This window comes from Mesoplodon bidens (assembly GCF_964165515.1).
Source record: "Mesoplodon bidens genome assembly, chromosome: 7".
In the NCBI taxonomy this organism is placed as follows: domain Eukaryota; kingdom Metazoa; phylum Chordata; class Mammalia; order Artiodactyla; family Ziphiidae; genus Mesoplodon; species Mesoplodon bidens.
The window spans coordinates 84,441,102-85,017,817 of record NC_138164.1 but is presented as its reverse complement, the minus strand read 5'-3'; the positions used below and the strand labels follow the sequence as shown (position 1 = coordinate 85,017,817).

The following is a 576,716-nucleotide window of genomic DNA, read 5'->3' as shown; positions in this document are numbered from 1 at the left end:
CCATTCTGACTGGTGTGAGATGATATCTCATTGTAGTTTTGATTTGCATTTCTCTAATGATTAATGATGTTGAGCATTCTTTCATGTGTTTGTTGGCAGTCTGTATATCTTCTTTGGAGAAATGTCTATTTAGGTCTTCTGCCCATTTTTGGATTGGGTTGTTTGTTTTTTTGTTATTGAGCTGCATGGGCTGCTTATAGGCAGGTGGATTCTTAACCACTGTGCCACCAGGGAAGTCCCTCTTCATTCTTTAAATCACAGTTTAAGTTCATTTACTCAGAAAGATCTTTCCTGACTGTGTATGTTCCCTTGATCTAAATTAAGTCCTTCTTTTATACACTTTCAAGCATCCTATTCTTTTCTTTTCCTTTTGTAGTGCTTATCACAGTTTTAAATTATTTCTTTGTATGATTATCTTTTTTTCTGAAATTCTTAGTAGACTATAAAATTCATGTCAAAACCCCTGATATCTACTCCTTATTCTGAAACCAACACACCATATAACCTAGAGCATCTTCCCCTTTGAATGTTGTGGTTTCCTCATCTGCATAAAGAAGAGGTGAGAGTCTGTGTTTTCTAATTTTCCTTTTATCTTCAATATGCCCTCAATCTATTACACAAGTAAAAATATATCCAGCAACCATGGTTGGAGCCTCAGAACACATTAAATAGGTCTCCAAGTGAAGAGGAAATATGTTTTTTTGTACCATCATGATATTTAGGCAAATTCTGTAGCAATTTTTGCATAGTTAGAAGAAAATTTAGGATTATATCTCCTGACTCTGCCTCTCTCTTCTGCAGGAAGATTTAAGATAAAGTTCATACTCATTCATCATAAACAAGTTGGATCTTGTGTGTGTGTGTGTGTGTGTGTGTGTGTCTTTATCTAGATTTCCATCTTGAAAGACACCTTGGCCCCAAGAGGATAAGTTTTTATTATGAGATACAAATGTATCATCTCTATGTCCTCCATTCTTTGTACATAAATTCAGAGGCTATTGAGTTAATTGGGATCATAGAAATTATGAAATAACCCAAATACTTATTTTCTAGTCCATTAGTGGTCCCAGCAAGGAGGAATCTGTCATGGATTTTTTATTAGTGTCTGTCTGGAAGACAATATAAGAAAACAGACTCTGTAGTCTTTATAAATAAATACTCAAACAAGTCAAAACCACTCAGAAGACAAAACACTCCTTCCAAATTACCATTATTTATCTTCCACTGTGTTTCCATTCCTACATATGTTATCATCTGTCTTACCCAAGTCTTGCTCTCCTATTATAGATCACAGATGTTGGGCTAATAGTTTTATAAACTAGTCCTATTTCTTGCTTTAAAATTGGTTCCACATTTACAGAACATTTTTGGAAACTTGTATGGACTCAAATATTTATGATTGTTGCTAACCTTAAATTAAATATGGCCTTTCTCTTAAAGCACGAGCAGGCATTTTTTTCATTGCATTCTGGAAACTTACTGGTTGTATTCTCCAAGAAGCTTGGGATCATTTATCCTAAAATTATCTGGTAGTTAAGAAAACTAAAGTAGACATTGGAGAAGCCAGCCATCCCACAGAAAGAAAGGGACATGAGCAATGAATGGCATGCCTCTGGCTCTGCAACTGCACCACTTAGTCTCATGTCCAAGAGTTCAAATTCAATACACAATTCTTTTCCTCTTTTGTGCCTAGGACCTGAATAGGGGAGTACATGTATTTTTCTTATACTAGAATTTCCCAGAATATGACATTCATTTTGAGTATTTATAGATGCATTGAGGAGAGTGCTACATACCTCACCAGGATGCTGTAAGATTAAAAAATACGATACTCTAAATGTAGTGTTTTGGGATATAATAAAGTTTTTCTGGAGTGTTGGTAATATTATACTTATTATTATATATGGCCTCCAAGATGCAACTTTCTATAGAAAATCATGGTGTAATGATGTGTTTGTAGAGTGAGGAGAAATGAGGGGGTGTTTACCAACTGTTGGGCCATTGCCTTTTTGTTCTTTGGTAATAATAACTTAAGCACTTTCATAGCTGCTATGCCATTCTTTCTTTCAACTACTTATGGAATATAGTTAAAATAAGTGATGTGCTTGCAGTCATACAACTAATAAAATAGTAGAGCAAGGAATTCACCAAGACTTCTTGAGCTATTTTTCGATACCTTCTCCATTGTCACAATATTCTTTTTTCCTTCTTATTTAAGGGAACAATGACAGCTTTCCACAGCTTCTAAAGCAATGCTTCATAGTATGAACTGAATAAATATGTATTGGATGAATTAATGAGATTTTTGTACCATGACTATCATGGGTTGGGAGGTTAGTTAAAATACTGAGAAGTGTCTATTCCAACCATATCTGGCAGGAAGACAAGGGAAAGGGGTTGCTGTGGAACACCTCCCACTCATTGAGGAAACAATTAAGGCCAGAGCACCTACTCTGCAGCCAAGGAGATTCCAAGCTCCATAGATAGTAAAGTAACATCATGAACTTTTCCCCTAGTAGGCTGAGGAGTTAGCTACAGCCAATGCATAGGGAATATGAGAAATGGAGATGAGTCTTGAGTGACCATAGATTTCTAGTTTATGCAGCACAGAGGATGATGGAGGCATTAACTGAGAAAAGGAAACAGTTAAGAGGAGCAAGTTTAGGGAGACTAATAAGAAGTTTAATCTTGGAAATCAATATGAGGTTCTCTGAGCCATATGCATGGAGATGTCTATTTGTTTACAATATGAAATCAGAAGTCAGGTCAGAGAACAGGGCTTTAGATCCAAATTTGTCATTTGTTGAAGCCACATTTACTCTCAAAACAGTGGAGAAATGTACCTGTAATATCTAGATTCTGAATGCATGTGCAAACACAAATATATTCATTAATTAAGCATTAAGTGAAAAACACATAATTTACTACTACCTTTTTTTTTAACATTATCAGCCACCTAGTGCTTTATATTTCAATGTATGTTTTGATTTCTAAATTTATTTTCCTAGACATTTAATGATGCTTGACTAAATTTGCCTATATATTTAGAACATCACAATAGATCTTGGTTGTGTACCTTTTTTTATACTTAGCTATTAAATTATTCAGGCAACTAGGATAAAACCAATATTAATTTTTTGTTTGTTTGTTTGTTTTTTACCAAGCAGTTACATTGAATTTTCTGTTTTATATTAACCTTCACTCTGTAGTAATACGTTGCAGTCATTAAAACCATGAATACTGGTATGAGAAAATTTGGGTTGGAACTGCAGCTCTGTAGGTCATTAGTTGTGCAACTTGGGAAATTTACATAATCTTTCTATGCCTCAACTACTCATTGATAAACTGCAGATAACAATCTTGCCTACCTTATAGGGTTATAATGAATATTAAATAAGTGAGTATATATGTAAAATTGCCTCAAAAACCCCCCAGTACATGGTAAGTTGTGTACATTGTTAGCTCTTATTATTTTCTAATTATTTTTATATTTAAATTCATGTTTAGAAACATAAACATTAGTTACACAAGTTACTTATTATCAAAAATTTTAAAATATGAAAATATATTTATGAACACTATAGCTAAAGATTATTGGGATAGTTTCATGTAAAGAGTATTATTTTTCCAAATTTAGATTAATTGCTAAGGAAATTGTAAAAGAAAATGGCTTCACCCAGTCTGTTAATGAAATTGTATTATGCAAAACATGTAAAACACATCAAATCAAGTCACACTTTGGTGGCAAAACTGACTTTTCAGTGACTGTGAACTCCACTCCTATTTCATCTCTATAGTTGCTTTAATAGTTGGCCTTTTAAAATAAGTGTTCAAATGCTCTCTGAGGGAGCTGTGCTTGAGTACATATCAGAATAAGTAAAGGTTTATCCTAGGTGCTGGGTCCCACCTGAGAGACAAAATTTCTTAGGTCCAGAGACTGAATATAAATGACAGTCACTCAAGGCACTATGCCATGGTTTCATGCAATTCACAGGGCCAATCAGTAGCCAAGACTTGTGTGACTGCTAAAGTTTGCACAGACAGTAAATAATTGACATAAACCTAATTACATTTTTTTTTGCAAAAAAACCATATAACTCCTGGTAAATACAAATTACAGACGGAAATAGGTGATACATAACTAGCATGCTTATTTTTCATAGTAAATATATGAGTTTTCTTTAAAAATCTTAAATTTGATAAGTTCTAATAGGTGGTATGGCTTAATAATACTGTTCAGTGTAGAATTTGAAGCCAAACAGCTAAGTGAACATCCTGTTCTCCACTTACCAGCTTGGCAAAGTTACGTAGAATCTCTGTGCTTCATTTTCCTCATCTGCAAAGTAGAGCTAATAATAGTACCTATCTGACAGGTGGTTGGAAGAATTAAACTATTTTATCTTTATAAATTATTTAAGAAAGTTCTGGCACATCATACAATCTCTATAAGTGTTAACTCTGATTTTAATGGGGCTATGAGTGGAATGCACAAGAGAGGTCATGTTTTTTCTTCTTAGGAGGGTCAAGAAAGGCTTTCCTCTTCCTGGACTGCTCTTCCTCGACAATTTTCTCTGTCTCCCCACTCCTATCTGTCCCTCACAGTCCACCCAGATGTCATCCTTTTCTGTAAAGCCCTCTGATCTTTTCATTATCGGAATGAATCACTCGACTCTTTACACTACTTCTAGATTCTGTATTTCACCATCCTCTGTTGAGTCGTTCTTATTTGCTTTACTTTTTTTTTATTTTATTTTTTTAATTTTTTGCTTTATAACAAATTTAATCAGTTATACATATACATATGTTTCCATATCCCCTCCCTTTTGCGTCTCCCTCCCACCCTCCCTATCCCACCCCTCCAGGCGGTCACAAAGCACCGAGCTGATCTCCCTGTGCTATGCGGCTGCTTCCCACTAGCTATCTACCTTACGTTTGGTAGTGTATATATGTCCTTTACCTTTCATCCTCAACTTTGATGAAAATGCTACTTTGCCTTGAGTATTAAAGGGTATCCCTTGAACATACTAGGAATATATAGTATAATAAATGTAAAGAAATAAGACAAACAGAAAAAGTAGGGAAAAATTACCTGAGGACTTGCCCTACCAACTAATAAAACATATTTTACTATAAACAATTAAGCCCGAATGATGCCAAAATAACCAGATCAATAAGAGAAGATAAAATATCCAAAGAAAGAAAGGATCTTTTTTTTTTCAATAAATGGAGTTCAGACCACTGGATAATCACTTTGGAAAAAAACATTGTGTTAGGATCACACATCACACGTTAGATAAAATAAATCTCAGATGAATTCAAGATTGTAATGTTATTGATATTAAAAAGTAAAATATATGTAAATATAGTATTAGGGGTTTGGGAACAAAATTTTTCTGTTTATAATAAAGGCAGAAACAATATTTTAAAATTCCAATTGATATGCGACTTCCCTGTTGGTCCAGTGGTTAAGACTTCACCTTCCAGTGCAGGGGGTGCAGGTTCGATTCCTGGTCGGGGAGATAAGATCTCATATGGCTGGTGGCCAAAAAACCAAAACACTTTTGCAATATTGTAACAAATTCAATAAAGACTTTTTAAAAATTCCAATTGATGAAATGTATTGTTTCCACATAACAGAAATATTGCAAGCAAAGATGAAAAACCATATTAAAGTTTTAGATGCAAAGTTGGAAAAAATATTTGCAGAAAATACAATAAAATGAAGATTAATAACTTTGGTTTCCAATAAACTCTTTAAAATAAGAAAAAGACAAACTCAAACAAGCAAAATCAATAAATGACATAGCTAGACAGTTCTCAAAATAAGAAATATTAATCTCTAATAAAGATACTTAACCAAACAAGTAATCAGAATATCAAATTAACCCATACTGAGACATCAACTTAAAACTACCAGATTGAGTATCTTGTCTGTTTGTTTTAAGAGTAAAATCCATTGTTGGCATGGGTATGGCCAAATAGGTTTTACATAAATTGTAAATGGGCTTGTAAATGGATACACATTTTTGGAGAGTAATTTAACAGGTAATATAAGAAAAACTTGCAAAAATGCCCATTTACCTTGTGGCATCTACTCTACTTCTAGAACTTTATACTAAGGAAATAATCTGATTTGTGTGAAAATATGAATGTACAAAGACACCTTTATCTATAATGCTGCTATCCATAAGCAACTTTAGAATAAATTCTACAGTGCCCATGTATTGGTTATTTAACAGTCATTAAAAACCTTTAAGTTCTGCATTTATTGACATGTAGATGAACACAGTGCATTGTAAAGTGTAAAAGCTGTTTTAAAAGTATCACATTTATTATGATCTCATATTAGTAAGAAATGTAAATGTACATTGGGGAGAAGTAGGGAGTTCATATAACGGTATGAAGATGTACATAAAGATTGTACCTCGAGTGGTATTTAGTTGATTTTTATAGTCTTCTCTTTATCTGTATATAAGACCATGTTGTCTAGAATAAATTTGTAGTCTATTTTATCTATAATTGGAACATGTTATTGTTATGAAAAACAAAGATATTGCCCAATAATCAAATTGATTTTAAAAAATGCACTTTTGCAGTTTCCAATGACATTAGCTAAACACTTGGAAATGGTCATCTTAAGGCCCCCTGTGTAATCAGAAACACAGCTGTCGAGACTTGAACAGGAATAATTCTAGACTCCAAATTATGTTTTTCTATTTTTCCTTCTCCTCTTAATTTTCCAGAGTCTAAGAAAACAAAACACTATGAATTATTAGTCCATGGAAGAATTACCACAGGAAAAAGACTATTTTTAAAACCTTCATTTTTTATAAATAATTTACTTCGTTCTAGGACCTAAACGTTCAAAACACCCGTGATTTACAGTTTAGAATGCCAGATCTATTTCCCATGGAATGCCAGATACATTTTCCAGATGTGTTGTTTATGGGACTAGATTATTTATCACAGGTGTCAGGGTTTGGGGGTTTTTTCTTCTTTCAAATTCTCTAATTAACCTAAAAGGGAAGAGGAAACTTGCTTAGTTAATTTTAAAAACAGGATACAGAGGCCCTTTCTACAGCTCAGCCACAATATAGATGTCTTAGAAGTGGCTAAGAGTTGACACGTAACATTAATACAGGTCATTTGGGGTAGATTTTGTTAAGATGGCTTTTCCTAATAAAAAAAATATATATATATATACTGCTAAGTTGAATATGGAATAGCATCCTAGAAATGACATGATTTTTATTTTGTAATTCATGTACAGTGTGAATACCCAATAAACATATAATTATAGAGATCTAGCTGATATTGAGAAAACATCTTCACATTTTAAAAAGATTCATCAAATGTTAACTTCCCTTTATATATTTCCGTCATGTCTCATCTCTATTTCTTTGTTGAAAGACAACTTTCTCTGCTTTATTAGATATTTTCCTTTGGCTGATGTGGTTGATTTTGCTACTACTGCTAATAATAATGAGAATCACCACCACAATAAAAATAGCCATATTTATTAAATACTTACTTTAAGAAACACAGTTACTCTTTAAACTTACCAGTGAAAGATATCTAGGTAAATAATTGGTGGAGATGGAAATCAAGCCCCAGTTTGTCTGATTCTGACTTAACCATGGCATGATATTGTTGTCTTTGCCAGTATATTCTGGAATGAAGAAGATATATACCTTTTAAGCAAAAAATAGAATTTAAATGTAAAATACCCTTTTGTACCACCCAGTATATTCTTGCTGCTACAGTCCCATTTTATTCAAGGCATTCTATAAATTCTTATATACCTGCACATATCAGAAGTAGAGAAGAATAATTCAAGAGATGACAGCTGCATTTAAGACATAAAATACCAATGTAGAAATAAATGAAAACAATGTCCAGCTACTACAGAGCTTCTGCCTACAAGCCTAGTGCTTTATACCTTAGACTATCTTTCACGGCCTTTCTGGAGACTATTTGATATACCATTTGCAACCATGCTTGATTTTACTCCACCTCACAGTATATTAGGAGAAATCAACTACACACACACACACATACACACACACATGCACACACAGCTATTCATTGTGTCATACACATGATTGTTTTGTTTTTTTTTTTTTTTTGCGGTAGACGGGTCTCTCACTGTCGTGGCCTCTCCCATTGCGGAGCACAGGCTCCGGACGCGCAGGCCCAGCGGCCATGGCTCACGGGCCCAGCTGCTCCGCAGCATGTGGGATCTTCCTGGACCAGGGCATGAACCCGTGCCCCCTGCATCGGCAGGAGGACTCTCAACCACTGCGCCACCAGGGAAGCCCCATACACATGATTTTTTGTTCAATTAAAAATATATTATGTACTTACACATGAATTCATTGGTTAGCTCTTTTCCTGGATATATATAATGTATTTTTCAAGCTTCAGCAAGAGTTTTTTTGTTTGTTTGTTTGTTTTTTTTTTCTGAGCTCCTCGGAAGAGCTTCAGAGTTCCTGAGAGGTCCCAGCTATTTATCCAGAATTTTGTGTAATTAGTAAATAAATGAGTTTTTTTTCCTTTGTTATGTTATTTCTAATATTCATTTCATGTGCTAGTTTTACTCTTGTTGTTTATGTTTGTCCTTCCTCAGATGGCCCCAGTTAATTCAGTAGTAAGCAAAAGAAAATGCCTCTTGATCACGTTTTGCTCCTATTTCATAATATAGAAGTTATGTTATACTGTCTTCTTTTTTATTTCTCTTCATGCCCTTCTTTCTTCACTCCTTTCCTTCAACAGATGATCATGAATTTATATTTATAAAAGATAGCTATAAGAAATGAGACAGATTTTATGCATGCATTCTGGAGCAGTATTGGTGCTGGAATATATAATGTCAAAATATGTGCTTGATTTTTAAATTATGTCGAAATAAAAACATTTTTCTTTTACATGCTGAAGTACTCTGTGTCTTGGGGACTGTTGTAGACAGAGCTCAGGGTGGCCCCTGTGTTCACACCCTGTATGTCTGGGACCTTTGTCTTGCATCTAACAAATGCAATATAACAAATATTTTACAATGTGATGGGATGATGTCACTCCTGTGATTTATGATTATTACTATGGGGGGGGTGTACATATATATCCATCTTACTATCACACATGAGAGAGGTTTTTGACTTTTCTCCCTTCTTGGTATAAAGAAATAAACTGCCATGTTGTCAACTGTGTGTACAGAGAGCCAGGTGGTGAGAAATTACAATTCTAAGAGTTAAGAGCAGCCTCCGGCAAAGAGCCAACAACAACAACAAAAAAATTGTGAACCTCAGCCCTACAACTCCAAAGAGATGGATTCTGCCAACAACCGGAAGGAGCTTGGAAGTGGATCTTTTCCCATTCATGCCCCTGACGAGGCCATGGCCTAGCCAACACCTTGATTGCATCCCTAAGAGAACCTGAACAATGAACTCAGCTAAGCCATGCTCGGACTCCTGACTCATGGAACCGCAAGATGATTAATACGTGTTCTTTCACATTAACTGAATTTGTGGTGATTTGTTACACAGCATTAGAAAACTAATTCAGGCCCCAAATATCAATTTGCATTTCATTTATTCACTTAGGCAAATGGTGGTTCACATAATTCCAGTAGATAACCTGCTGGATGAAAGAGAATTTACTTTACAAGAGTAATTTTCTTGGTCATTTGATTTGAATTTACAATGAGTTTCTTTAAGCCAAGGAAAACTGGCTTGAATGTTTTAAATAGGGAGAGAGACACCTTTTTAATGATGATATGTGAATGTAATAATTCCATATCTTCACTTAATCTTATAATATGGTCTCTAAAAATTGTGTCTCTCTCAAAAGTGCTTTAAAAGCTATACTATGTGAAAAGTCTACTATTTATGAGCTTTGGGAAAAATAAGAACACCTCTTTCCTGTTTTAAAAATGCTAACTTTTGTTAAATACTTTCTATATGAAATTATATAGGGAATGAATATATTTTGACATTCTATAATTATGATATGAAAAGTTTCTACAATTTGTGAATCAATTCATGGGGGTAGAGGGTTCCTAATACCTTTATTTAAAAAAAAATTATAAGGACTTTCCTTGGTGGTTCAGTGGTTAAGAATTTGCCTGCCAATGCAGGGGACACAGGTTCGATCCCTGGTCCAGGAAGATCCCACATGCCGTGGAGCAGCTAAGCCTGTGAGCCACAACTACTGAGCCTGTGTGCCACAACTACTGAAGCCTGTGCACCTAGAGCCCTTGCTCCACAACAAGAGAAGCCACCGCATTGAGAAGTCCATGCAATGCAACGAAGACTAGCCCCTACTCACTGCAACTAGAGAAAACCCTTGCACAGCAATCAAGATCCAACACAGCCAAAAATAAATAAATAAATAAAGTAATTAATTTAAAAAATTATACGGAAGAAGTTCTTGTCTTTGGAATGCTCTTTGCACAGCTGTAAAGATGTCAGGTTTCTCATAGGGGGACCATGTTGTGGATCTCACAGAGATGCTGAAGGTATTTGAGGAAGGGTTTTTTGGAGGAATGGGAGGGGGCATAAGTAGTCATGTGTTGATAAAAGCAAAGAAACTAAACAGCCAAGAGAGAAAGGTTTTAAAGGGTACATATATAAGTTTTCTTCCTTTTGTCCCTCTAGTTTCAAGACAAGTTCTCCCTACTTTTTTCCAGAGTGTCTTTTTGCCCATGATCTGGAATCTAGAACCTCCTATCTATTAAACTGTCTTGATCTACCACTTGCCCTTCTCTTCCTTGGATCATAAACATTTTTTTTTCTATTAATTCTTCCCCTTTGGTACATATTCTCACTGCTCCATAATTATCTTTCATCTTCTAAAAATCCTTTTCCAGAAATTATTCCTATCTATATACTTCTAGTTTCAATCAAAGTTTCCCTTATTCCCTGTTTGAATCTTTCTTTGAAATCTCTTCCTGTTCTCTCCACTTTCCAATCCATGCCGTTCTCTGCTAAAAGATTGATCTAACACAGAAAGGGGAGTTCAGTGACTCCCCTTCACCTTCAGGCTAAAACCAATTCCTGCACGTGTCCTGTAGAGTCCTTTGTTCCTGATCATGTCTATTCCACAGCCTTCTCTTCAGAGTTTGTGTTCTAGGCATCTGTGTTCTTACCTCATCTTGCCTGTCAAACTGTACATTCCTTGAGAATAGGACCTGAGCCTGGTGAGAAATGCTTATGAAAAGAATAAATGACTCAAATTTTGGATCTAACTTTGACCTGGCAACAAGAGGTTAATATGATTTACATAGCCAGTGAATCATGACAGTCGATCATGACACAGATGTGGAATTTATGTACAAAATAACGACTCCAAGAATTCAACAAAGCACTATCTGTGCTTGCTCTGTAGAATCTACCTCTCTTGGCTTCTGGGAGCACAGAAGGTCTAAAAGAGAAGTGTCCCTTTTTTCTATTTTCATGTTTTCCTTAGGGTCTAAGTAAGTTCTCTTTTAATTAGAGAGGACATAAATCAATAATATTTGCACTCAGAGAAAGAGACTGTCTTGTGTCTTCACTAAATAACCCAGGAGATAGATCAGACATGCCTGAAAAGCTGAATACCGGGACCTAAAAAACTCAGTGCAATATGTAAGCTCCACAGTTAGTCAAAACAGACTCTCATGTGGCAGCTGCTTTTCATTATCTACTGCAATCTCTGAAGCTTATTTTGTTGTTTTTATTCCCTCCGATCATAATCTTCTCTGTTGGCCTCAAATGTACAGAATTTCATAGTCTGGAAGGGTTAGACATTGACCACAGGCACTATAATCAGTTCCTTGAGCACTAGAAGTAGGTGTGCTTAGAAACTTCTGGAGACACTATGCTTGTTGTTGGGGTGTTTTGGGATGATCCAGCTGGAGGATACACTAGAGATTTGATAAACATAGAGCCTGTATTTTTTAGGGTAATTTTCAAAGGGTTTTCAGTATAAGCATATTGATATTAATACTTGTTAGAAAATAAGATTATTGTTCTTAGAGATCTGGTTATCATTATAATAATAGTAGTTATCTTAGAGAACGTTTTACATTCTTTTGGGGCAGTATTGAAGGGCATGAGCGCCAGAATCAGACTAACTGGGTCCAAATTTGTACTCTTTCAATCAGGTTGTGTGATCCAGAACAAGGATAAGCTACTTACACTCTCTGAACTTTGCTTCCCTGACTGGAAAATGGAATGGAAGAGTTCCTACATCACAGATTTATTATGAAGATTAAATAAGGTAATTTATATAAATCATTCATACCTGGTAACTATCGAATATATGTTAGCTATTTTGATTATTATTAAAAATTTTATGGATGAAAGAACAGAAGCATAGGCAGTTTATATAAGTTGCTTGAGCTAGACAATTGGCAAAGAAGTTAGAAAAAGAGTTTGGATTCAGATCTTCTTAACACCGAGCCCTTTTCATATTCACTTCACCATGCAGCTTAACACGGAAACATCCCATGACATATTCAACCATACATTTTTCAATTCCTGTTGTGGTAAACCCAGGTTCAGGTTCTTTATACCTGTTTTTCTCCCTTATGAGAAGCTGGGGGTAGGGTTGGAAGGATAGCATGAGAGTGACCTAGAGAAGGCAAACTCATCACTCTTTCCTTGCTTTCTTGTGGCTGAGCCCTTTCAGTTGGTTAGTGAACGAGGACACCTTATTCGCTGGGGTAGAAGCAGAGGGACTAATAAAAGTATTTTGTAATTGGTTTGACATGGGCAGAAAACCATCAGGATGAATACAGTGGTTAGCCCCAGATCAAGAAGATCCTGGAGGTTCCTTGCTATGCCAAGTTTGTGTCTCTTAGCTGTTGGATTGTGGGGAGGTCTGTGGGCTGGCTTAGGGCAGAGTCTCTTCCAGCCCAAGGGAAGTATATCTATATTTTAACTATGATGTAACCATGCAGTAGCATGCCAACTGAAGGTCAGCCCTGGAGGTGTATGCCTTCCATCCTGGTTATTGGTTTGGCTTTCAATCCTGGATACTTTAGTGCGTTTATTCAATGATGAATTTTAAGGGGAGTTATACTGTTTCTTGGCAAGTGAAAATTTCAAATCCAGAGTCAAGTCTGATTCTATAGCCTGAGTCCTATGTTATACTACCTCAATCTCAGGATAATAAAATTCAACAACTTTACAGTGGAGAAAAGACATACATGACCGATAATGACAGAGTTAGAACTTGAACTCAGAACTTCTCACTTTTCATCCAGAGCCTTCTCATTACATTGCATTAGTCTCTCTAATCAATATCAAAACAACATTAGTCTTCTCTGTAAAACTTTTGCCCCCTCAGTATTTTTGCTGTCTGGTTGGGAAGACTCTGATAAGGGAGTGCCTAAAGCACTTTAAATCCTATCAAGCATATATAATGATCAAATATCAACATGCTCAAAGACACAGAACTTTGTAAAGTGCCTTATACACGGCTAGATTATTTTTAACACAAAAAGAGACTCCTGTTCAATCCAGCCTACCAAGCTAACTACATTTGCTCAAATCAGATAAAAGTACAATTTATTTTTCATTTTTGTATGATATTAATAACATGTTATTTTGAAACTCGGAACTTAATCACAACTTCTCCCATATCAAGATGAACAACCAGCATGTTTGTGAAACATATTGACTTAGCCCACCACCCTGCTATGCATGATGAAACGGTATTCTCTGAGTCCCTTTTTTCCAAAGGAAAGGGAGAAAATTGAGAGATGAACAAATGGGTCAGAAAAGTATCTGTCCTGGGCAAATGGGGTTTCATGTTTGTTTATTCTTTCCTGCTTTGTTCAAGAATTTTAATTAATTTAATTTTTAGCTTATCAAATTTCCTGACTTCTGATTGCCACCATAGGTTTCTGAGGAATGAAAATGACTTGTGACAGTCATACCACTAGAAATGACATTGAAATGATCTGTAAGTCCTTTTAGAGACAAATTTAAGTTCAATACTCTGGACAACTGTATAGGGTTTCCATAAATAAGACAGTTTTTTTAATATTTTCACCTATTTATTTTCTATATTTCCAAAAGGATATCTTTATCTAACAGTTCAAATTTTGCTACACTTCTCCTCCCACTCAGGTATAAGTTGAATTCATATTTCCCTAGCAGATCATGTGTCATAGTAATTAAAATAATAGATTTTTCACTTATTTTTCTATATATTTACTTAGTCTGTATCTCAGTTTCTTGTAGGGCTGTCCTTGTGTCAATTTCATAAGTTTTTTTGTGATTTTAGATGAGTCCATGTAAATTACTTAGACAACTGAGTGACATTTATTAGTTATTAATAAATTTTACTTTTTAGAATAGATTTCAGGTCTAGTCTATGCAAAGAAGGAAGAGTGCCCTTAGGTCTTCCTTCAGCCAATGGCAAGAATGGATCTCTGCACTTATCCTGGGGGCATCCTTGGGTCTCTGATTCTAGAATTAACCCTGAGTTGCCACTTCTGGTTGTGCACATTTTGCACTGCACAATCTAGGAAGCACAATTCATGTATAACTGAGGCTTAAAGCAGCTTCTGTTTAGAAGACACAGGTGACCAGACCTGGCATCCCTAGAGTTCCCTCCTAATCGATGAGCAAGTTGGAAAATGCCATAGAGTGTTCAGTTTCTCCATTTCAGTTCTCTTCTTTTCTGTCCTCTCATGCTATGTTCTCCATCTTGCTGTCTCTATTTGCAGTTCCATTGCCTCCTGTTTGGTTTTTTATCACTCTGGACTTTTAGATTGATACTAGTTTGGCTTATGTGCTTATTTTGCATTAGACTCTATCTTCCAAAATCCAAGTGGGAAAGCATTTCTTAAACAACATTCAAAAAAGCACAAACTAAGGAAGAAAATGGATTGATTTGACTAAATCAAAATTTAGACTTCTCTTTAATGGAGGATCCTACAAGGTTACCAGATGACTGGTATACTGGTAAGAGAATAATATTTGAATATAATAGAGAATCACTAGAAAAAAGATAAAAATAACAAAAGAAAGTAAAGTATATGAATAAACAAATCAAAAAAGGGAAATCAAACTCAACATAAGTTTATGATGAGATACTGATATTTATAGTAAGCTGAGAAATATGAATTAAAACAATAACTTTACACCCATCAGCTTAACAAAAATGTAAAATTGGATCATGCCAGGTGTTCCTGAGCTTGTGAGGAACGCACATGCACTGCTAGTGAATGTTTAACCAGTTGTAGCCTTTCTGGATAGTAATTTGGCATGGCTTAGTGAAATGAGATATGGTACCTCTTATAAACAAATATTCCTACTCCCATATGTATATGCTAGAGAAACTCTCCCAAAGGTCCATAAGACAGGTGAGAAGGAGTTCATCAGAGCATTGTTTAGGGAACTAGGGAATTGGGGTGACCTGGATGTCCATTACTGAACATATGGTTAAATAAAATGCAATGGATACAATTGCAAAGATGGAGTACGATGAGAAAGAATTAACTAGATTGATAACAACAACATGGACAGATTAAGGGGGAAAAGCCCTGAGTTAAAAAAAAAAAGAGGGATCATTTAAACAAGAGCTAGAGGCTAGTAGTTTTATATAAATTAAAACATAAATACACTTAAAATAATATTATACTTTCAGGGATATATACATACCCAAAAGCACATTAAATACTGTAGAATGGTTTCACCCTAAAGGAAGGGGGTAGTAAGGAAATGACATTGGGATGGGGATGAAGGAGATTATAATAAAAAAAAATGAATACAATTAAATAAAATAAGAAAGGGACCTTACTGGGATAATTGAGAATGACATGCAATGAAGTGAGGAGTGTGAGTTATTCAATTCTCCATACCTGCTGCCCAAGAAATGAAATTGTCTGAGAAACCTACTGGGACATTTTGCCCATTATTTAATTGTGAGACTGTGCTCCACTTTGAGCCTCACCACCAGAATTTCTTAGGAGTTCATTCTCTTAGAGGCTTACATTTCTCCTATGCTAATGGATATGCTTTTTTTCCCTAAAATGTGTAGAACATCTATTAATGTTAATAAGAGTTGAGGATGTAATTGAGATAAACCAATAGATATCTGGTAAAATACTGACAAAGTCCATCATCATGTACTATATACTATTTCTTCCCAAATAAAGATGCTTCAAGATGCTTATTTACCCATGTCGCTCAAAAACTCTGGCTGATATAAACTATATGATCTTTGTATAAGGTTACTCGATTGAACAAGTAAAGAAACATACCCTTAATGTACTAGTCTTATATATATATATATATATACAAATTGCTTTGCCTCTGTTCCACACACATCAATATACATATATACATATATATATATATATCTATCCTGCATCTTTTGATGTGTGTGGAACAGAGGCAAAGCAATTCGTATTAGTCTGGAAATAGACATGAATGTATTAAATAATTTAAAAGACAGTTGAAATATAGAATAGAAAAATAAATTGTGTGCTCTTCACTGAGCCTTACAAGGCCTGCTGTTCCAGAGAATTAAGTGATGAGTTGTGTATTACAAGATGAAACACGTGCTAAATTTCTGGATGATCACTCACCACGTTCTGGAGATGATGGAAACTATGGGGAGACTTTCAAAACAGCCTTATATTATGGAAAGAAATCTGGACTAAGATCTCAAGGATTTGCTTTAGATTACCCATGCTGCTTCTTTCTACCACTTTGAGAAATCACATGATATTCCTAAACCTAGTTTATTCATCTGTAAAATAGTGGATAAATATTCTTAGCTGCAAATGATCAAGGTATTCTAATGACATAAAAATATGGAAGAGCTTAGAAAATTTCAGCTGTTACAATATAAGAAAACTAGTAGCAATCATGATTGTTTACACTCTCCTGACCATGTCACCTCACCTCCTTTGAAGATGAAAAACAAAACCAAACAAAAGTTAAGAATGGAAGAAAGCTACTATGAAAGTAAGAAAAAAGCAGGTAACATTCTGAAGAAATTTGCATCCATTGAGAAGTTGAGGAGAAAAATTATATCAGCCCAAGAATTTAGCACCAATCTCCATCAGTTTCTTCCCAGTGTTCAGCTTTGGGCAGACAAACCCTGCAAGTTGAAGCTCACTTCCAAGCCCTGTAAGTTTGAGGTCTTCAGCCCGACCAGAGTTGACATCTTTCATCTCAAAAGGTGAATACTGACTAGAGGGCAGACAGCAGAAGCAAGAAGAACTACAATTTTGTAGCCCATGGAACAAAAACCACATTCACAGAAAGATAGACAAAATGAAAACGCAGAGGACTTTGTACCAGATGAAGGAACAAGATAAAACCCCAGAAAAACAACTAAATGAAGTGGAGATAGGCAAACTTCTAGAAAAAGAATTCAGAATAATGATAGTGAAGATGATCCAGGACCTCTGAAAAAGAATGGAGGCAAAGATAGTGAAGATGCAAGAAATGTTTAATAAAGATCTAGAAGAATTAAAGAACAAACACATGGAGGAATTAAAGAACAAACAAACAGAGATGAACAATACAATAACTGAAATGAAAAATACACTAGAAGGAATCAACAGAAGAATAACTGTTGAATCAACAGCAGAATAACTGGAATTCACTGCCATGGAACAGAATAAAGAAAAAAGAATGAAAAGAAATGAAGACAGCCTAAGATACCTCTGGGACAACATTAAACGTAACAACATTCACATTGTTGGGGTCACAGAAGGAGAAGAGAGAAAGTACCTAAGAAAATATTTGAAGAGATTATAGCAAAAACTTCCCTAACATGGGAAAGTCTAGGAAGCACAGAGAGTACCAAGCAGGAAAAACCGAAGGAGAAACACACCAAGACACATAGTAATCAAATTGACAAAAATTTAAGACAAAGAAAAATTATTGAAAGCAACAAGGGAAAAATGACAAATAACATACAAGGGAACTCCCATAAGGTTAACAGCTGATTTCTCAGCAGAAACTCTACAAACCAGAAGGGAGTGGCATGGTATATTTAAAGTGATGAAAGAGAAGAACCTACAACCAAGATTACCCTACCCAGCAAGGATCTCATTCAGATTTGACAGAGAGATCAAAAGCTTTACATACAAGAAAAAGCTAAGAGAATTCAGCACAATGAAACCAGTTCTATGACAAATGCTAAAGGAACTTCTCTAAGCGGAAACACAAGAGAAGAAAAGGAACTACAAAAGCAAACCCATAACAATTAAGAAAATAGTAATAGGAACATACATATCAAGAATTACCTGAAACGTGAATGGATTAAATGCTCCAACCAAAAGACATAGGCTCACTGAATGGATACAAAAACAAGACCCACATATATACTGTCTGCAAGAGACCCACTTCAGACCTAGGGACACACACAGACTGAAAGTGAAGGGATGGAAAAAGGTATTCCATGCAAATGGAAATCAAAAGAAAGCTGGAGTAGCAATACTTGTATCAGATAAAATAGACTTTAAAATAAAGAATATTACAAGAGACGAGGAAGGACACTACATAATGATCAAGGGATCAATCTAAGAAGAATATATAACAATTATAAATATATATGTGCCCAAAATAGGAGCACCTCAATACATAAGGCAACTGCTAAAAGCTATAAAGGAGGAAATCGACAGTGACACAGTAATAGTGGGGGACTTTAACACCTCACTTACACCAATGTACAGATCATCCAGACAGAAAATTAATCAGGAAACACAAGCTTTAAATGACACAATACACCAGATAGATTTAATTGATATTTATAAGATATTCCATACAAAAACAGCAGATTACACTCTCTTCTCAAGTGAACATGGAACATGCTTCAGGACAGATCACATCTTGGGTCACAAATCAAGCCTCAGTAAATTTAAGAAAATTGAAATCATATCAAACATCATTCCTGACCACAGTGCTATGAGATTAAAAATCTGTTACAGGGAAAAAAATGTAAAAAGCACAAACACATGGAGGCTAAACAATACACTACTAAATAACCAAGACATCACTGAAGAAATCAAAGAGGAAATCAAAAAATACCTAGAGACAAATTAAAATGAAAACACGATGATCCAAAACCTATGGGATACAGCAAAAGCAGTTCTAAGAGGGAAGTTTATAACAATAAAAGCCTACCTCAAGAAACAAGAAAAATCTCAAATAAACAATCTAACTTTACACCTAAAGGAACTAGAGAAAGAAGAACAAACAAAACCCAAAGTTAGTAGAGGGAAAGAAATCATAAAGAACAGAGCAGGGCTTCCCTGGTGGCACAGTGGTTGAGAGACCACCTGCCAATGCAGGGGACACGGGTTTGTGCCCCAGTCCAGGAAGATCCCACATGCCGCGGAGCAGCTAGGCCCGTGAACCATGGCTGCTGAGCCTCTGTGTCCGGAGCCTGTGCTCCGCAACGGGAGAGGCCACAACAGTGAGAGGCCCACGTACTGCAAAAAATAGAAAGAAAAAAGAAATAGAAACAAAGAAAACAGTAACAAAGATTAATAAAACTAAAAGCTGGTTCTTTGAGAAGATAAACAAAATTGATAAAACATTAGCCAGACTCATCAAGAAAAAGAGGGAGAGGACTCAAATCAATAAAAGTAGAAATGAAAAAGGATAAGTTAAAATGGACACTGCAGAAATACAAAGCATTATAAGAGACTACTACAAGCAACTCTATGTCAAGAAAATGGACAACCTGGAAGAAACAGACAAATTCTTAGAAAGGTATAAACTTCCAAGACTGAACCAAGAAGAAATAGAAAATATGAACAGACCAATCATAAGTAATGAAATTGAAACTGTGATTAAAAATCTTCCAACAAACCAAAAGTCCAGGGCCAAATGGCTTCAGAGGTGAATTCTATCAAACATTTAGAGAAGAGCTAACACCCATCCTTCTCAAACTCATTCTATGAGGCCACCATCACCCTGCTAACAAAACCAGACAAATATACTACAAAAAAAGAAAACTACAGACCAATATCACTGATGAATATAGATGCAAAAATCCTCAACAAACTACTAGCAAACAGAATCCAACAATACATTAAAAGGATCATACACCATGATCAAGTGGGATTTATCCCAGGGATGCAAGGATTCTTCGGTATATGCCGATCATTCAATGTGATACACCATATAAAAAGATGGAAGGATAAAAATCATATGATCATCTCAATAGATGCAGAAAAAGCTTTTGACAAAATTCAACACAGATTCATGATAAAAACTCTCCAGAAAGTGGGCATAGAGGGAACCTACCTCAGTGTAATAAAGACCATATATGACAAACCCACAGCAAACATCATTCTCAGTGGTGAAAAACTGATAGCGTTTCCTCTAAGATCAGAAACAAGACAAGGATATCTACTCTCACCACTATTATTCAACATAGTTTTGGAAGTCCTAGCCACAGAAATCAGCGAAGAAAAAGAAATAAAAGGAATACAAGTTGGAAAAGAAGAAGTAAAAGTGTCACTGTTTGCAGATGACATGATACTATACATAGAGAATCCTAAAGATGCCACCAGAAAACTACTAGAGCTCATCAATGAATTTGGTAAAGTAGCAGGATACAAAATTAATGCACAGAAATCTCTTGCAGTCCTATACACTAACAACAAAAGGTCCAAAAGAGAAATTAAGGAAACAATACCGTTCATCATTGCAACAAAAAGAATAAAATACTAGGAATAAACCTACCTAAGGAGGTAAACATCTGTACTCAGAAAACTATAAGACTCTGATGAAAGAAATCAAAGATAACACAAACTGATGGAGAGATATACCATGTTCTTGGTTTGGAAGAGTCAATACTGTGAAAATGACTATACTAACCAAAGCAATCTACAGATTCAATGCAATCCCTATCAAATTACCAATGGCATTTTTTACAGAACTAGAACAAAAAATCTTACAATTTGTATGGAGACACAAAAGACCCCGAATATCTAAAGCAATCTTGAGGGAAGAAAACAGAGCTGGAGGAATCAGACTCCCTGACTTCGGACTATACTACAAAGCTACAGTAATCAAGACAGTATGGTACTGCCACAAAAACCGAAATATAGTTCAGTGGAACAGAATAGAAAGTCCAGAGATAAACCCGTGCACCTATGGTCAACTAATCTATGACAAAGGAGGCAAGGATATACAGTGGAGAAAAGACAGTCTCTTCAATAAGTGGTGCTGAGAAAACTGGACATCTACATGTAAAAGAATGAAATTAAAACATTCCCTAACACCATACACAAAAATAAACTCAAAATGGATTAGAGACCTAAATGAAGACTGGGCAGTATAAAACTCTTAAAGGAAACATAGGAAGAACACACTTTGCCATAAATCACAGCAAGATCTTTTTTGATCCACCTCCTAGAGTAATGGATATAAAAACAAAAATAAACAAATGGGACCTAAGGAAACTTAAAAGCTTTTGCAAAGCACAGGAAACTACAAACAAGAGAAAAATACAACCCTCAGAATGGGAGAAAATATTTGCAAACGAATCAATGGACAAAGGATTAATCTCTAAAATATACAAATAGCTCAAGCAGCTCAATATTAAAAAAAACAAGCAACCCAATCAAAAAGTGGGCAGAAGACCTAAATAGACATTTCCCCAAAGAAGACATACAGATGACCAAGAAGCACATGAAAAGCTGCTTAACATCCCTAATTATTAGCGAAATGCAATCAAAACTACAATGAGGTATCACCTCACACCAGTTAGAATGGGCATCATCAGAAAATCTACAAACAACAAATGCTGGAGTGGGTGTGGAGCAAAGGGAACCCTCTTGAACTGTTTGTGGGAATGTAAATTGATATAGCCACTATGGAGAACAGCATGGAGGTTCCTTAAAAAACTAAAAATAGAATTACCATATGACCCAGCAATCCCACTACTGGGCATATACCCAAAGAAAACCATAATTCAAAAAGACACATGCACCCCAATGTTCACTGTAGCACTACTTACAATAGCCAGGTCATGGAAGAAACCTAAATGCCCATTGACAGATGAACGGATAAAGAAGATGTGGTACATATATACAATGGAATATTACTCAGACATAAAAAGAATGAAATTGGGTCATTTGTAGAGATGTGGATGAATCTAGAGACTGTCATACAGAGTGAAGTAAGTCAGAAAGAGAAAAACAAATATTGTATATTAATGCATATATGTGGAACCTGGAAAAATAATATAGATGAACCGGTTTGCAGGGCCGAAATAAAGACACAGATGTAGAGAACAAACGTATGGACACCAAGGGGGGAAAGCGGTGGGTGGGTGGTGGTGGTGGTGGTGGTATGAATTGGGAGATTGAGATTGACATATATATGCACTAATATGTATAAAATAGATAATAATTTTTTTAAAGGTGAATATTATGCTATGGAAGGAAAAACTGGGTGAAAACTATAATCTTTCCTCCATACTAGGACACTTTTTATAAGTTATGGGAGGTGCATACACACTAGGGCTACTCCTGGCAACTGAAACAGGTAGTCACCCTACATAAACCTCACATTTTCCTCCTGTTTCCTACACCTCATTAGTTTATGGGTTAAATCGTTTCACAATCCCAGTAGCAATGCTGAGTTTCTCTAATTCTATTCTCACTAACACAGTTATGAGAATCCTGAGAACTGTAGTGCTCTTTGAAGTTAGCTCCTTCCCAGCTAGTTTACGGGGTCCCCAGAGAGTAACTCCACTGCTTGTGAATTCATTCATTTTAGCTAACATTAGAATGTTTGCCATCTCCTCAGGCAAGTGTCACAGGGAAGGGAGCATTTTCCATGCCACGGCCATTCTGAGCCAAGATATCTCTGCTTGTCACGTCTGTTGTTTTCTCGGCTTCTCCTCCTTTCCTGATGTGAGCCTGTTGGCTTCATGCTCCCCACTGTGTGCCTTCACCATATTTCCCTCACTTTTTTTGAAGTTTATTCTTTATTCTCCCTTGTCCTTTGTTAGAGACTCTGAAGTGTCACATTCAAGATCTCAATAGAAATTTTAGCAGAATCACTTTTATTTTTAACCACTACTTCTGCCCAAGACTCTGGCATAAGTTTCTGAAGAAAAACATTGACTCCGTAGATAATATGAGTAGCTCAGTCACTACTAAAACGAATTCCTCTACTCTGTAACTGGGTATTCATCTTTACAATACATTAGGTGTTTTATCTCTCCCCTCCATAGACCGATTGTTTTTTTTTCATAATGACCTTTGGCACTTCATAAAAATAGAAAGAAGTGAGAGAAGATACAAAGAAGTGAGAGTATACATGAGGTAGATATTCTTTACAAGAGAAAAAAGCTTGATTATAGAGCACAAGGAACAATTATGTCCATACTATAAGATTCCTAGGCTGCTTGCATTGAAGCAAGTAATTAAATTTAGGAAGTAATTAAAACCAGAGTTGCCTCAACAGTTACTCAATTCATGCAGGAGGAGTTGAGGCAGTAAAGAAGAAGACTTTAGGGCTTCCCTGGTGGCGCAGTGGTTGAGAGTCCGCCTGCCGATGCAGGGGACATGGGTTCGTGCCCCGGTCCGGGAGGATCCCACATGCCGCAAAGCAACTGGGCCCGTGAGCCATGGCCGCTGAGCCTGCGCGTCCGGAGCCTGTGCTCCGCAACGGGAGAGGCCACAGCAGTGAGAGGCCCGTGTACCAGAGGAAAAAAAAAAAAAAAAAGAGGGAGACTTTATAAATTTCTGAGCTATTTAATAGATAGCCATGGACAGTCATGTTTACAGGATGGCTTGGAATGGGTAAAGATTGTAAACAGAGGGAACAGCTAGGACTATATGAACAAAACATATGTGAGATAATATAAATTTAGACTCTGCTGGTGGTAGGGACTGCAGGTAGGGATGGCAAGGAGAATGAAAGGTATTTTAAAGGAATAACTGACATAGCTAACTCCTCAGGAAAAAATTAAAATTCCAAGTTCATTTCAGGGAGTTTAACTAATTGAAAGACATGAATCTCCCCTTTAGGGTGTTTCCTTTAAGGTGATTTTCACTCTAAGGAATCTCATCTTGGAGTTGCTCTCTTTGTGTCCTGGAACAGAGAATCAAGCCTAGCTGCCTTCAAGGTGACTTCCTCAGGATCATACTAGGATGCCTGGATTTAAGTTCACAAGCTCTAGACTCTCCTGGCTCAAGGCTTAAATGTCAGCCCCACCAGTTATTTACAATGTGGTATTGGCAGGTTGGATGTGAGCAAAATGTATACAATCCATCAATAGCCTCCAGATTTGACTCCCCAAAACTGGAAAATGAAAGCAGCCATGTGCAAAAATAGGAAGATAGAAGATGACATCCACATTGAGGGCAGGCTGCTGGCATTGACTTTGGATCTGTGGTATCACTTTGGATATGTGGTGATGTGTTGAAATATCCAGGAGACAAACATCAAAGATGGCAACTTTCAGAGGGTTGAGGTTGGAGACAAATAACTGAGTCACTGGTATGGGGGTAACAACTGAAACTCTGAGAATAAATACCTTTTTATGAAGGAAAAGATATCAGAGAAGAATAGAAGGGAAGCCTGAGATCAATTGTCTCATCTATCATAGGAGAAAGTACCAATGGTTCTCCCTACACAACAAGCAGCCATGAACACAGGCTCTTTTCACTGTCGGGCTGTATCAGAGATGTGATTTGCCTGAATCGTCCTAGTCACCCAGCTGTTTTTATGTCACGTTGACCAGCCTGTGCCTTCTCTTTCGTGCTCTCCCCCTGCATCTGTATCTAGTGTTTAAACATGGATGTCTGCACTGTGATACTGACTCATGTGTTCCTTTCAAAATTGCCCAGTTCCTGCTTTATGAAGACTTACTCCAGAAGGAGAGGGAATATATTACTTTCTGACTTTTGGAAATATAAGGAAATCCCATCATTTAGTGAAATAATGCTTATAGTTTCCCTCACTTACTACACAGATGTCATTTAGCTTTTTGCCTCTGGTCCCTGCATGAGCATCTTGGGGAGGGGGAAATGAGAGAACACTTTCCCTGGGAACCACAACTGTCTTCAAAATGTTACAACAGTTTTTCAAAATGCCTGGTCAGCAAGACATATGCTTCAGAGACAACAGCACACAATGTAATGTTTGCAACCACAGTGAACTTGGCTCAAATCATTTATTTTAAAGAATTCCAGACTGGGGCCAATGTATAGAAAAATAGCTACATAATTTATAGGTCCCATTTAAGTCTTCTCCCTGTAAAGTTAAATTCCCCCCTTTCCTACTTCTTCTTGCAACAGCAGTTTCCTGGCGCGGCTGACAAGCTTAGCTCTTGAGAGCGTTGCTCCTTAGAGCCATGGAAGGCTGTTTGCAAGCTTCTGATTAACCTGCCAACTAACTGAATATGAAGCCATCGCTTAGGAAGAATCAAAACAATCTCCGCTCCATTTTCCAGATGGAAGTTTCCAAGGGCCAGAGCATAGCTGGCCTAGGAAAATCAGTTGTGGTTTATGAGAAGGAAAGAGAAGCATAGGCTTTGGAATGATACAATTCTGGAATCTAGTCCAAACTTTTAACTACCTCGGGGTCTTTGCATTGCTATTCCCCATGCCTGAATCACTGTTCTCTTAGCTTAGCTTGCTGCATTACTAACAACTTATTCTTCACATCTCAGCTTCATTGTCACTTTTCCAAAGAGGCCTTCCCTGGCTAGTCTAGTGAAAGTTACACCCTTCCTGTCTCCCTCACAAACCTGGGTTTATTTAGTCCAAAACATTTTCTCCAAATATAAGTATTTTGTTTATCTATTTTTTAGTTTTTCCCTGCACTCTGAGAGGCAAGTTACCTGAGAGCAGAACTGTAAACACATCTGTTTTATATTTGAGAAATAGAATAGATAGTGTCATGGTTCTCAAACGTTTTTGGTCTTGGAATCCCTTTACACTTAAAAATTATTGAGAATCCCAAGAACTTTTATTTATGTGAGTTATACTTATCTATATTTACTGTATTAAAAACTAAAACTGCATAAGTTTTAACAATATGTTAAGTCATTAAAAAATAAGAGTAGCAAAATTCATTGCCTGTGAACATAAAGAACATTTTTTTAATTAAAAAAATACTGTGTCTTCCAAAACATACAAAGACAATTAGTGCAATGAGTGGCATTGTTTTATATTTTTGTAAATCTCTTTAATATCTGTCTTACTAAAAGAAAGCTACATTGTCACATAAGCTTCTGCATTCAGTTTGTTGTGATATACAATTTTGGTTGAAGAACATGAAAAAAATATTGCATACAATCTCCTTTGATATTTTACCCAAAGTTGACAAGTGGTAGTTCCTTAAGGTTGGTTGCAAAATGAAACCTGAAACTATATCAATGGATTTCTAATCATCTGTTACATTGGTCTTGTACTTTGAAAGAGTTTTGTTTTGTTTTGTTTTTACCTCTGAATGATTTTCTAATATCATGTATTGATCATCTAAATAAATTTGGTTAACTGGTTTATGCATATCTCTCAAATGCTGACATAGTTCATGATAGGATATCAAATAGTTTAATTTGTCAATATCATCATTAATCTCATGAGAAAAATCTTTGTGTTAGGAAGCTATTAATCTCACAGTGACATATACAAGTTTTTCAAAACCCTAGTTTTTTGCTTAAAAGCTTAAATTTCATGAATGACAACAAATATTGTCAGTTGTTGTCCTACAGTGATAGGCTTAAAAAAATTTTTATTAAGACTTTTTTTTAAGATCAGTTTTAGGATCACAGTAAAATTGAGGGGAAGGTACAGAGATTTCCATACAATTCCCACCCACACATACACACATCCTCCCATTATCAACATTCCCCACTGGAGTGGTGCATTTGTTACAATTAATGAACCTACATTGACATACTATAATCACCCAAAGTCCGTAGTTTACATTATGGTTCACTTTTGGTGTTATACATTCTATAGGTTTGGATAAATGTATGATGACAGGTATTCATCATTACTCTACCATACAGAGCATTTCCACTGTCCTAAAAATCTTCTGTGCTCTGCCTATTCATCCCTTCTCTTGGCAACCACTGATCTAGTATTTTGTTGAAAAAAATTTAAATCTATGTTCATGAGAGATATTGTTCTGTAGTTTTCTTTTCTTGAAATGTCTTTGTCTGTTCTTAAGGTAATGCTGGTCTCATGGAATGAGTTAGGAAATATTCCCTGTGCTTTTATTCTCTGAATGAATCTATAGACATTTGGTATAATTTCTTCCTTAAATGTTTGGAAGAATTTTCCAGTGACCCATCTGGGTCTGGTGTTTTTTGTTTTGGAAGCTTATTTAATTATTGATTCAATTTCTTTAGTAGATATAGTCTTACTCAGAGTATCTATTTTTTCTTATATGAGTTCTAGCAAATTGTGTCTTTGATAAAATTGGTTCATTTTATCCAGGTTATCATTTGTGGTCATACAGTTTTTTATAATTTGTAATATCTATGGGATCTATAGTAATGTCCCCTCTTTCATTTCTGATTTTTGTAATTTGCATCCTCTTTCTTCTTGCCTTAGCCTGGCTAGAGTCTTATTGGTTCTATTGACCTTTTTAGAGAACTGGCTTTTCGTTTCATTTATTTTCTCTTTTTGTTTCCTGTTTTCAAGTTTTTTTTGATTTGTGATATAATTCTTGTTCCTTTTGGTTTCTTTGGATTTAATTTGATATTCTGTTTCTAGTTTACTGAGGTGGACACTTAGATTAAAGATCTTAGAACCTTCTCCTTTCTAATATATTTATTTGAAGTTATGCATTTTTCTAAGCATTGCTTTCACTGCATCCTGCTAATTTTGATAAGTTTACTTCATTCATTTTTGAGAAATTATCTACAAAATATCAAATGTGAACAACATTATTTTGACTCTTATTCCTTCAAATAAAAATGGTATTTCATTAAAAAAAAAAACTGGCTAGCTTATCTCCCAATTCAAACAATCCTGTAAGCGATTTTCCTCAAGACAACTTGTCATATTTTGTAAGTATGATTAGTGCTATATGTGCACTTCTCATTTCATTACATGGAATATTAAAAAGATGCATACTCAAGGGTTGAGTTTAATATAATTAATAATTCTACTCCTTCATCAAGGATATTCTTAATGTCTTTGACTGTAAGTTTTTTTTTTCTGTGTGTACACAGTGACTGCTAGTAAGTTTAGTACCACTGCATTGATTCATGAGCGACACCAGCTGTTTACCCATCACTATTTTGTGTCATAAGTGTAAATGTCATCATGGTGAAAAAGCAAATAATATCTTAGTGTTATTATGAAAATTACATTGACCTCATTGATCTCATAGAAGGGTTTCATAGACCCCCAGGGGTCTGGCACTTTGAGGACCATGGGAGCAGTGGTTAGGGGGATAGATGTATGACTCTAGACTCTCTAGGGTTCATATCTGGGCTCTATTCCTTACATTATATTCACAAGCAGGTTGTTTTGATCTTCCTTCAGTTTCCTCATCTCTAGAAAAGTATGCTAATGATGAATACATTTCATTATACTCTTGTGCAACACCAAAAGTGAACCCTAATGAAAACTGTGGATTTTGCGTGATTATGATGTATCAATGTAAGTTCATCAATTGTAAGAAATGTACACCTGTGGTGGGGCCTACTGATAATGGAGGAGGCTACACACATGTGAGGTCAGGGAGGTGCATAGGAAACCTCTGTACTTCCTCTTAATTTTTCTGTGGACCTTAAACTGCTCTAAAAAATTGTCTTTTTTTAAAAAGAGGGGGTATGCTAATAATACTATCTAACTCATCAGGTTGTTGTGAAGTTTAAGCAGGTGACTATGGAGAAAGTTTAGAACAGTGTCTGGCACAAAGTAAAGGTAACAGAATGTCAGCTCTCTCTATTGTCTTTCATTGTTGTCCAAGCCCTTAGAGAGCATCTGGCACAGAGTTGGTACTCCATGCATGTTTATTGAAAAAAAAAAGATTAAACCAAGCTTCACCACATACTTGTTCTGGGTTCTTAGGTAAATGACTATCTCTGAGCCTAACTGTTTTTAATAAGAAGGAAAAATTAACTACTTTACAGATTTATTATGAAGATTAAGCAGAAGCATATATATGTGGAAATGCTCAAGTTCCAGGTAATCTAGAAATGTTATTTTTTTTGTCAATAATGAAAATTTTCCCTTATGGACTTGCACTCACTTTTTGGTTACCTTCTGACTTTTTCCCAGGTTCTAAAGACTTATGCAGAATTCTCCATGTCTCATCCTCAGCAGCTTGGCTCTGACTAGCTCATCAGATATATCAATGATGGATTAAAAGCAAAAATGTCAGTTCCATTGTGTGGTCTATGCCTAAAGTAAAACTTGTAGAAGAGAATATATACAACTCTGATCTAGAACAACACCTGTAATGGACAATGCAAATCAAAATTTGAGTAAGTTTCTAAGCATAATAATCAATGACAACTTGGAATTAATTTATATGACCAGCAGGTGAATTAGGACTCTAATTGGTTACAAGTGATCAAAACCCAACTAAAAGTATGTAAGGAGAAAACAGCCAGTCAAATAGATAAATATTAGTTCACATTCCTTAAAGTATAGTTTCAGGCACAACTGTATCCAGATATTCACATTTTGTCACCAATCATCTGTCTTTTTCCACTTCTGAAGTGTGCTCTCTTTAGTATTGCCTCATTTCTCAGGTTGACTCTCAGAATATAGTGACAGAATTAATCACCAACCGCTTTAAGCTTACAACACACCAGCTTAAAAACTGGTGGATCTAGCAGAGTCCTGGGTAGGACTCTCACTGACCCAGTGTAGGTGGTCGTGTACCCATTCTTTTTTTTTTTCACTTGTTAAGCAATTTTTAATAGAGTTTTTCTCAGTAATGTGCACTGTAGTTACACAGAAATCATAAATAAAATCAGGTAACTTATATATAAATAATTTCAAAAACAATATCATTAAAAGTTTCAAAAAACTTGGGAAAGTTATATTTAAGTGGTCTGTAGGTGCATTTTAATATGTTTGATATGATGTGGAAGGATGATTCTTTCATCCTTCAAAGGGAATAGAGTACATTTCAGGGCCTGTGAACAATTACACTCCATTCCCATCAAACCCCTGTATATTTCCCACAAATTTTCCCTCTTGTCTCTAATATAACATGCACATCATTTGAAAGAAGCATCTATGTGGAAATTTAACAGACTGAGGAAGGCTAGTAAGTCCTGAGAGAAGGAGAGGCAGGTTAGGGTTGGAGTAGCCTGGTTACCTTAGTGAACGACCTGTGTTCACAGGGGCTAGGACACATGCACAGGCCCCCCAGCTCTGACTCTGAGAGGATAGCCTTCTTGAGTGGCAGACTCACATCTGCCAAGCCCAGAGACTAGGACTGATATTCATGGTTTCAGTTAATTGATTTACAACAAGCAACATGAATGTCAAAAGGACTAGTCATTCATATCACTTGGGCAGTGCTCTTTCTCCCACATGGACCCATATCATATCAGAGTTGGTGGTCACAGACTCAGGAGGAGAGTTCATTTTCTGATTTGGAGATTAATGGCCTCCATCCAGCTATTCACTGATGGAGGTCCATTGCCATCATAGACCTTGCCAGTGGGAGGTGACCTTCTTGCCTAGACACACTGCTTATATGGGCCCAGCCTCATTGGCTTCAGGACTCCTTTTTTCTACATTTGGCTGAATAACCCTCTCCTTTCTAAGTGAAACGTGAATACATTAAGCTAAAGTTGCAGTCATATTCTGTTGGCTTGGACACCATTCTTTTCTTTTTTTTCTTGGCTGCTTTGGGTCTTCGTTGCTGTGCACGGGCTTTCTCTAGTTGCAGCAAGTGGGGGCTACTCTTCGTTGTGGTGTGTGGATTTCTCATTGTGGTGGCTTCTCTTGTTACAAAGCTCGGGTTCTAGGGGTGCAGGCTTCAGTAGTGGTGGCTCACGGGCTCTAGAGTGCAGGCTCAGTAGTTGTGATGCATGGGCTTAGTTGCTCTGCGGCATGTGGGATCTTCCCAGACCAAGGCTTGAACCCGTGTCCCCTGCATTGGCAGGCAGATTCTCAACCACTGCGCCACCAGGGAAGCCCACCATTCTTTCTTTTTAAGGTTGACTGTGAATATGTCTCTGATTTGATCCATTCCAATGTTTAACATTTATAAGGAATCCCTATTCATTTATACCTAAAACTTAGGGGTGGGGGGAATCTCCTTGTAGCTTCCAGATCCACCCAGCAAAGCACAGGGCAGGTTAGAGGAGACCGGCTGCCTGCTGTTGCCTCTCCATGACTCACTGTTCCTTGACTTATCTTTCAGAACCACTTATGCCTTCATCTTCCCCCTAACTGTTCCAGGATAGCCCCCTTCCTCTTCCTGGAAGCTCCCTGAGATCATGGATCCTGAGAATGGTGTCTATTCCAAGGTGTCTGTAGGCTCCATGCTTTCAGTCATGTACCCATTCCTTCACCACTTAGAGGGTTAAGTACTCAAATAATTACCATTTAATAATTGACAGATCTGGATCAAACACATAACTCTAGAAACAGAAGGTGATTCAGTCCTGTTTTAACTACATAGATTGAAAATAGAAGAGGGATAGTTTCCTCAAGGAAATTTAGTATGGTATTACCAAAAGAAAGGAGAGGATTGCAGCAGACAAAAATAACAGGTGTTGGGCTTCCCTGGTGGCGCAGTGGTTGAGAGTCCACCTGCCGATGCAGGGGGCACGGGTTCGTGCCCCGGTCCGGGAAGATCCCACATGCCGTGGAGCGGCTAGGCCCGTGAGCCATGGCCGATGAGCCTGCGCATCCAGAGCCTGTGCTCCGCAATGGGAGAGACCACAATAGTGAGAGGCCCACGTACCACAAAAAAATAAAATAAAATAAAATAAATAACAGGTGTTTACTAAGGGTGGTAGCAGAGAAATGTTGCCATGTTACACTTATAGATTGATAACATATAATGTAAACCCTGTATTTTAGCAAGACTCTTTCTTGTCTAAGGAGTAACTCTGATAGAGGAAAGTCCTGGGGATCAGGCAGGCAAGTTGACAGACTGCATCACAAGGTGGTGTGTTTCGGTGCAGGGGCTTTAAATGTTTTTTATTAGCTATAAAGTTTTTGTTTAAAATAAATACTTCTCTGGTTGTGTGCTTTCTCTTGTTCCCCCAAATTTCTCTTTAGACAGATTTGTGGAATTTTAGGGCTGTAGTGAGCACAGCTTGAAAACCAGTGTTATACAGAAAGAGCCTAGGATTTCTTGTCACAAATGCTAAGTTGCAACTGCAAGCCTATTACTTATCAAATACACATCCTTGAACAAAACTTTTAACATTCAGGATGTTTATTTTTGACAACTCTGTAATAAGTGGATGAATAACCCTTTGTTCACAGATTTCTGTGCAGATCAGCTGAGGTAATAAATGTGAGAGTAGTTTTCAATCAGTAAAGTGATATTCCAAGAGGACATAATGCTATGATTGCTTCTCTGGCCAGACTTCCACTCAGGAACTAGAGCCCGCTACCTGCTAACAGGTCATCTCCTCAGCAAAACTGACACACAGCACAACTACTTCTAAGATCTTCCAGACCACGTGGGCTTGTGGGAAAAATGAGGTTTAATAACTGTAAATTTTAATTTAATGGCTCTTGCTTTGATCTGCTCACACAGAACTTCCAGATTCTCTCAAATTGTCTCCCAGTTATTCCCAGGAGTCTGTGGGGAATTTCTCATGTATACTTATGAGCAAGTATGCCATTTTTAGTTAGTAAGTAATTTCTTCTATTTCTTCCTGTATTGCAATGAATCCCCTTATCCACACCCTTGTCCATGTAGGTCCTTGAAGGAACCTCACAGCATTCTCTACTTCTTCCTATTTCCATAAAATCCCTGCTGTCTACATGGTTTCCCAGAATTCCTGAAATTGTTATCTATCATGGTACTACAGAACACCACATGCCCCTTTATCCTCCCCACCCTGCCCACACTTGCATGTGCTCTGCCCAGAAGAAGGGGAAGGTATACATTTTCCTCACTAAGAACAACATGATTGTGCTGGGGTGCAGAAGCAGTACTACTTGGCCTCCATATCTCACAGGGTCAACAATAAAACTAGTTCTTTCCTTTTTGGCCAGGAACTCCTCTCTCTAAAGGACTCACATATGGGTCCTTGAGGATATGTGGGTAGATGAAGCTAGAGGGATAAACTGACATCTAGTTAGGGATGGGGCCAAGGTCGTAGTCAAAGAAACAATACCAAAATGCCATATTGAGGTTGTGTGTTGGAAACAGCTTGTGGTCAGTGGTATGGAGTGAGTCAGGGTACATGGCTCAAGTCTGAGTCTGCGAAAAGTGAGAGAGCTGAGGGCTACTTTTAGAGAAGTATGTTTTGCTACACTGACGTGAGAGATACAGCCACTTATATCTTTTAATTAATGATGTTTCAATAGAGCAATGATTATAGAAGTCTTGGAGCATATATTAACAGAATCTTGGCAAATGAGGAGGCATGTTACATGTAGTTTGAAAAAATCCTTGAGTGCATCGCATGTACTTTCCTCCCGCATAGAACAACACTCTATTTCAGTGTGTAGCCTACATGGCCCATTCACTGGCTAGGTGGTTAAAGGAATTGCACTGTTGAACACTAACCAGATTCATTCACTGACTGCATAGTCAGCCTTCAAAATGGCCCCCATGATCTTTGCTTCCTGGCATTTATTCCCTTGTGTAGTTTTCTCCCACAGTGAATCAGAGCCAGTCTGTGTGACAAATAAAGTATAATGGAGGTGACAGCATGTGACTTACAAGATAAGGTCATACAAAGCACTGAAGCTTCCTCTTTGCTCCCTTGGATCAATTGCTCTGGGAGAAGCTGGTTGCTATGTCATGAGGTCACTTGAGTAGCCTTGTGGAGAAGCCGTGTGGAAGGGAGTTGAGCCCCTCCAACCAACAACCAATACTAGCTTGCAAACCACATGAGTGAGTCACCTTGGAAATGGGTCCTCCAGCCTTAGTTAAGCTATCAGGTAGCCTCAGGCAATAGGTGGTTACAACTTCATGAGAGACCTTGAGCCAGAGTGCTCACCCAAACTACTCCCAAATTCCTGACCCACAGATTATGTGATAAATAATAAATGTTTATCATTGCTTTAAGTCACTATTTTTAGGTAATTTGTTACACAGAAGTAGGTAACAGAGTAACTCACTCTAATTTCAGTACTGACACTTTGGGTTAATTGTACACGTTGTTTTCCAGATTAGACCAAGTAGACATTCTAAATTTTTAGAGATTCACTTAAGACGGTGAAAAAAAGACACAAAGAGATGAGTATGTGTATAAAATTTAATTTTTTAAAAATTTCACATGAAATGTTTGCTCATATGAGGTCACAAAAATATCTTAAAAATTATGAGAGAGGAAAAAGATATTCCTTATAGATAGCAATATATTTATCAAATATCTGATGGCAATATTAAGGACACATTTGTCATGTCTACGGATCCAACAGAATGAAATGAAACAGAATGGGTTAGGGAATAAGTTATTAGACAGAAACCAGGTACAAAAAAAGGCTACTTTGTGTGGATCGATAGGCCACAAATTTAAAAAAAAATAGTTTTAATGAAAAAAGAATATAAGTCCTCTACTGGGGTTGAGGTGTATATCATTTACATATTCTTAGACCACACACAACAGAGTGCAATCCTGGCTATTCTTTTTTTTTTTTTTTTTTTTTTGCGGTACGCGGGCCTCTCACTGTTGTGGCCTCTCCCGTTGTGGAGCACAGGCTCCGGACGCTCAGGCTCAGTGGCCATGGCTCACGGGCCCAGCCGCTCTGTGGCATGTGGGATCCTCCCAGCCCGGGGCACGAACCCGTGTTCCCTCCATTGGCAGGCAGACTCTCAACCACTGTGCCACCAGGGAAGCCCCTGGCTATTCTTAATAAGAAAGAATATTTGAAAGATATCAGCTAACACCTAGAAATTATGAGAGACCTGGGAAACTACTGCAAAAAAGATAGGAACAAGCCCAATCTAGTTATCTAGGTAATAAGAAAAACTTTAGTCCTCAGGAAGGACCACTTCTGGGATGAAAATGATGACCATTTTTATTCTCAATCTGACTTTCTTTTGTATAAAACTAAGTATTCTGGGCAAACAGAGTCTAAATGCTTAACTGTATGCCCATATCTGCACTAAGGAAGAGAACAGCATTTTAATTATAATCTCTCCCTTTACCCTGATTCATTTCAAATTTAATTTATTGTTATTACTAATAGGAGGGAAGGAAAAATGCGGGAGGCTGTAAAACAGCAAGTGTGAACCACCAAGACAAATTGTGCAAGCACAAAATAGCAGAGACATAACACATATGTGAGAAGATTCAGGATTTTAGACACCATTAGGGTCAAATAGCATAAAGTAGCCACTAGATTCTCATTTACTCTTAGGCTACACTGAGAGTCAAGGTAGGAAAAATGAGAAAGTAATAGATGTATACTAATATGTGTTTACTAATATGTATACTAATATGTATTCAGATCATGCTAGGAAAATCAACCTTAACATGCTGTTGAGATGAAAATAAATTATTCCAGTATATTTGTAAACAAACACACACACACACACACACACACACACACACACTCACACATATTTGTAAAGAGTAGGGTCTACTTCACCAGCTTGGGTCGTATATAAAGTCACAAAATATAGTATTTGAGTAAATTTCTCAAGCCCTTATCTGTCTAACTTGGCAGGATGTCTTGTTTCTCTTGCTCTCTACTTTCTAGTTTCTGAAAACCCCCAGAGGTTGCTCAGTTCAAAAAGACTGATTACATCTGGGTTCCAAACACCAGACAAAGAGAGAACTCAAGAACTAAAATAGTTTCTAGACTAATCTCTGTATGTCATCATTCCTATTTAAGTCACTAATGAAAACTGGTATTTGAAGTTATTGTACATACTTGCGGCTACTCTAGTTACACTCCTGCTGATCCAGATATTTGCAGAGGCCACATATGCTACCCCACTCCTGTCCCATACCCACATATTGGTAAAGGGAGTGTGACCAAGACTGGATAGGTATTAAAAAATATTGTTCTTTTTCATGGCACATAGGACAGCTATATTTCCTAGCCTCTTTTGAAATTAGGTTGGGGTCCTATGACTAAATTCTGACCAATACATGTGAAAGGAAGTAATGGATGGCAATTTCAGTCCTGAGCATAATACCCTGAATGCTTGCCCAGGCTATTTCTTCCCCTTCTATGGCAAACGTGGTTATGCATTAAAGATGGTGACATCATAAAATGGAAGGAGTCTGGATCCCTGGCTGATCATGTAGGAGAACTTGTACAGTAGGAGAGCTGTACAAAAGAGCTATCTGGGGGAACCGTCCATCAAACTGGAAGTGATACATAATGCTTTATCTTGTTAAGCCACAGAGATTTTGAGTGATTGTTACTAAAGCATAATCTATGAGTAAAACAAAGAGCTTGCTACCTGAGTTCCTTTGAGGATTGTAATTTTCCAAGAATATACTCATACCCTTAGTCATTAATTCCAAGGCATAATCTTTATACTCAACTAGCTTAGTTAGTCATGAACCATGTGAAAGTCAGTTCTCTTCTTTAACCATGTAAGGGTCCAGGACAATAATCCAGCTGTCTATTTCTCTCATAGCTAGTTCAAATTTGGAGCCCTTGGTATACTTTCTAGCTGTCACATTGCAGCTGGGAACATCTCAACCCATCGGACAGTCTTCAATATAATTTAATTACAAAAGGCTGGTATTTGAGCTATTCCTTTCTTCTCAGGAGGCTCCACATTTATCCAAACTCTCCCCAGGAATCAGCTCTATATAACAAGCAGCATTTGTCAGTAATTGAGAAGCTGTGTTAAATACTTCCTCTCGAGGAGGGATGGGCAAACTACAGCATGCTGGCAAAATCTGTTCAGGACCCTATTTTGGTATGGCTTGTAATTTAAGAATGGTTTTAACATTTTTAAAAAATTGTGTAAATAAACAAGAAAGAAAAGGAGGAGTTGAAGGAGAAGCAGCAGCAGTAGAGGCCTTACGTGGCCCCAAAATCCTTAAACAATCATTCTATTTTCTTCCCTGGCATTTTACAGCAAACATTTGCTGAGCTCTGCTTTAGAGAATTGAGCTATAAATAATTTAAATTTACATAACTATAAGGAATTTGTTGAATGACACTTCCTGGAAAAAAAGGTCTACTCCAATGTCATTTTTTCTGTGTCCATTTTCAGAAAGAGACATAGAAAACATCACTTTTTAAGTTCGATCTCACCCAACTATGCTGTTAAAATTTAACAGTGCATGTTCACATGTGACTAATTTTGGAAGGTTATATGCCAAAATATCAAAAGCAGCCCTTTATTCCTAGAATTACTTCATAGGTCATTTGAAAAATAATTTTTGCCTGTGTTTTCTAAATTTTCTTCAATAAATATTTATTAGTTGTATTATTTTCAAAATAGAATCATGTCTAATTCTGCGTGACATGAAAAATAGAAAGATCCATACATAGGATACATCTATAAGTAAGTCCTAGGAGAAACAATTTCAGGAACAAGGGAAAATTTTTCCTGGAGAAGAGAAAATTCAGAGGAGCTGTGAAATCATCTCTTGAAATTTCAAAAAGATCCATTGGAGAAGAAAGGCATATAACTTATTCTATACGACTAAAAGATGTAAGATTAGGCCAAAAGGGATAACACACAGGGAGACCAATTTTTGCTTATTATAAGAAATCTCAGAGGGAGACCTTCAAGATGGTGGAGCAGTAAGATGTGGAGATCACCTTCCACCCAACAAATACATCAGAAATACATCTACATGTGGAACAACTCCGACAGAACACCTATTGAACACTGGAAGAAGACCTCAGACTTCCCCAAAGACAAGAAAATCCCCATGTGCCTGGATAGGGCAAAAGAAAAACGAAAAAACAGAGACAAAAGAATACAACAGGACCTGCAACTCTGGGAGGGAGCTGTGAAGGAGGAAAAGTTTCCACACACTAGGAAGCCCCTTCACTGGCGGAGATGGGAGTGTGGAAGGGGGTAAGCTTTGGAGTCATGGAGGAGAGCACAGCAACAGGGGTGCGGAGGGCAAAGCGGAGAGATTCCCACACAAAGGATCGATGCCAACCAGCACTCACCAGCCCGAGAGGCTTGTCTGCTCACCCACCAGGGCGGGCAGGGGCTGGGAGCTGAGGCTCGGGCTTCAGAGGTCGGATCGCAGGGAGAGGACTGGGGTTGGCTGCGTGAACACAGCCTGAAGGCGGGTAGTGTGCCACAGCTAGCTGGGAGGGAGTCTAGGAAAAAGTCTGGAACCGCCAAGGAGGCAAGAGACCATTGTTTTGGGGTGCGTGAGGAGAAGGGATTCAGAGAACTGCCTAAATGAGCTCGAGAGACGGGCATGAGCCATGGCTATCAGCATGGACCCCAGAGACCGGCATGAAATGCTAAGGCTGCTTCTGCCGCCATCAACAAGCCTGTGTGCAAGCACAGGTCACTATCCACACCTCTCCTCCCCGGAGCCTGTGCAGCCCACCACTGCCAGGGTCCCATGATCCAGGGACAACTTCCCTGGGAGAACACACGGTGCGCCTCAGGCTGTTGCAACATCATGCCGGACTCTGCTGATGCAGGCTCACCCCGCATTCCGTACCCCTCCCTTCCACCCGGTCTGAGTGAGCCAGAGCCCCCTAATTAGCTGCTCCTTTAACCCCATCCTGTCTGAGTGAAGAACAGATGCCCACAGGCGACTTACATGCAGAGACGGGGCGAAATCCAAAGCTGAACCCAAGGAGCTGTGCAAGCAAAGAAGAGAAATGAAAATTTCTCCCAGCAGCCTCAGGAAGAGAGGATTAATCTCGACAATCAAATTGATGTACGCTGCATTTCTGGAATACCTGAATAAACAACAAATCATCCAAAAGTTGAGGCAGTGGATTTTAGGAACAACTGTAGACTAGGGGTTTGCTTTCTGAATCTAATTTGTTTCTGGTTTTATGTTTATCGTAGTTTAGTATTTAGTTTATTAGCATTGGTAGATTTGTTTATTGATTTGGTTGCTCTCTTCCTTTATATATATATATATTTTTTTTCCTTTCTCTCTTTTTGTGAGTGTGTATGTATATGTTTCTTTGTGTGATTTTGTCTGTATAGCTTTGTTTTTACCATTTGTCCTATGGTCCTGTCTGTCCGTTTTTTTTCTTTTGTTATTTTTAATATACATTTTAGTGCTTGTTATCATTGCTGGATTTGTTTTCTGGTTTGCTCACTCTCTTCTTTCTTTCTTCATTTTTATTCTATTTTTATTACTTTAAAAATTTTTTATTTTTAATAATTTTTTTATTTTAATAACTTTATTTTATTCTTTCTTTCTTTCTTTTTTCTCCCGTTTCTTCTAAGCTGTGTGGCTGACAGGGTCTTGGTGTTCTGGCCGGGTGTCAAGCTGGTGCCTCTGAGGTGGGAGAGCTGAGTTCAGGACATTGGTCCACCAGAGACCTCCTGGTTCCATGTAATATCAAACGGTGAAAGCTGTCCCACAGATCTCCATCTCAACGCTAGGACCCAGCTCTACACAACGACCAGCAAGCTACAGTGCAGGACACCCTATGCCAAAAAACCAGCAAGACAGGAATACAACCCCACCCATTAGCAGAGAGGCTGCCTAAAATCATAATAAGTTCACAGACACCCCAAAACACACCACCAGATGCTGTCCTGTTCACAAGAGAGACAAGATACAGCCTTATCCACCAGAACACAGGCACCAATCCCCTCCACCAGGAAACCTACATAACCCATTGAACAAACCTTAGCCACTGGGGGCAGACACCAAGAACAACGGGAAATACACCTGCAGCCTGCGAAAAGGAGACCCCAAACACAGTAAGCTAAACAAAATGAGAAGACAGAGAAACACAGAGCAGATGAAGGAGCAAGGTAAAAACCCACCACATCAAACAAATGAAGAGGAAATAGGCAGTCTACTTGAAAAAGAATTCAGAGTAATAATAGTAAAGATGATCCAAACTCTTGGAAATAGAATGGAGAAAATACAAGAAACGTTTAACAAGAACTAAAGAGCAAGCAAACAATGATAAACAACACAATAAGTGAAATTAAAAATCCTCTGGAAGGAATCAATAGCAGAACACAGAGGCAGAAGAACACATAAGTGACCTTGAAGATAAAATAGTGGAAATAACTACTGCAGAGCAGAGTAAAGAAAAAAGAATGAAAAGAACTGAGGACAGTCTCAGAGACCACTGGAACAACATTAAATGCACCAACATTTGAATTAGAGGGGTCCCAGTAGAAGAAGAGAAAAAGAAAGGGACTGAGAAAATATTTGAAGAGATTATAGTTGAAAACTTCCAAAATATGGGAAAAGAAATAGTCAATCAAGTCCAGGAGGTCAGAGAGTCCTATACAGGATAAATCCAATGAGAAACACGTCAAGATACACATTAAAAAGTTATCAAAAATTAAATAAAAAGAAAAAATGTTAGAAACAACAAGGGAAAAACAACAAATAACATACAAGGGAATCCCCATAAGGTTAACAGCTGATCTTTCAGCAGAAATTCTGCAAGCCAGAAAGAAGTGGCAGGACATATTTTAAGTGATGAAAGGGAAAAACCTACAACCAAGATTACTCTACACAGCAAAGATCTCATTCAGATTCGATGGAGAAGTTAAAACCTTTACAGACAAGCAAAAGCTAAGAGAATTCAGCACCATCAAACCACCTTTACAACAAATACTAAAGGAACTTCTCTAGGCAGGAAACACAAGAGAAGGAAAAGGCCTACAATAACAAACACAAAACAATTAAGAAAATGGTAATAGGAACATACATATCGAAAATTACCTTAAACGTAAATAGATTAAATGCTCCATCTAAAAGACATAGACTGGCTGAATGGATACAAAAACAAGACACATATATATGCTGTCTACAAGAGACCCACTTCAGACCTAGGGACACATACAGACTGAAAGTGAGGGGATGGAAAAAGATACTCCATGCAAATGGAAATCAAAAGAAAGCTGGAGGAGCAGTTCGCATATCAGACAAAATAGACTTTAAAATAAAGACTATTACAAGAGACAAAGAAGCAGACTACATAAAGATCAAGGGAACAATCCAAGAAGAAGATACAACAATTGTAAATATTCATGCACCCAACATAGGAGCACCTCACTGCATAAGGCAGATGCTAACAGCCATAAAAGGGGAAATCGACAGCAACACAATCAGAGTAGGGAACTTTTTTTTTTTGAGCCTTCTTTTAATTTATTTATTTTTATTTTTGGCTCTGTTGGGTCTTCATTTCTGTGCGAGGGCGTTCTCTAGTTGTGGCAAGCGGGGGCTACTCTTCATCACGGTGCATGGGCCTCTCACTGTCGTGGCCTCTCTTGTTGCAGATCACAAGCTCCAGACACGCAGCCTCAGTAGTTGTGGCTCACAGGCCTAGTTGTTCCGCAGCATGTGGGATCTTCCCACACCTGGGCTCGAACCTGTGTCCCCTGCATTAGCAGGCAGATTCTCAACTACTGTGCCACCAGGGAAGCCCCAAAGTAGGGAATGTTAACACCCCACATTCACCAATGGACAGATCATCCAAAATGAAAATAAATAAGGAAACACAATCTTTAAATAATATTAGAAAAGATGAACTTAATTGATATTTATAGGACATTCCATCCAAAAACAACAGAATACACTTTCTTCTCAAGTGCTCATGGAACATTCTCCAGGATAGACCACATCTTGGATCACAAATCAAGTCTTAGTAACTTTAAGAAAATTGAAATCATATCAAGTATCTCTTCCGACAAAAATGCTGTGAGACTAGATATCATTTACAAGAAAAAATCTGTAAAGAATACAAACACATGGAGACTAAACAATACGCTACTTAATAGACAAGAGATCAGTGAAGAAATCAAAGAGGAAATAAAAAAATACCTAGAAAGAAATGACAATGAAAGCACCATGACCCAAAACCTATGGAATGCAGCAAAAGCAGTTCTAAGTGGGAAGTTAACAGTAATACAATCCTATCTCTAGAAACAAGAAAAATCTCAAATAAACAACCTAAACTTACACCTAAAACAATTAGTGAAAGAAGAATAAAAAATACCCCAAAGTTACCAGAAGGAAAGAAAACCTAAAGATAAGATCAGAAATAAATGAAAAAGAAATGAAGGAAGCAATAACAAAGATCAGTAAAACTAAAGACTGGTTGTTTGAAAAGATAAACAAACTGGATAAACCATTAGACAGACTCATCAAGAAAAAAAGAGAGAAGACTCAAATCAATAGAATTAGAAAGGAAAAAGGAGAAGTAACAACTGACACTGCAGAAATACAAAGGATCATGAGAGATTACTACAAGCAACCCTATGCCAATAAAATGGACAACATGGAAGAAATGGACAAATTCTTACAAATGCACAACCTGCCGAGACTGAACCAGGAAGAAATAGAAAATATATGAAGAGACCAATCACAAGCACTGAAATTGAAACCGTGATTCAAAATCTTCCAACAACAAAAGTCCAGGACCAGATGGCTTCACAGGGGAATTCTATCATACATTTAGAGAAGAGCTAACACCTATCCTTCTCAAACTCTTCCAAAATATAGCAGCAGGAGGAAAACTCCCAAACTCATTCTATGAGGCCATCACCCTAATACCAAAAGCAGACAAAGATGTGACAAAGAAAGAAAACTACAGGCCAATATCACTGATGAACATAGATTAAAAAATCCTCAACAACATACTAGCAAACAGAATCCAACAGCACATTAAAAGGATCATACACCATGATCAAGTGGGGTTTATTCCAGGAATGCAAGGATTCTTCAATATATGCAAATCAACCAATGTGATACACCATATTAACAAATTGAAGAAGAAAAACCATATGATCATCTCAATAGATGCAGAGAAAGCTTTCGACAAAATTCAACACCTATTTATGATATAAACCCTGCAGAAAGTAGGCATAGAGGGAACTTTCCTCAACATAATAAAGGCCATATATGACAAACCCACAGCCAACATCGTCCTCAATGGTGAAAAACTGAAACCATTTCCACTAAGATCAGGAACAAGACAAGGCTGCCCACTCTCACCACTCTTATTCAACATAGTTTTGGAAGTTTTAGCCACAGCAATCAGAGAAGAAAAAGAAATAAAAGGAATCCAAATCGGAAAATAAGAAGTAAAGCTTTCACTGTTTGCAGATGACATGATACTATACATAGAGAATCCTAAAGATGCTACCAGAAAACTACTAGAGCTAATCAATGAATTTGGTAAAGTAGAAGGATACAAAATTAATGCGCTGAAATCTCTGGCATTCTATACACTAATGATGAAAAATCTGAAAGTGAAATTAAGAAAACACTCCCATTTACAATTGCAACAAAAAGAATAAAATACCTAGGAATACACCTACCTAAGGAGACAAAAGACGTGTATGCAGAAAATTATGACACTGATGAAAGAAGTTAATGATGATACAAATAGATGGAGAGACATACCATGTTCTTGGATTGGAAGAATCAACATTGTGAAAATGACTCTACTACCCAAAGCAATCTACCAATTTAATGCAATCCTTATCAAGCTACCACTGGCGTTTTTCATGGAACTAGAACAAATTTTTCATTATTTGTATGGAAACACAAAAGACCCCGAATAGCCAAAGCAATCTTGAGAACGAAAAACGGAGCTGGAGGAATCAGGCTCCCTGACTTCAGACTATACTACAAAGCTACAGTAATCAAGACAGTATGGTTCTGGCACAAAGACAGAAATATAGATCAATGGAACAGGATAGAAAACCCAGAGATAAACCTACTCACATATGGACACCTTATCTTTGATAAAGGAGGCAAGAATATACACTGGAGAAAAGACAGCCTCTTCAATAAGTGGTGCTGGGAAAACTGGACAGGTACATGTAAAAGTATGAAATTAGAACACTCCCTAACACCATACACAAAAATAAACTCAAAATGGATTAAAGGGCTTCCCTGGTGGTGCAGAGGTGGAGAGTCTGCCTGCAAATGCAGGGGACACAGGTTTGTGCCCTGGTCTGCGAAGATCCCACATGCCGTGGAGCAGGAGGGCCCATGGGTCGTGGCCACTGGGCCTGCATGTCCAGAGCCTGTGCTCTGCAACGGGAGAGGCCACAACAGTGAGAGGCCCTTGTATTGAAAAAAAAAAAAAATGGATTAAAGACCTAAATGTAAGGCCAGACACTGTCAAACTCTTAGAGGAAAACACAGGCAGAACACTGTATGACATAAATCACAGCAAGATCCTTTTTGACCCACCTCCTACAGAAATGGAAATAAAAGCAAAAATAAACAAATGGAACCTAATGAAACTTAAAAGCTTTTGCACAGTAAAGGAAACCATAAACAAGATGAAAAGAAAACACTCAGAATGGGAGAAAATATTTGCAAATGAAGCAATTGACAAAAGATTAATCTCCAAAATTTACAAGCAGCTCATGCAACTCAATAACAAAAAACAAAAACCCAATGCAAAAATGGGCAGAAGACCTAAATAGACATTTCTCCAAAGAAGATATACAGACTGCCAACAAACACATGAAAGGATGCTCAACATCATTAATCATTAGAGACATGCAAATCAAAATTACAATGAGATATCATCCCACACCGGTCAGAATGGCTATCATCAAAAAATCTGGAAACAATAAATCCTGGAGAGGGTGTGGAGAAAAGGGAACCCTCTTGCACTATTTGTGGGAATGTAAACTCATACAGCCACTATGAGAACAGCATGGATGTTCCTTAAAAAATGAAAAATAGAACTACCATATGACCCAGCAAGCCCACTACTGGGCATACACCCTGAGAAAACCATAATTCAAAAAGAGTCATGTACCACTATATTCATTGCAGCTCTATTTACAATAGACAAAACATGGAAGCTACCTAAATGTCCATCAACAGATGAATGTATAAAGAAGATGTGGCCCATATATACAATGAAATATTTCTCAGCCATAAAAAGAAATGAAATTGAGTTATTTGTAGTGAGGTGGATGGACCTAGAGTCTGTCATACAGAGTGAAGTAAATCAGAAAGAGAAAAACAAATACTGTATGCTACAGGGAGATCAGCTCAGTGCTCTGTGACCACCTAGAGTGGTGGGATAGGGAGGGTGGGAGGGAGGGAGATGCAAGAGGGAAGAGATATGGTGACAAATGTATATGTATAACTGATTCACTTTGTTGTAAAGTAGAAACTGACACACCATTGTAAAGCGATTATACTCTAATAAAGATGTTAAAAAATACTGTATGCTAACACATATATATGGAATATATATTTTTTAAAAAAGGTTCTGATGAACCTAGGGGCAGGACAGGAATAAAGACACAGATATAGAGATATAGAGAATGGACTTGAGGAATGGGAAGGGTAAGATGGGACGAAGTGGGAGAGTGGCATGTATATATATACACTACCAAACGTAAAATAGATAGCTAGTGGGAAGCAGCCGCAGAGCACAGGGAGATCAGCTCGGTGTTTTTTGTCCACCTAGAAGGGTGGGATAAGGAGGGTGGGAGGGAGATGCCAGAGGGAGGAGATATGGGGATATATGTATATGTATAGCTGATTCACTTTGTTATAAAACAGAAACTAACATGCTATTGTAAAGCAATTTTTCTCCAATAAGGATGCACAAAATAAAAAAAGAAATCCTCTGAATGTCAGAGCAGGCTGTTATGTACTATTTTTATGAAAGACACTGAGAAATACACTGGATAAATATTTGACAGAAGTTATAAACCATATTTGCTCATACAGTATGGAATCAGACAGGAGTCTTTGAGCCTTCCTTGTAGAAGCACACATACTTTGTGTATTTGAAAATACTGCTGATATAAATAATACACCCTACATCTATTTACTCAGGCCACATACATTCTGCACATAAACAAAATGCTCAGTTGTTGAAAATATTTTTCTGATCATTAATTTATAGCATCTCTGGAATCAAATTCATAGGTGAAGAATCAAACAATCTGACCGTGTCTTTCTTTTTCACTGACAGGAATCCTCTAATAAGAACCTGGTACTTGAAATGCTCCTATGTGCACAGAATGATGGTAAAGAGGGCAGGGGTAAAGAAGGAAAGAAAGCAGAGAAATAGGAGAGAAGGGGCGTGTTACACAGCCAAGTCTCTTTTCCCAGAAGTAAGATGAAATTACCATGCAACTATGTTTTCCCTCCAGGAAAGTCAACCTTGTTTTGCTTCTTTCCATTTTTTCTGTTTCTGGATCTTGGGTTTTATTTTTGGTCTTCTGATTTTTTAAATTTTTTTATTTTTAAAATTTTCCTTGTCATGATTATTTAAAAGTTATCCAAAGAGAGCAGTAATGTGTCCAGATGGCAGTGTTAAAGCAACCTGGAGAAATCAGCTAAGCAAGTTGTGGAATCAAAGACAGCTGCTTTTTTGGTATAATTAAACACTTTTGGGGGAAAAACCTACAGAAAAGAGCAGGGCTCAAGGGGCAACCATTTGCCGTCTACCTATAAGTCAGAAGCAAGACAGCACGTAAACCAGCCTTATAATCTAGGGATGCAAGGAACCACTGAAATACATCATAAGATTACTCTCTTTACCTTGGTCTGAAAAGTTCCTTAAGTTTAAATTATAGGATGTTGAGTACTTTTATATTTTCCTGGAAATCATTTCCCTTCTCTGTATCTCATTTTCATCTGAAATTAAGGTTAGAACTACTGTTCCTAACCTAAGGTTCCTGGAATCCTTAAGGATTTAGGAATATAAGGTAGTGACAAGAATCATTAAATTGTTTTTAATATCTCTGAACGTTTAATGGAAATCATAGGGCTATAAAAGTAATTACTATTGAGTTTGGTTTTGTTTGAAATTTATCAATGCACTGAGAATATACTGGTTATTTAAAGGTGATAAAAAAATTTTACCTGGCTATAGATACCTTTAAGAATTTTCTGGGACAAGATTGGTGGACCAGACATTAATAATAAAACAGGGTCGGGGCTTCCCTGGTGGCGCAGTGGTTGAGAGTCCGCCTGCCGATGCAGGGGACACGGGTTCATGCCCCGGTCTGGGAAGACCCCACATGCCGCGGAGCGGCTGGGCCCGTGAGCCATGGCCACTGAGCCTGCACGTCCGGAGCCTGTGCTCTGCAACGGGAGAGGCCACAACAGTGAGAGGCCCGCGTACAGCAAAAAAAAAAACAAAAAAACAAAACAACAGGGTCACCTTGGTCATGACCAAAGAGTGAAGCTCTCTATTAACTGAAAAAAATAAATACAACATGAAAAGACAGGAAACTCCAGAATACATAGTTTATAATTGTCCCTCAAGTCCTCACATTCTTTAGTTTGAAGTTTTTAATTTCTGTGGCCTAAATTTGTCATGATCACATCTTAAATTGTTTATCCAAAACAAATTTCCCAGGATAAACTTCTGAAACTCACCCTCCCATGAAGAGGCAATGGAAGACATTTTTCTCTACAGAAGCAGTGAATTTTACAATTCTCCTTCTTTGACTGCATTGTAGGTATAATTTAAAGGATAAAACAGCATTTGGAAATGTGACTATCAGGCCTTGCTTTGCCAGGGCTTTTCCTCTTTTCAGGGCACTACTGATGCCCTTAAGCCCACGAAGAAATGTTTTATGTTTGTCTTTGTAAAGCTCCTTTTCAAGTAGAAATATTTACTTTAGATCTTCCCTGTGGTCAGTGACCGGGATGGAGTTAACAACCACAGGCAAAAGCTCATTGCCCACCTTCTCAAACGACAGATGTTTTTGTTTGTTGTTGTGACTAAAATGCAGTCTTTTTCTTTTCATAATGCACTATTTTAGTTCTTCAACATCTGCCATTGGTATTATTTTAATCATTAGTTTCCTGGCTTCCAATCTTACTATTTTACTGTTGCTGCCAGATAAATCTTTCTAAGGCATAGTTTTGAAAATACTTCTTGCTTAAAATCCTTCAATGGCTTTTTATTGAATATAGAACAAAATGAAATCCTCTTAGCCTGGGATTCAAGACACTGTATATTCTGGCCCTGAAACTCTTTTCAGATTTTCTTCCCACTACACTCCCCTCTACTTTGAACCCCAGCAATAATACTGTACTTATCATCCTCCATTTTATCACGCATTTTTCATACCTACAAGTTTTTGCTCCTGCTATACCTTACAGCTGGAATACAAAAAAATTTGTATTCACCTCTGGGGACCAGCTCAAGTGTTCCTCTAGGAAACATAAAGACCTTTCAGCTCTTCTTCATCTGTATTTCCACAGAATTTTGCACACATTTCAGTCAACCTTCTGTTGTGTTCTACAGACCTGCTTTTCACACTTGTAAACTCCTAGTGAATTAAGTTGTTTCCTCTTGTATCTCTGCAAGACCTTAACAGAGTCCCTAAAATAATTTAGTTCCCCCACAGTGGTCAATTGCTACATTATCCTCTGAAAATTCTCCTAGAGAGAGAAAATGACTATGTAAGAAGAAGGGATCTTTTCTGTTACTTTAGAGGCAGAAGGTGAAACTTCATTCAAAAATGTTTGTGCTTGACATAAACCCCCAACAGTCTTCATTAAAGGCTTTCATCAGTCCTCTCAGCCTTACCAAGTTTCCAAGAGGCATGACCGATAATCTGGGTTTTAAATTTTATTTTAATTTTCTATATCAGAAGCTTGGGTCTCTGGTGGCTGGCACTGAAATATCACCCCTACACCAGATACTTGCCTAGGGTCCTAAGCAAGGATTCTGCCTGAAAATAGGAAAAAGCGGCTTCCCAAGCAAGAAAGAGTAGATTCCACTGCACTTCTGCAGGAACCAAGGAAGGGAAGCCTGGAGTTCTGGGGAGGTCTTACCAGAGCTGCTCAGAGGTATCAGATAGAGAAGTGTCCTGAGGAGACACCAACCTGTGGTCAATTACTAGGTGGGACATGGGAAGGGAAACTAGCTGAAAGCCTAAACAAAGGGTAGAGTTTATAAGATAAATAAGACTCAGTGTCAAAAATAGGGTAAAGTTTCCATTTCTTAAGTAATTTTTAATTATTCTCCCATTCTTACTAAAAACAAAAATTTCTAAGTCGGAATGTAGCATGATATATCGAAGTGAGCTGAGATGGTTTCAGACAAGGGAAAGCTTCATATTTAGCTAAATTATGCAGCTTTATTGTGGTGAAATATATGATTATCATTAAATTTTATGAAACATGGAAGATGGTTTGCAGACCCCTGTTACAATCTTTGTAGATTCTGAGGTACCCACCCTGTAAGTTTTGGGGGAATCATTAGAGTGAATCAATTCCAATTCTTCCACCTTTAGTTTTGGAACACGGAGAACTTAATATTTCCCTTAATTTTACTTTCTCATCCTATTGTTTTACTCCAAGAAAAGATCTTCATTTTTAGATCCTCTATTCCCTCTGAAGGGACTCATATGTTAATGACTCAGGTCTGCTAATCCACAGTATTTCTTCATGAAACCTAATACCGCCATCTGCAACTATTTGAAGATAAAGAGGTCCAGATCCAAGCCTCACAAAGAATTTTCTTTAAGGGAGGCTTAAAAGGCACAGTATGGCATGAGTCACATGACACCAGCTGAGAATAAGTTCTTTCGGGTCGCTGGAGAAAGTGCTCAGTGAAGTGAGACCAGAGGGGTTGTTCCTGGAAGCCTCATTTTAGGCATTTTCATCCTAAAATTAATCATCCACCTTCCCTTCCATCCATGAATAACACATGCTCAGTAAGCTGACATTTTCTCTTTATATTCATTTTTGTTTATAAAAATGATACATGGCTTACTATAAAAATTCTAAAACTATAAAAAAATATCAAGCAAAAAGTCAAATTATTCTTTCATTGCCCCCTTAGACCTCCAGTTTTACAGCCAGTCCCAATTCAGTATGTATCCTTCTACTTCATCTTGTCTGCATCTTCTTTTATTCTTTTTTTTGGGCCTCTCACTGTTGTGGCTTCTCCCGTTGCGGAGCACAGGCTCCGGACACGCAGGCTCAGTGGCCATGGCTCATGGGCCCAGCCGCTCCACGGCATGTGGGATCCTCCCCGACCGGGGCACGAACCTGCATCCCCTGCATCGGCAGGCAGACTCTCAACCACTGCGCCACCAGGGAAGCCCTGTCTGCATCTTCTAAAACGTGTGCACATATGTATTTTTGTCTACATATATAACATTATGTCAGGGATGAGTCTTCTCTTCACAATCTTACTGTTGAAATGAACTAGGAATAGAAATATGTTTTTGTGTCTTTTTTTCCCCTTGGAGATTTGGTCCTCTGCTTAATTCTAAACCATAGGTTTATGTTCTTCTCATCTGTAGCTGCAACCAGGGAATAATGTCAGCATCAATATTTGTTCCCATCATTCCTTTACCATGTTCTTCAGTGAAAATGTACTGTCCTTTGAGATAAAGAACAAGTATAGAGCACTTGTCTACCAGCAACTTAATATTTCAAAAGGTTATGATGAAGACTGAGAATTTGAAATCTCTAACCCTAATGAAAAGCCAACCTCTGATTGATGGTTTACCATGGATCAGGTCTGCCTTTTTTCCCCCTCTTCCTTTACCCCTTTCTCTCTTTCACATATTCATTCCTTCTCTATATTTTTGTCTTTCTTTTCTGGGTTGTGTCTTTTCTCTGTGTTTTCTCCTTTCCTATTCTGCATCTTTTCTTCCTTTGCTCACCTTCTTCTTTTCTATCCTTTCTTCCTTTCTTAACAGTTCATCTTTTAGAATTATAGTATTTTTAAAAACTTCTTGGCTGTCAAGCCTTAAACATGCAATCTCATATCAACACAATGGAAAACTATACAACCATTAAAATGTATGGTGTAGCAATATGTTTTTGACATAGAAAAATGTATATAATGCATTGCTAAATGTTTTTAAAAACCTACAAAACAGCATCTCTATATAGCAAAATCCCGTTTTTGGAAAATATCCCATTTATAGAGGTGTGGGATCTTATAAAATAGTTAACAGGGTTTCTCTTTGGGTGGTACTAAGATGTATTGTTTTATTTTATTCTTTTTCATGTTTTCGTATTTTAAATTTTGTCCTTGTTTAGTGTACATAGCATGTCAAATAAAATGGTTTTACAAAGGAACGTCAAACACTTTTACTGTCTTTATTGAATGTAACTATTTTACCTGTTCTCAAATAAGATAAATTATACAGTTAAAAGTGCTTACTAAAAGGAGAAAATTAAATTAAAATTCGAATTTAAAGTAAATAAAAGATAAAGTGCATTTTCAACCACTTAGAAGACTAGACAAACAAAGTACAAGAAAGAGTTCTTCCCTGCAGGGACAAGCAGAACCTTGAAAATGTGGTTACCACAACCAGGAAGAACCTTAACTCTGTGTTTCAGGATCATATTGGCACCGTAAGGTCTCAGGCCCCCCAACCAAGCAGAGTCAGACCAGATGGAACTTTGGGGCAGATCCCTGTAAATACACTTGTTCTTCTATTATCTTCCTGATGAGAACACGAGATAAAATACAATTTTAAATAGATGATAAAAAATAAATTTTAGAAGGAAAATAAGTTGCCTTTTATTTATTTGCGGCCCTTCATTGACTCCCTGCTCTCAATCCTCCCTTCTACCCTGAGGTTCTTGCCCCTAAAATCAAAACCCAGCAGAAGCAGGGAAGCCACAGAAGAGTTAACCATGTAGAGGCTGCCATCTTGTGGCCGTTGAGAGCACGCATCCACTGTCTGCATAGCTTTCCTGTTATAAAAAACAGCTGGTTCATATTAGACTTGTTCATATTAGACTGTAGTCTATAGACTATAAATACAAATCCTATTCATGTGTTAGAGTAGGACTGGGGTCTTACACAGTCATTTTTTATGACTTTTTAAAAAGAAAGGGTCATTTGAGTTAGGGCGTGTGGCCCATTTCCGGCAGTTTTGCCATTAACATTATTCTGAATGACCTACTGTCTTCACTCATTGGAGGCCTTCAGAAATTCACAGTGCACCTTACTGTGTGTGTTTGCTGCATTCTGAGGACTTTTCCCAGACAACTAAGGGAAGGACAGCCACACAGAAGGCTCTCTGTAGTAGCTTAACAGAGAAAATATTATAAAGATATCTTAGAATTTCAGAGTGGGCAAAAAATTTTATATAGAGGCTCTGTTCAAACACACACACTCAATTTACCTATTCATTTGCTTTTGCTAATGTTTGAGGAAGTGGTATGGTGGGCTCCAAACTGCCTGTGTCGTTTTGTCTGATATGCAGATGGCTCCATGGTGAAATGAGTAACATTGAAGTTACTACAAAACACTTCAGATCTATTCCAGTGTAGGCTCCTTAGACATAAAAAGCACTATACATACCACCTGTCAACCAATGCCTGAGAGTTGCAGCTTCTGGGACCAAAATATTTTAAAGAAATGAGTTTATCTTTCAATGCATCTTTGTAGCTAACCCATCCTAATTGAATTCTAATTCAGTTCTGGGGAATCTGTTTTCTCATCACACTCACACATCATACTAAGTTTTCCCTCCAAATCTCTCTTGATTCCATGTTTCTAAGTCTCCTCTGATGTCTTGCTTTTTCGATCATCTTTCTTTTATCCTTATTATTTCCTTCAGCAATTTCCCATTAGTGTATAAATTAACTAAAACGTCCTCATCCCTAAAAATATACAATGAAACAAAACCAAATAATAAGACTAGCTTTGCTCATCTATTTCTCTTAAGCCACCATTCCTAGTCTTCTTTCTTCTTTCCCCTGACAAACCTCTTGAGAGTGATATTTACATTTCTGCCTTTCTGTGACTTTGATAGTGTGACTCACAGGCAAGAGTTCAATTGGATATGTAGATTAAGACGTCATCAATAGTGAGGCAATATTTTAAGTCATCAAAGTGAAAAGTCCATCCAAGGCATGAATTTAGTTTGAGAACAAAAGAAGGTTGAAGGTTAAAGATTAAAGAAGTGGCTGAATATAAAGGTTGGACAGAGAAAAAGGTTAGAAAATAATTGATAGAGAGGGGGTGAAAGATGAAAAAAACAAGAGTGCAATGTCATTGAGTTCCAACAACAGTAGTATAAGCAGCAACAAAATAATAACAATTACAAAGATGATAATAAAATATATTGATTCTTCTCTATATCGATCACCCATTTTATACTAACCCCTCCTATAGATATTTGTATTTTTTTCATTTAATTCTCGTAACAATCATCAAGGTAGGTATCATTTTTTCTCTTGTACAGTTGAGGGGTCTGAGGCTCAGAGGATTTATATTGTTTCCCAGTTTGATAAAACAGGTTGGTAGAGGCAGGATTAGAATTCAGTCCCCTTCGTAATAGTTCACATGCCCCAAATGACACTTTACAAATATATAAATACCTATTTAAAGTTATCTCCTTTCCTTCTTCTCTTGGTAAATGCCTAAGAACTCTCAGGATGAAAACGTTCTTCTCTCTTCCGGCTGCACTTCCTCTGGGTTCCATTATTCTTCTGTCATGTGTTGATTCCCAGATACACTATTCTGGTTCTTCATTTGTGTTACAAATCAAGCTTCCAAAAGATTGCAAACCCTGTAAACGTTATTTGACCTCCCCAACTGAGCTCTGTCTCCAGAGATAGTGTTCTTAAAAATCACTCTGATGATAACCTTCTCTTTTTAATCATTTTTTTTGAAAAAAAAAGAAGTGTATTTGTTTTATATTGCTGCTGTAATATCTTCCACAGACTTAGTTGCTTAGACAATACAAATTTATTATCTTACAGTTCTGGAGAGCAGAAGTCTGAAGTGGGTCTCGGGTAAAATCAACATGGCAGCAAGCAGTGCTAGACTCCTGGAGGCTCTAAGGAAGAATCTCTTTCCTTGCCTTTTGCAGCTTCTAGAGGCCATCTGACTTCCTTGGCTAGTGGGCCTTTCATCCATCTTCAAAGCCAGCAAAATCAGGCAGAGTCCTTCTCATGCTGCCGTTTCTCTGTTTCTCTTTTTTCTCCCTCACTCTTCCATTTATAAGGACCCTAAGGATTACATTGGGCCCCCGGGATAATCTAGGATAATCTCCCTATCTCAAGTTCAGCTAATTAACAACCTTAATTTCATCAGCAATATTTAATTGCCCTTTGCTATGTAAACTAACATATTCACAGATTCTGGGGATTAGAATGAGGATGTATGTAGAGATCACTATTCTGTCTACCTCAAGAATTTAGAGAAGCCTCACAAGAAAAGTACAAGGAGGGATTTCCCTGGTGGTGCAGTGGATAAGACTCCATGTTCCCAATGCAGGGGGCCTGGGTTTGATCCCTGGTCAGGGAACGAGATCCCACAGGCATGCCCCAACTAAGAGTTCACATGCCGCAACAAGATCATGGAGCCCTAGATCTGCAACTAAAGAGCCCACCTGCCGCAACAAGACCTGGTACAAGCAAATAAATAAATATTTTTAAAAAGAAAGAAAAAAAAAAGTACAATGAACTTCAATATCCCCTTCATCATCATGACTTTTCTCTCCATCTATCTATATTTATACCTATACATATATGCATATTATAGTAATTATATATGATATTACTTACACTTGAAAGTAAGTGGCAGCTATTATAACCCCTTATACTTCACAATGTAGCTCTTAAGAACAAGCGCATTCACTTGTAACTACAGTGCAATTAGCAAAACGTATGGGAAATTAATGATAATACTGTTATCTAATATTCACATTTCACCAGTTATTTAAAAAATGTCCTTAAAAAATTCAACTCAAGGGCTTCCCTGGTGGCGCAGTGGTTGAGAGTCCGCCTGCCGATGCAGGGGACACGGGTTCGTGCCCCGGTCCAGGAAGATCCCACAGGCCACGGAGCAGCTGGGCCTGTGAGCCATGGCCGCTGAGCCTGCGCGTTCGGAGCCTGTGCTCCGCAACGGGAGAGGCCACAACAGTGAGAGGCCCGCGTACTGCAAAAAAAAAAAAAAAAAAAAAAAAATCAACTCAAGATCACACATTGCTGACATTTTTGAAGAGTACAAGATGATTATTTTACAAAATGTTCCTTAATCTGGTTCTTTCAGAATTTTTTTCCTCATGATTAGACTCAGGTGATTTTTTTTGGTAGCAATACCACAGCAGTGATGTTGTGTCATCTCAATGTATTACATAGGGAGACTCATACTATCAGATTATTCTGTTAGGGGTGATGTTAATTTTGATTACTTGACTAGCAGTGTTTGCCAGGGTTTTTAACTATGTAGTTGCCATTTTCCCTTTCATAAGTGATAATAATCTGTGAGAGATACTTTGAGACTATAGATGTTAATCCCTATCCCATCAAACATTAACAAAATATTTTAGCAACCACTGCTGATTCTTGCCTGAATCAATTATTAGTAAATATGATTGCAAAATGGAGATTTGTTGAAAACTTTATCATTCTTTCTACACTTATTGGCATTTTATATTAAGGATCATACCAATCATCAATTTATAAACCTCCAGTGCATACTCATGGCCTACAAAACAAACCCTTAACCAAAGCCATGAGCCCGGTGTGGGACCAAGAGCCACAGGATATGAATTTTCTGTTCGATGCAAGTCATCACCTACAGAGACCCTAGCTGACCTGTCAGTTGTTCTGTGTTTGTTCTGATTGCACCTTAGGCCTATGTGATAGGAAGAGGGGTCTTCAAAGAGGAAAAGATGAGCATGATCTATTATTAAACTGGGTCAAAGGAAATGTAGGTGCCTATCACTGATTCTGTAGGCTGGAATAAAGAAGACGGAAAACCTCATAAATCCCAAGCTCTATTTAGGGGCTGCCTGTGTGGTCCATGGTCATGCACAAGGCTGGAGCTGAGAGATAGTTTGTAGTAAGTCAGGAAAGAGGAAAGTTTTATAGGATAGCCACACAATGCATTCACTGCATACTAGGTATTATCCTGAACACTTCCACATATCAACTCACTTAATACAATCTTATGAGGAAGATACCCCTTATTATACCCATTTAACAGAAGAGGAAGTGATACACAGAGAGTTTAAATAATTGCCCAAGTTCACACACAGTTGGCAAGTGGCAGAGCAGGAACTGTAATAATTTCCCTCTGAAAGGGAAATTATTCACTACTGACTATCCAACAGATATTCAGAACACAGCTCAGTGGGGATTCCAAAAAAATGTGTGGTGAATAGATGGATGAATGAATGAATGATTCAGTATTTTTAATGTAATAATACAGAAGCTTGTTAACTGGTCTCTCTGGCTCCATGCTCTTCTCATGCCAAGTTATTGCCATACTATCACCAAATTAATCTAAAAATGCTTTCCATGTGGTGGGCATTCAATAAATATTTGCAAGAATAACTAAAAATTCAAATCTGATTGCCTACTTCCCTTTGACAATGAGGAAATGTACAATAATATATACTTGAAAATCCAATCTTCTTTTCATGGCATGATCAGTTGCCTGCTTAACTCATACAGCCTCATCTACTTCCCCTTTTCAAATTCTAAGCTTCAATATTACTGACGCATCCCACACAAAAGCCGTTTTCTCTGTCATCTCCTGCTTTTGCACTTGTTTATTCCTCTCCCTGGAACTTCTTGCCAGGCATTCTCCACTTTTATCCACTCAGCATTATGTTCTCCTTCAAGCTTCCTCTTGAGTGTTACCATTTCTGGGAGGCTATTCTGATTCCCTTGGGCAGATTTCATCTCTTCTGTATTTTGATCTCATTGGGCCTCGATAGATGCTTCTTATTAAATATGCTCTGATAGGTCTCTTTTATTTATATCATATCACAATTCTTTCTTGTCTGCCTTTCCACTAAGCCTCCTCCAGAGCCAGGCCAAATCTAACTTATTTTTGTATCCTTGTATCCAGCACATAGCCTGGCATATGGTAGATCCTGAGGCTTGTATTTCTTCTTATAAAGAATGTAGGCTCTGAAATCAGACTGCCTCATCTTAAATCCTGGTTCCAGCAAGTAAGATCTTTCTGATCATGCATGAATTGTTATCTTCTCTGTAACCTGGTTTTTTCCTTCTGTTAAATGGGAATAATAATACTTGGTTCATAGGTTTGTTACGAGAATTAAATGAGCAAACATGTGCACATGCTTTACATAATTTAATTTAATTAATCTTCATGATAATGCTCATAGACAGGTCCTATTGTCACATATATTTTACTTCAGCCAGTAAATTGAATTGTGGAGAGTTAAAGTAACTTGCCAAATATCACAGTTATAGTTAGTATATTAATTAGATCAGTTGGGTAAACCAGTTTGACTAGAACAAAGGTTGGTATAAGGGCAGATTCATGTAGAAGATTTTGAAGGTAAGTAGGAACAGAATCCAAAATTTTCAAATGTTGGATTACAGTTGAACTTTATCCTAAGGGTGGGAGTGATAAATAAATTTCAGCTGTTGTGCTAAGTTAGACTAATTGCTAATGGCTGTCTGGAGTGATGAGTTGAGAAAGACTGTTGGTGTGCATATGACATCAGGGAAAGCAAGTGTCATGGGTGAGAAAGTATGCCTATGCTAAGTGTGGGCAAGGGAAAATGTTAGCATACATTCTATATAGTTGACTTCCCTGGAAATGAGGCCTTAAGGACATATGGATCTTGGAAAACTCAGACTGACTTTTCAAACACCTGGGAAGGAACATGAGTCTCTTGTACATGAAAAGAAAACCCCAATTCATTCTTTTTGACCATTCTTCAAATGGAGATATTTCCCCATGACCGTATTCAGTCTCAGTTTATAGTAACCACACAAAGGCCATAGATATTTTCATCTAGATCATGTTGGAGACTCTGATTATATTACACATTTGATTCAGTATTATCATCATGAAATACTTGCTTAGATGAATCAGGCCATTAAAGAGTTCCTGGAGTTTCTAAGGCCTTTTCTTTCACTGATTCTAAAATATATAGGCCTGTCTGAGTACTTGATTATGTATGTGAAGAGATCAAGGCTCAGTAAGTCTCTACTAATTTTATACTAACTCTCAATGCTGTGCTTAGTGACATGCCCCAAGAAAATGACACAATAGTATACCTGCCATCAAGGAACACATAATTCAGTTGGGAAAAAAATGAAAAAAAACAAAAGAAACATCTAACACATTTGATTGGGAACAACCTCTGAGATTTGGGACCTCTGTGAAAGAACCATGGCTTAACTGAGTCTAAAAATTGGATTGGATTTGAATGGGAGGACGGGAGTAGGGATGGCATTCTAGGTAATGAAAACTGAATGAATAGAAGCAGGAATGATGATGGCACTGCTGTGGAAACAATAGAACAAGGACTGAAGAAGAAGGTTTATGTTGGAGAGCAAAGAGAGGAGTGATTTATAGAAGTAGGATGGGACTAGCTAATGAGAGCTGTTGGAGTCTAAACAAAGAAGTTTCATCATACAGTGACAAAAAGTGGTTCTTGAGCAAGATAAAATTATCATTTTAAGAAAACTACATTGTATAGATTTGCAGGATGAATTACAATGGATGAAGAAGACATGAGGTAAAGACCTTGCTTAATAGGCACTGTAAAATGCTTTGTAAACTAAAATGCATGATACAAAGGCTTATAAATGTGAAAGAGAACCGGAAACAGAATAAAGGCACTTGTACTGCAGAAGGCAGAGTGAGTTTAAGAGATTTCAGAGGAAGAATCAAAGTAGGTTAGAGAGACGTCTGAGACTAACAGCTAAGCTCCACGTCCAATCTACGCCTTTTTCCTGGCAGACAGGGAGCACGTACAATAACTTGGTGTTTCCACAAAAAAAAAAAAAAAGAAAGAAAGAAAGAAAAGAAAAGAAAGGAAAGTTACATAGGTGTATGAGATAATTATTCAGTTAATTCACAATTTTGAGACCTTCATATTGACTATTTATAATATCCCACCTTGTTCTAACAAGAATTTCAGAAGGCTTATAAATGACTTGTAGAGCATAATAAATATGATAAATTAGCCCAGGTTAAAAGTAGGCAAACAAATTATGAAAGACTAGGTACGAAATGGAGCCATAAATAAGGCTAATCATTCAAACTATAATGAACTACACATTTAACATGGGTTTGAGCAGCTGATGTCAAAAGGTAAAAACTTGGCAGTTAAATAAACCAGTGTCATCAGATAAAACCATATGGATTACTAAATGGAATTTTAAGTAATCTTGGTTCTAAATTTAGCAAGATAACCACCCACTACATTTATTTCAGGTGAAAGTTACTTTTCCTGCAATAATACTCTCTATCTTGGCTCTCTCTTTCTCTCTGTTTCTTTCTGTCCCTCACCCAGCTCCCACCCAACACACACACACAAACACACACACACACTCTACACACACATACACACACAGAGAAAAATACTAGAGCTAATAGTAAGTAAAGAATAGCTAACACCTAACTGTGGCCATATTGACTACATTTTTTTTTTTTTTGCACGATACATGGGCCTCTCACTGTTGTGGCCTCTCCTGCTGCAGATCATAGGCTCCGGATGCGCAGGCTCAGCGGCCACGGCTCACGGGCCCAACCGCTCCGCGGCATGTGGGATCCTCCCGGACCGGGGCACGAACCCGCGTCCCCTGCATCGGCAGGTGGACTCTCAACAACTGCGCCACCAGGGAAGCCCCATATTGACTACTTTTGATGGATAATTCAATGCTCCTTCTTCTCCTCCTCCTCACCAAAAAAAAAAAAAAAAAAAAAAAAAAAAATCCCAGAAAATAGTCCCTTGAGATACAAATATAGAATCGATCACTTTAATCTTATGCTTTATGATGGGCTTGATAAAATTAAGAATTTACAAGTGGATAAAGAAATAGGTAGGAGAGGAGACATGAGAGAGAAGGAAAGTGGGATTTTCTTTTAGATGTTTTCCTATTATTTGAAAACTTATCATGAACCAATGTTTGACCTTGATTGTAATGGGACTACACCACGAAGTTTAACTGAATCTGTTCCAAGAAATTATCTAAATTTGGCAGGCAGATAGTGTTGCATACCCAAGGAAATATTAGAAAACTCAAGTAACTCAAATGTGAAGGAGATCAAGTACCAGTTGAAATAACATTTAGAAATAATAACACAATGTTATTTGTAGTAAAGTACAATGAGTGCTTAATTAGGTACTGTGCTCTTAGAAGCACTTATGTGCAAACTCTTGCCCATGTGAGTTCCCCAAATGAAAAAGGGCCCATTAAAATATCATATTCCTGCTCCATAATTCTGTCATAATGATAACCAGGTATTCACAGCAAGGCCTTGGTGGATTCCTGCTTTTATAGGCAAAGCCACTACGAAGTCTTGAGATATTTAAATTTTTGTTACATCCCAGCCACCAGTCCCAAAGGACTCTGTCTCTCCAGTCAGGGAAAGTAGAATTATAGCTTATAAAATAGAAAGAAAGAAGTCTTTATTTTAGCAAGGGAGAATTTTACGAAGGTTATACAATAATATCCTTTTAAGCAAAAAGGGGGCAGGAAAATGACCTTGACTAGGGTTTGAAATTAAAAGGAGAAATGAACACATATATTGGGTAACATTGAAACATATTATAGGAGAAATGAAAAAAAAAAGCTTATGCCCAAGAAAACAGTAAGTCATTGTGAAAAGTCATAGCTTTAGAGTTATACAGATCTGGATTTGTGTTCTGGCTCTGGCACTTACTAATTGCATGTCCTTGGAAAAGTCAAACAACTTTCTCAGTCTTAAGTTCCTTATCTATAGAATGGGAATAGTGATACCAATTTCTTAGGGTTGATGGAAGAAACAAGGAGACACACTCTTTAATACACCTTATTCAAAGACAGGCACATGGCAGTAATCAATACCTGACAACAACTTTACTCATTTACAGGGTTTTTTGCTTTGTTTTGTTTTGTTTTGTTTTTTGTATTCTGGCCTATAAAAACATAGTTCTTATCCTCAATAATGCAGAGTTTAACAGAGGCTTCATCCAGGTAAATAAAGAAATAAGAAATAATGTGATAAATATTACAGTAGCAACATGTATGATGTTCTAAAGGGGCACAGGCTAATCAGTTATTAATTCTGTTCTGGGTAGTTGGGAAAGGCTTCCTGGAGGAAATGACATTTGGACCAGTCTTAAAGATGAGTAGCCATTTTTCCATCTGAGGACCAGCCTGAACAAATATAAGGATACATGAAAATCCTGGAGTAAAGGGTAAATGGGGACACGGCACAAAATTGAGGACCAAGACTTAGGTCGGAGTTAGATTTTGAAAAGCAAGGTATGTTTTGCTAAGGATTTGGAATTTGTCTTTCGGCAGGAAGGTTATGGATGGTTTTTATGATTTTTAAGTAAATGAGTGACTGGTCTAATGTTGTTTTAGAAGGAACTCTGGCAACTCTATAGAATAAGAACTAAAGAGTTTGGAGAATGGAGACAGAAGATAAACTGGTCATTGCCATAATCCATGTGAAAAATAAGGGCTTGCACAAAAGTCCTGGTAATGAGAATGAAAGGGGTAAGACTGAAATTCCAGAGGCTTTTCAGAGGTAGATGAATAGAAGTTGGTAATGGTTGGATATTGGAGATTAAAGAAATAGGAGTTTTGATGGCAGCTACAATAGTGTTATGCATATAATTATCAATCTGACAAAAGAGGAAGAGCAGTTTTACAGACACAATATTGAAGTCAATTTTAGATGGGTTGATTTGAAGTGCTGAGGGGTCATCTGAGAGGAGATGTGCAGTAAATAGTTGTACATTGTGGTCTGGAGCTCAAGATTCAGAGATGAAGATAAAAGGTGAAGGAATGTAAGTAATTATAACAACATCAGTAACAACAACAGCAATAGCTACCATTAACTGAGTACTGATTATGTGCCAGTCATGGTGCTAAAAGCTTTAATCCATTATTTTATTTAATTCTGTCAATATCTTCTTGTTGAGCACAGGGAACCTCAGAGAAGCTAAATAATTATACACAAAGAGAGTGGATTTCTTTCCTTAGAGGGAAAGTATACAGAGTCAACTGAGAAGCTGTTAACTGCAAGGAACAGGAAGCTAAACTCAAACTCTAATCTATTGATGTTTAATAATTGAAATGTCCAAAAGTAGGATAAGTTCCATTGATATTTGGCTTACAATGTCTTACAAGAACAAGCTTCCATTCAGTTCCTGATTCCTGCTCTGCCTTCCACAGATTTGCTCTGGTTGACCAGTTTAAATCATGGTCTCCCTCCTTCCCAGTTAATCTGGCTAGAAGAACAGGTTGTGCTGACTTGCTTACACCTGGCTTCATGTGCATCTTTGGAAAGACACTAATAAATGACAGGCTAAAGAAGCAATATTATTGCAAGAAAATGAAAAAAGTGTTTGAAGAAGTAAGAGGAAAACCAGTGAAGAGTAATATCTCAGATACAAAAGAAAGAGTGAGTTTCATGTGTGTCCTTGAGAATGATTGTTCTAAATTCCCTGAGAAAAGCCAATATGATTTAGGTTTTAGGAATTGATTATGTTATTATTAAACCTTTCTAAAACTTTTGTAGATGAGTGGAAATAAGGATATTACTCCAATATTATCATAATATGATCATCTAATATGATTACTTAATATTTTACAATAATTTTCTCATGCTCTTGAAATAATCTATAATTCTTTTTCCTTTGAGGGAGAAAATATGGAGAGTATGGTTCCAGGCCTTAGGTATGGTGTTGGTTGTGGAGGGTCCCCTGACGTTCTACACCACAGAAGAGGTATCTTTGACGCCTTTGAACTGAGCATTATCTCCTACCCCATTCCCTAGGCCTTAGAAGGCACTCAGCCTTAATGACGTGGAATAAATTCAAATTGTTAGCCATTGGATAGGATTATCACTGCAACAAAGGTTCAGCATTACTTTAAGGAAAGAATAGAGGTTTGGGTGGAAGGGAGGGGGGTCTAACAGACCTGAGTTTGACCTCTGATGCCAGCTGTGTGACCCTGACCAAATTATTACATTCTTTTGAGGCTCAGTTTCCTGACAATAAAATGAAGAAATTGATACTACCTTGAAAAGTGTTAATAATGTTGAATAAGGCAATGTATACATATTGACTAGCATGGCACATCATAGTTGTTCAATAAATGGCCTTTATAAAGTCTTGTGTACATCGTCTTTATAGTTGTTATTTTTACCTGCTACAAAAAGGAAGCAGTTTGAATAGTGGTTAAGCACACAAGAATGGAAATCAAGCTGCCTAGGTTTGAATTCATAACCATTTTTTAATAATAGTATGTCCTTGGATAACTGTACCTCAGTTTCCTCATCTGTAGGCTAATGGTAATAATAATACTTTTTCAAAAGATTGTCAAGAGACTTAAAAGACATGATAGGTATATAATTCTTAGACCTGCCTCTGTTGCTCAATAAATGGGCAGTAAACATTAGCTTTAATTACCCTTGTGTAAGGCAATGATGGGAGGATTTGTAACTTTAATAGTCTATCTCAGGGTGTTTTACTTTGCAGGGCATTTTTTATTACTAGACTTCATCTCATGAGAGAGCAGATAAGATATGCTTTGATTATCTTTAGATACAATCTCATTAAGAACATGTGATCTCCTGATGTATCCACACTCATTTTTGTGCCCAGCACATATATGGTGTACAGCATGATCAAAATACTAGAAACCACCTTACAGGACTGTTATAAAAAATTAGTGATCTAACATTATGCAACCCTCCAGATATAATAAGACTTAATTGGAGCTCCATTGTACACTCCCTGGAATTTCAAATCTCTTCTCAGATGGGACCGAGTTTTATATTCTCATGGTCAACTCTCGTGCTGAGCTTTTTGCTTTTTCTTAATTTGTTTAGGTATATGATCACTCTCACCTTCTCTCTCATGCTCTTGTCAGTTCTGTAATGGTTTTCTCAGAAACACAGTTCCCTCCTTGAATATCAGAAAAGAGAAAGGGAGAGAAGGAAGGATAAGAGGGGGTAGAGAGGGAGATTAAATAAATACAAGACACTTAAGTGTGTAGTAAATATCACTGAAGATTTGGGAGGACAAAATTTCTAATTAAAAATTAGATATTGTTGTTGTTTAAAGTGCACATCTTAAGGGACTTTTTCTCTCATCATTTCACATTTCAGGGTAACCTAGCCTCAAATCATCTAGCTTATTCCTCTCTTTTCCTTTTATCTTTTTAGTCTTTTGCAACTTCATTCACCATTCTCCAAAGTAATTAATTTCTCTCTTGCTTCTTTGACTTCTGTTGACATATATCCTTAGAGTTTCACTTCCTCCAATGTGGCTTACTTATCAAAGGAGATTCCTGAACAAAACTTTTATCCTGTTACCTACAAGCAGCACTTAGTAAAGTTCTGGCACATAAGATGTGCTCAGTAATATAGCATTTTATAACAATGGAGATAGTAATTATCTTTATTATGGTTTTTCCAAGGGGAAGAGCACTGGTCATGGGTGGGATATATGGTTGCAAAGTATCACTCTATAGCTTACTTAGATAGAAACTTTGGACAAGTTACTTAACCTCCTTATTTTCATATTCCTCAAACATAAAATGAGGTACAAAATTATTATCTACCTCAGAGGGGTTTGTATGGATTGCATGAGAGAATATGTAATTTGCTTAGCACTATGTCTGGAAATACTCAATATTCAATATTTGTTAATTACGATTATTACTCACAAAGCACATGCTAATTCAGTAAACATAGTTTCAAACCCTCACCATCCAGCTCACAATCAGGTGTACCCATGGTTTTCTATCCCAATCTACTTCTGAAAGACTAGTATAATGGTGTGAAAAGGGGAGTTTTTTCCTCTAGTGGTTCTATTGGGATGCAGGAAAAATATTAGGGGACTTTATAAATGTATATATATATATATATATATATATATATATATATATATACATATATATATATATATACACACACACACACACATATATACACACATATATATGCCTATATATTATAAATAATATAGATTATGTAATATATCTACTATCTATATATCTTATTATCTAAATATATGTAATATCCCAGTATAATTATATAAATATAATATATATTCTAATATATATCATATCTTCTCTTAAATGTTTATATTTAAATATGCTTTAAAATGTGCATATTAGTACATGTAAATAACATTTAAGTAGACAAAATATATATTAGAAGTGTGATGGAAATTTTTTAATGCTGGCTTGTAAAATTTTAAGAAAGAGTTTAAAAGACAATTTACAACTTTCTTGGCACAATAATATTTAATTTGCTACAAGATGTCAATTTGCAAAGACTCTAGCTAAACTCTTAGGAGGCATGAGCTACTGCTTAAGCATAATAGGCATCCAAGATGGAGGTCTTGTATAATACAATAATATAATTATGGCTTATATGATACAATAATATAATAATAATTGTATTCATTAAGTGCTAGTATTTATTAAATCCTCATCATTCATCGGACATTAGGCTATGCACTTTGTATATCTTTTCTCATTTAAAATGAATAAACATCTGTGGTTACTAATAGAATTTGTATTTTATAAATAAGGAGACAAAGTCCCAAAGAGGCTAAGTAACTTGCACAAAGTTACAGAACTAGTAAGTAGTAAAGTCAGAGTTTGTATTCATGTGGTCTAACCATTTCATATATCATAGCACATGACAGTCTGGTTCTAGTAATTCTGTATCACACTTGACCAAATCCAATTTATAAAATCTGTTCATGGATCCAGTCTTATTTGAGTCTCAGAGCAAACTTTGAGTTATAATTAGCCCTTTTTATGGATAGTTCTGTTTCATAGAGGTTGATATGTCGAGAGCAGGCTCCACTTCATCACCAGTCTGCAGACTTTTTGTGTAATCTTCTCTTTAACATATAACCGTTGCTCTCATGGAAAAACTGAGAGTTGGAAGCTGCCAGAGTTGAGATTTGATATATTTGTCTGATGTTTACATTTTAATTCCAAATGTCAATGTGAGTGTGTCTGTCATATCTTTTGTTTCTGATCAAAAGTTATTTTTTAATGAAGTCTGAAATCAATGAATTACATAACTTCAAATTACTTGTAAAATGTAAACTTCCTTTCTTCTATAATGGCCCCAAAATCTGTACATCAAGTTAAAACCTACTGGATAAAGAAACAACTAACCTAACTACTTTTTGTAAAGCACAAACGGGATGGATTCACTATATGTCTTTGCGGACTAATGCCAGCATTCATTTTTGAGCTCTAGCAAAAACACAAGCATGTTCTTATACCTTTGTTAATAGGCACATTCACTGCCAAAGGAGGAAGTCACCTTATAAATAAATGTGTGATGGTGGGATAGGCATACATTTTTATCTTGTCATGACTTCACAGCATATATTTGCCATTAAGTAGGAAGCAGAATGGGGAAGAATGATTCCTTGTACTTTCTGTAATTTCTGAGAGAGAGCTGGAAAGAGAGAGACTTGTAAAAATATTTGAAAATTACCTAGTCCAATGAATTATGAGCAGTAGAAGTAAATTGGAGAAATGACCAATTGTCTGGCTCACTCAGACCTTAAAACTCTTCCACCCAAAATAATGACATAATGAAAAGAACTTGTGTTGGGCTTGAATGATCTGGAAAATGGCATGAGTCTCCACTTCACAATGCAGATTAGACCACAGCATGTAAATATATTTTTCTAGTATCTAGAGCAGGGGTTGGCAAACTTTTTCTGTAAATGAACAAACAGTAAATATTTTAGGTTTGTGGACCATAAAGTCTCTGTTGCACTAATGAACTCTGTCACTGTAATAGGAAAGCAACAACAGACAATAGTAAATGAGTGGTGAAGACTTGTTCAAGATGGCGGAGTAGAAGGACGTGCACCTACTCCCTCTTTCAAGAGAACTGGAATCACAAATAACTGCTGAACAATCATTGGCAGGAAGACACTGGAACAAACCAAAAAGGTACCCCACATCCAAAGACAAAGGAGAAGCCATAATGAGATGGTACAAGAGGTGCAATCACAATAAAATCAAACCCCCATAAATGCTGGGTGGGTGACTCACAAACTGGAGAACACTTATACCGCAGAAGTCCACCCACTCTAGTGAAGGTTCTGAGCCCCACGTCAGGCTTCCCAACCTGGGGGTCTGGTAACGGGAGGAGGAATTCCCAGAGAATCAGACTTTGAAGGCTAGTGGGATTTAATTACAGGACTTTGACAGGACTGGGGAAAACAGAGACTCCATGCTTGGAGGGCACACAAAAAGTAGTATGTGCATCAGGACCAAGGGGAAAGGAGCAATGACCTCACAGGAGACCAAACCAGACCTATCTGCTAGTGTTGGAGGGTATCCTGCATAGGCAGGGGTTGGACGTGGCTCACCACAAGGACAAGGACACACTGGCAGCAGAAATTCAGGGAAATACTTCTTGGCATGAGGTCTCCTGGAGGCCACCATTAGCCCCACCAAAGAGCCTGTAGTCTCCAGTGCTGGTTCACCTCAGGCCAAACAACCAACAGGGAGGCATCTCAGCCCTACCCATCAGCAGACAAGTGGATTGAAGTTTTACTGAGCTCTTCTCACCAGAGAAACACCCAGCTCTACCCACCACTAGTCCCTCCCATCACAAAGCTTATGCAAGCCTCTTAGATAGCCTCATTCACCAGAGGGCAGACAGAAGAAGCAAGAACTACAATTCTGCAGCCAGTGGAACGAAAATCACATTCACAGAAAGATAGACAAAATGAAAAGGCAGAGAACTATGTACCAGATGAAGGAACAAGATAAAACCCCAGAAAAACAATTAAATGAAGTGGAGATAGGCAACCATCCAGAAAAAGTGAAGATGACTCAGGACCTCAGAAAAAGAATGGAGGCAAAGATCGAGAAGATGCAAGAAATGTTTAACAAAGACATAGAAGAATTAAAGAACAAGCAAACAGAGATGAACAATACAATAACTGAAATGAAAAATACACTAGAAGGAAACAACAGCAGAAAAACTGAGGCTGAAGAATGGATAAGTGACCTGGAAGACAGAATGGTGGAATTCACTGCTGTGGAACAGAATAAAGAAAAAAGAATGAAAAGAAATGAAGACAGCCTAAGAGACATCTGTGAAAACATTACGCGTACCAACATTTGCATTATAGGGGTCCCAGGAGGAGAAGAGAGAGAGAAAACACCCAAGAAAATATTTGAAGAGATTGTAGTTGAAAACTTCCCTAACTTGGGAAAGGAAATAGCCACCCAAGTCCATGAAGTGCAGAGAGTCCCAGGCAGGATAAACCCAAGGAAAAACACACCGAGACACATACTAATCAAACTGACAAAAATTAAAGAAAAAGAAAAATTATTAAAAGCAACAAGTATAAAATGACATATAACATACAAGGGAACTCCCATAAGGTTAACAGCTGATTTCTCAGCAGAAACTCTACAAGTCAGAAGGGAGTGGCATGATATATTTAAAGTGATGAAAGGGAAGAACCTACAACCAAGATTACTCTACCAAGCAAGGATCTCATTCAGATTCAACGGAGAAATCAAAAGCTTTACAGACAAGCAAAACTAAGAGAATTCAGCACCACCAAAGCAGCTCTACAATAAATGCTAAAGGAACTTCTCTAAGTAGGAAACAAAAGTGAAGAAAAGGACCTACACAAACAAAACCAAAACAATTAAGAAAATAGTAATAGGAACATACATATCGATAATTACCTTGAATGTGAATGGATTAAATGCTCCAACCAAAAGACACAGGCTTGCTGAATGGATACAAAAACAAGACCCACATATAGGCTGTTTACAAGAGACCAACTTCAGACCTAGAGACACATACAGACTGAAAGTGAGGGGATGGAAAAAATATTCCATGCAAATGGAAGTCAAAAGAAAGCTGGAGTAGCAATACTCATATCAGGTAAAATAGACTTTAAAATAAAGAATGTTACAAGAGACGAGGAAGGACACAATATAATGATCAAGGGCTCAATCCAAGTAGAAGATATAACAATTCTAAATATTTATGCACCCAACATAGGAGCACGTCAATACATAAGTCAAATGCTAACAGCTACAAAACAGGAAATCAACAGTAATACAATAATAGTGGGGGACTTTAACACCTCACTTATACCAATGGATAGATTATCTAGACAGAAAATTAATAAGGAAACAGGCTTTAAATGACACAATAGACAAGACAAATCTAGTTGATATTTATAGGACATTTGATCTGAAAACAGCAGATTACACTTTCTTCTCAAGTGCACACGGAACATTGTCCAGGGTAGATCACATCTTGGATCACAAATCAAGCCTTGGTAAATTTAAGAAAACTAAAATCATATCAAGCCTCTTTTCCGACCACAATGCTATGACATTAGAAACAAATTACTGGGGAAAAAATGTAAAAAACATAAACACATGGAGGCTAAACAATACATTATTAAATAACCAAGAGATCACTGATAAATCAAAGAGGAAATCACAAAATACCTAGAGATGAATGACAATGAAAATACAATGATGCAAAACCTCTGGGATGTAGCTAAAGCAGTTCTAAGAGGGAATTTTATAGCAATACAATCCTACCTCAAGGAACAAGAAAAATCTCAAATACACAATCAAACACTACCCCTAAAGGAACTAGAGAAAGAAGAACAAAGAAAACCCAAAGTTAGTAGAAGGAAAGAAATCATAAAATCCGAGCAGAAATAAAATAAATAGAAACAAAGAAAACAATAGCAAAGATCAATAAAACTAAAAGCTTGTTCTTTGAGAAGATAAACAAAATTGCTAAACCTTTAACCAGACTCATCAAAAAAAGAGGGAGAAGTCTCAAATCAATAAAATTAGAAATGAAAGAGGAGAGATTTCAATGGACACCACAGAAATACAAAGCATCATAAGAGACTACTACAAGGAACTCTATGCCAATAAAATGGAAAACTTGGAAGAAATGGACAAATTCTTAGAAAGGGATAACATTCCAAGACTGAACCAGGAAGAAATAGAAAATAGAAACAGACCAATCACAAGTAATGAAATTGAAATTGTGATTAAAAATCTTCCAACAAACAAAAGTCCAGGGTCAGATGGCTACACAGGTGAATTTTATCAAACATTCAGAGAAGAGCTAACACCCATCCTTCTCAAACTCCTCCAAAAAATTACAGAGGAAGGAATACTCCCAAATACATTCTACAAGGCCACCATCACTCTGATACCAAAACCAGACAAAGATACTACAAAAAAAGAACATTACAGACCAATATCACTGATGAATATGGATGCAAAAATCCTCAACAAAATACTAGCAAACAGAATCCAACAACACATTAAAAGCATCATACACCATGATCAAGTGGGATTTATCCCAGGGATGCAAGGATTCTTCAATATACACAGATCAATCAATGTGATACACCACATTAACAAATTAAGGAATAAAACCATATGATCATCTCAATAGATGCAGAAACAGCTTTTGACAAAATTCAACACCCATTTATGATACAAACTCTCCAGAAAGTGGGCAAAAAGGGAACCTACCTCAACATAATAAAGGCCATATATGACAAACTCATAGCAAACATCATTCTCAATGGTGAAAAACTGAAAGCATTTCCTCTAAGATCAGGAACAAGACAAGGATGTCCACCCTCACCACTATTATTTAACACAGTTTTGGAAGTCTTAGCCATGCCATTCAGAGAAGAAAAAGAAATAAAAGGAATACAAATCAGAGAAGAAGTAGTTAAACTGTCACTGTCTGCAGATGACATGATACTATACATAGAAAATCCCGATATGCCACCAGAAAACTACTAGAGCTAATCAAAGAAACTGGTAAAATTGCAGGATACAAAATTAATGCACAGAAATCTCTTGCATTCCTATAAACTAACAATGAAAGTTCAGAAAGAGAAATTAAGAAAACAATCCCTTTAACCCTACAAGCAAAAGAATAAAATACCTAAGAATAAACCTACTTAAGGAGGCAAAAAACCTGTACCCAGAAAACTATAAGATGCTGATGAAAAAAATCAAAGATGACACAAACAGTTGGAGAGATATACCATGTTCTTGGATTAGAAAAATCAATATTGTGAAAATGACTGTCCTACCCAAAGCAATCTACAGATTCAATGCAATCCCTATCAAATTACCAATGGCACTTTTTACAGAACTAGAACAAAAAAATCTTAAAATTTGTATGGAGACACAAAAGACCCCGAATAGCCAAAGCAAACTTGAGGGAAATAAACGGAGCTGGAAGAATCAGACTCCCTGACTTCAGACTATATTACAAAGTTACAATAATCAAGACAATATCGTACTGGCATAAAAACAGAAATATAAATCAATGGAACAAGATAGAAAACCCAGAGATAAACCCACGTACCTCTGATCAACTAATCTATGCCAAAGGAGGCAAAGATATACAATGGAGAAAAGACAGCCTCTTCAATAAGTGGTGCTGGGAAAACTGGAAAGCTACGTGGAAAAGAATGAAATTAGAACACTCCCTAACACGATACACAAAAGTAAACTCAAAATGGATTAAAGACCTAAATGTAAGACTGGACTCTATAAAACTCTTAGAGGAAAGCATAGGAAGAACACTCTTTGACATAAATCATAGCGAGATCTTTTTTGACCCACCTCCTAGGGAAATGGAAATAAAAGCAAAAATAAACAAATGGGACCTAATGAAACTTAAAAGCTTTTGCACAGCAAAAGAAACTATAAACAAGATGAAAAGGCAAGTCTCAGAATGGGAGAAAATATATGCAAATGAATCAACGGAAAAAGGATTAAATCTCCAAAATATATAAACAGGTCATGCCGCTCAATATTAAGAAACCAAACAACCCAATCAAAATGTGGGTGGAAGACCTAAATAGACATTTCTCCAAAGAAGACATACAGATGGCCAAGAAGCACATGAAAAGATGCTCAACATCACCAGTTATTAAAGAAATTCAAATGAAAGCTATAAGAGGTACCACCTCACACCACTTAGAATGGGCGTCACCAGAAAATCTACAAACAACAGATGCTTGAGAGGGTGTGGAGAAATGGGGACCCTCTTGCACTGTTGGTGGGAATGTAAATTGATACAGCCACTATGGAGAACAGTATGGAGGTTCCTTAAAAAACTAAAAATAGAATTACCATATGACCCAGTAATCCCACTACTGGGATTATACCCAGAGAAAACCATAATTCAAAAAGACACATGCACCCTAATGTTCACTGTAACACTATTTGCAATAGCCAGGTCATGGAAGCAACCTAAATGCCCATAGAGAAATGTATGGATAAGGAAGATGTGGTACATATGTACAATGGAATAATACTTAGCCATAAAAAGGAACGAAATTGGGTTATTTGTAGAGACATGGATGGACCTAGAGACTGTCATACAGAGTGAAGTAAGTCAGAAAGAGAAAAACAAATATCATGACCCAATTGTTAAATAGAGCATTTCCAAGGTGAACACACATCCTAACCCAGCTTTTTTACCGGCTTTTGATGATAACCAATTCCTCCTTTCCCTCCCCACCCCAAGATGTGTGAGCAACTGCTAATGAAAAGCAGTAAACAGCCACTTGGGCTATAGCGTTTTCAACTCCACTCCAAGGTGAAGATTCCAATTACATTCGAGACTTAAGTTCTCTCAATTTTCTCCTAACAAAAGTTCCTGAGTACAGTTATTTACAATATTACAGCCTTAGCAGTGCAGTACCTACAACTCATCTTTGTCTGCTGGTTCCTCATCACTGGTTGGGGGAGGGCCTTCACTTCCATAGAGTTTGCTGATAATTGGCTGAACAATTTCTTCTAGCTCCTTCTTTTTAGCTTTGAAATCTTCGATGTCAGCATTTTGGTGGCTTTCCCGCTACTCAATCTTTTCTTCTATGGCTTTTTCCATGATCTCCTTATCTTCAGAGGAAAGTTTACCTCCCAGGATATATGTGGAATCTAGAAAAATGGTACAGATGAACTGATTTGCAAGGCAGAAATTGAGACACAGATGTAGAGAACAAATGTATGGACACCAAGGAGGGAAAGCGTGGAGCGGGGGTGGTGGTAGGATGAACTGGGAGATTGGGATTGACATGTATACACTAATATGTATACAATAGATAACTAATAAGAACCTGCTGTATAAAAATAAATAAAATTAAATTAAAAACATAAAAAATAAAATGCAATTAAAAAAGTAAAAAAACAACAACAAAAAAAAATAAATGAGAGGGCAGGGCTGTGTTCAAGTAACATTTTATTTATAATGACAAGCAAGTCAAACAAGGGTGGAATTTGGCCTGAGGGACATAGTTTGCCAATCTGTTGTCTAGAACTACTGGCTCCAAAACACCATCACTACCAACAATTTTGAATATAGAGTCTGTATATACATATAAGATGTTCATATGTATGTGTGCAGGTATATAATAATGTCTCTGATGATGGACGTCTTATTCAAATCTAATTTAGCAAACTCAGATAATTCTAGACTGTTTTGCATTATCAAATTAATTTTATCATTTAGGTGTCATATCAATGTCTTGAGGCAGGAAGGGTAAGCATTATTATTATATGCACTTTCATTCTGTAGATGAAACTAAAGCACAGGCTAATTAGTGGAACTTGAACCAGGTCTTCCAAAACCCAACCATGGGTTTTCTTCTCTGAGTGATTTAAAACATATTTTAAAACATATTTTATTTTGTCCTCCCTAAAATAAGTTTATGCTCAGATTTTACAACGTTATCTTTTAGGAAAAATAGATAGTGCCTGCACCTAAATCTGGAATCAGAGTAGCATATAACTAAATTTTATATTAGTTTATATTTCCTAAGATATAGAGTTCAAAGGTTTTGTTTACAGCATCATCAACATGGACTTTATTATATCTCTGTCTGGAAGATCAAACACCCTTCTCCACAGAAGACAAGGATTGGGTTCTTACAGTAGTCATTCAAAGCTTTCTTTACCTTTTTTATTGGTCAAAGGGAGGCTCAGAACTGACTTAGTCAGTTGGAACTGTACAGAACTGAATTACTCCAAAGAAGAAAATGGGAGAATTTTTATTTGATTAGTTGGTTGATAGATTTTACTCCTCAGGAGAAAGAGAGAGGAAGAAAGAAAAGAAGAGAGAGGATGACTAACCAAAGTGTAAAATGGCAGAAAACAAAACAAAACAAAACCCTTTTAAGAAAAGGGATGGATGGTACTCAGTTTCAAGTTGTTTGCATGTGGTTATGTAAACAACCCTCCCACCCTCATCTTCCCAAAGCTTTAGTAAAGTCTGCTCCACGTTTAAAGCCCTAGTGCAACTTTATGAGTGCGAATCAAGAAGAGAAAGCAGTATTCCCATTTTGGGTGGTGCTGTCTGATGCTCTGTGGACAGAAAAGAAAAACCCACATTTGGATTAAATGCCCACTCTCTGAGAATGAATCACTTTCCCAGTTGGAAGGGGCCAAAAATAATCAACTTGCCACCAAGTGGCTTATAGATCTACTTGAGTAACAGTGCTACTTCAGAGGCCACCCTAAGGGAGGCTGTATTGCAGCCACTGTCCATTTTTGTTTTCCATTACATACCAAGTTGACCGATCCTTAAACCAAACTTTGTTCTGCCTATACTCAATCCTGAATAAAAAATAGTTCTGGCTTCTAATGGACTTCAGTTGGAACTACTGCCTGGCTTTATGACTTGGTCCATCCATCCGGTTTATGATGAGAAGTTCCAAAAATATCCAACATTTCTGTCTCTACCAGGGTTCAGGACCCAGGAGTCTACGTGTTGATTCTCTCACAGGGGTCTGACACAAATTCTTTAGTACATCGTTTTCCACCAATGACATCTCCAATGAATCTTTTTACTCAGCCTTAAAAAGAAATGAATTTGAGCTATTTGTAATGAGGTGGATAGACCTAGAGTCTACTTACAGAGTGAAGTAAGTCAGAAAGAGAAAGACAAATACCGTATGCTAACACATATATATGCAATTTAAGAAAAAAAAATGTCATGAAGAACCTAGGGGTAAAACAGGAATAAAGACACAGACCTACTTGAGAATGGACTTGAGGATATGGGGAGGGGGAAGGGTAAGCTGTGACAAAGCGAGAGAGAGGCATGGACATATATACACTACCAAATGTAAGGTAGATAGATAGTGGGAAGCAGCCGCATAGCACAGGGAGATCAGCTTGGTGCTTTGTGACCGCCTGGAGGGGTGGGATAGGGAGGGTGGGAAGGAGGGAGAAGCAAGAGAGAAACGATATGGGAACAGATGTATATGTATAACTGATTCACTTTGTTGTAAAGCAGAAACTAATACACCATTATGAAGCAATTATACTCCAATAAAGTTGTAAAAAAAATACACAAGCATGTATACTGTACTTCACTTTATTGCGCTTTGCAGATATTGCACTTTTTACACATTGAAGGTTTGTGGCCACCCTGAGTTGAGCAGGTCTATTGGCACCATTTTAGCACTTGCTCACTTCATGTCTCTGTGTCACATGTTGGTAATTTTCAAAATATTTCAAACTTTTTATTATTACTATAATAGTTATGGTGACCTTTGATCAGTGATCTTTAGTACTATTGCAAAAAGCTTATGACTCACTGAAGTCTCAGATAATGATCGGCATTTTTAGCAATAAAGTATTTTTTAACTAAAAAAAAAAAAAAAAAGAAATGTCCTGACACATCTCTGACCTCTGGCTCCCAAAAATGTTTCACTATAGTGGCAGGTCTCTAAATATTCCTAGGTTGATCTACGTGCCTCTGTAGCACTTAAGTCTCAAAGGCTTTTGCATGTAAGTCACTTCCTTCTTATTCTAGCTGATCAATGTGATGTCAGTGATATACTAGATCAGTGTCATATTTTGCAGGATGTCAGAAAAGCTGAAATCTCTTTACTATATTATAACAAAGAAGAGGAGAGTTAACATAACTCTGGGTTAAAATTGTAAATATATTGCCATCTCTTTACTATGAGTGTCAACTGTTTCTGATCCTCAGCTGTGATGGGATTGAAAGGAATATATTCACCAAATTAATGGTCACATACCATGTACCCAAAGTCATACTATATCAATCTACTGTCACAGAAATATCTTGTTTGCCATGGTAACCCTGGCTGTAGCTACTCCCTGGTTGAGCTTGTGATCGTCTACACCATTCTCTAGGATCCATTTGGTTTTTGTAGGAGCTCAGTCTAACAAATGAAATAGAACTAGGAGAATGACTCTCACTCCTGCTTTCCTTAAATTTTGTAATGTTTTAATCTCTCTGTCATCTCCTCTAAGATGTGATATTGCTTTAAATTTACTATTTTGGCCAGGCTTGGGATGAAGTTTCAGAGGTTTCCACTTGTTTTCCTTACTGTGCTGGTAATTACCCCATAGGCCAAGGGACTTAGTGTGGTGGATACTCCAATAACCAAGGATGTCAGTCACAAGTACACATTCATGGACTGAGGAAGTGGTTACCAGGTGAGTTAATGAACCCAGGGGACTCACAGTAATTCAGACTTTAGGGAACATGCTGATTCCTCAGATCTTCAGGTATCATCACCCTTAGAAGCACTATCCTCTATTTACATGTCCATAATTCTCACTGATTTAAGCCCCCTTGACTGCCACTCTGGTCTTGCCATTTGTTATAACAATTGTGACATCTTAGCTTCTGGCAGTTAAGGCTGACATCTAGCTTCTTTGCCCCTCTGGTGAAGCCTAATCCTCTGCTGAGTCTTCCGGCTGCCTATAATATACCTGTCCAGCTTGCTCACTTACCCGAGCCTATTTTTTTCTGAATAAACTTTTAATTTTAGGATAGTTTTAGGTATACAGAAAAGGTACAAAGGTAGCACAGAGTTCTCATATATCCCCTAGCCAGTTTCCCCTATTATTAATTTCTCACACTACGATGCTACAATTGTCACAACTAATAAACTATTATTAATACATTTTTATTAACTAAAGTCCATACTTTATTTGGATTTTCTTGATTTTTACCTAATGTTCTTTTTCTGTTGTAGGATCTCATCCAGAATATTCCATGACATTGTCATCTTTTTACTTAGCCTCCTCTAGGCAGTGACAGTTTCTCAGACTTTCCTTGTTTCTGATAACCTTGACAGATTTGAGGCGTACTTGTTTTATAGAATGTTTCTCAATTTACGTTTGACTGATATTTTTATTATGATTAGATAGGGGTCCTGAGCCATTTTATCCTTTCTCCACCATCTGCCTTGGCGATGCAGACTTCAACTTCTTTCATCACGGGCCATTACTTTTTTTGATCTTCTAGGAACCAACCTAGCAGTAAATCTGCACCATTCCCTGGAGTCCTGGCCAAGGTGTTACCTAACAGAGGTTTCCCTAGGTTCCTCAAGCTCTCCTTTATCTAGTCTTATGTTCTCACTGGAGGTACAGATGACCATAGAAAAGATAGGTTCCTGAGAATTAACAAAATTGTACAGATGTCTCCTGGTATTCATATGTAGTTTAATTCGTGGGGCTCTGAGAAAATTAACATTCCATCTCAAGAAGCAAGGGGACCTCAGATGATATTTGGGTTTGTCATGCAGTGTGTAGCCCTTTGATCAGCACATAGTAAAGGTACATTTCTTTTTTTCTCTTTTCCCTCCTGTAAGCTCTTTCCCATGGGCTGGACTTGGGAACAAGATTGCATAGTATGCCCCCTCAATGAGCCTTTGATTCCCTGGAAAGATGGAATGTGAAATCAATTTATGGAAATGTTTTATCCAAGATGATTCAGATTCTAAAAATTGTTGAGAATGTCTTTTTTATTCTCACAAGTAATATTGATACTTTTCCTTCACACTCAATGACTATTCCCTGCAATGAAACTTTACAATTTATGAAGTCACAGCTAAATTTATGTCTTATGCTTGTGATCAGTGACCTTTGGTATAGCTAGGTAGCAACATCTTTTTACTAGATAAAACAATTATTAACAAAAGCCAAAGCCCAAAAATAAATCTTTAACTGAAGGGAAAATTGTCTTGGTAGTGTGCAAATTGCTAAGTAAAAGTTTTAAAATTTTTAGTGAAGTAAGATTTTCTTATAAGATGCATATTTATAAACTTTATATCCTAAGCAGTAAGACCATATATTGAGTTACCCCACCTGTAGGCCTAGTACTGTATTAATTGTCTTAACTACTTTACAAGCATTATCTTATTTAATCCAAATGACTGTCTTTCATAGTGTTATACTCATTTCACAGCTGAGGACGATAAGTCTCAGTTTTCAGAACTTTCTTCAAAGCTGTAGTGTAGAGTAGAACTTGGGAAAGAATCCAGATTTGATCAAAGTCATGAGCTGTCCACCATGACACCCTGTCTTCTTAAAAATATTTACTTCTGCCTGACAAGGTCACTCACTGGTTTTTAAAAGCTTCCCCCCCACCACCTTTTTTTTGTATTTAATTCAGATTTGCAAGTTCAGGTTGTTACTCAAAACCAGAATCCTTTAATCAAGTATAAGGCTTCTCTTAGGGAAACAGAATGTAAGGCATACAATAAATGGACAGACAGAACCACCATACCTAAAAATAGAATTGTTCCTTTTGAGTAGGAACAGTGTCAGTTGATTCTTTTGTTTGTTTTTTCAGTTGATTCTTATACATAAATTATATAGAAGCTTCTCGATTTAACACAAAGACAAAATCAAGCACAAATGTTTTTAATAGCAGTACTGTGAATTTTACTTGCTCTCTGCTTTTCCTCCTTTGATGGTGAGGTTAACTTTAATCCCAAGGGCATTAGGTGCATTTTCATTCCTTGGTGACTAAAAATAGACATATTAAGAAGTCAGGCTTAGTGGCAGAAATCAGGGCATCAAAGCAAATAGCTGCAGTGTGTAGGTTTTCCTCCACTGCAGTGAGAACACTGTTTTGGAGCTTGTTTTTTCACAAGACGTTGGAGGAAGTGCCCCTTCTGGATCTCAAGCACTTACCCAGTGGAGACACTGCCAGAATGTGGGGGCTAGAAACCAGAACATTCTGGATCCTCCTGTGATCAGAAACAAAATATCACTGACCTAAAATTTGCTCTGAGGCAATTGGAGAAAGTCAGCTGAATTTATTTTCCCTTCCCAATGCCTGACATATGCCCTGTAGAGAAGGTAGCCATAGGTTTTGGTTTGCTTACAACAGCAATCTCTGCTGTTGTATCATAGCATCCTTTTCACTGTCAGTGTTCCCGATTAAGATGATGAATCATAAATTACATCATGTCTTTATAGATCTTATCTTTTCATCTTCACACTCCTACTAGATAATAGCTTTCCTGGGACCATGAACCAGACTTCTTTTGCCCTTGCATGCTTCCTCAGCACTAAGCTTTAAGCCTTTTACATAGCTTGCACTCAACATGTGCTTATTTTACTACATTGATTCCTGTGTTCATACCCTCATGGTAAAAAAAAAAAGAAAGAAAGAAAGCACCTAATGTGTATAGAAAAACTACTGTATGGTAGGCACTGATTTAGGTGATCTCTTCTGTTGTTCATAAACCCCTTGCAAGGTATTCTTGTTTTACTAAAGAGGAAACTCAAGAGAGGTTAAGTAATCAGACTAAGTTGTATAGTTAGTAAATAATATAGCAAAATGCAATTCAGTTCCATTTGATATCTAAGCACAAGATTCTATTATTCTCCCTGTCTCCCCCTGACTGCATATGCCAGCATCCTTGTGTAATGCTTTTACAGTTTATAATGCATAATAGTACGGAAACCTCACAACAGCCCTTTGAAGTAAGTAGTATCATCTTCATTTTAACAAAGATGTCTTTTAAAATTTGTTTGCTTGTTTGTTTTACTCACGATCACACTGCAGATTAGCAATAGAGCTTGGCTCAAACTCAGTTCCTTTCACTTCAAATCCCAAATTGTTTGATCTGATATTTTTAAAAACACTGAAAATGGTAAATAGCTCACTTGCTGACATCCTCAGCATCTTAGGATTAATTGTGCCTTCCCCACTCCACCCTAACCCTCCTTCCTAAGGGATACTATACACAGCCTTTTAATTTATGCTGGTGATGAATCCTTAAAAATAAAAATTGTGCATTTATTTGGCTTGCAATATATTTTTCTAAAATTATTATCAAAAGTGCTTATGATTTAGAATGTCAGAGTATATCTTTCCCAGTTGATGATTTTTGCTACTAAGCCATGCTTTCCCATTAGAAAAACCTCAGCAATCCCAGACAGACCTCAAAGACCTCAAGCAAAGTCTAATAATTTTACTTGGCAGGGACAAGAAGTGGGATTTTGAACTTGAAATGTAGCAGGTAAACACATAAAATCTCATCCGTATATGCATTCTCATGCATAGATATATTTTAAAACAAGCAGAAATTAGCTCCTTCAACTCATGTTTGTCCCATGAAGGCACTGATACTGTAAATGTTTTTCCATAAACCTTTCTTTCTAATCCTCTACAATTAAAAAATATAGTGCACAGCAAGATCATTTGCAAATGTGCTTTCTTATACATTCTTCACTAAGTTCTAGTTGTTATGATATCCCATAATGTTTTTGCTTCATGCGGGAACTGAAATAACGTTGACTTGGGAAAGCTTAAAACATTTGAAAAATGGGCCATACACTTGCTTTTCTAATGTATAGAAATAACAAGAAATTACTTAAAAGCGTAATGGCTGTAAATACCTACAACATTGCAAACAAAGTCAGCTGCAGGTTTGCCTGACAGATTTCAGCTGAGTTTAAATTTTTAGCATGTTCATAAGGAGATTCTCATCCCAAGGTACAAAGAGCTCATTTTTATTTAATTAATTTTTTTATTGGCATATAGTTGCTTTACAATGTTGTGTTAGTTTCTGTTGTACAACTAAGTGAATCAGCTATACGTATACATATATCCTCTCCCTCTTGGACCTTCCTCCCACCCGCTCCCCCAATCCCACCCATCTAGGTCATCACAGAGCACCGAGCTGAGCCCCCTGTGCTCTACAGCAGGTTCCCACTAGCTATCTATTTTACACATGGTAGTGTATATATGTCAATCCTAATTGATACCGCCACTATGGAGAACAGTACGGAGGTTCCTTAAAAAACTAAAATTCAAACAACCATATGACCCAGCAATCCCACTACTGAGCATATGCCCTGAGAAAACCATAATTCAAAAAGACACATGTATCCCAGTGTTCACTGTAGCACTATTTACAATAGCCAGGATATGGAAACAACCTGAATGTCCAACAACAGACGAATGGATAAAGAAGATGTGGTATATATATACAATGGAATACTACTCAGCCATAAAAAGGAATGAAACTGGGTCATTTGTAGAGACGTGGATGGACCCAGAGTCTGTCATACAGAGTGAAGTAAGTCAGAAAGAGAATGGCAACTATCATATATTAACACATATATGTGGAATCTAGAAAAATGGTACAGATGAACCTATTTGCAGAGCAGGAATAGAGGTGCAGACATAGAGAACAGACATGTGGACATGGCGGTGGGGAAGGGGAGGATGAGATGGATTGGGGGATTAGGATTGACAAAGCGCTCATTTGAAAAGAAAGAGTTACAAAAGGTACAAAATGATGAATATCATCACTGCAATGAAATTGAGAAAATTTCCATAATCTAGATATTGAAGACAAAGAATAGAGCAAAAACCAAGGGAACCACAAATCAGAAATATGACTTCTGTCCCTCTGGTTGGGGAATAAATATTTATGAGTGATAGTATGGTAGCTCCTATGTTATCTGCCTAGGCTTTGTTCTTCCCAGGATAGTATCAGAAGTTCCTGGTGTAAATGCTGAAATGTGACAGCTGTTAATCATAGAGGTAATGGATAGATATAATTACTGAAGTTCCTATAATATGCCCAACTCTGCATAAGGTAGTTGACATACATCTTTAATACAGAAAACAATACAATGAAAAAGGTCTTATTTCTATGTTAAAGATGAGGAGTTGAGTTTCAAAGAAATGAAATAACTTGTTAAGGTGATAAAATTAATAAATACCTGAAGAAAAATTTGACCTTGCTGTGACTCAAATTCTCCAGTCTTCATTATTAAGAATAGGAGCTATCACTTATACACTTTCACTTGATACACTTAAGTATGTGTCAATCATTTGACTGTTAAATTCACCCCCAAACCATAAGCAGTGTCAGCGAGAGTAAGCTTCAAGAAAAAAAAGAGATATAAATAAAATAAATTCAAGGTCCCCAGCAAGGGAGGACCAGCTAAAAAATCTTTACATGGAGCTTGTACAGGTATGCCCACTGACCTCCTGCAGAAAGCCGTGCTGGCAAATTCCACCAGCTTATTCTCCTGTGTGTGCTTTGGCATTATCCTGAGTTTCATCCTGAAGAATGAAAGACATAAAACAACTTTCCCAAGGTCATAAGATTGGTAGATTACTGAGATGAGATTTGCATTCAGTTCTTTCTGCTTTTAATGTAAGAAGAATATTTTATAATTAATTTAAACAATTTCTAAAGATTGAAATTTTAGAAAACTGAAAAACTTAATTCTAAGGGGAGTTCTTTTTATGATGAATTTTCCATGTATCATGAACAAAAATAAAATGCCATCCAGGACCTGGGAACTTACCGAGTAAGGAAAGCAAGTCTTAGAATAAATTAGAAGATATAGAATTAGAATAAAATTTCTAAGAATTATTTTCTAGAAATGGAACTCCAAAAGGCACACACAAATATCACTGAGAAACTCAACACTTGAAGAAGAGGGAATGACCTGTGACCAGTGTGGATGTACCTCCGTTATTACATCTTGATTTCTTATTAAAGAGGAAAACAGCATCTATTGTTTTTCACTAAACACTTGAGAACGTAATCACCCAAATCATGGCTTCAAACAAATCCCTATTGGAAAACAATACGTTGTAATTTCCATTGTACTACACATTTTGCAAAATTTTTTTTGACGTTGCCTTTGAGGCTGGGACATATTTATTTGTATATTCTTAGTGATGAAACATAACCAGTTAATTTCAGTTTAAGAAATATACAAAAGTCATTCATTCATGGTGGTGTCTAGTGATAGCAGGGATAGCATGAGGACTGTTGGAATTGATAGGAAATGAGGGACTAAAGAGTTTCCATGGTAACTGATAAAATTGCCTCTGAGCTTGCTAACTATACTGTATGTTTGAGTATATTTCCAAAGAATCTGAATAACAAAAATCACTCAGCATTAAATTTTGCTTGAATTTAATTGAAATGTTATTTGTTTATTTATAAGATACTTGAGGATGTAACAATATCACAGGATCAACGCAAGGAGCCTTGATTATCACTTCTCTGTTTTGCTGGAGATGTGTTGATTATCCATGTTCAGGTTGACAGGATCGATAACCCAAGATTTTTCTCTATTACTTTTGAAAAAATCTCCCCATCAAAGCTGGAAAAGTGAGTAAGTAGAAATTGTCTTTATAAGATACACTCAGTACAAAGAGCATAGATTTTAGTCACCTAGAATTTGAGGCTAAAACCACCACTTAGTGACTGTGTGAACTTGATCTTAATTTGGACAAAGCACTTCTATGTGCATTTTCTTCCATTTGCAAGATGGGACTATTGACACTCATTTTAACAGATTTTTATAGCTGTATAGGGACCAAAATGATATGACATATGAAAGTGTCAGACACATAGTAGGTTCTGTCCCCTTTTGAAACTTATTCAAAAGTTCTTTTTTAATGGTCAGAAGCCTGAAACAAACAAGAAATTCCTTCCTTTTATGCTTATTTAACAAAATCAAGCTCATAGTAGATCATGCTGGTGGTTTTCCCCTTTGCCATTCTAAAATGGAGGGGTTGCTTGGTATCTAAGGATGTTTAACAAAGGACCTTGAGCTTCACGCTCAATTACCCTCCCAACTAGACATTCACTTTAAGTGTTCTACTTGTTTATTGTAGATGTGTGGTGCCATTAGTCTGTTTTAATATTAAATGATGTTCTCTGCTGGACTCTGAAATTTGCCTCTTAAACTTGCAAATCACCATTTTTCAAATTTGTTAAGTGTATGTAGAATGAATGAATAAAGTTTTAACTACTGTCAGATTTAGCTATAATGAATTCTGAGAATCTAATAGAATGAAATATAAATTTCAGTTTTTATTTAGATGGGAAAACGTGTTTTGGAGGTAGATAAATCAGCTTTTTAAAAAAAATCTTGGAAAATTTTCTTTTAGTTTACCTTTTTTTCTCAGTAAAACAAGATTTAAACATAGATTATAAAGTTGAAAGAAATCCCTAGGAGTCATATAATTTAATTTGTTGAGTGTCTACTATGGACAGAAACGTCTAGGTACTAAGAGTACCTCAGAGAACAAAATAAAGCCCTTTATGGAGCTTATATTCTAGTGGGGAGACGTTAACACTTAAAATATTATATGATATATTAGTAGGAGATACATTTTATGGAGAATGAAGAGAGTAGAGATTTAGAATGTGGTTGTTTGCAATTTAAATAGGTTGTTTGGTCAAGGAAGTTGACATTTGAGCAGTCTTGAAAAGGTAATTTAGTTACTTATATTTATTTAATTATCTAATTATTAACATGATATACCATTTTCAAATGTGGTAGCTCAGAATCAGTAATGTGTCCAAAAATCACGATTGTTTAGTGAGAGGGTAGAGAAAGAAATTTGGTCCTTGTTGCAGATAAAGGATGTTTTCCACTATATCTCACCAGGGCTTGGGAAACAAACATTTTTCTAGTGATAGTATGTGAATGAAATTCAAATGTCAACACTTGGATGCCCTAAATCTTCCAGCCTTTTCAGATCACTCTTCTCTTTTATACCTGGAAGAAAAAAAGAAAGAAGGAAAGGAAGGAAAGAAGGAAGGAAGGAAGGAAGGAAGAGGTAAGGAGGGAGGAAGGGAGGGAGGAAGGAAGGGAGGGGAGAGGGAGAAGAGTGGGAGGAAGAGAAAGACAAGAAAGAAATCTCCATATCCTCACTCTGATAGAATACCAAGTGGTCTTCCCTACTTAACCTCAAAGATCATAAAGCTCTCAGGAGCTCTTTCTCCAATTTTTGTTTCTTCCGGGTTCTCAATCTCCTTCGTGTCTCCCTTCCTTCACTAATATTCTGTCATCCTGCCCCATTTTGAGATCAAAGATGAACACAGATTTTTTTCCCCTTTAATTAAATGATAAAACATCAATACAATACCAGTGATATAGGAGGTTTTCCCTAAAGGTTAGGAGAAAAGATGGGAACTACACTCCAGCACAACATGGCTAAAACTTAACGTTTATTTGGGGGTCTAATGGACAGTATGGTGACTATAGTTAATAATATTGTATTATATATTGGGCAGTTGCTAAGAGATGTTCTTAGATGTTCTTAAATGTTCTCACCCTTCCCTTCACCAAAAAGGGGTAATTATGTGGAGTGATGGAGATGTTACGGAATCCTACTGTGGTAACCATTTTGCAGTATATAAGTGCATCAAATCATCATGTTGTACACCTTAAACTTACACATGTTATATGTTGTTATATCTCAACAAAGCTAGAATAAATTTAATGTTTAATATTAATTATTTCCATTGTTAAAATCCCTTTGGCTCTCCCTTATACTGAGACAGTCTCACTAGTTTTGAGAAATGTCCCTGCCTCCATCCACATTTGTGTACCACTTCCTTGTCTTTACTCTTATGCCATGTCTCTAACATCATTCCCAAGGATAAAAGAAGAAAAAAAATTAATTTGCAGGCAGAGTTTTTGCTTCTTCACTTTCTCCTCAAACCTAACCTTTCCATATTCATAAAAATACCAGCTAATCAAGAGACTTCTACAACAGAGCTCAGGCCATGACTTCTGCTCAAAGGAAGAGCAGAAACTCTGGATTTGTAGTTTTTCTTTATCATGATAAAATTTTTGGATGTGGTACCTTCTTCATCAGTCTCTGTAAGAATTATATAGAATTATCTTCCTCAGGATAGGAATTATTCAATTTCCCTTGGAAGAGAAAAATGGGTGCAGTCCATTTGCCGTTTGAATAAAAAGCATAATAATTTCTATTCAACTGTAGCTTGGCACACTAGTTTGTCTCCTAGGGGTTGGTTTCATAGGCATGATCATTGAGAGAAGAACTTGTGGGGAGGACTGCTTTCACAACCTTATTTAAGCAGCTTACTTACCATGTGGGGAGTTCTTTGAGTCACCCTTAATAGTATCCACTGGATTAAAAAATTCATTCATCATGTAAGATTATTAGAATGAATTAATCTATCTGAGGCACAGTTCTGATCATGTCACTTCCCTGTTCAAATTCAAAACAAAACAAAATAACAGCCATGAAAAGGTAATGTAGTGATAACACAATCTCAAAATGGACAAGTCCTATCCTATTTTTCTCCTTTCTATCCTAGGCCAATGTAAACATGGTGTGCATAGCCTGCTATTAGGAATATTGCAACAGTGGTTCTTTTCCCTGGATGCCCTATCCTTCCAATTCTTTACCCTTTGCCCCACCCTTACCTTGGTAGCATTCAGTGTCCAACTGTTTTCCTCTTTTCCATTATAAATACTCTATTCCAGGTGCAGAACTATTTTACACTACAGAAACTACTAATGATCACAACTACAAACCTAACCTATTAGGCAAGAGGGTAATTGAGTAGCTGGGCCTTGTTAAGGTAGTGTGTGTGTTTGTGTGTGTGTGTATGTGTGTGTGTGTGAGTGTGTGTGTGGCAGGTGATGGTGTTTACATTCTAACAAGGGTCCCAGCTTTACACTAAAGGAATAAAGTAGAGGTGGTGGCCTTGGAGGCCCCTGCAAGAGGGTGCAGGAGATACTGAGATTTCTCCAAAGAAGCACATTTTCCTTTGTTCTCCTCCCATGTTAGTATTTCTGACATAGGGATGTACTTTCTAACTTACGTAGCCATTGAATGTGTTGGCTTTTTGTTTTCCCTGAAAAGTTATGAATAAATGGGTGTTATGTTTTATAATCAGCATGAATCTTGTATAGAGTGAGATTCAATGGGATAGACAGAGAGTATGAAGACACTGGATACTACCAAAGGGAGAAAGTGTAAAAAAATAGAAAATAACTGAGAATTAAATTAATACATTAATGCTGTGCCTTATAAATAGCAAAATGTTGGAAGCAAGGAATACTTTACGTGAGAGGCATGAGGTTCACATCCTGAACCATTAGCGACTCTGCTTCCCCACTGTGTTGAAGTCCAAGACCAGTGGAAGCCATGTAGATAATACTGTTTCTTGATGAAGGTTAATTGAATCAGCAGTACTCATCAACTCTTCACCTACAAGCTTCTAGTATTTAACCTCGGGACTTCATTGATGTAATAATAGTGTTTTGAATAAATATTCACAAGACTTGTACAAGTTGTCCACATGCCTTGTGGATTGAACATTAACACTTAAGTGATGTTAATATTAAAGCATAAAATAGTCAAGCTTCTGAAAGCTGGAGCTCTGATTTTCTGCTGAGACTGTTAACAAATAAAAATCTGTTATATAATTAGAATACCCCACGGTACAAATTAGTAAAAGCCAAGGTTAAGACAAAATATTAAAGACCTATTTTTCCCATTAACCCTGATTATATCAAATGTGTAAACTTAGAGGAGGAATTTAAACAACAGGACAGAGACAACTCCTGGCAGAGTTTTGGCACATTTCTTTGCAACTAAAAGCATATTACAACCATCAAAGCTTTGTGTGGTCAAATTCCAATCCATGGATCAAAGTAGGGAGTGCAGACAGTACCCAGACTAAACAAATAATCAAAGATTCATTCAATTACTCAGATGTCAAAAACAAAATTAAAGTTTCCTCTGTTTGATAGGAAATATTTCTGGCTTTGGACATTATGGATAATTTTTGTTTTCTTCTTTTGCTTTTTGGATGAGTTCCCTTCTTTCTACAATAGCTAACTATGTATAGCTACATAATAACTATGTTATGGGCACTCTGGACCAGGCCTTGTGCCTCTGCCTTCAATGAGTTTGTCATCTGCAACTGCTGACTGGCTCATACAGACCTACACATAGAGATTCTTTAAAATAGGTGAGGATATTCTCAGAGTAAAAAGTGGGTGCCAAGGGAGCCTGTTTCTACAGGAGTTGGGGGAGAGGGCAGCAGGAGATGTGAGTCAGGGAAGGCTCCACAGAGCAAGGTAGACATGAACTAGATCTTGTGGAACATACTGGTTTTGTAGGGATGGTGTTGGGGAAGACCTTTGAGAAGGCAGGAGAAGCATGAATGATGTAGAGAAATTGTCCTCCAGAGGCTTGCTGTGGGTACTTCAGAACAATAAAGAGTCTAATAGGAGCAGAATCAAGAATCCATAACTGTTTTGTAAATAAGTTCATTTGTATCATTTTTTTAAATTACACATGTAAGCAATATCATATGATATTTGTCTTTCTCTGTCTGACTTACTTCACTTAGTATGATAATCTCCAGGTCCATCCATGTAGGTGCAAATGACATGATTTCATTCTTTTTAATGGCTGAGTAATATTCCATTGCATATATGTACTGCATCTTCTTTATCCATTCACCTGTCAATGGACATTTAGTTTGCCTCCATGTCTTGACTATTGTAAACAGCGCTACAATGAACATTGGGGTGTGTGTATCCTTTCAAACCATGTTTTTCTGCAGATATATGCCCAGGATTGGGATTGCTGTATCATATGGTAGTTCTATTTTTAGTTTCTTAAGGAACTTCCATACTGCTCTCCATAGTGGCTGTACCAATTTACATTCCCACAAACAGTGTAGGAGGGTTCCCTTGTCTCCACACTCTCTCTAGCATTTATCGTTTGTAGATTTTTTTGATGATGGTCATTCTGACAAGTGTGAGGTGATATCTCATTGTAGTTTTGATTTGCATTTCTCTAATAATTAGTGATGTTAAGCATCTTTTCATGTGCCTCTGGGCCATCTCTATGTCTTCTTTGGAGAAATGTCTATTTAGGTCTTCTGTCCATTTTTTTGATTGGGTTGTTTGTCTTTTTGATATTGAGCTCATGAGCTGTTGGTAAATTTTGGAGACTAATTCCTTGTCGGTTGCATCATTTGCAAATATTTTCTCCCATTCTGTGTGTTTTTTGTTTTGTTTATGGTTTCTTTTGCTGTACAAAACAGAAAGAGATTCACAGACTTAGAGAATGAACTTATGGTTACCAGTGGGGAAGGCTGTGGGGAGGGATAGATAGGGAGTGTGGGATTGACATGTACACACTGCTATATTTTACATAGATAACCAACAAGGACCTACTGTATAGCAGAGGGAATTCTGCTCAGTATTCTGTAATAACCTAAATGGGAAAGGAATTTGAAAAAGAATAGCTACATGTATATGTATATGTATAACTGAATCACTTTGCTGTACACCTGAAACTAACACAACATTGTTAATTGACTATACTCCAATATAAAATTTAAAAAATTAAAAAGAGGAATAATAAAAAATAATTTTAAGGCACATAAGAAAAAGAATCTATAACTGGATTCTTACCTTCTTTCTCTCATTTGTCCTGGTCTTAACTAAAACTTAACCTCTGTGTACAAGAGTTGTGAATGGGTCAAAATGAAGGAGAGAGAGAAAAGATAAAACTGAGGACTACAACCGATTTATTAATTGTTGGTCAATTTATTTCTGAAGCCTAGAGTCAAAAGAGAGTCAACTCTATTATGTTCCAGGGTGCTTCACTATAAGCACACATAATAGCTAATTATTGATCAGGAAAAAGAGGGTCAGAAAGTCAGAGACACTTAAAGACTCATCATAACCCTCTGAGATGTTATTATTCCATGTTCCAGATGAAGCTCTGAGGGGTTAAATATTTCATAAACAATTTCACAGCTCACTTAAGTTTGCACCAACTTGAGCAAAGGTCTCCTGATCCCTCGTTCTTTACTCCTTTTCCCCCACACCCAACGTCTCATGGAGTTGCAAGTACACACCTTCACCCTCCCTTACTCGGAAGCAAGATACAGGTGATAGTTTTGTTGGCATTTTACAGATTCTGTTTCACTCATTAAAAATGCTGAGGTGGTGAACTTGTAGCACTTCTATGGTTCCCAGTAATGGTTAACCTTAAGTTTAAAAAAATCTAGGAGATTAAAGAGCATGTTATCTGGCAAGTTCATTCCACCCCCAGTGGTTATTAATTTCAGAACACATCTGAATTACTTCTCTGTGACATATGCTTTAGCAGAGGGAAAGACAGCTCCAGGCCAGGGTCAGATTTCAAGTTCTCATCTGTTGGTACCACTACCAGATCCTTCTTTGTCATCAACTTTTGAGATCTTCCCTGAGTACAACTTGGTTTCCGAAGTGCTACACAAGTGCCTCTGGTCATCATTCTCTTCACACAACCACAGTCTCCTCTCCTGGAAAAGCGTCTACTCTACTGAGCTTTGCTTTTGGAAAGAACTTCTCCCTGAGACCAGGTTGAGAGCAACTCTCTGGTGCCATACTTCCCAGCATGGAGGTGAAGAACTTTGAAGTTTGGGATTATGTAGTCTTTGCAGCCCTCTTTGTCATTTCCTCTGGAATTGGGGTGTTCTTTGCCATTAGGGAGAGAAAAAAGGCAACTTCAAGGGAGTTTCTGGTTGGGGGACGGCAAATGACCTTTGGCCCCGTGGCATTGTCTCTGACAGCCAGCTTCATGTCCGCTGTCACTGTCCTGGGGACCCCGGCTGAGGTCTACCGCTTTGGAGCATCCTTCATCGTCTTCTTCATTGCATACGCATTTGTGATCATCTTCACATCAGAGCTCTTTATCCCTGTGTTCTACAGATCTGGCATCACCAGCACATATGAGGTAAGACAACTACTTCCTTCATTTTCACTTTGGGAGGTAGTTGCTGTTTCCTCTCCACTAGAACATGTTTTGTTATTCTTACTTTTTTCTCTAGTGATACACATTGTCTTGATGATAACACATGATAGTTGAAAAACACTCACTATTTTCAGGGCAATTATACATCATGGGAAAAAATATTGCAGTGTTATTGGGGAAAGCTTAAGCTTTGGATACAGATATACTTGTATCCAAAGACATCTACAGACACCTACACCTTCCATCTGTAGAAGAGAAATAACAAAGTCAAGCCCACGAGGCTACTTCAATGATTAAATGAGGACCTGTAGGTAAACATCTAATATACTGTCTAACTTGTAGGAGACTCTCAATGAAGGAAAGCTGATGTTATTACTTGTATTATTATTAACATCAGTATTCTGAGAAGCACGAAGAACATTGTGTATTGTCACTTTTCAGCTAAGAAAACTGAGATACAGATAGATGACTTAGTCAAGATTGTACAGTGGCTTGTACAGTTTTAGTAAAACAGTTAAGTTACTACATTAAACCAATTGCAAATATAAAACTGAGGAGATTTGAGACAGTACAGATAGAGGACATATAAGCTTTTCATTGAATTTAATTTACCATTTACCTTTGCCCTTTACATATTTTTTAAATTGTAGTACCCTAATAAGAAGAAATTCAGATTGTGTAAAGTACATATTTTGGGACTGCCTCTTTCTTTATAAGAATTAGCAGTGTGGCATAGGGGTTAAAGGCATGAACTTTAAACTCAGACTACTTGGCTTTGAATACTAGCTCTGCTGCTTAACTAGCTGCATGACTTTGGGAAAATGACTTACCTTCTCTGTACCTGATTTTCACACATGTAAAATAAGAATAATAAAACTACCTATCTGAAAGAATGTCTGTGAGGAATAAATGAGTTATTATATGCAAATACTTTTAACAGAGGCTGGCAAGTTGTAAATGCCATGGAAGAGTTTTATATTATTTATCATTATTGTTCTTGTTGTTGTTACAGTCCCTAAATTTCTACCAATCTCTGTACAGAAACTTGAATTTATGTTTATTTGTTCATCGTCCATTTTCTGCTACCTAGCCATAAATATTCTTACCAGGGTCTTTTAAAGTAGTAAAAACTCAAAGGGTAGAGTCTATTTCTCGACCTCTTGAATCTGGGAAGGCCTTGTGACTTGCTTTGACCAATAGCATGTGGCAGAAGTGATGTGTGAATTGGGAGCTTAAGTCTCATGAGGCTTATAGCTTCTGTTTTTGCCTTCTTGGAATATTGTCCTGATATAGCTATGTCAGGAAGTGGGTCTAGTTGTTCTAGCTTCTGGAGGATGAGTGAACAAGTAGAGAAGAACAGAAGCACACTGGCCAGCAGCCAACACCAATCACCAGACATGTGAGTGATACCATCTTGGATTTTCTCCCCCAGCTAAACTTCCCATTGATTGCAGCCCCATGGCAGCCCTGGAGAGTCATGTAGAGGAATCACCCAGCCAATCCTAAAAATTGTGAGAAATATTAAGTCCTGGTTTTTAAGTCATTGAGTTTTGGGATTGGCAATAGCCAACTTATTTAAATGCTTTGATATGCGGGGGGATTTCAAGACGAATCTATGTCATCTGTGCTACTTTGTCACTCTCCTCTCCCATGTCAAAGCATAAGGAACTGTTCTCACTCTCAAGTTATAAATTAGGCTCAGCTCATTTGCAATATCATACATTTTCATTATCTCCACTTGGACAGTTTATAATTGGTCTCATCATGTTGTCTCCGCTTCACTTAGAGTTACTTTCTTCTTTCTCTTATTAAACATTAATAGATCCAGCATGCTATTATTTACCCTTAACACTACCTTGTGAGCTGATGTCTACCTGCATTCTCATTTTTCTTAGAGTTCTTAAACTAAATAGTTTCTGAACTACTTACTTCTCTCTAATCCAGACTTTTTCATTATAATGCCCAGGCTACTACTTCTTCCATAGTGTTTTCTAAGCATAGATTATACACTTTTTTTTTCTGTAAATTGCTTTTTTTTTAGTTCTCCTTTAAATTACATTTGTGGCATTTTAGTAATTATATTTAAAATTTGAGAAATTAGATGTGTAAGTATAAGATATCATTATTGAGTATTATTTCAGTATAGTAAATAAAGTGACAAAATATTTGTTGTAAAATGGATATTTAGCGTGCGATAGGGTCTAAACCAATGTTATGAGGCCTTTTTTAGGTCATTATAAGGATTGTTTTTTACTCTCAGTGAGATGGGTCATTGCACTCTTTGGGCAGGAGAGTGCTCTAATGTGATTTGTATTTTAAGAGTATTACTCTAGCTGTATGATGAGGTTAATTATAAGGTTTTTACTGCTGAAGCAGGGGGTCTAGTTAGGAAGCTATTGCTGTAATCTAGGCAAGAATGATGGTATTAGCATGGAGACAGAGGGGATGATGCAAGTGAAATTTTGAAGGTGGGGGAGGAGGTGCCAGGATTCTTTTATGAATTGCATGTGGGTAGTGAGACAGAAAGAGGAGTCAAGGATGGCTCCATGATACTTGAACCAACATGAAAAGTGGACTTATTTCCTGAGATGGAAAATAGTGTGGCTATATCAGGTTTGGGGTTTTGAAAATAGTCAAACATGAAGGTAAATGTTACCTGTGCTATTTTTAAAAGCAAGCACAAAGTATGTAACTTTTCTGCTGAACTTCCATTTTTACTTTGGACTGTAGTTAAAGCTATACACCGATCCAGGATGACCACTGGATATGTGAGTGAGTGAATACAATCTTTCCGATGGAGAATTATGCAGTTCAAATAGTCTCTTATTTCATGGATGAGAAACCAGAGGCTTAGATTATAGAGTGAGATAGTGGCAAAGCTCAAACTAGAATTCAAGGTGTCTTACTTCTGATCTAGTTCTTTTTTTCATGTATATTTTTCTTAATACTATCTCTCTAGCTTGACTGAATTGACTGAATTTAGAGGAACTAAACTGAGATGCTAAAACCACTGACTTTTGCAGATTCCTATAGCAGTTTTCTCACTAACTTTCCATTTTTCAGGAACAATTTCCCCTTTGCTTTCCTAGACTTCATATGCCAAACAGTCCCAAAGCCAATATCACATAGTTTGGGTTTTGCTACATTTCTCCACTTCTGATATCACATTTTATATCAGTTATCTATTGCTGTGTAACATACCATCCCAAAATAAATTGCTTAAACCAACAATTTTACCTGCTCACAATTTTGTGGATCAGTGATCTGACCTGAGCTCAAGAGAGTCTAGTAAGACAATAAGGTTCTTCTGGTCTTACTTGGGGCCATCTCTGTAACTGCCATCAGCTAGTGGGTTGGTTAGTGGCTCATTGGTCTAGGGGCACTCAGATGGGACAGCTTGTAGCATACTACGCTTGGTCTCATCCTCTAGTAGGCTATCCTGGGTTCTTCATGTGATGGAAAAAGAATCCCTGTCAACCAGAAGACACAGCTCATTACACAAGCAATTTTGCAGTCTCCACTTGAATCATATTTGGTAGAAATATCACTGTCTTAAGTTGTGTTCCCCCAGAAGCAAATTCTGAGACAAGGAGTTGAATGCAAGTCATTTTGGAGGGAAATGATTTTATTAAGCATTGGTAAACAAGTGGCAAGTAAGACATGGAAAAAAAGGAAGCCAATAAAAGGTATGTTTTTGAGCAGGTTGTTATTGTGAGCAACTGAGGTTCTATCTCACTGGGGATTTCTGGGGGCAGTACAGATCACATATCAGGGTTGGCCTCCTTGAAATGAAAATAACTGGGATTTTTTGGTCCAACTTCCTTTTGTCACTGGCTGAAAGACAATGATAACACCCCCAAGCACTTCTAGTCTGCCCTGTGCAAGGGGTGAGATAAAGCCCTCAAGCAGAAAATCACTGTGCAGTTAGATGCTATCAACATGTACTGGGACAGAGAGTGCCAATAAGCTCCAGGGGTCACACCCACAATGACTACTACAGTCACTAAGATCCCACTATATTCCTGTCCCTGCACTTGACATTATCGTACACTATACAATTAGATCCTACAAATGCCAATTTTAGAAAGAGGTGGCCATCGTTTAGTGCAATAAACTAATCTTTCCAAGGACATGTGATTTGAACCCATGTTGTCTTCAGCTTAAAAGTTTTGCACTGTGTTTTATCCTATGATAGCTGAGATTTCCAGTTCCTCTCTCAGTGACTTCCTTACTTCTTTAAAAATATTTTCCTCATACCTGGTGCCCTCAGTCACACACCCACTGGATTAGTACCTGACTCACAGTGTACTGAATGTGTTGTCTGAAGAAAGATGGTCTGAAAATAAGGTGGTTCTTTCCTTGGGGGAAGGGTTGAGCAGTAAATTGGGAGATGTGGATTAGAGTGAAACTGAGTGACAATTCTGTCAAGAGGAGTCTTTTCTAGGGTTTCAAAGAAGGTTCCACCTTAAGCCATCAATCAACACTTACTTATGTATCATTTCTAGGAAAAGGACACATCAGTAAACTCCTGGGTTAATCAAAATGATTTTTCTTAAATTAGATAAGAAAGAACTACTGCCAATTAGAAATTACTACCAAGAACTACCACCAGGATATTAAGCCCTCAAGTCATTTGTTACTTTTAACATTTATTTTGTTCATTCAGTACATGTTTATCATGCACTGGAAGACAAATACTAGTGCCTTCTAGAATACTTGTTCAGGAATACCTTTCTTGACTTCCAACAGTAAATCAGATCCATCTGTTTAGTGTGTCCACAGCTCCCTGTAGCTTTTCTTTTAGTACATACCATCAGTGTAACTTTACTTTAGTATAAATTTGTTAATGGTCTCCTCTAATCTGTAAAATCCTTTGTGACATGAACTATATAATATTTGCTATCATTGTATAGCAGAATGCCATATAGAGGGTAAGCAATAAATATTTGTTAAATGAATGAATACATGAAAGATGAAGATAAAATGAATAAAATAAGACCCTGTTTACATGTACCAGGGAAAGTAAGTGTGGTGGGCTGAAAAATGCATCCCCCTCCCTCTAAAAATCATAATAAATGTTCTAATCCCAGGAACCTGTGACTGTTACCTTATATGGTTTAGAAAAAGAGATCTTTGTAAAGTTAATTAAATTAAGGATCTTGAGATGGAGAGATTATCCTGGTTTAACCAGGTAGGCCTTAAGTACGATCACATTTATATGAGGAAGGCAGAAGGAGATTTGATAGACAGAAGAAAAGGCAGTGTGACCAAAGAGGCAGAGATTAGAGTGATAAAGCTAAAAGCTAAAGGACTGCCTGCAGCCACCAAAAACTCCAAAGAAACTAGAAGTAAATTCTTCCCTAAGACCTCCAGAGGGATCAGAGCCCTGCCAACACTTTGATTTTGGCCCAGTGAAATTGATTTTGAACTCCTGGCTTCCAGAACTGTAACAGAACACATTTCTGTTGCGTTAAGCCACCAAATTTGTGATATTTTGTTACAGTAACCACACGAAGCAAATACAGTAAGATATGTGAATCCAACACTAAAATATAAGGCAGTAGGTGATCAAGTGTTATTACATATGAAAGAAGTTTAATATAGTTGCCCTAAATGCTCAGAGAAGAAAGTATGAGTAGGACTAGGAATGGCAATTGGGCTATCCTTTTTTTTGTTTGTTTGTTTTTTAACATCTTTATTGGAGTATAATTGCTTTACAATGGTGTGTTATTTTCTGCTTTATAACAAAGTGAATCAGTTATATATATACATATGTTCCCATACCTCTTCCTTCTTGCATCTTCTTCCCTATCCCACCTATCTAGGTGGTCACAAAGCACCGAGCTGATCTCCCTGTGCTATGTGGCTGCTTCCCACTAGCTATCTATTTTACATTTGGTAGTGTATATATGTCCATGCCACTCTCTCACTTTGTCCCAGCTTACCCTTCCGTCCCCATATCCTCAAGTCCATTCTCTAAGAATTGGTGAATTTGGAGAGAGGGAGGCTCTCTCACACTGAAAATCTGCCTACACAAAGGACAAATTGGCAGAGTACAAAGCATGCTGGTTGAATTATACATAATGATTTTATGTGGAGAATAAATCATGTGAGGGTTAGTGATGTGAGCTAAGACAGGAAGGGTGTGGATCAGAGAGTAGAGGGTTTAGAATGTCAAGCCTGAGATGTGCAATTTGTTTTGTCAATGATAAGGAATCACTGGAAAGTTTGAGGAAAAGCATGACATGACCAGAGTTCTGCTTTAGGAGAATCAATGCAGCAGGTGTGTGGTTGGTGGAATGAGTGGGCAAGGCTTGGAATTAGAGAGGTCAGTTAGGGGGCTACTGCATTGATCTGGGAAAGAGGAAAGGAAGGCCTGAGCTGAATCTGGGGACAGTGGAGATATAAAAGGAAATAATGGCTTTAGTATATCCACTAAGAAGAGCCCTGGATAATGAGCCAGAAAATCTGGTTTTTATTGAAGCAATAACAATTTTAAAATAAAAAACATTTATCTTCTCTGACCATCAAGGGAAGCTTCAGCAAAAATTGAGTTTTTCTATATCTTTGACTTTAAATAATCCAAATTTGTTTCCAAATTTGTTTCCTTTTCTTCCAAGTACAGATAGCGTAAAATCATGTTATAAACTAAGCACCAAACTCAGAGAAATACCAAGAAAACAGAAAACCTTCTTAGCAGCCCTTACATAAAACTTGCTGATTCTTTGCATGTCCTTCTCTCTGTTCTTTCTAGTACTTACAACTACGATTCAACAAACCAGTTCGCTATGCAGCCACAGTCATCTACATTTTGCAGACGGTAAGGGGTAAGGGTTGCTGCAGAGGTGGATTGGGGAGTGACAAGTAGAGTTTGTTTATTTCAGGGGCAATTAACACAATTAAAAGAAAGATTCAACACTAAGAAGAAACTACTTTCTTCTAAGGATAGCACTTTCAAGACAAATGATTATATCAAGGTATTTCCACATTTCATAGACCCCATATATCTGTACAAATAATGACAAACAAATATATATATATATATATAATAAACCACCAAGGGAAAAAAAGCTTTTTCTTAAATTTATTTTGAACTCTTATTTAACCTGTTCAAGTTGCTTTTGATATGAAATGATCTGGTAATTATTCTGTTTTGTTTTGTGTTTTTACTAGTAAACTATGTTGAACCAGAAATAGCTGTTTTGCTGAAAATCTGTTTAAGACTATACTCTCAAACTAATATTCCCACATTCCCCTTTTGGACTCCTCTCCTGGGTTCTAGGGTGCCCTCTTTCTGCCCCACACTTGCCTGTGGGACACCCTCAATGCATTTCCCGTGACTCACCAAGAACTTTCTTCTAGAAATTAACTACCTTCTCTTTTCTTAATGAAAACTCCCACTCACTACTGATTTAAGAACAAGAAAAGGAGGGAAACACTGCTCCTTGACCTGTCCATAGATATTTGCCTTTTAAAACCCCGCATGGGGGCTTCCCTGGTGGCACAGTGGTTGAGAGTCCGCCTGCCGATGTCGGGGACATAGGTTCGTGCCCCGGGCCGGGAAGATACCACATGCCACGGAGCGGCTGGGCCCGTGAGCCATGGCTGCTGAGCCTGCGCGTCTGGAGCCTGTGCTCCGCAACGGGAGAGGCCACAACAGTGAGAGGCCCGCGTACCGCAAAAAAAAAAAAAAAAAAAAAAAAAAAACTGCATGGATCTCTAAATGGTGAAATTTCATTTAAAATTAAATGGGACTCCATCCACTTCCATCAGTTCTGGGAGCTTGAAGATATACCCCCTATGAAGATCACCCATGTTGGTAGTTTTCCCTGCATGGTGCTCTAATCACGGATTATTTCCATCTCCACTCTAAAATTTATAGTTCAAATTGCTAAAATGTGTTTGTGTCATGGTGATATGTGTATGATGGGGTAGTGGAAGGGTGAATAAAAAACTTAACTTGAACCGTATTTTCATATCCTTCAGAAATATACCAGATCTAGCCATAAAATCTCAAAATATGCAGCCGTCTTAAAAGTCCAACACTCTTCCTCCATCGCATGATTATCCCGTCTGCAAATTAGTTACAGTAGCCAAGGATTTCAAAACAAGAGTGCATGGGATTGAAGTGTTTGACGAAGAAGTTTAAGGAAATGTAGCTCTAAGGTCATAAAGAATTTTTTAGGCAGGCTTACTTTCTGTGTCACTTTTCTCACTGTTCACCTGATTCTTGTCTCTCCCCCAGATTCTCTACACAGGAGTGGTGGTGTATGCTCCTGCTCTGGCCCTCAATCAAGGTGAGCTAGCGACACTCTCTTGCACTGTCCACCATTTTTATACATGCCTTGTCACCTTGAGAAATATACACACAACATCTTGTTGAGGAGACATTCCTGTGGTTAGGGTGCTTGAATTACTGTAGTTGTCACAACATAAAGCTCTATAAACTGAACACTGAAAATAATGCAAATAACTAGTTACTTGATTTTATCCACATGGTTCCAAACACCCAATTTGATTATTGCTTGTTTTCTAATCACTGAAGTTATGGCAATTTTTTTTGAAGTATGGTTGATTTACAGTATGTTTTGTTAGATTGTACATCAAAGTTATTCAGTTGTATATATTTTTTTCCAAATTATTTTCCATTATAAGTTATTACAAGATATTGAATATAGTTCCTTGTGCTATACAGTAAATCTTTGTTGTTTATCTTTTTTTTCTATTGGAGTATAGTTGCTTTACAATGTTGTGTTAGTTTCTGCTGTATAATGAAGTGAATCAGCTATAAGTATACATATATCCCCTCCCTGTTGGACTTCCCTCCCACCCTCACCCACAATCCCACCCATCTAGGTCATCACAGAGCACTGAGCTAATCTCCCTGTGCTATACAACAGGTTCCCACTAGCTGCCTATTCTACACATGGTAGTGTATATATGCCAATCCTAATCTCCCAATTCATTCCACCCTCTCCTTCCCCACCCCCCATGTCCACATGTCTGTTCTCTACATCTGCTTCTCTATTCCTGCCTTGCAAATAGGTTCATTTGTACCATTTTTCTAGATTCCACATATATGTGTTAATATACAATATTTGTTTTTCTCTTTCTGACTTACTTAACTCTGTATGACAGACTCTAGGTCCATCCTCATCTCTACAAATGACCCAATTTCATTCTTTTTTATGGCTGAGTAATAGTCCATTGTGCATATGGACTACACCTTCTTTATCCATTTGTCTGTCATTGGATATTCAGGACATTTCCATGTCCTGGCTATTATAAATAGTGCAATGAACACTGGGATGCTTGTGGCTTATTTTATGTTTATTTATTTATTTTTTTATACAGCAGGTTCTTATTAGTAATCTATTTTATACATATTAGTATATACATGTCAATCTCAATCTCCCAATTCATCCCACCACTGCCACCCCCACCCCCACTCTCCCCCCTTGGTATCCATATGTTTGTTCTCTACATCTGTGTCTCTATTTCTGCCTTGCAAACCGGTGCATCTGTACTTTTCTTCTAGATTCCAAATATATGTGTTAACCTACAATATTTGTTTTTCTCTTTCTGACTTACTTCACTCTGTTAGACAGTCTCTAGGTCCATCCATGTCTCTACAAATGACCCAATTTCATTCCTTTTTATGGCTGAGTAATATTCCATTGTGTATGTGTACCACATCTTTAACTATTCATCTGTCTATGGGCATTTAGGTTGTTTCCATGACCTGGCTATTGCAAATAGTGCTGCAATGAACATTGGGGTGCATGTGTCTTTTTGAATTATGGTTTTCTCAGGATATATGCCCAATAGTGGAATTGTTAGGTCATATGGTAATTCTATTTTTAGTGTTTTAAGGAACCTCCATACTGTTCTCCATAGTGGTTGTATCAATTTACATTCCCACCAACAGTGCAAGAGGGTTCCCCTTTCTCCACACCCTCTCCAGCATTTATTTTTGTAGATTTTTTCATGATGGCCATTCTGACTGATGTGAGGTATGTATAGTAGTGTATTTCAGTAATCCCATACTACTAACTTATCCCTACTCCTTCTCTTTCTCCTTTGGTAAAAGTAAGTTTGACAATTTTGTATGGTATATACACAACCACTAAATAAGGTCATCTATAATATATGGTCCTTTCTCAGTAATCTTATGAAGTAGATACTCTGAATACATGAGTAAAATGTGCTTGTAGTAATTATTTTAAGATTTATACCTGACCCCTTTGAAAGAATAGAATCCTAGGGAAAAAAAGGAAAGAAGAAACAAAAGTGAAAGAAATTTCATAATAATACCTGTAATATTAGAAGTCCTCAGTACTCAGTTTAATTGTGCTATGTGATTATAATGAGAAATATTTATTCATGGTCAATGTTTAGGTGGTTTCAAAGTACTCAGACTAAATTTGTTAAGAAAAACAAACAAACAAACAATTGGTGCAGGATTGGAAGCTCCAGAATCTTAAGAGGAATAATTTGACTTTTAGCATTACATGAAAATTATGGGCTGGGTTGAGGTATAATAATGTAATAAAATAATCTTTATCAGAGGTGAGAAAATTTAATGAGACAACTCTAATTTGATTTCCGTTTGTGCACAAAGAACACAGACAAAAATATTGTGACTTTTTCCTCATAAAGTTTGTTCTATTACTTTCCTTAGAGAAACTTCTTTCAATATTTTTTCTCCTTTCGTAGTGACTGGGTTTGATCTCTGGGGCTCTGTGTTTGCAACAGGAATTGTTTGCACATTCTACTGTACCCTGGTATGTATCTAGCTGTGAAAAAATATTTAGCACTGTCTCTTAATATGGGATAAGGGCTAATTTCCAACAACAGGGCATCTAAGTATAGCAGAAATTGCTATCCCACAATTAAATAGAAATATGCTGGCTTCTCTGTCACAGTTTCCAGAGGAAAGTGCCACTGTTTTGTTTAAAATTCTTTTCAGTACCAACCATTAATAGAATTTGGGCTCTGGACTCATTTGAGAAAGCCATGGCTAAGAGAAGATTTAATGACAGAAATATCTCCGTGCTCAGAGGGTAGGTGACCATATGCAACTACTGAGAAAAAAAAATGTGCTCATTAACAGTGATTATAAATCATAGGTAACATTTATACTTTACTGTCTACTGGTTGAGGAATACAAAATGCATGAATGAATGATCAAGGATGGCTGGTATTTTGTAAACTTGAGGATTCCACAACTTGTTTTTGTCTCTTATAGATGGATAAGTTTGGATTACATTTAACATTTGGTCTTATACATGGTCAGTTTTAACTAAGGAAACTGGGTGGTATTGGCAATTATATTTATATAATTGTTACAATCTGTTTAGTTCAACAAACGTTCATTGAGCACCTATTATTTGCCATGCTCTGCAATAGAAATCATTATTCTTCTGAGTCATTGGTACCATATATGGAGGCTTTAAGTAACCAGTTAAGAATATGGTAATGGTCCCCAGATAGTTGGATTCTCCTTCCTCCTTTACAGAGAAAAATAAAGTAATTGATATATTATCATATAGCACCATCCATGTATTTTGGCTTTGTGCGCATATCACTTACTCTTTTAACATATATCATGATAACATACAATTTTAAAATGCTCTTATCTCTCTTTTCATGCTTGCAAATCCCACCTTTTCTTTGCACTACAGTTTTATCTTATTTTTTTCCATTCCATTCTCACTACCATAATTCTATTCCAGACATACTCCTCCTACCTAAATTAAAAATAGTCTCCTATTCCTTACATGCCTGGCCGTATGTGACAGATTAGTGGCTCTGAAGTAACTGGCCATAGAAGGATAACTAGATGCATTGCTTAGCAACAGTAATGGAAGCCAGAAACAGTGGAATAATATCTTCAAAGCACTGAAGGAAAACAATTGTCAGTTATAATTGTGTATTTAGCAAAACTATCTTTCAGAAACTGACTGTCAAAAACTGAGAGAAATTACCCCTAACATATCTTCCCCTGAGAAAAACCTAGAGGAAATACTGTGGGAAGAAGGAAAATTATCCAGTTTTTGATGGGAGAAGTAATGATAAGAAAATAAAATAGTACACATTTAGTAAGTCTAGTCAAACAATTTCCGTTGCTTAATGAAAACAGCAATAATTTTATAGTATGGTATAATTTATATAATATCTAATAATATAGTTTATAATATTATAAATGTAATAATGATTACTATTATATGTAATTTTGCGATTAAGAAAAAGAATAACTTTCATTTGGACATCAATAGCATGTAAATCAGGAAGAGAGTAATTAGACTTAAAGAAGTTTTTAATCCTTGAATTGCTGGTGATTAAGACATTTTAAAAATTTAGACTCTAAATGAAAAATTCATGACAAAATTTCAAGGGGACTCATTTAAATAAAACAATCAGAGTAGAAAAAAGGAATTAAAACAAAGCAAAACAAAACTGCAATTGATTTTAGCAAGAGAAGAAAAAAAATACAGAAAAAGTAGAACAAATAGAAACCAAAAAGATGTCAGAAACAAGTCTGGATACTTTAATCATCACAATAAACAATAATAAGCTAAATGTACTACCTCTTAATTGATTTCAGTGTTTCCCTCCACCCTGCATGCCTCTGTTAACTTAATCTTCTTAAAACATCTATCTCTTCACGCCACTTCACAGACCTAATTCTCTCCTTGCTTCCCACTGTTCACAGGATAAAGTGTAAGCTTCTTAACCTAGTGTTGGAAATCTTTCAGTCTGTGAGTCAATCCACCCATCTAACCTCTTCTCACCACACCTCTGTTCCATCTCCTACCTCTTGCCAGAACACAGGCTTCAATGTCTCACCAAACTGGTGGCTCAGTTATCTAACACTTTTGCTCATAGAGCAGTTTCTTTACTCTGTTAATCCTGTGGATGTGTAGCCTAGCTAAGATAGCCAGTGGAAGAGATTTAAAAAAAAAAAAAAAAAGAGAAGTTTTCATGGTAGCTATAGTAATCTGCCTTTTGAAGCACATTTGTTAAAGTGGTGATGAAGTGGTTTGTTCTCTTGCCCCAGGTCTAGCTCAAGTTCAGGTTTATGCATATAACCCATGCCAAGTAGCCTCTGAAAACTGAGGTCTTTGATATTTGTTCTTCATATCACTAAAATCTGATATTGTGATTTGGGTTTAGAAGTCTTAATGCCTTTAAAGAAAATCAAAATACCACTCTTGGAAGGTGGAAGTAAGAGATTGAATATTTCTCAAATTGGAAATTGAACAGAATATAGAAACACAATGCATGTGGAAGGGACTTTTATGTCTATTTTTAAGTTACATTTTAATTTTAACTACATGAGAAATGATGAGACAAATCCAGTGTCTTCTTTCTTCTCAAGATAAAGACGAAGCTTGTCATCTTTTCACAGATGTTCTTGACACTCTGGGGGAGTAACCAGGGATAATTCTATTTTTCAATGTTAAAAATACCACATCCTTTCATTCACATAGTGCTTATTCATTTTCAAAGTACTTTTAAAATATATCATTTCATTTAATCTTTCCTAATTTGCTCATGGCACCTTTGCCATGTTCCTAAGGGATTCTCCAGCAGCCTCTTTCTTTCCTCCTTTCTTCTTGCCCACATAGTCCCAACTAGAATTGTACATTAGAATCACCTGGGGAGCTGTAAAAACACTTAGAACTGGGTCCCAGCCCAGACCTCAGTTTATTCAGAATTCCTGGGGATGGGGCTCAGACATTGATTTTTTTGTTTGTTTGTTTGTTTTCAAATTCCCCAAGTAACTCTAAAAAGGATCCAGGTTTGATAACCACTGTTCTAACCTATTGCCGAATCACCGTCTCCTGAGTTCTACTGTTAGATTCACCCTCCTGACACTCTGGTTTGCTCACCTCACTATTTGACCATCCTCTAGCTCTTAAAACGCCTTTCTCCATGAATGTCTGGAATCTATCATTCCTTCCTAGTTCTTTTCTTCTTTTTCAGTAGCCTACCATCTCAGTTTCCCCAAATTTATTCACTGCACTAAATTTACAAAAAAAAAAAAATCTCAAATTGTACAAGCCAGACCCAGGTGATCATCCTCAATAAACTTGGCACATAAAAGGTGCTCAGTGATAAGAAAGAAAGAAAGAAAGAAAGAAAGAAAGAAAGAAAGAAAGAAAGAAAGAAAGAGGAAGAGAGAAAGAAAGGAAGAAAGAAAGAGGAAGAGAGAAAGAAGGAGGGATGGAGGGAGGGAGGGAGGAAAGAAGGAAGGGAGGAAGGGAGGGAGGGAGAGAGAAAGAGAGATTGAGAAAGAGGGAGGGAGGGAGAGAGAGAAGGGGGAAGAAAGGGAGAAAAGGGAGAAAGAAATATGCATTAGCAGAGAGGCTGTGCAGAAATGGAAGAGTTGAGGCTTCATTTTTAAGAACTCGCATCCATTCTCTTCATTTCAGGGAGGATTAAAAGCAGTGGTGTGGACCGATGCATTTCAGATGGTTGTCATGACTGTGGGCTTCTTAACGGTTCTCATTCAAGGATCAGCTGATGCTGGTGGATTACACAATGTATTAGAGCAATCAGCAAATGGATCTCGACTAAATATATTTGAGTATGTCCAATGCTACTTTTCTTGTTTTATAAAGATTTAGCCACATGACCTCATCACCTAAAATAATATTTGGGCATCAAAGGAATGTATTTGTTCACTCACTTCTCTCTGCCTCATAGCTTTGATGTAGATCCTCTCAGGAGGCACACTTTTTGGACAATCTCAGTGGGAGGAACTTTTACATGGCTTGGAATCTATGGAGTTAATCAGTCGACCATCCAGCGATGCATCTCTTGCAAAACAGAAAAACATGCCAAGCTGTGAGTTATTAATGAATATTTCAATGTTTTTTCTCTGCCCTTTATATGCTTCAAATGTGTTTGTGTGTGTGTGTAAAAGAGAGAAAGAAACAAAGATTCATTTAACCCTTTCAACAATTTTTTGAGGCAAGCATTACTATTCCCTTCTCCACAAGGAAGTGGCAGTGCTGGGATTTGAACTTAGACCTTTCTGTCTGCCTTTGCTCACCGTCATTTGCTGCTTTCATTTACTGAGAAATTACTGGGTTAAATTAGGTGCTGTGGGAAGCAATGCAGAAAGAAGGAGCACATATTTCTTACTTACAGTTTCTGTGATGAGGTGGTCCTCATCACTATATCCATCCAGCATGTGGTCTCTTCAATTACTATTTTTATTTTGATGGATGTACTGTAAAAGTTTTCAAGGAGAGGTTAAAAGAAGAAGACCCAAGGTAATGAAGCAAGTGGTAACAGCTGCTCCAACTCCTGCCCGGATAACCAGTCACCAGTTTTACCAGGTCTGCTTACTCTGAAGGACTCCACAGAGTTGCAACTTAAGGCTTTTTAAAACCATGCAATTCATCCCACCTTCTAGAATGAAGACCAAAGGAAGTTATGCACTTTTTTTTTGTAAAACTGGCAGAAATAAGCTAGAATTTCATTGAAAATGGGCATTTCATCCTCATTGCTTCTACCCAAGGTTCCAGCCTCTGCAGACTTGTCAGAATGCCGTTAACTTTTCTTGGAGTGAGAAACAGATGCTATGAATATTTCCACAACTGATCATAAAATACTTTCAATGCATAGTTTCTTATTTAGACAGAATAAAAGATAAAATTGACTGGATATGGTTCAAAATTTTGTAACTTGAATTTCAAAAGGGAATATATTACTTACATAGTTCACATACCCTCAGCAGGAAGAAGTGAAAGCATTATCTACTGTTCTATCAATTCACTGGTAACATATTCATATCCTATTACAATAAATAATATTAAACTCTCTACACACGTGATCATCACTTTCTCAGATAGTTGAATTACTAAAAATGTATTTAGGATCAAACATAATTTTATCTTAAAATTCACTTAAAATTAGAATTCATTTAAAATTCTGCATTAAAATAAATTAGAATTGATGATATCTGATAAGGGAAGAAACTTTAGGTGAAATAAATAATAATTATCTGTTAAATCAAGGTTTTTTTTTAAATCTTATGTGCTTGTGTTATACTGTTTATTCTTGTGAACATGCCTAATTTCTCCCTATTATTATAATGGTACCTAAAATTTAGGAAATGTATTTTTTTCATCATTTTTTCAAGAGGCCAAGAATAGTACTTTGTGCTTATTAAATATTGATTACTTATTGAACAAAGTAATGCTTCAAGAAGGTCATGCTTGAATGTGTGAATGTGTAAGCACATAAATGGACACATATATACATAAGAATTTATGTGTGTGTGTGCATGTGTAGGAGTGTATATATGTATATTCCAGCATGTGTACTTGTGCTTGTGTATCTTTAGATCTTGTTTAGTGAATTGGTTTAAACTAAGCCACCCATTCATAATAGTTTCTTGGAAATTGTTACATTAGTATTTGATGGTTATGAAAACTGTCAGAAAAAGAGAGATACTCACAAAGGAAAAAATATATATATAATTTCCTAAGCATTTAGGACTGCCATTCCTGATTCCACCCATCCCCACTCCCATGGAAGGACCAGAGCTATGATGGGAATTTTGTTAGAATAAGGAAAGAAGAAAAAATAAAAAACTGTCTTTAGAAAAGACTTCCCTGTAAGAATCTTAGTTGATTTAGTTGATACAATTCAGGAGTGAGAAATCAGCCCAAATGGTCAGTATGGTTGAAGTGCACACAGCTGGAGGGGAGATTGCTATAGTGGGGATCTAGTGGGACGTCTCATTTGTCATGCAACTGGAGCCTCAAGGGCACTTCCAGGGCAACTGGGGGCCACTCAGAGCCAGCTGCCAACAGACTCTTATCTAGGAGGCTCTATAGAATGTTGATTACATGCATCATTTCTGGTCAATTATCTGAGAGCCTGATGTAATTAGGACATTCCATCAGGGTTTAGAAAAATCTCTGCATCATAGATAGGTGAAAATACATCCATAAAGTTCATACTGAATGTGGCCATAGGTTAAAACCAGAAGTGACCCATTATAGATGCATTTAATTGCATGGCCAGAATGCTGATTACTCACTAAAGACAGCTTCATCTTAAGCCAGATCTTCTTCACACTTAGGAATAGTATCACTTACCAAGTCATTTTAGACGTGCTCCCTGGAAGCTGCTTTGGACGCTTTTGTTTCTAGACTTCAGTTTACGTTTCAGGACTGCAGGTAGAAGATGATGCTGTGATGGCAGAAGAAGCTGGTGCAGGTTACCAGGTCCCTTCCCATCACCGTCTCATGTCCCAGCTAAGATGAGCACATCCAAACCCAGTCACTTATGTTCCATTCTCTTTGCCTTTGTTTATTTTCTTTATATCTTTTATTGCATCTAAAATCACCTTGTTTATTTATTTCATTTTGGTGATTATTACCTGCCTCTAATCCCAGAATATCATCTTCATGAGGGTGGGCTCTGGGTTGCTCACTGCTATGTCCTCAGTATCCAGAAGAACCTGGTACATAGTGATGCTTCATAAATATTTTCTAAATGAATCGATGAAGTGGCTTAAGTTGCAAACAGGAGAATTAGCCCTGTAGAGAATTAAAGTCTATCTCTGAAGAAAAAATAAGTTCAAATACAAGGGCTTTAACATTCTATTATACAATTTTGCCACTGATTTCTCATTTCCCATAGTTGACTGGTGAGTTTTTTAAATTGTTTTGAATAATGGCTATATAACCTACATATGGCTGTATAACCTCCATATATTTTTATGGAGTATAACTCATTCAATCCTCATATTAGTCCTATAATAAGAAGTAAGGTAGGTATGTTAACACTCTTTTTACCAAGGATTTAACTGGCTCAGAGTCTTAGTGACTTGTCTGAAGTCACACAGTTGTTAAGTATAAAGTCTTCTGACTCCAGGTCCAGTGCTTTTTCAAAAAAGAAATGATGTAAAGAGTATAACCAGGGCTTCCCTGGTGGTTGAGAGTCTGCCTGCCGATGCAGGGGACACGGGTTCATGCCCCAGTCTGGGAAGATCCCACATGCCGCGGAGCAGCTGGGCCCATAAACCATGGCCGCTGAGCCTGTGTGTCCGGAGCCTGTGCTCCACAATGGAAGAGGCCACAACAGTGAGAGGCCTGTGTACCGCAAAAAAAAAAAAAAAAAAGTATATTGTAAAGAATTTCTATTTTTCATTTATTCATTTAATCATTTTTAACAAAAATAAAATAATTTATGTCTGCTATGTGCCAGCACTATTGGGTGCTCTGGGGACATAACCCTGTGTGTGTTCAAGTGGGGGAAACAGATAATAAACAAATAAATTTATTATACAATTTCAGATAAGGATAAATGTTATAAAGATGTAAAGCCGTATAAGGAGTAGAATCTGATGAGAGAGCAGGGAGTGACCTTTCAGGTAAAGAGGCCTATCCAGGATATGGCCTGAGAAAAGTTTGAATAGAATTTGTCTAAATGGCGGAAGTAAGAGTACAGCTAATTCAGTTTGCAGATATTGACCATTTGATGTATCAAATGTATTCCCCAAAGGCTATGTCTAAATCAACCTTTTTCAAACAAAAACAAACAAACAGCTAAAACTCAAAGATAAATATGGTTGGAATAATCCCAAGGAAGGAATTTCAGAGATAATACCCTTTCCTAATGTAAATAATGTAAAATAAAAATTTCCAAATGGCTAGATTATTTAATATATTTGCTTCATAAAAGAATACTTTGATTTAAGGGTTTTCTGAAAGTCAGGTACACCTGTACAGCAGGGGTTTTATGGGGCTTTGAAATGAATATGTGTCCTTACATTTGAATGTGAGTGCATCTGAATCCCTTCAAACAATGGCTGAATCCCAGGAAATGCCTCCTGTTGCTCTTTGGGCCCCCTACCCCTTGAAACTCTCTCCAGAGCGAGATTGTTTGTTCTCTCACTGATCCAGTGTGAGGCCAGCCGACTTTCAAGTCTTCCCTGAGATTTAGAAGATGTGTAATATTTTGACTTTCAAAGAACAGTATGAATACAAAATAACCATAGGATACTACAAATGCACTCAAACTGAAGTTAAGCAGAATGTTATAGAATAAAAAGAATTGTTGTAGAATAAAAAGAACTGCTCCAAAGAATGTGGGGAAAATGACTTTAGGTTTTTCATACCTTCTATTGCCTTTTAAAAAACTGAACTTTAAACTTCACCTGATTTAATCTCCAAAGCGAATATTTCCAAAACGTGTCTACTTCTACATTTATCTCATCATTCCTCTGGAATAAAAGATGTTAAAATGTAAGTTGGCTTTTTGACAGTTTCATGAATTGAGTGGGGGGAAATTACTTGAAGTTATATAATATGAGTGATTTTATGAAATTTCATCCAAGGAAATAGACCTCACACTACACATTGCAACTTTGCAGAAAAGCTATTTCAAAAGCAAACCCATCAAGAATCTACCTTGTTCAAATTTCATAATCAGTCTAAAAGTGTAACATGCCCAAACAAAAAAAATGCAAAAGTATAAAAAGTAATGATTTTTAAAAAATTGAAATATAATTGACTTGTATTAGTTTCGGGTGTATAACATAGTGACTTGATATCAAAATATATACATTCTTGAAGGGATAGAATTTTATTTTATAGCAAAAAGGCCCCCAAAATTTTACCTTGAGTCTTTGGTAATGTCCTCACCACACTGTAATATGACAGAGTCTACCAGTAGATCCATGTGTTATTTTCTAGAGCCTTGTATTTCAACTTGTTGGGCCTCTGGGTCATTCTGGCATGTGCTGTCTTCTCTGGCTTAATCATGTACTCCCACTTCAAAGACTGTGATCCTTGGACTTCTGGTATCGTCTCAGCACCAGACCAGGTATGTGCTCCCTTGGGGCCAGTGGGGAACAGCTGAAATGAGTGTGTTTCTGGCCATCGATGCTGAGCCTTTCTTTTTTTCGACCTGGACCTGTAGGTATTTCCCAAACCACAAAGACTTGATTTCTTTCCTCTCCTCTTGGATGATATTATCACAGATCAGGTTCTAATACTGGGGAGTGAACATGTAAAAAGTAGGTATCTTACCTTGTCCTTGAAGGCAAGGACTGGGGCCAGGGCGGGGCTGGGGAGAATGGAAGAGGACTTGAACCTATAGCTTTGGTTTTCAATGCCACCATTCAATTCTTTTTTTCTATCCATCACAAGGTTGATTAATGATGCTTTAATCTCAGATTGAACAAAATGACCCCTATTTCTATAATGCTTCTGCTCATGTCTTCTCATTAAGGCTTAAACAATATCACCCCAATATATTACATTAAACATGCTTTTATAAATTAATTTTTATTGGAGTACAGTTGATTTACAATGTTGTGTTAGTTTCAGCTGTACAGCAAAGTGACTCGGTTATACATATACATATATCCACTCTTTTTTAGATTCTATTCTGGTATAGGTCATTACAGAGTATTGAGTTTCCTGTGCTGTACAGTAGGTTCTTATTAGTTATCTATTTTATACACAGTAGTGTGTATATGTCAATCCAAATCTCCCAATTTATCCCTCCTCCTCCTTTCCCCCCGGTGATCATAAGTTTGTTTTCTACATCGGTGACGCTATTTCTGTTTTGTAAATAGGTTCATTTGTACCATTATTTTAAGATTCCACATATAAGTGGCATCATATGATCTTTGTCTTTCTCTGTCTGACTTATTTTACTCAGTATGACAATCTCTTGGTCCATCCTTAAAAACTCCATTCACGGAGAATATTCTCAGGAGGAGCTATCGTCTCTATCCTCTCCCCCTACATATACAACTCTCCCACTGTGTCCTGTGGCTGCTCCTCTCCCATAAATCTGGCTCCAGAGTAGAACCATAATACCTAGACTCCCTGAAGACCTGTTTTAAGCATTTGTTTTTAGGATTTAGTTTCTAACATTAAGGATAAACAGGCAAGAAAATAGCACACATTGCAAACGTAAAAAAAGTTAAAAGTTCCTGAATATTCTAAAGTTCATCCAACTTTTTCCTTTTATGACTGTCCCCTTCCTATCCCTTCCCCTCCCCTACAGCTGCACCTCAGGTCCATGGAATTGGATTGATCATAACCTCATTTGTTAGCATTTAACAACGATAGTCCAGACAAATCCCTTTATTGTTACTTTATTTTTTTTCTTTTTTTCCCACCTCCTTTTGCTAAAAAGCTTCAATACAGTCCCACATTTCAGACACTGCTGATGAGACCGCTAATCCCATCTTGTTTTGCCTCCTCTTCAGCTGATGCCATACTTCGTCATGGAGTTATTTGCCACAATGCCAGGACTTCCAGGACTTTTTGTGGCTTGTGCCTTCAGTGGAACTCTGAGGTCAGTGTATTGACTACACTTGGCAATAATGTTCTGATAATGATGATGGTGAGGATGATGATAGCAAGGCAACAAGGATGACAAGGGTAATGGTCATAGTCATCACCAGTATTACTGAGTATTCACTGTGTGTCAGCTGCCCTGCTGAATGTCTTATACGCATTTGCTCATTAGTTGTCACACATTATATGAGGCCGAAACTACTCGTTATCATCAGGTTACAAATAAGGAACCTAAGATTTAGCAAGGTAGATAACTTACCCATGGTGAGACAGTAAACTACAGATGTGGTAAGTAAACCTAGGTCTGCCTTTGCACTAGACCTCTCTGTTTATTTTCTCAACCTTGTCTGATGCCAACTGTCCCCATGATTTCACATTACCTGCATACAAGGCAGCTCTCTCTGCCAGCATTTCTCATTCAGCTTCAATACATTCTTACAGATCTATCCTTTGTGATCCATTCTCTCTATCTTCAATAACACACTCAGGAACATCCATATCCAAAATGTAGACATTATTCTAAATACAAATTTTTTCACACATTTATTCTAACAAATATTTTAGAAGGTTTATATTATGCCAAGCACAGCTGGTGACAGTGGGGATACTTCAGGGAACAAGACTAGCATAAGTATTGCCCTGATATAGAGTTTTCATTCTAGTAGACATGGAAGATGGACAATATATAACTAAACAACAACAAAAAAGAGAAGATATTGTTTGATAATGGCAAATAGTATAAAGGAAATGACAGAGTGATAACCTAGAGAGAGGTTAGGTTTGGGGACTTTGTTTTTGATAGGGTCTTTAGTGAACTCCTATTTAAGTATATGATATTTGTGTTGAGATCTAAAGTGTGTGGAGAAGCCAGCTCTGTGAAGATCACAGGCAGAAACTTTTACAGGCAGCGGGGAGGGCAAATACCAAAGCCTCAAGGAGATAATCTGTATGGAATAGTTCAGGATCCAAGAGAAGAGTTGAAGCATAAGGAACGGGGAGGACAGCAGATGGGGAAGAGCCTAAAGAGGCAAGCAGGCATTAGATCAGGAAGAACCTTTATGAAAGAATAAAGAGCTTGCATTTCATATTAAATAGGAAGGTTTGAAGCAAGGAGGTTTGATGATGTCATACAACTGAAGACTCAGTCTTCTTTGTGGAGGGAAGTGGCTATCACAAAAGCAAGAGTGGTGAAAGTGGGTGACTTTACCGGAGGCTTTCACCTTAATCCAGGTTAGACATGATAGTGACTTGGAGAATGGGGGCAAGAGTGTTGAGGGCTAAATGGACTAAAACATTAAGACAGTATCATGTTTTTAGATTCCACATGGAAGTGATATCATATGGTATTCGTCTTTCTCTGTCTCACTTAATTCACTTAGTATGATAAATATTCCCTTGATCAGAAGTGGTGTTGGCTACCTTCCCATACTTCCACTGGCCGTTTGTAGTTCTTTTTCTGTAAAATGCCAATTCATATTCCCTGCTATTTTTTTTCTTTTGAGTTTTCTTCTTTATATATATAAGAAAATAGCCTATTGACATGTCTAATTTTTCTCATCTGTCCTATGTATATTTGCTTTATTAATAGTATTTTTTAGTATGTTGAGCTTCTATTTCATATTAATCAATCCTTTTACATTATGGTTTCTGGGTTTATATCATTCTTATGAAGGCTTCTCCATTCCATGTTTATAAATAATCATCCAGATAACATTCTAGTCTATGGCCTTATTAAATGTTAAAATTATTAAATCATCTAGACTATACATGGGGTGTAAGAAATGAAGAGAAGTTCCTGACTTATTTTCCTTCTAAGTTAGTAGACAGTTGTCCCATTATTTTTTAGTAAAAAGCCACATTTTCACCACTGACTTGAAATACTACCTTTATCACATCCTACATTCTTTTATATATTTGGAACTATTCCTGGATTTTCTTTTATATTCCTTTGATTTATTTGTGTACAGTTATGACAATACTAATAATTTTAGTGACTAAGCTTTAAAGTTTGATTTAAAATATTTTAGGTTAGTATTTATTCATTATATTTCTTTTACAGAATTTCCCTTGATATCAGATTTTTCCTAATTATTTTCAGTTAATTCTATAGAACTTGGGTGTACTCAAATCATAATACCTGCAACTACTTTTGAGTTCTCTTCTTTTCTAATAGTTACACTTCTATGTTCACTCTTATGTAATTATGCTTTGAGAACAATTATAAAAAATTGAGGGATTACAGAAATCCTTGTTTTGTTATGCACTTTATCTTTATTTTATTTTATTTTTTAATAAATTTATTTATTTATTTATTTATTTTGGGCTGTGTTGGATCTTCGTTTCTGTGTGCAGGCTTTCTCTAGTTGCGGCAAGCAGGGGCTACTCTTCCTTGCAGTGAGTGGCCTTCTCACTGCAGTGGCTTCTCTTGTTGTGGGGCATGGGCTCTAGGCTCACGGGTTTCAGTAATTGTGGCAGGTGGGCTCAGTAGTTTTGGCTTGCAGGCTCTAGAGCGCAAGCTAAGTAGTTGTGGCGCACAGACTTCGTTGCTCCGTGGCATGTGGGATCTTCCCAGACCAGGGCTCGAACCCATGTCCCCTGCATTGGCAGGCAGGATTCTTAACCACTGCACCACCAGGGAAGTGCCTGTTATGCACTTTAAAGGGAATTGTTCTTGGATTTTACCATTAAATATGATTTCAGGTTTTGGTTTAAACTATATTATTTATTTACATTTTAAAATATTTATATAAAACTAATAAAATCATAAAAAAGAACAAACATGCATATATTTATTCTACTTTAAGAAATATTTTTATCAGGGAGAAATATTTAATTTTGGTAAACTATTGGCATTTTTGAAATGAGTATTTTTTGCTTTTTTAGCTTTTGGCATATTAATATTAATATGTTGACATTTCAAAAATAGCGACATCTCTTAATTCATATAATGACTTTAAATTGCTTATGGTATAATTTTAATTTAGTGTTCTGCTGAATTATTTTTACTAATACTCTTTGTAGGATTTTGCATCAGTAATATAAAATCATATTGTTCTGTGGTGTTGGTATTAGTATCTCAAGGAAACTAAGGACAGAAACGATGAACACCAGAGGATCAAACACAAGTAGGGTGACACGTTAACTTTCATTTTGTCCCTCCCTACAGAGCTTTATTTATTTTTCTTAAAGCTGACTCCAGAATGGAGAAATATAGCTGTCAACAGATTAATTCCCCCATAAGAGAATGGTTGATTCTTTTGATCTCAAGTTCGAAAATTCCAAGAAAGAGACACTGGAAGTACATATTCTAGAGAGATTACTATTACTATAACGTTAAAGAGGGTTTTGGGTTAGGGAAAGGGAAAGATAAGAGTGGGGGGTGGAGTAAAGAGATGGTGGTTGAGTGATAGGGAAAAAAAAAACGATTTTCACCATCTTGTAACAGATTTAGAATCTGAGAAATTGACATATGGATAATACATCTGACCTCAAAAGCAACCTAGCAAAAGTTCTACAAATCTGCTCCCTCTGGGCCAAAATCAGCTTTTTGTTCCCTCCCTCCCAATGGATTCAAGGGTTAACCCTAATGTTCGAAACTTTCAAATGATGGATTTTGAGCCATATATATTGGGAGCATAGAAGTTTATTTTATTTGATCATCTCCTTTCCTTATTTGACTTGCATGGATCTACAGATAGAAGAGGAGTCTTATAGGGAACATCTATTCTACCAGCTAAAATATTCCTGGTCTAGATGAGGAATTTAATAAGCTTTCATGCTATTCTGCAAAGAAAACTCCAACTTCTTGGGTTTTCTGTCCACTAAGCGAGTTTTAGGGCTATAAGACTGAACTCCGATTGGAAAGTCAGAGGAAGAATATCAGAGCTTTTATGTGCTTTTGGTCTTTGCCTGCTTCCTAGTCTTATCTTTGCCCCTTTCTCCCTTATTAATTGCATGCTAGTCACACTGGGGCTTCCTGTTGTTGAATGAAACAAGTTTTCCACCTATAGGCATTTACTTGTAATTTTCCCTTTGTTCTAAAACATCTTTTTCTGAATTTGCATGGGTCCTTTCAGTGCCTATCTTAACCATCACTTCCTTAGGGAAGAATATCCTAACTTCATATCAGTTTAGGCCTCTGAAAGACATGATTTCATAGCTCTTTGTTATTTTTCTTCATAACAATTGTAGTCAATTGTATAATTGGTTGTTAAATGTCTATGTCGCCCAGTAAAGTGTAAGCTCTATGTCTTTCTGGTTCACCATTGTATGCCTAGTACTCAGAATGAACAGATGCATAAATGGTATGAATGAATGAGTGAATGAATGAATGAATGGCATATTGTACTGATTCCTGGATTAGGATAGTCAGTACGTTCTGCCTCAAGTTTAACCTTCACACACACGCACACGCACACACACACACACACACACACAAATCTCAGCCACTGCATGCTAACTCATTTAATGTCTTGTTAGGGGAATCAGTGAGAGTTCCAGCATGGAAGCCTAGCTTCTTCACTGGAGTTAGAGGAAGACATCAAAGAGCATTAAGCACAGAAGCAGCTTTGAAGAGTGAGTAGACAGGTCATGTAGTTCCCCTGAAGTTCCAGAATAAGGACATATGTCTGTCTCTGTTTTTTTCTGGAGCCCTGTCTTGTCTATTTGCCCTGGACACGAGGGCAGGCCGGTCAGCTTTATTTACCTTGGACTATGTTCTCGATTTTCTCTCCCTGTAGCACCGTGGCTGCCAGCATCAATGCCTTAGCGACAGTGACGTTTGAGGATTTTGTCAAGAGCTGTTTTCCCCATCTCTCCGACAAGCTGAGCACCTGGATCAGTAAAGGCTTATGTAGGTACAGCCAGTGGATCTTCTATTCCATATCATGAAATGAACGTGTGCTACGTGTCAAATGCTGCACATGCTATTCAGGGCACTCTGACAGGCACAAGTGCATGTGAAGATACATGAGGAATCTCACATGTCAATTCTTACACTTCTGGAGATACCAGGAGAGTACTAGGAAGGAATGACAAGTTGGCTTAGCTTTTACCAACCTTACATTCGACATTCTTCTGTGTTCATCCTACACCTTAGATTCATCACATCAACACCTCTTGATTACGCCATGTATTGATCCTGTTTAGTCTCTCCACAGAGGAAGATGTTCTACTCACTATCGCCAGTCAGCTTGTCTAATAAAGCCAAATTCTTTTCTAAAGAGTCCTTTATTACCAAATATTCTTCATTGGTTTTTAATAGTTTAGTAGTAATAATATGCAATATAAAATTATTTTATCTATAAAGATATGTTTAATATTATATACTTATTTTCATTAAATTAAATTATTTATCAATTGCAGAACTAATACCGTCTTGTTTTATATTATAACTTTGCGGTGTTTTATTTAAAATATCTGGTAGAGCAGCTCCCCTAATTTGGGGTTTGTGTTCTCCATATTCTTCATTATTTCTCTTATTTTCATAACTTTGTCCTTTTCCTCTGCATGCTTGAAGGGCTCAGGTTTTTTCTCAATGTTACTTAAAGTTCTCCACAAAGTAAATTTCTTAATAATAATGATCTGAATTCTGCTGTTGTGTTTTGTTCCTCACATTTTACTATAAAAATTCAATCATACAGAAAAGTTTAAAGACATTTACCATGATCTCCTGTATATATACCACCAAGATTCTCCATTAATGTTTTATTAAACTTGATTTTTCACATATCTAACTCTCTATCCATCCATTAATGCATCATATATTTGATACACTTAAAAATAAATTGCAGACATCAGTACACTTTCCCCTAATGATTTTAGCATATTATTAACCAGAATTCAATAATTGGTTAAAGTTTTTTAAATGTAAAATCTACCCACAATGAATTGGACAAATGTTAAGTATATATTTGCTGAGTTTTGAAAAATGTGTACACCTCTGTAACTCAATCACTAAAGATATAAATCATTACCATCACTCTGGAAAGTTCTCTTGGTTATTCTGGTCAATTCCTACTCCCACTTCCCTCTAGGGGCAGCTACTATTCTGGTGTTTTTCATCATAAATCAGTTTTACCTCTTCTAGAATCTCATATAAATTGAATCACACAGTACCACTCTTTTTTGTAAGGACTTCTTTCACTCAGCATAATATTGTTGAGATCCATCCATGTTTTTTTTGTATCAGTAGTTTATCCCTTTTATCCCTGAGTAGTATGACATTGTATGGATTTACCTTTTTTTTTAAATTTCTACTTCTATTGATGGACCTAGACTGTTTCAGTTTGAAGTTTTTATGAATAAAGCTGCTATGAATATTCTTGCACAGGTCTTTTTTGTGAACATGTTTTCATTTCTCTTTGGTAAATACCTAGGTGTGGAAGTGCTTGGTCAACTATTATAATTTTTAATTTCCTTATAGTTCTTCCTTATCACACCTGGATTCATCTTCATCTAAACTTATGGGTGTTGCACCCTACCTTGTTGTGTTTTCATATCATTTGCTTTCTCTTGAACTGCACTTGTTGTGTAATTGAATCTATCTGTTTTGCATCATATTGAAATTGCCAGTTTCTAAATGCTTTTTTTCTGGTTCTTAAGTATTTCCAGAAAACATATTCTGTATTTGAGTTTTCAGGTTAATTATTCATTTCCTTGTTTAGTAATATTTTGGCATGGATCCCATATTTCTTTTATTCTTTTTCCTTATGCTTGAACAAGGAGAGATTGGTGCTGACTGAATGTTTGTTAACTGGGTAGTTGAATTGCCTTAATTTTTTCACTATCTTGCATAATGAGTTACAGCTAATAGCAGGTGGATTGGCATCACTCCTGGTGCCGTTCCCAATTTCTAGCAGATATTCATGAATATGCTGGGTAGAACTTTCTCTTATGCCTATGGTTTACTGTCTGATCCTCCAAGCTGATGTAGCACTTGGAAAATCCATAGTATTTGCTGCAACTGTGGTGTTTTCTCTACCCCCACCCCCTCATTTACTGCTTTATCTGTGGATCTGTACACTCCAGGTCTCCATGGAACCCCACCAGTTTCCCCTAAACTCGCTGCCTTGCAGGTTGCTATTGATTGCAATCTGGTGGAAGTGTAAAGATATGGGGGAGAGGTGGACTGAATCAACTCTCTAGTCAGCACAAAAAAGTAGAACCCTTGGATTGAGGGGTGGTTGCCTAGAATCCCATTTGAAACAGATAACTGTTGGCCCAGCAAGAGGGTAATTGGTAGTAGAGAAAAGACACTTCTGTTATTTTCTTCAGGCAGGTGGAGTTCTGCTTATTCATGAAGTGAAACAGAATGAGGGTAAACATTGTTTCTAATCTATCATCTTTAAATATAATGGGAACAATTTTAGAATTCTGAAAGGTTTATTGATCAAACTTGGATTTTAGTGTTGTGTGAGTTTCCTTATTTTTCTGTGTTTTATTGAGAAGTTGGAAAATATAGTATTAAAATTTGCTATCCTGATTTCATCTTAAAAGTGAATTCCTGGGCTTCCCTGGTGGCGCAGTGGTTGAGAGTCCGCCTGCCGATGCAGGGGACATGGGTTCGTGCCCCGGTCTGGGAAGATCCCACATGCCACGGAGCGGCTGGGTCCGTGAGCCATGGCTGCTGAGCCTGCGCGTCCGGAGCCTGTGCTCCACAACGGGAGAGGCCACAACAGTGAGAGGCCCGTGTACCACAAAACAAACAAACAAACAAAAAAGTGAATTCCTGATAATAAATTTTATAGATATCATGTACTAAATCTGAAATGATGATGATAATAATGATAATAATAATAATGGCAAGCACATAGTACTTGCTATGCAACAGGCACTGTTGGATAAATTAATTTATTTATGTGTAGTCCCTTCCTAAAATGTGAGATCTCTGGGGCAGTGGCATTTATAGCACTGGCATTTAGTAAAGCGCTTGACATATGGTCAGTACTCAATAAAATTGCATTAATGGTGACATTGGGAACTGAGCCAAATATTTAGCTGAGAGAGAATTTCAAACAGAATGAGAAAAATCATGTTCTCTATTTCTGTCACTTTGTGTCTGTCTAAATCCATCTCCAGCACCTTGTCTCTCACCCTCTCTCATTTAGTCTAGGATTGCAATGGGAATTGAATGACTTTTAAGATAGTTTTTAAACAAAGATGTATAAAAACAATTATTTTTAAGAAGATGGTTTGAAAGAAGACATCACCTTTAAAAGATTACTAAGATGGTTATGTTGATTCATCCAGCGAGATCCTATGATGCTGGAGGCACCCTGTGCAAGATGCTGCATAGTGCAGTACCCTGATGGCCCTTATGGTGCTCCAACATAGCCATGTAAACAAAGAAATCGTTATGCAGCATACTGAGGGCCATAATGAAGGTATGAATAAAGCATGAAAAGACCAGAAAACTTTTCCAGATTTGCAAAATCTGTGAGGTAAACTGTATAGCTATTTAGCCATTTTAATGATGAAAAACTATCCATATCCCAGAGAGGTTAGTAGCCTCTTCAGATGATTATTGGTGAGTGGTCAAAATGGATTTAATTCTCACGAATTTAATCTGGATTAGCTTAGTAGACCAGTGACCTTTCTGCATTTTCATGTTGCTTCCACAGGACAGCTTTCTTCTTCTTTTTTTTTTTTTAATATTTTTTGGATGTGGACCATTTTTAAAGTCTTTCTTGAATTTGTTACAACATTGCTTCTGTTTTATATTTTGGTTTTTGGCCACGAGGCATGTGGGATCTTACCTCCCTGACCAGGGATCGAACCTGCACACCCCCTGCATTGGAAGACAAAGTTTCAACCACTGGACCACCAGAGAAGTCATCAGGACAGCTTTCTTCTTAAATCTTGAAGAGAAGACTCCTCAAGGCTGGATTCCAGCTCATTCTGCCTGACCTAGGAAAGCATGTCTTTGGGAGAAAGTCCCTTAAATGCCCCTCTTGGGGCTTGTGATGGCTAAGCGGGGTGGACAGTCCTTCCTGAGGCCCCTTCTGATAGGGCTTACATGAGAAAAGGCCCTGGGCAGGAGCTCAGTGGATCCCTCAAAGCCAGCTTGGATGATAGTCATGAAGTTTCTTTCCTCCAGGTCTATTGTTTGGCGTGATATGTACCTCCATGGCCGTGGCTGCATCCCTCCTGGGGAGCGTTGTACAGGTAATGAAAGAGGAAAAAGACTCATCTGATTTTGTAGCAACTTTTTACCCACCTTCTTTTCTAATACTTTGCCTATTCCTCCAAATCCCAAATGCTCATACTCTCCAATACCAGGTCCAAATTACACATACATGTAAAATTTCAACCAAAATTTCTTTCAAGAGGGGAAACTTTTAAAAACTAGTAATGAGACTCATTGACAAGGTACACTGTAATAAAATTAGAAACGCTTTTGAAATCCAGATCTGAGAATGTATGATCCTGAAATAAAAGTAGGAATGATAATCTTAGCAGGAAAAACAATAATTACAATTGACATTTATGGAACGCTTATGTTCAAGCTACCGTCCCAAATGTATTATCTCATCTAATCCTTGTCACTTCTCTACAAGGTAGTATGATTAATGTACTAATTTTACAGATGAAGAAACTAAGAAATAGAGAGGTGAAGAATTGCCCCAAATTCACATAATGAAAGAGTGGTGGAGCTGGGAAATGGGCCTTCCCCTACGTATTTTGATCCCCACTTGACATCTGAGAAAGCTAAGACACAGCAAGGCAACCTCAGTCCTAGAACACACTTTCTGAGCCATTGTCCTTTCCTTGCAGGAGGGGCTTAGGTAAGATTTGGCCACTGAGGTGGAGTTTGTCAAATGAGCTCTGTCTTCCTCCAATTAAACACGCTTAATGACAACAAAAAAAGAAAGATAAGAAATTGAAGTTAGTTTTGTACATTACAGAAATACATATTTTTCAAATTCAGAAACTCTTTGATTTATTTCTCTTTCTAGCATGTGAAGACTTTTTCCCCCCTGGGGCATATTGGCTAAGGACTTTGTAAGAGATTGCTCATTTTCTCTCCCACAGGAGGAAATAAATATTTTTCCTAACTTATTGATTCTCCCATATAATAGCTAGTAAATTAACTTCCAAATTCAGCAACCACAGCAACTATGAATTAATACTATCAATCAGCAGAGAATATGTCAAGAATATTAAGTATTGACGTTAGAGAAAAGTGTCTACTTTAATCTTATTTGCCTCCATCTTGTCAAAGATCAATCTGTATCATTGACTTCTCTAAAAATTATCCTGGAAAAACAATCATAACAGTGCATTGTAGCTCATTTTTCTGGATTAATGAATTTATATTGCAGCTGGAGTGGACTTGAAGGCCCCTTGGTCCTATTTCTATTTTTTATAGAGAAAGAAGGCTCTCTGGAGTAAAATGAATCTGAGTTAATAACTGAAGGTTCACCAAATTATGTGTTATGTATGGCAGGGCCAACATTTGAATCTCAATATTCTCTTAGTGATGGACTCTTTCAAGAACTTTTCCCCCTTAAACAGAAAAAGGAGACCATGATGGTGGTCTACGCTCTTGACTTTATATATATTTTTTTATCTTTTATTTATTTTTAGGTGGGACTGCTCTTAGGAGAGAAAATGTGGGTTTCCGAGCCAGACAACCCTGGCTTAAAACTCTTAAATTTCATCTCTGCCACTTTCTAACTGAAAGTATACTTTTAATATGTTTTCTCTCAGTCTAAATTTCTCATCTATAAAATCCAGTTAGTGCTACCAACTAAGCAGGGTAATTGTGGGGATGAAATGAGGTCATTTATTTAGAGTGCCAGGGTATTTCATCTTTATTATCTGACACACGTAGGGGTGCCTGACAAATAGGAAATATGTATAAAATCTTTAGAGCATCCTTATCACGGCCGCTTTATCTAAGAGCCCTGCAGTTGTATTAATAGAACTAGACAGGGTTGCATTGCAGAGTAGCTTTGTGTGTGTGTGCACGTGCACACATATGTGTGTACATGCTCCCTTACAGGCATGTCAATGCCTGTGTATGTTCAAGACTTCTGCAAGGCCATGGCCCAAGGCTATAGGTTGATAGAAAACTAGCTTAATTAAAGCCCCTAACCAGTTCACCGACTTCAATAACTTAGAGGTTAAGAGATATGGAAATGCATTTGCCAAACTCTCTCTATATCCAAAGGAGATAGAGCCATAAAAATGGGATATAGGATATGGAATGTCCAATGTCCTCCCCATCATGTCCCAACTTAATGCTTCAACATCATTGAGGTATTCTGCTGGGATAGAAGGAGTGGGGTAACAGACAATTATTATTATTAAAATTATAGAATTATTCAAACTAAATTAGAACAGCTGGATCAACTACCTGAGATATTCAACATAAGTTATAGATGTATTTATTAGGTACATTATTTAAAAAGCTTTTTGATAAGAGAAAATATAAACAAATCAATAAGTTCCAGCTTAAGGGAAAACTTATTCTACCAAATCCAAATTGCCTGTGTGTGTTTACACACACGTGCACACCCTCACACACGTATGTTTGTAGGCGTTTTTGGTGTTTTACATACACAGTGCTCATTAATGAGCCCAGAATGGAGAAATGATTTCCAGAAAGCACATGATTAATGAGTGGCACAGTCAAGACTAGGACTGTATTTCATCTCAGGTCCAAGAAAGGGGGTGCTCCTAGGTGGGCCACAGATTTAGGGGAGTGTAGTGTTGAACTGATCTACTTTGATCCACAGGCTGCCCTCAGCATCCACGGCATGTGTGGGGGACCGATGCTGGGCTTGTTCTCTCTGGGAATCCTGTTCCCTTTTGTGAACTGGAAGGTAAGTCTCCCACGCCCCTCTTCACACTTCCCAGCTGAGACTGGGCCCTAGACATTTTCTCCCTCCTCTCAGTCCTCCTTGGAAAGGCTATTTGTCTTTGCCAGAAAAAAATGGGGGCTTCTTTCTACAGCAGAACTAAATAGAACCCCAGCCTTCCAATCTCTGACTTCAGTGAAGCTGTATTAGGAGCAGAAAGCCTAGAAAGTAGTGGTCATGAAATACCATATGTCATGGCATCAAACCTGATTCTTTAGGGTTTAAATTGTCTTCTCTAAATTAAGAGCCCACAAAATGAAATTTAAAATAGATACTGAGATCAGACATAGTTTAGTTAAAACATGATTTTGAAAACTTTAAAAATGTAAATTTTCTTTTCTATATTTAGTTACCCAAAATTATAAATAATTTAATTAATTAACTAATTTAAGAAAGGGAGGGGGGACCAGCCTGGTTTATTCTGACAGCTGAATCTTCTTTGTGTTGTTGGCTGACAAGCTAGCGGTTTGCCTTTAAGTAAACATTGGTTGGATGACTGTGTAGTAAACATAAATCAAAAGGAACACTTATTTGGAAAAATAGTACTATAGTAATATTTTTAAATATTTAAAATATATTTTTTTCAGTCTAGCAAAATTGCCATTTGTCATTTATTGCCATTCATCCACTTACATGCAAATCTTTGTAGAAAGTCTTTAGACTCTAGGCAACCTGACTGTATGCATATTTTTATTTAGTTAGTTTTTCTTTTTCTTTTTTTTTTTTTTTGTGGTACATGGGCCTCTCACTGTTGTGGCCTCTCCCGTTGCGGAGCACAGGCTCCGGATGTGCAGGCTCAGTGGCCATGGCTCACAGACCCAGCCGCTCCGCGGTATGTGGGATCCTCCCGGACCAGGGCACGAACCCATGTCCCCTGCATCAGCAGGCGGACTCTCAACCACTGCGCCAACAGGGAAGCCCAGTTTTTCATATTTTTAAATATACTATAGGAGTCTTGAAAAAGCCTGAGCCACATGGTATACCTAATTAGGTCTCTGTGGCTACCTGACCCTTATTGACCTCTATTCTAGATAAATCTTGTGTAGATAGGTAAAGAGAGTGGATAGATGTGAAACATTTGGGAATTTGCAGTGCTTCCTTGCAGTCCTATTAGGAGACACTTTGTTTTAATCAACTTTTCTGAGATTGAGGTTGACAGGGATAGTTTAATTCTTGCGGAGATAATATGAGGAAAGGTAATTTCCTAGCTACAAAAAAAACCTAATAACTAGCAACATAACAACTTAGTTCATTCTAAACATTAATTCATCTATGTTAGTGAGTTATGGTCCTGCTATTTAATCCAGGAAACCACCTTGTTCTAGATAGAGGAAAGTAAATAATACCAATTGGTGTCACCTCTCCCCTTGTTAGCCATGGCTGATCCTACTAATCAGTCATGGCTCTCTTTCCACAGAATGTGGATGCAACCTCAGAATCCTTCTCAGCACGGCTCTCCAGGCAGCTACTATAAATCAGTGAGGGCTGACTCTCCTACTGAAGTCAACTCACCCTTTACTGGTAGGCCAGGGGCCAGCATACTATATCCCTCAAGCTAAATCTAGTTGATCTCCAGTTTTTGGATGACCTGCAAACTAAAAATGGTTTAGACATTTTTAAATGGTTGTCAAAAATCAAAAGAAAAATAATACTTCATGACACATATATAATATGTGAAATTCACCTTTCAGTGATGACAAGTAGTGTTACTGGAACACAGCCACTCTCTTATGTATATATACTGTCTATGGCTGTTTCTGTGCTGTAATGGCAGAATTGGGTAGTTGTGACAGACACTGAATGTCCCACAAAACCTAAACTGAAAGGTTTAGCCTAACTCCTTAGCTGGCTGTTAAGAAATTTGCAGACCGCTGGTCTAGACCAAGGGCCCAGGTATTCAAATCATACACATTGCTTTAGTTTCCCCCAAACTATAACGAACAGAACATTCTGGTGCTGTAATTGAGGAGTCTTTTTTTCTGAATAAATAGAGAAACCAACAAGTTGTTTTCTGTCACAGAGAAAGCTCAGCTATCTGGCAGAGACCAGCAACATCCAATTTTAGTTTCCAGTGGTCCTGATCCCTGTTCGATTGTTCTGTTTCCTTTACAGGAGAAATGACTCATTGACTTTTAACTTTTTATCAAAAAGTATGACCCTTAAATGACAGGACTAGTAAATATACTTGCTAGTAGTTAGACTCAAACTAAAAACTCCAAACTTGGGAGTCAGAGGACTTGAGCAGAATTACTTGGGAAGAGCTATGGGAGTAAAAGTTTCTATATAGTAGTAGCTTATAATGGCTGTCAGTGAAAAATGACCCCAGCATCTCCATTATCTGAGTTTTTCCTGAATTTCTGAAACTCTTCTACTGGAAACTGAGGTTCAGCAGATGTTTAAGAGATGAGGAAGAAGCCAAAAAGGAGAAAAAAAATTCTGCTAGAAATTTTACGTATAATGACCACAGTAGAACTCTCTAATGTCTTCATTTAAGGAATCATTTATTCCTAAGTAAAGCTACATTGTGGGGGGCTGAAGGCAGGCAGTGTAAGTGGGCTGTTTCTAGCACATGTGGCCAAGATCTGGAGTAGAATCCTCATCTCATTATTCTTTCAATGGCTTTGTCAAATCTCTCATTACTTTTTTTTTTTCCTTCATCAAGGGTGCCCTAGGAGGCCTTCTGACTGGGATCATATTGTCATTTTGGGTGGCCATTGGGGCCTTAATTTACCCTGCACCAACCTCCAAGACATGGCCTTTGCCTTTATCAACTGACCAGTGTGTCCCATCAAATGTGACAGAATCAGTGCCTCCACTGCTGTCCAGCAGGTATACTGACCTTCAGGATAACATCAAGTCCCAGAGAGAGGGTTACCAGGTTAGAGAAAAGTGCATTCTTCTGTGCTAAGTCTGAGGAGACCATCTTGCTCCCCTATGAGAATGGCTCTGGGTGGTACCCAGCATTGAAGAGTGTCTGGGGGCTCCAGCTTTCTGTAAATATCCATCCCTCTGCATCCTGATGCCCAAGAGTGAATTTGGCAAGAGGGCTAATTGGAGGTCTGAGTTCTCAGGTCCACTATGTTGTTTCTTCCTTACTGCCTGTGCTTATTCTATCCTCTTTTCTTGGAATGCTAAATCCTAGCCCTAACTGCCTTCTTTGATTGATTAAAACTAACCATTTTTAAAAAATAAGCTGAGGCATCATCTCACATATCAGCCTGGGTTTGACACTCTTTCTGAATATTCTCCAAATCCTTTGTTCCTCTTCCACCACGGTGTTCTAGCCTATTTTATGATTGTCAACTCCTACATGTAGACTTCGTGGCTTACTCATCTTTAATCTCCAGTGTCTGTCACAAGTTCTGGCACTAAATCTGGGCCTTGTAAATGTCTGAAGAATAAATAATGCAAAAGAAATGGAAGGCATGGTCCTCATTGCAATTGTGGTTCAGTAGCAAGACTTGTAATTCACAGATGGATTGGGTTGAGTGGCATATAAAGTACAACTAGTCTACAGTCGGTTTTTTTAAAAAAATAATCAAATGACCAAAAGTTAAACTTTGGGGGTTTTGAGAGATGCCAGTCCCTAAAATGAACCCTCGGCTGTCCTGTAAGTCACTGTGAATCGTGACTTCACACACACGGAACTGATGATGTGTCATTGTTCTCTGCAGACCTGCCATCGCTGAGACCTGGTATGCGCTCTCCTACCTATACTACAGTGCAGTAGGCTGCCTGGGATGCATGGCTGCTGGAGTAATCATCAGCTTTGCGACAGGTCGGTTACATGCCTTCCTCTTCTGGGGACCAAGGAAGACGTGGGCTGGTCTCACACACTTCTGGACTAGGCAGCTGTCTTATGGGTCTGAATTTGGGTCCACCACAAAAAGTCCTTTTTCCCAAAGAGATATTATCTACTTTCTCCAAACTGACATGTAAAAGCATCCCCCAGATTATTGTACACGTGATTACTAATATGTATAGTGTATTCTTAAATATTCCCCATATATTATTAAAAAAAGATGTTTAGACACATGGCCCTCAGGGGCCTGAGTAGGAAAAATCCTTTGCAATATATCAATAAGAAGATTAAATATTAAGAGTGGTTCTTCTCCCCTTCCTCTCAGTTTTTTCCTCATAAATGCCTTACTGTATCATGGGTTAGCATTTACTAACCTACTAGATAAGCAGAGAAGAGTCTTACTGTTGCTTTTGCATATGGTGTCCTTTGGAGGCCACTCCTCTAGGCCCAGGAGCTCTGCAGTGAGCAGCTTCACTCTATGCCATTTCTGGCACCAGTGCTGACTTCCCCCCTGTACCTTGAGCCATAGTCCCTCTGATGGTTCAGTGTCCTTTTTATGCTAAAGCTCATGAAGGATTGGTGGGGGAGGATGGCATGGAATAGGCCCACTGTAATCTACTCTGCCTCCTTGGAGTATGCAGTTTAGCTGAATCAAATATTAAGATATTCTAGTTTTCCACTACCATTATATAGTCACAGGCTATACAGGAAGTCAAGATTCCTACTTAACACAAAATCTGAATGGCAATATTCCTGGTGACTAGAAACACTATGTGCAAGCTCCAATGCCTTATTGCTCTGGACAAGAGATCACCAGCTCTTCATTTAAATTTAAGCCAATCTTGGCTATGATAAGGAATAGAACATAAATTTTGTAACCCCAGTCATTCATGAACTCCCCAAATATTTTTCTTTATGGAAAATAGGCTCAAATGAAAGGTGGGCTATTTATGGTGCTTAGAGTTTTGCCTCAGTGCCCTAACAACCATGGAGGCTTCCTTGATCCTAGCAGGATACACCTAGACTTATCAGTTGAGTGGTCAGTCAACTTTAGAAGACAGCTAAAGTTTTAGCTGCCTGGTTCCAAAGCAGGTATTGTGGGCATCATAAATTCTAGGTATTTTCCAGATGCTTGTTGGAATTGACATGTTCTTGTGTTGATGCAGCAGTCATTATGTTGTATTTAGATGGAAACTTCTTTGCCATCTTGAGCACAAACAACTGTCCTTGTATCAACCCTTGTGTTTTATTTTTCTACAAATATCCAAAATCTTAGGGAAATGTCCTTAACACCAAAAGGAAGCACTTTATCAGAGGGTAATTATGACACTCGACCAAATCTTTGAAAATAGTTTTGATCCTTGCCTCCTGGTACTTATATTACAAATGAGGCCCTAGTGTTATCTGAACACCTTCAGGTCTGGTCACAAAGGGGCTTTCATAAACCTTCTATAACACCCAGTGGATCTTTAAAAATGTCTTAAAATGTTAACTGTTTGCAGGACAGGGTCAGTGGGGCAGCCAGAGGCCTTTTGTGGGCCTGCTCATTGTGTGTCGTATATTGTCTTGTTCTTGCTATTTGTCCTGCTTGGTCTTAAGAGGTGATAATTTCAATTCTGCTTCTTCTAGATGATCTAGCACTTCAAATATATGCTATTTATGTTACTCATAAAATAGAATTATGTCTATTTTGATTAGTACCTCCAGATGGTTTATATCATTAATGATTCTCTGCATCAGCTATTAAAAGGTGATCTTGGCCCAAGATATACTTTAAAGTTTTTGTTATTACTGGTAAAATTCTACTGGGCAGTTAAGAGTTGTTTTCCTTTATCTCCTTAACCTTGTGAAATGAAAATACCATTTCCTAAATCAAGAACAAATATCTTCATCAGTTTATCAGGTGGCCAGAACCTCCCACTCTGAGGACACTGTGTGGGTTTATTCTAGTCTGGTTTCCACTGCACAGCCATTTGTACTCATGTGAACCTTCCCAATTTGTTTCTTCATGTATCATATAGCTACAGGTCTCAGATATAAAACCTTTAGTTATCAATTCATTAAGTTCATCTCTTAGGTCGGGGGTCAGTAAACTAAGAACACATCTGGTCCATTACTTCTTTTTATAAATAAAGTTTTATAGAAACACAGTCATACCCATTCATATACTATTGTCTCTGGCTGATTTCACTCTACAAAGGTAGAGTTGAGTAATTGCAACAAAGACTCTCTGGCCATATTGTTTACCATACACATATATATGATTCCTGACAATTTAGAATGTAATCTATAACATTTCTCTGACAAGATCAAAGATCCAACACATAGGTTAGTAAACTTTTTACGTTAAAGACTAGACAGTAAATATTTTAGGCTCTGCTGGCCAGAGACACTGGTTCCACAACAGGGTTGAAGGAATAAGACATTGAACAGGGATGTTTAAATGATAAGGAAGGAGACGTCAGGGAAGTCCACAGTAGCTGGAGGGAACATGAAGGTATTCCTTGTTCAGGATGCTGGCATGAAAGGAAGAAAAAACAGTAAAAATAATCTTCCTAATTTCACTAATACTGATTCTGATGACCTCTAATAGATCTGATTTGGTGGAAAACTGAGAGCTTTCCTAAAGGAAGAAATTATATAATTCCTGCAATCTCCTCTGCTGGCCTACAAAGGGTACTAGGAGGGTTTTCCACAATAAATATTTAAAAATAAATATGTTATTTCTATTTGTTTATAGCCGTGAGTTTGCCTGACCTGACACTTTGTGGATGTTTAAAAGCAAACTCTCACTTTTTTTTTTTTGCGGTACGCGGGCCTCTCACCGTTGCGGCCTCTCCCATCGCGGAGCACAGGATCCGGACGCGCAGGCCCAGCGGACACGGCCCACGGGCCCAGCCGCTCCGCGGCACGTGGGATCCTCCCGGACCGGGACACGAACCCACATCCCCTGCATCGGCAGGCGGACTCCCAACCACTGCGCCACCAGGGAAGCCCAAACTCTCACTTTTTTGAGCAGTTACCAATTTCTGTATTTGAACCAATCAGGCCTCTTTTCACCCTTCTGCTAAGAAGTGACCTGCTTCTCAAGTGGACAATGCTTAAATCATCAAAGAAACTCCTAGAAGCGTGTAACAACTTACCCATTTTTCCTTTTGTTAATAGGTCACCAAAAGGGCAAGGATATTCAACCGCTGCTAATTAGACCGGTTTGCAATTTATTTTGCTTTTGGTCCAAGAAATACAAAGCACTGTGCTGGTGTGGTGTTCAGCATGACAGTGGAACAGAGCAGGTGAGCTGATGTTTGAGCTTCTGAACAATGTGAATTGGCTAAAAAGGATTCCCTTTCTGCCCATTTAAACCATCTGTAAGGCTGGGTTCAAGGAGGGAAGGCAGTGGATATGAGAACCTGAAAGAATCTGGGTTTCCACTTCAGTTACCTCAGCTAACTAGTTTTTAAGCACATAAATTATGTTGATAGGTAAATGTGCCTTTGGGCTGAATTGTCGTTGCAACTGATCAAGTTCCAAAATTCCCTTTAATCCCTGTGAGGGTAAATTCTAGGAAAATTTTTAAAAATTAATAATAGAAAAGGAAGAAAAGAGGGGGCACATCTAGTATAATGGTGAAAAGCATGGGCTTTAGAGTCAGCCCTGGGTTTATTCCTGGTTCCATGTCTAACTTTCCTTGGGTGAGTTATTTAACCTCTTGGAACTTCAGCTTTTATCTGTGAACTGGGGGGTAACCATGCACCGTGATCTACATATGAACATCTCCAGTGTGCCATGAGTGTAAATATAAAGTTTTATTGGTGGAACTTCTTAGGTAGAGAAGTGACAGGATATACATAACCTCCCAGCTCTCCCCTTATCCCATTGAGAATTATGTTGAGGCCACACAGGGCTAGGGACATTGTTCCAGTGCTATTAAGGTCTACAGACACTGTCTGAGTACGATTAAGGTCATATCAGCCCAAGACCACCAGGAACAGCCTGTGGTCAGACCAAACTGGACTTATTGACTCGATACATACAGCAAGGGGACAGGGCTACCCCAGGGGAACCAGGGAGTGCCACCCTCAACAAGAGGGTAAAGGTTCGGGTTCCCACTGAAAGATTCTGAGAAGGGTCTAAGTAAGAGAAGTGGGAATGAAGATAAAGCCACCTGGGGCAGCACTGCTTAAAGAGCAGCCATCACTCAATGAGTTATTATGGCATCTGGTAATTCCAAGACCTTGGGAGAAGCGCTGTTTCCTGTTGGAGTTGCAGCGGGTCTTATCCGTGTCTGTCCTCTCAGCCTGATTACAAGCAGGGTTTTTTTTTTCTTTTTTAGTGAGGGCTTATTATTGTTCTTTCAGACCCAGATATTTTACTCTTTCAGTACTTTAGGAGAGAGACTCTTCGCCCTTATCACAACTCCTAAGATGTCATTTGCTTTCCTTCCCCAAAAACCATAATAACATGTATGTGAAGTAAAGCTGAGTTTCATAGTTTTGCCATGAGGAGAGCATCATCTTGACAAGGGCTCAGAATGGGAAGGCAATCTATTTGCTGAGATGACAGCCAGCAAAGCAGTGTATTGTTTGGATAAATGGATTTTGAGGAAGTTCTAGAAGGAAAGAATCATGTTATTTACTGCTTTATAGACTTACCTTCCCAGGCCTGAGTTTTCTGGAATAAATGAGAAATCCTATTGATGCAGGCAGCTTCTGTTCTCAAGGCTGAGTCGAGAGTGGGAGGGGGCACTTAGTATGTCACTACTGGGCTCCTTTGACAAAGGATAACACTGAGCAGCCTCCTGGGAAGTTTGCATACAGGGACCCCTGTTGTAACCAGAGGCCTTGCTGTTCACAGGAAGGAGGGGGCCCCCCCTTCTGAGACACAGGTTTGTCTCTCCTCAGGAGGTAATACTATTACCTCACAGGACTGTTGCACTAGATATATAAACTTCTTCACACCACACATTGATGTATTGTGAATGCTCACTAAATTGTTCTTTCTGTTTTTATTATCATTAGAAGTAGTACCTACACGAATTGAGGCATCAAAATGATCAGTTAGGAGGTGCCTTGGGTCAGTTATTTGTACTTATTTTCATATCTATCTATCATTTCATATTTATCTATCATTTATTTATTTCATGTTTATCTATCATTTAGTTATTTTCATATTTATCTATCATTTTTTTCCAAAGGGAGAGGCCTAAGCAGGATTCCCGCAGTTTGATTTGGAATACATTAAGACTATCCCACTGATATGTGTCTTTCCATTTTCCTCAGGAAAACCTTAAGAATGGCAGTACCTGGAAACAAGGGGCTGAATCTGCCTTACGAAACGGCCGCAGGCGAGAAAGCCTGGTCCATGTTCCAGGCTATGATCCCAAGGACAAAAACTATGACAACATGGCTTTAGAGAAGATTACCCATTTCTAAGGCAACACACACACGCACGCACAGCCCACATACTTCTCGTCCATTGGTTAGTAGACTTCTGTACTTGCCCCTGCTAGAAGACAGGGATGTCTAATATGTATTTACACTTATTTAAGACCACAAATAACATGACTGTTCCCCAGAATATTCTGAAGGTTATCCTTTGGAAGACCCCACTTTCAGGTGAGAAAAAACAGCCAAGCGTTAAGTGCCCCGGCAACTTCCTTTTTGAATAAACTAGGGCTTGATTTCATCACAGTGCAAGAATCAGTCTCCTTGCTTTGTGTTATAATAAACTTCAGGGATTTTGTTTGATGGGTTTTTCTGTAGTTTTTTTTAACCATCAAATATGTTGGAGTTTGCAGGAGGGGAGATGCATATTAAATGCTTCTCTGCCACTGCTGACAAGACAAGGGAATGGCATCCACCCCAGCACCCCCCTTCACATATATGTGAACTCATGTCACATCCCTGCATCCTGCAGGTGCAGTTAGAACACTTAACTGCTTTTGATCCCTCCCCCCAACCCACCCATACACCTTTAAGTCCTCTTCCAGTCATTCTTGTGATTACAGCTGTCCTGACGAAGCCTTGAAATTAATTTTGCTCAGCAAAGGAGAGGCTGGTATGTTTGGTAAGTAGGAGTAATTATAACTAAATATTCTGCTCCCTTTGTGTTTTCAGTGTAGTATTTCCTCTTCCCTTCTATCATCTGACAATGAAAAATTCAGTCTGTGCTCAGTAAGAAGTCTGGAGTCTTTCTCCAGGGCTGGGTAAAGAGGAAAGGCACATCCTATAGGAAGCTGTTAGGACAATATTGTGTAAAAGAACCTTGCAGATAGCTTACCAGCCCAGAGGGGATTTCAGTAGCCCTAGGGTCATCTTTGGTGCCAAAGGCTTTGTCCACAGGATTTCTACTCTTTTTGTTCAGCTCACACCTGAAAGCTCAATGCATTCCATCAGGCTAAGGTGACAGAAGTAAAGATCTTAGTAGTTGAACTCTAGAAAATACTTGTTAAAATTCTGGAGTAAGAGGGGACCACGGATCAAGAAGTGAATTAATAAATGGAGAGGCAGTGAAAGCTTTTTGAAAGAAGCAAAGAAATAAAATCCTTAAAGGGTAAAAAGGAACAAGTGCCATATGGGTTAGATCAGAGGAAAGATAGCAAGAAACAAACCAATGTCTCAGTGTCAGGTATATTAGGGCAGGTGCCAGATATTTATTTTGGTGGCCAGGTAAGATCAAGAGGCCTAGAAAGATTTATGTGTCAGCAAAGTAAGAAGAAATGGTCCAAATTGGCAGGGATAAGGAGTCCCAAAGCTGGGTGGTTTAAATGTTACCCAGGAGGAGAAAACTTTAAAAGAAGCGTGAGATAGGGGAAAAATTTTATGAAACTGGTGTTTATTAATAGGGAGGGAAGCTAGAAAGAGGGGAAAAACAATCAATAGAGGAATTAAAAAAATAGCTGGAGTGTATAAGCCACAGTCCATTGCTTGCCTTCTCTTCTCCAGTCTCAAAGAGGAGGGGAAATAATAGGAGAGGAAAAGAAAATTGGGCTGTGGTTTACAAGGGAAACGAGAAAAATACATTTTGAAAAAGGAGGAAAGAAGTGAAAAGGGAGTACACTGGGAAAAATATCTGAAAATGAGAAGGAAAAGAATTTCTGAAAATGTTTTTGAGGACCAGCAAGTTATTGAAGTTATTGATCTAAGTATTTGCAAATTGAGAAGTACAGTTACTTTCCAAATTATTTAGTAGTTAGGACATTTTTATCAATTAGAACTTCAGAAATACATTAGGTGAGTGTTGAAATCTGGGCCAAACCTCACTGTCTTAGTCAATATGATAGAGAAGGGAAAAAAATACCCCTGAGGATAAGAATTAGATTAACAGTAGCTATATATATATATGTATATGTATATATATATATATATATATATATATATATATATATATATATACATATACACACTATATATATGTATATATGCACTATATATATAGTAGCTATATATATGAAATTTATATATATATATATAGTAGCCATATATATATGAAATTTGGAATACAACTTTCACTTGGAATTCCACAAAACCAAAATGTACCATAGAGTTTTTCATTTTACTCACAAATTCTCTCACAGATTTTACTCACAAATTATCCTACAGATATTTCACTAGCTCAGTACTTTCCCAGAAAGTTTTTTGGATACTTTTTCTTTTTCAGTCACTAATTCTTTCACCTGGAGTGTTATCAAAGCATAAAATGACTTGCACATGGAAAAGAGTACTATATTATTATAAAGATATCATGTGATGGAACCTATGGCATTCTGAGGTCACATTTCACAGCTTTTAGAGGTCAGAATAGGTATCCTGCTTGATTCTTCCTGATTGAACAGATGCAAAGTCTAACATTTTAGCTAGAGAGCAGATGGGGATCCACAGGGGGACGATCTTCCAGAGTGCGTAGAAACTACATTTGCTGTGTAGTGAAGCAGAGGGGAACTACAAGGGCAGAGTCAACAGATTTGCCCAGTCGGTCACAGCACACCTCTCCTCCCCCCACCTCCTCCCTAGGGATGTCAGCTCAGAGTTGTGTCAAGGCTGCAGGTGCAGTACAAAGTCTGTCCAGGGCTAAGTTCAAAGCCATAAAAATGGGTTAAATTTGTGGTTGATTTTGTCACAGAGTGAACAGGGATATTTTCAATAAGAGGGGCAATGAATGATGAGCTCCTAGGATGGCCTAAAATGTGCCAAAATTGATGCCAGTCTCTATCTTTTAAACATACTCACACATATGGGTAAAAATGGAACAGAATGACCTCAGTGCCTCTTTCACTCATTCGGAATGAATTCATTTTGATGACTGACATTCTCTTTGTCACCATTTGGAGCAAGGAGTACAGCTTATTGACTGAGGTGAGGGATTGGAGTCAAACGGCTTCAGTTTCAAATGTAAGCTCTAACAAAAATTATCTTGGTAATCTTGGGCAAGGCTTTTTTTTTTTTTTGCAGTATGCGGGCCTCTCACTGTTGTGGCCTCTCCCGTTGCGGAGCACAGGCTCCGGACGCACAGGCCCAGCGGCCGTGGCTCATGGGCCCAGCCGCTCCACGGCATGTGGGATCTTCCCGGACCGGGGCACGAACCCATGTCCCCTGCATCGGCAGGCAGACTCTCAGCCACTGCGCCACCAGGGAAGCCCTAGGCAAGGCTTTTTGAACTTTAGTTTATTCACAAATTAAAAGGAGCAAAACCTGTCCTTACTTAACAGGATTGTTGTGAGGATTTACAGAGGTAATCCTCTAAAGTAGTTAGCACAGTGACTGACCCGCATGGAACACCCAACTCTTGTTAGTCTGCAGTATATGAAGAAAATGGTATCCATTCTAGTATTCATTTTAAGTTAAATTGGTTCACTGTTTCCCTTTAAGATTTTCAAGATACTGGTTTAGTATATGCATTACTGAATTAGTTTGAAATTAGAAATGACAAGATAAACATAATGCATTATATAAATTAAAAATCATGTCACATATTTTCAAACAGTAGCTCTTTTAATGCTGAGTTTAAATAAAATATGATTTTCCAAAAGAGTAACTTTTCTAAAGATCTTAAATTCTTGAAAAAGAAAAACTACTGTTATATAGACAAGTTTTATTACTGAAAAGTGAAATATTCATATCTATGATTTAAGTACTACATTTATAAATGTAAACCTTGATAAGTAAACAGCATCTCAACCCAAGTTTGCCACTCAATGCACAGTTAATCGCAACTGTGATTCTCTAAATAACAATGGAAGGGTGAAGACTTTTCCCTTTGTTTAATTCAAATAAATTTTCTTTAATATAAATTTCATTGTTTTGTGATTTTATGCGGTTATACCATTTCTTTCTAAAGATAAAAACAAATAAACCACAGACCAGGGGGCTTGTGAACAGTATTTCAAAGAGAGCATTTTTGAAATATTTTTATGGTATTACAATCTTAATTAAACATTATTGCAAAGATCAGATCAGAAAATAGAAAACACAGAGGAGTCTCCCTTTAATTGTTCTTTTAGAAATAAATTCTTTTAAAATACTAGACAGTTTAGCTCTCCTTCTGTACATTTGTATATTTAGAAATCTCATGGCTCAATCTCAATATTTTAAGGTAAATAAGTTTTCTGTCGAGTTAGCCTCTTTTATTCAGCATTAATCACCTTGAAGTATTGATATAATCTATTTTCAAACAAATAAAATTTAATTGATATTAGCAATGATGTATATTAAAATGATACAAAAATTTAAATTAAGCAAGAGTAACTAGTAATTGATTGTGAATCACCTAATGGGTTATTTTTATTTGTAATTCTTGGAAAGAGTTAATGCCATTATTTCCTCCTCCATTCCAATCTCCTGACCAAACCAATCTAGATTTGTAAACAGCTATGTGAATAACAAACACTCATAAGCCCAACTTTCTTTTACTGCACTTTTGGTATTTGAAATAGCAAGCTATCTTCACAAGACAGATGTAAGGTTATAAATGTTTGGCTACTTAATCACAAAATGGCCCTTACTTGGGATGTCAGTATATCAGTGGCTCTCTCACTATACTCTCATGACAAATTAGAAAAATAATCTTACTCTATAATGGTAAATGTTAGTTGATAATGATATTTCTGTACATCAACAGGAAATTTAAGATGATATTTTTGTATTTCCAAAATTGTATGCAGCTTTTTCATAGACCCCTGGAATACCACTAAATTTAATGCTATATTTATATAACTGGTTAATTTTAGAAAAATGCCTATAGAATAAGTAGATATATAATTATTTTAATTATTTTTTTAAAAAATAAGTGCAGATTGAAGTGCATTCAAGTGATTAATGTGACTATTCTCTACAGGGTTAGGAGTGGGATGCAAAATAGTTATTTTCCCTAAAATCTTTTATTTAAACAATATAGTAAGGCAGGTCTCCCAAGTGACCAAGTAAACATATGTCAAAATAAGGTTGACATATTGTTATATAACATGACATCTTTTTCAGTGTTTTCGATAATGCCTATAACATTTAGGCTACCCAGGGCTTCACACACACACACACACACACACACACACACACAATTAAACATTAAGAAGATTTTATGACAATACAATAGGTTACTACATATCAAGAAAAGCAATATACAATGGTGATATCATTTATGGACTTGACCTATTTGTCCTCAGGAATTTCCAGAAACAACAATTCATCTGTTTTTTAAAAATGTTATAGCAAGTGTGTACACAGGTATTCATAACACACAGTTCCTAATTATAGAGTCTGCTTTGACACATTTGAAAAGCCAAGAATAATTTCATGTAGTGTATTGATTTCATGCCCCCTAATGTAACTGCCATGTAAGAAAATTAATGATCAATCCCTAAATTGCTTATTTGTAACAGTATAATACAGTCAGGCAGAATTTGTAGAGAACTGAGCAATCAGACCATGTTACTGACTGATTCAGAATCTACATTATAAAGGTTTATGAATCTTTATTGTTCAGTTCTTTCAATAATGTTGACGAAGACACCATCTGAAAAATTGATTCAGTTTATTTCAACACAGCAAAGAGCTTCCTTAAATTGGCTTTAAAATTTCTTATGAGAGTTTGGAAAGAATGTTTTTAATGATTGACAATTGGCATTGTTAAGATTCATATTTTTAAGATTTTCAGAGGAAATATTGAGAGTAAAAGGAAAAAACTCAATATTTATATAATCGTCTGGCTAAATATATGGTTGCAACATAATTTCTCATATTAGAATGAAAACACTTGGAGAAATCCAGTCTGTCTCTTCTGGCCTTCCCCAAATTCCCTCATCAATTACTCTAGTCTTCAAGGACTCTAATAGTTCTTTCCTACTTGAATATTACAATATAGAGGCCAATAACCACCCGTCCTAGGAAGATAAAATTTTGCACTTATTTTAAGTGCATTTTCATCTTCAACATTGAAAATTGAGACGTTTATTCTTTGGCTAGAGTTGTCACTGAAATCTAAGCTTACTAGATTTAGCTTCATAAGTCTTAAAATAGACAAGAAAAAAAAAGGAAAACAAGACAAAAACCTTTCATTTCTTCATGTTAAAAGATGAACTAAATTGTAATTGTTTCTCAGTCAGAAAGAAGGCAGGGTGTGCTGACTGCAGATACCGAATTAGGATCCGCAAAATAGGCATTTTTGCTTTGGTAGGAAAGTCTCTGTGTGCCCCAACACACCAACCCCAAAACATTGCTTCCACAATTATCTTTGCCATCAGAATTTTCTGGCCATTCAATCCCCCTCTTCTCATTTAGAGAACAGCATCCAAAAAATTACAATGGGTCAAAATCAGTGGGAAAATCTGCTCACACTGCTTGTTAGAAAAGATACTAAATTTGGTCTAAAGTGTTTACCTGGTAGCATTGAGTGGCATTGACAAAATAATTATAAAGGTTTTGAGGCAGCTTAAACACCACAGGGGGCTAGCCATGCACATGACAATTATTTTTGTGGGGAATATCTAAATGGATCTCATTCAGTTTTATTTTTCAACTAATAAATTTAGGAAATGTTTGCTTTCTGAAAAACAGAGCAAAGATACTGCTTTTCCCACAGAAAGAGTGAGAACTGAGATAGAAATAAATATTCTGAAGAAGTCAATGCCAGCATATGCCTGAAAATCTCATCCCCTTCCTTCTTAGGGAAAGATGGAAAGCAGAATCGACCTAGCTGACTATCTAGTGTACAAGGCTCCCACTTTGGGATAGTTGTACATGGAACAGTAGTTTTTTTTCTAGGAAGAATGTGCTGGAGTGCACATTGGTAGTCATAAAGTTGTAAGGTAGGATGTATAGGCTTCTTTTCCCTGATGGTAGACTTTGATGGTCCAAGAAATTGGATCTGGTCTCAAACAAAGAGTCTCCTCTCCCAGTCTGTCTGCTTTATTTTACTTTCTTGAAAAAGATGCCTTAATGTGAATGTGGCTAGGATGCAGTGGCTCTATATTTGTGTTCTCTAGAAAGAAAACTATCAAATGTGGTCGTGGGTGTGGTTTCTGAGATGAACCCAGATAGCAAGTACTCTTGAAAGTAACTTAACACCACACTACAAGTGTGTAAATCCTAGCTAGCAAGAACCTAAGCTGATCAATGATTCAAGCTAAAGCCCAATCAATTTTCTCTTTGGACTATGTTTTGTTGGCACATTTCATTTTGAACAGAAATGTCTGTAGGGAAATGCTCACCTTTCCATCAGAAGTTGAGTTTTCTAGGCCATTCCTAAAATGTTTTCTTTTCAGCTACTGAGGATAACAGGAAGGACATAAGATGTTAACTGATTCACTGGATAAAATGTACAACTATTCCCAGAGTTTGGTATAATACTGTGATTTGGAGGAAAATGGAGTGAAAATATCTGATGATTCTAACAGGACTGAGTTGGGCGTATCTCACAGAGAATAAGTGCTCACCGGTTCTTACATAATAAAAAGAATTCCTAGTCATGTGTGTGGATGCATACACACACACACACACACACACACACACACACACACACACAAACACACCCTGGGTCTATGTCTCCCTGTCCCCAGTTGACAGACTAATCAATTCAGCCTTATCAGTTAAGCAACTCTACACAACCTGGATTTTCAATTTTGACGATCAAGTTGAGAAAATAATGGGCAATTTCGTAGCCTCATATTGATAGTTGGCCCAATATATCCTCCTTCCTTGGCATGAATTATATCTGCTAAAATTCCTGTTCCAAGGAGATTTTGATGGTGATTGATAGAGCCAACACAAGTGTGAAAAAAAGAAAATGCTTGTGTGACAGAACTAATCAAGCTTCCTCCCCCAACTTTGCTAACACAAAGCATTATTAGGATCAATGTGATACTCCACCTGCACTTTCATGTGCAAATGCCTTGATGATGACAATGAGCTTATCGGAATACACATAGTCAAAACTTTTCAAGAGTGGGGAAGGTCCCACAAGAATAGGAAATTATTGCCTTGGAGAGCTAAAGAGTGAGCAATCCCCTCTCCCCATACACGCTCAACAAATCCCAACTTAATATTTAAAAAACAAGCAGGATTAAATTTAACATGCAGATTACAGGAAAAAAATACCATATCACATGAAAATTTATTGAGTGAAAAAGATTCCTTTTCATTGCAGGATACAACAGATTGTGCTAAGAGTCATTTTGGAAGAATGTGCAGCATTCAGAAGTTGTATCTCATCATGCAGTCACTCAGGAGCATTTTATCTCAAAGTGCGTGCACAGACTCAGACAACTGCAAACTACTTCAGCTATAACCTAGAGCGATTTCCCACATACTGTACTATGAAAACGCTTCAGCTTTGTGCAACTTGTCAAGGCTGACTGCATGCATATATATATATATATATATATATATATATATATATATATATATATATATATATATATATATATATATTATTTATTTGTTTGAAAAGACAACAATTTAGAATAAGAAAATATATAAGCAGCATTCATGTAATACAGATTTCCTGAGAATAGTGTGTCATATAAATCTTTGAGAAATAATTTGTATTCATTTGAAAACCATGATATAAAACATTTCTCTCAATTAAAGCAGAGTCTTCTAAAACTTATATACCCATGAGGGGCTGTCAATATTTTGATGTCAACAATGATGAAGGCATACCTAGATTCTACTGCATTGTTTCACAAAAGGAAAATTTCAGATACTTTTTTCATTGTTTCTCTATTTTTCCATCGGTTTCAAAAAATATCAGAGAAAGCATTTTCTAAATCAATGTATTACAATTTTTTTAATTAAAAACACCTTTCTCTTTTCATGTTTTTCTCTCTAGTAATCAATATGGTTATATAAAAATAACTCAGAAAGAGAAGAATTCTCAAGGACAGAGCTATCATTATTCTTTGCTGTAAGACAAATGTCTTTGTGTCCCTAATTTAGAAAGGGACATAAATGTCAGGTTCATTTATGTCTTCAACAGGCATAGAGAGTATTTATCCTCAGGCATGTGTATACATTTAACTAACAACACCAAAAAAGGAAATGCAGATGCTACAAAAATGGAGGCGTTCAAAGCTCCTTCATGTAGTTAGTAGAATTTTTAGCTGCTATGAATAAGCAGGTGGCAGAAACAAAACCTCTCTGGAATCTGAATGGAGGAATCCCTTGTAGCAAGGGAGTGGGAGGGAAATTTAGAGTCTGAGGTTCTTCCCCTTGTTCAGTCAGAGGGCAAGCAGGGAAGCGAATAGTTTTGACAAAAACCAATCAACCAACCAACAACTATAATCTATCAGCTTTTCCCTGGAGGGAAAGAAGGAAAAGTCAAAAAAAAAAATTTCAGTGTTAAAATTATAAAAATAGTTTTCTAGTTAAGAGAAACTTTATACTTTTCTTGCTAGAGAAACCCTTTCATATATATTACAAAGTAGCTTTATTCCCATTGGGTTTAATCTGATCTTTATAAAGTTTGGAAATAACTGTACTTTGTTAAATTGCACAAAAAATAATTACATATTTGTCTGATTATGTATTCCTCATCACATTCCCAGGGGAAGAAAACTGAGATTAGCTTTGTTTTGCAAGAAAAAGTGTCTTGATTTCTACCATATATTTTCTTATTTCAACTCTTCTCTTCTTTCCCATCCTGCTCCCATAGTTTATGCCTCCACCAGACTTTCTTTAGTTGAATGCGTCATCATTCCTACAACATCAGCCTGTGAACATTCATGCTCACAGAGTTCAGAGAAACAGCAACTCCACAACAAAGCAAAAATGATGTCTTTCACAATTAATTTGACTTTGTTTCTAGTGAGTTTTCAAAAATAAACCAAACCAATCTACCAAAGACATAATAACAGAAAACTCCCTTCAGTGATAAAAAGAAAGTAAAACTCAAAAAATGTATGTTTTTTACAAATAATATAAATTTATATTCATGCATTGTTTTCATCAGCTCATGAGCAAGAGTGCACATTGTTGGAAAAGCTTAAGTGTTGCCAAGCATCTGGCTTCTGTTTTCCCGAATAAATAAGCCACAATGGCATACTGTGTAACTGGTCTCAGAGCTGCATGAATTGTAACTTGCATTCCATATTGTTAAGGTGCAAAGGTACAAGGAAAACCAACATATTTACAGCATTTCAAGTTATTCTGTGAGAGTGTTGTAATAAATCAGGGAGGTGGAAATTAAATATACTATAAAACAGCTTTCCACAGTAAAATATGGATTCATCATGTTCTAAATGATATGAGAACACACATCCATATTTTATAACTCTGTGGCTCTATTGGCATTTAGCCAAAAAAAGGCAGTAAAACTGAATCTGCCAGTGATAAAACAGATTAGAATGTAGCCAATGCAATAGAATATTATTTCAATGAATGGTATTCTTTTTGGAGTCTTAGATTTTTGGCTTGACTACTAAAGATGTGCAACTCTTCAACTGCATAGTCAATGTAAAGCAGCATAAATTCCCTGTGGCACAGATCCAAAATCTCAGCAAGAAATAAGGGAAATTTCTATGAAACAGTAAGCTGAAGGGACATGGAGTTCAGGCAGCAAAGGTAATAACTGATTTGCCTTTTCTTGTAAGTATCTCAACTCAGTCTAAGGTTCCAAAGGCATCCAAAGATTAGTATGTGGGTGAGGACCACATGATACTTTAAGTCATGCCTGGCTTGTGTACATTTACATGGAAATCTGTCTCTAGAAACCTCAACATCACCCTTCCTATTACACTGCAGCTGATGGAAGGTGGAGGTTTCCAAACACACAACTCCCTGAGGCTGGTTCTGAGAATTAGATCCTGGCTTCCTGCAATGTCAATTTAACCATTTTTTTAAGGTCATGAGTCATTTGTTTTCTTCCCTAGAAGCCTGGATATTTCAAATCCCAGAGATGGTTGTGATGCATTTCCAAGTAACATATTATACATATGTTTTGCCAGGTATGCCTTCCTCCTAGATCCCACCTAGAATTTGAAGTTGCCATCATGCCCACTAATGGTATTGCCCCTGCTGGGCAACAGGTATCAACTAAGGCCATTCATGGTGAACAGGGTGACCACTTTTTCTCCGTTGTTGTTGCAAATGTTCTAGTTCAGCCTCATACATCATTTCTTGGACTAAGTACTTCTCCCGTCGTATTCGGTCATATAGATTCTTTGGTACATCTGGAATCAGGTAGGCGATGAATGACTTGATTCCAAAAACAAGGTGCTGAAAATTTAAGAGAAGAAAGTACATTTTCAACGATTCTGAAATGCTAATTATAAAACAGAAGTCATGAACAATGTTGCATTTGACTTACAATCAAGCATCGGAACTCAGTATGTACCATCTAGAATATTAATATTTTCAAAATTATATTAGGAATACAATTATTGCCTTCCATCACATAAGTATTCCAACAAAGACATGTTGATGTCACCTTATAAACACTGAATGAATCTGAAATTCACACCTATAAAAACCATATATATTATGCAATACTGTTATGATATGATTTGTTATACACAGAGAGATCATGTGCAGGGACAATCCTTGTTCGATAGATTATAATACACAGTGTACAAAACACACAGAATACAGTCCTGCCTGTGATGCTGGATTTGGACTCAACCCCCAGCACATACAATTTTCAGAATTTCTACTCTATTAAAAGCATATATTATTATAACTGCTCTAAAATATCTTATCTCTATTAATTTTTCTATGATAAAAATAGATTTAAAAAATAAACTGATAAAAGTATTGTATTTAAAAAAAGCAGGGACAAAAATCAAAAGGTAATACGCCAGTGTTTAAAAGTACAGATGCTGACTGAGACTGCCTATGTTTGAACCCTACTCTGACACTCATTAGTTGTGTAACCTTATGCAAATCACCTATGTTCTCTATGTCTCAGCTCTAAAGCGATGCTAATAATAGTGTCTCTTAAAGGTTGGTATAAAAATTAAACGAGTAAATATATTTGAAAGGCTCAAAGGAGTGCTTCGCACAGTATAAGCACTACTTAAATATTATCTCCGACTATTATAAATGCATCCTATTTCTTTTCCCATGAACAATAAGTCTTTTAATTTCTCATAAAAGACGAAAAATCTGATTGACAGACTTCGGATGATCTGTAGAAAAGAACCCATTCACCTAAAGGACTTTGCGACAGTAGTCTCTACGTGGAAAGGAAGAAGGCACTTTTAACTGGGCTTGCTATATGTGTCCCAGGACTGCATAGTATTGATAGATCATAGAAAAGCAGGTCATATTTTCCCATAGAGAAGCAGATCAAGAGCTTCTTTCCTGACCAAATATTTGATATTCACAGAAATAGCCAGCAATGTGACTCAAGAGGATAGATATAAAAATTAAAAACATTTGTTACAATTTAAATTAGTAAGAAATAATATGCTCCAAGTCCTATACGATAGTAATAGAGAAACCTATAAACTGATTCACAGAGTTTGATATGCAAGGATGGCTTAATATTAAGGAAATCTATTTTTTTTAAAAACTAGAGTTTGATACCTATTTATCAAGACACTATCATAACCAATCATCTTAAACAAAAAACCTACAGCAGATATCATACTTAAAGAAAAAAATCAGAAGTATTTCCACTGAAGCTGGAAAAAAGACATGTTTGTTCACACCACTGCTATTCAACACCACATTGAAGTTTCCAGCAACACAGTAAGGCAAACAAAAGCAATGAAACATAAACCTTGGAAGTAGACATACAAAAATGTTGTTATTTGCAGCTGGTATTATCATTTGGAAAGACAATCCCAACCAATTTAACAGACAGAATACTAGAACCAGTAAGATACTTAAACAAGGAGGTATGCTCATCTTAGAAAGACTATTTGTATTCTGGCAAAAATCAAGCGAATCATATAATGAAGTTTAAGACAGTATTCAGAGCAGCAATAAAAATATCTATAAAGTTTCTAGAAATAAAAAGGTACAAATAAGAGAATATTTAAAAATCTATTAAAGGACATAAGAATGATTTGAATAAATTCTACATTCATTAATGAAACAGCACAGATTTTGTAAATAAGTCAAAATTTTATTTCTACAAATGTAATTCTAACCAAAGTCCTTGCTCAATATTCAGGGGAACCTGAAAAATGGCTTCTACAATTTACATGAATGATTAATAACTCCAAATAGCTAAGATAATTTTTTAAAATAAGAGCAAGTGTGGCAGGGTGGACGGTCACTTGCTTTATCAGATATGACATATTTAAATATTGCATTTAAATAGTGCAATAGTGATCCAGGAACAGACAAATGGAGTGATAAGTCAGAATACTGAGGCCAGAGATACACCCATGACTATGTAGGAACTTGGAATATTACAGAGATGGATTTACAAATCAGTGGATAGATAATAGATGATTTAGTAAATAGTACAAAAATTATTTCATTATATGGAGAATAACCTTTTCCCTCAGACTCTATAAAAACTCCTGGTATTAAAGACATGTGATAGGTAAGACTGTAAAGTTAATAGTAAAAAATGTAGTAGAATATTTTTTTGAACTGGAGATAAGGAAAATGTCCTAAATAAGCTATACAAAATAAGCACAAACCATAAAAGGAAAACAATGATGCGCTTGACTACAGTGAAATTGAACATTATCTGTTTACAGATAGTTAATAGGTTATGGGCAAGGAAAAGATATCTGCTGTGTATATAGCTGGTGAAGATTAATATGTAGAATATATAAGGAAATCATAAAATTTGGTAACTCAACCAAAAATGGATCAAGGTTATAAATTTACAAAAAAGTGAAGGCCAAATGGTTTTCTAGTACTAAAAGTGATGGTCAGTGTCATTAGTAAACAGACTAAAACAAAAAAAATTAAAGCAAAATATTACTTTACTCTTATATAACTGCAAAATGTTAGAAATTCAGATACTATGAAAATCTGGTGAAAATCCAAGAGAATTTTGAAGAGCAATCTGTTGGTATTACATGAAACCGAGTACGTGTATAAACTAACAATTCCACACCTGAGTAAAATACCCTTAAATATGTTTACAAGGTAACATGCCCAAGATTCTTAATAAAAGATTTATTGAGGTAGAGATAATTATTGTAGGTCTAAGCACCTATCCTTAGGGGAATATGGTATTTAATTTTGATGAAATATCATAAATAGACAAAAGAAATTATAAATCTCATGGATAGATGTCTCTCTAGATCTGAAAAAGTATAATGGGTAAGAAATAAAAATGAATTATTACATAATACCATTGAGATAATTTTGAAAAATACTTAAAACAATACTATATATGTATATATATATATATATATATACACACACACATATATATTCAATATACTTATAAACAAACATATATTCAAATAAAGATGTGGAAAATCTTCCACAGAAGAAAAGACAGTGGGTGCTTTTGGAGTGGGTGGGTAATGGGGAATGAAGAGGAAATAAAAAAAAGGAATCATTGGGCTTATGGATCCATGATGGTAGGTTGCTGTTAATTGAGGCATTTGATTAAGTCTTTCTACCTGAACTCCAAAAGAAGATGAAGAAGAAAAAAGTGTACATTTTAACACACACAATCAAAAAAGACTTTTTTGAATCACTGGATTGGAAATATGCTTTAAACTCTTTTGCTACATGTAATAAAAAAGAAAGTCAAACTTCATCAGGAGACATTTTTATAGGCCCATAGAGTCACTAAATAATAGAATTTAGTCTTGGATTAAACCTTATTTCATATGCAAAGAAGTCTTATGTATGGCTATCTTTTTCTCTCCATAATTTTGTCCATAGGAAACAGATGCATTTAAAGTTTTTCCACCGACCTTAGTGAATAGATACTCAATATATTCCAGGGCTAAGTTCTTCACTGTATCAAGCTGATTATATTTTAAGCAAGGCAATAATACTGTAGCTTCTCCAAAATTTCTTCACAGACTACAATCTAAAATTATTACATGACTCTGATCATCAAAATCTGTGCACGTTTTATAAGTGTCCTCAGGCATAATTTATTGAATTATGCACTGTTGCTGTACAAATACATATGACCAACTATAATTAAAGTTGATTGTTCAGAAAGTAAGTCTCCCCACCCTGATGAATAAATATGGGTTCTTTTGTTAGATGATGAAAACCAACCTTTCCTTTTTAAATTTGGTTATTAGGAGGCTCAAAACTAAGTTGAAGTAGAGTTGATTTACAATGTTGTATTAGTTTCAGGTGTAAAGCAAAGTGATTCAGTTATACATACATACATGTCTATTTTTTTTCAGTTTCTTTTCCCTTATAGGTTACTGCAAAATATAGTTCCCTGTGCTATACACTAGGTCTTTTTGGTTATCTATTTTATATATAGTAGTGTGTATATGTTAATCCCGAACTCCTAATTTATCCTTCCCCTTTCCCCTTTGGTAACCATAAGTTTGTATTCTATGTTAGTGAGTCTGTTTCTGTTTTGTAAATGTTTATTTGTATCATTTTTTTAGATTCCACAAATAAGTGCCATCATATGATATTTTTCTTTCTCTATCTGGCTTACTTCACTTAGTATGATAATCTCTAGGTCCACCCGTGGACCTAGAGATTACCCTAGTTTTCTGATATAAATACTCTTTAACTTACATTATTCAGTTCTTGCTTTTTTGCATGTCATAGTGGTTTCCTTGTATCTGAACCTTTTACAGGGACATACTCAAGTCCTGTTTTGGAAGTCAGTGAGAAACTGACTTCAAAAAGGCAACTAGGGACTTCCCTGGTGGTCCAGTGGTAAAGAATCCGCCTTGCAGTGCAGGTGGCGCTGGTTCGGTCCCTGGTCGGGGAACTAAGATCCCACATACCGCGGGGCAAGTAAGGCTGCACGCCGCAAATGCTGAGCTCACGCGCCTCAACTAGAGAGCCTGCATGCCACAAATTACAGAGCCCACGTGCTCTGGAACCTGTGAGTCACAACTAGAGAGAAAACCTGCACACCACAACTAGAGAGAAGCCCGTGCACTGCAACGAAGAGCCCACATGCCTCAACGAAGATCCCTCGTGCCACAGCTAAGACCCGACACAGCCAAAAATAAATAAATAAATAATAAATCGTGTTTTTTTTTAAAAAAAAGGCAACTAATATATCAGTCAGAAAAGCGTTTACCTAGAGTAATTTTATCAGCCTGTGACTAACCTCAAACACAATAATGAAGGCCAATCTAGCAGCGAGGATATGCCAGTATTGTAGGGTAAATTCATAGGGTTTGGAACTCCAAGGAGGACCTCTGTAGTCTCGGTACCTAAAATCCACAAAAATAAAGAATTTGAAGAACAAAGACCAAGATGTGGAGGTCCCAAATGTTCTTAATTTGCCAAAACTCCAAAATGACAGTTTAAATGGGCCCATTAGCATGTTGAAGGGAGGAGACAGAATGGTGAAAGCAAAAAGAAAAGATAACTATAATTTATAAGTAAATACCTGCAATAACCAGATTTTCCCATGCCAAGCTCACTCAGGTCAAAGAAGGATAGGCTATTGTTGACATACCCTGTTAAACAACTGGGAGAAAAGAAAAGAAAGCATGTGTGATTCAGAGATTCATGAATTTCTAGTCCAATTCCTTCATTATAAATGACAAGATTTAATAAGTGCCATTATGTCTTTCATTATAATTATAAACTCCTAGCAACTCAGCTCTCTGATTCTATTCTCTGACTCCCAGTACATCTGTGATTATGACTTAATGAGACAGACTCTTGCCTGCCATTTCCCTCCAATAGTTTCTATTTTGCCTTATCATTTGGCTTATGTTTTATTACGTGTTTACTATGCACTAGGCATTGTGGTAATTACTTCCTATGCATTGAAACTGAATAAATATATATAAACATGTAACATGATTTGGATAATTAACATCAAACAGCCAATTGATAAACATGTTTGTTTGTAATTTATTAACTTATTCAATACATATTTATGGGGGACCGATAATTTGTTAGAACAATTCTGGATGCTTGGTATTCAACAGTAAACAAAAATGGCAAAATTCCCTACTCTGGTGGTTAGGTATTAAACTGTGATCAGGGTTAAGTTTTATAATAGCCTTAGAACATGTATATTATTATCTTCACCACACAGATAAAAGAACTAAGATTTACAGAGACTAAATGACTTTCTCTAGGCCTATAATTGTCAAAACTTCTGGTCTCAGATACTCTTTACATTTAAAAAAGCTGTTGAGGATCTCAAGGAGCTTTTTGCATAGGGGTATATCTATTGATATTTACCACATTAGAAATTGAAATAGAAATTTATATTCATTCATTTAAAATAACTATCACATCCATTCAAATAATATGAATAACACATTTGAAAAATAGTTATATACTCCAAAAGAAAAAAACGTAGTGAGAAGAATGACACTGATTTACATCTTTGCAAACATCTTAATGCCTGCCTTAATAGAAGACAGCTGGGTACTCATACCTGCATTAAATATATTGCAATATGTTATTTTGGTTGAAGTGTAAGTAGAAAACCTGGCCTCATGCAGACAAGTAGTTGGAAGAAGGAAGGCTATTTTAATATCATTTCAGATAAATGTCAATATTTTTCTTTGATATTACACCAAAGCTCTACCTGTGGTCATTTCTTAAAGTTTAGTTGTAAGGTGGAATCTTCGTGTAACTCAACTTTCATATGGATTTTGCATTAAAATCCATAGGTCTATCTTGTACTTTGGATTCGTCATTTATCCATGCATGATTTTGTAACATCAAATTGGGGCCATTTGGAGAACATGTGTTCCCTGAATTATGCAGATCTTCCAAATGTTGATATATTTTTACTATAGACCATGAAAAAGCACAATTGTTAATATCATCACTGACTTTTATCAGAAAAAAAAACCGCTATAATTACGGGGAACTTTTAAAGCTCAACAAATATTGTCAATGATTTTCCTTAAAATGACAAGCTAGTTTTGTGCATTCTGTAAAAGAGTGTTTGCTAATACCCAAGTCTGAATATTCATAGCTTGTCTGACAATTTTATTTCATGTTAAAAAAAAAAGTTTCTTTAGTTTGCAACTCCAGAAGTTTGCACTTTTCTCTGACACGCTCATCACACTTTAGGATGTAGCAGAAGCGCTTTATGCGCACTCTGCATTTTGTTGAATAGAATATTGAGAAGACATTTATTCAAGGGTGGAGGTTTGGTAAAATGACTAATTATTACTGCTTCATCAAAGACATTCTGAAATTTCTTACTGGCATTTTAAAAATGGTGAATGTAGAGTGGTGGGAAATAGAATCATTACTAGTAGTTTTTGGTGCCACTGCCTTGAGTGATGCAAAGCCACCAGAGAATTTTATCCCACTGCTTTTGTACCATCTGTGCATATGTCAATGTGGTGAAAAAAGCAAATAGTATCTTAGTATTATTATGAAAATAGTATTGACCTCATGGACCCTGAAGGAGATATGCAGGCCATAGGTTGAGAACCACTGCCCAGAACATAGAGTTGTTAGACACTGGATTCAAGTGACCATTTATCTTATTCTAAACCCCAAATTTTAATTACAGGGCCACACTGACTTCAACTTCACTCCCCTCCCTGGCCATCCTAGACCTCATAACTTATCATTTCAGTTTGCCAGTATCATCCTCTCCATTGCCACCTTGTCTTTTTGCCCCTTTGCTCTGAAAATTTCCAATCTGAATGAATTTACTCCAGTTTAGCTGCTAAACCTACCTGGAGAAAATTAAATACCAGGAAGCCCCTATGAATGTGTGGTTTCAAACTCACAAGTCCTCCACATCTCTTCTTGAAATGATTCTACATCCCTAGTCACTGCTAATGGAGAAGGGGTCAGGTGCTATCTACGTGAAAAGTTAGTACCTGGAATGTGAACAGAGCATATACCCATCCAATTTCATTTTCACCTGCCACTAGGTGGCAGTAAAGACACTAACAAATAATGACTGTAAGGAAGAGGGCTGCCAAGCGAGCCTACATATTTTAAACCATTAAAATCTGCTTCTAGACCATTTTGAATAAAGAAAAAAGAGACTTTTGGGTTTTTCACTATTAATACTAAAAACCAATTTATATCTATTTAGTGTTTTACAGTTCATAAAATGTTACCTCAGGCACCATTTCTTAAACATAGGTCCAGATTGATGATGTGCCTTTTAGTAAAAGGCAAAGTTAGCATTTAAATCTTGGGAGTTTGACTTCAAGTTAAAATCTCTTGACAAGACTCCAATATATAAAAGAAAATCTCCTGCCTTTATTACCTCTCTTTGAAAAGCTGAGACGTATGTTTGTGTTCAGAAAGGCACTGCAGTGTTCTGAGACAAATGAGTTCATCTGCAGGACTAAGGGCTGACTTCATCCTAAACCGGGGCTCTGCTTGCTCGGGCACACGTCCCGCATCTAGATAAGATGCATGCCCAGGGCTGCTCCTGAAGGAAGGAGGAGACACAGCTTCTCCTATCACTACTTTATTTCCTATCACTACTTCCACACCTAAGGCTAACCTCCAGCTAAAAACTCCAGTTTCTCTCTGTCTCCAAGTCCAGTGCTCCCTTGCATCTTCAAGCTTTCAAGAAGGAAAGATCTGAAAAACTCATATCCCTTAAGGCAATGGTTCTCAACTGGGTGATTCTGCCCCCCAGGGACAATTTGGCAATGTCTAGAGACATTTCTGGTTGTCACAAGTCAGGGAGCAGGGAGGTTGCTCTTGGTATCCACTGGGTAGAGGCCAAGGTTGCTGCTAAACATCCTTTGGCACAGGACACCCCTCCTCCTCAAAAATAGAATTATCTGGTCTATAACGTCAATAGTGCAGAGGTTGAGAAACCCTGTTCTCAAGTGTTGATTTAAATTTTAACAAAAAAGAAAAAGGAGACAGGTCTAGGGTAACATTTTCTGCCTGCTTAAAATCTCTAGCAGTAAATTCCTTTAGAAAAATCTCTAGTCACATAGCTGAGAGTTTCTTCATATTCTGTATATCCCCACAAACTAGCTTAATTCCTTTCAGTAATTTAACTAGTATAGGTCTCAATTTCCCATCTATATAGACAAAATATTGCATTGGATTCTTTCAAAGGTCTCTTCTAGTTCTAAATTTAACTTCTAAATACATTAAAATGTTTTTAACATTTTAATACTGGTGATGCATTTACACAGTAAATCATAGACTCTAAAATTATTTGCTGTAAAAAACACTGTTGCCCTTTTTATCCCACTTGATTCCATCTAATAAACACATAAACGCAATGATCAGAAACATTACCCTTAATGGTCACAGAACAAAGCTTGCCAATAAGTTCCCATTTTAATTACAAATAAAAAATGTGTACATTTCAACCTTACCTTTCACTATATTCAAAATGACTTGCACAGGGGCCATATTTGTATTCATAGACAAAACGTGGGATGTAATCAGATGTAATAGCAATTACAAACGCATTGGTAATCACAGCCAATATACCAATTCCTTCAAGAATTCCATACCAGATACCTAGTAGGAGAAAGATTAAAGATAGTGAGTAAAATGAAAAAAAGTTAAAACCCTTAATCAACCTTAATTTGGAAAAAATGTTTTAGTTATGTTGGAACCACGACTCTGTCCATTATTTACTTTCTTAGGATTGTATGTATCTCACTACAGATATTACAGCTATTGAATACTTTTCCATAGAGGGGAGGTAGACACCATGTAGAGAGATTTGAAAATTAAAATATCATTAGGAACTGGTTCATGTCTGTACCAATTAGATATAGACACAGCTGCTTAAGATTCTTCAAAGCCTATGTATACAACTTGATGAGGTACTCAAACCTATAAAAATAAAGTTCTAGGGCTTCCCTGGTGGCGCAATGGTTGAGAGTACACCTGCCGATGCAGGGGACATGGGTTCGTGACCCAGTCCGGGAAGATCCCACATGCCGTGGAGCGGCTGGGCCCGTGAGCCATGGCCGCTGAGCCTGCGCGTCCGGAGCCTGTGCTCCGCAACGGGAGAGGCCACAACAGTGAGAGGCCCGCATACTGCAAAAAAATAAAATAAAATAAAAATAAAGCTCTACATCATTGTGTGAACTCTGAAATACCTGTATTCACTATGCGTTTTGCCTTTATCTTTGTCAGCTACATTTTTAATGTAAAAATATGAAAAAGTAAAACTACTTTAGTGTCAAGACCTGGAAATCACTAGTTGACATTTTCTACTTCTTAAGAGGCCAATCTGGCATATAGATACACAAAAAAGCTTTTGAAATTGTATATAGTATCAATAGACTATTGATTATGGTCAAAACTGATGTTTCAAATAGGATTAAAGTTAACTTTTAAAAATAATGGAATGAAAAAAAATAATGGAATGAAAAAAAATAATGGAATGAAAAAATAAGCTCTGGAAAGGGATATATGAGATCCTTTTCAGTTACAAATAAGTTTATGAAATAGCATGTTTGGTATGAACTTACTCTCAACTAAGAGTTATAACTAAACTTACTCTCATTTCATTCTTTGGTTAACGAAAACAGTTTTGTTATGGCTGGAAGGGAGCTCCAGCAATAGAAACCCACATTGTGCTAAGTAAGATCAAGCCACCACTTGGCCTTAGCAATGCAAAAATCATGTAGTTGCTGAATCTTACCTATGTCAGTTGCTCTGGCTGGCAAAGGCCTCCGCCACTGGGTGACAAATTTGTACGCATCCAGCCTGATTTCAATGATATTGTTTAACAAAGCCAAAAGAGGGGCCAGAGGAAAAGCCGCAACAAAGATGGTGGTAAAACCAAACTGCAAAACTGTAAAGGGAGAGGGTTAGAAAATCGGTAATATAAACAGTATCATTTATTGAGTGCTTTCTTTGTACCATAGTAGGCATCTTTACATAGATTGCCTTTAATCCTTCCAACATCCCTACAAAGTAAGCATGCTTATCCCACTTTACAGTTGAGAAAACTGTAGCTCATACATGTTAAGTAAACTGGCTAAAGGGTAGATAGATGAAAAATGTTAAAAACCGCATTCAAACTCAGATCTCAATAGATTGAAAGTCTATGAGACTTTCACCTCTATGCCATGCAGCATGAAGGAAGAGAAACGTCAGAGAAGGACTTGAAGAAAAATGCTTAGTCCTAGAAGGGAAGCAAGAGACCTAATCTTGACCTTTCTTTTTATAGATGAGAAAACTGAGGGCCAGAGAACAAAAGCAAATGTCAAAACAACATGCAGTGATCTTAACAGTTGGAATGGGAATCCTTATTTTTGTAATATAAATAAGTAAGCTTCTTGAAGACTCAAAACTCAGACTGGGTCTGTGCAAATATTTATTGTGAGAAAGAATTATTGCTTTATTTGGTTGGGCTGATACATTTCTTAACATAGGAATGGGTTTTGCTTTATTTTGTTCCTTTAAAATATTTGCTCAAAAGGTATGTGCTTTCATTTTGGTCAAATGTTATGGTTGACAGGACAAAATGCATAAGCCTTCCAAGGGTACTGCTTTAATATCTTCTCTAGCTCTGCTGAGATAAAGGTACAAATGTGTTTTAGAATGCTTGGGATTGGAAAGGAGAGAGACGGTTTTCTCTCTTTAATCAGAGCCTGAGTGAAGTAGAAAAAAAGTATCAAGAGGGTCAAATAGCTTTGCAGAAGGTTCTTTCCATACCCATTTCTAAGTACTCATCCATCAGTCCGTGAATATTCATGGGCTGTAGATTCCAATCATTTTCCCACTGAGGTATCGAAGCATCTTGTATTCCCCGCTTGATTTTATGTCGTGACCACCAGTTCTGGATCAACCTGCATAAAGACAATGGCCTTTTAAGCTCATATTTAAGCATCTGGTAAACAATTTATAGTGTACTAAGCAAAGAGAAACTCCAACTACCTTGGGACTACAATAAGCATGCCTGAGAATTGCGGGGGGTCTTTGCTTGGTCTCAACTTTAAATTTAGCAAGGAAGAAGAGGCCTCAGACTTCCTAGACCCTATAAACATCTACATAGTTATCAAAGAGTTGATCCTCCCATGTACTAGGTGCTTCCTGATATTGATTAGACAAATACTCATTTCTGTGATTCCTTCCCCTACTCCACCTATATAAATACCTAAACTCTTATGCTGCCTGTTGTGATTGGATCTGAGTCCTTCCTTCCAAAGCTTCTGGGCTGTGCTCTGTGAACATGAGTAAAATCATGTTTCACATTAGATAACTGAGCCCTACCTAGAGTTTCAAGAGATGTAGTTTCTAGTCCTCACCCTACAATGAATTAGCTGTGTGGCTTTTAGCAAGTCACTTCACTTCTCTGAGTTTATAAATATGAAGGATTCAAGCGATTACACTCTGCTCCTATAGTGAACAATAATTTACAGGTAATGAATCTGTGTCTCAGTCCATTTATCAGACTTGGAAAGGAAGTAGCAACACTCTTTCCCTAACCCAGGGGCAGTCTTGAAATTATACGACTCAGAAATATCCTGGTATGCAAATATTGTAGACTTCTGGGTAATGAATTATCTTAAGAGTTAGATAAAAATTATCTCTAGGATAAGGTGAATCTCACAGGACTCAATGAACAGTACCCAACTCTCAGTTTTAATTAATCATGGACCTAGAGCTTCAGTGGGGGTTGGAAGAACCACCATAGTTAGATCAAAACATCAGGTAGCGCTTCAATGTGTGCTCCATGGAGGTGGCCTCTGGAGCCTCGTGAAGATGAAAAAGGGGGTTGGGAATGGAAGGCCTGCTTGCTTATATTCTGTTTATTTCAGTCTGCTTAAGATTTTAATTGAGGAAAGAGAATTGTGCTTTAAAAATCATTGTTTTAGGGACTGGTTCACTCCTGCTAGAGTTTCTTCAGCAAGGCCTTTGTCCAGCTGTTGGGAAAACCCCACCAGGATGTCATTTGCCATGGTACCCTTGGGATTTGATATACAAAATCCAGGCTCACCTCTTGGGCAAGGCCATGGTGAAAATGTGATGTCCAAAGTGCATGGTATGTACAGAAGTACATAGATAATAATAACAACAAGAATCATTCTTAATATTACACCATCTTGACTGTGCTTATGAAGTACTGACACCATGTCAGATCCTGTGCTAGGCACTTGATACCTAATTTACTCAAATATTTTCAAATTATGTTCCTGAAACTTTATGTTTCAAAGAGGTAAGCCAAAGATAGAAAGGAATAGGAAAAATGGACTGGGCTTCCCAAACCTCCATGCCTATTCTCCCTTCATTTAGAAGAGATTCATTTTAATCTGTTTTGACTATTGAGGATTTGTGTAAACATCCCTTCACAAAAAGCTTGTCATTTATTGATGAAGGTTTAAATACCATTGGGTCATCTCATTTAATCTTTATAAATCCCTTATTTTACAAATTAAAAAAAATGTCTCAGAGAGGTTAAGTAAATTATAAGCACCTTTAGCAAGAGGCAGAAAAGGAATTTGTACCAGGTCTCCACAATTTCCCAGTCCGATGCACTGGGTTAATATCACCTCTCCAACCCCCAGGTCTCTGCTCAGGAATATCCTGATGCTACTTAAGGGCCAAAGAGGAGAAAGAAACATGGTATAATTTGATGACTGAGCCTAAGTTATTTATATCATTAATCAACTAACCAGTTCTTTCCCCATAGTAAGGAACTTCCTCAAAATTATAACGTTTTTAAATTAATTAGGCCTCAATACTTCCATACCTCAATATTTTAAATACACTCTATTTCACTGTATTCTAAAGGATAATATATTTTAACAGATGTAAAAGTGGGCATTCAGGGTCCTTCAATGTCAGTATTTCACAGTTAGAATTTATCTATAGGGAAAAAACAGAATGCTGTTGTCTTGATGTTATCACAATCAATCCTGTTCTAAATATTTATTGCTATTGTTGTTGTAACAAAGAGCCCCAAACCTCCCCACCCAGGATCTTAATTTTATTTCATTCTTAAAGGGGGGAGATAGAAATGGAGGTTCTCTGCATTAAACAAAAACAACAACAACCTTGGTCTTTTGGTAGCCAAAAGAAACCAGAAAGTTATGTTTGTTCTCAAGAACCTGCACTGCCAATAATATTTTAAGAATACCAACAAGTGTCTTAACATGTTGAACAGAGTACAAGTTACTCTATATCCATTATTTCCTCTAATCCTTACAACGGTTCTTGAGGTAGATACAGCTGTTGAGCCTCTCTTAGAGATGTGAAAACTGAGGCACAGAAAGGTCGATTGGCTTACAAATGGTCACACATTTAGTAAGGAGTGGAGTAGGAACTGAGCTGTCATCTCTCTGATTACCAAGCCCCAATTCTTAAGAACTAGTTCTTCTTAAACGTATGGACACCAAGGGGGGAAAGTGGCAGGGAGGGGTTGGTAGTGTGATGAATTGGGAGATTGGGATTGACATATGTACACTAATATGTATAAAATGGATAACTAATAAGAACATGCTGTATAAAAAAATAAATAAAATAAAATTTAAAAATTCAAAAAAAAAAGAACTAGTCTTCTTTGTAACTCTATAGAAGGCTAGTTTAAAAATTAAGTACTCTTAGAACAAAAAAATTCACAATCTGTATGGAAACACAAAAGACCCCGAATAGCCAAGGCAATCTTGAGAAAGAAAAATGGAGCTGGAGGAATCAGGCTCCCTGACTTCAGACTATACTACAAAGCTACAGTATGGTACTGGCACAAAAACAGAAATATAGATCAATGGAACAGGATAGAAAGCCCAGAGATAAACCCACGCACATATGGTCACCTTATCTTTGATAAAGGAGGCAAGAATATACAGTGGAGAAGAGACAGCCTCTTCAATAAGTGGTGCTGGGAAAACTGGAAAGCTACATGTAAAAGAATGAAATTAGAACACTCCCTAACACCATACACAAAAATAAACTCAAAATGGATTAAAGACCTAAATGTAAGGCCAGACGCCATCAAACTCTTAGAGGAAAACATAGGCAGAACACTCTATGACATAAATCAGAGCAAGATCCTTTTTGACCCACCTCCTAGAGAAATGGAAATAAAAACAAAAATAAACAAATGGGACCTAATGAAACTTAAAAGCTTTTGCACAGCAAAGGAAACCATAAACCAGACGAAAAGACAACCCTCAGAATGGGAGAAAATATTTGCAAATGAAGCAACTGACAAAGGCTTAATCTCCAAAATTTACAAGCAGCTCATGCAGGTCAATATCAAAAAACAAACAACCCAATCCAAAAATGGGCAGAAGACCTAAATAGACATTTCTCCAAAGAAGATATACAGATTGCGAACAAACACATGCAAGAATGTTCAACATCATTAATGATTAGAGAAATGCAAATCAAAACTACAATGAGGTATCACCTCACACCTGTCAGAATGGTCATCACCGAAAAATCTACAAACAATAAATGCTGGAGAGGGTATGGAGAAAAGGGAACCCTCTTGCACTGTTGGTGGGAATGTAAATTGATACAGCCACTATGGAGAACAGTATGGAGGTTCCTTAAAAAACTAAAAATAGAACTACCATATGACCCAGCAATCCCACTACTGGGCATATACCCTGAGAAAACCATAATTCAAAAAGAGTCATGTACCACCATGTTCATTGCAGCTCTATTTACAATAACCAGGATATGGAAGCAACTTAAGTGTCCATCTACAGATGAATGGATAAAGAAGATGTGGCACATATATACAATGGAATATTACTCAGCCATAAAAAGAAACAAAATTGAGTTATTTGTAGTGAGGTGGATGGGCCTAGAGTCTGTCATACAGAGTGAAGTAAGTCAGAAAGAGAAAAACAAATACCGTATGCTAACACATATATATGGAATCTAAAAAACAAAAAAGAAAAATGGTCATGAAGAACCTAGGGGCAAGACGGGAATAAAGACGTAGACCTACTAGAGAATGGACTTGAGGACATGGGGAAGGGGAAGGGGAAGCTGGGACGAAGTGAGAGAGTGGCATGGACATATATACAGTACCAAATGTAAAATAGATAGCTAGTGGGAAGCAGCCACATAGCACAGGGAGATCAGCTCGTTGCTTTGTGACCACCTAAGGGTGTGGAATAGGGAGGGTGGGAGGGAGGGAGATGCAAGAGGGAAGAGGTATAGGAACATACGTATATGTATAGCTGATTCACTTTGTTATAAAGCAGAAACTAACACACCATTGTAAAGCAATTATACTCCAATAAAGATGTTAAAAAAAATTAAGTACTCACGGGTATCCCAGTTCCATGAAATTGTTCCATATTTGCTTCAAAAACATGATAACTCCCATCTGGAGGCAAAGGTCTATCAAACAGCCACTAGGATGACACTGAAACAGAGCAACAAGAGCATTAATGATCTTGCTCTTCTAGGTTGCCTTAAACACCCCCACATTCAAATTGTACAGCAAATTCTAAAGCCAGGGCACCTTATATCAATGCGTAAAGAGAATAAAAACAGGGAAGAAATAGCGCATATGAGGATACCTGATAGGAAAGCTTTCAGTAATATACATTGGAATATTGATCAAAATTATAACAGCAATAACCAAAAAATCTAACTTTTAATGAGCACTTAGTACTGCCAAGCTCTGTGCTAGGCATGATCACATTTAATGAACGTTCTGGAATACTACATACCTATTAACAATCAGGTGATAGCAAAATATTTAATTCTGTGACAAAATGTTTATATTTTTTTAATTAGCTTTTTGTCTCAGACTGATTTTAAATTTGCAGAAAATTTACAAAGATAGTACAGAGAGTGCCCATGAACCCCTCCCTCAATTCCCTCCATTGACCCTTACATTACCAAGGTATATGGTCAAAGTTAAGAAGTCAATATTAGTACATTGCTATTAACCAAATTCCAGACTTTACTTAGATTTCACCAGCTCCAGGACGCAAAGTGGGATACCCCATAGCATTTATTTGTCATGTTCCCCCCAGACACCTCTGGTCTAGACAGTTTCTCAGATTTTCATATCCTTAACAATTCTGAGTACTGCTGGACAAGCACCCTGTGGAAAATCCCCCAATCTGGGTTTGTCTGACGTTTTCATATATTTAGACTGGGGTTATGTGCTTTAAGAATGGAGGCAGGGCACAGAGGTAAAGTGCCATTTCCATAACATCCCATCAGCGCCACATGGTATCCACATGACATCACCAGTGATATTAACTTTTATCACTTGGTTAATATAGTATTTGCCAAGTGTTTCTTCTGCAAAGTTACTCATTTTCCTGTATCTCCTGGAGAGGGAATATCTAGATATATTATAATGTATTTTAAGTGATAAAAGTATGCCACAAAATAGTTTGTCAGTATGATCCCAATGTTGCCTTCTCTGTGCTCCTCTGCTTTTTCAGATGCTCAGTAACAGCATTAGAAACCCACACAAACAAAAGTGTGATTCCAATGAAAATTGCAATAAATGTGTTTTGCTTGAAAACTTTGCACTATAGAAGATATTTGGGCAGGAAAGCGTGGGTCTTTTTCTTTGGAAATGGGTTCATGTCCTGCTTGTAAGGATGACGGTCTCTGTAGCTTTGATCTACAGTTTCTATTTCTATCAAATCAGTACCAGTGGGACTTCAAAGGGAACAAATACTTAGGACACAAAGAACCTGCTTTTCTGTTTCCAGCCCAGTAACTTAAAACTCCCTAATCTGAGCCAGAGAGAGGTTTTGCCAGTGATAATTTTTATTGTGTGGAGAAGTTTCAAGTCTCCTATCCAAGCATACTCCTTCTGAATTTAGGACCCCCTGAACTCTGCTACAAATATACCGTAAGTGGGTTTGGTAGAATGTCTGAGGCAGAATAATTACTAAGCTACAGAGTCAGATCACAGATCACAGTTGCAAACTGAAACTTCATTTTTGTAGAGAGACTCACAGAGGCAAATTAACTTGTCCAAGATCATGCAATGCTAACTGGTAATGTGGGAATGAAAGCTTAGGTCTCCTGTACCCTCATCCACTGCTCTTTTACATAATGCTAAGGATGAATTCTATTTACCAAATGTGTTCATTGCCTTGAAGGGTTGCTTTAGCAAAGCCTGTTATTACACAGGAAGTTAAAAAGAAGACCATCATAGAACCATGTGATTGGATCACTCTCCACAATGGTAGGCTAAAGTGGGGAGGCTGGATGACAGACCATTTATAATTTTGTTGAATTTGAGCCTTGATGACTTTGTAGTTTGATTTACAGGGTAGAGAAAGAGATCTAACAGTTTCAGTGGATCTGCCTCTTCACAAAATGATTCCTTTGAGCTAAATCCAGTCCTTCATTACTCTAAAACTCATTCGGTATAAAGTCTATACTTAGAATGAGTAAAGGGCATGGATGAATGTGCCGGAGACCCAGGTTTTCATTCCCATTGCACCATTCAAAATTATATGACCATGGACAACCCAAAGCTGGGTGCCTTCACATATTTTTCTCATTTGCTCCTAATGAGAGTCTGGTGACATGGGTGTTAATATCTGTTTTGTAGATAATGAAGCTAAGTCACAGACAGAACTATCAGACTCCAATACCCTATTCCTTTCACTTGATCCACTTTAGTATGTTTACTCTAAATCCAATTTACATGTAGGAGCCAGCAATCATTCAGCCATCTTGTACCAAAACCAATTTTTATTAGATTCTCCACTGTGGCAATATGCTATCCCAATGGTGGCTGGAAAGCACAGTGATCAGAACATGAACTCTAGACTGCCGGAATCAAATTGATATCAAGTTGATGACTTCATCAATTTATAGGTATGTTTCAATAATTGTAGGCAAATTATATAACCTCTAAGCTTCTGTTTTCTCATCAGTAACATGAGTGTAATAACAGAATTTTTGTGAGGATTAAATGCATTAATATATGTAGAACACTTAGAACCAATTGCTGGAATGTGCTGGCATATAGTAAACACTCATTAAATATTAGCTATTATTAACATTTTACATAGATTTACATATATGAGATATTATGTGGCATAGTATGAGGGAAGTCCAGTATAGCCAGTTCTAAATAAATGCTCTAAATAAAATTGTAGTACTTTTTTCCTTTCTTTATAATGGCTACCATTATTTATGCCAGGGATTTTACATGCATGATCCAATTTAATCTACCTATGGCCAATATTACTGAGATGGCTATTCTTATCACAATTTGCACATAAAGAAAATTGAGACGTAGAGATATTAAGATCATGCGTTCAGGTGCAGCAAAATTAGAATGTAGACTGTCAGATTCCAAAGACAAAATATTTGTTACAGATCACAGTTATGTTCTTTCCTTCAAGACTATTAACATCATCAAAGGAAGGAAAGAGACTTCTTCATCTGTACACCACATATTACCCAGCAGAGACCTAGGATAGAATATGTGTCAATAATGCTTGCTGTATGTTTGAATTCAGAGGGTCAATTCTTATCTTCCATCATGTATACTTTTTCTATCTACACTTCCAAGATTTCTAGAGTCTATCACAAACCCATATTTTTATTTCACTGAGTATTTTTCAAAATAAATAATCCTTTTTTGGAAAATATGGTTATAATCTATGTCATATGTATTGTGGAAAATATCTAGGATGGTTATGAAATATTTTTCCTGACATTAGTATTATAATTATTCCCCTGGTACTTTCAAAGAAGAATCATGAATTCCAATAATTTCACAATTAAGAGTACCCAATTAAACAAAATTATTGGTGCTAACAGCCACTAAAATGGCATCAATAGGCAGATCTACCTGCGTGTGACTACACTGTTCCCCATACTACCCTTGCTAACTCCACTGAACACTCCTGGAAAAAGTAAGCCTTGCTTTTGTCCCCCCATTTGGGTAGCTGAAAACTTTTAGCAGATATAGTCATACTTCTGGGCTATGAAAGAAAGCTGCAAGTCTGATTTGGGGATTTTCAGGAGGCCTGGGACTATGAAAGGCCTTAGTTGATCTCTGCCCAATAGAATAATACCCAGGTGGCTGTAGAGACAGAGCATAGATAAATATCAGTTACAATTTATAGAGTTCCTACCACAGTTCAGGGACTGTGCTAATTGTCTTATGCAAATTATCTCTTATTTATTAACAGCTTTGCAACCTAAGTGTTACTATTGCCAGTTTACAGATGAGAAGACAGATATTCAGAGAGGTCAAATTAAGGACAAAGAATGAATAATCAGCAATATTAACATTTGAGCCCAGTTTTCTGTGATATAAAGCATATGTTCTTTGGGATTTTTAGGCTTTCTCCATGTATTCCAATAAACTTTTAGAAGACTCTGGGGACACAACATTAATGAGAGAGGCCCTGAGTTTTGGGGACTTTTTAGATAGAGACTAGAAATGTTTCCTATTTCTCAGGTAATCTTTTCTTAGCCTCTCTCTAAATTATGACCTCCTACTAATGCTGCCACAAATTAAATTGGATTTTACATTAGAATAATTCAAACAATTTTGAACTAGACAAGGAATAAACAGTCTGACAATGAGACTGAACAGAGTCCAGAAATTTCAAGATGTAGAATATAAAAAATCTTATAGTCTCATTTTGCCAAATGAAAACATGTATTTATTACATTTATTTATTAAATATGTGGCTTCCAATTAGGCATGGGGGGATCTTGATTACTCTTTACATCAAAATAAACTTCCAATGGGCCAAAGATAACAGTATTAAAAAAATAACATTAGCTAAAAATACATGTTAATTTTGGGTTTCCCTGGTGGCACAGTGGTTAAGAATCCACCTGCCAATGCAGGGGACATGGGTGTGAGCCCTGGGCCAGGACAATCCCACATGCGTGGAGCAACTAAGCCCATGCACCACAACTACTGACCCTGCGCTCTAGAGCCTGTGAGCCACAACTACTGAGCCCAAGTGCCACAACTACTGAAGCCCGTTTGCCTAGAGCCAGGGCTCCACAACAAGAGAAGCCACCGTAATGAGAAGCCTGCGTACCACTACGAAGAGTAGCCACTGCTCACCGCAACTAGAAAAAGCTCACACGCAGCAATGAAGACCCAACACAGCCAAAAATAAATAAATAAAAAAATATTTTTAAATGTGAATTTTTAAAATTTCCTGAATGGAGAATACATTTTTTTGTCATGATACAAATTCCCCAAACCATTAACAACAGTAATATTTTGATTAGAAAATGCTATATAGTTTTGTAAAAAAATATATCAAAATGAAACTAAACTATATACAAGAAAATGGGAAACATATCTGCAGCAAATATGAAAGATTAGAGCCTAATTTTATTTGTTTATAAATTATTAAAACAGAAAAACAGTTTAATGAAAATAAACAGGAATAATACACACACAGAAGTATAAAATGTCAACAAACATATGAAAAATATTCTCCATCTCACTTGTAATTAAAGGAACTGAAATCAAAAGAAGATATCCTTTGGGGCCTTCCCTGGTGGCGCAGTGGTTGAGAGTTTGCCTGCCGATGCAGGGGACACGGGTTTGTGCCCCATTCCGGGAAGATCCCACATGCCGCGGAGCGGCTGGGCCCGTGAGCCATGGCCGCTGAGCCTGCGCATCTGGAGCCTGTGCTCCGCAACGGGAGAGGCCACAACAGTGAGAGGCCCGCGTACCGCAAAAAAAAAAAAAAAAAAAAAAAAAGAAGATATCCTTTGGATTATTGGTAAAAATTAAAATGTTTCTCTTGGCAAAAGTCTGAAAAGTAGATTCATACTCTATAGGTAAAGCATGGCATTTGGGAGGACAATTTGTCAGTCTCAGTGAAAATATAAAATATTCTTACACTGTGATAGAGAGACATTATTCCTAGACATTTTGTTTCCATGACATACATATAATAAATCCATAAAGAAATATGAGACTTTGAAGATATACCTATATATTTATAAATTAGTATTTGAAGTAAGATTTCTTTTGGACTAAATTTTCTGTGCTTAAAAGGAAACCCAGCATGTTTAAAAGTTTGGAAACCAGTACAATAGACAATAATAATTCCCCCAAAGTAAAACAGTTCTGGAGCTAAATTTCTGGGCTTTGTGAATGGAAAACATAGTTTTGATGGAATATTAAAAAGAGCTGAGGGACTTCCCTGGTGGTGCAGTGGTAAGAGTTTGGGTTTCCAATGCAGGGGACCTGGGTTTGATCCCTGCTCAGGGAACTAGATCCCACATGCATGCTGCAACTAAGAGTTCACATGTCACAACTAAGGAGCCCACGTGCTGCAACTAAGGAGCCACGAGCCACTGCTAAGACCTGGCACAATCAAATAAAAATAAATAAATAAATAAATGAGCAAATTCCTGCTTTACCAAAAAAAAAAAAAAGACCTGAGGTCAGGATCCTGGGGTTTAACCTTCAAGTTCACCCTCTTTTTTGGAAAGACTTAGTTCCTTCATTTCTGAAACCACAGGAAGTCTCCTTTATCAAAAACGCATCTTCAGCATGCCTGAAATTCCCTTTTCCACCTCCCCTTTCTCTCCCTTCCCACCCCCTCTTCCTCCCACAGTCATTGGTCCATATCTATGCCTATCCCCACACCCACCCTTACAAGATTACTTACTTCCTCCAGTCTCCACCGGTTGAAAAGTTTATTGTACTTTCCTGGATGGCCTACAAATCTGTAAAAAGCCATTTTAATTCATTAGCGTTTATGTGGGTTGACTGAAGAACATTTACTAATGCATTACAACAAGTGCATGTGTGGGTAGAGATGTAAGTGTTCTCTGGAGCAACTTGTACCCAAACAGTTGACTTATTAGGCCATGCTTACACATCAAAGGACCCAACTTAAAAAGGAAAAATGATGTGTGAAGTCAATATCAATGAGTTGAGAAAGTACAGAAAAACCAACCAAATGAAATTTTCCACTTTTACCTGTAGAGTTTTAATGTCTTCTTGACCTAGTTAACAAATATTAATACAATGTGCTGAATGGTTTAGTTCAAAACGTTTCTAGCTTCAGTATGGTTCCATGGCACTTATCAGAGTGTTAAGCATATGGCAAACCAGAACCAGTAGCTTAATATGCTTCTTTTTCATATTTTGCAGCAAATTTAAGGAAAAGAAAAACATTACCATGATAGGTATGTTTCCCCACTAAGGAACTGTAAGCTGGGGTTACATAAAAATTATTTTCTTATTTAACAAAACCATTACTTATGATTGGAGAGTCATAATTCAACCCAAGGATGGCATATATGTTTTATTTATTTTTTAAAAATGGAAGTATAGTTGATTTACGATGTTGTGTTAGTTTCAGGTATAGAGAAAAGTGATACTGTTATATGATTTTATTTTTTTATGCCAACTTTAACTGGGAGTGGCAGCTAGAAGCACTGTATTGAGAAGTCTTTTGATTTGAAAAAGCATGTGAAGATTGATTGGGACAGTTTTCTAAAGCAGAGGACAAGAATTTGCCACCCCTGTTAACAAACCTGCAGTGGAACTGTTGACAATCTGTCATTCTGCAAAGATAATGCCTATGGAGTTGACTTACCTCCCCAAAAAGAAAGCAATATAGAAGATAGAACTGTTTAAATTGACAAACTGGAAGAGGAACATCTTCAAAGCAAAGCTGTTTTCCCATTCAGATTCTGTTCGAGGATATTCTAAAAGGAACATAGGGTGTGTTTACATAGATGAGGTAAATGACAAGAAATATGGATACAGAATCAGAAGTCCCATGTTCAAAGTCTGGTTCAGTCATTTACTACTTCTATGAGCCACTCAATGTCTCTGAGTTCTACTGTCTGCATCTGTAAAAATAGGAATGATAATATCTGTTCCATAGAGTTGCTGAAAGGATCCAATGAGATAATCTTTAGACATTTCCCACAGCTACAGAAGTATGATGCTTGTTATTAAGATATAAAGATTTTCAGGATTCTCTCTGCTCCTTTCATTTAGAGGTAACCATAAATATTAGATCAGTCTTTCACCCAAACTGGCTATACTTAATATAGGGACCTAAATTGTCCACAGGGTTCTTTGAAAAAGGAATATTTTGTATGCAGACTGAAGTGGAATAGTAAAGAGAAAAGAGGGCTACATCAGTCACAAGAGCCCAGTTTTTATCTCAACCTTACAACTAATTTGCTGGTAATCTCAGGCAGGTTTCTTTACATTTCTTTGTAATCAGTTTTATAATCTGTGAAATGAGGAATTAGATAAGATAATTTTAAGAACTCTGTCAACTCACACCTTAGGGTTCTAACTTTTCAAACAAAACAAAACAAACAACACACAACAAAATACAGTGATGAGAGAGATTGGATGAAGATGGCAGCATGTACTGCAGCCTCTGCTCCCACTCAGTACCCAAATAAGTGATAGAAAATATATATGCACATCTAATATACATATTTTAATATAATTGAAAAATTCAAGAAAGGTAGAAAATAGATGGGCTCTGACTTAAGGAAAAGAGAGGCCAAAATATATACATGAGCAAAGCACAGTATAAAAACGCAACAGGTCTTGGGGAACTCCAAGCCCAAAGCAGGTAGGTGCCAGAAATAGAAGGGGGTCTGTGGGGCATCCAAAAGAGTGACTGGTTGGTGGGCACCAGTGAGAGCAGTCAGGATAGGCTGACATTTCCCCATGGGTTTTGATAGGTTGTGTTTTCTTTGTTGTTTCCTTCTAAATAGTTTGTAAATTAAGCATAAAACTTATTTAGAAATGAGAATGTGGGTTTTTAAAAAAACCCTGTGAGTAAGATTGCTTTTGGTTCTCCATTTCTAATTTTATTGCATCATGATCCACAAATGTGTCCCGTGTGATTTCTGTTTGGGGGCAAAAAAGTTGCAATTTCATTGTGGCCAAATAACATGGATAAGTTTTGTCAATGTATCAAGTGTCTGAAAATAATATTTCTGTTGAGCATACAGTTTATATATATTTTAAAAGAAGCTTGCTAGTTATGATATTCAAATACTCTATATCCTGGCTTATATTTTGAGTGTGGATTTATCAGTTTATTTTTTGTATTTCTATCATTTTTTGCTTTCTATGTTTTGAAGGTTTGTGAAAAGGTGTATAGAAATCATGACTATTATATTGACCTGGTAGATTGTTTATCAGTATGAAGTGTTTCTCTGTCTCTCTCAAATAGATATTAAATTCTTGTTTGCCTAATGTTAATATGGTGACATATGATTTTATTGTTACTATTTTCTTGATATAGATGCTCCTATTGCTGAATTGACCTCTGACAAAATAAAAACTTTTTACCAGTTGACCTAATTTGTTTCTTGGAATCCAGGTTTATTTTTATAGATAATTAATATTACAGATAAATCACAGTTCATTACTATAGTTACTTTATTATTTGGAACAACTGACAACCATTCTAATCTAATTCTCAACAACTATAAAACTAGGCTGAAAAAATTATCTCTTGGAATTAAATGTTATATATTTCCTCTCTAAAAAAACCTTAATGTGATAGAATTGAAGCTTTGATTTTTGTGTGTTTGTGGTTTTAGAAAATAAAATATTTGGACAAAAAAAGAAATCAAGGGGCTTCCCTGGTGGCGCAGGAAGATCCCACATGCCACGGAGTGGCTGGGCCCATGAGCCATGGCCACTGAGGCTGCGCGTCCAGAGCCTGTGCTCTGCAATGGGAGGCCACAACAGTGAGAGGCCCGCATACCGCAAAAAAAAAAAAAAAAAAGAAATCAAGAAACAAAGTTTAAAAAAATATTTTAAATAAAACAGTGTTTGGCCTCCTCTAGAAAGTTAAACCTAATTTCTAATTTGAAGCATAAATTTGCAAGCCAAAAGTTATACAGTATATAATGTCATATATATTATATGTATATATTTATATATTTATAGGTATATACATGCAATGATATTATATTACTTTAAATAAAATATCAATATTTTATTAATTTAAATCAATACAATTCATTCATTATTAATCAACAGTTACGAATCCACAGGCATTATGGTATGAGTTACAGGTGAAAAAACAAATATGAAGTGAATACACCTGGAACTTAGCACAGATAACTGTTCTGTTTCCTACTATCAATTGTGGTCCCCAAATCACTTGCTTAGATTTGCTTCTATCTTGGGTATAAAGTACTTTAAAAGTTAATAAATATAAGGAATCAGAGCTGGAAGAAACCTTTGAGACAATCTAGTTCAAATGCTTTGTTACCCAACTGAAGAACTTGTAGCTCAGTGGGTTTAAAGAACAATGAAAATTATGAAAAAGATCATTCCCATTTACGGAGCACTTGTCATGTGTCAGGCAGCCAACCTACAATGGTGAAACAGGAAGTATTATCATTCTCATTTTACCAGTGAAGAAACTGAGACTCAAAAAAAAAAAAAAAAAAGGAGGAGGAACAGAGGAAAGAGGAGGGGAGGAAGAATGGAATGGAGAGAGGGGAAAACTTGCTCATAGTCATGTAATTTCCAAGTGATCACGTCATCCAGAGGATGAACTAGGAACTAGTTCTTCCCTCTACACAGTGCTCCTTCTCTTGTTACTTGTATTTGTAAATACATTATAACAAAAGTGATATATCATAATAGAGTCATACAGTTCCTCCACCATAGTCAATGGAGTCTGTCACTTCTGAGTTTACATTCTACTTATTTAACTTAATTATCTTGGTTTTCTTATCCATAAACTAGGGATCACACTGTCATAGAGTTGTGGTGACAATAAAACAAAATAATGAAGGAGAAGTGTTTAGCTTAGCCCAGTGCCTTGGCTCTGGTGAGTTCTCAAACAATAAAAGATCACTGCTCGAACAAATCTGCGAAAAAAGTTTTGTACCCCAAACTGGGGGACCAAAAATTAAGTTCGAGGATAGAAAAAAAGACATTTTCTGACATGTAAGGTTTTGAGAAATTTACTTTACAGGTAGTAAAATAAGGAATTAAGTTAAGACAGAAGAAACATAGGATCCAAAAAGTAATGTCCAATGGAGAAAAAAAAAGGTGAAAGGAATTCCCACAGTGCTGGTGAAGGGAAGTGTAGATGCAGCTGAGCACAAGCCCAGAGGGCAACCTATTGAGACTGGAGTAGGCAGTGGTTCAGGGAGGAAAACTCTAAGAAGAAAATAAAATGAATACAATACTTGATGCTTTTGAACGTATTTAGAGAGAATTTAGAGTTATGGCAGGAAGTTTGGGATAAATTAAGGAAAGTATGTGTAGACAATTAAGCAAAAAAACGTGCTATTATTAGCTTCATGAAAATATAAAGGTTGTGTAAGAAAGGAAGGATCACACTACACACCATGCCTTAGGTGTGAACATAGTTCTCTAGACACAATGATTTGAACACTAATTATTCGTTTGGCTAAAACTGTTGGTACAACTGCTTTGGAAGGAGGGGAATTAAGTCTGTTTTTAGCTGGTGATGGATGGGAAAGTGTGCGGGGACAGGACACTGCAGGGAATAAAGACTTAAGTTCTTGTCTTTATGATGGGAAGACAATCACTTCCCAAAGCTGGAAAACCCAAGAATGGCATGACATTTAGAAATAGGGTAGAAAATAACAGAAGAAATTAATTGATAAAATGCTAAAAAGCCGTCCCTCAGGGATATGGAAAATAAGAATGGGTAATGTGGCAAAGGACTGGTGTTTATTATAAATCTCTTAATAATCTTTTGCCTTTTAAATTGTGTACATGTAATATGACACTTTGATAAAATTAAATATTGGGAGTGGAAATCACAAAGAACTGAAAAGGTAGTGGAAAAAAGCAATTCCAAGTCGGGAGAACTAGGTTTGCTAATTTCTAGTAAGATTTTGTAACTATACACATTGCCTCTCTATAGTTATGTGATGTAGTCCAACTTCCTATGCCCCTTCTTTCACTTTTACTGACAATTATATAACTAAAGTTGATATAAAAACATATAAAAATGCTAGTGTGTAAAGCAACTGCAGAATAATATGCCCATGTTACTAAAGAGTGAAGAAAAATGGACTTACCTAAATTAGTGAGAAGGTAAGCAATTTTTTCATAAGCCTGTAATAAAAGAAAACAAATAGTTAATGTTATTATTTTCTTTTAGAAAAGGCTGTTATTTACACCACTCAAGAAACATCTAAAGTATATTCTACATAGTGGCTACATTTTTAATTAAGCAGAAGCAAGTTTTAAATCTTACTCTACAGTGCTTTATATATACACATACACATAAAATTCATGTCATAAAAATGTGTTGTAAATATGTGTATATATACAGACACGCTTGATTTCTGCAATACCGTCTTTTCTGCTAGCTATCTTTATTTCCACTTTGTACATCAAAGAAATGAGACTTAAAAAACCCCAAAGACATTCAACTAGTTAATGGCTGACCTGGGATTTAATAATCAAATTATATGTGCTTTTCACTACACTGGAAGTTTAAGTGGAAGTATGTCTTCTTTACTATTGATAAAGAATTTTCCAAACTATGACAAAGACAGTGGGCAAAGTTGCATTCCTAAAGGACAAAGCTGGTTTGGTGGTTATTTAAAACAAGATTCACTAGTCAAATCTGTTGAATCTGTAAGTCACATGCACAACAGATTTTTATAACATTTTTTATATTCTGCCACCTTCTCCTTGTCCCACCGTACTCTGTGTACCACTCATACAGACTCAAGGAAAGAAACCATATTTCACGATATTCCAAGTAAATATAGTTGGAAATGTATATTTACTATGGACAGAAGGGTGATGTGTGTGTATGTAAATATGACTACATAACCCCACAATTCAACAAATTATTCTTTAGATTATAAATTCCAATAACTCTGCCCCTTGGCATGCAAAATCAAAAAGGTGTCTGGACACTTTAAAAGTTGTTCACCTTCCCTACCTGTTCTTTCAATAAAACTATTATGATTATTCATCTTGACCATGATTCAATCCATCTCTTCCTAAGATTTAAAGTGTTATCTTGAGACAAAAAGATTATATTGAGTACAATAGTCTCATTCTACACCTGGTGCAGTTTCTTTTTTTTTTTTTTTTGAACTGTACACTCAAGTAATCATTTTCAAATTTTAGGACCCGATTAGCTTGAATTCATGAGCACCAAAGTTATCCTGACTTTGTTCTTTTCCATGCCCCATTTATCAACTAGGATGATTAGAGAAGGGTCTCCAGAGAGTATTGGAAGATAGCCTTATCAATCAGCAAATAGTACTTGAGTAGCTCTTATGCCTCAGGCACTGAATTAAGTGCCCTTATGGGGACTGAGAGAAAATTTTATTTAAATAACTGCCATTTAGAGTATTTGGCTGGTGTCAAACAGTGTTTTATATATACTATTATTTATATTTGTCCTTACAACAATATTATCAAATAGGTATTATGATTCCCATTTTACAGAACAGGAAACTAAGGTTTAGAATGTTAAGCACCTAACCTGAGATAATACTTCTAAGCAAGTAGCCAAGTCGGGATTTGGTATCACGGCTCTCTTGTGCCACCTATGCTGTGCCTTGTCACATAACCACTTCAGATTTTGTCTTAATACTTAGCACATAGACCTGTCTGTAAGCCTGGGATGGTGATATCTGCAGCTGATGCCCCAAGGGATTACAATAACCTAATAACCTTTGGAGGAATGTTATGAATCACAAAAGATGCTGTGCCACCCTGGATATATTGCTCTTGGAAAGCTGTCTGGGGTAGTGGACAGCCTGCATCACCCAAGGCCCAAATGTCCATTGGCATCATCAGGATGATGAACTACAAAATCAGTCCATGCAGAGTGACATGTTAACTCACCCACAAAGTGTAGGAAGAAAACACAATGCAAATATAACCAACTGGATGGTGTATTACAGCAATCACATTGACACAGCAAGTTGTGTGTGTGTGTGTGTGTGGTAGAATGGATATGTACTTGGGGGAGGAGAGAATAAGGGGATTCAGGGTCAATTGTTCTGGTTACTACATTACACACATGTAGTATATGTATATACTACATAAATATACATCATTATATATATATATATATATATATATATATGCAATATATGTGTGTAAAACACATTTATAAATAAAATAAAATTTAAGAAGTGTATAAAATACCATATTGAGGAACCTATGCTTTTAAAAATTATTCACTAGTGCATTCAGTAAGCTGATATTCTGTGGTCATATATATTGGGTTAAAAATGTTTATTAGGAATTGCTAATGAGTCAGGTACTATTCAGGGAACCAAATAACAGTGAACCAAACATAGTCTCTACTTTCATGGAATTTAAACTCCAGCGCTCAGAGACAGATGACAAAGAAATATGTAATTGGCCAGAAGATGCAAAGTACTGAGAGGAAAGATGAAGCAAGCTGAGGGGTACAGAGTAGTGGTGGCACAGCGTGCTATTTAGAGGGTGGTCAGGGAAGCCTCTCCAAGAAGGTGGCATTTGAGCAGAGAGCTGCATGGAGTGAGGGAACCCAGCAGGGATGCAGCTCAGTGTCTGGGGGACACGGAAATTGTAAGTGCAAATGCCTGAGCCTGCCATGGGCTTGGTGTGCTTCATGAAGGACAAGGAAGGTAGAGGGACAAAGGTGGAGGCAGTAAAGGTAGTAAAGGTAAAGGTAGTAAGTAAAGTAAAGTAAAGGTAGTAAGAGATGAGTCAGAGAGATCTCAGAGGGAAACACCTTTTCAGGGCCTCGTAGGCTATGGTGAGGACTTTAGAATTGAGAAGTCATCTCCCTACTAATGCTTTGTTTTGGGGTGCAATGCAGAAATCAGTTGTGGGAAAAAATGGCAAAGGCAGAGATAAAACAGCAAAGTTGTTGTGAAGGGGCAAATTAAGCAGTTGTACACGTGTTTATTTTTTAGTTTTTTTTTTTTTGCGGTACGCGGACCTCTCACTGCTGTGGTCTCTCCCATTGCGGAGCACAGGCTCTGGACGTGCAGGCTCAGTGGCCATGGCTCACGGGCCCAGCCGCTCCACAGCATGTGGGATCTTCCCGGACTGGGGCACAAACCCGTGTCCCCTGCGTCGGCAGGTGGACTCTCAACCACTGCGCCACCAGGGAAGCCCTGTACACGTGTTTTAATGTTCTTTATCTCTGAGTCAGAGGCTCACAATCCAACCTTCCTTGTAAAAAGGAGCTCCAAAGAGACTTTTGCACAGTCAAAAAGAGTCTGCACTTTCCCAGGAATCCTCCTTTTTGAATTTCTAGAAACCGTGGACATACACATGAAAAAACTAAACAAATACATTAAAAAAAATAAAAAAGCTAAATTTCTTATTAAATGAGTCATTTGCCATTGCTTCCTTTCGAGGTTAAGATGTGTGGTCTAACACTTTGAACCACCCTATTCCATAATAACCTATTTGCATCATAATTACCAGTGGAAATAAGGTGTTGAGGAGAGTCAGGTACATTTTGAGGTCTTTGGGGATCAGGCCCATGAAGGAAACAGAGGAATGTATTCTCTGGACTTTAGAGATGGAAGTGGATCAATAATGTGGAAGAGTCCAGAACCAGCATGAATACACAATAGCCAAGTGTATTCAGGGCTTTCTTCTTTCTTTTTCCTTCCTTTTGGTTATAGTGTGCTCTATGCATGGTACATGGACTTTAAAATGAGAGGAGGAATAACAAAAGGAGTTTATCCTTTCATTGACAATGCTGAAATGGTTTAATTGGCTTAATCCCAGAAGTACAAGAGTACTTCTGCTGTGATGTTTCTATTTTTTCTTAAAAATTACATGTTAAAAAAAATTACATGTTAATCATGAGACCAGAGAACTTTCATTCTTAAAATAATTCTTAGATTAATTGAGGTTTGATTGTCAAGCAACAAGAATATACACTTTTTAAGTAACTGCACATTTTAAATTTTTATTAAAATCTTTTTGGAAGTATTTCCTAATGATGGTTAACCATGCTACTTATGGCACCTCCGGTAGCATTATATTTTGAGGGGCAGCAAAATAAAGAATAAAAAGGATGGGATTTGTAAAGAGAAACTCCTGGTTTCAAATTCTGGCTTTGTAGTTTCTTAGCTGTATGCCTGGTAAAAGATGTTAAAGATAATAACTTGAAGTTTTAGTTATTGTTAAATTATTTGCAATTATTCTTTGGAAGATGTGATTTCCAATTTTGGCTGTGTATCAAAATCACCTTAGCTCCTTAAATCACTGATTTTGTAATGCTATTTTGTGTATTAACTGGATCAGAATCGCTTGGAGAGCATTATGGGAAATTTTTTGTTTTAAATACAGACTTCGTAGTCCTACAAAGAAGATTCTGAATGAGACTCAGGAATCTGTAGTTTTTCAAAAGTGTTTCAGGTGATTTGATGACTATAAGAGTAGGAAACAATCCTTTAAGTTACTTTTATGATCTGTAAAATGGGCCTGTCATCAAATTTTTATTATCTTGATCCATATTTCTCTCCCAAATTAAATATTTGTAGGAATGCCACAATCCACCTGTTTTAAAAGCTTAGAGAATATATATCCTTTGATTGTTAGTTTGAATGAAATTAACAAGGGCAGAAAACTTGAAAGACACAAAATATAATTCCAGTAACAAAAATGACTTTGAGCACATACAATATTCAAAATGCTAGGATATTTGGAGAATAAAATATTTAAAATGTATTGAAAGAATATATTCTAAATGTCTTTTAGGCATTAGGCAAAGACCTGGAGATATAAACATGAGGAAGCCGCAGCCCCTGCTCATGAGGAATTTATAACCTGATAGCTGGAGAATAGGCATATCCCAAACACTGTAGCAGAAAAGCATTCACAAAAAAGATTGTTTAATGCTATCAGGAGAATCTGATAAGGAGGGAGAACAGACCTGTTCAAACACCTGTGAGAAGAACAGACACAAAGAGATCCTTTAATTCCACATATGGGATTGAGAAAAAATTTTATGAAAGAAGTGATCCTTAACTGAAATTTTCAAAGATGAAGAGATATTCTTCAAGGAGACAAAAAGAAAAAAAGGTCAATAGAGGAAGCACTGTGAACCAAGAGATGGGTGTGAAATAGCAGAATGCCAGGGAGCAAGCACAAGTGGTTCTATAGGCTGGACTGCAGGGTGTGACAGGGAGGGGGCAAGACACAAACTCCAACAAGGGGAGAAGGGAAAACTGGCTTTAAATAATGGAGACCCTCCCATGCCATTGATGTCAGAGGCAATGGGAACCTGTTATACAGATCTGAGTACAAAATAAAATGATCAAATTTGTAATTTTTTTTTTTTTTTTTTTGTACACGGGCCTCTCACTGCTGTGGCCTCTCCCATTGCAGAGCACAGGCTCCAGACACGCAGGCTCAGCGGCCATGGCTCACGGGGCCAGCCGCTCCGCGGCATGTGGGATCTTCCCGGACCAGGGCACGAACCCACGTCCCTTGCATCGGCCGGCAGACTCTCAACCATTGCGCCACCAGGGAAGCCCACAAATTTGTAATTTTGAAAGACCCTTGCAGCAGTGGTGTGAAAGGGAGATGGGAAGAGTGGAGAATAGAGACAGGAAGACTAACCAGTTAGAAGGCTGTGACAATAGCCTGAGCTAGAAATGACAAACAGCTGAACTAAGGAAGCAGAAGTGAGGATGGGGAGCAGGGAATGGATAAGAGTGATGTTACGGAAGCACAGTTCACAACAGTCACTGATATGATGAAGGAGACAAAAGTAATGCATGAAGAATGACAAGGTTTCTGGTTGTGTACATTAAACATAAAAAGTTCAGTTTTAAAAAATTATTTGGCTGATTTAAACTATTTTTCCATGCACTCATTTCATAGTTTCATGTATATGGCTTATAGCTGAAAAGCATATTAGATTAATAGAATATTTTAACTGAGTCCAAATCCCTCGTTTGGGGAATATGGTAGCACAGGGATCACAAAGTCAAGCTATTAAGAAACATTTGGGGCTTCCCTGGTGGCACAGTTGTTGAGAGTCCGCCTGCCAATGCAGGGGACACGGGTTCGTGCCCCGGTCCGGGAAGATCCCACATGCCGCGGAGCGGCTGGGCCTGTGAGCCATGGCCGCTGAGCCTGCGCGTCCGGAGCCTGTGCTCCGCAGCGGGAGAGGCCACAACAGTGAGAGGCCCGTGTACCGCAAAAAAAAAAAAAAAAAAAAAAGAAAGAAAAACATTTATATGAGTACTTTTGAAAAGTACATTTGTATGAGCTGTATATTTAGAGTCGTTCTGCAAATAACAAAAGATAGCATTTGGTATTCTAGGTGAATCTTTTTGGTGGTATAATTTTTTAAAGAGTCTGATATTTTGATATTAATGATGTTAATCTATCCTTATTTGATTAAGCTCTTAAACTGATCCTGTGTGTTCAGGTGAGTCAGAAGGGCTGTTTCATAACCTGTGAAGTGCCTTAACATCCTGGGTGGGAAGGAAATGCATAAATTCAAAAGGGCATTATTTTTTTTACACTGATTGAATCTGAGAAATATAACATTCCTTTCATGTTTGTTGAGTTGGCTGTGTAATTCACTTCTTTTATGCTAAGTCCATTTTAAAATCTTCTCCTGAGTTAGTTGCAAGGGCAAAGGAGAAGTTGTATGGTCTACTTCACTTCTAACAATCCCTGAATCTGAAAGCCAAAATGCTCAACAAGTAGAAATAAACATTTAGAAAGAGAAAAGTAAGCTCTGTTTTCTCCTGGGAACTTGGATGCTTATTTCATAGCACTAGGCACTTACATGGGCTTTTGTATTTAATTAAGTAGAGCTAGTGGGATTTTAAGGATCTCAAAGGATGGTTTCTATGATAAAAATAGTACTATCCTTACCTGTCTACAGAGGTCTTTGTTGTCTGTAAATGCAAGTACTTTGGAAGAAAGAATACACTAAGCCTCATCAAAAATATAAACTTAGTGAGAAGAAGTTATATCTGAACCTATAAGAGAGAAGAATGTATGTTGGAGGGTCAGTTGTGATTCTAGGGAAGGGGTGATCACTGAGGATAGAAATTGGAGGGGGAGCAGAATCAGAGTTCAAGGGACTGGGAATTGAGAAGCACCTGGAATAATATAAAACTGGAGTCTGGTACATCAGTGAAAACTGCAGCCAGCCTGATAGAAAGTAATGGACTTTTATCAGGACACTAAGTTGAGGAACTGATGATTCAAACTGATGAAAGCCAGGGCAGTGTTCAGAGGGGCAGGGGAGAGGGAGAGAGCGTAAATGAAAACAGAAGGAACAGACGTGGGGGAGAGAGAGAGAGAGAGAGAGAGAGAGAGAGAGAGAGAGAGAGAGAGAGAGAGAGAGTGTGTGTCCTGGGATGTTAGCCATTGATAAGCCTGTTCCTTACTTGGTGAAAGATGAAATTTAAAAAATGACCCAAAGTTGCTACCTAGGTGGCTGCGGTTTTATGGGTAACTCATATATAAAGTAAAAATAAAGTACATTCCAATTCTAATTTGTTCCAAATTTTATATCATGGTAGAATGTTTTAAAAGTAAAGGCTATTTTTTTCTGATTATAAATCAAAACCTACATATAGAGATAAATATTTGAATCAACAGAAAAAATATATATTAAATCAAATATTATCCTGAGATATAACAACTGTTAACATTTTATTGTCACTCTTCAAAATGCAGGTGTGTTCCAATGGAAATCAAGTGAAATTGTATACCCTTCTTCCGTAACTGTATTCCATGTACTTAAATAATATTAAAATTTAAAATTCAACCAACTTACTAAGGATAAGAAATTAGATCAATTTAAAATCAGACTAGCTGATTGCTAGTATTACCTAGAAATAAATACATTAACCACTTAGCTTCCTTTCCCTTAGATAATGAGATCAACCACAATAACCTCTGTCCACTGGAAAACTGCCACAATACACTGGTTTTGTTAGAAACAATTTCTTTCCCTATCTGCCAGAATAGTTAATATAAGAACCATAAATATAAAAATCTACAATGTCCTTGCTGTGAATGGTTCCTCCTTCAATGTGGTGACTTTGTGCAATGCACAACATATACTTCCTTATATAGGCTACCACACAAGCCTCTTAATCCTAGCACTGTCTTTTTTCAATGTTTATTGTTCACTTTATGAGTCAAAAGCATAAATTAAAATACTGTATGGCTTATTTGGAGATACAGTAAACAACATTCTTCTTCTGCAAATTAACCTAAACCTGAAGAAAGGAGACTCCAGTTGAAAATATTAACTATTGTCCTTGCATTAATATTTACCCATTTCTCAGTGATTATTTATTTTCTCTTAAGAACATCTCTGATAAGTTTAAAGTTAAATAGTAAATGGTTCCAGTTCCCTCCCGACTAACCATGTAACATCAGTATCAATCCACGTTTGGAACCAAATGCATATTACCTACTTATGTTATCAACATCATTGTTTGTGTATTGGTCAGCCCTCTATATGAATTATCTCATCATGTAAATATATAAGCACTAACACTTACTATATGCATAATCTGGGACAAGTTATTTAAACTCTCTTAATTTCAGCTTCCTCATTTACATAATGGATAAAATATTGATCTTGTGGTGTTGTTGGAAGAGTTAAAGGAAAGATATTATTCTAAATGTTCCAATAAGTGCCTCCTGTCTTCAGAAAATGGGACCCCATCCACAGATCTTGCTGAAGAGGTAGACCTAAGCATAATATTGTCCTTTCGGCCATAGACATTTAGTTCATAAGTCACTTGGTATATGTGAAGTTGAACCAATCAGATGCTTTCTCTGAGAAACTAGCACATTGAAACACTGGATGATCTAAGTTAAATAAACTACAGAAATTGACCAACGTGGTCATGAATTTAGAGTCAATGAAAATAACAAAAGCATAGCAATACAACAGTATACTAGACTCTGAAAGGGAGGCCATGGGTGGGCAGATAGTCTCTTCCTGATAGAATGGAGCAGATATGCAAATAGAATCATTGGAAAAAGAGGTAGAAAGAAAGGAAAAGAGAAAGAGAGAGGGAAAGAAGATAGAGAGAGGGAGAGAAAAACAGAGGAAGAGGGAGGGAGGGAAGGAAGGAAAAAAAAAAACTTAGTCCCAGAGGAATAAAAATGGAGTAGCTGTCTGATTGTTTTCCATTTCACATGAGGTCTTGGAGATAACAAGGGTACACTTTCAAACAGAATTTCCTATATCTTTCCAATAAATTCTCCTCTGAGGTTGAGTTTGTTAGAATGGCTTTCTAATCCAAACAATCCCTTATCTGAATGAAAAGAGCATAGCACCATTTCTAGCACACACTAGATACTCGATGAATGGAAGTTGTCGCTAAACAAAACTATAAACCCAAACAAAGAGTAAGGAAGACAATACAACTGTCGTTGATTTTAATTTTTTAAAAATCCATCATGTAAACCACATAAATGAAATGTTTTCTGTTAAGCCAAATTGTCTTTGCCAGAAATGATACTAGGTCTTATTTTGACTGCCTGTAAATCCAATCCAAGTATAAAGGAAACACAGTCTTCTCCTTTACCCAACTCCTGTACACCTATTGAAAAATTTGTAAACACTTACAAGATTCAGTGCCATAATGATCACAAAATTGATACAGACTGCAGCAGCAGAAGTTGCAAACTGCCAGTGTTGTTTGATGAAATTCCACTTGAATGATGCAAACTGTTCCATGACAATCAGGCGATACACGACGACTGCAAACACGGCAGTGATCACCAGAGAAATCTACAATATGGGAGACCAGAGGAGACATCCACATTGTGCATCGTTAACAAAACAAAAGCAACTCCATAGATCAAATACACTGACCCCAAAAGCTAAAGAAATTTACTTTTCCAAGAAAGCATATGTAAATTTAAAATTTCCTTTAAGGAACTAACGTTCATTAGAGTCAAAATAAATGGTATAAGATTCAGTTGTTTCAGTGGGATATGCTGTTCAAATACCCACTTTCGCATGAATGCTTGGTTTTAAAACAAAATATCTAATTTTAGGATGACCATATAATTTCCATTTTATCTTAGATGACCTTTGTTTCTCCCAAAGAGTGTTTTATTTAGGGATATGCACAAACTCCCTTTGTAATTATTCTGTGACCTGCTGTGATTTTTATTTTGTTTAATAGTATGTATGTACTACCAAGGTACTGAACAGGATACAGTGTCTTACATCCTCAGGGTCACAAAATGAGTTGGTATCCTAGAACGTCTTTCTAAACCTGGAATCCCACATTCTGAGATTTATGGTTATACTTTACCATGAAGAATATTCCTGAGATAGAAACAAGAAGCCGAGTGACTTTGTCTGAGGAAGGCTGATGTGGCTCAGGTTTTCCACTAATGGGATTCACTCTCTCCATCTTGTAATACTTTGCTTCAAACTGGGGACGAAGTGTTTCCTATGAGAAAAACTAAAGTTAACTAAATATCTGTCATACATTTTTAAAAAATCCAATATTTAATAAATTTCCGGAATTTGGCCTACTTTTATATCAAGTCTTGGCAAAGAAGCAAATTGTAAAAAATTAGATGAAAGTTATTTTAGGGTTTATTTAACCCTAACCTATATTTTAATTAGCACAGTTTTTCCACTAATGCAATTTAAGGAAACATCATAGAAGTGCTTTGAAAAAATTACACATTTCATCATTGATCTTTACTGTCTTCATAAAATAAGAATCTTGTTAGTAAAAAAAAGTCAAGTAAAAATTGAATGGTGTTTAGCTGCTTCCTGCTTGGACATTAAGGACAGTGAATGATTTTCTGTACCATATGTTATTCCAGTTTCCTTATCTCCTGGTTTCTTAACATCTTACCTCCTCTTCTTCCCATTCAATAAGGTCCCAAGTATAGGTCAGTGTACTTCTTCTCCTTTTCCAAAACTCCAGGAAGACTGTGGCTATAAATAATAATAATATTATTATTATTACAATTCTTTACCTGACCATATCCCACTCTGTCATCATTGCCTTTCTTCTTGTATTGATGCATTCACATCCTATTATTAAATAATTAAAATTAACTACATTTGTATTAAATTTATACAGCTGGAATGTTTTTTCCCTTACCCTCTTCTCCCTATCTGTGTAACTGCTATCAGCATGCACTCCTGATGGAGAGCGATTTTTTTTTAAATAAATTTATTTATTTTATTTATTTATTTTTGCTGCATGGGGTCTTCATTGATGCATGAGGGCTTTCTCTAGTTGTGGCAAGCAGGGCCTATTCTTCGTTGCAGTGCATGTGTTTCTCATTGCGGTGGCTTCTCTTGTTGTGGAGCACAGGCCCTAGAGCATGGGCTTCAGTAGTTGTGGCATACGGGCTCAGTAGTTGTGGTTCTTGGGCTCTAGAGCTCAGGCTCAGTAGTCGTGGCACATGGGCTTAGCTTCTCCATGGCATGTGGGATCTCCCAGACCAGGGCTCGAAACAGTGTCCCCTGCATTGTCAGGCAGGTTATTAACCACTGCACCACCAGGGAAGCCCGACATGTATTTTTTATAAATACAATGTAATCTTTTTAAAGTTCTGGATTGATTTTTCTCAGGACTTTTCCTCATCTTACCATTCAACTATTTGATATACTTTCTTTACTTAACTCTGTTGAACATTTTCTGTTTATAAATGTAACACCAACAAAAATAACTGGAACAACTCCTGTATTATTCACTTCTGAAATACAGGAGTCTAGGAGGGCCTGCCATTTACTAGGCTTTCAATAAATGTATGCTGAATGAGCGAATTAAACTGTAAAGAACAGAAGGCACCTACAATTCCACCATTCATAAATAGTCACCACTGCAATTTAGGTAATCCTATCCAAAGTATTTTTCTTAAGAAGTATAGTTAGGACTGATATATCTCTGATACTCAGAGATATAGCCATATAGGCTGTTCATTTATGACAGAAAAAAGAAAAAACTGATTCATAACTGAACCCTCTAAAGGTGTCATACTCCTCACAGGCTGGCCCTTCTTCCCTAGGAAACTTTCACCAGGATGAAGTATATGTAGCGTTAACCCCTGGAACAGTGCTGGCCTCCAGGAAAGTGCTCCAGAACTAAAGTCTATATCCATTCTGATTGGCCAGTACAGAGCCTTAAAAACTCTTAAATATTTGCTCACTTTATAAGCATCCTCCTAGAACTGGATACTTAGAACTGTACTTAGCACCATAGATGAATGATGACAACAATATAAGAAATTACTAACTTCACTTTTATAATAAATACAATTTATCTTCTTGATCAAGTTATAATGACCCTCAAAAGACCATCTAGGAATGACAATGTGGTGCTGGAGAAAGAGCATGGCATGCGGTACAAATGTTCTGGGTTTGAGAGGTGCCTATATTCTTTTTTAATTGTGTGACCTTGGACAAAAGACTAAACAATGATAAGCCTTTGTTTTCACGACTTAAAAAGAAGAATAGAAAAACTGTCTTTATGGCAGCACTGTACAAATTAACTGAGGTATAATTTGTAAGTGGTCTAACTATGCTTAATTCATTTTAAGAGTATAATAAATTATAATAACCCATTTTTTTCAACATTCTGTTCGTTGTTATACATAGGGAACTTTGTAGGCAAAGTTCTTGGCTTACATTGTATAAAGATACTGTACATTTTTCTGCAGGAAATATGGGCTATTGTCAATTATTTATATTTTGATTGTTTCACTTTTATAAAAATTCAGTCATAATTGTCATAACACTTTCCATCTTTTGCTGGTGACACAGCAAACAGCTTATATTGTCCTTTTTCTTCTTTTGTATTTAAGATGGTAAAGCTGCTTCTAGAGTAAATAATTCAATTCAAATTTATTTTTTGAGAGCACGATGCTTGTTTATTCTTAGAGAGAGCATACAAAAAAAAATGAAAATGCGTTGCATCATAGTCCCAAAGAGGAAGAAGAGAACTAGTATTTACTAAGCACTTTCAAGATCCCAGACTTTGTGCTAGATGTTTTTAATTGACTCCTATTATTTCCACAACAACCCAGGTGGAATAAAGATTATTAATCTCCTTCAGTAGAGAAGCAAATCGAAACTCTTGGAGGTTAAGTTACCTGAGGAAGTCCCTTGGCTGAAATTCACACCCAGATCCAAACACTGACCTTTCTCTATGCCAAAGGAAAAAATATTTTTAAACATGGTTTGGGAGAGAACTTTTTGAGCTACATAATTTACAACATCCTTCTGGGAAGAAATTAGCATTATAGACAAAAGGTTTAAGCAAATTTGTAAAGACCTAAATGAGACTGAGAACTTCTGGGAGGTTAGCTGCTCAAACACCGAGAGGTCCATCAATCAGAAGTCTACAGTCTTTTGGGGGAACTTTCAAGATGGCAGAGGAGTAAGACATGGAGATCACCTTCCTCCCCACAAATACATCAAAAATACCTATACATGTGGAACAACTCCTAGAGAACACCTACTGAACACTACCAGAAGACCTTGCAATTCCCAAAAGGCAAAAAAATCCCCATGTACCTGGGTAGGGAAAAACAAAAAAGGAAAAACAGAGACAAAAGAATAGGGATGGGACCTGCACCTCTGGGAGGGAGCTGTAAAGGAGGAAAAATTTCCACACACTAGGAAGCCCCTTCACTGGCGGAGACAGTGGGTGGCAGGGGTAAGCTTTGGAGCCATGGAGGAGAGCACAGGAACAGGGGTGCGGAGGGCAAAGTGGAGAGAATTCCACACAGAGGATTGGTGCCGCCCAGCACTCACCAGCCCGAAAGGCTTGTCTGCTCACCTGCAGGGGGAGGGGGTGGGGGCTGGGAGCTGAGGCTTGGGCTTCAGAGGTCAGATCCCAGGGATAGGACTGGGGTTGGCTGCGTGAACATAGCCTGATGGGGGCTAGTGTGCCACGGCTAGCCGGGAAGGAGTCTGGGGAAAAGTCTGGAACTGCCTAAGAGGCAAGAGACCATTGTTTTGGGGTGCGCGAGGAGAGGGGATTCCTCTCCAGTGTGCCCACAGAAGGCAGAGCACTGCCTAAATGAGCTCCGGAGACAGGTGCGAGCCACAGCTATCAGATCGGACCGCAGAGACAGGCATGAAATGCTAACACTGCTGCTACAGCCACCAAGAATCCTGTGTGCAAGCGAGGGCACTATCTACACCCAGCCCCCCAGGAGCCTGTGCAGCCCACAACTGCTAGGGTCCCGTGACCAGGGACAAGTTCCCTGGGAGAACACACAGTGCACCTCAGGCTGTTGCAACGTCACATAGGCTTCTGTGACCTCAGGCACACCTGGCATTCCAATTATAACTACCGTACCCCTCCCTCCCCCCAGCCTGAATGAGCAAGAGCCCCCTAATCAGCTGTTGCTTTAACCCTATTCTGTCTGGGTGGGAACAGCAGCCTGAGTGCAACCTACACGCAAAGAGGGGCCGAAACCAAAGCTGAACCTCAGGAGCTGTGCGAACAAAGAAGAGAAAGGGAAATTTCTCCGTGCAGCCTCAGGAGCAACCAGTTAAATCCCCACAATCAACTTGATGTACACTACATTTGTGAAGAGACAACGAATCATCCCAAAATTGAGGCAGTGGACTTTGGAAGCAACTGTAGATGTGGGGTTTGCTGTCTGCAACAGATTTGTTTCTGATTTTTATGTTTATCTTAGTTTAGTTTTTAGGGCTTGTATTCATTGGTGGATTTGTTTATTGGCTTTGTTGCTCTCTTTTTTTGTCTTTTATTATTATTTTTGTTTTAATAATTTTTAAAATTTATTATTATTACTTTTTCCTTCTTTTTTTCTCCCTTTTCTTCTGAGCCGCATGGCTGACAGGGTCTAAGTGCTACAGCCTGGTGTCAGGCCTTAGCCTCTGAGGTGGGAGAGCCAAGTTCAGGACATTGGACCACCAGAGACTTCCTGGCCCAACATACTATCAATAAGTGAGAGCTCTCCCAGAGATCTCCATCTCAACCTGAAGACCTGGCTCCACACAATGGCCAGCATGATCCAGTGCTGGATGCCCAATGCCAAACAACTAATGAGACAGGAACACAACCTCACCCATTAGCAGATAGGCTGCCTAAAATCATACTAAGTTCACAGACACCCCAAAACAAACCACCAGCCGTGGCCCTGCCCACCAGAAAGACAAGATCCAGCCGCACCCACCAGAACAGAGGCACCAGTCCCCTCTACCAGGAAGCCAAAACAAGCCACTGAACCAACCTCACCCACTGGGGGCAGATACAAAAAACAATGGGGGGCTTCCCTTGTGGCTCAGTGGTTGAGAGTCTGCCTGCCAATGCAGGGGACACAGGTTCGTGCCCCAGTGCGGGAAGATCCCACGTGCCGCGGAGTGGCTAGGCCCGTGAGCCATGGCCGCTGAGCCTGTGGATCCGGAGCCTGTGCTCTGCAATGGGAGAGGCCACAAGAGTGAGAGGCCCGTGTACTGCAAAAAAACAAAAAAACAAAACAAACAAACAAACAAAACAATGGGAACTACGAACCTGCAGCCTGTGAAAAGGAGACCCCAAACACAGTAAGTTAAATAAAATGAGAAGACAGAGAAATATGCAGCAGGTGAAGAAGCAAGGTAAAAACCCACCAGATCAAACAAACGAAGAGAAAATAGGCAGTCTACCTGAAAAAGAATTCAGAGGAATGAGAGTAAAGATGATCCAAAATCTTGGAAATAGAATAGAGAAAACACAAGAAACATTTAACAAGGAACTAGAAGAACTAAAGAGCAAACAAACAATGATGAACAACACAATAAATGAAATTAAAATACATGAGAAGGAATCAATAACAGAATAACTAAGGCAGAAGAATGGATAAGTGACCTAGAAGACAAAATAACTACCGCAGAGCAGAATAAAGAAAAAAGAATGAAAAGAATTGAGGACAGTTTCAGAGACCTCTGGGACAATATTAAATGCATCAACATTCAAATTATAGGGGTCCCAGAAGAAGGAGAAAAAGAAAGAGTCTGAGAAAATATTTGAAGAGATTATAGTTGAAAATTTCCCTAACGTGAGAAAGGAAATAGTCAATCAAGTCCAGGAAGCGCAGAGTCCCATACAGGATAAACCCAAGGAGAAACATGCCAAGACACATATTAATCAAACTATCAAAAATTAAATACAAAGAAAATATTAAAAGCAGCAAGGGAAAAGCAGCAAATAACATAAGTGAATCCCCATAAGGTTAACAGCTGATCTTTCAGCAGAAACTGCAAGCCAGAAGGGAGTGACAGGACATATTTAAAGTGATGAAAGGGAAAAACCTACAACCTACTCTACCCAGCAACTATGTCATTCAGATTTGATGGAGAAACTAAAACCTTTACAGACAAGCAAAAGTTAAGAGAATTCAGCACCACCAAACCAGTTTTACAATAAATGCTAAAGAAACTTCTCTTGGCAGGATACACAAGAGAAGGGAAAGACCTACAAAAACAAATGGAAAAGAATTAAGAAAATGGTAATAGGAACATACAAATCAGTAATTACCTTAAATGTAAATGGATTAACTGTTCCAACCATTAGACATAGACTGGCTGAATAGATACAAAAACAAGACCCATATATATGCTGTTTACAAGAGACACACTTCAGACGTAGGGACACATACAGACTGAAAGTGAGGAGATGGGAAAAGATATTCCATGCAAATGGAAATCAAAAGAAAGCTGCAGTAGCAATTCTCATATCAGACAAAAGATACTTTAAAATAAAGACTATTACAAGAGACAAATTAGGACACTACATAATGATCAAGGGATCAATCCAAGAAGATATAACAATTGTAAATATTTATGCACCCAACATAGGAACACCTCAATATATAAGGCAAATGTTGATAACATAAAAAGGGAAATCAACAGTAACACAATCATAGTGGGGGACTTTAACACCCCAATTTCACCAATGGACAGATCATCCAAAATGAAAATAAATAAGGAAACACAAGCTAAATGACATATTAGACAAGATGGACTTAATGGATATTTATAGGACATTCCACCCAAAAATGAAAGAATACACAGTATTCTCAAGTCTCATGGAACATTCTTCAGGATAGATCATATCTTGGGTCACAAATCAAGCCTTGGTGACTTTAAGAAAATTGAAATCATGTCAAGTAACTTTCCCGACCACAACGCTATAAGACTAGGTATCAATTACAGGAAAAAAAAAACTGTAAAAAATACAAACACATGGAGGCTAAACAATACGCCACTAAATAACCTAGAGATCACTGAAGAAATAAAAAAATACCTAGAAAAAAATGACAATGTAAACACAATGACCTAAAACCTATGGGGTGCAGCAAAAGCAGTTCTAAGAGGGAATTTTATAGCAATACAATCCTACCTCAAGAAACAAGAAAAATCTCAAATAAATAACCTAACCTCACACCTAAAGCAATTAGAGAAAGAAGAACCAAAAAACCTCAAAGTCAGCAGAAGAAATCATAAATATGAGATCAGAAATAAATGAAAAAGAAATGAAGGAAACCATAGCAAAGATCAATAAAACTAACAGCTGGTTCTTTGAGAAGATAAACAAATTGATAAACCATTAGCCAGACTCATCAAGAAAAAAAGGGAGAGGACTCAAATCAACAGAATTAGAAATGAAAAAGGAGCAGTAACAACTGACAATGCAGAAACATGAAGGATCATGAGAGATTACTACAAGCAACTATATGCCAATAAAATGGACAACCTGGAAGAGATGGACAAATTCTTAGAAAAGCACAACCTTCTGAGACTGAACCAGGAAGATATAGAAACATAAACAGACCAATCACAAGCACTGCAATTGAAACTGTGATAAAAAATCTTTCAGCAAACAAAAGCTCAGGACCAGATGGCTTCACAGGAGAATTCTATTAAACATTCAGAGAAAAGCTAACACCTATCTTTCTCAAACTCTTCCAAAGTAGAGCAGAAGGCAGAACACTCCCAAACTCATTATATGAGGCCACCATCACCCTGATAACAAAACCAGACAAAGATGTCACAAAAGAAGAAAACTACAGGGCAATATCCCTGATGAACATAGATGCAAAAATCCTCAACAAAATATTAGCAAACAGAATCCAACAGCACATTAAAAGGATCATACACTATGATCAAGTGGGGTTTATCCCAGGAATGCAAGGATTCTTCAATATATGCAGATCAATTAACGTGATACACCATATTAACAAATTGAAGGAGAAAAACCATATGATCATCTCAATAGATGCAGAAAAAGCTTTTGACAAAATTCAACACCCATTTATGATAAAAACCCTCCAGAAAGCAGACAGAGAGGGAACCTACCTCAACATAATAAAGGCCATATAAGACAAACCCACAGCCAACATCATTCTCAGTGTTGAAAAACTGAAACCATTTCCTCTAAGATCAGGAACAAGACAAGGTTGCCCACTCTCACCACTATTATTCAACATAGTTTTGGAAGTTTTGGCCACAGCAATCAGAGAAGAAAAAGAAATAAAAGGAATGCAAATCAGAAAAAAGGAGTAAAAGTGTCACTGTTTGCAGATGACATGCTACTATACATAGGGAATCCTAAAGATGCTACCAGAAAACTCTAGAGCTAATCAATGAATTTGGTAAAGTAGCAGGATACAAAATTAATGTACAGAAGTCTCTTGCATTCCTATACAACAATGATGAAAAATCTGATGGAGAAATTAAGGAAACACTCCCATCCCATTTACCACTGCAACAAAAAGAAAAAAATACCTAGGAATAAACCTATCTAAGGAGACAAAAGACCTGTATGCTGAAAACTGTAAGACACTGATGAAAGAAATTAAAGGCGATAGAAACAGATGGAGAGATACACCATGTTCTTGGATTGGAAGAATCAATATTCTGGAAATGACTATACTCCCCAAAGCAATCTGCAGATTCAATGCAATCCCTATCAAACTACAATGGCATTTTTTCACAGAGCTAGAACAAAAAATTTCACAACTTGTATGGCAACAGAAAAGATCTTGAATAGCCAAAGCAATTTTGAGAAAGAAAAGTTGTGCTGGAGGAATCAGGCTCCCTGACTTCAGACTATACTACAAAGCTACAGTAATCAAGACAGTATGGTACTGGCACAAAGACAGAAATATAGATTGATGGAACAGGATAGAAAGCCCAGAGATAAACCCACGCACATATGGTTACCTTATCTTTGATAAGGAGGCAAGAATATACAATGGAGGAAAGATAGCCTCTTCAATAAGTGGTGCTGGGAAAACTGGACAGCTACATGTAAAAGAATGAAATTAGAACACTCCCTAACACCATACACAAATATAATCTCAAAATGGATTAAAGACCTAAATGTAAGGCCAGACACTATCAAACTCTTAGAGGAAAAAAAAACATAGGCAGAACACTCTGTGACATAAATCACAGCAAGATCCTTTTTGACCCACCTCCTAGAGAAATGGAAATAAAAACAAAAATAAACAAATGGGACCTGATGAAACTTAAAAGCTTTTGCACAGTAAAGGAAGCCCTAAACAAGATGAAAAGAAAACCCTTAGAATGGGAGAAAATATTTGCAAACAAAGCAATTGACAAAGGATTAATCTCCAAAATTTACAAGCAGCTCATGCAGCCTAATATCAAATAAACAAAGAACCCAGTCCAAAAATGGGCAGAAGACCTAAACAGACATTTCTCCAAAGAAGATATACAGATTGCCAACAAACACATGAAAGGATGCTCAACATCACTAATCATTAAAGAAATGCAAATGAAAACTACAATGAGGTATCACCTCACACCAGTCAGAATGGCCATTATCAAAAAATCTATAAACAGTAAATACTGGAGAGGGTGTGGAGAAAAAGGAACCCTCTTGCACTGTTGCTGGGACTGTAAGTTGATACAGCCACTATGGAGAACAGTATGGAGGTTCCTTAAAACACTAAAAATAGAACTACCATACGACCCAGCAATCCCATTACTGGGCACATACCCTGAGAAAACCATAATTCAAAAGAGTCATGTACCACTATGTTCATTGCAGCACTATTTACAATAGCCAGGACATGGAAGCAACCGAAGTGTCCATTGACAGATAAATGTATAAAGAAGATGTGGCACATACATACAATGGAATATTACTCAGCCATAAAAGAAAATGAAATTGAGTTATTTGTAATGAGGTGGATGGACCTCGATTCTGTCACGCAGAGTGAAGTAAGTCAGAAAGAGGAAAACAAATACCGTATGCTCACACATATATATGGAATTTAAAAAAAAAAGGTTCTGACGAATCTAGGGGAAGGACAAGAAAAAAGACACAGATATAGAGAATGGACTTGAGGACATGGGGAGGGGGAAGGGTAAGCTGGGATGAAGTGAGAGAGGAACACTCACATATATACACTATCAAATGTAAAATAGATACCTAGTGGGAAGTAGCTGCATCACACAGGGAGATCAGCTCAGTGCTTTGTGACCACCTAGAGGGGTGGGATAGGGAGTTTCGGAGGGAGACTTAAGAGGGAGGGGATATGGGGATATATGTGTACATATAGCTGATTCACTGTTATACAGCAGAAATTAACACAACATTGTAAAGCAATTATACTCCAATAAAGATGTTAAAAAAAAAAGTCTACAGTCATTTGATCTGACGCCATTTTTGTTTTGTTTGGAGTCTAAAAAAGATTACTAACCATTCTCTTTTCTTATATGTCTCTACCAAGACCAAAATCTTTGCATTGGTCTTTTAGAGAACTTTTCGTTTGCAGTGAAACTCTAATAAAATATTGACACATGCTTATAACTTAATTGTCTGAAGAGTATTTTTTTCCTTTATTAGACCACTATATCTGAATTTGTGAAGACGGACATGCAGAGGTAAGCATGATGCTTCTTGGTCCACAATTCAAGCAAATACTCAGTTAGTCCCAGGATAATTAAATTGCTTATATTTACAATTTTGATGTGTCTAAAAGCTTCTTCTATACATAGCCAGAATTTCTGACTTTTCCAAATATTGGGTGCTGGAGTGGCCGAGTGTTTTTGACAGTTGACTAATGGAATGTTGAGTCAGGGATACATTTAGTTTGGGCTTAGTGAGATATCTTTATGTGATTTGCAGGCACTTCCAAGTGTTGTTCAATTATTGCTAATTATCATAATGTAGCAATGGATTCTGAGGAAACTCCTCCAGTTCACATGCTGACTCTTTCAGGTGCCAGGACAGGGGATATATGATGAGATGCACATGTTCTATGGTATCCAGCTCTGATAATGAAAGAGAAATAAGGTCTGAAATATATGGAGCCAGAAACTACTTTATGGAAATTATTTCACAAATTTCAACTCATATATGAAACACACTAGAGATTTCCCCAAAGTTCCAACAATATTAAAAATGCACATGGCTTTATCAAAAATAAATTATGAAGCAAAAATAAGATTTTCAAAACTGCCAATAATAAAAAAAAATTTTTCAATTAACTGTGCTAGAGGGAGAGGAAAGACTGAATTAGTTCTCTATTCTTTCTATGAAATATTTTTTTAAACATCATATGCAGAGATAAAAAATATGGATAAAAGTGTAAGACAAAAAGCACTACAGAGATGTGTCAGGCATCTAGTTATTAAAATACTGTTATTTTTCTGGATTTTGAGTTTATGTAGTATTTTAAGGTTTCTAAAGTTTGTAAATTTTTGATTGTTCCATTTACTTTCGTATCTCTTTTTATATTCATAATTTTGTATTCTTTTCTTAAAGAGAGATTCCAAAATTGTGTATTTCTTTCCAATGAATAGCTATCATGCATCAGACACATATATGCCAGACATCCTACTAAATGTTTTTCACATACTTACTCATGAAATCTTCACAACAGCTCCATGTGCAAGAAATGATTGTACTGTACTGGTTTAAACTTTAAACTTTAAAGTATTTATTCAAAGAGGGGATTTACAACAACCCTAGGTGTTTTTTGATAAGGATTCTCTTTTTCAATGTTTGAACTTAATTGTTATTGAGAAATGATAAAAACTAACTTTCTTAAGTTAATATAATTATATTGTTTATAAAGAAAAGAAAAAATGCTTGGCCACATGATTTTTATACTTTAATACTACATCAATTTAAAATGTATTACGGAAAAGGCATTTCACCCCCTTTTGATCAGCCCATCGTTAAAAAATTCTTCAACCTTGTATAAAATGCATTCATACTCCTTGAAAGTCTTTTTCTGTAAAAGAAGGATAGTGGAATTTTAATGTAAGTTACAATAAATGTTTTGATTGCAAATGCCATTAAAAATCAAATAAGGATTCTCTCCTGATACAACACAAAAACGTCTTCCCTTTTCTGTAGCTAAGAGCTTCTAGAACTGTCAGCATAGTTAAACCTAATGCGTTTTCATTGTTCTCTACAATATGTTTATGTTGTTTATAGTCCTCTAAATGGATGAGAAAACCACTTATTGTTATTTTCTGCCCATGAACTTGATGCCAAAATCCCCTTCAGGTCATGAATACGTTTGATTTTTCTTCTGCTCCTGCTTTTGAGCCAAGGAACCAATCTAGATTTTTCTTCAGAGTGTAGAGACCTAGCCTAGGCATCTCCTTCTCTCCTCACTCTGACCCTCTCCAAGTCATGGCTCAGTGCTGAGAGCACTCAGCAAATAAACTGTTGCTACAAGGTTATTACTTAGTTATTCTAACTTTTCAAACCAGAAAAAAAAAATTAGAAATAACAGGATTATCTAATTACCCACGTTGATTTTTTATTTTTTTTAGAAAGGGTTAATAAATCAGTTGGATCTTTTCCTAAAGGTGGCAAAATAAGTTATAATATTATCAATCTTCCAGTTTTGCCATTTTATTGTATTTAAACATAGTTGTAACTTCATTTAATTAAGTTCATATCAAAATAGATAATATTGTTGATAAACTGGGCAATAGCTATCTAATGAGGTTAGACTCTGTAATGAAATCAGGGTTCTAAAAGATGAAAACCTGTATAACAGAATACTCCATCATGCTGGAATGAATCAGTTGTGTGGTACTTCCACACAATGGAATATCATGTACTTGTTAAAGAGAGCAATATCATTTCCCAGCAGTCAGCTACTGCAGGGTTGGAAAATTGTTTTAGGTGCCAGCAATAAGAGGCTTCTCTTCAGAACTTGTCTATCAGCAGGAGTCTAGAGGGAGCCCAGAACTCTCCATCTTGTCAAGATGCCCCCATCCCCATATCCTACACACACACACCTTTCCCTCTGTCATCACTCACAAGTGGGTCCCTCAGGACTAATTCATTCTGCCCCTTAACTGGTACATATCAGTTATTTCAAGAAGACCAGAATTTCCAGATCATTCCTTACTCAGATTTTAATCCTCTGGTTCCAGGGAAATGGGAATTGCCTTTGTGATCCTCTCCCACTCCTTCCCAACTATTTGAGATGCTTTCAACTAGGCCCTCTTATTCAAAGTCATTAATAGCAAAGTCTTTAATGTTCCCTCACCTCCTTGCTTAACTGAAACCTGGGACACTCCTGAAACCTCACTTTCTATGTGGCAATCTCAGGTGATGGCTATTTGTGTCGAAGATGAGGTAGTGAATTTCTTGTTCCTCATTGCTGCTTCAAGCCTTTTTCTCTCCCTTCTCCTTAAAGAGTCACAGATTTGAGTCTCATATTATCAATCCATACTTCTTACTGTCTCTCTTTGTGGAAGTCATTTACCACCCCCTTGGAACACTTCCTCAAATTCTCTAAAGCTTGTTCAACTCTTGGCTAAGGGTAACTTTTATCAACATGACTCCCAAAATAAATTTTTGAAACTACAACATACACAGATAATATTTCTAGTATTTTGGCTTCTCAGTTCTTTGATGTTTATCTTCAGAGCTGTTTTCTCCTACTCTACCTTATGCCTGGTCCTCCCATGGCATAATTTTGATCAATGACTCCAAACCCTCCATAATCTCCAATTATCACCTCCATCCTTGTAGCTCACTCCCTATAAACTCCAATTCCAGTAATCCCTTGGCCCAGATGTTTTCAACCCATTAAATTTTTTTTATTTTTATATTTTTTATTAGTCTCTGCTTTACAACAAAGTGAATCAGTCATACATATACATCTGTTCCGACATTCCCTCCCTCCTCAACCCATTAACTTTTGACCCAGATTTTCAATACATTCTCCCCAGCACATTTTCACTGTCCTTTCCTACCCTTGTGCCCTCACTTTCTTCTCTATGTATCCTATTGATCAATCATTATACTGACTCACTTGCATATACCTTCAACTCTCTAGCTCTTCGAGGCTTCGATTAATGAAGTCACATTATTGTCACTGATGGATCTGAAAACAAAACTAGGATGTAGCTTGGGACCATGCCTCAGGTAAAATCAAAACATTGTTCTGGATCCAAAATGGTGTTATAGGATTTGTAAAATCAGATACCATTTTGGATCCAGAACAATATTTCAGTTTTATCTGAGGCATGGTGCCAAGCTACATTCTGGTTCTGTTTTCAGATCCATCAGAGACAATAATGTGACTTCATGTTCTGGAAACTCCACTGGTGAGTGGTTCTACCATTTCAGGCAAAGAGGCAGTAGTTCTTCTTCCACTATGTATTGTGAGGTTTAATTAACGGGTGTAAAGCAATTGTAGAGTTCCAGATGAAAGCCTCCATAGAAGGTAAGTACAACAAAAATTATGTAACCGTTGCATAATGTGTCATCTCAGCTGGCTCGGCTGATGAAGTTGTCAGGTAATTATCAGTTATTGTTGAGTTCCTCTGGAGAAACAAGGTCCAAAATGGGATTGGTCTTACCCAGAACATGGTATCATGGTATATACCTGGAAATGTATCTTGGCAAGACTTGTTTGGTTGGCAAGAAATTACTTTTTAACTCCAACTCAGGTGCTTCCATAAAGGTGTCTGATCACAACTAAGTGAGCTAAGTAATAAGTGAGGCATTAAATTTGTGCATAGTTTTCATTTTACAACTTTACCTCCAGATGTGCTCATGAGAGGAAAGGTAAATAAGGTGTATCTCTAGGGTCAGTTCTAATCAATTGGTTAAGGCTGTCAGGAGGGCAGTAATGAAAAGGATTCTGAGGCCACACCTAGGGTCTTCAGAAAAGAGGGTCATTGGAGATGAACTTTGACTCCTGTGGCAGTGAAAGCAGAGTTTTAGCAAAAGTGCTTTGTAATTTCCTTGGCTGGTATAGGCCATAATTACTATGCTTAAGTAGAAAGTGGTAAAGATATTCACATGCATATCTAGGAAAATCCCTCAGGGTATGGCACACCCAATCATGCTAAGTCATGTTCATTTCTCTAAGTACAGACATAAAATGTTTATTCAGTTGGATTTTTTCCTAGTAACTAGCTAATCTGAAAATAACCAATTGATTTTTATTAAGCTACTGTTCAGTAAACAGTTATTTGATTAGACTGAACTTGCTTTTCTTCATACTAGTGCAGATACAGCTTAAATATCTTTTGAGTGAATATTTTCTAGGGTTTGGCTTAATTTCTAATCAAACTCTGAAGGGACTTTGGGCTTCAGAAAGTTTGAAACTATAGAATTACCTTGTTCTTTCTTGGGGCCAATTAACTGGGCAGATTCTTTGCATTCAATTTGAGGCTCCTGAACCTTAGCTAAAGTTTCATTTTCTCTCTCAGCAGTTGGAAACCTATCTCCTTGCGCAACAGAAACTAAGCATGAACCTCAGGCGTACTGAGCTGAACAGACCTTGGCGCCAGTCCCCAAATATTGATGTGCAGAATCTCCCAGAAAGTGCAGTTTCACTCTTCTCCCTTTCATAAGCAGTGAAAGGAAGTGAAGGAAGTATGCCAGGTTGTTATTCAACTCTAGTATTTAATCAAGCATTACTCAGGCTCTTCTGAAACTCTCCAGCTTCTAAATTGAGAGGAAAAGCAAAGAGAACACAGGATGGAAACTACAGGATTACTCAGGATCACGTGGCCATTCTCAGCCAGACTCCAGTTACTCCCCAGACTTCCGAAAGTCCTGGTGATGATTTCTAACTTAATATTTCACAGCTTTCTCAAGGATCTGATGCACATTAATCCACTTGGTGTTAAGTGTGACTTTCTATAAATCCAGTTTCAGTGCACTGCAGACACCACTTTCTCCATTCAGGTATTAAGTACACAAATAGGGCATCCCCACCACGGGAAAGAAAGATTTGTTTATGTGTTAGGAGGACAGCATGCGGCTGGCACATGAGCAACAGGTGCAGGGCTGACTCATTTTGGTTTCCTCACCTGCGAAGGGGGAACCCAGCATGTGTCAGAAATTCCTGATAGAGCAAGGACCATTACCAAAGTCTTTGCCCTTTTTTTTTTTTCTTTTTTTCATTTAAGGCAAGAAATGTATGTCCTTTGTTTGCCAACACTTAAGAGAACTAGCCTGTCTGGAAAGTCAAAGCACCCAACCTATGAAAGCTGGAGGGTTGGGCTTTTTTTTTCTTTTTTTTTTTAAGGCCTGAATGAGGTGATATCTTCATGCTGACAGCTGAGAAGCAGGTCAGTCAGGTTCTTGGGTGCTCTATTACACAAGCTAGATACGACCAGCCCCACCTAATTTTGTTTCTCTGGCACCCTCCTGCTCAGTGGGACATCAGTACAACTAACTCATCTGCTTTCTCTAATGCAAGACAGACTCATTCCAGCCAGAACAGCTGTGATACTCCAGTTCTTGTCTGTAAACACCTCCTAGACCTGAAGGTAAGTGTGTGCTGCATTACATAGGATCCCTAGACCCTCATCCCTCGCTCTCTCACTCTCTCTCTTACTTATTTACCAACTAGAATCAAAGCAAGTTGAACTTTTGGCAGAACAGCCTGGCAAGTACCTACAGAGACCCTTGTAAAGACAGGTAGTTGTTTCATTAAGTAATCACCTTCCAAATGAGCATTTGTGCTAAGTGAGTTAACTTTAAGAATTATTGTCAAATTTGCTAGATGATGAAACCAGCTGAAGAGTTAAAGAAAAACCTTGCTTAAAACGTAAGTGACTACAAGAGAGAGTTTTCTTAAGTCAGATCTTAGTAAGTTTTAAAATGTTTAAAGTGGAAGTGTCTACATGAATATAAATGAATATTTAGATTTAAAGTATGCATTTGGTTCAATGGTTCTTGCTAAAGTATTAGAATATGGTAGCTTTTGAAAAACAGTCTGCTAATGCAATGAATTATTAACCTTCTATATATCTTTCCCAAAGATTTTCTTAATTAAAAGTTGGCAAAGTGATGTCTATGTATTATTTTACTTAGCATGATATGTGTACATGTATAGCACTCAATGGAAATCTAAAAGGCTAAGCCAGTCGCTGCAAAAGACATCCCATGGATCAAAGATGTGGATTAAGTTTCTTAACTTTATTTTGTTTGTTCTGTGTAAGGCTTCTCTTATTAAAGGGATTCTGATTTACTGTTTAACACTTTCTAATCAATCCATAGAGGCTGCTTCTACAGATAGTGAAACACAAGAGAAGGCTGAAAACCCCATGTTTGGAAATTTGGGTCCAGAATATTTCTTTTGGAGACACAATCTTTCTAAGCTTAATACTCTTCCACCTAATTATTTCAGTATTGAAGTTTATGGTTGAGAATGCCCAAGTTAGCAGGGAGTATGACATTCTATCTATTTTCCTGGGCTTATGCATTCCTCAGTCTTTTAATTAAAATGATCACAAACTTTTGAAATTTATTATTTCCTGAAAGAAAGTCATGTTTTTCCTTTTATTTGTTTCTTTCCTTTAAACTCAAATAAAGTGAAATGATGTGGGTCCTCAGGTATAATCCTACCTTTTGACTAGTTAAGTCTTCACACCCTTTCAAAACCCTCTTATAAAAGAGGCATTTTGAGAAACATAATTCCTTATGTCTTCATTTACTGTGGTTCTTTCATCTAGGGACAGCAAAATACTGTCCAAGATTGGAAAGTCCACTCAGTGTAACACTCAAGTTCTGCCTGGGATATTGGCTACACGTCAGACTGAGTTTCCTATGACAAAGACAAACAAAACTCATCTGTCTTAATTTTTAGCCAGAAACGTATAAGAAGAATGACCACAGGCAACTGAGAGAGAAGTAGTACAGGATATATTCTTTAGTTATCTTACTACAGAAACATGTTTTTATATTATCCCCTCAGTGCAGCTAAAGTAATGTTTTTATTTAAAATTTCTGATTTTGATTTAGTTTAGAATGACTAGCATTTCTCTTCCCTTGCATGGGTTGATTACCTGATAGAAACCAGGGTACCTCCTTATTTTTAAAGCTTGGTATAAAATGGGTATGACTTGGTTACAACAGGAGGGCTGGGCAGAATAATAACTTTACGAACTTAAGAAGGAACAATTTTATGCACAGTAAGTGTGGATTTTCTTTCCTTAATGGCCACAGGTTTCTGGGGGTTTTTTTTGGTTTTTTTCCTTCTCACCACCTCCTGAAGCCCTCTAAACACAAGTAGTAATGTGAAACCACTTTTTAGTGCCAACACCAAAGACAGGGGAGAAAATAGTTTTCATTTTCTTTGTATAGACGAATTACTTTTTAAAAAAAAAAACAGTGAAACTCATTCTCCAAAAGTATATTTTAAAAGTTACTGAACATTAGAAACAATAAAAACATTTCAATATATACAGAAAGATTTAGAATCTTTGTTTCAGGTATCACAAATTGGGTGGAAATCCTCCTCCCTCTTTCTGTTCCCTTTATAATAATTATCATCTTAGAAGTTTTTCAAGTTTGTAATGAGTTAATCTCTGTTCCTAGGTTACATCCTGAAAAGTCCTCTTAGGAATTTCCACCTAGGGGCAAGAAGGGGCAAAGAACAGAAGAAATGATGCTGCCTGGTCCTCCTGGTTCTCTCTCTCTCTCTCTCCAATTTCACTTTCTTTCATCCCCACATTCTCTCTGTCTCTACTGTGCACCTGGTTGACTGATGAATCTTGGGAACACAGAAGCATGCCATCCATCATCCAGCATAGCTTTACACACAAATATACCACACAGTTTACATATCTCAACTCTAGAGATGGAAAGAGGCTGCAAGAAAAGGGTAAAGATAAAGAATACAGAGTACTTTTATTGTCCTCTGGAGCTTCTGTACCACTTCCATTACCCTTCCCTGCTTATAATGTGTTTGGTTCAATTCAGAATGGGGTCAAACTTAACCAAAATTGCCTAGTTCTTGCCCCAGCAAAAATCCAGGGCTGGGGTTCTGAATAGCTGATGGCTTCAGCTCCTGGCTGCTTCTGTCCCTTTAAGATGAATGGACCTGAGTAAGAGGTGGAACCTGGCTCTCTTAGAAGCCAGAAGGCAGAAGCAAAGTTGTCCCCAGCTGCCAAGCTAGGACAGCAGGAACGAATCAATATTCACAAAAGCCTTTCCCACAACTGTATTAATTTTGGAATAAATGGCAAAGAGCCTCCACAACATACTGTCTTATCCCACTCTTCCCTTTCTCTCTTTTCCCTGGAAATGAATTACAGGCAGTAACAGAATGCTTGGCTCATTGGGGGCGTTGATACCTTAGGTTTTCAAGTTACAATCAAAAGCTGGGTAAAGGGTAGCAAGATCCCCTTGGTGGTTCTATGTTACAAGCAAAGTGAAACAGGAACAACAAAACTCACTTTGTTGACTCTTGGTATGTGGATTCTCATTACTGGAAGGGAACAAAAACTCTATGTCATGTTCCTCATTTGACATTATGAGAAAATTAGATGAAAAGCTAAGGGTTGTTTTTTGCTCCCCTCTGGTAACCACTTCTTTAGGAAGAGAAAATAACCAGAAAGCCTAGGTTTAGGGAAAGCAATCAAACTGCCTAACAATAAGACAGGTGGCCAAGTACAATGCATAAACAAATCAGAGCACTGGCAGTAGACAATGAAAAAGGTTATAACGTTTGTTATGAAACTGACAGAGTTCACAGGAAAGAGCTGTTTCTGAAAAGGTCCATGTATGTATTTTTAAACTAAATTGAATTGTATTTTAAATGTGCTAGGTGAAGCAACAGTTTAATGAAATATTGGTGAAATTCAGGTCCTGGGGATAATCATTCCTGTGTTGTTAATGTTAATCTGTAAATTACCTGGTAAAAGTGTTTATCTAGAAACCATGGAGACAATTGTTGGGATTTTCTTAAATTAGGATAAAAGTGTACTTAGTATGTTTAAGAGGCACTTAAAGGAGAAGTCACTATTTTTCTAGTGTTTAAAAATGTGGGATTTTCACCTGCTCCGGTTAAAATAAAATTTGGAGGATTTCGTTATTCTTTATTATTCTGTGCTAAGAAAACATTTGTGGGAAGAGTTCTAAAAACCAGCTGATTACCAAATTCTATATTCCTTTGTAACTTGTGTTACATAGATGAGTGATTACTAGCTTTTAATGCCAAGGCATAGATGAGTGATTACTAGCTTTTAATGCCAAGGTCTGAATCCTAACCCTATCTTTCAGCCACTAGCTATGTGTCCTTGAATACATTATTTACATTTTTTATGTCCCATTTAATTATCTGTAAAATAGGATTAATAATCCCTTCCTTATTGTTTGATTGTTTTTGTTAAGAATTAAATGAGAAAACATGCGAAGCATCTGATGTAATAGATGTATACTAGTAACATGTTTTCCAATTATGTTAACAATTTTTAGGATCTAAATGAATTTTCTTGATTATCACAGAAAAGTGAATGAAATATAAATAAACAGAATTATCACAAATACAAATACCTATATAATCCCTACCAAGTGAAGAAACAGATTATTAGGAGCACACAGAAGTCCCTTTCATGCCCACCCAATCAATACTGTCTCCTTCCTTCCCACAAGTAACTACTTTCCTGACTTTTAACATTCTAGTTTTTGAACTTTATAAACATGCAATCATACAGTACAACGGGCATTTTAAGCTCTGCATGATATTTGTGATAATCACTCATGTTACTGTGTGCAACTCATCTGTGCATCTCGTTTATTTTTCATGTGCAAATATTAAACAATTTATTATCCAACCTGTTACTGGTGGATGTTTAGGTTGGAGACACATAAATAATGCCCTTATGAATGTTCTTGTATGTCTGCTTGCTTTTTTTTTTTTTTTTTTTTTGCGGTGCACGGGCCTCTCACTGTTGTGGCCTCTCCCGTTGTGAAGCACAGGCTCCGGACGCGCAGGCTCAGCGGCCATGGCTCACGGGCCCAGCCGCTCCACGGCATGTGGGATCTTCCCAGACCGGGGCACGAACCCATGTCCCCTGCATCAGCAGGCGGACTCTCAACCACTGCGCCACCAGGGAAGCCCTTCCTGCTTGCTTTTTAAGTAGAACTTTCTTAAGTGATAAGCACAGAGCATGGAAATGACTGTATCTTTTAAACTTTAGAAATCCACAGGTATAGACTGCTTGCTAAAAGTCTTTGGAGAAAAAAATATTATATCAGGATGTATTATAGATACGTCTAAGTTGTACCACTGTGTAAGTAATCATTAAGCGAGGAGAGGGGTACTTAAAACCACACGATAATCAGAGGGAGTAATTTAGAGGCTCCTCAGACCCTAGTGAAAAATCATCAAGTTTGAAAATATTTGTAAAAATTTCTGGGGGGGCTTTTAAGAAATCGCAATTAATGTTGACATAAATAATAGCAGTTGCACCTCCTTCCTTTTCTTATCTCAGTCATCCTGGAGGCTTTTAGTGAAAAATAAGCTCTAAGGTCCAATTCAAAGAACATAAAATCAGTTCTTAGACTTTATTGTTTGAAGAGGAATAGTCTAACATTTTTTTACCTTTTTCAATTAAAAACACTTTAAATTTTAGCACCTAATTAGGTTGGAGTCAGCAGACTTGGATTTCAGTGCTGCTTTTTCTAGCTTCCATTACTGGCCACTCTGAACCTCGGTTTCTTCATCTGTAAAATGGGGATAACGTGAGCTACTCTTTTTGTCTCAATGGATCATTGTGAGGCTCAAATGAGATGATATTATAAACTGTAAGATATTTATAGAAATATTATTATATTTTAATAATAAGAAATGGAAGTTAATATTTACTAACTGCTTACTTTAGTCCAGACATTGTTTAGAGTACTTCTACATAAATCATTTCATTTAGTCTGCAGAACACTGTGAAGTCAGTATGATTATGATATTGATAAAGCAAATGCTTAATATGATGATTATTTTTCACATGTTATTCATGATAGAAACCAGAATTACAATATAAATATAATTTCAAAATCTTTCCCCCATATCCTCCTATCTATGAATTGTGGCGCTTCCACACTTAAGAGGCAGAATGATGTGCCCAGATTGGAGGTCAGAACCATGGTTTCAAACTTCAACTCTGCCACAATCTAGTTAGGTACTTTTTTTCCACACACAGTCACAACCAGATTCTTCATTTATACAATAAGGGAATGCAATGAAAAAATCTCCAATTCTAAAAGTATTTCTGACTCTCTGTTATTTGGGATTAATAGGAAAAAGGGTAACATGAAGTAAACATGCCGTGAAAAAAGGGATGTTAACCTCAAATTCAAGTTACTCAAATTAGGAACTAATAAAATGTTTTCAAGTGGAGTTCCTGACTGACTCACTTTAAAGCGGTATGTTTACTGTATAATCAATAACATCATTTTCATAATAAATACTCCAAATTACATCTTTATAAAGGATATGTTTTCTTAAATAGGTTGAAGAAAGCAGCCCTATATTACATTATTTTTTAAAAATTACTTAGTAGTCCATATATTGTACAATACGTGTGTGTGTGCATGTGTGTGTGTGTGTGTGTGTGTGTGTATGTATGTCAACTTATCCCACGCTAAATGGTCTTTGGAATAATGAAATAGTAGTGTCTGGCTTGACGAAGACTTTGCATGGCATTCCCTAGAGGAAGAAAGAAAGAAATACTATATAGAAAATAGAACTCAGTGAAATAGAACTCAGTAACTCTAGTTTTAATAAAATCCAAAGGAAACAAACTTTTGGAATAAAGAGTATGGTACTATCATGTCAGCATTATGTCTCTGGATATTTTTATCACTTTAAAAATGTAGATCCATTTTAAAAAACCTCAGTACTTCATTTAATAATTCAAATGGTCATTATTTTCTTTCAGATTCTTATTATTAACACCAATACCAAAGAAGATTACAATGTTGACTTCAGCCAAATTTCTCTTGATTTCAATTTTGTTTAGTTTACTACTATTTGGAAGCCATGGAGAAGAAGGTCAAGAAATAAACACAACACAAAACATTGCAGAAGACTTCAAAACAAGGGGAAATCAATCTATTCCTCTGGAAAGTGAAGCAAATTCAACCTCAGATAAAGAAAAGAGAGAAACCTCCCATCCCAAGGCAAGTAATTTCTCTTTTGGGGATCCATCAAATAAAACCCATGGAACAGATTTCTACCATAATTTGTCAACAGACAACTCTTCCAGTCTCAAACTCATGCCCACACTTTCCCCAAGCCCTCCCTTGATCCACAGCTTTGTTTCTAAATTGCCTTGGAACTCATCCGTAGCAGATGAAAATCCTCTGCCAGTCTCAGCACCTCCCAATACTACAGCTATTGTATCTTCCGAAAACTTCACTTGGTCTTCGGTCAATGATACCATGAAAGCTCCTGACAACAGTTCCATTGCAGTTAGCAACCTCCCTTCAGGATCAAACACCATATCTGTGACCCCCATGATAATGGAAACAGATGGATGGCCTACCATGACTGGAGATAGCTTGGCGGGGTTTACTGCTTATCAAGAAACAACTTTATATCCCACCTTGAAATTCACCAATAATTCAAAAATCTTTCCAAATACATCAGACCCCCAAGAAGGTAAATATAAGTGGATTTAATTTTCCTTTTGTGTGAAACTGAATCTCCAAATAAGTCATTACACCTAAGAAATGCACCACACTAGAAAAAAAAGGAGACTGCAATAGCACAGGTGGTTCTTATTTTGGGGGGAGAAACCATAATATTCAAAGTGAATAGTGAAGGGATTTTAGGGCTTAAGTCAGCATATACTAGTCATAACTGTATGAGAATGTGAGAATGGGATGAGTCTGGGCCAAAATTAGAAGTAGGTTAGATTGAAAAGAAACAGAAACTGAGGTAGTGGTACAGTTTTGAGATACTGGGTAACAATTTTTACTGCATTTCAGAAAGACTACCTGAAATTTCACAGGCTTTTAGGAATATGATACAACTGAAGTTTAAAAATATATGTATTTTTAAATATATATATTTTTAAAATATATTAAAAATATATGTATTTTAAAAATTTAAACTCAACAGAAGAATACCCTCAGTTTTTAGTTCAGTACCTACTGAACACCATAAAAATGGAATTCAGCTTTGAGTATCACAAGAAAATTGTGTTATGAGGACATTTCTGTTTCATTTAGAGATCAGTCAAGCTTTAAAACATAAAGTGGAAAAGATCTCTAATATTTAATGAAAATTCATTCTATTTTATTTTCTCAGGTCTAACCATGTTTTTGTTTTCTGAATTAAAAAAAAATAACTCCTCTTTCCCCCCCATGAACTCATTGATTTCCAATACAACTTATCTACAGATTATATTAGTGATAGAAACACCAAATCATATAAACAAATTCCTATTTGAAAGTTGTTGTTAGTGTACAGGAAAAGTTTTAAATTCTGAAATCTAGGATTATTATAGTACTGCAACCAGTATATTGTGCGTACATATATTTTCATAATTTTAAGATATCTTTCCGTTCATACATACTCTTATATTCCATCAGAAAGTTTTTTTTAAACTATTCTGTTTTGTCTTTCTAAACTTAATATACATATTGAGAATACTGAGTACTTAATCCTACCATTGCTCATTAATCAAAAAAAATTTAGTTAACTTTGCTCCACTTTTATCTTGGTAAAAAATGTGCTGCTGTTGATCTTCCATGTTTTTTGTGTATAAATGGAATCTGATATAGATTTAGAGACCCTGTAAGACCTCTTGCCTACCTAATTAATAAGCTTCTCAACAAATTTTTTTTAAACCTGAAAATAAAATGCACTAAGTATAAATCCAGGAAGCATTCAGTGATTTATTGGTGACTTAGTCTTCAAATAAGGTGCTTGGTAAAGGTGATGATAGAATGAAATTTTGGACTCCTTTAACTCAGACCTACACATCTGTTCACAACGTGCAAGGCACTGCAAACATCCTGCTTTTGTCTTTTTGTTGTATTTGGAAATACCCTCTATCAGGATATATTTCTTTTTCTTCATAATGCCTTTTCACTTGGGGTTTGTGGATTCAATTCCTATTACCTACTTACTGCCATTAGCTTTTTACTTTTCAATTATTATAGAAACAAACTCAAAGCTTATCTCATTATTAAAGTTCATCAGAGATTCAGAGTTGATTAAAAACATAATATAGAATTCAACATAGAAATTAGATCTTAATAGAGAATACACATGGCATTTCAGTACTATTAGTGTTAATATGTAATGAGATAGTTATAAAACTAAAGCTTAGAAGTATTTCAAGATAATTCAAATTTTGAAGTACAGTTTTATCAGGAAGCATATTTTCCAATATATCCCCAAAACTCAGTACTTTATAAAACACACACACACACACACACACACACACACACAATGTATATATATTTCTCTGTATATACATATCCATTATCTAATTTTTAAAAAAGTGTTAAACATTCTTTGCTTACACAAAGTCCACATGTATATATTTCTTTTCTTTGAATAATTGTTTTCTATTTCTTATCTGTGAATTATTTTTTCTTTGTCCTCTAGAGAACAGAAATACAGGAGTAGTATTTGGGGCCATTTTAGGTGCTATTCTGGGAGCTTCACTGCTTAGTCTTGTTGGCTACTTGCTGTGTGGAAAAAGGAAAACAGACTCATTTTCCCATCGGCGACTTTATGATGACAGAAATGAACCAGGTAAAAACAACTTTCAGAACTTCACCTGTACACAGTGGTTTTAACTAAGTGAAGTTGCTAACGTTCACTGCATTATCTAGAAGCGATTTAGAGATTCATATGACAGAAACGAACTAAAGATTTATTCTGATCTATTCTCTTTCTCAAAGAACATAACCAAAATAACTATGGAACTGTGTGTGAAATTTTAAAACCATTTGGAACTGTTGCTCATCGCATCACAATTGGTTTTAAGTAATAATCCCAGAACCTAAAACATATCATTATAATTGAAAGATAATGGCATGATATTAAGAACAAAATGGCCAGTTTTGTTAGCAAGTAACTGGGGAGCCATTATTCACCATTGTTGGATCTCTTAGTAGCAGTAATTTGAACAATGATTTATTCTAATCTGGAGCTCTTGCAAAGTTTGCACGTATACAATAGCCCTCTATTAATTATCTTAATGAGTCTCTAAAACAGAATTGCTAAAGGGTCGCATATTTGGGTACATAAAGTCAGATAAACCTTAATTCAGAAATTTCCCAATCATATGATGCAAAAAAAACCACCACATCTATGGATGAGAAATGTGTCTGCTAAGAATAAAGCACTGTGTTTGATCTTAATAATGCAGTAATAATTAGGACAGAAATAAAATCAAATGCTTGATTCAACACTTTTTTTCTTTAATATTTCAGGACAAAAAAAAATCTGTTTTCTGGTTTACACAAGGGACTCTTGCCACCATAAAAAAATAGTTAAATGCCCCTGTTGGGTCTCATTGATAAAGTCTTGTTGATTTTTGATAAGGTTGGAACATTACTGATATATTGTTAATTTTCAAAATCAAATCCATTAATTGTAAGTTAACTGAATTCTGTTTATGGGCTTCTAGCAATCCATAGAAAATAAAAACTTTCACTTTTCAAAATTGAAGGATAGGATTTCAATCAACAGGGTTTTCCAAACTTTTTTTTTAACTTCAGAATATTTTCTTTAAATGTTATCACATGCAAAAGCTCAGTCTAACAACTTGATATAATCTAAGATATTGTGATCAAGGCATAATGGAATAATTTAATCACACCACCTGTTTTACTCTTTCAGCTTTGAGACACCTTTCCCAAATTCCTAAGGTTCCTGGGGGTCCAATTTGTAAACAGAAGGCTTAAGGAATAGGTAGGATATGAGAATACCTAGATGAATAATTAGATTACTAGTCTAATTAGTAAGTAGTCCCTGCTTTAGTATTCAAATACCTAGTGCCCCAAGTTTTCTTTAAATTCAAGAATATAAAAGAAATAATAGTTGTTTGTTGAAAATAAAAACAATCTCCAATATTATTAATCAGGTTAATAACCTAGATCTCTCAGAAGGAAACATAAGATTTTACAAATTGTTTTCTTTCATCTCCATCTTCAATGGCTCACCCAAAATGATATTAAGACCCTTGGTAAAATAATGACACATTTTAAAATTAAAGCTCTTCACTTTTTAAAAATTATTTTTATACCAGCAGTAAAAATTCTGAACATGTTGGCAAGGCTCTGAATTCACAAGATTCAAAAGTCAATGAGAGGGCTTCCCTGGTGGCGCAGTGCTTGAGAGTCTGCCTGCCGATGCAGGGGACACGGGTTCGTGCCCCGGTCTGGGAAGATCCCACATGCCACGGAGCGGCTGGGCCCGTGAGCCATGGCCGCTGAGCCTGCACGTCCGGAGCCTATGCTCCGCAACGGGAGAGGCCACAACAGTGAGAGACCCGCGTACCGCAAAAAAAAAAAAAAAAAAAAAAAAAAGTGTCAGTGAGTCATGTCAATACTTCTTTATATAAAGTATTGCTATATTTCTGTTGTGATCTCTCCCTTAGTTCCTTTATTTTTGGACCACCAGCAGTGAAATTTTGGAAGTTAAACTGTTCATAGTTTTAGAAGAAAAATGTGGCTTGCAAAATATGTACTTATTTAAAATTCAAAACTAATCTCTGAAAATCCCATATAAAAAAGTGTAACTAACTCATCCAGAACAATTCCTACAGTCTAGCAGATGCCTGAGCATGCATCTTCCAGATTGTCACTATAAAGCAATTTTTTTGTTGCTTTTTTAGTTCTGCGATTAGATAATGCACCGGAACCTTATGATGTAAGTTTTGGAAATTCTAGTTATTATAACCCAACGGCGAATGATTCATCTACACCAGCAGGCCGAGAAAATGCACGGGATGGCATTCCTATGGATGACATACCTCCACTTCGTACCTCAGTATAAAACTAAGGGGAAAAAGGCTTCAGATGGCAAATGTTCACTATATCCTGGCCTTTCAAATCCATCATCCAAAAGCTGAAGCAAGATCACTCTCATGTGGCCTGTGCCAAAGAGAACTGTAAAAGCATGAGACAAGTAGCAGAAACATAGAGGATAAATCATCCAAAAGGTTTCCTTTCTTCCATTTCTCACTGTGCTGAATCTTCTATTGAGTAACCTTCATTTGTATATTGGTCTATTTTTTTCTTAGCAGGAAATGTTTGTGGAATCAAGTAAAACTGAAAGGTTTCACCATGATTGCCCTGCCCAATAATTTAATTAAAAAATCCTTCAATGAAAATAGGGACCCCAAATTACATTTTTACTTTTTTGGGAGGAGGTGGTGAATTGACTCTTCACTGCTCCCTGTGTAGTCATAATACCATATATCAAGATTGGCATTTTCCTGAAGGAAAATTGGAAAGGTGATTTTATTTTTTTTAAATTTTGACTTGAAGCTAGAAAGAGAGTACGGCACAGATTCTGTTCCTGGGAAATTAAAGTAACAGGAATGAGAGGCTTGAATTCTAGTACATTTTACTTTTCTGTATCAGCAGGTACATAGTCAGCCCCTTGAGTTGCCAAGTTGACAGTGACTTTGCATTCAACAGACTATGGTAGGAAAGCTGATCCTAACCAGGAAAGTGATCGCTTCTCTTCAAAGCATCGGGAATTCCAATCTGTGGTTTACTTTAGGCCGCAATTAATTGGGTTCTTTAAAAACTCAATGAGAAACTTAGTGAAAAAAGTCAGCCGATACATATACCTATACATAACTTTTACAGTTTTAAGATGGTCGATAGGAACAGGATTTATTTTGTATTAGACATTATTGCTCAATCATATATGGAATAGATTCTGAATCTCTAAGTGTATAAAATGTAAGGTTAAAAAAATATATAATGGAAGCCTTAAGCAAACAAAACATTTTCTGGTATCATTTTCACAAGTGAAAATACAAGAAGCTTAATTTGGATTCTAGTATATTTCAGTTTGTTTTCAATTACTGCCTGTTTTCGGCAGGAAAAATATACTCCACAGTATAGGAAGGTTGAGGCTTTAGGGATTAGAAGATTAAATCAAGAGTTAAATTCCCAAAGAAGCAGTGAATGTGTGACGAGGGCATATGAGACAAGAGATTTTACTGTTGAATTGACACATGGTATGTGTGTTTGCGTGTGTGCGTGTATGGTGGGTATGAATAAACATAGCAACAGCCTCAGAAAACGAGGGCCAGGAAGTAAGCAATGGAAAAACATACTTACCCCATATTGCCATAAAAATAGCAAAGAAGACTGTCCCTCCATTATCAAACAGATATGTTACCTTAGTGGAAAACAAACAAAAGTATTAGTCACACTTTTGGTTATAATAATCCAGTGATTACTGTTTGCATTTAGGTACTATTGATTTTTTTTTCCCAATGGAATCACATTATTTTATAGTTTGCAAATATAAGATAGGCAATCCTTTCATGGGTCCTGCAACTGTTTCATGTGATTTTCTCATGGGGAGAGGTGAGGAGTCAGCATTTCCCCCCTTCTCTTCTCTTTTCCCCTTTGACTCTACCTTCATTTCTGCTTAGAAGTGGTTCTCGTACCCTTAGGAAATACTTGTGGGCCACAAATAGAAAGAAGCTACACAGAGAGCTTTAAAAAGTTAGCTTTCCAGTGAAGGCATGCCTAGCTGAACTTCCTGTTAGCAAAACTTCCAGGATTGGGAGAGTTGCAAAATGCAGAATTCCATTAGTGATACAGCACTTCCAAGGGAAAGGGATCACAGTGCTACCCCTACTCTCTGATGTCTTTCAGAATGTGCCATGGGTCATTAAGAAATTTCATAAATCACTGGACATTTAGGATATAGTCCAAGTGTTTTTTAATCAGACATGACCTGAAGTTTTATAAAGAACAATGTACAGTTATACAACATTATTGAATATACATTTCAGGTTGTAAGAATTGTTTGATTTTAATAAAGTATAAACTCAATTTACCTTTGCCTCTTTTTATTTGCATAATGCCCTAACTATATTTATAATTTAGTGAGGGAGGTTAAAACAATATAGCCAAGCCAATGTATGTTTGGCAGTCAATTAAATACCATAGAAACTAAAGAGAAAATAGGGGCATTACCCTCACAGGAGTGAGAGGCCAACTGGGGGCTAAAGAACATTATTCTAAGGAAAGCGGGAGTAGAATGGTGTCCTCTTTGCTCAGTCTACAGTCTAGAGGCTGCTCAATGAGTGCATTAAAACAACATTAATGTGTATTTTAATTGTAACATCTGGAACACACTGTAAAATAATATAAAACAGATAAAGGTGGGATGTATTTTCCTATTATGTAGCATTATTGAAAATTTTATTATACAAAAGATGAGCTCCTTTTGAAAGTTGGTGGATAGGTGCAAGATATCCTAGATGCTTCTAAGCTTCTAAGACTGTTAAGGCTTGGGCTTTTAAAAAATGTTATAAGACTTGGTTTTCACACCAGTCATCCGTATATATTATGTACAATAGAGAAAAGGACCGCAAAGAAATTCTCTCACAGAGTTGATAAAATTCCACCCAGCAGGGGAATCCAGCTTTTTTGTGTCCAAAGGCATCCCACAGAAATACCTGCAGCTGCCAAGCAACTGAATAGCTGTCTGCTTTCCTTTATAAACAAGCCTAGTGCAGGAAAGAGCCTCTTAGAGTGTTAGAACAGAGACTTCACACATGGGGACGTAAAGGTCACCAAGAAATAATGGCTCCCCCTGCTCCAGAAACAGCCAGGTTTTTAGAAAAGTGACACATAAAAAGCAATACTTAACAACAATTGTGTTGCACAGACATAATTTGTCATTGTTCATGCAATATTTTCCTTAAAAAAGCTTTTCATTTTTTTCTTATTAGTTCTGTTTACAAATCTTTCAGGCATTTTTAACTAAGTAAATTTAAATATCAGCTTTTCAGAAACACATCCACGAGACACGGTGAGGTATACATGCCATATTGATGTAATGTGAGATTACATACATGTAGTGGGAGATAAAGCTAGAATGGGAGTTAGGGAAGTCTTCAGAACTTGCCCTGAGGAGGAGTGTAAAAGTATAAAATCATTGTTTTACCCACTAAACTATTACATGGGGGGCGTATTATGACAGGGGAGACTGTGGCGATAAGAAAAGCACTTACAAGCCTGCAGTTACAGCTTCTGATGATATGGGTTTTTTAGGGTGCCGATATGAGTTGCTGAATGGAAATGGAGGAGAGGGGGATGGAAGAGTCAAGCACAGTGTGGATGGCTCAAGCTTAGATCGTGAGTGATCAGAAAAATCCCAAAGCATCGTAACAGACTTTTCTAAAAGCAAAAAAAAAAAAAAAAAAAAAAAAAGCTTGTCTGATCTACAAATGTATATTTGCAGTTAATTATTTTATTGGAAAAATAGCTTGCCTTTATGCATAGGGAACCTCTGGACAAGGTTTTTATTCAACACTGTTGATGTAAATAGGGATGATATAAGAAGACAGAAGCAAACTATGCCTCAAACAAAGCTGTGTTTTAGCACAAATTCTCCACCATCTTTTTTTTTTTTTTTTTTTGCGGTACGCGGGCCTCTCACTGTTGTGGCCTCTCCTGTTGCAGAGCACAGGCTCTGGACGCGCAGGCCCAGTGGCCATGGCTCACGGGCCCAGCCGTTCCGCGGCATGTGGGATGTTCCCGGACCGGGGCACGAACCCGTGTCCCCTGCATCAGCAGGCGGACTCTCAACCACTGCGCCACCAGGGAAACCCTCTCCACTATGTTTGACATGTGATTTCTCTTGCAGAGCTGAGTGTGGCTGGAAATCGATAAATGTGGATATTGTTTAAGGAGATAAATTTATTAGGTTGGAAGCTTAAACTCTATGTCTCCTCTACTGTAGTTGATAGATCTCTTTCTAAAATTGTTTCATGGGTTCAGAATAACTTAAGCCTCTGGAAACTGCCACTTATACTCAATTCAAGCCCCTCTGGGCTAAGGTGAACAAGGTGCCTCTTGGGCAGATTCCACGCGCTGCGGGCCAGGAGATTACGGAGGGGAGAGAGGCAGGGTTTGGAATTTGGGCTGAAGTTCAGCCCTCTCTCAGTTCCTTAGTTCCAAATTCTTCGACAGAGCAAAATCTGTGTAACTATCCATGTGCATTGGACTGGGACAAAGGTACACCAAACATGGCAACTTCATTTTTTTACCCCACCCCCAACTCATTACTTATTTAGGGCAACAGCTTTTTAAATGTGGTCCTAGAAATCAGAATCACCTGAGGAGCCTCTTAACATGCAGATTTCTAAGCCTCACCCTTGGCCAACTGATTCTGAATCTCAGGACGCGGGGCCCAGGAATCTGCTTTTTAACAAAAGTTCTAGGTGATTCTGATGTGTAATCTTATGCAGACTCATCCATGAAATTTCTTAAAGAAAGATGGTCTGTCCTAATTCTGTTGTAGCCTTAATATCAGTATACAGTCTGAGGTTCACTCTAGGTATTGGATAAATGTTTGTTGAACAAGTGAAAAAACCCTAGATACTAATAACTGTTATAAATAAGGCTAACTTCAAAGGTTGAGTCATTTTTAAAATCATATGTAAAAACAATGCAGGACCCTTGTACCTGATGATTTCACCTTAACTGAGAAATCCTGGCATAGTGGAAATTGACAGTGTGGTGTCAGGTGCTTTGAAAAGAGTATGCAAATATCACCGAATTAGTTAATTGAAAATATTTCTTAATTCCCATACTTTTAAGTATTAAAAATGAAAACAGTCACCAAAGAAAATGTTAATGTACTTAAATATAATTTTTATTATATGACAGGACCACATATTCTCTGAAATACACCCTTGAAATTATTAAGGAAATTATTACATGCACACACATATTTCAGTAAAATATGACAGATTTAATTTCCTGTTATTTGTCACAAGTGGTGATTGATTCCATAAGGAATTGACCAGTTCCTAGATGATGTCGCTGGGTGATGGTGTAGGCTAGATGATTCTAGATTGGTGGCTTTGTTTCTTTGTTAAAAATCTCTTCCCTTATTTCTGACACTGCCCATACAGTAGGTGTTTAAATATTTAAACTGATTTTAAAAGAGAATGTTTATTTTCATTCAATGAAGGAAGAGTAATTCTGATTTTTCAGGTGTAAACAAAGTAGCTACATTATACCTTAGCCAGAGCAACAAATACAAGACACCTTAAGGATTTCACCGTAGTGGGTTTTATTTCTTGTTTTGTTCCATAAGGCAATATTCTCCTCTGCAAGCTAACTTTTCCACCTACCTTAAAATAGCTACCAAGTGAATTCTTTCTGAGTCATACCTGTCCCTATATATACTATTTCTACAGAGTAAAGGAAGGATGTAGATACTGTACAATGACAATGACAAAGGCCCCATAGATTTAATATTTCCTTGGACAGTTTCCTCACTTTATCACTCTGCCACATATGATTCTTAGCTTTAGTGTTCAGATAATGCCAGTGTGTTTTATTAGAACTGTCCAAGCAGAAGTAACATATTTATATATGGATTTGTTGGTGTCCCTAGGGCTGTTATATGTCTTTGAAATGCATGGACAAAGGGAAAAACACGCATTTTTACATCTAATGACTCCATACACTTGGTTTTTGCAAAAAGTGTTGAGAAAATGCTTCCCCAAACAAGACATCTTTGTGGAGCATTTAAAAGAATTCAACACCGAGCACATTTTAGAAATTAAATTATAAACAAAACAGATTTTTCCTATGCCATGTGTTCAAAATAAATAATTCAGAAGCTAACTTTACTAAGTTTTGGTCTCCTAGTAGGATCCTGAGTGGCTTTTGATTTTATATCCACCCTTGTCAAAAGTTAACTGTATAGAGGCCTCTACTTCTGAACAAGATGGAGTAACAGAGATCGATTTTACCCCCATTCTGAAAACAACCAAAGAATGCACAAATATATAAAGCAACAGATTTCAAGATTGGATGTGAGGCAACGAAGGGCAGTGATCCCTAAGAGGCAGGAAACAAGTGAGGTGAGCATTATGATTGCCTCAGGTTATTACACTGAAAGTGTAGTCACCAGAGTGCAGAGAGGGACAACCCAGACAGTGAGCATTCATGTGAGGAAGCTACCTGAGGAAAGAACCCCCTGAAAGAATTAGAGGAAACAGTTTCAGGAGCTCAGAGTCAGGAATAGTGCCTGTTCCCACCAGCCAGACTGGAAATCCTCATTATTCAGAGTGCACTGGGTAGAGTACACAGAAAGATTTTGTTTTTACTGTGGGGAAAAATGAGTGCTAGAAAGAGCACTGCTGTGAGCCCATCTCACAAATCCTAAAAGCAAGACCCAGAAGAATCAAATTTTTTCAAGTAACTAAACCACAATGAGATCTCTCTAAACATCTATTAGAATAGTTAGAATTAAAAAGACAGACCATCCTGAGAATCAGTGACTATATAGAAAACTGGAATCCTCATACATTGCTGGTGGAAATGTAAAAATGGAAAAATTGGAATGTAAAAAAAGTGTAAAAAATGGAAAACAGTTTGGAAGTTTCTTAGAAGGTTAAACATCTTTCTATCTCATAATCCAGCCATTTTGTTCTAGGTATTTGCCCAAGAGAAATAACACTACTTGCCTAAATGAAGATTTGTAGACATTTGTAGCCTTATTTATTTAAAATGGTAACAACTTAAAACAACCCAAAAGATCATTAATAGATGATGGATAAACAAATTTTGATATAGCCATATAATGCAATACTACTCAGCAATAAAGAAAGATGATTGATAAATGTTATGACATGGATGAATCTCAAAATAATCATGTTGGGTGAAATAAATCAGAAAAAAAATCACACACTGTATGATTCCATTTACTTAACAGTCTGGAAAATACAAACTTATCTATAATGATAGGAAACAGTTTGTTGCCTGAGCACAGGGGTGGAATTTGGGAGGGAGGGGAGGCGGAGATTACAAGAGGTCGTGAGGCAACTTTTGGAGGTGATGAATATCTTCATTATCTTGATCGTGGTGATGTTTTCACAGGCGCATATATATAATCAAAATGCATTCATTTATATACTTCAAATATGTACATTTTATTATCTGTTAATCATACTTTAATAAAAACCATTTTACAAATGAATAATAGTAATTGTAAAATTCAAGTACACATTTCTCAAACTTGTATGCACCTTGAAATCACCTGGGAGGTTTTAAGTTATGCTGATGCCTTTGTTCTAAATCCGAAGATTCTAATTTAACTGCTCTGGGATGTGGCTTGGGTTTCAGGAGTTTAAAACCCCTTTCAGGTGATTCTAATAGGCAGCAATTTGAGAGCTTTTGGTATGTTATTTCATTTTCTCTGTAAAATTAGAAGCATTTTAACTTCAGGAGTCTTCATGGAAGATAAAAATTTTATCACTACCCATGGAAATACTCATCTTCCCCCAAAAAAGAATCTAGATGTCACTCCAAGTGGACATTTTAGGTCTATGATGGCAATAATCACTTATAAAAGCAAAGGAAGACAAAGATATTCTAATAAAATATACTCTTTCTGTAATTGCCACAGAGTGATGTTTTATTCAGTTGTCAATGATATTTATTGTTGAAACACTTGGGAACATTTAACTTTGGTAAAAAGCGGTTTGCTGGAGGATTTTTACCACCTGCCTCCTAGAAAAAGTAGAGGGCAGGGAGAGGAACGTGAGGGTCCACACTCACCTTGGCATAAATGCAGCTTTCATTGAGTCTCTGCAGTGAGCAGTTCTTGTCACAGAGAGGGCACATGAAGACTTCAGTGGCCTTGCAAATTTCTTGGCTTGAGAAATCAAAGAAGAAAAAGAAAGCATGAACCTCCATGTTTAGGAGATACTTAGCCCCTATGGTCAACCCTGTGGGAAGCAGCAAGGCAGGGAGGAAAAGAAGAAATGGAAATAGTTGGGGCCGGGGGTGGGGGGTGGACAGGTGAGGAAGAACTTAAGACAGTGGCTCCAACTCAAATTTTTAGGATTTTTGTGATACAGAGTTTTTTGTTTTCTTCTTTGTTTCAGAAATCTCTGCCAAGATATTGTAATGATAATAGGTCATATTTTATACTTGGAAGGCACTTGTGGGGCTTTGTCACAAGGACACTTTTATACCTGATTTCATGGCATGCAGGATAATCTTGTGAGCAACAACCGAGGGTGTTTTAACCAAGCTCACAGGCTTGGACGTGGCTGAGCTGGAGTCACATCTGACTCTGCTGGTTTCTCAGGTCTAACGATCTTTCCCCTGGATCTCGTTGCTTTACAATCACCAAAATGAACAGCATCCATAATTCACATAATTTCATAACCCCCACTGCAGTCAATCAGTGCATTATGTTCATTGGAAATCTGAGGATGTTTATCGTGACACACACTGTCACGATAACATGGCATAGATTTTATTTACTGAAATATATAATATTCTCTATTAGAATGTAACTTCATAATATTTGTCTCTTAAGTGTTATGCTATCTTTAAAAAATCTCAGCATACATTATAGATGACATTGTGACATGAATAGGGCATCGATAACAATTTCTCAAAAGCCTCACAGCCTGAGAGTTCACCGCAACCTGTTTTTAAGATGTTTTGTGCCTTTATCTGTCATGCTTGACCCTTTCCCACTAGGTATACCATAAATAAATTGCCCAAGTAAATATGATTTGGAAATACTGAAAGTAATATAAAGGCTTTTGAAAATATGCCTGGAAATGCAACTGTTATTAAAAGTTTAATTGGCAGTGTTGAGAGAAAGATTTGCTGTTTTCAAAATGTATACACTCAAAGTAAAAAATAATGCATATGTATTTCAAATGCCTGATGTGTATAATCTCAAGCCAAACTGGAAATGACTAGCAAGTAATAATGCTATACAGTATACAATACTTTACAAAAAGCAAAGGTGGGTCCATGTCCATTACGTTTAGTCCTCAATGCAGTCTCCTGCAATGGTTAACTATCTCCAAACTGAAAGGAAACTGATGTTTAATTTAAGTGATTTGCTCAAGGTCATACAGCTAAGAGGTAATTTAGGGAACTGAGTTTAGGTTTTCCTGATTCTAGGTCCAGTTCTCCATCACCTATAACCCGTTTAAAGGAGAGATAAGTTTATGTCATATTAAGAGGAACTTTCATATCAAAAACTAATTTATTAATAACGATGATGGTGTAACGGGTCTTATATATACTATAATTCTCCCACTTTCACACACATCATTTTGCTAGTAATCATAATGTCTATGTGAAGTAGGAGGAAGCAGGTAAAACGTACATTTTAAAAACTCAAAAGAAAGAGACAATTATACCTCCTCTTAGTAATACTACTAATTTGTATAAATAAGAATTAACGTTCCTCCTGAAGAAAATTTTTATTAAAATAGGCTTGCTATCATAATTAACTGTTTTGAGAATGACATAATGTACCCTGCATTGAAATCTCATACTAAAATGGTATTAAGTTTGGTTAATACTATATTATCTTTCCCACCTTCCAAGTGATCACACAGAAGCAACAGATGTTTCAAAGCACTCAGTCTAGAATCCCAGTCATTAGACTAGCCTTATTTTTATTTCTGGAATCATCAAACTCATTTTCTATAAGTTGTCCAAAGTTCAACTTGATAGGTAACATAAAAAATATTAAACAATTTTGGCAATGCATTTTTTAGCCTAAAATATGGAATTTGAGATGAAATCACAAAGTTCTTTGACTTTACTTAACCACTAGATGGAGGGAGAGTGCCCAACTTGAGTGTTTCTTAATTTCTTTTGCAGAAACTCATAATATAAACCACTGCTTGAAGTGTGGCTTTCTTTTGTCTTATATCTGCTGTTAGATATACACATCAAGGGCTGACTGGAAGGAATGATAATTACAACCCATTTAAGATATGGGAGGAGGGAGCAACTTGTCCATTTGCGGATGGATGCCTGGACCTGCTCTAGGGTCTTGATGCTTCCTGTAATCCTGTTAACCTGACAAAGCACAGAATAAGACGCTTGGTGATGTCCATTTTGGGGAAATGTGGTATTATGAAAGTAGGTTTAAAGGAAGGCAGTATGGAAGCATGAGTAAAGCATGCATTTTAGAATCAGATATAATCATCAGGGAAAAGCAAATCAAATCACAAGGTATTACCTCATACCTGTTATGATTGTTATTATCAAACAAACCAAACAAAATAAAATAAAAGTAGCACGTGTTGGCAAGGATGTGGAATACTTAGAACACTTGAATATCGTTGGTGGGACTATAAATTGGTACCACCACTATGAAAAACAATACAGAGGTTCCTCAAAAACTTAAAAACATAACTACCATTTAATCCAGCAATCCCACCTCTGGGTATATATCTAAAGGAATAGAAATCAGAATCTCAAGAGATATACACTCCCTTGTTCACTGCAACATTATTCACAATAGCCAAAATATGGAAATAACCCAAATGTCCATCCACAGATGGATGGATAAAAAAATTGTGGAATTGACATACAATAGAATATTATGCAGCCTTAAGAAAAGAAGGAAATTCTGCCATATGCAACAATATGGATGAACCTGGAGGACACTATGTTAAGTGAAATAAGCCAGTCACAGAAGAACAAATACTGCATAATTCCACTTATATTAGGTATCTTAAAAAAACACTCATAGAAACAGAGTAGAATGGTGGTTGCTAGGGGGTAAGGGAGAGGGAAATGGAGAGTTGCTTTTCAATGGGTATAAACTGTCAGTTATGTAAGATGAGTAAGTTCTAGAGACGTTCTGTACAACATCGTGCCTGTAGTTAACAATACTGTAGTGCTCTTAAAAATTTGTGAAGAGGGTGGATCTCATGTTAAGTGTTCTTATCACAATTTAAAAAAATCAGATATAGGTTTAAACTTACTAGATATTTCCCCCTAAGTCACCCACCTCTCTGAGGATCAATTTCTTCATCTCCAGTTGGAGATAATATGCAACTGGGATATTATGTAATGAATATTGATAATGTGCCTGGCACATCATAGGCATTTGATAAATGGAAGAAGCCCTTATTGCTAAGGATGCTGTCAGGAGAGGATTTGAGAGGCCCTTTAGGACGTAACAGCTTTTGAAAAGCTGGTCAGTACTGAGGACCAAATACAGAGTTCTCATGCCAAAGAGGCAAGAATGGGCCGGAGAGTTGTTTCTGCTCTTTGTCCCAGACCTGAAACCCAAAGCCTGAGAAGCAAGGACCGTATCTACCTGCTTGTTCATTTTTATATTCCTATGATATATGCTCCACCTGGCACAAATCTGACCACCTTTGATTGTATAAGACAAACGTGCACGTAAATATATACATGCACATATACATACAATAAGAAATCTATAACATGATTTTCATGTAATTCTACAATTAACTGCAGAGCAGGTAAGAAATATGACATTAATACACGTGAACATAGCTGGTAGAAACATAATACAACCCAGTCTTCAGCTTTTCAACATTTTGTTACCTCGCAGTAAACAAAAAAAGTGCTTAAACCAAAACTAAAACAAAGCAACTCAAAATAAAAGCCCTATGTCCTCCACTCACTCGCCATGATAACACCTAAGACTTAACCATGTCTGACACCTTGAATGGAAAAATTCAGTCCCATGAAATTTTGAAAGTCAAGATATTCAGTGATGCTTATCTTAGTTTAGAATAGAAAGTCTGACAGGATCTTAATTACAGTGTGACAGAAGTAGCAGTAATATAATACCACAAAGCACAGAAGAAAAGAGTTTGCTAGAGCCTTTTAAAACACTCCTTGTGCTAAAGGTTAAAGAATACTTATCTTATACAAAAGGAGCCTAATTTACTTCATTGGCACATAAATCAATAGGAACAAAAAATCTATTCCTTTCATTGCCTTTTGTTCATTTTCAGCTTTGTAAACCTGGAGGAGGAAGTCTACACCACATGGGAAAACTTTGTGAATATGTTCTCCATGGAACCAATTTGAAGAGTAGCTAACTGCCTAAAAATCATTTTCACTTTTGTCAATTCATTTTAAAAGACCATTTTTTTCCTAAAACCCTAAAACTCTATCAAAAAACTCTATAACTAATACATGAATTCAGTAAAGTTGCAGGATAAAAAAAATCAGTATACAAATATCAGTTGTGTTTCTATATACTAACAAAAAACTATCAAAAAGAGAAATTAAGAAAACAATACCATTTACAATTACATCAAAAAGAATAAAATATTTAGGATTAAATTTAGCCAAGGAGGTGAAAGGTCTATACATTGAAAACTTTAAGACGTTTGCAAAAGAAATTGAAGAAGACACAAATAAATGGAAAGATATTCTGTGCTCATGGATTAGAAAATTTCACACTTTGAAATGTTCATACTACCCCAAAAGATCTACAGATTAAATGCAACCTCTATCAGAATTTCGATGGTATTTTCACAGAAATAGAAAAACCTATCTTAACATTTTTATGAAACCACAAAAATCCCAAAGAGCCAAAGCAATCTTGAGAAAGAACAAAGCTGGAGGCATCACACCCCATGATTTCAAACAATATTATAAAGCTATAGTAATCAAAAGAGTACATATTGGCATAAAAACAGATACATAGATCAATGGAACAGAATAGAGAAATCATAAATAAGCCCATGTATATATGGTCAATTTTTGACAAAAAGCCAAGTATACTCAATGGGGAAAGGATAGTCTCTTCAATAAATGGTGGTGGGAAAACTGGATATCCACATGTAAAAGAATGAACCTACAGCTGTATCTTCCACCATACACAAAAATTAACCCAAAATAGATTAAAGATGTAAATTTAAAACCTGAAACTGTAAAACTACGAAATCAATCTTGGCGATGATTTTTAGGATTTGACACCAAAAGTAAAGGCAACAAAAGCAAAAATAATGAAGAGTGACTATATCAAACTACAAAGCTTCTGCACAGCGAAGGAAGCTATCAACAAAATTAAAAGGCAATCTACCAGGGGACTTCCCTGGTGGTCCAGTGGCTAAGACTCCGAGCTCCCAATGCAGGGGTCCCAGGTTCAATCCCTGGTCAGGGAACTAGATTCCACATGCCACAACTAAGAGTTCACATGCCACAACTAAAAGGTCCCGTGTGCCGCAACTAAGACCCAACACAGCCAAATAATAAATAAATAAATAATTTTAAAAAGGGAATCTACCAAATGGGAAAAAATATTTGCAAATCATATATCTGATACAGGGTTAAAATCTAAAATATATAAAGAACTCATACAACTCAATAGCAAAAAAAAATCTGATTAAAAAATAGGCAAAGAAACTGAACAGACATTCTTTCAAAGAAGATACAAAAATCAACAGGTACATAAAAAAGTGATCAACATCACTAATCACCAGGGAAATGTAAATCAAAACCACAATGATATATTACCTCATACCTGTTAGGGTGGCTATTATCCAAAAGACAAGAAATAGTAAATTCCCTGGCAGTTCAGTGGTTAGGATGCCACGCTTCCACTGCCAAAAACAACAACAACAAAAAACAAAAAACCCCAAGTGTTGGTGAGGATGTGGAGAAAAGTAAACCCTGTGCACAGTTAATGGAAATGTAAGTTGGTACAGGTACTATGGAAAATGATATGGAAGTTCCTTAAAAAATTAAAAATAGAACCACCATATAATCCATCAATTCCACTTCGGGGTATATATCCAAAGGAAATGAAAACAGGATCTTGAAGAGGTATATGCACTCCCATGTTTTTGCACCATTACTCACAATAGCCAAGATAAGTAAACAACTTGTGTCCATCAGCAGAGGAATGGATAAAGAAGATTTGAGATACACACACACACACACACACAGACAGGCACACACAAAATAGAAGAGTATCCAGCCATGAGAAAGAAGGAAATCTTGCAACTTGTGACAACATGGGCTTTGAGGGTATTATACTAAGTGAGATAAGCCAGATAGAAAAGAAAAATACTGTATGGTATCACTTTATATGTGAATTCTTAAAAAACAAAGAAAGAAAGAAAGAAAAAAAGCCAAACTCATAGAGAATAGAGAAGTAGTAAAAAAAAAAAAAATAGTACTTTTATTTTCAAGACACTATAACTCCAAATTACAATCTCACTTCTCAGCTTCAGAGGTTACTGATTCAACATCATATGAAGAAATGCCCAAAGGGGGATGAATATTTCCAGTGGGCACATGTTTGTCCAGGAAGATGCTGCCTTCCAGAGTGGTAGTGAGTTTGCAAAACTCTGAAATAAACTTGTCACTAGGTGAAATGCTTTTGAGCAGTAGGTGTTTCTTTGTTTTCATGCTAATTACCATTTGGCCTTCAGGAAGAACAAGGGGATTCTGAGATACCAAATCAAGGAATTTGGTTATGGAATAGGATTCAACCCTGGGACAATGAAAATATTTTGCTTTTAGGCAAAATTGTTATACAAATACATGTGCACATATATATAGATAAAGAATATTCAAGGAAATGCATTTTATGGTCCCATTAACTGTCATGATTACTACCCAGTAGCAAGGCCATGGTTAAAAGATGGACCAGAAGGGAAAAAAGTACTGAGATTTTTTTTAAGGAGGGGAAAAGTACTTTTTCGTATTTTGAATTGCATCATACAAGGTTGAACTTGATGAAATCCTTGTGGTATAGTAAATAGAACATGCTGTTAAGAGGATTCTTTAATTAATTCCTTAACTCATTTAATTCTTTAATGTGACTTTTACCTCTGCTGAATAATAATGTATTGTTCTTATATCCAAATCTTGAGTCATTTAAACTTTAACAGAAAAATCACCATTCTGATAAATGTTTGCTATTTCCCAAATCTTATTTTACTACCATTTTGATATCAAGTCTTTCATAAATCTATTCTCATAGAGAGTAACAAAGTAGAAAGTGATTTTATGTTCTCAAGAGAGGAGACTACTTAGGGTAGGATTTATGTGGTATGAATATTTTGTTTAGACATCTTTAACTATGTAAGGTTCCCTCATCTGCTAAAAGGAATACTCATCTCCAAAGGTGGTAATGAAAGTTGCATAAAATGAAACAATATATTTGGACAGTCTTTGTATATCTTAAGTGTTTAAAGAACTGTAGCTATGATAATTATTTGAATTAATGTATTGAGAGAGCATTCCAGACTACAAAATACTATGCAAATTTAAATTATATAGAACTGTCTATTGCATTGCTGAATTATTGATTATGTGGGATATACTAGATAGAGAAATTTGGCCTAAAGAGAAACAGTCTTAGAACTTATCCAAGAGACTTTGCATATAAAAATATAGAAATGACCTTTTTATAGTGCTTCTCCCCTGCAAAAACAAAAACAAGCAAATAAATTTAGTACCATAACTTGCTTTTATAGTCAGCATTACTATAAAGCTTTCATCCAATCAGAAGAAGGGCCAATTTTTTTAATAAGTCTGTTAATAGCTTACCTTACTTGACTTGCATTCATTGTTAATATTCCATAGAAGAAAACACACAAGCCAACAATAGCTGCAGGAATCAGCATTCCAGTATACCACCCCAGCCAAGCAAAGTATAGCCCAATCTTCTCACCAAAGTATAGCCTGCATGAGAAAGCAAATCCTTAGCTTAAGGCAACGTAAGTGACACTACAAATATTGATGTCGCATCTAGTCAATTTCAGATGGACAACTGACTATACTGGCTCAGTTCCTCCTGTGCTCCATCTGGGTGGGGTATCTTAATAGTCTTGCTTGTTAATGAATACAATAATGGTGATATTGTTTATCATTAAACATTGTCATTATAGAAGTAATTTTATTTTATTTATTATAGGAGTATGTTTCTTTCTTTCTTTTTATAAGCCAGGTCTTGCTTTTCTTCATCCTCCTAGTAGAATCCTTTTTGTTTTCCTTACACAAAGCTATGCTAAACCATATTGCTTTGGTGTAAATTAGAAAACATCTCCCTCTAGGTAGCTGCTGAAAGCAGACTTGATTTCTGTCTCCATCTGCACCCTTGGCCCGACTCCCTTATGCCAGACACAATCTGCACAACTGTGTCACACATCTTCCTCAACAAAGCTCAACTCTGCTGTTCCTGGAGCACATGATTCTTTCCTTGGTTAATGCTGTTCCCTAACTTTGGAATATTACATTTCACCCTCTTCTCCTGTCTGGCTTGTATTTATCCTGTACTTTATATAACTTCTCCTGGGAAGCCTGCCCTGATTTCACTTCAAACCTGGGTTAGACGTCCCTGCTCTTGCTATCACATTCCCTTCACCTATGTTTCAGTGTCTTAAACTTGTAAAACTTTATGACAATTACCTGTCACTCCCCTATTCCTCTCCCTCCTCATCAGAATGCAAGCTGCTTGAAAGTGGACCTGTGTCCTGTTTCATTAGCACCCACCACAGGAAGTGTTTTATTGAAAGAAGTGAAGGGAATGAATTCATTTTATTTCCCTTCAGCTTATTAACATAATTTATATGGAAGTAGCAGATGAATGAGGCAGTTCTGATGACTACTCAGTTGTTCTTTCTTCACCGAATCTGCTGCCAATAGTAACTGTCACAGTTTATAAAGCTCTGGTAAGAAATAATAATTTCTTGAATTCTGTACTGGTGTTTGTCCCAGCACTAGTTTTAGAGATTGGTGTTTTACAGTTCATTTGGGAATACCTCTCTGGGCAAAAATTCTTGCTGGGAAGAAAATTCTCTTGTTATTTGTTTTACCTTAACAAGACTTCTCTCTCTGAAAATCATTCTTTCTACTCCATTCTCTGTATTGTGCCAACTAAAATTTGTGCGTATTCTACCAAGCGTAGACATGGAGCTGTCCTCCACTGAGCATCATTTACCTAATTTTTTTGTTTTTTCATTTATTTCTCCTAGGAGACAGATCAATAGTCTATTCATTTCTTATATACTGGCAGTGTTCTACTTTGAGACGAAGCTTATAATATTAACAGGTATTCTAATATAGCCACTTGTTCCTTTAAACAAGTGTTCTTCTGTGGGGTGCAGTAGGGTTTTGGCACATATTACTAACATTTTTATAACGATGACTATAAAGGACTGCACAGACAGACCCCCTTATACGGAGAGCATTATACCAAGATTTTAAATCATACCTTGTTGAAGGTTAAGAGGAGCAATAATGTTATTTGACAGGAGTATAATTACCTAAGTTACAGCAGATTTCAGATCTGTTTCATGAGAAGAAGCTAGTTCCAGGCAAACAAGGCTAATGAAAATGTCCTTAACCTAGAACATGGGAGGTCACAATCTTTTAGGATCTCTAGGCGTTCCTTAAATTTCTTTAAAACCATGACAGGGCAAGGAGGAACGGGGGGTTGCTATTGGTGTCACCCCATCACACTTCACCCACAGTCACTTTCTTTTGATGTTTTATATACTGGTATCCTAAGTGACATTTCATTTGATGATAGGATTCTGCTGCTGAAATAACTTCTATCATAAAAAACTTCTATTATAAAAACAAATGTTAAGTTGACCTCTTTTAGAGAGAATCATTTCATTTAGTTTTTAAATTTAAATCCTTCCGGCGCCTATTGAAAAACATTGAAAAAAAAACACACAGCTATTCTGTTAAGCAGGTTTTGTAGTTGACCATTTTTTTTTTTTTTTTAATTTTTTTTTTTTTTTTTTTGCGGTACTTGGGCCTCTCACTGTTGTGGCCTCTCCCGTTGCGAAGCACAGGCTCCGGACGCGCAGGCTCAGCGGCCACGGCTCACGGGCCCAGCCGCTCTGCGGCACGTGGGATCCTCCCAGACCGGGGCACGAACCCGTGTTCCCTGCATCGGCAGGCGGACTCCCAACCACTGCGCCACCAGGGAAGCCCTAGTTGACCATTTTTTAAACGTATTCTTTCCAGATTCCAGTATTTCCCATGGAAAAATAGATTGAAACGAAGATAGGCATTGTCTACTAAATGTTTGAGTCTATTCTTAAAATGAGAACAAAACACAAACACATGTTCAGGAATGGTTGTTTATAAAAAATAAAATGAATTGATAGTCCCTCACTTTTCATCCACTATTACTGAACTTTTTCAGCAGGAGAGAATACAGGCCTTGCCTGTGGGTGTCCATCATCTGTGACACAAGTATATTAAAAAAAACTCCGATTCCAGGACACCCTCTTTCTCTCACTATGGACAGGAAGCCACACAATAAGAGGCTCACGTCCTCAAAATTGTATAGTCTTAAGAACAATGTAACTCCAAATAATTAAAAAGTCACAGATTTTAAGGCAATCTTCCTACTCATTGTATAAAACTGGGTCTTATACAAAATGCTATGTACAAGATTGTGTAGTTTGATCTGAATGCCTCATCGCCATCTCAATTTTGTTAACAAGAAAGTTCCTAGAGAGCAGGCACCTGTTGAAATGCCATCTATACTCTTTTACGGCCTTCATCTTGGGTGGGTCCCTCATCACATCTCTCCCCTTAGCCACTTGAACACAAAATACATGATTTTCATAAGCAAAATTTCCCTTCTGAGTCAACACCCAGAGAATTGGTAATAGCAGCTGAATCACCCTATTTATTGAAAATAAAGGTTGCTTGCTGAAATTACCTGAGGCAGCAATAGCCATGTCTCCTATAGATAGGAGAACTGTTGACACTGAAATGCTTGCTTAAAAATCCCAACTTCACTTTAATTCCTATTAAATATGGTTTTGTGAATTAGCACATCTCACTGCATTCATGTATCTCTAAAACAATTATTCTTTAACTTGCATAAATAAGACTGATAATTTGTCGTGACTGAATTAGAATCAAAGCATCTTGATTTTGGATATACCCAAGTACTTAATGTTTGAGATAAAAATGGTTTGGTGTTGGATAGTATGCTCTGTACATCCACTCCACATTCTACCCTTTTCCTTCCTGCTATGTACCCAGGAGGCTCACCTGTATGCATAGTATCACCTACGCTTCTTCCTTCTTCTTGTTTCCTGATAGGCTCATTGGCCAACTGAAGGTACCAGCAGGAGATCACAAGGAGGGATAAGAGATGTGGGGTATTTTTAATTACCCTGACTTTCTTCTTCAATGATTATAGCTTTTAACAAGTTCTGCCAACTGCTGTCTCCCCTTGTCCCTTCAAGTCTAGGTCTGATAACAGCTTCCAGCTTTTGCCAGTCCCTGGAAGCTTCATTATCATCTGTTGGCTCCCTTGATCCTATTTATACTTCAGCATATTAAATTCTATTATTAAATTCTCTTCAAATACCCCTTCTATTCTATCAGTTCTATCAGTTTCCTGTTGGGAAAATGACTGATACAGTTATGAGTTATTCTTGATATTTATATTTCATAAACAGCTCAAAATGTCAACATATATAACCTTATAATATGAATGCTCTTTTTTTATTTTACTTTATAAATATTTCTAGTTATCTGGGGACTTGTCTTTTTTAATATATATTTCCTCATTTTTAAAAATAAGAACAAATTATTTTCCATCAAAATAAAATAAATCATGAATATAACACTAATTCAAGTTGAGAGCAGTTATTTACTAGGATATACCTCCTGGAATAGAATAGACACTCACTAAGTATTTGCTGAAGGATAAATACATGCATAGATGCTATGTTGGCCATTTTTCTCTTTGCTCTTAGATCCATTTTCTGCCTTTTCCTCTTTGGATTTGTTTTCACGGGGAAGTAGATTATATAGATTCACTTGTAAATTGCTGCTGGTAAGTTACACTAGGAGGTACTAGAAGTCTCAAAGGTGGAAGGAAGGGAAGAAGAGCCCATATCTTTCCTCCTCTCTTGGCTGTCCTCAGGGCTGTCTCCAGAGCAGCCATAATTTGTTATGGCTCCATAATTCTCTGTGGCTTGACTCTCAACACTTCACTTTTCTGCAGGTAGTCCTACTCATGGATGGCATAGCTCTTGCCCAACGGCTCAGGTAGTAAGCTCTGAAATATACTTCATCTCATTTTCCCTCCAGATTTAAGGGTTGTTAGCAATTTTCTGCTGTTGTTAATCGCTGGTTGCCTCACATTTCTGTCTGATTTCTCAGCTTTCCCATCCCCTGTGCTACTGATTCCCTAAATTAAGTTCCTTTCATTGAAAAGACGTATAGTGGCTTCTTTTTCCTTAATCACACCCTAACTAATACAGATGAGTTGGTGGGTAAATAAAATAATAAGCAGAGGATAACAAAATAGCATAATATGTCTTCCGTTATCAATCCAGTACCTGATTAAATCCAGGGGCTGATGTTTGTACCACATTCCCCAGCGTGCCCAGCGCTCATATAATAGATGTCTGTTATTCTGAGGTCCATGGGTTTTGATGGGCTGGTTACTCTTGTAGGCTCCCTGAAACAAATAAAATAAGATGGATTGATATCTATTCTTTTAGTGAAATTTGAACTAATAGGAATTGTTTTTGCTTTTTTTCCTTCGGGAATAATTTAATAACTTACTGAAAGCTTCAGAAATTATAAACATAAGCCCATCACTGAAGTGATGTAGTAAATGCATTTATATATCTATATTTCATTGAAAATACTCTGATAGTTCCTTAAAAATTCTTTCTTAAATCCCTTTTTTAAACCAATGAGATGCCTTTCACTTAAAGTAAGCTTTAGGTTTCATTGTTTGGAACCCAAGGTCTTGTAATAAACACAGTATCTTCAACATCATTGAGAGAAATTGTTGTAATCTTAAGTTCAGAAATTGAGTATTATTCTGCTTTGAGAAGCGATCCAGTACCAGAAAATATTTATTTCATTTATAGAAGCTAAGGGAAAGAGTCAATGTTCATTCAGCAAATATAGACACCCCTCAAAAGAATCACTATGCTGTCCACATGAAACTGACATAACATTGTAAACAACTATATTTCAATAAAAATTTTTTTAAGTATAAGAGGCCTGTCTCCATTGTTATTCATGTTTTGAAATCTGTAAAATTTACTTCAGGTTAGATATTCCAAAAATGGAAGCATGTTTTCCAATTCTTTATATCCCCCTCAAAAATCTGTCATATGGGTTGCAATTTCAGAAACATAGAATATATATGCCTTTTAGAGGAACGTGTTCCCTGAAGGCTGAACTGCTCTGCTTTTATAATTAAAAATGATAATAGATATAGTGACTATTTTCTGAATCAAAACTTAGGACACAGGATTTTACAAAGTCCCTCTGCTCACTCTAATATGTGATTCTACTTTTATGAAATGTTTGATGAAAATTTAAAACAAGTGGAATTATGCCTCAGTTACCTCACCTAAATGATGAGGATAAGAATAAGTATTAATGATACCAATACAGAGGGATCTTGTGAGGGCCCCTTTGGAGAATAGCTATAAAGTGCCAGCCACATAAGAAGTATAAAAATAATGTCAGTTAATTTTAGGTGTTTGCTATATTGTGGCCACTGAACAGTGCAAAACTATCATCTGAATGGTTCCAGACAACCAGGGCTGTGAGTTCCTGTGAAGAAAGATGGCACCTTGAATCATGGTCTGTATGTGCCTCAAGGCTGAAATGAGAGGCATATATGGACTTTGCCTCTGGCTTTCTAAGAAAATAGATAAATTAATTAGGTAAGGGTGGAAGAGCAATCTTCCCTAAGGGAGCCCAAAGTGTTTAAAACCTAAAGATTGGAAGCTAAGGAGATGAAAGTAAAGATCAAGATTCTAAGACATCCACTTGAGAAAAGTTTGTTTGCTTGTGAAACTGGACTGACTTGTTAAGGTAGCCTGCCCTGAGATTGGGAAGGGAAGGGAAGGTGAACCAAAATCTCAGGTTTCCTTCATGCATTCCTGATAATACTAAAATACATGACTTTCCTTCCCAGCCTCAGTGGTCAGACATAGGCATTTCCTGGGTTTTAGGCGCTAAGCTTTAGATCCGTAGTACCTCACTATTCTGACTTGGCTCAATAACCTCAATCAACCATAATGTTCTGACTCTTGCCCACCCGTGCATTCTCATCCCTTTTCAGAGGACTATGTACACTCAGTGATCCCCACCACCTCCATTATCGGCCCCTTCCTCCAACTGACACACTTTTCTTCTGTCTCCACTATTCATAATTGATGGGATTATCAATTCCATCAATATTTTAGGCAAACTCTTTATCATATATATATTCCCCTTCTTCCCTTTCTTTCTTCTTTGTCATGCCAAATTTCACTGGACATGTCTCTTTCTTCCCTTTAGCTACTGTCTCTTTTGTAAGTAAAAAATAAATCTCAACTGTGGGTGAAAAGTGTAAGAGTGATACTAATAATACTCCTGCAATAAGGAAGAAGGAGGTCTAAACTGTGACTGTCCTTATTCAAATTATAGTCAGTGCCACTGACTCCATTTTCCTCTAAATAAGTCTTGTTTTTCTTTCTTCAATTAGTAGTCTTCAAAATTGATAGAAAATTCCTGAGTCCATTTTATTGACTTGCTGCTTTGTTTTTGTTACTTGTATTTCAACAATATTGTTTTCCAGTCATTTTGTGTATGTACACCATATACTAGTACTTCTACCAAATTATAAGAATGGGAAAGTGACTATTATTTACAACCTTTTCCCAATAGTTTCCAAATTTCACACAAGAAACTGTCAAATAAACTGTCAGAACACAGACTAGTTAGGTAAACAAAATTACTTAGAGGACAAAAGAAACCTTCCTATGCTACAGAAGCTCTCCCAGGGACTCAGGTTTGCCACTGAACAGTTTACCACTTACTGACTAGGTCGTATTTGACATGGTATTTAATTTATCCGCGCCTTGCTTCTGTATCTCTGCAATGGAAAAATAATAATATCTCTCCTCCAAAGTTATTGTCAGATGAGTGGGGAAGTCCATGCACAGGATCTGTTGCACGAAACACTCTAACACATTATCTGTTATTTCTATTCCTAATATAAGTAGGTATGCCATAATGAATAGAAGCATTGGAGTCTGGCTTCCTGGGCTCAAAACTGTGCCTTTAATAGTTAACCTTTCTCTGCCTCAATGATCTATCTATAAAACAGAGTTAATATTATTGCCTATCTCAAAGGTTGTTGCAAAGGTTAAATGAGATAGTCCATATGAAACGTTTAGCTCAGTACCAGACAGGAAGTGCTCAATACATTTTATCTTTATGAGTTATACTAGACTGTGAATTCCTCAGGTATAAGGGTTATGTCCTATGAGTTCTCAGCCTTTAAAAAAAGAAGACTGATGGGCTTTGAAAACACACTCATTAAACCTCTAAAGACCCTGTTCTTATTTTGAAATGTATAACTGCCTTAAAAAGAATATAGTATGTGTGTGTATTAGGGGGGAGTTTAAAACTGATTCACATGTCATTCATGACTCAGCAGGCAGAGTTACCACAACATGACCTACTTAAAACTGGAAGAGAGGTAATAATTTGACAGAAAATCAAGTAAATAATGGGGTGTAGATTTTTGGTTTGGGTTTGTCTTAGGTTTTCAGGTATCCCAAAGTAATAGGCACAGACCAGAACCTGCCCTGTTCGGAAGTTGTGTAAATCCCAAGCTGAGTCAAGCATGGAGCTGTGTTGGAGCAGAGGGCTATCTATGTCTGGTCAGAGTGGCTGAGCAATGTCCATGAGTTCCCTCTGAGGGTGGGATTCCTAGTACAGGGCAAATTGCAGAAGGGTTCTGGAGCACAGGAGCCAGTGTGCAGCCATAGATTATCACGGGGTCTCAGAAAGGTCCAAGGCCACTCACTGGTTGAACCCTCAAATAAGGAATAAGGCAGCTAGACTTAAGTGAAAAAAAAAATGAGATCAAGCATTGAGCAGGAGAAACATTTTTTTAAAATGGAAATTGTATTTCAAAATTACCTCATGAGGGGGAAAAGCTGCTATATATGAGCCATTGTTTATAAGTTTACAGATACCTGGAAAAAGAAGAAAAGAACAGTTCTTGAGTTAGTTTAATTGAAGACTTCCCTCTGAAGCAACCTACATAATACTTGGGAAAATAAATTAATTTAAATTTTAAATTAATTTAAAAACAAAATAACCCAAATGACTTCCATAGCCATATCACCTATGAGGACAGTGAGGTTGTGAAAGAGACTGATTCTAAGAGTCTAACTGTGTCCTTACAAGATTATTAAAGGGTTTGCAAGGTGCCAATGTATGGCACTTGCCATATCATGAAATGTGGGGATTTTAATACCCACTTATTTGGGGGCACATGAGCCTGGAACAACTTTTTTTTTTTTACTCAAAACAAAATTTGGTCAAGGAAGCAGAGGGATTCCCCACTCCTCAAAATGTCTCAAAGGAGATTGGTATTGAGAAATCTTTAATTCTTTAATACTGATCCAAAGAGAATAAATAGCGATATGTGACCCTTCTTAAAAATCTCTCCATCCCAATGAGAGTGTAGTGAAATGGACTGTCTAATATAGTTCTGGGAAGACTAGATATTTGGAAAACTCTTATGAAGAGCAATTTTCATTGCAATATTATTTATATTAGTAAAGAATTAGAAATAATTGTACATCCAAAATTGGGTAATTGTTTCATTATTATGGTTCAATCAATTATATAAGTGCTTGGTAAATGACTGTAGTTTGATGAATGCTTACAATAGAATATTGTACAGCTATTTAAAATAATGTTTTCAGACATACTAAAGGGCTTGAGAAAGTACTCATAATGGTAATTTCAAAAAGGACAGAAAATTGTAAACATTGCACGCTTCTAATTATGAGATGTATATGTATATATATTCAGTACTAATTTGGTACAGTGAAAATTGAATGTAGGGATTTTTATATTTTATTTTTATACGCTTCTGTGTTTATTGCATGTTTGACAAAGGGCATGCTATCTTTACAACCATTTAAATGTCAATTTTATTTTTTAAAGTCTACATAAGCACGTAGTGCTATCATTTAGACACATTTGTAGTTTACATTCTGGATTTCTCTATCTTTATTTCTTGTTTAGAAAACTTCTGATTAAGTGTCAAATTTTTTATAAGGATTTAGTTTTTAAATTAATTATTTTGACTGCTCAATAATAAATGAATTATTAATCAGAAGAGAACCAAAGTCTGAACATTCCTCTTTGGATAACTTGAAACATAGTTCATTTTACTAATATGGTAATCTATTTGAATGCAAATCAGTACATATTGGTACAAGTTTCCACTGGCTATCAACTTTTTTTTTAGTCAACTTTTTTATTTGAAGGAATTTTAGAACATGACTAACATTTTATTTCTTCAGCCATATTGTATTTTTCACACTAACAAACGGCCAGCTCATTTGTTACCTGTTGTTTTCTGCTCTGCTCTGTGTAAACTTTTCAATTTTACTTAATTTTCTCAGGTGAAACTTTCTGTTTTCTTTTGCATCAGACATGTTGTAGCATACTGCTAAACATTCAAACAACAGAGACATTTAGAAATTTAAAATTAGCTGTAATCTCACCTCTCAGAGATAATGTCTAAAATGTTTCAATAAATTCTAGATTTTTTCTTTTTTTGTGTGTTTAGAAAATGGGATTACACATTAAATTTACAGTTTTGTAATCTGGTTTTTTTCCACCTAATAATGTTTTATGGATATCTTTTGAAGTCAATAATTAGAGAACTGATACTAATTTTCAATCTCCATGAGTAAAGGGTCTGTGTCATATACTTTCCATAATATATAGTGTATAATAGATGCTGAATACATTTGAGTTAAGAGTGAATAAAATCACACCATTTTTAATGGATGTATTATGTGCATATAGCCTAATGGACAGCTAAAGTATCTCCAGTATTATTCTATTCTATTCTTTGTCTACAAAGCCACAATGAACAAATTTCTACATATATTGTTATTCAAAAGTCTGATTATTTCTTTGGAATAAATTTCTAGAAATAAAATTTCTGTTCCAAAGTTCTTGCACATTTCACATTTTGATACACATTGCCAAGTGCCCTTGAAAAAGTTTTTTGTTTGTTTTATTTTGTTTTCTTTCATTGAAAGGCTGAAAATACAATGTTTAGAGTTTGTTCACTGCATTATATCCTCATATCTAATGCAGGAAGGCAAAACTTCAGTTGTTAAAAAATACTTCTGAGTGTAATCAGTAGAAGTAAATTCCATAGTATGCTTTTAATTAGTTTTCTTACCCACTTTTGATATTCCATTTTCATATTTGGTGTGCTGCAGCATGTGATAGACTATCCTGCTTCGAGTAGCATTGCTGAAGAAGGTGTCCTTATTGTTTATTATGAAGCTGGGAAGATAAGCGGATTGGTTTTAATATTCAATGCAGACCACAGAATCTAGCAACAGTTACAAGTTCCTGGGTAGTCATCCATGTATTTTCTCCATTAAAATGAATGCATGTAAAGTACAATAAATCAGAAGAGAAACCATCTTCTTAAAAAAAATCATTTGGCTGAGAAAATATACATTTATAAATAATACAGGGCATTATCAAATATTCATTTTAATATCCTTCAGTTTATAAGGAAGCCTAAATGTCCTCATATTTCTTATTGAGCATGGAACAAGAACAGATTGTCCACTGGCTCCCATAAATTTTGTACTACCTTAAGCAATGTGGTTCCAAATAGAACACATTAAAAATTGATGTTATTCCCCAATACTGCACTTTCCGAGCTAGCTTGTTTTCAGTACTTCAGCGACAAGCAAAGTTTCTCCCTTTCCCTTCATATCCTACTGTTCCATTGTAGAAAGAGTTGTATGGAGTAAACATGAGAGCCAATGATGTAAAGAGCAAAAGGGTGACTTCAAGAGGTGGTGGGAGGTGGGAGGGGTGTTCCCTGGCACGGACCAGTAGTTAAGACTCCACACTTTCACTGACAAGGACCTGGGTTCAATCCCTGGTCAGGGAATTAAGATCCCACATGGCATGGCTAAAAAAATTAAATAACTAAAAAAAATTTTTAAAAAGAGGTGATGGGAGAAAAGAGATGGGAACTCACTGGTGAATTCGTGCACGACTGAAGGGGCCAGTATAGCAGTCTGACTCCTCCAGGTCTGGGAAAGCTGACTTGTCAAGAACCATGGGGTTTTGGGACATCCATTTTTTGATTCTTCTAAAATATTTTTGCACCCTGGAACAAAGTCACATTTTAGAACTGAATTAGGTTGCACTCCAGAGCCATGCCTACCTTCCACTACCGTTCTGAAAGATTCCCAAAAGACATACACACACCCACATTCGCACACACAAACATGCATTATTCCTGTACCCACACAAAGGAAATAATTCCAAAGCAAACCAAATCTTGCATTTATTTAAAGTCTTTCAGGGCAACTAGGTGATCCTCATAAGAAAAATCTGTGGAAAATATTAGAAAATCATCATACATAAAGATGGGGTAGGAAAAAGCATAAAGAATAAAACCAGCAAGATTGTTTATTAAAGTTGAGTGTATGTATGTATATATCTATATCTATATATGTGTGGCTATAGATCACTTAAAAAAATCTATAGCAATGTGGCTCCAGAAAAGTGGAGACTGAAAAGAAAGAAATGGCTACAATGCACTCAACGCATTAAGTTCTGGGAGCCACAGGTCCTATGGTAACAGCAAGAGTTTCGGGTCAAGAAAAACTGGGTTCAAAGGCAGCTCTGCATTATAGTAACTATGGAAACTTGTATAAGTTATTTAATTTCTTGCCTTGGTTTCCTCACCCATAAAAGTAATACTACTGACATTGCTGGAGAGTTGTGAGTTGGTGTTTTACATTAAACTTGATGATTAACAATAAGGAGAGTTGAGTCAAGGAGTCTTTGCAGTACTTTTAAGACTTTAAGGGACATGTAAATCACCTGAAGATCTTGTTAAAATGCAGATACTAATTCAGCAGACCTAGGGTGGGGTCTGAGATTCTGCATTTCTAACTAGTTCCCGGGGGTGCTCATCTTGCTATCCACTGACTGCGCTTTGAGGGGTGGATTTAGCATAGACTCCAGGTTAGAGAACATTAAAACACTGTTTCAGGAAATCTCACATCAGGATACTTTGGCCTCAGCTTTAGATTACAGTCACAACTCAGTTCTATGTGGTATATATACTGATTGGAATCATATTTATTTTTCAAAAGACAAAAATGAAAGCAAAAGACATACTGACTCCAGAGATTGATTCTGAAAATGAGATTCTGAGTTGCTATAATAACAGCTGTGTTTACTTAAAAAAAAGTGCTATATTTACACACTATTTATGAGGTTCTATCTTTGGCAGTTTTTGGACTTCTTCTGCAATAGTGAGTCAAAGTGGCAGGATAGAATATTTTCCTAGAAGTACAATGCATCTTAATATTTGGCCAACTCTGCTTAAACTTTAAAAAATTTAGTACAGCCATGTGCAGGCAGACTGTATCTTAAAAATGATTTCATTCAAGTCTATTATGGTAAAATTACCATGTCTATATAATTTGAAATGAGCATCAAGTTTTGATTTTTAGCATGTGAAGAGTATGGACATTTTCTTTGCCAAGTAATGTTATCATTTAGATGCCAAGTCTTTTGGTTTTGGAGGGACCAGAGCATTTCTTTCTAGCCTAAAATAATAAATGAGCGTTATCTGAAGTATCCATTTTGCTTCTTCTTATTACAAAGAAAGCCTCTGAAATCACAAAATATGGCTGTATTCCAGCCACTAGTGCACAGACATGTAAAAACACTGAATAGATTATATAGCAATTACTCCAACTTTTCAAAGTTAGCCTAGTGGAGAAAACAATGGGATAAAAAATTAGAGGATGGGGCTTCCCTGGTGGCGCAGTGGTTGAGAGTCCTCCTGCCTATGCAGGGGACACGGGTTCGTGCCCCGGTCTGGGAAGATCCCACATGCCGCGGAGCAGCTGGGCCCGTAAGCCATGGCCGCTGGGCCTGCACGTCCGGAGCCTGTGCTCCGCAGCGGGAGAAGGCACAACAGTGAGAGGCCCGCGTACCGCAAAACAACAACAACAACAACAACAACAACAACAACAAAATTAGATGATGAATTTGCCAGTCATTGAAATTGAGCCAAACATTTTCAATCTTTGAGCTTTAGGTTCGTCATCTGTAAAGAGAGAAAGTAATTCCATCTGTCCTACTTCATTAGGTGGCTAGGAGGATCAAATAAAAGGAGGCATCTGATGACACTTAGAAAATGCTGATAGCTATAGCACCCAAGGGCTTACTATCTCTGACAAAATTGCAAACATACTAGAAATAAATGCCAATCAAAAAATATTAAAGAAATGAAATAAAATGACTTTTAGACCATCACTGACCTTTTACAGAAAAATAAACCATATTATCAGTTTAGGCTTTTCACATACTTTCTATGAAGGAATACATGATGTCTAATAGTGAAATGTGGTCAGGGCTGGATCTGAATCACCGGATGTGAAGATCTAGCTTATTATTTAATTTCTTTGATTCTCATTCAGTTTTCTCATCTCTTAAATGAAGGGATATTCTGATAATTAAATAGGTAATGACTGATCCCACAGTGCCCAGCACAAAGTAAACACTCAATAAATATTTATGATAATAAGGAAAAGGAGTACACTACTACTTCTACAACCACCACATGCCACCAACATGACCTAACGTATTACCTACTCTCTACCAAACTTCTATCATATTAGCAGTCTTGCAAAGACAAGATTTCATGGCATAATGTGAGGATGACTTCTAACAGAGCTTTAAATTCCTTTGCTAAAATCAGTGGAATGCAGAGAATTCAATGGAAATTGAAAAGAAACCTGGATTAAAGGGTCAAAAGAACGTGGTCAGAGCACAAACTCTATCATACCAGCTGTGAAAGCTAGGGGATGAGATGTGGGGTGGTAAGGAGTGGTGATAATGGAGTCATTTATTTTCCCTGATCTGCAAACCAGTTACTCTGTTCTGCCCCCCTGAATGGTCCTTTTGAAGATGCTTTGATAATTGAATATGAAAGTACTTTGTAAGCTAATGATAGATAGCAGCAATAATAAAACTATAGGCATTTCCTTTCGACCTGCCTGGAGAAATGATGATCTTTGAAACCTGGATAACTGCCTGTACGTATTTACCCCTAATGTTTACTGGTCAAATTACCCATGCACAAAACATCTTTCCCACGTCAGGATATGGAAAGCACAAGTGACATCTAAGTACACACATTAGACTTTTGCTTTCCTCTTTCCAATTGTCTAAAAATTGGGTTTTATAATTTTATAACAGTGATGCCTGTACATACACACACACAACATTTAAATTTTCTTTTCCAAAGGTCAAGTTTAAAAAAAATCAAAATCAGTCCTTTCCTTAATTGGAAGTATAAACTCAGGCAAATACCAAGACAGTCATTTTTTCAGTTTAATATGTCATATAATTTTATAAATGCCTTTCCTATTTATTTGTTACCCTCCCCATACGCATCCACTAACTCAAAGAACAAAGAAAACTATTTGTAATATGTAAACTGTAAAGCAGTAGACTGTAGTAATGCTTAAGGTACATTAACAATTGTTTGGAATAACTGACAACCTTATTTTCATTTCATAAAATTAAACAAAAAATAATAAACACAAAAGATAATAAAACATATTATGACACATAATATAGCATTCATTTTTCTAGTTTACTTTTGTTTGACCAAAATAGTAAAGAAAAACATTTTTCCACTATTAAAAATGTTTCTTTAGGATTTAGAATATACATATTTATCAGGAATTCTAAATACAGGTTTACTCTAAAACTAAATTATGACAGTATTACATAGACATTGGTTGCCAATATAATACACAGGATTTTGTCCTTCTGTGAGTCTCTGAAAGGAAGATGCCTATTTAGCAGAAAACACACTAATTATACAGTGGCAAATCTCACTAATCCTATACAGCACCAAGAAGCAAACCTAAACATGTTTTATCAACACATCCAATATTAAACAGGCACATGCAGAGAAAAATATGGAAAACCTGCGGTTGTAAATTTATATATTATAATATTCCAATGAATTTGACCTTATTATGCAAAAATAACTTTGGAAATTTGCTTATATAGACCAGGAACGAATGAGCACAAGAGAAATGATGAAAGCTCATTGTAAATCTGAGCATGTCAACCTGACAAACAGAGGAATCCGACTGGCTAAGGAACATCATTAATTTTTTAAGATCCATTTGAGTACTAATTCCTTTAGCATTCATTCAGATTTCAAGTTTTCCCCCTCATGATTTCCTTTTCTTGTCACTCATTCCTACCAACCTAAATTTAATGTTTAATAGAGTACAATACTCTCTTCTAGAATTCAAAATTTTCCTATTTTAGAGTTCTAAATTATATTCAGACATTTTCTTTGGTAAAAGAGCTAGATTTATTAAATTCTCTCCTAAAATGGTCAGATATTTATACTGTATGATTTTGCTAGTTTTTGTGTCATTCTGATTTGCAATATCCTGCAACATTATTCAATAAGGCCTCCTCTACGACATTCACATTCTATTTTTGTTAACTGATTTTTTTGCAAGGAGCAGAAAAACAGCGAATTCTTACAAGCCTTTTGTTTGTAGAGTTCATTAAATGGAAGCTCATTTTCTCCAGTGAAACGGGGTCAAGGCAATTCAGGTGGGAGAGTTTCTTGTGTCTCAGGGTTGTATTTTAATTAATCCTTTGCCATAGCTACTGTTAACCACAATAGGTAAAGAGATGTTGTTTTGAGATAAAGCTCTTGAAAAGAAGTTTCCTTTCAATACCAGAATTGAAAGAGAGGCAGGTTTAGCTGGTGGAATAAGAGTAGGTCTGTAATACAAAAGATGCTGTATGGCCTTGGTAAACCACTTCATCACTCTGGATGCTAGTCTCTCTTTTACCATCTCATCAATAAGATGTTTGGATTAAATGATCCAAGAGGTCTCTGCTGTGTCTATTGTTCTATTACTCTAGTGGGTCATCATTTATCCATCAATCCTGGTTTTATAACTATTTTTAAAACTAAAATCTCCTGAAACACTAATTTGCAATTAAAATCCTTGTTCCATAACATTATATCAAGGAAGGATTGTGGGAATGGCAATGGTAAATAGAAAAAAAGGGATCATCTGATTTTAAACATTGTCAAATTTGGCATAAGTCATTTTGAAAATATCTTGAACAAATCAGTAAAGTTTTTCTTTCTAAAATTTACAGCTGCTGATATGGGTAATCAAATGCATTTTTTATTTTTTTCCCATATGGGTAATCAAATGCATTTTTTATTTTTTTCCCAAATGACAAATTGGTCGTAAACAAATTTCATATCACCCACCAACCTGCCCATTGATTTGCTCCTCTGGTCAGTGTAATAGGATTTTTTCCTGAAAAACAAAACAAAAACAAAGAGAGAAATCAGCTGAGAAAAGTCACATGAAAATAGTGAAACCAGCAAGTGACAACATTCAATTATACTGAGCATTTCAATACTCTAATTTCCACATGCTAAAGAAAAATATGAAATGAACCAGTATAATAGGAAGAACTGTGAATTTGCATTGTTTCAGAATCTAAGTTACTAATAACAAAGACACTTTCATAAATCAATAGGTCACTTTTGAATATTTGATTTTTAATTCTTTTCTGAAAGTTTGTCTTCTGCTACATAATGCATATTAACCAGATCACTTGCTTGTATGTTATATGAAGTCATCTATTGATCTAAACACATATGTAATGAATATTTATGACTTTGCAAAGAATGTTAAGTTATAACCACTAGAAATTTAGAGAAAAAAAGAGGGTTTTTACTCTCAAAAAGCTACTTTTCAGTTGAGGAGACAAGTGATAGTTATAACAAAGTGTGATAATTCAGTAAAACAGAGAGGGCTATGGAAGTACCTGTGAAGGGATCTCAATTAGTTTTCATAGATGGAGGAGAAAGGAGACGGAAGCTTTCCCAGAGGATGTGTTATCTGTGTTGAATCATGAAGCATGAATGGCAGTAGTCGTCTGAATGGAGTACTTAGGACATGGCATTTTAGACAGAGGTAGCAGCATATGAAATGGTTATGGGAGCAAGACTAAACCTTGTAAGATTCAGGGAACTTTGACTAATTTGGTAATTGCTGGGGTATAAACTGCAAGTTGAGGATAATAATAAAAGAGGTGAGGGGATGGTGAACAAGGCACAGATGATGAGGGGTCTTACCACTGATGCTAAGGTTTTTGGGTGAAAAGTTATAGGAAGATATTGAGTGTTTTAAGTAAGTGTGTAGCATTCTGATTTTAGAGAAACTAAATATTCTAGTGACAGAGGTTAATTCACCTTCTAAAAGATTCTCACTAAATCCACGTCTTGGAGCTCAAGAATCTCATTCAGGGCCTTCTAAAATGCCTCTTTATCCCCACCCACCAAAACCCATTCCAGAGAATCAGAAAACTCCATGGTGTGGTATCTAGAAAGCAGGGCCAAGAGTCAGGACAACTGATATTTAGTCCTGTTATTAACTGCTTAGAAAACTTGAAAAACCTTCTGAGCTACCATATTTTATTGCAATCACCAGTCATAATCCTAGGAAAGAATTTTTAAGTTGTCTGACATACTCTAACACTAAATTCAGATATGGAGTTTCAAGTCTTGCTCTGTCTAGCCTAAACTCACACTTTAAATATCACCCCCCTTCATTTTATCAAACATACACAGGTTTGTGTGCATACATCATTCAATCAACTTGGTGCTTTGTGACCACCTAGAAGGGTGGGATAAGGAGGGTGGGAGGGACACAGACGCCAGAGGGAAGAGATATAGGGATATATGTATATGTATAGCTGATTCACTTTGTTATAAAGCAGAAACTAACATACCATTGTAAAGCAATTATACTCCAAAAAGATGTTAAAAAAGATCCCTATTGTACTATAAACCCATCTTCTCTCTGAATCTCCTCTACAAAGTACTCTCTTGCACTATTTACCCCATATTATATAACAGTTCAATGACTATCTTCTATAGGAGATTGGGTTTCTTGAAGACGGTAGCTTCAGTTCATCTGACTTTGTGTATACTTGGCACATTCTTTGGTAAATAGTAAGCATTCCAATGGCTGATGAATAAATGAATGGGCTTTTGTTTAATTCACAGTTGCATTTATTTCCTTCAGTGCCTGAGGGCACTTTGAATTTAATAAACATTTACTAAATAAGGTATCGCTTTAAAAAACTACAAATGTAGAAATTGGTTTAAAATAATTTTCAGCATCAAAAAAATCTAGGAATGTGATTAAGAGGAGATAAAGATTATGGTTATAATGATCAGTTGTGGATATGGTAAGGAATAATATAAAAGAACAAGGTGGCATTTGGATGAAACATTATTCTTTTTATTGCTGCTTTTTTGAAATATTTCTCTTAAACATTTTCTTTTTTAATTTTGAAATGCTTTGGGAGAAATAAGAACAAGTGAAGGAATAAAGTCATACAAGATGAATACACATATTTTTTAAACTGCTTATACTGTAAGAACAAATAAAATTAAGAGACTCATTTTTCCCAATGAACTAACACCCTAGTTACCAGTCAAATTTAGGATGAACTATGTGTGACAATTAGTGCTGTCAAGTCCTCTTACTTGAGGACCCGTTAGGTTATTGTTTATCTAGAGGACATGCCTGTAATGGGTGTATCTGCTTGGCTATAGAAAAGGGTGAGATTTCTTTTTGTATTTGCAATCTCAGTGAATTGCCTGCGATGCATGTTACATTCTGGTTTAATGTTTATTCAGTGATAAAAGGGTTATCTTTCTCTTCTACGTTTGTAGAGAAGTTTCTTTGGTTGGGGAAGATTTTGTTTTTAATTATATTTCCCCAGCATATACAAGTGTACCTTTAATTCATGCAGTCAATAATAACCTGCAGTTTTCCTTAGTTCTTCTGCATAAATGAGCCTGCAGGACCAAATTATTTCCTACCCACTATCCTCATTCCATAATTTATTAACTGCATATTGTTCATGGACAGAGCTTTCTTTATTTTCCCTTAATTTTTCATTTGAAAGATTCTTCTATTCTACACCTTGCATCAAGACATCATTTATCTACCTACCTACTTACCCATCTATTACAACAACCGCTCAAAATTATAAGTAAATGCTTATCTCCATCACTGTTTCCAATCACCGTTTCACACAGCCAGTGGCCACTTGTGGAGATGTCTGTGTGGCCAAATGAGAAGGACGGACGGTCACATGGGTGCGACCCTGGGTCCCTGCTCCTTGTCAAGCAAAACTACTGCACTGTTATCTATTCTATATATTGGGCTCCCTGTATGTTGTTACATTATTTTATTTTTGAGTGAGCTATGCTTTGCATAAAAAAGTGATCTAAGTTTAATCCCAATTGTGATAAAAGATTGTTCTTAATGTTTTTTAAAAATTTCCCCAAAATTTGCTATGATTAAAATATTTGTGGGAGGAGGAGCTTGAGGAAAGATGGAAGGTTGACCCCACCTTTGAACTCAACCTGAGAAGCTACAGGGTGACTGAATCACCTTAAAATATGTTTGACCAATTTAATGTGAGAGAAGGGTAAGAATGAATAAGAATCACCTTTGAATCAAAAGAAAAGTAATGAATGTGGGAATTGATATTTCTGGAATGTACAAGACACAGGCTAAGTCTTTCCTGATAGAATAAAAACTAGAAAATGTGGACTATTTTAACTCTCTAAAATTTCTTGGTTAGTTTGGAAACATCAAGTCCAATACGCAAGCCATACCTACTTTGGAAAAATAATCAAGAAAAGAAATAGCTAGAAAATTTATGTATATAAAATTCTACACATGCAGAATATCAAGCATAAAATTTAGATAAAATGCAGAAGTTTCATGTTCATACAGTAAGTTACCAGAAAACTTTTGAAGGAAGGGTTATAACTCTAATAATTTTTTCCTGAATAAATTTGCAGCTTTTCTTTCTGAAATGCAATATATAGGTTTCAACACTGAATAAATACATGGAATAGGGCCTCCCTGGTGGCGCAGTGGTTGAGAGTCCGCCTGCCGATGCAGGGGATACGGGTTCGTGCCCCGGTCTGGGAGGATCCCATATGCCGCGGAGCGGCTGGGCCCGTGAGCCATGGCCGCTGGGCCTGCGCATCCGGAGCCTGTGCTCCGCAACGGGAGAGGCCACAAGAGTGAGAGGCCCGCATACCGCAAAAAGAAAAAAAAAAAAAAATACATGGAATAGTCAAGCACGGATATGTTTTTATGCATAAATCTTTAAAAAATCTTGTCTTGAAAAAAGATATGTATTTTTCCTATTTAAGTTCTTTCTTAGTCTTGTATATTTTACTTTTAAGACAATATATATGTTCCTAAATATGATAACAGTTGACATTTGGAAAATGAATTGGTAATCATGAAAACACTTAGCCACTTATTCAATGCTTGAATAACATTCTTTTTTTATGAGCTGACTGCTATCCCAAATTTTAGGTGTACCTTATAAATAAATCAGAAGTTGGTTACTAAGGAGTTAGTTAATGCTACATCTATTATTTAAACTGATCTGTAAATATGTTCTAAAAGAACTCTGAGTTCCAGCATTTCTCAAACTGTTTTCCCAAGAACATCACCATATTAAGATTTTAAAAAATCCATCATCAGATGGAAATTAAGGAAAGACTTCTCTGTGTAACTGTCTGTTGAAATTTATAAAAATTATAAGAATTATTAACATATTAAAAATCTTCAAGACAATATTTCTCTATCAACTGTAACAGAATCACTTGGGATGCTTATTAAAAATACCCAATCTTATCCCTGACCTAATATGCCAGAATCTCTGGATGTAGGTTCTAGGGACCTTCATTTTTACTAAGTTTCCAAGGTGATTCTGATGTATTCTGAAGACTGAGAACCACTTCTCAAAAAATTCCTACAGTAAATAAACTTATTGTTTAAGTTAGAAATTCAGGAACATATTTGGTCACAGGATATTTTTCTTTTACATCCTCTGGAACCAGTGCTCCTTTGACAAACTTTGAGAAAAAGCTGTATATTTTCTAATATTTATATTACTAAATCAAAAGAATCACAATGGCATTTTCCAAAATTTCAGTAATGTGGAAATTGTGAACATTATCTTGAAAAACATATTATAAAGAAGAAATTTGAGCCACATCATCAATAAAAAGAGACAGTAACTGAATACATTTCATGGTTTTCATATTTCTTTCTTTGGATGTATCAGAACTCTTCTTTCAAATGCAATCTTACCAGAAAATAAAAATGAATATTATTTATAAAAGGCAAAATCATCAACTGAAGAAAACACCTTATTCAAAACCTCCGTTGAAATAGAAGGACACTATGGCACACAGATTGGAGACCTAGGGTCTAATTTATACAAAGTGGAGACACAGTCTGGTAAGGGAATTGTTTTTAATGAACTGCTAAGGTAAAGACACAAATAATTAAATTTGATACAGACTTTTAAAAAGAAACAAAGTTATGAGAATATTGATTATTCTTTCAGAGTTCCTCAAAATTTATCTGAAAAAGTCAAGAGTAAGGGAAATGAGAGAAAAAAGGTCAATGTACTCTAACAGACTTTCAGTTTTTAAAACTAATAAAATCCAACTGAGATGGTGGAATGAGCTGTATGAAATGTGTGATACTGTAGATTCTGTTGCCATCGTCTTTGTAAGACTTTTTCCCTATAAACTACAGCAGAATGGACATACTTTGAAAGTATATTGACAAAGAAAGGAAAACCATCTTTGAAATTATGAATGTCAAATATTTGGTGTAAAGCAAACATGTTAACCAACATTTACCTTTTCATTGAATGAAAGTATAATTTCAAATTAATAATGTGTCTTTGCCAGGGACTAAGAATCAAATGATGACAAATTCCCCCTTGGATAGCAAAAAAGGATTCAATCTTTCGGACCCCTGGCAAACAAGTGCTTTGTATAAAATCCAGAGAAGATAAGTGGAAGATATGCTCCTTTTTTTGATGGAATATTTTAACACAATGTACAGTTAACCTGAAGAGAACCTGAATACTGAAATACACTGAAATGGCACGCTTTGTGATAGTCTCTAAGGGTTTCCTCCTTCTAGATCTACAAGGAAATTAGTTTGTGCAAAAATTCAACTATACCTCTGCTCAGAAACAATGGTGAAATCACAGGAATAGGGGCAGGATAAAGGTACGTGAAATCAGGCTTAATTTGGAATTTTTTAGCAATTTCACCCTGATATCAGAAAGTAGGTTATTGTCTTGGGTGTCACACTTCTTTTGCATTTGTTTATATCCTGCAGTCAAAATAGAACTTGATTAAAATAATTTTGTAAGAATGTAAACAAATAAAATAATAGGGATCCACAATCCCACCCATCAGAAGCAACCATGTTTAGCATATTATATTTTCTTCCAATTTTATTTCTATTCATTTTACATTGGTGAAATCTCATTGTATGAATACATGCATATCCTTCACATTTTATTTAAATTTATTTATTATTTCACTACAACCATTAATAAATCCTTGTACCCATGTGTTTTATAAATGAATTATATTGCATTGCAAGGGTATATCTAAATTATTTAAATCCTCCACCATTGAACATAGGAGATATTTCCATTTTTCATAATTATAAATAGTACTTCGGGGAATGTTTTTACATATTTTTCAATTATCTTCTTAAGATAAAAAGTGGTTATGAAAAGTTTTAAGTCTCACAGAAAATAATTTTAAATTCAGTTTCACAATATTTTATGAAATTTGATTCTCACCATAAATCAACAGAGGTGATTATTCACCATATCTGTGCGAGGTTTGAAGAGTACTACTTCTGAAAGTCTTTGATAATTTCATAAGTTAAAATGAAACTCATTGTTTTAATTCTGCATGATTTTGTGTAGCATGCATATATATACAGACCAAACAAGAAGAAAGCAGATAGAGCAAAGGCAAGTATTCTCCCATTATCAGCTTGTAATAAGTCACAGGCATGTATTTCACAAGACTTTTTAGAAGGAGACGTAGTGTCAGCAGGAAAAAATTCCTCAAAACTCAAGACATGAAGAGTTGCACAGTGTATACTTACCTAGTTGTACTCTCAAGTTTGGTTCAGTAGAATGACCTGAATTAAAAACAGTCCTCTGTAGACTTCAAAATATCTAATCATAATACAAATAATATCTCATAGGTCCTTACTTGCTTCTTTCAGGGACCAAGTTTCATAAAAATGTACAAACTTCAGGTTTTTGTAGGTATCTTATTAATAATTTATATAAGGTGCTAAAGAATTCAAAAGACTTTACTCATTTTCTTTTGTTTTTTATTTTGTTATTATTATTATTTTTGCCAAGCTCTTCAAGGTATTATTTACCTATCTTATAAAAATCATCTGTACAGAGAATTTTGAAACTTATACCCAAGCAGGAATGGGAGTCAATTTAGGTATCTAATTCTAATATTGTCACAGTAAGATTCCTCTGTAGTTGCCAACACTTAATCAATTTCTGTTTTGTGGGCAGTGACTGTGGTTGCATCTTCCAAAGCCTGAGGTGTTTCAGATGACTAAAAAGACAGTGATCAACATCCCATATTTCATCTTGAATACTGTAGAGGCTTGTCATGAGACCTGAGGCTATCAGCACTCTTACAGAGTTGGCCTCTTCCACGCTACCAGGTCTGAGAAATTTCTCCATATTTTTGAATTGCACTCCTACTGTTCATTCATATTCATTATCTAGAGGTTCTTTTACTTGGTATCTTGTTACCCTAAACCTTTTTAAACCTTCTTAGCAGTTGATAAAGCATACTGAGCTCCAAATAAGTGTAAGTGTTCATATCTGCAATGTAAGTTAAAACTTTGCACAGAGTAGAAACACTTGAATTTTATTGTGAGAGATCATGAAGGAAAGTGATAGGTTCTGCATATAACACAAAACACACAATATGGGGAAACACATCTATTCAATTTTTGCTTGCCTATAGGAAGGACTGAAAAATCTTTGAACTGAGAAGGCCTTTTATTACCATTTATCCTTTGGCATTGAGGACAGAGCTAAGAAACCATCTGGTTGCATTCCACCTGAGGAATGATTCTTGCTAACTGCTATACAGAGAAAGAACACTGTATTTGTATACATAAGGATGCTACACACTTACATTTCCTGACTTTCACAAAAATAAGAGTTCCATCTACCTATATTAAATAAGAAGTGAAATTGATCTTGGGAATTATAAGTTAAAATTTGAAAACAACTATTTTTCCCCTCCCTATAGTCAAGTCCAGCTAGAAATGATATAGCTGGGAACCAGAACACTTACCACATTAAGCAAGCAAATTAGAAGGAAAGATAAATGTCCAAGATAAGCTAAACTTTGGAAGAAAAAGCATTTCTTCTGTAGAAAGAATTACATTTATTGCTCTCAAGTTTTGCAAAAAACAGGCTCATCTGAATATACATTGAGATAGAATGAAATAGAATCTGAAAGTACCTGAAGGGCATCCTGATATTCAGCCTCTCTGCATACTTGCACAGCGTGTCCCATGGAATATGAATTTTAATAAACATGATATCAGGGTTTGCAACAGCTGGCTGCAAAGGACAGCAGAACAGACAGCACTTAGAATCAGAGTTGATAATATCATGCCACAATTTGATCTGAGAGGGAAGGACATTTTCCCCTTGTCTACACATGAATCATTACCACCCATTTAAAAGGAATTTATATGAATAAAATTTCTTAATACAGAAATACCTTAATCAAAATGTAATAATGTCATTGAATGCAAGAAATAATCATCCATGTGAGTTAGTGCATTTTCTTCCTTTGATCATTATCAAGATCCAGAATCCCTAATCAGAACAATCATGAGCCAATTAGGAATCTGAAGTTATTCTTGTTTGACACCTTCTCATGATCCTCTCATTCCTGCTCTGGGGTGGCGGGGTGGGGGGCAGTGGTGGTAGTGGTAAAAACAACACTGACAGTTGCTACCAGTTATTCATTCACTTATTCTTCTAGCACATTTTATTGAGTAATTACTCCTGTAATTAAAGTGAGGTCCTGTGAAAATCCTGGGGATAAACAGAGTATAAATCCTACAAGTCCATAGCCTTACAGAGCTGTCAAATTTGCATGCTTACTCGAACCTTAACAGGTTAGTATACTGTTTCCTGCAAGAGATCATAAGACTTTGTGTCTTCGATCTAGACAAGAGGTTTTTAAGCAAAATCAAGTGTGCATCAGAATTATCTAAGGAGCTTTCAACAAAATTGAGTACTCTGGTCTAATTCTTAAGAACTCCCAGAATTGGATTCCATTGCTCTGAATATTTTTCTCATACCACTAACAGAGAATCAGATGCCTTTCTGAACCAGATAATCATCTGGAACCTAGAATGAAATTATGGAACCTAGAATGAAAAGCCATTTGTCCAGGAACAAAGGTACACATGTGTACATTTTTTTTAGAAAAAATAGGAAAAAAATGGGACATGATGCTTTTTTTTAAGAAAAATGGGAATCTTTTGGCAGTAACTGAAGAGTGGGAGCTCAAGAATGAATGGATTTCCCTTAAAAGCAAAACAAAACCCCTTTTGGATGAATAACATCCAGTATTATTCTTGGGAAAACTTGGAGGAGCGAGGGAGAGGAACACACACAAGAGAATCTGGACTTTCCACCAAGAAAACTAGGTGGAGACTGTGAGCCAAGTTATATCTCTTTCACAAGTAAACAATTTTCATGACTGACTCCTCCACAGACTGTATGTTCAGTGAAGGCAGGAGTGTGGTCTGCTTAACTCACCTGATCTCCAACATCTTCATGGAATCTGTCAAAATTACTTGCTGAATTAAGAAATAATTATAAATACATGAGCAAAATAACTACCAGCATTATAATAGCAAGCAGGTATAAACTGCTCTGGGAACAGATGACAATCAATCACTTGATTGATTCTGTTTGTATGGAGATTTTGAGAAATCACAAGGAAATTAAATTAATAAAAACCTATTACAAAACTTGAGTTTGTAAGATTTTTTCAATAAATACTTCCTAACTGAATTAATCACTAGTGATATGGATGTTCTGGGTTAAAATTCGCAGAGGAAACACAATTAAAGGAGTCAGTAGAAACTGAGATCAGAATTCCACTTGCCCAATTCTGTAACACTAGGCAGTGTGTGAATAAATCCTAACCTCATAAAGAGGTAAGGCAGTGTATGGTTGTTATTTTATACATAGTAAAAGAGTTTTAATAAATATAAATGGATTAGTTTTGCTAGGGCCACCTTGAGTTATATTTCAGTACTTCCTATGGATGTTCCTCAGATAACTAATCACAAGACATGTCCCGTGGGAACAAAAAAGTAGGGGTGGTTTCCAATATCATATAAAAATATGGGTGACCACTCTATTCCATTTATAAAGCTTATTAGCAAATTATCCAGGTATTTAGGCAAATAAATCATCAAAGCTTTTGACCTTGTCAATCCACTGATTGGTAAAGTAGTTAAATCCAATCAGTAGTAATTTAGGGGTCCCTCAAATCCTTAATTTAATTTTTTTCTCTCAGTAAGGGAACAGTTGGCTAAATCACCAAATTGTAAAACTATGTACCTGAGTAAAAAATATGAGTTGGATCTAAATACACTGCAATTTAATATATCCATAATACATTGTTAAACAACAGAATTGAATAGCAGAATAGTAAGTATATCATGACTAATTTTATGTAAAAAATTTATATGTGTTTGTATATACATAGAAAATATATTGAGGGACACTGAACAGTATAATTCAAGATATTATTAGCAAGGCTACCAAAGGAGAAAAGGGTATGATTTGAGAGATGGTAGATGTGCACTTTGACTTTTTATTTTGTACTTTGTTATACTTCTGATTTTTTACATTTTTTTTCTTTCTGTAATATGATAAATACATTAAAAAAAACCCTAGAATGTTTAAAATAGCATGTGTGGTTATTTTTGGATAATAAGAGTGAGGGTTCTGTGTTATTTCCTTTCTATTTTTCATTTTTTTCCTAGTGAGCATTGTTAATTTTATTGTTTCACTTGAAAAAAATAGCTTTCCTTAAAGAACACTAAAAAAAGCATTTGAAGAAAGGAAAGTTATGAGGGATAAAGAAGGGCTTTACATAATGATAAGAGGGTCATGTGTGGGTTAACATGGTATATGGGAAATCTCTGTACCTTCCTCTCAATTTTAGTATGATACTTAAACTGCTCTAAAAAATAAAGTCTTCTTTAAAAGCATATAACAAACAGGATTAAGAAGAAACAGTTCAAACTGAAGATGAAACAAACTGATGGAAAGATATACCATACCCTTGGATTGGAAGAATCAATATTGTCAAAATGATTATACAACCCAAGGCAATCTACAGATTCGATGCAATCCCTATTAAATTACCAATGGCATTTTTCACAGAACTAGAACAAAATCTTAAAATTTGCTTGGAGATACAAAAGACCCCGAATAGGCAAAGCAATCTTGAGAAAGAAAAATGGAGCTGGAGGAATCAGGCTCTTCGATGTAAGACTATACTACAAAGCTAGAATCAACAAAACAGTATGATACTGGCACAAAGACAGAAATATAGATCAACAGAACAGAATAGAAAGCCCAGAAATAAACCCACGCACCTATGGTCAATTAATCTATGACAAAGGGGGCAAGACTGTACAATGGAGGAAAGACAGTCTCTCCAATAAATAGTGCTGGGAAAACTGGACAGCTACATGTAAAATATGAAATTAGAAAATTCTTTAACACCGTACACAAAAATAAACTCAAAATGGATTAAAAACCTAAATGTAAGGCTGGACACTATAAAACTCTTAGAAGAAAACAGGCAGAACACCCTTTGACATAAATTGCAGCAATATCTTTTTTTGATCTGTTTCTTAGAGTAATGGAAATAAAAACAAAAATAATCAAATGGGACCTAAGTAAACTCAAAAGCTTTTGCAGAGTAAAGGAACCTATAAATAAAACGAAAAGACAACCCACAGAATGGGAGAAAATATTTGCAAACAATGTTACTGACAAGGGATTAGTTTCCAAAATTTACAAACTGGGCCTCCCTGGTGGCGCAGTGGTTGAGAGTCCGCCTGCCGATGCAGGGGATACGGGTTCGTGCCCCGGTCTGGGAGGATCCCATATGCCGCGGAGCGGCTGGGCCCGTGAGCCATGGCCGCTGGGCCTGCGCATCCGGAGCCTGTGCTCCGCAACGGGAGAGGCCACAACAGTGAGAGGCCCACATACCGCAAAAAGAAAAAAAAAAAAAAAAAAAAAAAAAATTTACAAACAGCTTGTGCAGCTCAATATCCAAAAAACGAACACCCCAAGCAAAAAATCGGCAGAAGACCTAAATAGACATTTCTACAGAGAAGATATACAGATGGCCAAGAGGCATATGAAAAGATGCTCATCTTTGCTAAATATTAGAGGAACACAAATCAAAACTACGAGATATCACCTCCCACCGGTCAGAATGGCCATCATCAAAAAATCTACAAATAATATAAATGTTGGATAGGGTGTGGTGAAATGGGAACCCTCCAACACTGTTGGTGGGAATGCAAATAGGTAGAGTCAGTATGGAGAACAGTATGGAGGTTCCTTAAAACAATAAAAATAGAGTTACCATATGATTCAGCAATCCCACTCCTGGACATATATCCAGAGAAAAACATGGTTCAAACGATACATGCACAAAAGAATAGGTACATGTATACGTTTAACTGAATCACTTAATCACTTTGCTGTACACCTGAAACTATCAATAACATTGTTAATCAACTGTACTCCAATACAAAATAAGAATTTAAAAACAAAAAATATTAAAACCTAGACATTAACAGTTTGGCAAACTCTTTTCTTTCTACATTTTGTTTTTCTTTTCATAGAGCTTTGTACTTTATATAGAATCATTCCTTCTTTAATTTTTAAAATTGTAAAAATAGTTATGCCCTTTGAAAAATATTTAAATTTATGGAAACATGTAGAGTAAAAAAGGAATATATTTTAAAATAGTACTATACATATGCATTTCTTTTACATTTGGGAGATAACTGCTATACATTTTAAAAAGCCACGTGTTATATACTTTTATACTAAAACATAAACGATCATATCTCTTCCAGCATATAATACCACATAGCTAATACTATTAAAGAACATACCTCCTTTTCTAACATCAAGCCTTCTGCTCTGAGGTTCTTTTCAAATGTGTTTCTTTTGTCATACTGTATATTTGACTTTCTATAAACCAGGATGTAATCAATCCGCTTTTTGCCATCTTTGAATAGAAGTCCACTGGATGCTATGTAATTCATGTCATTCTGCAAATAAAGCAAGGGTTGTTAATAGCATGGGTTAGATAAGCACACACATTTTGCTTTCAGTCACTTCCGTTTGAATATTGGCAATCCAAAATAAAAGTGTGTTTTTTACCTTCCAATTGTGAGATAAGAAAAGATCATTTTAAACGTTTGCAATCTACAGTAGGAGACAAGCTAGCGAGTGACGTTCTAGGATTTGAAATTAGGCAGTCTGACACCAGAACATGGATTCTCTGTTATCATCAAAATGCATATGTTTTATTCAATAAGACCCTGTAAAAATAATTGCCAACATACATTGAATATTTGCTCAAAATCAGGCCTAGACATAAATGTTTTACATATTTTAATATTCAAACTTTCATTTTGAAGATAAAGACAACAAGGTTTAAACATCATAAGCATTGAGAACCAAAATTAACATAATTTCCTACATGAAATAATACTCAGATAAGACATTATTTTCCTAAACCTATGTTCAACAATACCAAACCAAACAATTCCTGGGCTGCTTGTTCCAAGAAATACTTGCTCCCAGAATATAAGACTGTGATCCAACTAAAACAGCCTACTTATTAAGACTAATTGCATGCTTATTAAGACTTCTTTAAGGTCCTCCCCTTGCTCTGTCCACCTACCCCAGTTGTTTTTCCCATACTCCGACCAATTTGCAACCAACTTCCTCCCTTGCAAGATTTACCTTAAAATCCCCCAGTCTAGGTACTAGAACCCTCTGAAAACTCTTTCCTAACTTCATCTTTTTAAAACACTACTAAGACTACACAGATGGTACCCTTACTTGCTATAACTTTAATAAAATTAGTTTTTATGATCAACTGATTTTCATGACTGTCTTTTTCGGGGGCTGGCACTTTGCCAGGAAACGGTTCCACATGACTTGAATTCAAGTTTGACTCCCAGTCCTTGTTCTTAACTATTATATATATTACCCTTCTTTCTCCACATTTTCCATCAAACTATTTAAATATCTGTACCAACTCTCTATTCCATTTTTCCCCATACAGGCATTCTTGAGATTCTAAAACGTCTTAACATTTGGAGAGCTATCTGATAATTTCAGACAACGCCATCTCCAACTTCTTTGGAGGAGCCTACTTGGGACATACATGCAGCTTGAGGTAAAAAAGTGAGGATCAGAGTAAGCTGGTGGCCAAGGAGTCATCCAGGTGAAGCAACAAAAAAGATATCTGAGTGACTGTCATCCTATAGGGACAGGTTAGGCTGCTCAGGAGCTGTCCTTTTAGAAAGAATAGGTTCATGTGTGTGAATTCGGGGGTATTAGAGACTCCCACGTTCAAGGACAAGAAGGTTTGCATAGCCTTTTCTTCAATGAATGAAAAGATTTTGAGATTCCCAGGATTATTTTATTGGATACTATAAAGTGACTAACAACTCCAGCAGGGTCATCAAGGCCTTGTAGTTGCATAATAATGATGATAATAATAGCTATCACTAACTGATCACTTACTATGGTGCCAGGCAGTGTGCCAAGTGCTTTATTCTCATAATTCTTTAAGGTAGATATTGATATGAGTACCAGAAGCCAAAGAGGTTAAGTGACATCCCAGATGTCATGGAAACGGCAATAGTGAAACTAGAACTCTCACCTGTTTGATGGTGGTCTTGACAACAATATTGCAAAAGACAAGGAAGTATATATAAGTGCACATTACTAGGTCTGGGGCTTGAGCAGTAATAGAAGGTTAACTGGCCAAAAGGCCACTTACAGGTCCTATAGGATGGAGACACTGAGGATTTATGGCCAGAGAAGACACAACTAACTTCAGACTTTAGAGTGCTTTTGCCTCCACCACTCCAGAGGTTTCTTTGGCCAGCATCACCAATGACATACTCATTGATGTATCCCATTAATCAATTTTCTATCCTCTTCTTTACCTTTCAGTAGTTGAATCACTCACTCCACCTTGAAATACATTTTTTTCCTTTGCACTCCCAAGACATCTCATTTATTTGGATTTTTTCCTACTTAAATGGTTCCTTATTCTCAGCTTTTATTTCTTTCTTCCTCTGATTTGTTAAAGGACCAGTCATTGATTCTCTTGCCTTCTTTATCTGCATTCCCTTCCTTGTGATTTCATTCAGTCTCATGGTTTTAAATAACAATTTATATGCTGACTACATAATTAATATTCATAGGCTTGTGTATCCAACTGCCTTCCTGATTTCTTCACTTGGATGTCTAATGGACATCTCAGAGTTGACTGTCCAAAATGGAATTCCTTATTTTATCCAAGTATATGTTTCCCAAAACCCTCTTTATTCTGATTGGTTGCAAATCTATCCTTTAAATTGCTCAGATCAAAAATCTCGAGTCATCTTTATTTCCTCTCTTTTCACCCATCTAATATTCAGATCATCAGAAAATTCTTCAAAATATATATAGAATCTGACCACTTTCTAACACCTTCATTACTACTCTTTTCTAAGATATATCACATATTGACTACATTATTATAATAGTCTGACTCATCTCTTAGCTTCTATCTTTGCTCCTCTAAAGTCTGTTCTCAACATGACAGTTAAGACACTTGAGTGATCCTCCGCATTTTAAACATTATATAGCTTCTCTCTTCAAGACCCTCCAGCTGCTTTCCATGATATTCCATTCTTGATCCTACTTTTCCTAATCTATTTTCCTTAGCAACTGTTAAATTCCAACATGTGATATAACACTAAATAATTAATTTATTAATTATCTTTTGTTTACTGTCTACCTTATCCTATTGGAATATAAATTTTACAAAGGTGATAAATTTTTACTATTTTGTTCACAGAGTATTTCAAACATCTAACCCAGGGCCAGACACATAGTAAGCATTAATAGATATTTATGGGAAGAAGGAGGGAAGGAAAGAAGTGAAAGGAGAGAAGGGAATAATCCATAGTTATGTGTATCCAGGTAGGAATAACCTCAAAAGTTCAAGGCCATTAAAATATCATGTGATGATTTCTCATCCGCTCCCCTCCAGCATTAACACAAATCAAATTATAATCAAATAAGATGAATGATCACAAAATTGTAGCAGAACTGCAATAGCCATGGCTTTCCCTTTGTTTTACACTATGACCCACTGCCTCCAGGCATCTCCATGGTAACGTAAACAAAGATTGAGCTAAAATAAGATTATAGAAAATTTTTCCTCTGCATTTTCTTTTTCTTAAAGTGTTCCACCCTCTTAATACCAGTCCAGTATTAAGTATCACCTGAATCTTAAATTAATAATAACATATTTAATCCCAGGTGAAGGTAAAATCCTTCAATGAGAAGACCTAGAAATCACATGACTGGTTGGTAGGAAAACTATGAGAAGATAAGATAGTTTTAAAATATTTTATGTGCTTTCCCTATTTTAAGAGTAGCATGGACTGAAAGTAGAACCCTGATAGGTATTGTTATCTGTTACTCTAAGATTAAGCAAAATAAATGTTAAACTCTCCCAGAGAAGCAACTGCCTAACTATTTAAAAAACAAAAACCAAAAAACCTACATCTTTTTATGATAAGTGACCTTCGGTATTACTCACAGGTTTTGTCTCTGTGTAAACATGTTCACAAATTCTATTAACTAGCATTCTAATTTACTATTTAATTATTTTATCATTCTAAATTATGAATAATGAGTTTTACCAGTTTATCAGGAAAAAAGAAAAGTAGTTTTCAAAATGGTAATAAAGAAGCATGGCAAGATTTGGGAATCTCTTCTGAATTACGTATAAAGAACATAATATAGGTTCTACATAATTTTAAGGTTAAGAATATTACATTTTATTTTAATACATATTTGGCAACCATTAACCAAGATGTTGATTAACCCACGTTCAAATCTGTTGCCTAAAAGCAGAGTTGATGGGAAATTTATGTTCTAGACAGCAAAAGAACCACCTCTTTTTTTGATATAATAACGGTTGTTCAAACATGAAATCAAGACTCATCTGGAACAGTGAAATGTTTTCCAGTTACAATGTGGAATGCATTCCATTTTACACCAGGTTTTTCATGTTTATTGTTCCCAGAAGACAGAATAAAACTAGCTTTTCTCAGAGAAACTGGGATGCAGATCATCCATCAGGTACCTAATCTTTCAACAGCTTTGAAAACCACTTAATTATTTAAGGCATTGTAAACCATGAAGCGCAGAGACTTTCAGAAAAGCTTGTCTTCCTAAAGAATATCTTGAGAATACCCAAGTTAAGGCTCAGGTTTGCAAAGATTTTAGACCATTTGCAAAACTGCAATAGAAGTCTGCCTATTTGCATGAGAATGCCTTTTAGGGTATTCAAATAAAATTATGGCAGTACCTGCTTGTTTGTGAGATGCATATTTTTTCTAGCATTTATTCTTCTCAATCTAACAAGAACACCTAATGAACACCTAATGTGTGCGAGGTGCTGTGCTAAACTCCAGGGATAAAAATAAGTAGACACTGAATATTTTCAGAGATTTTAGCATACATATGGAGTGATAGGCCTGCAAATGTTTAGCTACACTGCTATCTTACATGTGCAGTAATAGAGATCTGAGTTACAGAGTTGAAGAATGTCAGGGTATAGCCAGAGGAAACATGATTAATGGGTATCAGAAGCCATCAAGGGTCATATTATCTAGGTGAATTTACCACAGTCCTTCCTCAGGCCACTGCAAAATTAGATCTTGTCACTAATCTGCAAGTGATTGCTGATTCTCTGTTAACCATATCTTTGAGGTAGTAAAACACAGTATGACACAGTTAAGGTACTGAGCTCTGGATCAGACAGAGTTGGGTTTTAATTAACTGTGGTCTTAGACATGTAATTTAACTTCATTGCTCAGCCTCAATTCCTGTAGCTTTGAAGTGAAGATAATATTATCAACATTGTAAGATTGTTATTATGACTAAATGAGATAATGCATACAGAGCATTCTCACTGTAATCTGACTCACTTTACAAGACTTAAGAAAAAGTTAGCTATTATCACAAGAAAACAAGGTAAAAAATGTATGCAATGCATTAATTCCTGTTGGAAGTTTTCTTGTTTTCTAATGACCCAAATGACACCTTTCACATTTTGGAATGTTACCTTTCTCAGGACAAAGACAGATAGAAACATAGAAAAATAAGCCAAAGGATGTTAGTGTGAATATGGAATTAGAGCAAAGAAAAGCAGATATGCTTAATATATACTTATGAAACATGATTTATTACAAAATAAAAAGTGCAACAAACAGAAGCATAACTATTATAAGACAAACACCTTTATAACTGCTACCTAAGTCATGAAACACCAGATGCCCCCCTTTTATGCTTTCTCTCAATCATGATGCCCTCTGCACACCTCTCCCCCAAGGTAATCATAATCCTGTCATTTATGGTACTATTTTCCCACTTTTCTTCCGTTTTATCACCAAAGGATATATCCTTCAACATTATATTTGAGTTCTGTCCTTTTCAAACTTTATGTAAATGCAAATATATAATGAGTAATCTATTGTGTCTGGCTTCTTTCATGTAATACTATGGGTGTGAAATCCATCCCTGATTTTCATATATTTGTAGTTTATTTTTTCACTGTTCTAATATATTACCCTATGAATACAACAAAACTTATTTATGCTTTCTACTAATGATGGATATTTGGGCTGTTTCTAGTCTTAATTATTACAAATAAAGCTAAAATAGGTATTCATGTGTATATCTTGTAATACAACTGTCCATACATTTCTATCAAGTATGTACCTAAGGAAAAACTGCTGATTCACAGGGAATGCTTGTTTTCAACTTTAGTAGATAATGCCAAACTACTTTCTAAACCAATTTAAATCTCTACCAGTAGTATTTAAATCACCCCTGCTTTATAACTTTTTCCCAGTCTTTTAGAAATAATAATTATTACTATTTTTTTAGACATCCTGGTCTATTCTTAAAAATTGGACTTATTTTCCATAATATGTGGAAATGAGAAGAAAACACTCTTCTCAGTATGCAAGAATCCCAGGTGCTACTAGTATCTACTCCTACCCACAACACTATGTTTATCCAAATTTCGGTGTTTGGAATGCAACAAATTATTGCCATGCTCATTTACCGGGTATTTCTGGTTTTGTTTGGATTTTGAGAGAGAGGCACAGATACGGAAGGGCAGAGGAAGCAGGGCATGACTCAGGCCCACTCAAAAGACTGCGCCTGTTGAGAAGGGTAGCAGATGCTTAGTGGCCACTGCAACCCCAAATTAAGGATAGACCATGGGCCAGGTTAGCCCAAGTCTCCTCTGTAATTTCGGTGCCATTAGGCTGGTTTCAGTTAATAAGGCCAAGTGTCTGTTCCAGGCTTGTGTTTCTTAATCCGAGCCTACAAATCTTCAAATAATGAAAATCTTTTTCATTAGTTTCCAGTGGTGGTGTTTGCTTTTGTGTTTCTGTATCCTTTTTTGGCAGTCTCTAATGGAAAACTTGGGAGAGGGCAGTCCAGACACTGTGATTCTGAGGCCATGTTTTACTCAGAAGTTCTAGCTTTACACTCCTTAATTAGAGAAACAGCCAAGCAGCCTTTATATGTAACTGTAATTTATTTCATAGTAAAACCATTCCTCATAATAACTCTTGTAATTGGCCTTACCTGTTACAGAGGGAAAAAAAAGGTTTTTTAATATTTTTTCCTTCAGACAAATGAGAAGCAGTTTTGTCAAGAAAAATCACATATTTACAACAACAAAAAACATCCCTATTAAAAAAAACAAATTAACAGAAAGCACATCTTACACTATGGTTCAAAAGAAATTCCACACATAGGTGTAAATTTAGTAAGTGCTACTGGATTAATTAAAATTCTGGCTCTTCTATCAGAGAAAGTTTAATTTTAAACTTTGGTACTTATAGAAGAAAAATGTTTTAATTTTCTGAGTTTCCTGGAGGTTAAAAAATATATTAATACATATATATATATTTTTAATGCACCAACCTTAACTTAAAATGTGCCAGAAATGTTATTACTATTCAAACGTTTTTTTTTTTTTTTTTTTCCCTAAAACACAAAGCTGATGGCATCCATGAAATTTGACTTACCAAAGCCATTGGGTCCAATGATGGCGGTGAACCTCTGAAATGGTTCGATAATCTGCCGACCCTTGTACGACTTAAAGTTCTCGATCTCAATCAGCTTCAGGAAACCCATGACATTGGCAGCGCCGGCAGCTGTTAGAAAGGCCGCGCCATATGCCCGCGAACTAGGATAGCCCGCGCGGGAAACACCGCAGTGCAGGCCGGGAAGACGGCAAACCTTGCGAGAATCTATTCAAACGTTTCTATGCAAATCTTCTCTAATTATGAGTCTGAGGAATCTCAAAAAATCTGACCTCAGTGTTACACAGTGTGGTTTCACTGCTGGTGAAAACCTAGCCAGGTTTGTCTTACCGCCTCCTTAACAGAAAGTCAGCCCCACCTCTAGTCCACGCAGCCATCAGAAACATACAAACCTCTATTTCGGTAACTCTGGATTACTCTAATCAGATGGCAGAGTCTCTAACTGATTGCATTCCAACTCCTATTATTTACAGTCTGGCAGACATTTAAGAAAATAACAACTAATTAACATTTAAAGAAATAATAATACTAATATAAGCTAAGCAGAAAACAAGTACTCCTCTACATACTCTGCATATATTAACACATTTCATACTCACAGAAACTGAGAGATAACTACTGTTTTTCCCATATCACAGATGTTAAAATTGAGGCAGACTTTAAAATGGTTGGAAAGGTCTTTTCATTCTCTATATTCTCAACTATTGCTGAGATAGGAAACCAAGGGCACTGGAAAGCGTCATACATTTTATATCACTGTCATAATTACCACCACTGATGTTGTCAATTATGGAAATAGAGAATTTTTAATAATTTTAATTAAAGAACTAAAAGAATAATTCATTTGCTGAATTAGCTTTCTAACCTTGTACTATTAGGATTTGAGATACTATATCTAATGATAGATTGACTTAATAGTCATAACGATAGCTAACATTTATTAAAGCTTTTCTATAAGCCAAGAATTTAGTGAAGCAATTATATATACCAACTAAGTTAATCCTTATAAGAACCCAATATGTCAGTTTTATCACTAGCCCAGTTACGTGTATAAGGCAACAGTGCCCAAGGTCAGTGAGTCAGTCAGCTGTAGTGTGGATTAGAATCCAGGCAGGCTGAGATGAAGCTCCGACTCTTAAGCACTGCATTTTTTTTAACATCTTTATTGGAGTATAATTGCTTTACAATGGTGTGTTAGTTTCTGCTTTATAACAAAGTGAATTAGTTATGCATATACATATGTTCCCATATCTCTTCCCTCTTGTGTCTCACTCCCTCCCACCCTCCCTATCCCACCCCTCTAGGTGGTCACACAGCACTGAGCTGATCTCCCTGTGTTATGTGGCTGCTTCCCACTAGCTATCTACCTTACGTCTGGTAGTGTATGTATGTCCATGCCACTCTCACTTTGTCACAGCTTACCCTTCCCCCTCCCCATATCCTCAAGTCCATTCTCTAGTAGGTCTGTGTCTTTATTCCCGTCTTGCCCCAGGTTCTTCATGACCTTTTTTTTTTTTTCTTAGATTCCATATATATATATATATGTTAGCACATGTTATTTGCTTTTCTCTTTCTGACTTACTTCACTCTGTATGACAGACTCTAGGTCCATCCACCTCACTACAAATAACTCAATTTCACTTCTTTTTATGGCTGAGTAATATTCCATTGTATATATGTGCCACATCTTCTTTAACCATTCATTTGTTGATGGACACTTAGGTTGCTTCCATGTCCTGGCTATTGTAAATAGAGCTGCATTTTATAATCCCTCTCTGCTCAGGGAGATGCTATTCCTATTTTCATTTTACTTTCTTCATCCCGACTCTTGTTCTGTATTGCATGTGTATATCTCATAATCATGGCATGCTACTGATTCAAAATCATTATTAACCATGGAATTCAATCAATTTATAACTAATAAGGTATTGATTTCATTAACCCCCAGAGATAGCTTGTGATATCTTGGCAGCTGGGTCTCCATAATCTGATCAGCTTAGTATTTAGCAAGCTGTGCCACACTGACTTTGAAAAAAATGTTTTAAGATTCACAAGACAGTACATCACTCAAAGAACCCAAAGGGTGCCTTGTCACCCAACCACAGAAGGCTCCCTCTGAGGCCTGGCAGATAACAGTATACATGGAGCTCGGGGCATGGAAGAGAGAGATGTTGCTGATTGATTGTTCTTTCAGAGGCAGAGCTAGGGCAACAAGGTGAGCTGAAAGCAGGATTCAGAAATCAGTCATAAGCTTCTTCTCTGGTGGCAGTCTAAGAGCCACTTGTCTCATTTGGGATTCCCATGGGGAGTCTCTTCATCTCCCTTTCACTTGAGACTTAGTGGATGCACAAGCTGTGTGGCTCTGTGTAACCCCCAGATTAAGGAATGAGGTTTGGGAGAAGCAGTCAGTGCCTCCTCTTTCTCACTGCTCATGCTTCTTGGGAAAATAGGGAAGGAAACAACCCACTGCCTTCTACCCTGACCTAGAGGGAGATGCACATGGATTCAGCAGCCTTGCCTGCCCACAGCATATGTAATTGGTGGGACAAAGCTGTTTGCTCCAAATGGTAGCTTCAATAACAAAGCACCCTAAAAATTCTGGACCTTACTCTAATCTGGACCTAGATCTAATTTTTGAATCTCACTCTCCCAGGGAGAGGACTTCTAGAGGAAGAGAGTCACTTGGGGAAAAGATAGGACTAAAGCTTCCTGTTTTTCTTATTTCTTGATAACTTCACAGGGTTCAGAGTTTCATGGTTTTTAAATCATACCAATTTTTTCAGCTTTAGAAGTGACTGAGTTGCCAAGTGAAAGAAGCCAGTTTGAAAGGCAACATATTGTATGATTCCAACTATATGACATTCTGGAAAAGGCAAAACTATGAGGACAGTAAAAAGATCAGGGATTGCCATGGGTTAGGAGGATTTTTAGGGCAGTGAAACTACTCTGAATGATACTATAATGATGGATACATATCATCATAAATTTGTGTTAACTCAGAGATTGTACAACAGCAAGAGTGAACACTAATGTAAACTACAGACTTTGGGTGATTATGATGTGTTAATGTGGGTTCATTGATTGTAACAAATGTACACTCTGGTGGGGATGTTGATAATAGGCGAGGCTGTGTGTGAGTGGGGGCAGAGAGTATACGGGAAATCTCTGACTTTTTGCTCCATTTTTCTGTGAACCTAAAACTGCTTTTAAAAAGAAAGTCTTTTTGAAAGTTTTTTTTTAAAACACCAAGTTAAATGTCATATACCTCACAAGCTACTCTACACCGAGTTAAATGTCATATACCTTACAAGCTACTCTATGTCTCTTATTGCCATTTTCCTAGCAATATTAAATTTACATCTTGGGGAAAAAAGAGACATCTTCAAGTAAAAAAGTAAAAACTGAAGGACTTTGTTTCTTTTCATTTTGATGCATGATCCTTTTTCTCTAATAAGACAATGTATTTGTTCAAGAAATATTTACTTTACAATGTTTATATATATGTATATTTATTTATTTATCTACTATGTGCTAAGGATGCTTATAGACTCTGAGAATATAGCAATGAACAAGGCAAAATGAGGTATATCCTCCTGTAAGGAAGATACAGTAAAGAAATAAATACATGATATAATCCAGATAGTGCCAAGTACTATGCAAAAATAAGTTTGGTGTTTTGGAGGAGCATCAGTAAAGGCCACTTTAATGGACAGAAATAAAGATGTAGGGTTTTCAGTTAGGGCAATAAGATTCAAGTTACAGAGAGCAGTCAAATTTATTTTTCTATAAAAGGAATAGTTCAATAGTTCACATAATTTTTGTGAAGGGATGATTAAGTAATAAGGCAATGTGCATAAGTAGGATGATCTCTTGTTCATTTTAACACCCCATCCTTACACATAGGATACAATAAATATGTTAAATGAGATAATGCATAAATGACAGGAGTAAAAATTACGTAAAATATTGTAAACTTATTATTACTACTACTATTACAATTATGTGATGTTATTATTTACTCTACTCAATATTATTACTATTATTCTACTCAATATTATTAAGTAGAAATATAGAGGAGAGGGAGAAAGTTCTGAAGAGGGGGCCCTTTGTGTAGCCAGGGAAGTAAATAAGTACAAAAGAAAAGTGATTTTTGAAAATATCGCTTCTTACACTAAAGAGATTCATGAGATTAGGCCCTTATATTTTTGTCAAGCCAAATACTTGGAATTGTGTTGATAGAGCATCTTGCTGACTAAATTTTTATTGAATTAATTCAGTGAATGCTTATGAATTATACAAAATTAATTTACGCAAAACTTCAAATCTTTTTTGGTCAGTCAGAAAAGGATATTGTTGATTATATTTCCCTGGCCTGCTGACAAGCACCTGCTGGTGTATTTCAGTTTCAATTTGGTCCATTAATGGTATACCAAAAATTCATTGATGAGGTTGCATTTTAATGTATCAGAATAGCAGATTTTATGGTAACTGTATGAGTTATCTATTGTTGCATTAAAAACTTAATACAAACTTAGGAGCTAAAAACAATGTAGATATATTATCTTACATTTCTGTGGGTCAGGAGTTCAGGCATGGCTCTGTGGGTCTTTGGGTCAGGGCCACACAAAGCTGCAATCAAGGTGTTAGCAAAGCTGTACTCTCATCTTTAGACTTGACTAGGGAGAATCCACTTCTAAGATAACTCAGGTTCTTAGTAGAATTCATTTCCTTGTGGCTAAGGAATGAGTATCTGACTTCTTTCTGGCTGTTAGCTGGAGGTCATTCTCAGCTTCTAGTAGTTTCTTACTGTTCCTTGACATGTGGGCATTCCCAAGATGGCAGCTTACTTCATCAAACACACAAGAAAAGTCTCCAGAGTGAGCTGGAGAGCAAGACAGAGCCTTATGTAATGTGACATAATCACAGGAGGAACATATCTCTTTTGCCTTATTCTAGTATTTAGAAGCAAGTATATAGGGGAGAGGATTATACAAGAAAGTAAACACCAAGAGGCAAAGATGATTCAGGCCACCCTAGAGGCTGTCTACCACAGTAAAGTTTATGAATTAGCTAAAAGTTAAAGATCTGGTTTAAAAGATTAAAAGGTTGATTTTTAAAAGTAATCTTATGAAATACTATACGAGGGAAGGAAAGCTTATGGTCTCATTCACCAAACTCCTCAGTGGAACAACTGGGCGATAATATATCAGTTTAGGAAATGTCAGGAGGAAATAAAAAAATATAAAAATAAGGAAATGAAAGAATTTAGATTTTACTCATGGTTCTATGCCTGCGTAGAATGTCTTCAGACAATTGTGTTTTCCTCCTGGTTGCTCAATTCCTCTACCAAGAATCAAAGAGTGGGTGCAAAACAAGTAAGGGTTCCTATAGCTCTGACATTCATGATGCTCTTCTTTTTTCCAAATATTTCTCCAAGAGGCTGTTTTATAAAGATCACTCAGGTTTTTCAACTAACTTTGTCTAGTGTTTTTATTTCCCTTCAGAATGATGCTCACATAAGTATCTGGCAGCTGAATTCACTCACTGAAGTGAGCCAAAGGTCTTTCCAGGGAAAATTGTATATGACAGTTGAGCTCTGTTTTATTTCTGCCTCAGTAAGCACCTTTAACATCATGAAGGAGAAAATAGGAGACAAAGGCTTCTCTTATTCCAAAATAAAAAGCAGTATCTTATCAGTGTTATCAAATTTCACAAATCAGCTGGAATACAAAACACATACTTTGGAATGTAGCACTCTTTTTTGACCATGGAAATAAAGTCTGAAGGGGAAAATGCAGAGATGTAAAAGTCTCCTAGGAAAATCTAGCACCAATTTTCAGAAATAGGGCATAAAAATAGAAAAGCAGGGCTGTGATTCCAGCAACCTGTCAAACAACTTAATTTCAAAACCCTCATGCAATAAAAAACCTAGAAATGATAGATAAAATAAAACATACATCTTTTGAAATTCATAGAGGAATTAGCAGGAAAGCATGTAAAACTCTAGCTTTCAGGTAGAAAAAAAAGGTAGAAAACCGTAACACGTGCTGGCAAGTCTAGAGTGTGGCTACTCTGGGTAAGATCTAGAAATTAATAACAAAAATAACAACAATAGTGGGGAAAAATTTATACATTAAAAAATAAAACATCTAAATAACTAATAAACTAAAAAAATAAAATTCTATGAAAGCTAGAAAATATTGAAAGTGAAAATATGGTCTATTTAATAAGTGATGCTGATTCAGATGAATTGGATATCCATATGAAAAAGATTAATTTGACTCCTACTTTAGACTTGATAGACTTTTTAGAACTGATGTTCTAGTCAATTCAATTGATATTCTAGTCAAATATCAATTCTAGTCCAGAAATAACCCATAAATTTATGGTCAATTGACTTTCAACAACAGTTCCAAGGCAATTCAATGGGGAATATGAATGGTCTTTTCAAAAAATGGTGCTAGGGCAACTGGATATCCATGTGCAAAAGAAGTTGGACCCCTATCTTAAACCATACACAAAAGTTAACTCAAAATGGAACACAGACCTAAATGTAATTAGAAAACTATAAAATTATTAGACTAAAAACATATGAGTAAATGTTTGGGACCTTGGGTTTATAGGTTATGATTTCTTAGATACAACACCAAGAGCACAAGTGACAATTAAACAAACAAAATATAAATAGAACCATATCAAAATTAAACACTTTTGTGTTGCAAAATAATTACATCAAGAAAGTGAAAGGCAAACCACAGAATGAAAAAAATATTTGAAAAAACATATATCTGATAGGGTACTTGTATTCACAGAATATAAATAACTCAACAATTAAAAACACAAATAACCCACTTAAAAATGGGTAAAAGTTTTGAACAGAGATTTGTTCAAGAAAATACACAAATGGCCGTATAAACATTCAAGGATTTTCAGCATAATGAAAGTTACAGAGAAATGCAAATAAAAACCATAGTGAGATACCATTTTTTACCCATTATGATGGCTATAATCAGAAAGACAAAAATTATACCAGTATTGGCAAGGATATGGAGAAACTGGAACCCTTTTACGTTGCTGGTGGGGATGTAAAATAGTGGAGAAGCTTTGGAAAACAGTTTGACAATTACTCCTAATGTTAAACATAGAGTTACCAAATCATCAATTTCATTCCTAGGTATATACCCAGGGAAATGAAAACACACATCCATACAAAAACTTGTACAGAAACATTCACAGCAGCATTATTCAAAATAGTAAAAAAGAAGAAACAATGCAGTGTCTACTGGATGAATACATAAATAAAATGTGGTATTACCCATATAATGAAATATTATCTAGCATTAAAAAGGAATTAAATATTGACACATGCTACAATATAGATCAACCTTGAAAATATTATACGAAGTGAAAGAAGCTAGTACAAAAGACCATATATTATATGATTCTGTTAATATGAAATTCAATAGTAGGCAAATATATACAGAGTATCAATTAATCATGTCCTAGGATTGGAGGAGAGGGAGAATGGAGAGTAACTGCTAACAGGTACAGGTTTTTTTGGGGGGAGACAAAATATTTTAAAATAATATTATGGTGATGATTATACAACCCCTATGAATATACTAAAAACAGTAAACTGTACACTTTAAATGGGCCATGAATTGTATGTATGTGAATTTTATCTCAGTAAAGCACTAAAAATCAGTTACAGATGGATTATTCACTGTGAACTACATAAGAATATAGCTTTTAGAAGCTAACATAGGAACTCAGAGTAGGCGAATATTCTAAAACAGGACAGAAAAAGAAAAAGATGGATACATTTGCCTACATTACATGTAAAAGCATCTGTTCATCACAGGCAGACTCAGTATTGTAAAAATACCCATTATCTCATATTCATCTATAAAGCTGATATCATTCAAATGAAGATCTCAACAGAGTTTTATGTGTCTGTATATAACTTAACAAGCTAATCTTCATATGGAAGATCAAAGCGTCTTTGAAAGGAAAAGATAGTGAGGAATTGTTATGTTAAGTTCAGGACAGCAGAAATTAGAAGTGGAGAGGTAAATTGCATACCTGAGCACTTAAGTTGCTTTTGCCCTCAAGGACACTTGCAGATCTTACAAGTGTGGGCTTCCATATTAGCACTGTTCTGTGTGCTGGGTGCCAGGGATACAATGGTGAATGGGCCAGACAGCCCAATCTGCCGAGATATTTTTAGGACACCTCAGTAGTAAGTGTACTTAAAATATTAAGATACTCCTTTCTTTTGGATCTGAATTCATAGCAGAAGAAGGGCAGGGAGATGCTAAAAAGAATGAGAAGCTCAACACAAAGAGGTCAAATTATGCAAGGCCAGAATGAATTCATTCGCAGTTTTGCAAATGCAAAAGTAAAAATGTCAAGTCAAAATATAGAAACGGGAAAACATTATCTCTGAAAGGGGAATAGCCCAGAACATTACCCTGGTCAAAGGCTACTGTTTCACTTGAATTTTTAACTTGAAATAGCAGACCTTCAGATCAGGGTATCAAAGTTTCTGGCACTGAATAACTGCTTAGTATCATCATCATTGTCCTTGACCATATGTGGAAATTAGGACAATTCACATAATGCTCCAAAGCAAACTATTCTAAACTACTAGGTGTTTATGTGTCATCAATCATATACTCTAAGAAGGCAGAGAATAAAGCCTCCCATAACCTTTACAGCTAGATGGATTTGTTCTGATGAGAAATGTGTTGACTCTCTTGCAGAAAAGAGGAGCCCTAGGTTGTGTTCCTTATATTTGAAGAAAATTATTTTTCATGATCCAGCGCTCCTATGTTCCTCTTGCCTTCTCCCTGAAAGCTCAATAAGACAAGAATCTCTTGAGACACAGTAAGAGGACGAAGAATGATCAAGCAAATATTTTTGCTAATATAATAAAGCACATGATCTTTTCACATTGGCTACAAATAATCTACTTAGAGTAAAAATGAATTGGGTCATGTTGGAAACTCTAGAAAGTTAGCATTGAAAATATCACATAGAATATGAAGGCCTATTTTACCACGAGTTGAGTTCTTTCCAGTACCAGAGTCACTCTTGCTATTAAGATTTAGATATTTATAAACAGATAGAAAGATGAACTCTCTGAGGCACCCATGGGTGTCATTTAAGATTATGGCCCTGGCTGTTTGTATTTGTATAGATTTCTCCAGCGTTGGTCATTTAGTTCCCTAAACTGTAGAAGGATAGGTCAAGACAAGACTAGTGGTTTTTAACTCTTCTTTGGTAATAGACAATATCTGGAGAAAAAAGGAAGGCACGTACTTACATATTCATATAATTATACATATATTTTCAGAGAGTTCATGGGTCCCCTGGAACTCATGTGGAAGCCTCCGTAGAGCTCCCTGGACACCAGGCTGAGAACTTCTGCATCAGGCAGTCTCAGAATCCTCCCAGTTCTAGGAACATCTGCCTCTGTAAACTAAACTCCCCTTGGCAAGCCTTGGCAGAAAGAAGCTGCATCTCTTACAGCAAATCCTCCAAGAACTTTGGAAGTTCACAGTTAAACTAAAAATGTGGCCATTTGAGTTTATAAAAGAAGTGTGTGTTAGTGAAGGTATACAACATTTCTTTTCCCCTCTTAATCTTTCCTTTTTGGACACTGTGAAAAACCAACACAAAACAATGCCTCATGTTTGAAAGTGAGGTAAGTGGAGACATTTTGTATTTCTTTAATTTTGTGAAGACAACATGACTTGTAGTTGGGGTACCAGAGATGAGGACTCACTTCAACTTCTTATCTTGTGTTACTGTGCATAAATACTTAATTAAATTTCAGCATCTTTATTTATAAAATGGTAATAATAAGGCCTGTTTATTTCCCTGAAAAATTGTGAAGATGGTGGCTGATGTGTATAAAACAACTAGCGTGAGTGCCAGACTCCTTAGGTGCTAGATAAATGACAACTGTCATCTGGGAAGTGATTAGACAAGATACAATATGGCATTGTTTCTCAAACTTTACTCATATATCTATATTTTTTGCCACAGCTACAGACCACCTATTAAATATTTTTTCTTTAGATTGCACTCTTTCTAAAAAAATAGCCTTTGCCAAAATAATGTTAACCTAAAAATAACAAGTTTGGTGTGCTAGTTATGTTTTTGTTTCTAACACGTATTAAAATGATGTCATATCTATTAACTTTTTTGAAGTTGTTTCTGTGAAGATTAAAAATTATTTTGAAAACTATGATTAGGAAAGCATGCAGCTATAGCAAGCCACTAAACTTTAGCTTAAACCTAATCTGGATTTATTATTTTCCTTGGCAGAGAGCAAGACTGGAGACAAGGTGGTTGAAGTTTTGATGATGGGAAATGCCTTGAGGAGTCCAGGTGGCAGTACCCCGGGCATCTGATGGTCAGCCAGTGATTTATAGTCCCTGAGGGCTTCGAGCAAGGAGAAGAAGGAAAGGAGGTCAGGACAGAAGATGCATGAATTTTAAAGACTGATGTTACTGACCTCAGGTCCAGAGCTGGACAAGCTCCTGTCATTTTTAGCAGGTTAAAGCTGCATCTCTATTTAAAGGGGGCAGTATTCCAAAGCTGCATCTCTATTTAAAGGGGGCAGTATTCCAAAGCTAACAAAAAGTAACAGATAATTTATCACTTAAAAAAAGTAAAAATTGAAACACAAGGCAGGAATGGTCAGGACATTAGCTTGGAAGGCAGAAAAATGGCTCTCAACTGTTGATTTACTGATGCAAATCTTTAATGACACACCCCTTTTTAGAAGGTACACACAAAGTTGTAATTCTGTGAAGAATTTGGAAGGTCATTAAGGCACTGCTTATCTTTTAGCCAATATTGCCTACAACTGCTCACAGCAGTCCTTTCTAGCATGCTTCTCTATGGACAATAAGAAATATGTCAAAAAACAGATGGAAACAAATCACATCTTATGAAAGCCAGATTATTAATACTCAGAGGTGCAACTTTCATTAACCTAACACACACACACACACACACCCCTAATGTTCTTAGCAACTACTTTGAGCTACATGCTGAAGAAACAAAGAGGCATCTATGATTCAACAAATATTTTTTTCTGCCTACTCAGTTCCAGACACTTGTTCCAGTCATTGGGGATAGAGCGGTGAACAGCAATCAGGAGAATAAAATGAGTACTAAAGTGAAGTCCTGTATACTCCAGTTTGCATAAGAAAATGTTTATTAAGCATCCATTATGTGCTGACAAGTGTGCCTTTTTCTTTACCTTAGTTTTTTCTTTCCACCCTATGGGAGCTAGTGCAGCCTAGAATTAAAGGCTTATTCTTTGGACCTAGACAGACCTGAATTTGAATTCTGGCCCTGCCTCTCAGCTAGCTACGTGGACTTGGGCACATTAATCTCTGTGTTCACTGGTTTCCTAATTTATAAAGTAGGAAACAAATATCCCCTACAATACAGAATTAAGTATTCACTAAAAGTATTGATGTAGTGTTCTTCTTCTGTCTTGGTCACTATTTTAGGCATGGGTGAAAAACACTGAACAAAATGGACATGGCCTTACAGTCCAGCCATGGGGATAAATGAGTGGATTTATCTAAAAGTGATTAGTGGGAAGTTGATACAGTGGACTTATTGCTGTAATTATTAAATACTGATAATTTGAATGTAGGACAAGATGATGAATACATGCACATAAGAGAAGAGTATTTTAATAAAATAAGTGGCAGGTATTAAATGACAAATGACTGTCTGAAAAATAATAAGCATTTAAAATCATATGTTTAAATAGACAACTGCTACCCCAGAATTTAAATACAGGAAGCTACCGCGGTAGTTGGTGCTGACCAAAGGTAGCTTAACTGAAAAGATAGGTTTTACTAATCAGACAACATATAAGAAGAAAAAGATCAGATAGTGTCATAACCATTTAGGCGGAAGCATCTATGAATACTCTAGAAGTGCAACAGCAGTGCTGAGGTAGAGCAAAAGATACACACATCTCAGCTCCCTAACTCATTAATAAAACACTAGTGCTTAATCTCATTCCAATGCCTTGAGAGAACCCAGTTTTATCAAACACCATTTTAATTCTAGACAACTAAGTTTTTTGTATGCCATGGTGCATGGTCCCTGGTCTATGGTCCACATTCAATACATTTTTGCTTATCCATGTTGGAATGAGAAACTCTAGAAAACAGAGGAGCCGTTGTCTTTTTAATGCCTGATTTAAACATGACATTCTCTGATTTTAACTTTAAACAGTATTTAGAGGAGATATTAAACTGTACTTATGAACAAATTAAACATCCTTAGCACAAGTTATCATTTAATAAATAATTTACAGGTAATTAAATGTTTTGGTTTTGAGTTTTTATAATTTTGTTTGGTTTTAAGAAAACTTCAGAAAACTGTAAATAATAGGATTTCTCTAAATCTAACGCTGTTTGGAAGAAGATGAAAGTGGCAGTGAAGGTGGGGGCTGTGGAAAGAGTCGGTTAAAATTCACCTGTTTCCCCTCTGGGTGTGGAGAAGTTATAGATGAATTGTGTCAAACATCAGGATTTCTTATGGTTATCTTTTCATAATCAAAAGTAAAAATAAACTGGTGAAAAATAAACAGGGAAACACTGTTACTTCTGTTCTTCTGAGATTTCTTACGGTATCTTGGTAATGAAGAGATACACTCTGATACACAGCCTCCATTTTCTGCATACCCTTGTCTACACTGAGATCTTTTCCTCATTCAGAGCCAGCTTGTACCTGACAACAAGAGCCAATTTTTAAATTTGGGGAAATTTTATGAACTAGCTGACCTCACTTTGACAGCTTGAATAGGCAGGGCGGGGGGCGGGTTTGTTGTTTTTCCACCATGGAAATCAGCAAAAAAAATGTTTGAGCCCTTTACCACCACTGCTTATACTGTCAGTTGCAGTAAGACAGAGACCACATCTTTGTTGTTTACGTCTGTGTAGTGTTTAGTCTAGTGCCTGCTATATGGTGGGTGTATCTGAGCTAGACAGATCAGATAGGAGACTTAGCAAATCCATGTGATGACTCATTCTCAGAACTTATATATGACCTTTAAAATCATAACCCAGTGACACAAAAATCCCCAACTGTGTAGTAACTCTGTTCCACCATTTCCATAATTCCCTTATGATAAAAAGAAGATGCTGAGAAATGAATTATATATATGGAGGAAGACAGAATAAGTCATGCTTTTTATAAAGTTTCTCTTACTTCAAGGCAGAACATCTCCTGACTGGGGAAATGATGGAGTTGCTCACAGCAAATAAGTTTAAATAGGATAAACAACTTGATTTTCGTGTAGGGTTTTGAACAGCTATGGTTTTGATGTTTTTTAACCTCTTGCTATTAGGAACAACCATGGTGAAGGAATAAAGAATGCAATGGTGTTTGGGCTAAAGAATTGTGGTGACTGAATTTCTGGAGACTTTGAAAGCCAAACAGTTGTGAGTCACAAAAGAGTCCCTGCGAATCAGGTCGGCATCTGCAGGGCAGTGGCAACTGCATTAAGTAATGATGAACAAGAAGCACACAGCATTAGAGATGATTCTTAATAATAGTATTCAACAAATGGTTAGATAATGCTATTTTTTCCACTAAAAGCCTCCCCTCTTTTCTGCCTGTTTTGACCCAGTACCAATTTAAGACCCTATCAAACAAAGATGACAGATTCCAAGGTCTCAGGTTCTGCAAGAGTAGTAGTTTCTTTAATCTTTGTCCCTGCTCCAGGATCCCTTTCTTTTTACAGATGGCGGTTTTTTATTCATTAATGGAAAACATTTTACTTCAGTGTCAAAAATGCCAGTAGCATCTGCTAAACTCTAAGATCTCAGGTCAGGATAAGAAATCCTTTGAAGGCAGTATCTTGCATATCTCCTTGTTATCAAAGGAAGAATCGCATACCTAAGAAAGACTAAGGAAAATTTGCATCTATAAACACATAAGCATTTTGAGCACTTTGGCAAGTCTCTACAGTTTTTTAAAATATTGCTTTCCAAAGCAGTGATACCACAAAGAAAAACAGTTATAGATAATGTCAGTCCAGAGACCTCTATTTAGGAATTCTAAAAGCATTCTCTTCTAACCCCTTGTGATTTTTTAACTAAATATGCTTCCTAAACAATATTTGCTTTATTGACGTACACATGTTTATTTTTTAAAAGGCAAAGTTAAATGTTTTAGACAATACAATGGAATAAATACAAATGGAACTCAATTATATACATACGTGAACTTTACTTATATATGAAAATATCTGAAGTCAGATAATTTCTAAGTAGGAAGGTTTTTTTAGATACATACAAAAAACTTACTTGTTAAGTGGGAAAATAAAAGGTAAAAGACCAAATTCGTAAGTATTCTATAAAATCGATCCCAAGTCACAAGCATAATCCCCGTGAAGCTCCCATGATTTGAGCAGTACTCATCAGGGAGAGAGAATTGAACACATTTAAATAGGTAATGGGGACTGCTGATCTTTTTATATATTGCTTAGGTTTTGCTTGCCTTTTGAAAGTTTTTCAGAGCAACAGAAGATTCATATTTTCCAACCTAGACATCACCAAGCCCTTTCAAGATTTGTCACCACTTGTTTAGTGGTGTAGGGAGAGACTAGCTTGCCAGATGCAACATTCGAGGTCTATTTTCTTAAGTTATAAACATATAACACATAGCATTTATGAACTTCCTCTCGTCCTCTTCTTTACTTCTCTCCCTCCCCCACAAAATCCCATTTGTGGAGGCAATTAGTAAACAAAGTAGAATTTGCCACCTATAGTGTAGAATGAAATGAGAGGTTGTACATCACATTGTGCATTAGACAAATCTCTTCTTCCAGATCATTTTTTTCTTAGTTTCTCTTTTATTTCTCCTACAGTCCTACAACCTCTAAGCACCTGCATCCTCCTCTTGGATTTTTTCTTTTCTTAATCCCAACCTCCCTCCCTTTCTCAGCCCAGAATCAGGCCACCAAAGGGATAAAGCCAGCTTTGCCACTTAACATGACTGTGCATCCTTGGTCCAGTTATTTAATCTCTCAAATCTTCCATTTTCCCATCAATAATTATATGAATACTCTGTCTTATTGATAAATTACTATGTGCCAACACAATTGTATTTTATATGAATACCCATTTGCTGATTCCTTATAAATACCCTATACAGTAGGTATTATTGACTGTTATTACTCTCCCCCCTTATTTGATAGAGAGGAAATCTGAGGCAAAGAGAATTTAAACAACTTTTCCAACATAGCATGTAAGAGGCAGCACCAAACCCAAATTCATGTGTCCTAAATCCAGGAGCTAAGTTTTTAACTATTATCTTATATTAAAAGACTTATATTTATAAAGTGATAACAATCATACCTATTTCACATGTTTTTTATGTAAAGTCCCATGTACTCTTTAGCACACACTATTTCTTAATTACATACATATATATATATATATATATATATATATATATTTTTTTTTTTTTTTTTTTTTTTTTTTGGCTGTGCCATGCAGCTTGCAGGATCCCCGACCAGGGATTGCTCCCGGGCCCCTTGCAATGGAAGCGTGGAGTCCTAACCACTGGACCACCAGGGAATTCCCATTAATGACTTTTATAATTACTGTTATTATTTTTTTTATTTTTACTACTTCTATCAAGTATATAAAAGACTAACATCCTGACATCATAAACAAAAGATCCTCCAATGCCATATCTGTCCTTCAGGACCAAACTGAGGGGTTTATTACATAAATTGAAAGATTCATTTGTTATTTATGTAAGGAGTTACATGTGTTGCCCAGTTAAGTGGCAACATAGCTCCAATTTGTTTGAATGATGTTTTAGTGCCCCCAGGAGTTGCTCAGTTGGCCGGCTAATTCACTGTGTGAAAGTGTTTTGCAAATCTGCAGGATGTCACAAAGGTTTGAGTTTATGGGTATGAGGCAATAAAGGCTCCTGAATAAGACTTGTTATATAAATTCATATTGCTCCATACCTGTAGTCTTTCTACAGTCCCTTTCTCCTATACTCTGTGCTATAGCTAAGTGTGTCTCTTGTCTTGGCCACTGCACATACATAATCTTGTCTAGACTCTACTTTTGTTCATGCTGCTCCTCTAACTGCCCCATCCCTTCCTTTGTTTCCTTTTTTTCCAACTCTGCTCTTTTTTCCCCAATAATATGCATGCTTGATACAAAATGAAGATGAAGTTAAAGTATTGCTCAGAGGTGCCTGCTATTACAAGTTCAGAGTTCTCTTTCTCTCATTCTCTCCTCTCTCTCCCCCCAGATATAGATGCAACTATATGTGTGCATGCATATATACTTATATGATATATAATATGCAATACATAATACAGATACACAGGCATGGAATTTTATACATATTGTTATAAAATGTGTTCAGTCGTTTAACTCTAAGGCCAGTAGAGCTAGTTAGCTTCAAGAACAGCTGGTCCTAGAGAGTCAAATGCAGTTGTCAGGATTCTTACTTTCTCTACTATTATATCTCTTCTCTAGTCTTTCAATTCTGTTTTTGTTTGTTTTTCTATTTGTTTCATTCCTTACATTAAAAATAACTTTCTTCCCACAGTTGGGGAGAGATCATCTTTCCCTATAGTTCTTGGAGAACATACCAGAGTGGAATTCAGCTTTGGGATCTTGTTCCTCACTGTGTCTGTTGTTATAGACAAAAGGGTGGGGGATTCTGATTGGCATTCTTAGGGTAGGGAAAGAGGGTCAATACCACCTGAATGTCAAAGGAAGTGATGTTTGGGTAAAACAACAGGAAAAGTCCATTATATATCTTTATATCAATAGGCAAAGTTTTATCTAATTTCATTTGAATTAGGCAGAAAACAAAGCCTATTCCAGGTGAGAGTGATGAGGTATTTTCATCTTGTTTTAATGCAAAGAATACAATGAGATCAAGGATATGTGATACTGGAGTTCCCTAAACTTTTTCCAGCTTTTTAGGGAGGAGCGTCTGAGGCTTTGTAGTCTCAGCAGCTCATGTGGATTAGACTTGCTGGGTCAGGGGATCCCAGACCAGGCATGGGGAATACCACAATTTTATATTCTGATGTTTTATTTATTGTTATGCCATAGGCCCACTTTTAAGTGGTGCAAGGTGGCCATGTCCTACTGCACTGTTAAATAGCTGAACAGTATTCAGTTTTATCATTCTATCATTTATTTACCTTCTACTGAAGAATATTTTGGCTTAATTTGCTAAACTATTCTTTGCTATGATTCATCATGATTCAATGAATATCCTTGTTCATACATCCCTATTAACCTCTCTAACTGCTTTATTCATATGAATTCCTAGAATTAAAATTACTCAAAATTTTATCCAATTTCAAAGACAAGCTTGATTTCCTCCTTCTTCATAAACTTTATCTAAACTCTTAAGGCCACAGTAATAACTCTATTCCACCTAAAGCTGTAAAGTTTTCCTAATATTCTCTTTCATGTTCACTCATTTAACAAGTTTATTGTGAGTTCCTGTTATGAGGCAGGTTCCGTGCAAGGGGCTGATGTAATTACAAAGAAAAATAATCCATGATCCCTAACCTTTGAGAAACTAATTTAGTCTAGTAGACAGAGAGGAGGACAAGTAATTACAATTTGGTGTGATTTGGGCTGTACCAGGGGTGAGTGCAAGAGCTGTGAGAACAAAGATAAAGTGACTGTCTGGAGAAGAAAGGAAAAGTCTTCTCTTCAACAAATGGTACTGGAACAACTAGACATGCAAAACAACAAATGCAAAACAAAACAAAACAAAACAACTAATGGAGACAGACTTTACACTCTTCACGAAAATAATTTCAAATGGATCATAGACTTAAATGTAAAATATAAAACTATAAAACCCTTACAAGATAACATGGAAGAAAACCTATATGACCTCGGATATGGTGATACCATTTTAGATACAAAACCAAAGACATGATCCCTGAAAGAAATAATGCATAGCTAGACTTCAGTAAAATTCTGCTCTGGAAATAGACAATATCAAGAGAATTAGAAGGCAAGGTATAGACTGGGAGGAAATATTTTCAAAAGACATATCTGATAAAGACTTTTTATCCAAAATAAAGAACTCGTGAAACTCAATATTAAAAATCCAATTAAAAATGGTATGTGATCACTTAACAAATACCTTTTCAGAGAAGATCTACAGATGGCAAATAAGTATATGAGAAAATTCTCCACATCATATGCCATCAGGGAAATGCAAATTAAAACAACAGTGACGTACCATTACACATCTGTTAGCATGGCCAAAATCTGGAACACTAACAACAGTATGCTGGTGAGGACTGTGGAGCAACAGGAATTCTCACTCATTGCTGGTGAAAATGCAAAATGGTACAGCTACTTTGGAAGACAGTTTGGGAGTTTCTTACAAGACTAAACATAATCTTACCATATGATCCAGAAATTGTTCTCCTTGGTATTTACCCAAAGAAATTAAAAACCTATGTCCACACAAAAACCTGCATGTGGATGTTCATAGCAGCTTTATTAATAATTGCCCAAAATTGGAAGCAACCAAGATGTCCTTCAGCAGGTGAATGGATAAAAAAAACTGTGGTACAGCCAGACAATGGAATATTATTCATCATTAAAAGTAAATGAGTTATGGGCTTCCCTCGTGGCGCAGTGACTGAGAGTCCGCCTGCCGATGCAGGGGACGCGGGTTCGTGCCCCGGTCCGGAAGATCCCACATGCCGCGGAGCGGCTGGGCCCGTGAGCCATGGTCGCTGAGCCTGCGCGTCCGGAGCCTGTGCTCCGCAACGGGAGAGGCCACAACAGTGAGAGGCCCGCGTGCCACAAAAAAAAATAAATAAATAAAATGGAGTGAGAAAAGTACAATAAATAAAATACCTAAAACTTTAAAAAAAAAAAAAGTAAATGAGTTATAAAGCTATGAAAAAGATAAAGAGGGATCTTAAATGGATATTGCTCAGTAAAAGAAACCAATCTGGAAAGCCTATATACTGTATGATCCCAACTATATGACATTCTGGAGAAGACAAAGCTTCGGAAACCACAAAAACACTAATAATAAGATCTGTGGTTGCTGGCAAGGGGGCAAGAGTAAGGGAGAGATGAATAGGCAGAGCACAGAGGATTTTTAGGCAGTGAAAATGCTCTGTATATTACTATAATGCTGTATAAATGTCATTGTACATTTATTCAACCCATAGAATGTACAATATCAAGAGTGAACCCTAAGGCAAACTGTGGACTTTGGGTGATTATGATGTGCCAATGTAGGTTGATCCTTAGTAAAAAAATGTACCATTCTGGTGAGTGATGCTGATAATGGGGGAGACTATGCATGTGTGGGGGCCGGGGGATATGGGGAATCTCTGTTCCTCCCTCTTAATTTGTTGTAAATCTAAAATTGCTCTAAAAATAGACTTTAAAAAGTGGTATGTGACTTGATTCCTGAAAAATGAATAGAAGAAAGGGGAGAAAACTCTGCATGCAAAGGCACAGGTCATGGAAATGGGAGAGTGTATTCAAGACCTATTAGGGTGTTGGTCGTGTTGGGAGAAATTGGTACCTGAAAGGACTGTCAAAGAACATAAAGGATGATTCTTATGCACTCTAACATTTGAGTCAGAGTTGCTCTTATGTCCCTATTCTTATCCTCCCCAACTAACTACAAACTCTTTGATGACTGAAACTATACTTTATTCATTTTATATCCACTATACTTTGGATAGTGCTATATCCATATACTTTGTATATATGCATGTGTAGGCGCACACACACACACACACACACACACACTCACACACGAATGACTCAATTAGTCATTCAACTTGTGGCTGTCTTCTCAAAGTCACAGTTTTTTCTTTTCAGTGATATATGTGAATTTGGAAATGTTATAATAATGTGCATTTTTTCTTATTGCATAAAAAATAAAGGGAATAAAAAATCACCTACAGTCCTAGTACTATACTTGGTGACTCTCTCACACACACAAACAAGTATAATTTTGCTTTCAAACCTGCTTTCTTTTTTCCCTTCTTCACATGTCACTTTAATCAACCTCACTGGGAACTTTTAATAACTGTCATCTCTGTAATCATACATCTATACACGTTTTGATGTTGGAAACGGATGTTTCCACCTTAACTGCAAGCACTCCTGGCTAAACCACCATCATCTCTCAGCTGGGATGCTATAACGCCACCTTACTTCCATCACTGTTCCCCCACTCTCATGTACAGAGTGATCTTTTGAAAACAGAAATCTGTTGAAAACCCTTTAAAGTTAATAAAATCCAGACTCCCCAGCATAGGCCCCCTGTAATGGTGTGCTTGCTCACCTCTCTGTCTCCTCTCATTTCGGCCATCCTGGTGTTCAGTCTCTGTGTTCCTGCCACACAGGCTATGTGTCAGTTTCTTTCCCAAGTTCTTTCCCACCTCAGGGCCCTCATAGAGGCCCCTCTCTGCCTGGAATGCCTCTTTCTCGCACTCCTCCCTCGGCTGCCTTCTCACCTTTCAGTTCTTGCCTTTAAAACCTTCTGAGGGCTTCCCTGGTGGCGCAGTGGTTGAGAGTCCACCTGCCGATGCAGGGGACACAGGTTCGTGCCCCGGTCCGGGAAGATCCCACATGCTGTGGAGCGGCTGGGCCCGTGAGCTATGGACGCTGAGCCTGCGCGTCCGGAGCCTGTGCTCCGCAACAGGAGAGGCTGCCACATGAGAGGCCCGTGTACCACAAAAAAAGCAAAAACAAAACAAAACAACCTTCTGAGAGGTTGCCTCCCTGATCACCCCAAGTAGCTCCTCTTCTACTACCTAATGACCCACTCAATGACAACTTGTAAATAGTTATTTACTTGTTGGTTTACTATTTATTTTCTGACTCTTCCACTAGATGACTACAAGCTTTGCAAGGGTAGGAATTGTGCCTGTTTTATTCATCAAGGAATATCCAGACTTAGTACAGGGTCTGGCACATGATAGGCTCTCAAAATGCAGAGTACACTGGAGATATTAAGGGAAGATTTAAGGCAGTGGTTCTCAAATGTGGTACTAGTACCAGCAGCATCAACATCACCTGAGAACTTGTTAGAAACACAAATTCTCCGGTCTCAACTGGAATTATTGTTATCAGAAACTCTGGGGTTAGAGCTCTGTCATCTGTTTTTTAACAAGCCCTACAGGTGATTTTGATGTTCCCAGTCTGACAACCACTGTTGTAAGGTGTGTGTTTAGAAAAAGAAACATACATATTTTGTTTAAAACTTCCCACAGCTAAAATTTCTTGGGATGTGAAATTTGAACCTTAAATATCACCAAATGTCATCTCTTATTTACTGAGAAAAAATGCCCACAGATAATTTTAAAAAATATTGTAACCTGACAGTTAGTGAAGTTTTGCTTATAATTTTGCATTTAAGATAATAAAATACACATACTTCTTATGAATATCAAGTAAAATTTGCAGCATATACTCTTCCTGAAAAGAGTCCTCAAATGTAAAGCTACTTTCCTACTGATGGCTGAATATTAATTCAGTTAAAATCAGGTATAATTATGGAAAAGTACATTTCCTACTTCTCTCAAGATGGTTCAAACAATGAATTGTTCTGAATGGTGTATCAAACACTTGGTCTTCAAGGTGAATTTTTCCACTAGTGACTTCAGTTATTTTATTTAAGGGGAATCGGTTTTTCACATTTGGAGTGTCCTATGGAATGCAGCTGGTTCATTGAGCAGCACAGTATCAATGGAATTGCAAGGAAGATCGAAAACTAATCACTGAAGTTGAGACTTCAGATTGGATCCAAAACACCTGAGTTACCTGACCTGCATAACTGGATAATTGTGACTCTCAATACCATAGAATAAGGCATATACCCATAGAAAGAATACAAATTATGAAGTAGGTATAAATATTCTTTTCAAAAGTTAAAAAGGAACCAAAGGGAAGAGAAAAACAAAATACTGATTGTATTTCTATAATGTAACAGGCATTAAACTAAGTGCTGTTTTTTAGACTATCTTATATTATTCTCTCTCTACCCATTTTTATTTGCTTAAAATCAAAGTTTTTCTGTCTTTTCTAATAAAAACCAAAAGCCAATCCTTTCTAAGTAGAATAGTCTATGATGGAGCAGACTGTGGTTTTCTGTTGGGTTCTCAATGAAATAAATAGTTTTTTAATATGTGAGCTTTAAATATAATCTTAGTGAAAGTAATTTACCGAGGACACATTTGAGTATAATTTCCTGCTCACTGATTTTTATATTTTAAATACAATATGATGAATCTTATAAGTACCTATTTTTCTCAGAGAAAAGAACACTTATTTCCATATCAGTGATTATCTATTTTAGGTGATCTAACCTTGAATGAAGATTTAGAAGTTGAACCTCTCTTCTCCAAAGGGAAGCAGTTGACATTTTTAAAAGAAATGAAAATAAAGCCTTCAGAATGGGACAAATTAATTAATTTTATCACCTTTAAAAGCATAAGAAAATAAAGATGGCAGGTTGAAAAACATTTTGTTCCCTAGTTTAAATCACAATAAATTTCATAGTTGTGTCACTTATTTATTTTAACATTTAATGTTATAAGATATGTTTCTTTAAATTCAGATATTTTCTCAGATATTCTACTTTGACTGAAATTATTTACTAAAGCATCTCGTATAATAATTTCTTAAGAACATCTTAAAAAGACATACTTTTACAAGTGATTATATTTCATGTATTTTTGAATCAAGAACAAATTTTAGAGTAGAACTGGTAAATACCTATTTCATTGAAAGCAAAAATCAAATGACTTAAAAATAGTCAAAACTTCAGAGAGGCAGCATCTGTTATGTGAGATTAACACTGATGCTTAAAATATAACAATTTAGATCATATATTTCTTATTTTTAAAAATACATTTCTAGTATTTTGAAAAAACAGATACACTCATCTCCAATTCTGAAATCAATATCTATTATTCTTAGTTGGCTTCTTACATATTTTTAAGAAAACAGAAAAGTAAAAGAGAATTCCTAGATTGATATATTTATTTAAACATACCACAGTCAGAGCTCTGGGTTCAGCTGCATTTGGAATCCTTCATTGCTGACAACAGAGTTTCAAATGACAATCTTCTTTGACACACTCTTCAGCATGACAACAGAAAGTTCTCTCTTCCACCACCTGCTTTTCCCATTAGCTAGAGTGTTACATATTGAACGCTGCACAAAGCATTTGACTGGAGGGTTTTTAGACAACTCTTTAAATGCCTGAGTCTGAATAATGATTAAAAGAAAAAAAAAGATAACTCATCTCTTTATAAGAACTTCTATATTGTTTTTTATTACTTTATTTTAAGTGGGGTGTTTATGGGGTCGGGTAGGGGGCTGCCTTCATGTACCCTTGTTTAATAGTGTCTATGTATGATTCACCTAAGTGGCATTTAGTCATATAATGTCAGTGACATTTTGATGATTTTACTGTCAATTTTTAATAATCTATTGCATATTCTTAGGTTATTTGAATTAGCTGGGCAGTTTAACATAAAAGGTGGGAGCTATGTTTCAGTCTAAATAAGAGTGGTCTGACAAACAAAAAGTTTTTTATTGGTGAACCGGTAATTTTTTTATAGAATGGGTTTACTAGGATTGCGTATATATTTTTTCAGCTTTTTTTTTTTTTTTTTTTTTTGCATTACGCGGGTCTCTCACTGTTGTGGCCTCTCCCGTTGCGGAGCACAGGCTCCGGACGCGGAGGCTCAGCGGCCATGGCTCACGGGCCCAGCCGCTCCGCGGCATGTGGCACCTTCCCGGACCGGGTCACTAACCCGTGTCCCCTGCATCGGCAGGCGGACTCTCAACCACTGCGCCATCAGGGAAGCCCTATTTTTTCAGCTTTTCATGTAAATTGCCTCATTTTCTTTTTCACTAGAGAAAGGTACAATAATAACATTTGTAATTTCTGAAAAATCCTACAACAGTTAAACTTGATATTGCATTATATTGGTTCTGGGTGGCATATAATGAAAGCAATAGAAGTAACTGCTATCTAAAAATAAAGAAATTAATAAATAAAATTGAAAAATTTTGCCCCTTTGTGGTTAATATTCACATGATGCAATGCAACAGAGGGTTACATTTATTTCTGTCAGGAAAACCTCCACAGGATAGCTTGTAATTGGGACTGACAAGACACTGAACTAAGAATCAGCCACTTAATGAATATGGCCTTGAATTAATCAGCACGCTAAAAACTGATTTTCCAGTTAGGCCCACATAACAGAACATTTTAACTTCACACAAGAGTTTGGAACCTTTAAACAACAAATGGTAGATTACTGTAATCCTTGTGTCTAAACTGCCTGTGGCATCAAGGGATTAATAAATCATATAGGTCTCCATGACTGGGACCCTCATCTGGAATCTTGATTTTCATCTTGCAGAGAAGTCAACAGCCACAAAACAACTTTTTAAAAAATCCACAAGCCTCAGAAGTTATTTAATAAACACAACAGTGCTTTATTTTTGTTGATATTTCCCTTTGAAAATAGTAATAGTTGCTCAAAATAGTCATATTTTGACGGACTCATTTAGTGGCATTAAGAAGTCTGTAGGCCAATGTGAATGGAGGCAAAGGACGTGGGGATGTGAAGCAGCAGGGAAGGTATGAGTATTTCACAATTGATTAGGATTTGAGCACAGGAACCTCAATTTTATACTTTCTTCTTAAACATAAAACATTGAGGAAAGCACGATATTCATGGTCCCTAGTGAACATGAGAATTCCTGAAGGATGCAAACATGTTCTCTAACTACCTGATGTGCTTGTCTCATGGCCTCTACAGGCCCTTTTGTGCACCTTCAATATACTTGGCATAGCGCAGTGTTTAACAGTGTGGTGGCCTCTATATACTTCCTGCCTACTGCTTACCTAGCTGTATGAGAACAGGGATACTTAGCCATTCCAAGTCTCCATTTCCTCACCTATGAAAAGGGGATAAAAATATACCCTATTTTTTAGAGATGTGAGTATAAATGAATACAGGTCATCAATAAAATCCCTGAAGGGTCCTTAATAAATGTTAGTGGTTGTAATTATTTAATATTATCATTATCATTAATGTTCCAATTCCCAATCCAGTGTTCCTTCTGCTACATACACAAACTGGAGAGCCTTGAGGTAGGAGATTAATGAAGTAGATTTGACTTCTACTATGTTCAAATAACATTAGTTTTGATCTGATTCCATTGGCTGCCTTCATTTCTCAGCAGGTAGAGAACTGATTTGATGTGAGCCTATCACTGACTGAATGTATAAATATCAAGTAGAACAATTATCTGCACCATTTAACTGGTGTGCCCACACATTAACTTACTGAATTTACTTTCACATCCCATAAACACACATAAAATTTCTGCAGACAAGTTATTGCAGCTCTGGAGCTAAAGTCCTCCAGGGAAGCTTAGGAGATCTCCCAAGATGAGCTAAATACTCACAGGGAAAACCAGCAAGCTGGTGATTCAGGAAGCCTGTTCTGTGTCTAATTACCAAGACATTAGTTCCAGGAGACAGAAAACATCTATGGCATCTTGTTTGTTTTCTGGTATTGGTTATGAAATAAGACTTCCTATATAGGTACATTTTTTCCTATATAGTCTTCAAGGGAACAAAGACATGGATCCTGACAAATCCATTCCTCACCTAAATCTACTCTCATAATTAACATCTCCATGTCTTGATTTCCTAGCCTCCTGCTCTAGACATAGTTGTAGGGGCTTTTGTGGAGGAGGGGAGTAGAGTTCTTTTTTTTTTCCTGATTTACAAGGGTAGTTCCTACACTGTGTAGCAGATGCAGTTGAAAATATTTAATCTACTGATTATTGTGGAATATCAAGGAGTATACACATTCTCCCTTGTGGCTACTTTTGCTAGAAATATTATTTGTAACCAACTCCCTGTAAATTTTTACTTTTTTGATACAAGAGTAAGTTACAACAGCTCAGTCCACTCCTGGATGCTGTGGGTTAGCCACACAATAATAAAATACAGAACTGCCTACTTCAGGGCAACATTTTAGGGGTTTTGAAAGATATGATTAATATATGTGAGTGTATTTCTTATAGTTAACTATTGAGCGGGAGTCAGAAAAGCATAAGAGTCAAAGAGACATGCTACAATCCAGCTCTGTTCCTGCCTAGCTCAGAGACTGGGCAAGAAACTTACCTCTTTAAACCTTATTTTCTTCATTAGTAAAATGAGACTACCACTACTTACTTTCATTGAGTTATTATGAGAATTAAATTAGATAATGTATATGTATATTTAAAGCTTTCGGTGTGTAAGTGATGAATACTTACTAGGGGAAAACCTAAAATGCTATTTAATGAAGGTTAACAGACTGAAAAGTTAAAGCCCTGTATTGTTCTTGTTTCACCAGTGTAGCAAAGTGGAAAAGCAGTTTTGGAAAATAGAACCATCTTATTTCAAATCCTGGATCAGCCATTTACCTGCTGTGTGAGATTTTAAAATGGGAATGATAATATTGTAATATTTACTTACGGCTTAAATTTAAGAATACATGAAGTAAACTTGATGTCATGTGAATCTGACCAATTGGTGTAATTTTTTGTATACAATTCTAATAATTTTATGTGTGAAAAAGAGCTAGATTATTTTTATACAGTTGGTATCAAACAGCACATATTGTATTTTTTAAAACCACCTTCTTATTGTATAATCATACACTGTGATCATTTCCCATCATCCTTAAAGAATTTGGGGACTTATTTTTCAATATAGTATCACCTTGTTTAAAGGCATTAATGCTTTAAATTTCATCTTGATCCTTTAAGTGCTTTATCTTCCCTCCCCCACAAGTCCCTCACTCACAGTGTGAGAAATATCTTTATACACAATTATTTGGGCTAACATCTAGTTACATTTCCTGAATAGATTCCTAGAAGTGGGTCAAAAGGAAAGATTATTTTAAGGCTTTTAATCCTTATTGTTAAATTACTTTCCAGAAAATTTGGATCAATATACATAGCTACCAGCAAGAAATAAAAGCAACAGTTTATAGTATCAATTCTGAGTTTTATTTAAAAAAATTATAATTTGGTTTTAAAAAAGTTGCTTACATTTGTATTTCTGCAATTACTAGTACCACTAATCATTTTACATGTTAAAATTATATTGTTTTTCAATGATTTTTTTTACTCTTGCATTCATCAATTATATTATTATGATGTCTTTGTAGAATAAGAACATTAACCACCCTTTGGTATATTCTTTTTTTAAATTAATTAATTAATTAATTTATTTATTTATTTTGGGCTGTGTTGGGTCTTCGGTGCTGCGCACAGGCTTTCTCAAATTGCGGCGAGCGGGGGCTATTCTTCGTTGTAGTGCGCAGGTTTCTCATTGCAGTGGCTTCTCTTGTTGCAGAGCATGGGCTCTAGGTGTGAGCGCTTCAGTAGTTGTGGCTCATGGGCTCTAGAGTACTGGCTCAGTACTTGTGGCGCACAGGCTTAGTTGTCCCGCGGCATGCAGTATCTTCCCGGACAAGGGCTTGAACCCATGTCCCCTGCCTTGGCAGGCGGATTCTTAACCACTGCGCCACCAGGGAAGCCCTCCTTTGGTATATTCTAGTATGTCAGCTCATCATCACATCTTAAGTTTATCTCTTACTTCTTAATTTTGTTGTAATTTTGATACTGGTTAGTATCTAAATAGCTCTATCAAGATTTCCATGATTAATTTTATTGTTGGTGTAGAAAAGCCATTTAGAAATGACATTCTTCTAGCTTGTGATTAGAAAAAAAATGCTAATTTTATTTTTACATATTAATTTTGAATTGATTAACTATCTTCAGTTCATTTTGGTGTAAGATGTGAAGTAGGCATCTGAAAACATTTTAACCCCTACCAAATTATTGATCAGTTATTGTGAGAACATTTGCACATTATTTTTAAGATCAGTATTTCTTTACAGTTTGAAATGTTACTTTTATCATAATACACACATGCACACACATTTGGGTTTAAGCAATCCATAGATAATGTGGAGCGATTCTGGAAAATCTTATGCTAAATCTTTGGGAAAACACACACTAGCAATTAGCTAGTGTAGAACATTTTCTAGGGAGGGCTTCTGATGGTCAAGGTAGGCAATTAAATGGTATCAGGGAGGGAGTTGCCTCCTATGGCTACAGGGAAGATATGCCTTCCTCAGTATCAAAGATTTTGTAGACAAGACCAGGTATCCTTTTGGCTGCTTAAAAAGGAGTCTTCTTACTACTAGGCAAGAAGATAAATTTAAAACACTAGCTAAAAAGATTAAGAAACCAAGGTGATTTGCTGGATGTCCCATGCTTATATAAAAATTAAATATTTAGCGTATCATTTCCCACAGTGAAATTATCAAATATAAAGAAAGTATTATTTCAGGTCCTAAGTTAGGGAGATATTAACATTTTCTTTAGAAACTGTCTCAATAAATGCAAATAAATAGTATTTAATTTCAAGTATAATTCTGTCAATTGAAGCAGCCATATAGGGCTAAGTTTAGTCATTTATCTTGTAGTTTAAGTTAATGTTATCTTACATTTGCTGGGAAAAAGTATGCAAGTTCAGAATATCAGTATATGTATGTGATTTGGAGGCAAAGAACCACTGAGCCAAATTAAACAGTTGCCAATGCCCATGTGAAAGGTGCATTGTAGAAGACTACAGAGGCCATCTCCCTGCACCTTTGCCATCACATGATCTGTGTATCCATTCTTAAGAGAAGATTATTCCTGTTACCAGTTTAGTTAAAGATGAACACCATCTACGAATTCCAGTTGACACAAATTGAATAGCCTTGTGATTTAAATTTAATGAACTGCTAAAATATCTGTATCAAGATTTTCCTGGTCTATGACCTCTTTCCTGTCTGAGTTGATACCCAATGTCTTTTAAGAGGAGAAGTCACTGTAATTTGGAGTATAGATTTATATTCCCAGACATTATTAGCAACATCTGTAGTTATTTTTGGCATCCTGAGGGACAGGAGCAGCAGCAAACTCTTCATTAATGTCTAGTACACAAGCCATGGATTTTGCTTCACAGCTTTGCTCCTTTTAATCTAGATTAATTATAGGCATTCCCTGTCCACATCTAGAGGCCTCAGCTGGTATGTAGGACATGACTCCTTGATGGAGAGAGGGATTTTGTTTCTCAGTACCGTCCAGTTGGTTATAGGACCTTATCTTCAAGTGTTATCCACAGTGCTATCTATGCTAATGAGACAGAGAAAGGCAATATATACCCAAACTATCTTAAAAACAATCCCTCTCTCTGACTTTCTTGCAGTCAGCTCAGGAGCTCCAGTCTATGAATTCAAAGAATTGTTCCTTTTCTCACATTACATTATACATTTGCTTCCTCAGTTTTCTTGTCCACACATGTGTTACAGAACCTTTTTGTCAAAATGCTAGAAAGGAAATAAACTTGCCTTTAAAAAAGTTAGGTCTTCACCAATTTTAATGGGTGTTTGGGACACTGCTAACAATACACATATGGTTCAACTGAAGGTAATCTTGGAATTCTGCACTTATTTAAAGGTATAAAAAACTACTTTCGTAAATAGAGTTTTAAAAAAGATAATTTCAGAAAGTTTTAGATGCCTAGATTTTATGCAATTTAGGTTATGACATTTAAAATATACTCGGGATATATAGAGTTAAATGGATAATATGAGTGTCTGTGGAAAACTCAGGGACAATTTTGCAATTCTTCCCATTCTTTTGATGAAGAATTCACTATATATTAACAATCATTGGTATCAGCAAATATGATATTCTCTAACATTTATGGCTGTCTCCATTATCTATTGCTGAGAAATAAACCATCCCCAAATAATTTTTATTTAGCTCATGATTCTGTGAATAGGTTGGGTCCAGTTGCGCAGTTCTTCTGGTCTCAGCTAGACTTTCTTATGGGTCTGAGTTTCCTGGTCTTTGCCACTGGGTTTTCTCACATCTCTGTCTCAGCTGGGGCAACTGGACTCACTAGGCTCTGGTCCACATGGCCTTATCTTCCTGCAGTATAGCTCTGACTTATTCAAATGGTAGAGGAAGAGTTCCAGGAGGAATAATAGGAATGCAAGGTCTTTCGAGTTCAAGGTTCAGCACTGGCACATTGTCACTTCTGCAGCCATTTATCAGTCAAAGCAAGGCCCAAGGCCAGTCTAACAGGGTCATCCTCTTGGATGGGAGGACCTGCAAAGTCTCATTGAAAACAAAGTAGGTATAGGGAAGAGAGAAGGGCTGTGGCCAATTTTTCTATCTACTGCAATGTCCATGAGATATTTAAATATGGCTTTTACTATAAAGCTTGAGGCTAGATAAATCTAGACTTACCCCATATTTAGTATCACCTCTAATTTCTAGAGCCTCTTAGCTTTTTCCATGTATACGTATGCCCACCTCCTGAACTGTATTACAGGGAAATCAAGACCTGTCCGTGTTTGCCATCTTTCTCTGTTCTCTGTCCTACAGTGTCAAACTTTATTCACAGTGGGTTCCAAATAAACGAAAAATGTCCTAATTTATCAATATCACTTCATCATATTAGATATCAGTATCACAGATGAGTTTAATCTCTAAAATATTAAAGAATTTTAGTATAAATGATATGTGCTAAAAGTTAATGATTTGAAGCAAAATATTCTAAAGACAATTCATTGTTCTGAGTTCAATTTTAGAGTAAACTGTAGTGTCTTATAAATATATTTGGCTTATAAAATTATCATAAGCAGTGGATATATGATCAAAATAAAATTCACCACACTGATTCGAGATCATTAAGGAAATGTTTGCACAATGACTGACAAAGCAAATTCTCAAGCAGATGTAAAGTCTATCTACACAATGCCCAGTACTCTAGTCAGATGCATTTCTATATTTATTTGTTTATACTGTTGATAAGTTCAACAGAGTTTCTTCATAATTTCAATGTAAGGTACTACTTTGATAGATATGGACTTATCTCCTAGAACCTAGTTTATAGCTGATGGAAAATCTTATTAGAAAACTATATTTGTTTTCTGTAACCCAATACTTGCATTACTTACAATGTAGTTTACATTAGGAGTCATTTTCCTCTGTGAGTCTTTGCTCCCTTCCTGTTGACTCTTTATAAAATTGCTCTGTCATCTCTAAAAGATCATCTCTAAAATGTAACCAAATAACTATTGTGAAGAAATAAAATATCAGTTACATTGTATAATATGCATGGGACAGGTTGCAACCAGTACAATTATCCCAAGCAAATAGTGTGAGGCACAGATCATCAGCTATACAATTATATACATACAGATTAATACATGCTAATTTAAACCATATGAAAGTTGCCATTTTGTAGGTCACAAATGAATGAATATTGTCAATTTCATAAGACAAACCTTAAAATACACACACATATAAATGTGTATACACATATATATATGCGTATCATTTAATGATGGGTTGGAATAAGAGGAAGGTCAGCAAAGTTATAAATTGAAGGTATCCAGATACTAGGTCAAACAATAGATATATAGGTCATTGCTTTTTTGAGGTTCTCTCTGATAAATGTACACAAAGACTATATCTAAGAAGATTATTTTGCCCTTCATTTATAGATAAGCTTTGCAAGCAAGTAGCCTAGTTAACTGGATTTTAAATATCTTTTTTTTTGTAATAGAACCATTTGTGCAAATTGGATTTGTGCCACACCCTAACCTATGAAATGGATAAAAGTGGACATATTTACATAGACGCTAAAAGAGTGAATCCAAAAACATCTAGGTGATGCATTACATTTTCAAACTTGAATAGAAGTGCAGTAAGACTAACAGGACATTAGGCTAGGATTTCTTGGACTGAACAGCTGTGGTATGTTACCATCATCACACATTATTCTCTTATTTTTCTGTCAAAAACAAAACATGCATGCAGGTTTAACATTTCTTCTTAACTTTACTATTCTAAAGTTCAAGTCTAGTCAAAGCAAGATTTGGGAAGTGGCTACTGTTGAGCAGAAATGAAGTGGCGGGTATCATTGGTGGCATGTGCTAAATTTTAGAGAAGCTGATAACACAAATTTTGCTTAATCATAGTTCATTTTCTAATTATGTGAAACATATCGTGTTTGTCTTCCCATTCACTGGTGCAATAAGTACCTCAAGGAACAACATCTGCTTTTTCTCAACTTTTCTTATAATTTGTCTCAGGCTCAGGTCTCTTGAAACAATGCTTTACAGATAGGAGAGACTCTGCTATTCCAATCAGACAGACATAGGGAGGCAGATGAAGTAAACAGAGAGAGAGAAACTCCTGATTTGTGAAGATAACCTAAGTATTATCAGCATAAAATTGTAAACCCCCTTTAAGAAAACCAAACCAAAGAGGAATGAATAAATCTCACACAAACATTTGTTTCTGTATCTACTTACTACAGTTCAGAATCCTTATAACAGTAATGTTTAAATTGTGCCATATTTCTTCACTAACACATTGATGGTGACTAATGAAGGGATTTGCAAAATTAATCCAGGTCAAACTAAATCAAACATCACAGAAAAATATATTTTCAGGGAAGTGATTATTGGTTATTGTCAATGCAGTGATACCAAAAGCTAAGTCATTCCTTGGGTTAAATTGCATTTAATATCCAAATTTCTTTTACAAAGTCATTCCCACTTTAATCAATAAGAAGAAATTTTTAAAAAGTGAGTTTGGACTGAGTCAGAATTTCTATTGGAAAGTATCAAAAGGGGATGGTATTCGGTGCTGGATGACCATAGTCAGATGCTTTGAAGAATCCGCAAAAGAATTTTAAGAATGGTGGGATTGCTGGAGCCAGGGATTTTTAAAACCAAACCCCAACCCAGTGACTCATTTGCTGATGAACTATAGTTTCAATGAGGTGTTCTCAACCTCCAAGTTGTTATAAAAACCTTCCATATAGTTCAATATCTGTAAACCAATCAATGTGATACACCACATTAACAAACTGAAAAATAAAAATCATATGATCAGCTCCACAGATTCAGCAAAAGCTTTCGACAAAATTCAACATCCATTTACAATAAAAACTCCTACCAGGGACTTCCTGGTGGTGCAGTGGTTAAGAAGCCGCCTGCCAATGCAGGGGACATGGGTTCGAGCCCTGGTCTGGGAAGATTCCACATGCCGCAGAGCAACTAAGCCCATGCACACAAGTACACAAGAGCCTGTGTTCTAGAGTCCAGGAGTCACAACTACTGAGCCCGCATGTCACAACTACTGAAGCCCACGCACCTAGAGCCTGTGCTCCGCAACAAGAGAAGCCACTGCAATGAGAAGCCTGCGCACCACAACGAAGAGTAGCCCCCACTTGCCACAACTAGAGAAAGCCCACACACAGCAATGAAGACCCAATGCAGCCAAAAATAAATAAATAAATAAATAAATCTATTAAAAGAATAAGAATAAAAAATAAAACCTCCCACCAAAGTGGGTATAGAGGGAACATACTTCAATATATATGACAAACCTACAGCTAACATCATACTCAACAGTGAAAAGCCCAAAGCATTGATTCTATGATCAGGGACAAGACAAGGCTGCTCATTCTCACCACTTTTATCCAATGTAGTATTGGAAGTCCTAGCCACAGCAATCAGACAATAAAAACAAATAAACGGAATCCAAATTGGAAAGGAAGAAGTAAAACTGCCAATATTTGCAGGTGATATGATACTGTACATAGAAAATCCTAAAGATACCACCCAAAAAATTACTAGAACTCATCAATGAATTCTGAAAAGTTGCAGGATACAAAATTAATATATGGAAATATGTTGCATTTCTATACACTAACAACAAACTGCCAGAAAGAGAAATTTAAAAAAAAAATCACATTTACAACTGCATCAAAAAGAATAAAACACCTAGGAATAAATCTACCTAACAGTGTAAAAGGCTTATACTTGTAAAACTGACACTGATGAAAGTAAGCGAAGGGTACACAAACAGATGGAAAGATATACAATGCTCATGGATTGAAAGAATTAATATTGTTAAAATGACCATAGGGCTTCCCTGGTGGCGCAGTGGTTGAGAGTCCGCCTGCCGATGCAGGGGACAGGGGTTCGTGCCCTGGTCCAGGAGGACCCCTCATGCCGTGGAGCAGCTGGGCCTGTGAGCCATGGCCGCTGAGCCTGCACATCTGGAGCCTGTGCTCTGCAACAGGAGAGGCCACAACAGTGAGAGGCCCGTGTACCGCAAAAAAAAAAAAAAAAAAAAGAAAAGAGAAAAAAATGACCGTACTACTCAAGGCATTCTACAGATTCAATGCAATCCCTATCAAAATACCAATGGCATTTTTCACAGAACTAGAACAAATAATTCTAAAATCTGTATGGAAACATAAAAGACCCCAAATAGCCAAAAACAATCTTGAGAAAGAAGAGTAAAGCTGGAGTTATCATGCTATATGTGATTTCAAACTATACTACAAAGCTAAAATAATCAAAACAGTATTGTACTGGCACAAAAACAGACACACAGATTAACAGGACAGAATAGAGAGCCCAGTAATTAACCCACACTTGTATGGGCAATGATTCTGTGACAAAGGATACAAGAATATACAATGGGAAAAGACAGTCTCTCCAATAAATGATGTTGGGAAAACTGGACAACGACATGCAAAAAAGTCAAACTGGACTGCTTTCTCACATTATGCACAAAAATAAATTAAAATGAATTAAAGACTTAAATGTAAGACCTGAAGCCATGAAAATTCTAGGACAAAATACAGGCAGTATGCTCTTTGACATTGTCTCAACAATATTTTCTGAATATGTCTCCTTAGGCAAGGGAAACAAAATAAAAAATAAACAAATGGGACTACATTATATTAAAAAGCTTTTGCACAGTAAAATAAACTATCAACAAAATAAAAAGGCCACCTACTGAATGAGAGAAGACGTTTGCAAACAATATTTCCATTAAGTGGTTAATATCCAAAATACACATAGAACTCATATCAAAAAAACAAAAAAATCCTATTAAAAAATGGGCAGAGGATTTGAATAGACATTTTTCCAAAGAAGACATACAGATAGCCAACAGGTACATGAAAAGATACTCAGCATCAGTAATTATCAGGGAAATGCAGATCAAAATGACAATGAGATATCACCTCACACATGTCAGAATGGCTGTTAGCAGAAAGATAACAAATAACAAATGTTGGCAAGAATGTGGGGAAAAGGGGACACTTGTGCAGGGAAATGTAAACTGGTGCAGCCACTATGGAAAAACAGTATGGAGACTCCTCAAAAAAATTAAAATCAAACTACCATATGATACAGCAATACCACTCCTGGGTATTTGCCTGAAGAAAACAAAAACACTAATTAGAAAAGATATATGCACCCCTATGTTCATTGCACCCTTATTTACAATTGCCAAGATGTGGAAGCAACCTATGTGCCCATCAATAGAAGAATAGATAATGAAAATGTGGTATATATATTATATGGAATACTACTTAGCCATAAGAAGAATGAAATCTTGCCATTTGTGACAACATGCATGGACCTAGAGGGTATTATGCTTAGTGAAATAAGTCAGACAGAGAAAGAAAAATACTGTATGATTTCACTTATATGTGGAATCTAAAAAACAAAACAAATGAACAAATATAAAACAGAAACAGAGTTATAGATGGAGCAAACAGGTGGTTGCCAGACAGGAAGGGGATGAGGGGAGGAAAGAAATAAGTGAGGGAGATTAAGAGGTACAAACTTCCAGTTGCAAAATAAATGAGTCATGGGTATGAAATATACAGTGTGGGGAATATAGTCAATAAGTATGTAATATCTTTATATGGTGACATATCATAACTAGACTTATCATGGTGATCATTTTGAAACGTATAAAAGTACCAAATCACTGTTTTGTAATAGAAACGAACATCGTGTTGTAGGTCAGTCATACTTTAAAGACAAACAAACAAAGAATCTCATAGAAAAAGAGATCAGATTTATAGTTAATAGAGGTGGGAAGTGGGTGAGGGGGAATTGGATGAAGGCAGTTACAAGGTAAAAACTTCCAGTTATAAGATAATTAAGTACTAGGGATGAAAGGATAAAACATGATAACTGTGACGAACACTGCTGTATGCCATATATGAAAGTTGTTAAGAGAGTAAATTCTAAGAGTTCTTATTACAAGAAAAAAATATATATTTCTCTTTGTTTGATTTTGCATCTATATGAGACAATGGATGCTCACTGAACTTATTCTGGTAATCATTTCATGATGTATGTAAGTAAAAAATTATACTGTACACCTTAAACTTATAAAGTGCTGTGTCAATTATATCTCAGTAAAACTGAAAGAAAAACAAAAAATTTTGTCAAGTAGACAACATGATTCTAATTCTACAGATGACGAAAACAAGGCTAAGTGAGTTATTTAACCTGCCAAGTTACCACAACTATAAGTACTGGAACTGTAATTCAAATCTTGGTCCACTTGATACTAAAATCCATGTTCTCATTAAAACATGGTGCCTTTCAAAAAACAAGAAACATGAAGGAATAAGCCTCTAAAGAAAATATTACTGAATAATTTCATGTTTCAGAATGTTTGTATAATTCTGTTTGATAGTATAAATGAATACGATGTCTACACATAACTTCTCAATTTTAAGTCCTTAAGATATATATTAACCTGTGTGGCCTCTTATTCTCTCCAGCACAATATCGATTAAAATTGAAAATAACTGAATGGATTTAGAAGTTATAGTCTTCAAATGACTTATTGATTGTTTAGTTTGCATTACCTTAGGCAATCTGGGCTTGGGTTCAGAATTATTTTGGGGGACAAAGTCTTTAATGAGGCGAGATCGGTCATAATTAGCATGTTCTGATTCATCCGTGTAATCCTTATCTTTTCCTAGGGCTAGAAAAGAGAAAGAGAAAATTACATCCATTTTTATCCTTCTTCCTTTTCTCTCTCTTTAAATATACTAAGCTCTCTTTTCTCATGTTTTCCCAAGGTAACCAGGTATAACCAGGTACAATTTTCATATGACCCATGCATCTAATAAATAAGCAAAAAAAATGGTAGTAATATGGAATCTTGCCTGTTATTGGATTAATGTCAACACTCCAGTAACTTGCAAAAAAATTAAATGCATCTCTGTTATTTAATGTACTTATAAACTTTTTGAAAACAAAATTAGTCATGCAAACGCCATTGGACACATCATTTCTTTTGAACTTGAAGATCGAGATATTTGCAAGAATTCAATAGAATTTCGCTTTTTTTAAAACAAATTTTAAGCATTTATTTGCTTAATTAAAAAAAACTATTGATTTTGGTCATTTATTTTTTAAAAATTTGCAGTTTTATAAATGTGAATTTGAAAAGAGTAAGAAGTCTGAGAAATCATAGAAGAAAAGCTAACAAACTTTACAAGAAAGATTTAAAAAATATTAGGAGATTGAAATGAAACCACAACAGCAAAAAAGGAGGAAGAACATTGAAATATGGCAATTACCACTGGAATAATCAGAAAGGGTAAACCACAAACATAAATCACATGTAAGAACTTATATGAATAATGAGCAAGCCATAATCAATGTAAAAGAGTATAAAATAGGAAATATCCATGGTGGTTGGGATTTGTGTTCCAGGTGATACAAGTATCTCTTCAAATTCAAAAAGATTCCTAAATATTTAGTCTTTTCAAATAAATTTAAATGTTTTGGAATTATTTTATTCAATGTGTTGATACTTATCAACAACGAATTTTGACATAGACAACTATATATAGTGTTTTCAAGAGTTCAGTTGTGTGACTTAGCATTGTAACAAAATAAAATAATTTTGTTTACACTACATGCATTAGTTTCTTTTATTAGTAATGCTTAAACTCTTCTATAACATATAGAATGTGATGCACAGCTAGCAGTATCAGGTTATTAGCAGTGGTATGAACTAAGAATGAACAGATGACAGTACATCTTAGTATGTAATTAATTACCAATCATGTTAAAATGCTCTAGGCATTTGAGTTATACCTACAGCTATTAATAATAGCTATCACTGATTGATGGTTAACATTTGCTGAGCACATACTAAGAGCCAAAAAGTTTACATATATAATTTCCTTTAATCCTTATAACAACTTTATGAAGTGTGTATGATTTTTACCTACACTTAATAATAAATAAACTAAGACATATGGAAATTAAGTAGCATGGCACAATCACTAAACCAGTAGGGGGTGCATCAAAAACATCCAGATTGACTCTGAAGCTGATGTTTGTGAATATATCAATACTATAATGTTTCCCTAGATTTAGGTAAATTACATTTCATTTATTTAACAATTATTTATTAAACACCTATGATATGCCAGATATTCTTTTAGGACATATAGCAGGAAACAGAACCCTGCCTTCATGGAAGATTCAAGTAAGAGAAGGAAAAACAATAAGCAACAACAAAAAATACATAAAATGTTAGGTGTGCTTTGTGGTCCGTGCATTGGAGAAAAATACAGTAAGGAGGAAAGATGCAGGTGTACAAGTTGGAGAGAACAGATGTTATTTTAGTACAGAGGATTGTAGTAACATTTGAGCAAAGACCCGATGAGGTGAGGCAGTAAGCCACACAGGTAAAGTGGAGGAAGAATGGTCTAGATGGAGAGAGTAAAAAGTGTAAACACCAATAGGTAAATGGCATACGCTATTGAGGAGAGGGCACTGGCCTGTGGGTCACAAGACCATCATTTCTCATCCTAAATCTGCCATGTCCTAACCAAGTAATTTCCTTTCCCTGAGAATCTGTTTCTTCATCTGTAAAACAGAGATTTTTGAAGAAGTTCTCAAAGAGTCCTCAAACTCTAAAAGTTATTTGATTACTAATTTAATGTTTATAAAAGATAAAATTCTATTTATGTTAATTAATGCATTTCATTTCCCATGGAACACAGTAAATAAAATTTATAGAAGTTTTTCACTCATTTAAATCTTATTACACTCACAATTTAATTTTTATGCAGAGGTTTTTAAATTTTGTTTAGTTTGACTTTCTTTCTTTTCTTTGTCTTTAATTCTTATGACACAGACATTCCTGGAATAAGAACATACCTACATCATCATCTTGCTGGAGGAAAGCTCAGTTTTAAAAGACGTGCCAAATGCCACAAATTTCACAAAAACTTTTCAAATCTTCTTCTGTTCCTTCTTGATCCAAGGCCCCAACTAGAGCTGCTCATTTTTCTCTTCCAAATTGCATCTTATTTTTCCCCTTTTTCCCTCTCTTCTCTATTCTTTTCCCTCCCTTCCTCCCTTGTCCTCTCTCTTCATCTTTTCCTTCCTTGTTTTTTTTTTTTTTCTTTTTATGGCTCCTTTTATTTTTCTGAATTTAGAAAAAATTCTCCTAGGGCCATGTTCTCTTAATTATTTTTTTTTTAATTTACTACAGAGTCCAGTACAGCTGGATCATTAGTAGATGAGTTAATTAAAAGAAGAAGGAAAAAATGTACTTAGTTTGGAAAATCTTGATCCTAAATGATATAATTTTAAATTCCCTTTTATTGTTAGGAATGTAGATATGTTTATCTTTCTTATTGTCATTTTCCTTGACATTACACAAAAGGATTCTTCTGTTATATAACAAAAGCTTTCTTTTTTTTACTACTATCAAGATTGCAAACTCCTGTCCTCATAGTGTAAATGGTACCACTGTCTTTCACAATGTTCATACAATGTTCCTCAGCTTAGAAACTAGAAATCTCTATCCTTAGTGACTTAGTATGTATTATTCCTGAATATAGAAAGGTCTTAAAGTTGTTTGTGTTCTTTTTTAAAATACTTGATTTTTTTCTCACACTAACTTTATACACAGTATTACTTACAGTAATTTTTTTTTAACATGGATAGCTAATAATTACTTAATGTATCAGGTATCCTTCATTCATTAAATTAATATATTAAGTTCTGCCGTGCAGTGTACCAGAGACTATTCCAGGTTGAGGATACAGTAGGAACCACAATGAACAAAAATCTTTACCTTCATGAAGTCGACAGTGATGAAATTAAGGAAAAAACAAATATACTTACATATTAGAAGGTCATGTCATCAATAAAGAAATATAAAGAAGGGCAGGGAGATAAAGAGTATGGGAAGGGCAGAAATTTGCAATTTTAAATAAAATTGTTTAAGAATGGCTTCCCTGAGGTAAAATTGGAGCAAAATTGCCAATTGGTAATATCATCACAGGCAAAGCGTACAACAAATGCAAAGGCCCTGAGGTGGGAGCATGCTTTCCTTGTCTGTGAACAGACAAGGAGATCAGTGTGGCAGTGAGAAGTGAGCAAGGGTGAGAGTGGCAGAATATCCTGTAGAGTGGTAATGGAGGAAGTGGGAGCACATCAGGATTGGGGCCATTAGAAAGATTTTGGTTTTCATCCTGAGTTAAACAGAGTGCCACTGGATGAATTTGAGCAGAGGATGACATAATCTCTCTTAGATTTTAACAAAATTACTCTGATTGCTGAGATGAAGATAGGTTGAAAGGGCCAACGGCAAAGGCAAAGAGACTAGTCAGGAGCTATTTCAACAATCAGGGAGAGAGGATGTGGTTTGCATCAGGGTGGTAGCAAGACTGAGAAATGATCAGATTGAGAATATATTTTTAAGGGAAAACTAACAGAATTCTATGGTCATGGTGTATGAAAGAGAGACTTCAACAATAATCCTAATGTTTTTGGCTTGAGTAATGGGAAGGGTGCCATTTTTCACATAATATTTTACTAAATCCTTTAAAGGTATTGTTACCAGCCTCCAATAGCATGAGGAAATTTAGGCAGTTACCTAGGATATAACATTTAGTGTATGGCAGAATTAGAGTCCAGGAAATCTGGCTCTAAACCTTACATTCCCAGCTACTATGTAACATTGCTTCTTCTAGTATTGGAGAGATGATGATTTTGGAAACTTTGAGGCAACAAAATATTTACAAATGAAAAAAAAGTGGGTTATTAAAAAATGCAGTATACTTGTTGAACAAAAAATGGGTGACATTTTTAGATTATAGACATAGCTCTCTATCTTCCTGAAGTTGACAATGATGTATACATAAATATTAAAATCCCAATAGATAATGATAAAAACTATCAACAGACAAGTAATAAAAAGTGAGACAAATTTAGTAAAAGCATTAATTTTTATGTGGTTTAATATTCTCTGTGACCAATCATTTAAATAAAAATGGTACTCTTTTATGTTAGTACATAAATATTCTTTTGCATCTTTTGTTTTTAATTAAAATACCCATTGCTGGAAAGATGCTAGGGAAACTGGTATCATCATTTATTTTCTGTACCAACGTAAGTTAGTAAAACCTTTGGAACAAAATGTGTCAATATGTCTTAACAGAATGACTGGAGAGTAATCCTAAAGTTATAATCTAAAAGAAAGAGGACTTCCGGGTAAAATGGCGGAAGAGTAAGACGCGGAGATCACCTTCCTCCCCACGGATACCCCAGAAATGCAGCTACACGTGGAACAACTCCTACAGAACACCTACTGAATGCTGGCAGAAGACCCCAGGCCTCCCAAAAGGCAAGAAACTCCCCACATACCTGGGTAGGGCAAAGCGGAGAGATTCCCGCACAGAGGATCGGTGCCGAGCGGCACTCACCAGCCCGACAGGCTTGTCTGCTCGCCCACCAGGGCGGGCGGCGCTGAAAGCTGAGGCTCGGGCTTCGGTCAGAGCGCAGGGAAAGGACTGGGGCTGGCGGCGAGAACTCAGCCTGAAGGGGGCTAATGTGCCACAGCTAGCCGGCAGGGAGTCCGGGAAAACTCTGGAGCTGCCGAAGAGGCAAGAGACTTTTTCTTCCCTCTTGGTTTCCTGGTGCGCGAGGAGAGGGGATTAAGAGCGCTGCTTGAAAGGGCTCCACAGACGGGCACGAGTCACGACTGAAACCACGGAGCCCAGTGACGGGCGTGGGACGCTGGGGCTGCTGCTGCCGCCGCCAAGAAGCCTGTGTGCGAGCGTAGGTCACTGTCCACACCGCCCTTCCGGGAGCCTGTGCAGCCCGCCACTGCCGGGGTCCCGGAATCCAGGGGCGGCTTCCCTGGGAGAACGCACGGCGCGCCTCGGGCTGGTGCAACGTCACGCTGAACTCTGCCGCTGCAGGCTCGCCCCTCACTCCGTGCCCCTCCCTCCCGGCCGGCCTGAGTGAGCCAGAGTCCCCGAAGAGGCTGCTCCTTTAACCCTGTCCTGTCTGAGCGAAGAACAGACGCCCTCCGGCGACCTACACGCAGAGGCGGGGCCAAATCCAAAGCTGAGACCCAGGAGCTGTGAGAACAAAGAAGAGAAAGGGAAACCTCTCCCAGCAGCCTCAGAAGCAGCGGATTAAAGCTCCACAATCAACTTGATGTACCCTGCATCTGTGGAATACATGAATAGACAACAAATCATCCCAAATTGAGGAGCCAGGAGTCAGTGCTGTGCCTCTGAGGTGGGAGAGCCAACTTCAGGACACTGGTCCACAACAGAACTCCCAGCTCCACATAATATCAAACGGCGAAAATCTTCCAGAGATCTCCATCTCAACACCAGCACCCAGCTTCACTCAACGACCAGCAAGCTACAGTGCTGGACACCCTATGCCAAACAACTAGCAAGACAGGAACACAACGCCACCCATTAGCAGAGAGGTGGCCTAAAATCATAAAAAGTCTGCAGACACCCCAAAACACACGACCAGACGTGGACCTGCCCACCAGAAAAACAAGATCCAGCCTCATTCACCAGAACACAGGCACTAGTACCTTCCACCAGGAAGCCTACACAACCCACTAAACCAACCTTAGCCACTGGGGACAGACACCAAAAACAACGGGAACTACGAACCTGCAGCCTGCAAAAAGGAGACCCCAAACACAGTAACATAAGCAAATTGAGAAGACAGAAAAACACACAGCAGGAGAAGGAACAAGATAAAAACCCACCAGACCTAACAAATGAAGAGGTAATAGGCAGTCTACCTGAAAAAGAATTCAGAATAATGATGGTAAAGATGATCCAAGATTCTATTTCCCAGATCCAAAATCTTGGAAATAGAATAGACAAAATGCAAGAAACAGTTAACAAGGACCTAGAAGAACTAAAGATGAATCAAGCATCGATTAAAAACACAATACATGAAATAAAAAATACTCTAGATGGGATCAATAGCAGAATAACTGAGGCAGAAGAACGGATAAGTGAGGTGGAAGATAAAATAGTGGAAATAACTGCTGCAGAGCAAAATAAAGAAAAAAGAATGAAAAGAACAGAGGACAGTCTCAGAGACCTCTGGGACAACATTAAACGCACCAACATTCGAATTATAGGGGTTCCAGAAGAAGAAGAGAAAAAGAAAGGGACTGAGAAAATATTTGAAGAGATTATAGTTGAAAACTTCCCTAATATGGGAAAGGAAATAGTTAATCAAGTCCAGGAAGCACAGAGAGTCCCATACAGAATAAATCCAAGGAGAAATACGCCAAGACACATATTAATCAAACTGTCAAAAATTAAACACAAAGAAATCATATTAAAAGCAGGAAGGGAAAAACAACAAATAACACACAAGGGAATCCCCATCAGGATAACAGCTGATCTCTCAGCAGAAACTCTACAAGCCAGAAGGGAGTGGCAGGACATAATTAAAGTGATGAAGGAGAAAAACCTGCAACCAAGATTACTCTACCCAGCAAGGATCTCATTCAGATTTGATGGAGAAATTAAAACGTTTACAGACAAGCAAAAGCTGAGAGAGTTCAGCACCACCAAACCAGCTTTACAACAAATGCTAAAGGAACTTCTCTAGGCAAGAAACACAACAGAAGGAAAAGACTTACAATAACGAACCCAAAACAATTAAGAAAATGGGAATAGGAACATACATATCGATAATTACCTTAAATGTAAATGGACTAAATGCTCCCACCAAAAGACACAGATTGGCTGAATGGATACAAAAACAAGACCCATATATATGCTGTCTACAAGAGACCCACTTCAGACCTAGAGACACATACAGACTGAAAGTAAGGGGATGGAAAAAGATATTCCATGCAAATGGAAACCAAAAGAAAGCTGGAGTAGCAATTCTCATATCAGACAAAATAGACTTTAAAATAAGGACTACTAGAAGAGACAAAGAAGGACACTACATAATGATCAAGGGATCGATCCAAGAAGAAGATATAACAATTGTAAATATTTATGCACCAAACATAGGAGCACCTCAATACATAAGGCAAATACTAACAGCCATAAAAGGGGAAATCGACAGTAACACAATCATAGTAGGGGACTTTAACACCCCACTTTCACCAATGGACAGATCTTCCAAAATGAAAATAAATAAGGAAACACAAGCTTTAAATGATACATTAAACAAGATGGACTTAATTGATATTTATAGGACATTCCATCCAAAAACAACAGAATACACATTTTTCTCAAGTGCTCATGGAACATTCTCCAGGCTAGATCATATCTTGGGTCACAAATCAAGCCTTGGTAAATTTAAGAAAATTGAAATTGTATCAAGTGTCTTTTCTGACCACAATGCTATGAGACTAGATATCAATTACAGGAAAAGAGCTGTAAAAAATACAAACACATGGAGGCTAAACAATACACTACTTAATAACGAAGTGATAACTGAAGAAATCAAAGAGGAAATTAAAAAATACCAAGAAACAAATGACAATGGAGACACGACGACCCAAAACCTATGGGATGCAGCAAAAGCAGTTCTAAGAGGGAAGTTTATAGCAATACAATCCCACCTTAAGAAACAGGAAACATCTCGAATAAACAACCTAACCTTGCACCTAAAGCAATTAGAGAAAGAAGAACAAAAACATCCCAAAGTTAGCAGAAGGAAAGAAATCATAAAAATCAGATCAGAAATAAATGAAAAAGAAATGAAGGAAACGATAGCAAAGATCAATAAAACTAAAAGCTGGTTCTTTGAGAAGATAAAAAAAATTGATAAACCATTAGCCAGACTCATCAAGAAAAGAAGGGAGAAGACTCAAATCAATAGAATTAGAAATGAAAAAGGAGAAGTAACAACTGACACTGCAGAAATACAAAAGATCATGAGAGATTACTACAAGCAACTCTATGCCCATAAAATGGACAACCTGGAAGAGATGGACAAATTCTTAGAAATGCACAACCTGCCAAGACTGACTCAGGAAGAAATAGAAAAGATGAATAGACCAATCACAAGCACTGAAATTGAAACTGTGATTAAAAATCTTCCATCAAACAAAAGCCCAGGACCAGATGGCTTCACAGGTGAATTCTATCAAACATTTAGAGAAGAGCTAACACCCATCCTTCTCAAACTCTTCCAAACAATATCAGAGGAAGGAACACTCCCAAACTCATTCTACGAGGCCACCATCACCTTGATACCAAAACCAGGCAAGGATGTCACAAAGAAAGAAAACTACAGGCCAATATCACTGATGAACATAGATGCAAAAATCCTCAACAAAATACTAGCAAACAGAATCCAACAGCACATTAAAAGGATCATACACCATGATCAAGTGGGGTTTATTCCAGGAATGCAAGGATTCTTCAATATACGCAAATCAATCAATGTGATACACCATATTAACAAGTTGAAGGAGAAAAACCATATGATCATCTCAATAGATGCAGAGAATGCTTTCGAAAAAATTCAACACCCATTTATGATAAAAACCCTGCAGAAAGTAGGCATAGAGGGAACTTTCCCCAACATAATAAAGGCCATATATGACAAACCCACAGCCAACATTGTCCTCAATGGTGAAAAACTGAAACCATTTCCACTAAGATCAGGAACAAGACAAGGCTGCCCACTCTCACCACTCTTATTCAACATAGTTTTGGAAGTTTTAGCCACAGCCATCAGAGAAGAAAGGGAAATAAAAGGAATCCAAATTGGAAAAGAAGAAGTAAAGCTGTCACTATTTGCAGATGACATGATACTATACATAGAGAATCCTAAAGATGCTACCGAAAAACTACTAGAGCTAATCAATGAATTTGGTAAAGTAGCAGGATACAAAATTAATGTACAGAAATCTCTGGCATTCCTGTACACTAATGATGAAAAATCTGAAAATGAAATCAAGAAAACACTCCCATTTACCATTGCAACAAAAAGAATAAAATATCTAGGAATAAACCTACCTAAGGAGACAAAAGACCTGTATGCAGAAAATTATAAGACACTGATGAAAGAAATTAAAGATGATACAAATAGATGGAGAGATATACCATGCTCCTGGATTGGAAGAATCAATATTGTGAAAATGACTCTACTACCCAAAGCAATCTACAGATTCAATGCAATCCCTATCAAACTACCAATGGCATTTTTCACAGAACTAGAACAAAAAATTTCAAAATTTGTTTGGAAAAACAAAAGACCCCGAATAGCCAAAGCAATCTTGAGAACGAAAAACGGAGCTGGAGGAATCAGGCTCCCTGACTTCAGACTATACTACAAAGCTACAGTAATCAAGACAGTGTGGTACTGGCATAAAAACAGAAAGATAGATCAGTGGATCAGGATAGAAAGCCCAGAGATAAACCCACGCACATATGGCCAACTTATCTTTGATAAAGGAGGCAGGAATGTACAGTGGAGAAAGGACAGCCTCTTCAATAAGTGGTGCTGGGAAAACTGGACAGGGACATGTAAAAGTTTGAGATTAGATCATTCCCTAACACCATACACAAAAATAAGCTCAAAATGGATTAAAGACTTAAATGTAAGGCCAGAAACTATCAAACTCTTAGAGGAAAACATAGGTAGAACACTCTATGACATAAATCACAGCAAGATCCTTTTGGACCCACCTCCTAGAGAAATGGAAATAAAAACAAAGATAAACAAATGGGACCTAATGAAACTTCAAAGCTTTTGCACAGCAAAGGAAACCATAAACAAGACCAAAAGACAACCCTCAGAATGGGAGAAAATATTTGCAAATGAAGCAACTGACAAAGGATTAATCTCCAAAATTTATAAGCAGCTCATGCAGCTCAATAGCAAAAAAACAAACAACCCAATCCAAAAATGGGCAGAAGACTTAAATAGGCATTTCTCCAAAGAAGATATACAGACTGCCAACAAACACATGAAAGAATGCTCAACATCATTAATCATTAGAGAAATGCAAATCAAAACTACAATGAGATATCATCTCACACCAGTCAGAATGGCCATCATCAAGAAATCTAGAAACAATAAATGCTGGAGAGGGTGTGGAGAAAAGGGAACACTCTTGCACTGCTGGTGGGAATGTGAATTGGTACAGCCACTATGGAGAACAGTATGGATGTTCCTTAAAAAACTACAAATAGAACTACCATATGACCCAGCAATCCCACTGCTAGGCATATACCCTGAGAAAACCATAATTCCAAAAGAGACATGTACCAAAATGTTCATTGCAGCTCTATTCACAATAGCCCGGAGCTGGAAACAACCTAAGTGTCCATCATCGGATGAATGGATAAAGAAGATGTGGCCCATATATACAATGGAATATTCCTCAGCCATAAAAAGAAACGAAACTGAGCTATTTGTAATGAGGTGGATAGACCTAGAGTCTGTCATACAGAGTGAAGTAAGTCAGAAAGAGAAAGACAAATACCGTATGCTAACACATATATACGGAATTAAAAAAAAAAAAAGTCATGAAGAACCTAGGGGCAAAACGGGAATAAAGACAGAGACCTACTTGAGAATGGACTTGAGGATATGGGGAGGGGGAAGGGTAAGCTGTGACAAAGCAAAAGAGAGGCATGGACATATATACACTACCAAACGTAAGGTAGATAGATAGTGGGAAGCAGCCGCAGAGCACAGGGAGATCAGCTCAGTGCTTTGTGACCGCCTGGAGGGGTGGGATGGGGAGGGTGGGAGGGAGGGAGATGCATGAGGGAAGGGATGTGGGAACAGATGTATATGTATGACTGATTCACTTTGTTATAAAGCAGAAACTAATTAAAAAAAAATAATAATAAAAATAAAAAATAAAAAAAATAAATAAAAGAAAGAAAACCTATGTTCACAAGCATGTTCACCAAGCTTATGGATACTATACTACAGAGACCACTGCCATCTTAATAAACAGCAACTCAATTCTTCCAGTTACATAGGCCAAAATCCTGACTCCTCATTTTCTCTTATCCCCATGTCTGATCCTTAAGTAAATTCTGTTGACTTAGCACAAAGCATCATTTTTCTGCTTTGCTTTACTCTTTAGCATATATCACTACCTAACATGCTGTGCGTTTTCACTTACTTATCTTCATTACTGCTTCATCCCTAACATCTAGAACAACTAAGGGCACTTCGTTGTCATTCAATATATATTTGTTGAATAACTAAGTGGATTTAAATGCTCAGCAAATCTTATCTGAACTATCTTCAAATTATATCTAGAAATTGATCATCTGTCAATACTTGATAACAGTTTCTTAATCCAAGCCATCACTCTCTCTTGAGTAGAAGTGTATAAGAGTCTTCCTAACTGATCTGTTCCTATCTTTGGCCCCTATTACATGGCAGCCAGACTAGCCCTTTTAAAACCTAAGTTAAATCACGTTAACCCTTACTCAAAACCTTCCAATAATTTTGTAGCTCTAAGTAAAAGTCATAGTCCATAATATGACACACCGTATATGCATCATCTGTCTCCTTACTACCACATCTCATCCCTGTCCTACAACCCTACCCTCACTTCCTCCAATCCAGCTGCACTGGGTTCCTTGATGTTAAGTATACTCTCACCACAGGGCCTTTGCACTTGCTCCTCTCTCTGTCAAGAATGCTCAATCCCTTTTCCAGTCAAGAGTTCTGCTCATGTCACATCAGAGAAACTCTCCTTGACCACTGTTTCTAAAATAGAAACTTCTATAGTTCTCTGTCTTCTCATAAGGCTTTATTACTTTTATCAGCACCTGATATAAAATAACACACACATATGCAAAACATACGTGCTACATATGTACATATATATCAGCAACTGACATTGTTATAGCATAGCTATATAACATATGTATGATATATGTTTATGCTATATATACACATGTATATATACACATGCATATGTATGTATGTATATATATATACAAATGAACATATACATGTTCTACATGCATATATTTGTGCTTGTACCTATATGAGAGACAAAGAAAAAAATAGAGAGAGCGCTGATAGACAGTTATCTATCTCTTCTCACTGTAAGTGCCATTGGTGAGGTGACTGTTTTGTTCACTGCTACATACCCATTATTTAGCTTATTGTTTAGCATTTTGTAAGCACTTAGTGTCTGTTGAATAAATTGATGAATAGATGGTACACTCATATGTGGGACTGTTTTCCATCTGTTAAATTGCTAATTTTACAGACTGACAACATATAGAAATGCTTAATGTATACTATTAAGTTAAAAAGCTACTTTTCTTCTATTTTGATATATTTTATTTCAAATATGCTTTCCCTTCTGAATACAACTTTGTAAAACTATGTAAACTTAAGGACAAAGAGTGACAACTACAGTATGAAAAGAATGTGAAACATTCTCTTATTTTGGCAGAGGAATAGTTTTCCCCTCCCCCTAGACCTTTTTCTGTTATTCTTGCCAGAATTTTATGTGTATTATAAATAGTAGAACTTTAAAAAAACTGCAGTTGGTATTAAGATCTGAGAGTGACAGTGAAGAGGACCACACTGCATTTTTTTTTTTTTTTTTTTTTTTTTTTTTGCTGTACGCGGGCCTCTCACTGCTGTGGCCTCTCCCGTTGCGGAGCACAGGCTCCGGACACACAGGCTCCGCGGCCATGGCTCGCGGGCCCAGCCGCTCCGCGGCATGTGGGATCTTCCGGGATAGGGGCACGAACCCGTGTCCCCTGCATCGGCAGGCGGACTCTCAACCACTGCGCCACCAGGGAAGCCCCACACTGCATTTTGATTAATAAAGCTAATCCTTCTTCCATTAGAAGGATTATCTGAAATATAAACAAAACCTACCAGTGTATTTTGGTTCTGATCAAGGACACAGACCTTATTTGTATGAAATTTGCCCTATGTGGTAAAAATAAATTAAATTTCAAACAAACTGAATAATTTCAACAATAACGCTAAATTACAATACCAAATATATATCATATTTCATTATCCTAAGATGCTTTTCCCCCACATTTTAGCATTTCTGAAATCAGGATGGGGTCAACATTCCATGTATTTATTTAACATAGGAGCAACCCATTTTTCCTAAAAATGCTTATTAATTTGATGATGCTTTTCACAACTGATAGTGTCTTTAAAATCCAGGAAATTTGATAATTAAGAAAAACAGACTTTCAAAAAACAAAAACATCTAACAACTTTCTGGTACCGTAGAAAACAGATAATTTTGATTATGACAAATGGAACTATTGTTGCTCTCCAGTAGGAAGACATATACCCTTTAAAAAATAAATTGTATTTCATCAAAATTAAAAATGTGTACTTTAAAGAATATCATCAAGAAAGAGAGACAACCTACAGAATATGAGAAAAAGTTTGCAAATCATATATCTGATAAGGGACTTGTATATGTATATATAACTCTTACAACTCAATAATAGACAAACAACCCAGTTTAAAAATGGGCAAAAGGCATGGAGTGGCTGGGCCCGTGGGCCATGGCCGCTGGGCCTGAGCATCCGGAGCCTGTGCTCTGCAGCAGGAGAGGCCACGGCAGTGAGAGGACCACATTCCGCAAAAAAAAAAAAAAAAAAAGGCAAAATATCTGGATAGACATTTCTCTGAAAAAGATATACAAGTGGCAAAAAAACAAAACAAATAAACAAAAATAACTAAACACATGAAAAGATGCTCAACATTACTAGCTCTCAGGGAAATGCAAATCAAACCCACAATGAGACCACTTCAAACTCACTAGGATGGGTATAATCAAAAAGAAAGACCGTAACAAGTGTTGGTGAGAACATTGAGAAATTGAACCTTCATACACTGCTTAAGCCTCTGGAAATGGATGATGTAACTCTTGAACAATTTTAAATATGTGTGAGTGATCTTATTAGTTGGTCTCCACTTATTTGCAACTATGTAACCTTCCCATTCATTACTAATGCTAATGTGTTTTAGGACTGCCAAAGTAGTTGAGGCTGAAGATTAAAATAAAATTAAGTCCAAGATGGCAGCATAGGAAGAATCAGGACTCACCTCTTCCTGGATTTATACCAAATCTACAGTTACATATGTGTCATTTCCTTCTGAGAAAGACCTGAAAACTAGATGAACTGCTCCTCCAAGACACAAGATAAAAGACATCGAGACAGGTAGGAGAGAGCATATTTGACAGTCTTGCCAAAATTTCACTCCCAGCGCAGTGACAAACAACAGGGAGGGATCTCCCCAGCTCAGCACTTTACTCAGAGGAGCAAGGGATTTGTGCTCTGCATGAGGCACCCCAGCCCTTCGGACCTGCACCAGAAAGACAAGCCCCCAAAATACCTAGCTAGGAAACAAACAGGAATACATTCAAGGGGCCCAAAGGGCCACAGGGAACTGAGATTCACCTTTTAAAGGGCTTGCATGTGGTCTCATTTACCCCAGGATCCCTCACAACAGCAGCAGTTTAAAAAGTGCCTAGACTGTATGTGAAGGAGATTCACTTGCTAATCTTAAAGCATCTGCTGGAAGGGCAGGAGATAGTTGAAATCTCTCCCCAGAGGTGTTGGTGGACACCATTTTTGTACTCTCTACCTGCCCTGCTGGTAGCAGGCAGGCAGGTCACAGTAGGCACAGGCAGGCAAGTCAAAGCCTCCTGCTGCCTTGCTAAGTCAGGTGGGGCAAGCAGTCACTGCACTGTCTCACTGCCTTGCTGAAACCAAAAAGCTCAGGCAGTTGTGACACTTGCTTGCTGTCTGGGACCAGGGAACAAGAGCAGTCACAGCATTCTTCCCTTGTGGTTTGATGATTGACTTTAGTGTTGTTTAGATTCCTTTCTCCTTTCCTTTTCTGTATCTACTGTAAGTTTTTGCTTTGTGGTTACCAAGAGGCTCACATATAACATCCTATGCACATAACAGTCTATTTTAAGTTGATAGCAACTTAAATTTGAACATGTTCCAAAGCTCTACAAGGCACTCTCCCACTGTATCACTGAAGCCTGCAAGCAGGCACAGTCAAGGCATTTTCTCTCTTCCTAAAGCCCACAAGAGTACCCGGCTTCCTACACTATAGTTGCCTCAGAAAAGCCAGCAGGCCCTCTGGTGGTATTTATTGATCAGGTGACCCTGGTGGCCAAAAAGGCTGGTTCCTGGTCTCCACTGGACTGTAACAATCAAAGACAATTCTTGGCAGGCAACCACCCTCAGGGCACTGCACAGAGAGCAGACTGAAACACACCCCCATCTTCCTGTGAAAAAGCCTGGAGCTTCAGCCTGAGTGACAGGCTTAAGTTTTCCCACACACCTAGAGGCTGTGGAGGTACTTCCAGGGAAGCAGGTAGATAAGCAGGGAGACAGCAACCTTGTGCAACCCCTCTGCATCACTACAACCTGATAATAGCTTATACACTTACCTGGAGCCCTGGTATTTGCAACTGTCCCCTAAAGCCACCCTCAGATCTCCTGGTCTAAAGACCAGTAGGGTTTAGGATTGCGGCCCCATAGGAACTGTATGTATTTGTATACATTAAAAGATGCTGCCTGAGGGCATGGTTTTCAATAAGCCTGAAACTAGGTGCTAAATGAGATTTCTTCCCTTGGAGGAAACATAAAAGTAAAAATCTCACTGGCAAAGGTAAATATATAGAAAAGGTAGTGAATTAATCACGTATAAATCTAGTAAGAAAGTTAAAAGACAAAAGTAGTAAAATTAACTAAAAGTATACAATTAGTTAAAAATCCATAAAATGAAAAGATATAAAATGTGACATAAAAAATTAGGGGGGTAAAAATGTAGAACTTTGGAACATGTTCAAATTTAAGTTGCTAGCAACTTAGACTGCTATGTATCTACTTATAGTAGATACACAGAAGAAAAGGAGGAAGGAATCTAAACATAACACTAAAGAAAATCATCAAACCACAAGGGAAGAGAGAAAGAGTAGAATAAAGAAACAGAGAGGAACTACAAAAACAGCCAGAAAACAATTGACAAAAATGGCAAAAAGTACATATGATCAATAATTACTTTAAATGTAAATGGACTAAATGCTCCAATCTATAGGCATAGAATGGCTGAATGGATAAAAAACCAGGCTTATCTATATGCTGCCTATGAGAGACTCACTTCAGAATGAAGGACATACACAAAATGAAAGTTAAGAGCTGAAAAGAAAAATATTCCATGCAAATGGAAACAAAAAGAAAGCTCATGTAGCTGTACTCATATCAGACAAAATAGACTTTAAAACAGAAACTGTAATAAAAGACAGAGAAGGGCATTACATAATGATAAAGGGGACAATCCAATAAGAGGATATAACATCTATAAATATATAAGCACTGAACATAGTAACACCAAAATATATAAAGCAAATATTAAGAGACCTAAATGGAGAAATAATACAATACAATAATAGTATTGAATTTTAACACTCCACTTGCATCAATGGATAGATCATTTGGTTAGAAAATCAATAAGAAAACATTGGCCTTATATGACATATTATACTAGGTGGCCTTAAATGATACATGCAAAACATTCCATCTAAAAGCAACAGAATACACATTCTTCTAAAGCACACACAGAACATTCTCAGGATATATCACATGTTAGGTCACAAAACAAGTCTCAAAAAATTTAAGATTATTGAAATCATATCAAGTGTCTTTTCTGACCACAACAGCATGAAACTAGAAATCAATTACATGAAGAGAACTAGAAAACCACTAATATGTGGAGATTAAACAATATGCTACTGAACAACCACAGGGTCATCAAAAAAAATCAAAGGATAAATAAAAAAAAATACCTAGAGACAAAATGAGAACATAAATATGGCATAAATGAACATAAATATGAACATGAACATTCAAGATCTATGGAATGTAGTAAAAGCATTTCTAAAAGGGAAGTTCATAGCAATGCAAGCCTACCTGAAGAAACATACAAAAAACCAAGAAACTCAAATAAACAATCTAACTTTACACCAAACACACTAGAAAAAGAAAAACAAACACAACCCAAAGTTAGTAGAGGGAAAGAAATAAGAAAATCAGAGTGGAAATAAATAAAATAGAGACTAAAAAGACAATAGAAAAGATCAATGAAAATAAGAGCTGGCTCTTTGAAAAGATAAAATTGACAAACCTTTAGCTAGACTCACCAAGATAAAAAGAGAGGGCTCAAATAAGTAAAAACAGAAATGAAAGAGGAGAAGTTACAACTGATATCACAGAAATACAGAGGCTCATAAGCAACTAATATGAACATTATATGCCAACAAATTGGACAACATGGAGGAAATGGATTAATTCCTAGAAGCATACAGTTTTCCAAGACTGAACCATAAAGAAATAAAAATCTGAATAGGCCAATTTCTACTAAGAAGATTGAATCAGCAATCAAAAATCTCCCAAGAACAACAACAACAAAAAGTCTAGCTCCAGATGGCTTCACTGGTGAATTCTACCAAACATTCAAAGATTTAATATTTATGCTCCTCAAACTCCTCCATAAAGAGGAAGGAATGCTTCCAAACTTATTTTACAAGGACAGCATTACCCTGATACCAAAACCAGAGGACACCACAAAGAAAGAAAATTACAGACCAATATCCCTAGTGAAAATAGATACAAAAATCCTCAACAAAATACTAGAAAACAAAATTCAACAATACATTAAAAGGATAATACACCATGATCAACTGGGATTTATTCCAAAGATGCAAGGATGCTTCAACATTCACAAATCAAACCACATTAACAAAATGAAGGATACAAATCACATAATCATCTCAATAAATTCAGAAAAAGCATATGACAAAATTCAATATTCATTTATGATAAAAAACTCTCAAAAAAGTGGTTATAGAGAGAATGAGCCTCAACATAATAAAGGACATACATTACAAACCCACAGGAAATATCTCAATGGTGAAAAGTTGAAAACTTTTCCTTTAAAATCAGAAACAAGACAAGGATGCCCACTCTCACCACTTTTACTTAAAATTGTATTGGGAATTCTAGCCAGAGCAATTAGACAAGAAAAAGAAATAAAATGCATCCAAATTAGAAAGGAAGAGGTAAAACTGTCATTATTTGCAGATGATATGATATTATATATAGAAAACTCTAAAAAGTCTATCAAAAAACTATTAAAACTAATAAATTCAGTAAAATTTCATGATACAAAATCACTATACAAAAATCTGTTGTGTTTCAGCACACTAATAATGAACTATAGGAAAGAGAAATTAAGAAAACAATCCCACTTACAATTGCACCCCAAAGAATAAAATACCTAGGAATAAATTAAATCAAAAAGATGAAAGACCTGTACTCTGAAAACTACAATACATTAATGAAAACAACTGAATAAGACACAAATAAATGGAAAGGTATTCCATGCTCATGGATTGGAAGAATTAATATTTTTAATAAGTGGTACTGGGAAAACAGGACAGCTACATGTAAAAGAATGAAATTAAAACACTTCCTAACACCATACACAAAAGTAAACTCAAATTGGATAAAGACCTAAATGTAAGGCCAGACACTATAAAACTCTTAGAGGAAAATATAGGCAGAACACTCTATGATACAAATCACAGGAAGATACTTTTTGACTCACCTCCTAGAGTAATGGAAATAAAAACAAAAATAAACAAATTGGACCTAATGAAACATAAAAGCTTTTGAACAGCAAAGGAAACCATAAACAAGATGAAAAACAACCCTAGAATGGGAGAAAATATTTGCAAATGAAACAAATGACAAAGGATTAACCTCGAAAGGATACAGGCAGCTCATGTAGTTCAATATCAGAAAAACAAACAACCCAATCTAAAAATGGGCAGAAAACCTAAATAGACATTTCTCCAAAGAAGATATACAGATTGCCAACAAACACATGAAAGGATGCTCAACATCACTAATCATTAGAGAAACACAGATCAAAACCACAATAAGGTATCACCTCACACTGGTCAGAATGGCCATCATCAAAAAATCTACAAACAATAAATGCTGGAGAAGGTGTGGAGAAAACGGAACCCTCCTGCACTGTTGGTGGTAATGTAAATTGATACAGTCACTATGGAGAACAGTATGGAGGTTACCCAAAAAAACAAAAATAGAACTACCATATGACCCAGCAATCCCACTACTGGGCATATATCCTGAGAAAACCATAATTCAAAAAGTGAAATGTACCTGAATGTTTATTGCAGCTCTATTTACAATAGCCAGGACATGGAAGCAACCTAAGTGTCCATCGACAGATGAATGGATAAAGAAGATGTGGCACATATATACAATGGAATATTACTCAGCCATAAAAAGAAACAAAATTGAGTTATTTGTAGTGAGGTGGATGGACGCAGAGTCTGTCATACAGAGTGCAGTAAGTCAGAAAGAGAAAAACAAATACTGTATGCTAACACATATATATGGAATCTAAAAAAATTAAAAAATGGTTCTGATAAACCTAGGGGCAGGACAGGAATAAAGATGCAGACGTAGAGAATGGACTTGAGGACACGGGGAGGTGGAAGGTTAAGCTGGGATGAAATCAGAGATTAGCACTGACATATATATACTACCAAATGTAAAATAGATAGCTAGTGGGAAGCAGCCGCATAGTACAGGGAGATAAACTGGGTGCTTTGTGACCACCTAGGGGGGTGGGATAGGGAGGGTGGGAGGGAGGCGCAGGAGGGAGTAGATATGGGGATATATGCATATGTATAACTTTGTTATAAAGCAGAAACTAACACACCATTGTAAAGCAATTATACTCCAATAAAGATGTTAAAATAAATAAATGAATGTAATGAGAAAGCTGGAGGGATATGAGTAGAGAAATGATGAGACTTAATTTCCTTTTATTAAAGCTTCCTGTAATTGTTGTGTAGAAGATGGACTATAAGGAAGAAAGAGTTGGAGCAGAGAAACCAATCAGGAGGTTATTACACTAGTCTATGAAGAAATCGTTGCAGACTGGATCAGGGTGTAGCAGTGGCTAAAGCACTTGCAGCAGCAACTGGTGAGCAGTGTCAGATTCTGAATATAATTTGAAAAGAGTGCCAAGATGACTTATGTAATGTGCTTAATACACAATTGAAACGATTTACAGTGACTGTGAGGCTTTCAAAACTGAAAAATAATATGTCTTTCACTGTAATTCCCTTTTTTCTGTAATCCTTAAGTAGATTGGTAACACTAGTAGAAACGTTGTTTTTTATACCATTTAAACATGAAACTACTGGAAAAAGTCATGAAAATGAGTGGATATTGAAATTACAGAAAGAAAGCAAAATCATCACATACTCATTTGAACATAACTTTTAAGAAATAAGGCCAATGAACATGCCACCAAGCTGAACTATTAAGCTTGTAGAAAGTGAATGCCTTGATTCTCTAACATAAACCATTTCCAGAGGGAGTCGTTTGGTAACAATGGCAAAATGTTGATTTCACAAGATTAGATAGATGCATATCTTGGTGGGTTGGACCCAAAAGATGTTGGTTTTAATGATCCCTGATTATTTCACTTCAAAGTTACCTGACTTTGTTGCAGCATGGGCATGGGTAGAATGAGGCATCAGTTATTTGTTAACGTGGACGTCTCTCTCTTTGCCATTTTTCAGCATACTAATAAGCAAAAAGGGTGGGTGATGGTAACAGGGCTTCCAGGATTGATGAACAAGATTACTGACACACCAGGATTTCAAGTTCATTCTTACATGGATCAGTACTTTCCAGAATGATTGTGTGTGTGTCTCTGTGTGTGTGGCTGGTGGGGGGGGGAATGGGGAGGAATGGGGCCCTGGCTGCTCTATGAAAAGTAGAATTAAAATTTCAGAGATGGCAATCAAAAGAATGAAAAGCAAACCAAGCAACAAAATTCTAACCTCCCAACCTGATTAGCTTTCTTTAATCAATCATCTCCCAAATATATTTTACCATGCAGTGTCACCCCTCCATCTTTTGCTGTTCCCACTCCGATACTTACTAACACCTTGCAGAGCTGGTGTTCCCTGGATATCACTAACCACTTTTCACCTTAAATGCCTCTATTGCTACTGTGGTAAGGGATTAAGGCTTCCTGGGTTGAAACCTCAGTTCTCCACTGGCTAGCTATACGGCACTTGGCATGTTAATTTGCCTCTTGGTGAATCAGGTCCCTCATCTGTAAAAAGAGGATGATAATAATACCCAACCCAAAGGACTGTTAAGAAAATTAAGTGAGATAACATAGGCAGAGAGTTGTGCAATATGAGTCCAGTAAATTATTGTTATTCCACTCTGCCATAAGAGTCACACTTTGGTGATAAAAGAAAGAGATGGTGAGTGAAGGTATCTCTGAGCCCAGCAAAATTTGGTGTGACAGATACGTTTAATGAGTGGCTGAATAAAGCAATCAACAAATATTCATTGACACAGTAGCATCTGTGATGGAGTTATGCCTCTTCATTTAATTCAACAATGTTTCAAAGCAGGATTGTTAACCCTGATTTACAAATGAGATCACTGAGGCTCAGAGAGGTTAATAATATGCCACAGTCACACAGCTAGTAGGTACAAGAATAAAGATTTGACCAATGGCTGGATGGGAAAATAACATTTCATCTACTAGGAATTCTGTTAGGCAATCTTACTGGAAATTTGCAGCTCTGAATCAATAGAATCATGAATATTCCTTCCTCTATAGCTCTCATTTTGAACAGGGAGAAATATCAGTCCTCAATGGAACACTGATCACATACAGGTAACTCTGACACACCATTAATATTTTAATGGGGCAGTTCAAAGTAGTTCACCATAAAAAAGGAAAGCCATTAATTAGATACATCAGTCAGGTTCCAAAAATTGCATCAGAGCCTGCTGGTACTTGGAAACTCCCACGCCTTAACCAACCCAATGCTAGAAACTGCTAGTCTGCATTCTAAAAGCAAAATTAGAGAATGTAACCTCATTGAATTTAAAAGAGAGCATGTATTACTAAAATACTTACTCATGCTTTATGAAATTACATTTTTGCCATATTTAACATCGCTTTGCTTGACCTCTTCTCAAAGATGATAAAGGCATACACACTACAGATATGCAGGTGACTCTAAAAGAGCATTTCACAGCCAGATGTTACATCCAGATGGGTTCCCGGAATTCCTGGTGATACTACAGTAAGCTAGAGCTTCATTCTCACCTTCATGATAAGGGCAAAAACCTCTTGTGCACTGTCTTAACCCCTCCAGAAGCTCTGATGTTTCTCTAAATGGAATAAATGATAGACTGAGGCTGGGAGATGCTAAAATACTGGGTATGAGGTACAACGCCTGGAGAGATATAAACACAAGTCAAGTGTGTCAAATGATTGAGACACTAGAATGATGAGGAAAGAAATGAGAAGTTAAGGCATCTAATTACATTATGCATTAGAGAAAATGTTGGTATTTGGAATGGCAAGCTGTCAAAAATAAGATGCCTCAGTTGAATAGAAAGGTTTGCATGACTGAAGTCATCATTAGGCTACTAACTTGGGAGAATTATTAATGAAAGGTGTTGTGCAAAGTCTACCACCTGTATGGATATTTTGGACAAGATTTTTGTTCTGTTTTCATTTTCTTATCAGAAAACAACTAACAATAGCAGCCTCTTTCAGAATTAATTACTTTCTATGGGAAAGACCTTTGTACTCTGATTGAGCATATTTGTTCTAATGAAATATTCTTCTTGATGTATGTGAAATGAACCTGCTGGTGGCTGTCTTCCATTAATTAGGAAACTTAATAAGCCAGCACTGTTTCTGAGCCACACACACACAAAGGAGTATTATAAGAAACATGACTAATTTGCAGTCATTCAGAGTGCTATTATAAATAACACAACTCATCCTTTAAAAAAATTATGAAAAAGTACCCCAGCAATGCCCTCAGAGAGAAACCAATATACATATTTTAGGCTAGAAATTCTTAATTCTGGCTACATTTAATATTTAGCTGGGGAATAGTTGAAAGTATGGACCCTGATTTCAATCCTTAGACAATTAAAATTGATTTTCTGGAGTTGGGTCCCAGGGAGTTTTTAAAGTTCTGGGGTGACTTAGGCAATGCAACCAGGCCACCAATGTGTTCACTACTGAAAACTCAGGGCTTAACTTCTGTGGATTACAAATAAATTCACTTGAGGTTATAAAATAAGTGTTGGGGCAGACTAGTATCACTTTTTGATGAATTTTGGCTTCATTTTATTTCTATTCAGTTTATGAAAAGGAAAGGCCCCAGTTTCAAGGCATTGTTCATAGGCAAGTCCAGCAAGTACAGATTTGAATATGTCTTATTCAAATGAAGCAAATCTTGCATTGTAACTGCAAAAGGCAAAAGAGTAGATTGAGTAAAACTGTCTCTGTTATAGAAAAAAAAATAAAAAGTATATTGTCTGTTAATGGAGAGTCAGGATAGAATCTTTCAGTACCACTGTTATACCAAATAATATCTATCAGTGACTATCAACCAACTTCAAATTTCAGTTTTGAAAACTATCCATAGAATTGTGTGCAATTTTGACTGAAATATGAGCATTTTTCCCAACTTATAAAAAAATTCTGATGTGAATATTTTTCTTTGCATATTCTTATTATATTTGTATAAATCCTTTTTAGAGAAAAAAAGAAAATACTGACAGCAAGAAGAAATATAACAACCACAAATAATCTCATGTGGAGATACTATCAGCTAGCATATTGGTATATTTATTTCTAGCTCTTTTGCAATACATTTTTAAAAAGTAAATTTATTTATTTATTTATTTTTGGCTGTGTTGGGTCTTCGTTGCTGCATGCGGGCTTTCTCTAGTTGCGGCGAGCAAGGGGCTACTCTTCACTGCGGTGCACAGGCTTCTCATTGTGGTGGCTTCTCTTGTTGTGGAACACCAGCCCTAGGCGTGTGGGCTCAGTAGTTGTGGCACTCAGGCTCAGTAGCTGTGGCTCGCGGGCTCTAGAGTGCAGGCTCAGTAGTTGTGGCACTCAGGGTCAGTAGCTGTGGCTCGCGGGCTCTAGAGTGCAGGCTCAGTAGTTGTGGCACACAGGCTTAGTTGTTCCGCAGCATGTGGGATCTTCCCGGACCAGGGCTTGAACCCGTGTCCCCTGCATTGGCAGGCGGATTCTTAACCACTGCGCCACCAGGGAAGTCCCTGAAATACATTTTTAACTAAAATGAGAGGCAGTCTACATTTATATTAAGCTATTTTTCCGCTCTTAGCAACATGTCACTAAAGGTTCAATAATACAATTTATTAATGGGTCTCTGTGATATTCTAGCATGTAGATATTTTACAATGTATTTAACTACTCCCCTATACTAAAATGCTCAATTTGCTTCCATTTTTATGTTTTGTTGTTTTGTTGTTTAATTTTTTAAATAAACTCTTAATTTAACTTTTTTACTTTTATATTTTTAATTTTTTTAATTGAAGTATAGTTGATTTACAATGTTGAGTAAATTTCTGATGTACAGCAAAGTGACTCAGTTATGCATATATATACATTCTTTTTATATTCTTTTCCATTATGACTTACCCTGAGATATTGAATATAGTTCCCTGTGCTATACAGTAGCACCTTGTTGTTTATCCATTTTATATGTAATAGTTTACATTTTCTAACCCCAAACTTCCAGTCCATCCCTTCCCCACACCACCTGCCCCTTGGTAACCACAAGTCTGTTCTCTGGGTCTGTGAGTCTGTTTCTGTTTTGTAGATAAGTTCATTTGTGCCTTATTTTAGATTCCACATATAAGTGATATCATATGGTATTTGTCTCTCTCTTTCTGACTTACTTCACTTAATATCATAATCTCTAGCTGCATCAATATTGCTGTAAATGGCAAAATTTCATTCTTATGGCTGAGTAGTATTCCACTGTAGTATTCCACATATATATATATATATATATATATATATATATATACCATATCATCTTTATCCAATCATCTATCGATAGACGTTGAGGTTGTTTCCCTGTCTTGGCTATTGTGAATAGTGCTGCTATGAACATAGGGGTGTACGTACCTTTTTTTTCTAAATAGATCTTTATTGAAGTATAATTTCTTCACAATACTGTGTTAGTTTCTGTTGTACACCAAAGTGAATCAGCCATATGCATATGCATGTCCCCATATCCCCTCCCTCTTGAGCCTCCCTCCCATCCTCCCTATCCCACCCCTCTAGGTCATCGCAAAGCACTGAGCTGATCTCCCTGTGCTATGCTGCTGCTTCCCACTAGCTAACTATTTTACATTCGGTAGTGTATATATGTCAATGCTACTCTCACTTTGCTCCAGCTTTCCCCTCCCACCCCGTGTCCTCAAGTCCATTCTCTATGAATTATAGTTTTGTCCAGGTATATGCCCAGGAGTGGGATTGCTGGAAAAAATGGTAATTCTATTTTTAGTTTTCTGAGGAACCTCCATACTGTTCTCCATAGTGGCTGTACCATTTTACTTTCCCACCAACAGTATAGGAGGGTTCCCTTTCCTCCACACCCTCTCCAGCATTTGGTATTTGTAGGCTTTTTAACGATGGCCATTCTAACTGGTGTGAGGTGGTACAATTTGCTTCCATTTTTAAATTTGATAATTACTGTAAAGAAAGGCTGTGAGAAAAAAATGTTTTTCATTTCTGATATTATTTTTCTTAGGATAGATCTTTAGATGTAAAACTGTGTACTGAGTCTCTACACTAAATGTTCCACAGATTTCCCCCTTTGGTCCATACAATAAAATATCTCATCAAAGAGCCATTTATCATTAACTTGATAGAGTAAAGAAGCAGAGTTCAAGGTGGCTGAATGAACTTTCAGGCATGTTTGTTGTCCCTTCCTCTGGAGACTTCATTAACATGATAATAAGAAAAGTTTCAAAAAGTAAAAACCTACAACAGTTTTCTAGAAGGCAAAATTCTGATGGGAGGGTGTTAACTGATGGAGTAGCTTAGCTTAGACTGTGTTCAGAGGCAGACAGAGAGAATGATTTTCCTTAGCCAAATCCTAGAGACATCTGGACTCAAAGATGGCAGATAAACAGAGGACGGGAATGAGAATCAAGAGTGAAAACATGATGAGAACTGAAGGTCTGACAATAGAAGATGCAAACACAAACTGTTTCTCTAAAGAAATTCAAAGCGCAAGAGCAGTAATGTGCAGTCCTCAATCTAACATTGGGTGGGTCATCTAAGCAATAGTTCCTTAACCACTCACTCGAGAGTGAATGCTTTCTGTTTCTAATACTTGTCCTTGTATCCAGCTTTGAGTTAGTCTTTCTGTTTTTCTACTCTAAAATGTAAACAGATGACCAAAGATCACCAGATATTTGAGAAAATTCTACAGTCTAAAAGAGAATAATTAAAACGGGCAGAAAAAATTATCCCTGGGAAAACAGACTAAAATTTAAAGAGCAAAGGTAAACTTAAGACAATCGCAAGTGTTATTAGAGAGATTAGAGATGTTGTATTCATGAAATACAATAGGATACTCTGAAAAAATTACATTCTGAAAACAGAAAACAGTCTAGGAAATTAAATATACATATACTATTGCACCCCTCACACAAACACACAAATGAAAAGACATTTGGAGGAAAAATTCCAGGAATCTTCCTGAACCGAGGCAGAAATCGAAATGAGATAAAAGAAAATGTCGAACTTTTAACTGAATTTCCAGAAAGAGAAAAGGAGGAAAACAGAAGTGCATAAATTGTGGAAAAAGTACCATAGAAGTGGAAAGTAGGTGTGAGACAAATAGAAAAGACAGACAATCTCTAGAGTGGGTTAAGTTAAAACACACACACACACACACACACACACACACGTGGGCACATATAAACATAATGTTGTATAATTATATAACACAAAATGTAAATATAAAAAATGTACAGAGAGAAGAAAAAATCAACTACAAAGAAAGTTAAGAATCAGATAGCAATCAGGTTTCTAACAGTAACAATGAATGTTAGATGACATTGAATTAATCAACAAATTTCATAGGAAATTATTTTTAACGCAGAATTTTAAAAGCAAGGGAATATCAATCAAATGTAAGAGCCAACTGAAGTCATCTCAGATACAGAGTAATTTAAAAAGTCTGCATCTCACATCAATCTTCAGAGGTAGTTGTTTAAGGATATACTCCGAAAAAATGAGCATGAAACTAAGAAAGAAGAATATGTGGGGAAATTAGAAAATAGAATTAATCCAGTAATCCAATGAAAGGTCAGTGGACACCAAGAATTTCTTAAAGAAGAATGAGATAAAGGATATAGAAACAAGAAACTGGAATATAATGGAAATATTTAGAAAAAGAGATATTTTTCCTCTCCTAAGAAGAAAAAAAAATCAAATAATCTAGGAAAATAAAACTAACAAAAGTTTGGGTATAAGCAACAAAGCAAATATAATGTGACATGACTTTGAGTATTTGATGGAGGGTTGGAAAGAAGAGTTTATTTGACCTTGACGCTGAGTATTCAAGAGTGGCATAGAGGTCATAACTTGGAGTTGTAGAAAAATAAGTGATACTGCATTGTCAGAAAGCATTATTTTCATAGCTGTAATATATTTGTCAAGTGAGGAGTGAAGAGATATTGTTTAAATGTGATAAAACATGATATAGAGAGGGGACCTTCAAGATGGCAGGGGAAAGACATGGATGTCATCTTCCTCCCCACAAATACATCAAAAATACATCTACATGTGGAATAACTCCTACAGAACACCTACAGAATGCTGGCAGAAGACCTCAGACTTCCCAAAAGGCAAGAAACTCCCCACGTACTTGGGTAGGGCAAAGGAAAAAAGAAAAAACAGAAACAAAAGAATAGGGATGGGACCTGCCCCTCGGGGAGGGAGTTGTGAAGGAGGAAAAGTTTCCACACACTAGGAATCGCCTTCACTGGCAGAGATGGGGGTGCGATGGCGGGGGGGGGAAGCTTTGGAGCCACGGAGGAGAGCGCAGCAACAGGGGTGCAGAGGGTAAAGTGGAGAGATTCCCGCACAGAGGATCGGTGCTGACCAGCCCTCACCAGCCTGAGAGGCTTGTCTGCTCACCCACTGGAGTGGGTGGGGTTTGGGAGCTGAGGCTCAGGCTTCAGAGGTCAGACCCTAGGGAGAGAACTGGGGTTGGCTGCGTTAACACAGCCTGAAGGGGACTAGTGCGTCACAGCTAACTGGGACAGAGTCTAGGAAAAAGTCTGGAACTGCCTAAGAGGCAAAAGACCATTGTTTTGGGTTGTGCAAGAAGAGAGGATTAAGAGCACCACCTAAATGAACACGAACTGCGGCTATCAGCATGGACACCAGAAAACTGCATGAAATGCTAAGGCTGCTGCTGCAGCCACCAAGAAGCCTGTGTGCAAGCACAGGTCACTATCCACATCTCCCATCCCGGAAGCCTGTGCAGCCCACCACTGCCAGGGTCCTGTGATCCAGGGACAAGTTCCCTGGGAGAACACACGGGGCCACCTCAGGCTGTTGAAATGTCAAGCTGGCCTCTGCCACCACAGGCTCACCCCACATTCCATACTGCTCCCTCCCCCCACCGCCTGAGTGAGCCAGAGACCCTAATCAGCTGCTACTTTAACCCCGTCCTGTCTGGGAAGGGAACAGATGCCCTCAGGCGACCTAAACGCAGAGACTGGGCCAAATCCAAAGCTGAAAACCAGGAGCTGTGCGAACAAAGAAGAGAAAGGGAAATTTCTCCCAGCAGCCTCAGAAGCAGAGGATTAAACCTCCACAATCAACTTGATGTACCCTACATCTCTGGAATACCTGAATAGACAACGAATCATCCCAAAATTGAGGCAGTGGACTTTGGGAGCAACTGTAGACTTGAGGTTTGCTTTCTGCAGCTAATTTGTTTCTGGGTTTTTTTTTTTTTTTTTGTGGTACGCGGGCCTCTCACTGTTGTGGCCTCTCCCATTGCAGAGTACAGGCTCCGGACGCGCAGGCTCAGCGGCCATGGCTCGTGGGCCCAGCTGCTCCGCGGCATGTGGGATATTCCTGGACCCGTGTCTCCTGCATCGGCAGGCAGACTCTCAACCACTGCACCACCAGGGAAGCCCAGTTTCTGGTTATATGTTCATCTTAGTTTAGTATGTAGAGCTTATTATGATTAGTAGATTTGTTTATTGATTTGGTTGCTCTCTCCCTTTATATATATATATATTTTTTTTCTTTTTTCCCATTCTGTGAGTGTGTATGTGTATGCTTCTTTGTGTGATTCTGTCTGTATAGCTTTGCTTTTACCATTTGTCCTAGGGTTCTGTCTGTCTTTTTTTTTTAGTATAGTTTTTAGTGCTTGTTATAATGGTGGATTTGTTTTTTGGTTTGGTTGCGCTCTTCTTTCTTTTTTTTATTACTCCTTTACTTTTTATTTTTAATAACATTTTTAATTTTTTATTTTAATAACTTTATTTTATTTTATTATATTTTCTTGCTTGCTTGCTTTTTCTCCTCCCTTCCATCTGAAGGGAGTGGCAGGACATATGTAAAGTGATGAAAGGGAAAAACCTACAACCAAGATTACTCTACCCAGCAAGGATCTCGTTCAGACTCAACGGAGAAATTAAAAGCTCTACAGACAAGCAAAAGCTAAGAGAATTCAGCACCACCAGATCAGCTTTACCACAAATGCTAAAGAAACTTCTATAGGCAGGAAACACAAGAAAAGGAAAAGACCTACAATAACAAACCCAACACAATTAAGAACATGGTAATAAGAACACATATCGATAATTACCTCAAATGTAAATGGATTAAGTGCTCCAACCAAAAGACACAGACTGGCTAAATGGATACAAAAACAAGACCTGTACATATTCTGTCTACAAGAGACCCTCTTCAGACCTAGGGACACATACAGACTGAAAGTGAGGGGATGGAAAAAGATATTCCATGCAAATGGAAATCAAAAGAAAGCTGGAGTAGCAATTCTCATATCAGACAATATAGACTTTAAAATAAACACTATTACAAGAGACAAAGAAGGACACTGCATAATGATCAAGGGATCAATCCAAGAAGAAGATATAACAATTGTAAATATTTATGCACCAAACATAGGAGAACCTCAATACATAAGGCAAATGCTAACAGCCATAAAAGGGGAAATTGACAGTAACACAATAATAGTCGGGGAATTTAACACCCCACTTTCACCAATGGACAGATAATCCAAAATGAAAATAAGTAAGAAAACACAAGCTTTAAACACTACATTAAACAAGATGGACTTAATTGATACTTATAGGACATTCCATCCAAAAACAACAGAATACTCTTTCTTCTCAAGTCTCATGGAACATTCGCCAGGATAGATCATATCTGGGTCACAAATCAAGCTCTGGTAAATTTAAGAAAATTGAAATCGTATCAATCATATCTTTTCCGACAACAACGCTATGAGACTAGATATCAATTACAGGAAAATATCTGTAAAAAATCCAAACACATTGAGGCTAAACAATAAACTACTAAATATCCAAGAGATCACTGAAGAAATCAAAGAAGAAATCTAAAAATACCTAGAAACAAATGACAATGAAAACACAATGACCTAAAAACTATGGGATGCAGCAAAAGCAGCTCTAAGAGGGAAGTTTTTTTTTTTTTTTTTTTTTTTTTTGTGGTATGCAGGCCTCTCACTGTTGTGGCCTCTCCCGTTGTGGAGCACAGGCTCCGGACACGCAGGCTCAGCAGCCATGGCTCACGGGCCTAGCCGCTCCATAGCTGCTCCGCAGCATGTGGGATCCTCCCGGACCGGGTCGCGAACCTGTGTCCCCTGCATCGGCAGATGGACTCTCAACCACTGCACCACCAGTGAATCCCTCAGAGGGAAGTTTTTATAGCAATACAATCCTACCTCAAGAAACAAGAAAAATCCCAAATAAACAACTTAACCTTACACCCAAAGCAATTAGAGAAAGAAGAACAAAAAAAACCCCACAGTTAGCAGGAGGAAAGAAATCATAAAGATCAGATCAGAAATAAATGAAAAATGAAGGAAACCATAGTAAAGATCAATAAAACTAAAAGCTAGTTTTTTGAGAAGATAAACAAAGTTGATAAACCATTAGCCAGACTCATCAAGAAAAAAAGGGAAAAGACTCAAATCAACAGAATTAGAAAGGAAAAAGGAACAGTAACAATTGACACTAGAAATATGAAGGATCATGGGAGATTACTACAAGCAACGATATGCTAATAAAATGGACAACCTGGAAGAAATGGACAAATTCTTACAAAAGCACAACCTTCCAAGACTGAACCAGGAAGAAATAGAAAATATAAACAGAACAATCACAAGCACTGAAATTGGGACTGTGATTAAAAATCTTCCAACAAACAAAAGCCCAGGACCAGATGGCTTCACAGGCAAATTCTATCAAATATTTAGAGAACAGCTAACACCTATCCTCATCAAACTCTTCCAAAATATAGCAGAAGGAGGAACACTCCCAATCACATTCTTTGAGGCCACCTTCACCCTGATACCAAAACCAGACAAAGATTTCACAAAACAAGAGAAATACAGGCCAATATCACTGATGAACAGTGATGCAAACATCCTAAATAAAATACTAGCAAAGAGAATCCAAGAGCACATTAAAAGGACCATACACCAGGATCAAGTGGAATTTATCCCAGGAATGCAAGGATTCTTCAATATATGCAAATTAATCTATATGATAAACCATATAAACAAATTGAAGGATAAAAACCATATGATCATCTCAATAGATGCAGAAAAAGCTTTCAATAAAATTCAACACTCATTTATGATAAAAACCCTCCAGAAAGTAGACATAGATGGAATTTACCTCAACATAATAAAGGCTGTATATGGCAAACCCACAGCCAACATAATTCTCAATGTTGAAAAACATAAACCATTTCCACTAAGATCAGAAACAAGACATGGTTGCCCACTCTCACCACTATTATTCAACATAATTTTGGAAGCTTTAACCACAGAAATCAGAGAAGAAAATGAAATAAAAGGAATCCACATCGGAAAAGAAGAAGTAAAGCTGTCACTGTTTGCCTATGACATGATACTACACATAGAGAATCCTAAAGATGCTACCAGAAAACTACTAGAGCTAATCAATGAATCTGGTAAAGTAGCAGGATACAAAATTAATGCACAGAAATCTCTTGCATTCCTATACACTAATGATGAAATATCTGAAAGAGAAATTAAGGAAACACTCCCATTTACCATTGCAACAAAAAGAATAAAATACCTAGGAAAAAATCTACCTAAGGAGACAAAAAACCTGTAAGCAGAACACTATAAGACACTGATGAAAGAAATTAAAGATGATACCAACAGATGGAGAAATACACCATGTTCTCGGATTGGAAGAACCAACATTGTGAAAATGACTATACTACTGAAAGCAGTCTAGAGATTCAGTGCAATCCCTACCAAACTACCAATGGCATTTTTCACAGAATTAGAGCAAAAAATTTTACAAAAGCCTCCGAATAGCCAAAGCAATCTTTAGAAAGGAAGACGGAGTTGGAGGAACAAGGCTCCCTGACTTCAGACTATACTACGAAGCTACGGCAATCAAGACAATATGGTACTGGCACAAAAACAGAAATATAGATCAGTGGAATAGCATAGAAAGCCCAGAGATAAACCCATGCACATATGGTTACCTTATCTTTGATTAAGGAGGCAACAATATACAATGGAGGAAAGACAAGCCTCTTAAATAAGTGGTGTTGGGAAAACTGGACAGCTACATGTAAAAGAATGAAACTAGAACACTCCCTAACACCATACACAAAAATTAACTCAAAATGGGTTAAAGACCTAAATATAAGGCCAGACACTATAAAACTCTTAGAGGAAAACATAGGCAGAATGCTGTATGACATAAATCACAGGAAGATCCTTTTTGACCCACCTCCTAGAGAAATGGAAATAAAAACAGAAATAAACAAATGGGACCTAATGACACTTAAAAGCTTTTGCACAGTAAAGGAAACCATAAACAAGATGAAAAGACAGGCCTCAGAATGGGAGAAAATATTTTCAAATGAGGCAACTGACAAAGGATTAATCTCCAAAATATACAAGCAGCTCATGCAGCTCCATATCAATAAAGCAAACAACCCAATCCAAAAATGGGCTGAAGACCTAAATAGACATTTCCCCAGAGAAGATATACAGATTGCCAACAAACACATGAAAGGATGCTCAACATCACTAATCATTAAAGAAATACAAATCAAAATCACAATGAGGTATCACCTCACACCAGTCAGAATGTCATCATCAAAAAATCTACAAAAATAAATGCTGGAGAGGGTTTGGAGAAAAGGGAACCCTCTTTCACTGTTGGTGAGAATGTAAATGGATACAGCCACTATGGAGAAGAGTATGGAGGTTCCTTAAAAAACTAAAAATAGAACTACCATAAGACCCAGCAATCCTACTACTGGGCATATACCCTGAGAAAACCATAATTAAAAAAGAGACATGTACCACATTGTTCAGTGCAGCTCTATTTACAATAGTCAGGACATGGAAGCAACCTAAGTGTCCACTGACAGACGAATGGATAAAGAAGAAGATGTGGCACATATATACAATGGAATATTAATCAGCCATAAAAAGAAACAAAATTGAGTTATTTGTAGTGAGGTGGATGGACCTAGAGTCTGTCATACAGAGTGAAGTAAGTCAGAAAGAGAAAAACAAATACCGTATGCTAACACATATATATGGAATCTAAGAAAAAAAAATGTCATGAAGAACCTAGGGGCAAGACGGGAATAAAGACACAGATCTACTAGAGAATGGACTTGAGGATATGGGGAGGGGGAATGATAAGCTAGGACAAAGTGAGAGAGTGTCATGGACATATATACACTACCAAACGTAAAATAGATAGCTAGTGGGAAGAAGCCACATAGCACAGGGAGATCAGCTCGGTGCTTGTGACCACCTAGAGAGGTGGGATAGGGAGGGTGGGAGGGAGGGAGACGCAAGAGGGAAGAGATATGGGAACATATGTATATGTGTAACTGATTCACTTTGTTATAAAGCAGAAACTAACACACCATTGTAAAGCAATTATACTCCAATAAAGATGTTAAACATAATAATAAAAAAATTAAAAAATAAAAAAGCTAAAAAAGAAGAAAACATGATATAAAGATGCAAATATACTACAGTTACAAATTTAATCAGTAGAGAGGTTTAAAATTTAAAATGGCAATGTAACTATAAAAAAAAAGGAAAGGTTATATGAATGAGCTAATAAACCTTCATCTAGCACAAGAGATCAACAGATAATGCTGAAATTTGATAAATCTATACACAGTAGTATAAATGTACTTATTCATCGAGAATTGAAGGAAATTTCTAAAAGACTAACAACAGAATTTTTTTGTTATAGGATTGTTATTCATTAAAAATCTTCTGTATTTGACTTTCAAACTGTACATGAAATACCTTAATAATATTTTAACCTTAGAATATTATTCTCACCCATCAAATGTTAAAGACTAAACATGAATTTTTTTTTCTTAAAAAAATAATGTTCTACGTTTGAAGTAGAAGTCAGTTTACCTTTGGAGAGGGGGAAAGGAGGAAGGAATTAATAGAAAGCAACTCACCCAAGCAAAAGTCGCTGAGGTCAGCAAAAGAACATCTGAGCACAGAGTCTTTTCTGCCTTCCTCAGTGTTAACTGGAAACAAGAACAAAAAAGACTTTCTAGATTTGGGGAATAAAAACATAATGACAGTTAGAACAATTACCGTGGTGACTGCTGTCCAAATAACAGCCAAACATGAAGAAATGTTTTGAAGTTAATGAGTGGAAATGAGAGATACATCTATATCACATTTTAACACTTTGATTCTCTTGAACAATTAGCCACTTTCCTTATTGGACATGGATGTAAGCTGACTTTTTAAAATAGGTAGTGATTTCCCAATACTATTGAAAATAGAATATTGGTATTTTCAAATTATCCAGAGGAAGAAGCAACCCTAAGGAATCATAAGGGAATGAATTTTCATAACATAAAAGCTCTTAGAGATGGAAGGGAAAATAAAAACACACCCATCCACTGAATGACAGGGGCCTGGTTGTATTCTGACTCCTGACTCTTGTGAAAAGGGATTGTCTGAACGTATAATGAGTCTCAGACAGTCAGATGTGTGTAGTTTTATTTGCCAACACTTGTCTAACCACATCTTTGTGCAACCAAATCTTCACTGATTTACTGTCAGTATTATTTATAGTTTTGGGTCTTTCTTTTTAGGGAACTGAGTTTATTATTGCTGGCATATTTAATTACTGGTAATACATTCTCACCAGGAATGCTAATGAGCCAGTGATTTAGGTGGCTGATCTGTCTTCTCTTGCCAACAGAAAGTGTTAGGTCCATATTTGCATGGGGTTGGCTACCTTCAAGGATAGAAAGAAATGAACACACATCTCGCCAACGAATGGCCTTTTGTCTGACTGGCATGGGCTACTGTTCTCCTTTCTATGCCAATCTCCTTCCTGAAGACTCTATAAACACTAGTGGAAAACACTACTCTTTAAAAGTTAAACAAGAAAGTAGAGCTCACCTTGCTCTGCTTTGTCAGCAGAGATTGAGGTTACAGAAGTGGGAGCCTGAGAGTCACTCTCAGTTGACTGGAAGAGTGAGGTAGATTGGCTCAAGTTCTTTGAGTAAGCATAGCTCTGGGCCAGGCAAGGCAGGGATCTCCGAGATGGTTTTAATGAAGTTTCTTTTGCTATCTCACTCTTGCTTATATTCATACCTGTAAATTCAAAATGGCAAGTTTTAGCAACAAGAAATAATCAGCAGAAATCAACAAATAATTTTAATTCTTGTGATGGCTGTTTCAGAAATGTACTCTTGAAAAGCATCACCTAGGGATTAGCACTAGTTGAATTCGTTTGTTTCTATATTGTCAGAGGAAGTGTTTTGAGATTTTTGTCAAATAGTTATGAGAAATAAACAGCTCCTCTTCCAGTTTGAGCTTTCACTGTTTTTTAAAGGTTCTGTAAAAAAGAAACTGAGGTTTAAATTCATTTGGAGAGTTATGAGAACAATAATTTGGATTGTCTTTGGATAAATTTAACCATTTAGGTTTTTAAGCAGTAAAATAAATAAAACCTAATGCGTAGAAATTCAAATTACTATTATTAACCAGAGCACTTCTTTCTATAACCTATCCTCCTTTAAACACACCATATAATGTACTAATAGTGATCAAGAGGCTGGAAAGCAACAGCATACATGGTTTAGTACAAAAACTGACCAGCAGGGGGACAGCATTCCTGTGCTTCGTGTAACAGTCCCTCTCCTCATGCAGAGAAGACTGATCTTCCAGAAGAAAGAACGCCCCTCAACAGGACTCTGCCTCCATAATTGGAAGTCCCAGTAACTGTATTCTCCCAGCAATGAATGACCCCATGTCCCTGTATGCCCCTGTCCCCATCCATCCTCATCCCCCTTACGTTAATCCCAGGGCATTCCTCAGCCCTGGAATACTGCTATGGGTATTCAGGTATATGCCTTTTTTGCACATATTGAGTATTTCTCTAAGAGGAAACACTTAGATGTACAACTGCTGGTTTGAAGGGCATGAATATTTATCATTTGGATAAATAATGCCAAACTGCCTTCCCTAAAAGCTTTATCTTTTCACACTTCCCCAAATAGTACAAGATGGAATCCATTTCTTTATGAAATTCCTTGGGGAACTCTAGATAGTATCATTTGTTTTAATTCTGAATAAAATAAAAAGCCAACAAACAAAAAAACAAAAAAAAATTGTTTTAATCTTCATGTTACAGATTGAACATGTTTTCATACATTTCTAGCCAATTATAATTCTTAAGTGACTAAGCTATTTTATAGTTTTTCTAGTGTGTTGTTAGGCTTTTTCTTATTATTTTATAGTATGTGTGTGTGTATATATATATGCAGGAGTTTGGGGTATCAACCCTTCATGCAGTTAAAAATCCACATACAATTTAAAACCAGCCCTCTGTCTCCACTGTTCCTATCAGTAGTTCTGCATCTGCAGATTCAACCAACCTCAGATTGTGTAGTACTGTAGAATTTTTTATTGAAAACAATCCATGTGTAAGGGGACCCTCACAGTTCAAACTTTTGCTGTTCAAGGGTCAACTGTATATACATTCATATATACATATATACATTTATATGTATATAGTATTTTAGTGACTACATATTAAATGTAATATATGCTGTGTTTATTTCATTTAGTTTTCTAACGATCTTACCAGGCAGACATTATACCTATTAGCTATGTGGAAACTGAGACTTAGAGAGGATATGTAACATTCCTTATATCACACCAACAAGAAAACTGTTTGGAATTTATATTCCAAACAGTTTCTAATGCTAAAACCATCACATCATGTTGCATCCATAAATTAAGTTTGAAACTCCTGCACACCATCCATTTACCTCGAAAATCACAGACACTGAAATGTAAAGAACAGACACCAAAATTCATTCTGGTAGAGGCTAAAACTCAGACGGAATATACCTAGAAACACATCTGCTTTTACCACCTTCCCTATTCACCTGCCCATATTCTCTATATTAAAGTAAATTTCAGGGGCTTCCCTGGTGGCGCAGTGGTTGAGAATCTGCCTGCTAATGCAGGGAACATGGGTTCGAGCCCTGGTCTGGGAAGATCCCACATGCTGCGGAGCAACTAAGCCCGTGAGCCACAACTACTGAGCCTGCGTGTCTGGAGCCTCCGCAACAAGAGAAGCCACGATAGTGAGAGGCCCGCGCACCATGATGAAGAGTGGCCCCCACTTGCCACAACTAGAGAAAGCCTCGCACAGAAACCAAGACCTAACACAGCCAAAAATAAATAAATTAAATTTCAAATGTAGTGATTGAAAGGTGAAAAAGACAAAGTGAACTCACCAGTATATACAGCACTCAAGTAATGAAAATTTTGCCTTGCAATTACTCATCTTAATTCCATTTTTGAGACAGAGTAGAATCTGGGTCTTAATAGGTGCGGGCAAGGGGTATAGACAGGAAAGGTATATTTTCAGTAATTATCATATTTATTATAAGACAAACATATTTAACTAAACTCTACTCATATTGTTTCGGTCAATACTTTTTGGCTACTTTATAATCAGCTCATGAATTAACTCCAGATTTCTAAGGATATTTTCAAATGCATGAATTCAACTAAAGACAAGCAGAGGTACCAATGTTCATTGCCCTTTGAGACAAATGAGAATCTTGAAAAAAAAAATAACAAGACAATTTTTGAAAGAGGTTCTATAGAAATAAGACATAGTTGAATAGATGAAATGCAGACAAACCTAGCAGTAGGGATTTTATCTTCCTGTTTTATAAAAAAAAAGTATTTATTTTCACATTAATTCTCAGTGTGAAAATAAAATGTGAACTAGAAAGGGACTGAAGAAAGAATTATGAATTGATCCAGTCTCTTAGCCCTCTGGGACTCTGTAATGATAAGAAAGGAAAATACCCTTTTGAAGAGGAATTTCCCAAGGCCCACAGAACTCATACTGAAATCCTACACATACACCATACAGTCGCCCTTATTTAAGGACCGACTAGTGTTTTCTATACTACATTCAAGGAATAGCACAGGAAAAATCTGTCCTAGTAGTTTTTTATGCCTGTGAATATTTTATCATGTGGTCTTATATCTTCTTTTATTTAGGAAACACAGATGTAGAATATTAAAAGATCAGTTTTTTATTACTGGGCTCTGGTTGAGAATTGCCTTTTACTCTAGAATAACATATAAGTAAAAGAATAAATATTATTTTGGAGGTGGAGGTACACAGATGGAAGATGGTGATAGTTGCTAGTAAAGATATTAGATTCAGAGAGAAATGCCTTGGGCCCCTGAGAAATGGCCTTGATGGGGACTCTATAATAATACTAGTCACCTTAATACACTGACCCCAGCATGTATGTTCAAAAACTGTTCTTTGAGCTAAAGATGACAATCACATTGGTAGATATTATTATTTTATAAACCAATATAGGGTGAGACTAGCTTTATGCATATCAATGTTGTCAGTATTTTCCACCATGATTCATCCCTGTATTCACCTAGTCATTGAGGAGATGTTATTTGGGCTTTTGCTCTCTGCAGGCATCCTGCTGACACTGCGTATACAGTGGTGAACAAGGTGGACATATAATTCCTGTCCTCATGGGACTTCCATTCTAGTAGAGTGTCAGACATTGACCAAACAAATAAATATGTATATACACATAAATTGTCTGAAATGCTATGAAAATACAGGCATGGTTATATTATGGAGAATAATAAAGGGGACTTTCTTTATGAAGTGGTCGGGGACATTTTGTCTGAAGAAGTGACATGTTAGGTCAAAAAATAAAAAGGAACCTAACATACAGAAAGGTGTTTATGTATGTTTGTGTTGATGTTTATATATATATGTATGTTTGTGAGGGGTGCTTTTAGGCAAAGATAATAACGTGTGTGAAAGCCCTGAGGTATGAAAATTGCAATGTATTTATAAACTGGAAACAACAACAACAACAAAACTGTTTGCAGTATAGTAAGTGAGAGAAAGAAGTGTAAAGGAGCTATAGCTGCAGTCCAGGTAGGGGATAAAAATTACCTACTGTTCTTTGGGGAATTCTGCATATGCTTATTTGCTCATTATTTTCCACAAATTTATCTGCCTTATATCCTTTTTTTGAATAATTGCATTTGCCAAAAATCATAAGATATTTTAAATATGATCACTTCAAATGGGAAATGAAATTGGGAGAGGCAATGAAACTTACTTACTCTAGGTCATAAATCAAGCAACTGGCAGAACTGAATGTGAATGTTATGGTCATTGGATTCCAAAACCCATGATCTTTTCAGAATGCTCCATGGTTCTTCATGAACCCCAGTCCTGGATGGGTCATTACCATGGTTTCACTTGGTAGAAATATCACACAAATTTTAAGCAGAGATCTCTGAATGTAGAAATCACAGAGTGAAAGCAAACCTCAGAACCTGTAATTCTATACCCACAATCTTAGACAACTATGAAATATATGTTGATGAAAAATGAATATGTGCTCTTTGGTACACATTAACTGGGAATGTCTACCCATCATCTATGAAACTGTTGTTCTTTTGCTGATCTATAATAGATATGAATAATATAAAATCTGCTATGAGTTAATAATGTGTGTAACTGATTCACACAAAACAAGTTATCAGCTATTATTTGTAATCCTAATCATTATTTTTCAGTTTCCATCATTTAGTTAACAACGTGTGTAACTGAGTTATATGAAATAAATATTAATGATTATTTTTAAACTTAATTTTTATTCATTCAGTGTTCTATCATTTATTTAACAATTCCAAACAATTATTGAGTTCTTTCTCTGGACCAGAATTTAACTCAGTGTTGGGTGAAAATGGTGGTCACTATCAGAAGTGTATATATATAAATAAAAGCAGTTCTTTTTATTAAAAACTAATATACAAAATACGGATAAGGCATCATCATTAGATTGAATTAAATCTAATATATATCACTTGGGGAAGAATTAACATCTTAATTATGCCAAGTCTTCTAGTCCATGAATCTCATATGGTTATTTATTTAGGTCTTTCTTTGATTGATTGAACTATATTTCTGTAGTTTTCTTCATACAAATCCTGTACATAGTTTATTAGATTTATAGCTAACTATTTCATTTTGTTGGAGCTTTTACAAAAGATAGTATCTTTTTAAACTTTAGTTTTTCACTGTTCATTTTTCAATCGTGCATTGCTAATGTACAGAAATGCAATTAATTTTTGTTTATTGCCATTGTATTCTGTGAACTTTCAAAATTATTTATTAGTTCTAGGTATGATAAACATTTTGTAGATTACTTGGAATTTTCCACATAGACTATCATGTTGTCTGCCAGAAAGGGTACTTTAATTTATTACTTTCCAACTGAATACCTTTTATTTCTTTTTCTATCCTCATTTTATTTTCTAGAACTTCCAACAGAATATTGAATAGCAGTGGTGAAAGTGGAAAATCTTGCCTAGTTCCTGATCTTGGGGGAAAGCAAGCTCTCATGATTAAGTATGATGTTAGATGTAAATTTGTTGTAAATGCATTTATCACATGGAGGAAGTCTCTTTCTAACCCTAGGTTGCTGACATTTTTATCATGATAGATGTGGAATGTCTTTTTCTGCATTTATTGATATATCATGTAGTTTTCCTCTCAAGTCTGTTAGTGTGGTAAATTATAATGATTGTTTTTTGAGTGCTGAACCAACCTTGCATTCTTAGGTGATATTTAATATATTTAATTCTCACAGTAATCCTGAAAAACGTTTTGATTATGCATATTTAAGATATTGAGAAAATTAGAGTTAACTTAAGGACATTCAGCCCAGTAATTGCCAAACCTATGAACTGAACTCAAGTCCATGAGAGGCCTGAGCTATGTTCCTTTTACCATAGCACCCTGCCTTTTACAAATATGCAAGAAGAAATATTATTAATGGCCTCTAGGCAACAACAAAGACTCTCCCTCTCTATACTCCACTTCCAAGGTAAAGAGGTCCTGGTAATGTTCTAGAAAATGGACATGTTTGTTCCAGAGTTCTTAAGAGTGAAGCCAATGGGTATACTGATAAAAGAGATCACAAACTCTGGCATGTACAGCCTCTCTCTTGGTCTTGCCTTTTCACTATATTTGTCTTCCATGTGTTGGGATTTGTGAAGGTGAAGCAAAAACAGTATAGGGCTTATGCAGCTAACCTTTTGGAGGATAGTTTAACTAGTTTAGACTACTCCTTAGGGATATGTTTTCATTTTCTTTCAGATTTCCTGGTGTTTATTAAGGTTCTGAAAGAATGTGACTTTAAGGTTCAAAATTAGATATAGGCCTAGAAGAAAGAAACCTAAAAGGCCACTAGATCTGCTGTTATTTTATATCTTAAAGCATAGTCCAGCTCAGCAGAGCTAATAATTTCACCTAGAATTTGAGGCCAAGGCCCTAGTTAGAAAAAAATAAAACAACAAAAAAACACACTGTCTTGTGTCTTCTCTGCATATCTTTCTCATGAATCTATTTTAAGATTTGAAAATAAATTTCCTGGGTCTCAGTTAAATCTTTATCTTAATTCAAGAAATGCTTACAAATCCTTAGGGATTCTATGCTCACATTCTTTGTCTAGTTCCACAGCATTATTGGAATTTACTTACTGAATAGTGATACCAACATTCAAATAATGTCTAAGGGACAATAAAAAAGTGCTTTAAAATAAATATACATATATTTTTTATTTAGGGTAGAGAAGGAGAGTAGAGTTTGGATGATCTTAGGAAGAATATGACTGGAGTATCTACAGCAAGACCACTTGTTATGTAAAACGAAAGTTATTAAGAAAACAATTGCCAACCTATACAAAATCAATGCTCAGCACTTTAGTTATTATATCAAAGCTGAAAGCAGTAAGATGTTTAAGAATAAATCATTTAATTCAGTAAAAGTCTAATGTCAAAAACCTCAAGGGAGCTTCATTGCCTCCTAATTTTCTTTTAAAAGCTATCTGAGTATAAATGTTCTAATCTTGTCACTATAGAATGAAGAATGTATTTTAAATTGATAGACTGACATTATAAAAAAGAATGTTTTGAAGTCACTCACGATATGCAGAAATTTCATGCCCAGTTCAAAGATAGAGAAAAAGGGAACATGTTCCTTGCTTTATTTCCCTGGTTTTCAAGGAATCACTTGTCCTTGATAGGTTTTCTTCCAAAATGGTACACGAAAGAACAAAGAAGTGTTCTGGAATTTTCCTTTCTACTCTTTAAAAAGGAAAATGGACTGATGGATGAAGAAGAGCTGCTTTTTTCAATAGGAAAAAAAATGAACAGCAAAGAAATGTGAATAGATTCAAAAGACAAGAGCCCACTGGCTGCTTTGTCTCTTCCAATGGAAACTATAGCCATATTTTTTTATTCAGATATGCATTGTCAGTAAAGGTTACTTTATTTATTTTTACCTTACTGACTGGATTCCAGACCTTTTGCAGTCAGAGGCAGCAGTGGTCAAACAGGTGAGACTGGAATTGGTATAGGTCACAAACACAGTTCAGGGTATGGCACTGAACCTCTGAATATAATAATCATTAGGCCTAATAGGCCTTTTTAAGGACATACTGTTATGTGAATGAAAAGGTGTAGATGGGACTCTCATTTCAAAAGGGAATACCCCAGCAGGTCTAGCATACAGTATTTTTCAATATGTCAGTTGGTATAGTGGTCTCAGGGCAGTGCTAAGAATATTCAGTAGCTCCTAAAGAGATTCCAGATAGACCTGGGCATATAAAGGCCTTAAAGTAGCTTACTTGCATCTCCAAACAGACATACACACACACATGCACACACATACACACATATACTCATACCTACCCCAAGTAACATTTGGTCAGTCTGACCCTCTGCCTTGGTACCCATGGCTACTTCACAACCACAGTTGTGTGTTTTGGGGTTGGGAGTATGGTTTCAGGATAAAAGAAATCACTCCTCTAAACTATAAGCAATTTCCCCAAAATCGAAACAAATAAATTGGCCTGATCATAATGGTCATGGACAATTCTAAGGAAGAGTACTGCATATTATTTTTTTTTAAATCCCAAAGCAGGGGATTACTCCAATGCTAGATTTGGATTAACTTCCAGATTCTGGACAATTTCAATTCCAAGACTGCAATATACTATGGTTTTCAGTGTTAAATTTTGTGATTCTGTTTCTAAGAGAAGTCTCAAGGCCTTTATTTCAAGTTTTGTTCTAGTTCTTCTCAGCCCTACTTTATTTAACCTCTTTTCAGTTTCTTTAAGTCTGCAACTGTGAAGCTGCCAATAAATGCAAGAAGGCTATAAACTCAGGTAGCATATGTTTATAGACTTGGGCAGGAGCCATTGTGTGTAAGTTCTCTTCACTAACCCAATCCCTTTGTTCTGTTTTTGAAAGAAATAACAAGGGAACTCAAAGATTAAATTGATGAAAGGAGTACATAATATAGTTTATGACACTAGTGCTTTGAGGTTAAGTTCTAAAGTAACTCCTAAGGTAAGGGGTTAGTTTCATATTAAATTCATTTTCAAGTTAAACTGGTTCTCCAACATATTAAAATAGACTGAAATTTATGATAGTTTTATATATAGGTTAAAATAATAATATTTCTCTACAAACATAGAAAGACTAATTATAGTAAGATCAAAAAATTAGACAATTCCAAGGAAATGCATTTAAGTCACTTTCAGATAACAGTTTCCCCCAAATGCATGGCATAGCATCCTTCATATATTCTTATTTAGGGATTAAAAGAGTATACCATAGGGCTTCCCTGGTGGCGCAGTGGTTGAGGGTCCGCCTGCCGATGCAGGGGACACGGGTTCGTGCCCCAGTCCGGGAACATCCCACATGCCGCGGAACGGCTGGGCCCGTGAGCCATGGCCACTGGGCCTGCGCGTCTGGAGCCTGTGCTCCACAACGGGAGAGGCCACAGCGGTGAGAGGCCCGTGTACCGCAAAAAAAAAAAAAAAAAAAAAAAAAAGAGTATACCATAAAGACAGTATAATTATTATCTTCAGTTAAACAATATATAAAGTAATTTCTTCAGTGAAGTACCAATGGGAACAGCATTCAGGGATGATAGGGTGACAACTTGCAAATATGCGTGATTGAACGAGACATAATTCCCTTCACTTCCTTCGCCTGATTTTAAGAGCACCATGGGCAACGTACTGTCAAGGCAGAACTCAGCACTGCTGAGGAAATATAGTTCATGGCTGCCATGGAATTGCAGGATGAGGTACAATTGTAAGTGTGTTCAAGCCATTCCCAACTGTAAGGCACACATATGAAATAGTCTGTGTCTTGTGAATCACTTTTAAAAGAACCCTGATTTCTGGAACACTGGTGACTGCATATAACATTCATTTCCAGAAATATAAAGACATTTTTCTTATTCCACTTACGACTTTAGAGGTTAATGGGGAGTTTAATATATCTAGCAATACATTCAAAAGCATCCATACACTCACACAATCTCCCTTTATTTTTTCCTTAAAAGTAATGTCTCTTTCATTTGAGTTTTAATAGCACCTAGGCTCCTTAACTAATAATGGTAATTTTATTTGCATTGTAATTTTTGCGAGTAAGCTATATTTCTACCATTGAACTCAGTCCCTTGAGGTCAGGGACAACAGATGCTTCCTCATTTTTGCCATAGTAGCTTGGTCAGTGCTTTACATTCACGGAACAACTTGAAGCACTATGTAGATTTCAGTATACCAAGGGCCAGCCATGCTCCTTAAAATATACCAATATACCATCACAGACTAAAAATCCTAAAACAGCTATCAGAGTATTATATCAATAGCAATATTATTTCACTATATGCTACAGCTATTAGATTAAAGTATATTACCTATTAACATGTATACACAGAGATTACTCATGTAATTTTTTGTTTTATGATTTAAAAATTATGATTTTGATGAGTTATTATTTATCAAATAAATCCTTTATTTGACTTCTATTTTTGCTTAGTAAATATTATTATAATGATGATTATATTCATTAAGGGATTTTTATATGCCAGGCACTATGCTAAACCATTTACATACCATATTTCTGATCACATAAAATGTATCATTATCCTCATCTAACAGGTGGCTGAAAATATAGGCTCAGATGGCCTAGTTAAATTGCTTTAGGTCATATAAACAGTTGAGCTAATATTCAAACACAGATTTATATTTATCCAAATCCTGTGGAATTTTCACAATAGCTCTCTTATCTCTATATAAATATTTTGAATTTTTAAATTATAATTTACTTAATTTAAGGAATGATCAGTAAATCACTTGGAAATATTTGTTGTTGGAGAGCATATTAATTAACAGACATAGTGACTGATTTTATGTCATTAATTTTCAATTAATACTCCCCCAATTTTCATGATCAACCACGCACATTGGGAAGTACCTACTTCACTGGTCCTATCGTGGAAAGTTACAAGGAGAGTAGAAAATGTGGGGTTATAACATCTAATCTTAGACTTCATGGAGGGGAAAGGACAAGTGAAAATGCACTCTTCAAATGCAAAGATGGGCAAAACAGTTATACTGCTAACTGTACCTATAATATAGAATATGTAAAACTACAAATAATGAAGAACATAGGAAAGGCAAAAATAGGTGTGGGTTTCTTGAAGTGAGCAAATGAACAGATATGATAAAAAGGAAGTGAGATGCGTACAGAAGTATTCAATAAGTGCATACAAATGCGCCAGCATGTCACTTGGAGATCATACTGGCTAAAGTTTTTGAACATACTTCTGAGTGTTTTGACTTGAATCATTAAAAGTTAGTGCTTGGTGAAATGCAAAATGATATTAGTAGGATCAATTTATTTTGAAAAATCTGGGATAAGTTCCTTTTTATAAGGTCTACTTCTATGCAGTCTAATATTCGCACTATAATTGGCATATCTCCAAAAGAAATGTTAGCTTAACTTATGGTAATTATTGGAGACAGTGGAAATGATAATAAAACACTTTTCTCACATTGGCAAAATTTGCAACTCTTTAGCTAATTTAATTAGACTTAACATTTTTGTTACAATTAACATCTCTTTATCCACACAATAGCTATTATTCACATCAGTCTTCTCTCTTAGACTATAGACTACTTGCAGTCAAGATCTGCAAACTAATATATCTTTATATCTTGCAAACCATGGGACACCATACCCTGCATAGTTTGAAGAATGGGCAAATTCCTGAATGAAAGAATGAAATATTTCAATCCTCAGATACATCTAAGTTGGTTTCCCATGTGACAAATTTTACAAATGGATGCCTCTGTTTCCATCAAAGTTAAGATACTTTTCCCTTTCTCCTACTCTAGAAAATTATTATAATTCAAGCCTAGCAATTTCTCCTAGAACCAGAAAAACCCTCTGCCAGAGGTTCCGGAATCTCAGGTCCCAGGACAGAAAGACAAAGCGGCTTCTGATAGCCAGTAGCATGGTGAGTGCACAGGGTGCCCATCCTCCAAACAATGGAAATATCTACTGATACTGCTCTAACATTAGACTCTGCAGCTCTGCTTATATTATGTCATTCCCTACTCTAAAACTGTCGATGGCTCCCCCAGGGCAGCCTGTTCCACATTCAGACAGTTCCAGCTGTTAAGAACTTTTTGTAGAGCAAAAATCTGCCTGCCTATGGTTCCTGACATTGGTTTGCTCTGCCCTTCAGAAAAAAAAAAAATGCAATCTTTCTTTCATATGACAGCTCTTCAAATATTTGCAGACAGCTATCATTTCCCCTTCAAATTCTGTATTCTCTAAACTAAAGATTTTGTTTCTACAACTGTTTTTTGGGATGTTTCCGAAACACACCATCTTCCTTCAATTCCTATAAAGGTGATGATTTGGGATTCAGTTCAGAATCAACTCTTAACCTGTGCTCGATTTCACTGTGTTATATTTTGCCCAGAGAGAAGTAACATTGTGTAGATATATCTGGAGGTGAGGAAAAAGTTTTTTATTATTGGAAAATAGAGCAGAAAGTGATGGAGAGTGGGGCAGGGGACAGAGATGGGGCTACAGAGGAAAGCAGAGATTAGCTCTTGAATGGCCTTGCATGGCCTACTGAGGAGTTTAGACTTTATCTTAAGGGGAATAAGGAGCCACTGCAAGCTTTTAAGCTGTGGAGTGACACAGTCTAATTCATCTTCTCAGTGTGGAGAATGGATGTGAATAGGATAAGAGTAAGTCATGATAACAAGTGAATAGGCTGCTTCAGTTATCGACAGGAGAACAGAAGGTGGTCTTAGAGCCATGGTTGTGGCTGTGGAACTAGAAAAAAGTAGACAGTTTAGAAAGTTAGAATTCACAGGCCATGAGGTTTGATTGAAAATACTCATTTAATACTAAATATAAAAGAATATCCTGTCAGCACTAGAGTATGTTTCAACAGCACAGAAGCAGAGAGATAGCAGACATTAGTTTCAAGTGGGGATAGTAAAAGTGGTAGAAAAAAATATGTGCCATTTGAGTTATGTCTTGAAGAATGCATGTGGTTTTCAAAGGGCAAAGCTGGATGTACAAAACAGTAAAGCAAATTAACCCAGGCACAGAGGTATATGTATAGTACTAACTGGAACACTCAATTGCAGAAATGTTTGTTTTGTTTTTGCTGATCATTGCACAATGTTGGACTTTGAATTCTATAACATAGTTTTTCCTAATGCATATATATATATATAATTATATATATTATATATAATTCTGTGGAAATTATTCAGGCTGATTTTTAAAATGAGTTAATCTATTTCCTAGAACATAAGAAACTTAAACCAAGTCTTGATTTCTGGAAAACATACATAATCAACTTCACAGTAGATGACAACTTGAGGGGAAAGAGTAAGTATATTTTGTATGATTGGAACAACTGAGGAAATTGATGTTATAGATAATGTCAGACACACCTCCCACTGCCCCTCCAACACACACACACACACACACACACACACACAGCAATAGATTCTTAGACCTTTTAAACCGGGCTGGTTTAATTTTTTATCTACTGCAAAACTTACCCACTTAAAAGTTAACAATAGTTTATATGTTCAGTCTTATTTTGCCAGTGTAATCAGTAGGTCCATATGGACCCCAAACCTTTCTTTTTCTGTGTAATGTAGGTGAAGGGCTAACTAAACCAAAGTTTTCCAAGAATCTTGTGATTACTGAGAAAATTCTATCAAAAGATAAAATGGGATTCCTGTGGAATTCTCACAGGAATTCTCTGTGATATTAAAAATTGCATTCAATGGTCTATCAGCAAAGGCTCTGAGTGATGAAACATGGTGACTTAGAGGGATTCTCTGTTTGATCCCACTTAGAAAATATGTCATCAAGGCTTAGAATGCCAAAAATATAAGAAAAAGGAAAAAAAACCTGTTAGAAGTTGTAGAGTCAGAGGAGACTCTGTAGACAGCTCTGCAGTTTCAATGTGAGGTCCATGGTCACCTGCAGAGTATATTACAATGCAGACTCCTCAGTCCTTTTCCAGGACTACTACATCCCTCAAGAAGGAGTTTAAGAATCTGAATTTTTAATATACATACTCAGGCTCCCTAAGTTTGAAAACTGCTTGTACAATGTAACCTTCACATTTAATCAATAGAGAAACTGACAGAGAAGATAAATGATTTGCTCAAAGTTGCACAAGTAGCTTTTAATGATGATAGGGGACTTGTCTCAAATCTTTTGTGTCACGATTATTTGCTCTTGATCAGTTGCTCTTGACCATTAGCTCAAATGCATGACATTTACAGAGGACAGCCATATACTAGCTTCATCATCTTATAGGTTGGCCTATAAAGAATGTGTGCAGACTTGGCCATTGATATCCTGAGACGCAGTGTCTTCTCAATGGTTTTCAATCATATTTGGTTACTAGGTTTTACCAGCAGAAGTCAGAACACCTAAAAAATAACTAAAGAAATGAACATATATACATTTGTAATTTCTTTGTCAATAAAAAGACATACCTCCTTTCTATTTTCTTTAATAGAAACTGGAAGAAAATAGCATCAAGATTAGAATCTGTGACAAGCCCAGAAAATATTTAGGCAATATTATGACATCGTCCAAGTGAGATAAGAGAATTCCAGAAATGGATTATTTCAAGCATCAGCAAAGTGCTGATAGTAGATAATACCGTATAAAGCAAATGGCATTTTATCTAATTAAATTATTCTTTTTTTTCACTTTGTAGATTTTTTCATGGAAAGAACAAAAAGCTATACAGTGTCTGTGAGGGGGAGAAAAAAAATATCATTTTTTGAATGACTGCTGTGAGGTAAACACTTTAGTAGGCACTGCTATCTAATGACGTTAGATACACACACACAAACACACGGAATTACTTGTTATTCAAATTAGCCGCTATTAACAAATTTACCAAGAATTAGTAATGTGATTTTAAAACTTAATTCCACTGCACAAGACATGGAATTTTATGGTTTTCTTGTAAGTGTCCTATCTTTGGGAGGTATTTTCTGAAAAAAATCACTGTTATATTTCCCCATGCAATTTTTCATCACAACACTGACAATGGTTACATTACTATAGATGTTAGTTTACATAAATGATCCTCCCTCCAACGGCTTGCTAAACTGGAAATGCCTTAAGGAAAAAGAAACCAAAATGAAGTTTAAGTTGAGTAAGGATAATGATTTCTTCTACTGCTCCTGCTACTACTGCCACTAGCACTGACAGATTTTATCAAGCATCAGCAATATTCTAGGAACTCTGCATGTGTTAGCTCTAAACTTTGCAACACAATTTTTCATTAATTACTTTTCTTCTTTATGTAGAATCAAATCTAGAGAAAGGTTTAGTTAGTAAGGGCAGCAATTATTCTACAAATCAGACAGGGAGTAAATTTGCCTTGAGAAGCAGTAGTTTTCCAAAGTGATTAGGCAAAACAATGTTAAACAGGCCTCATAAGGTGTGTAAGCCCAGTATTGGTGCTCTAGAGTCCAACAAAACAGAAGCTCAAATTCATCACATAGCATCACCTGTACAAGTTCTGATGAAGACCAGGAGTTATTCGGTGTAATTTCTTGTTTTGACTCATTCAGTCATCCTGCTATTCAAACATTTACATTACTAAGCACCTACTTTGTGACAGGCACTATTTTAGTTCTATCATATTAAGAGGATGAATAACACAAAGTCCTCCTTTTGTGTAACTCACATACAAGTGGGAAAGATTGTCCATAAAAACATGTAATGTCAGGCTATTTATAAGTGCTCAGAAATGAAACAAAAAGCAGGGTATGAGAACAAAGAATGATGGGCAGTTCAACTTTAGATGGGGAGATCACAAAAGCTCATTCGATGAAGGTGAAGAATGAGCAAAAATCTGTGAAGTGGAGAATAAAGCATGCAAACATATGGGCTGAGAGCATCCCGGTGCAAATGCAAAACGAGTGCAGGCTCTGAATTAGAAAGAGTTTGAAATGTTCAAAGAAGAGCAAAGAGGCCTCTGTGGCTACAGAACAGTGAGCAGGAGAAGAGTAGCAGAAAATAAGGTAAACGAAAAAGCCAGGAACCGTATAATGTAAGAGCCTGTGAACCTCAATAAGGAATTTGCCTTTTATAATACATGAGATGGGAAGTCATTGGAAGGTTAAAAGCAGTGACTTGGTCTGTTGTTTTGAAGGCTTGGCTCGGCTACTAGGAAAGTAGTCGGCTACTCGGAAAATAGGCTGGAGGAAGTAAGGATTGAAACTGGATAATTAAGATGCTACAGAAGTAGTTCAGGCAACAGAAAACAGATATTGAACTAATGTGGTAGTGAGAGAGGATGTGTAAAAAGTCCTATTCAAGCTATATTTTGAAGCTAGAGCCAAAAGGATTTGCTAATGAATTTTGTCACACATTCTCTGTGACTATGTAAAAATAACTGAACCTAATTGAACCTCAATTTCTACATCTTTAGGATAATATGATGTCCTAGTGAAATAATAAATCCAGACAATGCTCACCAGTGACTGCTATTATTGCAAAAAGAGAGAAAACCACTCATTATGTGCCTCCTGATGGAAATATACAACACCAATTATGAGATATTCTTTAACAAAAATTGAATCTGAATCTGATCACACTTAAAAATCTATCTTTCAAGTTACAGGAAACACAGGGGACCAAAGGGATATATTAAACAACATAAAGGGAATATAACTAGCAAAGACTAGAATGTGGGTAAATCTATGAGGTAAAAATTTAAGCTGTCCGTCAAACAAATTGCAAGAGACAAAATGATAGTGAGAGGACCCTATACACTAAAAAAGAGCTGAGAAATATCAACCAATTGCAATGTATGGATCTTTTTAGGTTCTTATTTAAACAACTTCAAAACTCAATTTAAGAAACAATTTGTGAAACATAAACAAGGAATGGATTTTAGTACATGATATTAAGGATGATGATTTTTTAAAGTATGAAAATTATATTTTGGTTTTAGATTTAATTATTATTTAAATTTTAGAGATATGCACTGAAATATTTTATAAAACATGAGATACATGGTGTTTGATGAATACTAATCCAGTGGATGCCAGAAGTGAATAGGAGTATAGATAAAACATGTTTGGCCAGGAGTTGATAATGTTGAAGCTCAGTGTGTGTACATAGGTATTCATTATATGATTCCCTCTACTTTTTATTCATTTGGAATTTTCCATAGTAAAAGATTATAAAACTAAAAAAAGATAATTGAGTAGAAATATTGGCAGGATTGCTGTAAAGCTAATCTAGTCTTACTCTCCAAGTGCATTCTTTTAACCTTTTGGGGAAAAAATGTAACCACGAATGGTAAGAATATGCCTAATATTTGATGAATTAATTACTCTTTTGAGATACTACCCAAAGGAAATAGTTCACAAGCAGCCTTAAGTATGCTTTTTACATTTATTGGTTTTCCACCCAAAACTCCATTTCCCACATCACTGCAATCAGGACCCAGATTTTGTTCAGGCATCCACTATTTTAAAAAGGTGACTCTATCTTTAGTCAGTTATAAATTCTGAGAAGTCCAAGCCAGTGGTGGTAATACTATTTCTTTTAACTGTAATCTGCCTATAACTGAGCATGTGACCTAGTTTGTGTGGATGGAAAGTGAAGGGAAATATGTTAATGGGGCATATGGGAAAGTTTTCCCACTCTGAAAAGGAGATATAAGGAAAAGACTCTACCTTTTTTTACAGTGTGATATTGTGTTTGTGCATAACTAGAGAACAAGACTCTAAAGACGGTAGTTCAGATAGATGTATATAACCTGGGTCCTTGTTGACAACCTTGAGCAAGTATTGATAAATTGGTGCATTAAACAATACTGAAGGAGCCCTAATTTGGAATTGCTGCTTTTGTGAGAAAATGTTCCTCATTGTTTAAACTGTTTTGAATTAGGTTTTATGCTATTGCCAAATCAGAATTTATTTTAAAACAGCAGGAGTTTGGAAGTAACAGACTTTAAAATGTGGAACAGAATGAGTGAAGAAGTTAGAGTCCGGTCAGTAAACTATTCTCTGCAGGTCAAACCCGGACTTGCCACTTATTTTTGTAAGTAAATTTCATTGCTACACAGCCTGTCTAGTTGTTTACATATTGACTACAGCTCCTTCATGCTATTATGTCAGAATTTAGTGGTTCTGACAGAGACCATGTGGCTTGCAAACCCCAAAGTATTTACTATCTGGTCTTTTACAGAAGAAAGTGTGCCAAACTCCACCATGCAGCAAAGGGCACCAAGGATCCCATTATTTCAGGCCTGGGAGATGACAGTCCCTGTTATGAGCTTGTAAAATAGTTACATATTTTTCAACTTTTACTCAGTTACTCATCTTAGGGGAAATAATAAAAAAATAAATCAGAATGCTTTCATAGAAGGACTGATTCCCACTTTTTTTTAGTAAAATTTTTCAAGAAAAGATAAAATTTATATAAAGCTGCTGCATAAGAAAAAAGCAGGGAGGGAGTAAAATATAGCTTTTCTAAGGACATGTTTTGTGGCATACAATAAAAAGCAATTTTTTTGGACTTTCATAAGGCTGGAAACTACTTTCCATTTCACACTAAAGTTGGTGACAGAAAAGCCAGGGAAGCAGAAAATTTAGCAAGGAAGTTGTCAAAATATAGAAAAATGTGGGCTTCCCTGGTGGCGCAGTGGTTGAGAGTCCACCTTCCGATGCAGGGGACACGGGTTCGTGCCCCGGTCCGGGAAGATCCCACATGCCGCGGAGTGGCTGGGCCTGTGAGCCGTGGCTGCTGAGCCTGTGCGTCCGGAGCCTGTGCTCCGCAACGGGAGAGGCCACAACAGTGAGAGGCCCACGTACAGAAAAAAAAAAAAAAAAAAAAAAAAAAAAAAAAATATATATATATATATATATATATATATATATATATATATATATATATAAATGTGACTAAGAGCTGGGAGTCTCATGTTATACAAGATTACACAATATCGGGCTGTTGCTCTTAGTGCATGGGATTGACAAGAAACAAGTGACCAGCTGCATATTAAATTAGAATGAAACTTTAACGTTAAAGAAACCAATTTCTGTTTCACAAAATCCTCTAATTGTTCAACTACTAAGATCATCCTTGTATCCTTGAATTTAGATATCAGGAAGTGTATTAACCATGTGCTTTCTCTAGAAAGGCCTTCTCCCATCTCAGATAAGTCCATGAAGGAGAATGACAAGGGAGATTTTCTCAGAAGGTAAAACTAGGACAATGAAGGACAATAAATGGGGGAAATTATTTTAGAGAACAGACTCAGGGGCTATTCCATGATTAGCTGATCCCAGAACTCACTCCACTTCCATGACCAAAAACTTTTCCTGTTCGCAGGGATATGCTGTATGTCAAGTCACAATGACTACTGTTTTTGATATCCCGGTATCCCTTTTGGAAATGGACGTTTTTTGCCAATATCCTGTTCCTTTTGTGCCATCTTATAATGGGTATCTAAAAGTGAATGATAATTTTTACACATAGAAACATATAAAAAACTTTCTAAAAAGAATAGCAACAGTAAACAGAAACACTTGACTTCTGGATGAAAGCAGTTCATGAAGGCAATTTGGTATTTTCTCTCTTTTTGGGCTGTGAGGTGTCTAAGTGTTACTGATGTGTGCACATAGTAAAAAGGATATACATGTATGGAGCAGAGAGATAGGCTATGAGATATATTATTAGTTATTTATTGAAAAAATTTCTCCATTTCCTTCTTACTAATGGAAACCTCATTTTCTTTCATTGTTTAGTATATATATGTGTGTGTAATTTGTGGTGAATGCTTTGTTCACCACTGTATCTTCAGCACCTAGCATATTCCCTGGCAGAAGGCAAACATATGAATAAAATTTAAAAAAATTAAATTATGAGGGACTTCCCTGGTGGCGCAGTGGTTGAGAGTCTGCCTGCCGACGCAGGGGATGTGGGTTCATGCCCCGGTCCGGGAAGATCCCACATGCCGTGGAGCGGCTGGGCCCATGAGCCATGGCCGCTGAGCCTGTGCGTCCAGAGCCTGTGCTCCACAACAGGAGAGGCCACAACAGTGAGAGGCCCGCGTATCGAAAAAAAAAAAAAAATTATGAAATAAAAACCAACAGGCCAAATGACAGATGCACTCTGTTTATGTTTACAACTGTCAAATAGGTATGTCTATGGTCAAGGATCAGGATGTGATAAGCAAAACAAAAGCGTTATAATTTGTTACAGTGATTTTTACTACAAAATGGTTTTCAACATTGTTTTATATTATATTTTCAATAAACAAAAAGTAAAATAAAATTTGGCAGTTATTCAGGATGATCTCTTTCTCTCACATGCTATGATTGTCTGTGTTGCCATACATGATCATTTGAGTGCTTCCTCAGTATTAAGATTTGATTGTGAAAATGGCCCAGCAATCCACTGTAAGCTCATGACCAGCAATAACAGAAACCACTTCTCCTGATGACCTCGCATATTAAAGTTTCCTCAAATGTTTGGGTTACAATTGAAAAATGGGCAAAAAGACCTAAATAGACATTTCTCCAAAGAGGATATACACAAGGCCAACAGGCATATGAAAAGATGCTCTACATCACTAGTCACTAGGGAAATGCAAATCAAAACCACAGTGAGATATTACCTCACACCTGTCAGAAGTGCTATTATCAATAAGACAAGAAATAACAAAGTGTTGGCATGGACGTGGAGAAAAGGGATCCCTTGTGTACTATTGCCAGGATTGTAAATTGGTACAGCCACTAAGAAAACAGTATGGAGAATCCTTAAAAAATAAATTTTAAGGAGAATCCTTAAAAAATAATTAACATACGATCCAGCAATTCCACTTCTGAAAATACATCCAAAGAAGTAATACCTATAGTTCTTAAGACTTTAGTGCAAAAGGGCTCCTTGAAACTCACAAAAAGAGAGGGGTGCACAGAAGAAGGTAAAATTGGGCTCTGAGGTAAAATATACCTGAGTCTGGGTATAAATTTATCTTCCCAGATTTTAAGGTTTTGCAGATAAAGTGTCTGTACTGGACAAATTCTGAGTTGAAGGAATATACAAACACCCTATATTCTCAACTCTAAGACTTCATCCATAATATTCCATCTTCCTGGAATGTGCTGTCTCTCTCCCTTACCCCATCATCTACCCAAATTCTAATCATCTTTCTAGACTGAGTTCAACAGTCGCCACATTCACAAAACTGTTCCTGCCCACTTAGTCCACTCCAATTTATAAGTGGCACTTCGGTAGCTTGTGTTCCTCTCTCTCACCTTTCCTTCCAAGGACTGATGAATGAAACAACACCAGGGACACAAGTTCTTCCTGTGATAATCTATCTGGATAGCATCACTCGAGTTTTGCAGGGTACATCCTGTCTGGCTCTATGAGGAAGCCCTACCTCTACCAGACAGTGAAAGCATGGCTTATGATTATTCATGCCTTATACAGTTCCTTTCACTTAGTTAGTCCTAATAATAATCATCCATGCTGCAGTACCCCACATGATCCTGTTTGAAAATCAAGTTAAAATTATAAAACATCTCAGATATACAAAAGACATAGAGTATAATACAGTGAACATCTATGTACTAAAATTTCATATTTGGCAAATATTAGCATTTTTTAATATTTGCTTTGTGTCACATTTTTTAAGTTATAAAACATTTCCCACACACATGAAATATACTTTTTACTTCTTTCCAGCTTTACCCTCCATTCCTCTCCAAAGGTAACACTATACTTATAGGGATCTTTCGAAAATTCATAGAGCCCATTCCCCTCAATCATATGCTGGCTAAGAGTTCTTTATTTCCTGTAAAACCTCTCTCCAGATTGCTTTCAAAATCAATTATGTTCTTTGGCTTCCTCAAAATTAGTGTGTCCAGAACGCTGGATGGAGTGTGATTCTGGGTACACTCTCCCTTAATGGATTGTATATCAGAACTGTCGCTTGGAATTGCACCAGGACATTCTGAGTGTTCTTTTCCTAAATATTTACTGAGCTCTGCAGATTTTAATCACACATTTCTCATGTAAGACAATGCTGTTGTACAGCACCTTTTATTTTCAAGGGCTTTTTTTCATCCATCCTTATAATGATTGAGAAAATTGAAGAGAACAAGTTTTCTTCACCATTTTAGAGCTGATATAAACCATGGAATAGAGGATGTAAGAGATGATCTGTAATTGTCATAACCCACATGGGACTGGACAAAGAAAACATCTTAACATCTTACAGCTGTATTTTTATCTCTTCTCAAAAGTTACACAAAACATACTGACGTTCTTTCCAGGACGTTTTCTTTTTGTATAAGAGAACTTCAGCTCCATTTTTATGAAACAAATACATTCTTAGAGTGATCTTATGATCCTTTGCTATTTCTGTGTTTTGATATTTTTTTAAATTCCAGGTAACTTTTTTTTTGTACAAAAGGGAAGCAGGCTAAAAAAAAAATGACATTTTGTGATACCAGGTGCAAACTTCTAAAGGCTATGCCGTGATGATAAATCTTATTCATCATATCTCTTAGAAAAATAAATTATAACATCATTTTTACCACTGAGGAAAGTGCAGTTCAAAGTAAGTACACTGTCTTTTCTAAGGTGACAAATGTTCAAGCCTGGGACTCACGTCTGTCTGACAAATGCCTATATCACTCTGTTTTGGTTTTCAATATGTTTTTCTGGGTTAATTGATTGCATTGAACAAACTGAATTTTTTTCTCATTGGAAACTTCCTCAGTACTTGTGATGATCTTGAGGCTAATACACATTTCTTCAACTGTAACACAATGATAACAGCTGCACCTAAATGTCCTACGAACTGAGGAGAATGAGAAATTGGAGGTTCTGCACCAGGAGTCTCCTAGCCCCAGGGGAGGGAGGAAAGCCAACCAACTAAACAAATATACTGAAATAGTGCCTATAACATGGGTCATTGTGAGAAACAGAAAAGATAATCCATTTTAAGTGCTTAGTCAAGTGCATTGTACATAGTAAAAACACAATACATGGAAATAGTATATTATTATGTTATTAATATTATTACAGAAATTGACTCCACACTGCTTTCACAAACATGTACTGACACCTGCTCACAGCTGAAGATACCATGTCGGTGTCAGAGGACACCCATGGCGTAGGCCTTGGTTCTCGTACTTGAGGACTACATGGGTAAAAGCAGGAAATGAATGTTTCCAAATAAATGCAATGGAGTATGGCAAGTGCAGTGATAGACATATCCAAGGGCTAAGGGAATGTGAGACTGGAGAAAGAATTCTCCCAAGATTTGAGGAAGGTATCACTATAAAAGGGGCACAAAGATGCAGCTGGTGCTGCCATTTTGGGACTGTGGATGAGTAAACAGATCCTCAAGTCTTAGGTTTTTCATATGCAAAGAAAGTGCAACAATATTTCTTCCATACAAGTTTGTTATGAGGATCACTCACACATATGCACATACAGCCTAGCTGAATACAAAATTCAAACACTGAGTTTAACCAAGTCTACAGATTTGGTCCCAAATTACTCAGTTTTCCCATAATATGATGTTGTTCCCAGGAGCCTTGGAAGACTGGGAAAAGGGCCTCTGGTGAAACATTATTTACTGTATGTTTGTTTATGTATTGGTTACTATCTATGAGACTGACACTGTAGAAAATTGTGAAAATCTACAGAAATATATTAATTTTTTTTTTCAATCCAGCTCCTATTACTGAAGACATTAATCAATACTGGGTTTTTTTCCCACGTCACTCAGCTTCTGGGATCTTAGTTCCCTGAACAGGGATTGAACCCGGACCTTTGGTGAAAGCACGGAGTCCTAACCACTGGACTGCCAGGAAGTTCCCAATACTGTTTTTAAGGAGAGATTTAGAGTTTTGACCAATTTTGTTATTTGGCCAAAGTTATCATAATAGCATTTTAACTCCATAAACTTTTGTGTGTTTTCTGACTTCCTAAACCTAAACATATTTACAATTCTAAATCCGCTGGAAAGATAACTAATCTTGAAGAAAGAGAGCTTTTAGGAAGCAGTGTAATGTTGTAAGGATACATAATATATAATGAAATGTCTAAAGAATGGGTTTTATAGGTATTATGTGATTTAAAAAAAAAAGCAATTGTTAAGTCAGAAGGCCTGGGTTCTAGTCTCTGTTATGATCCAAGCAAGCAGTATAACTTCTCTGAGCCTGTTTCCCCACAATTATAATAATGCCAGAACCAGATAATCTCAAAAGTTCTCTGATTTATGACTTTTAAAATTCTCATTCAGTTTTTCAAGCCAAGTGCATTCTCAGAAATATAGAATTGCAAAATAATCCATTCAGCTGAGTATCATTACTCCTGTTTTAAGAATGAGGGAGAGTCATTAGCCAAGGTTATTCAGCTAATGAGTAATAGAGCTCAGGCTTGAGCCCAGACCAAAATAATCAAATCATTTTAAAATTTAAATAGTGACTACAAATCACATAATTTTTTTCAATTAATTCAGTTTCTCTCTCCCTCTCTCAATATAATGCCAATTCCTACAAAATTCAAGATAAAGGTAATTCTGCAGTAGAACTTACTGTAATAACCTCCTAAATGTGTCTCTCACTTCTGTCTTTCTCTCACCTATAATTCACATTGCTTATAAATATGAAAACATTCCCTTTTGAATTACCGAGACATTAACATCCATACTACACAAAAGAAACACTTGAGGTCTAATCTGAGTGCATATTTCTGTAAAACTTCACTAAGAGGAAAGAAAGACCCTCTTAGTGATATTCTAAGAGTTTGGCACACTATTCTCTTCCAACCACAAAATTACATCCAATGGCTTCTAACTGTTTGGAGAAACTTAATAAAAGGCAAAACCATGTGAAGGCAGGACAGTGAATGGTTTATTGATTACTGACTGCTTTCTTATTTAACTTTTATATCGGCTCTCAAGTGTTACCTCTCAATTTGGACCATTACACACATATTGTACTGAACTTCCTAAGACAGCTCAGTACATCCTTCTTGAGTTAGGCAGCAGAGGTGCACAGTGCCTTTTAATTATAATATTTCAAAAATACATCAAGTTTACCATAAACCTCTTTTAAATTTTAAAATTTTGCAGAGTACATACAGAATTAGAATTTCAATATTCCTCAGTCTTTTATTTAAGATGAAAAATAATACCTTTTCAGTATGCATAATGAAAAGATAAAGAACTATAAAATATAATTTGAGATATTCAACTTTTAGACAAAATTAGCAAACATGTGGTACTTAATACATATTCATGATTATAAAGCAAGACTTTTCATAGGAATTAAAATTCTTTTCAAAGGTTAATCAAAGTTCCTAAGCTTCTAAAGAATTGTATCTATACCTATCAATTTGCAAAGAGTGCCCGTTTGCACATGAGAGGGTCAGCTTGGCTAAGGTTGGAGAAATACAATAAGAAATACATACATTGTGCTAATTCTGTGTCAGACCCTGGAATCATTTATTTATTCATTCATTCAGTCAGGCACTCAGCTCTATTCACTCGACAACTTCACAAAATCCTTTTGACATTCACATTACATTCAGGAGGAGACTGAGGTGCTGAGTTAGCCTAACACCACAGAGTAAATGGTAGATCTGGGAATTGAACCGAGGCAGTCTCAGCATATGTTCTTATTCCTCACTGTACCATTTTGTTTCTACACTTTTTCACTAATAAAGAGGGAAAAAATCACATTTGGAGTAGTTGCTGATATCTCGTGACACTGGCTTGATCTTGTTGCTATGGAGTAGAAAAGAAATTAAAATATGTGAATTTATAAATTAACATATCAAAGTTGTCTTAAGGATGCATGGCTTAGGAAGAAATTCTGCAGGCTTCACCTCTAAGCACTGAATTTTTATTCTGCACACATGAACGCCTCTAGGTTTGCCTTGACATTCAGATTTTCTCAAGTATAAAATGTTCCCCAATATTTCTTGAAAGTGTTGACATCGTACAGAATACCCAACATCTATTTGGCTAAACTTTGTTGATTGATTGATTGATTGATTGATTGATATTTGCTTAAAGCCCCCTCCCCCTTGTGTAGTTGCTGGCATTCCCTCAATATGGGTCATTAGCAGTGACTTCAAGTGGTTCAATAACCAGTATTAAAAATTGGTCATAATGGGATGACTTATAAGGTTTGATTTTAAACAATTCATTTAGCTCTCTTGGTCTGTTTTCTAATCTGTAAAATGAGAAAACAATTAGTACCTAGTCATGCATGTATTATGGAGGCTTAAATGAGATACATGCAATATACTTAGAACATAGCTTGTCATATTTAAATGCTTAGTAAATTTTAGCTATTATTACATATGTTAAAGGCTATTGTTGAGAAGAGATTTCAAATAGACCTTTATTAATTCATTTGTTGTTGACTTTGCAATCAACTATTTTGTGTGAAATTCTGTGCTAAAGCCAAGACAATAAGCATATGCAACACTGGTGTTATCCATAAGAGACTTATAGTCACTTCAGGAAGAATAATGTTATATATAAAATATTCCTCTTTAAGCATAATAAAAGACTTGACATTTTAAAGAATTCTTTTGCTAAAGAACCACCTGATCCTGGTTAAAACATATTTTGATGTATTTCTTAGACTGTTGGAAGTAATGAAACTCTCAAAATAACAGCATAACAAAACAAATTAAACAAAAACTAAACAAAGAAATAATCATGATCTGAAACCAGAACAGAGGTAGTGAGTGGTAAGCTTGTAAAAGCCTGTGTTACCCAGGAGACTAGACCTTTGGCCACTCCAAAGTGTGGAGCTAAAATTGCGATTTTCATGTTAAGACTGGGCATTTAAATCAGGAAAAAGTGGTCCCAGGCACATTTTCCCCTGGCTCCCAGCAAAGGAAAACACAAATTTTCTCTGGAGAAAAGCATCCCTGGTTTAAGTCTTAGTGAGGCAGGAGATAGATGGGCCCCAAGCTAGGCATTTACAACTGGCCTCCCATTTACATTTCATGGGGCAGGAAAAAGTAGGCTTCAGGCTGGACACTTACAACTAGTCTCCTGTTTACATTTCCTGAGACAGGAGGTAGATGGGCTCCAGGTTAGACATTTAAAATCAGCCTCCTGTTTGCTCTCCAAAATGGAAGTAACAACAGGAACAGGGTAAATAGCTTTGTTTCCTGTGGACACCTTAAGATAACAGTCACAGCAGGAACAGAAAGGGGATAAACCTTGTTTGAGTAAAAGATCAAGAGGTCATATATTTCCCATCCTTGGGGCAAGGGAAACACTGCACATACACAGAAAGTCTCCTTGGGGGTCAAAAGGAGGGGGCACCACCCCATAATATGTGATACCAAGGCCTCTGAGCTGAAATCCATTTTGGAAAAAATTTGCGCACGCATTTTGGGTAGGGTCCTAGGGCAGGTCAGGTGTGGAAAAAGAAATCAGATAATTGGCCAAAGGTAAACAAAGACCCTGATGAACTGCCCTGTATAAATGATTTAACCGCCTCTTTACTGCACTCCTCCTCATTGGGGAGGACGCCCACACCCTTTCTCTCCAGGTGTGCATCTCTGTCTTCCTCCTATCTTAACTAAACAAACTGTTTCTCTGTGTGCTCTCCGACTTGTGCTATGTCTCTAACAATAAACTTTGTACCTGTTTTTACAGTTTTTGCCTCCGTGAGAAATGCATTTTTCACTGGGGCAAGAGCCAGAGGGTGTGGTGGCTAAGATTCCTGCTTTTCATCCAGGCTACCCAGGTTCAATTCCTGGGCAGGGAATTAAGATCTCACTTCATGCCACCACTCACTGCTGCCTCTCTGAGATCACTAGTACTCCCACCGATCAAGATGATTAAGATTTGGCAAATATGACACATAAAGATCACTCAAAGAAAGAATAAAATGAAAATCAGGAGAAAAAAAACATAGGTTTAGATTCTTCAGAGTTTTATATACTTAAATGGTAACACACATAACACATATAATAAAGTAACTGAGGATAAAATGTTTAAAAATAAAATACAGAATTGAAAATATGAACAAACAAGGAATATTCATAAAATTTGGGTTTGAGACATGAAAAAAATTAATGAAAAATATATTTATTAAAATATAAAACTCAATGAAGTTATACAGTAGATTAGATACAGCTATAGCAAGATCTGGGGTATTGGCTTTAAACAAATTACAAAGAATGCAGGACAGAAAGGAAAAAAAGAAAGATCCGGCATGTGTTGGGAGTAGAGATGAATGACTAAGTGATAAATTGGTTTAAGGAGAAAGGGAAAGAAGAAGGAAAACTGGGAGTTGTGCCCGAGCCTTTGGATGCATTGAAATGTTCTCTTTACTTTTTAAAAGGTTTTCAGTTAATTCAGTTTAAGCTCTACTCCAGGTAGCCCATTCAGAGGTTCTTGATATTTACAATTTCTGAGCTGTTCTGAGGTCTGATAGGCATGGTTTTTTGTTGGCTTCTCCATGTATTCTCAGCTTTTCACCTATCATGTCTAAAGTTAGTTATTACTTGCTTATCTGCTTTTTCCAGATTCCAAAACTGTGACGGCATCTATTATCAATTGTTATTGTATGTAAAGCACTGAGAACAATGCCTGGCACAAAATATATGCTATATAAGGGTTAGCTATTGTTGTTGTTCTGTTATATCTTGTTATTTCTTCCACATTCTTGCCAGTTTTGATGGGATTAGACATAAGCAAATATTAGTCAATATATATATTTAATAAAGAGTCTGAGTATTGTATTTTTTCTCTTCTAGTTCAGGCTGAATCCTGGCACTTGTTTTAGGATGTTTCTGTTTTCAATGTAGTTATTCTCTAAAGGCAACCTGAAATAATTATGAAAACATATTGTTTGACATGTCATATGTCACAATTTAGTAGTCTAAACTCATCTAGGATGGGGTAACCCTTTATATAAATTGCTGTCATTTCCTAAAACAGCCAGTCTACTGCCCTGAGTTTAATTATCAGGAACATTCTAACATGTGATTGTGAAATGTTCATAAGGCATTGTATCATCAAAAGTGAGAATAAGTCAAGATTCTCACAACTAAATTCACAACTAAACATGATAGAATATGTAGTTTTAAGGACCCACTCTTTGGTTAGAAGTTCTCAGAGCATGTCTTATGGAATTCTTTTACAGTGTGTTAGTATATATTGGTTGAAAACAAGTCTGTTTAAAACATATTTGGCCAGAGCTTGGTAAAACTAACTTATATATGTTTTTAGCATGCTAATTTTCATTATTAATATCCATCTTGGAGGTGATTAGGGGATAGTAAATATTATTAAGAAATAACTTCCTACCTCATTTGATTACTAACTCCTTTGTCTTTGGATATTTAATAGAATTTCTGGGACCAAACTTTGGAAAATGTGGATACAGACTGAACTTCATCTAAAAATGCCACAATCTAATTGTAAGCGAATACCTCTTTTCTACTTAGTACTGAATATCACAGTAATAGTGACATTTACAAATACCTCAGGTCAGGCATATGTTTACTCAAAGTCCAGGATATCACAGATTTGGATAAATCCAATTTCCCTATACGGATTCACCACTGCAGGCAAGCTATTTTGACAAAAATAGTTAGGCTCAGATGCTGCAATTCTTTGACTTCTTTTCAAATAATGCCAGTGTTTTCACAACTAAAGAAGGCAATCTCCCAGCTTGGGTAACACATACTTCTAATTATATAAGCAGTGCAATTACCGCATTACCTTGGAGAATCATCAAGGAGGCAGAAATGGGTTTACAAGGCTAGGTTCATAAATGTTATAAGCTTGTTACCAGAGACAAGGGTGGGCTTTGAGAGAATATTTATGTAATTTCTGAGACAGGATGACTAACTCCACGGTAGAGGAGCGTTTGGGGACAACCAGCCTGTTTCTACAACTGTTTCTTCTTTAAGAAATAACACCCATGTTTATTAAATTTTATAAGGTAGGAGTTCATACTTCTTTGTAGCTGAGAGATTATCAGAGTGGGTGGTCGAGGGAGGAGGAAGGAAGACGAGTAGAGGAGCCAAGTACAGTGTGTTAGAGATCGCTCTTGCTAATTACATTCTCATCTCCGGGAATCCCAGCAAACTGGATTTTGAGGGTGTCAGTTTGGCTACCAGTTATGAAGAGACCATTGCTTTGAAAACTATAAGGCCGTATATTCATTATATGGACACGATTGTTATTATTATTATATCAGTAGTGTCCAAATTACTGTCTTGAAACCTCTTACTTGGGAAATATACACTGACATAGTTTATGATTTTTACTCTTCTTTGAGCAACTTACTGATGAATTTCTAATAAAACTGCTAAGCCCAGAAAGCTCACTGCACAATATATACTGTACAGATTGATATGTATGTATGTATACACATGTATATAGGCTAAATTATTACCCAAATTGGCTAAAATTTAAAGATTATGATAATATAGAGTGAATCTATTTATCAGTAAAAATGCAGTATCCTCAAAACCCAGTTTGAGAAACAAAGAACACAAAGTTTTTCCTGCTATCAAGGGTATTTTTCCAAGAAGTTTTTTAAAAAAAGTGTTTATGCATAGATCCATCCTATGTTTCTTTCTAAAAATAAAATACCCATTCTCCATTCTACTGGAGAGTTACTATTAACTTCTCAATCATAGCTGACAATCACCCTCTGTGGGAAATAGCCCTGCCCATAATCCCTGATGAGGAGAGCTTTGGACAAGTTATTCTTTGTACATTGTTGGCAATATTCTATATCAGACTCATAAAAATGGAGGGTGGAGGTGGAGATACTTTAGGAATGAGGCTTTACCAGCTTCATATAGCAGCCAATGAAATACTTCTTTCATCAAAAAACATTTATTATGACCCTACTATGTGTCAGGTACTGTTCTATGTACCAATGAACGACAGACATGGTTCCTTAGAACTTTCAAGGGGGATGAGACAGTTAATAGAAAGTCAGTACTGCACGAATAATTCTAGATGGTTACGGAAAACAAAACATGATGATGGGATGGAAAGTAGGGTAACACGAGTGCTATTTAGAAAGGGTGTTCAGAGCAGGAAAAAGCCTATTGAAGGTACTGATAGGCCTGAATGATAAGAGGAAGTCAAACCAACCATGTGAGCTCTGAGAGAACATCCTAGGAAGAGGGAACAGCAAGGATCTGTTACTCTGGTGTGGTGTCTTATGGACCTTCCATAATCATGTGCTAAAAAGCTCCTGATAATAATCTCAAGTTAGGGGGGGTGGGTTGTAAGCTTCAGGAGCTGACAATAATTTAAATAATGGGTCACCCTACTGTGAATTAGTTTAGATTATTAAATTCTGGTTGCTAACATGTTAAGCTTTAGTTTACACAACCTCAGGTTGCCTTTAGAAGAAGAATTACATTGAAAAAAGAGAGTGATCCTGAATCATGTACCAGGATTCAGCTTGAATTAGAAAAAACAAAGAATACAAAATTCAGACTTCAGATTACATATGGACATTGACTCATGTTTTATTTCTATCCCTATCACAACTGGCAAGGAAACGACAGTAAAATATTCCAAAAGATAACCCACAAAAATAAGTAGTAAAATATAGCAAAATAATAACTAACATTTACATAGCACATACTTTGGGCCAGGCATTTCTGAGTGTTTTGCTTCCAATAACAATTACAGTAGATGTCCTATAACTGTGGAATCTGGAAAAGCAGGTAGGCGATTGATGACTGACTTTGGAAATTAGTGAAAAGCTGAAGGTGCATGGAGAAACCAACAAGAAACCATGCCTATCAGCTCCTAGAAGGCAGAACAGCTTAGAAATTGTGAATATTAAGAACCTCTTAATGAGCTACATGGGTAGAGTTTAAACAGAATTAACTAAAAATATTTTAATGTAAAGAGAGCCCACCAATACATCCAACTGCTCAAGGCACATTTCCCAGGTTTCCTTGATTCCTCCTTTTCCCTTTCTCCTGAAACCGATTCATCACCTAGTCCTTTCCCAAGGATCAGGCTAGGAGATTTACAAATGGAAATTAGATCATGCCTCTCTTCTGTTTAAAACAGTCTAATGGCTTGAAACTTGGGTGGGTGGGTGAGGCGTGGGGGGAATCCAAACTTTAAAAGCAGCTTTATAATTTTCATGTGGTTTGTCTGTATCTTTTATCTTTTCTTCACTTCAACCAAGACCATCTTCTCCTATTTCTTTTCACCTTTTTCCTTCCTTAGGATATTTTTAGTAGCTTTTTCCGCACCTTTCAAGGGAGAGCTGTCTATCATTCTATCTGCTAAGATACTTTCTCCAACAATATTCAGAGAATGTCACTCTTTTCCACACTGCTTTTTTCGTTCCCTGCATTCCTTAACATTTCTTGGTTTGGTTTGGTTTTCGTGTAAACTATATTACATGGGACTTCCTTTTTGTCTCAGAGTTTCAGCAGGTGCCTCAAAGAGTTAGAATAATACCAAAGTTGCCAAGCACCTTATATCCTAATACTGCATGAGAGGGGAGGCTTGTCTTGGTCCAGAGTTGCTTGTGAATTGATATGTCTGGCTTCTTCAAATGGTATTGTTGTCCATTAGTTTTTTTTTTTTTTTTTTTTTTTTTTTTTTTTTTTTTTGCGGTACGCGGGCTTCTCACTGTTGTGGCCTCTCCCGTTGCGAGCACAGGCTCCGGACGCGCAGGCTCAGCGGCCATGGCTCACGGGCCCAGCTGCTCCGCGGCATGTGGGATCTTCCCGGACCGGGGCATGAACCCGTGTGCCCTGCATCGGCAGGCGGACTCTCAACCACTGCGCCACCAGGGAAGCCCTGTCCATTAGTTTTTATTTCAATTTATTTTTGAACCCAAGATATTACAGATTATTATTGTTTGTTTACATTTATCTGCATTTCTTTTTTTTAATTTTTATTTTTATTCTGCATTTTGTCTTGTATCTCAGGTCTTCAGTCTGGGTATTTTTCTTCTGATTGAATCATATTCTATAGAATGTCCTTTACTGAGTAATTCTTGGTAACCAACTCGGTTTTTGATTCTCTGCAAATAACTTTATTTCACAGCTGATTTTGAAAGATGGTTTTATCACAGAGTGTAAAATTCAGCATTGACAATTCTTTCTTTAGTTTGAAGACATTGTACCACCGTCTGATGGTTTCCATTGTTCTTGAGAAGTCAGCTCTCTACTGTTCATTGGTAGGTAATCATTTCTTTTTCTGGATGCTTTCCAGAGTCTCTCTTTTTTCATATTCTGCAGTTTTACTACAATGTATCCAGATGTATATTTATTTTAATTTACATGTTTTGTATTAATTGGACTTCCTGTTATTAAAGATTGGTGACTTTCAATAATTCTGGAAGCTTCCCTAGTTCTCCCTATTCTCTTTCTCCAGATTTCCTATTAGACATATGTTAAAATTTTTCATTCTAGTCTCCATATCTTAGCCTATTCTTTATAGTTTCTAACTCATTCCTTTCTGTTATATTTTGTAATTATCTTCACATATTCCAATTTATTAGTTGTCTTCATACATGTCAATTTTGTAGTTTAACAGTTAGCTTTTTATGACAGCACTTATATGTTTATAAATCAAGAGGCTTGTGTGGTTCCTTTTCAAACCTGTTCTATTTATGGTCTCTGTACTGATACTTTTCATCCATTTCTCTTATTTATACCTAAATAATAATACTCTACATTTGATAATTTCAATATCTGAAGCCCTTGGGCATCTTTTAATTTTGCCAATTCTTGATCACTGTGGTTTGCTGTATACATTGTGTTTATTGTGATTTATGTAAATCTAGAGTGGATTTATGAGTTTTTAAAGTAGACTTTTTGTTTCCCTCCTCACTGAGCAACAGCCAAGACAAACAAGATTTTTTGTCTAGTCTACTCCTTCAATGATGATACACATAGTCCTTGCTTTGCATGGCTCTAAAATGGACAAATTCAATATCTACAATATAATTCAATAACAAGTCCCTTAACAACACACTTAAAAAGTTCATACTATATTAGCTATATATAGTTGAATAAAGGATGAACTTCACTGCTAGCTCTTCAATCCACAAATCACTACTAAAATAACTGATGCACATCAGGATCAGTGACCAATCACATGACTTGTTGCAGCCAACAATAATCCACTCACTTCATTAATGATTTTAAAATTAATTTCTCTACCAAATGCCATGTATTTATTAAGAACTTATTATTTGGAGATGAGTGAATTTCTAGGCATGTGTATAAACTGTATTCCTGAGTAAAAAAGGGAATAGGAATATCTTTATACTTTTAGGGAATCGGAATCTATCATTTTTATCCATACTAAAATTTTAATGTAATATTTAATTTCAAAAGCCTTCCTGAATAAAGTATATAATTAAAATGTAAAAATGATTATTACTCACCTTTTCTCTGGTTCTACTAGAATTTTGTTTGTTTTTCCTATGACCAAGTTTCTTGATCTTTAAGATATTAATTACAAAGACTGACTCCAGAAACAGATAAAAGCATTAAAGGAAAATGGGTCTACAGTAATTTACCATGCATCCTAGTTATGGGTCCTTTCACTACTAAGCCCTCCTATGTAGGACTGAGAAGCATTTCCCTTTGCCACTGCCATAGCAAATCATGTGATGTTTATCACCTCAAATAAGATTTGAGGCATTAAACAAGATGCCTTAACTGTTTCTTTGCCACTCTGCAACAGAAATAAGAAAGAATAACTATTATTTGATGAAAAAGTCCATCTCTCCCACAAAAAAGATTGATTCCAGAAATAGAGAAGAGGCTAAAAGGAATATGGATCTTTAGACATTCTACAGTATATCCTCATTTAATGCTGCTTTAAATCACACAGGTTTATAAGATCTGGCAAACACAAGCACCTATGACATAGCTGTGAACCTGGAAGCAAATAAGGTCTCAGAACCTAGTAAGATTGATATCGTTTGTATATTTTACTCTGTGAGGTAGGTGTGGAAGTGTTACCTACCAGTATGATTTAAACCTGCAGAGAAAATTAAAGTAACAATAAGTCCTGGAAGGGAAAGAAGTCAGGAAATCAAAGACTTCTGGTCAGTTGGATACAGTCGTCTTTCCTGGAAAATTATTTGGGGCTTCTTCCTTAATTACTAAGATTTGTTAAAGTAGAATGCTTGTTCTTTCATATTCTTATCTGCATAAACACTTTCACCAACACTTTACATCAACAAGTTTATATTAATTTCTATTAATAACTAATTTTAATATGGCTCTGTAAGCTATGTACTGTTCTATAGACTTTGTGTGTGTGTGCATGAATGTGTGTCTGTTTGTATAATACTTTAATCCTTATGACACTGTGAGCCAGGTGTTATAATTATTCCATTTTACAGATCTGATTAATCAACAAACATCGATAACTTGTTCAAAATCACAATATTAGTTAGTAACAGAACTTAGATTTGTATCAGAACAATTTGGTCCTAAAATTAAATTCTTGCCCAATATATTGGTTTGGCCAAAAAGTTTGTTGGGTTACTAAATACATTGTTCAGTAAAATTCTTGGTTTAAATAAAAAGTGTCTTTTATTTGTACTTAAAACTGAACAAACTTTTCTTTTTCTTTTTTTTTTTTTTTTGCTGTACGCGGTCCTCCCACTGTTGTGGTCTCTCCCGTTGCGGAGCACATGCTCCGGACGCGCAGGCTCAGCGGCCGTGGCTCATGGGCCCAGCCGCTCCACGGCATGTGGGATCCTCCCGGACCGGGGCACGAACCCGTGTCCCCTGCATCGGCAGGCGGACCCCCAGCCACTGCGCCATCAGGGAAGCCCTGAACAAACTTTTGACCAACCCAATACTATATAACCATCAATAGTGAGTAGTAATGACTTTTCAACAAATCCTTACACCTGTGTGTCTGTGTACGTGTATACAAGTATAAATGTATGCATATGTTTATATATATGTATCTTTAGACTTAGAACTTAGAAAAATAACTGGAAGGAAATAAACCAGTATGACAAAAGTTGTAAAATCTAGGTAGTAGTTTATAATTTTTATGTTATCTTTTATATATTTTTACATTTTCCCAAATATTCTATAATAAACATGTACTGCTCTTATTTCCATAAAACAACACATACAAAAACAATGTTTATGATATGAATATAAATGCTCAAAGTGAATTAGCCACCCTATCTAAAATTTCAACTATTACTGTGCCACTTTACAGTCACTTTTCCTGCTTTAGTTTTATGTCTTTGGTACCAGTCACCATTTGTCTGATACGTTATGCAAATATATTTTCTCTTATATTGTCTCTCTCCACCATCAGAATATTAACTCGCTAAGAATCAAAATTTTTATCTGTTTTGTTTACTGTTGGATTTAGAACAATGTCTGGTGCATTGTATGAAACCAATCAGTACTTGTTTAAAAAGTAATTGAAATAGTATAAAAAGTACTGTTAAAGATTTACACTTGAATTAAAAGGAAAATGAACCCACTGACGATGTTTTATAAATGTGCAGTAATCTCTTTTATAAAAAGAACACTTATTTAACCTCATTTATCCAGGTCTGATTCTTCATCATGAGAGGACAAAAAGGCTAGCAATCCATTTTTAAGGAGTTAATCGTTCTTAGTGCATATGCTGTTCTAAATAGGTCAATTTAATTTTCATCCAAGAACAGATTGAATCCTCACATCAAAGAGTAGTCTGAGTACAGAGGGAGAGAAAAGATGAGAAGGCATTCACCTGCTCAGTTTCATCTCCTCTTTGGGCAATCAGCAGGATACAAGAAGTAGAACCGATGATGTTCAAAAACTGAAATTTGTTTGAGTATCCAAGGATAAGTTCCATATGATGGTTCAATGATATACCAAGCAGGGAGAATTTCAATTTAGAAAGTAACAGTAAACCAGAAAGTAGTCAATACTGTTTGAAGAGAAAATGGAAAAAGATGTTTTCCTTACACAGGGATGGAGTAGAAAACATGGGGATAAAGTTAGAGAGAGATTCTGTTGAGTACATCATTTGGTATTGTTAAACAAAATCAGACCATGTTGAAAATAAGAGCTAAAATTGGAGGAGTATCCTAAAGGTTGCCAAAGGTATTATAACAAAAGTGAAAAAAAGAAAAAAGTTGGTCATTGGCAGTGTGTTGTTGCTTCCTATTTTAAAAATCATAAAGTATTTAAAAATCAGCTTTATGTTTACCTGTTAGCCTCAGAGCTCTCAGACTGGAAAAAAAAATTAAAGGAGGAGAGGGAAGTGGAAGAAGTGAAGGAAAAAATAGAAAATTAAAAAATACCAAAGATAAACGTTATAGTTTCTTTGACATTCAAATGTTTCCAGAAAGGACAGATTTGAATGATTTCCTAGATTCCATTCTGAAATCTGATAAGTATTTCAGAATTCAGCTTCTGCTTCTTTTGCCACCTTTACTCACACTCCTCACCTCCACACTTCCAACACACACACACACAGACACACACACACACACACAATTCATGTCATTACTTATCTGATTTAGAATAGAAAAATTAATTAGGCCTTATTTTACAATATTTACTTCTGTGAATGTGGACCCTGTAAATTGATAGGGTTTTAAGTTACCTATGCCATGATTGTAGAACTTTGTGCTTTTTTTGATCCCTAAGTTATATGAAAAGCCATGCTCCACTATTTCAAAATTAGGTAAGAATAAAGAAAATTGAACTTTGCCAGTTGCACTTCCACAAAATGTATAATTTTATTTTAAATTATATTCATTTTTATTGAGGTTCTTGATATAAACTTTGATACAGAGATCATTCAGAACTGATGTTAGAGCTAACCTTTAATTATTACAGAAAAGTCACAGGACATGGATTCTCCTGGTTTACTCTATAAAACCCACAGAGCTATCTGTCATTAATATCTGTATTCACAGTGAGGAGGCAGAGAGAGTGCTCTCAGCACTTCTGGACACCAATTCTTTGTCACCAAGATTTGTTGCCCACTCAGGTGGAATTTAATACTTACAGAATTCAGGATCTCAACTGGAAAGAGCATCAATACAAAGACTGTGCTGTCTCTAAATGATGGCCTTGAAGACATGAAAAAGAGAGATTTAGAGAGATGGGCCTTTCTAGACAAAAGGCAACGATGTTTTAGAATTACTGAAGAAATTGCTGAAAGTATTAGCAAATGGTGTGCTGTTGAACCAGTACGGTTATCAAACCCAAAGAGTAGGTCCAACCTTTGTGCTTCTGGATGATCCTCAAAGCAAACAGAGGCCAGACATGCAGAGATAGGATTAAGTTTGCCAATAGACTCATTCTGTATGGAAGAAGAAATGAAATTAAAGTCTCTTCTTTTCAGCTTATTGGATTATTGGCTCCAGGACCTGGAGCTATGTGGACCCACATGAGATAGCAACATCTACTATTAGTTGAAACTATACAAAAGGATGTAATTAAAATACAATGAACTGCAGAGATTAATTACAGTTTCTACAAGGCCACCTCTTCTAAGTAACATTACAAACTAATGTATCCCAACGCCCACCATAAAGCCAGTCCTTTAGAAGGGACTGTCCTGGTCATGGCTAAAGGTACCAAAAGTAGGCCCTTGAACTTTGAAAAGATAATCTCCTTTCTTCTCAGACCTATGGTATCTTCTTCCTTTGCGAGATGGGTTAGGCCAATTGGCTTCATCTCTTTCTTTCTGTAACTTATATTAGAGAACATGAAGAAAATATAGAAAATATAGTTATCAGTAAGAACAGAAGGTGACAGGAAATTGGAAGAAAATAAATTCATGAGTAAAGAGTATGTTTGCCTCAAGAATATGAAAGCAACACAAGGACATGTGCACAGAAAGCACAGACTTGAACCCTCATATGGACTGCACTGTCTCCTAAGATTCAGTTAGGAAGTTCTAACCCCCAATGTGATTGTCTTTGGAAATAGGGCCTTTAAAGAGGCAATTAAGGTTAAATTAGATCATATGCAGCAGGATCTAATCCAATATAACTAATATACTGATAAGAAGAGAAAGAGACCTTAAGGATGCATGCACATGGAGAAAGAGGCCATGTGACAACACAGCAAGATGATGGCCACCTGCAAGCCAAAGAGAGAGGCCTAAGGAGAAACCAAACTGGTGACATGATCTTGGATTTACAGCTTCCAGAAAAAAAATCAATTTTTGTTAAGTCATCCGGTCTGTGCTTTTTGTTATGGCAACACTAAACAGAATTCTGACTAATACAAATCCTAAAATGGGCATCAATTAATTAAGATTTGTACATGGACTACCTGATGAGTCTGTGTTCTGCTATTAACTAACAGGATGATTTATGGGAAGTTATTTAATCTCTATAGGTCACAGTTTCCTAATCTAGACGATGGGAGAACTCTAAGATATTCACAAATTTAAATTTAATGGGAATGACGACATTCCTAATTATGCCAACCCATCCAGGTTTCCCATTCTCTTGACAAATGCACTTAACAAACTCTATTACTGACTGTTGAACAAATTCCAGTTATCATTCATTCTTGACTGATACAAGCATATTTTAGTCCACCAATTGAGCTGTAAGAGCCTTGAGGAAAGATTCTACATCATGCATTTAATGAGTCATTTAAAAATATTCCTTAAACATATCCTATGTGTGAAGCACCACTGATGCTGAGAATTATAAAGAGGATGCATATGACACCTTCTTTTATGGAAGAGACTGAGAAACAAAACTATGCAAGTTAATTCAGAAATATAACAACTAGCAAAATATGAAATAATCTGTTAATATTTCCTTAATGAATATTTGAAAAAAAGTGTAATATTATTCTGGAATTCAAAGGAAGGTAATTCCTTCCTCTAAAGATCAAATTAATTTAGGAGAGGGACTAATAATCTGAGGCATACACCAAAAGCACAATTTGCTCATGCATTTAAAATCAGTGGTGAAACTCCATTGTTAGGGTCAGCCCTAGCCAGCATGAGTTCATAATTGCTACAAAGCCATCTGCTCAAATCTCTGCAGGCTTTGCTTGCCATCGGTCATTCCTTTAAGATAAACTCGCTTGCTTATTGGAATAAGAGGGCTTTCAGGGTCAGGTAGAGCTGTTTTAGACTTCATAAAGAATAATCTGAACTTGTTACTTAAACTTTCAGAGCTTTAATTTCTATAACTGAGTGATGGAAAATCATAATCTACCTTGTACAGTTGAGAATTAGATATAATATACACAAAACACAGAGACTATTTAACATACAGTAGGAACACAAAATGTTTATAATCACTATTTTTTTAAAGCAAAAATGGCAAAATGATTTTTTTTCATTTCTAAAATCCTACTGGTCTTTTTAAAAATTTATTTATTTTATTTAGTTTATTTTTTTGGCTGTGCTGGGTCTTCGTTGCTGCATGCAGCCTTTCTCTAATTGCGGTCAGCGGAGGCTACTCTTCATTGCAGTGGGGAGGCTTCTCATTGCGGTGGCTGCTCTTGTTGCAGAGCACGGGCTCTAGGCACGCGGGCTTCAGTAGTTGTGGTTCATGGGCTCAGTAGTTGTGACACATGGGCTTAGTTGCTCTGTGGCTTGTAGTATCTTCCTGGACTAGGGCTTGAACCCGTGTCCCCTGCATTGGCAGGCAGATTCTTAACCACTGCACCACCAGGGAAGCCCAAAAATGGCAAAATGATTTTTAATGATGGATTGTGGCTTCTTGGTGCACTGTAATGAGAATAATAAGAGTCTGTGATTTGACTCAAGATCCATGACCCACAGTCAATGAAAAATTTCTGTCATGGGCTCAGTGAGAGAAGCTGCACATTAAAGTGTCATTCTCATATTAAAAACTCCTATTTGAAGGAGGAAATGGTAATCAGAGAGAGTAACGTATAGTTCCATTAACTCTCCTGAATCTGTGAATCAGTCACTGAGTAAGTCCAAAGAATTGACAATTGTTCAGCTAAATTCTAATGGAGATGTGTGGAAGGAGGGGAAAAAAAAGAGGCATTTTATGAAAATCTGGAACAGGGTTCACCACCCAGAAGCAGAGTCAGAAGGCAACTACCTATGGAGAGGAGATGAAAATCTTAAATAGGGGGTTATTGCAAAAAGAAATCAGAAGGCCAGAGGAATAAACATGAATGTTTACTGGTGGTTTTGTAAATACTATACATGTACTAACTGGGACATGCATAAGGTAGTTAGAAAAGTAATTTCAGAAATATTACCTTATAAATCTTTGGGGCAGCAAGCACCAAAGTTGGCAGCTGATACCAGAAGCCTAATTACCATCCCTTTGCTTTTCCTTCAAAATAAATATGTTTATTGCAAATGCTCTCTACTCTTTTTTGCCTGGCACTCATAAGGGAGAAGCATAAACAATGGTTCAAGTAAGTCATTACAATTATATTATCAGTTACATTACAAAAGGCAGTTAAGTCACATATCTGTGTTAAATGCAATTATGTTTTATTACAAATATTTTAATAAAGAATAGATGTCTTCAAAGTGCAGTTTCTTTTTGATCTGCTGTGATGTAGGGCAAAGCCTGAAACAATAAAACATCATCAGGTATCTGAAATGAAAAATAAATCTAATATTCCCCAAACTGCTACAAATACAAAACACCTGCAAAAGTACCCACGGGCCTTTTTCCCAAGACAATGGAACTCTTAACAAAATACTCATAAGAACCTGGATACTTCTCATTTCAAACAACAGCTTTTCATTATCTAGTCTATAAGCACTGACCTCTGATGTGGTTTAAACAGCCCTCAAGTTAAGTTTAAACTGGCCTATCCTGACTTCTGGCAAACAAGTATAACATGTAGTCACATGTTGAGTTTGAAGTTTAATAGGCTAAAATTTAGGGGTGAAGTTGCATTTACATACCTAATGAAGGACTTTCTTTTTTGTTTTTTTACTGAGGAGTAATTGACATACATCAGTTTTAGATGTACAACATAAAGAAAGACTCAGTATTTGTGTATATTGCTAAATGGTCACCACAATAAACTAATACACATCTGTCATCATACATAGTTAGAAAATTTTTCTTGTGATGAGAACTTTTAAGATTTGCTCTCTTAGGAACTTTCAAATATAAAATACAGTATTGTTAACTGTAGTCACTATGCTGTACATTCCATCCTCATGACTTATTTATTAAGATAAATAAGTAGAGGAAGTTTCTACCTCTTTTTTTTTTTTTTTGGAAGTTTCTACCTCCTGATACTCTTCACCCATTTTGCTCACTCTCCCCAGCCCCTGCCTCTGGCAACCACCAATCTGTTCTCTCTATGAGCTTGGGTCTTTTTTTGTTTGTTTTTTTAAGATTCCACATATAAGTGAGATAATTGGTATTTGTCTTTCTTTGTCTGACATTTCAATTAGCATAGTGCCTTCGAGGTCCATCCATGTTGTCACAAATGAAAAGATTTCCTTTTTTATGGCTGAAAAATATTCTATTTATCCATTGATGGTCCTTTAGCTTGTTTCTATATCTTGGCTGTTGTAAATAATGCTGCAATGAACACAGGGGTGTATATGTATTTTCCAGTTAGTGTTTTCATTTTCTTCAGAGAAGTAACTGGAAGTGAAATAGCTGGATCATGTGGTAGTTCTATTTTTAAAGTCTTGAGGGCCCTGCATACTGTTTTCTATAGTGGTTGCACCAATTTACATTTCCACCAACAGTGCACAGGCTTCCTTTTTCTCCATATACTTGCAAAAACTTGTTATTTCTTGTCTTTTTGATAACAGCCATTCTGACAAATATTAGGTGATAACTCATTGTGGTTTTGATTTACATTTCCCTGATGACTAGCAATGTTGAATACCTTTTCATGGACCTGTTAGCCATCTGTATGTTTTCTTGGAAAAATGTCTATTTAGATCCTCTGCCCATTTTTTTAATTGGATTTTTTTTTTTGCTATTGAGTTATATGAATTTTTTATATATTTTGAATATTAACCCCTTATCAGATAAAAGATTTGCAAACATTTTCTTCTATTTGGTAGGTTGCCTTTTTATTTTGTTGATGGTTTCCTTTGCTGTATAGAAGCTCTTTAGTTTTATGTAAACCCATAACTTTTGTTGCCTTTGCTTTTGGTGTCATATTCAAAAAATCATCACCAAAACCGATGTCAATGCAGGACCTTCTCTGGATATGCAACTGGTACCACTCCAATGAATTACAGGTTACAGTACACAGTACTCATATATTCCAGGGAATAGTGCGTGTTCCCACTAGCTAGACTAAAACCCCTCAAGATTCAAAAGTCTTGCTCCATAGTGAGAAATAACTAGATTGATTACTGCCCTGGTCCCATCTCACAAAACTTAAAAGCAAGACATAAAAGAATCAAAGTAGTTCCAAGTAATTTAACTGCCTTCTAGAGAAAAGCTCAACGATACTTGTAGTAATATAAAAATGTCCCACATTCAACAAGGTAAAATTGACAGTGTCTGGTTTCTAATTTTAAAAAGATAGTAGGCATTCAAAAAACCAGGAAAATTTGAAACATATGACAAGATAATTTAATTAATCAAAATTAACCCAGAACTGACACATATGACAGAATTAGTAAATAAAGACATTAAAATAGTTATTATAATTTTATTCCACATGTTCATGAAGTTAAGCAGAGACATGAAATCATAAAAAGGACCAAATTGAACTTCTAGAGATAGAGCCAAAATTGTGTAAGAAAAAACATACACTGAATAAGATTAATAATAATTATGGAAGAAATAAAACATTCGTGAATTTGAACATGTAGTAATGGAAACAATTCCAAATTAAACACAGAAGAAGAAAAATTTAAATGAAGAGAGCATAACTGAGTTTCGGGACAACTTCATTTAGCCTAATTTATACGTAACTGGAGACTACAAAAAGGGAGGGTGGATGCTTGAAAAACTAGTGGCGAAATTTTTTTTCTGAATTTGTAGAAACTGTAAATGCATATATATAAGAAGTTCAACAAACCCCAAACACAATAATGAATGAAAAATTACAAAAATTAAACAAATATACCATTTTGTAAGTCAAAAGAATTAATATTGTTATGATGCCATTTCTCCCCCAGTTGGTCTATAGATTTAATCAAAATTCCAACAGGCTTATAAAGTAGAAATGAACTTGCTCTAAGTTTCATATGAAAATGAAAATAACATAGTATAGATAAAAGAACAGTGAAAAAAAGAACAAATGAGGAGTAACGTTAACTGAATTTCAATATTTATTATAAAACTACAGTAATCAAGACTGAAATTGGTGTAAAGGTTGACAAATAGAGCAATGGAATGGAAATAGCTCAGTAATAGATCGACGCACATATGGACAACTGATTTTTGACAAATTGCCAAGACAATTCAGAGAAAAAAGGGTATTATTTTCAACAAATGGTGTTGGAACAATTGGATATTCAGATGAAAAACAAACTTTGATCCATATATCACACCATATAAAACATTTATGTAGGGCTTCCCTGGTGGCGCAGTGGTTGAGTCCGCCTGCCGATGCAGGGGACACGGTTTCACACCCCGGTCTGGGAAGATCCCACATGCCATGGAGCGGCTGGGCCCATGAGCCATGGCCACTGAGCCTGTGCATCCGGAGCCTGTGCTCCACAACAGGAGAGGCCACAACAGTGAGAGGCCCTCGTACTGCAAAAAGAAAATCAAAAACCAAAAAAAAATTTATGTAAAATGGATCATAGAAATAAATGTAATTACTACCTAAAACTATAAAAACTTCTAGAAAGAAACATAAAAGAAAACATTTATGACATTCAGTTAGGCAAATATATTTTAGATATGATACAAAAGCATGACCCATAAAAGATAAAAACTGAAAAATATTACTTCATTAAAATGAAAAACATTTCCTCAACCAAAGATTCCGTTAAGAGGATGAAAAGACAAGCCACAGACTGGGAGAAAATATTTCCAAATTTTATATCTAACAAAGTACTTGTATATGCAATATATATGATGTATATGAATATTCCAAACTAAAAACCCAAATAACCCAATTTTTAAAATGGGGAAAAGATTTGAAGTGATACTTTACTAAGGAAGGTATGTAGAGGGCAAATAAGTACATGAAAATATGTTTGACATAATGAATCATTAGGGAAACACAAATTAAAATCACCAAGGGATACCACTACTAGGCACCTATTAGAATGGCTAAAAGTGGAAAGTGTTGGTGAATTTATGAAGGAACTGGAACTCTCATATACTGCTAGTGGAAATATAAAATGACAGAACCATGTTGGAAAACAGTTTGACAGTTTCTTAAAAAGTTAAAAATACATCTATAGGATGATCCAGCCATTTGACTCCTCGATATTTCAGAGAAGTGAATACATATATCCACACAAAAAAGTATACTCAATGTTCATAGTACCTTTATTTGTAATAACCACCAAATTGGAAACAAATGACCAACAGCAGGTGAGTGGATAAACAATTTTTGGTATATCCATATGTGACAGGCTGATTAATCCAAGTCCTCTTCTCATTAACCTGTGAATGTAACTTTATATGGCAGAAAGGACTCTGCAGTTGTGATTAAGTTAAGGGTCTTCAGGTAAGGAAATTCTCCTGGATTACCTGGGTGGGCCATAAATATAACCCCAAATGTCCTTATAAACTGGAGGAGAAGAGAAATTTGACTACAGAACAGAAGACCATATGGTGACAGCAGCCAGGACTGTACTGCACACCTTGAAAATGGAGGAAGGGGCCACAAGTGGAAAAAACAGGCAGTCACTAGAAGCTCAAGAGGCAAGGAAAGGGATTCTCCCCTTAGAGTCTCCAAAACACACTAGTCCTGCCAACAATTTGACTTTACCTTGGTGAAATTCATTTTGGACTGTGACCTTCAAAAATGTAAGAGAATAAATTTGTGGTAATTTGTTATAGCAGCAAAAGGAAATAAATACATTATATAATGGAATGCTAATCAGCAATAAAAGAAATGAACTTTTTTTTTTTTTTTTTCGGTACGCAGGCCTCTCACTGTTGTGGTCTCTCCCGTTGTGGAGCACAGGCTCCAAATGCACAGGCTCAGTGGCCATGGCTCACGGGCCCAGCCGCTCCACAGCATGTGGGATCTTCCCAGACTGGGACACAAACCCTCGTCCCCTGCGGACTCTCAACCACTGCGCCACCAGGGAAGCCCGGAAATGAACTATTGATATACATAATACAAATGAATATGAAAATAACTATGCTGAGTAAACAAAAAAGACAAAAATAGTATATACCATTTACATAAAATTATGTCATTTACACAACATTCTAGAAAGTGCAAAGTAATCTATAGTGTCAGAGATCATGTTAGTTGTCTGGGGACATGAGGGACAGGTAGGTGAGGAAAGGAGTGCTATGTGGAAACTTTCAGCTATAAACAATATTTTATTATATTGACTGTAGGTTTGGTTTCATGGGTGTGTACATAGTCTAAACTTATCAAATTGTACACTTTAATTATGTGCAGTTTATAATATGCCAATTATACCTCAAAGCTTTTAAAATTAAAAATATATGCATGTAGCAGGTACACATATGCATATATAAACACACATATATGCATACACATATACACATAATGTATATATATATGTATGTATATATGTATGTATAATATATAGAGTGGATATGGAAGAATGGAACAAAAAGAAAAAATACACATGGATGAAAAGTAGGAGAAGATAAAAGAGAAAACTTGAGAAGCCACAAGTTCTAAAATTTATCTTATAGTAGCTTAAGAAAAAAAGCAAATAAAATTTAAAATTAGAGAACTATTATAGAGATAATATAGGAAAGCCTCCCAGAAATAACAGGTATCATTTTATATACTGAAAAAAAGGAGCTTACTAAGTCATCAGCATAAAGAATAAGTAGAACCATGCCAAGGCTCAGCATTATGAAATTTCAGAATACTGAATTAAAGAGAAGATCCTAAAACTTTAGAAGAGCTGGTACTGTGGAGGAACAAGAGGTTGGGAGAAAAAGAGAAAGAAAGAAAAGAAAGAAAGAAAAGAAAGAAAGGAAGAAAGGAAGGAAGGAAGGAAGGAAGAAAGAAAGGGAGAGAGAGAGAGAGAGAGAGAGGGAGGGAGGGAGAGAGAGAGAAAGAGAGAGAGAAAGAAAGAAAACAAAGAAAGAAAAGAAAGAAAGAAAAGAAAAAGAAAGAAAGGAAGAAAGAAAGAAAGAAAGAAACAAAGATAAATTTAAAAAATCACAAAACAGATTTGGATCCAGAATGATATTAGTCTATTTGATAGCAAATTTGTCTGTTAAAGTGAGCAGCATTATGATTCTGTAAAAGTTCTGGGAAGAAATAATTTCTACCTTAGAATTCTTCATCCAGCCAAATAGTTAATCAACTCTGTAGGTAAGAAAAAAAAAAGACATTTTATGATATGCAAAGGCTCAAACAATTAGCTCCTCAAACACCCTTTCTTAGGAGGCTACTAGAGACTGTCTTAGTAAAATAAGGCAGCAAATCAAAAAAGTGAAAGACATGGGATCAAGAAGAGATCTAATATAAGAAAATTGAAAAGAGATGTCCCAGTATGACAGCTCTGCATCAAACTTGAAAGCTAAAAATTCCTTATTGGAGTAGAAGGAGACTGGTAAGATGGAGTAGCACCTTCAAGAGAAAAAAAAAGTTATAATCACCTGTGTTTGAGTATAAGGAAAAATAATTGCTAAGCCTTTGATATATTATTTTTGAACATTAAAAAAATGATGGAAGGATTAATGATAAAAATAAAGCAAATGAAAAACAAGGAGTTATTTAAGAAAAAAATAAGAACTCTTATTTATAAGAAAGGAAATTAATGTTAGTATACTATTTGACTACCACTTGACTAAGCACTAAACAATTTTAATATGAAAATAATATATTAATTAACTACTAATTTAATCAAAATTGATACACTTTATTGGGAAAATAAAGGAAGAGGGATTGTGGCGGTGGTGTAGTGATAGTGTGAAAAGTTAAATATCAGCTAATTCAATAGGAAATCAGTAGATGATATCTAAATTTAACAAATAATAAATTGCATCATAAGTATAATAAATTAGAAATATAGAGGGAAATGCCAGAACAAAGACTACTAAGAGCTAAAGAGGTTGCTTCTGGGAATAGGGCCTGGGGAGGACAAATGGGTGAAATAGTCATTGCTGTCTTTTTAAGTCTTTTTTCACTATTCCTTTCCTTTTTTAACCATTCACATATATTAATTTATTTCTTTAAAAAATGTTTAATAAGAAATCAGCAACTGTTGTCTTAGCAATGCCTCCTAATCAGTGCAGCTCTGCATAAGTCTCTGTTTGCATGATGAATCATTTATTTTCAGCAAAACATGCTTTACGGTTAAAAGGAAAAATAACTAAATAAACTATTTTAATTGAGGTCTAAATTTCAACATGCCAATTTTCCAAAAATAAAATAAAAAGTGAATATCTACTGTGTGTTAGGCAAGGATTCCAATTCTGGTGATAAAAATTAATAAGAACATGTTCTTAACAGGTTATAGTTTATTAGTGGGTGGCAGTAGCAGCAAGTAAACAGAGATTAGAACTCATTGTGTTTATGCTCATAAAACTGGGGAGGGTGGCTGAGTTCAGTTATGAAGAAATTTCAAAACTGGGATAGTTTCCAAATTTATAGAAAAACTTCTTGGATGGGCAAACGTAATCAAGATAATGAAAGGGGGGAGGGTGTGAATGATCTAATACTTACTGAATAGCAGGCAGAAACCACAAGACAATTAGAATTTAAAACAGAATATATACCTTCCAAATCATTGAGGAAGCTGAAAACCAACAAACTAAGTTTAATATAACAAAGACAGGAAGCAAAAGAAATGGTAAAGAAACATAATATCCAAGGAGCACTAAGATAAAATGAAAAAAGGGCAAGGCACATCCATTTTGATAAATGTAATTCATATTTTGGTAAGGTTTTTCCATTAAATTTCTAAGAGAATTCTGGGGAAGTCACCTGTTAAGATCAAGCATTTAATTCCCTCTGCCTGAAATTCCAAATGAAATGACCAAGGAGGAGAGAGGAAGAAGAGGAGGTGAGGGGAGAGGAGGGAAAGAGAGGAATAAAGTAAATGAATGAATTTTCATTCCTACCTCAATGCTAGAAACTAGTAAAGAGTTATGGAATAGACAAAGCCAGATTAAATAAAGATATCTACTCAGATTTGGTGCTAAATAACTGGAATAAAGTTTAGGGGATTCTGATTTGAGTTCACTAATATCTGTTGATTGAAAAAGCAAGGATAAGTGGACAGGGCAAATAGACTGTTTAGCATCCCTTCATCACTATGTGTTAACAGGTGAGAAGCGACAGCCCAGGGAAGGTTGGTTCATACCAAACAGAAAAACAATTCAAAGTGGAGTTTTTCATTGGTTCTACTGGGTTTACTTTGATACAGGGAGAAACAGAAACAGGAAAGAATTAGACAAAAACACACAATTTGCCTGAAGTAGAAACCAGGCCAAAAATAAATTTTCATTAGTAAATGTAGCCAGAAGCATAGCTGATTAACACTTAAAAAAAATGGCACAAAGGAAACTGCCTAAAGACCCACATCTTACCCAAATCATCTCAAGATTTTAGTTCACTGAGCTAGCAAATGAACTGAGAGCAAATAGCCATCCACTTTAAGATTTCATTGGAGGAGGATAACAGAGAGCAATGACTAGGAGAATCCTCTCAATTGCTTTGGGTCAAATACCTGTCTTGTATAGACCTCTCCTTCATTAGGATGAAAATTAGAAATTAATATATAGGACTAATGAAAATGCTTATTCTTTTTTTTCAATAAAAGAGGAAATAATATGTCACAAAGGTTGCAAAAGAGTAAATCTTTGAACAAGGCAAGCTACAATAAACAAAATACAGATAGCATCTGCAATTTCCCCTAAATAACAACAACAACAAAGTATTCTCAAAAATTGTTAAAACATGCTAAAATGAAAACAGAGCTGGAAAAATTGAAGAAATAATTTAGGGTTGCTAACAATTTGTTGGTAGACACTTAAAATGCTTTTTGAAGAAATAAAGAAAAAATCTACCCATGAAAAAAATGGATCATTGATAGAGAAGACAATCTTAAGCAGCACTGTCAGAATATAGAAAAAAAAAGTGAAAAACTGATGACAATAACAAGAGAGAAGATAAATTAATTTGAAAGGTGTATATCCCTGAGTTTATACAATTAATTGTGATGGTTGAACAATAAGGCAAGAATGGAAGATTGAGAAACAATAACTCTAGTTTTAGATAATTTTTGAAGTTATTAGGATGACACAACCAGTAAGTAATAGAACAAGAATTTGAAGTTTCTGTATACAACTCTCATCTTATACTACCTCCTTATAAGAATTAGATACTATGATATTTTATTAAAAATACTTCCAAAATATTAATATGGGCAGAACATGTTGAATTTCAGTGCGGCATCAGCTCCCAGTAGTTTATTCCCAGGACAAGGCTGACTATAGCTGTTCTTAAAGAAGTTTTGTTTGCTTTCAAAATTTTAAGTGATTCCTTGACCACAAAACCACTTTTATTACTAAAGCTTATGTCCAAACTGATGACAGCCAGTTATTTCTTCAATAAAAAATGATTGGTTAAGAGATAGCTCTATGTTAAAACACCATGAGTATCTATGGAAAGGAACATAAATTTTAGTAGAGCTTCCTCAGCAGATGTCAAATTTAATTAACCGTTGTATTTCCAATATTTAGCACAGTACCTGGAACATAGTAGATGTTCAATATGTATTTAAAGAAACACACACTTATGGAGTTGAGGTGAGCCACGTTATGACTCCTGGTCCCCTGTTATTTCCCATCCCAGTATATATACCCCAGTAAACAAAAGCTTAACATTCAATATTCATATTCAGGGGAAATAAAGTAACAAACATCGAGTCCATATTTGAAAGGGTAGTGTGGAGGATATGCGATTAAAGGGGATTGGGTGTTTTGGGAGAGGATGGTTTAGAATATCATGAGATTGGAAGGGAGTCATTTTGAGATGGCAAAACAATCTTCATAGATTGTGACCACGCTATAAAAAGTGAGATATAAGCTGTAATAGAAATTCTCAAAGATTCTTTGCTGATACCCCTTGTTGTACCTTGTAACTGACTGAATTTCACAAGCACCCATAATCCTTCCACCTTGCATGGCATACAAAGCTCATATCTTGGAGTATTCACTGTAACTATTCAGTAATAAAGTGTTTTTCCTAATCCAATTCTTTCAGGATGACTTATGGCAGAAACAACTCTTCCTAAACATAATGTATTTCATGGTACTCGCAAGTCAATGGGATTTTACTCCAGGTTCGCCACACGTTAGCTACGTAGCCGCGTGTAACTTAACTTCTCGACCTGTTTCCTTATCTGTAAAACAGACTGATCTTTGCCTCAAATACACAAATTGTGTGATATAGGATGTATATAATAGCCAGCACATTGATAGATGCACAGTAGGCCCTGAAATATTATCAGCTCTTTTTACCCACCTTAATAAAATGTTTATACTGTGTTAGAGAACAAGTTATACAGACATATTGCTGGTTTAAAGTCCACCTCTTAACCACTCATCTTATGTTACCAGGTAAACTATTTGTCATGCTGTGCCTTGATCTTCTCATCTGTAAAATGAAGCTGATAGTACCTTCTTTGATGGGTTTTCAAGAGAATTATTTGAATTCATGCACATCAAGCACATAGTGACTCACATAGTGAGTTTCATGCACAGTAAGTTCAATTACAAATTCCTCCACAGCTTTAAGACAGGAATTTTAAGTGTTCAATAAACACTTGATAATATCTCTTCATTTACTGAGAAATTGAAGAATAGATTTATATCTGGCCCAAAATATTCTTGGCAGAAATAAATTCAAACATATTAAGCTTTGTATCTGCTGGCTACTATTCACATCAAGGATTATTATCTTGGTTAAAGGAATGGAATATCAGATAATTTCAAAGAAAGCCTTGATTGTGACATTTCCAGTTGGCTATGGAAGGTTTTTTCAAGCTTGGGTCTGAAGCAGAAAAAGGTTCAGAATTTCCCCATCCCTTTTTTACTTCTTACTATCAAAACATGCCATTCTTAAAAACAATGTGGTACTCAAGCACTATGCAGGTCTTGGATTAGATGAGGAAAATTGTAATAATCATGTCTTAAACAACATATTTAGACAGAATATCCTTGTATATACATTCATTGTTCAGTTCTATCATTATATAGTGTTTTTAGAGCATATAAAATGTTTTGCAAAACATGAATTTATATGAACTGTATACTAAAGTAACTGTTATCCATGATTAAAATTCTAGACTAATGTTGTCTAAATGGTCATAAGTGCCTCTGAGTAGGTGATTTCTTCACATCTGGTAAGAGTTATGATTAATTGCAAGCTGTTCACTGTTGTGCACACCCCCAATTCACTCATCAGGGAGCAACGTGTGGGAAATAGAGAAGCATCATTCAAAATATTAGTGGCCCAAAGGAGGCATTACGCCGAAGACTCTTTTCCTTAGTAAGGAACTTTGAATTTACTGAACACCCCCAATTTTTTTGTCTATTTTCAGTGATGGACTTCGTAAATCTTTTTGTTTCATATTATAACAGGCACAAAATATGAAGAAGAGGAAAACGTAATTTGAAACCTATGTGAATAAAATTTGTTTTAGTTACCATTTTCCATACTTTCAATCCATGAATAATATTGCTAATTTTTATAAGCATAAAAGATCATAAATAATCATAAATTACTCATGTTACATAAAAATAAATGTAAATTCAGAGATTAACAATATATGGAATATTTTTAGATAATTTTACTTTCTAAATTTAAACCTTTGTATGTTGAAATTCATAGGCTGTTTTGGTTTTTTTTTTTTTACATCTTTATTGGAGTATAATTGCTTTACAATGTTGTGTTAGTTTCTGCTGTACAACAAAGTGAATCAGCTATATGTATACATATATCCCCATATCCCCTCCCTCTTGCATCTCCCTTCCACCCTCCCTGTCCCACCACTCTAGGTGTTCACAAAGCACTGAGCTGATCTCCCTGTGCTATGCGGATGCTTCCCACTAGCTATCTATTTTACATTTGGTAGTGTATATATGTCAATGCCACTCTCTCACTTCATCCCAGCTTCCCCTTCCCCCACTGTGTCCTCAAGTCCATTCTCTACATCTGCATCTTTATTCCTGCCCTGGCCTGATTTCTTTTGAATCACGGAATAAGTACTGAACTGTAAGGAAAGTGTGTTAAATTCGACTTTTCCTGATCTGCGTTTTATAGGAACATCTATACTACAAGCATAACTAGTACTGGGATATCTTAGAATCTTTAAGATTAGAAAAAGTAGCAAAAACAGGGAGAGCCAATTTGGTAAATGGATTACTTTTTAGAATGCACTACAAAAAGCCATCCTCAAAACAACCATATCAGTCCCAATTTATGTAAGAGGGAAGTTTAAAGAAATAAAATTTTGGCAAAGATCATGCAATCACACAGAGCAAATCATACAGAAGTATCATCTGAACACAAGCTTCTTGACTCTTGCACTCAGGTTCGTGACCATTCATCTCTCTCTTATTGTAAGTCTGAGGCCACCTTGTGTTACGTTCAGTCTGTATGCAAAGTAATTTTGGGCAAATAGACTATGAGTGTACCACTGACTGCAAGTAAATATAACACTGTGTCTGCGAGATCCACCAGTTCACAGATAAAAACTATTTTTATGTCTTTTGAATAGGTCTAAATTGAGCTAATGTCAGTAAATTAAACTCACTTTACTTAAAAGAAAAAAAAGAAGCTGAATCTTTGCAATGAGCTAAACTTTGGGAGAATCATTTGAAAAAATGAACTGGGAAATGCTGGTGCAACCAAGCGGGTAGAGGAAATAGGTAAAGATCGAAAACTCTGTGCTGAGTAATGAACAATATTTAATCTCATTGATTTGGAGTCAGAGTAGAGAGTTAATGATGTTTTATAAAAACATTATTTACAAAGTATTGAGGCTACTATATAGCAATTCCTATAGGAGGAACACATGTGCTAATCTTCGTAGCATTTCTACCTGCCAGATAGGTATCTTAGTTCCACCTCTACTAGTTTTGTGACTTTGAACACTTGCTTAATTTCTCTGCCCTTGTTTCCTCATCTATGAAATTACATTAATAGAAATGTCTCTTTATGAATATTAAGGGGGTTACTACAAGCAAAACACTTTAAACAGTGTTTAAACATTTAATAATAGTACATTACTATTCTGATTTCAGAAGTGAGGAAACTGAAATCCACTGAAATTAGTTTGCCCATGATCACCCACTATCACAGTCTGTGTGATTCCATATCGTGGCTTTTTATTGCACACATTGCCTTTCTCATAATGACTTTAAATTATGACAGTAAATTATTTAAAAAACACAAACCTAACACATATCTATCCTATACATAAAACAAGGAGAACTATAAACTTTTACTATATATTTTATTTAAAAAAAGCCATGTTGAGACACGTCATCAAGAGAGAATATTCACCAAAACAGAATATTCACCAAAGCGTCTTCTTTTGCAAAAAGTTATACAGTAAAAAATAGGAATTAAAATACCTAGAGCAAAAATAAATTGACAGCATTTGAGGTATTTACAAAGGTCACGATAAGACAACTGGAGACAAAGTCTGAGTTCTTCCTTACAAGTATAAAAACTCCTTTACTGAAGTGTCCAGTAAAGGAGACCAGATGGTAACTCTCATTAAGGAACCTCATCAAACCTTAAAGAGGAGGAACTGGGGAATTATAATTAATATTAGAAACACATTAAAGTTATATTTTCATAGTACTAAATGCATGTATGAAGCTAAGTGTATGTAGAATCTATATAGTTTGCCTCTACTAATAATAGAGATCATCTATTTACAACTTACTTTAGTCCACTCACTTAAATCCATTATCTCACTCAGTGCTTACATACTTATATTAATTTTTTACAAAATCGTTTCTCAAATGGGCCTTGTAAGAATTCCATAGGATGCATGTTTGTAAAGAACACAGATTCCTAGTTTCCTTCCCTGCAGATGAGATTCTGTAAGTCTGGAGGCACTGAAGAATTTACATTTTAACAAGAACTCCAGGTGGTTATTTAGATCTTGCAAATTGGGAAATGAGCTAAGGTAGATAGAACAAATTGCTCAAGATACCAGTGAGTGATGGAAACTGTGTTTAAGCCAGAAATTTTGCATATATTTGCAATGTAGCCACACCTCCACCCCCAAATTGCTGTTACTAGTGCTCCAAAGCCAAACATAAAATATATACTTAGGAGTTATTCTGGGGCAATGCCTTTCGGTAAGCCTATTAACTTTCTAGAAACGTAATGATAAGAAGTGTACCATGAATAATACAGTGCAATTGAAAAATACTTTCAGCAATGTACTTTCACATCCATCCAATTTACCCACAAGAAAGTCCTCTCCTCCATAGCCAACTGTATCTCAGTTATCATGAGGATGTGAATTTGGGGCCTCATTTTTTGGTGAACCTGGATCCTGCAGCTGGTGCCGGCTTCTTACATGCCTGTTGAGTTGAAACCAACCAGAATTTAAAGTAATTGCTGCTTTACTGTGCAGTTTAGGAGGAAAGGCAATAAATTAAGGGACAGCTGGATTGGTCGTACTAATGATCTGTCAGGTTTAGAATATAATTTCACACTTCTGTAACTTCTGATGAACTGCAGAGTCAGAAGGGGTCATGGAGATTATTCTGTCTAAAGTTTTCATTTTACTAAGGCCCCAGAAGGGATAGTAACCTAACCACAATCAAACTCAGAGATCTTAGAACTCTGCTTTGAACTAATTAACAGTTAACTTGGCAATGCATGTAACATCTAAACCATAGTTGACTCAACTTGAAAATAAAAAACAAATTATATATTTAACTACTAAAGCTTTAGTAAGTATGAAATAATGCAGTGTACTTTTAAGTTTTTGTGATAGTGGGCAGTAATAGTATTCGCACAACATTAGCTGTCTCAGCTGTTTTTGTTGTTGTTATCCTTCGCTACAATCCTGAGAGATGAGGATTATCACCCTGAAACAGTGGATAAGGAACCTATGGCCCAGAAAAAGTAAATACCCAGAGTTACAGAGGTAAAGACAGGATTCAGTCACAGGAGACTTTGAGTCAATGCTCTTTCCAACAAGGCACAACTACTTTACATTAATCTGCAAATATTAATATTTTCTAAACATCTGAGCAATTATAAAATACTAAAATAATAAATAGAAGAAGGTTGAGCTTTTCTGTGCTTTCTTAAAGATTTGGGGGCTTTTTCTTGATAAGTTAATTTACATACGGTTGACCCTTGAACAACATGAGGGTTAGGGGTGCTGACTCTCCATGCAGTCAAAAATCCACATATAATTTATAGTTGGCCTCTAAATACCTGGTTCTTCTGTATCTGTGGTTCTGCATCCGTGGATTCAACCAACTACAGATCGTGTAGTATTGTAGTATTTACTATTGAAGAAAAACCACATATAAGTGGACCCACATAAGCCAGACCCATGTTGTGCAAGGGACAACTGTGATAATCAACTCCCAATATTTTTTTCCAGGAACATTCATGTGCACAGTACAATGTTAAATTCTAGATTCAGATGAAAAATTCAGCTCTCTAGAATCCTCAAGAAATGTGAGGCTTTGGATAACTGAACTTCTAGACAGTTTTAATAAACACACATATTTACATTATAATTATTTTGGATGCAATTTCTTTTAAACTTTATCGCTTGCCTTCATTTCTAATATAAGATATATATTTATCACATAATATATACTATTGTTGCTAATTCAAAGTTATCATTTTAAACATCCATGTTCTTACTTTGAAGTAGCATGGTAATAATTCCTCTGAGCCATTTGAGGTGTACAGGATTTTTTAAGAAATGATGCTAGACACACATTTGCTTTTTGGATTGAAATATCTCTATATTATTTTTTTAAACATCTTTATTGGAGTATAATTGCTTTACAATGTTGTGTTAGTTTCTGCTGTATAACAAAGTGAATCAGCTATATGTACACATATATCCCCATATCCCCTCCCTCTTGCATCTCCCTCCCACCCTCCCTATCCCACCACTCTAGGTGTTCACAAAGCACTGAGCTGATCTCCCTGTGCTATGCGGCTGCTTCCCACTAGTTATCTATTTTACATTTGGTAGTGTTCTATATTCTTTTCATAGTTTGGCTCACCCTTACTAGGAGATTATCTATAACAAGAGTCATAAATATCTAAGAAGTCTGCTGTGGAAAGGGAAAGAAAGGGAAGGGTGAAAATGAATAGATCAGAAGACCAGAGAGGCTCTCAATTAGATTATATGGTCAATTCTTTCTGATGATACAGGTTGATACTCAGTATGAGCCTGAGTACCAGTCAGTACCTAAGTACCAGTCAGTATAATTTCTGACCCTAAAATATCTTCCCCAACTGTTTTCCCTATATAGCTGGGAAGTGTTTTAACAAGACACAATGCCTTCTCTTCTTCAGTCATATATAAAAATAGAGTGTCAAAATACCAGGGATAGTTAATACGAATGTGTGAATGCATTTCTGTCAATGTATAAATGGCTTCAGATTTTTTCCTGGCTTCACCAGGGTAAGGGTACAGGAAGATTCTAGGTCCTAAAAATATCAGTGAAGGGAAAAGAAGGCTTAAACAGTGGATATCAGAGATTCTGAAACTAGGTATTCTCCCCAACACCGTCCTAGTTCTTATGAAGTAGGAACTGGGCACAAAGCAGGCCGGTGGCTGAGAAGCACTACAGGTGGGCCCCTGCAAAAGTGAGTAATTTATTTTGAGAAAAAGAGAATGAAAGTGCTTGTGGTCTGTAAATCCCCATGTAAGTGTAAAGATTATTATTATTACATACTTTATTTGAGTAGGAAGTATTTGATTATGTGGAAATATTAAAAACACTCTTTTCATTTTTAACCAAATGTCCTTTAGGATAATGATGAATCACTTAACAGCTTCAGCTGATCCCATTAAACCCAAGCCTTTTGGGACAGGCTATGTTTGATGTGACCTATGGCTTCTCTGAAAGTCTTACTAGCTGTATTGGTAAATAACAGCCACCAGAAGCCAGAACTAACATTGTCCTTTTCTCACCCACTCTTGTATGACACATAAGTCCATTTTAAATCAAGTGAAACAGAGCAAGCCTGGCTGAGGAGCACAGTTGAACTTTTACCAGAAATCACTGATGATTTGCCAGCTAATGTGTTCCTCTAACACGTGCCAAGGCAAAGGCAAACACACACTCCCAGTTGTCTGTAAGCATATTACACTCCAGTTTACCTTTGGGACTTCAGAAATAAAGTATGCAATAATCCCATCCCAACTCTCCCCCAACTCTAGCTGAGGATTCTCACTTTTTACTTCCTAACTTATTATGCCACTTAATGGAAAAATCTAGGATTTAATTAAAAAATCAAAAATATATGTGGGTTTTTTCTTCAGAAAACAAAACTTAACTGGCATGGCCAAGAAACAAAATGTCAACATCTTCCTAGAAAAATGCAGAGTTGCCTATAAATAAAGGTTATGTTTAGCAAACATCTCAGGCTTCCTACTGTACAAAGTTCTCTATAGCAAGAGCCTGCTAAATATGGGTTGAGTGGATAGTGAATAAATGCAATTTATTTGCAATGGAATTTTAAAATTATGAAAATAATTGAATATCTAAATATACTTTACGGGAATTTGGGGGAAGTTTTCCTGAGGGATGGGCATATGAATTGAGTAGTTTGGGACTGTACCTCAAGGCTATTATAAGGAATCCTTAGATGGTCTGGAATCCAGTTTTCCCTAAGAAACCCTAAAGTAATAAAACTGAGTGAGACAAAGGAAAATAAAGGGCAACCGATTATTAAGAAACCACTGAGGGTTATTTTTACTCCTAAGAAGTCAGAAAAGATGGATGAGCCTGGGAAGAAAAACAACTATTATTATTATTTACTATATTTTTGAGTCCCAACTGTGTGCCAGACAAACTGCTAAGTACTTTACAACTTTGCAACATATATATTATCTTCACTTCACAGAGGTGGTGATGGAGGCTCAGAGATATTAAAGAACATAACTTGTAAGTAGGATATGTAGGATTAAAATCCAAGGCTGAAAATGAAGATACTAGATTAACTTAAGGAGAAATCTGGTCTTACATATAGCATTTCATTTCAAGGTAACTATTCTGACATCTATCTTGATTTATTGAAAAACACTGAGTAATATCAGTGAGGGAATCTGGATCAGTGATTGATTTACTACATATTTCTCAAGTATATTGGAACATCTCCAAGCCTGCTGAGAGTTTATAGAATGTGTTTTTCAAGTGTCAGTGAACACTTTTAAAGTTTTATAATATCAGTGTTTTCTGAATGTCTCAGGCTATTTCTAGGTATTATAAAGTTGAAATCAAAATCACAAAAGACATATCACTTGATTAAGATAAAAAATAATCCTCATAACTTGGTTTACTTACCTAAATTATTTCCTAAGAGTGAACTAAAAGCAGGGCTTTCCTTTTATCTGGCCCAGGGGAAAACAAAAATCATCTCTGTTTTCATTGGACCTGCCCTTCCCATAGAACAGAGGAAGACCATAGGGGTCAGGTGTTCACTCTTTTCATATTTATATATGAAGTAAATTCCAAAGAAGTTAAAAACTCAAGGTTTTTAAGCTAGTTACAAAGGCGAGCTTAGCATTTAGAACGCCAGAGTTCCAGTACAGAATTTTCTCCTCTTTAATGTTCAGTTTTCAGGTTAATGTTATGATGAAGAGCACCCTTAAAAGTTTTCTGCTGGGCCTCCCGGGTGGCGCAGTGGTTGGGAGTCCACCTGCCGATGCAGGGGACGTGGGTTCGTGCCCCGGTCCGGGAAGATCCCACATGCCGCGGGGCGGCTGGGCCCGTGAGCCATGGCCGCTGAGCCTGCGCGTCCGGAGCCTGTGCTCCGCAACGGGAGAGGCCACAACAGTGAGAGGCCCACGTACCGCAAAAAAAAAAGTTTTCTGTCTCATACTTCCTGGGTCAGAAAGCATCTAGAATAGTATCTTACTCCTCCCTCTTTGTAAAATTAAAACAGGTAATCCTGAGTTTGGCATGTCTTTTTGGAATGCCCACTCAGGGTTAAGAAGAAATTAACCAGGACCACTTTAATGATGCTTCCTTTCCTGTCCCTCCTGCTCTCCACATTTATCCTTCTGCTAAAGTTGCCTTTTGGGCCAAAAAGTAAAGGAAGACTTGAAAATAAATGGCTCATAATGCATCATAAAGGAAACAATATGAAGCTCCAGAACTTGTATAATTTTTTATCAGTCACTTTGAGCAATGACAGTTGGTCCTAAAGTTGGCAATTATTTGCTTTTAAAAACACAGTATGTGTCCATACATAATAAGTTATGTGGGGGCATGTCAAGATTCCAGGTCCCAGAAATACGTTACCCATAACCATGCCTCAGAGGAAGATATTAATCGTATGAAGCTGGTGCAAAGTTCCTATAATTGTCTTCATTCTGAAAGTTTGTATGTGTTTAAAATAATGATTAAAGAGAATACAACTTCTTGAACAACTAAATTTTCTTTGGAACATTTAGATTTGAAGTGGAACTGCATACTACCTGAATGTTTTGTCTACCCAGACAGTCTTTCATCTCACTCCCAATTCCAACATATTTGTAAAATAACCTAGAGAACTTGGATTTGAACAGAGTATAAAATTATGCTGTTCAAAGCTCACTCAGTCCAATATTCTGCCTAATGCAGGAATCCCTACTAAATCATCCCTGGTGGGTTCACCAATTTTTGATTAAAGAAAGGCAAAGAGCTACACCGAAACTGTTGACCAAAATAATATGGATAAAATCTGGGTTGGGGGGAGTAGGAATATGTAACTAAATATTTACTTTACTGCTTTTATTGGCCGTGCCTCACGACTTGCAGGATCTCAGGTCCCCAACCAGGAATTGAACATGTGCCATGGCAGTGAAAGGTCGGAATTGTAACAACTAGGCCACCAGGGAATTCCCTATTTACTTCACTTTGCATGAGCAATTTACCATTCCAGAATTCACATATCTTAGGTACCATATGGTCAACTATGGTATAATTACCATCATTAATTCAATTAAATGGCAATTATGTTGTTTAATAATTTTTGGACAAACTCCAAAAAACTGGAAATATGTACAAAAATATAGTCTATTAAAAACCTTTTAAATAAAATAAGGAACAAGGACCAAAGGGTGAGAATAACTTGGAAAAATTTTTGATTTGACTATGAACATGTAGACTCATCACTGCATCCAGGGAGAAACTTGAAGAAGAAGCAAAGAGGGATAATACAACGTCCCTACAAGAGGAACCTACCAATATTAACAAAAACTTGAAACCCAGAATCAAGCATAGGACAAGGAAAAAACTGATTTTTCTAAGAAACTTTCAGAGCTCCTTCAACAGGCCAACTTCTGGAACAGTCCCAAAATTAATTTATTCTAGGATTGTGTAAAATCGTCTCAAATAAGAGATACACTTATGTGGAGCTTATTAGCCATTTGAAGCACAGACTGGGACAAACCTGGTCCAATATCTCTGTCTTCAAACCTCAGGGTGCTGGTAGGAAAACACCTACTAAGCTGGTTTACTGCAATGCATTGACACGGTCTTAGAGAGATATACATTAAATCAAGTCCCCGAAATGACGAATTCCGCTTCTCCTAGGGACCGTGCGGAGGCTCAGAGATCAGACTCATCTCGGAAGCAGAGTGAAGAGGCATTAAAAAAATAAAAGAACATTTTTTAAACTTCACAGAGTTCTCCACCTCTGCGTCGCATTAGTCTGGAAGGGATGCTCCTACACAACTGCAAGGGCATGCAGACGGTACGTGACGCCCACAGGGAGGGGGGACCAAGATTCCGACTGACCTTTTTGCTGTTTAAAGGACTGAATCGAGCCTGAATGATGGACCATTTTCACTCAGTGCGTCCCCGCCGGTTTAGGAAGCTCTCCGAGAGAAAGGTGACCAGTAGCCGGACCCTGAGAGAGCCTCCCGGGCTCAATGCAATTCCGGAATATCCGCGAGCGCCCTGCAATCCAACACCTGCTTTAGCCAGCACTTCGCTCCCTAGGCTGCGCGCCCTCTGTTGTCATGGCAACGGCTAGGGCGGTCCAGCGTCCGGCTCCCCTTAGCGGCTACTCGCGGAACAGCCCCGCAGCCCCAGAGTGTCCAGTGCCGCAGTGTGGGTGGGCGTTATGCGGGGTATCCTGGGCGTGGGAGGGGAGAACTTTTCCTAGAGACTGTAAATAAATCTGAGCAAATCTCTAGAACCGCTAATAATTCCCTCTTTTTCGTTTTGAGGCTGGTTATTATATCCAGGCACAGACACTGATTTCCTAAAAGTTGGTCTGTAACACTAGCACCTACAGAAGGGCAAAGTTGGTTTCTGCTCTGAGAGGAATGCAGTTGCAGATGCAGAGATGTTTTTGTTTTTCCTCTTAAACTTGAATTTGGAAAATATGGATAACCTCCACTTATACAGTAGAATGGTTTTTATTAGATAAACAATATTAAATGTCTTGCACATTACACTTGAGTTCTCCTCTTGTATTTCAGCTCTTGGGACTGAATCATATATGATAGTGACCCTGGACCATTTATCACCTACTAAGTAACAGGTGCTGAAAAAACACTAACTATGCTACTTACTTTAATCCTCATAAAAGCGCTACAAAGTGGGTAGACTATTATCATACTAATATTATAAAAGAAACTGAAGCACAGCACAACAAAGAATTCTCAAGATCATGTAAGCCAACACCTTACTTGAGAGACAAAGGAAGGCATCTGACACCAAAAGACGTGAAGTCACTTTTAGAAGGTCACAGTGGCCAAAATAGGAAAGCTCAGGATGCAGACACTGAAGAAATACTTGGTTAGAAGAATGAACTCAACGTGTGTTTATCTCCAACTAAAGATTTGGAACAAACCTCAGAGATGATCTCCACAAAGGGTCCTTTTAGAGACGTTTTATAAAAGAGGGCACTGAAACCCAGAGCAATAAATCACTTGCCTGAGGATGTTTTCTGTTATATTTGCTCGTTTCGTTAAAATTCCAGTGCAACTTAACTCACAGGTCATTCTGATACAACCCAACTCGCAGGTAAAGACTAGACAATGTATTTAAGGACTACTTTATGGCAGGAAACTAACACCCTCAAAATATTAGATGCTATTATTATAATTATGATGCCTGTGGATTGATCTTCCTTTTCAAATCCTTTTAAATCACTGGGATTTGAATCAGAAATATTTTTGAAGTGTGAGCATTAATTCAACTCATGATCAGGAGGAACAATTGAAAGAATTAAAAGCCTCTGGTTCTACTCTACCTATACTCCAGCTATAGGTATCATCTTCAATTTCCTAAAGCCTCTTTTTTCTGCTGATGTCTGATTTTCTCCAACCACAGCCCAGCAGGAGGCAAGAATGTGTGCACTGGAGCTAAGACTGGCTAAGAATTTGAACCTCATTAGAAAGAATTTAACCTCATTATTTTTTTCCCAAAAAAGGAGTCTGGCATTCTTTCTAACACCCTTGCACCCAAACCTCTGCAGGGCAGCTATGATTAAATTATCTTCTCATAAAGCTGATTACTTTTAATTAGGCTGGACTGACAGATTGACTAGAAAGGAACTCAAAGAGCATCTTTGCTTGTTTTAAAATCACTCTTTTAAGGAACGTTGCTAGAGGAACAGCTTTGTGAGGGGCCTAGGAAATTTCTAGCACCATCTGGTTTACAGGAAAAGCACTGCAAAGAGCAGGAAAGGCTGTGTGTGTGTGTGTGTCTGTGTGTGTGTGTGGTGTGTAAAGAAAGAAAATTTGTGTGTTTTGGAAGTGGGGAGTGCAGAAAGAGGGGTTTGAACAAAGACTTTCCTGAAAAATAAATCTGTGATTTGATAAAAGGAAATATTTTATACTGACATCTCTAGTGCAGAAAGTTTAGGAATGAATATTAAATAGCCTCTTTAGGGAAAGCTAAACCGATTGTTGGCTTGGTTTTTATTACTATTATTGGTTTCAAACTTCATTCTTCAAATTTTAAAAAAAAATTCTTGCAGTTTAATGCGAAGTGGAAAATATGCTGAGTAAAATGATTCCAAAATTTTCTGCGAGAAAATACATGCATATCTTGAAATTGTTTATTTGTCTGCCTTCCCTCTAGATAGGGCAGCTCTTTGTGAATGGGGAATGTGTCTTATTTAAATTTGTATTCCCCAGAGCCAATCACAGTGCTTAATGTGGGCACATGAATGAACGAATGAAAGAGCAAAAATAAGAAAGCAAGAAAAAGAGGAAGGAAGGGAGATAATACGTTTCTGGGAACTATCATGAAAATAAGAATACCGGAATGGCTGATACATGTTCACCATAGGCGTGTAAGCAGAATGTAGAGCACAGAGGTTCAGAGCCAGACTTGGCCTGCTTGGGGTTAAATCTTGACTTCTTTACTTGCTAGATGGCTGCTCTTGAGCAAGTTACTATCTTCAAATTCTCATGATGAGAAATAATTATTTTATGTATTTTTCAGTGAGGGGGGCATGATTAATACATGTAGTATGAGCTTGACTATATTTTTCAAAACAGTAAAAAAAAAAGACTGGAAAGAAACATACCAAAATGTCCAGACTAATTAATTCTGGGATTAAGCTGGGATTAGGGTAGATTTTTTTAATACCTCCATGTATGTTTGTCATGTTCATGCTTGCTACAAATTATATAATATTGATTAAATACACATATCTTTAAAATCCCTCCATATCTATCTTTCTACAACTCCAAGTTTTCTTTCTTTTTCGATCTCGGAACCTGACTTTTTTTTCCTTGTTGAGGTTCTGCTGCATTTGCCCTCCCACAGCTGGCCACCTGACTCCTGTCCTCTTTAAGTAATTAATTTATCAGGCCCCATGCTAACCATTGCCTCCTAGAGAGGTAAGGGACTCTGTTCTTTACATAATTGAGAGGGGGTTTTATTCTTTTGCATTCTGAAATATGACTGCTCATCTCAGCCAACTGTGTGTTTCCTCATACTGTGCTCTATCACAGGAAAACAGAGAGTTTCGTTGTTACCTCTTTGGGTCTTGAATAACTCACTTAACTGAAATTGAAATTTCCAATTCTGCTTCTCATTGCCTAAATGCAAACAGAAATAGAGATAGAAATTCTCTTTGAGTTTATTTCCTTTCTAGAACCCAGTTATTTAAGGTATTAATGAGCAAAAGGAAAGAGCCAAGTCACGTCAGTATGGGTTTATCTGCAAAGAGTAACAAACAGAGAAGGCGAGATATCCTTGGAAGACACAATTAGTGGAAGATTATGGTCTCCTTGAGAGCAGACTGAGTGTAGAGCATCTGTTTCTTCAGAGATCAGTGTATTTCCTGTCACACATGCTTAATAAATGCTTATTAATGAGGAAGTAAAGAAAGCAATGAATTTTAAAATGTAAAGTGACTTCAAGAAAAAAAAATGCTTGTTTAGTGCACTGAGCAGTTGTCTTCTTTTTTAGCTTTCTTAAGCCTAGGGAAATTATTTTAGAATAGTTTATATATTTTATATATATATATATATATATATATATATATATATATATATATACTATATTAAGTACTTTTTTGGTTCTACTTGCTCTCCATACTCTATTAAAGGCACAAAAAAGCTCTTCAAAAAAACCGTATGCTGTGATAAATGGAAGCGTGGGGTACAATTGTTTTCACAAAAGCCAGTGGTTCCTGGCCACGTGTGACTATATAACAGAATTTATCAGATTAGTCCTGCTCAAATCCAGACTATATGTTCAGAGAAGCATTCAGGAGTAACATTCTTGATGGATACATGTAACTAAAAGAAAGCAAAGGAGGAAAATCAGCAACCTCCACCTTCTCTGAATCCAGCCTGATAAGGTCTTATCACAAGTATTTTCAAGAGACAAGAACAAAAAATGATTTGCTTAAAAAGACAACATCAAGAGAAGGCAGATATGTGGGACAAAGGAGGTGATGATGGATTAAACCACAGTTTATATTGTACGTCCCTGCTGAAAAACTTATAATTACCTCTTCAAGCTGCCTATAGAAACATGTCCATGCTCACTACTCTACCACTCAAGGAGTTCCATGATCTGCTCTGACCACTTTTCAGACTTGTTTCTAAGGCTTTCCTTTATAAACTCTTGGATTTCTTCCTCATAGGCCTCTCTGCTTTTACTGGAATGTTCATCCTAAAATTCCTATCTGACTCATAAGATTTTTCAACCCCTACCCATTCTTCAAGGCCCCAGAACAATGCCATTTTCAGGATGAAGACTTCCTTTATCCATATCCACCTACTATAAAGCCAGTTAGACGTGAATTTAACCTCTTCTAGTTCCTATAGAATATGATTAACATCATTTCATGGCATTTTTGCCATGCTTCTACCATGCATTATATATATTAGCTTTTGAAAGTAGGCACATACTTTTCTTCTAGTTCAGAAGAAATATTTCAGGGAAGACTCTGTATTGACTCACTTTTTTTTATTTCTCACATTGCCTAAAAGATAGTCTGGCACATAAAAGCTGATCAAATACACATTTGCCAAATAAATGGTTTTCTCTGATACTCAACTGTTGTATATTTGTCAGAAGAGTCTAATAACAAGATATTCAAGTATAAGTCCTTACCTTTCAAGATTTGAATGCGAGACTATGGATTTGCCTTCCTTTGTAATTTTATTTACTCCAGGCAGATAATTTCATAAAGACTGCTTTTGTTGTGCTGTGTTGAAAACTTAAGAATGTAATAATTATTGATTTATTTTCTATTTCTGCTAATCTTTTTAAGTTCTTAAGCTGATACTCCGGTCATATTGACTACTCTACTACATTTTGGTGAATTTCCATGCTTTTGAACACAGCTGATACTCAGCTGGTATTCTGGGTGTGGTAGTACTGATTCTGAGTATGGCTACAATCTCTTCTAATAGCTTGATGCCTCTGCCTGACTTGTGTAGGCCTGTCCTATTGTTGGTTGTTGGGTGTTTGCCAGGAGGAATGTGGAAATGGAGGTAGAATTTGTAATTACCAATTTACTTTTCAAAGATAATATATGCTTGACTCCTGGGAAGCTGGGGTGACTGATTGTGAAAAAACTGTGGTCTCTATTTGAACATTACCAGTCCTGCTGAGCAAGGAATATGTCTGCCGCCTTGTCATTTCTCCAAAGATATTAACAATGTAATCTAAGAAATCCTTTAAAACTATAGTGTGCATGAATATTTATTTACTGGAAAAGTGTTCCTGGTACATTTTTTATTAATAAAAGCAGACTGCAAAATAATATTTCAGTGTGAGATAAGCTTTTGCAAAAACATATGTATGCATAGATACATCTATAATGGTGAAACTCAAAATACAGCTAAGTCTACATGGAGGAGATATGAATGAATTGAAGGTTTTTTCATTTTACTTACTGATATTTTAACTTTATTCTCCATTTATTCCAAGAGTGACCTTATGTTCTGGGTTGCCTTTTGCCATAATGTAATTAATAGCCTCAAACTTTAAAAAAAGTGTCCTGTCTTGGACAGTAAGTTATGCAGTCACTTTAACCATCAAATATGTATTACTTATGTTAGAAAAATAAATAAAAAATGAAATACAAAATGATAACAAGTATTTTTAAATAACCTGGATATAAAAAATCATTACATCATTTTAATCCAATAATAGTACAGATTTGGAGTTGAAAAAAAATCTCCAAGTAGCCATGGAGGCCCCCTTTTTAACCTAGCAGAAAAATGTGCAAGGAGGGCATTGCTTTGGGAGTCTAGAGCCTACACACTTACCCTGGTGTATAAGTTGGCATGCTAACAGTGTGAAAATCACTTTGCCTTCTTGGCCCAAGGTGGCTCATCTATAATAAGACTGATGGATTAGGTACTCCCTAAGGTCTGTTCTGCTCCTCATATTCCAGGATTCTTGTCTGCTGGAAGAGAATTTCATGTGCTATAACTTCAGAAATATAATCCATATGGTTGGCCTTCTTTCCCCTCTGAAGGAAAATAGTGGAAATAGTACAGAAAATCTTCACTGTTGTAAATCTACAAATAGAAGCTTTGTGCAACTTCAACTTGAGTGAGATCTGAAATTGAACATTGTAATGTAATGAAGAGACACAGAGTTTGCCAAAACAAAAGTTATAGGATGAAAAAATTATTAAGTTAATTATTTAACTAATGAGACACCACTGAATTTACTTTAAAAATGAATATTGGTTACTTGAAACCATTTATGAATCAATAATCAATGTGTCAAACAATTATAGCCTTTGTATTCATTAGATCTAAAGAAAATATTTTAGCATCACTGAATAGATTACATTATATCACCTTGAAAATATTCAGTAAATCATATTTTATATCAAATAAAGGTCTTCTTCCTCCCTTCCTGTAATTTCTACAAGTAATAGGAGAAAACTACATATTTTCTTTTCAGTACATTTAACAAATATATACTGGAATCTATGTGCCAAATTCAGTAGGGATATATAATTAGTCTTTGCAAGTTTTACAGGGGAAGAAATAGTACATCTTTGTAATTACTTTAAGAATAGATAGAAAATGGTTGTATAAACCTTAGATGTTTGAAGTTTCAAGTCTTCCAAGTTTGTGGTGTTTTATCGTAAAACAATGGTTGAACATTTGGAAAAAATTATAATGCTACATTTTACACAATAAAAACAAAAATTTGCATATGGTTCCTTTAGGGAAAGTTTGCTTGTTAATGCTAGTAACTGCATTTTCCAATCCCCAAATTAGTTTTATCACTAAGAATTGCTAAAATATTGAGCAAGGAACAGAAAATAGACTGCCATCAGACTTTCTAATCAGCAATACTGGAAGCTAGAATCGTTTCTTCAGACTGATGGTGAAATGACTTCATACCAAAATCACATATCTAGGCAGGATATAATTTATTCTTAAGTACAGGAAGACACTTAAGGATTTGCAGTAATTTGAGGGATACATAACTTACATAATTTCTTTGGTTAAACACTTAAGGAAAGATGCTACTACAAAAAAAAAAGATGAATCAGAAGAGATACCTCAAGATAAAAGAAGAATAAAATATAGTAGTATCATGTTTATATATACTTATCTAATTGTATTCAAGTGATTAATAATACAATTTCCAGGGATACTTAATATTAGAGCAATTAAGATATATTTAAAAGAAAGGAAATACTATAAAATAAATTCTAGTTAGTTATCACTTCTTTCAACAAGTCCAGGTAGTTGGGAGTGGGGGAAGTTAAAATGTTACAGAAGTCTAATGAGGGAAGGGAGCATGAGAAAGGAAGAGTGAAAAGTGAAAACAATCTTAAGACCTTCTTTTATTGAACGGGATAAAACAAGAGACAAAGAGAAGCATGTATCTTAATAGGCAAAATAATTTGGGTTAAAGCATCTGATTATAAGAACAAGGAGGATGAAAGTAGTATTTAATGAATGGATAAAGAACAGTAAATTGTTCAAGAAGAAAACAAATGAAATGTATTGTAGCCTGATTAATCCAGGAAAAATAAGGAAAAGGAAAATATGCACTCAATAATGGACATAAATAATAGATTCAAAGCAAAATGAAATGATTAAAATCAAGTATATCAGCCAATATTCGAAATATAAACAAACTCATTTTTCCCATTAAAAAACAGATGTATGGGGCTTCCCTGGTGGTGCAGTGGTTGAGAGTCCGCCTGCCGATGCAGGGGACACGGGTTCGTACCCCGGTCTGGGAGGATCCTGCATGCCGCGGAGCAGCTGGGCCCATGAGCCATGGCCACTGAGCCTGCGCGTCCAGAGCCTGTGTTCCACAACGGGAGAGGCCACAGCAGTGAGGGGCCCACGTACCTCAAAAAACAAAACAAAACAAATCAACCCCCCCCCCCCAAAACAGATGTATTGACCATCTTGAGTTGCAGTGTCAGGGGCAGCACTTCCACAAATGGTGAAGCCCACTGAGCTGAGGTGTCAGCGCAGCCATTTCTCACTAGGCATTCTGATCTGAAGTGCCAGGTGAGAGGTCTCCGCAGAAAGCACCCTGTGTACAAGTGAAACTAGACAAAGCAAAAAGGAAAAGAAAAATAAAAAAGCAAGCTTCAAACCCTCTGAAAAAAGTGCCTCTGCACCACTAGTTCTTGTGGAGGTTGGCGTCTTTGGTGGAGTCTCCTATTGCAGGGGGACCTTCAAGATGGCAGAGGAGTAAGACGTAGAGATCACCTTTTTCCCCACAAATACATAAAAAATGCATCTACATGTGGAACAACTCCAACAGAACACCTACTGAAACCTGGCAGAAGATCTCAGACTTCTCAAAAGGCAAGAAAATCCCCACATACCTGGCCGTGTGGCCGACAGGGTCTTTGTGCTCCAGCCTGGTGTCAGGCCTGAGCCTCCAGGGTGGGAGAGCTGAACGAAGGACATTGGACAACGAGAGACCTCCCGGCCCCAAGTAATATCAACCGGTGAGAGCTCTGCCAGAGATCTTTGTCTCAATGCTAAGATCCAGCTCCACCCAAAGGCCAGCAAGCTCCAGTGCTGGATGCCCCGTGCCAAACAACTAGCAAGACAGGAACACAAACACACCCATTAGCAGAGAGGCTGCCTAAAATCATACTAAGTTCACAGACATCCCAAAACACACCACCAGACACAGACCTGCCCACCAGAAAGACAGGATCCAGCCCCACCCACCAGAACACGGGACCAATCCCCTCCACCAGGAAGCCTACACAGGCCACTGAGCCAACCTCTCCTACTGGGGGCAGACACGAAAAACCACAGGAACTAGAAACCTGCAGCCTGTGAAAAGGAGACCCCAAACACAGTAAGTTAAACAAAATGAGAAGACAAAGAAATATGCAGCAAAGGAAGGAGCAAGGTAAAACCCCACCAGACCAAAGAAATGAAGAGGAAATAGGCAGTCTACCTGAAAAAGAATTCAGAGTAATGATAGTAAAGATGATCCAAAATCTTGGAAACAGAATGGAGAAAACACAAGAAACATTTAACAAGCACCTAGAAGAACTAAAGAGCAAACAAACAATGATGAACAACACAATAAATGAACTTAAAAATTCTCTAGAAGGAATCAGTAGCAGAATAACTGAGGCAGAAGAACGGATAAGTGACCTGGAAGATAAAATAATGGAAATAACTACCACAGAGCACAATAAAGAAAAAAGAATGAAAAGAATTGAGGACAGTCTCAGAGACGTCTGGGACAATATTAAACACACCAACATTTGAATTATAGGGGTCCCAGAAGAAGAAGAGGAAAAAGAAAGAGTGTGAGAAAGTATCTGAAGAGATTATAGTTGAAAACTTCCCTAACATGGGAAAGGAAATAGTCAATCAAGTCCAAGAAGCGCAGAGTCCCATACAGGATAAATCCAAGGAGAAACACACCAAGTCACATATTAATCAAACTATCAAAAATTAAATACAGGGCTTCCCTGGTGGCGCAGTGGTTGAGAGTCTGCCTGCCGATGCAGGGGACACGGGTTCATGCCCCAGTCCGGGAAGATCCCACATGCCACAGAGCGGCTGGGCCCATGAGCCATGGCCGCTGAACCTGCGCATCTGGAGCCTGTGCTCTGCAACGGGAGAGGCCACAACAGTTAGAGGCCCATGCACTGCAAAAAAAAAAAAAAACCCAAAAAACAAAAAATTAAATACAAAGAAAAAATATTAAAAGCAGCAAGGGAAAAGCAACAAATAACATACAAGGGAATCCCCATAAGGTTAACAGCTGATCTTTCAGCAGAAACTCTGCAAGCCAGAAGAGAGTGGCAGGACATATTTAAAGTGATGAAAGGGAAAAACCTACAACCAAGATTACTCTACCCAGAAAGAATCTCATTCAGATTCGTTGGAGAAATTAAAACCTTTACAGACCAGCTAAAGTTAAGAGAATTCAGCACCACCAAACCAGCTTTACAACAAATGCTAAAGGAACTTCTCTAGGCAGGAAACACAAGAGAAGGAAAAGGCCTACAAAATCAAACCCAAAACAATTAAGAAAATGGTAATAGGAACATACATACTGATAATTACCTTAAATGTAAATGGATTAAATGCTCCAACCAAAAGACATAGACTATAGACTGGCTGAATGGATGTAAAAACGAGACCCATATATATGCTGTCTACAAGAGACCCACTTCAGACCCAGGGACACATACAGACTGAAAGTGAGGGGATGGAAAAAGATATTCCATGCAAATGGAAATCCAAAGAAAGCTGTAGTGGCAGTACTTGTACCAGACAAAATAGACTTTAAAATAAATATTATTACAAGAGACAAAGAAGGACACTACATAATGATCAAGGGATCAAACCAAGAAGAAAATATGACAATTGTAAATATTTATGCACCCAACATAGAAGCACCTCAATACATAAGGCAAATACTAACAGCCCTAAAAGGGGAAATCAACAGTAACACAATCATAGTAGGGGATGTTAACACACCACTTTCACCAGTGGACAGATCATCCAAAATGAAAATAAATAAGGAAACACAAGCTTTAAATGATACCTTAAACAAGATGGAATTAACTGATATTTATAGGGCATTACATCCAAAAACAACAGAGTACACTTTCTTCTCAAGTGCTCATGGATCATTCTCCAGGATAGATCTATCTTGGGTCACAAATCAAACCTTGGTAAATTTAAGAAAATTGAAATCACATCAAGTATCTTTTGCGAGCACAACGCTATGAGACTAGATATTAATTACGGAAAAGAATGTAAAAAACACAAACACACGGAGGCTAAACAATATGCTACTAAATAACCAAGAGATCACTTAAGAAATCAAAGAGGAAATCAGAATTACCTAGAAACAAATGACAATGAAAACACGACGACCCAAAACCTATGGGATGTAGCAAAAGCAGTTCTAAGAGGGAAGTTTATAGCAATACAATCCTACTTCAAGAAACAAGAAAAATCTCAAATAAACAACCTAACCTTACACCTAAAGCAATTAGAGGAAGAGGAACCAAAAGAAACCAAAATTAGCAGGAGGAAAGAAATCATAAAGATCAGAAGAGAAAAAAAGGAAAAATAAATGAAGGAAACCATAGCAAAGATCACTAAAACTAAAAGCTGGTTCTTTGAGAAGATAAACAAAATTGATAATTAGCCAGACTTATCCAGAAAAAATGGGAGAAGACTCAAATCAACAGAATTAGAAATGATAAAAGAAGAAGTAACAACTGAAACTGCAGAAATGCAAAGGTTCCTGAGAGATCACTACAAGCAACTATATGCCAGTAAAATGGACAACCTGGAAGAAATGGACAAATTCTTAGAAATGAACAACCTTCCGAAACTGAACCAGGATGAAATAGAAAATATAAACAGACCAATCACAAGCAATGAAATTGAAAATGTGATTACAGCTTCAAACAAACAAAAGCCCAGGACCAGATGGCTTCACAGGTGAATTCGATCAAACATTTAGAGTAGAGCTAACACCTATCCTTCTCAAACTCTTCCAAAATATAGCAGAAGGAGGTACATTCCCGCATCATTCTATGAGGCCACCATCACCCTGATAACAAAACCAGACAAAGATGTCACAAAAAACGAAAACTACAGGCCAATATCACTGATGAACATCGATGCAAAAATCCTCAACAAAATATTAGCAAACAGAATCCAACAGCACATTAAAAGGATCATACACCACGATCAAATGGGGTTTACCCCAGGAATGCAAGGATTCTTCAATATATGCAAATCAATCAATGTTATACACCATGCTAATAAACTGAAGGAAAAAAACCATATGATTATCTGAATAGATGCAGAAAAAGCTTTTGACAGAATTCAACACCCATTTATAATAAAAACTCTCCAAAAAGTAGGCATAGAGGGAACCTACCTCAACATAATAAAGGCCACATATGACAAACCCACAGCCAACATTGTTCTCAATGGTGAAAAACTGAAAGCATTTCTTCTAAGATCAGGAACAAGACAAGGTTGCCCACTCTCACCACTATTAGTCAACATAGTTTCTGACGTTTTAGCTACAGCAATCAGAGAAGAAAAGGAAATAAAAGGAATCAAAATTGGAAAAGAAGAAGTAAAACTGTCATTGTTTGCAGATGACATGATACTATACACAGAGAATCCTAAAGATGTTACCAGAAAACTACTAGGGCTAATCAATGAATCTGGTAAAGTAGCAGAATACAAAATTAATGCACAGAAATCTCTGGCATTCCTATACACTAATGATGAAATATCTGAAAGAGAAATTAAGGAAACACTCCCATTTACCACTGCAACGAAAAGAATAAAATACCTAGGAATAAGCCTACCTAAGGAGACAAAAGACCTGTATGCAGAAAAGTATAAGACACTGATGAAAGAAATTAAAGACAATACAAAATAACAGAGAGATATACCATGTTCTTGGATTGGAAGAATCAACGTTGTGAAAATGACTATATTATCCAAAGCAATCTACAGATTCAGTGCAATCCCTATCAAACTACCAGTGGCATTTTTCACAGAACTAGAACAAAAACTTTCACGATTTGCATGGAAACACAAAAAACCCCAAATAGCCAAAGAAATCTTGAGAAAGAAAAACAGAGCTGGAGGAATCAGGCTCGCTGACTTCTTACTATACTACAAAGCTACAGTTATCAAGACAGTATGGTAATGGCACAAAAACAGAAATACAGATCAATGGAACAGGACAGAAAGCCCAGAGATAAACCCAACCAAATATGGTCACCTTATATTTGACAAAGGAGGCAAGAATATACCATGGAGAAAAGACAGCCTCTTCAATAATTGGTGCTGCGAAAACTGGATAGCTACATGTAAAAGAATGAAATTAGGACAATTCCTAACACCATTCAGAAAAAAAAAACTCAAAATGGATTAAAGATGTAAATGTAAGGCCAGACACTATAAAAGTCTTAGAGGAAAACATAGGCCGAACACTCGGTGACGTAAATCACAGCAAGGTCCTTTTTGACCCACCTCCTAGAGAAATGGAAATAAAAGCAAAAATTTTAAAATGGGACCTAATGAAACTTAAAAGTTTTTGCACAGCAAAGTAAACCACAAACAAGATGAAAAGACAACCCTCAGAATGGGAGAAAATATTTGCAAATGAAGCAACTGACAAAGGATTAATCTCCAAAATATACAAGCAGCTCATGCAGCTCAATATCAAAAAAAAAAAAAAAAAAAACAACCCAATCCAAAAATGGGCAGAAGATCTAAATAGACATTTCTCCAAAGAAGATATACAGATTGCCAACAAACACATGAAAGGATGTTCAACATCAACTAATCATTAGAGAAATGCAAATCAAAACTACAATGAGATATCACCTCACACCAGTCAGAATGGCCATCATCAAAATATCTAGAAACAATAAATGCTGGAGAGGGTGTGGAGAAAAGAGAACCTTCTTGCACTGTTGGTGGGAATGTAAATGGATAAAGCCACTATGGAGAACAGTATGGAGGTTACCCAAAAAACCAAAAATAGAACTACCATATGACCCAGCAATACCACTACTGGGCATATACCCTGAGAAAACCATAATTCAAAAAGAGACATGTACCACAATGTTCATTGTAGCACCATTTACGATAGCCAGGACATGGAAGCAACCTAAGTGTCCATTGACATATGAATGGTTAAAGAAGATGTGTCCCATATATACAATAGAATATTACTCAGCCATATAAAGAAACAAAATTGAGTTATTTGTAGTGAGCTGAATGGACCTAGAGTCTGTCATACAGAGTGAAGTAAGTCAGAAAGAGATAAACAAATATCATATGCTAACACACATATATGGAATCTAAAAAAACAAATGATTCTGAAGAACCTAGGGGCAGGACAGGAATAAAGATGCAGACGTAGAGAATGGACTTGAAGACACAGGGAGGGGGAAGGGTAAGCTGGGACAAAGTGAGAGAGTGGCATGGACATATATACACTACCAAATGTAAAATAGATAGCTAGTGGGAAGCAGCTACATAGCACAGGAAGATCAGCTCAGTGCTTTTTGACCACCCAGAGGGGTGGGATAGGGAGGGCAGGAGGGAGACACAAGAGGGAGGGGATATGGTGATATACGTATACATATAGCTGATTCACTTTTATACAGCAGAAACTAACACAACATTTTAATTCAATTATACTCCAATAAAGATGTTAAGAAAAAAAGAAAAAGAAAGGTGTATTGGATTAAAGGCAAGATATGCACTTTCTAAGAAATAAAAATATTTAAGGCAAAGTAATAAAGAGATGGTCAAAGTGATTCCAGGTAAATGCTAATAAAAAAGTAAGCAAATCTAGCATATTCATATCAGTTAAGACGGAATTTCACATTTCAATGACTAAAGTGTCAGAGGCATATTATGTAAAGATAAAGGTATAATTTATAAATAAAACATAAGTCATATATTTTTTGTACCAATCTGTACAGCTTTTTTTGGTTTCTTTAATATATATACTTTTTGTTTTTTAGTATTCATCTGTTTATTTTAACTTTTTATTTTATATTGGAATACAGTTGATTAACAATATTGTGGTAGTTTCAGGTGTACAGCAAAGTGGTCCAGTTATACATATACATGTATCTCTTCTTTTTTAAGTTATTTTCCCATTTAGATTGTATAGCTTTTAATACCAAATGAAAACTATTAGAAAATCGAGAAATTAATAAATTTGCAATTGTAATGGAAGAGGCTGGATACTGCTCTAAAAATTTAAACAATATAGTAGACCGAAGTAAACAAAGAGCCATCTAGATGACTTACTACAATCAATGAACATTTCATTTAACAGAATTTTGTAAGAACATGCATTATCTTTGTATTTCGGAACAAACTGTCACATCACCTTTTTTTGTCAACCTCACTAAGCTACAACTATGTTTTCCGAAATTGCCTTCCCTGTGTGGTTCCAGCTTAAAGCTAATCAAGAGAGAAATTTGTGCATGGCTAGGAAAGCTGAAGTGAAGCAGCAGCCACTGAACTCTGAAGGTCATTGTGTTTACAAGCAATGAGAGAATGACACTGAGGTGCACACAGGTTCTAGCTAACCCCTGTTCTTCCTGGCACCGTAGCCAGCTTTTTTTTTCCTGTAGAGAAGCCATGCCACCAGCAGGTGCAGAGGCAATAGCTTTTCCATGGACTGCTCCACCAGTGCTCCATCACGGTCCCATTCCAAATTGCCTAATTGTCTGCCATAAGAGTGATACAGAAGGGCTGATTAGCAGCTTTTATCCGATCCTCCAACATCCCTTTTTGGACCATTTTTATCAAAATCTCTTATAGTTAGGTAAATTCCAATTTCTAAAATAAATACCTATTCTATAATACTTAAAATATTTCTCATTCTGCTTCCCTGATTAAACCCTGATTGATAAATTTAAAAGAGAGAGAAAGAGAGAGAGAGGGAGGGAAGAAAAAAAAGACACAACAGAAAAAAATAAAAGAAAAATGTAGAGTATTTACAGACCACATTCGCAGATCATAATCTAAAAACATCATAAATAAAGTGTGAAAACTATTTTCTCTGGCAGTCAGGGAAATATGAGTTAAAATAACTAGGTGTATTTTTAAGCCCTTCACATTAGTAACAACGGAAAGGAGCCATGATACCTATTTTTATAGGGGATGTTGGGGAAAGCATTCTTTCATACATTGCTTTGGAACTGTGATATATGAGAGCCTATTTTAACCAATAATCCACCTCCTCGAAGTCTATCCCATACAAACATAGCAGCCATAAATAATGACCTGTATGTCAGGGTCTTTATTGCATCATTGATCTTGGTAGAAAAAACACTGGAAACAAAACTCAGACGCAGCAATATGGTAAATTATGATTTATCCTACCATGAAGTCTATCTGATTATTTGAACAGGGTTAAAGTATATACAAAGCTACATACTAGTTTGTTAACATGGGTGTGGGTGGATTAACACAGCTGGATAGAAGAAGAAAGGGAGAGAAGGAAGCCAAAAAAGGGAAAAAAGAAAAATGACTATACATTCTAAAGCATGTGTATAACTATACATTTGAATACACATTTATGCATTTATGTAAAGTTATGTGTATGTATGGCTAAAACAAAATTAAACATTAAAAAAATCTTATAATCTGGCCCAACTTAATTTATCCACCAGATTTCTCTTGATTCACCAGCACACATTCTCAGTTTGGGGTCAGAATATATTCCTTGATCTGCCTCACAAAAACAACCAAAAATACTCTTTGTTTTCTCTTGTGGGAATGTTCTCCACCCGCTGTTCATCACCCAAGTTCTCCAAGGCGTAGTTGATATGCCACCTCTTCCCTGAATATACCAGCCCACACAGAGTCTCTTCTGAACTTCTTTATCCTTACTAAATAATTCAGCACTTAATTATATAGAATCATGAGTTGTTCTCTGATTCTTTTATGCCAGTTAGTCTTGCCTCCCCAATTATTAGTCCTATTCTATGAGTCTATTTCCCTTAACAGATGCATCACCAAATTGTACATTTAGTGTAGTGATTGTCATGTATAGTATAATGATTAGTCTTGGGTTTCTAAATAGGGAGACAGTTAGGAAAGTATGCAGCCTTGACCTCAAAAGATCTTAGTTAGATTTCTGTGCTCTGTTACTTCCTAAGAGATGTGCCTGAGTACATTTTCTCTTAGCCTTAGTTCCAGTATCTGTAAAATAGGTCTCTAAAGCTTAATGTAAAACTTTAACACAGCCTGGATTATGGAAAGAGTTCTGATTTTAGAGTCAGCTAACCTGGCTTTGAGTCTAGACACTGTAACAGTTTGATCTCATATAGTACCCAGCAAATATTAACTTGTCTCTCTGCATTCAAGTGATTTTGGTCTGTCAATAGCTATGACACGTGTGTTAACCAGCACTAATGTCACCACATAATTTATTTACCTAATTGCATACTTCTGGGTATGAAAGGGGAACTATTAATTATTACACTGGGTGGGACAGCAGGTATAAACAGGGACTGTCCCTGGCAAACTAGAACCTATGGTGACCCCATCTAGAGCAAATATTTGAGCCACAGACACCTCATTCGTGAGCAGCAGGAGATAATTTTATTCTCTACTCACCCTTTTTGTTCTCAACCCCGCCCCTAGTAAAGAGGAGAGGTCTTTAGTCAAACAGAATAAAGTGACAGACTGGCATAACTCATCAGCTGCTTGATGAAGGGAAGTCGATATTAACAGGGCTACATTTTCTTTACATTGTCCCCTCACAAACTTCTGAAGGGTATAAAGCAGAGGTTTCAGGTTGATAGACAAAGAACAAATCTGTTCTTGGGGTCATTTTATTAGACTTACACAGTATTTTTTTTAAGGATTTGAAAGTATTGCCAATATTCTAAATTGAGATATTTAGATAAATACCCTCATTTGCAACTTCTCTTGAAAAATTGGAGACGTGTTAAAACTGAAACTTCATTATCACCTGTCAAGGGTCAAGTGGAACTGAACTGTCAGTGCCTCCTCTCTCATTCTCCCTCCAAGTCATCACACTTCTCCTGAAGTTGAGATTTAGTTTCATTCATCATTCCCTTTGTAATATTATAAAATGCCTGCCTAATTCACCCACAGGTCCTGCCAAGACCCTGAAATATTTTACATGTTTTTTTGAGATTCTTGTCAACCCCCTTCAAGCAGCTTGCAGCAAAGATTTTCAGAGCGGTGCTGGAAACAAGAAGGAGAACAGAGGCTTAGAAAAACTAAGGAGATTTTAAAAGGGAAAAAGGATAGAGACTAGAAAAAAAGAGTAGACTCTACCCAACTGAAGTGGATCTTTACGGACTGAGATAGGAAATAACATATAAGGAGGTAGGAAATCATATATAATTACGAAATGTTTGTGGACTGATAGATCACATTGCTCACCATTCATCTGAATACCATAGGTGAGTGTGATCATCTACAGCTGTTTTTTTTTAATAACATACTTACAGACCTGTCTAGAATTTATAAAAAGGACACAAAGATTACATGTAAATAAAAACAATAATACTTATTTAACTATAAAACTGTTGGGATCAAACCTAGTAATCAGTAAATGTGATTTTAAACTATAATAATTATAAAATGTTATATGGCTTGATGATGATGATGATGATGATGATGATGGTCTATATTTATAGAGCATGCTTTTTGGTTTGGGAGGTCATTAGAATACCCAGATAGAGTCTGTATTTCTTGCTTCTTCACTCATTTTATTCACTGACCACCTCTTGTTGAAAATGAAGAAAAAATCCAGTAGGTCATAATTAATATGACTTGGGTCAGTTTGTCACTTATTTGATTTACTCTCTGTACTCCTTGTTCCTTGCACACTGTACTCCCAAAAAGGGAAGAGCCAAGATCTCTGAGCACCAGATGGGTTTGCAGCAAGGGCCCTGGACAACCTAAGCTTTGGAAAGTAGAAACATGAATATACAGAAGACAAAGAAAGACAAAAAGAGAGAAGAGAAAGATGGCCAACTTGCCATTCTCCTTTATCATACTAAGGGACCACCTCACATCTCTGCATGGCACTCCTGAAAATCCACTTTTGGCAACAGGAATTTTGTGTGCTGCCCCACTTACAATATTCATAACATTAATACGTAAAATAACAACACGGGAGCTTGGTATGCTAAACGCTTATCCCAATCCTCACACTAGCCATATGAGACCAATACTATTATCTCAAATTTATAAATGAGGAAATTGAAAAACAAAGGGATTAAGTAAATACTCAAAATCATGCAGTGAGAGCAATGCATAACCTAGATTTAAACACAGATAATCTGACTCTAAAGCCCATGTAGTTGACTTCAATGCCATGTAGTTGCTTTTTACTTCAAACATTTATATATTTTTCTCATGCTGAATTTTTTATGTTGAGAAAAGAACCCTGGCAGTCATTCTCCCTTTCTCTCTCTTTCTTATATACCCTCTTCTTATTATATTATGAAACTTTTTATGATAATATTTAATTTCATATAAAAACAAGTTTTTCTTTTAATGTATTCAGTAATTCTTCCAGTGCTCAGAAAATCCAAGTTTGTAAAATACGTATTAACACCTTCATTTTCTTAATAAAAAATATGAAACTCAAAGAAATTTGAGTTGCCAAAGTCACACTGCTATTATATGCCCCATTCTGACTCAATCTTGGTTCTTCTAATTTTGAATCTAATGTTCTTTTCAGTCTCTCTTCATGTGCTTTCTCACCTAGCTCAATGTCTGTTGCAAAAAGAACCACTACACTGCTGTGATAAATGAGTGAGCACATGTCCTAATAAAAGAAGATCACTCCATTGCACATACTTTTGTACAGATCTTCTAGCTTCCTCTTCTTATTCAGAGGATAGAATGGCTAGGTGCAAAGATTGGGCTTTTCTAGGCTGTCGTTTAGGAACAAATCGTAAGTAGGAACAACAACCTCTGGTTTGTAACAGTGAAAATTAAATTACATTCTCCCTCAAGGATTTGGAATTATTTTAAAACAGATTTTCCTAAGAAAATGGAAGAAAAGTATATTCCTTTGATATTTAAGCATCTACCATGTCCAGGAGAATAATAACTGTGTTAAAAGAAGAGAGAAACTTTGAATATATTAAGGGGGAAATCTGGACCAACATCCCAGAAGAATCATAGGAATTTCCCCATAGCTACTAATCTGGCTTTAATTAAGACTGGAAGACCAATAAAGCCTTAGTGTGGGAGGCAATTAGTGCTCTGCCTCACACTAGTGATGTGTACACACTAGTCATGGACTTGGCTAATGACTATCTTCAGAAGGACACATAGAGCAGAGACTGCTATCTGAGGAGCTCAAACTGATGCTACAGTTCACCCCAGGAAAATTAATAGAGTACTGCATAAACTTCTGTCAGTTCTACATATTAAAGACACATTACTGTGTAGTTCATTTCGTCAGCAATGTTTTTGAGAACCTACCATTTATCAGGCACTGTTCTAGGCACTGAGGATAGTGATCAAAACAAAAAACTAAACAAAGCAAAACTTCCTTCTCTCATGTAGGGTACAATCTAATGGAAGAAGAAAAGTAATAATATAAAAACAACAAAAAATATAGTATATCAGATAAGTGCTGTGAAGAAAAATAAGTGCAGTGGAGTAGGGACAAGGCATTGAAACAAATGCAACATAAAATCTATCTACCTTGTTAGCAAATTTTAGGTATATAACACAGCTATAACATTATACCATCGATCTTCACAACTTAATCATCTTGCATAACTGAAGTTTGGTAACCTTTGACCAACAATTTTGCATGTTCCCCTTCCCCCAACTCCTAGTAACCAACATTCTACTTACCATGGAAGAATGAATGAATGGATGAAAGAATGAATAGGGCAGAAGAGTAATTTTGGAGGTGATGGATATGTTTATGGCATTGATTGCAGAGATGGTTTCATAGGTGTATACTTATCTCCAAATTCATCACATTGTTAACATTAGGTAGAGTTTTTATATGTAAATCGTATCTCATTAAAGTAATTCAAAACAAAACAACACATAAAAAGCCAAATACAACAAAACTCGCCCCTCACCCCCAGGAGTAAACAAACTAGTAAATACTCTGACTTGACACTAAGAAATATACAAAAATAGGTATAATGTACAGCGGATTGTTTCCATTGGGCATCAGAGAGGAGACAAGAGGCCCTCTTTCCTGACAGGTCTGGTTTGGGGCCACGGAGCCCTGGAGCAGGAAAGCCTTGGAAGCCTAAGCCTTGCTAACAAGGAGACAGGTTAGCCCCTGGATGTCAATTTCTTCATTATAAATGGAAATTCTTTGATATAAAAACCCTACCTGAAACTTTCGTAGAGTAGGATAGAAAGGACATGCCGTTTAATACTAAGGCAGGAGATAGATGGGCTCCAGGCTATGCATTTACAACTAGCCTCCTGTTTACATTTCCTGAGGAAGGAGGCAGGTGGGCTCTAGACTAGGTATTTACAGCCAGCCTCCTGTTTGCACTTTGAGATGTAAATAACAACAGTAACAGTGTAAATAGCTGGACTTTTTTTCCTGTGGACACCTTAAGATAACAGTCACGGCAGGAACAGAAAGGGGATAAACCTTGTTTGAGTAAAAGATCAAGAGGTCATATATTTCCCATCCTTGGGACAAGGGAAACACTGCACATGCGCAGAAAGGCTCCTTGGGGGTCAAAAGGAGGGGGCACCACCCCATAATATGTGATACCAAGGCCTCTGAGCTGAAATCCATCTTGGAAAAAAGTTGCGCATGCACTTTGGGCAGGGTCCTAGGGCAGGTCAGGTGTGGAAAAAGAAACCAGATAATTGGCCAAAGGTAAACAAAGACCCTGATGAACTGCCCTATATAAATGATTTAACTGCCTCTTTACTGCACTCCTCCTCATTGGGGAGGACACCCACACCCTTTCTCTCCAGGTGTGTATCTCTGCCTTGCTTCTGTCTTAAATAAACTGTTTCTCTGTGTGCTCTCCCACTTGTTGTGCTATGCCTCTAATAATAAACTTTGCACCTGTTTTTACAGTTTTTGCCTCCTTGAAACATTCTTGCTTTCAAACAGAGGCAAGAGCCAAGGAAAATTTGCTTCTAGCCTCTAGCCTTTGCTGGTCTAGTAGCTAGGATTCCTGGTTTTCATCCAGGCTACCTAGGTTCAATTCCTGGGCAGGGAACTAAGATCTCACTTCAAGCCACCACTCACTGCTGCTGCCTCTCCGAGATAAATACCACAGGTGAATCTAAATGTGAAAAGTGAAATTATTCACTTTTGGTAAAAATAAAAATATCTGTGGAATTGTGGAATTAAAAAAATCAACTTAGAGTTACCTAGTAAGCTATCCTTATCCTCTTCCATAATTTATTCATCTACACACAGGATTTTGATGATTTATCATGTAAGAATTATTTCTCTTGGATATGTCTGAAGACAAACTAACTCGCCTTCCCAACAATACATCTAATTCTGATTTCCACAGTTGGTGGAAATTTTGTATGTTACTGATTTTTAGTAACACACTACTATCTGAATGTTCAAGAGCTCTTCAAAAGACAGACCTGGTTTCATGTCTTGGTTCAGGCCCCTATGAGGGCAGAAGTAGCTAGACCACAAACATGTTACTTCACATGTCCAATCTTCATTTACCTAATCTGTAATCGGTAGTAGTCTTGGTCTCATAGAGTTGCTGGGAGGAATCAATGATCCCACACAAAGGGCTTACATAATACTTGGTACATAGACTAACTCAATAAATACCAGTTCCTGCTAACATTCTTATTGCCATTAATGTTATATAAAAGCCTGTTTTTATTCATGTGAGTTTTCATTGATTCACTATTTCTTCTTGCTAATTTCCTTTCTGTGGGTATGTAGAAATTTCTGATAATTTCTTCTATATGCTACTTAATATAAAAAAATAGAGGCAAAATAATGAGTGATGTTAAACAGCAAAGAAAGAAGACAACAGCAAACTTTATACCACAGAAAAGCTAGTCTACTGTTGCCAAGGGACATCCTCAGGTGGCTTTTACTTACAATGGTGAGAGACTGATTTTTAGTTGCGGTCTCAGAAATGTGACTTTGACAGAAAGAAGCAGAAACTTTTTAAAGGTGGAGTCAGGGTAACAAAGTTCATAGGATATATTAATAACACAAATATGATGCTGGGCAAACTGGCTAACCACATGCAGAAGAGTGAAACTGAACTCTTATTTTATACTATTCAAAAGATTAACTCAAAATGTATTAAAGACTTAAATGTAAAACCTGTAAGCGTAAAACTATTAGAAGGAAACGTAAGGAAAAAGCTCCTTAATACTGGTCTTGAAAACAGTTTTTTGAATATGATGAGAATTGCAAAAAATGAAAGCAATAAAAGCAAAAATATACAAGTGGGACTACATCAAACTAAACAGCATCTGCACAGAAAAACAATTATCAAGATAAAATGGCAGCCTACGAATGGGAGAAAATAGTTGCAAATCACCTATGTGATAAGAAGTTAATGTTCAAAATATATAAGGAACTCACATAACTCAATAGCAAAAAAAAAAAAAATGGATAAAAGACTTGAATACATTTTTCCAAAGAAGTCATACAAATGGCCAAGAAGTACACAAAAAGATGCTTGACATCACTAATCATCAGGGTAATGCAAATAAAAACCACAATGAGGGCTTCCTTGGTGGTGCAGTGGTTGAGAGTCTGCCTGCCAATGCAGAGGACATGGGTTCGTGCCCTGGCCCGGGAAGATCCCTCATGCCGTGGAGCGGCTGGGCCCATGAACCATGGCCGCTGAGCCTGTGCTCCGCAACGGGAGAGGCCACAACGGTGAGAGGCTCGCGTTCTGCAAAAACAAAACAAAACAAAACAAAAAACCCCCACAATGAGATATCACCTCACACCCGTCAGAATGGCTATTATCAAAAAGACAAGAAATAACAAGTATTGATGAGGCTGTGGAGACTAGGAAACCGTGTGTATTGTTGGTGGAAATGTAAATTGGCAAAGCCACTATGGAAACAGTATAGAGGTTCCTCAAAAAATTAAAAATAGAACTACCATATGATCCAGCAATTCCACTTCTAGGTATATATTCAACAGAAATAAAACTAAGATATCAAAGAGATATCTGCACCCTTATGTTCACTGCAGCATTATTCATGATAGCCAAGACATGGAAATAACCTAAGTGTCCAATGGATGATTGGATACAGAAGACGGGATATGTGATATATTCCATTGTGTATATATATTCAACCATAAATACAAGGAAATCCTGCCTTTTGTGACACCATGAATGGATCTTGAGTGCATTATTCTAAGTGAAATGAGTCAGACAGAGAAAGACAAATACAGTATGTTCTCACTTATATGTGGAATGTAAAAAAGCCAAATTCCTAGAAACATGGAGTAGAATGGTGATTACTAGGGTATAGGGGAGGAGGAAATGGGGAGATGTTGGTTGGTCAAAGTCTACAAACTTCTAACAATAAGATGAATAAGTTCTGGGGATCTAATGTATAGCATGGTGACTATAATCATCAATACTGTATTATATACTTGAAAGTTGTTAAGAGAATAGATCTTAAAATTTATCAACACATACACACACACATACAATAATTTTGTGAGGAAATAGAGGTATCAATTAACCTCATTTTGATAATCATTTTACAATATACATGTGTGTTAAATCATCACATCCTACACATATGTCAATGATCTATCAGTAAACCTGGAATAAAATAATACCAATATGATACTAATAAAATTAATCTTATGTCATAGGAAACAGTACTGCTTTGAGGACTGGCAGTCATATCATATATCCAGCACATGCATTTCCCAAAACACACACATTCACACCACACACACTGGAAAATAAATTCTAGTCCAAAGATTTCTGTCAAGCCTAGAATCAAGGCAAGTGAGTTATATAACTTGAAAGGTTAATAGCACTAAGCTATGATATCTCAATGTACACATCTCAATTTGTTTTTGGGGTAAGGGGATCTCTTAGGCCAGAATAAATTCTTCTAAGCAAAGTTCTCTAAAAAGTATTGCCCGTGTTTGTCTCTCTGTTTTATGTTTTCTTGTTTGAACTATCTACCTTCTGAGTGATCTATTCTCCATCTAACCCTGGTAATTTAATTGGTTAACTTAATTAACCAATAACCAAGCAACTGGTTAACCAATAGCTTGGTCTTTCTCTTTATGATTAAAAAGGAGCTGATCGTTAAGTATATTTTGCATTTATCTGATTTCATTTATTATGTGTTGCTATATTGTTAACTTTTAACAGTTAAAGGTTTTTAGGGCAGTTTGCTGTCTTATATATGTAGATATGTGTGTGTATTCATATATATAAATTAAACCCTCACCATGTGAAATCTACATTAAATGTCTCACATTAAAAGATATAACTAAGTATATATTGCATTGTTTACACAGTGTTTTTTTGCTGATTAATTTACTAATACTTAGATTACCAAGTTATTTTATAATGTAAGTTCGTTTCTTAAAAACAAGTGGCACAAAGGTTTTTTATATGTAAGCTCTTGTATTAGACACTTATAAGTAAATGCTATTTCACTAGAAGGATATGTAACTGAGCAGGATCCTAAGGGGCCTTCCCAGAACAGACCCCTCCATGTCCTTTGCCCACCTCTTGTTTGTAGAAAAACTTTAGTCTCCTAGGCCTCCCTGAGTCACAAAATGGCTCAAAAATTAATGATTAGAAAAATGTGAACATGTAGTAACAAAGAAATAGCAATTGGGCCAAGAGAACTGGTATCAATTTAAACAATGGATCAGCCATACAGCAGAGTCACAGAATCTTTAGTTCCTCCCTGAAGGACATAGATAATAGCATCTGATGCACATTCCTGAGCTGTTTCACAGATACTAAAACCCCCACCAGATGGAAGAAGTTAACTGCAAAATGACCATGAGCACATAGCTCCCAGACTGGCTGGAGCCTGAGGATTGATGATGCTAACCCCCCGTGGCACCACCCTGTTACCTCACCGTCAACCAATCAGAAAATTGTGCACGTGCTGATCATGTACCCTGAGACTTTCTCGCTCACCATGCCTTTAAAAACCCTTCCTTGAAACCCATCAGGGAGTTCGGGTCTTTTGAACATTAGCTGCCCATAGGCCTTGCATGGCACCTGCAATAAATGCTGCACTTTCCTTCACCAAAACCTGGTGTCAGTAGATTGGCTTTACTGGATAAAACTAAATAAAATACATAATAATTAATAATATGAATGTGATCCTGGAAATTTGTGTTAAATTTTCACACCCCACAAAGACTCTGGAGTTGCTCCTCCATTATATTGAAGAAAAAAGTTAGTGGGAGCACCTGAAGCCAACCTCAAAACTCACCTTCATTGTATTTGCCTTTTGGCAACCCACACACTATTTTCAAGCCCACGATGAGAAGAGCAAAACTTTTGCAAGAGGGAACAAAGAACAAGAAAAAACTTGCTTAGAAACTCAATAGACCAGAAAGAGAGTAGAAAGTTATCATGAAAAAAAGAGCTTTTCATGTTGACTGCAGCTGCTGTAAAACTACTATCTGGTATAGGTCAAATTAGTTATGAAGAAGTGTGTAGGAAGACACAGCTTTCAGTAAATTACATTAGAAACTAAGCAGGTGGGTAGATTCTATTCCCTGTTATGCAAGCTGATTGAGCTGTCATCTTTGAAAGAACTTAGAATGGCTATTTTTTCCAATTAACTTGCCCTGGGTAAGTAACACACCCTTCTAATATCCTGCCCACGCAACCTCAAAAGCTGCATCATTTTCTTTGCTCACTCCCTGCTCTTCTTATTATATATGCTTAATCACCAAAATTCCCTGAATATGACTTCTACTTCTTTGCCTCTGGGATTTTATTCAATCTGTTCTCTGTGCCTAAAATGACTTGTCTACCCACCAAGTCAATGGAAAATCTACTCTTCTTATAAGACTCAACTCTGAGGCTACTTTCAAAGGCAATTTTCTAAGTGACACCTCCATTTAGAAATAATTATTCCTTTTGAATAAGCCTTTCTACAGAAATATTTCCAAGCCTCAAAAGATACCTAATAAGATGTAATGGATAGTACATTCTCATCACTCTAGTTATATGACTTTGGAGAGATTAAGATTTCTGATCTCATTTTTTTCTTTTGCAAAATAGGAATAATAATCTCGGAATCTTGTTGTAAAAAATAGTTTGTGCATGTTAATTAGCATTTGTATGTTAGTCTCTGGCATAGGTCCTAGTTCACAGTAAGTATTCAATAAGTGGTAACAATTAACAGCTTCTTATGCTTATAATTACAGTAATTTCTTTATCTGTATGCCTCCCCCATTATACAACTGGTTCCTTGAATGTAGATACCAAACCTTTGAATTCATTTCTGTATCTTCATCCCCATTCCCAATCCATCGATGTTTGTCACAGTGACTTGTACTTAGCAAGCTTTTTTTTTCCAATAAAAGTTCCCTAGCTTATTCAATTAGTATATTATATGTGTGATGTTGTGACTTATAATAAGAAATACATATTTGGTATTCATCCCCATTTCTGGCCTAGAGTTCCTAAAATCCTTGGGATTTCCTAAGTGTGGGAGGTCTAAAGGTATTTTTTGTTTCGTTAATTAGGTGACTTATGGAAAGCACCTGTGAATGCGGGCTTAGTTTCTAAGACAGTCAACCATGTGATTAGAAGGTTGGAACTGCAGTCCCACCCCCTGATATCCTGACATCTGGGAAGGAAAAGTGGCTGGAGATTGAATTCAATCACCAATGGCCAATGATTTAATCAATCACAGCTGTGTAATGAAGCCTCCATAAACACCTAAAAGGACAGGGTCCTGAGAGTTTCTGGGTTGGTGAACACATGGAGATTTGGTGAGACTGGCACACCTGGAGAGGGCGTGGAAGCTCTGCATCCCTTCCCACATACCTTGCCCTATGCATCTCTTCCATCTGGCTATTCCTGAGTTATAACCTTTTACAATAAACCAGTAATCTAGTAAGTAAAATGTTTTTCAGAATTCTGTGAGCCTCTCTAAAAAACTGATCAAACCCAAGGAAGGAGGGACTCATGGGAACCTCTAATATATAGCCAGTTGGTCAGAAGTACAGGTAACAGCCTGGGCTGGTGACTGGCATCTGAAGACCAAGGCGGGGGGCGGTCCTTGAAACCTCCAATTTGTAGCCAGTCAGAAGCACAGGTAACAACTTGGGCTTGTGACAAGCATGCAAAGTACGGGGGTGGGGGGGCAGTCTTGTAGGATGGAGTTTGTAACCTGTGGAATCTGATGATATTTCTGGAAAGACAGTGTCAGAATTGAGTTGAATTGTGGGATATCCAGGTGGTGTCCCCAGAATTGTTTGCTGGTGTGGGAAACTTCTCCCATAACCCACATTGGAATTAGTATCAGAACCTATTGAGTAAGTAACCCCACATTTTAATAGCTCAACTGAATAAAACTGGTCTTATACAGTAATAAAAATAAAACAGCTACCCTGTAATTTATCTATCATTTTGATTCTGAAGCTTGAATATTTTTATAAGGGCCTGGGCTTGAGAAATTTAATGATCACCAGATAAACATGTAATAAAATAGAGTCTATTTCATAATAGTAGAGTTTGATGTATAATAGTATAGTTTATACTATGTTATATGAAATGTCTTTAAATATTGGTTTATGAATTATAAACTGAAAGAGACTTGGGGACTATCTAATCCAACCCTACTTATTTCACAAATGAGCAAAGTGAGACAGTGTGTGTTGCGTAAGGGGCTTGTTAGGAGACATGCAGATTGGAAGTCAAAGAGCTAAGACTTAAACCCAGGTTTCTTCATTATTCTTTCTTACCTAGCACTTACATGTCTTTGGAAAAGAGTATTTAGATTTTCCAATTGTGTTATCAATATGATAAAACATCTAAAATGATTTTGAGCAAAGACCAGATTTTTTTTTTCAGAATGGTAATAATTTTGAACTGAATATCTTCAGGTAATAAGATTTAAGTTGACCTTCAAAAGTATAAAGGATTTGGATAGACCAAGGATATTTTAAAGTTAATTCAAGTGTGAGAAATAATGAGAGAAGTGTGGAAGCAGAATAGACAAAGAGTTCCTGAGAGATAAGGAGAAGAAGATGGGGTTGGAGAAGCATGTTTACACAACTCCAGCCCAACAAATGCAGAAAATGCCATAATTATAAGGAATCTGAGAAACATGTGGTCCAATTCAATCATGTGATGGTAAACAAAACTGAAACATCTTGTCTTTTTCACTAAATCATTAACTACATCTGAAGGATACTGAGGAAGAGGCCCTAATTATTAAAAGTAAGTTTTAGGAAGATTACTCTGGAAATTGTGTGTAGAAGATTATGGAAAAGTCATGGTATAGATCCTTATAGATCATCTGTGAATCTTTAAAGGTAGGCTGAAGCTCCAATCAAGTTGTAGCAGTAGAAAGTAAAACACATAAGTAACATTACAAAAGAAACATCAGAAAATCACAATGGCTGGAGAGTAGGTAAAGGAAATAGAAGGGTATCATAGTTCATGCTAATATTTCAAGCTCAGGAGACCCAAGTTTTCCAATGTCGACATTAGGATGCATGGAGGAAGGTCAGGCAGGTTCAGTATGACAGGTTCAGCTTCAGACACACTATCTTTGGGTTGAATGTGAGACAATTCAGTACATGTGTTCATGACCTAAGAGAGGGGTAGGAGCAGGAGACATAGATTGAGATGGTACACACATAAAGGTGAGAACTGAACCTATATAAGGAGAAAGCTCTTGGAAGAAAAAATAGGAAGAAAAAAGTACAGGAGGCCGAGACAGATTCCTAGCCAATACTCACATCTGGTTGGCAGAAGATAGAAAGGGAATCAATGAGGAAATAAAGGGCCACAAGTGGAGTATTTGAAAACAAAAACAGACAAAAAACAAAAACACTATGGTATTTTCAGCTCTATCTTGGGAGAATTCTATATCTTAAATGTTAATTTGGGAGGTTGTCCACCATGTGTATGCATATCAATTTCAAAGTGCTAGTTTCTGTGTCAGTATGTATATCTGGCCAAATGTTTCAAATCTTGCATGAAAAACAATTATAAAAAGTTCAGTAAAGAACTTTGAAGGAAGAGAATTACATCAGACTAGTTCATCTTCAGAAATGCAACAGTGAATTGAAATATCTCATTAAATTTTGATTTCTAAGTAAAAGTCTCCCCAGACTACTTGTTAAATATTAGATATCAAATTTGCTTTTGCTCTGAAACCCCTTTTATCAGGATTTATGACTAAGGCACAAATGACGTCTGTCGTTTGACTCAGTGGGAAAGCCTACATTTGTCTGGTTAAATTGCTTAAATAAGTTGACAAATCTGGACACCAGTATCACTGAAGGAGCTACATATAATCTTGAAAGAGATGGAAGAAGAAAGGACAACCAGTGTCAGAATTTGTTTAAATTAAAAAGCTTGCAACCACTCACTGATTCATTGAATGATGCTCTTTAAACCACAATAAATCATATACCATCAACAGTGAAACACAACTTAACCTATGATTGTTTTTCATGATTACAAATATTTGTGTGAATTTTTTTTCAATTTTCAAAGAACTAATGGGGAATCCCTTGGAAGTCCAGTGGTGAGGACTTCACACTCTCACTGCCGAGGGCCCGGGTTCAATCCCTGGTCGGGGAACTAAAATCCCACGAGCTGTGTGGTGCAGCCAAAAACAAAAGCAAACAAACAAAAACTAATGAATCAGTTCAGAATAAAAGTAAGTCATGACCCACTAAGCAGATAATCTTGGGAAGTTCACTTTTCCTTAATTTCTGTCTCTGTAAAATGGGATTGAGGTGGATGATCTGAAGTTCCTTCTCTCTTTAACAAGAATTAAGTAGTTTCTAATTATTTAACTGGAATGGCAATATGTCTTTTACCAAACCCCCTGCAACTTAACTTTTCACATAGTTGTAACATGGATATGGATATAGGTATGGAATACATAACTTGCTATATGTAAAGCATTAAATTTAAGCATTAGGTTGAAGTGAATAGATTTTCTTAAAAAGTATATTTGTGGGAGGTTTAAAGATTAATGTAGATACGTATCATGTGGAAAATTAGTACAAAGCTTTATGAAACATAGGAAGGCAAAAGTTCTGCTTCTAAGGCAGGAAAGCTTTTAGGAGATGAGGAGAGACTACCTGGTTGTTTAGCTCAAAGGCGGTAGTCTGTGTATGTGTGTGTGTGCACATGTGCACGTGTGTGTGTTGTGTGTAATTACTATATAGAAATATGAACACTAGATATAGAAAATAGAGGTAAACCTTTTAAACAATCATGAAACAACCATGCAAAAGTGGGTATGTTGTTCATGTTGTTTGTTTGGTTGGAATAGTATACCAAGTCCTCCCACAACAACTCCTGGTCTCCGCAATTCCCCAAACTAGCAGCACAACCAGGGTACATCACAGGGCTGTCAGAAAGAGAAAGCTATAGGATTTCACTTTCAGGAGACCAAATAAGTGTATCTCTGAACATATTTCTGACTGAAATCCAACAAAATTAGAAGTTAATTATAAAAGTTTTCAAAAATCCAATATTAACAATTGAATGAAAGAGGAAATCAAGACATAATTGTATATCAGTCATTCTTTAACATATATAAGGAGATTGTACTTGAAAAAGAGTGTGAAACCTTAGGAACAATAAAGAACACAAATTAAAACAAAATGACATCAGATTGGGGATATACGTATACATATAGCTGATTTACTTTGTTTTACAGCAGAAACTAACACAACATTGTAAAGCAATTATACTCCAATAAAGATGTAAAAAAAAAAAAGGCCATCCGATTGCCAACATATCTAAAGACACTGATAAAAGCCAGGTTTGACAGTGTATAAAGAAATGGGTGCTGACATACACTGTTGATACGACTTTTAAGTGGCAAATCCCATTTTAAGGTCAGTTTGGCAGTAACTTAAAAACTAAAACACACATTAACTTTAACACAACAATTACACTTCTGGGAATCTCTCTTACTGAAATACAGGTACAAAGCCAAAATATAGACGCACAGTGATATTTATTACCATATTATGTCTAACACTGAACAATTGAAAACAAGTCCTAAATAAACTTTTCAAAATTTTACAATCCTATGAAGAAGCCATTAAAATGAATGAGGTGGATCTACATGTACTGATGTGGAAAGATATTATTATATATTCTTAAGGAACAAAGCAAGTTTCAAAAACTATTATGTTATGACCTCCTTAGCTGTAATCCCCCTGTTTTATGAATGTATCCATATTATATAAGTTGGAAAGACTAAGGAAGGATAATATGTTAAGTTGTAATAGTGGTCACCTGTGGTGAGTGGCTTTGGGAGGTCATGGGGGGATTTACATGTCATTAAATAAATAAAAATATTATAAATATGTTACATATTATATATGTTTGTAATTTGATAAAATTAATTTCAAATAACACAATAATTTAACATGAATTTAATGGATTAAAAAGGTAATGTTGCATTATTGCTCCTCATTGGTGACTAGTTATATAACATATGAATCCTCAACACTAAAGTATTATAGACAGGTTAACCTACATTGGCCACTGCTGCATGTACTTAAGCATACTATTTTAAAAGTGGACAATTTAAGTCACTATAAAAGCCTAAGGAGAAAGCTTGTTCTATGCTAAAAGCAAATTTAAAATATTAAAAATTATGTAAATACTAAAAATATTAATTCTCACCAGAAATCAAAGAAATAAAAACAAGAATAGAGTACCATATTATAAAAGCTAAAACTGATAATATTTAATATTTGTGAGAATCTTATCACAAAGTACTTTTATATATTGCTGGTGGTAACACTTGTTTTGCATGGTATCATTATCATTTCATTAATGCATGTATATGTCTACACAAAAGCTGAAAGTAAAATATTACAGAATATTAAAATTGCTAATCTTCAAATAGTAATATTTTAGACTTTTATTTTCTTCTCTGAACTATATACATTCCAGCGATTGTAATTTGTTATCTGTACTGCTGCTACAGTGATATAAACATAAAAAGAATTTTGAAAGTAGTATTTGTTTAAGGCCCTTAGATTATTCATTAATCAGAGGTATTCTTTTGTTGGTTTTTGAAGATGAACTCTTAAGCCTTAACCACTTCTGTATGAAGGAACCTTTCTCCTCACTTCTCCAAAGATCAGGGTAAAATTCAGTTTACATGTAAAGAATCATGTGAGACAGATACCACATGATAACTGGCAGACTGGCTGGATCTTGGCAGATGCCTTCACAGCTTCTGCCCAGTACCTGGAGCTTAGCAGGGCTGAATCACCAGTTTCTCCCCACTTTGCAATCTGTGGCATTACTCACTCTCTACCACTCTTAACCATGAACCTTCTTCTAACAGATATAAGTTTATCTATATTATGGAACTTAAAAATGGGATGAGAAGGCAAAGGTCTCCATCAATCTCACTTTGAGCCTACTTCTTTTCCTTTGAAGCTACATCAGTGAGGGGAAAAATAAAAGTTTATGGCCTATGGTCTAAGGTATTTAAGGGTCTTTGCAAACTATAGGTGCATCTTTTGCCTGAACATTTTCATCACACACACACACACACACACACACACACACACATAGCATAACATCATATATTTATAAAATGATAGAACCAGAAGTGATATTAGACCCTCTAGCAGTTTTAAATTGTGATCCTTGGAGAACCTGGGTTCTGTGCAGCTGTCTCGAGGAAACCTGGGAAGGTTGGAAGGTGCTGAAAGAGTGGTCAACTGGGCCATCCTAGCTCTGATTTAAATTAAGAAACAAAAACAAAAACAAACAAACAAAAACTTCATTTTTATTTCTCATACAACCTGGATGCTGCTACTTTAAAAATACTGTAACCATTGATCAAGTCCATTTTATTCATTTAATATGTTAAAAAATTAGTGGCCCAGAAAGTTCAGTTACTTAACCAAGGTTACAAATCTATGGTAGAAACAGGACAAGAATCCAGGTATCTAGACTTTTAATTCCAAGTGGAAATGAGAAAGTTAATGACAATGGTAATCATCTGCAATTCTGGATTTTCCATGAGGCTGCTATAGCTTATGAAACTCACATTATAAAGAGGCAATTAAGAAAATAAAGAGGTAACCAGGCAACAGTAACGCCATTTTCCTAAAAATAATGTGAGGGATATTATGCAGGGATAGGTTACTTTTGTTTCAGCTGAGCTGTTGCATATGTAGGAGAAGAAAGGTTGAGCATCTGCCGGGAATTAACACAGACCTTTTTCTACACACCTGTTCTGCAGAAGAAGATCTATAATAAAAGCGTCTAGAAGTTTGTTCCAACATGACTGCCAAAATCCAAACCAGTAATACCCCTTGGCCATATCATAACATAAGGCAGAATCTGATCTGTGATATGGCTCTAAAGAAAACAAATAAGGTAGTTTGATTGGGAAATTCTATGGGTAGAATTATATGGAATCTTGTGTATTATGGGCCAATCCCTCTCCCATGGGCTTCAGTTTCCCCATCTGTAATGAGGGGAATGAAACTGATCTCTAAAATAATTTTCAATTCTTACATACTTGGTTATGTTAGTTGGGGTGTAGTGCTTTTTGTTTGTATTTTTGTTTGGTTTTAAAATCAGGTTCAATGCCTAGAGGGAAAAAGACAAAAGGAAGAAAAATATTAGCAACTGTTTTAGAGACATGGTATCAAGCCTTTGTATTATTATTTTTAAAAATACCATCTCAGAGCTGTAACATGACCATGAATATTACTAAAAATATTATTTTGAATAGAACAGGGGAGACACAAAACAATTTTTTAAAAATATGAGTCATGTGTGTGTTTGTCTGTGTGCATGTGCACATCACACCAACTCAATGAATATACCTGGGCAGTTAAACCACAACTGGAGGAAAAAATGTGTCAACATGTAGGCTGATCTCCCTAAAATTTTTTAAAATATGAGTCATGTGTGTGTTTGTCTGTGTGCATGTGCACATCACACCAACTCAATGAATATACCTGGGCAGTTAAACCACAACTGGAGGAAAAAATGTGTCAACATGTAGGCTGATCTCCCTAAAATTTTTAACAATAACCTCGAATGGGTCCTTAATGCTGACAAGCAGCCAAAATATATTTCCCTGATCATCTCATTTTGCCACTCTCCTAGAAGAATATTTCATATTTTATTCCCTCACTGCAAATTCTGTCTTCCAACACCTCCTCCCCAATCCTCACTCTCAGCTGATGATTTTGCTTCCTGTTTCACGGAGAAGACTGGAGCAATCTGAAGAAAACTTCCACAGCTCCCACCCACCCACTGGCATCTGTACCCATGTATTCTGACTTCCTGCCTGATACTCAAGATAAGTTAACTGCACTCCCAACTAAGTCCATCCATCTCCTCTACTTACGCAGTAGTTTCCATCGCTCTCACCTACTTCAGACCAATAATTATCCCATGCTATCTCCTTACAGAGTCAAATCCAGCTTCTCTCCCCACCCCACCCTATCCTTAGTTGATAACTCCCCATCACCATACAAGTATGCTGTTTTAATCCCTAAAAATTAGAAAGAAAAAAAAAGCAACCTCTTTTGACTCCAGTTTTCCTGGTGGTTTCTTCTCAATTTATTTGTTCCCTTTTGCTCCAAAATTCCACAAAAGTAGGGTCAGTAGTCATTATTTATAACTCCTCTTCTTAAACCTTCCACAGTAGGTTTTTGTCACTGTTGTTGTACCATAGCTCCAGGAAGACTGCCAAAGTCACCAATGGCTCTTCATTGCCAAGGTCAATGGTCAATTCTTTGTCTTCACCTTATTTGGTATATTAGGAACATTTGACACAATTCCTTGTGCCTTCTTCCTTGATATACTTTCCCCAATTGGCCTTCAGGACACAAGTCTTCCGTGGCTCTTCCCCAACCTCACTAGATGCTTCTTCTCAGTCTCCTTTGTGCATTACTCTCATCTCTTGACCTATCAACTTTGGAAAGGCACACAGCTCAGTCTTTGGATCCTTCTCTTTTTTATCTTTATTCCCTACCCTTGGTGATCTCATAATGTCTCATGGTTTTAAACATTATCTAAATGCTGATATCTCCTAAAAGCACATCTCCAGTCCAGATATCTCTCTCTAACTCTAGGCATTTATACCACATATCTGTGTTCTTTACATTTCCACTTGATCTGAAAGAATCATGTCCAAACACAACATTCCCAAATGAACCTCCTGACATTTGCTCCCAGACCAAATTCACTCATAGTTTTCCCATATCAGTTGATGGGGAAAACCTTGGAGACCAAAATCTTGACTCCTTTTTCTCATAACCCACATTCAGTCCACTTTCAAAATATATCCAGAATCTAACTATGACTTCTCACCATCTCCACTGCTGCAAGTCTCCTAATTGGTCTCTCTACTATCACAGTTGCTGAACATGGGGGTAGGTTTGGGATTGAGAGTGAGTAGACATGAGGCAGATGAGTTTAAAATGAAATCTAGCTAATATGACCCCTTTGCTTAAAACCCTGCATTCAATGAACTTCCACTTCACTCAGAGTAAAATCTCAAATTTTTATAATCAATATATGACAAGGCCTGAAATAATCTTGCTTGGCATTACAGATATAAAAACACATCTGTTTCAGGGGACAGTTCTTCCACATACCTTTGTGAATGCATCTTTAAGAGTTCAAAGCACATCACTGCACAAATGCTTACAGAGTTTATTCATGACTAATACATCACCTGATTATCCTTGCAATGGAACTATGGGGCATATATAATTTGACCATGCCATTTGTAATGTCTCTCTACTTTCAATACCTTACACTCTTTTAAAAATGCTGCTGTCATTTCATCTTTTTTCAGCCCTAATAATTTTGGATTCCCCTTCTATTACTAGTGTCTTAATTCACTTCCCTTCCTAATTTCATATTTTGCATATCAAATTCTATAAATGTTTTATAAACCTATTACCTCACTCTTGGTAATACAATGCAATATATATACAGTATATAATACAATACAATATTTATTTTTATTGTTGTCAATAATAAATGTGAACTGTTTAAAGAAAAAAATCCTGGATTCATGGAAAGGGGGGGCTAAGTATTCCTTTTCATTGTTTTCTGTATTTGTTAATAATATATGAATTATAAACTTGCATATACAAAAGTCCTAAGTGGAGGACTTCAATAGAATACACCCCTGGCCTCTCTTCCCCAGGGGAAAAAATCTAGTTTATCTGGCTTATATGATTTGCAAGTTTGGGGAAAAAGGAGCTAGGAATGCTTGGTTCAGCAATTTTTTATCCTCTATTTTGGTCTGTTCCCCTCTTTTCTGCCACATAATATGGGGTCTGACACTATGGAGGTTGCCTGAGGTTTCCCAGTTGTGTCAGTTACCTGGTGGGAAGGTCTCAAGTTCAGAAGAAGAGGAAATTGGGCAAGCTCATTTGCTCACTTCAAAGTCCCATTCTCCTAGCTTTCATCAGTTATACAGCTGACCTTTTGATAGCCATCTGTCAGTCTCTAGTGCTCTATTTATCAACCGGTTTAAAATTCAGGCAGGGAAGAGACAGGTGTAATCTATGGAGTCCATCAAAATCCCAACATATTCAAGGATTGCGATACTAGTTTCTAAGCTTCCCATTTTTGTATGTAGAGCCTGAGGGCAAAAGGGTATAGCAGAAAGAATGGGGCTATGGAGTCTGTCTTGGCTTCTCATGTCAGATGTGTTACTTATTGACTATGTCACCCTGAGTCAAGTTATTTAACACCTCTCAGGCTCTTTAATCTATACAATGGCATGAACAATGACTCCCTCACTGCATTATTGTGGAGTTAAAAGAAATAAAATACAGGGAATGACTAGCGGGCAACCTGGTATAAATGTATGCTCAGAATTTTATTGTTCCCTTTATATCAATAATCCATTGGATAAATGTCAGAAATAAGATTTACCAGTAGTCATGAGAAAGTTGTTTACAGACCATAAACAACTGAGTTGTACAGACAGCATTTTAGGGAAAACGACTAGTTTTTTATTTTGAAGGGAAAGCAAATAATCTTCTTGCAAAACTGAAGTAGACTAGTGAAGAAGAAAAAGGTACCAGTAAATGTCCAAAATTTCTACAGTAGCTGATGTGGGTGGAATAAGAGAACCCTTGATTCATCCAGCCAACTACTTGTGTTCTGCATAATTACAACTTTTTAATGGCTTCTGCAAGGATATTGATCATTACATGACAACAAACCCATAAATATCTGTCTGTGTTAGAACAGTGACACTCACTGGTTACTTCTGATATTGACAGCCATACTCACTACTAAAACACATCTCTTATAAAGCAAACTTAAATAATGCTCATAGATATCAGCAAGGTAGAAAAGGGGATACCCAACTCCTTGTAAATATTTGGACCAACATAATTTTGAGTTACCCAATATGGAATGAGCTACCTTTCTTGTGTCTCCCTACACCTCTAAAGATGCCCAAATATATTTTAAGTGATCATTAATTGGAGTAGTCCTAGAGAAGATTCATGAATAATAATTAGGAATTCTAGATGATCTTTAAAAGTGTTCCAGCTTCCAGTTCCTGGTCTCAAGGGCTCAGAGCAAACCCACATTTATGTGACTTGGAAGCTTAAAATATTAGGCTTAAAATAACTAGGGCCCTTGGGGCTTCCCTGGTGGCACAGTGGTTGAGAGTCCGCCTGCCAATGTAGGACACATGGGTTCGAGCGCTGGTCTGGGAAGATCCCACATGCCACAGAGCAGCTGTGCCACGGAGCAGCTAGCCCCATGAGCCACAATTACTAAGCCTGCGCGTCTGGAGCCTGTGCTCCGCAACAAGAGAGGCCCGCACACCGCGATGAGGAGTGGCCCCCACTTGCCGCAACTAGAGAAAGCCCTCGCGCAGAAACGAAGACCCAACACAGCCATAAATAAAATAAATAAATAAATAAATAATAACTAGGGCCCTGAGTGAGGGTGTGTGTGTGTGGGGGTGGGGTTTAGGCCCAGCTCGTTGGAGGGGGTGTCCGAAGGTAGAGGTGGGGCCCTGGGTGGGGGTGTAGGGGCGGGGCTTGGGATCTGTGTGGCAGAAGGGAGGTTCCAAAGACAAAGGATTAGGCCAGGGAGCCCAACAGGCTCCCCAGTGCCTAAATAGCCAGGGAAAGCACTGGCTGGGTTCCCTTCCATTCCTTTGCCCCTCCCCCACCATCTCCCCCAGGGTCTCCCCCATCGCCACTGAACCCCTAACCGTGGGTGGATTCCGCTGGGTGTAGGAATTCCTCCCTTCCCCCAGCCGCCCCTCAGGGGTGCCAGTCCCAGAAGCCCGGCCTTTACATTTGCTCCCCCTTCCCTCTCTCCCACTTCCTCAGGACCCACACGGCTGGAGCGGGCCTAGGTAGGCAGAGGATCAGGCCCAGGATCTCAACAGGCTCCTGGGGGTCCAAGCGGGCAGGGGAAATCTGGCCACACTCCCTTTTTTTTTTTTTTTTTTTTTTGTGGTACGCGGGCCTCTCACTGTTGTGGCCTCTCCCTCTGCGGAGCACAGGCTCCAGACGCGCAGGCTCAGCGGCCATGGCTCACGGGCCCAGCTGCTCCGTGGCATGTGGGATCTTCCCGGACCGGGGCACGAACCAGTGTCCCCTGCATCGGCAGGCGGACTCTCAACCACTGCGCCACCAGGGAAACCCCTGGCCACACTCCCTTTTGATCCTCTGTCCTCCCAATGGTTCCCCAATTTCTCCCTTCGTGTGTGGGATCCCTTCCCCTCCCCCAGCCGCCCCTCAGGGGTGCCAGTCCCATCCCACCTCCACTTCTCCTCCCCCTTCACTCCCCCGAAGCCCCACATCCTACCCGGTTGCTGGTGGTTCCTCCCGTCCTCTTAGGTGTCCGTGGTCCCCCACCGGTGCCTGGTAGGTGCCCTAGTTGTGAGGAGACGCGAACTCTGCGTCCTCCTAGTCCGCCATCTTGACTCCACTCCCAAACATGCCATTTTATACCGACAGAGACCTAAAGTTTGCTTATGGAAGTGTTGTAGATCATGAAGGGGTGTTATCTGAATCTAAGGGAATTCTGTGATGCAGATGAGGATGGGTGAGGCTCATAACACACAAAATGGCTGAGGGAGCTGGTAATTGTTTGAGGGTGTGCATGTGTGTGTTTTGTGTATTCCTATTTGTCTGGGTTCAGTTGGGTGCAGTTTTCTGTGTTCACCTAGTGTTTTCTGTAGACGGACTCATGCACAAGTAAATGCAGACTTCACATCTGTCCTCTAATATATCAATTGCGTTGAAACAAATCCTTATTTTCAAAACAAGATCTATATTAGAGCAAAATTCTGATAAATATAAGAAATCTCCTGCATTTCACTTCAATCAAAACAATATTCCTTATGCAGGGAAAGAGAAGAGAGATCTGATAGGACTATTAGTTGAGGGACCTTCAAACATAAAAATAATGCCAGTGTGACATCTGATACTACAGTTTTGTTCTAATCATGTTTCTATTACAGCAAGTCACACTATCTAGCCCATTAATTCATGGTCCTCTGCACATGGTTTAAATGGACTAAAGGATTAAATGGACTAATTTGTTTAAGTGAGCTCGTGGTGAAGAAAGAAGCCTGGTCCAAAGAGGGGCCAAACTCTATAATAACAATAGTGATAAACAGCATCCTGTTTGCCCTTATCTTAGTGTCTCTCTCACTCTCTCTGTAGGGGTCTTTCCTTTAGACTGTACATTCATGGAGAGCAAGACCCATATTTCATTCATTCCTGTATTTTCAAGAACTATCTGGAACTTGAAAGGCACACAATAGATATTTATGAAATGAATCAACTACCATTCATTGGTGGTTGCTATATGCTGAGTATTTGTCATGCTACTTCTGATCCTTACAGCAAATGTGTGAAAGAGGGATTTGTTTTCTCTCTCTCTAACTAAAGAAGCTAAGGCTCAGAGAAGTTATGTAACATGTCTAAAAACACACATGGGTAGAGTGGAGGTACTAGGATTTTAACAAATGTTCCTTTTTAACCACTTGCATTGGCAGTTCATTACTCTGTGTCTCAAAAATATATGACCATTTTTTTGTAAGCACCAAGGTCTACACAAAAAAACACTAAAATTTAACCTTGGTTTAAGGTAGACATAACACATATCTTTGGTAGGTTAACTGATAATCACTTCTTCAAATATCTGTTATTCATCCACTCTGCATCCAGGCACTGTCCTGAGTGCAGAGGCTTAGTCCTGATATCAGAGAACTTGCAAACCAATTTAAATGGTTTAAGAAAGCATTTATTTAGAATATTCATCATAAAAGTTGACATTTTTTCACACCCATCAAAAGAAACATATCACTGACCTCTCATCCTCCACTGACATTACTTGTAGATATATTAATTTAACTCACTCATTCTTTTCACACATAGCTTAGCTTCCATTGTATTAGCTTAGAATTTTATATATTTTTTGGATTAAAATGTCACCTAATAGTCACCCTTAAACTGAGGATAAAATCCTTTCAATCCCTGCTGCATGTAGGCAGTGATTATGATGTTGTATTTTACATTTATATGTGACCATTTCACGTCCCTCTCGTTTCTAGGATTGGGACAGTTTTTTTGGCCTGCCACACCTGATATAGAGCCTCTGACCTTTGAGTGGGGGCTGGATGGAATTCTAAATCTCTCAGCTTCTCTTGCCTCAAAAAGAGTTTTTTCAACACAAAGCTTAGGAGGAAGAGTGCTGGCACCTCACCCTCCTGGGGAGATATAGCAGTTCTAGACTGGGAGCCATTTGGAGAGACAGCCCTGTGTTCTTGGCTGCATCTGCTTAGAACAGAGCTTCCGTAATGCAGAGTTGTTTTGTTTTGTTTTGTTTTGAGAGAGAGGGGTAGAGAGACAATGGGTCTTGGCTCAAGGGCCCCATGTACTCTCATTTCCAAATGCCATTGTAATTTAATTTACTGATGGTCTGGCTCCTAGATATCTCATTAACAACTGCCTACTTTAAGTATTATATTATAGAAATCCAAGTCTGTTTGTAGTTCCCTGAACTCATTTCACTTTTGCATACTGACAGTGTTTTCTGATGGAACAGTTATGGGATATGAGAGAAAAGAGATGTTGAGAATGACTGAAAGAGTTTTACTCTAATCACCTAGGTAAATGGATTAACATCTATAGAGAAGGGGAAAAGAAAAGCAAGATACTGGGGGGAAAATACGAGTTTAGTTTGATATGTGTTATGTTTCAGATGCCTAGATACATACGAAAATCCAAGTGTTAGTGTGAGGCATTCCATGGACCCTTGCCTCTCCCCAGCAAAACACCCTTAAATGACTATATATATATATATATAATCATTCACTTAAAATCTCCAGAATTTTGTAAGGATATGCAGCAAACTAGGACAAGAAGAAGAAAAGAAATAACAAAGGTTAGGTAAAATGTGGTATATCTAAACAATGGAACATTATTTGTCAACAAAAATGATTGAATTACTGATACATACAACAACATGGATAAACCTTGAAATTTTTATGTTATATGAAAAAGCTAGTCACAAAAGACTACACATTATAGAATTCCCTTTACATGAAATATCTAGAGTAGAAAAATCTTTCAGTAGAGGCTGAAAGTAGATTAGAGGTTTTCTAGAGCTGGGGTCAAGGAGAGACTGGGGTGGAGGGATCAGGAGTTACAGGTATGAGGTACTTTTAGGGGCAGAAAATCTCCTAAAATGGATTGTTTTGATGGTGGTAACAACTATGTGAATACTAAGCCCCATTGAATTGTATACTTTAAATTGGTGTATTATATGGCTATGGATTTTATTTCAATAAATATTTTAAAAATCCAAATGAAGATGCTGACAATGGATATGTGAATTTGGGATTTAAATGAGAGGTCGGAGTCAAAGAAATGATATTGAAAGGCATGAGACTGAAGGAGAAGACATGCAGCAGCAGTTTTCAGCTTTTATTTTCAGGAATCCTTTACATTCTTAAAAAAGTACTGACGACTTAAAATGTCTTTTTTAAGGTGGGCAATATCTACTAATATGTACTGTATTCAAAATTAAAACAAAAAAATTAAAACACAAGAAGACACAAGCTCACATTCCATTACCTGTCAGAGCAATGGCACTGTCACAAATCACAGTTCTTAGCAAAGTCCAGTGGTCTTGGTTCTCTAGCATTTAGAAATTAGAAGAATGAGGAGAAATCAATCAAAGGACACTAAGGAAGGACAATTAGCCAGTGAGGTAAGAGCATAATAGAATGTGATGTCCTGGGAACCCAGTGAAGAAGGTGTTTCAAGAAAGAAAGATGAATGCTAACGTATGTCAGATATTGTGCTAGGCTGGATAAGATACGAACTGAAAATTAAGCCTTGGAGTTAGTAATATAGAGCTTACTTGTAAAATCTGAAAATAAATCAGTTTTGGTGTAATGATGGGTGGACCTTGGTTGAATCGAATCAAGAGACAATGGCAGGAGATGAAATGTTAGGAGTAGAAGGAGTCTCTATAAAGACCTTCGAGCTCTTAGTTATAAAGGAAAACAAAAGTAGGGTATAGCTGGGGCAGGATATGTGTTCAAGAAAAATGATGGAATCTATTGCAGCGTTTTAGAATATCTGTATGCTGATTAGTCTTACCCAGTAAAAGAAGACAATCAATGGTACAAGATAAATAAAGGGGAATTATAGGAATAAAGGCCTACAAAAGCAGATGAATATAAAAGGGTTATCACAACATGAGAAGAGTCATTGGTACTATCTGATTATAGATACACTTTGTTTGACCTGGGACCCTTAGTCTATGCTACAACAGAAACTTAAATCTGTATAGAATTTATTCTTTGAAGTAATGAGATGATCTCTTCTATGAGAACAACTCATATTTAAATTACCTTCTAATCTCTGTTAATGGCACAACCATGTCTTAGATTGCTCACCAGTAATCTATAAGATATTTGGTGAATTTTTCTCTACTGTTCATGCCTGTGACACTTTAAAAATGTTCACAAATTCTTTGACCCTCTCCCTGTCAAGAAGTGTAGGTCTACACCTCTTTCTCTTGTGTCTGGGAGAGTTCTGTGACTAATTGATAGAGAAAGTACAGGTGTAATAACCTACTGGCCCAGGCAGTAAGAGATGGGAAGAGACAGGCACTTCTTTTATCTTGTAATATTCACTCATGGAAACCATCTGCTATGTGAAAAGTGTGATTTCCATGGGACCACCATGCTGTAAGAAGCCCAAGGCATGAAGAGAGGCTCCAATGGACGAAACATTTTGTGGAAAGAAAAAGAGAAGTGGAAAAGTAATTTTGGAAGTGAAACCTCCAGCACCAGCCATCCCAGCAGGGAACCACACTGATCAGACATATACTGCCCAGCTAAGACCTTCCTGAATTCCTGACCCAAAAAACCTGCTGGCTTTACTCCGGGGGTAGTTTAATATAGTAAGAGGTAACTGGAACAGTCCCCATATAATCCAGTAATGAGTCCTGTTAGATCTACCTCCAAAATACATCCTGGTTCTTCCCATCTCTCAATACCTTCTTCTTCTAGTCTTCTAGTTCTTCTAGTCCCAAACAGCATCATAGTTCACCAGACTAATACAAGACTTTTAATTATTCTTTCTGTTTTTACCTTACCACTTATTCCCTGCATAGAAGCTACAAAATTATTTTAAAAGTTAAATTGGATAATGCTGCTTAAATTCTCCACTGACTTCTCATTGCAATTAGAATAAAATTGCTTACGCTGGATTACAAAGACTGACATTAATGACACATGCTCACCCCTCTGATCTCACCTCCCACCACTTTTCCTCCTGGTTACTGTGCTCTCCCCATATGACCTTCTTAATGTCCCTGGAATGCAGTAAGCTCATACCTGCCACAGGGTCATTGTTTCTGTTGTCACCTTTATTAACACAGTCTTCTCCAGGTCCTAATGGAGTCACTCCTTCCCATGATTCAGTCCTCTCTTAAAGAGACGCCTTCCCTGACTACCCTAGATGAAACTGGTTCTTCCCAGTTAATATTCTCTATCCCTTTAAGCTGTTTTATTTTTGTGGTGTTTATCAGCATATAAAATCATCTTTTTTATTTGGTTACTTATTTATTGTTTATTTCTCCCCTATTAAAATGTAGTGTCTATAAAAAGAGACCTAAGCAGTGGTTCACCACTATATTCATAAGGCTTGAAACACTGGCAGATAGTAGAGACTTAGTAGTTGTTGAATAAATGTAATATGAAATAGGGTAAAGTGATACCTCAATTTAGAATCTATTACCTAGGAATTTTTATTATTAAACTTTGACTAGACTGAAATCTACCAGAAAACCAAACACGGTGCCAAGCTGTAATAAAGTTGATGGCTGGGTATTGGGCTTAATAGTCCTACTGCAGCTTCCCAGGAGGTCATTGACAGGCATATAGATATTGCATATTATATCCATGGCACCATTTAATTTCTTCAATTTAGAAACACACGATGACTAATTTAGTGTATATAGCTGGCAAAGCAATATTCCTCTCTCCTACTAACTTGCTACTTTCTGGGACATGGTACAGACCTAAAGAGGGAAACAGTCTGCTTCAGATGTTTTCTTTCTTTATTGCTCCAGGCACACAATGGCCAAAGAAATTGGTCTGAAATTGGAAGGAGGGCAGAGGCCAGGGAAAGTCTACACGTTTATCCACTCTTGTTTGGGTTCATTATTACTGAAGCGAGAATGACAAGCTTTACTGAGCCTATTTGGAAATACTACTACTACTACTACTACTAATAAGGCTGGGAATCCCTTTTCTACCCACTCATAGAATAGTGACAATTTAAGAGACAAGATTTATGTTTTCTCCTGTAGGCACTTTCTTAGAACAATTTAAAAAAAAAATAACAGAAAATCCCACTTTTACTGTCCACTGACATGGGGTCCACTTGACATTTTCTGAACAACCACGCTCTCAAACATGAGCAATAATAGATACCTTTGAAGTAAACCTCCACTTCTTGATCTTAAAAGCAAGCTAGGAAAATGGCAGGTTGATGGTTACCCCTCAAAATCCTTTGTCCTGTTGTGGGGAGAATGTTGCCAGCCCATCTTGCTAAGTCATCTTCCGAGTCCGCCCCCTTTCCTCTTGGGTAATTAGTCTCCTCCTCAGTGATATTCAGATTCCCGGCAGGAAGGAGGGCACTCTCTGCCTTCTATAATTATTTGATTAATTTTATGATGTACTTAGTCCACGTTGCAGTGTGGACAGCCCATAACATATATGAAGAAGAAAATGGAAGGGAAATTGAATCCAAAGGAGGTCTTCATGACTCTTCAGAAGTCAGTATTTTCTGGTATTTGACAAGATTCTCCCTTGGTTTCAGAAGCCACATGGAGAACAACTTGGACTTTACAACTGAAAGAAAATAAATCTGAGTTTCAACCCATCCCTGGCCATTGACCACTTTTTGATAATAGAATAAGTCACTTACTTTTCAGGGCTCTAATTTTCTCATCTATTAATTGGTTCCTAAGTATCAGGTTTATTGAAAAGCTGTATAAAATGCTGGTTAGAAGCAAAGGCTTAGAAACACCTACTGCCTGGGTTTAAATCCTGATTTCACCAATTATTTACTGTGCGACTTTAGGTAAGTTTCTTAACTTCTCTGTATTTCTATTTCTGACTCAGTGGAAAAGCATGTCAAAATCCACAGACCTAATTTTACCTACTATACTAGTGATACGATAATCAGGTCGGTAATGTATTGCCCACAAACTCATTGTGCTTCCACTAATTTATATACACTTTGTTGCTTATAAACTCCTTCCTGCTGAAAATCTGAATATCTGTTACCCAGGTTTCCTGAAAGAAAACAATAATCTAAGCAGAGAATCTTAACGGGTTTTGGAGCCAAAGACTCTCAGACGATGGGCTGAGGTTTGTGTCAAATAACCAAAAGCTTCCACACCATCAAGCGACAATAAATATCACCAAATAAGTTGAAAGACTCCTGGCACTTTAGGAGCTCTGTGTTTATAGTGGAGAGGAAAGCCCACCCACATTGCCTGGTACCCAGGCTAAGCAGTGGTATGTGAACAGCAACATCGCCATCTTCTGGGAACTTCAGGCTTCACACAAAACTTATTGAATCAAAATCAGTATTTTAACAAGATCCCAAGGTGACTCCTATAATATAAAGATTTGGGAAACACTACACTTCACCAATGATTTCCAGAACTGGCTGCACATTGGAGTCACCTGGAAAACTTAAAAAATGACTAATGCCTGGATGTTAATCCCAGCAATTCTGATTTAATTGGTATGAAGTGTGGCCTGAGAATCTGAGATTAATATTTTCCCAAACGATTTCAGTGTGTAGCCAGAATTCAGAAACACTGAACTAAATATTAACACATCCCAGGTCTTTGTATCATTAAATTATGATGATTTCTTTCATGTGCTCTGCATAAAAAATGTTAAGGTATATCAAATGCATATCTTTCATGGTTGAGAAAGTTTTCTTCCTCAGATTTTATTGTCACATGCTGTTTTCAAACCTCTTGGACTATTTCTCTCATTGTGAGTTGCGTTTGTGCAGAGCTGACCTGCTTATTTTCAGACAGACAGCTAAAGGCCGATTCCCCAGCAGGCTGAGCTAATGGCCATCGGTTAAGATGGAATGGTGCCAATTAAAAAGGTGGTATTTACCACTTTATCTGATACCAGGAGGTAACAAATAAAATCCAAGGCACTTTCAGAACTCACAACACATTACATGTTAGATCCTTGGGAGGAGGGCAATCCCAAATTAGAAACACATGCTTCACTGGAAGGGCACTCATCTATCTACTGGCACCTAAGAAGCTCCATTTTGAGTGATGTCTTTATCGCTCATGCCCTTGCATGGACTGCTGCTACCCTGCTGCTACTGTCCTCAAGTAGCATTTCATGGTTCAGCACACAACAAAGGGAAGGGACACCCCAGGGTTGGCCTGTCTTGCACTGTATCTGAAACCTACATTTCTGATCTAATGGAAATGATTAAATAAGATTCTATACATAACATTATGAGCAGATCAAACAGCACCCAAATGGTTGCCATTATTGTTGTTTTTGTTCTTGTTATGTTTATGCTTATTTTGTGTTATTTATTTAACTGGAGATATTTATACTATGTGACTCGTGTGCTCTAAAAATTTCCTATGGTAGAAAAATTTTATATTCAGTAACATATGACCTTAGAGGAAAAACAGATTTGGGGACCATGTAAAAGGTAACTTTTAAAATTGTTCTTCAATATTTATTATTCACTTAAAATAAAAAATAAAGACAGCACAGTGAATAATTTTACACATCTTAAGGTAATAACACTGGTTTCTATTAAATTTTATATAACCTTGTATGCCTTACTTACTAAAATATTTTCAGATTCTTCCTCAATCACAGCTTAACTTAGATGCTTTGTTGCCAATTATTTAAATGATGAGTTTCTTTTTTTCCCCTTCATTTCCTACATTTTCTCCTTCCAAAAGGTTTCTGATCAACACTCCAGGATCTTGTATGTAAAATATGCATACAATTTTATAAAAAATAACGACGTAATCTTTATTAAGTCTATGGTTGACCAGAAGATACTAACTTTACCATAGTTATCAAAAACTATGAATAAAAAACATTGTAGTAGCTCCCTCTAGTGGACATTCTGAAGGTAAGGCGGCACTAACAGAACAGCCATTCTACATTCAGAGGTGTGAATACCATACCAATACTTACAGACACCAGCTAGGCCAAACATTCAAAAAAGTGGGAGAAAGAAAGAGCAGTATTCAAAATGTGCATTTCTGAAGGTAATAAATCCAGGAAAAATTGATTTATATTCTTCCACTTTTGCATTGAATGATGGGGGGAAAGTTAAAGCTCTCTCATTATCCATAAACACAAAAACACTTACCCCACAGGCTTGTAAATGAAATCTGTTTCTCCCCCAATCTTTCTCCACATCAGTAAAGGTGTACAGCACCAGGGAATCAAATTTGAATCCTCTTTCTCCCATTTTGCTTCACATTCTACTCAACAGCAATTAGCATCTGTTTTCTGACACTCTACCTATTTGCAATCTTTGTTTAGTGCAAGCAGCCATCACCTCTTACCCATGCTGTTGGAGGGTCTTCTACCTGCCCTCCCTGCTTCCCTGTATTGTATTTATATGCTCCATGCTGCACACAGTGAACTGAATGACAAGTATGTTGTCAGCCTTAAATACAACCCTTAAATTGCTCCTTGCTGCACTCAGAACCTTCCTTGCCCCAGCCTCCAAGGCTGCAGTGATCTGGGGGCCACCTGTGTCACCCACTCAAGTCAGCACAGTGATCTCCTCTAAGTTGCCCCAAATAGGTCATGGTATTTTACGTCTCAGTGTCTCGGCACAAACTGTTCCCACCCTTGGCCACACTTTTCTCATTTTTCTTGGGTCTGGTCTATCTCATCTTGTAAGTCTCAGCTTAAACAATACTTTAGAGATTTGTAGATCTAAACTTGGTTTCCCATCCCTCAGTTTTCTTTCTCATAGCACTCTATTTTTTTCCTTCAGAGTATTCATACAATTTGTAGTTATTTGTTTAATCTTTATTATCTATTTCCCCTATTAGAATTTAAGGTGCAGATCTGTCTTCTTTGACAACTAGATTTCCAGTATCCTGGAGAATTGGTGCTTTTAAGTATTTATTGAATAGATTTGTAAATGGATTCATTTTTATACAGTTACGTGATACAGGTTGGCCTGAGTAGGCCCTCACTAAATGTCAATACTTTTCTCTTTCCAGGAAGATGTGGGCTCAACTAGTTCTCATTTCTAGTAGCAATTACGAGCTACTTTTTATGTTGAACTATAGTCGTCCCTTGGTTTTCATGGGGCTTGGTTCCAGAACCCTCCCTGGAATCCAAAATCCGAGGATGCTCAACTTCCTTATATAAAATGGCATAGTATTTGCATATAACCTATACACATCCTCCTATATACTTTAAATCATCTCTAGATTACTGAAAATACCTAATATAATGTAAATGCTATGTAAATAGTTGTAAATACAATGTAAATGTTATTTAAATAGTTGCCAGCAAATTTAATTTTCCCTTTTTGGAACTTTGTGGAGTTTTTTTTTGGGGGGTGTGTGGGATATATTTGATCCATGGTTCATTGAATCCACAGATGCAGAACCCGTGGATACAGAGGGGTCAACTGTAAATGTTTAATGCTTTAAGTAATTAACTAAAGACATGGTACTTCTGCCCTTGCTTGCAGGGCATATTTATACATAGTGAAGCTAATAAACCTTAAACACCAGGAGCCCACATTTTCCCTGGACCTTCCAAGACCAAGCGAGGGACCCTAAAAACACGGTCACATTGTCATTTTTTAAAAGTTTCTTAAGATATGGTTATGCTAACAGACTAGTATATGAGTGACATCAATTCAAAGAGGGTTCAAGAGTAGTTCCTGCACAAGAAAATGTGAAATATAATGACATCACATAGTTCTTATATGAAGGGGAATTAAAAGGGGATTTCCAGGGCTTCCCTGGTGGCGCAGTGGTTGAGAGTCTGCCTGCCAATTCAGGGGACACGGGTTCGTGCCCCGGTCCGGGAAGATCCCACATGCCGCGGAGCGGCTGGGCCTGTGAGCCATGGCCGCTGAGCCTGTGCATCTGGAGCCTGTGCTCCGCAACAGGAGAGGCCACAACAGTGAGAGGCCTGTGTACCGCAAAAAAAAAAAGGGGGGGAGGATTTCCCATAATTGATAAAAATTTGCATGGCAGTAAGTTGTGAAACAAAAATTTTAAAAACAATATTAATGATTTAAAGTGTTTGATCCGCTATTTTGGAGGAAGCAATGAGTTATCTTTCAATTTTGTTTTCTGTAGAAAATGTTATAAAAATGCATTAAAATATTCAAAGAGCAAGTAGTCAAAATGTCAAAAAGTAATTATAGAGTTGTGACAGGTAGTTACTTAAGACAGGCCTTATGTTATTTTTCTGAGTTTTGTGATGTTTTCGGTGTATGTGACCTTTTAAAAATTTATAATTTTTGTTTTGTTTTCTCATTCACTTTCTAGTTCTATGTTTGTAATTTTGTATTATTTTTTTCAAGAGTCCCCTCAAATTAAAGACTACTGGGGCTTCTTGAAATCTGAATTTTCCCTTAATGCTTGGTTGAAGTGATACATGATAAGTATTGTTTTCAACTGGATAGATTGGAGATATCTTCTTGTATTTCCAATTTTATTTAGTCATCTTAATCAACTTCTATTTTAATGGCACAAAGTGACCTACATAGTGTTATGAATAGTAAATTCAACTTCTTAATTAAAAATCTTATCTTTTTCAGAAGGGAACAAATACACATGATAAGATTTTAAAAGTAGAGAAGAAACAGAACAAAAGGAAGATATTATTTGGAAAAGATGAATTCAAAAGTGAAATTAATATGTAGAAGGCAGGCTATGGGGTAATCTAATATTATTAGAAGTTGGCAACAAACCTGTCCCTGAGTTACTTGACAGCCAACAAAAAGAGATAAACACAGACACAGGGATCAGATAATCTACTAAAGAAAAAAGAACAAAAAACCCCAAACCTCCCCAACATTATAAAAGGGTCCTATTATACAAATCCCAGGATATAGTACACACATCTCACAAAAGCACACAAACACACACTCATGTGCACACAACACACACAGAGTCTGAGTCTTAGTCTGGGTTCCCCCAGGAGAAGACTCTGAGACAAAATTTCAAATGCAGGTAGTCTGCTTGGGAGGTACGGAGAAGACTAACAGAAAAGTGGGGAAGTGATTCAGGGAAGACAGATAATAAAGGGTATATTAACCAGAAAATTACTACCATGGGTAATTGGAGTTTCATGCACCTGGGAAATTCTGAGACACAGGTGCGAAACTCAATATCTCAGAATTAGTACACCTGAGGTCCAAACCAACCATGGCATTTTTTTTTATGACAACTATTAAGACCTACCTATTGATGGATGCTTGCCTGCTTTCTGTTTGAGCTCAGATAAGTAAGGATAAATAGTAAGGTCTGAGTAAATTTAACTAGTAAAATACAAATAATCAATTATGACTCTTTGGACTCCAGGAAGGTAGAAAAACCAATATTAACTAGATCACGTTCCAAAATATGCTCTATTGAGTCATGACAATTTATATTCTCAACAACATCAACAACATTCCAACTTCTGTGCCTTTCTGCTCTGTTACCAAAATGCTGGCTTTGTGTGGTAGCAAGATAATGGTAGAAGTTCCATTCCTCTGATCTTTCATGATTCATAGTTAGTGGAAAACTATGAGTCTCTTTTCTGGGAGGATTAGCAATGTCTTAATGTTGTCCATCCTTGAGTCAATCACCAAGGACAGAAGAATGTGGTACTCTCATTAGTCAGATCTAAACCACAGGCTCATTAATAGAAGCAGAATTGAATGGAGTCAACATCACTGGAAGCACATGGGAGTGCATGGCAGTATAGAAATAGAATCTGGGAGTCGTTACTACAACAATGGGACTGGAAGTCATTATTAAAATAATGGGGAATGGATGCTGGGCTGCAATAATGACAGATACCACCATCAGTGTCTTAAAAGTAAAACCACAGGTAGAATTAAGTTCAGAGTATGTCTACCAGTTTATACCTGGAAACACAATGAAGCTTATTTATACATTATATCAATCTTTTATTCATAGAAATGTGTGACCTGAATATGTTTTAGGTCACAGGCACCCTAGCAGCCTTTAAGAAAATCCTCAAAAACTCAGTCTACTATATTAAGTGATAATGTAGTAGAATTTTTAAGGCAGAATTAGGAAAAGGAAGAGTCAGGAAAGTCTTACAGAGAAGACAAAACTTAAGTCAAGAAGAAGGAATTCTGTGTTTGGACAAGTCTCTGAAGGAGGAAAGAAAGGAAGAAGGGAAGAAGGACATTTCAAGTAGAAGAACAGAATGTGGAAAAGCAAAGAAATATGAATGGATGTAACTTGTCTAGATACATGTAATTTGATCTGGCCAGAATCTTAGAATGCAAAATGAATGAGCAGCAAAAACTTTTAAAAAATTGTTTCGACCCAAGTTGTGAAAGCCCATTTTTCTAAGGAGTTTATATTTTAATGCATTGACAACAAGAATTCAATGAAGGGTTTTTAACAAGAGTGGGGAGATGATGAGACAAGAATTCAGATATCCCGGGAATCAAACTGATTCCTTAATATAAAAAGTCTAGGTATAGTATGAACAATTCTATCTTGCAACTCACTTCCTCCTCCATTTATATGATGGGAAATAGTCTTTTACTAAACACATGCACATTTTCAAAACATTTAATAACTGCTTATTTTTATTGAAATGCTATTCGTGTCGCCTCATCCAAAATAATACTTTGAGAAAAATTCTCACACTAATAACATTATTATTTGGTGAAACTGAGAGACATCTATTTTTTGTGTGGACTAATTTATTTCTGACTTAAATTGCTCCAGCCCTGACCCCCGCGAGTGAAGGCAGAACCAAAGCCCTGAAGGCGCAATTTGAACAGCGGCCGCTAGAGGACAAGCTTACTTCGTGATGTGACCAGTTAGCAACCAGCTGCTTTAATTCAGAGCATGGTTTGGCAACAAAGGTGACCTCAGCAGAGGTTAGCAAGAGCCCATTACTGTAAAAGGAGAGGTCAGTCCATTAAGTGACAGAGATGAAATATCATGAGTCACTTTGAAGCCAAGCTGACCAATTATACCCATCAAAGCCCAAAGGTAATAAAAATCAGAGAAGCAAAGAGTATCATTTTGACTCGGAGATGACCTATAGAGGGAGGAAGGGGATGGCTGTCAGGTTAACCAATTCTACCTTTACATGAATGAGGTGGGGGCATTTTTCAAACACCTTAAATAAGCTACTGAAAACGTGTTGTAACCGGGGGTTAATCCTAATAGAAATAGAGCAGTGAGGGAGGTGCTTTTTAATCCAGAAACAATGGCTAAATAAGACCCCTGAGGGGTGTATCCTTTTCACAGGAGTTTATTCCTTGGGAAACTGACACCTACTTGAATATAAGCACAACGATCCTAGAATAGCCTGTATGCAGACAGGCTCATCTCAGATTAAAGTCTTGGTGTTGTTTTGAAAAGAGCTAAAAGTTATAATAATATCAAATTCACCTATAAAAATGAAGCCAGAGTTCCTTGAAGGGGGACTACCTGCCTCAGGCTACCCTCCTCAGACATGGGAATAGTGGCTAAAATTTTGATGACTAGGTTCCATCCCAGATCGTCCCTATCAGAATTTCTGAGGTGGGGTCTAGGCATCTGCATTCTTTTTTTTTTTTTTTTTTTTTGCGGTACACGGGCCTCTCACTGCTGTGGCCTCTCCCGTTGTGGAGCACAGGCTCCGGACGCACAGGCTCAGCGGCCATGGCTCACAGGCCCAGCCGCTCCACGGCATGTGGGATCTTCCCGGACCGGGGCACGAATCCGTGTCCCCTGCATCGGCAGGCGGACTCTCAACCACTGCGCCACCAGGGAAGCCCTAGGCATCTGCATTCTTGACAAGAGCCTTAGGCGACCTTTTTTTTTTTTTTTTTTGGATACGGGGCCTCTCACTGCTGTGGCCTCTCCCTTTGCTGAGCACAGGCTCCGGACGCGCAGGCTCAGCGGCCATGGCTCACGGGCCCAGCCGCTCCGCGGCATGTGGGATCTTCCCGGACTGGGGCACGAACCCGTGTCCCCTGAATTGGCAGGCGGACTTTCAACCACTGCGCCACCAGGGAAGACCAGGCGACCCTTTTTATTTGCAGTTTTTGGGGACAGAGAAGTGTGGCATTAACTCAAGGTACCTGCATGATACCTGTGTTAGGCACTTTTGATGAGTCAGGCTCCTAAGTGCATCTAAGGGTCATCTGTTTGCTCACATAAAAATACACATTTTTATAAAGCAGGCAAAGCCTCCCTTGTGTGGGACACCTGTATTTAGACACATACTCTGCTAAGCACTGTATGTACGTTATTGTATTTTAATCTTCCCCAAGCCAGTGAAGAATATATTGTTATTCCCTTTTATAAATCAGAGAAAACAGGTTCAGAGAAGTTAACTGGTTCATCCAAGGCCCTGCAACTAGAAAGCAACCAAACCAGAATTAAAAGCAAGATCTATTTACCTCTAAAGCTCTTTAGCTAAGAAGGAGAGGAAGAGGGAAGTATTTCAAGGTTTATTAGACTTCACGTATTAATTTCCTCTTCATTTCCTACTCCTCAGTTATTGAACTGGATGTCGGAAAGCCTCCCTATATAAAATTCAAATCTGCTGTCCTAGAACATTCACCCAGTCTCCTGAGATCTCCAGAGTTCCACGGGGAAAAAGCTAATCTTTGACCAATATGATGACTTTAGAGGAAAACATTAAATCCTGACTGTTTCAAAATAAGAGGTAAAGACTTCTAATGCTATCTTCTTGAAGGAAATCTATTTAAAATCCATTTTAATGGATTTCTTTGGTTTAGAGATGTGTCTGTAGCATTTTATAAACTATGGACCTCAACATTTAAAGTTAAAAGAAGGTCAGGCATCTCATCTCTACCAAAAATAAAGTGAATAAAAATCCTGGAAAAATTATTGCAGAATTTTTAGCCTTCTCTAAAGAAGCATACTTCACTCATTAGAGTGTAGTCCTGAAATACTATAGCATAAAAATGAAATGTGGCTTATTTTCTTTTCTTTTTAGTAGATTTGGCCATTCTCATTAAATAAAGAAAACTTTTTTGGTAAATTGTATTTCATTTCAGTAGCATGCATTTAAATATGTCAGCCAAGAGATAAAATCCAGATTTTCATATATATATATATATATATATATATATATATATATATATATATATATATACACACACACACAAACACAGTTGGTCACCCTTACAAATATGTGAATAAAGCAACAACCACACAAAAAAATTAACCCTTAAAAAGAATCAAATGACTTAAAAAAATACTTCTGAAATCCATGATAATATTCACAGGGGTAAAGATAAATTATAGCATTTTCAGTTAGCCTATTTTCATTTTTAAATTATGTATTATATATATAATACATTATATATATATACATACATATTTGCCATTTTCTTCCCTCAGCTATTTTGTTTTATTAATTTTTTAGACATACAAAAAGCTATAATAATATATACAATTTGATGAGTTTGGAGATAAGCATTCATTTGTGAGAGCATCACCACAATCTGTGCTACAAGTTTTAAAAGAATAAATTAATACATACTTGTATAAAGTAAAAATTATGTTTCCTCCTCCTTCTGCCCCCTCACTTCTAACCATGGCTCATGGTTTATTGTGTGTTCTTTTATATCTATCCATATAGGTAAATCAGTAGTTGAAAAAGGGGAGACAATTAGGAGGGTAAGTAGATTAGATAAATCGTCCATTTTTTTTTTAATGAGGAACAATGTATCACTGGAGTCCCTCTGTATACTGTATCTGAACTTTGCAAAGAGCAAAATGATTCCCTGACTTAAAGTGAAAGGATGTATGACAAAGTCACAAGCAGATGGCATTATATATCATTTGTATATAGCCACTATAGATTTATGAATTAATCGATTTACACTCAGAATTTGAGAAGGTAGAATGTTAACAATATAAGCTGTCAGGATGATGGATTTACTCTCTCAGTGTCACCTCAAAGTTATGCTGTTGGCAATAACAAATGACTCCAAAACCCTGGTGACTCCCAACAACAAAGGTTTAATCTTATTGTGCAGCCAACAGGAGTGGGTAGCTGCTCTGTTCCATGACTCCACTATGAGACGAGAATGATGGAACAGACACTAACAGGGACATTGCATGTATCACAGCACAGGGAAGAAAAACCATGGAGAATGGATGTTTTTGTAGAAAAGTGGCAGGCATCTCTTCTGCTCACATTTCATTTCCTTATTTAAGTCCTTTGGTCAAGCCTGATATCAGTGAGTCTGGGATGTATAAGGAGGGTGAGCAAATATTTTTTACAATATGTAAATTAAAATAGGTATTTTTTATAGTAATAGTATCTGCCAAATCTAACACTTGCATTATTATATATTATTTCATCATACGAATGCATCATAATTTATTTGCAGACATTTATGTCTAAAATTATGTCTAATTTTTCAATAATACAAACAATGCTTGGCTGAACATACTTCAACATAAACCCATGTGCACACATTTCTTCTGGACTATGTTTAATAAATACAGATTATAAACATAGATTTTTTTTTTAGATATGAAAATCATAGAATTCTCTTCTATGCCTGCATTTTCCTCATTTTTTTTTCTTTTATAAAATAATATGTCATTCTTGCCTGGTTAAATAGACTCCTTTCACCAAAATCCTGACAGAAGCTGACTTAAAATTCCTATTACTGGGACTTCGCTGGTAGCGCAGTGGTTAAGAATCCACCTGTCAATGCAGGGAACACGGGTTGGATCCCTGGTCCAGGAACATCCCACATACCGCGGAACAGCTAAGCCAGTGTGCCACGACTACTGAGCCTGTGCTCTGGAGCCCATGAGCCACAACTACTGAGCCCACCTGCCACAACTACTGAAGCCTGTGTGCCTAGAGCCTGTGCTCCACAACAAGAGAAGCCACCACAATGAGAAGCCTGCGCGCAGCAACGAAGAGTAGCCCCCCAGTCACCGCAAGTAGAGAAAACAACAAAGACCCAATGCAGCCAAAAATAAATAAATAAATTAAAAAACCCACCAACTTTTTGTTTAAAATACATATATTATTGTGTCAGGAAGCTGGAATTTGAAGTCCTCTTTATTTTTGATCATTTATTTAAAAAAAAAGAAAAAGCAGTTCAGGAAGGATAATCTACTGTCCTCTGACACTATTTTTTTTTTTTTTTTTTTTTGCGGTACGCAGGCCTCTCACCGTTGCGGCCTCTCCCGTTCCGGAGCACAGGCTCCGTATGCACAGGCTCAGCGGCCATGGCTCACGGGCCCAGCTGCTCTGCGGCATGTGGGATCTTCCCAGACCGGGGCACGAACCTGTGTCCCCTGCATTGGCAGGCAGACTCTCAACCACTGTGCCACCAGGGAAGCCCTCTGACACTATTTTAATCATATTTCTTTTTACCTTGTAAACCTATGTTACATAAAGAATTAATTCTTTGTAAGCTTCTTGGCTACTTGTATATCATTAGTTGAGTTTGGGTCAACCCTGGGATAGCTTCTTTTTCTCCATGCCCATTCAAGCTCTAACACATACCTGATATTCAGCCACTTGAAAGAAATTATGCCATTCTTTTCCAATGTCACCGAACAAACACAATCAAACAGTGGGTAGTATTTTTTTAAATCAATGGACAGTTATACTTGGCTTTAAATATTTTTTAAATCCATAGTCTTGTTTGTAATTTTGATATATATTATGGTATTTTATGATGTATAAATTTATTAATTATAATATTTCTAAGAAGCTGAAAAAAAAACTACATCCATAATTTTGTAAATTTATTCACCCAACAGACATTCCAGAAATATCTGTTGAGGACCTACTTTGTGAAAGACACCATGACAAGGCATTGGAGTTATGGAGGAACAACATGATCTTGTCACCACTCTCCCAGTTATTACCCAGCAGAACTGTGACCTGAAACCAGATCTATCTGTCAACAAAGCCTGCAATTTTAACTACCATATATTATGACCTACAGAAACATGTGCAGGCTACACTATCAATAAATATTTTACTAAGTAAATAATAGTCTTGCCTATTCTGCTTGGTTGACAAACGAAACACATAAAATCAATGAAAATGAGCTTCCTTTCACTCACCACTAACATTAATAGAAGAGGACAAAGAAGCAAGAAAGTTCTTGCTTTTTCCTTTATTCTTAATATATTCAACAAATACGTGTTGAAACTACACTATGTGGCAGGCATTGTACTGTGTGCTATAATTCCAGTGGTGACCAAAAAATCCAGGAAAATATAATTAAACAGCAAAGAGACATTAAAAGGAGAAAACTGTAGGGAAGACACAGGCAATGAGCAAATAAAATGGAAACAAACAAAAGAAAAATGATTACAGAGAAGCTTATTCAACTAACAGATAAAAAGCATTTCAACTTCCTAGAGTGGTATTCTTGAAAGAAACTAGAAAAAATATAGAAAAAAATATTCAAAGACTTTTGAGAAAAGAAAAAATTTTGAGGTGGGGAGATGGAGAGAACAAACACCTAAAATATGTAGTTTGAAAGGGCAATGGTGTCCCAAGGAAACATATGAAATGATCAATCATGAGATCTATAACAATTAAATGGTTGCATTTTAAGGATAAAGAAAGACTCTTATGAGTGGCCAAAATAACCTGACAGTGTTGGGAGGCAGAGATATTGAATAACATCCTCTGAACTAGAAGGAACTTTAAGACTGAAAAATGAAGTAGGCAACTCCACAAAGTGCACTTATGAAATTTATTGCGGGTAACTTACATACTGGTGGGATTGGGCTAACAATGATCCAGAGGCCTTCACAGTTGCACTCCACACAGCTGAAAAGGGTATAGGGGGATTTAAGGGCACCAAAGCTAAAAACAGAATCTGACCACTAGGAAGAAGCAAGTCCACATTTCTGGGAACTGGGGTTTTTTCCTCCCCCTAGGGGTCTCATGACCATTAACCATCTGCATTAGCAAAAGGCACTCTTCCAGTTTTCATATCAGATGAAGGCAAAGGTAAAAGTTGATTGATAGAGAACTTATCTGGCTTGGGCATAGTCCTTGTGAGTAGGCTAAAGCTCAGTCACTCAGAAAGGGGAGGGGGTAGGACAGCCAGTCTGAGATGGAGCTGACAAAATGGAGTCAGTGTGGTTCAGCCAGATAGATAGATAATGACACTAACAAACTTTGAAACAAACTAACCTTAGGTGGCTTCTTCATAAAATATGAGTATAGAAGTATAGAGAAAATTTGTCACTAAAATATTTATACCCAGATAGTATGTCATCAAGAATCAAAGAAAGAGATAAACATTCTCAAGATACATATTTTACTAAAGGATATTGTGGGGAGGGCCTCACTGTGATGTTTCTCTAGGACAGTGTCAGTTTCAAGTTATGTATATTTTTTGAGAACATTTTCTTATCAAATATGAATTCTTTGTGCACAACAGATCTTCTCTTAGCAATTCATGTGCCTACTTTCAGATATGCTAGTCTGTCGGGCTCACTGTGAAGCCTTTTATATTATGGGTTCTCTAGTTTTAGAATTTGTTCAGAAAAATCAGAGCCCAACCAGAAAAATACATTAAAGCTTCTACTGATGGAACATGAACCACAGATTCTTTGTTAAAATCATTTAGATGAGATTCTTTTTGTAATATTGTAGCTGGAAAACCATGGAGTTTCCAAAGAAGAGAGTTTGATATTATATCAACTGGATTTGATTCCCACCAATAAATTTAATAGTTATCAGTCACCCACATTTACTACTTAACCTCTTGTGCCTCTGTTTTACCATTTGTGACATGGAGAATCTTAAAAATAGCACTATCACTTGTTATTATGAAGCTCTTCATCATGAATTAGTAGATACTATGTGGTGTATGACTTTTCTTGCCATAATGCATAATTTTAAATCCTTCTGAACTTAGTCCAGCAGCAATTCAAAAACAACAAAAAAGCAAAACAAAACAACACACAGAAAAACAGATGACATTATAAAGTTTATCATCCTTTGCTTCTCTCACACCACTTTTTAACTAGCCTTAGTTTAATGGAAATAGCAGGAATTTGTCAACAGAAATGCCTGGGGTAACACTGAAATTTTGTAATATAAAAGTATGAAGCAAAGGTCAATTACTTAATATCTCTAATGGTTAGTGTCTTCATCCATAAAATGTACTTAATAATCCCTATTTTTCAGTTTTATGAGGCTTAAATGAGATAAAGTTATAAATACTCAGAACAGAGTAAATGCTTAGTATTTAATATTCCCATTTGCCCTTTCTTATATTTCCAGAGCTTTGAAAGCACACTCACATTTAAGTATTGCTCAGAAATTTTCAGAATTATAAATGACTGTCTGGGGATAATAGAGTATTTACCTTAAATACTTTTAGAAGGAAAACAACATAAAATTGTACAGCAAAGTCTCTAAATGGTATTTGAAAGTAATCTTTTAAGTTTATAATGCTTATAAAGTTCTGCTAAATTTCTTTCTTCAAGTGGTGCCATTATACTTCTAAATTATTAATTGTACAAAGATCAAAGAAAGGATGACAATGTAATGGAGAGTGACAAAAAAAATCAGCAGAAAGAGCTTAGGGGGAAAAAAGGAAAGACAATACTAAAGCTATTTGTCCTGGATAATATTCACTAAATCATTTTTTCTTCTCTTGTATAATTGAAGTTCTTAAATTTTTATAAATATTCTTTTGGTTTTGATTTTCCTGCAGTAGAAGATTTTTAAACATAAAAATAAGTAACATGCCCTATGTCAAGACTCCATCTGTAAATGCCAATCATTTGCCAGCAGGTACAGATATACCACCCATAAAATATATCTGCTTCAGACTAGACAGGAAGTAGGGAAAACAAAACACATGTTGGTTTCAGGTTGGCTTATGCGAATTCTGCTTATCCAAATGTGTCTCTTACCTGTCTTGAGATTTTCCTCCCTCCCACCTCCTACTGCTCTCTTCTTTACACACTCCAGGTGTATTGAACATGTCTCTTTCTTTTTCAGAAAAAAGTTTTTCTTTTTTCCCCTGGCTTATGCTTCCAGTTTTTTCATGATTCGGCTCAAATGCTCTCTACTCCTGAAAGTTGGCTCCACCCTCCTTTTATTTGCATATATCCTCCTATGTGTATAAAGCATCCTTTTCATACATCAAGCAGGGTATTTAGCAGCATGTAATGTAGTTCCTTCTCCCACTAGATTATGAAACCTTGGAGGACAGGTCTATATTTTTCTTACTTTTTATATCCAAACATATCCCAATTCTTAGCAAATAGAGAATTCCCAGTAATTGTTTTATGAATAAATGAGTTTGTTGTCTATCTATAAATACCCTCATTTCCTAACCACTGTTCCTCACCTACTTTGAGATTGCTAGGAGTGGGATGTTAAGAAAATGCTTCCTCAACTTAATCACTAAAGAATGAGAAGGCTTAAGAACAGAAAAAATGAGGAAGATTTCAAGCATAGAATGAAAGTATGTACAAAGGCAAAATACTAAAATTCATGGCTTCTGAGAGAAGAGTGTATATATTGTAACTGAATCGGAAAATTTTGTCTAGCTAATAGTAGATGATACAGTTAGAAAAAATAAAATGGGGCCATTTTAGTGGATTGATTTTAGATCCAGATCAAGAAGTTTAAATTATGGCCTCAGGAAAGTTAGGACTTGTTCAATCATTTGGCATAGGTAAGTGATCTGATCAAAGATTAAGCTTCCAGTATACGTAGACCATTATTAGGTCAGAAGTCCTAGAACAAGAAGGCTAATCATTTCAAAGCTAAAAGCAAAGGAAAATAAGAGCTGATATTTCTTGGGTATTTACAATATTTTCTACTTAAATGGTCTTATCATTTTTAAAATGCTGCTGTAACAATAATCAGTTTATTCCCAGTCTACATAGGAGAAAATTATGGCCAAGAAAAGTAACATGATCACTCTTGTATCACTTGTCTTTGACTGCCATAACAAAGTGCCATAGACTAGATGGCTTAAACAACAGAAATTTATTTTCTCACAGTTTTGGATGCTACAAGTCCCAAATCAGATGTCGATAGGGTTGGTTTCTTCTGAGGCCTCTCCGTTTGGCTTATAGATAGCTGTCTTCTCCCTGTATCTTCACTTGGTCTTCTCTGGGTGTGTGTCCTAATTGCTTCTTATAAGGACAATAGTCATATTGGATTAGGGCCCACCCTAATGACCTTACTTTAAATACCTATTTAAAGACTTTATCCAAGTATAGTCATATTCTGAAGTACTGGGGGTTAGAACTTCAACATATGAATTTGGGGAGACACAATTCAGCCCATAACAACTGTCAAACACTAAAAAGTAGCATAGTGTGAATTCGAATCCAGTCATCTGACTCCAGATTCTGTGACTGCTCTGGACAACACTTCACTCTTCCACGAACTGAAAATGAAGATCAGGTGGACTTCTCTGGTGGCACAGTGGTTAAGAATTCACCTGCTAATGCAGGGGACATGAGTTCGAGCTCTGGTGTTGGATGATTACACATGCCACGGAGCAGCTAAGCCCGTGCACCACAACTACTGAGCCTGTGTGCCACAACTACTGAGGCCTGCGCCTACAGCCCGTGCTCTGAAACAAGAGAAGCCACTGCAATGAGAAGCCTGCGAACCGCATCGATGAGTAGCCCCTGCTCACCACAACTAGAGAAAGCCCGTGTGCAGCAAGGAAGACCCAATGCAGCCAAAAATAAATAAATAAATTTAAAAAAAAAGAAAATGAAGATCAGGAGCTGGAGATGAGCTGGAGAGATCTCAGCTACCAGGTGCTGAAGTAGCCAATTAAGATTACAAACCAAAAGGAAAAGTAACTTTCAAGCCTTCAGTCATTCCCTGCAGTAGTATAAGCAAAACTAGTTTAAGCTGAAGTGGAGAAAGCACTGGCTCTCCCCGGTTCCATTTTTCCTCATGAGAGAGTGCTGATCTAGGGCCAGCTGGATCAGCACAGGTTTGGGGATTGCCTCACTGCTAAGAGAGCCCTAAAAGGGAGGGGAGAGGGAAGTGGGGAAAGGTTGAGGAGTGGACAACCACTGAGTCCTGAGGCAGAGTGGAGAAAATGTTAATGGCCCCCTTCTCTCACCTCCAATAAAGAGACTTCAGCAGAGGTGCCTGAGAAGGTCTTCTACCAAAGGCCCCTGATAAACAGGCCTCCAAGGGAGGTGCCAGTTCTAGGGATACAGATTATAGGTAAGAGAATGGCCAGCTTGGTGGGCGAGGGGGAGCAAGGTCCTTGACTGACACTCTCTTCAAGGACTGCAATGCACTGGCTGTGCACCAAATCCTCGTGCAAAGAGGGTAGTTTCCGTTTGTGAGGTTTGCCAGGTAAAGTCTTTGCAGTTGCCTATGGTTGGGCTTGAAAGACCACAAATAGGTTTTTGGCCAGTGTCTAAACTACTTAATAATGGAGTGTGTAAGAGTTAAGGGAACCTCCCCACAAGATTCTGAGCCTGTGAGTTGTGGGAAATACCATATCTATGCATGTGGAATAGTTTTTCCTTTGACATGCTCTGACCAGGTCCTCGTTGTTGCAGTTGTGTCTGTATCACATTCTCACAGTGACTTATTTTTTCCTCCCTTCCAGGTCCATTAAGCCTCTACCATGGTGAGTGGGACTATGGAGAGAATCATGTTGTGGGTGAAATCATTTAGGGAAGGAACATCCTCAGCTGAATGTGGCTCAGTGTTAGTGGTTGTCCTGATCTGGAACTAGGAGATTTGTAACTTCCTTGGCAGCCAACAGTGACAGCAAACATTACCCTCAGATCATTAGTTCTAGCAATCTCCTCCTAATTTAGAAGTTTTAAAAGCCAATAAGCCAGTATTACATAAATATGTAAAAACTGATATCTTTGGCTCAACACTCCAGTAGATACAATTTCGTAGGTGAAAGGGGGCTTTGGTATCCTCATGTGCATTCTCTCTGCTTGAGAAGAACCTGATACACAGAGGTCTCTGGAGAGAACAAATACGTGGTGATTGAGTTATATGCTTGGCACCATCCTTGCGGGATTGGGTACATTATTTCATACAATGTTCACAACAATCACATGGGTAGGTAATGTCACCTCCACATTGCAGACTTTGAGACTGCCACGGACTGGACATTGACACTATCAATCCCATTAGAATGGAATGTGAAAAGAATGTGGACTTTCTTTGAGATCAGATCTACCTGCCTTCAGTCTCAGCTCTGTGACTGCACCATTGCTCTCTGATCTTGGACCAAGTATTTGAAACAACCAACTCTCTATTTATATTTTTGGTGGTGCTTATGACAGTATCTGGCACATGGTAAATATTCTGTAAATGTTCATTTTCTCATATTCCTTTCCAGACCATATATTTACCATAGAATATAGGTCTGTTCTCTTCACCACAATGATTTGTCTTTGTGCTATGAGTACTGTGCTTAATTTTACTCTTAGTTATTCACATATTTCTTTTAGAGTTCTAAAATAGTTTCTTTACTAAATATTCATTTTAGTATACTATCCAAGGTTTATATGCCAAGAAATCAAAGGGAAAGAACAAAGCGAGACAAAAGGAGTTACATAATTCTGTAGAGAGAGAGTAAGCAGAAGTTCTTTATCTCAGACTTTTTGCCCAGTAGACCCAGCAGAAGGAAACATGAGTAAAGAGGTGCAACAAGATTAACTGGAGAACCATAAAGAAGGGCAAGGAAACTGGCAAATTTAGCCGGTAACTACCTGCACAATAAATCAGACTAATCTGCTACTGAATTTAAAAAGAAATTCCTGACCTTCACTTTCAAAAGAAGAGGGAAACGTTATGGAAATGATTGTGATTTTATACTCTCTTAGCTGATGGTGATTTTTTAAAGACATTTAAGCTATCTGCTGAACCAAGGATAAAATAAAGGAAACTGATAAAGCAGAAAAATAATATTTTAAGATGTTTCCTTAATGTTCATGCAAAAAATATAAGGATCTCTGAATATAAATTTTCTATGGAATGAAACACTTGCCATGTAATATAAATTATTAGTGATGAACTTCTGGCACAATATTTTAGGTAACATGAAGCAGTTAGAATTTTAGAACCTCATCTATTCTGATACGCGCTCTTCAAAGGAAAAATTTGGTGACATTGAAGAGTTTTGGAAAATCCTAGGTAAATTCAGTTTGAACCATTGCAGATTTTGGTGTATATGTGAGAAGGTGGTTCTTTTTTTATATATTTTTAAACATTTTTATTGATTTATTTATTTTGGGGGGGCTGCATTGGGTCTTCGTTGCTGCATGCGGGCTTTTCTCTAGTTGTGACGAGCGGGGGCTACTCTTCATTGCAGCGTGCCGGTTTCTCAATGTGGTGGCTTCTCTTGTTGCGGAGTGTGGGCTCTAGGTGCACGAGCTTCAGTAGTTGTGGCTCGTGGGCTGTAGAGCGCAGACTCACTATTTGTGGCACACAGGCTTAGTTGCTCCCTGGCATGTGGGATCTTCCCGGACCAGGGATCGGACTGTGTCCCCTGCACTGGCAGGCGGATTCTTAACCACTGTACTACCAGGGAAGTCCGGGAAGGTGGTTCTTATACACACTCAACTTGCACTTGATACATGAAAGTTTTTTAAAAATACTAACCACTGAATACTCTGTACTTAGAAATATTTACATTTGTTATTTGAATTAATTATTAACTGCTTGGATTTAAGTTCCATAAAGGCAGGAATTATATGATTCCTTTATGACAATTATATATTGTCTGGCATATAATAAGTGCCCTGTAGTAGTGTTAAAATCAATTAATGAATAAATTCTAATTAATAAACCTTTAAAATCTGAACCACAGGGAAAGGGGAAGTGATGAATGAGAGAGGAGAGAGATTTCAGAGTAATTGGGGGACAGGTATGAGGAGGTTGCAAGTACTTCATTTCGAAAGTTGAGCAACTTTGCAGAGGTAGACTAAAAAATTCCTCCTAGATAATTCATAGAGGGATTTGATGAATCACAGTGTAAACATCTAGTTATAAATTTGTATTTGATCATGAACTTCATCCCAGAGGTGAGAGATAGAGAATGTCTTTAAAATACCTTCCTTATTCCCCAGAAGGATTCTAGTAAAAATGGGCTGACACTGACAGGAGTTCCCCCTACACTGTAAAGCTTGTGAAGTAGCTACTCAGTTGGAATTTCAGGTTTACTTGACATGTATTACATTCATCATTACCATCCTTTGAATTGTAACCATTTTACCTCTTGGTTTTTATATTTGTAATTTTTCGTGCATCTTATTCAGCACAAAGGTTGTCATATGTGAATTTCTGCTTCCCACCTGAGCTTTGAGAAACAGACCTACATTGCACAGTATTTGACTCACTACAAAATTCAAGTCTTGGGCCACTAATATTTGTCTAGACAGGATTACTAAGAATGGAAAGAAATCTCTGTCCAAAGAATATAATGTTCCTCATAAAAATCTACTTATCTAGAGAAGAAGGTATAAAGAATACCTTTTCGTTAATGGTGGGAGTGTGTCCAGGATGCATTGCTTCTGAGATGCTTTGACTAAACTGTTTTAGTAAAACAGAGACTGTCTGATTTTTCTCATCATTGCCTCCTCTCTGTCTGCCACAGAGGGGATGCTGAACAACAGCTATTGGATCAGGAAATTATGTTTATGTACAACCAAGCCAGGCATTGATGATATGGGGATAAAACAGCTAGTCCTAGTCCTCAAGGAGCTCTCATTTTAATGGAGGGAATGTATATGATTATTGTACAAGATGATAATCCTACCAGTGCTGATAAACATCCAGGTGCTAAAGCAACACAAGGAAAACCACTCAATTCAAATCAATAAAAGTGGAAGAGAACAAATGTTTCCTACAGGAGATGGTGTTAATTCTTCAAGAATGTCTAGGAATTAGCTATGTAAAAAATGGGGAAAGAATTATTATTGACAGAAAATGTGTACAAATGTAGAAAAGAATGTCACACTGGTACAAGTGTGGGTGTAACATAGTGAGAAGAAATTCTCCTTTTCTTTTTATCTTTTTACTTGATTGTCTCCTATTTTCCCCCTTTATTTCTTCCTTAGTACCAACACCACCAAATCCAATATATATTACCTTCAAAAGAGAAGTTCAATTACTATATGTGTTATAGACTGAATTATGTCCTCCAAAATTCATATGTTGAAGTCTTTATCCCCCAGTACCTCAGAATGTGAGTGTATTTGGAGGTAGGACCTTTAAAGAGGTAATTATGTTAAAATGAGATACTTAGGGTGAGCTACAATCCAATATGACTATTGTCCTTACGAGAAGAGAAAATTAGGACACAGACACATAAAGAGGGAAGACCATTCGAAAACAGAGGGAGAAGACAACCATCTACAACCCAAGGAGAGAAATGCTCAAAAGAAACCAACCCTGCCAACACATTAATTTCAGACTTGTAGGCTCCAGAACTGTGAGTAAATAAATTTCTGTTGTTTTAGCTACCCAGTCTGTGGTACTTTGTTATGGTAGCCCTAGCAGACTAATACAAGTGTCCTTCCTCTACTGGTAAAAAGGTAAGGATTATCACACAAAAAGTATCAAAATAAAGTCCTTCCCTCATTTTGTATTATAAAAACACAACTAGAGCAGATGGCACATTAATTTCCCCTGGGTCCTAGTATTGTTGTCTTTGTTGTAACATTTGTTTGTTTCCCTGGACTTCTTTCAAAGACTATATGGTGCCAAATGTTTACCTAGGCACATGGTTGGAGAGATTATTGGTAGCTTTTTCATGCAAGAATACCTGATAAAACTTCATAATCATTTAATTCATTTAATTTAAATTACTGAATAAACTGGGTTCCTGATGAAGTGAGAGCTAAATGTTCTAGCTTTATTACTTGGAAATATTACAAAATCTACTGGACTATATCTTTCTCTTTGAGTAACTTGCATTATCTTCCAGGAAATCTTTTTTTATCACTTCAGCCTACATGACCCACGCCCCTGCCCTGTGTAGTTGAAGAAAATATATTTTCCGACATTTCACAGAACAGAACCAAGAGTATTTAATTTTGATCTTTTTAATGAAGGTGAATAAGTTTATATGCAACTAAATGTAATAGTTTACTTTTAGCAAAATAACCCTGAGATTCTAGAATCATGAAATAATACTTGTTCTGGCTGCATTTAGGTCTTTGACCAAGAAGCTATATTAATCATTATAGTATCAAATAATAAACGTGTTCATTTCTTGCTTTCATTTGCATTTGCTATTATTTCAATTTCCACAGAGCTTCCAGTAATCATTGAAAGCAATATAATGTGGACTAATTATACAGAGTCCCTGTAGTTATTCAAAAAACATGTAATTTTCATTGTTAATTGAAAAATATACCAAGAAAAATGTGGCTACTCTCTGACCTTATCTCTAAATTTATTTTATTAGTGAAGATCCAAGCAGGAAAACAAAAAACTATCCTAAGTATTAAAAAATAAAGAAAATTTAAGTCAGTGAATTAAATATTCAGGCTGTGGAAAAGCAGAGGAGCTAAATAAGGAATTATGAAGCAACCCGGAAACGAATAACATTAGGAAAGAACATGTTCTCTTGGAATGGAGTGACAACAGGAAGAGGCAGTGTTACTGGAAATCAAGGCATGGGATATCCGGGTCAAATCTGAAAGTATAACACATTTGTCAGCAGCAAAGTGGGACTGAGGAAAGAGTGTAGCTCATGCAGAGAAAGAGGGAGATAAATCCCCTGGTTTCTTCCTTCTGCTCTCTAGTGTTCAAGCCAGTGCCCTCAAAAGCCTGAAGGAGAGAGATTGTTTAATGTGACTCAGGGCAGGATGGAGGATGGATTTGGACATAACTGCAAATTTGAACAGCATTTTTAAAAGTTAGATCTCAAATAATTTTTACATGATACAGATTTACATTTTGTGTACTGGAAGTAAAGTAAATGTGGGGGCAGAAGACAAAGAGATAACAATAGAGGAAGCAGAGGGTTAGGCAGGCTGACAGAAAGCTTGGTGTTGGAAAAAAGAAGATGGGCAACAAGAGAAGAAAACCACACTGCAGATGGAAATAAAGGCAAGGAGCTCACAAACCTCAGTCACTTATTTACCCAGTAAACATTCAGTGAGTGCCAATTATATTTCAAATATTGTGTCACTCAAGGAAAGTAAATATAATAAAATATAAACCCCTGTGGTACTGCAGCGCTCACAGGCTAATAGGAAAAGCTGAATATACAACATCAATTTTAATACATGTTCCTGAAAGCTGATAAAGAGAATCAGAGTGGATTATTGGGCCTCAGAGAAACAGAAACTAGACAGAATAGAAGTCAAATGTGCCACTTGACTTTGTCTTAATGAAATTTAGCTGGCTGAAGGAGGGTGTTGAGAGAGTGGGAAATCACTTCAATCAGAGAGAAGAGTACATGCATATAAAACAGAAGTGTGAGAAAATACCACATTTTCACACAATTGTAAGAAGTTTGGAATTAATAAAGAAAAATATTCTTGTAGTTTTGGATGATGTTATAAAGGTCAGCGTGAGCTATGTCATCACAGGACTTGGGGGCTAAATTTCCTCTATTATTTTGTTTCAGGCAAGTGGAGGCCATGAACAGCTCTCCTCCTCATCTAGAACAATGTAGATCTGCAGCACCTGCCATCATGTACAATGATGCTGATGCTTAGACGTGATTCAAAGTTACACAATCTCAAAGATCTCGTCCTACTGACCATTCTTTTTACAGCCTGTGCCTCTGGCCAGCTTTGCAAGAAAGAACATCCTGCATATGTTATTCTGAAATCTATAAATACCTGTTGAATCCTAATCTAAAAGTGTCAGGATACAATTACATGCAAAATTTATTTGATTAAAATGCTCTCAACTCCTTTTACGAAGCTAAAGCATTACTCTTAATTTTCTAGAAATAAATACACCCTTCTTCTTTCAAAATGTCAAGGTTTCTTTGAGTTTCTGATGATGTAAACATTAAGGCCTCTCAAAATTGGGACATTTTGTCTTGGTGGTGCCCTGGCAGCTGTCTGTTGTGGAATAAAGTGAGTTGCTTGGGGTAAGCGTGGTCAGCCATAAGTCAAGTAATCAGAGGAGGCTGCTGCCACTGGTGGGTAGTACAAAGTGGGACTTAAAAAACATTTAAGAGGAGGAAATATACACAAATGAGAGAAGAAGGACAGGCAAGGAAAATGGGTGTTCGTCAAAGCAATAAGGTAAACATTTTGAAACTGAGTCAAAATATTTTGGAGTCTCTCCAAATATGCTTCTTATCATGGTCAGAAACTCTGTCAGTGTGGCTGATTTTAGAACTATAAAAGGTGCAGAAATTAGGCACATCTTGATAGAGGACAAGACAGAAAAAGGAAAGAATCAATGTAATTCTGTAGATACCTGATAAACAGACAGGTATGTAGATCAGTAATGAAGTCATATAAAAATGTCTCACTTCCCAGGAAAAGCAAGAAACACAGCGAAAAGCCATTCCAAAGTGACCTGTTAAAAACTAGATAGTTCTAGTTTGATGCATTCTTTAAATGGTATTTCAGGCCGCTTAGGATAGCCAAAAAGCAAATTCTCCTGCTTTGTTCATGTTTGTTCTCTATGGAAGGTTCTCTTCCAGCACAGAGAATCTTAGAGAGGTTGTTGATAAATTATGTCATGTGTAGAATTAGCTGCTGTGTTTACAAATTATTCTATTCAAAGCTAATTTTCTGGAAAGGCACATCTCCTTGGCGGGTTTCTGTGCCTTAGTAATTTCCTCCTGAGTCACTTCAAAGAGCCTTCCTAGCATCATAAATACACTCACCAAGGGGAGGCTCTCACAAGGGCCTGCAAACTTAACAGAAGTAAAAATCACCAAGGAAAATTTGTGCATTATGTGCATTAAAGTGCTCTGAAGCCATGAAACAAAAATAACCCACAATGGTTATGTGTATTTAATTTGGGGTGGTGTCTGATGTGTACTTCCTTGGTATTGGGGGTATTTATCTTGGTATTATCCCAGAATCAAGTCCTGTGGACAGAGGAATACCATGTATTGACCTTAGGCCTGGGCTACCTGAATCTTTTATTGTGACAAGAATGGACAAAGTCCAGTTTTTGGTCATTCAAGGTTCACTATGAAGTGAGTGCAACCCAAACTCCATTAAGGTTTCACTGTGGAGAAGCAAAGGCATGGATGTTGTCAACAGAGCTACAATGTCCATAATGGCTATTCACTCGGAGAATGTCTTTACATATTTATATTTAATTTACTGACACCATTTCTCATTCTATACAGAACTTGAGCCATCTTACAAGGGGAATTTTGAAGTTTTTGATTTTTCTTTGGGCACTGATCTCATAAATATGCATTGGTTATAAGCTGAGGTGTATAGGTTTACTATGAATCTAGCATTTAATCTTGTATCTTAATGTGATTGTTAAGACTCAGAATTAAAAGGAATGGACCCCTAACAGGTCAGAAATGTCCCCAAGGAGTATGAGTGAAACAAAAGAATCTAACAGAGAAATAATACTGTGAAAAGATGGCTTAAAGAGAAAAGAAACTGTTATGACTCAGTAAATAACTCAGATATGAGGACCTTAAAGACTTACAGAGTGGCTATAATGCAGCTCCTGCTTGCCTCTGAGCTTCCTGGAAGAAAAAGTTATTAAATCAGTAATTTCAATTTCATTTTCAGAAAGTGGACTTCTTTTATTTCCAAGTTTCCTTGCACACAGATGCACAACGATGAGCAAAGAGTAGATATTTCATAAATATGTGTTGAATGATTGATGTAACTGCTTAGTAAATATGTAGTGAATACCATTATATTACTTTTTTTTTTGTTTGTGTGGAACGCAGGCCTCTCACTGTTGTGGCCTCTCCCGTTGCGGAGCACAGGCTCCGGATGTGCAGGCTCAGCGGCCATGGATCACGGGCCCAGCTGCTCCACGGAATGTGGGATCTTCCCGGACCGGGGCACGAACCCGTGTCCCCTGCATTGGCAGGCGGACTCTCAACCACTGTGCCACCAGGGAAGCCCTATATTACATTTTTGATCAATAAGAACATTAAAGGAAACATCTTTTGAAAGTTAATTGTCCTGATCTAGGCAAGGGAATCAAAAAATATTACACCATGGAGAGACATTAATCAAGAACAAAAACTTCATAAAAAGTTAGTTAATAAATTATATACTTACTTTTGTAAGAACCAGAATACATCAATTTTTACTCTATAAAATGTAACATTAATAAGGAAACTTTATTTGAATATATTGTGATATTAACCTAGTTTTAAATCTTCACAGAAATAGGTATTCTTCTATTGAAAATACACGTGTTATGTCGGTCTCTAAGCTTAGAGTCTTGATATTTGTTGATAGTTCTTGGATTTATTTTTCACAGAAAACATGAAAGTTGTGTGGGTAAAGCTGTGTGAACAGGCTACTCAATTTCTTCTCTAGTATCAACTATTTTGGTTCAATCATATCTAATCCCATCACTAAATACAACAGGTTGGACTTTTAAAGGAAACATGGGGCTTTTAGACAATTTATTTTTTGTCCCTCTACTCTTAATGATTTGTCAGAAATGTCACTTATCCAAACATGAGTTAGGTCACAATGGGACAGAATTTTTATTTTCATTTATCTCTCTTTCTGCATGGAGCTATCAACATGTCTCAGAAACAGAAAGCAGAAATTCCCCACATATACTCTTGGATGAGATGGATCTGTCAATTAGGAGGCATAGCAGCTTGCATTTTACAGTACTTTAAAATTTTAAAGTGTGTTCATTGACTTCATAACTTTGATGCTCACATTGGTTCCATAACATAGATGGAAATGTAAACTTGTTTTTTTCCTTTTTTTTTTCCCCAGAATAGAAACTGTAACTCAACAAGATAAAATTCTTGGTTAAAGATCCAAACAATTAAGTGGTAGAGCCAGGATTTAACCAATGGGAGACAACACTGCTTAGTGGTTTAAAGCATAGGTTTTGAAGTCAGAGACACACGGGTTACATTTTTTCTCCATCAACTATTAGTTGCATGTACTTGGGTCAGGTTATATTACATTGCCAAGCTTCCTATAAACATGGGTATAAAATAACCAACTCTACTGAATGATGTAAAACAAAACGATATAATGACAGTAATACATTGATATATATACATATATACATACATATATATGCACATATACTATATATACACATACATACTTAGCAAAAGTTGCCAATAAACATTACTGATATTAATAATGGTCTTGATTTTGATGATTCTCTCAATTCCAAACCTCTTTTAAATAAAATAATCATCTAATCAATTTTGATCTGCACTGTTGACATTTTGAGCTGGATAACTGTTTGCTGCAGGAAGCTGTCCTATGCAATGCAGGATGTTTAGCAGCATCTCTGGCTTCTACTTACTAGATGCTAGGAGCATCCATCTCTCCTGTTGTAACAACAAAAATAACTGCAGACATTGTCAAATGTCCCTTACAGGGAAAAATCTCTCCAGTTGAGACGACTGACTTAGCTAGCACAGGATCAAAGAAGATGACATGCACCTATTTTGGCTGTAGCCTGTGAAAAATCTGGTAGCTGAGAAAAGGGAGAAGAAATAAAATACCTGAGTGTTTACTTTGTGACAGGGATTGTGGTGTTAGTTACTTTCACATACATTATCTCCTGTGATTCATTCAACACAACAAATAGGTAAGTTGTTCTTATAAGCATCATTTTATAGAATAAGAAACTCACAGGAATAATAAGTATATTGTTTAAATAATAAGTAAGAAGGTTCGTGAGAGTAAGGTAACCTGATCAAACTTGAAACCAAAGTTTGCATCTATAAATAACCAGAAGTTTCAAGTTTTTATCCACCATTTTATATGTCTGGAAGACAAATAAGATCATAACTGAAAGCAAAGAAGTAATCTTTATAACATTTTTATAATTTATAATCTTTATAATTTTAGAAAAATTCTAAAAGAAAGGTAATAGCCAAGGAACTTAAGATGGATCTCTTGTATACAGTGGTGTTTTACTCATCCATTCAACAACTGAGAGTAGGAACCTCCAGCTTTAGTACAAAGTCCATCGTAACCTCTTTGAGACTAAGTTTCAATACATGACATAGTTTTATATGGTATGATTTTGAAGAGCTAAGGCATTTGCTAAAAATCATCTAGCAGCTTGGATTCAAAGAGGTTAGTCTTGTTTTTTGTTTCCCCCCCACCACCCTATTAACTTACAGAGTGCAGGGAACAGTACCCAAACACTTGTCTCCAGGCTTAAATGATTCTTCCCATGTCTCCTTCCTCCTGATAGTCTCCAGCCTCTCATTCACCTCTTCACTCATCAATCACCTAATTCTCCTCTTTATATTTTGCCACCCTCTCACATGGAGATCATTCTAGAGGCCTAGTGTCAGATTACTGAGGTCTATATACAGTGTGTGACTGTCATTCTCTAGTCAAGTCTCTGGAGTTTGAACAAGAGTCTGAGAATGCTGGTTTCCTCTCTGGAATCTGGTGTGACTTTGCTGAGAATTGAGAACATTTTTGCTATTATACCTTAGATACAACTGTAGAGCACCTATGTCATCATGACTTAGTTATGTGTTCCAGGAAAACTCTGCCTGGGAAAAATAAAACTGTAAACTAATAAATAACTTCCCTGTTGGCTCTAGGAAGCTCTGATTTACCAATTTATCTGAGTCACTAATCTGCTCCCCTGGTCAAAGAGCTCTCTTATCAATACCATTTCATTGATCACAGCTTACTTCATGACCCTTGCTTTCCTGTGTCCACCAATCCTCAACTCATACCATGAAATTTTCCCATTCCCAATCTGTACCCTACTTTAAAAAACCCACCTTAAACCACTTGATCTTGGATCTTAAAGCACTTCTTCAGCACTACTTCTGACTCATCCATCCATCAAAGTAGTAGTCTTTGCTACTAGAATAATTTCAAGTCACCTGATTACCTGGCAATATTTTGAGGTTCACAACCACATATGGAAATGTATTTGAGACTCCTAAGGATTACAATTGGTTCTCTTTTTTTTTAAAGGTATTTTGCTCATTATTTTTTTTAAATAAATTTATTTTTATTTATTTATTTTTGGCTGTGTTGGGACTTCGTTGCTGTGTGCAGGCTTTCTCTAGTTGTGGCAGGCAGGGGCTACTCTTCATTGCAGTGCACGGGCTATTCATTGCAGTGGCTTCTCGCGTTACGGAGCACGGGCTCAGTAGTTGTGGCACAGAGGCTTAGTTGTTCCACGGCATGTGGGATCTTCCCAGACCAGGGCTCGAACCCATGGACCCTGCATTGGCAGGCAGATTCTTAACCACTGCGCTACCAGGGAAGTCCCTACAACTGGTTCTTGACAAAGCTAAGTGAAGAAGGCATCTCAGTTTGTGGTAGTTAGGAGACCCCTCTTCTTGCCCACTTCCTAGGAGTCCCATTGGGAACTGCTATTCCATCAGCCAAGCACAGCTGATCTGATTCATGAAATTAGAGAGAATCAACCATTTATAACAATTCATCATCACCTCTATAACATTAATATGGTATTTTAAAATGCACCTCAATTTTTAAAAAATCTCAAAAAGAAAGATGTCATATAAATAGTTTAGGTACTGAAGGACAGAAGTGTTAAACATCAGGATTTTCTATATAGTCTGCTAATGTTTGATGTATATGAGACCCAAATCCCTTCTTATCTTTTCTCACTGGTATCTTCAACCTCTCAGCTGTGTAATCTCCAGTTCTATTCCTGCTAATAAAATTCAAAATAAAGATGGTACTGTCTGAAAATGTTTTGAAAACATAAAGTAGATTACTAAGAGTCTAATATAATGCAATTAATGAGCCATGATTAACATGTAAATTCCATAGACAGCACATACTTAATCCTCATGAGCAACCAAAAAGTACCTTTGAGTTGGAGTAGCTTATTAAATATCACTGCTAGAAATGGTGCTGGGATTGAGGTCTATCTAAACCTGTAGTCCATCCTCCCCTCCACTACAACACCACACTGTCTCTATAATACTGCTAACCAGGGAATAATGCCAGACAGAGGGATACAAAACAAAATTAGACAAACAAAATGTCTTTGTTGCCTGAGGATAAGATTAAAAGATGTTTACTCTAACCATCCAGTGTCCCACAGATACCTCAGCGGCTTTCCTAATTAATCTTTTTAAGATGCATAGAAAGAGATGCCAAACTCTAAACAAGCTGTCAGATCATTTCTTCATGGAGGGTAATAAACAACATGGTTGAACATATAATTACAGAGAAATAACTTGAAGAATTGAGCACAGTGTGGGCTTTCCTATAGGTTTAAATTTGAATTCTGGATCTATCACTTAATTTGGGTAACTTCTTTAATCTAAATGAACTTGTTTCATCATCTATAAAGTTGGAATATTGAGGTCAACCTCAAATGGTTGTGCTGAGGACTTAAAGAGATAAAACACTTTGAGAGTGCTGTGCAGGAATGCCTGAAACGTAGTAACATCTTCCTTTGAAATATTAAATGAGCTTCACATCATTTTCAACCCCACACTATTCAACTGGATACAGAAATTATGCTACTTATATTGATGATTTTTTATTAAATCTTATGATATATATTCCTTATAAACAGTCATTTTATATTAAAGCATATCTTATCTCCAGTTGTTACTTAAAGAATAGAGAGACATTTGAAGTAGCATTAACAAAATGCATAATGGTAAACAGAATTCTGAGAATTGCCAGCCACCAATGAGACTAATTCCAAGCTTGAAAAATAACTGAATGCTTACAAAATGTATTTTTTTTCTCCAAATGTGCTAAGTAATAACCTCCTACAACAATAGCTATGTTTTTCTTTTTTAAAAAATAAATTTATTTATTTATTCATTTTATTTTTGGCTGTGTTGAGTCTTTGTTGCTGAGCACGGGCTTTTCTAGTTGCAGCGAGCAGGGCTACTCTTTGTTGTGGTCCGCGGGCTTCTCACTGTGGTGGCTTCTCTTTTTGCAGAGCAAGGGCTCTAGGCACATGAGCTTCAGCTGTTGTGGCATGTGGGCCCTAGGGCGCAGGCTCAGAAGTTGTGGCGCATGGGCTTAGTTGCTCCGTGGCATGTGGGATCTTCCCGGACCAGGGCTCCAACCAGTGTCCTGTGCATTGGCAGGCAGATTCTTAACCACTGCGCCACCAGGGAAGCCCAATAATAGCTATGTTGATAATAACTCTGAAGAATTTAGAGAGCTTGTCATTTCATTTGTTATAATTTGGAAATTTGGAAGATTTGTTTTCTTTTTTTTTAACATCTTTATTGGAGTATAATTGCTTTACAATGGTGTGTTAGTTTCTGCTTTATAACAAAGTGAATCAGCTATACATATACATATATCCCCATATCTCCTCCCTCTTGTGTCTCCCTCCCTCCCTCCCTATCCCACCCCTCTAGGTGGTCACAAAGCACCAAGCTGATCTCCCTGGGCTATGCGGCTGCTTCCCACTAGCTATCTGTTGTACATTTGGTAGTGTATATATGTCTACGTCACTCTCACACTTCGTCCAAGTTTACCCTTCCCACTCTCTGTGTGCTCAAGTCCATTCTCTACATCTGTTTCTTTTTTTGTTTGGTTTTGTTTTTTGCAGTTTGTGGGCCTCTCACTGTTGTGGCCTCTCCCGTTGCAGAGCATGGGCTCCAGATGCGCAGGTTCAGCGGCCATGGCTCACGGGCCTAGCTGCTCCGTGGCATGTGGGATCTTCCCGGACTGGGGCATGAACCCATGTCCCCTGCATTGGCAGGCAGATGCTCAACCACTGCGCCACCAGGGAAGCCCCACATCTGTGTCTTTATTCCTGTCCTGCCCCTAGGTTCTTCATAACCATTTTTTTTTTTTAGATTCCATATATATGTGTTGGCATACGGTATTTGTTTTTCTCTTTCTGATTTACTTCACTCTGTATGACAGACCCTAGGTCCATCCACCTCACTACAAATAACTGAATTTCGTTTCTTTTTATGGCTGAGTAATATTCCATTGTGCCACATCTTCTTTATCCATTTATCTGTCAATGGACACTGAGTGTCCAAAATCACGAATATTATTCAACACTGTTTCGGAAGTTTTAGCCACAGTAATCGGAGAAGAAAAAGAAATAAAAGGAATCCAAATCAGAAAAGAAGAAGTAAAGCTGTCACTGTTTGCAGATGACATGATACTATACATAGAGAATCTTAAAGATGCTACCAGAAACTACTAGAGCTAATCAATGAATTTGGAAAAGTAGCAGGATACAAAATTAATGCACAGAAATGTCTTGCATTCCTATACATTAATGATGAAAAATCTGAAAGGGAAATTAAGGAAACACTCCTATTTACCACTGCAACAAAAAGAATAAAATACCTAGGAATAAACCTACCTAAAGAGACAAAAGACCTGTATGCAGAAAACTATAAGACACTGATAAAATAAATTAAAGATGATACAAACAGATGGAGAAATATACCATGTTCTTGGATTGGAAGAGTCAACATTGTGAAAATGAGTATACTACTGAAAGCAATCTACAGATTCGATGAAATCCCTATGAAACTACCAATGGCATTTTTCACAGAACTAGAACAAAAAAATTCACAATTTGTATGGAAACACAAAAGACCCTGAATAGCCAAAGCAATCTTCAGTAAGAAAAACAGAGCTGGAAGAATCAGGCTCTTGAACTTCAAACTATACTACAAAGCTACAGTAATCAAGACTGTATGGTACTGACATGAAAACAGGAATATAGATCAATAGAACAGGATAGAAAGCCTAGAGATAAACCCACACACATATGGTCACCTTATTTTTGATAAAGGAGACAAGAATATACAATGGAGAAAAGACAGCCTCTACAATAAGTGGTGCTGGGAAAACTGGACAGCTACATGTCAAAGAATGAAATTAGAACACACCCTAACACCATACACAAAAATAAACTCAAAATGGATTAAAGACCTAAATGTAAGGTCAGACACTATCAAACTCTTAGAGGAAAACATAGGCAGAACACTCTATGACATAAATCACAGCAAGATCATTTTTGACCCACCTCTTAGAAAAATGGAAATAAAAACAAAAATTAACAAATGAGACCCAATGAAACTTAAAAGCTTTTGCACAGCAAAGGAAAACATAAACAAGATGAAAATACAACCCTCAGAATGGGAGAAAATACCTGCAATGAAGCAGCTGACAAAGGGTTAATCTCCAATATTTTCAAGCAGCTCATGCAGCTCAATATCAAAAAACAAACAATCCAATCCAAAAATGGGCAGAAGACCTAAATAGACATTTCTCCAAAGAAGATATACAGATTGCCAATGAACACATGAAAGGATGCTCAATATCACTAATCATCAGAGAAATGTAAATCAAAACTGCAATGAGGTATCACCTCATACCAGTCAGAATGGCCATCATCAAAAAATCTACAAACAATAAATGCTGGAGAGGGTATGGAGAAAAGGGAACCCTCTTGCACTGTTGGTGGGAATGTAAATGGATACAGCTACTATGGAGAACAGTATGGAGGTTCCTTAAAAAATTAAAAATAGAACTGCCATACGACCCAGCAATCCCACTCTTGGGCATATACCCTGAGAAAACCATAATTCAAAAAGAGTGATGTACCACAATGTTCATTGCAGCACTATTTACAATAGCCAGGACATGGAAGCAACCTAAGTGTCCATTGACAGGTAAATGGATAAAGAAGATGTGGCATATATATACAATGGAATATTACTCAGCCATAAAAAGAAACGAAATTCAGTTATTTGTAGTGAGGTGGATGGACCTAGAGTCTGTCATACAGAGTGAAGTAAGTCAGAAAGAGAAAAGTAAATACCATATCCCATGACATATATATGGAATCTAAAAAAAAATATATATATATATATATATACATATATATATATATGTATATATATATATATATATTTATGGTTCTGAAGAACCTAGGGGCAGGAGAGGAATAAAGACGCAGACATAGAGAATGGACTTGAGCACACGGGGTGTGGGAAGGGTAAGCTGGGATGAAGTGAGAGAGTGGCATGGACATATATACAGTACCAAATGTACAATAGATAGCTACTGGAAAGCAGCTGCATAGCCCAGGGAGATCACCTCAGTGTTTTGTGACCACCTAGAGGGGTGGGATAGGGAGGGAGGGAGGGAGATGCAAGAGGGAGGAGATAAGGGGATATATGTATATGTATAGCTGATTCACTTTATTATAAAGTAGAAACTAATACACCATTTTAAAGCAATTATACTCCAATAAAGATTTAAAAAACAAAATTATCAATGGCATTTTTCACAGAAATAGAACAAAAAATTTCACAATTTGCCTGGAAACACAAAAGACCCCAAGTAGCCAAAGCAATCTTGAGAGCGAAAAACAGAGCTGGAGGAATCAGGCTCTCGGACTTAAGACTATATTACAAAACTACAGTAATCAAGACAGTATGATACTGGCACAAAAACAGAAATACAGATCAATGGAACAGGATAGAGAACCCAGAGATAAACCCACCCACATACAGTCACCTTATTTTTGATAAAGGAGGCAAGAATATACAATAAAGATTGGTTTTCTGGTGCAGATAGTTTTCTTCTCCAGCCTTGCTTTTTCCTTTTGCTGTTCATTTATCTTTTCTCCATTCAAGGTCATTCTAGTTAGACAGAAAGTGCAGCAATATACTACATCTTAAAATATTTAGGCTCTTTGACCCAAAGAAATTGACTGAATTGGGACAGCTACAACCTGTACTTTACTGCCTGATGTAACTTAATAAAACCTTTGCAGGAAAAGCTACAAACACTCATAAGTCATCAACCTTGAAAAGAAACATACCAGCCTGGTGGATGTTAAAAGCCTGGCATGTTAAATCTGTTTCCATATAGTGGAATCTGAAACCAAGTGGGATCCTGTGGGGCTCCTGGGTCACAGAAGCCTTTCTGAGTCCCAGGTTTCTTTTAGGGAACAGACTCCAGCCTCCATGACCTTCCCTGAGTTCCAAAGGGCTGATTCTAACAGTTGCTAATCCAGGAAGGGAAGGGATACAAAGACAAGGGAGGGGCAGCTGAGATATAATAGCACAGGCTTGGGCCAGGGTCCTCTTGCCTCAAGGAATACACATAACAATGTCTTTAAGCTCTTTGTAGAATTAAAACCCAACAAATGGAAGATGTCAGCATTCTTCATACCAGAGAAGACTACCTGAGGCCAGAGTAAAGCAATCAGAGAAACTCATCCAGATTACATGAGACCAGATTAGAGGAGCACAGGTCCTGCACACATGCAAATCCTATCAACAACCTCATACTTGAACTGTTGCTATATAACTCCTCATCAAATCCTCCTGGGTTGAGACACATAGTTTTTCAAGGCAGTAGCCCATTGTGTCCCCCTCTGCCTAGCAAAGCAATAAAACTACTCTTTCTACTTCACCCAACACTGTCTCTGAGATTCCATTTGGCACCGGTGCACAAAGGCCGAAATTTCGGCATGAAATCCACAACATAAAACACAATCCAGGTGCTGGCAATTCCTTCTAGAATGAGATTGTATCATGCAGAGGTTAGCACTGAGTGTTACTGTTGAGCATGCCTTCTTATTCCAAACTACCATCCTGGCCCCTAAATAATCTACTCAACATCCAGTAGAGCAGACAGACAAAGTAAATGAGCTGTTTGTGTCAGAGGCCTTGCCCATGAAACCCAGATAAGTCAGGGTGTGGTGCAGACTCAAAGTTGGCAAGCACAAAGTAGAGTGGCATAGTGGATTAGCAATCAGATTATCTGGCCTCACATTTCATCTTTACCATTGATTAGCTGTTGGGCCTTGGATAAGAGTGTCATTATCTCTTAATTCCAATTTCTTCAGCTAAAAAGACAAAGCATTTGACTCATTGATTTCTTAAGGTTATTTCAAAATAAAGCATTCTCTCATTGCAAATTGTGAAAAATATGTCCAATGTGTCCTCTTATTTTTATATATTTTAGAATACTCTTCTAGAGCTGTAAAGCATTGGTGCAGCAGTCTGATCATGGTCAGTGTGTGTAGAGAGATGCTATGGGCTACAACAGTGGCTTCCACCAAAGACAGTGCAGTGAGAAAAAGGGTTTGCTTTCTGTGGACATGGTCGTCATTATTGTGAAGTGTTAAAGAAGCCGTTTGCTTCCTGCATCTTCATTCTAGAAAGGGAGGCTGAGACCCCAGTATTATTGTCCTGTGTGGACTTTAACTTTCAATTAACTAAAATCTAACAAGGGAAGGTCTCTCATTTTTGCACTGTTCAAGTGTTTCTTTTAGGATCAGTGACATAGAAGAATCTTTCAGGTGGATTACTTAAAATGGTTTACCCAGAGCACTAGTACACTAATATTCTACATTAAATGTGAATTTTGTTCAGATCTTAGAAATAGCATGAAAAGATAAAAAGAAGTTTTACCTTTAATGAAATGCAGTTCACTGGGTGAGTGGTGAAGAAAGGAAAACAGGCATGAAGTGTGTGTAAATGAATATGTGTATCTGTCTAATATGTCTAAGTAGGGGTTTATGTGTGGGAGGTGTTCAAATTATTGTATGAGTTGGTGTGTGAAAAGCCTTGAATAAAATTAAAGAGAGAGAGGATAAAGGTTAAATAATTAGGAACACCAAGTGGTCACTGCCATTCACTAAAGTGACTCACTTTTCTTAAGAAGGTGATGAAAATAGTATTCCACGGAAGAGTTTAAAAATGACTCAGTTTAAATATTAGAAAATTAAAGAACAATTTGCATGTCCGTCTTCAGGGTCCTCACTGGCCTCACTGTATAAGAGACTTTGAAATTTTAGTTCAGAAACCAGAGGAAAACTATCTGGAGAATAAAAGATATTTCCTAAAGGGATTCCAGTAATCCATGGCTTTGCTAAGATGTCACTATCTTCAGAATAACTTTTCTGATGATATTTTTTTCTGTATTTTATACTCCAAAATAAGACTGAAACAGTAACTATATCATTTTAAAAATTTGAAAATTAAAAAAAAATTTGAGTATATCATTTAAAAAATTTGAATTAAATCACGTGATTTTCTGAGTTTCTTTTGGAGTCAAGGCTAAAGTTGAATTTAGTTTTATGCAAACAACACACCTAGAGTCAGATAGCTGTGCCTCAGATTTTGACCCAGAGTAGGATAAGCCTCCTGTTCCTTCCCTGTACCCCCTTTTCAGTTAGAAAGAATTTTTTTTCATTTTCTCGTTTATACTTAGGGAAACAGACAAATTTCATTTAAAAAACCAGGTTGTATGTGTGTGTGTAAAATTTAGAAAGAGAGTCAAATAATAGTACCTTCATTTAACAGATTAATAATCTTATGCCTGGAGAAGTTAAGCAAAATGCTCAAAGAGGAAAACAACTAGCTAGTGACAGAACTCAAAAGATAATTTAGTTCTCTTGCTTATCAATTCATTGTCTCAACCCTATCTTTCAGGTGGTAGACTGCTTCAACATTGAAGGATGGCAGGGATGAGTCCAATTGAAATTTTTGCATAAAATCAGCTCAGTGATAGCTTATGTAAGCTTCAGGCAGCAGAAAAATTGTTAAAATAGTGACCTTTGGAAGTTTATTTCACTGTAGTCTGTATATTGGAAATGAAAAGATTAAACAGGAATATAAGAAGTGTTTTGACCTGGGGGGTGATTAAACATGTTACTCAGGGAGTATTGTGGCATCTAGAACTATGCCCATCATGGGCCTCTTCAGCTCCAAATGCAATCAAACGGTTACCTGGTCCTCCAGAGAGAACAGAGTCTACTCTTCCTTTATTTTTATATATTCACCAACACAGATGAGTAAAACAAAGAGGCAGCCAGGCAGAAAACATAAATTGCTCAGAGCTGCAGGAGAAAGAAAATTTCAAGCACATGTAAATAGAAAAGGAACTTTTCCTAGTTTATGAGCAAGGTTTTTGCAAAGCAAGTGGAAGAGAGAGTTATTGCTCACCAAACAGTCCATATGCTAGTCTACATTTCCCAAACTCCCTCATAGTTAGATTATAGTTGGGTTGGGCACAAGTGAAAGGTTCTGGCCAGTGGCCTATAAGCACAAGTAATAGTGATGTAGGTGGATCACTTCTAGTCACAGGAAACAACAGATGTTTATTCTCCATGTTCTTTCTTCCTTCTGTTGCAGTGAGAGTAGAGATCATGTGTCCAGGGAACAAAGACCTCAGGTCTATAAATCTAGGTCGTTGAGACACTGCTTGGAAGGGAAACGCAGAGGACTTTGCACGGGGGGAAAAAGGATAACATCTATGTTAAGCTACTAAGATTTCTGGATTTCTCCTGCATATATTAAATCAATTTAATTTATATTACTTAATATAAAATTCATACAGATTCATAAATGGTAACATCTTACAGTCAGTATGTTAAATGAGATAATATAAAATATATATATTTAAGGGCACAGTAATGCTCAAAATATTTATATTTCCTTTCTGATCAGTCCTTTTTTTTTTTTAAGCATGAACTAGTTTAGCACAGTCACCAAGTGCAGAGTATTGCACTCTGCACCAGAGGGGCAGAGTATTGCACAATTCAAGAAGAACCCTATCCATGTTCAATTTTCCCTGATAGTCACAAAAATTGTGTTTTGTAACCAGTTTATTTGAATCAAAATATAAACAAGGTCCAACAACAACAACAACAACAACAACAAAAGAAGTAATAGAAACCAGATCACCATAAAATTCATTCTTTTTTTTTTTTTTTTTTTTTTTTTTTTTGCGGTAGGCGGGCCTCTCACTGTTGTGGCCTCTCCCCTTGCAGAGCACAGGCTCCGGATGCGCAGGCTCAGCAGCCATGGCTCACGGGCCTAGCCGCTCTGCGGCATGTGGGATCTTCCCAGACCGGGGCACGAACCCGTGTCCCCTGCATCGGCAGGCGGACTCTCAACCACTGCGCCACCAGGGAAGCCCCCATAAAATTCATTCTTTAACCAAAGCTGGCTAAGGCCTCTCATCTGTTCCTTTATGTGGGAATTGATAATTAATATCAGAATATCACTATATCTTTGTTGACTTGTTACATATATTATCTCCTGTGTTAACTACATAGTGGAATGTGTTCAACTGTCACTCCATAGAATAAATTCAGTATTTTATAAGTAACCCTTTATTGTCTTTACAAAGTCCTATATAAACAAAGTCCTGCAGGTATACAGGGTGATTGAAGGATGTCTGGATTAAGCGGGTCCTGTTCAAATGTAGCAATCAATATCCACATGCCCCAGTGGCAAAGCTAGGTAATCAGTTTCCATTCGAGAATATTTTAAAGAGCTATGCAAATGTAAGTCATGGTCAATATTTTATCTTTGCTTAAGTTACTGTTCTGATATAAAAGAAATACAGAAATCAAAAGACAATTTAAAAAAATGGTGCATTCCACAGACTAAAGAATATCACACAAAAAAATAAAAACATCAGAACTTCAAGAAGTCATTTCAACAGAATGATTGTGTCTGAGTGAACAGTATTCTGCATGTAAAATCCAGTTAAGCTCCATTAATTGATTTCAAGAGGATATAACTGAAAAGATTCCTTGAAAGAATGTCTTTGTTTTTTGTTGTAATAAATAGCATTTGCCATAGCTTTTCTTCAGCTTCTCTATATTTGCTGTCATTCATTCAAGTAAACAAAAACCAGAGCCAATATCATGGTCACATATAATAACCATCTCATTTGGGAAAGAAGGCTAACTTGAAAGAGATCACTTGGAAGATATAAATTTTAAATCCTTCCTCTTAAAAGTGACTGGAGTGATATGATATCTCATTGTAGTTTTGATTTGCATTTCTCTAATGAGTAAAGATGTTGAGCATCCTTTCATGTGTTTGTTGGCAGTCTGTATATCTTCTGTGGAGAAATGTCTATTTAGGTCTTCTGCCCATTTTTGGATTGGGTTGTTTGTTTTTTTGTTATTGAGCTGCATGAGCTGCTTATAAATTTTGGAGATTAATCCTTTGTCAGTTGCTTCATATAACTGATTAAATTTGTTATAAAGCAAAAAAAAAAAGAAAAAAAAAAGAAAAAAAAAGTGACTGGAGTTCCCAACTAAATAAAACAGCTGGATCTTTTAGCAATAATCCCCTCCCTTCAAAACAAATAGTCGGATAACACAGACAGAGATGGTAATTGAAAAAGGCTCCAGCACTAATTAAGTTGAGCTGAAACAATAGTTTCTGCAGGTACCATTTCTTTCAACTCCCAATGGCCTATCTCTTGGTTTCAACAACTAACAAAAGACTAACAAAAATAAAAGTGCTTACAATTCTAATAATCACTGAGTAACTGATGAAGTATATTTCTCTTTTGGTACTGGCACATGGGTACACAGATAGCTCAGTGAAATGAAACATTTAGAAATAGAGCCACGTACAGAAATTTAGTATCTGATAAAAATGGCATTCAAATCACTCAGGGAAAGATGAAATATTAAAACATGTAGGTGCACAACTTCATCCTCATTAGAAAAAAAGATAGCACTGTATCCAGACCTCATGTTATACATAAAAATAAACTTCAAGTGACTCAGAGCTCTAAAAGAAAAAAAAAAGAAACAACACAATACTAAAAGGAAATATAACTGACATTTTAAACTCAGTGTGAGATAAGTTGTTTTTTTTTTTTTTAATTTTCAAACTGAGTCAAAAATCCTGATACATTAGAAGTTTATAATAAATTTGGTTACATAAAAAACAAAATCATCAATAAAATTAAAAAAACTTAAAAACTGGGAGAAAAGATTTTCAATATCTTATCACAGAAAATAGGATGCTATCTTAGTATGTAAAGAACTCTTAAGAATCAAGGAAATAAATACCAAAAATTTAAGAGAAAAATAGGCAAAAGGCATGGACAGTCTCGAAAATACACAGTTGCCCCTAAAACATGAAGAAATGTTCAGTTTTCACTCATTAAAAATGGAAATGTATATTAAAACTACACTTAGATACCAGAATCAAAACAAATCCATTTTCCTGTAAGGTCTTGATTTGAGATTCACTGACAGGTGGTGTTAGTCTTTAGCCCATAAAAAATTCTAGTGGCTATTCATCAATCAGAAAGTGTTCTGTTTCTGGAATAGTTAAAATCACCATGGGGAACTTACAATTGTATTGTCAGGAACAAAAGACAGCATTAGTTAACCAAACAAAAGTGAATCTTTTAGTAAGCAAGAAATAGCTTTTGTCTTTTAATCACTACTACTCTATAAACTCGTCTTCCATTTATTTTTTTTTGCTTTTTTTCTTTATTATAGCTTTCCTTTGTTCTTTGAAAATCAAAGAAATACATGAGAGTTCTTAAATGTAAGCATCAAAGCCTCTATTCTTGCAAAGAATATATAATCTGGAAAGACAATGCATAAAGAAAAATGCTATTTTTCCTTAAAAAACGAGTGTGAGATAAATGGGAACTAAATTTATAAGAAATTGATTACACCCCTCTCATCCATCTGGTTGAATAAACATACAGTAATTCCCTTACAATGGACCTTCAAGGTGCGAACTTCCAAAGATGCCAACATGTGTTTGCATGTCCAATCAAATAAGTTAGTTCACGTGTCTGGTGTACATTGTCACGTGCATGCATCCTCTACAAGTAGTTGTGCTTTTGTGTAGTTTACTGTACAGTACTGTATAGAGTACAGTACTACAGTATCTTTATTTCAAGCCCAAGATGTCCAGAAGCAAGCATAAAAGCAGTGGTGATGAGAAAAAAGCAGCGGCCTAGAGAAAGGATAAAGAGAGAAAAGAGGAAGAAGTAACTGAAGAACCAAAGAGATTGATGATGCAGGAAATGACAAGGGGATTTTCTTTATCTGAGGAGGCACTGTTAGCTTTTGAGGCACAGGACCCGAACGTAGAGCAGTACAGGAAGTTTGCAGCAACCATTCAGAATGCAATACAGTGCTACCGTGTCGTGAGAATAAAAGAGCTACTACCCAGACATCACTAGATCGTTTTTTCAAGAGGGTAGATAGAACTGAATCCAGCGAGGAACCAGAACCTGTGCCATCAACGTCAGGCGTGAGTGAAATTTCAGCTTGCCCTCCATCTCCTATTGCTGATGATCCTTCAGCTCTACCATCTCCCACCTCTTCTCCCTCCCCCAGTCAGTAACTCTCTTCTTGCCTGTTCACTCGATGCCAGCCCCTGTATGCCAGCTGTTGTACTGTACTACTGTACTTTTCAAGGTACTGTACTATAAGATTAAAAATGTTTTCTTTATTTTTTGTTGTTTATGTATTATTTGTGTGAAAAGTACTATAAACCTATTACAGTACAGTACTAGATAGCCGATTGTGTTAGTTGGGTACCTAGGCTAACTTTGTTGGATTTATGAACAAATTGGACTTACTAATGCACTCTCAGAGTGGAACTCATTCATTTATAGGAGACTTACTGTATTATTTTTCGAGCTGAGAATTTTCATTGGCCATGTCTCTGCTTTGACATTTCTTCTGAGACTTCAAAATACCATCTCCAGACTATGCAGTAGTGTCACTTGGGTTGCTTCTTAAAAATGGAGATTCTTGCCCCAAACTAGACTTAGAAAATCAGAGGATCTGAGAGCAAAGCCATGGAGTCTATATTTTAATAAGCTCCTAGTGTGATGACTATATATGAGAAAGATAAATACTAAAATGCTGCCCTATTCTTCATTGGTGATTCTTAGTTGTCTGCTCCTGGGAACTTTCCGTTTATCTTAACAATAGTAATAGTCATAGCTATCATTTCATTAGTGCTCACATTGAGCTAAGCAATTTACATTTACTATTCAATTTAATCTTCACAACAGTGTTCTGAGGGACGTATTTTTATGACACATCTAGGGTGAGGATATTTAACTTCAGAGTGTGTAACTAACCTGCTAGCTATTCTGTAAGCTAGTAAACTCAGAACTAGTATTCCCTTCCAGTTGTGTTAGACTACAAAGCCCAAGATCTTAACTGCTATTATGCAACTTTCCATTCAATAAAGCTTTCTGGTAGATTTCTAGATAGATAGATAGATAGATAGATATGCACAGATAATTATTTATGGATAAATGGAACAATGCATAAACATATACATAGATAAACTGTATGGGAGAAGTAATGAGTACCATGAGGAAGTATAGAGAAAGTAAGTGCTATGAAATAGGATAGAGGAGAAATGGAAAATTCTTCCTTGGAGGGTAACGTTTCATGAAGGGGAAGGCGTTTCTAAACTAGGCCATGAAGACTAAGCAAAAAATACACAAGTGGAGATCCACAGAGTAGATTTCATATGGATGAAATATGAATGAAGAGATAGAGGGAGGAAAGCATGGAGATGGTAGAATATAAAGAGGGTACGTCACAATGTGGAAAGTAGATAGTAGAAGATAATAGTAAAAAACAGGACTAGACATTTAGGTTGAAAGAAGATCACACTGGGCCTTAAATGCTAGTTTAATTATTTGAACACTATTCAGGAGGGAAAGAAAAGTTTACAACAACTTCAGTTATTATCAGTCCCTCTTTCTTTGCTTTGTTCAGGCTATTCTCTTTGCCCAAAGCATCCTTTCTTTGATCATCTGCCTGCAAAACTATGCATTCTTTAAAACTCATTTCAAATGTCATATCTTCTCTTTTTCCTTGAAAGCTCTCTATTGTACATCTCTCCTGAAAGCTTATTATTTATCTTTGTCCTCTTATAACTATATCCATGCCTTGATTTTAGCAGAGTAATTAAAAATTAGGGCTTTGGCATCAGATACCGCCTGGGTTAGAATCCTACCTCCACCAGTTGCTATCTGAATCATCATAGTTGAATGATTCAAACCCCATGTGCCTCAGTTGTCTTATCTGTAAAATAGAGATTAATAGCACTACCTGACATGATGAAAAGGAATTATTAAGTAAGCTTTATAAACTGTTATATTAGTTTCTGTAATGTAGTAAATGTTCTGCAAACACTAGCTATTAACTGCTACTATCGTGGCACTTATTGTTTGTATTGTTATCAGCCTACATCTTTCTTACTAAAGAGTAATTTCTTTAAAGGCAGAAATGTATCTGAGCATAAATGGGGAAAAGACCTAGAAGATTCGTTTGTACAAAGTTGGGACTCAACATATGTTAACTAGTTGTGTTAGGAGTATTAGAGTGACAAAGTGAGAATTCTATGGTGAACCTTAAGACCCCAGACTAAATCAGGGAATATTTCAGAGTAAGAAGTCTTCTTAGGACCTGTGCCACCTGGATTACTTTTCTGTCTAAATCCAAATGGTCAACTCTCATATTTCAGAAATGTCCATTATTAGAATGAAGTAGAAATGTTAACACAAGCTGTCTTATGCAAGCAATTTTACTTATACATATTGTGAAATTTAACAATTTTAGGTAGTAACTGCCAAGATCGCTTTTGCCCACAGGAGGTACTGGGCTATCTCAGTTCTGGGAGAACATACTGACTTTTTGTAGTATTTTTTTCTGGGTCTTCCAATTTTCATTATGGTGTTGAATCTGGTCTTTGCATTTAAGACTTGACTTAATGGTCATGTTTGAAGCCTGAGGAATTTTACACAGGATATTCAGGTATAATATAATATCTTTTTTTCTCAGTGTGGCAGTAGTTTTAAGTTTGGGTTAGTGCCTGGGTGAAGGGAATTATTAAGTTGCTATCACATATTAAGTTCAGATTAAATTTGACTCATACTATTTACCCAAGCAGTCAAAATATTTTTCTTATGAAACTAGAAGTAAAGAAAAGAAAGTATATTTAAAGAATGCACTTTAGCAAAGCTTGATTCTGATTTTCATGTCTCTGGAGACCAATTTCAACGAAAAAATTCCCACAAGACCAAGGATCATGGGGAAAAAGTGCAATGCTGGTGCTTTACATAATTTCCAGCAAATACAGTTTTCAGCACTCATGTACTCAGCATCTTTGAAATAGACCAATGTTTTGTTTTTCTCTCACAGCACTGACCAAAATGGGCCTCTGAAGACAGCTATACTATCAAGGGAAGCTCTGGTATGATTAAAGATGTGAACAGTGCTCCAACCTAAATTTTTATGTAGAACCTTACTGGATATGAGGGGATTACCCCGTGCTCTTTTTATTATATGCACAGGGGCCATCACAAGAAAGATAATTACAGTCACTGAATGATGATGATTATGATGATAATAATAATAATAGCCAACATTGTCATACGTTTACTGTGTACTAAGCACTATCATAAACATGCAGAGAAATAAGCTCATTTAGTCTTCACAGTAACTGTATGAGTAACTATTATGATCTTGATTTTACAGATGAAAGGGCACAGAGGGGTTACTTGCACAAGTAAGTAGCTGAGCCAGAATTTCAATACTGACCACATGGACCCACAGCCCATGACTTTAACCATTATACTAAACTTACTATACTATACCATACTATTCTACTCTATTGTAAATGTTTTTTTCTCCCAAAAAGTGTCGATTTAATTTAATTTACACCTAATCTTGTACTAAAAACTAGAGTGAAAATGCTTAATTAAGGAGAAAAATTAATTCCCTGGAATATTTTAATCATGGAAAGTTTAGGACCGTTATCATTCTTCATTCTTCACTTAAGTATTTCTTGAGCATTTGTCATGTGCCAGATACTCAGCTGAGACCAGAGTTACAGCAGAGACGAAGACAAATAGGAACTGGACACTCAAGGAGCTATGGTAAAAAAAATGATAATAAACCAGTAAACAAACAAATCAACCTTAGTGCTATGAGGGAAATAAAATGGGTGATATGGAAGAAAGTGACCCAGTGGAATGGCTGCTTTAATAGCATGGGAAGAAAAATCTCTTTGGTGGGATGACATTTGAGTTGAGTTCAGAGTTGTGAGAAGGGGCCACCCTGGGCTGATGTGGAGCAACAGAAGCAGATCAGCTGTGAAGGCAAGGGACTCTTTGGCATTTAGCAAACAGTAGAAAACTTTGAGCCACAAGTCATGGCTCATTTTCAGGAGGTTGAATATAAATGGGGATGCAAATTAGTCCTGCTTCTTGTTCCAATGCTATGAAACAGAGATCTAATTAGCATAAATGGGAGGTCACCAGCTTGTCACCACATGAACATGAAGGATCTTTATTTTAACAACATGTGTGGGGTATTATTTTTCTGTGTAAAGAATACATTACCATGTAAACAGTTTAATAATGTCTCAATCATTTATGAATATAACCAACTTTTATTAGGTAAAAAGTTTCAAATTAAAAAAATCTGAACACAAAACCATAAATGTCTTTTAATCCAAATTATGATTAATATAAATATTTTTAAAATGCTGGACTAAAATGGACACAATTCCATGAAATGCTAAAAGAAGTTATCTCTAGGTAGAAGAACCTTGAATTTAGATTTTCCAAATTTGGGTTAATGATTTTAAATAACTGTCCAGAAATAGATAAATAATTAAATATGTTATGGAACCTGACTATAATGAATTTCTAGACAACAAATAAAAGGATATTTGCAGTAACATAGGGACTCCCAACCCTCTTTCCTTTGGTTTTACCTACAAAAAAAGACTTAAATAGAGCTCTCTTTATAAAAGTAGAAACAAACTTAAATTTTTGTTATCCTACGACTCATGGTTTTGTAGAAAGAAGAAAAAATATTCAGATATTTTTAGAATCATTTTTTAAATTAGTAATTTCTTAAGATTTATTATGATTTTTGTCTGTTTTATTTGCAAAATGTTGAAGTAAATTACTTAAAATGTGTTGCAACAGGAAACATATTTTGACAAATGAAAGATATAAGTACAATTAAAAGTATGATACTGGGCCTCCCTGGTGGCGTAGTGGTGGAGAGTCCGCCTGCCGATGCAGGGGACATGGGTTCATGCCCCGGTCTGGGAGGATCCCACATGCCGTGGAGCAACTGGGCCCGTGAGCCATGGCCGCTGGGCCTGCACGTCCGGAGCCTGTGCTCCGCAACGGGAGAGGCCACAACAGTGAGAGACCCGTGTACCACAAAAAGAAAAAAAAAGTATTATATTTATTTTTTTATAGCTATTTGAATTTTTTAATTAATTATTTATTTTTGGCTGTGTTGGGTCTTTGTTGCTATGCGTAGGCTTTCGCTAGTTGTGGCGAGTGGGGGCTACTCTTCCTTGCAGCACGCGTTTGTTGCAGAGCACGGGCTCTAGGCGCGTGGGCTCAGTAGTTGTGGCGCACGGGCTTAGCTGCTCTGTGGCATGTGGGATCTTCCAGGACCAGGGCTCAAACTCATGTCCCCTGCATTGGCAGGTGGATTCTTAACCACTGTGCCACCAGGGAAGTCCCGATACTTATTGATAAAAAGAAAAACAGCAAACTTGTTTTAAAAACCAAAATTTAATCAAACCTCAATCACCCAATATGCTTTAGGAAAGGAAAAATATAATTTAAAGTTACCCTATTTCTGATGATCTATGTAAAGTTTCATTGGTTATACTACTTAATCCTAGCAATGACAGATAGGAAATATAATTAGAACCAATTTTATAGAATAAAAACCTGGATTTTAGACATGACAAGCAAACTATTAATATCATGTAAGTGAAAACTGTGAGATTCACAACCAGTTTTGCCAGACTTCAAAACCTTTATTATTCTACTTTACTATACATGGAACTATGAGGGAAGAGGACTCAGTACAAGAGAGAAAATCCTTGATAATTCAAATTTATGAATAACTGAATTTTGACCCAAAATATATGTTTTCCCTAAATTCAGAAATCTTTTGGAATGGTATATATCCTCATTTCTGACTCAATGAGGATCACAGAATAAATTAACCTAATACTTATTTGATAACTGGGAACTCTGAAGACACTGGAGCCAGTATTTCATACCATCAAATCTCACAAGTATGAGAAATACAAACATTTCTTTAAGAAATCGTTTTATGTTACAAATTCTTTTGAGGCAAAACAAACAAACAAACACACAAACAAACACTTTTAAAAGACTGCTTGAGGGCTTCCCTGGTGGTGCAGTGGTTGAGAGTCCAACTGCTGATGCAGGGGACACGGGTTCGTGCCCCGGTCCGGGAAGATCCCACATGCTGTGGAGCGGCTAGGTCCATGAGCCATGGCCACTGGGCCTGCGCGTCCGGAGCCTGTGCTCCGCAGCGGGAGAGGCCACAACAGTGAGAGGCCCGCGTACCGCAATAAAAAAAAAAAAAAAAAAGACTGCCTGAAGTATAATACACTGCTGATGAGAAAGGAAACATGACTCACGAGAAGAAGCCCTAGAGGCTTAATTCTGATTCATAACACTCACTTTTCCTTGCGTTGATGAACGTACACTATTCTCCTTCTGTGTATGAGCATTAATACCATTAAATTGAAGATGACTGGTTCACTACTATTGTTCAGTATGGCAGAGATAAAGTTGGACAAGTCACATCCCCAGAGATCCCAGGCTGTGGATTCTCCTATTGGATCTCCATCAAAACACATGCATGGCTATCATGGGTCAATGGTGACTCCTCTGCATTTTCTTCATTTAAGTATAATTCTCACAGAGCTTGGAACACTCTTAGCAAAGGGTCTTGACCCAAACCCAAAAAGCTCTGATCAAAGGCCAGGACTCCTGAGGATAGACCTCAGGTTTAACCCCAGATGATCTTGTCTATGAGAATCATCTATTCAGAGGAATACAAAAAGGAAACACTGAAGAAGAACCAGGAAAACTCTTGTGAAAAGACAACTCTTTAATAAGAACGTACACTGTGGGTGGGGATGTAAATTGGTACAGGCACTATGGAAAACAGTATGGAGGTTCCTCAAAAAATTAAAAAGAGGACCACCATATGACCCAGAAAATTCACTTTTGGGTAATTACCCAAAGAAAACAAAAACACCAATTTGAAAAGATATGTACACCCCTATATCCATTGCAGCATTATTTACAATAGCCAAGACATGGAAGCAGCCTAAGTTTCCATCAACAGATGAATTAATAAAGATGTACACACATACACACACACTGGAATATTACTCAGCCATTAAAAAATGAAATCATGCCATTTGGGGCAACATAGATGGATCTAGAGGCTATCATGCTAAGTGAAATAAGTCAGACAGAGAAAGACCAATACCATGATTTTCTCACTTATATGTGGAATCTAAAACAAAACAAAACAAATGAACAAACAAAACAAAAACAGACTCACGGATTTAGAGAGCAAATAGGTGGTTGCCAGAGGGGAGGTGAGTGGGGGATTGGGTGAAATAGGTGGAGGAGATGGAGGTACAAACTTCCAGTTTAAAACAAATAAGTCGGGGGTATAAAATACAGCACAAGAAATATGGTCAATGTTACTGTAATAATTTTGTATGGGGACAGAGGTTTATCAGACTTATAGTGATGACCATTTCATAATGTATTTAATTGTCGAATCACTACATCGTACATCTGAAACTAACATAATATTGTACTTCAACTGTATTTCAATTAAAAATAATCAACAAAAATGACGCTAAAGAATCACCTTATTTCAAAATTAAACTGATGAATTAGGACATCAAAAGAATCTCAGTCTAGATATGGGATAGAAATTGTCTTTAGATCCCCCTACTTCTTTCTCATTTCTTTTTTTAGTCAAAATATTTTATGGACCCTTTTGTAGGTGTACTGACTTGTCCTCATGGGCAAGTGCTCTCCATTGAAGACCCTCCTCCCCCAGTTCTCCATACTGTCCCTGCTTATAACACTGTCACTTCTTGCTATTAAAACTTTCCTATCTGTGTCCATTTCCTCACCTCTGCTTACTGCTCAAAGACGATGGGTTACAAACAAATCAACCTGTTTTATTCAACTATCCACTTCCATAATTTTGCTAATTTAAAATGTATGTGTCTAGAAAGAATCACACTTTCAAGAGGCTGAAGTCTTTAGCCAACTAGCATGTCTGTGTCAGTCTATTTTCATCTCTGGGTGGCCTATCTTTCTTTGCATGGCACCAATCCCAGAAGAAAGCAAAAAGGCTCTGATCCCGAAACAGAACGAGGCTAAGATTAAAGAATCAGAAAGTAGAAATAATTTTACAATAGCAAAGTAAATTGGCAAAAAAGAACAGGAAGTGTCTAATAATCATTCTTTTATTCATGTTCCGTTTCTGGCTTTATTTGTATATTAATATTGCAGATGCATCAGTGACATAACAACTTGAACACTGAGTAGTTTTGTGTATAGGTAATTTTTTTAAATTAACCCATTTTCTAACCTCTTGTAGATGTTGAGGATTTTGAACTTAAATAATAATAAATACATATGCTGTGGACCCAGGAAATGTTGTCCATGAAGAAGCAGTGGGTCCTAGATTAACACCTAGTGTAGACCGGTGAAGAACGAAGGCTCTATGTCAGTTCTGAAAAGAGAGCAGGGTCATCCATCATTAAGAGGTAGGTGGTAGAGATTTTTAGGATAGAAGTAAAAGCCAAAAAAAAAAAAAAAAAAAAGAAGAAGAAGAAGGAGAGGATAGGTTAGCATTAAACAAAACAAAACAAAAAAACCACCCAGTACATTCTAAAAAAATAAAAGCAAGCTAGGATGTGCACACCGAAATATGAGAGGGGGCTACATGCTCAGAACTAAGAAGATACTCATGGCATTTATGTCACGTTTTACCACTGGCAAAGATCCCTTACATCATTTTCCTATTTTATATTCACAAAGGAGTGAGTAGACAATAATATGCTGAGTTAACAGGGTGTTCTGAAATAAATGGTTTGAAGTCAAATGGCTTGGTTCAAGGTCACAAAATAAGTAACTGGCAGATCTAGGCATCACATCATGCTTATGACTCAGATCTTTATATGCTCCTGATAATAATTATCATTATACTGGATAATTGTGTTGTACCTTATGTTTTGCAAACATCTAAGGATACTATCTTTTCTTGAATCTGACCAATGCAGAGAATTCTAGGCTGAAGGAAGTTAATGCCAGCTGGATTGACAGGTTAGGAATCTCAGAGAAATTCCTATATGAAGCCAATATGTTAGAGCTTGTATCTATGCAGAAAAAGAGTCCTCTTTATCTAAGATGTAAGCACCTGATAAAAGTAGCTGTGGGTTGTAGCACAGTACAAATATTTTGGGGTCCCAGGTGACTTTGGCCTAGAAGTGGCAGTTTTGGCCACAAGATGACATTCTTGATTATTTTTTCTTATTTGGTCAAAATCTTAGTTATTAATTCCACTTCTGAACAGGTAGAGTCAATCAAATTTGAAAATATATGTATTGCTTTGGCAAATATCCCACCATCATATCTGCCTTCTAATTTTAGCCTTTCTAGAATTATCTTAGCTACAGAGAACTACTACTTTATCTAAGAGCATGCCCTTCCCTGGGCGGGCCACACCCAATAACTGATGGAGGTATAGTATAAAGGCCCAGCTATTTTGGCTTAACATGGGAGAACTCTGACAGTGACAGACCATTATGTTTCAGAGCTCTCTGTGGTGCTAACTTTGTCATCAAGACTTCATCATAGCAGTTCAACTTTTCCCTCTGCTCAATCTAGTTTCCTTCCCCTTCCTTCCATGGGTATTGATCCCAAGGACATTCTTTAATAAATATTAATAAATATCCTACCCCTATGCCAGTCTCAGGGATTGCCAACCACAAGACCTGACTTGTGCCAATCGATGCCATAAATGAAATGAGAAAAGAGAAAATAATGCCAGGTTTTAGTACTAGACTACTTGTTGCGCAAAGGCAGGGAGTACTTTATCCTTATATTAGAAGGAGCACAGACAGCACCCTGGTACCATGTGGCAGTCCAATTTTAAAACTGTCTGAGAGGAAAAGTGGGATGCATACTGGTAGAAGGGAATGCACTAGCTGGTGTGAATGGAACAGGCATTTGAAAAGTATATGGGTCACAGAAACCATAAGGACTGATTATTATATTTGACCTCCTCTCACCATAATGAACTAAATTAGTTTAGAATTGTACAAAGACATTAGCTTAAAAATAATCATGCCTTTTCTGCTAAGCTAAGATACAAAAACACAATGTCTCAAGCTCATGGTCAGGTCTAAACAAACACCTGAGAATTCAAAAGGTTAGGATACATTATGCTTGAGTTATTGAAATGACAACTTATTTGTGCCTCAGGGAAGCTCTTTGCATTGAAGTGAGGTAAATAGTGAGATTTTATAGGCAAGCTTACATTTTTAAACTCCTTTGTCAGTTTTCCTTTTTCTTAGGGCTGACTTAACACAAAGTGACCATAACTTCACTTGTGTAAGCAGTGGGTTAAGAAATAAAAATTCTGTTTTAAAAGTTCATTGTTGTATACAACAATAGCAAAATATCCTCAACTCACTGGTCATACACAATTGGCTGTTTGGATTGCTATTCTGAGGAGGAGTATAAGGTATCAGAGGAAGAGAAAGGCATGACTGAAGAGAGATGTTTGCCCAAAGCACATGGGAAACACAAGTGAAATCATGCAAATAAAGAATCTTTCTTCATCATAGAACTCAGGATGAATAAATGAAAGTTGAGAGCTTCTAATAAGAAACAAGGGGAAGAAACTTCTCAATATTGACTAGAGATGAATCACTGATAACTTCATCTCTGTTTTCTACAAATGGATTTAATTTCACAATATTTATCAATACAATCATCTCCTGAAGACCAGTAGAGATGTAAATATGTGTTCTCAACTACAACCAGCAGGTGGCAGGAGGACATAGATGATCCAGTCATGACTTTCCCATTATAAAGCAGTTGCTCAAAGGAATGTTTCTAAATGGAGGCAGGTGTCAAGGAAATTCATTGAAGTCATAAAATGAAATATAGCGAACTCATGAAGCAATAGTAAAATTTTCAGTAACGTAAATTTCCATGATTTTTTTTCAGAGTTTAGTGTGAATTTTTATAGCTCAAGATTTAAGGATAATATATTTTAAGTTAGGTATTGCAAAATTCATTTAACTAAAATAAGAAATGTCATGCTATTTATCTTGCTTTAAATGTAATCTGCCAGCTTTGCCTATGTGATATAACAAAATCTTAATCTGGTCAAAAATGTTTAATATCTAAAAAGGAAAGTGTAGCAGGGTAACAATTTTGTATCATTTTATTAACAGACTGAATATACATAAAAAGGGGTTAACAAGAGGCTGTGGAGGTTGTATATACTAGGATAATCCAAACAAAAACTGCTCCTCGGGTACTTGAGCCAAGAGGTGAGAAGTAGTTACAGAAGATAAGAAGTTGGATTTGTTGCTCCTCTGCTTAAAACCAGCCGATGGCGTCTATTAATTTATAAGTAACTTGGTATTATAAATTCAAGGTCCTTGGAGATCTGGTTTCTGCCCACCTCTCCACTTCATTGCTTGCTATTGCCCCAAATGCATCCCATGCTCCAGATGTAGAACGCTGTGTTCTCTCTTCTGTGTCTTTCCTTATTTATCACATAGTGTGCCTTCCATCGGGAACGCCTCTCTTCTCTGTAGGTTCATCCGTACTCATGCTTCAAAAGTCCCCACTAATATTTCACCCCTTTTGAAAGTTTTTCCTAATTGTTCAACTCTCCCTCTACTGTGCTTCTGGCTGTTTTAGATATGTCCCTCGTGAGTTCTTAATCAAATCCAATTCTCATTGATTATTTACTTCTCTGATCACTTCATTAGACTATAGGCTTTAGCAAGTAGTAGTTATGCATTCATTCACTCCCATTCAACAAACATTTCAAAGTGCCCACTGCATGCAATCTGTGAGGTACCAGAGGCCCATCTGTGCTCAAGCTGCAGACTGTATCTCTAAAAAACTTAGGCTAGTGGGAAAGAGCAAGTAACCCAGGAGGCATTATCTTCTCCAAGTGGAGGATGAGGGACTGGAGAATAAGGAAGTGACATAACATTTCCAAGGTCACAAGGCAGTAAATGGGCAGCCAGGATTTAAAGCCTGCCAAACCCACAGCCAGTATTTCTAATCCTTATAATCTACTGCTTTACCAGAAAAAAAATCCAAGAATAGACACAAGGCCTAGCCTATCTCTTACACAATCATGACATGTTCATGCTTGTGCCACATAGTATAAACCATTAAAAAAAATCAAAATGCAAAGAAGTAGTGCAAGCAATGACATAGATTGCATGTCATAATAGAATAAAACAGTGCTTTTTTTCTATTGAAGATAATTCCCATGCAGAAACAGATAACGGAATTAATGATGCCCACAGTTCAAGGTGCTTCACATTTATATATATCCCCATGATCAAGCATATGTTTCTGTAAATTTACAAAAGTCATAACGCATTAGGACTGTTGTCTCTGTCTACTCTGAGTTCCCTCTGTCACACCTCACCTCTTATCTGGATTGGCCCCACTTTTGTGACTTGATAGGGGAAGCTGAGTGAGAATGCATTTATTTTGGGTTTAGTGAGATATGATTGTGGGCTTATTACCTATACCTATGTAGAAATAAGTTATTTCTGGCAGTCCCGGTGTACAGATGGCTTTTAGGAATATTCCTACCATCTGCTGTGTGAACTCACTCACTGATATGGCACAAAGGTACAAGGACAGTAATTGTGATTGCAAAATGGGATGTGTCCGATGTTGCTTCACTCCAGAAATTTGTGATTGGGGGGAAACAACATTTGGGATGTACCAAAACTGAAACATCTGAGAAATTATACTAACTGTTATAGATCACAAATGAGAAACTGGAGACAGGTATTTCCAAATTTGGCATTAATCCTAAAAATGTACACAGCATTATCAAAAATTATCATGTAGATGAAAATAACTTTTTTTAATGAAAATAAGATACTTCAACCAAGCATGAGAGAGAAAATAACAAATCATTTAAAACAATTCTTGCTATAGAAAAAGTTATAAAATCAATGTCATATGAAGAGGCTATCAAACAGTATGAATTTGAAAATTACAGAGAAAAAACATGGTAGAGGGTGTCAGGCAGTTAATTACTAAAAATAACATCTTTTTTTTTTTTTGCAGTTTGTGCTTTTGTGCAACTTGTCATCACTGAAGAAAAGTGTAATTGTAGTAATTTACTTTTCTCAACTCTAAATAAATGCTCTCCTTCCTACCAACTATTGTATACAAAATTTTGCATTATTATTTCTTGAAAGAGGCCCTACTAATTATATAAGCTTCAGGCTTCACAAATCCTGGATCATTCCTTATTCTCCAGCCAGAAGTAATTTCTCATTTGAATTTTCTGTGAGACTTTCATGGTCTCTATCTTTTTCTGCCACTTACTTGTTCTTGAATAAAGCTGAATTATTCTAGTTCAGTGCCTATGACATGAAAAATGTTATACAGAATTAAGAAGGCTTTCTAAGTTGAGAATCTTTGCTTAATATGACCTCAGCAGTGAGAGTTTATTAAATGGATATTTTAAAATTTCGCTATAAAGAGAACAAGCCTTTTTTAAATCTACAGTAAAAACACAACCCCCAAAACAGCAGTGCGTGGCTTTAAGCTATAAGTAAGACAATATGGATTTTCATACTCCTGGTTTCCTCATGGACTCTGGGTAACTGGTTAGGTGTCTTAGGTGAGGTGCTATCTTTTGTGTCTTTTACTTTCCTCAGCCACACAAATTGGTATAATATTTAACATTATCATGTCTCGAAGACAGGGTTCATGAAAAAACTAAGATCCCAAGGAAAAGAGCTTTGTTTATTTTACCATAATAAAAACAAGATATGATTTCTTTTTACACTGCTGGTTATTAAAGATTTCTACTCAAATAAAACAAACACCAAGTACAAAATGATTAAACAGGCTCAGATAACACAGAAACTTTAATATAACTCTTTGAAGTTCTGCCTAAGTTTCTAACTCATATTTACTTTCAAGTTCTCCATCTCACCATATCTCTTTCCCATGGGTTTAAACATCTCCCGGAAAAGAATTTTTTAAATGTTTTGTGTTGCAGTTCTCAACTGGAGGCAGTTCCTCCCCCCATGGGACTTCTATAACTAGAGACATTTTTGTTTGTCACGGCTGGTTCGGGGGGTGGGTTCTGCTAGCATCTAGTGTTGTTGAGACAAGGGATGCTGCTAAATATCTTACAAGGAGCAAGACAGCCACTGGAAACAAAGAATTTTATGGCAAAAAATGTCAGTAGTACCAAGATTGGGAAACCCTGATATGAGATGGCAAACACACGAGAGTTGAGATTTAACATGACAACTTAGAATCCAGCTCTCAAATGATGACTGAAACCACCAATTTTCAAGACACCAGCTCTCTCCCACTTCATTTCAGTTTTATTTTCACAGAAAAAATACGTGTGTGTCACGTTCTGGGGCTATGGACTTACATATCTTTTTTCCTTTTGGAAAAAAAACAAAACAAAACTATCTTCTTTAATAGTCTGGAGCTCTACTTACTGCTGTTTCTCTCAAGAAAATATAAGCCGTTGCACATTTATTTACCTTGTATAAATATTCTGATTGTTAATATTGTCCTTTGGGGGAGGTCATATCAGTACAGCTGTTTGGCACATGCAAATTTGCAACGAGCTGAACACTGATACGAAGCAGCTGATCAGGGCATAAAGGGTCTGGGAGTGTGACTGAACGGAGACAGTATCTAGAGAAGAAGTGAGGAAACAGAGAAGAGAGCTGGGAGGATGACTGTAACAAATTAAATTAAAATGTTGTTGCTCAAGCAAAAGTGGAAACTAGCATGAGAAAATATGGAAGAGAAAAATTCAAGAGACTACACTTACAACAGAAAGCAGAGAAAAAACAGTCAGTCCAGGATTCTAGATGGCTCCAGGAAAAGGCCATCCTATTGCTAATACCACTAGATACAGCTACAAGTCTTTCCTCTGGTCATTATTCTTTCCAGGGATGAACTGACTGCAACAGGCAGCCATGGTCCGTTGTGTCCGGCATAAAGTGAAACCAGGACCACTGTCTCTTAAGAAAAAAATGGTTAATTTCTGCTAATGTGCACTATAAACAGTGTTACCTCACCTACAGAAAATAAATAAATAATTAAATTTCAGAAAGGGTAAAGTTGTTAAAGAGGGAGCTCCTTATAGCATAGGATAGCTGAAGCATATAGCCACGGCTGTTCCTGAATTCTCCTGCCTGCATTTCAAGGTCCTTAGTTATTACACTGGTCACAATGCAAGTGACATCCTCCACTTAACATTTTGGTCCATGCATGAACACAGACACCAGCCCCCACTCCCAACTCCAGTCATTCAGAGAGGAACACACACATACATAGATACACACGCACATACCAAATATCCTTAATGACTAAGGATTTTTTTTAAAGTTAAGATATTAAAAACAACCCCACAAATATCTAGAGATAATCTGAGTTTAAATTTACGTTTATATCTCAAATATTTTTCACATGTACACACTACTATATTTAAAACAGATAACAAACAAGGACCTACTGTATAGCACAGGGAACCCTGCTCAATATCCTGTAATAACCTAAATGCAAAAAGAATTTGAGAAAGAATAGATACATGTATATGCATAACTGAATCACATTGCTGTACATCTGAAACTAACACAACATTGTTAATCAACCATACTCCAATATAAAATAAAATTTTTTAAAAAATCAAATATTTTTACAGCATGTACTATGTCCCAGGTTTTGTTCCAGGGCAAATATTAATTTGACCTCATATCATCTCCATGAATATGGACTAATATCATCCTCATACAGATGGAGAAACCAAGACACAAGAGGTTATGCAAAACACATCCAAGGTCAACTAGCTGGTAAAAGACAGACTTAGGATTCTGATCAGGATGTCTGAATCCAGAGTCTATGATCTCTCACTATGACTCCCCAATCTTTACTTTGTGATCCACCTAACTCCCATCTGAAAGTGCATGACATGGCAGAGGCCATCATTACCTCAGTCTGTTGGCAAGGCATATAGACATTCAGACTCCTTGAAATTCAGGCCAAGAGAGAAACAGAGACAGAGACAGGGACAGAGACAGAGAAAGGTATTTTAAATCCCCTCTCCTACATCCAGGCACTGCACCAAAGTTTTCATTACCTGTCTGTAACCTAGACACAGACATTGTATCTTTCACAAAAATTAACTCAAACTAGATTATAAAACTAAATGTAAAATATAAAACTATAAACTTTCTAGTAGATAATACAGTAGAATGCTACAACACCAAGAGTGCCATCTGTGGAAGAAAAAGATGATAACTTGCACTTTGTTAAAATATAAACTCTTGCTTTGAGAAAGACATTTAATTGAAGGGAAAGATAATCCACAGATTTGGAGAAAATATTTGTAAAATAAATATCTGATAAAGGACTTATATACAAAATATAGAAATAACTCTTTAAAACTCTACAGTGAGAAAACTAACAACACAATTAAAAACTGGGCAAAAGATATGATTAGACACCTCATCAAAGATGTTTGGGTGGCAAATAAACATATGAAAGATGCTCAAGATCTTGTCATCAGAGAGTTGTAAATTAAAACAAAAATTAAATATCACTACACACCTTTTAAAAGTTTAAAAAGGGTGGGGGGCAACACAAATTGCTGACAAGGACGCAGAAAAATAGGAACTCTCATTCATTGCTGATGGGAATGCAGAATGGTACAGGCAATTTGGAAGATCGTTTGGCTATTTATTTCAAAGCTAAACATAATTTTACCATACACTCCAGCAATCATGCTCTTAGGTACTTACTAAACTGACTGAAAATATGTCCACACAAAACTTGCACATGAGAGTTATAGTAACTTTATTCATAATCACCCAAACTGGAAGCATTCAAAATATCCTTCAATAAGTGAATGGCTAAAAAGACTGTGTCACATACATACAATAGAACGTTATTCAGCCATAAAATGATATAAGCTAATCAGGCCACAAAACGACATAGATGAGCCTTAAATGCACACTGTTGAAAGAAGCCAATCTGAAAAGGCTGCATATGGTATGATTTCAAATTACTTAATATTCTTTAAATGGAAAAAATCTATCAAGATAGTAAAAAAAAAGATCGGTGGTTGCCAAGTGTTGGGGTAAGGGAAAGTTAATGGGTGGAACACAGTGATATTTAAGACAGTTAAAGTTTTACCTATGATACTGAGATGTGGGATACATAACACTTCACATTTGTTTAAACCCTCAGAACTTTGTGACGCAAAGAGCAAACCCTAATACATGCAAATTTTAAAAAAAATTCTTCTAAGCAATCAGGGTATTTCAGGAAAGAAGGCAGAATGTGACCAAGGTATCTGCATGTATTGCAACATATGAAACATCCTAACTGAAGGGAGTGGAGGAAGACATTACTGTCCTAAAGTTTGAAAATGAATGAAATCTATAAGACTAAAAGCAAGAGACTAAACGTAGATACAGTGCTCTAGTTGATAAAGTTCTTTCTGATGGAGGTATAGGTTAATAATTCTGGTAACAGTATACATGTGTACTGGAATTGAAAAATAAATCAATAAATGGATGGTAGATGGTGGGAGCCAAGTTTCTCACTGTTGAGAGCTAAGTGTTATAGATAAACAAGGGAGGAAGCTATGATGACTCATGTGGTAATGGATCAGAGTCAGATATGTAAGTATGAAGTCATGTTTAGCTTAACATAGATAGGTAGAGTTACACAGTGAAATATTTATAGAAAGATGCATACATACAGGTTATTATGTACACATATATTTCATTGTTCTTTCAGCTGAGAGAGCCTAACAGCAATGATATAAGAATACTAATGAGCATACTTAATGCTCAGATGTTGGTTTCTAATACTATTCTTCAATAAAAGGAACAAGACGTTGGTTTCTAATACTATTCTTCAATAAAAGGAACAAGAGTCTTCAGAAAAATGTCTCACTGAAGGACTGGGGAAGGAAATATACAGGAAGAGTCTGGAATATCTTGTATTGTCCAAAAGTATGGAATGTTTCATAAGGGGAAAGAAACCTCACAGTGGTAGTGGTACATCAAAGTGACACAGGAGACAACTGAAACAGCTCCAAGTGGCCAAAGTTGGAACAATTTTAGCAAAAAAATAACTAAAGCAGTATCGTATTAAAACCCAAAATACAAAATAAGTATGCATGTGTCCATACTGATAAAAATAAATGAATATCTAAACAAATGAGGGAAAAAGAATAAATCTCCCATGCAGAAGAACTCCAAATAATTTATCTAAATACTATTCCTTCAAGGAGGTTGAACATAACTCCCTACTCCATAAATGCAGGCTGTACATAGTGAGTTCCTTCTAAAGACTACAGTAGGGTGAAGAGAAAAAAAAAAAAAAAGAAAACATTCTAATGGAGAACCAGACAAACACTACTTCATCCATGTGATGAAGGTTAATTTCAACAGTGATAAGTAATGTTGATAGTATAACCTTGACACGATGTGATGAAAATTGCATTTACCTCTGTGGTCTTCCTCCCCCAAACCCATAATCCCAGTCTAAACATGAGATAAGTATAAGACAAATACATATTGAGGGACTTTCTACAAATGAGATGACCAGTTCTCAAAACTGTTAAGATCATCAAAAACAAGGAAAGTTTGTAAAATTGTCACAGCGAAGAGGAGCCTTAAGGAAACTTGACAAATACAAGTATTGTGGTATACTGGATGAGACTCTGAAACAACAAAAGGACTATAGGTAAAAACTAAGAGAATCTCAATGAAGTATGGAACTTAGTTAATAATATATCAATATTGGTTTATTAATTGTACAAATGCACCAAATTGATGCAAGATGTTATTAACAGGGAAAACCAGGTGTGGTGTATATGTGAATTCTTTGTACTATTCCCTGGACTTTTCTATAAATCTAAATCTTTTCTGAAAAGTTTATTTTAAAATATTATGTTAAAGAGGAGAAGGAAAAGAAATTGAGTAAAGGATGGAATATGAAGAGGAATCAAACTATTCCTGAGATTGTGGCTCTGGATGTAGCTGCACATGTCCAAATACTCCTAGTTAACAGTGATGGAATCTATTTTGTGACTACTGTTATGACGTGGAATATTTTTGCCAGAATCCATGCCTAACATTTAAATCTATAGTTCTCCGTTGGAAAGAAGATAATGAAGCATGACAGTTGTAAACTTATGGAAAACTAGAAGGTGCCAGCTTACCTTACAAGCACCACCACTGCCCACCCTTAATCTCCACAACAGAAAAAAAGTCAATGTTGTTACTTATTTACATAAATACACAAGCATATTTATATGGTTTATACAAAGATGATATTTGTAACTTGTTTTTTTTTTTTATTTTTCCAATTTAGGAGAGTGGCATAATATATTGTATTGAAATTTTTATTTCAAGGGACAAACATTTGTTTGGAAATCAGTATGCTGGTATTACATGAAAGGTCATGTACATGAAAATTACCTTTCAAAACTCTCCCCTATTACCAAATGATTTGTAAAATTAAAACTAATTTTCATTTTTATTCTAATGTTCAGAACAAATACCTAAAATTATTTTGCTTTTTTTTTTTTTTTTTTTTAGCGGTATGCGGGCCTCACTGTTGTGGCCTCTCCTGTTGCGGAGCACAGGCTCTGGACGCACAGGCTCAGCGGCCATGGCTCACCGGCCTAGCCGCTCTGCGGCATGTGGGATCTTCCCGGACTGGGGCACGAACCCATGTCCCCTGCATTGGCAGGAGGACTCTCAACCACTGCGCCACCAGGGAAGCCCTATTTTGCTTTTAAAAGCCATGTATAGAGAAACCAAATTACATTCTGGATTCAGAAATCTAATTAAACTTGCAGTAGTCCAAATAGAAATCAAATCAAGACATATTTCAATGTAATGTACTTTGAAGAGAGAGATAGATGCAAATTTAAATGAATAAAGACTACTTCTTTGAAACAGACCTTTTAAAACATGTCAGATATACAAACATTTTAAAATCACCTTTATTAATTTGCATATCAAAGTATATCATTTAAAATATTTATTGTTATTTTATAAAAAAAGTAGAAAATGTGAACTTTTCCCAAGGTTACCTTGAGGTTAGCTTTATCATTATAAGGGAAGAGTATTCCATGTTTTTTTTTTTTTTTTTTTTTTTTTTGGCCGTGCTGTGCGGCATGAGGGATCTTAGTTCCCAGACCAGGGATGGAACACGTGTCCCCTGCATTGGGTGTGTGGAGTCTTAACCAATGGACTGCCAGGGAAGTCCCGGAAGAGTATTCTTTTTTAAGATGTACAGAACAATTTTAATTAAATTTTACATGCATTTTTAAATTTTTTTTTGAATTTTTTTGAATTTTATCTTTTTATACAGCAGGTTCTTATTAGTTGTCCATTTTATACATATTAGTGTATACATGTCAATCTTAATCTTTCAATTCATCCCACCACCACCACCCCCGCCACTTTCCCCCCTTGGTGACCATACGTTTGTTCTCTACATCTGTGTCTATTTCTGCCCTGCAAACCAGTTCATCTGTACCATTTTTTTTGGCTTCCACATATATGCGTTAATATATGATATTTGTTTTTCCCAGGAGACTATTCTTAAGACTATTTTCCACATAGTGGCAAACTGATATTTCCAGACTGATATTATCCTTAGTGTTTGTAAACTCTGAATTAGAGTTTCTTTCCTTATAGTTCCTGCAAAATCCTAAACAATGTTCTCCCACTTTGGCCACACCCTCATGTGAGAAAGGACAATTACCATCAAGTGAATGATGTGTTCTAACTGAACAGACCTAAAAGAGATTCATCAGGATGGTACTAGAAAGTTACCTTATTGAAATCAGTAATCTATCATTTGAGTTACTGCAAGAATTTATTTCTTGTTTTATAGGAAAACTTCTTATTGCATGGAAACAGTCTTGATTAGGCCTAGACAGGACAGACATTTGTCCTACTTTTTCCCACTGCCTTACTTGCCCTTCCTCCATTTTTTCCACTTTTATAAACTTTAAGTTTTCTCTAAAATCCAACTGTTTTCAGTTTCTTCCCCAAATATCTTCAAACCATAGAAACAAAAGTGAACTTTTCCTCTGGATTATGAATGCATGTTTTTTATGGTACTTTATATATAGATGCTCAGAAGATACTTTGAATAAAGGGACACATTACTGAGGAAAAAAGAAACTGTTGCTTTCATCAGATGTTGAATGAAGTGTAAAAGTTGCTCATGTGACCATATTTGTGCAAAGAACGCTCCTGAGAAATATCTAATTGTAGTCATTGAAAATTTGGGTAAATATTCATAAGCTTAAAAACCTGATAACATAAGAGAAGAAGGGAGCATTGTATATTTCATATACCAACCATTAAATTAATGCTGACTAATATAAAGGTGCTTGCTATGTATTTCTGATATTCTCAGAAGTTTTGGAAAATGGTTGGATGGAGGTGAATGTGAATCTGGAAAGAATCACATCAAACATTGGCTTGGGGAAATTTATGTAGCTACATATATTTGAAGGCTTCAATTTGAATTAAGATGGAACTTTTTTTCTAGTGTATATGATATCACAGGAGTAGTATGTATGTGTGTGTATGCACACACGTGTTTGGACAAGCACACACATATGAAAGATGCATAAAAAGACATAGAAAATAAATGAAGAAGTGGTAACATTTATGTAACTGCTGTTTCCATTCCCACCAGTAATTTTGAGCCAGAATATAACCTAATACTCAAGTTTTTAGCTACTGCTACTCCCAGAATATGCTAGATGTGTAAATTTATATTCTTTATTCCTGAGTTTTATGCTCAAGGAAGCAGCCTTTAGTTCAGTTAAAAAAAAAAGTCTCATCCAAGACTTACAAATTTCTAAGTACTTATAATTTAGCAGAGATTCTTTTTTTTTTTTTTTTTTCAAGAGAGACATTGTCAAGGAGGAGTGATAGGAGATTAGGAGTGCATGTTACCAGCATGTTTGACCATGGGGAGAAAAAGATTTATATTTAACAGAAATGAAGAATATACACATTAAAAAAAAAGAATATACAAAACCAACATCAATCAATTCACTCTTTGTAGTTAGGAGGAAGGTATTATTTATTGGTTGAGGCAATAGTTTATTAATTCATTTGTTAAATGTATCTATTTATTAGCTGTCATCACATTCACATAGAATAAGTTAGTATTATTCTCACTAAAATAATACTAGGACTGCATCAACCCATACCAGTTTAAGGAGTAAATGGGGAGTTGCTGGACAAACAGGGTCATCAATTCTCCATTGCAAAATAATGAGTAGAAAATAAATCTACTTCTCCTAAAAAATCACAGCTATTACTCAGGGCAATTCATTAACTATGATATACAATCTTAAAGAGATTATATTATAATCTTAAATTTTGTATGATTTTTCATACATTAGGCCTTAGAAAAGAGGGCCCAAGTTGTAACTAAGAGGAAATAATCTAACTTTCCAAAATTCAGTGCAGTCTCTTTAGGGAAGGTAGAATTGATTTTTCTTCATTTCAATAGTCGACACACCTGTTCCTTTTAGTCTTCGTTTCCAGATAATTTCTGATTTCAAGGTGAGTGGGGCCATATTTCTGCTTTCTCTGCCCTAACAGAGAAAGCTATTCATCGTAATGTTGTCAGTGAGTTAAGATCCTGTTAGAATAGTGTGTTACTATCATAGAGGGTTCAATGGTTGGGAGGTATGAGAGCAACAGTTTCATTTAAATAATATTTTAATCCCAGGGGATTGGTGCTCTTTCTTGATAAATGTGGAAATGTCTTAAAATCACTAATGAGAAAGATCAGTAGGGTTTTAGGTGCCCCTGGCTAGTCCAGTTCATGAATGCTTTTTACCACAGACACATAAAGAATATTTTTAGCCCATTTCACTCATCCCAAGATTCACTGCAAACTTGATTTCTTTATATCATGGACAGTTTTACTTGAACTTTAAAGTCAACTCTTGACCTTGTCAAGAATATAATAATTGCGCTGTAAAATGTGGAAAGAACCCATTAATGCCATTAAAATTGAATTTTCTCTCCAGTTGTGATAAAGCAATACCAAAGGTCTTTATACAAACTAAGGTACATCTGGTGTTGAATGTCACTAAATTACTATCATTACTATTATTATCACAACTACTACTACACCACATTAGTTTACTACTTATTATGCATTTGTATATAAACAGTTTTTTACAGTTTACGCAGCACTTTCTTATCAGTTAGCTCACTTAGTGATAATATTAGCCTTGTGGGATCAAAGCTATTCCCATTATACAATTAAGGCTATACTGGCTCCAACAGTTACTTATCTTGTTTGCAGTTACAAAGTTACCAAGTAATAGAGCCAGTCCTGGAACCTAGTTCTTCCAATTCCAATTTCAGCATCTTTTCTGCTATAACATGGATTTCCTACTAACCTACTCTCTTATAAGACTCTGATCTCTGAGGAAAATTCCAAGGATGAGGATGAATACCAAGCTAGAGTCACACCAAGTACACCCACCCCCACCACCTCCACCCACTTCCTCTCCTCCACAAGGGCAACAACAACCCAAGTTGTTCCTCAATAGTCGGAAGAAACAAGGAAATCAGAGAAGGAGATCCTTTGAAGCAAAGGATTAGAATACAAATTAAAGGTCTCACATATCCTTTAGATGCTATAAAATGAAACAAATTTAATGGATCATAAAACTGAATATATATGACAAAAGTAAAATCACCTCAATGCCTTTTTATTCTGGCTGTTGTGTCTCATGATGGCTCTACTGAAGGCTGCTGCTTCATTCAGATCCAAGACAAGGACATGCTAACTGCTTTGATTTTTTTAAATATACTTACGTATTCAAAACAATAAATATCTGTGGAAAACTAAAAATATTAATCAAACTAGTATTTTAAAAAGATGCTTTGGATACCTTAGGACTTTTTTTTTTTTTTCCTTCAGTGAGGGCTAACAACATTTTCATAATACATGGGAATATTTTTAGTTTTGACATTTACTTTCATATTTTATAAATAATTCAATTCCCTGCAGTCAAATGATCTGCAGAGCTGTGGCTCTCTGTTGGGAGCCTCCATGCTCAATGTTTAGCAAATAAAGCATAAAAAGCTTGGCATTATATCTTTTAATCATGCATGCCATTTGCATGGATTTTGACATCATTAGCTCATAGAGATTTCAGTGTTGGCCTATAATGGATTATATTAATAAAAGTAAAATGCTCAGAGGCCACCTTTACTAGTTCTACCTTTTAGTGACCTTGTTGCAACCCAGTATTGGTATTTAGAGCGAATTAACCGTTTTTGTAACCCCCTGGCTCTACCACTTACAAAGTAGGTGATCATGGGCAAACTCTTTAACATCTCTGTGCCTCAGCTGTTTCTTCTCCATAATTATAGTAACTTCTTCAATGACCCATTATGAGGATTAAATAAATTAAATTATACAAAGCATGTAAAACAATGCCTGGCACCAAGTACTCAATGAATTTATTTTTATTAATGTCATTATTATTATCATTAAAGATGAAGACACTTTGGAAGAGTGGAGAAGTTGAAGGTACTTGTTCATAGAAGGTGGTTGGCAGAGAGAGGCATGTGAATTTAAACCCACATCAACTCTTAATGAAGCAATTAGGCAATAGGTACAAAAGACATATTGCTGAGGTTTTTCTTTCAAACTTCTAAAAGTTATACAAAAAAAACCCTGGAATACTAACTCTGCATTTAAGAATCAGATTTATTACAAGGCATTTATACTTTAAAACATAAGCTTTATTTTTTTTAAACCCTTAACCCTTATACAATGATTTCTCTAGGTACTACATTCCCTATTAATTTGACTTTATTTTACAAATCAACTATAATTAACTGGAACAGTTAAATTAGTTATTAAATTAGCAAAGCAAAAGTACAGAGTCACACTAAAATGCTTCTTTCCTGTATGTTCATTCATCTGCTCAACCTTAACTTAATATTTTAATGCATATTATGTCCCAGTGTGTCAAAATCTCTGTACAACTAACCCCTAACTGAGGATAAATAACTCACTAACCTTGAGCTAGATAGTTTTGGTTGAGAATATTCTGATTAATTTGTCCTTGCACACATTTTTCTCTTCAGTCTCTGAAACAGCTTTGTGTCAAGAACATAAAATTATTTTCATTTGTCAAATAATAATTATGCTGATGTCCTCTACATACCACCTTGTCTTTTCCTTGGGGAGATACTACCCAGGAAGGAAAGAAGTAGTGAAGTACTTTTTAGAGAAGTAGTGAAAATGGAGATAAGGGTAATAAGTTTACTTAGAAACACAGATCAAGTTTATTAACAAATACCAGATTTCTGACTTTTTTAAGAAGAATTCTAACTATGTAGTACTTCTAACAATGTAATATATGCATTTGGAGATGGATGGGTTGAATCATGTATCATGTGAAGAAATCAGGGAGAGGTGACATTTTGACTGCAAGCTGGATTTTTCACACATACACAAGATTAAAGTAATATAAATTGGAAGCACAATTAAAAGAGTATTACATCCATATAAACTTAAAGTTCCAAATTATTAATTAAACCAAATTTTCAAATGTATAATCAAATTATGTTTGATAATATCTTCTCAATCAGAAATAGTTTGTTTCTATGATATATTCAATAGAAAACTAAACCATAAAAGTTGAATTGTAATTGGGAAACTACAACAGTATATTGTTATTGGCTATCAGTATTTCTTGCTATCTTTGTCCTTCTCATATATGCGTATACGTCCATTTTTTCTTAAAAGGTTTTTGGATTTTCCTTTAACATGTGAAGGAATAAAAATAACTAGAAGAGGACACATATGAAACTTAAGCTTTAGCTTGGGTGTTAGACAATGGCTTTTAGGCATGAATTGGTAGCTTTGATTCAACTGCCATTTTACTTGGAAATATGAATATACAATTTAATGTCTACAGGAATGACTGGGTCCTATGCTTAAAGACTGATATATTCAAAACAACTTGGTAGTCAAGTCACCTAAACTCAGATTTTCTGAGGAATCTTCTAGAACATAGAGCCTTTCCTTGAGAAAATATCCATTGTTCAGATAATGACCTTTTAGTCTCACAACAGTGTCTATTCTGTCAGCAGCCTCCTTGCTCAAACATTTCAGAACTGGGTAGTGTCATGTTTGGGCTTTAGAGCTAGACGCACCAGATGTACAGCTGTTTTGCCACTTCGAGAGATAATGAGCTCCACATCCATTTCCACATCTGTAAAATGAAGATAATAACTGCCTCTTAGATCCAATATGAGTATTAAATGAGCTGTAGAATGTCTAATAGGATGAAAAATGAGATTTTTCCTGGTTTGGTTTTTTTTTTTTTTCAGTTTAGAAAGCGGCAACAAAGCTGAAAACAATAGGTAAAATTTACCCCCACGTTCCAAAGAAAGATGCTAGGCACATTTATAGATTATAAAGCACATGTCTGCTTCCCTTAACCCATCATTCAGCTCCAGTCTAAATATAAGATAATGCAGAAGATTAACAGGGAAGAAAGAGTGAAGACTCGTGTACAGAGAAAAAGTGTTAGCCTGCTGTATACTCTGTGTGCTTCCCCAGTGTGCATCACCTCTATCTCAAACCAAGTGTGGCAGATTCAAAAAAACTAGTCCAGAGAGTGAGTGTGACTGCAGGGAAAGACCTGCTTTTCACTCACACACAAGCTCCGATAATGAAAGGTTCTTAAAGCTTCAAGAGACTGGAGTGATAAGTGATAAATATCTTTTCAGGAAAAACTGACCTGTGTTCTCCGGGGTTTCCATAGCACAGAAATTGATGTCTTACTTTTTCCTGGAAAATTCTGAAGGACAAATGTGCTGGGGATGTCTCTGATGACAAAGCAAAGAGAGAAAACTGGAGTGTAGCTACTTAGCTACTTGCTCTTCTGGAATGTGTTGGGTGTAATATCACTGTGTTATCCTGTCGTCTAGGCAAATGCTTGGAAGAAACAGAGCCCCAGACACATTGAAAGGGACCTGCCTGTTAAGAATGCCTGCCAAGATGAGGAAACTTTTCTAACAAAAGGCCTGTGTGAGGTGCACATTCTGTGTATGGGAACTGAAGAGACATTATAAAGTATGAGCAGGGGGCTGCAACCAGTTTCCCAGGGAGGGTGGAGTAGAAACAGCAAAGGAGGTATGGATGTTGGGATCAGAGAGAATCTCCAGAAAATCCACAGAAAGTGTTTCACATGGAAAGAGAGAGAGAGAGAGAGATAAAGGTTGCATTTGGGCAATCAAAGGTCAGTTTACAACAGTACTAGTCAGTACTAACACCTCCTCCCACCATCTACCAGCTCTGGAAGAACCCCTGTGTCATAAAAACTGGAAGAGTGGAAAAGAGAGATGAGTAAGCAGTGAATATAAGGCCACCGCCCCTACCCCCTCTTCCCCACTGCTGTTCTGTTGTTCTCAGTCCAGAGCAGGTGTCTTAGTACATTTGAGCTGCTTTAACAAAAATACCATAAACTGAATGGTTTATAAACAACACATTTCTCACAGTTCTGGAGTCTGAAAAGTGTAAGATCATGGCGCCAGCAGATTTGTGTCTGGTGAGGACCAACTTCCTAAATGGCCATCTTTTCACTATGTTTCCACATGGAGGAAAGAAACAGGGAGCTCTCTGGGGTCTCTTTTATAAGGGCACTTATTTCATTCATGGGGGCTCCATCCTCAGGACCTAATCCCTCCTAAAAGCTCCAGCTTCTAATATCATCACATCGGGGGTTAGGATTTCAATAAGAATTTTAGGGGAAACAAACACTGAATCTATAGCAGAAGGTAAGGTGAGTATAACTTTGAACTGCATGGAAGGTTGAAGTTTGTAAATCATACTATTTTCTGGACTTTTTAATTTCTGAAAACCTGATTCTTGTAAACCTGAATGTGATTGGCAAAAGCAGCAGAACTGTCCTGTGTTAGTGCTCAAGAGCAGAGAAGGCAGACTTGACTAATGTATAGAAATATTAGCATAGTAAGCAGAAAAAATGCATATACATTCTGAAAGAATATTCTATACTCTAAAATTTACTTTAACATGCCTTTGCAAAGAGGATGTGATGTGATAAGTTTGTGCATGCATCTGAGTGGGTGTGTGTGTGCACGTGTGTGCAGGTGTCTTTTTATTCTACTACTCTACATGCTAGGAGGCTGGGTGTTGTGGAGTTGATCCACACTCCAGAATCAGTTACTACCAGTTCTTCACTATTATTATCTGCAGTCAACATCAATGGTTTATCAATTAAAACAGTGAATGTTATATATGATTTTTTTTTTTTTTTTTTTTTTTTTTTTTTGCGGTATGCGGGCCTCTCACTGTTGTGGCCTCTCCCGTTGTGGAGCACAGGCTCCGGACGCGCAGGCTCAGCGGCCATGGCTCACAGGCCTAGCCACTCCGCGGCATGTGGGATCTTCCCGGACCGGGGCAAGAACCCGTGTCCCCTGCATTGGCAGGCGGACTCTCAACCACTGCGTCACCAGGGAAGCCCTATATATGATTTTTTATTGGTGAAAAGAGTGATGCTTAAAACGTAGTTTATGTAGAAACAGAACAGAGGCATTTTTGCCTTTACATAATAAGATATACAAATCTGGGAAACCATACCACAGATTTCTTAAGAATGGTTCCCTAGATTTAAATTCTAAACAGTCTTGTTTCACAGCTGTTAATTCAAAAGGTACTTAAGTGCCTGACTCCAATTAGGTGAATCTTACTCTTAGAACATTGTTGTGTTGCGTCAGATAAATCTTTCACTCAAGGCACTACTGGAGCACCTAAAAGGACTGACCGTAGGACTTCATGAACTTACAGAACTGGAATGACTCTTTTACACTAGTCTGTTAATGAGTGTTTCTATGTAGCAGTATATGTTGATTTCATTATACACTGGTAACAAGGAAGAGACATTTTCCCTACCCACCTCTAACTATTCAGAAGCTACTTTAATTATTAATAAACCTAAGAGTTGTGTGTGGTTATACTAAAACATTTTTCACTGAGATAATTGGCTTTCATTTGGAGACCAAAGAAAATAGCTTTTCTTTTGGAACTATCAATAGCATAACTTGGACTGCGTCACTAACCTCCTTTAACGCCCTTGGTGGCTTGTCTTCACTAAAAGAATACAAGCTAAACTGCTTGTTTTGACATTCAAATCCCATCACAAACTGCCCCAACTTAACCTTCTTATCTTTCAATCTCTGTCTCACACTGCAGTCCAGCTACATTACTATCCATTTAACAACTATCTGTTAAACTGCTGCCAAAGAAACATATGTTTTGCCAAGTAAATCAGAAACGGTCCCTGCCTTGAAGAGTATGTTGAAGGAAGTAGCCTAAGAGACTCATAAAAAAACTATTCTACCAAATATATGAAAAATGTTCTAGGAGTTCAGAGGAATGACTGAATATCTCTGGTGGTTTCAGGGTGGCTTTAAAGACTGATTTTGATTTCTGAACTGCAGGCTTCTTTCTCATGTTTTTCTGTGGTTGACCACGATGTTTCCTTTACATGGACTACTTTACCATCCTCATACTTTAACATTATGAAAAAATTCTATTCATAAGGAGTCTGTTCAAATGTCTCCTTTGTCGTGTGCTTTCTCTGCAGATTCCTTCCTAATTCTGTCAGGACTTAACACTCCTAGTGCTGTGTTTCCACAACACACTATTCATGAATTTACTATAGAACTAATCATGTTGCACTTTAATAGAAGGTTTAAGTGTCTGTCTTCCCATTAAACTGTTTTATTGACGAAGATCCACCATGTAAGATTCTAAAAAGTGTTTTTTTTAAATAACAAATTAATGAATGGAATTATGGAAATATAATTTAGAAGATTATTTGAGATCAGTTAGGAATTCTGGATAAGATACTTTTAAGAAATTTTTGTTGCTGACTCTTCTAGACCCAACCAGTTATAAGAGTAGGTTAAATATTAATACCAAGGAAGCTAATAGCTTGAACCTAATCTCCAGGGAACCAGTTTGCTTAATTCTGTTCCAACATCAGCTGCATCCCAAACTCTAAACAACCTTTTTATAGATGAATGCAAAGGTAGCAACAGACTATAAGCATAAATGAGAGTGTTCTGCCTAAAATCATTAGTACATCTCTAATAGAGTTTTACTAATGGTCAGTCTTTCATTTGATCACCTGTATGTTAAGACCTCAAAGGCTCTGAGTGACATTTATAAAAATATTACCTCATGTACTGATACGATAGATGAGAAACAGACCCAGATATATTCAATGTTTTATTTACATAGTTTGAATATACAAATCATTATCCCTTCATGTAACTTACAGTCCCATTGAATTAAACATGTTACTACTCCACAAACATAACATTCATGAACTTGATATTCATGGTTTCTCTATACTTTGACCACACTGAAAATCCACAATATGATTCACTTGTGATTTATTGACTTAACAAAATTGAATAGTATATGATTCACATAGCTTATGATCAAAGCCAAGCATCAGCTCATAATGTTACTTTTCTTTTCTCATCTTTTCTCCATTCATTAAGTAAATAATAACTCTTGAAAGTCATATATGCAAACATTTATTATGAAAAGTTGGCCCCGGCACAAGGCAGAATGAAAGTCTGACTGAAGACACTGGAATAGAAGAAAAAATAAAGCCAATAGATATAATAAACCCTTGGTTCTTAGCCTGGGCACAATAGTTTTAGTTACTCCCAAGAATAAATTGTCAAATTCAGTGTTGATCTATCACTTGAACAAAATCTACAATATGGTGTGTATAAAAATAAGAAAAGTATTTTTTAACTGTTCTAATGAATTCTCTAGTCAATGTAACATTTTTACAACATAGATGAAAAAATGTGAAAACTGAAAAGATGGCAAGCATAGGCTGCGGGCACATGGTGTTTATATGTGGTTTTTGGTGATACTGTGATTCAGGGAGAATTTTACCTGATTTGGTAAATATTTCTGCAGTTTTGATTTGGGAAATCTTTAAAGATCTGAGATATATGGCTTATGAATGTTAAGCCTCAATTCCCAAAAAGTTAAGAAACAAATTAATGCAAAGATATATATTCAATGAAGATTTAAGATCTTTGTGGAGTGGTGTTAGTCAAGAACGATTCAGAGATGAGCATATTTTGAATCTTGCACTAATTCACCAATTTTTTTGTTTCTGTTGTGTACAAGAATTGAAATAGCTCCCACGAATTTAAAACAAAACACCATGATCAAGAGGCCAATCCTGCCCTCTAGGAATCATCAAACTTACTTAGCACTGTGCAATTCCCCCTTTTTATGACTCCCAAAATATATCACATATGTAATAACTTGTTTATTAGCCATCTTCCATTGCTTCCCTAGTTTGTCCCTTGGCTAAAACACATCATACTGGGACTTCCCTGGCGGTCCAGTGGTTAAGACTTTGAGCTTCCACTGCAGGGGGCACGGGTTCAATCCCTGATTGGGGAACTAAGGTCCCACATGCTGTATGGTGTGACCAAAAAAAAAAAAAAAATGAAACACATCATATCTTTAATAGTCAATAACCTGTCAGCTCAATAGTTCACTCAGAGCACAAGCCCTGTTTGTCTTGATCAGTCTCCCAAATTGAACACAATATGGCACAGAATAGATGCTAAATAGATATTATAAAATTAATTATAATAATTTGCAAAATGAAAGAGACAGATAAGTAAACATATCATTGTTACATGATAAAGTTTATGATAGATTAACCAATGATCAAGTTGTGTCAAAAAAAAGCTTCACAAAGAAAGAGATACTTGAGAGAAATTTTGAAGAAAAGGAAAGGGTTTTCTGAGCAAAAAGGCAAAATAGGGAAAATATTTCCTTAGTACCAAACTATAAATAGCTACATAAATTCTGATATAAGCTAGTTTTAAGAAATAAAAGACTTAATTTAACTGAACTCTGGATTCAGACCAGCTTCAATTAGAGCCTGATTAATACTCAAAGATTACAGTAATATCCACCTCTTGGCTCTGCTTTCTCTCAGTTTGCTCCACAGATAGTCTCTGACAACTCCAGGCTCTCACCTCATGATTGTTTCAGGTCTCAGTTCTAGCCTCATATCTTTCCCCAAACCCAAAAAGTAAGCCCAGAATTCCTAACTAAAGTCTAAAGTCCACTCTACTTGAACAAGCATAGTCTCCCTTCTAAATCAATAAGGTACTCTATGGTCGTGAGTCAGGCAGACACACTCCCAGAGAACATGATTTTTATCTATGAACATCATGATTAGAATGTGGCAAGGAAGGTTTCTTAGAAGAAATGTGGCTAAGAGTTTCCATTAAGAGAGGAAAGTGTGCACTGTTGCAGTTGTTATACACAACCACCAAGACAGGCCTTATGTTTTTAGTCCTAAAACCATCCACTGGAGAAAAAATCAGTTTCCTCATATAAGGAAGATAAAATCCATTAACATTTGTCCCCAAGGCACCCCGAAAATACAGAAACATAGGAAGTAGTTAATATCAACAACTTCTATAGCCACAGCTTCTCAGAGTGTAAAAGAATCTTTGTCCCAGTTCCTAACCAGATGGTTAAATATGACGTCTCTCGTTGGTTATGCAAGTATAAATTTATGCCTAGGTCCCATGCCTGAATGAAACAAAAAACAGGAACATGAAGTACCCACACGTATTCCACCTTGAAATAGAACTGAATCAGGCCAGGCGAGTCTGAGACCCCTGGAGGAGTTTCTGTAAACAGCCTAAGATTAGCCACTTCCTCCTCCTCGTACAAATTAAATTTTCCCTTTAGTGGGAGGAAGAGAAAATTTCAATGTTGCCTCGGGGACATATTAAGCTTCTATATGAGGCTCAGTTTTCATCTGTTTTAGCTGCAAAAGGATATACAGTCAGGAACCTAGAGAGCAGAGGTTAAGGCCAGAGTTTGTTAGACTTCCATGAGTTAAGAATGGACGTTTGGCTACGGGCCCAGTCTAATGTTACGAGGTCTTGACTAGAAAAAAAAGAGGAAAGCTAAATTGGGTCGCCCATAAATAGCAAGGTGTCTATCATCTGTACTGGCTAATACTATTATTTTAGCTTTTGAGGCTGACTTTCTATCCGTACTTAATTTATCTTCCACTACCCTACAACAGGGATCTTCTACTCTAGCTAAACAGGTCGTTTCTTGTCATTATCCTACCCAAAACTGGAAATTTATCACCATATCTACCTTTGAGAACTCTTCCTGTTGCAAGTGATAGAAGAGTCAAATCAAATGAGTGATAACCAATAAGGAATTCATTGGCCCAATAACTGAAATACTTGGAAGAAGGGCTGACTTCAGGCATAGCTTAAATTAGGGGCATAAACCATACCACCAAAGAGTAGAAAAGGGATTAATTCCCCAAGAGAAATTTTCAGAGCATTCATACTGCAAGAAAGAGGTATGTACGCAGGGATGGCAAAATATAAACTAGCAAACACAGACACACAAATGAATGCTTTATGACACCACGTTCTATGGTCAGTCTGCGTCATTCCATCCCCCAGGAATACCCTCCTACTTTCTTTTTAAAAGTCTGTCCTACTTTAAAATGTCTTTCCTTTTCTACTCTCTTTGGGTCACATTGATATATTCTTCTGAAAGTCCAGAACACATATTCTTGATCATTGATTTTTCCTTTGGCATACACTATAATCAACAGTTATCTCATTTTTCCCCAGAGTGATCAATCCCAACGTACAAGCACCTGTGTATGCTGGTGAGAGTTAAATCCTAAGGTACACTGCATAGAAGACAGAAAACTCTCCCCCTAGAAAAATGGTATAATACACTGTGTTAGTTTTCCAGGATAGCTTAGCAAAATTTAATTAATTCATCATGTGACTGAGGTACAATATTAAAGTTCTAATTTGGCTTTCCAAAACAATCCTAAATCCCTTCCTGCTCTCTAACACCTGACCACTTATATTGGGAGAGGGAAGGACACTGCTCCCACCTCTTTCCTCACTGGACCTGGGAGGTGAAAGAGGGTGCCCATTCCCAATCATTTTGATGCCCCCATATTCTGCAAAGGTCTTCAACAATATGGAGACTGGAGTCATGCACAAGGCAAAGATGTTCCAACAGGTGTGACTGAGTGAGTGGCATGGGAAGGGGGTAGAGAATACAGAACAGAACATGATGTTTGTGGAGGATGAGTATCTAGTGTGGATGAGGACTAAAACAGTGGTCAAGTCCAGAGCTAAGAGGGTATATATTAGAAAGAAACACTAGGGGAAGACTAACACAAATAAAGAGATATTATGACATAAAAGCATAGACTGTAAGCCCTGGAAGAGACTCTGCTCTAGCTTAACTTTCAGGAAACTAAAGACTAAAATTAAACTGACATGGACACATCCACACAGTGACTATACTGCAAAACTCCCGTGCAGGCTCTCTTTTTGTTCTTGGTTGCCTTCTCCTTCTTTATAACCATCTATCAAGATCCTAATACTGAGCATGTTCAGGGTGAGAAAAAAACAAGATCCTAAGACTGAAAGGGTGGCTCTAACTAATTCTAGACACTCATGGATAAGAATGAAGCAAGGGATGTCAGTGATGTCTGGACTGTCAAGAAGAATAGGGTTGATACGAGCCCAGGGAGTACACACACACACACACACACACACACACAATTAATGCATGTGTATCAAAGTACATTGTATACACAGTACATTGTATACTGTATATATGTATATATGGTACATTGTATATATGGCTACTCAGCAAGTATTAATGTAATGAATGTCTTCTCTAATAGTCAACTAAAAGAAGACACCATATTTTAATCTCCTTTTAATTAATCCCTATCCTTGTATTATACAATGTCATATTTTAGTAGGTCACACATTATATTGTTGACTCATAAATAAACAATTAATACACTGGAACTTCCACTAGTTCCACCTATTCTCCTCATCATTTCTCTGTGGTGAAATAAGTGGTCACTTTCAACTAAAATTTAAAAGTGTTTGCATATGTATTTTATAGAGCTAATAGAATGCTACTTTCTAAAAACTTATTTTTAAAGAATCCTTATAATAAGGACATGAGGTAAATTGTTGAGAATAGTTTCATTTGGCTTCCAAGACAAAACCAGAGAAAAAATGACCAAGCTCTCTGTGATTATTCTATGGTATTTCATCTGAAATTATGAAATATGTAGTAGCATTTTGGATGTAGAAGTTAGGCAACTTCCAAAATCCACACTCTGGGCTCTGCTACAGAATTGACCACTTCTTTACATACTTTTGCTTTGAGACTTGTCTCCACTGTGGCCTTGGAAATGGAGCCTGCATTCTGAAATTTGACTGGCTGGAGCCAAATATTCAGTGGAAAGGAAGAAAAATAAAACACTGAATTGTGCTTATCTACCGAGGAAGCCGATAAGAATTCTAAAGAAAACACCTGCAGGATAGATACAGGGGAAAGATAATTTCTTCAATGTTAATGGAAAATAAACCAACAATGATGAGATCAAGATTCTTATATTACCAAAGATGTTTAGACCAGTACTCCCAGATCTTTGTCTGTTTGGAATTAGTCATTAATCACTCTCAAGGGAGTTTGGTTTAAAAGGCATGTAGTTGCAAGAATTAATTAGGAAACTCACAGCGATATATGTATTTGTAGAACTCTTTTTGGTTTTCAGATTCATTGTCCCTGGTTATCATAGCAACTCATGAATGGCCCAGCCATTTTTCGTTTGAGAAGCCACGGGGAGTAAATAAGTAGGCAAAACACTAGAAATAGGAAATGGGGAGACATCTCGTATCTATTAAACATATATTGTAAGTCCCTTCCCTGCACAAGGTATTTTTTCACACATTTTCTCAATCCCATAGGCAACTCTCCAAAGTGGGTGTCCCACTGAGAACAGGAAGAAAATTGTTAAGTAACTTGCACAAGTTCTGGAATCTATCGATACTATGTGTCTGAGTCACAGGCAGAGATTCCTATGACAAAGCCCATGTCCTGTCTCTTACTCATTATGACCCCTGGGAGTTAGAAGACACTTGAAGGGCTGACAATGTAGGATATGGAAAATTATAGGCTGGCCTCTGTATCTAACTGTTTGTGTGATCTTAGACAATCTACACGTGCTTTCTTGGCTCCACACGCATATTCTCACATAAGAGAAGCTTATAAATCTAGCTCTTCCCAACTACAAGTACAATTTAGTCAAGTTAATCCAGATAACACATAAATGTCACTAATATCTCTGTCTCTTTGTTTAGTGCATTATTCAATGTTGAGAGAAGACATCTCATTTCTAAAAGTTAGATCACCTAGCTAGATTTTTTAATTTGTTGCAGTATAGTTGATGAACAATGTAATATGTTTCAGGTGTACAACATAGTGATTCATGATTTATAAAGATTATACTCCATTTATAGTTATTATAAAACACTGGCTAATATTCGCTGTGCTGTACAAATATGCTTATAGCTTATTTATTTTACACACAGTAGTTTGTACCTCTTAATCCCCTACCCCTATCTTGTTCCTCTCCCTCCCCTCTCCGCACTGGTAAACACCAGTTTGTTCTTTGTATCTGTGAGTCTGTTCCTTTTTTGTTATATTCACTAATTTGTTTAATGTTTTAGATTCCACCATAAGTGATGATGACATACAGTATTTGTCTTTCTCTGTATGACTTATTTCACTAAGCATAATACTCTTCAGGTCCATCCATGTTGTTGCAAAGGCTAGATTACCTCTTAAAGATGAACACAGGGAAGACTTTCTTTTGGCTACTTTTATCTAGATTGGGAACAAAATAGACAAGTTTAATATCTAGCATAGAAAAAAAGTTCAAGTTTTCCTTTCCCACTCTCATTTTAAATAAAGTAAAATTCCCACAGGGAGATCGGCTCGGTGCTTTGTGACCACCTAGAGGGGTGGGATAGGGAGGGTGGGAGGGAGGGAGATGCGAGAGGGAGGAGGTATGGGAACATATGTGTATGTGTAACTGACTCACTTTGTCATAAAGCAGAAACTAACACACCATTGTAAAGCAATTATACTCCAATAAAGATGTTAAAAAAAAGAGTGGATATATGTATATGTATAACTGATTCACTTTGTTGTACACCTGAAACTAACACAACGTTGTAAATCAACTATGCTCCAATAAAATTATTTTTAAAGTAAAAAAAAAAATTCCCAACTGCTTCTGAAAGCCCATGATATTCTGAGAGGAGAACACTGTTTCATGTCAATGCAATAATGTCAATGCTAAAACTTACATGGCCTCACTGAACCCAAGAAATATTACAACCCCATCAAAAGCACTGAGCATCTACTGTCATCATGGGGCATCAACACCCAAGTAACCAGCAGAAACCAGGGTTCTAATGCAGCCAATACCTTTTTGTTTTGGTTTGTTGTCTTTCCAGTGCCTCACAAACTTTCCTCTAGAAATATTTCTCTTGTTAGAGAAAAGTGAATCCCCACAAACATCTTTAGGCTAATAGAAATTTTCTTTGAAATCTAACATTTTATTATAAAAATGAATCTAGGTATTTATTCACTTCCTAATAAATGCTCCTTTTTAAATATTAAAATTCAATAAGATTACTCATCAAGTAAAATAAATGCTCCTGAAATTTGTGATGTTAAGTCTCTGCACATTCATACATCCCTGTGGACAACTGTACCTGAATTGAGAAGCTCAGTTTTCACTACACAGATTCTGCAATTTGTCTCATGTGGATTATAATCCCCAGAACATGGCCAGTCATCATATTCTGGATACTTACTAGTTATAGGCATTGTGCTAAATGCTTTTATTGGTATTATTTCACTTAATATTCTTAACTACTCTGTGAGGTTACACATTTATTACATATGAGGGAATAGAAACACATAGAGATTCACTGAATTTTCTGAAGTCACATAACTAAGAAGTATCAGAGCAACCTCTAAACTTTAGCTTGATTCTAGGGTCTAAGCAACTACCTCTCTATTGCTTTATATGAAGAATCAGAATTCAAATTTACATAGGGTACGGGATTATCTGATAAGTTCAATTTCTAGGTAGAGAGCTCCTACTTCTATACCAACCAGTCACCATTCAGTTTAAATGTATAGCTCAGAAAATTACAAAAATAAATGCCATCAACTTTTGGATTTACTTACGAGAAGTAGAAAATGAGAATATTAAATCTAAGATTATCACTGTAGTTTATAGTTTCTACTCATAAACTGGAGCAAGAACCTTCTGCATAGAATTTTCAGAGACCATAAACAAGTATATTTAGTTTTTGAGAACTCAAATTATAGACCAAGAAAAAGCAAAGGACAAGCAAAACAAAAACTGAAATGTGAGAATGTGTAAGATACAAACATGGGAAACATGGGGGTAGTTCATTGGTCATCTAAAAATATGCAGAATGCCACTATTAGTAACAGGATCCACCGCAGCTGACTCAAGGGATAAGCAATAGTTTCTCCAATGCTCTTGATATAGATGAAAAGCACCCCCGAGTCACGCGGCACAAGGAGTTTTGAAAAGGCAGAACAATGGGTGAGAACATAGCCATGGAAGCTGGGAGATCAGAAGCCAATGTGGGGTTTCTCCAGTGTGCAAATTTATATTAAGCAATAAGCATTCTGAATTTACGGTGACTTGCAGGACTTTGTAGACCCTCCCAACAAAGATCCTTATTATTTTTTGATCAAATGCCTATGAAAAAAATCAAAGAATCTTTGAAAGAGGTTCAAGTCCCTTGTTTTTCAAATGAGGAAACAAGTCCAGAGTGGCCTTCTCTTGATGAATATGCATGCTGACTACTCTCAGGCAATGGGTCCTTTGTGAGGTTCATCCCACCCTAGTGCTAGGGGTTCAGCAGTGATTTAATCAGAAACCAATCAGGGCATAGGGTTGGGTTGGAGGGATAGCACTGTTTCCTTTTCCTGTTTACTCAGTGATTTCCTGTGTAGTTCTGGGGTTGGAGCAGAGGTGAAAGTTTGTCACCTCAGCAAAAGTAGCATGCCTTTGGAGTTGGCAGCAGCTATGTCTCTCTTTTCATGCATGGACATCAGCATGTTCTATAATTTTTTTCTGAAAACTTAGCTTAGGGACTATTTATAAAACTGATGCAATGATTCTATGATCTATAATATATCTTCCTAACAAATCTCTTTGTGTTTAAACAGACAGACCTTGATTCATAAAAAATTCTTTCTCCATTATACAATTATCTTCCTCTTGCTTTCCATACTTTTGCTGTTGTTATAGTTTTTAATACATGTCCTTTTCTCTTCTCTCCTATAGTTAGCTTTTTGATGCCCTCTGACTTTTTGATGCTTATAGTTATCATTATGTATCTTTTCTTTCCTTTCTGCTAACTCCAGCCTTTAAAAAATAGATGGAGCACCTATTTGTTGGGTGCCTTTGTCTTCCCTGCATTATCTTATTTCTTGAATGATTGTAAAATGATTTCTTCTTCTGAGAAATTAAACATAATGAAGCTCATAAAAGTGACAGTTGTAATTTTACTTGGATATAATAAATGACCATTTATGTGTGTGTACTAGCTATTTCTATATATGGAAGAGTTTTGTTGGAAATAGGGTTAGGGGTTTTCAGGGCTGAGGAGAACAATGGCTGCAAAAATAGTGCTAAAGATTACTATTCTCACCATCCTGAACAATTGTTTTCTGAGTATCTAATACTTTCATGTGGGCTTCTATGCTATGGCCCCAGTCTGAAGATGAGACTGCAGTAAAGAGGGTCGTGGAAATGCTGTGAGAGTCAAGTGGAGACCTGAAAATTCTCAAATGTCAAGAAACCTATATTTTGTCAAGGACTCTGGCACAATTTACCTTCTTCTATGTCTATTTTCATGTAAGTTGCTTCTAATTTTTCTTAAGTTATAAAAAAGGTAAAACTCCCTTAATATATGTATATTACATGATTAAAAGTAATACATGGTTAATCAAGGAAATTTGGAAAATGTAGCAAAAAACAAAAGGTAAATTTTACTGGGATCCTATACCTCAGGACTAACAGATTTTACTATTTTGGTATATGTTTTTCTTTTTGCACAGATCTCATATAATTATAAACATCTACACAAAAGTTGTATAAAATATCTACATATAATTTTATCACCTTATTTAGTGTTATACCTTATTTTCCATTGCCAATAGCATTTTCTTTACTACCCATGTTACAAGTCTCTAAAACATTCCTTCTTGGGAGATATGTTATAGTTTAATTACTTAATGAATTCTACACTGTTGGACTCTTATTTCTTATTATCTCTATTAAAAGCAACACTGCATTGAGCATTTTTGTTCCATTATTCTGTATATCCCTGATTTTGTTTGAAACAAATCCCTAGAAGTTGAATTTCTGAATCAAAGCTATACATGATTTGAAATCCATTTGAAAAATAATGTCAAATTTCTTTCCAGAATAGTTTACTCATTGACCTCTATCCTCCTGATTATATCACTAAAGATAGTGATTTTCAATTTTGTTTCTACCTTACACATGGAAATGCACTCATATACACAGGATTTGATTAATTCACAGTGTATACCTGTACCCCACTACTTTATCTCCCACTTAAAAAAAAATTGGAATTAAAGTGAGGTTGATTAACTACAAGAGATTCTTGAATCTATTGTAAAGAGATAATACTTGCAAGCTTCAGTGAAGTACCTTTTCTGTAATTGGTCATAAATTATTGGTAGCATGTTTGAATCCATACTTCAGACGAGAACACAACCATTACTTTAGAGAGAGGTTTCTGTCAATTGTTTCCCAGAAAGAGCTTTATGAATAAAGATTATGGCTATATATCATCATGTCAGCCTGAGAATATTATCATAAACATTTCACCACAAGCCTTAAATTTTCTTTTAAATAAAATGTTGGGTAAGCCAAGGTACTGAGATTTATTCCAAAAAAAAAGAAAGTAATTTTTTTTCATCTGATATCAGGAAGACATGACGCCAGAAAACATTTGAGGAGAGGTATCTATATATCTGCATCTATTTTATCTCTATATATTTTAGGAATTCCACCAATTATTATGCAGTAATGCAATGGCCACATAAGCCTTGTATGTTATCAGAAAGACCACTTTTTAATTCATTATTTTGAATTATAATAGATGTACTCAACTCTTAGTAGAATATTTTCAGCAGGCATTTAGTGAAATGATGGTTATTGGGGTTATTTCATTTTACAACATCGCATTAGCATTAACTTTCCCTTTTACCAGAGCAGCCAAAGTATGCATATTATATGAACCTAGATTGCTCTTCTTGGGACAGAATGAGTTGAAGGCCCCTTGGCAGAGCCATTAAGAGATCAGAGTTATATTAAAAAATCCACAAAGGGGGCTTCTCTGGTGGCGCATTGTTTGAGAGTCCGCCTGCCGATGCAGGGGACAAGGGTTCGTGCCCTGGTCCAGGAAGATCCCACATGCCACGGAGCAGCTGGACCGGTGAGCCATGGCCGCTGAGCCTGCGCGTCCGGAGGCTGTGCTCCGCAACGGGAGAGGCCACAATAGTGAGAGGCCTGCATACCGCAAAAAAAAAAAAAAAAAATTCCACAAAGGAAACGAAGATTTCTATCAACTGGTCCATCTTTGTAAAGTCATGTTAGGAACAAGTAATGCAGCTCCTTCTGTTCATAGAGCTCTCTGTTGGTCCCTCTTGAGGGAAAAGAAGTACAACATATCTCTTATCTTGTGGGAGTTTATTCTCTATTTGATAAAATTACATTGAAAACTACACCCAATATCTAACAGCTAAAACATTTAAATGCAAGATTAAATGCAAAAAAATAAACATTTTACACTGATATCAGTGCCACATAAATACGTATTATGGGCATCCAATACAGAGAAAACGAAATGTTTTATATAAGGGATGAGAAGAAGGGCTTTTTAGAAGGGACTGAATCTGAATTTATCTGAGGGTGATATGTAGATGTAAGAAAAATAGGAAGACACTCTGGCAAGTATATAAATGGATCAACAGCCATTAAATAAGTTGTTGACAAAAGAGTTATAGTTGATTGCAAATTGCTATGATCAGAAATAATCGGGAAAAAAATGCCATAACATAGTGATCACTGTAAGGAGCTCTTGCCAGTGAACCTATCGTGACCACTGACAAAAACATCAGTTCTCAACCTTTGGTGTATACGGTCATAATGTGAGAAATTTCTAAAATCTAGATTTCTGGATTATATCCAGAGTTTACATGTAAAGTGTCTGGGATGGGATCCTAGAATCTTCATGTATTCCAAGTATTCTGGTGATTCTAATTCAAGTGCTCTGTGGGCTACACTCTGGCTTTAAGAACTACCTATCTAAAAGCACTATTCTCCCAGTTGATACGTTTCTGCCCTGAATGACACTGGCAGGATGAGACAGTCACCTATTTCAATCACACATATGGAGTTTTTTCATAACTAGATTTAGAGAGTACAATTTAGAGCAGGCACTGGACCTTCCAAATACTTTACATTTCTCACAGAGACTGGCAGAGAGTTGGGCACAGAGTAGACATCTAATAAACATGAACAGTTGATGATGGTAACAACATAACTATAACTAGTCATGTGGCAACTGGTCATAGTTCTAAGCATCTCAAGAAATTAGGATCTCTAATTATATACTTCTAACTGAACAAAAATCTTTTTACATAGTAGCCTGTCTTCTAATTTTTGATCAGAGATAGTCTTCTGGGCTGCAATTAGTTGGATGTTCATCCTCTACCCCAAGGTCAGGGAACACAGAGACTATTCTTTGGATTTCCTTGCATATCCTTAGTAGTCATGCTCTTCATTTTTTGAGACAAAGAAATAATCATAGCAAAGCCCAGCTCATAAAACCCCAAACCACCCATGATGATGAAAAGCTTGTTTTTATGCTGACCTTAGCACAACTAGAATTTCAGCAGAGTCGTCAGTCATTTCTGGGTTCTAGAACATATCCGGAAAGATAACAATAGTCAAATTCTCTAAAAAGTGCAGTGACTGAGTGTGTGTGTGTGTGCATGTGTGTGTGTTTGTGTGTGTGTGATCATGTAGTTTGATGGGGATATTATGTAATATTTATAATAGGTTTATGTTTACTCCTGTGACTACTACTGAATGTTGCAACACTTTTTGGAAAATATAGCATTTGTTTGGGATCATATGAGACCTTAAAAATCTGTTATTCTAAGGAAAGTACAATAGTTTATTGTCTTATGACTCAGTTATACTTCAGTGGAGTAGATTTATTTTCATCTGGTATCAGGGAGACATGATACTAAGAAACCTTTGAGGGAAGATATTTACTTTAATAGTGTGAAATGCAATAGACAAGGAACCATGAGACCCAGCTTCTCATCTTCATTTTTGGTAATAAGTAGCTGTATGACTCTGAATAAATCATTTCAAGTTAATTTTCAGTTATAAACAAAAGAAGACATAGAGGATGCTTATTTGCCTCAAAATGTTATTGTAAATCCATAGTACACCAGCACCTTGCTAAGATGTTTGGATCTCTTAAAAATAAGAATTTAGAGAAGGAAGCAAGTCTCTTATGGAAATAACTCAAAGGCAATTTTTAAAAATATAGCAATCATGTCAACTTCTAGTATTTAATGATAGCTGGTCAAAAGTTAGAATTACTTTACTAGAAATCATTTGAATTGAATAAGCTTCCTAACTTAAACAGAAAAAGAAATGATTAAAAGATTCTGCAAGTGCCTCACCAAATATATAGAACCCACTTGAAATGAATATAGTCATTATTTAAAATCAGCATGTTAACAGTTACTTTTCAATAGGCCAAGTAGTCTTTCCTAGCTTATCGTTACTTGTAATTGTTTTTTTTTCCTTACAAAGATATCAGCTCAACCATTCTGAATTGAAAATAGCAAATTAGTCTGTAAGTTAGTGATCTATAAATCTATATTTGAAATATGATGAGTGATTATAATACTATTTAATTTCTCCATGCTTCACAACAGTATTGGGAGAGTAAAATGAGATTAGAAGTGCTTGGTATGCAATTAACATAGTAAATATTGTTGTTTTTGTTATTTTTCATTATAATCATAGCAGCAATAGTGGTACTCATACTTGTAGTAGTATAGTGGCAATAACATTTGGAATTGGAGAAAGTCTGGATCTAAGTTCTTGGTTTGCCACTTACTAAAATTTCACTGTAAAATATCACTGTTAGATATGCAGTTTCTTTATTTGTAAAACTGGAAGTAATAAAATGATTTGATATACATAGTGGTCGAAACATCAAATGTAAAAGAGCTCTGTAAATTATGAAGTTCTTTGCATATGTTGACACTCATTATTATTGTTATAACTTACATGTAAACAGATATTTTGTCTTTGCCCATCTTTATATTATTGGCTTTACCAAGCTTAATGATGCCCTTTGGAAATGTTCTAATTCTAATTGTTTTCATTAAGATTTTTATAATTGTCAGTGGCCTTCAAGGTCAACTAATCTATTCTAGACATTGTGTAGATTAGGAAAATCATCCAGGAGAGATGTTAAAACCTTGCCTAAGGTGACATAATTTGTTGGTGACTGAGTGGGACCCTATCCTGATTTTTTATTAGAGTTCTCCCATTACTTCATTAGTTATATAATTTATTCTTTAACACTAAATCTCCAAAGCAAACCTTGCAGGATGTTAGGAAATGTTCTATGTAAAAGCATTCTAAGGTCTAATAAACGTGCAAGTCTAGATTAAATGAAATTAAGAAACTTAATCACATACATTCTTGCATATGATAGACTGTATTGTCTGAAACCCTAGAAAAATGTTATACTATCTATTATGGCCAAAAGCTTTTCAACCACTGAAAAAATTTTTTAAAGATTATGCTATTGGCTAAGTGAATTATGGATCACATTGATTGAAATGTTACTTTATCACACTGGAAGTTATATGACTACCAGTGGGACATACCTGTTTTGGAAGCAATAACAGATGAAGGACCAAATGGTCTTGAATTCTTCGGAATTAGCACTGTATACTTACCACCACTGTGAAGTATTTATATCAGTACTTATGTGAATTATATCTATACTGTTTCAGTATGCAGCCCATTGTTCCAATTGGATGTTTACTGGTCCTGGCTTTTTTTCATATAATTGGGATAACTGAAACAACTTTTTTTTTTAATAATGTAAGATTTATGTAAAGAGTTTATTATCTAATTGTATTGAGGTACTTAAATTCTAAAGGAATGTCACATCTGCATCATGTGGCAATAGGTTAATTTGGAACTAGAAAAACAATTCATGAGAAATAGAAATAGGCAGGAGACCCCGAGGAGCTGGCAAAAACAAACAAACAAAAAACAGGCATCAGAAGCATCAAGGATACAGAAAAAAAGAGATGTAAAGACAGAGCAGTAAGTCAGTCTAATTGAGAATTAGACATCCATAGAAGCAGACACTAGACAAGGGGAGAAGAAATCTTTTTAAACTGCATTCAGGTTTGCTTCAGTCAGGAATAGTCATGTCTTCTTTCTGCTCTATTATAGTAACTATAACATGAACAAATGATCTGCTTCCTAAATTGCAGGCCTCTAGACTTCAAGTAGAGCCAGTCAACAAAAAGTCATGAAAATCAACGACATAATTAGGTTTAAATAAGTTTTATGAACTATAGATGCATAACAGATTGTCACAGAAAATTAAAGATGTGTAGACTTTATAAATATCTATGAGTCAGTGGTAACCACTGTTTGTATTTATGTACACATAATTAGTTTCTTATTGTTCATGATGGCCCATGTGTCAAATGTGTACCACTGATCTCACAGCAGGGAATGATCCATTGCTCCACTACAGATTTCTTAAGGTCAAGGAAATATTTGTTGATTGGCTAGTAGAGTGACATGGAAATAATAATGTTACCTAACTCTCCATAGGGCTGAAAGTGAGAAATTAAATATGTAAATATGTGTGTGTATATATTTACCAAAGTATGTCAGATATAAACATATGTTTATACATAAATATAAACATTATAGATATAAAACAATTAGAGCACTGCCTAATACACAGGAAATTATATATATGTGCTTGTCATTAATACCACAAAGGGGATGATGACCATGGTGGCCATGATGATGAAATGCTCACAGGCTTACAAGTCATTTAAAACACATTCCAGAGTCCGGACAGGAAATTTATATCCTCATTACTGATTACTGATTAAATCAATTTCTGGAACACAACAAAGCATTTTTCTCCCACGTGACTTTTTTAAACTTAATTTCCAAGTTGTGTTAAGGAGGAAGAAAGAACACTAAACTTACAGACAGAAAACAGATTAAGAGCTCTTCAGCTTCCCTCTGTCTGTGCTACCTCCCCAACACACACACACTCTCACACACATGCACTCACACATGTACTCACACACACACTCACACACAGGCACTCACACACACACACATTCTCTCTCACTATATGTATGTAACTTTGGTCCAGTTAAATTACTTCTCCGAAATTTGAATTTTTCTTCTAGGGAATAGAGTTTAAGATTAATGAAATCTACCTCATAGATGTCTTGTGAGAACTATTGAAATTCTGTAGGTATGAGTTATTGTCAAGGTATTAAATAAGTGAAAGGTGTAAATACCACTTTTGCTGACAATGGAACATATTTCTTTTTAGACAGACCTGTTCAACTTTCTATGGACTAACATTCATCTCTTATACTTTATTTTCCCATGCTAGGAGTATGTGCGTATGAATGTTAAAAACATACTGCCACACCACTGAGATTAAAAGGACACAGCTCTTTCCTTACTTCTACTATCAGCTTATTTTCATTTTCATATAGACACCCAAGCACTAACTCTAAATCATGAATATTCAATTAATATATTTTGAATGAAAGGATACAACTTGATTCTATTAGAAATAGGGCAAAAAGATCTAGCATACAAAACAGATTCTAGAACGCTCAATGCTCCATAAAAGTTTCAAATGAAAAACAAATTCCAGGTACCTGTTATCATCAGGTAACTAATTGTGTAATAATTTCCACATAATATTTTGGCTGTTAAAATACATGTATAATTTGATTTAAGTAAATACTACCTCTGACAGAAAATTCATTAAAAGATAAACTATACTGTACTAATTGGTAATTCACGGAATCATATTTATTGCATGTGTATCATGCACAGACACAAACAATTGTGAAATGGCAATTACCCTTAAGAAATATAATTTAACAGGAGAGGAGCCATGAACATATGTATTTACAAAAAAAATTAGAATGTGAGCATTTAATACATAGAACAAACATTTTGTAGAAGTTTAGCAACAGGAAAAACTCCTTTATACAGAGAGTTAACCATAGGTATTTGGGAATAAAACAGTATTTTATCTCAGTGAGATCTTAATAGAGGCAGGGAGAAAGAAATATTGGAAATTATTTTGAAATAATAATATGCACACTGATTGAAAGTGTAATCCATTCTTTTAGGATACATGTAGGTTATATGAGGCTGGAAAAGTTTTGGAAGAAAACAGATTTAGATCCTAGAGCACCAGGTTTATAATCTAGGTCACAGAGAATTATAGAAATTGTAAACAAAAGTGGAAATAGGTCAGACTTGTACTTACAAAGGACTATGTGGCTGTCAATGGGCAAGAGGCTTGTTATGGAGAACCTGGAGGTGAGATCAGTTAGAAGTCCACACAGGTGCACGTACTAGCAGGAATGAAGAGGGCCAATCTTTCAGTCCCTTAGGCAGGCAGTCAGGGAGTCAAGGCAAAAATAACCTTTTATTGCCAGGCACCCTATTGAGTACTGGGGCTACAGTGCTGGTCAAAGAGGCGGAGAAGACAAATATTAAACTAATATGCATACAAATAAACACAAACTTTATACTGCAATATATGCTAAGGGGTTATTGAGAGAAAAAAGGATGTAAGAAGGAGGAGGTCTTTTTAGGAAGTTTTGCTTAGTTGTGTTGAATTTGAGGCACTGCCAGGATATCGGTGAAGAAGTGTCTTCCAGGCTCTGGGTTTATACCTAAGCTATAGATGTGCAGGTCAACTACATAAAGACAGCAATTCAATCTATTGGAATAGATGTGCTGTGACAGAGATGACTAGAAGATAAACTATGTTGCAAAGAACATGACTGAACTGGCAAATACTTTATAAATTTTATCTTCCTGTCCAAGTTTCCTATGTTTATTTGTAAAGAACTGACTTTTTCACTTTATGAAATTGTAGGTTCAATACCCAGGAAGACTGTCAATTTAAGAAAAAAAACCCAATAGCATGGAAATCTCTTTTCTTACAGTTGAAAGAAAATTTACAAAAGATTGTTATATCTCCTGATTGTAGAACTGCCTATACTGTAAAACAAGTCATACAAGACAAAAGAATCTATGAACAAAAAAAATCAGTGATTGGTTGGGAGTCACACAAAAATTCTTTTTAAACACCTCAAAATAAATAAATGTGCCAGATTCTCTTGGAATAATCCTCTGGTTGCCAAATGGAATTTATTATTTCTACAAATATTTTTCATTGGACAAAGATTAATGTCCAGTAACATCAAAAGCTATGAAGGTTTTGCTTAACTTTTACATTCACATTACACTGCCTTTTTTATGAGTAAAGATGATCATCTAAATCATAATGGAAATTTCCTTTAGAATAACATTTAAGTATTATTTATTTATTATACAAAATTTTTCTACAAAGCACAATTTACTATTGACATCTCATTAAAAACCAAACCCTCAGAAATGTTTGATGAATGCAAACTGCTAGTGTATAGCATTATTTCCTCAAAATTACAGAGCAAGTAGGAAAACTGAGATTCTGAATAAGTAAAACCCAAAGGTATCAAAAAAGCAATTCTTCGCCTTGAATTCTATCAACACTGTCAGCTAACACAGAGTCCAAGTTATAAAATAACATAACCAAAAGAAATATTATCTTGTTCTTAATGAGAAAGTAAAACATATATTATCCTTTATGTAATTATATAAAAGGAAACAGAAATAAAAGAAAGGAACGAAAGATGGCAGACCTTTTTTTTTTTTTTTTGCAGTTTATGGATAAAATCCCTGATTTCATCAGTCATCCCAAATAAAACTAAGCCTTGATAGGCTTGAGTGTTCAGACAAACAAAATCTACTTCATTATTAACATTTTTTTTTTTTAGTTCACTGAATTTGTTTTCTGACACTTTATTCTATTGGCAAACCCTCTGTTCTTTTTTATAAAAATTTATTTATATAGTTCAGGAAAAAATAACTCAAGAAACAAATTGGCATCAGCTATACCACTGCAAAGTAAATGACATCAAGATTTATTTTTTATACATCTGACATTTAAAAAGTACAGATGTAAGTTAAGATACTCAAAAATATCAATCTAAAGTTTAGCTTACCAACAGGGACAGAATTCGAGTGCTGAAGTTCCAATTGACTAGAATCACCAGAAAGTTCAGTCAAGCAGGTTAAAGTAAAATCTGGGCTGGAAGCATGCTCATGTCTGAAGCATTCAGGAGAAAGATAATCCAGTTCAAACTTCACAGCTGACATTGCAAAATTCTTAAAGAGCTATCTAAATCAAAGTTTAAACTTTGATTCAAATAGTTCAAACTACTGAAGTTTTAAAAATCATAGGAGGGGGAAAATCACTGTTTTATAATCAGTAACAACCCCAGGCTCTCCAATAATTATTTTCACTTGGAAATCTAAAAGAGATAAAACATGCAGAGCTGACTCTCTAAGAAGTTTTCTGTATTCACTCCTTTCCTAAGCAATTGACGTCAATAGGATGGATGGATTTTACAGTTGTTTTTCTTGAAGATATCTTGCTGCCTTTAAATGATAGCAGCGCTCAACCCATCTCAGAGAGGCTGCAATAGAAAGTAAAATGAGCTAAGTGAAGACATAGCCAAGGCAGCAGAGAGATGCTTTTAGTAACTTGGTATTAGAAGGTCTCATTCACATATCTCTGTACAAAAGATCAGCTGGGTGGGGCTAAGCACTGTCAGAGAATGTAACTTTATTCCACTGGGCAGCTCATCAGAGGAATGTCTTAATTTGGAAGGAAGTTAATTCTAAATTATATTTCCTGGGTCAGGATTGTGAGACTGTAGTCCTGATGCTTACTGAAATATGCCTGTGATTGTGGAGAGTAAAAGATGAGTTAAACTAAAAGGCTCTGCACAACAAAAGAAACAATCAACAAAATGAAAAGGCAACCTATGGAATGGGAGAAAATATTTGTAAACCATGTAACTGAAAGTGTTTAATATCCAAAATGTACAAAGAATTCACACAACTTAACAGCAAAAGAATCCAATTAAAGAATGGGCAAACAACCTGTATGTCTTGGCCAACAAATACATGAAAAAGTGCTCAACATCACTAATCATCAGGGAAATGCAAATAAAAAGCACAATGAGATATCACTTCACACTCATTAGAATGGCTATTACCAAAAAAACAAAACAAAACAAATAAACAAGAAATAACACATGCTGACAAGGATATGGGAAAAAAGGAACACTGTGCACTGTTGGGGGAATGTAAATTAGTGCACTGTTGGGAGAATGTGAATTAGTAAAGCCACTATGGGAAACACTATGGAGGTTCCTCAAAAGATTTAAAAAAATAGAACTACCATATGATTCAGTAATTCCACCTCTGGATGTATATCCAAATGAAATGAAATCACTATCTTGAAGAGATATCTGCACCTCCATGTTCATTGCAGCATTTTTCACAATAGACAAGACATGAAAGCTACATAAGTGTCCATTGATGGATGAATGGATAAAGGCAATGTGTTGTATACACAATGGACTACTATTTAACCGTTTATTTCTTCATTCAAGTGAGTATTTATTGACCCTGTATTAGGTATTAACTTAGATACAAAAATTTGTCAAGGCAGGCTCACTGGAAAGGATGTGGGCTGGGTATGGTCTCAGTGGGGAAGAGAGGTGTGATTGAGTAGAGATTTTAATTATGACCATGGTATTAGGTATGGCAATAGATGTGCTACACATGAGGAATGGCAATTTTACTTCCTATGTTCAGCACTTTTTGAGAAAGTAAAAAATATATATAATAGGTTTGCAAATCCATTAATATAAAAAGGATTCTGGACAAAAAGTGACATGTGAGAGTTAAAAGGTGAGATTTAGAGTCATAGCTAGGTTCCATAACTTAACAGAATGCAACATGGCATGGCATACATTGCATAAAGATTTAGAGAACTCATCAAAGTCAAGGGAGATACAAATTATGTTTCTCAAGCCTTCGCATGCACCTGCATTTCTTGAATATACTGTTATGTCTAGAGTATGAGTTTCTAAATCTTTCTGCTTTCTTTACCCTCACAGACGATTAATGTCTCATCTTATGCTCTAAAAATGTGACTTGATTCCTCTTAGCTCTTGGCTTTAAGCCTTCTACACATTACCTACCTTTTAAACATATAGATTGGCTCTTAAAAAAATCTAGGAATTAATTTAGAATTGTCATCTGTTGCACATAGTTGTTTTATACTATTGCCTTCATTTAGACACTATAAAAATTTTAGTTACAAATCTTAACTTTTTTTAATTACAAAAATATCTCTCTAGTTAACATGAAGTAATACCTCCGACTCACTGTAACAGAACTGTATTGTGAAGGATGCTTCTTTTATTTAATACAGCAGTGAGTCTGTAAACTCAGTCTCCTACTGCCATCCCTTTCATTTAGAAACATATTACCTTTTACTTGGACTACTGCTTTCATCTCTTATCTGATATCTCTGCCCTCATTTTTAATTGAAGTATGACATACAATATTAAGGTAAAATGAATCAATATTTGGAAATATAGCAAAATGACCACCACAATGAATCTAGTTAACATCGTCACCCTAGTTACAATTTTTTTTCTTGTGATTAGAACTTTTAAGATCTACTATCTCAGCAACTTTTTAATATACAATACAGTATTGTTAACTATGGTCACTGTGTTGCACATTATATCCCTATGACATTTATTTTATAACTGCAAATTTGTACTTTTTGACCCCTTTTATCCATTTTGCCTACTCTACTCCCCACCGCCCTTATTCTTAATTTAATTAATCTGTCATTCAAACTTCCAGTTAAATAGATTCTCTTTGGGAGTGGTCAAAGTTTTAACTTTAGATGAGTTTTTAAATCTCAAAAATAGTTCAAGGAAGAAAAATTTTAGATGCCTACATTCTTACCTTCCAGAATTAACCACCTTGAATATTCTGACACAACTGCTTTCAGAGATTTTTTTCCAGATTTATAACTTTGAAAAATTATAGTAATAGTAATTACTTATTAAAATAATTTCCACTGGAAATAATAGCTCATTACAGATAAATCTGATACTCTTCTTTGACCTTCACTAGCCCAGTGTCATTCCTTCACCCCATTCACCCCAGCACTTTCTAGGGTAAAATTCAGAGGAGGAAATTATTCAAACCCCTTAGCCAAAATAAAGTTATTGTCATATCCATTCAGGATCCACAGTTTTATAAAGTAGTACACTATGGTCCCCTAGCCTTAAATACTAAGTCTAAACACTTGTTGCATTTTCTATTCCAGAACATACTTATATCTGAATAGTCCTACCTTCTTTCTTTGATATAAAAATCTGGCTTGAATAGGTCCTTTTGAAAATATTACAGCATCTGGGATGCCTTCCTTTATTCATTAGGCAGAGATGATTATCTCTCTGTCATATTCACCCATGATTATACTTCCATCATAAAACTTGTCATACTACTTTGGTGTTACTAATATTTGTGTACCCTTTGCTCCTGATCTTTGAAGGATCTGAGAAGAACAGCCTGTTTCATCTTCATGTTTACAGCTCCTGAATGAAGCATACTACTGGTCCTTTACCTGGGTTCAATAAATTTTCATTTTAGATGAAAAGTTGAGGAAAGGTGATAATGGGAATGGAGGGAGTGGAACAAGACAGAAGGAAACTCCAACTTGGCATTATTTACTCAGATTTGATAAACTGTTTTAGATGTAACAGTAGAAATAATATACACAATGTGGAATGAAAAAAGGTCAAAATATACTCATAGGTGGGTACCAATTTAAAGAATTTAGTAACTTCCCTGGTATAGAACACTTGTTTAAGAATTTAACTTTTTAGCACTAGGAAAAGGTTCTGCTTGACTAAGAATTATTCCTATAGAAATTTTTGTAATATAAAAATATCAAATGAAGATGCATGTACAAGTCTTAAAATTTAAATTTGCCCTCAAGATGAGAAAAAATAATTAGTAAATGATGCCTTTTTGCAAATAACTTTCTAGTTGATATCTCTGAAATGAAGCCTTAAAATCCTGACACAAAGAGTATTTTTGTGTTTTAAGTTTCATGTCATTCCAGCCAGATCTTTCAACTTTTGGACTCTAAAATAAGATATATTGATAGAAAATGTGTTCATGATCAATTTATATTTATCAATTAATCTGGCAGATATCAAAGTAGTGGTATTTTGGGTATTGTTTTAACCTGAAAACAGAAAAGTAATTTTGCAATTACTAGCAATTATTGCCAATATTGTATAAAATCAAGTTGCATATGATTGTATGCAATATGATTGTATATGAATGTATCCAAATTATAGCTCTATTAGTTATTTCAAAATGATAGCTCTGAGCCATTTAATTAGCTGATGCTTTTAGATTAATTAGATCAAATAGTGAAAAACAAGGATGAGTGGATTTCAAACCAATAATAATGGGAAATTTGAGCTAAGGTATAGATATACAGCTGTATGGAAATGCTGGCTGATTATCTTTGGATTTATGGAGACCACCTCACCAACAGTAACTTTGCCCTGCAGGATATAAACTGATCAATCACCTGTGTCTTAAATTTCAATCAAGCCAGTAGTTGCTTTGCAAAGTTGCTGAGACTACTGTACTTCCTAGGCTACCAGCAAATTAAATGACAAGAGGACTCCTACTAATTTTAAATTAGCCTTGCGAGCCCTTTTTTTTTTTAACATCTTCATTGGAGTATAATTAATTGCTTACAAATGTTGTGTTAGTTTCTGCTTTATAACAAAGTGAATCAGCTATACATATACATATATCCCCATATCCCCTCCCTCTTGTGTCTCCCTCCCACCTTCCCTGTCCTACCCCTCTAGGTGGTCACAAAGCATGGAGCTGATCTCGCTGTGCTATGCGACTGTTTCCCAATAGTTATCTATTTTATATTTGGTAGTATATATAAGTCCATGCCACTCTCTCACTTCGTCCCAGCTTACCCTTCCCCCTCCCTGTGTCCTCAAGTCCATTCTCTACGTCTGCGTCTTTATTCCTGCGTGAGCCCTTTTTGATAAAGTTTTTCCACATTCTAAAATTAATTCCAATCTTGCCTATTGTAACATCACTGGTTATAGATTGAATATAAGGTACCAGCAGAAAGCACTAATCCAATAGGAAACTTAGATAAAATGTGCCTCAGAAATGGAATTATTCAGGGGCTTTAAGGTTAACAGAATTAATCAGACAGGGTATCTATTAAATTGAAGAAAGGGAAAGCAACAGACTATATTAACTAGGTTTGCTGTGTATCAAACAACTGCAAAATTCTAATGTTGATTTATTGCTCATGTGTCTGTGTGTGTCATACAGAAATACAGATTAATCTTGAGCAACAAGTGGATTATTCTGAAGTAGTGACAGTTAAAAAAAATCATCTAATGTTCATGAAGATTTCACTAAAGTGACTTATAATATACTAAAGAGTTCACAAGGAGAAATCTCTAAATAAAGAAAAGAATACTTTATGTCCCATATGGAATTTTTCATCTTTGCTCCCAATGTAATTAAGAATTAGTATATGACCTAAAACACATTAAGCCAAATGGTGGGAAAAACATCTGTTTTCACTTTTACATTGAGCATATTTTCTAATTAATTATTCAAATATCAAAACAAAGAAATATATTTCAAAAGTTTGTACATGTTTTAATCATTTTACATCTATCTTTTCTTCAATGAAGTCAGTCAGAAGTCCCTCAGAACTAGCACTGCAGGATTATGTAAGTAGATATTTATACTGTTAGGTAGAGTTTGATAATTCTCCAAGATGCAAGATTTATTGCACTAATTGGTTTTCCTAACAGGGTTCTAAAAGCCTGTCTGCTAAAATCTGGGAGCATCTATTTCATATATGAACTCATTATTAATCCACTAAGGAATGATGACAAGTGCTAACATTTGAGTGACTAAATATGTTTTGTGATGAGCACTTCAAATAAATTATCTTTTATAATATCACAGCTATCACAAAAGGAGTATTTTTAATGTTTACAGAAAGAAAAAAAAAGGCTTACAGCTAGGTTAAGTAACATTGCCAGTTTACTCAGGTAGTAATGAAGGTGCCAGGATATTGAACTAGGTCTGTGTGACCTGAAGCTTGAACACGTAACACTACTAATGTTCATTCTATATTTACTGCTTTAGATATATAATTCTAAAACCAACATTGTGAGGTTGATGTTTATATCACCATCTTACAGGTGAGGAAACTGAAGTTAAATAATATGCACAAGGTTAACATTTTTATTTAGAGATTTGTATTTGTATTTGTAGGATTTGTATTAATGTCTTTATGACTCCAATGCCCAATTCAGCAACAATTTGATTTGGTACTTTGGTACTCCACTCATCACAACTTCTAAAAGAATCTTGTAAAAAACAAGAGAGAGAAATAAAATCAAGTTCAGATCAATGAAATCCCATAGCAGTGCTCAGGAACATGCAAGACAGAACATGGCTATTTCTAAGATGTAAAGTGAATCCACTGAAATTGGACTGCTTTTGAATTGGCCCACCAAAGACCATATTTGGGAGGTCCATTTGAGCAAAAGTGAACAAAATAAATTTCCTTTATTTTATTTATTTTTTTCTTTAGTTCTCAAATTTCCAAAGGCATCATTTGAGTGAAAATGAAACAAGCTAATAGCACTGTTCCCAGAAAAAACAGACAAAACAAAACGAACAAAAATTAAACTTAAAAGCTTTTACACAGCAAAGGAAACCATAAACAACACGAAAAGAAAACTCTCAGAATGGGATAAAATATTTGCAAATGAAGCAACTGACAAAGGATTAATCTACAAAATATACAAACAGCTCATGCAGCTCAATATCAAAAAGACAAACTACCCAATCAAAAAATGAGTGAAAGACCTAAATAGACACTTCTCCAAAGATGACATACAGATGGCCAAGAGGCACGTGAAAAGATGCTCAACATCACTAACTATTAGAGAAATGCAAATCAAAACTACAATGAGGTATCACCTCACACTGTTCAGAATGGCCATCACAAAAAAATCTACAAACAATAAATGCTGGAGAGGGTGTGGAGAAAAGGGAACCCTCTTGCACTGTTGGTGGGAATGTAAATTGATACAACCACTATGGAGAACAGTATGGAGGTTCCTCAAAAAGCTAAAAATAGAACTACCATATGACCCAGCAATCCCACTACTGGGCATATACCCAGAGAAAAGCATAATTCAAAAAGACACATGTACCCCAATGTTTATTGCAGCACTATTTACAATAGCCAGGACATGGGAACAATGTAAATGTCCATGAACAGAGGAATGGATAAAGAAGATGTGGTACATATACATAATGGAATATTACTCAGTCATAAAAAGGAACAAAATTATGTCATTTGTAGAGACGTGGATGGAACTAGAGAGTGTCATACACAGTGAAGTAAGTGAGAAAGAGGAAAACAAATATCGTATATTAACACATATATGTGGAATCTAGAAAAGTGGTATAGATGATCTTATTTGCAAAACAGAAATAAAGACACAGATGTAGAGAACAAACATATGAACACCAAGGGGGGGGGAAAGGGGAGGTGGGATGAACTGGGAGATTGAGATTGACATATATATACTATTGATACTATGTATAAAATAGATAACTAATGAGAACCTACTGTATAGTTCAGGGAACCCTGCTCAGTGCTCTGTGGTGACCTAAATGGGAAGGAAATCCAAAAAAGAGAGGATATATGTATATGTATAGCTGATTCACTTTGCTGTACAGTAGAAACTAACACAGCATTGTAAAGCAACTATACTCCAATAAAAATTAATTTTAAAAAAAGAAGTGAATAGTTGAAAGTAACAAAGTTGGCAGACAAGCCTGAGTTTGAATCCTGGCTCTAGGACCCATTAACTACATGAGTTAGGGTACAATTCTTTCACCTCAAATAATTACAACTGTCTACTAAATGTAGATAATTTTAACTCACAGCATTTTTATAAAAATCAAATGATCTCAACCTATGCAAACCACCTAACACTCTGTCAGGCATAGAGTAATTACTAAATTGTTAGCTTCTTTCTCATTCATTCTTTCTATCTGCAGCAGACATTGCTTTGCTTAAATGAGGATTAACATTATTTTTCCCTCTATATTCCTTTTTTGTTCTTCTTGGCATTATTAACCCAATACTATTTTCAAATATTACACACATTGGATAGATATATTGAATATATATTGCACATAGCAAGGATAAAATATTGTTTCTTAAAAGATTTTTCCATTATATATAAGAAAAAATGTGTATGTGAATACTGGATTGTGATACAAAGTAAATTCTTGCTGTGGGTCACCATCAAAATCATTTCAAGACATAGCTTAGTACAGTTCTGAGGGCAGAGTGAGCTCTAGGTAAACATGTAGTAGGATGTTTGCATCAGGTAAACATTGTGCTTGGTTTCTAGTAAAAAAAAGACCTCCTTTAAATATTCAAGAGTTTTTTCTCTTGTGTAAAACAAATCAAAAGGCAGGCAATCCTGGGTTTAATCTAATACTTCCTAAAATCAACAGGAACCTCAACCACTGGTTGTTTTCATCCTCAAGCTTCCCTACCTGTCCAAGATGAACACTGCAGCTCTAGCCACAACATCAGCACCACACTTAATAATAAAAAGAGCCACAGAAGTATTTTCTCTCCCCTCCAAAAAATGAATGCTAAGTACCTTTTAGCTATTTGATTCCTATTTCATTCACCAGAACTTAGTTGCTTTGCTACAAAAGCTGAAAGGCAATGACTAACTGACATAAATCATTCAGTTGAGTTCAGTTACTAAGGAAGGTGGTAAAAGTGTATTTTAGAAGGCTCTTTCCCTGAAGGGGGGGGTCTGTATTTCTTTTTCCCATTTTGTTTTGCCTCACAGGAAAGAGGTCTTGTAGCATTTGCATACCTCAGAATTATGTTATGTATGAGAGGAAATCAATATTAAGAAGAGAGATTTAAACTTTGTGGAGGCTCAACTCTTAGCAATGTCAGGAATAATTAAAGGAACAACTATGACATAATGCAAAATACCCTGGTGTGAAGTGATGGGAAAATAAATGCAGGTGAAAGAATGAAGGAGGAGGGGATTTGGGATAAACATGAAGGGTCAGAAACACGAGTGGACAGATAACTTTAGGTGGATGGAAAATAGCTGCTTTCTCTCTTCTTCAGACTCCAAGATACTATGAGTAAGACCAAATCCTTTCTGTGCACACTGAATGACTTTCTCAGCTATTACTGGGTAATCCCAGAGTTAAAAATAAATGAAAGGATCAATGATTGGCTGAATGACTTATTGAGTGATATTTGTCTATTGCACCACAGTATGACAGGAATCAGCTGCTTCATTCACCTCAGAGGGATTAAAACATTTCAAAAATGTTGGCGATCACGTAGACAACAACTTTCACTGATTGACTACTTCCATCTTTTAAAATAATTGCTATTTTGTCCTAATGTTTTGCATCAAGGAACATATAAATACTCATCAGTTCTTCTTTAAGTATTTGGTTGAAAGGCCCCTTAGAAGACTCTAGCTCAGTCTTTCAGATAAGCAAAAAAATACAAAACCCCTTAGCACTTTAGTAGTGTAGAATTCCAGTCAGTATCATTTTAAATTTCTATTCCAAGTCTTTAGTTTTTACTGGTCCTGACCAGCATGCCCTATTTTTTTTTTTTTTTTTTTTACGGTACGTGGGCCTCTCACTGTTGTGGCCTCTCCTGTTGCGGATCACAGGCCCCGGACGCGCAGGCTCAGCGGCCATGGCTCACGGGCCCAGCCACTCCACGGCATGTGGGATCTTCCCGGACCAGGGCACGAACCCATGACCCCTGCATCAGCAGGTGGACTCTCAACCACTGCGCCACCAGGGAAGCTCAGGTCACCTTATTTCTGATAAAGGAGTCAAGAATATACAATGGAGAAAAGACAGCCTCTTCAATAAGTGGTGCTGGGAAAACTGGACAGCTACATGTCAAAGAATGAAATTAGAACACTCCCTAACACCATACACAAAAATAAACTCAAAATGGATTAAAGACCTAAATGTAAGGCCAGACACTATCAAACTCTTAGAGAAAAACATAAGCAGAACACTCTATGACATAAATCACAGCAAGATCCTTTTCAACACACCTCCTAGAGAAATGGAAATAAAAACAAAAATAAACAAATGGGACCTAATGAAACTTAAAAGTTTTTGCACAGTAAAGGAAACCATAAACAAGACAAAAAGACAGCCCTCAGAATGGGGGAAAATATTTGCAAATAAAGGAACTGACAAAGGATTAATCTCCAAAATTTACAAGCAGCTCAATATCAAAAAAACAAACAACCCAATCCAAAAATGGGCCGAAGACCTAAACAGACATTTCTCCCAAGAATATATACAGATTGCCAACAAACACAAGAAAGGATGCTCAGGATCGCTAATCATTAGAGAAATGCAAATCAAAACTACAATGAGGTATCACCTCACACTGTTGGTGGGAACGTAAATTGATACAGCCACTATGGAGAACAGTATGGAGGGTCCTTAAAAAGCTAAAAATAAAATTACCATATGACCCAGCAGTCCCACTACTGGGCATGTAACCTGAGAAAACCATAATTCAAAAAGAGTCATGTACCACAATGTTCATTGCAGCTCTATTTACAATAGCCAGGAAATGAAAGCAACCTAAGTGTCCATCAACAGATGAATGGATAAAGAAGATGTGGCACATATACACAATGGAATATTACTCAGCCATAAAAAGAAATGAAATTGAGTTATTTGTAGTGAGGTGGATGGACCTAGAGACTGTCATACAGAGTTAAGTAAGTCAGAAAAAGAAAAATAAATACCATATGCTAACACATATAAATTGAATCTAAAAAAAGAAAAAAGAAAAATGCTTCTGAAGAATGTAGGGGCAGGACAGGAATAAAGACGCAGACGTAGAGAATGGACTTGAGGATATGAGGAGGGGGAAGGGTAAGCTGGGACGAAGTGACAGAGTGGCATGGACATATATACACTACCAAATGTAAAATAGATAGCTAGTGGGAAGCAGCCACATAGCACAGGGAGATCAGCTCGGTGCTTTGTGACCACCTAGAGGGATGGGATAGCGAGGGTGGAAGGGAGACGCAAGACGGAGGAGATATGGGGATTTATGTATATGTATAGCTGATTTATTTTGCTATAAAGCAGAAACTAACACACTATTGTAAAGCAATTATACTCCAATAAAGATGTTAAAAAATAAATAAATAAAAGACACAAGCTATGGCCAGGTATGATGGGTCTGACACTAGTTCAAATAGTCATCCTTGCCTTTAAGAAACTTACACTTTTTGTCTCATACATTTTTTTCTTCCCTGAACCTTCAAGGCACTCAACAAATAACTGGTTAATGACGCTCTAAATTGCATAAAGCTCTCAGGTTCAATATCAGTGGAAAGAGAATTTTAAAGAGTTTTTACTAAGAAGCCCCACATATTCACAAGGGCAAATGGGATGTCCTAAGTTGCCATAAATGTATTAAATGCACCATCATAGAATGTTGCTGTGAAAATGGATTTCAAATGTTACTTAAGGAAGGGAGGGAGTGGGAGAGACAGAGGGAGGAAATAGGGAGGGAGGGAGAGAGAGATAAAAAGAGAGAGACAGAGACAGAGGGAAAGAGAGAGAGAGAGAAAGTGTCTTCAACCTCACAGGGTGAATTGGTTAATGCCCTAGAATGCCCTAGAATAGTTCATTTATTCCCTGATGTTAAAATACATATATGAGCAAATTCCAATTGGTGCTCCTTAGAACACTAACTTCTTTATATGTTAAAACTGTTATCATATGGTAGCTCTATTTTTAACTTTTTAAGGAACCTCCATACTGTTCTCCACAGTGGCTATTTCAATATACATTCCCACCAACAGTATAGGAGGATTCTCTTTTCTGCACACCCTCTCCAGCATTTATATTTTGTAGATTTTTTGATGATGGCCATTCTGAACAGTGTGAGGTAATACCTCATTGTAGTTCTGATTTGCATTTCTCTAATAATTAGTTATGTTGAGCATGTTTTCCTGTGCCTCTTGGCCATCTGTATGTCGTGTTTGGAGAAATGTCTATTTAGATCTTCCCCCCATTTTTTGACTGGGTTTGCTTTTTTGATATTGAGCTGCATGAGCTGTTTGTATATTTTGGAGATTAATCCCTTGTTAGTTGGTATAGCCGCTATTGAGAACAGTATGGAGGTTCCTTAGAAAAGTAAAAATAGAGCTACCATATGACCCAGCAATCACATCCCTAGGCACATATCTGGAGAAAATCATAACTGGAAAAGATACATACACTCCAATGTTCATTGCAGCACTACTTACAATAGCCAGGACATGGAAGCTTCCTAAATGTCCATCAACAGAGGAATGGATAAAGAAGATGTGGTACAATGGAATGTTACTCAGCCATAAAAAAGAATAAAATAATGCCATTTGCAGCAGCAGGGACAGACCTAGAGATTGTCATATTAAGTGAAGTAAGTCAGACAGAGAGAAACAAATATCATATGATATCTCTTCTATGTGGAATCTAAAAAAAAGGGTACAAATGAACTTATCTGCAAAACAGAAACAGAGTGACAGATGTAGAAAACAAACTTATGGTTACCAGGGGGTGGGGGGGAGGATAAATTGGGAGGTTGGGATTGACATATACACACTACTATATATAAAATAGATAAATAATAAGGGGTGACTCTATAGCATAGGGAACTCTACTCAATAAAATGTAATGGCCTATATGGGAAAAGAATCTAAAAAAGAGTGGATATATGTATATGTATAACTGATTCACTTTGCTGTACACCTGAAACTAACACAACATTGTAAATCAACTATACTCCAATAAAAAAAAGAAACACTAAAAAAAAGTGTCCTCATAAATCTGAAAATAAGCACTTTGAGGATATATAAAAGAGTGTTAGAATATTAAAACTTCTGATTTTTTTTCAGGAAGAATCAGATTAACATTAATTCAGAATTTCTCTAACATGTATATATGTATTTGAAAAGAGAGCCACTCCTTTTTTTTTTTTTTTTTTTGGTTAACAGTTATTGCATATTGGGAAACAGTGCACCATAGAACACTATGTAAGAAAAGCTAAATTCATTAAACCAGGCTGTCACCAGTACTACAACTAATAACTAGTAGGAGGAGATCACACAATAAAATGTCATTTCACTATAATTGTTTTCAAAGTTCAGACTGGTTAACATTAATGTAAATTATCAAAGTAGCACCCAACTTTCATGGAAGAATCAATACAGAATATTCCCTGGACCAGTTCATGATCTTTGATTATGGAAGAATTCAACAGGATAAAAATGTCTGCATCTTTCCTATGCACCTGTCTAGTATGTGAGTACAAATATAATGCTATCACCAACTCCTGTACTCCACAGTCCTAAATGGAATTTATATTTTTCTCTTTCCCCACCACATATCCTTCCCCTTACTATTTTATGTTTCATGTTGCTTTAACTTATGTCATTTTTCCCATGAGAATAAATCTTCCTTTCTTCTTTTTTCTCTAAAATTACACAATATAACTTTGTTTGAACTTCAGAAAGAATTTAAGCCAAGGAGGAAGCTGATTTGGCATTTATTTCCCATGAATATTTCTTGTTATGCTTATGCTACTTTTTTTTTCCAGATATGGTCCCTTATGAAAAAAAAATTAATTGTATTTATTTATGCATTTGTCTCACCTTCCTTATTTTTATACCATGCACTAGTTTTGCTTTCTATTGTAGCTTATGCCACTTATTTTTAAAGAATCAGATAGATTTATATTCACTTCAGAAATACCAAATTTATTTCTCACAAAACCAAGATATCAAGTTAGCATGTGATGACAATCACATTTCAAAGATAGTATAATCTTTTAGAACTGGAATTCCTTGAAACAAAATAAAATGCATGCAAGCAAACAGAAAAACAAAAGTGTAAAAACAGCTTCAGTAAAAATCCAACCAATAACATGGTCTCTCACTGAGTCTCTAAATGCTTTAAAAAAATTATAACTTTAATGAAACTTCTGGTTTTAATCATACCTTACTCCATTTCTTAGAAATTTAATATGTACAGGTGACAGTAAAGGGAGTTATGATGAACAACTATGTTTGCTAAATAATCAGATATATGATGCAAGCATGTATTAGCTAAGCTGCTTTTGATTTCATGTAATAAAAATCCCAGTGGCTTTAGCACTTGAAGGTTATAAGTGTAACTAGAAAGGCAGAGGTAAGGTGGGTACACTAGTTGTGAGGTTCAGTGTCGTCAGGCTTCTGCTGTTTCTCTGTCGTTCCCTCAGGCTGCCTTTTCTCCTGTCATCACTAGCAGCCTCCCAGCCTCCCATGGCCTCCTCATGGACAGTAGGGGCAAAGTGGGGTCTCTACCCACAACCATCCAAAAATAAATAAATAAATAAAGTCCTGGATTTGCCAAGACCTCTAGAGTTACACAGTGGCAAATGGATAAAATGATTCCTACAATGTCTTCTATAAGGTTCTGGATGCTTGGAAAATCAAATGAGGAAAGTGGTGATAAGACTCCTTTCTTTTTTCATTCATCCACTCACTTATTCACATAAGAAATATTTATTAAGAGCTTGTTACATGCTTGACAATGTTGTAGACACAGGATACAGCAGTAAACAAAACGGACATAGATTCATAGAGCTCACATCCTGCTAGGGAGCCAGACATTAAATAAGTATATAATGAAATTTCAAATAGTAACAAGAAATGTGAAGATAAATCAAGCAGAAACCAGAGATAGAGACTGGGGTGTTATTTATTTATTTATTTTTATCAAAGAATAATCAAGGATGGGCTTTCTGAGGAGACCTACATGAAAAAGGAGTGCATATCAAGGGGAAAGTATTCCAGATAGAAAAACATGGTCTGAGGCAAGAGTGAACTTTGCCTGATTTGAATTTCAGCAGGACCAGTGTAGCTGTCGCACAGTATAAAACAGGAAGAGAGGAAGGAATGAGGCCAGGGAGGGAGCCAGGAGACAAGACAAAGTTTGGCAAGACAATTTAGAGGATTCTGAGCAGAGCACAATATGATCTACATTCTAAAAACTTTGCTCCTACTGTTTTCGGGAAATTGAGTGTAGAGGATCAAGAGTGGAAGCGGAAAAGCTATTTCAGGAGCTATAGTGTACAGGCTGGAGATAGTGACTTAGCTTATAGAACCATTGATGAAAACAATGAGAATTCGTAAAAATCAAAATATACTTTTGAGGATACAGTAAATCCAGGCGATTTTGAGAATATCATATGGTAAATATACCTCAATGGAGATATTAGCCTGAATAGTGCTATGTTATTTCATCTACTTTTTAGCTGACTAGAGAACAGACAAATGCAGTCTCTTTCTGTTGCAATGTTTAACTCTGAAGTTCCATCTTGGGAGGTGTTCAATAAATGTTAATTTCCAAACTGTGTTCTTACAGTAGAAGCATTAATGCTACACAATGCAACTGACACAAATCCAAATCTTTGCCTCACATAGCAGCTTTATAACTTTGGACAAATTTCATAACTTCTGTGATTCAATTTCCTCATTTATAGAGTCAAGATAGTAACTTACACAACTAGGGATTATCATACGAACCTTACTTCACTAAATGAAGTAAGTCAGACAGAGAAAGACAAATACCATATGATATCACTTATATGTGGAATCTAAAATATGACACAAATGAACCTATCTATGAAACAGAAACAGAATCAGGGACAGAGAATAGACTGGTGGTCGTCAAGCGGGACTGGAGTGGGAGAGGGAAGGAGTGGGAGTTTGGGATTAGCAGATGCAAACTGGTATATTTAGAATGGATTGACAACAAAGTCCTACTGTATAGCACAGGGAACTATATCAATATATTCAATATCCTGTCATAAACCATAATGGAAAAGAATATGAAAAAGGATTATATATATGTATAACTGAGTCACTTTGCTCTACAGCAGTAATTAACACAACATTGTAATTCAATTATACTTCAATAAAAAATAAATTTAAAAAGATAGTAACATAACTCAATAGATTGTCTCAAGTAGTAAGTGAAAATGTGAATCACTAAGCACACTCTCTATCATGCATTAGCAACAACTCAACAGGTATTAATTTATTTTCTCCTATAGTCTGCATAATTATTCTCAGGCTTTTGATGTCATGAGAAATTTCATTGCACGATAGGAATTTCATGCACGATAGGAATCACTGCCAAGACTGATGTGCAACTGTCTTTAAGGGAGAAGGTAGTTTTAATGACATGCCTAGTGGACCAACAATTTTTTAGCAACTGCCAGAAGCTCTTGGAATAAGACATGACTATGCCATGGAAAGGAAGAAAAAAAATCTTTATGTGCTAGGAATTTGACCCTTCTAGGCATAGATAATTTCCCTTTGTCAGGAGCCCTGAATGTTTACTGGCTTTTGCTTTCTGTTCTCTGAAAAAGAGAAAAATAATTTTTCCCAGGAAAATTTGAAGTTCTCAGAGCTATCTATGAAGAAGATTTTGAGTAGACAAACTTTATTATAATTTAACTAGGCATTCTATGACCTTCAGCTATCATTGAATAAAATCACTATCTCCATGACCATTTTTAAAGTTGCACATTTTATTCAAATTTTTGTATGATGATACATGTTCATTTGAAAAAATAAAATGGCTGCTTCTTAACTTTATGATGGCAGATTGAACAAAGCTTAACTCTTTTAATGTGCCTTGATGTCTATTAGTTATGGTCCTCATATCTATGAACTGCACTGTAGTTAAAATACGAAAACAAGCCAAGGAGACTCTCAAAATTCTTATTTAGTAGCTAGAAACATAAACAGAGCTTAATTTTGATAGAGCATCTACATACCAGTGGAAGTTTATAGGAACATGTGTGTTGTCTGTTTCACAATAGTAACTTCAGTGCTTACTTGTTCAATCAAGTACCTACTTCACTGATCCTTTTCTTGTGAAAGCCACCCAAAAGCCTACTGTATCCACACTCTTTGCACACTCTCCTTTGCTATTTCTCTTGATTTGTTCTCACTTGGACTTGAACTCACTTGGACAGCTGTCTCTTCAGTAGCCCAGTTCCTTCTCCCTCTCACCAATATTTCTCACTCTGGACAAAAATTCCAATTCACAGATCTGATAATGTCTGGTATCTGCTCAGGAACTCTGTGGGGTTGCTTATTTCCCACCAAATAGTTTAAGGAGAGAATCTGCTATCCTAAAATATGTCTCTATGGCATAAAGATTATTTTAAGCTGATTACTTTTAAGAAACAGCAGACGCAGGAGAAACTAAGAATACCTAGCAGAAGTTAATCTTTTGTAATGTAAATAGACATTTACATTGATAAGGGAAATCTCCTTATAAGGGTGTCTCCACTGCTATACCAGAAAGAGGAGGACAACTAAATCTCCAGAATGTCTCATCAATGGAGAACACCTGGACTTAAATCTGCATAACAACTGTACCTTTGTTTATTGTGCTTTGCCTGAAAACCTCCCATAACTGGTTCTCCACTCCACAACACACATCTTTTATTTTTAGCTGGAAATGGTATTTAAGGTAATGGTTTGGGCCATTTGGGGGAGTTACTCCATTTTCCTGGGTCTCTCCCATGTATACAGGATGTATACATGTTATTAAACTTGTTTGTTTTTCTTCTGTTAATCTGCCTTTTATTATGGGGGTGGGGGGGTTCTCAGTCAAGAATTTAACAGTGTAGAGAAAAAACTATTTTTCTTTCACTACATAGTCATTTTTTGGACTGATGTTCAAAACCTTGAGGATGTAGCTTCAGTATTTCTTTCCACTCACCTACAGAGCCCTACACTTACAGCTGCAGTTCTGATTCATCAAATTTCTGATTCCAGCAAGTATCTAAGTGGATTCTCTCTTCTCTGAACTCCACTACTACAGTTCCCTTTGGGCACCCATCTCATTGCAGCTTTTATCATTGATTAGTGGAGTACATGGAAACTATAACCTACTACTTCTGACATTTTTAAGACCCTTAGTTTATTTCCCTATTCCCTCTACCATGTGCAGTCTATCCCTTTGCAGAGGAGGGGGAGTGGCAGCAGAGACTGCTCCTTTGTGTGAGTTATGGTTAAAAGAAACACTTTGAATGGGTCTTATTTTTCCCCCTTCAAAATAAACTATCATCCTACTTCAAAATGAGGGACTTGTCTTCAGGAGCCAAGTTGCTCAACATAATAAAAACACTTTCATCTAATTAGCTGAATTGTGAGGCTGGAGATGGTAAAGATGCAGGTGACAGTTATGATAATGACAGTGAGACTCAGATTCCTCCAGGATATCAGGGCCTACATTCTGAGTCTGCACATGTCTACTGGGGTATTCGTATGGGGGAAAAGTTTTCCCTGAAGTTCATCAGAAGGTGGTAGGGACCAGGAGGGACCCCTGACCTTTAGAGGAATGTGACATATGGATTATAGTAGCAGTCATTCTTATATTCAATATTACATTGCTTTTTTCTGCACTTTAATATATTAATCCATGCATTTAACAACTCATTTTTATAAACATACTATACACCATATACTCTAGGTGCTGGGATTATGGTCAGAGGCAGATTTACTGGGAAGCTAATGGAATGAAAGAGTCAAGCCCTCTCACGTACACAAGGTCTCTTCTAAGGGGCTCTAATTAATATAATTATGTTTCTTAAAAATTGGCAAAATAGGAGAGTATAACCACAACCAGTTTAAAATGTTTAGTCTTTTTTATTTCTACGTCCACTTTATAATATTTCCCATCTTGTCAGTGGTTTTAGCGTGACAATTAACAGCTTTAGAATCTGATTTAAGGAAAGTTGAATTGAGAAGGTACATTTAGTTTGGGATTAATGGACTATATATTCCAATTAATAATCATTTCCATGTAGATTAAGTTATAGTTAAATTATTACTAACAATCTGGGAATAGGAGTGGTGTCCACTAATTCTCTGACCATTGACACTAGCTTATGAGTTTCCACTTAGATGATGCTGTTATTGATAGATCTAAGCAATCATCAATCAGGGCAGGAGAAGGGTTGGGATAAAAGTGAGACTGCAGGAGATGTTGGTTGACAAGGACACTAGGTAGAGTGGACGTAGGAATTGGGAAGAAGATTGTCCTGAGAAAGTGTCTATGATTTGGAGTGGCTGAAATAGAGATAACTTTATAATAGGACACACACAACTGGTTGGGCGATAATTTGTTACAGCTGACAGGTAATTTCATACACTACAGGTCAAGGTGGTATCATGTTATGACAAAAGAGTCATTCATTTTGGCAATATGCACTTTTCTTTGATGCCAGTTTCTGGCAGGCTGTATATACACGGCATATACCTAGGGGATACAATAGATTTTACAGATATATTTTTCAGCCTTTATAAGCCCTTTTATATGATAAATATTGCTAACTTTAATTAGGGCTCTATTTTTTACTTTTATATTAATATAGTTTCTCTGACACTTTCATATTCTATAACCACAGATTTAACTGCAAGTATCCAAAAGCATCTCTTGACTAGACAGAGACATCATTCATAGGTGACCCTCTTTTCCTTCAAGTTTACATTCAGTACTGAACATAAGCTTGGGCTTGTGGTACATTTCCTCTTTCAATTCATATTCAAGTAAGGTAATTTGAAAATGGCAAAGAAATGTGTTCCCAATAAACTATCTGTTATAGAGCTTGACCTGGGCATATGTGCTGTGGGATTAGAAGGAAACCTCAAATCTGTGAACAGATTTTTAGGAAATACTGTAGTATCACAAACCAAGACTGCTTATTCCAGAGCATTCACTCCCTTGTGCTATTTGATTTAAAGGAAAATATTTCTTCTTAACACAGACTGCCAAATATCAGCCTAATTCCATCCTGCCCTGTTTAGTTAAATAAAGCAAATTCAATGCTTACTGGGCTAGAAGAGGGACATTTAACTTCTATAAACTTTCTGCCCCAACTTTAAGTGGCAATAAAATTTAGTTCTTTTTTTTTTTTTTTGGTTTTCTGTGTTCTTGGAAACCTTTTAATTCCACCCATAAACATTTATAGTTGAACTCTCCTTCCCCACAACAACTCTTTTCCATACACCTACTTACTCCTAGTAAAGATCTTGTTTAAAATTTTAAAAATCCAGTTGATGTTCAGCACTTTGCTCTGTGGTAATTCTGCAAACAATGGCTGATTATATCAATCTCCAGAAGACTTCTCAGAAACCTATCTATAGATATTTTTAAACTCATAATACAGGACATCAACCTCCTTTAATATTGAAAACCAGACAAAGATCTCACAGTTTTCTCAGATTCATAAGAAATTTCAGCGATGAAAGCACAAATCATGGAAGAGATTAGACTTAAATGTAATCACCTCATAGATGTTAAACTGGAGCAACAGGTATCATTATCTGGAAATCACGAGTAGTGTTTGGATTTTAGCATCAAGTTCATCAAGTCAAGAATTCTCATTGTGAGAAATGTCAGGCCAAATCATAAAAGTTGACAAATATCAGGAGCAAAACACCAATAAAAAATTTAAGGAAATGTGTTGCTGATAAAGATTTAATAGCAAAAAACAACACAAAACCATTCTGTTTATAGATGTTCTTCACCAGGTTACCAGGACCAAATTTGCATTTCTGTGATACTCTTTGAGATTTAATGCTGGAAATTCTGGAGGCCAATCAAAAATTTTCTTTGATCCTTCAACTCTCCTTTTTGGACCTTACTTCTTCCACCATCGTGTAATTCAAAATAATCAATATGCCAAAGTAGCATATTTGAAGTGGCCTGCCTTGAACCTCATTACCTTAAAAAGTATCAAGGTCATGAAAGTTAAGGAAAGACTATGGAACTGCTCCATTCTGAAAATTACTTAAGTGACATGACAACTAAGTGTAACGCATGATTCTGAAATCTATTTCTGGGCTCTAAAGGACATTTTGGGGACAAAGTTTAGATTTGATGGGGTATGAGGATTAGATTGGAAATTATTCAATGTTAATTTCCCGACTCCTTGAATTAAAGTTACTTAAGAAACAGCTGAGGCAAGAACACGCTGACCCTCCTTTGTTCCCCTGAAAGCAGGAAATAAATCTCCCATGTGAAAGGTACCCTCCCTGTACCAGGAGGTAGCGAGACATCCTTACCACCAGAGACAGAGAATTTAAAGCCTAGGAAGCTATATAAACAGACCTTGTTACTTCTTTACTAATTTAATACCCCAAGCCCAAACTTCTTTTCCTTCTCAATTCTTCACAAGTTTATTGTTTCTTTGTCTAAAAGGTATATAAGCTTCCTGCTTTGGTCACTTATTTGGTTCCCTTATCTATGGGACACCTGTATGTATGAATTTTTTTTTTCTGTTAACTTGTCTTGTGTCAATTTAATTATTAGTCCAGCCAAAAGAACCAAGAGGGGTGGGGTAAATTCCCCCCCCCCACCCAACAAAGGTTAGAGGCCAATTGTTTTGTAGAATGTTCTTCAGTTGGGTTTATCTGATGTTTCCTCATGAGTAGATTCAGGTTATACATCTTTCAATAGATATTACAGAAGTTATACTATGTTTTTCTCATTGTAGCTTATTAGGGGCACAAGATTTCAATTTGTCCCATTACTAATAATGTTTGGTCTCTTGACAAGGGTGATAACTGTTAGGCATCTCTTCTCCAAAATAATATCTTTTTGCTTTATAATAGATAGGTGTTTTGTGGGGAGTTGTTTTGAAATTATATAAACATACTTTCTTCACAAATCTTTAAATTTATTCCTGTATCTATTTTTATTATTCGGGAGCTTCTGGTTTCTCATTTTATTCAGTGGATCATAATCCATTACTATCCTGTTTATTTTTGTGCTTAAATTATCTGAGAACAAGCTGGCTTCTGTGTCCTTTTAAATATTATTCTATGAACATTTCTTTACTTTTTGCCATGAGAAGTGTCAGGCTAATCTTCAAGTGTGGTTGCCCTATCCTTGGATTCAGTCACTTCTCCAACAATCACTCATTTCTTGGAGAAGAGAATGGCATATAGGCATTCTGGTAGCTACATTAAAAACATAAAAAGAAACAGGTAAATTTGAGTTAAAAATATATTTTACTTAACTCAATATATACAAATTATTTTAGCATATAAACAATATTAAATTACTGAGATATTTTGCATTCCTTTTTTTCATACTAAATCTTTGAGATATGCTGCATATTTTAACTTACAAAAAATCTCAATTTGGATGCTGAATTTCCATGTGAAATACTTGGTTTATATTGAGATTTCAAAAAATTATCATTTGGAAAAATTAGATTCATATTTCCAAACTGATTCAAACACACTTAAAAGTCTCCCAATATATGAATTAAGTATTCATTTATAAAATTATAACTAAACTAATTTAAATGAAATAGAATTATAACCATTTTCTTGGTCACATTTTTTCAAGCGCTCAATAGCTATATGTGATAGATGCTACTATCTTAAATAGTACAGACCTCATCACTTAGAAATAAGGAGGGTCTGAGTTCCAGCATGTTGTTGGTGTTAAGAAAGAGTAGATATCAGTAACTTTGAAGTGATGCAATCCATTTGATTTGGAGACAGATTAGACCTGGGGTTATGAGAATTGAAGAGGAAATTCAAGAATAACTTGTATTATTCACCTAATATATTATAATTTTGAACAATGATTCTCAAAATGTTTAGTGTGAAGAAATTTTCTTGGGGAGATACTTAAAAACATATATCAAATTTCTTGTTCTTCACCCCATTCGCTCAGATTCTAGTTTAGAAGTCTACAGTGGGGCTTGGAAAACTGCATTTTATTTAATTCTGCCTCAAATCGTTTTGGACAAAACTTTGAGAAATACTTCCTCCAGAGTCTGACTGCGTTAAAACGAGTTTTCAAACCAGTATTAAGGATATTGTCCTGCATTGATTAGGCAATGCTGAGGCAGCATCAGCATTGCTTTATTAATTGCCTACTTTACTAATGACATACACCTGCAGTCATAACTCATTGTGTTTAGAATCTTGCCAACAGGTGTGGATAAACGGAGAGTGTCATCAGCTCATTAAAAACACAACAAATGACAAGTTGTCCAAGTGACTGATTCTAAACAATGAAGTCTACTGCTATCCCTCCCCCAGGTTGCCAATATTCAAACTGTGGCTATGCCTCTACACAAAGATATTTTCCTGGCCTACAATTATAGAAGGTCAAGAGAAGCAGTGTTCTTTACAATAATTAGAGATTATTCATTTGTCAAGAAAAATACTGTTAGTATTTTGGTCCTCCATACACTGATGTCACTTTCTGCTTTATACTGCTTTGTTTTCTTCCCAAAATTTTATAAACATGTATCTTGTAAGATTAGACTTAAACTTGTATCACTTTTTAAATATTTAAACTTTAATCTTGTATCACAGATTTAAAATGCAGTTTTCTATTTCCCAGTATCTCTCATCTAGTCTTTTTAATGCTAATTATTTAAGAAAATAGCAAGGCACTAAAGAAGGGGAAAAAACCAAAATTTTGTTCAGGTATTTCTGCAGATAGCCTCATTTTATTACAGTTGTGCCAATGTTTCTAGATAGTAATTCAAAGGGGGAAACTGAGTATATGAGAACAAAATACGTAAAAGGTATGATTTGTGTCATGGCAATCAATAATATTCAGAGAGATTATTCTGGGGCTCTGAAAGTGCTAATGGGTACCTAGTGTCAGACAAATATTTGATAGTATCAATAAAACATCTGATAATTATGATATTCTTTCATGGGCTTCCTAGACAACTAACCCTTGCCTCTCATTAAAATAAAGTCACACTGTTAAGAATAAAGTGGTCTTTTCTGAAAAACAGTCAAATAATATGCTAAAATAATATGTTGCTAAAAAACCTCCTTTGACTACAGTCTCCATGAAACTCTAAAATGTACAAATCACTGCTATAAGGGATGTGCCACAGATGTGCCAAGATCAAGAGATGTACCCTTAGCTCAACAGCTGGGCAGGAGAGACTGCTCCCAAACAGAACCAAATTACAAGCCCTGGTGGGACGTCATAGCTGGAATTTAAACAAGTTTTTACGGAGCACACCTCTAAAGGAAGCTGTTACTTTATTTTCTGCATGTCACAAAATTCACTCTTCCAAACTGATACACCCATCAAAGACATACTTCAGTCCCTTTTCACCCTTTCGTGAATTTTGTCTAGGCAGCTATTATAGTTTATCTCTTGTTTGACACCCTGAAACAAAAGCAGAGATCTCTCAATTTTCACTCCTTTTCATACACCTACAAGTTGATCTATTCCTAGAAAATCATCCTGCATAGATTAACACTACTACTCTTGATTTAAGTCAGAGTAATGTGTTTTCTTCAGAGAGCTATCAGAGGGAAAATAGGAAACAGGATGGAGTCAACTTCCTGTTGATGCCTAGGAATATCGAAGAATACATCTTCTAGGTGTAAATAAGGATTGATTAAATTTATTTTTGAAATTCATATAGCTGAAAAATTTTATATGTGAATTCAAAACTAAGTCCCATTTAGAAATTATTTATTGTACCTAGTTTGGTCACTGGAGAGGAAGAGATGGAACTTGCTTCAGAATCCCCATGTAAATAATTGTATTAATTAATTCTATCTTTAATAATGTGTTGCAAAACTTATTTCATTCTTGTTCCAAAATTAATAATCACACATTAATACTAAATCTGTTTGTTGTACCCACAAAGTCCAAAGTTAAGCATCCATTCAGGTATTTTTATATATAAATACCAGGATAAGTCAATTCAAACTGACTCTGTCAAGATATTTTTGCCCAGACTTGGCCAATCCAGGTAAACTGCTTTCTTTAAGAATTCATTATAAACTGTTAATGTGTGTCACTTGCTACACACAAGTAAGTTTAGCTTTCAGGATACAAACATAGTACCCAGAAAGTCCATTCCTTTATGAAATTCACAGTCCAGTGTGTGGTGGGGGAAGGGAGGAGGGAGAGGATGGTCAAGAAACATAACAAATAGTAATTGTACATTGTGTTCTGAGACAAATGTTTATAATGAGGTGTGACAGATTGAGACTGGTTCATAGAGGTGTCTCAAATTAAATGCATGGAAATTTTCCCCCAGAATACAAACTGGAGACATTCCAGACAAAAGGAATGGCAGTTACAAAACAGAAGTGCTAGCTATTGTATGTTTTAGGAAAGGCACACTGTTAACTGTCAGGAGGATAGAATGTCATGCAGGGTAATAGGGAGGGTTAAGAACAGGAAGCTGAAAGCCGAGAGCACACTATTAAGAGCCATGTGCACCATGCTAAGTGAACTGAATTTTATCCTTTGGTGGTAAGATATGATTGAAGACTTTTAAATTGGGGAACACTAGCTTAAAACATATAGTTCAGCCAAATTATTTGAGATAATTATTTAGAAACTATAGTAACTTCAACCACAAAGAAACAGGCTTCAGTTCCACGATCTCTACTTCACTTTTTTCTCTGTTTTTCATCTCTTAGGTCCATTTCCAGGGATAATAAAAATTCTCAGCAAATTAGAAATAGAAGGAAACTTCCTCAACCTGAAAAGAAGCATCCAAGGAAACCCTTCAGATAATATTATCCTAACTGTGAAAGACTGAATGTTTGTCATCTAGAGCTCAGGCTCAGTAGTTGTGGCGCACAGGCTTAGTTGCTCCGCAGCATGTGGGATCTTCTCGGACCAGGGCTCGAACCCATGTCCCCTGCATTGGCAGGCAGATTCTTAACCACTGTGCCATCAGGGAAGCCCACTTGCAAAGTATTTAAAATTGTAGAACATATAAACACTTGGCTCATAATGGTCATTAAAAATGAAAAAAAATAAATAAATCGCTCCATACTAAAACCTGTAAGCTTGACGTATCTGTAACAGATAAAAGAATAAATAAACCTTGGGAAACATTTATTGCTTTACATACTGAAAACTAAACCTAATTGCCTCATAAATAACCAAGCAAAATACACAAGCAATAATCTTAGGCCTAAATTAAAGTTGTTAAACTGATTATGCTGAAATAAACAGATGTCCGTATGAGCTTCATTTTGAAAAACAAAATCTCTCCATTTTTATTTTATTTAGCAAGATTTTCACTGTGCCTATATGCTTCAAGTCTGATAATTTCAGCCAGCAGTTTATTGCATATATTTTTTCCAGTGATTTAGAAATTCTCCATGTAGCTAAAAACATATACTTATTATTGCTGATCTTAGCCTAGCAATGGCTCCCAATGAGGCAAAACTGCCATGTCTTCTAGGAGGGGTCAACAATGGGCTAAAAGGTATGTATTCTTAAATTGCCATCATCACAATTTTTGAGATTTTCTAGAGGTAATTTTGTCCTCTTCTAATAAGCATTAATATCTTTCAGAATTACAGATTTATATGGAAACTAAAACAAGAAAAAATATATTCTAGCTTGAAAGATTTATTGATTCTGGATGGATAACCTGCCATTATGGAAAACAGGAAATTTATGCTGTCGATGTCAAAATTTTCAGTTTATTATGATTTGAAACATTTATTATTGTATTTTGTTTTATGCTCATGTCAAGAATAGTATGAGCTCGAAAAGGGAATAAAAGGAATAGAACAGAACAAAATTTAAAAAAATCCCATATTTTTTTTTGCATGTGGAGGGTGGTGGTGGAAGGGAGTCCAGCACTGTTTTATTTATACACTAATTGCTACTCCATTCACCTAGAGGAGTTGAGGTTTCATGGCGGCTCTTCCTCCATCTACATGGTTCAGATAGTTGATTTTCTTCCATTATTCTACCAGTAATTAAGACAGCTGATGAAATACTCCAAGGATAAAAACGGTAGCTTCAGTAAACCAACACGACTAAAACAAGCAGTGGCACCGATCACTTAAACACAATTTCCTCTAAATCCTGAAGGAAGGAACAAGAGTGTGAACATGTTTCACCCTGAAGAATCACCAGCTCTCTGAAATTCCCATGCTGATAGATTTAATTTAATATCACCATTAATTTAATTAAAGTAGCTAACATTTGTTTATAATTTGATAATGCATGTGGAGTTTTTCTCAAATATTTGCTATAAATTTCAGAACAGCTCTAGTTGCTGTTATCCTAATTTAACATGTGAGAAAATGGAGGCTCTGAGAGATGAAGCCACTTGCCTGTGGTTGTGCAAGTAGACAGTGTAAAGCCAAATTCAAACACAATTGGTTTTACCCCACGTACATTAGAAACAATGCTCATTTCATTCTACTATCTCATCTCGTATTTTCCTGCCTTTTGCTTGATAATATGTGATCTGAACTTTAACTAAACTGTTACTCCAACTTTTCTTTGAATATTGTCAAAAGAAAGTATCTCTTGATATGGAAGAGAAATAGTTTGAGACACTGATGGATTTTAAATTCCTCCAAACCATTAAAAAACATAATTTTCCTTAAATGGCTATGAAGTCTAACTGGGGAAAAAAAACCCTTCAGATATAAAGAAAATGATTGTTTATAGAAAAGGTAAATTCTGTATATATGAATGGTGTGAGGTGAGTTGAGTATGGCTTATTCTCAACCAGTCTCATTCATAACATTATTTAAGTTCCTGACTCAGGAAAATTTATATATATATATCACAGGTCTTTCTACAAATATCATTCTGGAGCTGAAGGGCCTTCTGCATCCATAACTTTTCTTTTAAACAACGTTTCTCATTTGGCAATGCTTATTAACTTACCTCTCTACCATCTAAAAGCCAACTTATTTCTCTCTAGCTTATTTTAAACAACAACCTAAGCTGAATCCCCTCTACAACTTCATAATGATATGGTCACCTAGTTCATGTTTTGACATCTGCTACTTTTTGAGGCAGTTTACCCCATCTTTGGAATACTCTGAGTAAAAAATGTTTCTTCTCACATTCAACTGAAAGCCACATATCTATGGTTTTATCCATTAAGCTACCCAAATCAAATCTGGCCAGCATTTCTGGTTTTCCTTACTTCTCAGTTTTCTAATTCATCTAATTATAGCATAACAAAAACATAAACAAAACACAAAATTTAACATGAACATTTCTGTATTATTAAAAAGTGTTGGCTAATTTTTTTGGCTTAATAAGGAGAAGGGATTTTTAAAGAGTTTTGAACCCTTTCACAGAACATAGAGAATAATTGAACACAAATGAGATTCAGCAAGAGTTGAAACCAGGGAAGGTTCAGACTGCTGACTGGATAATTTTGAAGAATACTGCATAATTTTGAAGAATACTGCATGCTGCTTCCTCTAGAGTGGGTCTTGGCTTCCTTTACTGTCTCAAGATACAGAAAAATCTTCATGGAAAGAACATTTTCCCATTTTTCTTCTAAAATTTCCCAGCAAAGCCCTCTTTGGCTCACTGACCCTTGTTTATAGATTAAAAAGTCTGGAATCAGGAAAAACAATGGAGTGTGAAAGAATATATGTATTAGAAATATGTCAATATCAGTCTGTAACTTACCTAACCAATTATAGAAAAGGGATTATCCCTGCCAGCCATAAAAATAATTATAATGTATTATGAATGTCTTGATATCCAATTTGTTCTTATTATCCTTCCACAAGTACAGAATGATTTTATATAAGCCCATTCTGTCAAGTAAATATATCCAAGTGAGCCACAGGATTTTGTCATAGATGGTTTATTTTGTCTTTACTCTTTCTGGCAGCTCTTGTGATGTGGAGTCTATAATTATAGTTTAGGTATGACTTCTATTATTTTATTTTACAAAACAGTTCAGAGTTGTAAGAATTTTGAGGTCACTTAGTTCAAGCTACTTATATTTAAAATGAAAAAAGAATCTAGAGAGAGTAGATGTTTTTGCAAAGTTAAGTTCAAATACCATTAAGTAGTACACAGGATGGAAGTCTACTTTTTGTACTTATTCCACATTCTTTCTACAATACTGACTCTTTGTATACCGCATATTGTGTATGTAAAATTCAAAACAAGAAAATCGGATGACTCACACAATATCACTTTGGACCCAAACTTGGCAATTTTGGAACAAGAGAAAATGACTTATCACCTCATCCTCATCCTCTAGCTCTTCCTCAGCCAACAGCTTCAGTAACTTCCCTCCTCTGCTACCAGTTCAACTCTTTTAGTTCTTCTCCAAGAACCCTGAACTAAGGCCACAGACACCGAAGGTCCTCCTGTTTTTTTTTTTTTTTAAATAAATTTATTTATTTATTTGTTTTTATTTTTGGCTGTGTTCAGTCTTCGTTGCTGTGCTCGGGCTTTTTCCAGTTGCAGTGAGTGGGGGCTGTTCTACCTTGCAGTGCGCGGGCTTCTCATTGTCGTGGTTTCTCTTGTTGCAGAGCACAGGCTCTAGGCACACAGGCTTCAGAAGTTGTGGCACGTGGGCTCAGTAGTTGTGGCTCATGGGCTCTAGAGCGCAGGCTCAGTAGTTGTGGTGCACGGGCTTAGTTGCTCCACGGCATGTATGTGGGATTTTCCGGGACCAGGGCTCGAACCCATGTCCCCTGCATTGGCAGGCAGATTCTCAACCACTGCACCACCAGGGAAGCCCTGGTCCTCCCGGTTTTAATGTGCTAAAGGCATCAAACAAAGCCAGAGAATAGCTCAGAGCAATGGAATTCTAACTCCAAATGGAATCACCATCTATCTTGGAATGAGGCAGGTCTAGTATCTCAAAAGACAAAAATCAGCCAATATGTCTGGTCTACTCAGCATTTTTTTCTTTCTTTGAAAAAAAGAGGCATGATTTACATATAATACAATGTACAGTTCTTAAGATGAGTTTATACAAGCGTGTAATCACCATTCCAACTAATATATGAAACATTTTCCTCACTCCAGAAAATTCAACTTTACCCTTTCAATCATTATTCCCACTCTTCCCCACTCACTATCATCATAGACTGGTTTTGCTAGTTCATGTGTACCTTATGGGAGTTTAATTTCACACTGTAATGTCTGTGTGTATGTGTGTGTCTCTAGATTCTTTCACCAATGTCTCTGCTACTGCATGTATCTCTAGTGTATTCCTTTTTTTTTTTTTTTTTAATTGCTGGGTAGTATTTCATTGTATGAATACATCACAATTGTGTTTATATATTTTCCTATGGTTTGACATTTGGGTTGTTCTCAGTTTTACTTTGTTTTACTTTATTTGTTATTATATATAATACTTTTATGAAATTTTTGTACAACTGCTTTTGTGGGCATAACTTTCATTTTTCTTTGGGAATGTCTAGGAATAGGATTGTTGGACCATGGAGTTGTTTCATGCTTAACTTTGTAAGAAACTACTAAATAATTTTGAAAGTTTACTGAACTTGTTGCAATATTTTACCCTCCCACCAGCAAATTTGTATTGTTCCGCATTCTTATGAACATTTCGTGTTTTCAATCTTTTATTTTAGCCATTCTATTAGACGTGGTGTCTCACTGTATGTGTGTGTGTGTGTTCTGCTCTGAATGATTATTTTTCTTTCACAAGAGAAATGAAATCAACAACTTCCAGTATTTCATGCACTTGTACACTTTGGTGAGCAGACTATACCATCATCTCAGGCAATATCCTGTCTTCCCTGGAATTCTTATAGATTATGACTCAGAGATTAATCTCAGAGAGTTCTGACTAAGCAGAACACATTTTTAAAAAGAATTAAAAAATATTGCGAGTTCCTAATGTTTTATTTGCTTTATAATTAGCATACTCAACTAGAACATATGCTAAAAATGTGAAAATGTCTTTACCTTGTGCTTTTATAAAACTTAGATAGAACACCACATGTATACCAGGTGCTGATTCATACAATTTATTCATCTTCCATAACTGCTAGTTAATTTGTATCCGTTGATATCCATCATGATCCTGCTATATAGTTTGAAGTGTTTACTAGAAAGAGGGAAGTGATTCTTCTCTAAAAATATTCTCACCACACGGAAAGGATTTTTCCCCTATTTCAAGAAGCCTAAGAAAAGAGTTCTAACAATGCAATGTGTACCTTTTAGCTTAAAATCAATACCAAAATGGGTTCAGTTAAATATTATCTTTTCCCTCTCCCTCTGCCTGATATCTGATAGAAGTTTAATCAGCTCTGAAACAAATCAATCATAAGCAAAATAAAAGAAGCTTGGTAATGGATAAACAACAAGAGCACAGCAGCATCGACAACAAAACATGATTATCCGGACTAAATAATGAGAAGCTCATCAGGCCTCCTAATTCTCTAGAATTTGAGCTATTTTTCAGAGAGATTTTTCAAGTGTCACTATATTAAGGAGCAAGCTAAAGCTACTTCCCTTAGAAAATACACAGTCTAAAGAAAGAAGAGAGGACCTGCGAATTACACGTGTTTGTAAGAGATTTGATGGTTGTGTGTATATTTATACACATAGTCACTATACACATTAAAGTGAATAATTTTACAGTAGAAGACAGAAGATCAAGAGTAAAGATAGGGGGGAAAGTAATTCAATTTTTAAAAGCTCTACAAGAAAATATTTGGATTTAAAGAGGCACAAGGGACAACACAAATGCAATTTTGAAGGGAAGGAATAAAGAAATTGTACCAGACTATACTTAATTATACCAAAGTTACCTCAGAATCAGCATATTTATTACCATACCTTTGATTCTCTAACTTCTTCTAACACAAATCTGACCATAACATTACATCCCTCAATCCAGGAAACACCACCATCATCAAGGTATCCAACCTGGAGATCACACTCATCTTCTGACTCTCCTTGTCTAAGTTGCAGAATCACATCACCTTCTATATGTCATCCCCCATGTAATTGCCAATGTCTTGTTTTAGGCCCTTTTCATCTTTCTCTTGTAACTACGTTTCTCACCTAGTTTCCCCATGTTTCATTTTGAGTTCCATACTGCAACCAGAATTTATGTACAAATAAAATCTAATTAAATCAGTCTCCTGTTTAAAATCATTTGGTTATACAACATCACATATAAAATAGTTTAAATCTCAGTTTATAATTCAAGGATCTTTATGAATTAGCTTCTACTAATCTTTCTTTATATATATATATATGTATACATAATTATTAACACATAATATTAGGCAGCATTATTTCCTGCTGAATCTTCATTCACTCCCCCAAACTCTTGCTATATCGAGCCACTTTCACTCCCCTTTCTCATACCTCATTGGCTTTCATATACTGTTGAATCTCCTGAAACTCTCTTCAAACTTCATATGCACCCTCTTTCCCTGCCTGCTTCTGTACGTGGCTAGGTAGCTCCTAGCCATCCTCAACACCCAGCTCAAACATCATCTCTGAGAAGTCCTTCCTGACTGACTTTGCCCTCCTCTGTCTTCCTATATTCTCATACCACCTTTGAGTTATGTTATGCTGCTTTCTTTGGAAGTTTAAGTCAGATTTATCAAAATACTATTTATATTCATAAAATAACCTGTTTCAGCTATATAGTTTAATGAGTTTGAGTTATTCTGCATCCTGGCTAGTATATCTAAATTTTAGCCCTTTGAGTGGATGTATTGACATATCGTTGTGGTTTTAGTTTACATTTCCCTAATGAATAATGAGGTTGACAACCTTTCATGTTCTTACTTTTCAACTGCCAATCTTCTTTGTTGAAGTGTCTGTTTAAAACATTTACCATTTTGTTAACTTGCGTTGGTTCACTTTGTATTACTGAATTGTAAAATTATACATATATGTATACACATATACGTATATAATCTTACAGCTCCGTAATACTCACATACATGTATATGTATATATTTACATACATATATACAGATATTATATATTATGTGTGTGCATGTGTATATATGTGCATACAATATTCTGAATATTAGTATTTCATATGTAATTTGTATTCCAGACTGTGGGTAGACTTCTCATTTTTTAAACAGTGTCTCCTGAAAAGAGAATTTTTAAATTTTGACTAAGTTCAATTTTAACAAACGTTTTTATCATTCATACTTTGTTTCCTTTCTAAGAAATCTTTGTATAACCAAGTTTACAAATTTTATCGCCTATATTTTCATCTGGAAATTTTCTAGTTTTAGTTCTATGATACCTTTCAAGTTTAACTTTATATAGTGTGATATAAACTTCATTTTTATTTGAAATTATTAATTGTCCCATTTGTTGAAAACACTATTCTTTCCCCACTGATTACCCTGAACCTATGGTGAAAGTCATTTGTTCACATACCTGTGAGTATATTTCTGGACTATTCTGCTCCAATTATATATTATGCAAATATTTTGTTTCTTAAACAAACACCACACTCTTTTTATTACTCTAGCATTATAGTAAATCTTGAAATCAGGTACTGTAATGTCTTTCTACTTTTGCATTTTCAAAATTCTTTTGATCATACTATGTTCCTTGAATTTCCGTATATATTATAGTTTCAGCTTGTCCATTTGCAGAAAATACAGACTACTGAAATTTTAACTGCATTGTTTCAATCTATAGATCAATTTAGAATAAAAACTTAATTTCTCTCAGCATGGTTTATAGGTTTTAGTGTACATATATTGCACATATCTTCCTGGATATTTTTCAAAAAGTAATATATTTATATGTTATTGTTAATGGTATTTAATTTCAACTGTACTTTGCTTAAATATAGGAATACAATTAAGTTCTGTGTATTGCCTTGAATCTTGTGAGACATATATTCTCTTATCAGATCTGTTTATATATACAGAGAGAGAGCGATTTTCTACACACAGAGTAATGTCATCTGGAATGAAACTATTTCTAATTTGTATAAACGTTACTTATTTACTTACTTATTTGCAACTCATATGATAATTTCTATTTTAACATACAGGATTGTGTCCAACTCATCAGGCCAGGGTGATTTCTTAGTCACCATTAAACACAGAGTAACTGGACAGGCCTTCCTGAATAGTTCACGGCAAGAGCAGTAGTGAATGATTCTGCCCTTCCCTTGGGTTAGCTTTGGCTTTAACGAATTGCTATGTCTGATGAACATGTGCCAGTAGAATGAGGCCAGTGTCCTCACCGTTAATAAATCCCTCCACCGGGCAGGTTCTGCGCTTGCATGGCCAGCCCATGGACAGTCCACGTTCTGGACAGCGTGGCTTGTACCAGTTCAGCCCCTAAAGGCTAAAACTCACCATGGCCCCACGGAAATGCATCTGCTGCCTGACGGGATCGGCATCTCGCGGCTCAGGATCTGCTCCAATTTCACGCGAATGGCCGCCTCGAATAGATGAATAAATGGTCTCTGAGCCCTCGCGGCCCCAGACAGAGCAACGCGACCGGCCATGGAGACCAGGCCGCCGACCCACTGCCCCCTCAGCGTCAGTGGGCGCTCCGCCTCGGCTACCGCCTCAGCTCCCGCCTCAGTTCGCACGCAGGGCCGGGGCCTCCCATGGGCGCCACAGCCCCCACGTCCCGAGGCATGCTGGGAAATGAAGTCCACGTTCCGTGACCTTAGACTGAGCAGCACGTGACGTGCGGAGGGTTCGTGGGAACCACAGTCTCTGACTCGTGAGGTATTCAGACGCTCAGAACCGGAGGAATTCAGAGAAAAAGGTATTTCCTGGGGTTGGGATTATTCAATACATGCCAATAGATCTTCTAGATCATTTAGTCCAACTTTTTTATTTCACATAGAGCCCATTTATTGGATATGTAATTACTGTGTGCCAGCCCAGTACTGGAGGCTGAGGAATAAAGACAGGTCCTGTCCGTAGGTTTACAGAACATAGGAGAACATGGACAAGCGTGCAGACAATTACAATACCGTGTGTTAGATGCAATATGGGACTAAGCACTGGGTGCTTAAGGAAGCATGTTCCTGGATTTAGGGGACGGAGAAAGTTTCCAAAAGTAGAGAAAGGGGGACAGTCGAGAAGAGACAGCATGAAAATCCCTTTCTCAATCCCTCTTAGCCAGCCTGAAGCAGCAGCACGTGCAAAGGCCGAGAGGGGAGAGAACGTTGCAGGAGTCGTTTCCTCCGGTGTGTTAGGGTATAGTTAGGTATGATTGGAGCCCAAAGAGCAGAGGTGATGGTGGTGGTGGGAAGCCAGTCAGTGGACAGAAGTGAGGAAGAAGAGGCAGGTGCCTCATACGCCGTGTTAAGCGGTTGTGTCTTTATCCTAGGAAAAGTGGGAAGCTGGTTATGGTTTTAAGCAGGGATATGACAGGATTAGATTTTTCCAAGATGATACACACATTTTTAACATATTTAGATTTTATTTTATGTATTCTTAAATATTATTTTGAAGACTTCATATATTCCTTATATTTCTCACAACTTCTCATTTTGAAAAGTGGAATAACATGAAGTAATACCCTCTACTCTTCACTAGATTCACCATTTTTACATTTATATATATATATTTATATACTTACACACATTTTATTTATTTGCTTACTTATTTATGTATTTAAGTATGTATGAGTAGACGATATTTTAAACTAGTTTTGGTTATACCAAAATATTGAGCAGAGAGTTCCCATGTGCCCCTTAATTTCCCTATTATTAACATCTTGCATCAGTGTGGTACATTTGATGTGCATTTTACGTCCTACAGTTTGGATGAATATGTCATGGTATGTCTCAACCATTACAGTACAGAACAGTTCTGCTCTCCTAAAAATCCCCTGTGTTCCACCTATTCATCCCTCTTTCCCTCCAAACCCCTGGCATTTATTTTTTTCCCCTTTGGCTGTTGCTTCCCATACAGTGTTGAATAGAGCTGGTGAGTGGACATCTTGTTTTATTTCTGATCATAGAGTAGAAGCATTCACCATTAAGCATGAAGTTGTATGTGATTTTGATACATACCCTGAACAAGTTGAGGAATTTCTCTCTGGTTCTAGTTTTATGAGAATTTTTATTTTGAATGGATATTGCATTTTATTAAATGCTTTCAACATGTATTAAGATGACCATGTAGTTTATTAAGATGATCATATGTTTTTTCTCCCTTACTCTGTTAATGTGGTGAATTACATCAATGCATTTTTAATTGGTAAGCCACTATTTTAGTTCTGCTGAAACTCACGTGGTCCCAATGTATTATCCTATTTTATAATGCTGTATTTTATTTGCTAAATCTTTTGTTAAGCCTGTTTTTGTGTAGATTAGTGGTAGATATCAGCCTTTAGTTTTTTCTTCTTGAAATATCTTGATCTGGTTTTGGTATCATAATGCTTGCCCCATAAAATGAGTTTGGGTATGTTCCTTCTTTGTTGTTTTTCTAAAATATTTAGTGAAGGATTGATATTTTTTCTTCCTTAAATGTCTGATGAATTTGACCAATGATGCCTTCTGGGCCCAGAATGTTCTTTGTGGAAAGATTTTAAATTACAGATTCAAAGGCCTTAATGGATACAGGGCTATTAAGATTTAATAAGTCTTCTAGCATCATTTTAAATGTATTCCTTTCAAGGAAATTTTGTAATTCATACAAGATGTCAAATTTATTTGCTTGAATTTATCATAATATATCTGCATTTGATGTTTTTTAAAGTATGTAGCATTTGTGGTGATGGCTCTTCTTTAATTCCTGTTATTGGTGATTTTGTCTTCTCTCTTATTTATTTATTTATTTTTGATCAATCCAACTAGAGTGTTGTTACTCTTTTTTCTTAAATTCTGTTGATCTTTTTGAGAAAAACTGCTTTCAGTTTTAATGATTTTTCTCTGTATTTATCCATTTCCTATTTTAATGATCTTTCTCTTTCTATTTTTATTTTCTATTTACTTTAGTCATATTTTTTCTTGTTTTCCTAGCTTTTTCAGAGGTGGAAGCCTTGTTCATTGATTTTAGACTTTTCTTTGTATTTGATATAAACATTTAAAACATAAATTTTCCTGTAAGAACTGTATTAATGGTAGACGTAAACTTTGGTTCATTGTTTTTTTCATTTTTATTTAGTTCATAATTTTTTGTAATTTTCCTTGTGGTATCCTCCTTGACCTATGGGTTACTGAGAAGTGTATTATTTAATGTTTAAAGTAATTATTTCACACATAATATCCTGTTTTTTGTTTTTCCATAGTGGGAAGTCAGTCTGCCCCAAGTTATTTCATCATGCAGTAGTCCTTTTTAAAGACTTTCCAATGTTTGGAGTATTTGTCATAATTTTATTTGTGTATTATTCCCACCCTTTTAAAAGGAGCCAGAACATGAATTTCTCAGTCTTTCTTGCACCTAGAAAAACAAAAACAAAAACCTAGATTCACCAATCAGAGGCACCAGTGTGTGACCTTGATTCAGAAGAAAGCAATGTGAAGAAATAGATGTATTAAGAAATCCAGATTTTCTGGTGTGTTGGTGGCTAAAACATAAAGTGTTTGATGCTCATGGTCCAGTTTCAGCGGTGTGGTTTTAGTATTTTCTTTAGATGAATAGACTCTACATCTTATATTTTGCCCTTCCCTGCTTCCTGCGATTTATGAGATACTTTTTAAATAAACTGCTTGTCCATTTGAACTAATTGAAGTGGCTTCTGTTACTCTCAAATAGGAATTCTGACTGATAAAGAGGTGATTGTTTTTCTAAATAATTTGCAAGATAGTAAATCAGCTTTTAAGCAGAAGTATGTAACACTTTCCCTGCACTTCAAGCAGACCAGAACAGTGTTGTACACTCTGATTATTGAGTAAATAGTAATGAATTGATATACATTTATGTTGTTAAAATATGCAGTCGTTCTTGAGATCATCTTTGAAGCATGATAAATTGTCCTACTAAGTAATCACATTTGTATTACATAAAATATTTTTGCAAAGGTATTTTATCCTCCAAACCTCTTATATTTTATCTTTATTCTGTTATAATCCAAATAGTTATGAAAATAGCCTGGCATAATATGAGAGTCTGTAGACTGTCTCTGACAATCCATTTCAAATTGCTGCCATAAAAATCCTCGTGAATTAATTCAATTTAGTGCCTAATTTGCCTATTATTATCATTATTATTATTATTATTACTGTATGAAAGAAAGAATAAAAAACTTTCCCTGACAAATGATTCCGAAACTTATTCACCCTTTAGATCAACCCAATGATGATACGTGTGAATTTGTGGGCCAACTGAATAGTTAGTTTCCAGTTAGAGATTCTTAAACTTTAATTTTCAGAATGTGAAAATCTTTGAGGACAGGTTGACTTGACTCTATAAATCTGAAATTTCAGCACATTAAATCCATAGAATTATACTATTATTATTTATTATTATTTTATTTTTGGTGGTGGTTGTATAGGGTACTGCTAGGTGTACAGCAGTAGGCACATAAGTGAAATTTGACTTGCACTGTATCTTCTGTTTGCTCTATTATTTCTGTTTTACAACCCACTCGATACTGTTCTGTGCCTCAGAAGTGTCATCCTTATGAGCTCTTCCATTTGGAATACTTTGGTTGGCAAATGGGAGGCAGCAGCAGGAGATCAGAGAAGGAAAGAAAGAGAGGTAGAGATAATTATCCACCAGCTTCCTCCTTCCTGGTGTGTGGTTGGCAGTGGATGAGTTCCTCTATTGAATGATGCAGCTTCTGTCTGGTTATTCCACAACTAAATTTTTCTCCATGAAAACAGCTCCCTGTCTTCGTCCCTTCAGACTTAAAAGCAGTACTGTTTTTCCACTCCAGTTAACTCCAGGGTGCTTAACAAGGTACCCTTGTTATTTTTCTTTAACCCTGCCCAACAATTTTGTAAATGGTCCTTTCCTTGAATTTATTTAATCGCCACTTTTGAGTGGATGGCACCCTCACTGATACAGTAATTAGACCAGGAATAATCCCAGGAATCAAGTCTTCCAAATGGGAATCTGGGATTGGGTTACCCATTTATTTAATGAGTACATGGATATCTTACTTGTGAGGAAAAAAAAAAAGAAAATGGTAATCCATGGTTTTCAGTGAAAGCATAGTTACACAAATTATCTTTGGTTATGGTATTGAAAGATGAAATATAGTTTGTATCAACTCCATGGGCATACAACCAGTGCAGTCATAAAGGCCCCATGCTTAGGATTTAATGCTATGTAGTCACTGTTTTGAAATTCTTAATAAAAATCATCTTAGAATTTGTAAGTGAAGTCCCCTGGGATCATGGACCATGTGCCAAGGACTTGGAGCTTCAGCTCACACACAGTCCCACCTCCCCCTGCCTCTCTCTGCCTTCATGTGGCTGCTGTTGGTCACCTGCTCCTCCACCTCTGCCCAGTGACTGCTGCCCTCCTCTGCCCCAAAAGGGAACCCAGGTGCTAGCACAGGGGAGATGGAGGTTTGTGCACCACCCTGTCCTGGAACAGGACCCTGGGCACCTAGGAGGGTCTGCACATGTACCACAACTTTCCCCGTGCCTGAGCAAATACTTAATAGCAGTGATACTTAATAGCAAGTTAAAAATTCCATGACAGTTGAGAGGGAGACCATGGAAGAAAGAAAAACTTTTTTACAGTTTTTTGATCAGGGGCTTACATTTTTATTTTGCACTGGTCCCTACCAATTATATAGCCAGCCCTGAATGGAGTGTAGGTGGAGGGCAAGGTTTTGAGAAATGAATTGTCTGTAGCATGTTGTTACTATTATGGTTAATGATGATTAAAAACAATTGAAACGTGCTGCAGTTTCTCACAAAACTAGAGGGTGTAAACAAAGAAAAGAACAAAGAAAAAATGTCTAAATAAGACCACTAGAGATAAATTTGAAGGCTTCTATCACAATTTTTAAAAGTGCTTTATCTACGGTAGTAGATACATCTGAAACTCAATACCAAGGTATTAATATAAGTTTTTCGATTGCAACACCAATTAAATGCTCATCCTGACACATCTGTTACACTCAAGCAGAAGCAGGCAAACTACTGCCCAAATCTGGCCCACCACCAGCTTTTGTAAAAAAGGTTTTTGTTTTATTGGGACCCAACCATGCCCATTCATTTGTGTACTGTCAATTGGTGTTCTCTAATGGTGGAGTTGAGCAGTTGCAACAGAGAACATAGGCTAGAAAAGCCTAAAATATGTACTATCTGGCCTTTTACAGAAAAAGTTTGCTGACCCCTGCACTAAAGTAATGACACCGGCAAGATAGTGTGGGATCCTGGGAAATAGGATGAGGACATTTGGTTAATACACACAAGGCTGAGAATTTTTTTTTTAATATTTATTTATTTGGCTGGGCCAGATCTTAGTTGCAGCATGTGGGATCTTTGTTGCAGCACGCAGGATCTTACTTATGGCATGCGGGATCTTTTTAGTTGTGGCATGTGGGATCTAGTTCCCTGACCAGAGATCGAACCCAGGCCCCCTGCATTGGGAATGAGGAGTCTTAGCCACTGGGCCACCAGGGAAGTCCTAAGGCTGAGAATTTTGAATCCCAATTCCCCAGGATACTTCTTTGCTAGCAATGACCTATTCCTATGAGCCTCTAGGATCATAATGAAGGCTATGTATCAGCATATCTCAAATCAGAAATACAAGACTTGGACAAGGATTTTTTTTATTCTTGTCCCCCACAATCTTAGATTTAGTAAGCTTGAGGTCTTTGTGCTGAAGGGAGTATGGGTCCATCAGGAAATAGAGGCATGGTCTTGTGGGCTCCTCATGTCTGTGAAACAAGAGGCAGAGATGATGCTAACTGCAGTGGCCAGAATCATCAATCCCCTGATTACAGAGCAGACATCGGGTTTTTA

At 36.4% G+C, this 576,716-nt stretch overlaps 3 protein-coding genes across 4 annotated transcripts; 2 read left to right on the top strand and 1 right to left on the bottom strand.

Annotated features, from left to right (window-relative positions):
* Positions 1 to 90,658: 90,658 nt before the first annotated feature.
* SLC5A12 (solute carrier family 5 member 12) lies at positions 90,659 to 133,457 on the top strand (the record flags this gene model as incomplete). Its single annotated transcript, XM_081240633.1, has 15 exons — positions 90,659 to 90,997; positions 97,770 to 97,835; positions 99,261 to 99,312; positions 101,732 to 101,799; positions 105,454 to 105,608; positions 105,728 to 105,868; positions 110,740 to 110,869; positions 112,269 to 112,357; positions 117,099 to 117,211; positions 121,457 to 121,524; positions 124,101 to 124,187; positions 126,886 to 127,052; positions 127,898 to 128,001; positions 131,191 to 131,318; positions 133,305 to 133,457. 15 exons carry the CDS (start codon positions 90,659 to 90,661, stop codon positions 133,455 to 133,457), a joined length of 1,860 nt encoding a protein of 619 aa, XP_081096759.1.
* Positions 133,458 to 144,545: 11,088 nt separating this feature from the next.
* On the bottom strand, positions 144,546 to 536,125 carry ANO3 (anoctamin 3; the record flags this gene model as incomplete). Its single annotated transcript, XM_081240506.1, is given in 29 exon segments — positions 144,546 to 144,728; positions 149,695 to 149,800; positions 149,980 to 150,060; positions 153,881 to 154,028; positions 155,167 to 155,319; positions 156,186 to 156,319; positions 160,757 to 160,854; positions 167,087 to 167,144; positions 168,023 to 168,134; positions 172,485 to 172,521; positions 182,015 to 182,179; positions 182,712 to 182,852; positions 183,270 to 183,352; positions 211,959 to 212,019; positions 218,439 to 218,535; positions 226,200 to 226,334; positions 230,975 to 231,096; positions 234,579 to 234,634; positions 236,875 to 236,981; positions 237,697 to 237,828; positions 243,017 to 243,061; positions 251,194 to 251,294; positions 255,911 to 256,069; positions 300,062 to 300,180; positions 335,181 to 335,252; positions 336,145 to 336,339; positions 423,881 to 423,899; positions 423,901 to 423,956; positions 535,972 to 536,125. Coding segments are annotated over 29 exon segments (3,129 nt in total).
* Positions 205,599 to 210,657, top strand: MUC15 (mucin 15, cell surface associated; the record flags this gene model as incomplete). 2 transcript variants are annotated; one of them, XM_081240417.1, is made up of 3 exons in its annotated part: positions 205,614 to 206,298; positions 208,258 to 208,407; positions 210,497 to 210,657. In XM_081240417.1, the coding sequence occupies 3 exons, from the start codon at positions 205,614 to 205,616 to the stop codon at positions 210,655 to 210,657; spliced, it is 996 nt and encodes a 331-aa protein (XP_081096543.1). The 2 variants fall into 2 exon arrangements, with proteins under 2 accessions (XP_081096544.1, XP_081096543.1); XM_081240418.1 differs by lacking the exon at positions 208,258 to 208,407 and having other exon boundaries at positions 205,599 to 206,298.
* Positions 536,126 to 576,716: the final 40,591 nt, after the last annotated feature.